Genomic DNA, 505,797 nt, shown 5'->3' with positions numbered 1-505,797 from the left:
TGTGATGCTGAAGTAAGAAGGTGAATGCTGTTTTAGCCTGCATTAATAGAAATATAGTTTCCAAGTCAAAAACTAGTCGATGAAAATAATAGTCCTACTATATTCTGTGCCAGTCAGCAGGAGTGTCACTGGGGGGGAGGGTGCAGATCACAGCAGGTGACAATGTAAGGGGGCTGACAACAGTGCTTCTCAAACATCTGCTGTGATGGTGAGACTCACCCACCCAACTGCTTTTCCTGGGTGGCAGCCCAATGGGTCTTTTTGACCCCACCGCTGCCACCAATTATGTGAAGCTGATGTTCATGATCCCAGCAATTCTTCACCATGAGACTCAAACCTGGGACTCTCTTAAGTGTCTCCTACACTATAACTCTCTTTAGGTGCCAGCCCTCTGGATTTCAATCCCCCCCCTCCCAGCTTGGCACCAACAATTCTTTGATAGCCACACACCCACTTTTGATGTGTTTCTGAAATCACTTCAGACAGTTGCTTGTTGAAACAAAGTAAGAAATTTATTTTCAAGTCAGGTTGAATACAGTATCTGCTTTAGTGGATGGTGTTCACAATGCATACAGTGTATAAATACCTTATTAATTACACAGTTCAACAGTTTCTTTAGCTTATTTTTGTAATTGTTTCTCTATCGCTTTATAGATGTTTCCTTATTAAGCTTTATTAAACTTTTGTATCTTATAACCCTTCTGGTTACCTGTGACTCCACTAGTCACCAAACACTATGTCTCCCGCAGGACACTACAACAATTAATTAATTAAGGACACTCTTACTCCCTTACTTGGGTACCTAAAACCTTCTCTAACTTCCCTCAACAGCTCTTCAGTCCTCAGGGCACACTTAAACATCAACCCCTTTCAAACCTGCTCCTCCCTCTTATATACTCACTCCTGGGAGCAGCCGCCACCTTTTCCTGGCTTCGGTCCCATTGGCTAGAGCTAAGGTTCTAATAGTGTTGTCTCCACATCTGCCTCTTGTGGCATTTGCTTGCATCCCTTTAAAATGTTGGAGCTTAGTGGGAGAGATAGTGTGAGTGGGGCAAGGCTCAGTGGGAGGAGAAAAGAGGGTCCTCCGGTTTTCAATTTTATTTTTTTAAAAAAATCAAAATTAAAAATATATATTTTTAATTTTTCTTTAAAAGCATCACATCTTACCAAATTTTCACTATTATTATTATTATTATTATTATTATTATTATCCCACCATTCCCAAAGGAATCATGGCGGTTTACAGAACAAAACAACAATAAAATACAACATCCAATATTTTAAATTTACATTTAAAAATTATCCCCTGCCCTAGCCACCCTCCCAACCATAAAAAACAGTAAACAATATAAAATAAATTACAGTATAAAATAAAATTTAAACAAGAAGAATTAGCTAAAATTAATGGTAGAGGAAAATTAAGGCGAGAACATCTATCTTCATGGGGTAGACGAGGGCTATCAGTATCAATATCAATAAAGGGGAGGCTAATCTGGACAGGCCTGCCTTTAACCACATGAAACTATGTATAAGTAAATACATTTAGGCTGTGCGTATGATATTGTAATTTAAAGGTTTACTTTTAAGTTTGCTAGTTGTTTATATCACAACTATTGCCATCACATTCAGTGATATATGGGAATTAAGATTTATGAGGAACATTAGTACAGTGGACCCTTGTTATACGCTGGGGTTTGGTTCCAAGATCCCCCGTGGATAACAAAATCTGTGTATGCTCATTAAATATAATGAGATAGCAAAATGGTGTCCCTTATAAAAATGGAAAATCAAGGATTGATTTATACATTTTTGGAACATTTTCAAACTGTGGATGCTTGAATCCATGTTTAAAATATAATAATAATAATAATAATAATAATAATAATAATTTGTTTTATTTATATACCACTATTCCAAAGATCATAGCGGTGAACAGCAAGTAAGCTAATTTAGCAAGTAAGCTAATTAGCCCCCAACAGTCTAGGTACTCATTTTAGCGACCTCGGAAGGATGCAAGCCTGAGTCGAGCTTGGGCCCTTTTGCTGGTCTTGAACTCGCAACCTTGTGGTCTTGAGTGAATGGCTGCAGTACAGGCATTTAACCACTGCGCCACCAGGGCTCCTTTCAGTGTATAAGAAGGGCTGACTGTATAAAAAACACTACTAAGGATTCTGTATGGAGTGGTATGGTAGGAGGTCAATCGGGGGGGGGGGGGAATGGCGTCATGAGTTACTGCACTAGGTGATGCCAACCCTAGTGACGTCACTGCTGGTCAGGCCTCAACTGTGCTCAGTTCTGGGCGCCTCATGTTAAGAAATACATAAATAAATTGGAGCAGGTTCAGAGGAAACTGGGCATGTTCAACTTGATGAATCGAAGACTGAGGGGTGGCATGACTGCAGTCTTTAAATACCTCAATGGCTGTTACAGAGGGAAAGGTGGAGACCTATTCTTTGCTATCCCAGAGGGTAGGACTAGGTCTAATGGTTTTAAGTTAGAAGACAGTAGTATTTGACTGAACATTAGAAGAAATTGATAGTAAGAGTGGTTCAGCAATGGAATCAATTGCCCAGAGGGGAGGTGGGGTCTCCTTTTCTGGATGTCTTCAAAAAGAGGTTGGGCAGCTACTTGCTGGGATGCCTTTGCTGAAGAGTCTGCATCAAGCAGAGGTTGGACTCGATGACCCATGAGACCCTTTCCAACTCTGTGATTCTATGACTCTAATACATTATACTAATCTCCATATACAAATATCTCCTATATAACACATAAAGCATACTTCAGTGGGGAAAATGATGTCTTCAGGAGACATATTGTTTGCGGGATGGAATAAAAGGGTTTCCACTGTAACTTTCTGTTACAAACCAAACAGAGGATTTTAAATTAAAAGCTCCTGGAGGAAATGACTGAGGAGGGAACTAGGTGACCTCAGTTCTATTAAAGTCTTTTTATTGGTCCCACCAAGTCAAAATGTTCAAAGAGCCTGCTAATTCTGTATCTGAAGACTGATTCATGAAACCACTCTGACATGGCACTGCTTCCATAAGTTGGCTTTTCTGAATGTACTGGCCAGAATTCTCAATACCCTGATTCATTCCAGGATCTTGGCCCACTATTTTCCTCTTTGGTCATACAGATCTGTGGGAAACTCTGCTTGCTGGGTGCATGTGGCTTGCTTGAACTGAACACGATACATGAACACAGTCAGTCTCTAGAAAAAAAAGATTCCTGCAGATGTTCTGAACACCAGTCATGGCTGTGACTGTGAACATATCCTGTATTGCTTTCTTTCTCCTGGCACTGTGTCTTCAAGGCAATGCTGGTCTCTGCCTTGGAAAGTCGCCTTATGGCCGAGCTCATGACACAATGTAAACACCTACAGCTTTCCAGTATAAAAACATAGTACAAGATCTTAATTTATTCTCTTGATGCCTTTCTCTATTCCCTCTTGAAGAACAGAGGCAGGGCTGGCCTAGGTGGCAGGCAATCAGATTGGCAGAGCCAAGAGCCAACATTAAAGAAGTGCCAAATCATCTCGCTCCTCAGATTTTGGGTGGTGGTGCTAGAAGTCTGGTGGGGAAGAGCCAAAACTATTTTCCACCTTGGGTGCCAGAATGTCTATGGCCAGTCCTGTGTTTAAAGCCAGCCAGAAGAACCATGCAGAATGTATGAAGTACAGTTTGCCCTTTCACAACAGAAGTGGGCCATTTCTGGCTCTTTCACACAGAGAGTAATGTTTTCTGTAACACTGGACTTCGGCTTTGGATATTGGGCTTTATATAAAAGAGTCTTAGGCTAAGCTTAATAGAAATAAGAATATTACAAAAGAAAAACATTTGAAGACATTCTATGTCTTATGAATACTGGGAATTTTAGTTAAAAGATCCCAAAGGTTTATGATGCTTTTAAAATATAAGCCTTTCACTAAGGCTTATATTTTAAAGGGACCTCGCTACCCATAGGTTTGCCATCTGCAGATTTAAGCATCCACAGATGGCAAGCCCCGTTGCCCCCAATGATGGTGTATGCACACAGCTGCACTATCAGCTGCATGCGCATTGTGCCACCATTAGGGACAACAGAACTTGAGGTCCCACTTTTTTGTATCTGTGGTGTGTGTGTGTGTGTCAGGAATGAATTCCCCACGGATACAAAGATCCAACTGTAATTGCTTTGATCCTCTTTTTCCCCCCTTTGTGAAGATGGAGACATCACTTGCCCTGCTCCAGTCTGCTGGGACTTCTTCTACATGCCCCTTTTAAATTTTATCTCAGTTGAAAGTTCTTTAGATGTCTATTGTAGTTTCTTTAGACACCTCGCATTTTCCCTTCTGATTGTAAATGTTTGAAACTGTGCCATCACTCAAACCACTACTCCACGCTGGCATGCATAAGTAAATAACAGAAATAAAGAATCCTGTCCATTATCTGTGTTATTGGTGGGGTTAGGCAAATTTTTAATCTCTCACTCTGTGATCCCAATGAAAACCCACTTCCCCACGCTGCTGCCTGTTTCAAGATGAAAGCCTCCATTCGTTCCAGTGGAGCCTTCCTTTCCCATCTGAGAAGAACAATTGTGGGGAAATTTTAAACTCCACTTTATACCTGTGTTGTTTATGCTCCCCTTTGGCTATTTACAGAGCAAACAAACGAACAAACATGGAGTTAGCATCATTGCTGGAATCCTATTGGTTAGTCCCAAGTAGAGTAGCCACATTGAATCAGTTGTTGAATTGTCAGCACATATGTAAAATCTGTTGATCCCGTGGCTCTACTCTAACTGGGAACAGTGAAAGGATTTAGGCCCCTATGTTATTCAGAGTTCCTTGTATTTTGCTTTCATTATTTTTTCTCTCTTAGGTCTAATTTGCACTTCACAAATAATGTAGTTTGACACTACTTTTGTTGGGGCACCAGAGCTCTCTGGCAGAGAAAGCTAAGAGCTTTATTGCATTACAAAAATAAGCTGTAACACAGAGATAGAGAAGCAGTTTTCTGTTTATCTCTCCGCATGCCCTCCAAGACCTCTATTCCCAAGGGAGACAGTTGTAAAACCATGCTTTTTGTTGTGCTGGAAAAATCCATTTGGCAAAAGGCACCCTTTTACAACTGTCTCCCTCTGGAGGGAGAATGAAAGTGTTACAGCATCATGCAGTGTGGGGTAAGCAGGAAATTGCTTCTATCTCGCTGCATCTTGTCTTACTTCTGTAATGCAATAAGGATCTTATTGAGAACTTATTGAGAGAACTTTGATATTATTTTTTAAAACTCTGAATCTGGGAAATTCCATAGGACTGAGGTATGGCAGTTTGGTAGTATTGAAATGCTATAACTGTGTAGTCTGGATGCAGCCTCAAATGCAGATTTATATTTGTATTCATCCCAATGTATAGCTCATAAAGTAGAGTAGTAATTGAATTTTTCCTGAGATGCCATTTTGTATCCAGTTTGGATGTCACAAAGTTGGGAGGGGAGAAGACAAGAATATAAACCTTACAGGCCTAAATGTGAAATCTGGTGTGCAATCTGTCCAGACACACCCCTGAAGAGTGGCACTGTTTGCTGTTTCATTGTGTGCCCTGCACCACTTTTAAGAAGACAGACATATGAGCATGATTGCCTGACAGTCAACCTCAGCCATGTGGCAAGAAGCAGATTGAGCACAAGCCTTTCTGGAGTTTGCAGAAAGTTCCCCCTCCCCACAGTAGGAACCATCTGGAAGTGCCCTAAGCGAATGCTGTCCTTGATGGCTTTTTATGGTCAGCATCAAGAAGGAAGAGAGAATGTTTCCTTTGAAAAATTACCACAAAGATGCAAAGATGCAAGTCACAGCCGGCCACCTAAGGGAGGGTGGTGGAGATCATTTTACAATTGTGCTAACTTTGTCTCTGGAAACTAATGGCAGAGATGTAATCTCTGTAATGCACTCTTTATTTGATTTCTTGTCCAAGTTCACATTCAAGATAAAAATAAATGTATCTAGTATACAAAGAAAATGAGTCTGGAAAATAAATCAAGAGAGCAATTCTGCTCATCTAGGAAGAACCCATTAACACGTTTAAAATAATACCCCAAGCCAGATATATGGCTGTAGCTGGGACCAGCCGAAAGTGTCACTTCTTATGCTCTTTGCCTTGAGGCTGATAGTTCCCAACACTGCCATCTGTAGGCAGTTTTAACACACAACCGGTTTTTATCTAAACATAAGAATCGTTTTGTATGCCTCTTATTTGATCTCACTTGTTTATACAATTAATTTTTGTCAGTTATTAAACCAAGGAGGCTTCACACACTGTATTATTCCACTGGAAACTGTTGTTGCTGGAGGGGAAGGAGGTGATCTAAACGATTCATGATGCAATTAAAACGTTAGTGCAATTATTTCTACAAGAGATAGAAGAGGAAGAGGGGGAAGATATGGGTAAGAGCCTTATTAGATCAAAATTTAACCTTTACAGCATAAATAATTTTTCTTACAGATAATGTGCAATCCTGCTCCCAGAGATCTGAGTTATGTGCCAGAGATTTTTTAAAAATCAGAAAAAATCTCTGTAATGTTGTCATTATATGGGATTGTTAATATCAAAGTGCTGAATTCATCCTCTGTGAGTTTCTAATTCTGAAGGAAAATGTCTCTTCAGATTTATTATCTTTGTTTCTTTCTCTCTATTGACATTTTAAAATAATGTATTGGCAAACCCGAAGTGCAAGTTGGCTAGCGTGACTTTGGAAACAACAGCACCTCATCAGAGTGCCTTATTTATCATGCTCCTCACCTTTAAGACTGCTGCTTTACAGTGTTTCAACTGGTCTTTAAAAAATTTCCATAGTATTTATACAGCTGAACCAACCTGAAAAATGCATAACTGAGTTTTTTTCCTGATACCTTATTCAGTTCGATCCTATATTTCATTCAATTGGTGCAGTATTTGTTCACAATTTCACAAGTAATTGAAGGGGTGGAACAGACAGACAAAATAAAGTGGGCTGTTTAGATGATGCAGACGTCCAAAGTGGGTGGAAACTGGACCAAAGCACAGCTCTTGGGCTAAAAACTGGGGTAAACAGAACCCAGGATACTCTGGCTTAGTGTGGAAGGTGCACATCTTCGCGTCTGCATATAAATGCCCTGTCGCAAAGGAATGAAAGTGCACCAACCCTGACAGATTTAATTACGCATACACAAACCAGACAGTCCAATAGGGAGGCATGGAGTGAAGGGGGGTGAACGCGGCATGTGAGGGGCACACCATGATTGTGCTTTGCCAGTTTATCACTCTCCTATTGATGGTCTGATGCCGTGTATGGGTGGAGCATCGCATGTGCAATTATGTGGCCATTCAAAGGGGTGGCCATCCAATGGGATGGCATCTGAGCAAATGTGGGAGGTATTTGGAGGTTGCCACTTGTGTGTTCGTGTGACGATGTGCATGTATGGTAGGGAGGCAACAAAATAATTACCCAGCTGTGCGGCTTAATGCTGTGCCACAAGACTGGGCTGTCCACATTTTGCCCACCTTGGGAGTGAGCCATATGGGCAGCGGGGTTTCTACCTGCTTTGGGAAAAAGCAGGATTAAGACGCTTTTTCCTGCCCATCTATTCCAGGCTGAAGAGATTTAAAAGGGGGATTTTTTTTATCAACATCTTATACAATTTTGATTATATCTATAACTTTAAAAAGTCCAAGCTCTGCATGCTAACTCTTCAAGCCTATGCACGCTTAATTGGGGGCATTAACAATGCATAGGATCATGCTACATATGTTTAAAAAAATTCTTGGATATTTTCTGTCGGCATATTTGAGATACATCTGGACCACAGTGCTAAAATCATTTTAGTTTTTCTCAGAAGATGGAGTGTTACTTTTCGGAAAGTTCTGGTTACTTCACTCATTGATTAGTCAAGAAGTCATTACTTGTTACTGTTACTTTTGGAGTAACTCATTAACACTAGAGGTGCAATTTTTCATGAAGGGCATGTGAATATGGGTCAAAAGGCCTGTAATCCTTTCCACATCATATCATCCTGTACAGACAATGCAGGTCATTATCTCCAGGCCAGGATCAGTCTCTCCGGATTCTGGTCTGGCAGATTTGTACTGATCCTGGCCCAAAGGAGCCTTAGCGTGGGCCAAACAGACCAACTGTTTGCCACAGAGTTTTGTGGAATCCACAGCGACACCCGACACACCACATGTCCCTCCCTGTTGCTGGCTGTCTTCATCCTCCTCTTGCTCCTTACTTAGGGTACAACACTTAACAAAGAGGCAGCAAAAGGCCGATTCCTGTCCTATTGTTCATAAAACAACAGAATCACAACACACCTAGTAATGAGTAAGAGGCAGAAACCCCACTGTGTTCCACTGGAAAGTACTGAAATACAAGCAAAAGGTAACAATCTTCCTGCTTCTTGCTGCAAAAACAAAAACAACCAAACACTAGTAACTTCCTAGCTTTGTTTTATGTAGTACTGGTTTTCCAAAAAATATGTTTTTAAAAAGAATAATGTTAGTCACACTAGCAGCCATACATTAACTATGTATGATTCCCATAGACTTGGTGTAAATAACAGGACATAGCAGGGTTTGAAGGCTCTTCATTATTGATCGGCAATGTGATGTGTGTCAGATGGGCTAAAGGTTCAAATAGTTTTTGTTGGGTTACTACTAGGGGTTATGTTTGGGCCACTTATTCCCATCTTTAAATGTTGAATGGTATGGAATAATAGCCTAGCTGATTAAAAGTGACCAGTTAAATTTTTTGGGGTAGAAAAAGGCTTATCCTAAATTTTCAAAATGGATTTTATGTAAATGTATTGTTGCGTCTAGATATGCCAGTCTGTTATTTTTTTTCCCCTGAATACACATATAAATACTTAAATTGTAGGATCCCTTAAAAATATCACTTGCAACTTCAACACATCCTGCATTAAGAGTTTCCAGCCAAAGACCAAGTAAAAAAATATTTATACCATGAACATCGACTGGTGAGATTTTTTTTAATAAGAAATATGAAAAGGTACTGCAAGTTAGCATTAAAATGATTAGTGCCCTCCTCCATTCCAATATCCTTTTTACCAATGACTTTCACTATCTTATCTAGTATGTGGAGAAATACAGACTTGTAGTCTGCCCAGGAATTTTCCAGACAAAGAACTGCACCTTGGTTGTACTCTTCAGCATGTGACTTTGTTAATTCTTAGGCCTTATCAGCCCCACCAGCTGTTCAAGGGCAACACAAAGCATCTAGCTTCCATAAAAACACTTTTTATGACTGTGAGAAGATGTTTTGTTTACAGCAACTAAAGTCACAATAACAAAATACAAATGCACCCGGATTGTTGTGTTTGTTTTGTCTGTGGCCAATTTAATGGTATCCGCTATCACTTCTACAGTTAATCATGTCAGCATTTCCTATTTGTCTGGGGTATATGTGGGATGTGAAAAGTGCAAGTATCCATTGTCTTCATATGAGTGTTAAATTAAAAGAACTTGTTCAGGTCCCTAGATTACTTTTTCAAATGTGTACCTTTTTTGAGTGTGTGTGTTTTTTTGTTAAAGGATAGTGATTTCAGTGATAAAATATAGGTAACAATTCATTTCTTACATGAACAATTGCCTGTTTGTGTGGTTTTGTTTTTTTTAATAATTATTATGGTAACCCAAGTGTTTAATAATGAGACAAATCTATCCATTGCCTCTATATTAAACACAGTATTCATATTAGTTTATGAAGTGTGCTGTGCTTTAACAACAGTGAGTTTATTTAAAATGGGCCCAAATTAATCATGACTCTGCACAAACTCCACAGCATTTCCCTCAAAATGACAACTGTAACCGAAATTTCATAACATTAACTAGCATTTAAAAAAACATTTTCACTGACAAATAACTTTTTAAGACAGAAATTTTAGGAAGAACTTTAAGTATTGTAATGTTGCTTTATTAAATCTTCGTTTTGCTTAAGTCATGGCCTTGACTAAGGGTTTTAAAAGAACCCTAGTGGAATATTCCAGACATTTATTTGAAATGTGACTGTATTTTTTTTACAGGACACCAAATCCCCATTGCTTCAATCCCATACACATTTACCTGGTTGAACACTTTGAGAACTTTTGAGTAGACACATATAGGAGGAACATGTTTTCATGATCTTTCTGTCCCTTTAGGTTCAACAATGTAATGCAAAACAGAATTACCACAGAGAAATAGCATAGGAAGCCAAGAATGGAAATAAAGTGTACATTTCATTGGTAAAAGTAGTTTTGTTATTACAGTGGGCTCTTCATATCCACTGGTGTTTGGTCCCAGGACCCCGCATGGATAACAATATCCATGGATGCTCAAATCCCATTAAATACAATGGCATAGTAAAGTGTTGTCCCTTATATAAAATGGCAAAATCAAGGCTTGCATTTTGGAATTTATTTCAATCTGTGGATGCATGAATCCATGAACAAAAAATATCTGTGGATATGGACGGCCAACTGTATAGTACTATTGACCCATGTACATCTATTCACTTGACTTAACCAGATACATCTGATTAAATTATCCATAAATAGCATTATAATTATTGCCTATTATTGCCCCTCATTATTGCACATTATTATCATATTGCTGTCACTTCTTGCCAAGCTGTTTTAACTGATGTTATTTCAGTTAAATTTTTTATTGTTATTATTTTGTATTGATGGGAGGAAGGGTGGAAGATTTCGGGGACTGTTTCATTATTTTTTTCTGTGACTTTGCATTTGAACTTTCCTTGCTGTTACCTGCCTCAAACGGGAGAGGCGGGATACAAATAATAATAATAATGATAATTATTATTATTGTTAATTCTTGGTGAGACTGTAGGTGTATCCACACTGCAGAAATAAAGCAGTCTGACACCATTTTAACTGTCATGACTCCATCCTGTGGAATCCTGGTATTTGTAGTTTGCCTAGGCACCATTGCTCTCTGACAGATCAGGGTGAATACCTTGCCATAACTACAAATCCCAGTATTCCACAGGATGGAACCATGACAGTTAAAGTGATGTCAGACTGCTTTATTTCTGTAGTGTGGCAATAGTTTAGGTTGAGTCCAAGGGGCTTCTGATGGTGAAATCAGCATCTTGCTCCTCTTGCAGCTCCTGTGCACTGCAGACAACTGCTTCACTCTAGAATACACACTTCCATTGCCTGCAGGAGGGATAGGGAGGAAAAGGAAGTCTCAACACTAACTCTAGGATGAAACAGACGGGCTATAAAGCGGCTTGATATAATTTACTTCAAAATTAAAATACTTTCCACTAAAATTGATAAAGTAATAATTTCCCTGATTTCTACAAGAGCAGTATAATTCCAGTGGCTTTGAGTAATGTAATTTATTTGGTCCAAAGTCTATGGTCAAATGCAGAGTTAAGGGCCCAAAACCGATGAGCCAAAAGTGCTGCCTTCAGGCTGATCTGGGGGTGTGGTGTTCAAATAACGCATGCCCCTGGATTGGGCCAAAGCTGAGCCATGGCCACCTAGGGTGGTCCAAACCTGGCCACAAAAGGAGTGCAAAAAAGTATTTGAAGGGATGTCATATTGAGGAGGGAACAAACTTGTTTTCTGCTGTTCCAGAGAACAGGACCCGGAAGAATGGATACAAGCTACAGGAAAAGAGATTCCACCTCAACATTAGGAGAAACTTCCTAACAGTAAGGGCTGTTCGACAGAGGAGCACACTTCCTCAGAGAGTGGTGGAGTCTCCTTCCTTAGAGGTCTTTAAACAGAGGCTGGATGGCCATCTGTCAGGGATGCTTTGATTGTGATTTCCTGCATGGCAGGGGGTTGGACTGGATGGCCCTTGTGGTTTCTTCCAACTCTATGATTCTAAGTGCTCTTTGCCAGTGGTCAAGTGTGGACCACAGTGGTGGGTGGTCTTGGTACTCCAGATTCTGGTAGCTGCAATCCTGCCACAGGCTGCTCCAAGCTGCCCATATGCTTGAAGCCAAGAATGCTTAAACTCACTGATTTCAATGGGGTGATGTATCCCTAAATGTTACATTAGATTTGGCCAATATGTATTAGCTACCCAGAGATCAAGATCAAATGTTAGGAAACTCAAAAGTCTTACTGCAATATTGCCGAAACTATATACCTCACAAATATTACACCATGGAATGAGATCGGACTGTATTATCTATTACAAAACATTAGTTTGGAAAAAAAATTAATAACATTCACGTGACTTAAAGCAAGAATGTGTTAATATAGAGTTGGGTAGCTTTTGATGTATTTGTGCTGATAGTGCAGTTAAATTTGCAGTGATTAAAAGTAATGACAATGGAGACAGTAACCAGATTCTTCTCCCCCTCTTGCTTCCTACACCTTCTGTTTTAATATTCTGTGCTAGACAGCAGAAATCAATATCAAGAGGTGAAACAAAAGAATACAGCAGATATTTTAAAGACATTGATTTGAGCAATGTACTAAGTAATTATCCCTCAGTCTTAAATTTTAAAACTCAAAAATAAAACACACAGAAATATAGTTTAAAATAACACCATTAAATCTCCACTCCCCAACAGTTTATGTATGAATAAATCCAAAATACAGTACCATTTAAGGAATACATGTAAAGATCACAGAAAAAATGATTAAAATAACAGCTAAAAGTATACCCAAGTACCAAATATATTTTAAAAATCTAAGTTTTAACTTGATATTCTATAGCAGTGGTTCCCAGCCTTTGGTCCTCCATTTGTTTTGGATCCCAGAAGCCTCAGCTGGCCAATAGTCAGGAATTATGGGAACTGAAGTCCAAAACATCTGGAGGCCCAAAGGTTGAGAACTACTGTTCTATAGCAAGTAAATCTGTATGTTGTTGTTAACTGCCATCAAGTCGACCTCGATTCATGACATGAAATAGATGTCTCCAAGGCACCCTATCCTCAACAGCTCTGGTTAGATCCTGCACACACAAGTCCTTGTCCTCAATTAAGTCTATCCATTTGGTATGCAGCCTTTCTCTCTTTCTATAACCTTCTACCTTTCCAAGCATTATTGTCTTTTCTAGTCAGTCATGCCTTCTCACGATGTGGCTGCAGTATGACAGCCTCAGTTTAGTCATCTTGACTTCTAGGGAAAGTTCAGGCTTGGTTTGTTCTACGGCCCCTTTGTATCTTTTTAGTCATCCATGGTATCCACAGGACTCCCCTCCAACACCACATCTCAAATGAGTTGATTTTCTTTCTCACCATCCAGCTCTAACATCCATACAAAGTGATGGGAAATAAAATGGTATGGGCAGTCTTAACTTTGGTGCTCAGTTGTATACCTTTGCATTTCAGGTTCCTGCCTAGTTCTTTCATAGTTTCCCTTCCCAGATCTAGTGTTCTGATTTATTGACTATTGTTTCCTTTCTAATCAATGAGGGGAGACCTCAGTTTTTAAAAAATCATACAGAATAGTTTGTTTGGTGGTCAGCTGGGAGAGGCTTGCTTTTTCAAGGAGAATTGAAACAGATGCGCAGAGTGAGGAATGTCAGCGTACCCTAAGAGAACATCCCCCAGAACAGTTTTTTAAAAAACCCATTCTTAGCTATAGTTAATGATTCTCCTGAGCAACTCTAGGCACTACAGCTAGTTTACTAACATAAAAGTATGTATGTGTCAAGTCACCTGTTGACTTATGGCAACCCTGTGAAGGGTAGCTTCCCTAAAAGTTTCTATTTCCCTCTCTCCAGCAAAGTCACATCCCTTCTTCTTCCTTCTGGTGATGCATCCCAGACAGGCCTGTAACTGAAAAACTGTGAAGTACTAAGAATGTTATATGTACAAAATATATGGCTATTTAGATACAGTTAGTTACTTCCACAGCAGGCAATAGACTTTTTAACACTGGTGCTATTACAGCGTCAGTCTGGGATATCTGAGAGCTGTCTCTCATAAGGTCCTTCCTATTTGTTGGCATCTGTGGGATAAATTTTCCTGTAGGTGCCATCACTTTCTCAAAATTTGTTTGGCCTTGTTTTATTTAACAACAATTCACTCAGCTAGAAATACTCTCTCTGTGTGTGTAGCTAAAATGTTCCTTTATGTAGGAACATTTTAGCTGTTGGTTTTAGATTGTTGAACATAATACTTTTTAAGACAAATTTGAATAATTGTGCCATTTGCAATGTTATTGCACCACATACTGCCTGTCCCAAGAAGGTTTGGAAGTGACAGATTTTCCATCATTGATTTCCCCTCTTACGAATGCTCTGTAATACAGTTGCATGTCAGTCCTACTGAAATAGTGGAGAAAATTTAGTCACAACTTAGTTCTAACTGAAGTCAATGGGACCTAAGTGCACCTTTGTATTTTTAGGCTGCTCTTGGTTCTTGTGTTTAACCAACAGCAATTAAGAAAATACAAAGGTTTGGATTTAGAGTCACAACTGCGAAAAGTGGGATAGACAAACCAATTAAAAAGTAACATCACTGATATATGATCCTGGATTTTTTCAGCTAAGAAATGTTTGCAGACTTTTTTTTAACCCCCTGAAGAAAGGCTTAAAGTAAGTACAAACAAAAAGCTGTTAAGCTTTATTATTGAACATAATTTTCAACCATCTTGGCAAATCTCGCTTTTAAAAACTCTCTTAAAAATCTAAAAACATACCTTGTTTTTCATATACTTTTTGGTTGCTCTTTGTTCTTTCTTTCAGACATAAATTTAAACAATGAAATAATTAACCGTTTTTTCTTTTTATTCTCTCTGTGTGAAGAGAACAGGTAAACAATAATTTTCACGAACGCCTTTTGTGTGCAATATCCTATTGTTTGTTTCAATTTACAACATTTGCAATTTACAATATTAATTAATTAATTTAATTTGTTGCTAAAGTATGGCCATGAGATGAAATCTAACTATTTTTTAAAATTTCCAGGAACCTGAGTTATCAATATAACAGTGAGTATCAATATCATTTTAAAAAGTATTTAAACCTCAAGGGTATTTTCAATGAGCAGCTGATTAAAAAGCAATCGTAATTTATTTCTAGACATTAAGGATTGCTGCTGAGTAAGAATCTTATACATAGATGTTCACAGAAAAATACTTCTAACTTGGACATTTTTATGAAAATTGTCATAATTTCTTTTTTTTTTAAATAGCAAAATTGCATGATACAGTTGTCTTATCAATATGGAAGGAAAGTGGCCCACCCAGGTTTAAGATAGTGATATGTAAATATTTGTAAGTGTAGGCATTTTAAAATTAAACGTGAAAGGAAAAAAAGTAACACCCCCTCCCCACCAACAAAATTTCCTAAGAAATATCTGTGAGCTTCTAGGGCTGAAGGTGCAGAGATAAGAAAAGTAACTAAAACTATTGTCTGAAGGCTGCCTAATCACAGCTATGCACAAAATCCTAGATTTCACCAGTGTTTACTATGGGCAATTCTGACGGCTCGGGGGACAAAAACAAATCTAAAGGAGCCAGAACTTTGGCAGAGTCTTTGTGAGTCTAGCAATTTATTTTTCACTTGGAGCTTTGGAGACACAGAATTTAGATATATTATTTGCAGGGATTGGAAATGGATGGCACACGGAGAGGGGAGACTGTCTTGTTCAATCTTAGAACAACAGCTTTCAGTATCTCAGATCATGGATTTTGTGGTAAGAGGAAGTGTGCAATGAAGCTAAAGTTTCCCTCCCTGTGCTCTAAGGGGACCTTTTAGGAGGAAGAAATGGGGAGAAAGGAAATTAGTAGACAGAAACTCAGTGTTTGTTTGATAAACAATGCCACTTCCACCAAGAATGTCAAGGGGATTCATTTGTTGCCCACTCTCTTCTTAGCTTGTAAAATATATATATCGGCTATAATCTTGTCTGAGTTCTGATTCGGTTGAAATGCTTTAGAAACTAGGAAAGGATACAACATTCTTGCAGTATTTCATGGGCAGTATCCTCTTCAGTCCCATCGCTGCTGCTGATCTTTTGGCTATATCTCCCAGATGCTGGAGGAGCAGAGAATCATTTCTTAAAATAAACTTTCCATAAAGATGCCACTAAAAAAAAAAAAAATCAATTATCTATATTTACTTAAGTAAAAGCTGCCAATAAACCTAAAAAGAATGTACGGAAACAGCCCAGCATTGGCAGGAGGTGGGATGCAATAAACATGATTGAATGGAAATATCAGTAGTGGTAGCGTTTTTGCAGTATATTGTTGGAAACACAGCACTTCTGCTCTTGCTTTATTACACTTCGTCAATAATTTTCTTAATGTGAAGATGTTCAAAGTATGTGACTAACTTCCCACAAAGGCCAAGTTCTATACTGACTGATTTCTGCTGCCCGCCTTTAATCTGTATGGATTCATATGATCCAAGAAGCAGACAATTTCTATCACATGTTCATATGAAGATCCAAATGTGATAATCATGTACAACAACTTTCTCACTCGGAAATGAAACATCTGAATCTGTTTTATTTTGCATAATTACGAGCATGTTTGAATCAAGGGAGTGCATCTAACAGTCTCAGCTTCGTTGGCAAAACTGTTTTGTATGATTCTTTGTCACAACCCAGCAAAAGTCATAAACAAAAAGGACAAAGCTGAAACTCAAAAGTTAGCAAAATACAATTTTGCAGCAGGATGCTGTAGATATCATGATGTAATGATTACCAAGTGCAAAAGACAGTATAGACAGGGTTCAAGAAGAGAGAAAAATGATAAGGGAAAGACAGAATGAAAGATGTCTGGCCAGGAAAAGATGAATTAAGAAGCATTTGCTGGAAGGGTGTGTGTGTATGCAAATATGAATTAGCCATGAAGGAGAGAAAAACAAGGGAAATCTGAAATTTCCCATCTCGCTTCTTTAGCAAAAACTCAGTTCACGCTACAAAGCAGTAATCTCTCTCTCACTCCAGATGTTTCACAGTTAAATCTATTACTGAAAATATGTTGCAAGGCATAGAGTTCCATGCTTCTATGAAATCCTGAAAACTGATGCTGGTATAACACACGTAATAAAAAAACAACCCAAGATATCAGAGCAAATGCAACGGAGGGACTATGAATAGGGAATGGCAAGTATGGAATTAGCATTAATCAGCCTCAGTTCTCCATTGGTGAAAATGGAAATAATAATGAGAAGACTGTTACGATGATGCAACGAAAGATGATAAAACTGAAAATGCAAAACAAAAATGTAACTCTGTACTTCATTTATGCACATTAAAAGGGCCCAGTCAATTCATTCATCTCATGCTCATAGAATCATAGAACTGGAAGAGACCTCAAGGGCCATCCAGTCCAATCCCCTGCCATGCAGGAACTCACAATCAAAACATCCCCAACTGGTGGCCATTCAGCCTCCAAAGAAGGAGATTCCATCATACTTCAATGGAGTGTGTTCCACTGTCAAATAGCTCTGATTGTCAGAAAGTCCCTCCTGAGATATCGGTGGAATCGTTTTCCCTGTAGTTTGAATCCATTGCTCCTTATCCTAGTCTCTAGAACTGTGGAAAACAAGCTTCTTCCCTCTTTGATATGACATCCCTTCAAATATTTAAACATGACTATCATGTTCCCTCTTAAACTTCTTTTCATCAGGTTAAATATTCCCAACTCCCTAAATCTCTCCTTATAAGGCATGGTTTCCAGTCCCTTCACCATTTTGGTTGCCCTCCTTTGGACAAGCTCCAGCTTATCAACATCTTTCTTGAACTAAGCTGCCAAAACTGGACAGCGTATTCCAGGTGAGGCCTAACCAAAGCAGAGTACAGTGGTACTATCACTTCCCTTGATTTAGACACTATATTCCTATTGATGCAACCAAGAATTACATTGGCTTTCTTTGCTGCCACATCACACTGCTGACTCATGAGCAACAGGGGTTGGAATGGCCGAAAAATGCTTACACTGAATGGTTGTGTGAATTTGCCTAGAGAGAGGAATTTACCTAATGCGTGACCTGGCTCCATTTATCAAATCTAACCCAAATTTGCTAATACTATGCTATGTCATCTATACAGTATTTAGAAACCTCTTGCAGATATCCCTATCACCTTATTAAACTACAAATCCCAAGATTTCGTAGGACATAGCTATGGTGGTTAAAGCGACATGAAGGTGTAGTGGGCAGTTGCTAGGTTTGAGCCCTGGCATCTCACCTTATTTGAAATGTAAGAGATGAATGGGAAGGAGGAGGAAAAGTCTTACAAAAACGATTTTTCCCCTTTCCTGTTTATTTGTTTTAGGGAAACACTGTCTCAAGTTTCAATAAATGTCCACATATCTAGAGAGAGCAAGAGAGAAACAATTAGAATACATGTGGTGAAAAACAAAGTCATTCTGTGTTCGACAACTTTCAAGCTGTTTATCTGATCTTTAAATTTTGAAATTCTGCAGTGAACGAACGTGGGTTTTTTGGTGTCTCTGCGCTGCTTACATTTTATAAAAGGTGCTGGAGTTTTTGATCTAGAAGTCCTCCTCTGCAGTTCCTGGTGAATAATAATAATAATAATAATAATAATAATAATAATAATAATAATAATAACTTTATTACGGCCATTTGGCCAGCACAGTTCCTGGTGTATGAGCCTCCCTTATTAGCTGGTGAGGAAACACTCTCCAGCCTGTTTTTACTAGCACAGCCACTTGATTAAAGAAAACTCAGTTGGTTAATTAATGAGTTTCAGCTGATTAGAAGTGCATATATTTTACATATATTAATATAAAATTAGCTCTGAAGCAATGAATCATGCTTACATGTGCTTTTAAACTGGTGCTATGTGTGTTTGATGGATGTTATATGTCGCATTTTAATCTGCTGCTGTTCCCCGCTTTGATCCGTGGGGAAAGGAGGGTAAGAAATAAAGTATTACTCCTCCTCTTAGTCCTCCTCTTTGTGTTTTAACTTTTTTTCAGAGGGTGTCTGGATCCTAGCACACACTTTAGAAAAGACTTTTCCTTCTATGTGTGAATGCTTGTTTTAAGGAAATAATTGGTGTGCGCTATCCGAAATTTTTGTAAGTACTATATATACTCGACTATAAGTCGACCTCATGTATAAGTCGAGGGCAGGTTTTGGAGCCAAAATTATGGACTTTGCCATGACCCATGGATAAGTCGAGGGTAAAACTCGGAGGCTCCTTCGATGTGTGTATGTGTGCGTGCGGCAAGAGGGACTCTCATTGAGGCTTTTTGCTTCGCCGTTTCAGCTTTCGTTCCGTCCTTCGCTCCTCAGACGGCGGGTGGAGGAGCGACTCAGTTTGTTTAAAAACAATTAATCACTTAGGACTTTCTGCTTGGGGCAAGAAAAAAAGAAACCATATTCCCATCGCATGGAGAAATCTGAAAGAGCTGCTATCACATTACCATACTGACCCGTAAATAAGTCAACCTGGGATTTTGGGGTCAATTTTTGGGCATCAATTTTTAGACTTATAGATGACTATGTACAGTATGTCCTTTATTTAAACTGAATCAAAGTCACCTTTCAGTTGGAGATTTTAGTATATAATGGATGTCTTGCTGGGGCAATGTTGGCCTCCTCCTTTCCTCACTTATTCCAGTATTAAGCTCAGGTTTTTAACTGAAGGTAAGACGGCAGGAATGGACAAACTGAACCCTCATTTCAGAAAGCTTCTCCTGGAGCTTTCTCTCGTTCTCTGCTACCACTGACAGGAAAAGTGCCTCTGTTGTTGTGTCCAGTTGTTGTGTGCCTTCAAGCTGTTCCTCACTTATGCAGGGTGACCAGACCTCCTCCTTTTCCAGGACATGTCTTCCATTCCAACCTTCTGTCCAGGAGGATTTTCAAAGTGTTCTCCATTTTGAGCCTGACAAAGCACATGGATTCATATTTCTCTGTGTGTTTTTGACTTTTATTATTTGAATGTCCTAATTTTTTTCCTTGAATATCCTACAGTTTGTGGTGCCTGGCCCTCCTTTGAGGTGAGGACATCCAGTCACCCTGCCCTTATGGCGACTCCAAGCCAAACAGGGCTCTTTCTCTCACACTCAGACTTTATAACATGGGGGAAATCGGGGGATTTAAACATCAATTATCCCAAGAAAACCGTGCCATTGTGATTAACATTTTCACATGACATCACGATTAAATTGCTGTTATCCCAGGAATAAACAACAGGCAATAAACAGCAATAATTCATTCACGGGATTTGCCCATGAATGATTTATTGCTGTTTATTTCTGGGATAATGCCAATTTAATCGCGATGTTGTATGAAAATGTTAATCGTGATGGCGCGATTTTCACAATTAATTTAAAATTAAATTAAAATCGCAATTAAATTGCCATTATCCTGGGAAGAACCAGGAAATTGACAGGAACAAATCTTTTGTGGGGAAATCCCACGAATGGCTTGTTGCTGTTTATTGCCTGTTGTTTATTCCTGGGATAACAGCGCTTTAATTGTGACCTTGTGTGAAAATGTTAATCGTGATGGTGCAATGTTCAGGTAAAAACATGGTGTTTTTGTTATTTGAGGTTTTTCCATATTCAGGGGGGTCTTGTGCTCCTAAACCTAGTGAATGTGGTGGAACAAGTGTACTCTAAATAATAAATAAATATATTCTCCCAGTGACCACAGGGCCAAAGAGGCAGGAGCCAGCCTGCAGATAGCCCTCCCTACCATCTGAACTAAGACCAGAAACAGCAAAATGCAGGCCCATATGACTAATATCTTTGATTTCTTTCTCCTGTTTGCCTGATGAAGAAGAAGCCAGTGTGACTTCAAAAGCTTGCAACATAGAATCATAGAGTTGGAAAAGACCACAAGGGCCATCCCCTGCCATGCAGGAAATCTCAATCAAAGCATCCCCGACAAATGGCCATCCAGCCTCTGCTTAAAGACCTCCAAAAAAGAAGACTCCTCTAATCTCTGAGGAAAGAGTGTGTCCCACTATTGAACAGCCCTTACTATCAGGAAGTTCCTCTTAATGTTTAGGTGGAATCTCTTTTCCTGCAACTTGCATTCATTGCTCCGGGTCCTAGTCTCTGGAGCAGCAGAAAACAAGCTTGCTCCCTCCTCAATGTGACATCCCTTCAAGTATTTAAACAGGGCTATCATAATACCCCTTAACCGTCTCTTCTCCAGGCTAAACATCCCCAGCTCTCTGAGTCTTTCCTCATAGGGCATGGTTTCCAGACCCTTCACCATTTTAGTTTCCCTCCTTTGGACACGCTCCAGTTTCTCAACATCCTTTTTAAATTGTGGTGCCCAGAACTGGACACAATATTCCAGGTGGGGCCTGACCAGAGCAGAATAGGGCGGCGCTATTACTTCCCTTGATCTAGACACTATACTTCTATTGATGGCGCCTAAAATCGTATTGGCCTTTTTCGCTGACGCACCGCACTGTTGCTTTCTAACAGAGAAGCTGGATGTGAATGAAACGTTTATTATTCACGGTGCCATGGGGTTGGGCGTTATGGCAAGGTTGTGGGTTCAAGTCCTTGGGTCGCCTCTGCCTGGGATATTTCTGGGGTGACTAAAATGAGTATATATATATGTGTGTGTGTGTGTGTGTGTCTATATTTGGGGTGAGCAATGAATTTACACATGATAAACATTGAGACTAGAGAAGAGGTGTCTAGAAATGTGCTCCAATGCTTCCCCTCAGAGTGAGGGGCCCTGAGGAGGAGGCCAAGGCTGCTGTCAGCAGCAGCAGCAGCAGCAGCAGCAGCAGCAGCAGCAGCAGCAGCAGCAGCATCATTAGCTGCCCACGAGGCAGAAGTGAGGCCCCTCCCTCCCTCGCAGCCAGGCCCCCCATTGGCTCCTCCTCCTGCTCCTCTCCTCTCCTCTCCTCTCCCCACCGCCCACCCTCAAAGCTCCCACTGCAGGCAGCCCTGGAGCCCTCTGCCTCGTCCTCTGCAGCACCAGCAGCACTCCTCCTCTCCTCCTCCTCTCCTCCTCCTGCTCCAGGGGACGATGCTCTGGCTCCTCCGCCGCCTCTGTTGCTGCTGCTGCTGCTGCTGCTTCCCAGCCAGGGCTCAGCCTTCCCCCGGGCTCAGCCTCCTGGCCACCGCCTGCCTTCTCCTCCTCCTCCTCCACCCGCCCCTGGCTTCCTCCATCCTGACAGGTAAAGAGGGAGGGGAGGCTGCGTCCGCACTGGGGAGTTAACCCGGTTTGGGGCGTCGTTTGTTGTGAGCCTGGAAGGTGCTACAAGATCTCTCTGCATACTATTATTATTATTATTATTATATCTCTGCTTATTATTAGTGTTATTATCATTGCATCTAAATGCATCTGAGGAAGTAGGTTGATGTCTAGGAGAGCTGCTGCCACTTTCTTTCAGTGAGTCTGAAAGGTGCTGAAAGGTCTAGCTGCATATTATTATTGTTTTATTATTATTATTGCATCTGAGGAAGTAGGCTGAAGTCTAGGAAAGGTCCTGTTCCCAACTTGTTTCTTTCAGTGAGTCTCAAAGGTGCTACAGGATCTCTCTTATTATTATTATTATTATTATTAGTGCATCTAAATGCATCTGAGGAAGTAGGCTGAAGTCTAGGAAAGGTCCTGCTGCCAGCTTCTTTATCTCAGTGAGTCTCAAAGGTCATAGAATCATAGAATCATAGAATTGTAGAGTTGGAAGAGACCGCAAGGGCCATCCAGTCCAACCCCTTGCCATGCAGGAAATCCAATCAAAGCATCCCCAATAGATGGCCATCTAGCCTCTGCTTAAAGACCTCCAAGGAAGGAGACTCCACTACACTCCGAGGAAGGAGTGTGTTCCACTGTCGAAGAGCCCTTACTGTCAGGAAGTTCCTCCAGAAAGGTGTGACAAGATCTCTGCACATACTGATGGCTACATCTTTGGATAATAATAATAATAATAATAATAATAATATGCATCTGGGGAAGTAGGCTGAAGTCTAGGAAAGCTCATGCCGCCAAACTCCTTCTTTCAGTGAGTCTCAAATAACAATAACAATAACAATAATATGCATCTGGGGGAGTAGGCTGAAGTCTAGGAAAGCTCCTGCTGCCAACTTCTTTCTTTCGGTGACTCTCAAAGAAGCTGCAAGATCTCTCTACATACTGCTCCCACAGACTAACACGGCTATATCTTTGAATCCATGCAGCATAAAGTTGTTTCTGGCTTATGGGGACCCTAAGGTGAACCTATCACAGCAGTTACCTTGGCAAGGTTTGTATGTAGATGCATCTGAGGAAGTAGGCTGAAGTCTAGGAAAGCTCCTGTTCCCAACTTGTTTCTTTCAGTGAGTCTCAAAGGTGCTACAGGATCTCTATTATTATTATTATTGCATCTAAATGCATCTGAGGAAGTAGACAGAAGTCTAGGAAAAGTCCTGCTGCCAACTTCTTTATCTCAATTGGCCTCAAAGGTGTTACAAGATCTCTGCACATACTGATTCCATGGACTAACACGGCTGTTATCTTTGGGTTCTGGAGAGCAGGGTTCGGCTGTGTAAACCCACCTTGGGCCAGTCACGCTCTCTCAGCCTCGGGTTTGGCCATGGCAACTCCCCCTCTGAAGAAACCTGCCCAGAGAAACCTCATGATAAGTTGCCCGAAGTTGGAACTGACTCGAAGGCACCCAATAAGAAGTATGACAGCCAGCTTGCTGTGGCGGGATTGAGTCTTTTGGACTAGGACACTGGGAGACTAGGTTTCCAATTCCCGCTTGGACATGGAAACCCAATGGGTGACCTTGGGCAAGTCACACTCTCTCAGCCTCAGGGGATGGCTATGGCAATGGCAATCCCCTCTGAACAAATCTGGTTGAGAAAAGCCTATGGAAATGAATTGGAGGCACTCAACAACAAGTATGAGAGCCAGCATGGTTTGAGTCTTGGACTAGGATACTGGAGGACCAGGTTTCCAATTCCCGCTCAGCCATGGAAACCCACTTTGGGAAAGTCACATTCTCTCAGACTCAGAGGAACACAAATCTTGCCAAGAAAACCCAGTGACAGGGTTGTCGCCTGACGTTGGCATGACTCAGAAATGATTTGAAGGCACACAGCAGCGAGAAGTATGGGGACTGGCATTGAAGCCTGATGTGGGAGAAAGTTGCTTGTAGACCTGATACAGTGAGCAGATACGGATCAGACGATAGATGTGCCAATAACTCTTGGATGAAGGAGGCAACTGAATGAGGACAGCTGTGATTTTTCCCTCTAGATCCCCAAATGGTTCTAAAATTGTATTAGAAATCATTCAGGGTTCTCCTAGTGTTCCTAAAAAAGTACCAGGTCGAAAGGATTGTGGTTAGCTTAGGATCAGCACTGAATGGTAAAGCATAACAAACCAAAACTGACTTTTGTAATTGGTAAGTTGCATGCAAGTCAGACAGACGAAGGACCGTCCTAAGCTGTCTCTTTCCACGTGTCTTGTTTCTGACAGGCATCCTTTAGTGGCACTAGATGCATAGAGAGAGATGTCGAGCCCATCCCTAGACATTGTGAAAAAGCATTAATTTATATAGCATAGCGTGAGTGTGGAGCCTCCAGGGAGGTTTTCCGAATTCAACTCCTCTTTGCGGAGTAATGCTGTTCATAGTCTTGGTCTTTGAGTTTCAAACATGCCGGTGGATGGAAAGGCTGGTATTTCATTCCGTTGACCTGATCTACCTTGGTTAATAATAGACATTCTCCCGTTTGTTTCTCTGTAGAGATTAAGTCCTTATCCAGATTGCTTAAATTTCATTTAACAAGGTAACACTTCCAAAGCATTTGAGAGGGGGAAAAAATCAGAGCCATTCCTCTGTGCTGTGACCAAAGTATGGCATGTATAATAAATGTTAACAATGAGAGTTAAATGGCAAAAGCAATTATTTGTGCAACTTAAAGTTTTGATTAATTTTTGCGAAGCGAGGGGGGTCAGATAACGAAAAAGTGTGCTTTTAAACATTTAATTGATATTTAACAAACTGCATCAAGCGCACTCAAAACAAACAAAAGGGACATATTTACTGAAGTGCATGTCCTGTTCTTTTTAGTGGGTCTTACTTTCATGTAAGTATGCTGAAGGCTGGAGCGTATCAGGTTTGGACACTGAACGTGAGCTCAGAGTGGGCAAAACGAAGAAAAAAGTATTAATCTTTAAAATTCCCATACAGGGTCTGTGGCAAAATGTGAAAACGAAGGAGAAGTCCTGCAGATCCCCTTTATCACAGACAATCCTTGCATAATGTGCATTTGCCTGGTAAGTGTGAATTCCACTGATAAGATCAAGCAAGAATGTCTCATGTAATCAAATAGCGCTTATCTTTTTCTTTTGTACAGCCAGAGGTTATCTCACTTCTGTACTGGCTGCACAAATTTCCACTCCATAATCTTGGAATTATATCCTTGACTTTTTAGCTTAGACTCAAATCTTTCAACTGACTTTGCCCATGACTTTGTGAGGCTACCTGAATGTTCTGTTTACAGGATGCATGTTTGTGATTAAAGGTGTTCTCCCCTCCATTGCCTGTGGTGCTGAAACATTTGCTGCTAAGCATTTTTTTTCTGCGCACATAAAGCTTGTGGCCATGGCAAAAGAAAAAGAAAGGACTGACGCTTAGTTTGTATCTTTGCTTATATCAGTCCAAGCTCTAAAAACTGGCATGAAAGCTATAACAGGTCAGTAAGGCAACACTATCCAGGTGCTTTGGAATCCCAAGTCTGCTTTCAAAATGTAGTATGGTCTTCTTTCAAGCTCTGCATTCTTGGCTAGACATATTGTAATAAAAAGACAATGCCAGCACACATGATACTTCTATCAGAAAACTTGCTCTGAGGATGACACTGGAGGCTGTTTGTTGGGGAAGTTCAGATTCCCTTTTAGTTAACAATGACTCTGGCTTGCATTTCACAGCAAAGGAAGTACCCCCTTATTCTTGCAGTGGATCTCAATTTCACAGTAGAAACACGCTGCATGCCAGACTGTGAGAACCCCAGAAATATTATCGCTCATAGTTAGAACATCACTTTTAAAGTTTTTTTAAATAGTATCTTTAATACAAAAGTCATATGGGAACGCAGGTAGAAGTATTCTGCATTTGTAGACTTTGGAAAGTAAAACGGGGTACTGAATCCCGCAGAAAGTTTTTTGGGCCATATCATGATGATTTTCCATCTGTCGGGTCAGAAATGGCAACAAGTGTTCTACGTCATTGCTGCTCCAAAAAATTCTCTCTCTCTCTCTCTCTATATATATGTGTGTATATGTATATGGAGAGTGAGAGAAAGAGAGTAAGTTATTAAATTGCTCAGCTTTGCACTTCATCTCTCAGTGAAGGCAGGTGTGAGTGACTACAATTTCAAGCGTAATAAAAACCTTTGGATCGAAGTTGTTGATAGTAAGTGTAGAGGAGGAAGTGAAACTCAAGGAAAAATAGGTTGGATGAGAAAGTGAAATATAAGAAATGGTTAATGGTTTTACTTATCCTAAAGATGTCTGCAATGAACTCCTCCCTCTTTCTCGCTGTATGTGTGTGTGTGAGAGAGCAAGCAATTGGCATCTGAATATACCTGAATATGTCTCATACCATTTAGCTGGTGATATGATGAAAAATGAAACACGATACTAAAGAGGTGCCAGTGCATTGTCTGGTTTATGTCCATCAGGTGTTAGAAATGGAAATACACACACACACACGCACGCACGCACACACAAATAGTTGCAGAAAACTTTAGTTTCCCCAAGCATTTATCTTGGACTGCAGAACAGCAATCCTTGGACAAAACAAAACACAACAAAACAAAACAAACTACAAAGAAATACTGGAGCAGCAGAATTGGAATACCTCCACAAACCCTAGTCCATTGACAGTGGGATGAAGAGAGATAGTGATTTCCTGGCACACTACACGTATTTTAGAACTAATTAATTCCCCAACCTCACGAGGGCTATTTTGGTTAGTTTATCACATCCACTTTCTGATTCCCAGCCAGCATCACACTACAGTTATAATAATAATAATAATTTTTTTATTTATATACCACTTTTCTAAAAGATCAAAGCAGTTTACATAGAATTAAAACCAATTACAAACATATCATAAAATAGATAAAACCCAATAACACAATGTACAATATACAGATATAAAAACAATCATTGAGTAGGGTGAGGCAGAGAGTCGATGGGATCAAGTACATAACTTCATTTTCCAGAGGGGAAGGCTTTACATAAGAGGAAGGTTTTAAGCCTCTTTTAAAATGTTTCCAGGGGGGTGATCAGACGGAGCTCCTCGGGGAGACTATTCCAGGTTTGTGGGGCCGCTACTGAGAAGGCCATCTGAGATGTAATAACATATTTAGAAGGTGAAATTTCCAGCAAGTTCTTCTCGGTTGTTCTGAGTGTGCGGGGCGGATTATATGGGGAGATGCAGTCCCTCAAGTAACTCGGGCCCAAGCCATGTAGGGCTTTATAGGTAATAACCAACACCTTGTATTGTGCTCGGAAGTGAACAGGCAGCCAGTGCAGATCTTTCAGAATAGGTGTTATATGGTCAAACCTGGAAGCACCAGTGACAAATCTGGCTGCCATATTTTGTACTAACTGAAGCTTCCAAGTTTGGTACAAGTTCAGCAACTCCCTCCACTGTTCATATGGTTATCCAATCATCTTGACTTTAGGCAACATCTTTCCTCCTGTGACTTTTGTTAAAACTGAACTTGTAACCTTATCACCATACACACATGTTTTGCATTTCTATTGGTGTTTACACATACAACTTGCTTATTCTATAAACACTTGTTCTTAGACACTTCAGTCCATTCATCTGAGGACGTAGATTTAAGTCTGCGAAATCTTATGGTACCAACATTTTCCTCTCAGTTAATCTCAAAGGTGCTACAAGATCCCTTTCTGTGTTGATCCAGACTAACACATCTATGGCCTGTTACAGACTGCCAAAATAAAGCTGCTTGGGGTCTCTTTGGAGGTATGCTGTTTAAATGATGCATGCATCCTAAGAATCCAGAAGCTGCACCAAAGCTGCACTCCAGTGCTTAGGAATGGAGTGTGGCTTTGGCGCGACCTCCGGACTCGTAGGACCCATGCATCATTTAAACAGCATACCTCCAAAGAGACCCGAAGCAGCTTTATTTTGGCAGTCTGTAACAGGCCCTTGTCTCTGAATTCTACCACACTTGAGGAAGTTTAAGGGCAATTTTTTTTTAAAAAAAACTTGCCTTAAAAAAAACCTCCTTGGAGACTCTAGGGTCACAAAAATAGCCTTGGGGCCACATGCAGCCCATGGACCACACTGGCTGCATCTCATGTAGACTGGAACATACCTGCGCATGGGAGTTTACACACCTGAAAGTGTGGGATATATTTACTGCCAAAGGTTATTGGCTTAAATTCTTTGTTAAGCTGCAGGTAGTCCATCATTCCAAAATGTCAAATGTTTTTGGCTGTGAATGTGCTTTTAATGAAAAATAAATTTAAGCTGGAAAAACTTTGTTTTACTTTTTTCTTTTCCTAAATCCAAAAATCACTTAAAACAACTTGGCTGGTGTTGACTTTTCTCTGTAGAAAATGATTGTGTGAATTGTATTGTATGTCTCTCCTGCTGAAGGGCAGGAAGTGTATATTTGTACAATTCCTTCAATATGAACTTTTGTAAGGGCAGTGATTTGTACTTTAGCAGTACTTTCCAGCCAAGCACTTCAAGCTAGTCGGCAAACATTAGTGAATGGAGTCTCACGTGAACTCTGTGTTGAACAAGGAACGGTAGGTGCAGAGAGGTGTCATTTGCCTAATCTCTTACAAAAATGCAGAGACAGAAAGTACTCAGTGCATGTATAGATACTTGCAACTGCACACATGGTTCTCCCTTCTCCTACTGGGTTGTAGGAAAAGTGAGTATGTTCTTCTGGTTGCGCAACTATACTTTAAAACTAGGAGTTAATGAAACCAGAAGCTTTCTTTAGCTAGGTCGCCCTATTCTTCATATAAATGCATGACATAAAGATTACTTTCCCTCTGGTTTCTGCTATGTGATCTGCAGTTATTCCTCTTTAAAATATGTTTTAGCCAAACACGAATCTTTGTCTAGCAACAGTATAGCAATGCAAAACCTAAATGTCTTGCTTTCAGAACACAGCAGTAATGCTAAATTTCTTACAGGAATTGTTTAGGTCCCATAGCTCGACTTTTAAAGACAAAAGGGAATGGTAGAACCTTCTGAAATCTGGCTGTTCCATCAGTTATTTCTCTAGTTTCTGTTACCTTCTGTTAAAATCTGGCCTTTCTTTAATGCTTATACAAACTTGCACTTTCTTGCTGCTAAAATCCACCCCTTCACTCAACTTTGTCCAGATTGACTTCCTCCACTTCCTCAGTTCTTGGTCCCCATTTTGCTCTTGCCACCATTGACCAACAAACAGCAGGAGCTTTTCTCTGCACATTACTGCAGACATGTATGATGGACAACCAGAAAGTAGCTTTTAACAAGTTTGTGGTCTACCTAAATGCCAAATGATCTCAGTTAACTTAACAATGTGTTTCTCTGTAACATTCACATATTACCCACGTAATAAATTAAATAATGCGCTTTATGAGGGGTCCGCACCCAAAAATACAGGATTTGTTTTTCTTTTTTAAATTGATTTCTTGTTCATAATACAGTAGCCCTTCCATTTTTGCTGGGGGATCCATTTCGGACCCCTCTCCCGCCGCTAAAATGGAAAATCGCTGGTATTCAAGCTCCCTTGGCTTGAATGGCTGTGTGTGCCCCATTTCCCCCTGTCTGTTTGCTGCCTGCAAACAGGCGAGGGACGCGGGTTCGAAGTCCACGAAAATGGAGGGGTGACTGTATATAAAAGGAAAAGCTCCTGCAGTGGTCAGAAGTCCTTTTGCACACTCAGAGCTTTGTGCACCAACTGTGCTTCTTCCTGGCTATACCTGACCTTTCCATGGTGACACATACCCTGTTTGTATCCCATTCAGATTACTGTAATTTGCTTGACATGCAGCTGCCTAAAAGATTATTTGGAAATTTGATTTGGTACATATAGCTTCAGCTGGAATGTTAGCTGGGCTTTCTATAGGGATCATACAACACCTCTGCTTCAACAACACCACTGTTTCCAGACACCATTCAAAGTGGTGGTCATAAACTATGAAGCCCTATACGAATTAGGTCCAGGCTATTTAACAGACTGTATCTCCCTGTATGAGCCTGCCAGAACACTGAGATACACAGTAAAGGCCCTTCTCTCAAACCCACCACCTTCACAGGTATGGTGGTGGAAACACAAGAGAGAGTCTTCTGCCTTCTGCCAGTGGCTGTCTATAGACTCAAATGTGGGAGATTTGCTTCTTGCTTCAGTTGGTAGGCAAAGACTTTTTTGAAAATTCAGATAGGCTTTTAGATTTGAAGGCTTTTAAGAAAAGGGAAGCAGATCTCCAAAGACTGTGGGTGTATCTGAAAGGGATTTGAAAGTTTTGGGGTCAAAATTATGGCTTTTGACATGGCCTGTGGATTGGTTGAGTGTAAAACTTGGAGGCTCCTTTGATGTGTGTATGCGAGCAGCAAGAGCAAGAATGTGTGTATGCAAGCAGCAATCAATATGAGGCTTCAGTGTTTCAGCCTTCACTCCTCAAACAGTGAACCATGCAGGTGGGAGAGGGACTGTTAAACAAACAGGAATCAATCAATAACCAAAGCTCAGGACAGAAAGAAACTGCATGAGGAAATCTGAAAGAGCTGCTATCACATTACCATACTGACCCATAAATAAGTCAACCTAGGATTTTGAGGTCAATTTTTGGGCATAAAATTTTAGACTTATAGACAAGACGAATATATATGATAGTTAAACCACATATTTGGACACTTGAATGGAGACCCAGAGCCTAAGAAGATGGGCAGGATAGCACAGGCCAAATTTGTCCTATTCTGCTCCTGGTTCTGACCCATGTTAGTCCCTGGGCTGCTGTGGCGACAGGCAGGTGTTTATACATGCCCATCTGTTGCCATGCCATGGAGCCTCTGCCACTTTGTACCCTTACCTGCCTCCACCATTGCCTCTTCTCAGAAGATCCCTGTTGCAGCGTGTACAGGTGGAAATGAGGTGGCAGGCTACACCCACGTAGCCAGGTGCCCCTTCTGATATGACAGGCTGTGACAGGGGCCTTCAGAGGAGATGCAACAGCAGAAGCAGGTAATGGGCAAGCAGGACTGTGCAGTGTGCTGGTTGTTGCCACAGGCTAAGGCCCCTTTACGCTAAGATAGGTCCAGAACTGCTGGATCAGTGTCCAGATTGGCTGACCTCAGCCTGGGCTAATGCAGGATGATGCGAGGCCAGCGGGAGCATGAGCGTTTTGGTGCAGAGGGGCCGTTAGTGCTGACTCTTGCATTCATATTTCTCACTGTTTGATGTGTGGCAATTTGTGTATGGGCCATCACAAAGGCAACATTACAAACATGTCCATTTTTCTTTTATTTTACCTTTAGCAGAATCAGTTCCCACATTCAACTATTAGTCATCAAGTGTAGATCAATGCACATCTATATTGTGTAAATGTGTGTGTATACATATATGCACCACAGACTTGGAACAATCACTAAAGAACATCAAAGGAGAAAGTGCAAGGACAGGCCTAATGTTAAACATAAAGAAAGCAAAAATAATGATCATGGAATTTGTACATAAATTTAACCCAGATAATGAGGAAATAGTTAAAGATTTTTACTACCTTGGATTAAACATTGATCAGAATAGAGACCACAGTTAAGAAATCAGAAGATTAGAAATGGGAAAGTCAGCTATGGACAGCCAAAAAGACAAACAGTTGGGTCCTAGAACTAATCAAGCCTGAATTGTCTCTGGAAGCCAAGATTACTAAATTGAGGCTGTCGTGCTTTGGCCACATCATGAGAAGATATGACTCATTAGAAAAGACAGTGTTGCTGGAGAAGGTGGAAGGCAATAGAAAGAGAAGAAGATCACATGCCAGATGGATAGACTCAATTAGGGAGACTACTGGCCTGAGCCTACAGGATCTGAGCAGAGAGGTAGAGGATATGGGGGCTTGGTGATGTCTCATTCACAAGGGTACCATGAGTCAAGGTTGACTCAAAGGCAGCTAATCAAAACAACAATACACACATTAATCCATCCAGCCATATATGTATATGTACATATTTTCTGTGTGTGTGTGTGTGTGTGTACACACACACCATCCCTCACACTTGATGTTTTGAAGAAATGTTTGAAATGCTTGAAAAATAGTTCATTGTATCGTTGAATATGAGGAGAAAGTAGGAGCATACTTTGTGTGAAAGTTCTGTCATAGGAAAGGGAGATAGCAGAGATAATATTTTAATATAAACTCTGGAATAAACACAATAAACTACCACAGCTAGTTGGGTTCATCTAAGACTGAAAATAGCTCTTCTTGTATACTGTAGCATTCCATGTAAAATATGTCATACTTTAGTATTATTTTTTTAAAGACACAAAATTGTCTAGATGTAGCAGAAAGAGGTATAATGAGATCCTATGCATAATTGCAACATTAAAAACACTTGAGAACTTTCCACAAAATCAGCCTAGTCTGAATTATTACTATTTTTTCTTTAGTTTTTAAGTGTTGGGATATGATTATGGCCATGAGGGCTGCAGCTTGGGTGGTAGTGGGAAGAACCATATAATTTCATTGCATGTGTCATTGTCAACATAAAAACTTACCAGATGGCAGCTGGGATCTAAGAATAACCTTCCAATAAGCTGCCTTGGGGTTTTTGGTTTTAGAATAAAGCCAGAGGGGTAAACCTGCAGCATGCTACTTCCACTGGAAAGGTGGCAACTAATGTACAAATTCATTTAAAATAGGTGAACAGCAGTCTCTTTCAACACAAAGATTTTTGACGGCATAAAAGGTGTATGCTTGCACATTTGTATTTGGGGTTGTTTTTATCTGTTTTTATCTTTTAAATGTTTTTATTCTTTTTAGTGTTTTTAAATTGTGTATTACTTTGTTTTAACTTTGTGTTTTTGAACTGAACAAGCAGTGACTTTTTTTTAAGTTTTATATGAATCGTTTTTTAAAACTCTACCCTGTTTTTAAAATATCTGTGAGTTACCTTGGATCCTGTTTAGGGATTTATTATTATTATTATTAACCTTTATTTAATTAATTAGTTAATTGTTGCACAATGAGCAAACATATTTCTACTGATATGACCTTATCCATCAGTATATTCTAATGGCACATTTCAAATAAACTTTAGTCTGGGCTCCTGCCATTCTAGGTGGTATAGGATGTTCATAAGAATAAATCTGGTGATAGAGAGATAGAGGGTCAGGGAAGGAGCAAGCAATGTAACAGACTCATCAGCGAGTTTGGATGGTTAGAGTAGAGTAAGAAATAACGGAGAATGAGTCACATTGTTGAGTTATAAGGAATCCAATCATTTCCTCTGCTAGACCTTCCAGGCAAAGGCTTAGCTGTCACTGAGGTGATAAACTGGTGTGGAAGTTGTATTGATTCAATCACAGGGAATAATTGATACTAAATAAATAAACAAGTCTACATTGAAAACTAAATGCCCCTCACTCCTGGAACCTTCTTCCTCCATGAACATTGGTCATCACTTCTTTGACCACCTTTAAATCTGAATTGAAGACTGTCTTTTTCAGGGAAGCATTCCCAGGCACTGTGTGATTATCTATCTGATTTTTGAATGGATAGTTGACATTGTTTTTAATTGTTGCCTGCTTATTTTAGCCAATTCTATTTTATATTATTACCTATTGTTTTATACGTATTTTGTAGCTTGTACGCCATTGGCAGGTTTCATTTTTATTGGTTTGATCATTTTTATGTAGAGTGCTGTGTACATTTACAGCGCTATAAAAATAATCATAATCAATGCCAAGGAGAAGAATATATAGAAGTGTTTTTGGTCATTTATATCTCCAACTGCAGTCTAGCTGAAACACAGATTTCTCACTGCAAAGAGAACTAGAACTTATTTAACTTTCAAATGTGGGAGATTTGGCATTGCTGTCATGTCCCCTCACCACATCCTATAGAAACAGCCATAAATATTCAAAAGTCAATCATTGTGATTTCTCATTTGTCTCCTAATAAAACAGCTTTTTACTGAATCAGGACTTTGAAATAGGGAGATGAGTTTTTATCTTTGCTTATTTGTTTGTTGCCCTTTGCACATTTTTGTTGTAGTTTCTTGGAGAAGCACACATGAAGAAACTGTTGAGGAAAGCCAGAGGACCTTAACAAATGACATCCATACCAATTTCCACTCCCTCCACTCCCACAGCTTTAAGCCTGCCAAGTATACCTGAGCAGCGGTAATTGTAGTTCCCAACCTTTTATCACCTAAATGTAGAACAGAAGGAAACCACTGCGAGCCAAAAAGTGAAACCTGGCATTGGAAACATGAGAGAAATTGGGAGACAGGCACTCAGGAAACAAGAAATCGGAGCTTTGCTTGGCATGAGTTTTATTCAGCATGAAACATCATTCTGTAGTTTAAATTTCCATTTCTACATCCAAATGTGCCATATAGAATTTGACCTTGAAGTTATAAAACTTATGTGCAACTCAACATTAGAGGACCTTGTGTTCCCCCAGCTCTAGAGAACCAAGAGTTATAATGAAGGAAATCTAGCATTCCTTACATTAGATGTCAAATAAAAATAAAAATAAACACAGCCGACCCCCCAAAATAATAATAATAATAATAATCCCCAAATTATCCTTGTACTCTTAAATGCTCTTAAGTATTGGTAAAACCTGCAAAAAAAAAAGCTTTCTTTTGCACGAAACTTCACTTGTGAGTGATGCCCAGTATGGACTATGGCATATGTCTTTGGTGAATATGGCAATGTTTTAGTACATCAGGATCCAATTTTTGTTGTGTCAAGATATAATGTGGCCCAGATGAAATGTTGTGGCATAGTGCATATTAAAATAAAATCATCAAACAGTACTTTCATACCCCCCTTTTATTCAATATAATTTCAGTGATACATCATTCAAATGCAACTAACTAAATTGAATCTTTTCTCAGTTTAAATGTCTTTATAACGGTAAAGCATAATCAATTTTCTTCTTTTTGCTCCTGCATAGTAATTATCAGTAATCTTCACTTGCCTCATACTAGAATCTGGGAAGTACAACTTAGAGAAGAAACATTACCATATGTGGGTTGTTATAAGTGCCTTAAAATGTACAAAATGTACTTGAAACATAAACCACATCTAGGACAGAAGGGCAGTGGAGATATGTTTTTCAGTTACCTGATTTACCAATGCATAAATGACACACACTATAACCCACTGGTTCCTGAGACTCTCCAATCTCAGCTGACCAGACCCAGTTTCCAATGCTTGCTCTCTGTCCCCACAGAAATACCTTCAGGATCACATCTCTTGATATTGGGAGAGGTGAAAAGTGGGCACATAAGGGGTATGATATGGGTAGATGAAGGAGGCTCTGGACACGCGATGCCCAAAGTGTGCCTTGCCTGCTGCCATTCCTCCTTCATGAGGGATCATTTAGACTAGCCCTCCCATTATTTAAAAGAACAAGAACAGCAGCAGAAATGGGAGGAAGAGAATAATGTATATGTTGTGCCTCCCTTCCTTCCACCCTGCTGGCAGGAATTTGACAGGATTTCGATAAGGTCAAAGAACTTTGGTTTGGCAATTAAATATCTCTATAAGTGAACAGTAATGATGACAGGGATGCATAGATAAATAAACCAAGAATGTAAATGCTCCCTATCATTTTATTCATGAGGATGGTTTCCCTACAGCATTATAAGTGAGTTGCAACTTCTGCCCAGGATCTTCAGCTACATAACTGTAGTGCAAGTATGAACCCAGACTCAAAGAGTTCTCTTATAATCAACTTTATAATGCAGCAATTCTTAGGGGATGATTCACAACTCATCCATATAGGCACAGCAGAGATTGGCTGGAGTGGTTATCATGGCAGACTCTGGTAATAAAAATGGAAAGCCTGGAATAGCGTTGAGCAGGAGGTGTTGCAATTGCTATGATCAATCACAGTAGTGCTAGTTCTTGTGTGAAAAGTGGACAATACTTTGGTATCTGCCTGGTGCTAGGGTAACATAGCCTGCAAGACATTTTCACATACACACACACACACAAAATGCCAAATTCCAAATAGAAAAAAGGGAAAATGCACAAATGCTTTAATAATCACACCCAGCAGCACAAAATATTTTTCTGTGTATGTATTGTTCTCATGTGTAAGAATAAAATAAGTGAAGAGTTACATCCCTACATGAGCTCCACTGGTTTGCTCTCTGAAGGGAAAAAAGTACAAGAAGAAACCCTTTCCCTTTGCTCCCTGTGGACAGGAAAGTAGCTGGGAAATGATTCTCAGTGAGCATGCAGTATGGTAGGAAGGAAAAGGACTGAGCCACCCTCCTGCCTGCCTGTTTTCTGCTCAGATGTAAAAAGGTGCTGACACTTGCTTTTCTTAAACAAAACAAACAGGTTTAAAACATAATCATGGCCATATATATAATGTGCAGCCTCCAGCTCAGAGAGGTTGCTTTTGTTATACAACATGTTTAGCTTTAACTTATTTGTGCTGTATTATTTATTTATTTATTTACAGTATATAGTAATGATGTCACCCAGTTTTTACACATTGCTCTCTCTATATGTCTGTAAAATATTCCCTGCTCTGGAAATATTGTGTAAGTATTTTAATAGCATCAGCTTTTGGGTGCCATGTGGATCATGCCTGTGGCTGTGTTATTCCTTGTAGCCAAGGGTCAATGGAAGATTTTAAAACAGATACAGTGGACCCTTGTTATACGCTGGGGTTTGGTTCCAAGATCCCCCGTGTATAACAAAATCCGTGTATGCTCAAGTCCCATTAAGTATAATGACATAGCAAAATGGTGTCCCTAATAAAAAATGGAACATCAAGGTAAATTTATACTTTTTTGGAACATTTTCAAACCGTGTATGCTTAAATCCGTGTATAAAAAATCAGTGTATAAGAAGGGCCGACTGTACCTATAATCTCCAAACACTGATATTTCATTCTTGATCAACCACCTTGAATTTCTCCTTCCATTAGCCCTACAGGGACCACTCACTGCTCTTTTATCAATCTTGTGATATGATCTGCTAAACTTCATCCAGTCATGGCCCTAGGGGTTAAGACTAGGGTTTCACTCTTTGTTTAAATATAAAACAAAAGTACAGTTGGCCCTCCGTATCCCTGGATATTTTTATCCGTGGATTCAACTATTCATGGCTTGAAAATATTAAATAAAATAAATTAAAATAAGTTCCAATAAGCAAACCTTGATTTTGCCATTTTATATAAGGGACACCGTTTTATTAAGCTATTATATTTAATGGGACTTGAGCATCCATAGATTTTGGTATCCATGGCGGGGGGGGGGTGTCCAGGAACTAAACCCCAGTGGATACCAAGGGGCCACTGGAGAGTTAAAAATTCTGGATATGTATTTCCTAGCAGTTTTGTGGACAGGTTAAGTAGATGGTAATGGTGGTACCCTATAGGGCAATTAATATTTAAAATCATCCCATCAGGTTGAGAATGTACCAGATGAAAAACACAAGTCAGACAGAGGTCTTCTGCTCCCACAGATTCTTTGCCTCACTTCTTTCCAAGTGGCATGTGAAGTGGGGTCTTCATAGAACCACTTCTTTTTCCAAGCAATGGTAGATGTGATACATGAAGATATTACTTTTTTGGGTAGATTATGAGTAATCTAATGTTTCAATACATCTTAAATTGAATCTGCCACAGTGAGAGATAATGCAATATGTGAATTGCTTACAGATTTTGACTTCCTCTGCCATAAGGGAAATAATTGTAGGTTTCTTAAGAGCTTCAACTAGAACCAGTTGTAAAGAGTCAAAGGCTTTACTTTGGCATAATTAAGGCTCCAGAAATGTGAATACAAAAATGCATAGTTAAAATGAATAAATAATTAAAATTGCAAAGTGTGCCCCACCAAATGCTATAAACTAAATGGGAAAATGTAATATAGATTGCAAATGTCTCTGGAATGTTTCTGCTTTATATGTAAAATGGGTCTTGATCTGTGCTACCCACATACATATAGAGCCAATAAGTGCAGTGTTGTTAAAAATAAGGTTCAATATCAAAATTCAGTTTTAAAAGCATACTGTTACCTGTGCATAGTCCTTTATAAGCTTTCAAGTCTCTTCTACTGAGTTGCTAATAGACTTTTTAAACATTACGATCTTGCAGTTCAGTTTCAGGATATCTGGTGTTCTCCTGATGTTGCTATATAAAAACAGTCATTTTTCCCCATAAAATGAGAGGACTTTTATTTTTTTGTTCTCTATAATGTTTAATATTGAATTTTTGAGGTGCCTACTTTAAAGAATTCATGGTTAAACTTGAAAGGGAGTTATAAAAATAAAAGTAACTTTCTATTAAGTGTTTTGCTTGTCAAGACTATCCAAACTGCCACTGTCTTAGTGTGTATATTATAAAATCATTAAAATACTGACTCTGTCCACTGAATGGTTTCACTTCTCTTAGTTGCTTTTTATCTTAGAAGAGCCTTGATGGATCAGATCAGAGATCTAGCTAGCTGAAAATTCAGTTGTCAACAAAATTTCACCACTCATATGTTCCTCCCTTTCATTGATTGACTTAATCCCCCTCCCGGGTACAGGGGGAACCTTCAAAAACTACAGGGCAAAACAGACGGCCCCGACAGAGCAGTGTCCCATCTCCCCTTTCAACGCCAGGTTAGGACTGCGGCAACTGCACTCTGCGGCTCCAATCTGGCAGTTTGCCAGCTCAAAAAGAGGCAGCAAAATGCTGTTCCTTTTAGAGCTGTCCAAAAGGTGTCTTTGCCGTCGCCGCAGCACTTTTTGGCGCTCCTTTTGGCATGTGGCGTATAAATACTGCACCAAAGGAGTGCCATGACACTGCCCACTGGCATGGGGGCGGCATGGGGGCATGCGTCGTCCAAATGCCACACCCCCATGGTGGTGCTTGAAGCCAGTCTGTTTAGTCCCAAAGACTTTCATACTTCATATAAAGCCAAGAAAAGGGTTCTTCAACATTCTGGAGTTGAAAGTATTGAGAAGGGTTGCCTCCTGGTGGCAGGAGAGGAGTGGAAAACCTCCTTGTAAATGAGCAGAATCAACCTTGTGCTACTTTGGATCCAAGCCATTGATTCCTTAAACCTGTATATCAACAGTTGTTTCTACGATTTAGCTGCATAGGCAGATCTTTTCCGAGACTTTATTGGTATTAAGGAGATTATCGCATTCAGGTTAGAACCGCCCTTGAGGGACCGTTCTGGGGATGGGAGGCGGCAGGGAATGCTGTATATCGCACAGCAAGAACGCTGCTGCCGCCGAGCGTTCCCCTTTCGTTCTGGGAGCATTCCCCAGGGTCGATTTTCGGGAACACTTTCTCAAGCGTTCTCAAAAATCAGCCCTCTAGAATACAGCATTCCCCACTGCCTCCCGTCCCCAGAACGGTCCCTTTAAGAACACTCAAGGGCCGTTCTAACCTGAATGCGACAAAGCTCTAACTCTCAGTTACCATGGAATTAGATTTTCTGTACTGATGCAATAAAAATGAGTTTTAAAATTTTTGAGATTCATTATTTGAGTATCACCACCCCATTTAAAGACCCAAACTAGAATTTCTCCATTATGGAGCGGATATCCATACTGTGCAAAGGGGCTTGTGGTGGTGAATGGAAATAGGAAATAATCTTATACTGAATTATTCTGTTATCCATTTAGCTCAGTACTGGCCAGTCTGTGACTGGCTGTTGCTCTTCTCATTTTTTCCAGCACATCCAGGATGGCCAAGGAATGAACCTTTGCATGCAAATCATGTACAGCTTCCCTCACCTATGCCTCAGTGAAGCCATCTGATTACAATGCTTAGTTTTAAGTTACTTTCCTCTCTGCCTACAGCAGCACCTGCCTAAGATTCCAGAACTCTTTAAGAAACACACACACACACACACACACACACACACTGTTCTGTGATTTTTGGACAGCTTGGAAAATATTTCCACCTTCAGATTTCAGAAGGCATGAGACTGTAACAGTTAAATTCACAGCTGACCCCCTTATCCCCCAAATACCACAGGGGTCTAAGCTGCACCGTGAATAGGATTATTGGCACATTTTTTTTTTAAAAAAGAGAAAGCACTTTAAAGACATTCAGCAATAGCAAACTGTACATGCCTAGTTGCATATTTATCCTATTTTGTTCACTCTTGGAAGTTATCAGAGAATTCCTGCTTTTACACATTCCATTTTGAATGCAAACTGTTCAAATGGATATGGCATTTCAAACAGAAAAAAAACATCTGTACCTGGCTTTCGTCCTTTGTGGATTTTTTCAACCATGCATAATCCCGTTTCCTGGCATTTGAGGAAGATTAGTTGGATTAACAAGATACTATCTGCTGTCACTACCTATGGAAAAGTAACCCCTTAGCAAAGATTCTAATGGCACTTGATATATCACACAGCTTTTATAGCCATCACGAGGTGTAATTGCAAGGGCCAGTTTTGAAGCAGGTTGCATTTCAATTCTCCCAGGGCTCCTTCCAGGCTCGTAAGAATTGCTGGTGGTCGACACCAGCCCTGCAGATGTCTTTTAGAGTGTCCCACTGGTGACCAGAAGTCACTTTATCAAAATGACAGATGGGTTGTACATGTAGCCTTTTCACTTTGCCACTTTGTGTGTGATGTCAGCCCTGTTCACTTGTTAGGAGCAAGCATTTTTGTGGCATCCATCAGAGCCAGTGGAGGGAGAAAAGTGACAAAAAAAGCACACTACGTGGTTGAATTACTTCTAGTGAATATTTGTTGAGGATGCTAAATGTTGCTGTTTCCTTAATCTACTTTGTGTGCTTGAATGCACAAAGAGAAAGGGGACTTGCTTTCTCAAAGTGATTCTGGTTAAGATTTTTCAAAAATGCATTATTTATTTCAGATGTAACAGAAGAGATTTATTACCATAAGTAAATCCATTACAGGTTGCAAAACTGTTCATGTGTGTTACTGCTCACTAACAGGATGAGCTGATACGCTGTGGAATGAACCTCATATGTTCTGCTTCTAGTCAGCCCCTGAAAAATTAAAAATTAAACATTTTAATATAATTGAAATTGTATCCATTGTGGGGTAGGTGGAACTTTCTGCTAGTCTAGATCTAGAATTATGTTGGAATTTCCACTATATACACAAAATCTAGTTGAACCATCTTCCGTTTTTTTTGGGAGGGGGGGCTTTAGCTAGAACCTCTAGTTCGAACCAAATGTCAACAAATATGGAAAACAAAACAATAACCCATGGATTGAAAATACTCTATAGGCATCCCAATCCCCAAGAAAAGGGACACCAGGGATTGTAGTAACCACGGGAACATGGCCTTAATCTCCCAAGCAAGTGACGTGTTGCTCAAACATCTACAACAAAGACTTATATCTGGAGTGAGAAACCAGATGTCCAAGCAGAGTTCAGGAAAGGAAAAGGCACCAGAGATCATACTGAAAACATATATTGGATAATGGAGTGCATCAAAGAATGTTAGAAGAAAATCCACCTGTGCTTTATAGATTGTAATTGGCTACTAAGTTGATGCGTGCTGTGAAGAGGAACAACAGTGAGTTCCCAGCGGAAAATGTGCGCCAGGTTGTGCCAATGTGGCTTGGAAGTGCTTTGTGAGTGTGGTCTTAACTGGGTCAATGTGGGCATCCTTGAGCACCAGAAAAATGCAAAGTGAAGTCATTTTTTTTTGCTCAGTGTAGAAGTGCCCTTGGACTTGGAAGGGCAGCCATGAAAGAACTAGACAAGTTCCTGAAGTGTAATGATATATCATTGAATACTAAAATTACAGTTGTGTCTCCACATTTGCGGGGGTTAGGGGCAGAAGACCCCCACAAATGAGGAAAAATCACAAATAACCCACCCCCACTCCCACCTGGCAGCCATGTAAAGGGACAGGAGGGTGGGGCAGAAGATCCCTGTGAATGGAAAAATCATGAATAGCTCACCCCCACCTGGCAGCCATTTAAAGGGACAGGAAGGTGGGAGGAAGAGGGACAGGTGCACACCTGTCCCTCTTCCCTGCACCCTACTAGCTGCCAGCTCCCCCTCCATAAGAAAGCCAGTACAAGGGGAGGGGGGCAGGGAATAGGAGCAGGAGTGAATGCTCCTCGTCTTCCCCTGCCCGCGTCCCTTTGATTGGTTCCCTGCCCCTTTCCCAGGTGGATGGATGCCTGTCTTTCCCCAGGCACCTATCTGCTAGGGCAAGGGTTTTGAGGGGGGCATGGATCCACCCCATCCAATCCTCTTTCCTGGGTGGATGGGTGCCAGGGAAGACGTGCAGCCATGTCCCTGGGAAAGAGGCTTGTGGGGTGGATCCATCCCCTCCCCTTTCCCAGACAGATTTGTGCCTGCAGAAGTCACTGATAGGAGCGGGATTGGTACGTGCATCCTTCCCGGCTGTTCTCTCCTGTGCTTTTTCCTCCCAGGCGAAAAGCCCAGGAGGGATGAGGAGGAGGAGGGGGAGGAGGAGGAGGAGGAGGAGGAGTGAGTGCGCACATGGCGGCTTGACCTCGTGAATATCAAAATCGCAAGCGCCAAAGCCGCAAATGCAGAGGGACGACTGTAGTATTGTCCATGCCACTGTATTCCCCATTTCTATGTACGATTGTGAAAGCTGAAAGCTGACAGGAGAAGATCAACTCATTTGAGAGGTGGTGCTAATGGATTGTTCTCCAGATACCATGGACTGCAAAAAAAGACAAATAAATAATTCCTAGAGCAAATCAAGCCTTCACTCTCCTTGGAAGCCAAGGTGACTAAAATGAGGCTTTGGCCATATCATGAGAATTACTTTGGCCATATAATGAGAAGACACAACTCCCTAGAAAAGACACTAATGCTTGGTAAGTTAGACAGCTATAGGAAAAGAGGAAGACCATATTCAAGATGGACAGACCCAATTGAGGAAACCTGAGTCTGCAAGACCTGAGCAGAGTGTTGATGTTAGTCTTTCATTAATGGGGTTGCCATAAGTTGAAGTTGACAGCAGTTAATGATCAGTGAACTTACATTTATACTGTATCTCTACATTTGTATATTATTTTTACATATGCTTTTATCTTTTTAATTATATTTTAAATGTGTTTTAAACTATTTAAACTTTATTTTCTAAAAATAGAATTGTTCGTTTATTTTTAAAAACGTTTGTACTATTTTTTAGCTGTACTTTGTTTTAATTTGCTACAAGTCATACTGGGTCCTGTGCTTGCAGAAAGACAGGACACACACACTCATACACAAGTTTGAATGGTCCAGTTCTGTGAACATAAATATTTTGTGCTACGAATTGTAAGTGGCATTGCCCTGACACCTTGGGTCAGTCATGCCTCTTGGTTCCAGAGGGAGAAGCATGGAAGTTCAAAGGGACATTGTCAGTGTGCCTCCAGATGGCGACCAACAGACAAGGACCTCAATATGCATGGACTATTATAAAAGAAGGTGTCCCCCTGCAAGATTAGTGATTTTCAAATGTTACTGATTCTGCATCATTTTGGAATTTGAGACTTTGCCTTCCTTGCATGTTAAGTTTAAAGCTTCATTAGGGGATGTGGTACTGGAATTTTTCATTGGTCTGTCAGTTTCTCTCTTACAGTTGGTTAATGGGATATTATTAATTGTGGTTCTACATTACTTGGGTAGCTGGATTAATTAAAATTGTGTCAGACACAGATAAACAACACAAATTAAACTAACCCAGTACAGAGGGCCCTTCGGATCACCTTGGATCAGCAAATTTGACCGACTATGGATTGCCATGCTCCATACTGTATAATTAAATGATGGTGATGTGAATATGGACATGTTCGTAGGGTCCTGCATCAGAACCCCTGCAGATCTCAAGGGCCCCTGTATATATACAGAGCTGCTGCCAATGTTAAAGGGCACAGGGAATTGTCCATTATTTGGTACATGTAGGACTCTATTATCAGCAGGATGCTTTTTGAAAAGCAGCTGGTGAGGCATGTATGGGAGATGGGTACACACTTTATATCATCTGCAAGTATGGGTAGTAGTGGTGAGATTTGGGTTCTATTTCCTGACCAATTCCAAAAGTCAAATTAATTCCAGCTCGGATTTCTGCATTCTTCAATTCATTATTGTCAAGCCATAGAAGCAAAAATATCATCACTCTTCAGATTGCCTTCTGTCCAGGCTGTGATTTAAGTTCAGCAGTACAATTCTGTACAGCATACTGAAGTTGGGATGCTCTAAAACTGACCTCTGTTAGTGACATTGAAGGGGGATTTTCAGACTTTCTTAAGGCCCCTTGAATGCTGTCCAGGGATTGTGGGTTAGGAGTCTAATGGTATTTTAATAGGCTTGCAAAGCATATCTTGCAAAGGTTTCTGCTTTACCTGATAGTCCTGCCTTGAAAATCTTATTTTGCTCACTGAAACTGCCAACATCATTCACTGGGATATGCTAGAAAAGAATAAACAGTTTGTGATGTTTTAGATGAAAATTATTCAGAACCAAACAACAGTGTAGAAGTGATAGATCTGACCTAAAGCATTTAGGAAATTAGGTCAGCCTTAAAAGCTGTAGTATATTGCCTTTAAAGGTAGCTTTGGCAGGCCTGTGCGGATCTTGGGTTTTTCAGGAAAACTGACATACCACATTTACAGCTTTGTTTACACAGGTCTGTCACGGTTATTTTCTCTCTTTTGTAATATTTGCTACTACATAGCACAGGCAAGATCACAGCAGAAAATTAAACCAGGGTCAACCCCTACTCTGGCTGCAAGTACATTAAAGCAGCAATGGCTTAAGTCTCTTGTTTAGATAATTTTGTAATAGAAAACAGATTGCTGCTACTTTCTTTAGGCTACTATTTTTTTATTTTGCTGTTCCTCTTCAAGTTCTTTTCACGTTTTCTGCAAAGTCAACAAAGAACCTTCTTGACATGTTTTCCCTATGAATAAACCTATGAAATTATTTATATCTCACTAAAACATTTTAGTGTTTCAAGGTCAGAAGGGGGCCAGAACAACAGAAGACTTTTGGGGAAAAATAAAGCCCAGAACAAAATGAACAACCATTTTTTAAAAAGCCTTGTCCCTCCTAGTTTAAATCTGTAAATAACACACATAAAAAGAGAGATGGAATAGGGAAAGAAAAAAGTGTACTCCATTGCTTCTTCTGGCATCTCTCATATTCTTAAGAATACAGTATCTTGAGAACACTGTAGTCTTGGTGATGTATTAGGGTCATATAACTCTGAAGATCGTTTCTTTAAAGGATATGAGCACTGGAAGACATGATTCTGGCCAGACAGATCAGCAGGGGATTTTGCTTTCTTTCTTTTTTTCTTTCTTTCTCTAATCTAACTTTGTTTTTGTGTTATACAGAAGTGAATTTCTTCATGGGATATGACTTGTTGCAAAATAAGCTGGGAGGCCCACTGGGCTTTGTAAACCCTTTTGAAACTGAAAAGTTTCAAGGGCCGCTTTGTTCTGAGTTTTAGTACAGGCTCTGGCCACAAGGAAGCCCAACAAGGTAATATTTGTCATGGGCCAAATCTCCAGTGTAATGACCATCTAGGCAGACCTTTGATATGTAGAAGTAGCAGGGGGGTGAGACTGGGAGAAAATCACTATCAAGACAGCTATGATGAATGCATGATGGGAGGAGAAAGACAATCATTAGGGAAACACACAGTGCTAATAGTACACCAGTCCAATAAAATATGAAAATAGAAATATTTTCTTCTGTTGATAAACTATTAGTACACTAGAGAGATTCTAGTATATATATAAGAGAAAAACCAGATGGTTCTTTCCTGTAACAGATGTGATACACCCCCTCTCGAATATCCAGAGATCTATTATTATTATTATTATTATTAACCTTTATTTATATAGTGCTGTAAATTTACACTAGAAATATAGGATCAACCTAGTCCTATCAAGTAGCCATGTTTGACAGGGGCCAATGGTTGGTGTCCCCATGGTGATACTACAAAATAACCCGGTGTGGAAACCGGTGTGGAAACGGGGTTATTTTGTGATCGAATCTCTCTGGGGCTCTTTACTCCCTTTTTAGTCCCCTTTGTCATTCACACTTGATGGAGCGAGAGCAAGAACGGCTGCCACAGAGAGAGGCAGAGGAGGAGAAGGAAAGAAAAGGCAAACTCCTTCTGAACAAACCTTGCCAAGAAAACCCCACAACAGACTTGAAGGCCGACAAGAACAAAAATAGAGGAGGGGTAGTGACATGGCGGGAAGGCTTGGGCCCCAACAACTCCTCTTCCACCTCCTACAGATGGGCTGTCCTCCGGTGCACCCCTTACCTAGCCATCCATGGCAGCTGTGGCAGCAGCACTCTGTCTCCTCCTCCTCCTGCTCCTTTTTGTCCTGCCTCATCCTCAGCTGCCTCAACTGGGGAGCCCGCCCAGAGCACTACTCAAAGGAGAGAGTGCTCCCAGGCCCCGATCCGGGCCTCTCCAGGTCCTCAGTCCTGACCTGCCCTCAGCAGCCTCAACCAGAAAGCCTCGCCAGAGTGCTCCTGGGCCCTCCTTCGCCTCCTTCTCGTCCCCTCTGTCTGAGAGTGTGACTTGCCCAGGGGACCCAGTGGGTTTCCATGGCCGAGCTGGAAAAGAATGTGAAGCTGCACTCCAAGGACTCCGGTGAGTTTGAGGGGAGGTAGGGAGGGAGGAAGGAAAGAAAGACTGCCCCACCTGCCAGCCTTGGTTGAGCCCAAAGGGAGTGCTATGGGAGAGGAGCCACCCAAGATGGTGCCCCATGGCTGTGCCTCCAAGAACAGCACCAGAGCACCGGGGCTGGCTGAGAGAAACTAGCAAGAGCCGGCCCAGCCCCCCAATGCGAATCCAACCCATCATTTCCACTTGTTGAACACAGTTCGGCATCGGGTCTTTTCAAAAGAACTGCTGAAAAACTAGTGTCAGGAAAGAACGGTTCATTTGCGTTTGCCTCGTTTCATTTCAATTGAAACTGAGCACAATAGGATCAGAACCAGTTTCAAGTTGGAATGACGGACATATAACCCAATCAGCAATTCACTTTAAACATTGGTGGGAATGAGCCCTAGCAAAGCTTCCATCTGGATAACATGATAGTGCAACTGATAGGACTAGTCTCTTGCAATGCATAAGTGAAAATGAATGTATTGAATTTAAGATTTGCTTGGGAATGGTATCATTTTTATTTTATCAAGTTGTACAGCTTTGAAGACAATTGTACAGATGTTTGATTATTTGAATTTTGGATGTCTTTATTAGGATTTATAAGTTTCTCTTATTTTGAAGGGGAAGGATTTGGGCATTCCTACACTGAAGTTTTAAAATGCTTCAGCAGTCATCCCCTGATTCTGGATACCTTCACAAACTAGAGAATATTGAGATGAGAGACTTCTCAATATTCTCAACAAATGTCAATTTTCAAAGGAAGCCACGGTAGTGAAAAAGTGTGCATTAGTGTGTGTGTGTACGAGAGAGAGAAAGAGGCCTGTGGGCAAACTGGTTTTATAGGTCTCTATATATTTTTTCAACTCTACTTTGGAAGGACAACAGCCCCCCCCCCCCCCCAATGTAACTACCACTGCTAGTTAGAAAAAGTGCTGAAAGAATAGGCCCAGAAAGCACATAACTAGTGCTGTAGCAACAAATGCATATGTGTTTATGTGATTGTCATGTTTCTTCTGGAGTAGACTACTTTCTCTTCACTTCTCACACAAGATTTATAACATAGATCCTTTTTTTTTGTATGCAAGGAAACATGCTTATTCATATAACTATATATACCTATAAAGATTTTTTTTTAACTGGGGGGAGGAGGGACCTTTATGTTCATCTTCAAAGTGAAAGTAAACTGATCTACATTGATATGTACAAGACCTCAAGAAAGCTGTTGCATTCATAAAACATAAAGCAAAGTCATTTTTTTCTTCCTGACGGAGAAACTCTGACTCCTGATCTTCCATCTCCAGTTTCTCAATGTGAGAAACCTAAGATTTTAAATTTTCTATAAAATTAACTGGAATATCAGAACATCCCAGTACCATTTAAATCCACAAAATTGTAGCTAAAATGATCTAAGATGCCTCACTTTCTAATCTGCTAATTCTCAAATTCTCAAGGTAAATTCCAGCACTGACTGCCTCTTTGCTCTTGTTTTACTTTATATGGGCAATTTACACTTGTCTTAGGCAACGGACCCTAGTAGCAGATTGCTTTAAGATATCAGTCAGAACCATACTGATTGGAAACCAAAATAATTGTCCCCCACTGGTTGTCCCTTACTGTTTGGCCTTCTAAGAGTTTACAGTACTAGCAGAATGACCCTGGCATAAGTGCAAGCGAGCACTTATGCTTTGTTTTTATTGTTCTTACAGTATCTTCTCCCTTTCTCCCTTTTATAGTTTTCTCCAATACACTTTACTTAATTTGATTCATAGGTGGGACTGGATTCCTTTACAGTTTAGTAGTTGAGTTTTCTTCCATGCTGTCTCAATTGCTGGTTTCTTTTCAGACTCAAAGATAAAGGAGGAATAGAGGGGAAGGATGCACTAACTGCTTAACGAATGGGTACCAGGAGTTTATACTGCAATTAACTGACTCCTAGTTAAATAGGCAGGAGTGATTCCTCCTTGCTGCATCATTTACTGACTGCAGTGGGTTGTGGCAAGAGCAATATGCACACTTAACTAGTGAGCAACCTACACTGTTGGTGCTGGAACAACACTCACCTGTCCATGACAGAGATCACATCTGTGTTTATGCCATGATAGAAATTAGTTTAAAGACCAGGATATACAGTACACATGTGTCTTTGTTTGCACACACACTGAAGCACAGAAATTCAGTTCAATTTACATACTAGAAACGATAAAGATGGACTACTTAATGGTTCAGTCAAAATAATTTAATGGACTCCTTTCCCATCAGACAGCAACCATCACTCTCTTTCACTCTCATACATAGACTGAGAAAGAAAGAGAATGGGTTCTATTAGGATTGAGGCAATACCCTGCTGACAAGAAAACTCAAATGTGCAACTGTGCAGAGGAGAAAATTTGTTTAAGTATCAGGCACACTGCAGGAAGTGATTGTTTGGCCTTTAGGGACTGGTGTGAACTGCTTATACAAGTTGGTGGAGGGATGAAAATTTGCAGTTCCATGTAAAGTCTTTTGTGTTATACGCAAAACCTTTGCTTTTATTAATGTCTCTGTTGGGTCAAAGTCAAATACCAAAGGGAGTAATTGATGTTGGTGGAGTTCCTGTGCAGACGGATCTGTAACACCAAGCATCCTTTCTTAGTATCAACACTGCACTGCAGCTTTGGGCACTGTGGTTCTTTCAGTCTGTAAGATTCAGGGCCTGTTTTGACAATGGCCCAGGAGTCCTTTTCAGATGATTTCAGCGGGGATTGGGGGGTGCAATCATGGAAGGTATTATATGTTAGGACTGAAAATTCACTGTGAAAATCTGTATGCGTGTGCATGACTGTGAGAAGGAGAAAGAGCAAAATGGAGGGAGGGGCGAAGATCTATGGTACCTTGTCTAGCCCACATTTTATAAGCTTGTTTGCAAGAATGTCATGGGGAACCTTGTCAAAGACCTTACTGAAATCAAGATATACTATATCCACAGTATTCCCTTCATCTACCATGCTGGTAATTTTATCAAAGAAAGAGATCAGATTTGTCTGGCATGACTTGTTTCTCTGAAACCCATGTTGACTTTTTGTGATTATGGAATTGCTTTCTAGATGTTCACAGACTCTCTGTTTAATGATCTGCTCTAGAATCTTTCCTGGTATTGATGTCAGACTAACTGGACGATAATTGCTGGGATCCTCTTTTTTCCCCTTTTTGAATTGAGTAAGTGCTGTTTCTCTGTGCCACACGACAAACCTTCAGGTAGTGAGAGTACTAGAGGCAGAGCTTCATCAGGTAGATCTACATCTGGGCAGGGTCAGTGCAGAAAATTTGAACAATATGAAGAGATACTTATAAATACAGTTTCATATTTGTAATTCTGACTTATTTGACCTGTGCTTATGTGATGTTGATGCATGCCCTCATTCACATATACAAATGCATTTCTCTGTTGTATGCATGTAAATATATGGATCTATGTGGTCATTTAATCAGATGTTTGAGAGTGGATTTGTGTACTAGTTTGGTGGTTCTTAACCTTTTCTTTTCCAGGGACCCACTTTGTTGCTCTGACACCCAAGAACACTGTTTCAGTAACAATTAAACCATCTGTCAAAACTTCCCTCAGAGGCACTGGAGGGGAAGGGCTTTATCTTGCTTTTTCGTACCAGTTTTGGAATGGACTGAATGGCAATGCACAGGCCCAGCCAGCCAGCCTTGGCTCCTGTCACGTGGCTTCTCCAATCTAAAGAGGAGGTAAGCTGAGCAGCTGAATGACAGTGGAAAGACCTTGTGACAGAAGTCAAGGCAAAGGCTGGCCGGCTGGGTCTGTGTGTTGCTGTTCAGTCAGCTCTGAAGCTGGAGTGGATTGAATTCTGCTCCCCAGAAGCAGGGGATCATGAATCACTATCCAAAGAGGAACTTGTTCACATGAAAGTCAATAACTCTGCTTCTCTTGCAGCCTCTTCCAGCTCTAAGATTCTGTGATTTTGTGATTCTGTGATACCCCTCAGAATGTTTTGATGGGATCTGAAATGAACCTGGAAGTAGAAAAGAGGCAGAGAGGGTTTGAGGTCTTTGGGTAACATGGCAGAGGTGGACTTGGAGCGAGGCAGAGACATCATGGTGCCAAAGTGGGAAAGAGAGGTATGGGGCCATTGACAGGAAAGGAGACAGAGAGGAGGAGGAGGGAGAGGTGGGCAGCTGATGGCAGAGAGCTGATTGTGTGTAAATGCTTCAGTTAGCTTTGAATAGGTTAGTGTTAGTTGGCATTAGTGCTGAGGTGGGGTGCCAAATGCTTGCTTGCTAGACTGCCTGCTCCCTCCCTCGTCTTGGTCTTTCTGATGAATAAGGCAAAAAAGAAAGGGGATGTTGAAGCATTGCTGACAGGAGACTGAACAGCTCCTGGAGGGAAAGGAGAGGAGCAAGATTGAGAGAAGGGCAATGGCTGGCTGGTTGTCATCGCCACTGTCACTCAGTTGCTTAGTGTGACTCCTCCCAACAGTGGAGCGGCCATGCAACAGGCAATGTGCAAGCTCAGCCAGCCAGCCTTGGCTGCTGTCATGTGGCCACTTCGCTCTGGGGAGGAGGTGGGCTGCTCAGCCTTCAAGCTTTCATGCCTTCGCAGACCCCCTGAGAAGACATTGAGGACCCTGGGGTCCCCAGACCACAAGTTAAGAACCACTGCACTAGATTATTAATAAAAAGGCATGGCTACTTCCTTAATGGGGAAAGTAGCTAAAACACTTTTTGCAAATCCAAAAACATAAGACTCAATGGCTTTGTTAGTCCCATCCGGAGACCTTATGAATCAATAGGACTTGGTGAATCAACACTTATATAACTTCCGTACATGTTATACAGATTCCATCTAGTGAAGACTAACAATTGGATTTAAGACAGAGACTTGATTTTTAGAAATATTTATTCTCACAAGAACAGATACACACTTAGAACAGAAGAGAAAAGCAGCATCAATAGTAAAGAAATCCCCTAGCATGTGGACCAAGATATTAGTATTAACAGGCCTCATAAAAATATAAAGGTGAAGATTGGGGAAATTACCATTTGGCTGGTATTGGGTTGGTATTAATGACCACGAAGGTGAAGATGTATAGTTTTTTTTTTTTGGGGGGGGGAGACACAGGAGAGTCTGAAACTACCTAAGAGGCAGTTGAGTTGAAGGACTTCACAGGCCTGTGGGCCAGGCATGAGAAAAATTGTGAGGGCACAGAGTACCGCTGGTAGATTTAATTACAAATTCAAGACTGGGGGAAAGTCTGTACCACAATTAGCTATAAATATATATAAAAAAAGTCCATTCATATGGATGATGATGGGGAGCCTGAATGGACACTTGGCTATATTACGGATCCCAGAGCCCCCATAGTTTCATTAAAAATCGAACTTGGAGGGCCTTTTGTAACACTTTGCCTAAGATTAAGGAAAGATACATTCTGTCATGGACTGCCCTGGGCCTGACTTAGAAGCACAATCAGAGGACTCTGAAGAAATGGAGGAGGCTGAGACAGAGGCAGATCTAAGGCTGCTTGAGTCAGCAGTCCTAGAGCAGGCTCAGGATGCTGAAAGGGAAAAACAGACTCTGTGTACTCTAGGCTGCAGGTACTAGGATGTGTGGAGATAAGGCAGGTCAAGGTGTCCTTGGAGGAAGTCTTCCAGGCTAGAAGCCAAGAGGAGAGCTAATAAGTTTCAGTTGAGAGAAGCAGAGGCCTTTTAAAAGACCTCCAGCTGCAAGAGATTCTTTGCAGTCAACAACCAATCTTGCAGCTTTGTTTTTTCTGTATTCCTTACTCTTGAATTCAAGTTATCTGACCTGTGGACTTGCCTTGTGACTATGCTCTTGCCTCTGCCCTTTGCTGTGACCAACTGACTGGTATTGTGTGACCCTTGGACTGGACTCTTTCATGGTAAAAGATATTCAAAGAGGAGGTTTACCAGTCAGCATGCTGTCAAAATGTGCTTGGTAACTTACATCCCTAGATCATGGTTACTAACTCACCCCACCATTATGAATGAAGACCAATGCTGGCTGAGACTATGTTGGTAGTTTCTCTAATGTATAATATACATTATGGGACCCTGTGTGATTTTCATTGCTATCCAGAGCTGTGAGGGTAAAAAACAAAGAATATGTTACAACCTCCCAGATTTTTTAAATTTGCTACAGGAAAAATATTTTTTAAAGCATGTAGTATTGTGAATGAATGCAATACGCAGTTGTTGAAAACATATTTTAAAATAAAGAGGAGGAGGAAAGAACCCATCCCCCAGAAAACCTATTAGAACAGAACATTGGAAGTGATATTGGCATCTTGAGGATTCCCATCTGCACCAGCTGTACAACCTATTTTCCCTCTGCACTTGATAGTCAAATTTTAGGCTCAAAGCACAGCAAGTCAGGTTATTCAAGAGTGATTCCTATATTCCCAAAAGAAAGCATGGCTCCTGTTCCAAGCCACATGTGTGTTGAAGAAAGCAGTTCTTAGAGTGGTTTATCCTTTCTTTCTTTCTTTCTTTCTTTCTTTCTTTCTTTCTTTCTTTCTTTCTTTCAGACGCAATAGGGAATCCTGTAGAAATTTTGGCAGCTGACCTAAACTGTGGTTTGGAACTGGTCCCATTCCAGGTCTCTGCCAAACATTTTAGATAGGTTTTTTGCTTTAAAAAAAGCCTTTCTTTTCATGTTGGCATTTTATTTTACTGTACCATATGAGTTAAGGATTTTTTTAGTATTGATATGGTTTGTCATTATAATGGGGTTTCTATATACTGAGTTGTTTGATGGCTGGCAAAACATAGGCAAAGCTTTGGAGTAAGATGGGATTCGAAACAGAAAATATTGTGAAGTCAAACCTCTCTTTAGTTTGTTTTTCTTGTGGATTAGTTGATGTAAACTTTATTTCCCTAACAAGGTGAATTTCAAATAACTAGTTTGTGATAGGTAAAAGAGATTATTTCCAATAAAAACAGAAATATTACATATCTCTTGGCCATTGTCTTTAACAAAGATAGTTTGTTTCCTTTCTTTAATCGTAGTGTCACAGGCCCAAAGCACAAGGGCAAAAAAGAGCAGCTTTTGGCCACTTTGGCGGTGTGGCACACAGACGACGCATGCCCCTGGGTTGGCCAGATGTTGCTCCAGGGCCAGCGAAGGCAGCCTAAAGCTGCCGGAAAAAGGAGCGCAGAAAAAGCTCTTCTTTCTGGCAGCCCATTTGGGACTGCAGTGGAGGCCTTGTTTTCTGAGCTGGCTGTGTGGTCTCCACAGTCCCTGACCGATTGGGGGCCGATTGGGGCTGGGGCTGCCAGTCTGCTTCACCCCACAATCCACCACACAAAGAAATGACACAGAGTGGGGGTTTCTAGATCTCTCTATCTATAAAGTTAAATCATAGGGATTTTCCTTGATTTTATAGCCTTGTAAAGGGGTTTCAAAGAAACTGAGTTTTTAAAGCTACCCCTTAACCTTTTCCTCTCGCCTTCTTTTTTTTTTAAGTGGGAGCATCATGGTGTAGTGGTTTGAGCATTGGACTAGGACTCTGGAGACCTGGGTTTGAATTCTGGCTCAGCCAAGTAATCCTATTCAGTAACCTTGGGCATGTTACACTCTCTGAGCCTCAGAGAAAGGCAAAGGCACACCCCCTCTGAAGAAACTTGCCAAGATAACCCCATGATAGGTTTGCCTTAGGGTCACCATAAGTCAGAAATGACTTGAAGGCACACAACAACAAAAATAAACCTGAGTGTACTATTGGATCAATGCTTTCCCATAAGAAAAGGCAGTACACAGAATTAAGGGCAAGGTTTAGCACCTATCCAATTGTACCTTTGAGCATACACCTTCCTTTCATTTAAAGATGTTGTACACCATCTATAAAATTTGGTTTGGGCTGCAGTCCAGCAGTTTGGAAAACAGCCTGATTTGATTCAGACCAATTAAAAAGTTATGCAGTTGGGCTTGGATTAGAATTATCATTCAGAAATTCAGATTTTTCTGGCATCCTATAACACACTTCTAAGAGTGTTGTATGTCTTCGAATCATTTCTGATTTACAGTAACCCTAAAATGGGATTTTCTTGGCAGAATTTGTTCAGAGGGAGTTTGCCCTTGCCTTCTTCTGAGGTTAAGAGAATGTGACTTCTCTGGTGGGTTTCCAGGCTGAGCGAGGATTCATACCCTGGTCTCCCAGTGTCCTAGTCAAACACTCAAACCACTACACCATACTGGCTCTGAGTTTGGGATTTACTCTGCACAAAATTGTCTTGTAAGAGATTTTTACACAACAAGCAGCATTTTCTGCAATTTTTTGCAGAAATAAGATTTTTTAAAAAATGCCGTGCAGAAGATATTACGATTGAAGATTAATTCTGTGCAAAATTCACACTTCATTTGTACATAAAACAGCATTTGTGCAGACAATGTTTTATGTGCAAAATCCCACAAAAATCATGTGTGAATTTTGCATAGAATAATCTCAAAACTGTGAAGTATTGGGCAGTACAGAATTCTTCTCGTCAAGTTTTCCCAACCCCCGAGAATCACGTTTTCCAACCATTTTTAAATACTTTTGAACAAAGTTTCCATTCCCAGCAAACATTTTCCTAGGTTCTGCAGTCTGTACCAAAACACTTTTGGTACCCTTGCTCTTGGGAGAAAAAAGTGAGTGACAACCATTGCACATTGGATGAATCCTGCACATATATCACTCCAGTATTTATCTGCCAATAACATTGATGATTGGAAAGCTCTAATAAAACTATTCACTATAGGGAATATAGATTCGTTTTATACTACCTTCTCTCCTTTCCACATTTTCCAAACCTGTTTTATTCTTGATAGTACAGCTAAGACATAAATGTATTAATTTCTGCAGACACACTGTTTGTGTCACTCTTCCTCTGAATCCAAAGTATGAATGAATCTTCTGGTATTAATGAATCTTCTGGAGTGTTTAAATTTGTACTTAACTTGCTTTGATTCAAATATATTACCTGAATCTATCCAAATCAGATTTGGGATTTAGAGAAGTGTTTGAACCTGAAGCACGCCCTATTTTTTGTCATATAAGTGGATGACTGTTGTTTCCTTCGATAGGGAAGGAAAACTGCTGTACAGTGGGATGAATGAGTTGCAAACCTTGCTTCTGCCTTACTAAATGAGTAGTCCAGATATGCATAGTTCTTGCAGTGCACCGATCTCTCCCACCTACCTTGCATCTTATATTATTATTATTATTATTATTATTATTATTATTATTATACATTTTTTCTAGTTTTACATAATAGGCAAGCCTTTTATGCCTTATATGTGGCAATGTTATTATGCATCAGCTTCATTTCTTCTACAAATCCTATTCCATTTTTCTACTACAGACAACATCCCACAGAATCTCCCAGGAAATTCTCTCACATGTTGTTGCTGTTGTATGACTTCAAGTCCTTTCTGACTTATGGTTGGATTGTTGATTTCTCTTCTTTGTAAAGTGCTATGTAAAGCCTATGGCACTATACAAATAAATGTAATTTTAAAAATGGGGGAAGCGTCTCATTACAATGTTCAGACTGTGTTGTGTGCCTTCAAGTCATTCCTGACTTACGGTGACCTATCATGAGGTTTTCTTGGCATGATTTCTTCAGAGGAGGTTTGCCATTGCTTTCCCCTGGGGCTGAGAGAGTATGACTTGCCCAAGGTCACCCAGTGGGTTTCATAGCTGAATAGGTATTCAAACCCTGGTCTCCAGAGTTGTAGTCCAACACTCAAACCACAACACCATCCTGGCTCTCTATAAAATGAATGGCAGCTTATCTGGTAACTCTGCATGTATAGTTTCCATTAACGTCAGAGAGATTTGCACAGGAGAACATCCTTGTGCCCTATGATTTTTTAAGAAATTCCTACCCATTCTCTAATATATGTGCTCTTTCCTTTTGTTTATGCACAAGAACTGAATTTAAAACAACACAGATGTGAACGTATAAACCATCTGTTTAAAATAACTGTGGTACATGACTATAATTACATATTATTTATTATGAATCTTGGGGTCCTATCATGGATCTTGCCTGACCTGTAAGCTTATGATTTATAAAATGGTTTATGTATTTATGAGCAATATGTCTCTTTTGTACTTACTTTCTAATGCCAAAAGTCTTTTTGAAAACAAAAGACAGAGAAAATCCTCTTTTACTTGCCTTAGAAGATGTTGGCTTCTGAATATTGAAATCTGAAAGGTCTTTCTTTCTTTCTTTCTAGTAGTGTTAGAAGTGTATCAGTGAACTTTCAACAGCTTCTGAAACGCATTACTAATAACATAAGGAAGCACAGACTTTTCTTTACATTTGTATCTTTTGCTTCATGTTAATTGTCAAGTCACTTGTTGACTTATGGTGATCACATGCATTTCATAGGGTTTTCTCAGACAAGAAATACTCAGAGGTGGTTGTGCCAGTTCCTTCGTCTGAAATATAGCCCTACAGCTCCTGGTATTCATTGGCCTGTCCAAGTACTAACCAGCTTAGCTCTCAAGATAAAATGGCATTGGATGCTTTTAGAGTATCTAGGTCCTGTTGTTGTTGCTGTTGGTTGTTGTTGTTGCTGTTGTTGTTATATGTCTTCAACCCATTTCTGTCTTATAGCAGTTCTAAGGGGACCCTATCATGGGACTGAGAGGGTGTGACCCACCCAAGATCATCCAGCAGGTTTCCATGACTGAGCAAGGAATCAAATCCCAGTCTCTAGAATCCTAGTCCTACGCTTTTACCACTGCACCATGCACCATTTCTTTTTTGGGGGGATTTTTAGTCCTTTAGCTTGGTCTAATTGCTCCCCCCTTTCTCTGTCCTCCTAAAACAGGGGGAACTGAGAAGACAGATTTATCTAGTCTAATGATACATGTTGAGAGTGAATTTTGGGAGATGGAGAAATATAAATGAAAAGAATTGTTCCTTGTTTGATGAGGTTTTGTCTTTTTATACTTACAGTCTTCAAAGACTGCCTTTTACAGCACAAGGCTACAATAGACAAAACAATGATTTACCAACCCTGCATAATCTGAGAGGGCAACAGAAAAAAGTAGGGTGGGAGACTGATAGGCAGAGAAACCTCCTTTTCCTCCACATCAAGTTTTACTGTTCATGACATTTCTGAAGATACAGCCTACATGGTATGAATCACGTTAGACCATAACACTTTTCAAAGGATATTCTGGAATGGTTTAAGGGTCATATCTAGCTGGAGCAGAAAGCAGGCACAAATCCAAAGGTTTCTGCAGAATTACACATGCTTGTTTTAAGAGATGAATATTCAGCAGATCTTTTGAAGTTCAGAATGGGTAATGTAATATCTTCCTTGAGCCAACTGTGTGTTGGCAGAGAATCATGCAAGTTTTCAACCTGTATAGACTTCTTCATCAGGCAGACTAGAAAGGGAGAGGGGTTTTAGCTTTTAGGCAGTGTTATAAACCAATGCTTGATTGCATTTGGAGCCTTGCCAAGTCTTTTTGGCTGGATAAAGATAGTAAAATTGTACTTTTTATTAATTCTGTAATGTTATAGGCAGGTTTTTGAGACACATAGGAATGGCTGGTGGCTTCCCAGTGATGTCTAGTGGCGTTTGTGTCAATGGAACTCTGCGGTTTCATCCAAACTTTAAAGGAGTTGTCTAAGGTGCCAAACTCTATCTTCCAAATATGCTCAACGCCTTGGTAGTTCCTTTAAGGTTTAGATTAATGCCAGAATGAATTCAGTGTTCCACTGACATAGAAGTCACATCACTTAGGAAGCCACAAGACATTTTTGTGTGTCTCAGAAGCTTGCTGAGGAAGGGTAGACTTTGGATTGGCTCACTGCGGTGAGATCTGGGTGGTAGTAGCTGGCCAACCCAGGGGCAGATTCGCTAAGGAAATGTGCCTCCAGGAAAAAATGGGAAGAAGGAGAACAAGGTAAGGAGGTGTGAAGTAGGAAAATAAGACAAAGAAGAGACAGCAGAATTTACAGATATTTAAGGTTTGGGGTTGTTTTTTTACAAATTAAGTTCAGGTCTGGGTCAAGATATCTTGCTGCCTGAGTCAAAGAACAAGATGTTACCCCCTGCGCATACTGAAACCACCTGAATTGGTAGCTCAAGTGGTAATTCAGCAAAGGTGCTATTGCTGCATTACATTGCTCAGAGTAATCTCACCCCTGCCCACATGCATTACCTGCATGAATCCAAGGAAAATTTCAAAGAGAAACACACCCAGAGGGAAAAAGAGGAAAGGGTGGGGGACTGGGCACAGTGAGACCTCTGTAGCAACTAATAGAGTTTGTCTTAATGTTCAAAAGAGGTTTTGTATTTTGTTTTGTTTTTTAGAAAAAAGCTGTAAAGAAGGGAAGAGACATTCCTCAAAGATGTTTTGGCCAATGGAAGAAATGAAGTAGAGTCAGGGGGGAAATGATAAAATGGAAATATAAGATTAAATCAATAGTTAAAAAGGTACCTCACCCAATGGGAACAAAAGCCAACATGGGGTAATTCTCAGAGAAGAAAAATGATAGCATAACTTCCCAGCTAATAATAATAATTATTGTTAATAAAACAATAAAATTTTGTTGGAAATTGGCTGGGATATTTGCTAGATGGAACTTACTTGCAGGTAGATATTATAGATGCATTTTATCATGTAGAGGGGTATGTGAATTAATTATACATTTAATGTTGTATGTAATCAGTTCTGCTTCCAACCAATTGTGCCCAAAAAGAAGCAGCCAAATAATTTTCCTTAATAAATGTTGTTAGGAAGTAGTCAAATTGATCTATATGATAGATATGCATTAATGCCAAAGGCACAGATCCCTCTGTATAAGAGATTATACTTTTGTGTGTGTTTACAGCTTTGTTTTAGGTACTAATGAGGTATTAGCCACAATTGAACAAATGCTCTTAACATGTATTTATTTTCTACAATTTAATCTTGAGTGTTTCAAAGAGTGGGCCTCTGAAGTTTGCTATGGATTTTCCTGCCTGTGGCAATATCTCTCCTCCACACTTTCTGAGGAGTATATTTGCTGGAGTATAGTATCAAGTGAGAAAAGCAGCATTAGCCCTTATGACTTGGGGTCTGTACAGACTGCTTAAAGTGCCAGTGTGGGGGCGGTATGGGAACGTGGCATTTGGACGATGCACAACTGCCCGCCCAACCACATGGTGGGTGGCGTCATGGCGCTCCTTTGGTGTGGCGTTTATACGCACATGCTGAAAGGAGTGCCAAAATGTGTTGTCTCCACATCAAGGGTGTTTTTTTCCAGTTCTAAAAGGAGCTGCATTTTGCTATTTCTTTTAAAGCCGTCAAAGCGCCGAATAGGGGCCATGGCGTGTGGTTGCCACGGCCCTATGTGGTGCTGAAAGGAGCCCCAGTAGAGACAGTTTTCTCATTGTATGCAGTGCCTGCGCTAAGCCAATTCAGAAATATGAAGAGGCTGTATAGAAGAACAACTGTGCAGCCCAGATTTATGGCTAAGTGTTTGCAACTGTATAGTAGAGTAAAGCAGCCAGAAGAACACATGAGTGAATCATTTTGACAACAGACACTATTCTGACAGCAGCTGATCTTCTGTTTGAGAACTCAAATTCTTCCTGCTCATACATTATACTCATTGCAGTTGAAATAATTGCAGATTTGGCTTGGTGAGGAGATAATGAATCATGTTTTATAACATAACAGACATGGACTGCTGAAGGAATAAGACACAACGTGGTATTTTTCCCTTAACCCCCCCCCCCAGAGACACATGTACAGTAAAAATGTTGAGTTATCCTTTAGAAGTACCTTGTCCCAGGCCATAGAAAACAAAAACAAAAAAAGATCAGAGCCTCTTCATTACATAGTTTTATGATTCACATTCTTCTTTCCCCTTTGATTCTCCCCACTATTGGACATCTCTAATTAGGCTATATGATCTGCTGTGGTGGACAGTGGCATCTGGGCTTTTCTGTGACATGATAAACCAAACCAGTAATTATAGATGAGGATTACTGGAGAGTGAAGCCCTGTATGCTGTGTTTAAGGAAGGAATTCCAGTAGTAAAATTTTATTTCTCAAAGTAAATGGTGCAGAAGTTAGGCTAGAGTAGCAGAGGGAGTTGCCACAGCTCTTTCCCCTTCTCCTTGCAGAATTGCTACCATCATTTGTCTTTGTCACTGGCTTTTAGTTAATGGTAATAAACCTATTCATATGAAGGACATTTACAGAGTGCTTAAATGTAAAAGGCACAATTCAAAAGGAAGCCCATTTAAATGAGATAATGGGCTTGCTGAGATCTACTGATAAACCAGAGCTGTGAAATAAACTGCAGCTAGCCTCATCAGGCACAGGGAGCCACCATGCCATAGTGGTCTGAGCATTGGACAGTGGCTCTGGAGGCCAAGGTTGGAAACTACACATGCAGAGCTACCAGAGAAGCTGCCATTTATTTTATGGAGAGCCAGAATGGTATAGTGGTTTGAGTGTTGGACTATGACTCTGGAGGCCAGGATCAAATCTCTGTCAGGGGAAGGTAATGACAAACTTCTTGTGAACAAATCTTGCCAAGAAAATCCCATGGTAGGTTCACCTCAGGGTTGCTATAAGTTGGGAATGACCTAAAGGCACACAGCACACAGCCCGAAGCACAGTCTGAACACTGTAGTGAGATGCTAGGAATGGCCCTGGACAAACTGGCAAAAAGCACCAGCCTGTGAGCGGAGTCAGGGCTGAGCATCCCCACGCTCAACGCCCTAACACTGCCGCCAGGGCACCATTTTGACGCGTGCCAGTCCACACGGTGCATGCCATGATGATGTATCTCTGGTGCCGCGTCCAAATGGTGCAGTGCCAAAGGGACGTCATCACGCCTTCGAGGGCAAAAAAGGAGTCAGTTTTCCCGGCTCCTTTGTGTGCTCTTTGGAGGCTGGATCAGTGCCACAGCATGTGGTTGTCGCAGCACCGACCCAGCTAGTAAAGAGGTGGCTGCAGACCATTCCTAAAGGGTGGTATGTGAAGCCCCAATGTTGGTTTCTCTCTTAAATTAACCACTGTTTGCTGTGTTTTCTTAGCCCTGTCAAATGGTGATTAATCAAACAAAATAGCTTCAAATCTTGGTTTATGAAGCTTTCTTGTTTGAGCTGACCCCAGTTCAGATTACAGAGAGGAGACAAACTCCATGTGCTCTAAGATGGCCAACTATTTATTCAGTGTTTAAAATCAACTCTGTTGATTGCAAGATCGGCAGGTTGGCAGTTCGAGGCCCTAATGCTGCATGATGGGGTGAGCTCCCATCACTAGTCCCAGCTTCTGCCAACCTAGCAGTTTGAAAGCATGTAAATGCAAGTAAATAAATAGGTACCACTTCGGTGGGAAGGTAAACAGCAGTCTTTGCAAGCATGCTGGCGACATGATCACAGAGTAGTCTCTGACAATGCTGGCTCTTCAGTTTAGTAATGGAGATGAGCACCTTCCCCTATGATCGGACTTGTCAACAGGGAATACTTTACCTTACCTTTAAAGACACAGGGACCTTTATGTCTATGGTCCTGTAATTTGGAGAATGTTTACAACTCCACTGATTTCTCTCAAAGGCCCCTGAAGAAGGCTTAGTTTGGCTGAAACATGTTGGGCTTTTTACACACCGAATAAACACTGAATAAACAGTTGACCATCTTGGAAGCACGTGGAGCTTGTCTCCTCTCTGTTTGCTGCTTGGCAACATGCTTTCAGTTCCTTACCTACCCAATTCAGATTAGCCACCATTAGGGCTTGAAGGACATCCTTAACTGTAATTATGTAAAACAGAAAGCAAAAGCTGTGCAAGATGTGAGGAAAGCATATAAGCCTTGTTCTCCTGATGTTATACCACAAGTTAGCATTATGTCCCCCACCATTCTCCATTGATAGGAATTGCAGTCCAACAGTAGGGTTACACACTCCTCAGCCATGATTTAGACAACATTTATCCCACCCTTCAAAATATTGTGCCCAATATTGATTGGATTAGTCTTAATTTGCAGTTTTATTTTGTGAGTATCTTTGTGTATTTTAAATGGAGTTCACTGAGGCCATCTTTGTCTTTATTTTGGTTGGAAATTTAGACTTGCATTTTTTACAAAACCAACTGCAATACTCAGACCTGTAGAGCAGCCATGGCTAAATATTTTTGTTCACACAAGGAAGTCCTTGGCCAGGTATTCTAAAAGCTCCAGCTACAGTTTACACAAATATTATCCTTTCTAAAATATACCAGAAAGTAACATTAGCATGAAACGAGTCACATGTTTCCTTTGGCAGAACTTTATCTGGGTTCAGTCTCCTTTTAAGATTTGCCGCTGATCTCCCTTTCTCCCCAATTTTTCAGTTCCCCTCAGCTGCAGATATGCCACAAGGGAGAAACTGTGTCTGATTGTATGAAAGGGTAATAATGCCCTCTCTGTATTACAAATATCTCTTGTCAAGCAGAGGGAAAATTTCCAAATCTGACTTCATAGTACACTTTCTTACTAGCACAAAACGGAGACTGATATTACATTTTTCTTTCTACCTTTCCCCCTCACAGAACAAGGAAGTGACATGCAAACGAGAGAAATGTCCAGTACTTTCAAAGGATTGTGCTCTGGTCATTAAGCAGCGGGGAACATGTTGTGAGCGGTGCAAAGGTGCAGTGGTTTCCATATTTCATCTTGCATTTTTCTTAAAATTAATGTTACTGTGTCTAAACTATACACCATGTTTACCTATGTAACCTCTCTCAGCCCTTAGACATGGATATGGATGTTGGTGTCAATAGCAAAATCCACCAAGTTCTCTGTTAACTAGAGTTTCTTAACCAGCTTCAGATCTTGGTTTCAAAAACTGATTAAGCAGCCAGACTGGTTACTTTTAACCTTAATTATCATCTAATATTCTTTACAGCTTCTTCATTATATTCAGGTACACTCATGTATTCTTCCACTGTGATTAAGATCAAGTTGAAAAGTTTCAAGGAAGGGGGATGTGATCCTGCCGCCTAATCCTGACCTCTTTGCTAAAGTTAAGACATCCCAATGTAATATCTCCACCAGCATTTTGAGTTTACATACAATGACCATGCTAAGCATCCTCTCAAAAGTGACTTGTCCATGGAAAATCTTTTTTTTATCCTGGCCATGATGAGAACTCTGGCAGGAGTTTCTGACCTTGGATCCCCAGTTGTGGGTGGATTACAAGAGGATGAAGGAAAGTTTCAGTTGGTTGGTCAGAATTTTTATATGGGGAGGGCAATGCCCTCATTTTGCTGCCAACCCTGGTAGTTGCACCCCTGATGGGAGTGATTTGTCGAGTAGTTTGCTTCATCAGGGAGAGTCTGCAGTGATAAAGGATGTAAAAAGGAAAGGCGGGAGGAGGAAAACAATGTAATAAAAACACTATTGGGGAGGGGAATATTTGAGAGTGGAAAGGGATGATACACTTATTTATTTATTTGCTGACATTTTTGGCCAGGCATATTTAACAGTAGTCAAGTAATAGGTGGTCAGCTGGCAAGATTTGACTGATGAATGGACTGGCATCCTGATCTTCTGTCTTCTCCCACACAGCCAAGTAAATGAATCACATTGTGCCATTATGCCCTGCTAAACTGCACTCTGTGAAATGGCCTGCTAAATTAATGTTAATCCTCAACTAAATTCACTGAACATTTGAAGTACAGGACTACACTTGGCATATAGAAGCAAGAATGTGTATTTAAAAAAGAAAAAAAAACAGAGAAAGTAAGATGGTACACATTAAATCTAATAATTATGTTATAGTTATACACAAATATGCAAAACACATATTCACAGTAATAATAACAATGTGATTATCTGTAGACATTGTAATCTTTTCCATAAACAACATAAATATATTTGAGAATAACATGGATTACAGTACAATCTCATGTTCTATGGCCTTGTTGTTAACATATTATTCTAAGCATTGCTGTTTTTGCAATCTTTTTTTATTGTAATCTGACAAATCATTTCATTTAATTAATTGAATCATTTGTCAGATGTGCTAAATCTCTGTAGAATTATTAAGAGGTGGCTGAAAAGTACTCCATACAAGAATATAGTAACTTAAGAAGAGGGAACACTAAGATGTGGTGTTACTGGGGTACTCCAAACACCACATCTATTGGAAATATAATACCAATATAATATAATAATACCAGTGTATTCTGAACTTCAGAAAAGCAAAATGTACAGTATTGAGGACAAAATAGAAGTACTGAATACATATTTTGACTGGGTGCAGGAAAGCACTTGATGGATGATTTATTTATGCATTTTTTTAACATGTATCTTTGGTTTTATGAATGCATCCTGCTAAACCAACCAAATTATGCAAAATGTTCACTTTAAACAATGCCTTTTTAGATTATTTTAATATTAAACATCTCACTAATTCATTAAATAATATATAGAGAGATCTTGTAGCACCTTTGAGGCTAACTGAAATCAAGAAGTTGGCAGCATGAGCTTTCATAGACTTCAGTCTACTTCCTTAGATGCATTTAATGGAGTGGAAACCAGGGCCATTGGCATCTGAGGAAGTAGACTGAAGTCTACAAAAGCTCATGCTGCCAACTTCTTTATTTCAATTACCAGTAGTCTCAAAGGTGCTACAAGATCTCTCTATATACTGATTCTGCAGACTAACATGGCTATATCTTTGAATTCTACCATTATATGGTATGTTAGTGATCAGGTGCTTTATAGTTTCAACTTAGTTAATAGTTCATTTATTTATTTAAAATACTGATACTTATTATACATATTATAGTTTTTATACTATCTGAAGCAAGGTTGTGTTTTACCTTGATAACTGATTATTTTATTCATTGCAGACATGTAAGTCTAGAGCTCTCCAGATGTTACTGGACTACAGTTCTCATCTTCCTCCATCATTATTTATACTGGCTGGGACTGATGGGAGTTGCAGTATAATAACATCTGGAGGGTCCAAGGGTTTGGTTTCAGTTGCACTGCCTTTGGAATGATTGCTAGTAATTACTAAGGACATAGCATAATTATTATAGGCAAGGTGTGAAAATGGAGAAGGAATTTTGGCTTTGATACAGAGGAATTTGGCTGGTGGATTTAGAGCACCTCATGTACCTAGAACAATTATAATGTAGGAGGCCTTGTATAAGCAGTTATACATCCAGACAGTCACTAAAGAGCACAACTATTTACCAAAATAATCTGAAACAATTGCATCTTCTCTAAGCTCTTGTTTGAACATCTCAAGTGTCACTTTTAATTTAAGGGTACATCCATTGACACCTACTATATAATCTATTCCATTAAGATATTATAATGTAGCAAGGTTTGGGTAACACTAGCCCTGACATTTATTCTCGATACAAAGGCTCAGATCTTGTGCAAGGCAATAAGAGTTAAAGATTCCAAAATAGTTGCTTAATAGTGAACAATGAAGGTGTTGGTTTTTTCCTGATGAAGCAAGCACAAACAGTCCACAACACTGGAGATAGTGTTTGTAGTTATGTAGTTTCTAACATAAGATTTCCAGGTACAGATGGCCCTAGGATGTACAACTCCCTGGGCAGAGAGTGTCTTTGGGGCTTCCCATACATTTTATAGTGTTGCCATGTTGTTCTTACAGGTTTATGGTCTTGGCAGAGCTTATATTGTTTTGTTGCCTCTCAAAGTAAAGCCCTGTTCTGCTCCATTTTATCTAGAACAAATTACATCAGAGGCAGTCGAGAAAGAGGTAGATTGAAAAGCTAATAAATGGAATGTTTATTTATTTATGTCCAGGAAGTGCATTTCTATAGTCAATACCAGCTTGCAAAGAGCATTGAACAGATTGTTACTTTTTTAAAAAACCCGGGTTGTTGCAGATGACAGTGAAGAAACACTGAGCCACTGATATTTTCTTGGTGTCCAAAATGTTTGCCCAATGAATTCAACCCTGAGACGGCAAGCACCAGTTGCATGCACCAATTCACTTTCCCCTCGAAACTGAGAATTCATAGAATCATAGAATCATTGAATAATAGAGTTGGAAGAGACCACAAGGGCCATCCAGTCCAACCCCCTGCCATGCAGGAAATCACAATCAAAGCATCCCCGACAGATGACCATCCAGCCTCTGCTTAAAGACCTCCAAAGAAGGAGAGTCCACTACACTCCGAGGGAGTTTGTTCCACTGTTGGACAGCCCTTACTGTTAGGAAGTTCTTCCCAATGTTGAGGTGGAATCTCTTTTGCTGTAGCTTGCATTCATTGCTCCGGGTCCTAGTCTCTGGAGCAACAGAAAACAAACTTGCTCCCTCCTCAATATGACATCCCTTCAGATATTTAAACAGGACTATCATATCACCTCTTAACCTTCTCTTCTCCAGGCTAAATATCCCCAGCTCCCTAAGTCGTTCCTCATAGGGCATGGTTTCCAGACCCTTCACCATTTTAATCGCTCTCCTTTGGACATGCTCCAGTTTCTCAATGTCCTTTTTAAATTGTGGTGCCCAGAACTGGACACAATATTCCAGGTGGGGCCTGACCAGAGCAGAATATAGTGGCACTATAACTTCCCTTGATCTAGACACTATACTTCTATTGATGCAGCCTAAAATTGCATTGGCCTTTTTAGCTGCCGCGTCGCACTGTTGACTCATGTTCAACTTGTGGTCTACTTGGACTCCCAGATCCCTTTCACATGTAGTTTCATTCAGCCAGGTGTCACCCATCCTATATCTGTGCATTTCATTTTTCCGCCTTAAGTGCAGTACCTTACATTTCTCAGTGTTGAATTTCATTTTGTTAGCTTTGGCCCAGTTTTCTAGTCTATTCAGGTCATTTTGAAGTTTGGTCCTGTCCTCTGGGATATTAGCTTTTCCCCCTAGTTTGGTGTCATCTGCAAATTTCATAAGATTAAATACTGACTGTGTTGTACCAAGGTCCCTTTGAAATCAGTGGGATGAATAAACCATCTTGCTTTGTGATCAGTTTTACTAGGAACTAGATGCCTAAGGCACAAGCCTGTCTGATCTTGGTCAGCTCTGAATAGTTCTTGGATGGGAAACTGCCAATGAATCCTAGGTGTTACAGGCTATATTTCAGAGGAAGGTACTGGCAAAACTACCTCTGAGTGTTCCTTGTCTAAGAAAACCTTGTGAAATCCAGGGAATCACCATAAATTGACAGGTAACTTGAAGGCACATACATGCACACAGGTGCAGCTAGTTCAAACTGGATCCAGCCTTTCCTACAACGAAGACAGTTCTTACGCAATTAATTCATGTACTTCTAAATAAAGAGTTAAAGTGCAGATGTTTGCCTTGTTTTTTCTAGCGCTGTAGCAGTAGGGCAAAAATGCCTTTTCACTTCCCTCATTTATTCAATATATTTAATCAAAACACATGAGATCACAGATTGTTATAGAAATATATTTGGCAGTCTCTCCTTATTCAGTTGGATGGAGATATGTCATTTTAATTTGGATCTGTCTCCATCTATAACAATATATATTTGCTTTCTGAATAAGTGTTTGTTATTAGTGGTTTGGAGATGGACAAGGTACGTTTATGATAACTCTGAGACATACTCTGTTCTTGTTCCCAAAGTACATCTCTCATTTGATGTCAGTATGAATGCAGGGCAAACATTGCTCTCTAGACCCATAAAAACATAGGTTTGAAAATGATCTCTGGTTATCTAGTCTTATTTGGGCAGGAACTTCTTAGATCAGGGACCTTCACATTTCTCCAAGAAGAAGTACCACAGTGGCTCAATTGTTTGTCAGCCTTGTCTTTTTCTTACACATACCTTATTTTATCTGCAGTTTGTTTCTAATTGCTCAGAAAGTGCAGGTCACAGGTATATCACAAACTTAAACTGACATACTAGTTATTCCCACTTCCTATGGAAAGTGCTTCAAAGTAGGAACATAATTTTTTTCCACTTGAGTTTCTCTAATCCTCATGCCACGTTTTCCTCCCTGTCCTTGTTTTGTATCAGATTGTAAGACTGTGTTTTCTGCACACACAGAGTTTTGTGCACTTTTAAAAATACATATTTTGTAATCTCTGCATTTATTTATGCAATTGTAAATTTATATAATTTACATAGTTTATGTACTAATTTAAGTAACTAAAATGTGGCCATAGCATCTCAGAATTTCAAGGGAAAAATCTTTTTGCTCTTCCCTCATAGATCCATTTTTCTTACCATTTACTAAACAGGAACATACTGAATACAGTAGCTTTCCTGCTTCTCTTTCACAACCTTTTACAAACCCTGTATTATCTTTGTTATCATGCTGCATATGTTCTCTAATTTGTTTATGTTTTTTTTTAATGAAAGTGAGTGGAAGCCCTGCTGTCCGCAAGAATGCTCCAAAGACAGGCTGAACACCCATGGGCATTCTGCACTACTCAACCTCAAGCCACACCTCTTGGTTTTTCCCCATCCTGTCCCATACATGTGCACACCACCTGAGAATGGCAGTTACCTCCCTTTTCCTGCCCAGCTGCCATCCCATTGGATGCCCCATGCACACAGTCGCATGAGTGATACACCAGCCATAGAATGCATCACTATGCCCAGTGACACATTGGAAAGCACACTCATGAAGACCCTTCCCCCCATACATGCCCCCTTCCCCCCTTCTCCCCATGTTCCTCTGTTGAACTGTTTGGTTTGTTCATGTTTAATACATCCATTGCATTATTGGCAACTTATCATACTTTCAGTGTGTGTGTGACAGGTCAGTGGTGCAGCTGAGAGTGTTCCTGTTTTCTAAATTGAAGAAAAAAAGCATATGGCAAACAATGGTGCTGGAGGCTGCATTCTAGCAGCTGTACATGTTCTTTGGAACTGAATGTAAAATGGAGTAGCTGTAGCATTGGCAGGTAGCATTAGTAAACACTGTTTCATAGGGGTTCCATTCCTATTTGCAAGGTCAGTTCCAGAGAGTGGCATTGTGGGACTGCTGTTCAGTTCCATGGTCATTGTACTATGGGGTGTCACACATCTTAACATCTGTATGAGGATGCTGGGAGGGGTCATTCAGACTTTGGGGTTTGGGTGCTGTCAGTATGCTGCTGATACTCAGCTGTTTCTCCTTGCCATCAGAGTTATTTGGGGATGTGGAGGTGCTGGAGCAGTGCCAGGATGCTGTAATGGGCTGGATGAGGGTGAATAAACTGAAGCTGAATCATAATAAAATGATGGCTTTGTGGATTGGTGGTTCTCAAGTTTGGGAATTGGGTATGTTTCCTACCCTAGATGGGGTTGCACTCCCCCTGAAGGAGCAGTTTCATAGTCTGGAAGGAGCAGTTTCATAGTTAGATCCATTCTTGTCAGTGGAGGTTTACCGTAGATAGACTCAGTGGCTCTGAGTGCTTGAGGTCAGCTTTGACTGATCCACCAGCTATGGCCTTTTTGAACAGGGATAACTTAGCCATGTTAGTCCATGCACTGCTAACTTCCCAATTAGATTATTGCAATGCACTCACTCTGCATGAGGCTGCCCTTGAAGAGAACTTGGAAATTACAGCTAATGCAAAATGCAGCTGCTAGACTGCTCACTGGAATTCCATTCAGATATCATTTATCATCCTGCGATGCCACCACTGGGTATTTTATCACTGTTTATTATAGGGCCCGAACAGACAGGCCAGAATAAAGCTGCTTCAGGTCACTTTGGAGGTATGCTGTTTAAATGACACATGCATCTTAAGAGGCCAGAAACAGTGCCAAAGCTGCACTCTAGTCCTTAGGACTGAAGCGTGGCTTTGGCATGGCTTCCGGACTCTTAGGATGCATGCAGCATTTAAACAGCATACCTCCAAAGTGACCCAAAGCAGCTTTATTTTGGCCTGTCTGTGCAACAGAATGGCATTGGCAATCCCACCATGAATAAAAGTTCTGAGACAGCATCAAGATTTAATCATACATCACTTTTCCACGATATACTCAAAGTAGAACAGAAACTATCAACATATAAGTACAGTTGAAACAATCATAAATATAGTATTCATATTCACATTAGCAAGCTTGGTCTGGTGGTTGGGTAAAAAGACAGGGCATGGCAGCAGGGATCACCCTTACTGGAATACTTCCAGTTTCACCATTCTAACCCTAACTACTGCAGAAGACCATCCTGAAAAAGAGTTTCCCAAATATAAAAGTAGCACATTAAGATTATATCTTAATTCTGATGCTACTGAATTTCATGGATCTCAGCCAGTTTCAACCTTGTGCAACTATGCAATCGGTTGCAAAAGCTAGCGACCTGTGGATGAGACTGCCCCAGAAGAAGCAACCAGGCAGATCAGTGGACCTTCAGGTGAACATTGCAAGGCAAATACATCCCTGCTACAGTTTCACACGCAGAAGCATTTGATTCCTTTGTAGGATGAATATAATTTTAAGGTGATGAGGGGATTGTTGGTTTTTTTTTTTTTTTTTTTTTGCATTGCAGTAGACATTTCTATATAAAGTTAGGAAAAATAGTAGAACATGCTCCCTGCACTGTAGTTCACTATTTGTCATGTTTGTGAAAAGCTATGCCTATGAGTATTTTTCTATGAGATTTGTTATGTACCATGTATAATGCCCTAGCAAAACAACAAGAAAAGTGCCTTCACAAAATAATTAATTTAATTATTTGTAATTAAAAATCACCCACATACAAACAAATGTCTATATAAAAGCCAGGATCTTCTTGTTGCATAATTTTAGTATGTCCCATAGGGCTAAAGACTGCATTTCAAAATGTCTGCTTAAATGAACTCCTGGCAAATGGATGGGCAGAGTATCTGGGATTTTTGCTTATTTTAAGCTAGCAGAGTTTTTTATGTTGGACATTTTGCATATTAGCAAGAGGAAATGTTCATAGTAACTCAGTGTAGTTGGGCTCCATAACCTATTTTCCTGCAATGGTGTTTTGATTTCTTTTTCTTTTATTTCTCCTTCTTTTTGCTTTTAAAGTTTTTGTTAGCATGAAAAATGAACACCAGAAGAGAAAAAATTCAAGGGGATGTTGTATTTAATTATTCAAAAATTGTTCCTCAGAAGAAAGACCAGACAAATTAGCACAGCAATATAAAAGCAGACCAACAATGCCTTTAAATAAAACCATCTCTATTTAATAAGCATTGATTTGTCAGCCAAGTTAACAGAGTTTCAAATCCTATATATAGAGGATATTAAATACGTTTTTACATGTGTTTGGAACATAATAAGATCACAAGCTTTATCTGGCCAAGCCCCAAATTCTAGACATTGGATCATTTTACTGATGCTAATACTCCATTAACTGGGATTCATACAGATATAGCCCTTTACCATTTTTAATGGGCTAGATGATCTGCTCCCAACCCCCTACCCCTTCCCAGCCCAGCATTAATTGTAGTACATCATTTGGTATGTCCTGATATTAACCACATGCCCTTGCAAACTGGGATTTGAAAACAGAAACGGTCAATAGTTCAATCAGTATCATATTTATTTTATGTTATCTTTTACATTTATGCCCTATTTCTCCCAGGTGTCCATCAGAAATATAACTACACAAAAATATCAATATAAAACAGTCAAGCAAAACATCATTAAAATAAAGACAACTGCTAAAATGAATCTCAAAACACTTACAAATCATCTTATGTGCCAAAGGTTTAAATAAAAACATATTCTGTGCACTGTACCCATTAGAGATGTAAACAGATTATCCTTAGGTAATAACAGATATAATAATATAATAATCATTATATTAATATTATATTATAAAATATTATAAAATTTTATATTAATAATAAATATAATAATAATAGATAACAGATCTCCTTTGACAAAGAGTTACCAGAGCCTGAGAGCAGTCAAAAAGCAAGGTCCTTTCTCAAGTTCCACAAAAATATGCTTCAGATGTTGATAGGCCCTAAATCCTGAGCAGATTCATATGAAGGACAGGTTGCCCACCTGTAACTATAGTTCTTCAAATGGTCATCTGTGAACTCACACAACCCATACATCCTCCCCTCATTGTGTCCTCTTGAGATCATTGAGTGCTACTGTTTGTCATTCATGGAACTGAGAAGCATACAGATAAAGTGCCTGCATGTTGGTTGGAGTTACCACCGAAAAGCTTATGTAATAGCTCTTGAAGCTCTAGAACGGTGCACTGCATAGGCACAGATTACCCATTTGTGTGAGTCACAGACACCGTAAAGAGGAATGTGGTCTTTCAGCCTTAAATTACATAGGAAGGTCATAGGGCATAACAGTACTCTGAATTAAGCTTGGAAATGGGATGGTAGTCAGTGAAGCTGTTGGAATATGGGGTAAAATGGTCATTCATGTCATGGTGTGATTGCCATAAAGTTAAAGGTTTTCTTTCTGCTTGAGAAAAAAAAAAGACCAGATCCAAGCTTTAGTGACAGGGTTATGTGTGGTTTTTTTTAATGACAGAAGCAATACACTGACCAGCTAAATAGATGAGTTGAAAGAATGACAGATTCAAGGAAGAACCATTTGAAAATGAACCTAGAATTTCAGAATTTGAAGTAGAAGAGGTCCTCAGAGCACTTGGAAGAAATAAATAATCAGGAATTAATGCTTTACCAACAGAGTTATTTCAATCTATAGACATGGAATCCAATCACATTCTAACAAAAATCTGCCAACAAGCATGGAAAACAAACACTGATCCGTAGACTAGAACTGTTCGATATACATTCCCGTCCTCAGGAAAGAGGATGCCAATTGAAGTAACCACTGGATTTTTGCACTGATCTCCTATGCGAGTAAAGTAATGCGCAAGATTTTACAAGAAATACTTTTACCATTAATGGAGCAATAAATACCAGATGTCCAAGCTGGGTTCAGAAAAGGAAGAGGCACCAAAAAAAAAATTCAGTAGAAGACCAACCTTTACAAGCTTTATAGATTATAGCAAAACCTTTGATTGTGTAAATCAAGAAACACAATGGTTTTCTGAAAAGGAAATGGGTGCATCACAAACTCTGATGGTTCTGATGTGTAAGCTATACTCTGGGGGGGGGGGGTGTCCACTAACAAGACAGAATATGAAGAAAAGGGTCCCCATAAACCATTGCTGTTTCCATTGGCAAGAGGATAGCTGGGTTTTATCACTCTGTTTAACTTATATTTATAATTTATTATACATTATAAGACACAGAGGACAGAGGCATGAAAAATAGAGGGATGATACCATATGAGTTGTAAAAAAAAATAGCTTGGCATGACTACTGATTAGAGTTAAGGAAGAAAGGAAAAATAATTATCACAGGTGATTTACATAGTTTTAAAGTGGGTCCTGAAGGTATAGAAATTAAGAACTCTTATACCTTGACTCAGTCATTAATCTAAATGAAGACTAGAGGGTGACTAAGGGTTAATTAAAAGGGAACTATGAGGAAATAGGTTGGATCCTCAAGTGCAAAAATATATTATTAAATACCAAAGTCAGAATCTGTGCTGTATTACTTATGATTTCTATATATGGTTGAAAAGCTTGACAGTGAAGAGAGCTGACAGGAAGAGAATCAACTCATTTGAAATATGTACAAGTGGGGAGTTCCACAAATACCATGAACTACTAAAAGCAATCAAATTAATGGGTCCCAAATGAATGACGCATGGAATAAAGAGCCATATGAAGAGGAACCCAAAATTTTAAAAAAACAAGGTAGAGGCTTCAATAAGAGAAACTGGGAAAAATAGATCACCAGGAACAGATTATATTCAGATCAAAGTGCTATGATCCACACTGACAGAATCAATTCTAATGCTAACCAACATATGTCAGCAAATATGGAAAATAAAATCATGGCCAACAGATTGGAAACAATCAATATACATCCCCATCCATAAAAAATGAGACACAAAAGACTGCAGCAGCTATAGGACCATAGCATTAATCTCCCATGCAAGCAAACATAGACTCCAATCATACATGGAGAAAGAAATCTCAAAGGTCCAAGCAGGGTTCAGGAAAGGAAAGTACTAAATACCACGTTGCAAACATATGTTGGCTAATGGGGCACATCAAGGAATTCCAAAAGAAAATAAGCATGTGCTTTATAGACTATAGCAGAGCCCTTTACTGTATAGATCATGAAATGGTATGGAATGCCCTTAAAGACATGGGAGCACCACCACATTTGATGAGGAATCTGTACTTAGGATAAGAGGCTACTGTTAGACTGGAATATGGAGAGTGGTTCTCAATTAGCAAAGGGGTCAGTCAAGGCTGCCTCTTGCCCCTTGTATGCAGAAAATATAATATGAAGAGCAGGTTTGGACAAAGAAGGAGCAGTGAAAGTAGGAGGAAGGAAAATCAACAATCTAAGATATTTAGATTACTACTAGCAGAAATCATCACAGACCTGGAACTACTACTAAGGAAGATCAAGGAAGAAGGTAGAAAAATAGATTTACTGCTCAAGATAAAGAAAGCAAACATCATGGCCACAGAAGATCTACACAAATTCAACATAGACAATGAGGAAATAGAAATAGTAAAAAAAAGTCTTCGTACCTTGCAGCAAACAGTTCAGAATGGGGTCTGCAGTTTGGAAAGTAGAAGAAGACTGGGAATGTGGAGGGCAATTATGAAAGAACTAGAAAAGATCCTAAAGAGTATAGATATACAACTGAGTACGCAACTTAGAATTGTAAAAACCATTGTATTCCTTACTACCATGCATAGATGCAAGAGGTGGATAGTGAAGAAAGTGGATAGGAAGAAAATCAATGTACTGTATTTCAGATCTGGTGCTGGAGTAGAGTGTTAGGAAGCCGTGGACAGTCAAAAAGACAAACAAATGGGCCCTAGAACAGATCAAGCCTGAAATTTCCCTGGAATCTAAGATGATTAAGCTGAAGCTGTTGTATTTTGGCCATATAATAAGAAGGCATAGGAAAAGACAATAATGCTAATAAAGGTAGAGGGAAGTGGAAAGAGAGGCAGGCACATGCTTGATGGATGGATTGTATTAGGGAGGTAACAGTTATGCATTTACAAGACCTAAGCAGGAGTCTTGGAGGTGTCTCATCCACAGGATCACCATGAGTTGGGATGGACTCAAAGGTGGTTAACAACAACAGAGTAAATCAATCCTAATCTTGAAGCCTGAAGACTGATGACTGAGCTGAGACTATCATGCTTTGGATATGTCGTAAGGTGACATGACTCATTGGAAAAAATGTTAATGCTCAGAAAAGCAGAAGGCAGTAGGAAAAGAGGAAATCCAAATTACAAGTGGATAGACTCAATCTAGAAAGCCATAACCCTGAGTTTGGAAGACCTGAGCAGAGCTGTTAATAATAAAGTGTCTTGGAAGTCTCTCATTCATAAGTCAAAGCCAAGTTTATGGCAAACTACAACAACAATACAAAAGAAAAACAGAACAAATGTCACTTCAAAAGAAGCGTTACTTCAAGGCAGTACTGAACTATGTAAATCATGGTTTTCCAAATTTCACTCAGATGTGGCACACCATTTTCTGAACCAAAACTGTCTGCTGGCTTCACTCTTATATTCTCAAATGTTTCCTTTTGGAAGTGTAACAACTGGCTGTCTTCACAAGCGTCCATGTATCTCCTGCCCAGCCACATCACTTGGTATTCTGTGGGACAAAGCCAGAACAAAAATCCATGCAGTTACGTAGTTCATGATGCTGTATTATTACATGACTGAATGCTGGTGTAAACTCTACTCTGCATATTAACCAAAACTAAATAAGCAAATAAAATCACATCATTTAAACAGTAAGCTGTTATGATCAAAGGCTCAGTACAATTAAAACAGGCAATTAGAGAAAAGAAAACAGAAATAGGGTCAGAGCAGAAATGATTGGTTTAGGAAAAAAGAGAGCAATTTGGCTATTTTGAATCACTGCCCACATGGCCTGAGAAACTAACTTTTTTTTAGGTCTGAAGGAATCAGAATCCAGCTATTAGACAGACAACAGCAAGTAGCAAGTCATTTTGGCAGTGGTTAAAAATAATTGGATAAATTGTGAAAAGCAACTGCAAGAAATGAAAATGATTACTGGCAGAAACTATCAACAAATGTTGCTGTCAAAAAGGGAAATTATTCTATTAATTAGATGGGAAAGAACCCTTTTATTTATCACATTTTTATCCCACCATTTCTCCAAAGAGCTATGGGCAGTCCACAGTCAGCCTTGCTGACTGTCCTTTGTGTTCAGGGAGGTGGGTCCTCTGGTTAGGAAGCTGAAAGAGATGGAGGCACAGGTGGTCATCTCATCTCTTCTCCCAGTTGAAGGGCATGGTCCAGGAAAAGAGAGGCAAATAGCAGAGGTGAATAGCTGGTTCTGCAGATGGTGCATCAAGAATGATTTGTATTTTTGGATCATGGGCTGCGGTTCCATGAGGGGGGACCTCTGGCAAGGGATGGGTTGCACCTCAACCCAGCTGGCAGAAACGTTTTTGCCAACAGTCTCAAACCTTTGATCAGGAGGGTTTTAAATTGAGTTATGAGGGGGAGGAAGACAGTACTTAAGAAGGCAGGAATTCATCAAGGGCTGGAGATAATAGTCAAACTATTATTGAGGGAACAAGGCAAATACAGTGCACCCTTCTTTTACACAGAGATCCTTAGGTGGGAGTGACCATGTTTTTCTGGAATTTGTTATACAGTGGAAAGGAGAAGCCAGGCATAGTCATATATACATTTTAGACTTTAGGAAAGCTGATTTCAATAACCACAGGGAAATACTGGGGGTGATCCTGTGGTCAGGAATAGTAAAAGAGAAAGAGGTTCAGGATGGATGGGAGTTTCTCAAAAGGGAGACACTGAAGGCACAATTTCAAACAGTTCCAATGAAGAGGAAAAATGGGAGGTGTTTCCAGAAACCAGGAGGGATGACTAAGGAACTTTCAACTGAGCTAAGTTTTAAATGGAACATATATAAGAAATGGAAAAGGGTGGAAATCACCATGCTGAAATTCAAACAATTAGCTAGCACATGTAGGGGTAAAGTCAGAAAAATAAAAGCACAGAATGAGCTCAAACTTGCTAGAGACGTTAAGAACAACAAAAAGGGCTTTTTGGGGTATGTCAGTAGCAAAAGGAAGAATATGGAAATAGTAGGGCCCCTGCATGGAGAAGATGGCAAAATGCTAATAGAAGACAGAGAAAAGGCAGAATTACTCAACACCTTCTTTATCTCAGTGTTCTCAGAAAAGAAAAAGGGTGTTCAGCCTGAGGAAAGCGGAGCAGAGGACAGAATAGGGGAATTTCAGCACAGAATAAGTAAAGAGGAAGTACAGGAATGTCTGGTTAATCTAAATGAATTTAAGTCTCCAGGACCAGATAACCTACATCCAAGGGTATTAAAAGAACTGGCAAATGTCATCTCAGAGCCATTGCCAATAATATTTGAGAATTCATGGCGAACAGGAGAAGTCCCAGCAGACTGGAGGAGGGCCATCTTCAAAAAGGGGGAAAAAGAGGATCCCAACAATTATCAACCAGTTAGTCTGACATCAATACTAGAAAAGATTCTAGAGCAGATCATTAAACAGAGAGTCTGTGAACATTTAGAAAGCAATTCCATAATCACAAAAAGTCAACAAGTCACACCAGACTAATCTGATCTCCTTTTTGATAAAATTACCAACTTGATAGACAAAGGGAATGCTGTATATACAGTATATCTGGATTTCAGTAAGGCCTTTGACAAGGTCCCCCATGATATTCTTGCAAACAAGGCAATAAAATGTGGGCTAGGCAATGCAACTGTTAGGTGGATTTGTAATTGGCTTATCGGCCGAACCCAAAGGGTGCTCAACAATGGCTCCTCTTCATGATGGAGAGAAGTGACCAGTGGGGTGCCACAGGGTTCTGTCCTGGACCCAGTGCTATTCCACATCTTTATCAATGACTTGGATAACAGAATTGGTGGCATACATCAAATTTTCAGATGACACCAAATTAGGAGGAGTAGATACCCTAGAGGACAGGATCAAAATTCAAAATGACCTTAACAGATTAGAAGGCTGGGCCAAAACTAACAAACTGAATTTCAGCAGAGAGAAATGGAAGATACTGCACTTAGGTAGAAAAAATGAAATGCACAGATATAGGATGGGGGACACTTGGCTTAAGGAGACTCCATGGAAAGGAATCTAGGAGTCCTAGTAGACCACAAGTTGAACATGAGAACTGTGTGATGTGGCAGCTAAAAAGACCATGCTATTTTAGGCTGCATCAATAGAAGTATAGTGTCTAGATCAAGAGAAATAATAGTGCCAGTCTATTCTACCTTGGTCAGGCCTAACCTGGAATACTGTGTCCAGTTCTGGGCACTACAATTCAAAAAGGACATTGACAAACTAGAACATGTCTAAAGGAGGACCACCAAAATGGTAAAGGGCCTGGAAATCATGCCTTATGAGGAAAGTGTTAAGGAACTGGGTATGTATAGCCTGGAAAAGAGACAGTTAAGAGATGATATGATAGCCCTGTTTAAGTATTTGAAGGAGTGTCACATTGAGGATGGAGCAAGCTTATTTTCTGCTGCTCCAGAGAACAGGATCCGGAACAATGGATGCAGGCTACAGGAAAAGAGATTCCACCTCAACATTAGGAGGAACTTCCTGGCAGTAAGAGCTGTTTGACAGTAGACCACACTTCCTTGGAGTGTGGTGGAGTCTCCTTCTTTGGAGGTCTTTAAACAGAGACAGGATGGCCCTTGTGGTCTCTTCGAACTCTATGATTCTATGAAAACCTGACAGTTTTGTTTGACTTGTGTTGCTCAAAAACTCACCACCATTCTCATCTAGTCCAAATTCCATGTTGCCTTGAAAGGCCTTTGTTTTATTTCCCAGATTGAAATTTGTTTATATTATGATACCACAGTTCTTCATCTGTGCATTTTGTTTATTAGAAATTATTCTAATGTTGGTGCCAATCGGGCCTCTAGAGGAAGGGAGGTTCAACAACCAGGGTGCCAGTACAGAAAAGGCACTCTTCCATGCCCTCTTGCAATGTATTTCCCCTATTAATGGGACAAAGAGAAGCCCCTGTAGTAGATTTCATTTCTCAGATAGGTGGGGGGGGGGAGAGGGGGGCACATCCTCATGTATTAAGGTCCCAAGCCATTGAGAGTTCTAAATTACTGTCAGAAACATGAATTCAGAATGGAAATGTACTGGCAGCCCATGCAGTTCCTTCAGAACAGGTATTATTGGCTTTCTGACAGAATCCAGAAGATAAGCCTGGCACTGCCTTGGATTGATGCTCATATTTTTATTACATGGATGTTAGTCAAGGGCAGGAAGGTGATGTGCCCTGTGGTACCTGCTTCTTTACAACGGCAGTTTCTAATTTTATGACATTTCTTGATATGCAGAACATACCAAAGAGGCTCTTCTTTCTTCTGTTTTGTTGTTGTTGTTGTTTTTATAGCACTGTAAATGTACACAACGCTGTACATACAAATGATTTTAAAAACAAACAAACAAAAAACTCCAGCAGATAACATGACTTTTCTGCCTTGCCCAGGGAATAATAAGCACCAGACCCTCAGATAGTCTTTTATTTATTTTGCCTTGATAAAGTGATCTGTAATTGTCTGAAAGTTTGAATTATATCCATGGGTGGTAGAAACAGGCAAATTACAATTGAAATGAAAGTGGCTTTGACCTCTGCACTGCACATTAGAAAGTCACTGGAATGAAATTTATGGTTCCCTCTCCTGCCTGATTTAATCCAGAAGTTTTCTTCTCTTCATCTGGAAGATAAATAGAATGAATGGTCTTAATGCTTGATTATGGTGTAATGAGCAGGATGGAGAGCAATGCCTTCAAGGATATCTCTGAATGTGAGGAATTCAGTAATTGCTACTTTCTGAGCCAAATATGCTCTGTGCTCAGTCATGTAGCAGGTGCAATTCTACCTGGCTGAGTAAACTTGCCAAAGTGGAAGATATTTACCACTCAGCCGATTTTCTGAAGAATTTTGCAGACATTCATAGCCTGATTAGGTGGCTTAAGATGCAGCTTCTTGAAAAAGAAGCAGGACAGAATATGTGGTTTGGACAAATTCTTAAGAATGTTCTTGCCTTTTTCCTAGGAAGTGCTTTTTATTTTAGTAATAGTAGATTGCTAAAATAAGATGAATTGGTTTACATTTCCTTTTCTCCTTTCAATCTCATTATCACATAGCCAGAAAAGTGTCAAAATTACTAAAACTCTTCACCATACCATTGGCTCCTATCCCTTTCAGTGTTTCTCTTTCTCTTCCATAGCGTTAGGATTAGCTAACTGACAGTCAGCGTGTTTTCAAGTTATATTTTCTGACCCGTGAGGTTTAGAAACTTGCCTTATTTTTTAGTAGTGAACTTTTCCAAATCGTATGCATGATAACAGCTATAAAACTAGAGAAACTGAACAACTTGCTTAAGGAAATTGGTGGTTTTTAGTAGTCTTGTGTGGCTTGCTAATATAAAAAGAATTGTTCTGCTTATTATTTCTGTTTTTTCCCCTAGGTTGCACTTTTGAAGGAAACTCATATAACAGCTCAGAGTCATGGCAGGCCCCAAACAAACCTTGTGTGATGCACCAATGTCAGGTAATTAGTGTTCCAACAGACATTTTCAGTTTTTAATTTTTAAAATATATTTTTAAATATATATTTTATTGGACTTTAAAAGTATAATTGCAAAGAAAAGAAATATAGAAAGTAATAGAGGAAAAGAGAAAGAAAAAGAAGGGTATAGGAAATGCATAAGATATGAATAAAGGCGAGGCATATGTGTTTATATAAGCTTACCATTCTTTGAAAAATACATTTTCTCGAAATTGACGACTATCCCTTTGTGTGTAGCTAAAGCAGTAAGATTTTTTGACCAATGGGTGGTGAATATCCATCTTTCCAGCCTTAGAGCCTTAAGTATTTTTGAACAGTAAAAGCACAGAGCATCCAACAATGCTGCCCTCTGCTAAGTTCTGCATTACAAGGTGTAATTTTAAAGAACATATGGATCTACAAATACCAAAGATTTTTCTAATATGCATCCAACCAAAAAGAACTAATCCCTGAACATGCCCACATCATAGGTCACAAGGAAGCTTTATCTCCACTGTATTGCAAACATTTGGTTTAAGCAAACAGTTTCTTTTCCCCCAAAAAAGGGTGTAGAGATTTCCAATTAATACAAAACTTCATTTTTTGGACATTTCTAGTATTTATAAAGCTCAAGAAAAAAGGACAATGCTCCCTTGTATTGATTCATTTTATAAAATAGACTAGGGGAGGGGAATTAAATGAATAAATGGATAAATAATAAATGAATAATAAGGTAAGTGAAGAATGGAAAGCATCATTGGCATAAGGGTAGTACTGTATGTATTCTTTTGCTCAGACGTAGCCTATGAAAATAGCAAGAAAATAAAGATCTCCCTGAGGAAAAACCCAGGACTTTCTGTGAAAGTACTTTTAGGCAGAGAAATGGATTCAAGATGTTAAAAGGCTGGGATTTTAAAAACCTGTAGTGTTTATATTAAATATAGAACTTACCATTAGACTTCTCAACCCTTAAAATATTGTATATCTAAATGTTGCTTGCTCTTAATATTTGTGGGGAGCTAAACAGTAAAACATTGGTTTTTGCACCATTTAGTTGAAAATGAACTTGAGTACCCAAGTTTGGTTAGATTCAGGTAGGATCAGAAATACATGTCTAAGACCACTAAAGTGAAGTTCACCACAGAGAAGATAGAGAGGTTGGAAGCTTGTTTTATTCAGGGAGCTGTGGCTTAGTTTGTTCCAGATGGTGTGAACATCCACTAAATATTGAGTTTTATAGTCTACAGACCCTGTTAAACTTGACCTTGTATAGGCAGGTATATATAGTTTCTTTGTGAAGACATACCTTTCACCTGCAGAAATTTGTATGACAGAGTGGCCTCCGGGACAGAAATAGGTTTGCCATGGTGAACCACATTAGTTTTGAGAAAGCTATAATGTTTCTCAGAATATTTCTAAACACAATGCAAAGCATTGATAATGACCTGTAAAAACCAAGGCTGAGATCCTGCATGGTGCTGTTGGAATGGAAAGCTCTGCTTAGTGATCACAGTCTCACAAATTACTTTCCTACTGCTGATGTAAGCTTTCAGTGACCAGTGCAGGGGGGATATGCTAACAGCTTGGTAGTTTTTCTGGCTGTGCTTCTGTAGCTGGAGGCACAAAGATGTCTTCTCAAAGGTCAAGAGGATCCTCAAGGGTCCAAAAGGCTGTTGTCATATCCAGATGCTGAAACAGATACTGCCCAAATGTCCTTGACTTCTCCCAACTGTTAAGTGGCCAAGAGGAGCAACAGAGGAGTTGGTTGCACAGCCTGAGAATTGCGTGAAAGAGGTGCTGAATGCAACAAATACCGAAAGAGCTGTAATTCCTGTGTGTATCACCAGCAGAATTCTGGCTTGTGAGTGGTGATCCAGGTACTTCAAGGACCACCTTTTCCCCATGAACCTGCCTATGTTCAGTTTGGCTCAGAGGCCCCTCTTTGGGTTTTGCTGTGATTGCATGAGAGGCAGATTATGATTGTAGACAGGACATCTCTATGATGGTGCCGTGGATTTGGCAGTCTCTCCCAAGAGAGACTTACTCAGTCCCACATCTATTTATATCTGTGACAACTTGCTCATATGGTAATATGTTAATGTTGTTCCATTACCTTGCCTCCTCCATAGTTGTAGGCTGACATTTGTAAGTAAGAAAAGCCTGCAGCACTGGGAGATCAAGGTAAATAATCCAAAGCAGTATGGAGATAGAATGATGCCAAGTATATATACACTGGTAGTTTATAATAATTGTATGGCTGTTGATGAAGTGTTTACTCCTGGGCTTCATATGCTTCTTCCAGTCAGTGTTCCAGTGGAGGACTGGGCCCTGCCACCTTCATTTTAAATCTTAGATTTGGAACTTTGTAAAAAGAAAGTCTTTCTCTTTTCCTCTCTGCTTGAGCATTTGAACAGTTCTCTCAGAAATCGGCAAACTTTACACAGAGATCTGTCCTACCCCTGTTTCTGTACTTATCAGGAAGTTAGCTTCTGGAGCAAGGAGTGCAGATCATTTGCTTGACTCATATCAGCAGAACCATCAAAGATAAGAAGCTTCCATCCCACAGGATGAGAATCTTTTATCTCTTCTCATAAGCCTCTTTCCTCCAAGGATGTAGAGTGGGAAGAATGTTTTTATCAGCCCTGTTACTCGGAAAACAGAATGGTGGATTATTTTCACATTTCCTGTGGGCTTCAGACTTTTGATAAGATTGGCATCTTTCTTTTCTTACTCTTGTTTTGTTATCTTAAGTTTACTGCCCTGGAGATAGATATTGCAGGGGCAGCTTGCAAGACTCAGATGTGCCTTTACTTTCAGGTTAATCTCCTTATGGGCCACAATAAATAGATAAAGGGGTTAATGCAGTTGTCAGTCCAAACTAGAATTGGCCCACTTAAATCAGTGGAACTTACTTAGGTGTTGATTTACCAAGTTTGTATTGATTCAATGAGTCTGCACTAGTTTGGAGTAACCAATGAATGTGTAAAACACAACTATACCAACCGGTTTTCCTATGAGAATATCCACAAGGATACTCTGAATTGTTAAGGGGGTCCAAAACTCAACCCAAAGCCTGAGATATACTCCCTGATCAGTTCTTTCATGTTCTTCACATGAAGCTTACCATTTAAAGCAATCTTTTAGACAACCTCTTGGGCTAAATGGCTCTCTTAGTCACAACTCTGCTCCTTCTCCATCAAGCCACAATGCCAGTTTTTTTAAACTGAAAAACCATGGAGTATTTTTTGTAAAAGGGAGCGGTGATGGTGGTGGTGGTTTATGTACAAATTTAGAACGATGAAATGGTGGATGAGGGAAAGATGCACAATTTATTCCATATCTGACATTTCTTCACTTCAAACTGGCTTCCCCAGATTCTTCTCTAGTTGTGGAAATAGGAAAATGTACTTCTTTATAGGGTTTTGGTACTTTGTGGAGCAAAAAAATCAGTTGGGTTACAGTTTAGCATGGAGAAATGTATGAATAAAGGGTAAAGCAACCCTCCTTTTCCCACCAGTTCTTTGCCCTATGTAAAGCAGCATTTCATTTGAAGAAAAAGTGTGTCCACTGTTAATAACTAGCTGGTTATCATCTGCTTGTTATTATTTGTTCCTTTCTTAAAACATATACCTTACTATTAAATTAATTTTATTTTGTTCTCATTTATTTTTAGTCCTCCCAGTAACAAACCATTTCTGGTGAGATGATGTAATACTAAGAGGATATATAGTATTCTAGTAAATGAGTTTGGAGGGGATAAAGTATAAAATATATACAAACAGCTAAAATGCCTGGAAGGAGAGGAATATTTTTGTCTGATGTGGGTGCCAGGGAAATCTCCTTGTGGAAGGCATTCTGGAAGTGGACTGCCCTCTCCTCCTTCTCTTCGCTGCCATCTTGATAAGAAGAAGGAGGGCTCTGAAGATGAACGGAGGATCCAGGCAGTTACATGTGGGTCCAAAACACACTGCAGAAATACTGCAGCTCAGTGCTAGGGAGTCCTGGGACTTATAGTTTAATGTGGCACCAGAGCTCTCCGATGGAGAAGGCTAAATGTCTCACAAAACTACAGTTCACAGAATTCCCTAGCATTGAGCCAGAACAGTTAAAGTGGTCTCAAACTGGATTATATCTGCTTTGTGTTTTGGACTGTGATGATCCTTTAGATGCTCTCACTCCAACCTATTTAGGGCTTTAAAGGTCAACATTAACATTTTGAATTGGGCACAAAATTAGACAGGAAGCTAATGGAGCTAACAAAACATTGCCATCTCCTGATTAGATCAACGAGACCCAGTTATTAACCTAGCATTTTGATTATGGACTAACTAAAGATTTTGCTCCATTTTCAAATATGCTTGTGATAACACATGTGTGTTTTGGAAAGTTGCATTTGGCATTTATATATACATTCATGGAGAAAAGTGTCATCTCAGATTGGTTTGGCTAGTAAGAGCTTTTTCATATTCTCTAAAGAATACTAAAAAGAATCCAAGTGTCTTTCTTGTGCAGTTTGTTGTGCACATGTTATAAAGTAAACAACATTCAGCTTTATTATAAAATATGAATTATGCTTTAATTGTGACAATGTCTTAACACTGATTACATATTTTACTATTACATTAATTGGTGTTATTTGTGCATATCTGCATGTACAGTGTATGTGAAAATTTGTGCATATACACAAATACAAATGACCTCTTTTGTGTCTATACTGTGCTTTTTTCCTCTTTTCTCTTTATAGATTTTAATTTATGTTGGTTTCTTATTCTCTCTGGTAGGAAGGAGTGATAACAGAATCTGAAATTCAATGCATTGTTCATTGTAAAAACCCTTCAAAACAGCCAGGAATGTGCTGTCCCACATGTCCAGGTAAGATTTCAAAGATGCACTTATAATAAAATATATTTGATAATACAGCAAATCTGGCATTCCTGTGTTAATTTTTAAGGTTAAATAGCATGATTATCAGCTTTGGGGAATGGAATGGGAACAGAAATGAATGACTATAAATGTTTGGTTGGCCAAACTTGCTTAAGGTTGATTGGGATTTTAGTTCAACAAAACTGTATATTAACAGGATAGCAAAAGTTGCCCTATAAAGTGTTTTATGTTTCTGCTTCCCAGCCCCTTTCCTTCCCAGATCCTATGGGATGAGGGGCCCAGATGTCCATACATATGTGTGTGCATATATATGCAAATATATATGCATTCTCTATGGTGTTTCAACTCTATCTTGATCTTGAACAATGTACGAAACAAGAAAGACCGCCTACCAAACATATTTGGATACAGATACAGTGCCACTCCATATATTATTACTACCCTTTCTTGCATTTCATATGATTAAAAGTTTACTCAAGCTAACATTATCTTATCCTAGAATAGTATGAATTTCTATATGGATATTCCAGAGTTGGGTGTTAGTTCACAGTTCTCACAGAAAACCAGCCACACTTTGTTCTTGTCCTCTTATCCACTAATCACTTGGTTGGTCATGATGCTCCCTTCCTCATTGTGTGTGTGTGTGTGTGTCTGTGTGTATAATATCGATTTTGGGATGATTTTTAGTAAACATCTGACATGTACCAAGCCATAGCTAAAAACCAATGAAACAGCTTATTTCAAATACGTGTTAATTTCCCATGCAGTCAACCATAAGCCAGTTCCACCTAGTTTCTGCATCGGTCTAAGTTGGTTTTAAAAAAAAAAGGCACAAAAATTCAGATTATTATTTTTTGTGTGAAAAACTACATTGCAATATTTGTAAAGGAATGCAGTCTGAAATGGTAACTGTGCTTTAGCCTGCATATTTGTCCCAGAAATGCATAGTAGGTTGGCTTACTTAAATTGTGGATGAATCCAAAATCTTCTTCAAGCCACATCTGGCCAGCTTCATGTTGTCTACTTCCGACTCACTGGCTCACAGATGCTTTCTAGAGCTCCGACTGGAGTTTCTTGTAGGAGGTTGATTCTGGCACTTCCATGTGTGCAAAGCACATGCTTTATGACCAATTAATAATTCCTCCTGCACTCATAGGTTCTTTAAAAAAAATATTCTAGTTTCTCCTCCTGAATAAAAATGAAGAGAAGTTAGCACTACTGGCTTGGTGGCTTTCTTTCTTTCTTTCTTTCTTTCTTTCTTTCTTTCTTTGTCCCCCTTTCTTTTGTTTACTCCGCTTCTGACATTACACCCCACCTGGTCACTTTTGTTTCCATCAGGGTTTCTTCACAGCTGTCTTGTCCTATGTAAAAAATGAAAGAAAATCAGCACAGATTGTTCCTCCTTTTCTTCATCATAAGCAATGTTGGTCTTATATCTTCATTAATTAGGATACAAATTGACACCCCCCCCCCCCGTCCCAATGCTTATGATGCCTGTATTTACATGTTGCAATCATTGTGGTATTCAAGGACAATCTATGAAGATTACATAGTTGTGATTTTTTCATGTCTGTTAAAACCTAAATTCCTGAGATGCTTAATACATTGTTGAGCACTCTCTACTTAATGCATTTTAATTAAGTTTATAGACTCTTGCGGTTATAAAGATAAGATTTAAAATGGTAATGTGGTGCATTTTAACAGCTTGGAAATGAAAAGGCAATTAATGGGAATTCCCGTATGTGCTCATATTATTTTACATAATGATTTTATATAAACCTGGGATTTACAGACAATTATGACTGGTAATACTTTTCACCTATGGTATTTGTATTGCAGTTGTATTGCAAAAGAGATTGTATGCAGATGAGGTGGTAAGAAAAATATTTTTAAATGACTGCTTTTCTTTTCCCAGGTTGTACATTTGAAGGTAGACAGTACTATGAAGGTGAGGAATTTCAGCCTGAAGGGAACAAATGCATCACATGTGCTTGTATTGTAAGTCTTTAGCATTGTATCAATGCACATGACTTTTAAAAGGCATTATTATTATTATTATTATTATTATTATTATTATTATTAGCAGTAGTGGTTTTATATTACACAGAAACAACGTTGTGAATTCAATCCCAGGCCTCCACAGTTGATTCAGCCTTCCATCCTTTCGTAGGTTGGTAAAATGAGTACCCAGCTTGTTGGCGGCAATTGGCTTACAGCTTGTAAACTGCTTAGAGCCATGGTGGCGAACTTATGGCATGCAAACCCTCTCTGGCAGGCGAAGCCATCTCTGAGCGTATATGCCTGTTCCTCCTCTTCCCCCATCCTCTCGTGCCTTTAACTGTCTCTGTGGAAGTCCTGTCCCCAGAAATCTCTGGCTTAGAGAGTGCTGAGTTTACTATTACGCGGTATAGAAATGTAAAGGCTCTTGCTATTGCTAAATGCTTCGATTTCTTAGGAATTACCTAAACAGAAAAGTTCAGGAGTTGCCTCTAGGAACCAGAATAAAAGAGGCTAGGATAGCAGATTTGGAGTTTGGAGAAAATAAAGAGTAGGAGTCTTAAGTATCATCTTCCTGCAGTATGGGTTATCTGCTGCCTCTGTAATTACTTACATACTATTCTGGTGAAGCATTAAACATCCATCAAAGTGGTAAGGGCAGTTTAAGTGGAAACATATTATGGCAAAAAATATCTGCTAAAAGTGATCCTATCCTAATGTTATTCCTATTTAACTATTTAGCATAAACCCATCAAAATGTGTGGGACTTGTTAGTCACATTTAAAGCTCATTTACTTCATTTAATGGCTTATGCATTTTGGTCACTGGATTATATTTTGAATTTATATTAGAAAAGCAAACAATATAGAGTGTTAATTATAAATAAGCTCTTATCAATAAATGAACATTTCAAACTGATTTGCTAAAGTCCATTTTAGAAGGGATGTTATTTTATTTTAAATAAAACAAAGTTCAGCAAACCTTTGTTTTAATCCTATATTTAGAATGACGGTGGGCTGATTTAATTAAATTTGGTTACAGATTTGAATTATTTCTTAGAAATGGCAACTCTTGCTATATGTACAATTCTATTCATATGTGTAATATTTAGGATTAGGGTCACATCTGGACTGACAAGAAAATCCAGTTTACCTTTGGGTTACCTTGAGCCACAGTACCCACAGACTTGTTTATACACACCAAGGTGAATTCAAGAAAACTGTCCACACAGTGCTCCCTTTCAGACACACCATGGTCCAGAAGCTGCGTGCCGAAGAGGACATGGCGCTCACGCATACGACTCATGTGCCATGCTGCGCTGCATGCACGATCCCCATTAGTTTCAATGGGGCTCAGGCACAGACAGAACTTGCTTTAGGTGGCAGGGTCTGGAACGAATCCCCACGCAGGGCAAGGACGCACAGTATATATGGCCACATGACTGTGGCTGCTCAAATTTTCCCCCCTCTTTCTTCCTCCATGCATGCAAATATACAGCTCTCTGAACTTCTCCTCATCAATGTCACTATGAAGTGCAGTCTCCCTCCCACCAACTTTACAGATTTCCTGCTCAAAACTGGGAGAAATCCCCTCTTTTATTCCCTCTGGATTAAAGTCCTGAAGCAAGGGAAGGGCTTGGATTTGGCCCTAATCATTCTCTACTTTGTTTGGCCAGCTCGCTGTGAAAAATAGGTGAGACCACTTTATTTGGCCTGTGTAGACGCACACTAAGAAAGTCCCATGTTGATCTGACACACCCAGAAAAAAAGTCAGTGTGGTAGTGTTGGAAATAAGATATGACCTAAAGCCATAGTGATTTGATGTTTGTGGATTCAGTAATTTGGATTGGTAAAAGACAGCTAGCTCATCCTGTAACTTGCGGTGGAGTACACAACTTTTGATTTTCTCTCCCTCTTAAGTTTAATTTACTTCAAGTATCTTCAGAAGGGCTATCTTGGTGTGCCAAATAGCAGACGATAAAAGCAAAGCACTATCTAATGCCTTTCTATTGGCAGCTTTGCCCATGGCACAGACATGTTGTGTAACGTATTGGTTCTGGCCTCTGATGACTTCAATTAATCATTCAGCACAAAGAGATATAACTTCAGTCAAGATCAGTGGATGTGTGTTTGCTTTTGCCTGGGGTGAAGTTGGCTCTGACTCCTCTCCAGCACCACCTTAACTTCATCAAACAGGAGTTGCATGTTGATTAATATGATTAAGAAGTTGCCAGTTCATCAGTGTTTCCTTCCCCACCCCTTCTATTCCTACCCAAATAAAGCTGGCAAACAAGGATGAGGTGTTTTTTGTCAGTGGAAACAAAACTTTCATCCAACTGAAAAGCAGTGAGGGCCTCCTCCTTCAAGGCATGCTTGTCATGTCAGTGTTTTCCTCATTCCTCCTCTGTCTCTCCTGCTTAGTTTCCTTAGACTCACACATTTACCTGGACAATTCAGATTGTACAGTAAGAGTGGAGCCATCACAAAGCTTCTTGAAGTAGGTTGTTGCCTGTGTTCAAGTGGAACCCCCCCCCCACACACACACAAACAAACACATTTTTAAAAAAAGGTTGCAGCAGCAAATTTACAGCGCTTTATAAATAAAAGTTAATAATAATAATAATAATAAATCTCTTATCAAAAAAGTAGGGCGGATGTCTTGTTTCAGATACATATCTAGTCATGCGATAGTATGGGAACTGGCTTGTGAGTGATATGCTGCAACATGTGAGGACTTTATTAGATGGAAGGTATTTTCCCCACCCCTAATTACATTTCCACTGTGATTGAGATTGGAGTTGTTCAGCATGATTCTTAAAAGATGGGAAGGAGCTAACTGCTGGTGGAGGAGGACCAAAGAAAGATATTTCTTTCTGCAAGATATTTTTTTCCTCTTTCAGTTCTGGCAATAGAAGAATAGATGGAAAAACACAAGATAGTTTTGTTCAATTGTAAACTCCCATTCTGCCAAAGCCTAGAATAGCACAGCACTTACTTAGAATAAACCAGAAAGATGTTCATTTTAACACAGCAGTGTTGCTTGCCTACTTATGGCCAGAAAGCAGGATCTCTTAGAAATCAAGGGGTAGATGGGTCCTGCCACCCTTCTACTTGTGCTACCACAGCATTATTCCATTTCCCAATATCTTTCATGCTAGAGTTGACAGCCAGCACTCTTGTATGTTTCAACTGGGAAAATTCAACATAGTTCTATGGCTATGTGTTTTAAGAATGGAAGAAATTGTCTTATACTGAGTCAGATAATTAGTCAGTATATCTCGGTGTTGTCCACACTATCTAGCAGAGGCTGTCTGTGGGCTTTTGGTACCCCTGCCTAGAGACACTGTTGTTGTTAACTGCCCTGAGTCAATCTCGATCCATGGCAACCCTGTGGACCCCGGTTAGAGATGTCAGGGATTAAATCTGGAATCTGTTGTACATAAATCAGACGAAGTTGTGACCCTTTGCTTTTCTTTCTCCGACTAGGTCTTGACAACCAATTTGTGCTTTCAAACAGAAGTACCCACACAGTTGATATTGCTGTTCTTCTAATGCCAGCATTTAAAATTTACAGCATGATCCAGGGTATAGTTAGTCCTGATAAGCACCTCAGTAAGGCAACTGAGGATCCTCCACACTCAGGTATAGCATGCCAGTAAGACCTTGTTTTGGTTGGATTAGGTTTGAGGAATCCTCTGATATTGAGATGATTGTTTAGCCTTTGCCAAAGTTCCTTCTTTCCTTTTGTTTGATTTGTTTAAGACGGAGTGAGCCAAATGGAGCCTGCTTTTCTCCATTGTTTGCTTGTTTGTAATATTCTGTAAAAACCCCAAGCTTTAGTACACCAGTGGTATTAGTGTGCCTCCTGAATCCAAAATCATCAACTGCTTTAAGTTGCTAGGTGAAATTACTTTGCTGAAACCACTTTCCCCACAGAATTGAAGGCTTCTTAAAGCACCAGTCCTGGCTTTCTGAATCCTTGCCATTGTCAAAGCAGAGACCAACAACACAGCCTTTTTCAAGTCTTCTGTCCCCACAGCAACCATGCTGGTTTCCACATACTCAGGTTATTAGGTCTACAGTGCTGTTGTTGTTGTTGTTGTTGCGTGCCTTCAAGTCATCTCTGACTTATGGCGACCCTAAGGCAACTCTATAATGGGGTTTCCTGGAGATGAGAGCCTGCGACTTGCCCCAGGTAAGCCAGTGGATTTCTATGGCCAAGCGAAGAATCAAATCCTGATGTGCAGTGCCATAGTCCAGTGCTCAGACCACTACACTACGCTGGCTCCCATAGCTTCATTAGGGCCTATAAAATCTGTCTTGTCCTCTGGAGATTCTTTCCCTACATGTTATAACCTCCTAAGGAACGCTGAAAAGCTGCTGCAGCTAGGGCACCCTTTCCATGGCATGAAAAGGAGCTGCTTTTTGCAGCTTTGCACCACAGAAAGGCCAGATTTGGATTGTGGTGTGCAGTTGCCGCAGCCCCTATCTGGCGAGGAAATGGGCAGCAAGGAGCCACTCCTTAGTGGCAGTCTGTTGAGCCCCTAAGCCGCAGTAGCTCTCTCCTTGCTCTGTTTTCTGGTCTTGTTTGCATAGGGCTGTATTTTGGAAAAAACTTATTTTCCAACACTGTATCTTTAAGTGCCTTGGAGAGGATTTGAAGCCTTGTTTGTTTTCTTTTTGTTTGTAGGAAATATTTTACCAGCTTCACAAGTATACAGTGAATACCCTCCATATGTCCCAGTTCAGCAGGGACTATTCTGATTAATAATTTCTGACCCCTTCCCTCCCACCTTTTAAATTTTAATGTCCTATTTCTCTCCCATCCTCCTACTTTCCCCCTTTGTCCCCCATTTTCTTCCATTGCTGCAAACTGAGATCAAAGTATAAAAGTAGCTTGTACTCAATTACCCAGTAGGAGGAGAAGATAAGAAAGGATGGAATTGTACCCATCCCAGTAGGCTCTGGCAAAAATGAAATGCAGCAGCCTCTCCCAGCTTGCCCCCCCCCCCCCCCAATATTAATGAAGTCTGCCATCTTGACCCATTCTGATATTCCTGCCTGGCAACACATATCCCAGTTTCATTTTTGAAATGTTGGAGGGTATGTTAGTGGCATTGACCGAAGCCTGATACAAAATTTGGTTGTCAGCACATGACAAATCATCTGAGAATGTTATCTCTCCTCCAGAGTTGATTTTCCTTTCTGCCACTACACTGATCATCATGAATGAACGAATGAAAGTCCCACAGAATATGGCCTTGGCTTTATAGGCGTTCATTCTTCTACTTTTAATTGTTCTGTTTTCAAAGCTATTCATTTGTGACCCTTTATTCAGAATCCACTTCTCCGGTGAGTTAACTTTTGTTCCATGGAATCATTTTACTGCACCCAGGCTTCGTATCTAAATTCTAGACACAAGTTGTTGACTGTTACTGTAGTCCAGATGACATCCATTCTTCCTTGAGAGAGGCTTTCTTCATTTATGCATGCCTGAGCAAGCCATTCCATGGGCCAGTGTGGTGTGCTGGTTTGAGTGTTGAACTAGGATTCTGGATAGAAGGGTTTGAATCACCACACAGCCATGAAAACCCAGTGAGTTTCTTTGGGTAAGCCACACTCTCTGTTTCAGAAGAAGGCAAAGGCAAATCCCCTCTGAATAACCCTTGCCAAGAAAGCCCAGATATAGGTTTGTTTTAGGGTAGCCATGAGTTGGAAATGATTTAAATCCACACTACAACAACAGAGCAATTTAATCCTTTGGGTGATTTCAAATTTCCCTGAACTACACTGAAACGTGTAGTACCTTTCTTCCTTCACATCTTGCCTTTCAGCCAATGGGTAGTCTTTAAACGGTTGTGCTTCTCTGGGCAAGTACTCTTAGGTGCAAAAGAAGGGCAGGATTATGAGGATCACTTACTGAAGGCCAGCTATCCTGCTGCAATTCATTCATCTAGCCTTAATGCTGTAACACTTGCTCTGAAGAGTCCAATTCAGCTTTCTGGAGAAACCTTGGCTCTTCCCCTGTCCCTGCTTCACCTTGAACTATCTACTTAAGTGATGGACTGGTGATATTAATCAGGTGTTATGGTTCAGAAACCACATTTACAAGAGCTTGAGAAGGAGCCTGCTTGGCTGTTTAAAGAGGAGGGGTGCTGGAACTCTTGGCTTTCACATGTACTTTCTTGCTGCCTATATTAAACAGTCAGATTCCAATTATCTTATTACTTTCCCCCCTCCTTTTGATGTAGCTGTTTAAAAATAAAAAATAGAGCAGGCTTGGCAAGGAAAGCAGCTCTCATGTGAGGGTGGTAACCATGGCAAAGTTTATTGTTAAATAAGAGTATTCCAAACTCATAACCAGGCCCTTTTAACTGTAGAGTCTCCTGCGTCCCCATGTTACCGAGACTATAATCTTTATAAATATTGGCATGTGAAGTATTTGGAGATACGAGGTCCTACCATGCTGTGAGGGGAGGGCGGGCTACTGAGTAGTTTCAGAAAGGGCCATTCTACTTTTTGTCTCCAGCTGCGAGTGAGGAGCAAGGCAAGCAGCATATTGATCTATAAAGTGGCCAGAGGTGGGGAGGAGGAGAGATGTTAGACTACTAGTTGGCTAAGATGGCTGAATGTTGTACTATAAAACTGATTGACTTGGAAAGGAGTATTGTTATCTTTTTTACTTCTTTCATGAAGGCTGGTGGGGAAGAGTCAGGAATTCTGTGGTTTAGAATTGTGTACCTTATTTGCATATCACATTTAAATCCAATACTTTTGGAACCTTGCCTTTTGAGACTATAGCTTTTATAACTCACAACTAACATGGCTATGCAGTCTAGATGGTGCTGGGAGTTGTGATCCTTAAAGTACATTGGACTTTTGGTATCGGCTGGGATTTAGTTCCAGGACCCCCTTGGATACCAAAATCCGTGGATGTTCAGGTCCCATTAAATACAATAGATAGTAATGTAAAATGTGGCAAAATCAATGTTTCTTTATATTTTAAAAAATATATTTTCAAGCCATGGATGCTTAAATCCATGGATAAAGAATCCATGGATATGGAGGACCAACTGTAATGGTGTAAAGACACACAGAAGACATGGTGTGGAAGGAGGAGAGGGGGAAGTGGTGGCAGCAGTGGCAAGAAGAGAGGGGCTATCCTCCGCAACACCTCTCTAAGCCTCCTTTGCAGTCACAAAGCCTGAAGCATTGAGTTGAACATGAATAGAATCCACCCTATCATCAGGGACTCTGTTTTATCGGTTAAATACAAAATAAAACCCCGCTGCGCCACATGGTGGGGCCACAAAATGGGGGATGTCTGGGAGGGTGCACATAGGAACATTTTTTTGGGGGGGATAAGTGTGTATCCCTATCTCCAGACTGAACCCTCACATATTCTAAGGAATGCATGAAGAGGGCTTCAGAAGGCTTTTTTCCACCTTCAGCTGACTTGCCACATGTTGTCTTCTCTGGAGAAGACTGACCTGGCCATGATCATTTATACTTTTCTTAAAAGGGAGTACCGAAATAGATATAAAAATAAATATGTAAAACAACATTGTTCAGTGTTGTTGTCATTTATTTGTATATTTTGAGGAATTTATTTTTATACTCCCCTTTAACAAGTTACAGTTACTGAAAATCAGAGTAAAGTCATAACTCCATAAAACAAAACAACAACAAAAGCTTTATGTATTTGAAATATACCAATTCTCCAAATGCTCCTGCCAGTTGTTTTTTTAAACAGGGACTAGCCAGGTGGAACATATTACTCTTGGGTGGTAGAGTCTTCATTGGTTTCCTATTTGCTTTCAGGTTCAGTTCTTGACTGGCTCTTGTACTTTCAGCCCTTTCTAATTTAGGAACTGGCTATTTTAAGGGCTGACTTTCCCTGTATATTTCCTCACTGCTTGCTCTGATCAATAACTGATCCAGGATACTTCAGGATCTTTTGATGACTGAGGTGGAAGGGTAAGGTCATTTCAGCTGCATCACTGTCATTATGGAACACTGATTTATTTGTTGCAAAACAGAGTTTGGAAAAGTTTGGGCTGGCACTTCTCAAGTCCCCCAACCAGTATGTCCACTGGGAATTCTCATCCAAAAAGAATTTGTTCCAAGCAGTACTGTAATGGGGGAGGGATTGGTGGGGGAGGTTTAATAATCTTCCCCAGAGAGAAAAGCTGCTGTTAAATTAATGCTGTATTAGGAATCTTTCGTCGTTTCTACATGTGCCAGATTACTCCAGGAACAGCCTGGATGCCCCAAAGCTTCCCTCAGTGCTCCCCATTATGTGGGCACTCCAAAGCAAAGCTGAGTAGGTGTTCACATGTGTGTTCTGCTGTGCTGCTTGTTGCTGGCACAAGTTGCTCATTCTGAGGCAGAAAACAAGGTGCCCAGCTTCACTCACATGGCTGGGCACGTCATTCTGACCTCAAAGGGAGTGACTTGTGTCAGCAGTGGTGGCACAGTGGGATGCTTGTGCAAACAGCCACCCAGAGGGCTCCAGATTTTCTGGGACAATCTGGACCAAAAGGTGAGTTCTTAAAAATCTGTTTTAAGGGTGCTGTAACATGACTTCAGTGCTGACTTAGCCATACATCATCAGGAGTTTGCACCAGAATTGGGGATTTGGCCCTGTGTTGTCTGGACTGATTGCCAAGAGGATGGGAGGTGGGGAGGAGCGGAGAGGACATGCCATTTGGCCCATAGAGAACCAGCTACCTTCTTCAACAATTCATAATGGGTAGCTCTCAAAGCTATAACTGGTTCCTTTCAATGAAGGGAACAAGGTCTGGGACTGCTTTACAGATTTATTCTGGCATAAGCTTTAGAGCAAGGCTGGCCAGAGTGTGGCTCTAATGCTGCGTGTAGCTCCCCCCCAATTGTTTTTGCAACCTGCAACCCCTCTTGACACTTTGGTCAGGCAATATGAAAAAAGGACTCTGTCCAGCAAACAGCAAAGAAACACAAAAATACCCCCTACTCAGTCAAATCAGTCTCCCATATGTTTACCTATGTCCACCATGGTGAATCACCTCCTTTCAAATCCTCCTGATTGGGGATTCATCTTTTAAGTTTGTGGAAGCATGAGTACACAAGGATCCTTTTTTAAATTTTAAATGCCAGTTGTTTCCATACATTTTCCAACACAGGTTCTCAACCATGGTGGAGATAGGTCAACATATGGGAGACTGATTTGACTGAGTAGGGGGTATTTTTGTGTTTCTTTGCTGTTTGCTGGACAGAGTCCTTTTGCATTTTCACCTTTAGAATGTATAGAAGCTGGGAGATATTTATTGAATGAACATAATGATGTTAAAGGTTGACAAGTCCCAGTTCATAAAGCCTTCCTAATTAACAAGCCAGGATTGATTGCTGCTTCTGACAATGAAAGACTTAAGTTTACACAGTTCAAGTCATAAATGTGAGCCATTAACAGGCCGCCCCTGATGAGAACCTACATTTTTATTGGCTTGGGGCTTCACTGGAGTTCATAAATTTGTTTGTCTGAATGGACACCTCAGAAAATGTGGAAAAATAAGTGATTTCCCAGGGAAGAGGTACAAAAGACTGAAGAAAAAAGCCTAGCCTCTGGAAGCCACTTGAAAAATAAATGAGTAATAACCCTGCATGACCATAAGGGAATGAAACCACTGCACATTACTATAGACATGTCCAGAGAGTACAGTAGATTTATGTTCAGCTGCTGATGCACTTTTTATAAATTGCTTTAAAGTGGAATGTGTGTGGTATCTCATGGGACCGCTTGTTTGAAAAATTGATTTAGGTCTAGAAGATTCCCACAAGTTGTAGTAGGAAGCAGTAAAAGCAACAACTTGTCAGTGATTAGAGCCTTTGTTTGCGAAACATTTTATGATGAGTCTAGGATCCTTCTGGCTTGCAGACAGCAGTTTTGGATACATTTTCCAGGGACAGGTCACGTGGGAAGGCAAAATGCATGATGAAATACAGGCTGTACCCTCAGTATTGTAGTGCCACTTGCCACCACATGGTAGTTGTCAGATTTACTACTCATGTAGTGAGATAAAACAGATTTAGCACTCATATAAATGCCAATGCCTGGAAAGAGATAGGGGAAGATACATCTCAGCCTGATGAACTTCCGACATGAAGAGCAAGTGCCTCTTGTATAACTGGAAAATGTGCTATATAACCACATAGCAAACACTGTAACTGCACAGTAGGTGTCCCATATGATAGTCAAGCAGGCAGAAACTCTCATATTCCAACCCTCATCAACATTTGCAAGCACTTTGATTTTCTCACAAGTCACCTTTCTTGAAAGCATGGAGTGACAGAAATACATACATGGAAAGAAAGCCTAGGGACATTTATTTAAACATGGAATGATCCATTGCTATGTTCACACACATTCACTTCTAATTTGGCAGCAGGTTAAAGGAGACTGATGCAAGTCAGTCAGAATTGCAAGGAACTATGGTGTGAAGATTGTTGAAGGTAAGGCCAGTCTCCAAAATTCCCCACCCAATAGAACATAGAATCACAGAGTTGGAAGAGACCACAAGGGCCATCCAGTCCAACACCTTGCCATGCAGGAACTCACAGTCAAAGCATCCCCAACAGATGGCCATCCAGCCTCTGCTTGAAGATCTCCAAGGAAGGAGACTCCACTACACTCCAAGGGTGTGTGTTCCACTGTTGAACAATAGGTTTGAAAATAAATGTGACTGTGTGAAACATCAGAAATTGGAGGATTAATTTGTTTCCACTAATGCTAATAACAAATATTGTTTAATTGGTAGCGGAATTATTGGCTATTTCATTATTTGAAGCACTAGTTTTCGAAATCAGCTATGTGATTCAAAGAGAATGGCATGGAGGTTTGTAATTTCAAATTTAGCTTCCCCTATCCCGGAATATTGGCCTTGGGAGACCGTAACACCATGTTGCCTGGGAATGGTGAGAGTCCCCACAGCTAGAAATTGTGTTTTTAGTATCTTTGAGGATATAGAATATTTTTCTGCACAACAAAACTACTGCATGTTCTCCTTCCCCATTCCCACTCAAGAACAATGATCTGTAAAAATCAGTGGGATTGCACATGTTTTGTTCCCAGCAATAAATACACTCAAGAACTGTAAAGGGGTTCACTATATCTCACTCCAGTAACAACAACAACAACAACAACAACAACAACAACAACAACAGAACATACTCTTTATTATTCAACAGAGGCCATAAAAATCAGTAATGGAGAGCTGAAGAGAGCCACAGTGCACACCCCATCCTTAGAAAACCTGCCATATCTTTCAGATCTAAAGAGTCCGACATTCTGAAAAAACCATTGCTGCTTGATGGCTAAGAAAACTGATTCTGTCACCCCAGCCCCATTCCATTTTTTCCCCATTCCAGACCAAACATCACTTTTTTCCTTCTTACAATTCTACTACAATTGCTCTGCATCCCTGACGTTCAGTGGCTTTCCAACTCTTCTACTTCTGGCCTCCAGAGGTTTCTTTGTCTCTTTCCCTCCTCCGAAAGATGTGGTAGAGCAGGCAGATTAATGTGTCTAGCAAAAGAGTCATGTGATGTGTTTTCTCCAACTCTAATGCTCCTTCTCTTGAGACCTTCCTGGCTTATGCTTTTTCTGAACATAACAGAAAGAGAGAGGGGGGGGGGGGGAGAAAAAGAGAGAGAGAGACCACTCTAATGAATTCCAATGACCTAAATTAATTAACCCATTAAAGTATAGGATGATTTTCAGTATACATCAGGAAATCTAGTGACTTAAACAAAGTTGGGGAAGACTCTTAACTAGATGCTTCTAATCTTTGTCCAGGGAGCACTCATATCATTCCCCTCTTCCACTGAAAAATGTCAGCTTTTGAATTCATTCACCACCATAGTATTCCTGTGATGCATTTCATTCCACTTGCTTAGGTTTCATCAGGCCAATTCGAGTACCGAAATGATCATTCCATGTTGTAAATGGAATAAAAATAAGAAGACAACCTATTGTTAACTGCACAACTAAAACCAATCATACATAGCAAAATTGGATCACCACAGTTTCACCTGTAAGTTAGCAAGGCAACTTGATTTGACAAAATTAAGGGTATTTTTTGAAAGGTGTTGGATCTAGAATCATGCCCCCCAATTTCCCCTCACTCATGATGATGAGTAGGCTGAATACCTGCATGAGTGCAGTTGCTCAGTAGAAACAGAAAGGGTATATATCAGAATACAATAGTGTGAACGTACTATAATCCTGAAGATGTAGGTCATATAGAAAACCTGTAACTGTTAGGGCTGGCACAACTTATTGCCAGATCATGGCATGAACTGATGCTGCTTTGGTTTTTGTTCTGGTTAATCTAAATGAATATAAATCTCCAGGACAAGATGAACTACATCCAAGGGTATTAAAAGAACTGGCAAATGTAATATCGGAGCCAACGGCAATAATCTTTAAGAACTCCTGGAGAACAGGAGAACAGGAGGAGACTGGAGGAGGGCAAACGTTGTCCCCATCTTCAAAAAGGGGAAAAAGAGGATCCCAGCAATTGTCGTCCAGTTTGACATCAATACCAGGAAAGATTCTAGAGCAGATCATTAAACAGAGAGTCTGTGAACATCTAGGAGGCAATGCCATAATCACAAAAAGTCAGCATGGGTTTCAGAGAAACAGTCATGCCAGACAAATCTAATCACTTTTTTTGGATAAAATTAACAGCTTGGTAGATGAAAGGAATACTGTGGATATAGTATATCTTGATTTCAGTAAGGCTTTTGACAGGGTTCCCAACAACATTCTTGCAAACAAGCTAGTGAAATGTGGGCTAGACAATGTAACTGTTACATGGATTTGTAATTGGTTGACCGGCTGAACCCAAAGGGTGCTCAACAATGGCTCTTTTTCATCCTGGAGAGAAGTGACCAGTGAGGTCCCACAGTGCTCTGTCCTGGGCCCAGTGCTATTCAATATCTTTATCAATGACTTGGAGGACTGAATTGGGAGCATACTTATCAAATTTGCAGATGACACCAAAGGAGTAGCTAATACCCCAGAGGAAAGGACCAAAATTCAAAATGACCTTAATAGATGAGAAAGCTGGGCCAAAGCTAATAAAATGAATTTCAACATGGAGAAATGTAAGGTACTGCACTTAGGGCAGAAAAATAAAATGCACAGATATAGGATGGGGTACACCTGGCTGAACGAGACTATGTGTGAAAGGGATCTGGGAGTCGAAGTAGACCACAAGTTGAACATGAGTTAACAGTGTGATGCGGCAGCTAACAAGGCCAATGTGATTTTAGACTGCACCAATAAAAGTATAGTATCTAGATCAAGGGAAGTAATAGTGCCACTCTATTCTGCTTTGGTCAGGCCCCACCTGGAATATTGCGTCCAGTTCTGGGCACCACAATTTAAAAAGGATGTTGACAAACTGGAACGTGTCCAAAGGAGGGCGACTAAAATGGTGAAAGGTCTGGAAACCATGTCCTATGAGGAACGACTTAAAGAGCTGGGGATGTTTAGCCTGGAGAAAAGAAGGTTAAGAGGGGATATGATAGCCCTGTTTAAGTATTTGAAGGGATGTCATACTGAGGAGGGACCTGACTTGTTTTCAGCTGCTCCAGAGACTAGGACCGAGAGCAATGGATGCAAGCTATAGGAAAAGAGATTCCACCTCAACATTAGGAAGAACTTCCTGACAGTAAGGGCTGTTTGACAGTGGAACAAACTCCCTCGGAGTGTAGTGGAGTCTCCTTCCATGGAGATGTTTAAACAGAGGCTGGATGGCCATCTGTCGGGGATGCTTTGATTGTGAGTTCCTGCATGGCAGGGGGTTATACTGGATGGCCCTTGCGGTCTCTTCCAACTCTATAATTCTATGATTCTATGATTGTTGTACTTCTGCAGGATTTGCTTTTACTCATAGTATCGTGTTGTTACATGACTGTTGGAAAACACAGCAGCAGTTTAATGATGTTTACCCTGGACTGCTTGAAAAACAACAACACAGTACCAGTAATTCTCAAATACAATGTACTAGCTTTGTGTTCTCATGGGCAGAAATAGTTGGCTAGAGTGCATTTTTCAATAGTAGTATCTTCCATTCTTATCTTATGCAAAGAAATATAATGGCCTTTCAAGACAGTCACTCTCTTGCACAGTATGTGCTCTTGGTGCTCGGAAAAATTACTTTTTTAGACTATTATTAGAGAGGATACTCTAAGAATTCCCCAGCTTGCAGAGCAGCTATTCCAAGCTGTATATTTTCAGTGGTTTTTTTATTTGTTGCAAAGGGATCCAGATGTTTGTCCTCAAGTTAGCATTTTTTCTTTCTTTTCCACATTGCATTTTCCTTCTGGTTTCAAGAATATATTTGCCAGCTGACAGAATGAAAGATAGTAGGTCTCATGAAATGCCACATGTAAACTAGCTGCATTGTTATTTGGACATGAAAAGTGGCAGAGTCCAGTTCCAAACCTGTGTATTTCTATTATGGAGTATGTGATTTTCCCAACAATATAAATGTTTTCAATTTTTGTAAGCAAACCCAATATCGTAAGATCTCTGGGTAGCTTACAATAAAGTTGCTATAAGCAGTTTATATTTATAAAAACAATCTGAAAACATATTAAGCTATTAAATAATTTACCGGTAGAAGATCACTCTCTCAGCATTAGGGGATGGCAATAGCAAACCCCCTGTGAAGAAACTTGCCAAGAAAACCCCAGGATGGGTTTGCCTGAGGATTGCCATAAGTCTGAAATGACTTGAAGGCATACAACAGCAACAACAACATGAATAATTTAAAATGTTAAAACATTGTAAAACTCTTTATACGTACAAATTAGGATGAAATTGTTAGGACCCAAAAGCTTCAACAGCAGCAGCAGCAACAAAAAGGCCAAGTTTTGAATGAAACCATTGTCAGCACCAGTCAGGTCTCCAGGTGGAGGGCATTCCATAACTAGGTGCAATAATGGAGAAGTCCCTTTCCCACATCCTCATACAGTGTATTACTGCCACTGGTAGGGAAGACAAAATATGTTCCATCAAGTATCAAGGTCCCAGGCCATTTAGGGTTTTAAATGTCATCATCAGTACCTTGAATTCCAGCCAGAAGTCTATTTAGCAGCTAGTGCATTTCCATTAACACCAGTGTTACATGGTTTCTAGACACTTTTCCGGTGAACAATCTAGTTGTTGCAGTTTGCACTATCTTTAGCTTCCATGTCATCTTCAAGGGAGCCCTGGGTAGAACACAACACAGTAGAGGTTAACAGGCCATGAACTACTGTGGCCAGATCATTTGATTTATAACAACACATCAAAAACAACAAAACTGTTTGTCACCTGAAATTAGATGCAGTTGTTTTTACATGAAGAACCCAATCTGGTGCTTTGCTGTGCATAACATAACATAAAACTGGAATTGCCATTGATGCATTCATATAACTTGGTAAGCCAAGGATCCACAGGAACCCTGGTTTGTCCTGAATTAGTACTATACTAAATATGTTACACTTCATTCAGCAGGAGTGACTAAACAAACCATGGTGCTTCACAATAAACAGAGAAAGAATTCAATATTTGTTCTTCTTTTGCTTGCTGGAAAAGTGTCTGCTATCAAACAACACAATGAAACAACTGCAAAGTGAAACTGCATAGTTTGTTTAGATGCTATTACTTGGAAGTGTAGTCATGGAGCTCTGTGCATCAGTGTGCATTGGCATGTTGCTTGTTTACGACAAGCCACAATTCACACAGTTCCCTGGCTTGTGATAGGGTGTTGTCATTCTGACAAATAGCCCTCGATATGGTATAGGAAAATCCTATGTGGGATGCACAGTCCAAGATGAGGTGGACTGGGAAATAGGTTAGCATCTTAGCCATCTTGTTTCTGACACAAAACTGACCGACAAAAAGGTTTGAGATTGAATGGATGTGAGAGGAAAATGTGATGGAAACATTTTTGCTGGGAACTAAACAAGAAGAATATTTCTAACTGTTAATAGATTGTAAAATTCTTGGGAAACACACACATCCATCTCAAATATTTTTAATGTTATTTAGTGTATTCCAAAAATGGTCTACTAGATAATTTCCCAATTATCATCTAGTAGCAACAGTCTGACCCACTATCCTGTGTAGCTGAATTAACTGACTCTGTAATTAGTTTTTGTGTACACTTTTTCATTCCTAAATCTCAAGTGGAAGAACAAGAAGGCTAAAAAATTGTTATTATTAGCAGAGAGGTATATTTAGAAGATATGTTGAAGGATTGTGTGGAAGTTTTGTATGAAGCCATGGTTTCAGCTGTCTTTTTTCTTTCTTTCTTTTTCCTTTCTTGTCTTTCCTTCCTTTCTTTTTTTAAGTGCACAGACCAGTGTATTATATTTTGTGAGTATGCAGTCAAAGCTGTACAGTGTTAGTTTTAGAATCAAGAAACTGGAAATGGAGTTTTGATGATGGTTTACAACCTTGCTGTTTTTGGCACCACCTAGTGGCTTTCATACTGAAACTACCTGGTTCTCAAGGGAATAATGGGCATTATTCTACCTGTGCCAACATTGAAAGTTATCAAGGAATAGCTAACAACTGAGAGCATAAAAGGCAAAGCAGGCTGAAAGATCATAAAGCTGAAATATGATAATGAAAAGTTAAATCTATTGTTTTGGAGTGCTCTAAGAATCAGTGACAAACTCTGTTAAAAGCTGTTGCATGGGGCTTGGTTGATGGTGGAAAATATGTTGGGATATTTGGGCCATCTGAACTGAAGCCTCAGAAGTATATAAAGGGGATGTTTTTCATCAAATGAATAAGATGAGGCTTATATGTGTACTTGTCATCTTTCTGGTTTTAACAACAGAAGGAAGCAAATGCTGTATTTAATTGCCAGTATAAGTACAAGATTAGTCCTTGAGTCATCCGTTGTTGCTTGCTAAAATTTAAAGTGAATTCAAGAGAACACAGATGAGGGTGGGAGCCTTTTGTGTTTTATTGTTTTAAAGGATCCCTGTGCACCTATATTAAATAGCCAGACACTTTCTCCTGTTACAACATTGTTTTGTAATCATTGTGCATGACTCCCAAATTTGGTGCTTCATTTTTTGTTGTTGTTGTTGCTGTGCATACTTAACAGTTTTATTACTCGTTTAATGAAAAAAAATGTATATCCGAAAGGATTTTATGGGCTTTGTCCTTATTTCTTTCCAGGGCCTTATTAAAGGCAAAAACAAACGGAACTTAGAAGCACTTGGAATGTCAGCAAACTGCTTTCCCTGTATCACTTGCATGGCTGTGTGTTTTACTGCTGCTAGGTTTCAGTGACTGTTTGAAAAAATACATACTTTAAAGCAGAGAGTGAATCTCATTTTGCTATTTAACAGTGTTCAAAGGCTGGGAAGAAAGGGCTAGACTGCTGCCTAATGTCTCTTGCACTTAGGGCAACTTGCAATGATGTATTTCCAATGCCTTTGAGACAAGCACAGATGCTTAGCTGGGATGCGTCTTCTAGCATGGTGTCCATTTACTTCCATGTTACTTACCTTTGACTTGCAATTGTTTGTAATGTTGGTCATTCTCTATTTTGTTTATTGTCAGGTGCAATTCACTTCTTCTTGACAGGGCTTCTGGTTATTTTGGTGATTTTAGCTAAAATGATCTATTCTAGTCTGTAACTCAACTTTTGTAAGCGTGTCTGAAGAGACGGTGGGCCTTCATGAAGAGAGGTACTCTTTGCTAATGGAGTACTTACAATAAAGCCTTTTCCTTTATTTTATTTTATTTTATTTCTATGCCCCTTTTCTACCAAATGAGATACAAGGCAGCTCACAATATAATATCTACTTCTCTTACACACATTTCTTTCATGTACCTTATGCTCAGTTTTATTGCATCACGAGGTTTAGGTGGGGAGCAGGGCAAGAAGGTTGGTACAACAGTGGTTCTTAAACCTTTTCCAGCTGATGACCCTAGTGTTCCCCCCTCCCCATGCATATTTCCTGATATTAGGCCTACTGTTCTGTTACAAATTCAAAACAACCTATTTTGGTCACTTTTCCCTTTGCATCTGGTTACCATGGGAGTATCAACTGAGCAAGCTGGATGAATGGCAACCAAGAAGCCTCTCACCCATGCCACCCCTCCAGGAAAGGCCATTGCAGGCCAGAGGCCTCTCGACTGCTGCTCAGCCAGCTGCTTGGTTGCTGCTCCCAAGGCGACTTCTACAAAGGGAGACATTTCTCCCTAGTGAGGAAGGATTCTCAGTCCTTCTTTATTGAGGTGGACATGGGCATAGACAGTGTGTGTATGTGGTTTACAGAGGCCACATGCCCTGGACTGGAGACTGGCATGGATGGGGAAAGGGTGAGATTTTAACTACAGAAGCCATTCCCAAGGTGAAGAACTCTTTGCAAGTATCAACCCCAAATGTTCCTCCCTCTCCTTCGCCAGAGACATGTCTTCCCCACACAGCTTCAAGTGTCCCCCCGTCACATACACAGACATTGTTCTTCTGCCACCTCTTCTCTGTCTATCCTATGAAAGAAAACAGGAATAACAGAGCAGCTCCAACCTGCCAGCCAAGTCCCAGCAAAGCTCGCAAAGCTTAAGCAGGGCCCCAAATTTAAAAGTTCCCTTTTGCCACCACTTCTGCCACATGCTCTAACTCCATTCTCTAGTCAGTCAGTCTGTCCCCAAATGGTGCCACTCTGAGCCATAGAATCAACATCCTCCATCCAAGCCTCGCAAGAGTTTCCCAGCTGCCATTGCCACCGCCAGCGAAAGATGTAGCTAAGGGAGTGAGCTTGTGTGGGCAGGCAACGAGCAGGAGTCACCACCACATGAAATCACCAGTGATTTTAAAGGATCCTGAGAAGAGGTTTCATGCAACCTTCATGGTCCTAAAGGCTGCTGGTTCCCCTTGCCTTTCTTGCTCACCGGTACTTTGACTGAAGGCTCCTCTGCCACCCCCCTTTTCCTTACCGCTCCCCTGGATATTTCCAGTGCCCCCTGGGGGGCATACTTTGGGACTCACTGTTTGCAGTTTCAGAGATGGCAAGTGCAAGTGGAACCCCAAAGTAACTTCCTTCTGAGTTAATAGGGAAAGGGGGACTCAAATCAGTAGCTCAGTTCATTTAAATGGCCTCAAGTGGTCCCATCCAGCTCAGCCAGAAGCAGGAGGTGAACGCAAGAGCCTGACATATGTGAACAGAGATTTCATCTTCAACTACCCCATCCAGGTTCATAATGCTTCAACTATACCAAATGTTTTAAAGGTGCCAGGCACATTTCATTCCAAACCATTGTAGGAATGCAGTGTATGCCCGTCATAAATTCCAAATCTAGCAGAAAATATACAAGAAAAGATACAATGGTAGAAGTAATTTCATCTGTTAAAAACATAACACTTCTTTCCATAAAAAAGATAAGTAGTATAAGATATGCTGTACTACACTAGCAAATCCGTATTTGTAGTTTTTAGCCCATTCACTAATGTAACATTATAGAATGTGGTATGACCCTGGGGTTGTAGGAGGCCTCTATCAACAACTGTGTCAGAGCAAACATTCCTCTTTAATTTAAACTGAGAACTGTAGTTGTTAAAGATACAGTTTGAGTTTTCTTTATCCGGAATTCCAAAGTCCAAAATACTCCAAATTCCAAAATTGTCCATGTTGGAGGTTGAGATAGTGACAGCTTTGCTTTCTGGTGGTTCAGTGTACAAACTTTGTTTCATGCACAAAATTATTAAAACTATTGTATATAAAATTACCTTCAATTTATGTGTATGAGGTGCATTATTGTTGTTAACTGCCTTTGAGTTGATCCTGACTCATGGTGACCCTATGGACGAGGCACCTCCAAGATACACTATCATCCACTGCTCTGCTGAGGTCCCAGGTTGTTTTAGGATGCATTTGTTTGTCTTTTTGGCTGTCCATGGTATCTTCAGCACTCTTCCCCAGCACCACATCACAAATGAATTGATTTTCTTCCTATGCACTTTCTTCACTGTCCAACTCTCGCAACCGTACATGGCAATAGGGAATACAATGGCTTGTACAATTCTAACTGTAGTGCTTTAGGATCTTTTCTAATTCTTTCATAGCTGTCCTCCCCATTCTTAGTCTTCTTCAGATTTCTTGACTACAGTACTCCTTCTGATCAATGTTTGGTGCAAGGTATAGGAATTCTTTTACTATTTTAATTTCCTCATCATCCAGGTGCACATGAAATATAAATGAATTTCATGTTTAGACTTGGATCCCATCTCCAGGATTATGTATATTCAAAACAAAACAAACAAAAAAAACACACAACAACAACAACCTGAAATCCAAAACATTTCTAGTCCCAATCATTTTGGATAAAGGAGACTCAGCCTGTAACATGATTCCTGCTTACACAATCCATACATGAAAGAAAACTTAAAGTGTGGACTAAAGGTTTGTCTAGATTTATTCAGTTTTTACATGCTGTACCTTAGTAGCCTACAGATTATTTGACTTTGATACCTAGCATCCCTAAAGACTGGCTTTCTGGGATTTAAAATCCAAAACTTCTTACAGATCAAAGGATGAGAAAGGCAATATCATTTCTACCATGATCTTAGCTATGGCTTGATAGGCAGTTCACAGAATTTCGCTACCATCAGGGTTCACTGAATGTCCAAGGGCCTTAGCTTCCACTCTTGTAAACATTTAAGAATGCAGTTTTATGCATCTCAGTCTGTTATTTGGATTTTACTTCTGGCTGAGTGTAGATAGAATTGCAGCTTATATTTTTTTACATTTCTTGGATATGGAAAAAACATAAAAAAATAAGTCTTGAGTGATGAGTTTCACTGTGAACCTAGAAATAAATACAAACCAGGCAGATGTTTCATGACATTAAAGTCAATAGGTTCAATAGAATAATACTTCTTTTATTATTTAAGATATTTAAAGAAAAATAAGGTATTTCTCAATAGAGACATAGGATTAGGCACTACTTTTTTGGCTACATGTAGATCAGCCTTAAGTTAATGGAGAAAATCTTTGCAGACTTATTTGGGATAAACATGAGTCTTTCTCTCCTTGTTTGTGTCACAGCAGTTGTGCACAAATATTCTTCCACTCAATAGTCAAACCATTGTGCAGCGCAGCAATTTAAAAGCACATATTGGAGTCATAGTCTTATGGAGCACCTTTTTAACTTTGTGCCTTCAAGAAATACTTTGACATCATCCTTTTTGCCCTGTACATTCCGGGAGGCTGTGCACATGATCACCTTACCTGGCCTACTCAGTTTCCCTGAGTTGCATGAGTTCTGTGAGAGCTTACCCAACATTCTTATGTAATTGTGTATTGCAAGAAAATCACAGCATCATAAAATTATTGAGATGGAAGAGACCACAAGGGTCATCCACTCCACCCCTGCCATGCAGGAATAAACAAAGCACAAGTGCAACAGGTGGCCATCCAGCCTCAGCTTAAAAACCTCCAAAGAAGGAGACTCCACTACACTCCAAGGGAATGTGTTCCACTGTTGAACAGCGCTTTTGGTCAGGAAGTTCTTTCTAATGCTGAGATGGAGACTCTTTTCTTGCATTTTGAATCCATTGCTCTGGGTCTTATTTTCTGGAGCTGCAGAAAGCAAGCTTGCTCCATCTACATACATAATCTATTATTATTATCATCATCATCATCATCATCATCATCATCATCATCATCATCATCATCATCATCATCATCCTCAATGTGACACCCCTTCAAATACTTAAACAGGGCTATCATATCACCTCTTAATTGTATCTTTTCCAGGCTAAACATACCCAGCACCTTAAGTCTTTCCTCATAAGGCATGATTTCCAGGCTCTTTACCATTTTGGTGACCCTCCTTTAGACATGCTCCAGTTTGTCAACATCCTTTTTGAATTGTGGTGCCCGGAAATGGACACAGTATACCAGATGAGGCCTGACCAAAGCAGAATAGAGTGGCACTATTACTTCCCTCAAGACATTATGCTCTTGACACTACACTCCTATTAATGCAGCCTAGGGTCAAATTGACTTTTTTGATTAACCAAAGTGAAAGATCAGCCTTTCAGAAAATTGTACACCATGATTGATCTTGCTGTGCAACCTCTGTGAAATTGAATTACACCAAGATGCCAATTAAGTACATATATATAAAAAGAAATTTGTTGTGCTAGTAGTAAACCAAAACCCCTGCAGACACTTTTCTATTGCATCTACAGGTGACATGCTAATTATTTACTGGTTGTTGTGATGCTGCCAGAGCAATGCCTTTGAAGAGTGCTTCAGCATGTTTGCTTCTCAAGTCCTAGCAGGAAAAATTGGCAAGTCACTTACCTGGTAGGGAGAAAGTTTAACTGATGTCAGCTGGCATTTATTATCTATGGACTAAATCGTAGCCAAAGTGTGTATACAGTGAAGTATGGCTTTGACATGTGCCCATAATTAAAACTTTTTTCCAAAAACTATTTTAATCTACCTCCAAACAAAGAGCAGTGATAAGGAATCTTGAAAATGTGGAGATCCCTGTATTATTTTGCTGTCGATGGAGAGGGAAAAAGAAGAGGAATATATTTGCCTGTTTCCTAAATCACATTGTTCTAATGAGGAAAAGCTGTGTGACTTTAAACTCTTTTAGTATCCTTGGACTGATAATACTTTTTTGTGAGAGTGATAAAATAGGCATCCAGCCAGCTGTGCTTGAACATGAACTCACCTTCCATGGGGACTCTTCCTTCGTAGCTTTTCCAAAAGCATAGACATTCAGCATCTGTCCCATGGTTCCTTTAACTTAGTTGCTTCTTGCCCTGTTGTAGGAAAGAGAGAGAGCCCCCCTCCCAGTCATGTTTTGCACCTTATCCTTGTTTGAAGATCTTGTGAAATCAGGCAGAGAGCCAGCCTAAGAATGGAAAAGTACATTTCATGCTGGAATGGCTAATCTCTTTTATTTTCCCATGGAATATCATTTCCTGCCCTGTCTTGTGCTTCGGTATAGCCCTCATTAGTATAATAGCCTGAAATTATTCCATTTCATAGCTATATGTAAAATTGTGAATGTGCATTTCACATAAATTTTTGATAAAATCTTTTAGTATGCCATAACTTTGTCAGATATATTCTTTTGTGGCTGATTATCCCACTCAGGGACCAGGGACCAAATGGCTGCTTCTTTTACTATCAACGCAGCCAAAAAAGTATGTTACCTTGTAATATAACAAGTAATTTTATACAAAGAGTAGGTTCTGTTTTGTTTGCAAAATCTTTTGCATATTCTCATTAAGTAGAAACTGTTGTCAGGAGTGACAGACCACACAACTTACCACAGAAAAGGTCCCCCTTCAGTTTTTTGTATCTTAAATATAAAAGAATCAGGTAGCAAGTGATATGGAAGACATCTGGTTGTGGGATTAGAAAGCCATTGTACGTATAAGTAAACAGTACTGCCAAGTAGGCTAACATGGCAAGTCAGCCATTGTCATGTTACTTTTCCATTTAGTCTAATTCAGGGAGCATCCATTGCTCTCTGAAAGATACTGGATTCAGTGAGAAAAGATTTTGAAAGGCTGGTCCCAGACCTAAAATGATAAGGCCTTAGTCCTGGTTCATCTGTGTCTGTTCCTCATATGATGGCTGCAGCACTCAGTGGAGCAGACAGCACTAAGTTACAGGTTTCCCCCCTCTAGACTTGCTGAAGGTCTTCTTTTGTACTTGCCACAATCTCTCATCCCCATCCCCCTGTTAAATACTAAATCTTTTAATACCCAATGGATCTGTGGCAGATGTTTAAGCAATTCCTTACTATATGTGAATGACAATTTCTTAAATGTTTCTCTGGGCCTAAAAATAGCTAGACATCTGCTACTTCATTATGTTTAATATATGAGATTTACTTTCAGGAAAAGGATTCTTTCTAAGAATCGGAAATCTAATGCATGCAGGATACAATTTGTGGGGAGTGTTTACCTGACGGGTGAGCATTTTATTGGCATCTTGATGAATGTGAGCATTTTCTCTCCATTAAACCCTTTTCTCTTTCTCTTACATGGCTAATTTAGTGGTGAGAAAAAGAGGAGAGAAGAAGAAGAGGGAAAGCAGGTATAGTTTCAAAACTGATTTCGTTGGAGTAGCACCTGTTTACACCAGACTGAATCGAGTCTTGCCTGTGAAATATTTTGGAAATAAGTCAAAACTCTTCATGAGAATTCCCTACATTACAAAATTTCCTGTTAGAGAATTTACTCTAACAAGGTTTCATTGTACCTATCTAGTGGGTTTGGGGTTTGGGGAGGGGTTGGATTTTAGCTTAAGAAACATAATCTGATTTCATGAGCTTTGCAGTGCAGCATGGAATAAAGAAGAAAATGCAGCTAGGAATAATACCTAAGAACATTTTTGACTTACTGGGAATATTATAGGGTGTAATTATTTTTGTAACAGTTGCCAGAATCAAATACAAAACCTCATATAATTTATCATATTAAAAAAGGCAGGGGGAGTATGCAAAATCGCTCTGGAAAGGAAAACTCTTTAGCTTTCCCTCAAGATTTCTTGTGTATTTTGCCTAAGGAAAACAGATCCAGTTTTGCTTTAGGGAAAATCTAGCAGGGATATAGAGATGTCTCCAAAAGAAATCATAATTTTAAAAAAATTAAAACTTGCTTGACTTCTTTTAAAATTCCTCAGATATTTCAACTGAAAAACCCTCAAATTCATTCCAAATTTCACTTTAGCAGCATATTCTTACCCCTAACTTGGATCCACTGGATGAGAGATGGCAATATTTCCTGCTAATCTTATGTCTGAAGTGGCAAAAGAAGTAGCAGCTCTCGATTGAGGCCATTCTCCATGACTGAACAATGTCATAGGCATAGAGGGAAGAAGAAGCAAAGGCCACACAGGAGGGGATTTAGAAGTATGAACAAGGTGAATAGGAACATTTGTCTAAATGGTTTTCCTAACTGAGTAGACTGTAAATTCCTGGTGCATAACTACTTCCTTATTTATGTATGTGAGTTCCCTTGAAGCAGCTTTAAAGTGTTACTTTTTGGGAGGGATTACAAATACCGAGAACAGCCCAGCTAGTATGCTGCACCCGGGATTCTCAGTTATTTCCCCTCCAAAATTACCTCTCTTTGGACAGTGTGGCTTGATGGGAAGGCTGCTTTGAAGATCATGATCTAAAATGAATACAATTATTTATGAGGTCTAGGCCAAGTTATAAAGTTCCCCATGCTACTATCAAAATGTAGGTGGAAACCCCACAAAGGAAATGGCTATGACTGCATATCACACCATGTGGACTATTACTGACCAGCTCAGTCCTGCTTCATATTTGTACCCAAGTCTAAAATATTAAGCACAATGGTTCAGAGGCATTATAATAAAGCTGTCAGGCACCGGTACCAGTAATTTACACCAGTATTTTTAGATGGTTTGTAAGGGGGGGGGGTGACTCTCTTTGCTGTTGAAAAATGAGGTGTGATTCTGTAAGGCTTGGCTGAAAAAGAACAGATGTGGACATCTCTAGAGTTAATATTTTTTCCTTAAAAACACATCTGTCATCAGCTTCCACTTAGAAGAGCAGTGAAGCACATATCTAAATAAACATGGCACTTGGCTCTAACACTAAACCTGCTTTTTGCATAGGAACAGCTATTATTTTGTCATTGTGGCTGGAATGTATTTCGGCTGCTAACCAGTGGCCATGAAGCCAATCTTCACTTTCAGATGACATTTTCTTATTCTTTGTGAAAAAGACTGGCTGGTACCACCACATTAAAATTAGTATAAACCCTGCTGATAAATTCCAACAGTTTATACAGCTGAGAACATCATGGCCTAGAATGTACACTGAGGAGCAAAGGAGGGAAATTGGTTTATCTTGAATGAGTGTTCACCAGTTAAAGGAAATGAGCATCTCCTCCTTTCTAACCTTCTGACCCTTCCCTGGGAAACATATTTGCTACACCTTTTTCCAGCTGAAGAAGAGGAATTGAATGTGGGTTTTAGAGCTTACCTTTCATCCATTTGTACACATTTTGTCTGGTGGAAAAGATAAAACATGTTGCCCCATAGACTATTTTCTCAGACTTTACAATAAAAAATGGAGCCCTAATCCTAGGATCTTACATCTTATTATTGGCTGAGAGTGAAGAGTATAGAGGTAGTGAAGTGAAGGAAAAGGCAGGAATGATAAGCAACAGGAAAAAGTGATGAATGTGGGACAACAAAGGACAAATAAGAGAAAATTCAGTGAATCATATTTATCTTAGATTGGACTCTCACTAAATTAGTTGCACTTAGGTCCCATTGAAATCAGTCTGTGCAGTTAGTCATGGCTAACTTAAGTCCCAGTTATTTCAGTGGGAACTACCTCATCTAACCCACTTGGATCCGATCCATTTTGTTTTGGATGTGGAGCTAATAACTCATTTTGGCAGTTTAAAAGTTGAGACAGCGAAGTGACAAGAATTGATGGGAAAATATCCAGCTTTACTCCTGAGGCTTGTTTGGTATACCATGTGAAGAATTGGCAGGATTCTTTCTGGATAGGTTTCCCCATTTCTTTTAAACAAGCAAAAATAAAATTCTAAGGCAGAGAAAATACAAATCAGGTAGTTTTATCACTATAGTCATAATGGTGGGGGAAAAGCTGCATCTGGTGAACATCTGTTTGTTGTAAAGCTTATGGTTCCCTTCCTAAGATAGGAAAATCAGGTGGCTTATAGCTCTGGCAGTGAGGTGGGCAGTCTCATCTCTGGTTTTAGAAGACATAGTGGGAATGTGGTGGTGCTGATTTCTATTTGTCTTTCTACCAAAATTGTCAACGTATCTTCAAACAGTAAAATAAAATGACAGTGACAGTTACCAAAAAGTAACAATCATATTTTGAAAAACAAAACCATACAGTACTAGACTTGTTATAGATTCCTCTTCTACATTTTGTATAACAGAATGGTGTGTTGTTACCATACTATATATTTTGATCTGTATGAATACTGTAGCAAGGGACATTTTATTTTATCCTAACATGGGACACAAGCTGGCTTACAAGAAGACTATAAAACAAGAAAGCACTAAAAACCTGATAATAAAATTGTTAAAACACAATTATACAAGCTATCATATTAAAATGCCATTTATCTTAAAATGTTAAAATCATGTAAAAACATAACAATAAAGATGAAGCACACACAGAGAAGATACTGTTCTGTGTCCTCAACATGACGAGACTATCAAACTGATGGGATCAGGGAGAAGCCTTCCAGTGAGGCTCTCAAGCGTTGGGTAGAAATGTAGAGCCTGGGAAGATAACAGAAAAATTTGGGAGAAAAACATTTTATTCTGTTTATTTTTTTAAAAATGGAAAATTGTAGCTTGTGGAATATTTTCTTTTAGAATAATGAATATAATATTTAAGACATTTACTGTCCCCAAATTTTTTTAAAAAACATTATAATAGGAAGACTTTTATGTAAGACTGTGTACAGTATTATTACTATGCTTGATTTTGGGCTTTCCCCCCCTCAGTTCTTTTTTACTGGAATGAGTGTTTTTAGTCTGGTTTATGCTGTAATGAACTCCTAAAAACAAAAATAATTCTTCTTACTTTATTAATGTTAATGATTTGTTTGAGTTGTACTGGACATTTTTCTTCTCACCTCCTCAAACTGGCAAAACCAAGGTAGCTCCTTATAGTTCATATTTCCCTTACTATGGTGACCTTGTAGCTTCCTTCACCACCAAAGCATGAAATTTTTAAAAAGTTCCATTTGTAATTATATTCTGAATAAATAGTGTGTTTAATACATCAGAGATGATAATCTTATGCCAGAGAGTCAGTGTGGTTTAGTATTGGACTAGAACTCAGGGAAACCAGGGTTCAAATCACTGCTTATCTATGGAACCTAAAGGATGCCTTTGGGCAAGTCACATGCTTTTAGCCTTAGAGGACGGCATTGGCAAATCCTCTCTGAATAAATCTTGCCAAGAAAACCCCACAATAGATTTGCTTTGGGGTCACCATAAGTCAGAAATAACTTGAAGGCACACTATAACAATACAGTAACAATTTTATGCCAAACTAAGGGGCAAAACAGATGGCCCTGATCTGGTGCTTTGCCATGCCAAAAAGAACTGGCACAATGCTGCTACTATTTAGAGTGGTAAAAGGGCACCCTTGGTGTGGCGGTGGTAGCTTTTCCACATTTCATCCAGTCGGTTGGGCGGTGTGATGTTGACATCAGGACGGTCAGGGCATGCGGCATGCCATGCACCCACTCCACACTGATGCTGGCGTTTTATGCTAGTCTGTTTAGTCCCCAAGTTATATATGATGCATTTTATATTTAACATGAAGTCAACAAAGGCTAACTCTAGACTCAGGTATGTTCATATAGGTAGGTACAATATTTCAGATAGTCTTACCAAAGTCAAAGCCAATTCTTACTGCTACAAAGTAGCACTGTACAAGGTCTGAACACCACATTCATACCCTGAGGTAAAAGGAAGGTAACAACAACAACAACAACAAGTTTATTGATTAGTCAACTGACCATATCAACAATAAAATACATGATATCAAAATACATACAGGGATAAAACTGAGTCACTCCTTGAACTCATATAAAATTAACTAAAAAGTTAAAATTCACATAAATAAAAGCACATAAAAGTTAAATAAAAGCAAATCTAATAAAATACAAGATAAGATATATAAAACAAACACACACAGGCAGGTTACACACCGCCACTTCTGACGCACTCCATGCGTGCTAGGGTTAGGAAGAGTCGCCCCTTCCTAACCCGCCCCGCACACTAGATGTAAATTCTCTCCAAAAAGAAAATGGTACAATTTAGCAATAGGATCCCAATTGGTCATTCTTACCAAAAATGGGGTCTCACCTTGTCATAAATACAACAATCAAACAGGATATGTACAGTATCCTCAATGGCTGAGGCACCAGTCAAGGGAAGGTAGTTACAAGTAACATGTTGGTGATGCTTTGTGTTCTGTTTTCTGATTTCTAGGATGACAGCGTAGCTGCGAACAAGATTTGAACATTCTGAAATATTGCTTTAGCAACAAAACATTAATGATCCATAAAAGCCTTGATACCCTTACCATCTCTCCATCAATGGACTATGCTTGGCAATTATTTCAGAGTGTTAATTTTTAAAAAAAAATTTGGTAGAAGAAAGAGGATGGTTAGCAAAGGAAGAAACAAAAATAATCAAGCACTGATGAGGAACTGGTACTGAGCAGACAGGCCACATTAGCATGGGCTGAACCCATGCTATTCTGGCCCTGGTGCTCACCCAGGTCACTCTCCAGGTTGGAGTAGGGACGGGTGGGTATTTACCCACCCGTCCCTACACCAACCTGGGACCCGCTACTGGTTCGTGTACCTTACTTTGCCACACAGTAGCTGGTACTGAGACAACCCCCCCCCCCAATTGCCCTGTCTGATGTGGAATTGAGGTGCCTGGGTGCTTCCATGTGGACAGGTGCCCTGTTTCTGCATCAGAACTGGTGATGGTGGGATTCTTAATACCAGCGATGGTGTGGCAAGGTAAGGAGTTTGAGGGGCCATGTAAACAGATGAGTCAAATTGATCCAGAGCTAAGGCTGTTTACCCAAGGATCGGGCCAGGTCCACCGTGTCTGGTCTGTCAGGTTTGAGCCCATTCTTGGCCCTGAGGTTTTGGCCTGCATCATCTGAACTGGATGATGTCAAGCCAAGGGGGACACAGGTCTTTTGGCAAATGCGGACAACCCCTGTGTCCGTATTTTAAATTGTTCGAAACCAATTGCTTTCTAACTCAATTCTGACTATGTAGACCTCTTTGCAGAATAGCACTGAAAATCATAGGAACTACCCTTTGTATTGAATCTGTCTTACAGATCTCTGGTGTGTAGTAGCTTTTGTTAATGGAACATTGTGTTATGCACAGTTATGACCTTAATTAGAACATAAAATCTCATGGAATTTGAGCTTTTAAGTTCTGACTGATTTAAGAGTGTGTTTACATTACAATAAATTTGCTAGCCTTTATTGCAATTTAAGTAGATTCCATCCAACACATTACCATATTACTGTGATCCTAAGAGACGTTAAGGTGAAGAGCTTAAACTAAAGCACACACAATGAGAACTGGTTTATTGCCTCCTGGGGAAAATGCTTTGAGATTACCTATATGGTCATATCTGAGTTAACATATTTTACATATATTATACATAGAGCAAACATATATTCCCTGAAGCTGAATTCATAACAGATACAGTGCCATTGATAATGAGTAATGTGGGTGCACAGCTGGTTTTTTAAAAAGCATGTAAAGATTATGTTTCTGCAAATATGTTTTAGCTTTGTGAAGTTTGCTGCAAATGTTCTGAGACTTTTACTGGGTACGTATGTCTATTACTGCATTAGATATAATATTTCCAATCTCTTATGTCTGCATATTTTGAAGAACAAGCAGGATTTCCTGTTAAGGAAGCCCTTTGATAGCTGTGCTGAAGGAAGTGGCATGTGTGAAATCCTGTCTTTCCGGAGATTATATCAGTGATAAGTGTGGAATGCAAATGTTCTTTAAGCGGAAGTGTGTGTGTGCTACATATGCCTGTGTGCATTGACAACTTACTGTAGTCCACAATTCATTAAGTCAAATTTCCATAGTTCTCCATTAAACTGTAGGAGGCAGGGCAGAGGCAAAAGAAGAAACGTTTACTGAGGAGGGATTTGTAATGGAGGGAAATGCCTTGGGCTCCATAATAACAGCCTGTGGCCACAGAGCTACATGCGTTGGGAGTACCACGTATGCATCTGGAAGTGCGGCCGAAGCTTCTACTACAGCCAGCCTACTAGCTCTTTAGGCATTCTGCACTTCTGTTTAAAATAAGCCATGTGAACAGCTGTAGTAAAACATTTTGCTCTTTCCCTCCTCTCTCAGTGAGTTATATATGAAACTTCAGTGTACAAGACTGAGGGTGAGTCCCAATAATCTATGTGCAAGAGGTCTCAGCAATGCATATGACTGCTATCTCACGAAGTAAGCCATAAATCAGTCTAGTGTATGCACATACATGGAAGTTGCTTTTAACTGGACATTAGGAAGTCTGGCAACCATTACACTGGATTGGATTAACAAGTGGGACCTGCAATAAATGGTGCAGAAGGAGTCTATGTTGCCTGGGCCAGGGCCTTATTTTTTGTTTTTGGACACCATATGGGCTGGTAAAAATGTGCAAACCCCCCAAAATAAAATAAAAACAAAACAAAACTGGAAGTGGCTGGAAATACGTTTTTAATTTTGGAGTGGTTTGTTATTGTTTTTTAAATGTTAAAACAGTCCAGGGGAGCTCTGTGATCTATTTGAATGGATAGCTGCCTCTCCTGCAGGCTTCCATAATGCATACAGTCCCAAGGCCACATTTTATATTTTAGTTTAGAATTCAGCACTTGTTCAGAATTTTTCTTCTGAGGTTTGGTGCCTTCTTTAGGTGTCCATCTCCATTGCCAACTTTCTTGATTTCCTGACCCCTACCCCCTGTCAGTCTGCATTCCACACCTACTGTTTACGATGTCTTTTAATACACTCTCTCTAGAGCTCTCTCCTAAAGATGTTTTGTACTTCTGCAAATCTTGTGTTTCCCCCAAGTTTCCAAATACCACCTTTCTCTGAAAATATGGTGACATCTTTGCTATGCAGCTTTAGTTTACAATCAGCTAGCAAAGCCAAAGCCGAAATCAAGATCTAAAGTGGGTTTGTAGAAGCAGCACTGGCAAGATGGTCAACCACAGCCCATGGTTTATTTTATGTATATTTGGTTTGGTTCTGAACACTGATTAGCAGTTTGGTACATTTTAATAGAGCCTTAGGTAGCAGTATTGAATTTAATGAGTTATAATTAACTGTACTGGTGTGTGAGTTTTAATATACAGTTGGCCCTCCTTATCCACAGATTTTTTATCCATGGATTCAAGCATCTACGACTTGGAAATATTCCAAAAGAGTATAAATTCCAAATAGCAAATCATGATTTTTCCATTTTATACAAGGGACATCATTTTATTATGGCACTGTATTTTAATGGGACTCAAACATCCACAGATTTTATTATTCATGGGAGGGTCTTTTAACAAAACCCCAGCAGAAAACAAGGGTGAACTGTATGTTTTAACTTGGTTTTCATTTCTTTCTGATTAATTTTAACTTTTGCATATTGTGGTTTTTAATTTTTTTAAAAAAAATTGTATAGTTTTACCAGTAACAAGTAGGTTATTTAGGTTATTATGTTGCAGGTTTAATTCAGTCTCTTTACTAAGGGGAAGTTCTTTGACATCATGACGATTCACTTTGGCTATAAGCCTGATATAGTGAAGTGTATTTTTGTATTCTCAGGAAGCAGTCCTTGGAGTAGATGACAAAAAGCAGCACTTGGCACCACACACTTTGGCATGTTTGTCAGTTGTTGGGAAGGATGTCTGTAATTCAGTGGCTTCACTTTGAACTAAATTGCTAGCTCATGGACGGTACAAAAAATTTCTTGCAGCTGGGTGCAGCCACAAAAAGCTTAATTCCAAAGGGGGAGTGATGCCATAATTACTTGGGGTTCTAATGTCTCAAGGCTTGTGTTACATGAACAAGGAACTCCTAGAATTATAGCAAGATCAAGCCAGCTTCTTCCATGAAGATTGGTGTTATATCCTTCCACAGTGGCAATCAATGCCAATACATCTCTCTCTTTCTCTGTATATGCGTATGAATGCAGGGAAACATATTTTCACATTTATATGATCTAATTTACTGTGCTTTATATATAACAGATAATCAAAATTCAGCACACCCATAATAATATCATACCCCCCCCCCACATTGTCCCTCTACCATCCCACTTTTCAGCTGTTTTGGAAACATCCCAGTTTCTCTGTCCACCTTCCACTCTTCCCTTTTATCTTACTACAGCTTACTTCAACTGCTGCAAAATGAGGTTAAAGTTAAAGAGTAATTTTTACTCACTTAATTCATCAGGCGGGAAGGAAAGAAAAGGGGCAGAATCTTGCCCTTCTCAGTAGGCTCAGGGAAAAGAAATCTGCTGCAGCCTCTCCTAGTTCACAGGTTCTTCTGCATTAATAGCTTTTGCCATTTTGACCACACTCTTGACCACAATTGTCCTGGTTTTCATCTGTGAAACCTTGGAGGGTATGCAATACTGTGAACCAGAACCAAATTGTGAGTTCTGGTTCCCAAATAGAAGCAGATGAGCTTTTTTTCTATTACGTTTCTTAAGTTTTACAATTAAAGATTTCTGGGTACAATAGCATAAACAAGATTACAGTGGGCTTTTGGTATCCACTGTGGTTTGGTTCCTCGATCCTCTATGGATACGAAAATCTGTGGATGCTCAAGTCCCATTAAATACAGAGGTGTAGTAAAATTGTGTGCCTTATATAAAATGGCAAAAATCAAGGTTTGCTTTTCAGAATGTGGAGTATCTTTAAGCAGTGGATGATTGAATCCTTGGATAAAAAATTTGTGGACACAGAGGGCCAACTGTAATTAACAGCATAGGGAAAGAAGAAGGAATTAAAATATTATCAGACTGCAAACTGGTATACGTGTATTATGTGTTGTACTTTATTTAAAATTCCTCTCTCCTCTTTCATCCTATATGAACTCATAGAGGCATAAGCACAGAGCATGTTTTAAGATTCATAACAAAAATATATAATTTCTCTTTTCTGCATAAATTTGTTTATGATAAGTATGTAAAACCTAAATTGGAAGAATGCCCATTTGCTTTATCTTTGGCATTCTACTCCACATTAATTACAGTTACACACGGTTTGATTTCTATAAGGGATACTCAAAGGGCCCGTACAGATAAGCCAAAATAAAGCTGCTTCGGGTCACTTTGGATGTATGCTGTTTAAATAACACACACATCTTAAGAGACCAGATGCTGCACCAAAGCTGTGCTTCAGGCCTTAGGACTAGAGCGTGGCTTTGACGTGGCTTCTTGCCTCTTAGGGCGCATGCATCATTTAAACAGCATATCTCCAAAGTGACCTGAAGCAGCTTTATTTTGGCCTGTCTGTATGGGCTCACAGACACTTCTGGAATGTGTGTGCGTGTGCGCGCGAACACACACATGCATCCATATGTATGTGTATAAAAACTGAGCTCCATTATTGAATGTATATTCAGTGTTCAGGTACATAATGATGATGCTGTAGTTAACATTTAAAGTTATAACTGAATAAAGGGTATTTTTTTATTAATGGAAGGAGGAAAGTATCATCAGTACCTTTTGCTTTTGTGTGTTTTGATATGGATTGAAACTCTCTTCTCGCTGCTTTATTTCCCCAAATATCTAATGTTCCTCTTTCAGCACACATCCTGGAGTGCTCCCTATTAATATTTCTATATCCACCAGTGGTATTGATGCCTTGACCTACAGTCCTTTCCTCTTCCTTTTCCTCCTGTGGTTGTTATCTGCACTATCAGAAATTAAAGTGCAATAGAGGCAGGGACTTGGGTTCTTTAAATTACTGCATAAAACAGTATTTACAGTAAGCATCTTTCCTTCCTTCCTTCCTTCCCTTCTTTCTTTCTAATAGCTACAGTATAATTTGTAGCTCATTTGATTTTGTTTTCTCATGGAAAGGTTTGGTTTGCATCGACCTTATTTCTTTGTGATGTTTTATTGCTGTATACTATTGACTGTTTATAATTGTGACGGTTTATAAAAATAACAATAACTTTTCTGATGGAAATGGATGACTTGTGACCAGAACATTGCTAAAGTTAATAGTTCTAATCCAGATAGGATTTTTGATTTCTAAAAAGAGGCATGGCTTTTTTTTTCTTTGTTTGTATCCTCATAAGAACAATTTTGACATAGTAACTGTAAAAATATGACAATGACAATAGCAGAGAACAAAAAAGTTATTTTGTACTGAAAAGTGCAAGTGAAGTTCTCAAACTAATGTTCTGAAAAATATGATGGAAAATTGAGTTCTCTAGTGACTTATTAGGTGACTTTCTTTGGCACACTGCCTAGTTGCTAAAACAGGTTTTTGTGATGGAAATAGCTTACAAGCCTGTGCTGTCTGCCAACCTGCAACATTTCCTTATCTGATTAATTAAAACTAAGATTTGGGCTTTGGGTCTAAACCTTCAACATAATAATAGCTAATGCTAACCATAGTTTGCGATCAGGATTAGAAGCTTGCAAAAGTTCCTATTCTGGACAGCTAACAAGGGTGCAGACATTATGTTATCTTTTGCATGTAGTTTTTCTCATACATTCCAATGCCATGATGTATCGGTGTATTTTACTGTTGGCCCTCCGTTTTCATGGAGGATCTGTTCTGGACCTGCAAAATTGGAGACTCGCCAATATTCAAGCCCCATAAGCTTGAATGTGGCACGTGCCCACGAACAAGCGCCCCACTGAAAATTACAGAAGTCGCCCCTCTGTGAATATTGAAGACCTCAGACTTCAAGTCCACAAGAAAGGAGGGGCAACTGTACCAGTACAAGCAAATAAGAAACAAGATTTTAGAATTAGTTTTTCTTCCATTTTTTCATGTTCACCAAGTTAAGATTGGAATGGTTTAGGCCCTGAACAAATGAGCCAGGAAAACATAGGCCGAGTCCATGCTATTCTGTCAGGGGTGCTCACCTGGGTCAGTCTCCAGGCCTGTACGGGGACAGGCAGGTGGTTACATGACCATCCCCATGCTGGCACAGGGACCCACTATCAGTGCGTGTTCCATATTTTTCAGTACTGTTGCTCCTACTGGGAAGCCATTTGTCACCACATCTGATGCAGAAACAGGATGCTTGGCTGCAGCCACATGGTCAGTCATCCCACTTCCACATCAACAAGGAGTTTCCCAGTAGGAGCAATGGTACTGAAAAGTTAGGAGCATGTGGTGGCGTTCGAACAGCCAGGGTTTGTCCCAGAGTTTCCAGGACGCTCCACAACAAACCAGGTTATGATCGAGGGTAAGGACTGTTTACCCCGGGGTTGGGCCAAATATGTCCATATATCCCATTGTGCTAATTTCTTTTCTTTTCTTTTTTTACTAATAGGGTGTTCTAACCCCATAATTCCACCATGTTATTTTCTCCCCCTATTGCTGGACGTGGCACAATCTACTCTGCCTTCTTCTTGCTGCATATATAGACCAGATATAAATCCAAGTGATCCTGCCCAAATCTGCATCCCTGCCCTGTAAATAATTCTTTAAGCCACAAGAAGTGTTTCTCACTTCACCCAAGAGTTGTTTCTACTAACTTCATTCTTCAGGCAATACTACATTACCTTTTTCCTGTGCAACCTGTTTTTAAGCCTTTCTCATGGCATAAAGAGCAAGCACACCATGTTTGAAAAGCCACAGGTTTAAATTCTCTGATGTTGCACCTGCAGTTCTTGAAAAAGATCTGTTCTCTGAGCTGACCGAATGGAAAAAACCCATTTCGGCATTTCCCGACTGATTCATAATTCAGAGCAGTGGTTTCAGACCACAATATGCTTTGTATCCCTAGATGCTTTGTTGAAAGGATTATGAGCACAGACCTGATTCAGGATGTTTCATCAGCCCCTTTGGGGCAAGTGCAGACAGCGGCGGCAGTGGGGTGGGTGGGAAATGAAAGGGCTTTAAAAAACAACAACTTTGGTCTCTAAAAATCTTGTTATAGTATATGTGCAGTAAAGGCAATGCATTAATTTCTTAGTGCTGCCCTTAAAATGTATTGGTAAACTCCCTATGCAAGAAAACCTTCTCCTCTGTGCTCTGGAAAGGTAGTCTTTATGTTACTTGTCTCTCAAGAGAGTATAAAGAGGCATCCTGTCTACATATGGCTGTGCACAACTCATAATTCTTTCCTTTTAGGGTTGAGGAGTGCTGAGTTTATTGCTGGCTATTTATGCTGCTTTAAATTATGAGCAACACAAGAAATTTAGCTGAGATTATCTGGAACATTTTTCTTTAAAATATGAATTCATTTGAGTCCTCTGGATAGTCACAGAAGACCTTTAGTGGAAATAGAAGCATCTTTCCTTGCTCATTCATCGTTAGACTTGAACCCCCAGTCACCTTCATCAGTTGTTGTTCTTCTGAAGCAAGTTAGAGGAAGGACCACAACTCATCACCCCAAAACAAAATATTGCTTAGGATGACATCGTCTCTTTTGCTTTGTGCACAACACAGAACAGATGAACCGTGTTTCCTGACTGGAGCCTCTGTACTAATACACATGTTGATAATATTTCATTTAAAGGGCTAGGCTGCCCAAAAAATATTACTGTAGTTCAACCTTCACTCTGTCTTTTATCCCCAAGACGTTTATGCTGTGTTGTTCCAAGGCTTTATACACTTAGAAATCATCTTCTCCCAAATCTGGTCTCATACTGAACTATTATTCTCATCTTCATTCCACAGTGCGTTGTCATTATGCTTTAGAGCAGTGGTCTCCAAACTTTTTCAGGCTACCACCCCTTTTCCTTTTGGGCAGCAACCTTAGCGCCCACCCACCCCTAGTGCACATTTTTTGATGTTAAGTCAAGACTTAACTGGCTCCCTCGGCTTAGTAATGGAGATGAGCACCGCCCACTACAGTTGGACACAACTAGATAATCTTGTTAAGGGAAAGCCCTTAACTTTACCTTTTCTACTGAAAATTCAGAACAACCAGCCTTGGTTGCTGCTCCCTTTGCATCTAGTCACTTTGGGAGCAGCAACCAAGCAGCTGGTTAAGCAGTGACCAAGAAGCTTCTTGCTTGTGTTAGCCTTGCAGCTAAGGCTGGTGCAGCAGAGAGGCTTCTTGGTTGCTGTTGACTGGCTTCTCAGTCGCTGCTTCCTTTGCGCCCTGTCATCCTGGAGGCAGCAACCGAGAAGTCTCTCACCTATGCCAGGCCCTGCGGCAAAGGCCAGTATGGGCAAGAGGCCTCTTGGTTGCTGCTCAGCCAGCTGCTCAATTGCTGCTCCCAGGGTGACCAGGTGCAAGGGAAAACTTCTCTCCAGAGAGAAGGGACTCTCAATCCTTCATCAGGGCAGAGAAAGGTGCAGCCAGTGTGTGTGAAGGGGGTTTACAGAGGCCACATGCTCTGGACTGGAGACTGCTGTGGGTCGGAAAGGGAGACATTTTAACTACAGGACCTCTTCAAAGACAAAAGACTCTTTCTAAGAACTGAGCACAGATACTCCTTCCCCACAGACACCTTCAGGTGTCCACTCTCCTACAAAAATAGTTTCTTCTACTACCTCTGTCGAATGAAAGAAAGCAGGAGCAGCAGTGCAAGCCCAACCTGCTAACCAAGTCCCAGCAAAGCTCACAAAGCTTAAGCAGGGTCCCAAATTTGAAAACTTCTTTTTGCCACCACTTCTCCCCCACCACCATGTGCTCTAACTCTTTGCTCCAGTCTGTCCCAAAATGGTGCCACAAAAGTCATGCCCTGTGCCTAAGCCTTGCACAGGTTTTCCAATTACCACTGCTAGTGAAAGATGCCTGTAAGGGACTGAACTCACATGGGCAGGCAAAGAGCAAGAGACATCACCACACAAAATGATCAGCAAGGCTGTGTGATGGTTTTCTGGGGACCCTGAAAAGACATTTAATGTAATCCTAATCTCCATCATGGTCCTAAAGACCACTGGTTCCCCCTTGTCTTTCCTGCACACCATCCTTCCACCACCCCCAGGGGAGCATATCACCCACTTTGGGAATCACTTTTTTAGACCAAAGCCTGGAAGCAGTTACAAAGTATTAGTTAACTATAACTAATTCCTTTCCCCTGATTACAAAAGTGTAACTATATCACATTACCGTTCTAACACAACAATGGATAACCATACTCCTTTTTACATGCGACTGGCCTTTTCATTACTTGTATAGGTGGGGTATGACCTCACTAAATGCTTGAACAAGGATATGACATGGTTCAAGTTGACTTATGTCGCGCCTTGTGCTGGATCTCAATGCTCCATTCTTGCAAAAAGAATTTTTTTAACCAAACTTTGCTTTTAATGGGCTGGTCCTGTTAAGGAGTGCTTCACATTGGTTGCAATTTCTTTTTTTAAAAAGTCAGGGTGTGAAATCCTCTCTCATCCTCAAAATAATGAGCCCAAGGCTTCTTCATATAAGACTAGATCATAGTTTGAAGTTACATCCACACTGTTTGGGGCAGGAGAGGGAAGCTGTAAAAAGGACTGTGGATATCTAAATATATAAATCAGATAAATAATTGAGATTTCCATATAGCAGTATTAAAATTAATCTATAACATGCTTTGTCAGAGCTGGTAAGTACCGGGTTGGGGGGGGGGGGTGTCTCTCTGCTCTTTCTTTCTGGAAGCACAATAAAGTTTACTATCACATGCTGGGGGGTGGTGGTCTTTTTTTTCTTTTTTCTTTTAACTACTCCATACCTGATGTTTTGCTGAAATAACAAATAGGTTGCCTTCTTTTCTTTCCATCTTCTAGCAGGTCCTGTCAGGGTTGCTAGATAATGATTCCCTTCAGATCTGCATAAGCCTACCACTCTCCTCATAGAAATATCTGCACCTCTCCTCCTCCTCCTCTCTCTCTCTCTCTCTCTCTCAGAATGCTCATCAGAAAATGAATGCTAAGCAGATTATATCAGTGCCTAAGCTTCTTAAACACCTCAGACTACTTGGAAGTATGCAGAAAGGAAGTGATAATGAAACAAAGATCAAAGTCAGGATAGTTAACTCCTGCAGTCTACTACAGGATTATGGAAATGCTAAATAAAACTTCATAAGAAAATATTTTATTGCTGTTAATTTAGTACTAATCAACAAGCTGGGAATTTGTGTTGAATTTATATTGAATTTATATTGAATTGCAACATGTACCTGGAATTGGGTTAATACAGAATCCAGTTAAGGCCTCAAATACTTGATTGGCTTTCTGTATTGAAATCAGATATCAAGCATCTTGATGACAATGCAGTGATCAGTAGGAGCCAGCATGGGTTTATCAAGAATAAATTCTGATAAACTAATCCTTTCATCTTTTTTGATCAGGTCACTAGTTTAGTAGATAGTGGGAATGCTGTGGATGTAATTTATCTGGATTTTAATGAAGCATTTGATAAAGAAACCACATGATATCTTGATTAGCAAATTGATTAAATGTGGAATAGATGGGAACACTGTCAGACGAATCCATAATGGGTTGGAAAACCCTGCTCAAAGAGTTATCATCCGTGGCTGTACTTAAAACTGGAAGGAGGTCTCATGGGAGTGCTTCAGGCTTCTGTCCTGGGGGCATTAATCTTCAACATTTTATCAATAATTTAGATTATGAAGTAGAGGGAGTCCTTATCAACTTTACAGATGACAGAAAACTGGGATGGGTGGCTAATACATTGGAACATGGGAACAAAAGACACTAGATAAATAGAAAATTGGGCAGAAATGAATAAAATGAAATTCAATACAGATAAATGCAAAATTCTGCATCTAAGCTTCAAAACTCAAACACACACTTATAAGATGAGGGACACATGGTTTGGCACTACTACATGGGAAAAGGACCTTAGGATTATTGTTGATCATAAGCTGAACATGAGCTGCAGCAAAGAAGTGAATGAGATTTTAGCCTGCATTAATAGAAGCATAGTTTCCAAGTTGAGGGAAGTAATGCACATTTTGTGCATGTTAGGCATCATCTGAAGTACAACATTCATTTCTGAGGACCTCATTTTGAGAAAGAGATACACAATTTGGAGCATGTTCAGAGAAGGGCAATAAGGATGATAAGAGACACAGAGAACAAAACATATGAGGAAAGATTGAAGGATCTGGGCATGTTCAACTTGGTGAAGTGAAAACTAAGGAGTGACATGATTGCACTCTTTAAATACCTTAAGGGCCCCAACTGAACATTAGAAGGAACCTATTGACAGTAAGGGCAGCTTGGAAATGGAACTAATAGCCTAGAGTGATAGTTGGGTCTCCTTCTCCAGACATCTTTAAAGAGGTCGGAGAGATACCTACTGAGAGTGCTTTAGTTTGAGATCCTGCATTGAATGGGGGTTGGACTCAATGGCCCATTGAGCCCCTTCCAAATCTGTGATTCTATGATTCTGTGAAAATGTCAACGAGAAAGCCTCTGTTCTGATATGCTGATTTTATATGTACAGTAAAAAGAAACATACAAACATATGAGCCTCCATCTTCAGTCTGAAATTGTTCTTGCTCATTCATTCAGATGCTCATTAACATGTGATAGAAAAGGCTGATCCAAGGCTTTCATTCCAACCCCCATATGTGTTATCTGCATGATGCCTGTGTATGGAGGGCCCTACTATATGTGCATTCCAGGAATATGGAGGGATCCAGATTGGTCTCTATAGGACACTTTGACTGGAATTGTATTGGCTAGTCCCAACTAAAGTGGAAGTATTCAATCAGTTTTTAATTTAAGCCACCATACAGGTAAATTGAGTCTTGTTAGGACTAATAGGATTTAGGCCATTGTGTGTTCATGTTGAAGTGTTTAGGTTCTACAGATAAAGGGCATTTAAATACATGGAAGTTAGGTGTGAACCCAAATCAAGAGCCCTGGCAGTGCAGTGGTTAAATGCTTGTACACACCACAAGTTGTGAGTTCCAGCCAGGGACTCAGGGTTAACTCCACCTTGCATCCTTCCGAGGTCTCTAAAATGAGTACCCAGCTTGTTGAGGGAAATTAGCTTACATATTGTAAACCGCTTACGGGGTGTTTACTGTAAGTGTACTGATAAGCGGTATAAAAATGCACTTGCTATTGCTGTTGCTATTTCTGTCTGTAAAATTATTTTGTATTTGAATAAATGAACAAATAGCACCACATCCATACATAGATACAATAGATGCACAGCTCTCTGCCTCCTCCCCCCCCCCCCCAGTGTGTGCATGAACCACAATTGTCCATGGGCAAAGAATGTGATAATGGGTTCTCAAAAATCACAGCTTTCCAGATTTCCTTCTTTCTACATTTATTTTGAAAGAAGTTTTTTTTACTCCCCTGATTTCCAGCTAAAATCTCAAGAGGCAGATAGTAGAGAAAATACACTGTATTTTGTTCTCTGCTTCTATTTACTTCCAGGCCTTTCACAAGTTCCATTGGTTGTATTCAGAAGTTCTTTGCTTTGCCCCTCTACATGAGTAGCAAAACCAGAATAAATATTGCAAAATAGTCAAAAGTATATAATAAATCTTATAGAATAAATATAAGATGTTATGCACAATGTCTACTTTTTGGAGACAGAAAGTTTGTATTTCTTTAGTGCTTAGCATGAGTTACCTTGGTGCAGTATACACATTGCCCTAGAAGTATCACAACGCATGTGACATGGATTGCCTAACTTTATTATTAGCATGTTAAAGAAGCATATTGTTTAGACTAGGTTGCATTCTTCTGTTGTCACCAGAACATGTGTGCATTTTCTAACTGCCCCATTTTCTTTTAGGGAGGCAGAACACAGTGCATACAAGAAGTATGTCCCATTCTTTCATGTCCTCAACATCTCAGTCACACTCCTTCTGGACAGTGTTGCCCAAAATGTTTGGGTGAGTGGTTGTTTTCACAAACATGTTGCATGGCCAATGTAACTTTTTCATGTATGTTTCATAGTATTTTGAGGAAGCCTAAGTGTTAGGTTATTAAAGATAAGCTATAGAGAGAAATATGAAAAAGGAATACTTTGTATTAAACAAATAATGTAGTTAAATGAAACTTGTACATCATTATAATTGTTCCTGTCACTGCTATTATTTTTATTCTAATAATTTATATTCAATTTTTCTTCATCAAGAATAAGTCTAAGTCTTGGTACTTTATAATAATAATAATAATAATAATAATAAATTTTATTTCTACCCCGCCCTTCCATAGGTATGATCAGGGCGGCTTACAAAATTATTAAAACATTCCAATACAAGATAAAAAATACAATATAACAGTTAAAAACATTAGTACAAAAACGGAACAGGAAGACAATAAAATATACATGTCAGGGGCAAGGAGAAAAGAGAAGAAGTTTACAATGGTCCGGGGTCGAAAGGGAAAAGGAGAGCAGGAAAAAACAGACAGTCTAAGGTGGGAAGGCCAGCCGGAATAGATATGTTTTCAGCTGTGTCTTAAAGACAGCTAATGAGGCGGCGGAGCGAAGTTCTGCAGGGAGCTTATTCCAGAGAGAAGGGGCAGCAGTAGTGAAAGCCCTCTGTGAGGTCCGCATTAAGTTGGACCTAGGGACCTCCAACAATTTGGTCCCGGAAGTTCTGAGCGTGCGAGGCGGATTATGTGGGGAGAGGCGGTCCTCCAAGTACCCTGGGCCCAAGCCATTTAGGGCTTTATAGGTCAAAACCAACACCTTGTATTGAGCTCGGAAGCAAATAGGCAGCCAATAAAGATCTTTTAAAATAGGTGTTATATGGTCCGACCTGGAGCTACCAGAGACCAATCTGGCTGCCATGTTCTGCACCAATTGCAGCTTCCGGGTTTGGTACAAGGGTTGCCCCATGTAGAGCGCATTGCAGAAATCTAATCGAGAGGTTACCAAAGCATGTACAACAGATTCAAGGTCCTTTCGGTCCAGGTAGGGACGCAGCTGGCGTATCAGCCGTAGCTGATAACAAGCACTCCTGACCGTCGCATCCACCTGAGAAGTTAGCTGGAGCGACGAATCAAGGAGTACTCCCAAGCTGCGCACCGAGTCCTTCAGGGGGAGCGTGACCCCGTTCAGGACCGGGTGACAGATCTCACCACCCGAAACCGGGGAACCTATCACCAGTACTTCCGTTTTCCCTGGATTCACACTGAGTTTGTTCTCCCTCATCCAGCCCATTACCGACGCCAAGCAGGCATCTAGAGGAGAGATGCCATCCTTAGTTACTGCATCAGTCGGAGACATAGAGAAAATTATCTGGGTGTCATCAGCGTACTGCTAACACCTCGCCCCATGTCTCCGGATGATCTCTCCCAGCGGCTTCATGTAAATGTTGAATAGCATAGGGGACAAAATCGCTCCCTGAGGGACACCAGATGTCAGGGCCCTCCTATCGGAGCGACAGTCCCCCAGCTCCACCATCTGGGATCTGCCCGAGAGGTAGGAACGGAACCACTGCAAAGCAGTGCCCCCAATTCCCAACTCCCTCAGGCGTCCCAGAAGGATACCATGGTCGATGGTATCGAAGGCCGCTGAGATGTCCAAGAGCACTAACAGGGACACGCTCCCCCTGTCCATGCCCAGACGGAGGTCATCAACTAAGGCGACCATGGCAGTCTCAACTCCATAGCCAGCCTGGAAGCCGGTTTGAAATGCCTTGTTTTGTTCAGTTGTGAGCTGTATGATGTATTTTGGAGAGTAAATATGGGACTGGTTCCAGAAAACCACTATATGTGACTTTCCCCCAAAAAAGAGAGCATGTTTTTTGACACTTAAGCATTTATGATGCATCTTTTTTTTTTAAAGATAATGATTTTTCCTGAAGAGAGATACTTTAGGATAGATATAGCTCTCAGCTAGGAACACTTTGAATGCACTCTGTGTGTCTAGCAGGAGGAACAGTTGGGATTTTGTTTTTGTCAGACCTCTTAGATTTCTCACCAGATCTAATTTACAAGGATGCTACTTTGTGTTATGAATCCAGGTAGTACTTTCAGAGAGCCAATGTGGTATAGTAGTTTGAACATTGGACTATGACTATAGAGATTGGACTTCGAGAACCTGCTCAGCCTTGGAAAGCCACTAGGTGACCTTAAGCAATTTACACTCTCTCAGTCTCAAGGGGGAGACAATAGCAAACGTTTCTGAACAAATCTTTCCAAGAAAACCCATAGATAGAGTCACCATAAGTTGGAAATGACTTGAGGCATACAGCAACTAAGTACCTTCAGAATTAACCAGACAGCTACAGTGGGTGAAGAAATCAATGTAATCATAGCCCAAAACATGTGTTCTATAGTAATTTCAACATAAACACACATGCCTACACACACATACACCTTGAGATACGAAAGTTAGTGACAAAAACACTAAAGTTTAAAGTCACTGCTGTTCTTATTGGATGCTGGCAGTAATTGGACGTCACCTGTAGGTTTTTCACTTTCCTGGCTGGAAGAGTTACAGTTGTTTGTACCCATATGTGAATACTCCATTATTTAAAGCAAGAGTGAATGGTGGTAGCTTCTCTACCTTTAACATGTGGAAGAACAGCAGCAGACACACCTGGTAGAGGGAAGATAAACTAGTTAACCTTTTAGTTCAAATCTATTTATTTTTTAAAATTGTACACCTTACAATTAATCATGTATTAAAATAAATAATGATTCCCAGATCCATTTGCATTTATTAAACTGAAATTAATAATTAGACACTGGGAATAAAAAGAATATTAATAATTAGACACTAGGCATGGAAATAATATTAAATATTTTAATTATGGTTGAAAAACCCTGATGAGAAGACTCTTTGGCTGCTGAGAATCTTTGCCTTTGATGACTTACTCTATACACAGTTTGGTTGTTTTGTGCAGGGAAACAGCATTTCAAGCACAGGAAACAGCTTTTCCTATGTAGGAAAGCTTTTTTCTGGACACACACAAAAACTGTACAAAATTTTGTGCAGATATTGTGCCAAAAAAACAAGTGAACTGTCCAGTTTTCACATACTTTCTCACGGTGGTAAGAAAATTGCTAAAACTACTTGTTGCTTCCTTCAAGAAGAAGGGTAGAGTAGTGTTACATACATAATAGACACATACTCGCATGTGTCAACATATTTTAAGCATATCTATAGTATTTTTAATCCCCGTTTGGACAGAATGGACTTTGTGTGAAACAATATTAGGCTGAAATTCTCTTTAACCTCACAAAAGTGCAATTTAATAATAGCCATTGACTAGCAAAATATATTAGTCTCTATTTCTGGCCAAAACTACACTTGTTAAAATGTGGGAAATTAATGATAGTACATAGAAAAGGATCTTTGATCTTATGAATCCTGTTACTTTTTGGCCAGGTCACCACTGAACCTCTCTCTCCCTGGCTGCACTCTCACATTCTCTCTCTTAGGGGCAAACAGACCGGTTCTAAATGCCAGGTTTCTGGCAGCTTAGGGGCGAGGTGTTTAGACGCCGCATTCCCCCAAGATGCCTGGAAGCTGCTCGGCTTCCCAGACATGAGCTGGCTTCTGGGCGCTCCAGTGGTGAACCGTTTAGATGCTGCACACTGCAGGAGTGCTCCTGCATCCATAAAAATGTGGATTGGGGCTGCTTTTTTGCCAGCTTTCTTTGGGGTAGTCTCTTCCGCCCCTTAGCCTCATCCTCCTCTTACCTCATTCAAAGTCTTCCTTTCCTCCAATATTGTCTGCAATTTCCCAGTCATCACTATCTTTCTTCATTGTCCGGTTTCCTCCATATTGTTTACATGTGTCTCTCTTTTGTTTAATCGTTCTTCCTGTCATTGGCACTTTCCCCTTCATCTTTTCTGTGCAAATTCTCCTGTTTTTCTTTCATTTCAGTGTGTTTCTCTTCCCTCTATTTGTCTGTTCTCTCATCTTGGCCCATGTTCACTCCCTCTTTCCTTTTGTCTTTGCATATCCCCATCCTCCCCATACCAATGTGCTGCAGGCTTTCCTTTCTGAATGTTTATGGTCCACCATTGGGCAGTGCATCACCACCACAGGCTTTTCTAGCTCCTTCCTTCTTGGCAAAGAGGTGAAAGAGGTGGCAAAGAGTGAAAGAATATAACAAAAGTCTAATATTGTTCCTTGAAAATGACACAGAATTACACAGGATTTTACTTTTAAAAACTAGTTAACATTCTTAGTTTGGGTTTTTTTTTTTAAATCAAGTGACTCACATAAGGCATATCAATTCTAGTTCTGATATGTAGATGTGATTGATCAGTTACAGGCTAAGCTTGTGAGAGAAGATACTACCAAGTAAAGTCCACATATAACAAGTACATAAAAACCAAAGCTTGGAAGTGTATTTTTAAAAAGCAATCAGATTCATTTCTATGTTGGATGGTCTGACCTGGTAAATAATGAATGTTATATTTATACTTTTAAAATTTAACTCTTTCTTTTTCCATTTCTCAAAAACATACCTTTTGAGAAATTATATAGTTTCTTTTTAAGAATATATATATATATATATATATATATATATATATATATATTTAAAAAAACAAATGAATATTAAAGCCTTTTAACCTATGGTCCAAAATACACTCTCCTTGTCATCTCCATAACTATATCAGAGAATGAGCTCCATAATTATATCAGAGCAGCAGCTATCTCTTGATTCTGTAATGTACCTCTTCCACTATATATTGAAGCCACATACCCCATTAACTATAAACACAAAAAATTCCAGTAACTCCTTGTGGTTCAATAAGCCTTATGTAACTTAGCTATATCTGTGTTGCTGGTGGAGGATCATTAATTACAAGTAACTAGTTATTATGTAACCAGTTAATTCTGAGCTAGAAAATTGCATACCTTTGGTGTGATTTGAATGGTGCAGGCCATCCAAGGAATATGTTTTGGAACATAAGAGTTGGATTCAAATGTGTGCACTATTCATGTGCTATTTAAAATATGTACCCATGATCCTTGTTGGTGTTGCCCACTTCAACAGCAGTGTCATAGCATTTTTTACCATAGTGCAAGATTGGTTTCAGTGGTGCATCTGTTGATGGGGGGGGGGGGGGGGCAAAATGCCTTGCTTCCTCATGTGCCCACAGTCTAAATGGGAGATGTTGTGATGCAATTGCCTTTAGGGAGGATACAGTTGAGCAAGAGGCTTTGTTAGTGAATATACTAGATATGTCATTCATGGCTTTCCAGCACTGCCAGACCAGTATAATGTGTCTCCATGCAATGCACAGTGCAAAGGATGTGTTGTCCCAAATGGGAATGCTGAACATCTTGAACTGATTTTCATAGGATAGTCTTGGCGTTGACTGGGATTTTTCATATCCTGCAAGACTTGGCTGGCATGCCATAAAAGTTGTACCGAATTATCTTCTGGGCTGGTGCACATCATCACTTAGTGATTACTGCTTTCTAACTCAAAACATTACATCAAGGAGATTGTTCTGCAGGATGTACTGTGCCTTTTTAAAGTTGTGTGCTTGTTTAAGAATAAAGTATATTAGTGCAGGTGGGGATCATTTGACTGTCTGCTTACAGCAGATGAGATTGGTTAAAGACACACGGCATCTGAAGCTAAATGCCCCAATACATTATAACCAAACTGTGATAGGGTACTATTTTTTTATATCAGAAAAACAAATGCTACTCATTTGCTGACATATACTAGCATGCATTTTATTACCATACAATCAATCAATAAAGTTTATTCTACATTAGCAGACCAGGCTTTTGCAGCCATACAACAATCCAGTACCATATTAAAACATAATTAAAATAGGACTGTTATATTGGTAATAAAGCATACAAAATAAGACTAAGATTTTATCTTGTCACTAGACAGTTTAAAAATGTATCTCTTTATCAAGGCTAACTTGACGTAAAAAGAAAATGTGCAAGCTTTGCTAAAATGGACTTAAAGGAAAGGTTGTGACATATAAATGCATATTTGCTCATATATACTAGTTGTAGCGTACGTGTAATTGCTGTGATAGATAAAAAGAGCACTGCACAGGCAAGGTGTCCCATATTCTCTGCAATGTTGGGGAATACTCCAAATGAGCAAAGTGTCCCATGGCACTGAGGAGAATGGGGAGCCAGGGCTCCCTCAATTTGTTCTTCCCTAAAGGATGTAATGTAAAATAATTGATTGCCTAATTTTTAAGTCCTTTTATGCATTTTGCTCACACCTGATCTCAGTTTCTTGATCTTTCCTGATTAAAACTTTTTACATGCCCACTAACTAATTTCACAAAAAACCTTCAGCATCACTTTTTTCTAACACTGCCACAGCTTCTCCCTCCTGCTCTCTGTCCCATTCCACTTACAGTACCACCTTGTGTAGCTGACCAAGGACAACTGCTGAAATGACTATCTGACTTGTAGAATCTGGCCTTTTTAAAGAGGTGGCCCTGCAATCAAGGAAGAGGAAATACTTTTTCGTGAAACACAAAATAACTTTTGGAATTCACAGCTACAAGATATGATAGGAAACAGATTTCTTTAAAAGGAAGGACAACTGCAAGGAAAATAAGGTATCAGTGGATACAAGATACAGAGGCTAGATGGCACCCCAGATTGAAAGATTATATGCCTATGATTACCCGTTTCAAGGGCACCAAAGCAGGAGAAGGCTATTTATCCTTGTGTCCTGCTTGTGGTGGATCAGTTAGAATAACATGTAGCAGAATCTCATATTCCTTTATTATGTTATGTTATTACTGGAGTCATATGCTTGAAAAATCAGTAGAACAAACAGCTGCCACAATTATTGGACCAAAACAACAATTCACACTGGAATTATATGATTACATCCATATACTATGGTCTCCAAAGTGATATATGATGCTTCTCTGATTTGAAATTGCATTATTGAAAGATAGAATATATCACATTGCAGCATGTAGTGTTGCATACTAATCAGAAATGAGAAATTTAGTAGGTAAGAAATAACATGTTAACCGTTATTAAGCTAAACAATCTAATTTGATTGCATTTATATTGAAAAGGAGATGTTTTTAATTTTCAGTTGGTGTTTTAATTCATGTAGCATTATTTCTATAAAAGCCAGATGAAAAGAAAGGTGAAAAATTTCATCCATAATTTAATTTCTCTCTCCTCATCCCTGTTTTGAGTTTTGGAGAGAAAGAAACACATGCATTTTTTAAAACCTCTTTTCTCACATATGCCACCATATATATAATTTGCTTTTTCTTACTCCCTGCTTTATAATAGCTTTACCCTTCTGATATCTTTAGCTTGCTGCCTCTCTCATGGATCCCAACAAATTTCCTAGAATTATAAGCTTAAGAATTCCATGTCCCTGGCACAGATGAAGAGACTACATGTGGTATTCAGTGTAGAAAATGAGTACCATCTGAAAACAAACCATACCACTCCCTCTTCAGAACTGTCCTTACTACTTGTGACCCAAACCTTGTTATTCCCCAACCTTGAGAGACTAAACAATAGTAAGACACGGTATTTCAAAAATTGAACTAGGTTTTGGGTAACCGGCTGATGTAAACTTGGTTGGCTCTTTAGAACTGTGGCTCATTTAATTAGCAATAAGTTATTAACTTAATTCTGGAGAGATATTAATGCCAACATCCAACTTAAATCAACCACTTTTATTTAAAAAATAGATTTAATTATGTTGTCCACTTTGATTGACAAATATTCAATTTGATTCATTTTTAATTAATTTTTTGCTATCACAGATACTAACAATCTCCAGAGGCATCAAAGGATTACTGATTATTTAGCATGTGATTTGTTAGCCTGAGTATAACTGAGCCAATGTGGTCCTCCTAAACAAGTCACTTATTCACAGATTCATTTCCTCAAAGTGTGAAGTGGGAATAAACTACATTGCAGTTTTTGTTATAAGGATATATCAGTATTCCTGTACAGAAGTGGCATAAGTTGTCAAAAATGATGATGAGTGTGAGGGCAATCAAGCATATAGGACTAGAGGTGTGGTAGTTACAGCTTCTGATCTATGGATAGGCATCTCTCATAAATGAAGGACAACTACTAAACTTAGAAAGAATGGGGAAGGAAAAACATAAGTTTGAGAATAATATCAAGGTAGGAAGTGAAGTAGGGAATGGCCATCCAAGGTCCCATGGGGAGCCAGTGTGCTCTGCAAAGTTACCTATCCTTGCTTATTGTGTATTTACACTACAGAGTTACAGCAGTTTGCTACCACTTTCATTGTTATGGATCCATTCTATGGAATCCTGGGATTTGTAGTTTGATGAGGAACTTGGTATTGCTGTTTTGTTTAGGAGCATGCACAAAAGTTTTTGTAACACAGAATTTTAAATACCTCACCAAACTACAAATTGCTGGAATCTGAAGAGTGGAGCTATGGCATAAAGTGGTGTTAGACTGTTTTCTGTAATGCAGATAGATTCTTAAAAGCATATTTTAAATCAAATATTATTCAGTGGCAGAGTGTATTTTATGTATAGCTAAGGCTCAAGGTCCATTTTCTGGATTCTGCCACTTGAAGGAATGTCAGACAGGAGGACTGTGGCGAGTGGAATCTTTGCATCGGACCCAGGATGATAAGTTCTTGTAAGACTATCTGGCACTGGGCTGTTTGATGATCATACTTCCATAAATCACTTCAGAATTCATTTTTTTCACAAGTTGTGTAACAGAGTCTCCAGTGTTATTTCTAGTTCCCTGTCTTTAGCTCAGATGATTGTGGTCTACTAAAGAGAAACTTACAATCCAATAAAAAAAATATCAAATAGATCAATGCACCCAACAATAGGTGGCAGATGAGCCTTGGCTGTGTAATAGTAATCACAGCAATCTTTGTTGACCAGCTTCATTCCTTTCCAACCACATTCTGTTTCTTTTCCTGTTATTTATATCTAGGACAGAGGAAAGTGTTTGATCTCCCATTTGGAAGCTGTCTCTTTCACAGCGATGTTTATGACAATGGAGCCTCCTTTGCGTATGACAATTGTACAAAATGTACATGCAGGGTGAGTTACTAATAACCCATCTCTTAATGAAAGTTATTTTTAGGATGCAGCACCAACATTTATGTGCAGGTTGAGTCTCCCTTATCCAAAATGCTTAGGACCAGAAGTGTTTTAGATTTTGGAATATTTGCATATACATAATAAGATATCTTGGAGATGTGGCCCAGGTCTAAACATGAAAACGATTTATATTTACACATAGCAAGAAGTTGATTTTATACACAATATTGTTAATAAATGTGTGTGCAAAACAAAGTTTTTGTACATCAAAACATCAGAAAGCAAATGTGTCACTATCTCAGCTACCCATGTGGACAATTTTAGATTTTGGACTATTTCAGATTTTGGAATTCCAGATAAGGGAGACTCATCCTGCAGTTTAGAGGCTAAGACATTTTCTTCCACTGACTTGCATTAATACATCTAAGAATAAAGAAATTGGGCTTCATTGGAATGGGCATGCCCTGAGCTTTCTTCCTAGACCACATGAATGCCACATTTGTGTGTCTCCATTGTGTGGAGACAATACACTTCCACATCATCATCTCTTAAATATTTTGAAAGTGGAGAAATATGCAACTATGTTTTCAGAGGCATCTGTATGCCTTCAGGAGCAACAGATGGAGACAGAAGTAGCTAGACTTCCCTGTTGTCTTTCTCTCAGTGGGTCCTTTTGGCATCCCGGAAGGGGCACCACAGGCACGCTTGCACGCCATGATGACACCTCTTCTGTCCAGTGCCCTTTAGGCACTGCACTGCATGTATGTCATCATGGTGCACGCCATGGTGCAGCCGGATGACACAACAAGGGCTTTGAGTGTGTGAACACTCAGCCCTAGTGCAGCCCTAGTTCGCTTGTAGGCCGGCACAAAGTTCCAGTCTGTACAGGCTCTTAGTTAACAAAACGTACAGTGAGAAACTGAGAAAGGCTGCTTGTTTGAGTGAACAACTCTGTTTATTTTCTGAAGGAAGATGTGGAGTAAACAATGCAGCCCACCTTGAGCATCTCTCTGCCTGAAATCAGTTTGTACTCAATTGTAACAGCATAGACAGGAAGTTCACTCATGTTTTTGGAGGTCTGTGGGAGAGATCTCTGTGTCACCTGGCCACCCCTGATGTGGGGTCTTTGCCAATTTGGAACAGGCAACTGTCCCATTTCAGTACCAGCTCAGGAGGAGCAAATGTCTCCTTGACAACCATGATAGAAATAAAGTACAGTGGTAATGGCTGGACAGAGTGCTCCATTTCATTTCTCCCCCAAACCCTAGTTCTGTTGCCTTCCTAGCTATGTAGGAAGCATGGAACCCTGAGGTCAAGGGTCTTATGAACCATCAAGCCAGAAGCCACCAAGTATAATCCTGTCAGATTACTGAAGGCAATGTTGACCTTTTGCATCACTGGCTAGTCAGCAAAACCAAAAGTGTTATCAAGTTCCTAGTGACTACCTATATATGTCTGGTAGGTTGATTTCATCTTGGTGTGTCACTGATTATATGCATGAGTTATGGGCCCATTGCACTCACCTTACAGAATATATTTGTGCTTGTATAAATCCTGTTGAAAGGATTTTTTATTTAAAAAAATATAGTTCAGCAAAAAAAATTGTACTCACACAGCTATCTTGAGTTTCTCTGCATGAAGATTGAGTTTCAAGTATGATGTGGATGTTGCTAATGCAAAGATAGTTGGTTATTGGGTTCCTGTAAAGGAAAAGGGCCTGTTATTGTGATAGTGCTCTTTTACACCTGGAAGCCCTGGTGGTGCAGTGGTTAAATGCTGGTACTGCAGCCACAAGGTTGTTAGTTCAATCCCAGGCTGGGGGAGTCTACTCAGCCTTGCATCCTTCCGTAGGTTGCTAAAATGAGTACTCAGCTTGTTGGGGCAATTAGCTTACACACTGTTTCCAATTTAGCAACTGCTAAGGAAGTGCTTAAATGCACTGATAAGTGGTAAATGTACTTGCAATTGCTATTGCTACTCACTGTGTAAGGAGCTCCCTCCAAGATCAGAAGTATTCTCTTGTATGCTTCCCCAGCATATCTTATTCCAAACACCACCCATACCAGAAAGCACTGAAACAGTTGAGGACCCCAAGCAACCCTAAAGAGAAGAAAAGACATGACTTGGCCTCCTCTGTCATCAAAAGGACATTTTAGTGATAGCAAACCCATTTGTTAAAATGTTAAAGGTGCTCATGCTATGTGAAATTAGTAACATGAACACATTCCTCATGTTAATATCTCTGTGAAAGATCCAGTATATACTGACTAAACCAAGTAGTTGTGGTACAAATTGGTTGCCACTGGATGTATCTAATAGTCCTTAATTGAGGAGGGAATATCATCATTCATCTGCAGTATCTTTTTTCCTTCCTTCTTTGTAGGATTCTACTGTGCTGTGTAAGAAGACATGCTTATCACCTGGAGATTGCATCAGAACCAAAGAACAGTGCTGCAAGGAATGCATCTCTTACATGTCTCCCGAGGAAACAAAAGTGTGCAAGTTTGGCAACAAGATCTTCCGGGTAAATGTCCACACAAAGCTCTATTGGGACACCTGAATTATTATTAGGATGTAACACATTCTAAGCTGTAATTTTTAGCCAAATTGATTTTATGCAATGGCCCTTAAATTAAGGCAGAGGGATTCAACACGGTTACTTTAGCCAGTACAATAGCCTTGTAGGCCTACTCCTTTCTCCTTTGGCAGAGAATGAAGATGCTGCTTTTTGCCATAAAATGTACAGAATATATGATTCACTTTCTTGAGCAGATTCCTGATAGCTATCTGAAAGGTATTTCTCTGAGGGCTGTAAGACAACAGCCCAGCCAAAAGGGAACCCCTCCTCCCACTCCCACCCCCAAGTGAGCCAATCGGAGTTTAATTTGCTTTTCTGGATACAATTCAGTACACAGTTATAAGTACAGACAGTGCTTCATGAACTGGGAAGCTGTGCGGTCATAATCCACTCCGACTCTCCTCCCACGCAAGGTCATTGGGGATTCCCTCCAAAACACTTCCCATATTACTGTATGGCTGTTTGTTTTCTCAAGTGGTGCAGGGTTTCTCTCCCTCCTGCATCTCTCTGTTGGAAGTGATTTCTGTCACTGTGTGCACCATCTGTGTGTTGAGAGATCCTGGGATCAGATGAAAAGTTAAATCCCTTATGCACACAGTATTTATCCAGCCAATACTGCTCCCCCCACACACACTTTGGACAAAGCTGCAGTGTTATGTAGGCTATGAAAATGCTGTTTACAGTATAGTGAAAGAAACTACTCTTCGTTCACTTAGAGCTTATGTGAAAAAGAAGAATTATATACCCAATCAGTTGTCTCCTTCTTAACTTACATTCTTTCTGCATACATGTGTCTAATAAGGAGCAGTAGGGCAATGACAGATGCCTTGTGATTATTGTCATGTGTCCAAAGGGCTACTGTAGGTGCACCCCAGATCTTGAATCTCATCCCCCTATAGACCCATATAGTTGGCCCTTCTTATACACTGATTTTTTATACATGGATTCAAGCATCCACAGTTTGAAAATGTTCCAAAAAGTATAAATTTCAAATATCAAACTTTGAGGGCCACAAACCCCAGAGGGCCACAATCATTCTAACTGAATGGGCAGAAGGGAAGAGTGCTGTAACCTCATGGGATACCTATGTAGGCAACTGTTAAGAAGTAGATTCACGTCTTAGAGATGAGCTGTAGAAAGTGTAGAATTCAGAGACATAGCTGTGTTAGTCTGGAATATTCGTATGCAGAGGGATCTTGTAGCACTTTTGAGACTCAAGTCCAAAACATACTGCAGAAATAATCCAGTTTGAGACCCCTTTAACTGGCCTGGCTCAATTGTAGGGAATCCTGGGAACTGTAGTTTTGTGAGACATTTATCCTTCTCGTTCAAAGAGCTCTGGTGCCACAGAAAACTACAATTCTCAGGATTCCCTAGCATTGAGCCAGGGCAATTAAAGTGGTCTGGAATGGGATTATTTCCGCAGTGTGGTTTGGACCTAAAACTATGAAAGTTTATGCAACAGCATCTTTCCCTTAGTCTGAAAGATGTTACAAAACCCCTTTCCATCTCAAAAGTGTAGTATGTGACTTTAATGAAGACAGAGTTCCAAGTTAGAAATCACAGATGTGTTATCTGTTGAAACAAAGTTCCATGTTTGAAGTACCTTAATAGTTGTTCACAAGCAACAGTGCAAGTTCTCCCGTCAAGAGACTGTTTTGCATGAAGACTGGTCAGTGCTCCAGCAGTCCAGTGTTAGTCCCAATTACCTCCTGAAATGAGTGAAACTTATTAGAACTAATTTACATCCCATTGATTTCAATTGATCTACTTTAATTAGGAGTTAATATTGGATTTAGCACATATTTTAGAAAAGGTAAAGAGTAAGGAAAGTAATAGTAGTAGTAGAATTTTGTTGTGCAGTTCTAAGTCATAAAAATTCATATCACACTCAAAAGTTAATAAAGTTTATAAATATTGTTAGCAGGATAATGATATTGATTATAATAGTTTGATTTTTTTTTAAAAAAACTGTATCCTCTTATTGTGCTTTGGATCATAAAGATCCATAAACATCCTTTTTTGTTGTTCATGTTCTTTTATTATCTGCCCTATTGTTATTTCATTCCAATAAATGAATAGCTTGCAGGTGCTATCTATGAAAGAACTGGTGCTAGGCTATTGGTAAACACTTTGGTAATGTTATTTGTCACATGGGATCCACAAAGATATTTGTATAGTTGGACCTTGCTATCTGTGAGGGATTCGTTACAGACACCCCCCCACCTCCTGCAGAAACCAAAAAACATGAGACCTCAAGTCCCATTGTTCCTAGTGGTAGTGCAACATGTAAGTGCCCACTAGTGTGGCCACATGTATGTGCCACCATTTGGTATAATGAGGCTTGCCATCTGCGGATGCTCAAATCCGCAGATGGCAAGCCTGTGGATAATAAGGCCCCACTGTAATGGGATTATTCAAGCAATTCATGGGGTCATTGAGAGGGGAGGAATGGGTGGGTTTAGTACCTGTTTGAATTTAGGATTGTGAGGTTTTTGGTTCTCTGTCTGTTCTAAACATTTTCAGATGTTTAGCAGATCAGATGTCTGCCTTAGCATTGTAAGTAATCCAAATTTGTATGCAGTATTAAGTATATTCTTGGATTAAACTAGAATGGTGCCACATCTGGGAATAAATTTGCTGTGTCCTGACATTCTAATCAAATATTTTCATGTGCAGTAACTTAAACATGCCAATCACAGTGGCCATATTGAGTCAGATTTTTCTAATTATGTCATTCCATATGAGACAATCGTGATTTTGGACAATTGCAAAAAGAATGTTTTTCAGGAGAAAAGGCAACTAATTAGACTGTTGATTTTTTTTAAAAAAATGTTTTAATGTGTCTTCATTAAATGTGGAATAATATCCCCCTATCTCAAAGGACCAAAAGGAAAAATGATCCCTGATGGATTTCCACCCTACGTCCAGGGTGGAGATGGACACTTCATAACTAATTTAGACTAAACAATGACATAACTCTAATAGGGAGAGTATTGCTTTTTTGCTTGTATGAGAGGATGATGCATTACTGGAATAGTGTTCTTCTCCCACCCCAGCTGATGGCTGTATCATGTTCCCCCTTCTGCAGGATGGAGAGATGTGGTCTTCCGTTAACTGCACCATCTGTGCTTGTATGAAAGGCAAGACCGAATGTCGCAAGAAGCACTGCATTCCAGTCATCAGCTGCCCTCATGTGAGTGTAACACTGAGTGTCCATCGCCCCCCCCCCCCCCCAATTAGCAAAAACTGTGGCAGGCTTGGTAGAAGCAGATTTTGGTAAAAGGAGAACAATCTCAGGTTCTGTGACTGAGTATAGTATTCAGAACAGTTTAACACATGTTTCCCCTGGTTCTGCTTTCCTCTAGGCATTTATCTCCAGTCCACATTTTTTCCATTCCTATTTTTTTCTTCATTCTTTTTAGTCTGCTCCATTCCTTCTTTTTTGGTTTCTCTCTCTTTGTCATTCTCTTTGCCATTATTAATAAAGGCCCATTCTGCTATTAGACAGGATGAAGTAGTTGCCTCAGGCAATAGATCTCGGATGTCCCGATAGAGCAGCATTTTTTTTTAAAAAAGAAATCATTTACTATTATTTACATATTTTTTTAAATGGGGATACATGGTTGTGGGATTCTCTGCTTTATATGCCAAAATAGCTTGGATGGATCTAATAACTGTACACTTAGGATGGGTTGGAGAGCTCTCTATTACTTTGCCTTAGACAGCACAATGTTACTTAATAAGTGTGGTTTTAAAAATGTTTGGACCTGATTAATTACACTTTCGGTGTTTTCAAATTAGGCCCTGCTTCATTCTTGAAATTTTATGGTGGGGTACAGATGTCATTTTCCATTTTGCAAATATTTACTTCCTACTTCTCCCTTTTTTCTAATTTTAAAAGAATGCTATGGTGGGGGAAAATATGGAATATGTGCATAATACTTATTTGTTGATGGTGTGCAGAGCTGTCATTCTGGAAGCTCACTTATTTGGAAGTATGCCTAATTGATTTCAGCAGAATTTACTTGCTTCTAAGCATGTTTGTGACTAAAGTTTAAATTTCAAGCTGCTGTTTCCATCAGAAGTAAAATAAGGAATGGATAAAAAAAAAGATGTGTTCAGCATTGTCTTGATAATTGGGTTAATACACATACAGCTGTATTGAGCTTCCTGTATAGCTGAATGTATTCGAATTTATATTAATCCCCATTCGCTTGGAGAAAGTAGTATGTTTCTGTCTTTGGTTGGAGAAAGTAGTGTTTTCCTACAAAGTAAATTATTGTGATTACTCTTTCCATCTGTGAATAATAATATTTTAATAATAATAATAATAATAATAATAATAATAATAATTTGTATTCCGCTTTCCCCAAAGGAATCAGAGCGGATTCCAACACTATAATTAAAACATCAAACAATTAAAAATTACAATTAAAAAAACCCCAAACCTCAACCCTCCCCCTCAATCATAAAAACAGTGATCAACCCATAAAAAGAGATTAAACATCCACATTTAAAACTGTCCAATAGGAATACACTAAACATTTGAGCCGATTAGCGCAAGAGATGAGGGGGGGGGGGATAGGGAGGGATGGAATCAATCAATTTTGATATTGGAACAATAGAGGTATCATTAGAGGGGGGAGGCAAGTCTAATGGATCTAACATAGTCTGGAAAGTCTGCCAGAAGAGATCCATCTTAATAGCCTTTTTAAAGGCTTCCAAGGTGGTAACATGGTGGATCTTGTCTGGCAGGTTGTTCCAGAGCCTGGGAGCAGCTGATGAGAAGGTCCTCTTGGTCACCACTGAAAGTCTGGTCTTCTTAGGTTGTAGCAGAGTCTTCCCAGAGGACCGAATGACATGTCTATTCCTGTTTCCTAAGGGAATTCAGAGCATATATAAATTCTATGCAGCACTGTAAAAAAAAGCATAAACAGAAATATCAAAAATATTGGCAGTGCTGTTAAGCCTCACTTGCTAATTCCTTCCTTTATAGAGATACATTACAGAGATATAACAATTAAAAAATGATGGTTCAAGCACAGGCCTAAGCCTAAGCCCATTTTTCTGTATATATATATATTTTGTGTAACTACTTGTTGGAAGAAACTTATGCATTCTCTTTCCCTTCATTATATAGATAGGGTTTTCTATTTACCGTATACATTCAGCTATAAGTCGAGAAATTTATGCCCCAAAATTGATATTGAATTTTGGGGTAGACTTATATAAGGGTCAATACACCAGTAGTGCTTAGAAGGGTCCTAAAGCAAACAAGCCTGATGCCCCAATCTCCATTGAACATCAGTTTCTTCCCCCTTCAATCCATTTTGCAAGCCTTTGCTTCCTATCAGAAAAAACTCCCCATTTAAAAACACTTGCTTCTTTCTCTGGTCCATTTTGCAAGCCTTTGCTTCCTATGGAAAAGCCTCTCCATTTAAATCCACTTGCTTCTCTCTCTGCTCCATTTTGCAAGCTATAAGGACTTGGCAGGCCGCCCTGAAAGGGCAGACTGGAGCTGCCCGTTTTTGTTCCTGAGGGAGTCCACAGGAACCAAATTGCACGGGCTCCTTCCACACCAAAAAGAACCTGCTAAAAGCACGTTCTTCTTGGTGTGCGCGGCCGCCACCATGAGTGCACCATTGGCGCACTGTGGCATGTCAGTGACACAAGTGCAGCACCATGACATGCAGATGTTGTGCCACGCTTGCGTCATCATGGCGGCCCCTGTGTGGACTGGAGGCCACCATGATGGTGCTGCCACTGCGCACTAGAGCTTGGGAGTGACCCTCATTGAAATGTTTCTTTACCATGAAATTCCTATGATGAGACAATGCTGGTTCTTCAGCTTAGTATTGGAGATGAGCACCGCTCCCTACAGTTGGACATGACTTGACAAGCTTGTCAGAGAGAAAATCTTTACATATTGCAATTTTATATAAGGTATACCGTTTTAATATATCACTGTATATAATGGGACTTGAGCATCCATGGATTTTGATATCTACAGGGGCTCCCAGAACCAACCCCCAGCAGATACCAAGGGGCCACTGTATGTGCTGCAGAGTTAGAGGTGTTGAGGAAACTATGCCCATCTGGTTGGAATTTGGGAGGAGCCCTCATATGAGTTTTAAATAGTTATAAATGAAAAGGTATCGCATGGGCTATAACTCATTCTGGCATAGTACAACCCTCATATCTTGTAAGGGATACATTTCCAGACTTATCATGAATAGTGAAATATGCAGATAACAGTGAACCATATATTTCTGGAGAAAATTAACCATAAAGTTGTGCTGGAGGATCTCCAGATGCCTAGAGAGACCTGTTTTTTGTTTGTTTGTTTTTGGACAGAAACAAGTGACACCACTTGTACTGGTCCCATGGATATAGGTTTTGTACTGTAGTAGGTATAGCACTTGAAACATTATTATGTGATATAATGAAATTAGAACTCAAGGAAGATTTATGATGATATTGAAATATAAAGAGATGGTTCTAAAATAATATTCAGTTAGGGGCTGAGCAGACGGGACAGGACAGCCACAGACTCAGCCCATGCTTTCCTAGCTCCATTTCTTACCTAGGTCAGCCTCTGGGTCAGAGCAGGGACTGGTAAATGTTCATCCACCCATCCCACAGCAACTCGGGATCCACATGTGTTCCTTACCCTGCCACATCATCATTTTCATTCAGAAGCCCCCCCCCCCCCCCCGGTCGCCATGTCTGATGTGGAAATAGCGCACCTCGACATGTGGGTGCAGCCAGGCATCCTGTTTACATGTCAGATGTAGTGATCAGGGGTGGTGGTTTTTGAGTGAAAGTGATGGTTGACAAAATAAGGAATGCAAGGCAGTGATGTAAACAGCAAGGTTTTACCATGGAGTTTCTAGGAAACTCAGCACAAAACCAGGGATATTTTACCCTGGGGTAAAGGCTGTTTACTTCGGAATTGGGCCAGATCCTCATCTGGTCCGGCAGGATCAGGCCCAATCTCCATTCTTTTTCTTTTATACCTATGTATACTGTTTTATTGTAGTTAGAATCTTTAATAAAATATTATTTTAAAAAAATTATGACCAAAGATGATTTACATAACTTTAAAATAGATGATGAAGACACTGAAATAGTTAAAGCTTTTCTATACCTTGGCTCAGTCATTAATCACAATGGAGACTGTAATCAAGAAATCAGAAGACCAGGATTTGGAAGGGCAGCCAAGAAGGAACTAGACAAGATCCTGAAGTGTAAAGGTATATCATTGAATACGAAAGTTAGGTTTGTCCATGCCATCATATTTCCAAATTCTATGTATGGTTGTGAAATCTGGACAGTGAAGAAAACTGACGGAAAGAAAATAAATTCATCTGAAATGAGTTGCTGAAGAAGAGTTCTATGGATACCACAGTTTGCTTTAAAAAAACAGCCAATAAAAGGATCCTAGAGCAAATCAAGCCTGGATTATCCCTAAAAGCCAAGATCACTAAACTGAAACTGTAGTACTTTGGAGTCAAACAGTCATAATTCAGCAGAAAAGATAATGCTGCTTGGTAGAAAAGAAAAATCACGTTTGATCAGGTAGAAGATGGTAGGAAAAGAGAAAGATCACATTTCAGATGGATAGACTCAATTGAAGAAGCCACAGCCCTGAGTCTACAAGATCTGAGTAGGGCGGATTATGATGATGATTTTATATATTTATATCCCACCTCTCTCCCAGTATAGGGACTCAAGGTAGCTAACAAAATTTAAAACAGTTCAAGTTAAAACAATACAAAACATTAAAAATACAAAGTTTAAAAAAGCAATTAAACAATTTTAAAAAATTAAAAACATACTTTAAAATTTAAAAGTGCTTTATAAAACTGTTATACAACTTCATATAGCACCCATTGTCAGTGTGAGAAAGCTTTGTGACATAAAAATGTTTTATCTGCCACTGAAAGGAAAGCAAGGATGGAGCCAACCTGGCCTCTAGGGCAGGAGTTCCAGAGACTGGCAGCAGCCACTGAGAAGGCACTCTCTCTTATTCCCACCAAACATGCCTGAAAGGGTGGTGGGACAGAGAGAAGGGCCTATCCGGATGATCTCAGTGTTCTGGTGGGTTCATAAAGGGAGATAACAGTAATTCAAATAGCCTGGACCCAAGCCGTATAGGATGATAGTGTGACCTGGAGGTCTCTCAGTCATGGGGTTGCCATAAATCAAAGTTGATTTAACAGCAGTTAACAACAACTAAGCATGGTCTTGTGATCCAAATGTTATCAATAGGATAGGAGAATCTTAATAGATTAGAATTTTGCATTATTATAGGAACTTCCCCAAAAATAGTCTTTCTGCTATTCCACCTTGTGGGAATTATGAAATTATAGTAGTGAAATGATAGGGAACATGGTGACTCAGTGGTTAAGATGCCAACTCTGATGACTGCAAGGTTGGCAAATTGAGAGTTTGAGGCCCAAGTGCTACCATCACTAGTCCCAGCTTCTGCCAACCCAGCAGTTCAAAAGCATGTAAAAGTGCAAGCAGATAAATAGATACCACTTTGTTGGGAAGGTTACAGCATTCCATGTGCCTTGCCGTTTAGTCATGTTGGCCACATGACTATAAAGTTGTCTTTGGCAACACTGTCTCCTTGGCTTAGTAACGGATATGAACTACTGTACAGTCAAACATGACTAAACAATCATGTCAATGGGGAAGCATTTACCTTTACCTAGTAGTATCCCATTTATTTTATTTTAAATATTTTGTCATATTATATGAATTAACACAAACAATGTTATATTTCTGTGCACACATTCATCAGCTTGTGGCTCATATATCTTATTATGTGGGCCTTTTCTCACAGGAAAGAAGGGCCTTTTCTCACAAAAAATAATCATACAATCCTTGCTTCACAGTATTTTCAGTGGGTGTTATATAGAGCCTTGCACCATAAAGACATCATGTTTTCAGCCATCCTGTTGATTTTGAAATAGAGTGCTTCAGTAATCTAATATTGGTCACCAAAGGGTGAGATGAAGCTGCATCATTGTATTTGAACATACTAGATACTGAAAAGTTGAAAGTAAAAGGTTATTTTCATAGAAAAGTATTAGCGCCACTTCTAGTTTTTCAGTCTCTCTTCCCAGCTTGTTGAGACAACTAGCATTGCAGGCTCACTGAACAGTCTTAGTCCTTGCTGGTGAGCAAAGACACATAAGAGAACTGATGAATGGCCAATTGTCTACACTGAGTGTTATAAATACTGCATGATAATTGGCCTTGTCACATAGCTTCTTTCATCCTTCATTCATGGTGCCTTTTACAGACTGGATGTGAAAGCACAGATGACACCAACGATCAATATCTGCTGTGAGAGCTCTCACTTCTTTGCAACTAGTTTGGAAGCGCACTAAATCTTGTCATGTGCCTTCAAGTCATTTCCAAGTCATGATGAACCTATAATGGAGATTTCTTGACAACATTCCTTTAGGGGAAGTTTGCCATTGCCTCTTCTCAGGCTGAGAGAACATGACTTGCCCAAGATCACTCAGAGGGTTTCCATGGCTGATCAGGGATTCAGATCTTAATTTCCTGGAATCATGGTTCTCTGGGACCATTTTGGATATACCTGCCTACTTCACCAAATGATTGATGCAGATCTGAAAAACAGAAAAACAAAAGCTAATAATTAGATGTGTGGGTCTCTGCATTTAGCAAGAATTTTAGATTTAGATTCTTTGGTATGTAGTTTTCTGGGAGATTTATTGTGTGTACATTTTGAACCTATAAATTTATGGTGAGTTTCAGATTTATTTAGGGCACACTGTCCCGTGCCTAACACAGACAATGTTACATTTTTATACACATCTGTTATTCTTACAAAGAACAAAAAATAAAAGTGGCTGGTCATACTTCTAGAGCCAGATTAAGCACAAAACAACAGCAGCTGCTGCTATTGCACAATGAAACACCAAAAAAAAAAAAAAATCCTAATTAGTTTTGTCTTTTAAAAAGACGAGTAAAAATAAAAACAGAAAAGGATGACCTTTGGATATAAAATTGAAACACTCATGAAAAATAAGAAGGGAAGGAAAAGATTCTGCAGGATTCATAGATTCTCAAATGTGTTCTGCTTATAAATATTCATAGACAAAAATGGAATTGCATCTCCTAAGCCCACTCCTAAGGGAGCCGTCAGTGCGAACAAACTCTAACAGCACATGTTAGTAATAATGGGCTTCCTTATTCTACAAGACAAAAACAGAAAGCCATGCCAGGATGGTGGCTCAAGTAACCAGCCTTAGCAGGTTGGCTTGCAGACCCTAATTTTGCTTGAATTCCTGCCACTTTCAGCTTGGATGATGGCTGAAGTCCTTTCATGCAAACACAGAGGTAAGACTATCCAGTGCAATTAAGCAACATTCAGCTGTATTCCTTCCATCTGTGCTTGTATAGTTTCCCCAATTAAGATCTTTCCCTCTGGATGTAGTGGTTGTGGGGGCAGGGAAGAGTTTTGAGAGCGGATGGCTTGTACGTTTCCCATTAAAAGGATGTGAAAAAAAGGTATTATAACAGGTGATTTATACTAAAAGGAGCAACATTTTGTCTTGCCAAAAACACAGAGCAAAATCCAAGTGCACAGCATGGATACTTGGGCACCAAATAGCTGTCAAAATTACATAGCCATGGCCAAAGACCTGTTACAGCCCATAGATATGATCTTTATATTAGATCTCCTCTCTCTCTCTCTCTCTCTCTCTCTTAGTTAGTCCAAGGTTGCTAAGCTAAATCAAAGTAATCCAAGCTTCAAGGATGAATGGATACCTCTCCAGCCTGAGGATGTATTTACACTACACACTTATACGACTTTGATACCACTTTATCTTCCCCCATGCTGTAAAATCCAGGGATTTGTAGTATAGTGAGGTATTTAGATTTCTCTGCCAAAGAGCTCTAATATTATAGTTCAAGGGAATGCACTACAGAATTGTAAGTATTTCACCAAACTACAAACCCCTGGATTCTGTATGATGAAGCCTTGGTAGTTAAAGTGTATCAAACTGCTAAAATTGTGCAGTATGAATATACCATGAATCGAGCATGCTAGCTGTTATATTACACTAACTCTGAAGCCAGGGCTTAGTGTGATGAAAAAGTCTTCACCAAGACCCAGCCTCAGAAAATGTCCTCAGAGTGTTAATGATCAGACTTAAATATGGTATCATGCTTGTAAATACCATCAACTTCATGTATAAGCCGAAGGAAGGTTTAGGGTCAAAATCCTGGATTTTGATGTGACCTGTGAATAAGTTGAGGGTAAAACTTAGGGGGCTATAAGGAAGGAAGGAAAGGAGGAAATACCACTTCTATCCCTCCTCCTTCTCTGGACCTCTCCCAGCCAATTCCCAGGTGCTGGAGGAGAGGTTTTAACATCGATTGAGAAAGAAGGCAAGTGGATTTAAATGGGGAATTGCTTCCATAGGAAGCAAAGTCTTGCAAAATGGACTAGAGACAGAAGCAAGTGGTTTTAAATGGAGAGTTTTTTCTGTAGGAAGCAAGGTCTTGCAAAAGGGACTGGAGAGATGGTTTAAATGGAGAGGGTTTTTTTTAACCAGAAGCCAGATCTTGCAAAAGAGACCAGTGAGAGAAGCACGTGGATTTAAATGGAGAGGTTTTTCCTTAGGAAGCCAGGGCTTGCAAAACAGACCAGAGAGAAAAGCAAATGTTTTTAAATGGGGATTTTTTTCTGATACAAAGCAAAGGCTTGCAAAACTGGAGAGAGAAGTAATTGGTATTCAATTGAGATTGGGGCATCAGGCTTGCTTGCTTTATGACCTTTCTAAGCACTACTGATGTTTTGGCCCTTATATAAGTCTACCCAAAATTTTAGGGTCAATTTTGGGGCATAAATTTCTCGACTTACAGTTCGGTATATACAGTATGTGTAGATGATGCTGCGGGCCCTTGATATCCACTGGGGTTTGGTTCCAGAACCCTCATGAACACCAACATGCATGGATGCTCAAGTGCTATTATATACAATGATGAAGTAAAATTGTGGCTATTATATAAATGACAAAATCAGGGTTTGCTTTTTGGATTTTTTAAAAATACAGTGTGCCAACCACAGGCTTGCCATCTGTGGTTTAAGCTTCCCTGGACAGCAAGCCCTGGCTTCTTCAATGGGCACGCACGCACGCACGCACGCACGCAAGCACATGGTGACATGAGCGGGAGCATGTGCCCATTAAAAAGAATGGGACTTAAGGTCACATGGTTTTTTTGCTATCTGCAGGGGGTGTCTGGAATGGATCCCCCACAGATAGGAAAGGACAGTTGTATGTTGAAACTGTGGATGGTTGAATCTATGGATGCAGAATCTGTGGATCTGGAATGCTTACTGTATTTTCATGACAACTGCTGGGAAATAACTAAGCACACTACAGGTAGCATACCATGTTCTAAGTAAGGATAATTTTATCATTTTCTTGTGTGTAATGGGAAAACCAAAAGATTAGGTGGATGATAAAAATACTCCAGGCCAGTATAGATGACCAGATTACCAAGTAGTTTAAGGGTGAGGCATCTAGTGGGATAGCTCAGTACCATTAGTGCCACATCTTGCCATTTACTCATGTTTTGCAGTGTCTCCATCAAATGAGGTATCGTCTCCATCAAATGAGCCCCCGCTGTGTAAATTGCCCACCCCAGAGAGTTCTTCCTAGTATCTAACCTTCTGTCTGTTTAGCCCTATGAAAAGACTTTTAAAATTTTTTCCAGGGTATTAAACATGGTAGTTTAGCATTGTTGCATATATTTCTATCATATGTTTTTGATAAATTTGATGCTGCTGAATTTATGCTTCTTCATTCACTTTTTTGAAAGTTGTCTCTTGTACATTGGTTGAGTTGTGTTTGCTGTATTTTATTGTAACTGTGAACATTTTAGGTTATTGTAAGCTGTCCAGAGGTGGTTGTAGAATGGCCTGAGGAAAAGGGAGGGGGGGAGCTTTCAAATAAATTTGGGGAGGGATCATAGCTTGAAGGTAGAGCACATGCTTTACCTATAAAAGCCCTCCAGTTCAGTTCATAGGCAGTAGGTGAGCAACAAAGCAAAATTTTCCCCTAAATAATGCAGACAATCTTTTGAAAGGGGGGGCTTTGGAATGGCACTGGACATAAATCCTCTGGGTCAGATTTTATCATTTCCAGGGTAGAGGATAATGGGCTGGGGGAACAGATAGACTGAAGTGGTGAAGCACCTTCCTATTTTCTTAATATGGAGAGAACTGCCCTACTGAGGTTGCATGAATTTTTCCTCAGGAAGCTTCAATCAAGGAGTGAGATTTTATTTTCTAAAATTAACTTAAATTCAGATCAGTGGGGTTGGTGCAAGACATTTTACTGTCTGAGATAAAGTAGGAAATAGTCCATCCCCACGTGGGGGACTACGCTGTGGCTAAGTGCTTAAGACATCAAATCTAATGATCATCAGGTTGGAAGGTTGGCAGTTCAAGGCCCAAGTGCCGCATGATGGAGTGAGCTCCCATCACTAGTTCCAGCTTCTGCCAACCTAGCATTCCGAAAGCATGGAAATACAAGTGCAGTTGGCCCTCCCCATTTGCGGTTTTGACTTGTACGGATTTTATTATTTGAGGTTTTGTTTAATATGTCATCTCTAGGAATCTCTAGGTCCTCCAGCACAATTCTGCTGGAAAGTGACCTTAGAGTTATGCTGGAGAACCTAGAAGTTCTTAGAGAAAACATTTCTTTAGGCATTTGTAAGTCCTCCAGCATGATTCTATGATCAACTTCTGATACATGTTGACCACAGAGTTGAACTGAAAGATCTGGATATTCCTAGAAAGGTGTTATCTCAGGTAAAAAAGAATAGTGTTTTTTTTATTTGCAGTTTTTCCACATTCACTGGGCTCCTTCACCCTTGACCCCAGCAAATGTGGAAGGACCACTGTAGATAAATAGGTACCACCTTGGTGGGAAGGTAAGATCATTCTGTGCAGTCATGCTAGCCGCATGAACATAGAGTCATCTTTGACAATGCTGGGTCTTTAGCTTAGTAACAGAGTTTAGCACTGCCCCTTACAGTTGGTTATGACTAAACATTCATGTCAAGAAGAAACTTTTACCTTGATTCCCCCCCACCCCGAAAGTGCTTGGCCCCAGGATGAGATAAGTTGTTTTGGCATCTGATGCAGAAAATCCCACAAGTGTCTTTCACTCATTTCCTGGCAGGAAGAATACAATCATCATCATCATCATCATCATCATCATCATCATCATCATCATCATCATCATCATCATCCCAAATGACTAATTATTTGCTATCCTGCGTCTGCTAAGTTAGACAGGTGCCTCTTTCTGCCTAACAGCAGGACTGGTCCTGGCTTTTAAGCTGGGATCCAGAGTCAGAAGTTAGCATAGTACTGGGAATTATGCCGTTTGCTTCTGAGACAACATGGCAAATCACACATGAAACGGAAGAATTTTCAAAAACAGTATATGCTGTAACTACATTGAAAATCCCGTTGGATATGCCCAGGCTCTTGAGTGTGCTTAAAGTAGTTCTTTGAATCTTGGCCATAGCTTAATTCAAATGAAATCAATTGAATTATTTTAAAGGGCTTAATAGAGAGTTTTATATATATACACACACACACCCTAAAATATACATGCACATTTTTTACTTTTAGTCACTGTTAGTTCTGCCAGAATTCATAACAAAGGTTTGGCCTCTTGCAGCATACTAAATAAAGAGCTGAACCTTGTCTTTATTTAAAATGCAGGAGTAATTTACAGATTCAAATGAGATTAAAATGCCATTTAGCTATGCGCTGAGCCAGGAACACTGGAAAAATTTCTTCTATCCTCAAAACATACATTGAGGCTGCAAGCAATAGAAATCTATTTACTGTCAGATAATTTCCTGATGGAACTAGTTTCTTTTGCCTTTTGGATTAGGGTCTAAAACTTCATTTTTAAACATGTCAGGATAGGCAAATTGGACAGGCCTTGGCTCTGTCCCAAACACCTACACATAAACGAGGCACTTCAGTCTACTGATGATTTGTGCAAAATCTTGAACTTTTAGCATAGTCTTCTATAGTTGCATCCTTGCATACATACCAATATTGAGAACTTAGTTATATATGTAGCACTGCTTTTTCAAACAAGTGGATTTATACACATTGCAGTTGGGATCTTAACCATATCTGGGTTGATTGTGTCTTCCTGCAAGGCAGGGGTTGGATTGGATGGCCTTTGGGGTCTCTTCCAATTCTATGATTCTGTATAGTTAAGGAAAGTATACAGTGCTTTTCCTCTCCAAAGTTGTTCAAAGTGGTGTACAAAGTATAAAAACCATAAACCAATAATTACATTTGCATCAGATTAAATGTAGCCACAAAACCAGAAAGAACCAAAAACAATAATCATAAAGAAAATTAAATAACAATTGGCTGAATGTTAGTTTGAAAAGAAGATGGGAGGGAAAGAAATGGAAACTTGAGAGGTCTTTTTTTCCCTTTTATCTTTTTTGGTAGAACAAAAATAATGAGAGGAATGACCAAACCATCTAAGTAGGGAATTAAACATTTGCCTAGTCATAGGGACATTTGTATGTCTACATATTGTGGACTAGAGTTTCTCTTATTCCTCACCACTGGCCATATTAATTGGTCCAAAACATCTAGAGGGCCAAATGCTCCCCAGCATGACAGTCATGGTGCTGACACTCAAAAAATCCTGTTTCCCATTGTCATGAGGAGTACCTCAGAAGAAGTCTGTAGAATCAATATGAGACTAACCGAATGGTGAAGGGTCTGGAAACCATGCCCTATGAGGAACGCATTAGGGAGCTGGGGATGTTTAGCTTGGAGAAGAGAAGGTTAAGAGATGATATGATAGTCCTGTTTAAATATTTGAAGGGATGTCATATTGAGGAGGGAACCGGCTTGTTTTCTGCTGCTCCAGAGAACAGGACCCGGAACAATGGATGCAAGCTACAGGAAAAGAGATTCCACCTCAACATTAGGGGGACTTCCTGACAGTAAGGGCTGTTCAACAGTGGAAAACACTCCCTGGGAGTGTAGTGGAGTCTCCTTCCATGGAGGTGTTTATACAGAGGCTGGATGGCCATCTGTCAGGTATGCTTTGATTGTTAGTTCCTGCATGGCAGGGGATTAGACTGGATGGCCCTTGTGGTCTCTTCCAACTCTGTGATTCTATGATTCTATGAATCAGTTATGTAGAGAAATCTTGTAGCACCTTTGAAACTAACTAAAAGAAAGAAGTTGGCAGTATGAGCTCACTGGTTATGTGTGGGCCGAAACAGATGGCCCTGAAAGTCCGGCTCAATGCCAGCTTGGGGGCATGGTGTTTTGACACACCATGCCCCCAGGTCACCTGGAAACCGTGCCGGCTATTACACTGCACCGGTGATTTTTTTTTTCCATCAAGGAAGATAAAGTGGCTCTCTCTTTGCTGTTCTTTTGTCATCAACTTTTTAACTCCAAGAGACTTTTAAGAACTGACTGCAAGGGCCTTTTAAAGGTGTGGATTTCACTAACTTTTATGTTTTAGTTTAAATAGTGTTGCTTATAAATATCTAGGGAAATATCCTAATCCTAATTGAAAAGGATGATGTGTTTTTATTTATACAAGTGTGTTAAATGTATTTGTTGGTTTTTTTTTGGTAAGCCACCTTAAGTCCCAGTTTCAGGGGAAAGGCGAGATCTAAATACATCAAGAGCAACCACAAGAGCAGACAGCATAATGCTTCTGCCTGTGTTACTGTGAAGGTGGTGGTTTCACTTTCATTTTGGAGGCAACTACAGAAGAGATAAAAACAATGGACATAGGTTTTTTTAATGGCCCAAGTGAGGTTTTGGCATGCATAAAAATCTTTCTATTCAATCCACATTGTTAACTATCCTTTTCTTCCACTGAGAAAAGATTTACAAGAGATGAACATTTTGAGATATCAGTATCTATACCTGTATTCTTCTGGAAGAATACTTTGCACCTCTTATACAAAAATAAAATGTTTTCAGAGAATTTCTTTACTTACAAAAGATAACCAGTGTTCTAAATATTTCCCCATTAATATTGCTTATATTTATTTTACCTAGGGAAAGATCCTTAACCGAAAAGGATGCTGTCCCATTTGCACTGAAAGTGAGTAAGTTCATTCTTCACTATTTTTTCAACAATTTCTCAGATAAATTATGTGTAAACTGCCTTACAGATCTTCCATTTCACTGTGAGTAACAGAAGAAATATTTGTGGCAGGGGTGAATTATTCATAATGCCTAAGACATAGAGTCATCTTTAGACCATTTCCCAAGTATTAAAAAAAGACATGGCCCTGCAAAATGGAATTTATAATAGAAGGGTCAATATCCTCAGAGATCTCCATCAGCATATTCTGTATTTATATCAAGATGACCTATGGTGCTGCAAGGCTTTTAATCAAGTTATTAATAGTTATGAAGTGAAATTGATTAGAACATAATATTTTCAGACAACATTGTTGCAGCATTCCTTTTCTCACTCTTGTTCCCATCAAGGTAAAAGAGAAAATCTGATGCATAAAAATATTCGAAATGATGGCTGCAAATATTATCTATTAAAATGTACTATCCTTTTAATTTTAAACCAATGAACTATAGTCTTCCCTCCACATTTGTGACTTTGATTATTCATGGATTTGATTAATATGTTCTCTGTAGGAATCTATAGGTCCTCCAGCATGACCCTGTAGTCAGAGTCTGCCAGATGTCATACTGGAGGACCTAAAGATTCCAGGAGAGAACACTACTCTAGGCATTTGTAGGTCCTCTGGCACAAGGGAAATGAAAGCTGGGTTGCTACGAACCGTTTAGGTCAAGAAATCTAAATGATAAGTGTAATTCCTCCTAAAAGGGTGACTTTGTACAGATATGTACATCAGTCAATTTCACCACATGGTTATTTGCAGCTGTATGTGTTGGGCAACTCCATTGGGAAAGTACTGTAGTAGAGACAATGTGAAATGATGTTAAAATCCTGTCTGTACTGTCTGATCTGTGATGACCCATTCAAATATGCAGATATGATGAAGTGATGAAATTCCATGTCTGAATTTCCCCCATATACAACTTTTCCTTATATAGCTGTTTCTGGGCCAGCAATTTGGCTCTTACCAGGAGATTAATGACTAACCTACGAAGTCAGCAGTTGACACCAATCCCCCAGTTGCAGATGGTTAGCAAGCAGTCTTCTTTCTCATAAAAGACAACCTCTGAGAACCAGCCCAGACACTGAAGAAATAGTCTGGAGCTAGGAGTCAATAACTCTTCTTGGATCAGGATATGAAATTTCAAAATATTCCTGGGGAAATGAGTGAAGTTCATTTGCAAAGGTGTGAGTGTATATTATTGGAAAAGGCAACAATCTACTTTCTCCAAAGAAAGCAAGCCCCATTTTTTCCTCAGCACTGATTTATAAGGCAGCATGGAAGTATAATTTAAAACCTGTTAAAAACAAAGTATGGTGGATGAGAAATCTGCTGGAGTGTGCAAGATGTACAGAAGAGAAAATCAGAAATGAACAGTGTATAAACATTCAAATAGGAAGCATTCCTTCAACACTGCCCTGGAAATAGGTTGTGACTGACAGTGGTTTGATCTGCAACAGATGAATAGTTTTTTTAAAATATAGTCATCCTGACTTTCCTTTCCATCACAGCTAATCCATTAAGTAGCCTTAGATTAAGGTGCAATTAAGAGTTGCAAAATACCAGCCTGACAATGAAATAAACTTCTCTGGATGGTTTTCCACATAATTTAACACAATTTGTAGCTTTCCCGAGTGACAGTGAAAATATTTATACATACAAAGTCATTGGGATTAAGCTGGGAGGGTGGTGTATTTCAGAAAGACAATGTTTTAACTGAATTATAAAATACTGTTTTAAATTTGGTGGTGTGTGATTCTGGCTAAATTAAAAACAGTTAATCCAGTTGTTGCACAATGATCCATTGTGTCTTTTTTAAACAATAGTGCTTAAAAAGTGGGAAACTAATGGCAGTGTGCCTTTACCACCATGTAGGTACCTCATTGCAAAATAAAAAGTGGTACGGTGGCCTCATCAGGAATAAATTGTACTTGTAGCTGTGGGGAAATAATGCATCTGAGAGAGGGACACCAAAAATTGTCCATCTTGTGTATTTGTGTTCATGCCCACTGAAATCAATATGAACTTTTCTAATGATAGCAGAAGGGTTCAGAATACAATAGCAGCCTTTCCCACTGTTGTCATATCTAAAAGAATGATTGTGCATCACACATCAGCAAGCCTGCCAAGTTTTTGGAAGAGAAAGTATGCCTCAATAAAATTGCATTTCCAAAATGGTAAGAGGCACTCTTCCCACTATTGAAGCCTTATGCCTGAATTGTTACATTACTAGCTATTGATACTTGCAGAGGGACGTACAGCAGAGTATGAAGGAGGTGTGAGTTATTATAAAGATTATGTCTCCTACTCTGTTCACTTAATAGGAAGGTAGATCCTAAGCAAAACGTCTGGGTCCTGGCCCACAATTCAAAATTAAATGAAACTGTGGAAGGTACAAAAGCTACTGCCTAGTTCAGATGTTGATTATGTATGATACATTTCTCATTTTAGTCCCCCATTTTGTGGTGCTCGGGCCAGAAAGTCATAGCAGATTTATTTCTCTATCAACGGATAATAATTTAATAAAATAATATTTTTTATTTATATACCGCCCTGTGGCGAACCAATCCAAACTGATAACTTGTATTGCAAGTGCATGTGTTTTTCCCCTCAGCACTGGAAACAGAGGACATGATCCAGTCAAAATTAGTTTGTACATGTTAAAAATTCTGCTAGTTTAAATGGAGTAAACCCTTCTTTCAGGTAGAAATCAACTAGAATTCACAAGCTTGGTTTTTGTTTATGTAATTTATAAACCCAAAGTGTTTTTAGGAGTGATGGCATATTATGTAAGCTGTCAAAATTGAAGGGATCTTTTGCTTATGACATTAAGCATAGTTCTATGGCATGCATCATCCCCATTAATTTTTTCATTAGCATAACTGCCTACTATACAACTTTGCTGCAGATATGGTAATGACAGATGATTCAGCATATATCTGTCCTTTTTGCATATATATTCATTCTCAAGACTCTGTAAAGTAGCATGTGCACACATGAAAGCTGTATTGAGTTTTATACACAACTGATGCAAGCATGTGCACTCTGTGTACATTTTTGTATGTAATGTTCAATAAATACACCCATTTTATATTACATTTTTGAGCCAAAGACTTCACTGCAGTTCAGAGGTTTGCCCACTCAACAGCATAATGGTGTTCCAAGCATATGTATAAGTCTAGTCAAAAAATTGACCCAAAAAACCCTGAGTTGACTTATCCACTGGTCAATGTAAGTACTATACATTTAAAATGTATTATTTATTAAAATTTAAATACTCTTATTTTAAAAAGAAGCCATCCCCTGGTGAAAGGAAAGCTTGTAATCAACCCTGGAAGCACTGTCCCCTCTACTACTCTCATTTATCCAGCCTTTAGGGTGAGCACAGTTACACCTGCTGGAATTTTATAAGTTCTTTGGCATTGTTTTCTTTTGTTTCATCCTTTAGTTCCTTTGTTACATGCCCCTACGTTTTACCCTTTCCTTATCCACAGGTCATATCAAAATCCATAATTTTGCACACACACCCCCAGCCTGCCCTTTATACATAAGGTCAACTTAAAATAAAATAAATAAAATAAAACTTGTATTTATATCCCCTCTTCTAGCATAAGGCAATCAGTGACTTACAGTATAGAAACATCTGATACACAACACAATATATCATAATCCCCCCTTAAAAAAGGAATTAAATATATTACTATTAAAATCACTTTATTAAATAAACTATTAAAATTAATAACAACAGGTGAAGAGTGGCATAATATAAAATATGCCGCATATGCAGGGGGTTCTTTCATGCTGGGTGAAAACTATTCCGAAAAAACTTATAGTCGAGTATATAAGGTAGTCCATGAAGTATCAATTAAATTGGTTTGCATAAGAAAGTAGGTCAGAGATTCTTCCTCATCCATTGTGTACTCTCATTGTGCAGCAATACTAGGATTGCATTTGGGTACCTTTGAAGGAATCACAGAAAATATAGTTGCGATACCTAAATTAAGTTCAGCCATATTTAATTATGCCTATATAAATCATTAACTCATGGGCAGTTTAATGCACCAGACATGCTCTATGTGGAAACCTAAGATACTTCTGGTTGCATGTAAGTCAGTGATATGGATATATGCGTGACAAGTGTGGAGATGTCCTTAGCATGTACATTCTGGTACTGCAAATTAATGAAAAACAGACTATATTAGTTTTGTTAAAATCTGTGTAAGGACATACAGATTTTCCCTTTCTTTACATAATGGCAAATGCAATCCATTTCTGCCCCACATATGCTATAGGTAACTTTCTAATTAATGTTTGTCTCTGTTTGATTTAAGGGTCAGTGGCTTTGCTTTGATGCTGCAGTCTAATTCTCATTTTGGCTAAGTGTGCTCTGTGTTTCATTTTTTGGCTTTTAAAACCAAACCCTGTTGAGTTATATATGTGAGAACAAATTACTCTCCTTTCTATTTTTTAATGTCATATTTTTTTCTTAGAGAACATTCAAATGCTTCTTAGTTATGGTGTATATAATATTTTCCTTGGCTGCTGTAGATTAACTGCAAGCCTTTCCTCAAGAGTATGTTACATCTGGATGCTTTGGAATTAACTTGACTGGTCGGGTGTTCTGGCCCTCCTTTCCCCTGATGCCTTCTCTACAGATTATGCAGGCTTTACATTACAGTGCTTGCAAAATGGTCATCATCCCAGCATGGTCCTTTCCCAACCCCCTTACGTTGTAGTATATAGGACCTAGGTTATTAGACACAATGAAAACAGTCCAAAAATCTTTATAACTCCTTACAATGGCAAAGTAATTTATAGTGGCAGCTCACAATGCCATTGCTCTTAAACCCAGACTGCTAAATTTAGGGACAACAAATCTGTGTGATTTACTTAGATTCTTGATTCAGGTTAATGGGTGTTGAGCATGTGGAATTAAACTTAACAAATGGGTAAAGAAAAGGAAGCAGCTTTCAGGCATTCAAGAATATTTGTGTGCGTCTGTGTGTATTCACATGAAAGTATACAGCGGTGTATAGCTTGTCTACATGCCTTTGTATCATCTGTAATATTTGAAAGAGATGTTTGGCCTAGTGAGATCACAGGGAGAAATGGAAAGAAGAATGTTTTGACAGCAAAGCAGAACACAGTTATTTCAGAGTCCCATTCATATCAATGGAAGAAATTTCATTGTGAGTTGACTGCACTTAACTTGTTTTGGAATGACCTTATGACCATCACACGTGAATGCATTTCTGCTTGCCCTTTGCAGTTCATTTCTGTCATCTCAGATCTTTCTACCCAATCTGGATTAGTTTAAGGTATGATAAAGTAAGAAATGTACCTAAATCATTTGTATCCAAACAGAAATGAATCACCATCATTTCCTCCTTGGAAATTAAGTACTGTTTCATTCTTATTCCTACATTTTGTGTGTGCACATTTGGTCATTTTCAGAGGTTCTGAACTTCCTGGACATCCTCCCTCTGATTCTGAAGAAGTGGATTAATATCCACAAAAGCACATTTGAAAATAGATGGGTTAGTTTCAAAGGTGCTGCTAAATTCATGTTTCCCCCCACCTCTACAGTATGTTGAAGCAAATGAACACAGATGTCTGTTTCAAAAGAAGAGTAGTTTATGGTATCAATGTGAAGTCGAAGGCTTTCATGGCCGGCATCCATGGTTTTTTGTGGGTTTTTCAGGCAATATGGCCATGTCAGGAAGAAAATTTTCTAGAACATGGCCACATAACCCAAAAAACCCACAAAAAATCATGGTATCAATGTTTATAATATCACCTTGGTATACAGTGTGTCCTTTTATGTTTTGTGTCCCATGGGGTATCATGTACAAGCTGTACATTTTTAATAACACCTTAGAAATACAACCAAACATTATTTTACAGCTTACTGCATAGTTCAGGTAGCAACGTCCTTAAATTATTCTCCATGTACCGTATTTATGTATGAGTATATTTGCGCATTTATGAGTTTTCTTAGGCAATAATATGGTATTTAAAAAATGGAGGTGAGGAAGAGGTTATTTTTGTCAATGTTATCATTGTAGTACCATTCCTAATTTCCTTATTTTCATGTCAAACATCAGGTTATGTTAAAATATCTAGCCAGAAATAGCATAGGGTTTTTAATAGCTTTTTAAAAACATTAAAATACATTTGTTGTTCTGGGTAGAGATGTCTTCACATCTCTAGTACTGGGTTAGGTGCACATGGGACTTTAGCACACCAGCCTGCTGTCCCATCATAATCATGCAAGTTGAAGAATGGAAGCATACTAGTTTGGAATAATTTCTTATCATACTTTCCCCCATGATAGTGCTTTGGTGATCCATGGTTGGATGATCTGTTTCTCATACTGCCAATGCCCTCCTTCTAGAAGGAAATGGGGGGAACAAGTGATCATGGCTGCCAACCACCTTCCAAAGCCAACTGCTGTGTGAGTGTGCACACAGCATCCAGCTTCAGGAAGGTGTTGGTTGCTGCAGTTGCTCTGAGGTGCAGGGGGAAAGGCAGACAGGAGCAGAATCACACCAACTCACACCATGTGATTGCCTTAGAAATGGAACTGCAGTGGAAGGGACCTATCGCATGAAGGCAGTGATGAAACAGGAGCAAAATTGAGAGCATATTGATGTGTTGCTTATGAATGGAATGGTGCATTACAGTAATGAGTGGAACGCATGGCAGCAGCAGGATGGACATGATACTGTGTGATAAATACCAGCCAAAAGACACTGTTATCCTGTTAGAACTCCACTTTTGTAGCCTTGTGTGATAAATGTGCAGCAGTTTTCTCTTAGTTTCTCCTATTTTAAGAATAAATTGGGAGAAAACCAATGTATGGTACCTTGGTTTTGTGGGAAGAAGACAGAGGTACATGAATGTAAATCCAGTGACCTTGGCAACCTCTCAGGTTGCAGGGGTTACATAGATAGCCTGTTGAACCTTGGGGGGATTTATGCCCCTCTCATATCTCTGCCTAGGCTTGTTGTGCTCCTTGTTTAGTTGGATCTTATCAGTTTCTAAGCAATCTACCAAGTGCCCATCTGGACAATCATTTGTCTGGATTCTAAGGTTTCAGTTAAAGAAAAGGCAAGCCCCCATTCCTTGTACAAGCAGAATTATGATGCAAAATATACAGCTGTTCTGTTTTGCAAGAAACAAGCCTGCCTGACCATAGAGTGTGGTTAGCCAATTGCATTCCACCATTCCAACACCTCATGAAGTTAGGTTCGTTGGTTCATTTAACATGGTTTTCTCTGTAGTAGTGTCTTGACTGTGGAACTCCCTACCCAAGGAAGTTAGGCTGGCTTCACTTTTTAAAGCTTCCGGTGGGTAGCCAAAACAGTGCTGTTCCACATAGCATCCAGTATCTGGAATTGTTATTTTAGCTATTTTAAAACTGGATTCTAGAATTATTTTTAGACTGCTTTTGGGTATTTTTAAGGAGTATTTTAATGTGTGTCAGAAGTAATTTAATTGTATTATTTTAATTGTTTTTATTTGTTCAGCACCTTGGAAGTCCTTGTGGGCTGGGACGTAATACATAAATACTTTAAATAAATAAAAAGGGAAGAATAATTCTCCCACAGAATGGATAGAGATATATCATGGTGATACCCATTAGCTAAGCCCTCTTGTCTCTAAGTATGAGTGTCCATTTTCCTTCTTCAGTGTTACAAGTCATTTGCAAGTCAAGTGTACCTATTGCATTTTCACCATGTTCACCCTTCTCCACTCCTTTGCATCTTATACTCCAGTGTTTACATCTCCCCCCTTTTTCTTCTATCCCTGCATCACCTTGGGACACCTCTCCTCCCTCTCTTGCTTCTTATCTTCACTACCTTTCTCCCAGATCTGCATGCTTTCCTCTTTTGCAACCACTGCCACAGCCCTCTCTTCATCTTGCTTTACTTTATACTCCTTTCTGCCTACACTCTAAAGAAACAGGGGTGCTCAGAATTGTCAGTGCTTCTTTAAACAGTAGGTTGACCATACGTACCATTTTAAACAGGACAGTACTCCTTTTTTGTATTTCCAGATCTTCCTTTCATTTTAACATAAATGTCAATTTTGTCCCGTTTTTAAGAAAAATGCCCTGTTGTGTTACAAAAATGGTTTAAAGATCCCTGTTTGAAATAGTGGTTGTCAACCCACCCAGCCTCGCAAAAAGTGTCATGGAGTGTGAGAAGTTTTGTGATAAGGTATTGGAAGACTGAAATTTGCTGTGTAAGATTACTTCAATGGAGAAATATTCATGGTACGATCATGGTGAAATACAGTCTCCCTCTACATCTACCTAATGTTTTGTATGAGTTGTATTACTGAAGAATAATTGGCCCCATACAGACAGGCCAAAATAAAGCTGCATTGGGTCACTTTGGTGGTAAGCTCTTTAAATTATGCATGCCTCCTAAGAGTCTGGAAGATATGCCAAAGCCACGATCCAGTCCTAAGTACTGGAGCGCAGCTTTGGCACAGCTTCCAAACTCTTATGAGGCATGCATCATTTAAACAGCATACCTCCAAAGTGACCCGAAGCAGCTTTATTTTGTCAGTCTGTATGGCGCCATTGTTAGCTCGCAACCACAAGGTTGCGAGTTCAAGACCAACAAAAGGGCCCAAGCTCAACTCAGGCTTGCATTCTTCCAAGGTCTCTAAAATGAGTACCCAGACTGTTGGGGGCAAATTAGCTTACTTGCTGTTCACCGCTATGATCTTTGGAATAGCGGTATATAAATAAAACAAATTATTATTATTATTATTAGCTTAATATGTTCATGTAACAAAATTTATTATCATCCTATTTTTTCATGAATACAGGATATCATATAATCATGTCCCATTTTTGACATACCAAATGTGCTGTTTTTGTCTCAAGTATGGTCAGCCTATTAAACAGCGGACAGGAGAAGAGATGATTAAAGGTAGTGGGGAGCAGAGGAAGAGCAGTGGTGAGGAGGGAGGGAAGATGAGTTGGAAAGAACTTGGTAATAAGAGTGCTTGGTTTGGTAGAGTCAGGATCATGGTCCAGATATGGCCATGCCATACTTGATTGTTGCCATGCTTGATTGTTGTGTTTGAACAGATGTGTGTAAAACGGATTATGATACCTTGTGGGTGAAGCTGGGAGAAGTAAAGATTGTGTATCAGGCATAATGAGCAGATGTGTGGGGAAGAAGTGTGAGTTGCCAATTACCACAGTTGTTCTTGTGGGAATCCATAGATTGGAACAGGGGTAAAATAAGAAGGGGCCAAACATGAGGGAAGAACATATTTTCAATTGCTGATAAATTGAGTGAAGGCTTTTGTAACAGGTGAATTGTTTGAACTCTAAGTATATTCCTCAGTCCTGAGAACAACTATGTACTATGATCATCTCTGTTTACTGAATAAAGCTTTTCTGAACAGCTGAATGCTTGTGTTCCCGAAGTGAAGTTAGCCTGTGGGTAAAAGCCTGAACTGAAGAGATCAGAACAGGCCATTTCCCCCCAAGAGACTGGTATTCCAGGACATTTCCCAGAAAATAGGGGCTTGGGGCCAAAACAGGTTCCACGAAGTGGTCTCTGTGGAATTTTTCTGGCTTGTTGCATAAGTCTCATCTAGTCCACTTGCAACTGACAAATTTAGAGAGCATGGCTCTCTGGAAAGTTGGTGTGAGGCATTTTCCAAAACACAAATATTATGCCTGGAAAGGGTAGTAGAAAGTGATTGGTGTGGATGATGATGATGATGATGATGATGATGATGATGATGATGATGATGATGATGGGCTCCATTGCAATCCCATTCCACTCTTATACCAGCTATATATTGTAATAAATTATTATTTCCACTAGTGAAAGTACTGTGTAATTCCTACTATTTATTTTTTTTACATTGACCGCCTTCTACAAGTTTGCAGTATAACCCAGTCTTCTACATGTTTGCTGTGTCCTTGGAATTTACTGTCAAGGTAACCTAAAAGCAGTTATAGTGCTTTAATAAAAGTGGGGAGGGCCTCTTCCCCCCATCGGTGTTATCTGCCCCTTCATAATGTATTGCTTCAAAGAAGAGTTTCAAAAGCAATTTTTAATGCAGTTTAGGGAATTTCAGTTATACAGAGAGTGATGGGTGAAAAGAGGATAAAGTCCTCTCAAGATCATGACTTAGGTCTCCATCAGCCCAGTCTCATCCCTGTGCTTTTGAATGAGTCATCATGAATTCAGTAGGTCATATTGAATAGGTATGTATGTGAATTGCATACTAAAGCTGTAATGAACAACTCACAGATTTTACCTCCAGTCACAATTTACCTAGCCTACAGATCATGAGTACTTGTAATCTACAGGAACCAACCCACGATTTCAGTTCATTGATGTAGTAAGTACAATTCATTAATTTCATAGCAGTAAATCCAGGTTTCATTTGAAAAAGAACTACAGCTCACCCTGCATCTCTGAGTTTACCTATATAGTGATCTTGTTTTCAAACTTACATAAAACATGCAATATTAGAGCTGGGCCTGAATACTAGAAAATGCTTTACATTCTTATAATTCCTAACATTCCAAACATAAACATATTGCTGGTCCTTTTGTTTCTCACTCACTTGCAGAGCCTGGCGTTTGCACTGTATTTGGAGACCCCCACTACAACACTTTTGATGGACGGACATTTAACTTTCAGGGAACATGTCAGTACGTTTTGACGAAAGACTGCTCCTCCTCTACCTCACCCTTCCAGGTGCTGGTGAAAAACGATGCCCGGCGGACTCGCTCTTTTTCCTGGACAAAATCTGTAGACCTTGTGCTGGGCAGGAGCACTATCAGCCTCCATCAGCACCTCACTGTGAAGTGGAATGGGACAAGGATATCCCTCCCTTATGAAACACCACATTTTCACATTGACTTGGACGGATATCTGCTGAAAGTGACAACGAAAGCAGGTGGGTTAATGCTGAGTACCTTTCTTACACTCCTGAGTCCACACTAAAGCCACAAGTATAATGCAGAGAATATGGAAGTTTTGTTGTGGGTTTCTGAATGCTGAGAAACTGTTCTTATTTGTTTGATTGATTGCTTTAATTCCATTGCTTCTTTTTCACTATTTAATAGAACACAAGGCACATACCAATTGGAAAAATAAAATATAACAAGAAATTAATAAACAATTAATTTCTTTTTTAATTTTTAATTTTTTAAATTTCTTTTAATTTTTTTTAAAAAAGAAATCCAGTGTAGCAGAAAAATAAAACATCAGAATCAGATCAAAGTTAATAACAAGAATAATAAAACAGAAAGGCTAATAAAAACCTCACCTAAATGGAATTATCTTCACCAAGCAGTGAGAACAACAAAGTGGAGGGCGAGAGGAATCTCCCACATAATTGAATTCCACAACCTAGATTCACATCCTGAACAATCTATTATTGCCTTGTTTTGGGATGCCATAAAGGACCTCTCCATGAAATCTAAAGGTGTGAGCAGAACAATGAAAGGAGGAGGGAGTCTTTTAGGAGACCTGGATCCAACCCAGTTAGGCTTTATAAGTACTAATCAGTACTTGACTGGAAATGTATCTGTAACTAGTGCAGCTGTTCTGGAATGGGGTCATACAATCTTGTTCTGTGAACAAGATGCCTCTGCATTTTGGTCTAGATGAAAAGTCTATTATAATTCTTAAAAAGTAATCCCCTGCAGATCAGAGTGCAGAAGTTCAATCTTGATGTAACCAAGATGGGTCTCATGCTGTTTAGCTCTTAAACTTTTGTCAAAACGAGCAATGTCCTGGTCAATATTTTACCAGTACTTAAGTATTTCCATACTTCCAAAACTTGCTAATACATTCGTACTTATACAATATTTATTTCCATTCCTAGAATTTCCACTTAAAAAGCTTCAAATAGGCAACATGTTAAAATCAAAAGTCAATAAAACACATATTAAAACACTATAATATAATACTGGAACAGATTTTTAAGTACCTTGTGCCTGAATAGCTCTAGTAAAAACCACATCCAGTTACAATGTTCAGCCACACTTCCAAAAAATTCCATGCTCATGCATGGGTAATTCTCTAGAGGAAAGGAGTTCCACAAGACTGTGTGGTTTCTTGTTTATAAAAAGTGTGAACAAAACCAACTAATGGAGAAAGCAACCATCAGTCCTGCACAGCTTAGAAACTGCCAAGTTGAACTCCACTAAATCTTTATTGTGTGGCCCAAGGGTACAATGAATTTTCTCCTTTGATGCTTGTCTTGCATTGTCAGGAACATGGCAGGCAAGGTGGACCACTAAATATAGAGGCCAATTTCAATATATGTGAAGTTTGGATCATTCAGGGCTTCATCATGAAGACCAGTAAAATCTATACCTAATCTTGAAGAGGAAATTTCCTTGCCAACTTTAATCTGAAATAAATCAGAAGACCAAACAAACAAACAAAGTGGACTATCTGGACAAATGCCTTTTCTCATTGTTAGGCTAAAGGGGAGGATCCAAATAGGGCTAAAAATGCACCTAAACAAACCACCATGAGAGTCCTAAAACTGGTTTGTTTTCTTCGTGCCCAAATGAGGAAGAAATTGCAAAACATTTCCTGAGTTCACCCCCCCCCCCCTTTTTTTTTTTAACATGAAGGGTGTTCACCCATAATGAACCGGACAAGTTTGTATTTTATGACTCTCAATATAAGGGCTTGTTTGAAGCCAATAAGGAAGATTTTCATTTCCCGTCAACCAAAACCTGAGTTGAATTACTAAAAAGGATGTAATGAATTTTTGCTTGACCCCCTTCCTCCTGGTAACAAATCGTATTAGCATTCATATGCTAAAAACACAAGGTGAAGGGATGGGTGGGTGGGGTATTGTTCCCCAGATAACAGACACAAATTATGCAGGATTGGTTGTTTTGGAAGGTTTTCAGTATCTGCCAAATGGAGTTTGAGTCTTATAAAATGGCAGAAATATTTGTAAGATCATTGCCACAGTCTTGAATATTGTCTGAAGGATCCCATGGTTTCTCAGAATAGAGTTTGAAAACCACTGATCTACACCATGGTTGTAACACAAGCAGAGATTGGGAATAAGTGAGCACTGTGCCAGAAATGCTTGTAAAACAAGAAATAAGTTTAGTAAAACATATCCAAACCAAACAAATGTAATAAAAGAAAACAAATCCAACAGGCTTTAGCAGGCTCACCAGCCAACGTGTCCTGCATAAAAATCCCCTGCTGAACCAAAATCTGGTGTGATGTTAGACCCCAAGTGTGAAAGAAAAGCTGTTTGCTGTGCTTCCCTGAAGTGTAGTAGTGTTGTATAACATCTGTCTGAGTTCATTTTCTGCCTAGATGGATTGCTTCTGTGTTTGGATTCAGTCTTTTGTGTCCACGTGTATCTTGCATCATTCAAACCTGAAATATGGTTTAATAGTGGAATTGAAAACAGCTGGTAGCTCCTTTAAATAAAACAGGTAAATGAGGGAACACAGGAATCCAAGAGTGCTGAATGTAAAAATATATATATTCGTGATCAAGATATTTGATAATAGGACTTTTTTTAGTTGTTTCTAACAGTCCATTCCATTGGTATCAAATTGAAATGAGTTGGAACTTAAAGCGAATTTCCCACTAGCCAAATGCTTTGAACATCTGCTCATCAACAACGGTTCTAGCCAACATTCCTAGCAGCAGCCTGAAGGGCCTGTTTGTAGGCAGATTTACTAATGAAAAAGAAGGTTGGACATGGCTTACAAGACTCTCCAACTCTGTGATTATGAATACGCCAACCAACAAACTGCCTGCCAGATTGTATAGTTATAAGTGCCCAGACATCAGGTCCTTCCACACCACGCAAGTATGATTTCACACAATACAACTATGGTTCCACTTTATTCCTATGGAATATTGGGGTTTATACCTACATAGTTTGGTAAGGTACTAGAGCTCTCTGGTTGAGAATTTTGAATTCTCATCCTTAAACTGAAAATCCTATGATTCAATGGATGTTTTCAATGCATTTAAAGGGGAATCATGGAGCTAGAATTGTGTAGTGTGAAAGGGCCTTTTTGGGATGACAAAGGAGACTGAATATACTTACTCTAACACAGTTTATGTACTTCTGAAAAAACAGAACAAGAACATATAAGAAGGGTTATTTTTTAAAAGAGAGGGGAGGATGAAGTAAGGCATTCCGTTTGAACCTCTGGTATATTTTATAGTACACCACCGTAACTGAAATATTCCTCATTGCCCATTTGTAAACTAATTATTGATTTTTGTTCCACACACTACAGAAATCTTAGGAATGGCAAAAGGACTCATATAGTTATGTTGACTCATATATTGTGGCCATTGCCAGTGGTTCTCACTCCCCACCCCCGTGTAAGGATATTATTTTCCCTGTATGATGGGGTATGCTAATGACCTGACCACTTTAAGGGCTAATATGTTCACCTGTATGTTCATTTCCATCAGTGTTGGAAATCTTCTATCATGTCCTCCACTGGTTGCATGTGAAAGGAAAAGCTTTTCCAGTTGTCACACTGACACATTAGTCCTATTCAGGCTTTCATTTGAACACCTGACTATTAGTTATAGCCAGAGGGATAGGGTTGTATATGCTGGCTCCATCTCTGATGTCCACCTGTCTGACTTGCATGCTGTGAGCAGGTGTGTGTCTGGGAAGCAGTGCTGTGAAGGCTGGCCTCATCCCCTACAATTGTGCCTACCCCTTCAGACCCTGACCACCTTGATGTGACTGGGGAGGGCTGAAGGGATGTTATATTCATCTGAGTATGAGGATGATGCTCTCTGTGGATGACAGCTTGGCTTTATCAGGGTTCCTGATCACAAGGTCTGTTCTACTCAAGTTGAAGTGAATGTAAGCAGCCCAGGGAGGTTGGGGACTAATGGAGTGGAGTAGTGGTGGCCAGACACAGCGATGTAGGGTTCGAGGCCAGTTTGCCTGGAGCCATTCCATCTACAAACATATATCTTCACATGTCCAGGCAAAAGCTTGAACTGATTTTTTTGTGGGATACCTTCCCAGAAAAGCTATTTGACCTCTCCCCATTTAAATGTGTTTCATCAACTGGTTAAACCATAGTTGTTCCATGAGGAACCCTTCGAGGCAGGCTGATAGTTGTTGACCTTCACAGATGTGACAGTAGGGAAAAGCCTAAATTTTTGAGTTTTCGTTTACTTTGTTTGATGTTTTAATGGCTTGTTTTATTTTTTTTAAAAAGGTTAGCTGCTTTGGATTCCTTAGAGAAAAGTTAGACAATCTTCACAAAATGATAAATGAAATGATAAATGAATAAATAATCCATCACCCCCACTTTCCCCCTGTACTCAGGTCACTTTTATCACAGATGTAGCAAACACTCACCTAGCAATCCTGATAGAGAAAAGCTCTTAGGGAGCACACATGCAGGAGGAGAACAGCAAGTTGGAAAAGGTTTATGGAAAAGGCCAGCCTTGCCTCATCGTTTCTAAAAAGCACACTCCAAGAACTTTTTAGATAAATGTCAGAGATCCAGGTTCCTAAGCTTGTGTCCCTGCTGCCCCTAATCTACCAGACAAGAGAATGATGTGAAGTATAGTCATCCTCACTAGAGACCTATTTCAGAGTGTCTCCTTCTGAGCTAAGAGCTCATACACCTGCTCCATTGTCCCCTGAAAAATAGAGCCTCAGCTCTGGGTTCATTCATCAGTTACAAGACTAAAATTTTTGTGGCTGTCTGTAGAATGCACACAAGAGAAGCATTATTCATAAACTCTAATTAAAAGCATCTTGAATGTCTCTCTTCACCGCCAGCTGAATTATGAAATTCCACCGAATTCCTGAGAACCAACGTGGGATGATTTAAATTAAGTAAAATATTATTTTTCTTGTTATTCCATTTGGCTCTTCTCTTAGTTCAGTAAAATACAACAAACATTGTTGCCTTTGTTTTGGCAAAGATAGGATAAATATGGCATATAATGGTTGATTCAATAACATGTAATTACAGCATTCTACAACCTAGATCATTTCCCCATTAACAATGGGATAGGCTCATATTCTTCATGCTGAATGCCTGTGTGACATTCTGATCCTGAGGGTGGTGACACAAACCTACAATGGCAACAGCAGTGGCATTACAACTCACAGTGACTCTAAAGCATCATTGTCAAAAAGTTGCATTTGTTTCACAGGATCAAATATGAGACACTTATCTACTGGTTAAACTGTGAAAACAATCATATGAAGCTATTTTGTGCTGAGTGAAACTGCTGGTCTATCTAGGGCAGTACTGGGTGTTCTTACTAACAATGGTTTTGCAATTTATACCATGTTCTTTCCCAGTCCTACTGGGATTCTGGAGATATCAAAGATTGAATCTGTCCCTAGGGCTAGGTGATATAAATATAAGAATGAATGAAAACTGGCATTTTTATATATATGCAAAATGGAATATATTGAGAGTTTGTTTGTTTGTTTGTTTTAAAAGTCAAATATTGGAGAAAACATTGTTGTATTCAACCACAACTAGGCCTAGAATTTTGAGTGCTTAATTTTTTAATGTCTGGATGATCAACCATGTTGATGAGGAACTAGCACTGGCAAGTCTTTCCTGAAGGGCTGGTACCACATGGCTGTTCCATGATGGGAATAACTGTACCTATTTGTTTGGTGCAAATCTACAAGAATATCACTTTAGTTGGATTTTGAAATTTTTTACACAAATTCACTTTTTTATCTGTTGCAAAGAACATGAGGTTTTAAAAAACAAATGTGGTGGAATGAGGCATTGGCAGATTATCCCAGGACTATCTAGGACATTGTGCAAGGCAAAGCATGATTCTTATCACTAAACTGTTCCAGTAAAAGTAGTTTACATTTGCTGCAGTGTTGCCACAACTTGGCCTTAGAAAGAAAAGCAATATCAGCATGTAACGTTATTCTAAATGGCAATAGTAAGCAATCATTTGAGTCCTTAACTGAAAGTGATGCAGTGTGCTTTTAGCTGCCCCTGTTGCAAATCTTGCATGCATTAGATATCTTTATGGTACTATTATTTATTAAAATATTTATATTAAGTATCGTTCCTACTATGTGTGCATGTAACATCTGGATAATCTAAATGTCAACAACTGTAAACTACAATACAGCTTTACATATATGTCGTATTTTTTAAAATTCAATAAACTTTATAAATAATAAAACAAACTCATATGTAAGTATTACCTCAAAGTGTTTTCAATATAGCAGCATATTTTGTATTGAACCAGAACATCTGTCCCAGTATTGTCTATTCAGATTAATTGCTTTTCTAGTGTCTTAGGCAGACGTCTTTACCAGATCTTTTTAAAAAGAGACATGGACAGATAAGTATGGCATTTGGACTTTCTGCCTTTATCATGCATACTGTGCGCCCTTTCTTAACTGAAGTATTAACAAAATATATAAAGAAAAGGAATAGCAAATTGTAATGCCATCGTAATTAAAACAAGTTACAACCAAATTCACAGTCAGACTGACAAATACTTCTAACACTGATAACATGGAAGTATATGTAAAAAGGTGCAAAAAATAAACAATTAGAGATATGCCTTCTAAATATTAATACTGAGCAGTGCAGATAACACTGCAGTGATGGCAATACTGACTTTTCTGTGTAGAAGGATTCCACAAAACCTGACCAGTTATGAAAAAAGCTTTCCCTTTAACAACTACAGATAGCATCTGTCCCAGGTAATAAGCACAGCTAGGAAAAGTTACTTTTTTGGAGTATTGTTCCCAGGATTCTCAAAACAGCATGGCCAGTGGCTCTGCAAAGCCATATAGGGAGATAACACCTTCAGATAGCTGGAGTTAAAGTTAATATTATGTAAATATTAATATCATTGTATATACTAATGTATAAGCCTAGAAATTTAGGTCAAAAAACTGACCCAAAAAACCTGAGTCGACTTGCCCTCGATTTATACATGAGGTTGGCTTATAGTCGAGTATATACAGTATTTATATCCTGCTGCCTAAGGCCACAGCCTCAGGTATCTCCTCACTTGACACATCCCTTAGAAGAGAGCACAAATATGTATGTATGATGTGTAAAAAAAAATGCCCACATCTTTCCTACTATGTGTGCATTAATTTCTATATTAGTGTCACATCAAGTGTTCTCACTTTCTGTCTGTGTGGCAAAAAAAAAAAAGTTGCAACTATCTGAACTAAAGAAACAACTTGCTTCCCTTTAGCTATTTCATTGTTCTCTCCAATGTCAGTCTTTACAAAATCAGTCAACAGCCAAAGGAACAGTAGACCTCTTTAAAGTTATTTTAACTCCTTTTGTTTGTGCAATCAAGATGGCAAAAGGCTATCACCGTCTTTCAGTTCATCTTTATTTGTCAAGTAGTGTGTGTTTAATCTATGTTAAGAGTTGTGGGAACAGAATCCAGGGTATAGCAGTCACTTCTGCTTAATGGACTAGAAGAGCGTGAGGGTTGTGAATGCCCCTTATTTCTCAGTTGTCCCTCATTCTGGGCCAAGACTGTGGGAAGATTTTTATCCACATGGCAACTGATCCAGTATCCATCTGTTTAGTCTTTTTGCAAGATGCTGGAATGTCACCCTCAGCATTTTTTTCAGTATTTCTGTGGACAGAAAAGTGCAGAACAATTGACAATAGCTCACAGCATGCAAATATGGTGTATACCAAATTCAGTATATCAGAGTGTACAACTCGATTAACTCTCTTTTTATTTTTTAAAAAGTGTATTGAGAAAATCTTATAAAGCAATAAAAGAATGTTTTTTTCCCTGTATGTCTCCATATGAGACAGTTGTTGTTTTGGCTTCAAATTTGACCTATTATATTCCGATTCCCATCCAAAGGAATGGAGAACACATCCATTCTGAGGGTGGGTTGGGGGAGGCACAAAAAAATTACGTCCAAAAACATTCAACTGCCAAGAACTATGCTTAAAGTCTTATTCCATAGAATAAACCTCTTTATTGTACTTCTGAGTGGTTGTTAGTTAAATGGATAAAAATTTCCATACATGAAGAAAATAAAGTACATTGTATATTGTGCAGTTGGGGGGGGGGGGATGAAAATATCACATTTTATAACCTTGCCTAATAACGTACTATTTGAAACACTTCATTGTCCAAAAAGAGACTTAGAAAGAGAAGCATGTGTGTGTGCGTGTGTATGCTTCTTAGAGTACACACGCACACATATGACAGCTTCTTAGAATTTAAGCTATTTTCCATTGATGCTTAGCTGTTGCATGACATTGCACATTGAGTTTGGAAAAATGGGTCTTGATTGAGTGGAATTGGTCTTTTAGAACTGGGAATTGTTTCTTAGCACTTAAACCTGACTGAAAAATCAGGATCGTACTGGCCACGTTGTCTGGAAGATTCTGGAGAGTTGTAGTAACAAACAGCAATTTTTCTAAGCTCTGATAAAAAAAAAAAGCTCCTTCTTCAAGAGTCAATTGAAGTTGACTTCTGTGTGGACAAGATTTCAGTTGCTATATGTGTGGATTATTAGTTGTCATCTTCCCAAAATGTTTTATAAAAGAATTCATGAGGTATACATTGATGCAATAGGATCTAAGTGGCTTTTGTACAATGTAGATTTTTAGATGTATGTTTCCTAGACTGGGAAAAGCAGGAAGATGAAGATGATGGTGATGATAATGGTGATGATGATTTCCAACCAGCACTTTTAATTTGACCTTGATTTTAAATGGTGGAGATTCTAACTTTGTCCCTAACTGTATCAGAATCTTTGATGAATGTGTCTCTCTGGACTTTTACTTCCCCTGGAAACAGTTTGAACAAGAGTGGGTTAGAATATTCTAATGTGGGATTTGGTGTTTCTGACACAGAGCTGAAAATAGCTTCTTACTGGCCACTGATGGCTAATGTATGTCATGTGTCTGCTTGTCTGTCAGTCCCTTAGTACATCCTTCTGATGGTTCAGTTCCTTTTAGCACTTTTTAGGTAAATCCTTTCAGCACATGCAATCTCTTGCATCCTACAGCCTGATCATCATGTTTCACAGAATAAGATGGTAGAACAATGAAGCAGTAGTACTGACTACAGTATGTCACAGTGAAGATAGGGTGCAACACCTCTGAATGTCCTCCTACAATCAAAGCTTCCTGAACCTAGGAAACCAGCATAGTCAACTAGAAGCCTTTCCTTCAATGTGCTTTTAGAAAGTACAATTATTTTTCCAAGCTTGTGTAAGTAGGTATCATGCAAGGTCCTCTTCAATTTGCCTGACAATGTAACAGCTTAGTTTGCATGTCATTTTGTCACTCAGGCACAGTTCTGTCCATTCCTAAAATGGCCAATCACTGGCCCACAGGAGGTGGAATCTCCTAGCTGAATGCTGAATGTGCTAATGCCATTTCTGGATTTGCTGCCTCCTCCGGACTCCCTTTCCAACAACTTGCAAAACCATGTAAATACGCTGGCAGCTCTCCACAGTGCCAGTTTATAATAGCATCTTGGCCACTTCTATTTGCACACTGTTTTCTAGCTGACGCCATTTACTTCCAGTCTGAGGTGGCAGTCTATCCTACCACAGCATTCTGTTGTAAATCCAGTCTGAGGTATTGCTATAAATAATTCACACATTGCAGAAGTTGAGATTCTGACTAGGTGACCATTAAAATGAGCAGAGGAATGCAGCCTACTCTAAGCAGCACTTGAAAGCTAGAAGTCATAAATACTGAGATTCAGCTACCCACTTTTTTGCTTTCTACCTCATCTATTATATTGAGGAGAGGCTTGGACGCAATTAGCTATAAACAACCTGTTGATTGTAACTACTTTCTTTCCCCAATACCAAAGGTAACTGCATTAAAATTCTACCTTACGAAACAGTAATTTCACTCCTTTTGAAATGTAGCTAACTTCTAGTAATTTTTGCAGTTATAGTACTGTGATCTGAAATGGTGGATAGAGAATATCATATAATTCAAGTGGTAATTCATGTGTTTCATACTCTTGTTGGGAGAATTGAGGTGACAGATGTGGGAATAGCATATTTTGTATTACAGCCCATTGGCTTGCAGCATTCTGCTGCTTTCTAAAAGAAAAGTAATTAAAAGGTAACTATTGAGTTACTTTTGATAACTGACTAAGCTAAAAAGCTCTTTATCGTTTACTTTAAAATTATAGTGATAATAGTAACCAACTTCTTGGGAACTGTAGCCAATTGCTCATTAATAATAATAATAATAATAATAATAATAAGTTTTATTTTTATCTCACCTCTCCCATCAGATCGAGGCGGGTTACAACAGTAATACATAAATACATACATAAATAAATACATAATCCTCTTATCCCCATTCTTAAAACTAAACCACATAATTATATAACAACAACATTGTAAAATACAGATAAAATCATTTAAAAATAATCATAACTGGAGAGAGATACCTTGAGGCAGACACTGAGCAATCCATATTAGTGGGACTGGGACAGACAGTCAAGGAAGGCCTGTCAGAAGAGATCCGTCTTGACAGCCTTTTTGAAGCCGTCAAGATTGGATGTGTTGGATCTCTTCCGACAGGCCATTCTATAATTTAGGAGTGGCAGATGAATAACTTTTCAACTTCTACAGCGCCATATAAATAAAGCATAATCATCATCATCATCATCATCATCATCATCATCTGTTGGATTCATAGTTTGGTGATAGAGGAAATGATTTGCTGGCTTAATGCCAGTTCAGTTCCTGGCATTTCCATTTAAAAGGAGATTGTGTGTTAGGACAGTGAAGGCCATGTCCCTATGGACTGAGAACGGTGGTGGTAATCATGTATTCCTCTAGATGTTTTTGAACTGCAGATCCTAGCAACCTTGGAGATAATAATAATAATAATAATAATAATAATAATAATAATATAAAATTTATTTATATCCTGCCCCTTTGAGGTCAATCGGGGCGGCTAACAGTAATAAAATACAATACATCATACATCATATTCCTCTCCCCCTCTTAAAAAGTTATTAAATCAATTATAATTAAAACCAACAAATTAAAACAACATCAACACATACACATTATAACAAAACAAAACAAGACAAAGCAGTAAACTGCAGTAGCATTCTACTTAGATTTCCAGGGAGGACCTTGGGGACTCTCATGAGAAGAGGGTTCCTGAGGCCGGGATTATCTATCCAGGAAAGGCCTGCCAGAAGAGAGCCATCTTGACAGCCTTTTAAAAGCTGTCTAAAGATGTCAGTTGATGGATCTTGTCTGGCAGGTCGTTCCATAATCTGGGAGCGACAACAGAAAAAGCCCTCTGGGAGGTAACCGAAAGCCTAGATCTTTGAGGCTGCAGCAAATTCCTCCCAGAGGACCGGAGTGTGTGGGGAGGAGTATAGCCAAATATAGCTGAGGAATGTCTGACGTTGCAGCCCATTAATATTTGGAGGGCAGAAGGATTTTTTCTGTTATCAACTGGAGTTTCCAGCACTGGGCTAGATGAGTCAATAATCTGAGTCAACACATACAGTAACAAACCTAACATGTTAATCATATGTATGCTGCTGAAGATGAACTCTCTCTATTCTCAATTTCTTTCTTTCTTTAGGACTGGAAATCTCTTGGGATGGAGACAGTTTTGTTGAAGTCATGGCTGCACCACATCTTAAGGGCAGGCTTTGTGGTCTTTGTGGCAACTACAACGGGCACAAGAGAGATGACCTGATCGGAGGGGATGGGAACTTTAAGTTTGATGTGGATGATTTTGCCGAGTCCTGGCGTGTGGAGTCAAATGAATTCTGTACTCGTCCTCCAAGGAAACAATTTCCTGAACTGTGCCAAGGAACAGTGAGGGTAAAACTCCGTGCCCATCGGGAATGCCAGAAACTCAAAGCATGGGACTTTCAGACTTGCCACTCCACTGTGGATTATACAGTGTTTTATCGGTAAGTGCAAACTTTTGATGAAATAGGAACAAAATTAACAAAAATTGTGGCCTGGAATGATGCTGGGAATCCTCTAGTAACTAAGAGGAGGAAAAACAGGGTTATATGTGGTTTGTTTACACCCTGCTCTTCAACGGAAAATGCTGCAATACAATCTTTCATACAATCAATAAAACAAGACAGTTCCTCGCTGTCTGTAGGCTTACAGTCTAAAACATGATGCAAGAGTTGAAAGGGATGGGGAAGGAAGAGGAAAAGAGCATCTCAGTCATAACTCCCTAAAGTTCAATAGTATTCTTTATAATGATCTGGAAATAGTTCAGGAAGTAGAGGAACCCAATGCCGTGAAGATTCAGCAGAACTTCTGGAATGGTTGCTATGCAAAAGAGTGGGAATGCAAGTCAACAGTGGGTTCAGATATATGTTGCTAGCAATTGTTTAGAAATGTTGCTGAGCTATGTTGGGCTATACTTGGTACGGGTGGCCTTTCAATAAATCCATATGGATTTACTAGCCAGGAACTAGTTTTGATACTTTGCCTTCTCATAATGCAACAAGCAATCTGGGAAACAGTTGTCTTCTTACCTACCGCTAAGCAGCAATGAATTTATATTATACTAAGTCAGCTCATTACAATATAACATAATTAATAAGAGGTTAATAGTGAAATGGCTAGTATTGTCAAGGGAGATAATCAATACACTCTACTGAAGTTAAAGAAACAAAACTAGATGCCAAAGGAAATATGCATGAGAAAGAAGATTTAGCAGCATTCTAAAACTCATAATGGTCATTTCGCTCTCCAATACTCTTGGTTTAGTTTGTGAAAACATTTAAACTGAATATAATTCAGTGCCTGGGAACCCATTAAATGTTTTACAATAGATTTTCTTTTCAAAAAAATAATTTGTGAAATGACATGTTGCTCTCCATGTTGATAACAGAAAAAGAGGAAGATAATGGTCATCTGTGGTGAAGGTTTTTGAATGGGAAATGCTTTCAAGTGATACTAAAAGATGTATAGTATTTTCAATACATGTAACCTAGTTGAAGCCATGTAACTCACCAGAGGTGACCAGAAAAGTTGCTGTTTAGAAACAGAGTTGGAAGCCTTCATATTCAAGATGAAGCTATATTACTTTTAATTTGAAAACTAATTCATTATTAATTTTAGCAGTTGGTTAAAATTATTTTGTTACCTTAATCAGTAGTTGACACATTAGTGATTCATCACCTTTCTGTTAAAAAAAAAAAATCAATTAAAATTACTAAATATAGCCCAAACAGGGAGGAAACCGTAAATTATCATCAATAGCCCCAAATTTGAGTAATGCAGAAAGTCCATTGTTGTTCAAACTATTAACATAACTGGAATTAAAGCAAAAAAATGAAGACAATTTAAACGCTTATTAAAAATGATAAGAAATCATGGGTAACAAGATAGTTTTAACTAATTCAATTGCAATGCTGTTTAGAAATGCTGTTTGTAGGATGATAATCTTTTGCGTTTTAGGATCACTTAAAACTGTTTGTTTTAATGTGAGTAACTTCATTCGCTAATTTTCCTATAAGTATCTAGTAGGGCAGCAAAGGGAAAATTAAGCTTGGGTTCATGAAAGCCAACTGTGGAGAAGCCAGGGGGCATTTTTTATACTTGTGCTCCCCTGGCCATCACTTCTGGCTTCTTTCTGGACAGATTTTCTGCTGCTTGGAGGGCAGCATTGTTTGGGAGATGTAGTGGGGTTGGGGTTGGAGCAAATCTGCTGTGTTTTGTGTTTTCATGCAGTTCAGATCTATTTTGAGATGCAAAGTCATCTGGATTATTTTTAAAATTTTGGTGGTGGTGGGCCTTCAGGGCTGCAGACTGGTACCTTGCAGACCATACTTTTCTTGCCCCTGATGTAATCAATAATAAATGTTAACATACTTCTTCTGTTTTTCCTGTCTTTTCCTGTTAACCATTTCACAGTAAACATGTTTTGTTTTAAGCTGAATTTGGCTGACCTAAAAGATCAGCATGTATTTGTTTCAGATTGCAATGGTGGGTTGGAAGTAATAACTGCCTCACAATATATACAGCTGCTATGTCTGCCATGGTTGCAGTCATGGTGCAGTAGCATTTTCTGAAGTAAATGGAATAGCAAGAGGCAGATGAGCATCCCTAAGGATGCATTGAGCTCACCAGGAGTAGCAGAAAATTAGAGCTTCCCAAGTCCAGTTGGACTAAGTATTCAGCATCATTTATGTATTCTTCATGCTTTATATCCTTATTGCATGCTATGTTGAGATAGCTAATGGAAATACAAATTCCATGAAAAGTGTGATGTATAAGTAACATTCATTATTGCTCTGTTAGAGACTTTAAAACATTGTTAGAATCTGTAGGCATTTTATGTCTGAAAGGCTTTTTCCCAGATGAAGCCCTCTCTAAGGCTTGCTACATACATACTAACAACAATATGGGAACTGGTTTTGCAAACAGTTTCAAACATTTGAATAATGTTTTTAATGTTTTATAATAGGTGATACCCCAATAATCTAGGTCCTTCCCATGCACCTGAGAATTTTAGGGGATGAAAGGATCAGACTCGCTCATTGGCTGAATTAATATTCACCAGGCATGTCATTGCCTTATGGGATTGCACCGCAGAGATATAATAGCTTCCAATGAAGGAGACCTAGGATATTGTGCTTGAGTACAATATGATTAAGTGTTGTATGATAGTAATAGTAATACTACAATTTATTATTACACTGGACCTAAAGCTTTTGAAAACATACATTTGGAAAAAGTAGAACGGGTTTCATGTGACATTCATAGTATGTTAAGTTCCTCTGTGATGTTAGATCAAGAGAGAACATTAGAAACAGGTATCAAAGGAAGATCTGTTCCTCATATATCAGCAATAGCTCAATTTTACTTCCGCCATTTTTCACAGGTAAGTGATGAAAACTGAAAATGCAGACCAGACACTGAGAAATCAGGTTTTATTTCATCAAACACTGCATCTGCTCTTTTTATTTTGTATCTGGGATTTCCTCTTATTTCCTCTTTTAAAGTTTCTTGTGATTAAAGTAGTGCTGTAAACTCCTTGACACTGAGGGGAAATGATTTATATCTTGGCAGCCACAGGGTACAAAACATCACAGTAAAATGATGTGCAAAGGTTACTGTAGCTAGTTTTATCATTTCACATTTCACATTGCATCTTGCCTGGGATAAAAAAAACCTTTTTAAAACACAAAAACAAAAAGAGAGTTTATGTCTTCTGAAAATGAGAATGTATATGTCAGAGGACACTCATTCTGGCTGCATTTCTGTGACTTTAAGAAGAGCCTTGATGGATCAGACCAAAGATCCATTTCAGCCAGTATCCTGTTTCCAGTAGTTGCCAATAAGATGCTTCTGGAAACATCCAGAATCAGCACATGGTGGCACTAGCCCCTCCTGCCATTTGTCCGTGGCTCCTGATACCTAAACAGTTTGAACCTAGAGATTCCATTAGCTGTCATCTCTAATAGTTTTTGTAGATCCTTCTCCGTGTACTGGTTCCAAATTCAGTCACGCTTAGAGAATATCTGTTTAATTCAGATGGAAAATTAGTCATAATTAGCTCAAGTACTGTTGATCACAAGTCTGAATCCATTTCTATGAACTTCTCTTAATCACTTTTGAAATTGTTGAAGCTGTAGGTCAACATATCTTGTGACAGAAAATTTCATAAATTTCACTATCAATGATGCATTATGTCAAGATGCACTTTGTTTTGTCTATCCTATATCTTTGTTGTTTGTTATTATTTGCTGTCAAGTTGACTTTGACTTATGGCGGCAACCCAATGAATGAGAGACCTCCTTATCTCTGCCCTGCTCAGGCCTTTTCAAACAGGGCCATGGTTTCATTGATGGAATCAATCCACCTGTAATGTGGTCTTCCTCCTTACCTACTGCCACTTTACCAGTCATCATATTTTCAGTGAATCATATCTCATGATAGATCCAAGTACAACAGTCTGTGTTTAGTCATCTTTGCATTTAGTGAGAATTCAGGCTATGTTTGTTTTAAAATCCATTTCAATGGGTTCATCATACAGTTTCATCAGTCCTCAGGGGAATTGCAATTGTATTTTCTTTTTTAAAAATTATTATTATTTTTAACAAAGCAATATATATAAACATTTATGCAATGCAACTGATCATGTTGTGATACAAATTTAATCTTGCACACAATTGAAACATATTATTTCCTTCAATTCCTTCCCTATCAGCATTGCCTCTATTTTGGGTTTTTTAAACTTTTTCTTTCTTTTCCTTACATCCCTCAATCCAAATTGCAGCTATATTTTCAATGTAAAGACAGGCAGTCCTTGGGCCACTGAAACATTAAAATGTTGAGTTTAATTACAAATTTGCAAAGTTTTTTTAGAATCTTTAAACTCGATATGTAAATTGAATGGGACATAATTAATGACAAATGGACACAAACTTCATTAAAACAATTATCTTCCTCTCTACTGATCCTGCACCATAGGCATGGTGGTACATGTTCTTAAACACAGCTAAGGTGAGCATGTTAGTTTTGCATTTGGGTTGACTTGGCAAGTGAAGTGGGGAGAGTAGTTCTGACATTGCCCCTTACATGTGGATTACTTACTATTGCAAGAAAAGACAAGTGAGCGGATTTGAACTTGATTCACAGGATACACTTTGAAGAAAAGGAAAAAAAAAACCTGATGTTTCAATAGAAAATGTTTATGTTTGGTTTTTCTCTCTTTCTACTACTTTCTACTACTTTTTTCTTTTCCTAGAATTATTGTCTTTTCCAGTGGGTCATGCTTTCTCATGATGTGGACAAAGTATGACAGCCTCAGTTTGATCATCTCGCTTTCAAGGGTGATTTCATGCTTGATCTGTTCAAGGACCCATTTGTTTGTCTTTTTGGCTCTGTGTAGAATCCTCCATTACCACATCTCAAATTGATTTTCTTCTTGCCCGCTTTGCCCACTGTCCAGCTTTCACATCCATACATCATGATGGGGAATACAGTGGCTTGTAGGAGTCTAACTTTAATGTTCGGTTGTATATCTTTACTCTTTAGATCCTTCTTTGGTTCTTTCATAACTGCCCTTCTCATTCTTGGTGTTCTTCTGATCTCTTGACTGCAATCTCTGTTCTGATTGAGATTTGATCGAAGATATCAATTTTCCAATTTTCTCATTGTTTGGGTTGGATTTATGTAGATCCTCTGTGATCATTATTTTGTTTCCTTTATGTTCAGCAGTAAGCCTCCCTTTGCATTTTCTTCTTTAATAATGGCTCTAAGTCAGTGATGTTTTCTGCTACGGTGTTATCTGTATATCTTAGATTGTTGATGTTCCTTCCTCCTATCTGCTCTTCTTTGTATGATAGACCTGCTCTTCGTCTGATATTTTATGCATACAAATTGAACAAATCAGATGATAAAATGCAGCCTTGCCTGACCCCTTTGCCAAACTTTTTTCAATATTCTGTTCTAACAATAGCCTCTTGTCCTATGTACAGATTGTCCTAAGTACAGGATAAAGATTATAAAGTGTTTTTATTATTTAAAAATACTCTTCGTATTGTTATTCCATTCTGTCTTTGATCTAAATGCCTTAGAAGAATAGATCTGCAATATTATTGGCATAGAAATTACCAGTCTCATAGATGTTGTGAAACTGAAGGCTATAGTGTAGAAAAAAGGGGAGAGTATCATTTTTCTCTTCATGTTGCTCCTTAGATAAACAATTCTTCCATGGAGTTCACACAGGATGAACAAAGACTCACAACATAGATAGAATTGTTGGCAGAATTATCTTCTTTCCACTCAGTTGCTTTAGGTTTGAAACCTGTGCAGAAACATTTTAGAGTTAAGCCATTTTTCTGTCCAGATCATCAACACTCACTTAATTTTCACTGGTGTGCTTTTTAAGGGGTCTACATTTGATAAATATATGAGAAATATAACTATGAAAGAACAGTATAAATTAGGGAATGTTCATCTCAGACACCAAAAAAGGCAATCAAGCATGCATTTCAAACATCTTTATGACAGATTGTTAACAATTACATTTCTGTGATGACATCTTAATTTTAGTTTTAAGATCATTTTCTTGTGTTATACTTTATTTCATATTTAGGAATCCAAAACATACAGCAAAGCCACTATTTATAGTTAATTTTTATGTGTGCTTTTGTGTGTCTTGTTTTGAATGTCAAAATAATGGGCACATTTTTTGAAAAATGTTGAAGAGATAATGGAACTATGAATATAAAAGGTAGACCTTTCAGTTTGTTTGCAAAATATAATTATTGATTCATAACATCACCTATGATTTTAAACTCTCCTTTAACTTCTAATCACAGGTTTACTGAGTAACAATGCCTGTAGCATGAAATTAAATGTAAGACCATGATTCCTGTCTTACATGGTGCATATAAAGCCAGCATGGAGGCTGAAATTTTTACATTTTTTAAATGAGAAAGCTAACATCCAACATACTCTCATCCTTTGTTATGGTAAAAGACACTTGCATTGGATGATCTTATGATGTAGTTCCAGAAGACACTGAAACAACTTTTGATACTGGTGTCTCTGATTTTATACATTCAGAGAGTACAATAATGCCATTGGCCAAGGCTTCAAAATTAGGCTACAGGGCCTATATATCTGGGTATTTCAGACCCTTATTCCCTACCATAGCTCCTTTTTTACTACAGAAAACTGTAAATTGGGTGACCCACTAAAATGACGAAAGGGGCTGTAGCTGGTAGAAAAAATTGATTGCCTTCTAGGTGCAATTGCCTTCTCTGTTGAATGTGACAATTGTGTGTGTGTACATGTGTGCGTGCAATGGGCTAGGGTTTGATCCTGGGACCCCTCATGGATACCAATGTCCGTCTATGCTCAAGTCCCATTATATACAGTGGCTTGGGAAAATGCCATCCCTTATATAAAATGGCAAAATCAAGGTTTGCTTTGGGGAATTTATGTATTTTAAAAATATTTTTGAGCTGTGAATGGTTGAATCCATGGATAAGGAAACCGCGGATACAGAGGATCTGTTGTACACACATACACATACTGAAATAAAACATCTTAAATCTCAAAGAGCTAATTATAGTAAATTCTGAGGATTGGTACATGTGACAAGAAACATTTTTGTATGTTATTAACTGTAGCCAGAATTTAGTGCACTGAATCTGAAGCTGTTGAATGATGAGGCAAATGGAGAGAGAGAGAGGGAGGATGAAGGTTAAGTAAGTGTAGAAGGTTAGAGTAGGTAAGAATGATGAAGATGTAGTGTGAGAAATGTGGAATGAGATAGTAAAGGTAAAAGTAGTGGGTAGCTGATTTAAAGATGAGATAAGGTGTGAGGTGAGAGAAATTATTGAAAGCTGTATCGCTGACTGGAAGAAGAACGATTCCTTACAAATCTCAATGTATTAGATATCTTCCCAATTTGATTGTAAGATGTTGAATGGATGTTAGTGTGTTTTGTATGTATCTGTATTGTCTTTGGTTTTTTTAATATCTAATAAACTTTATTTAAAAATTTAAAAAATATCTATCTTAAGTAATTAACTCTAAAAACAGGAATGTTGTTAGAAACATTTGTGAAAGCAATAGCAAGTACATTTCTATACCAATTATCAGTGCACTTAAGCGCTCCCTAAGCAGTTTACAACGTGTAAGCTAATTGCCCCCAGCAATCTGGGTACTCATTTTAAGCGACCTCAGAATGATGCAAGCCTGTGTCGAACCTGAGCCCCTGGCTGGTATTGAACTCACAACCTTATGGTTTGTAAGTGAGTAGCTGCAATACAAGCATTTAACCACTGCGCCACCTGGGCTCTGAACATACAGTATTTAAAGATATCTTTAAAAGATTCATACTAAAACTAAGCATGTCCTACAGACTCTTTGTGGGGAACAAAATAACACTTGTCCTCTATATTTGTCCTTTCCTTATGCCAGTGGTTCCCAACCTTTTTAATGCCGCGACCCTTTAATACAGTTCCTCATGTTGTGGCGACCCCCAACCATACAATTATTTTCATTGCTATGTGCAAATATGTGTTTTCCGGTGGTCTTAGGCGACCCCTGTGAAAGGGTCGTTCGACCCCCAAAGGGGTCCCGACCCACAGGTTGGGAACCACTGCCCTATGCACCTCAGCAATGAGAGTGACTGGGTAATGGGATATCCATCTAAAGTTTACAACTACCTCCTCAACTGCAAGCCAATCCTATGCATGTTTAATATTTTGAAAAAACTTTCATTGCACTCAGTGGGTCTTAATCCAGGGAAATCAGCATCAGATCACAGCCTTAGATTAGTAATTCAGACTGAGTTCTAGAAAAATATAATTTTACATATATAAAACTCTATTTAATTAAAAATAATTTCATGATCTATGGCAAGTGTCAAATATTGAGGAACCAGGTATTCTTTTTTTAAAGAAGATTTCATGTTTTATTCCAGGAATCCCATATCTAAAGACCTAAAAACTTCCATCTTAAATGCCTATTAATGACCTATGGAGTAATACCACCACCAAAGGATAAAAACAGTTTATACAATGTTGAGCAGCACACCTCCGATATAAAAAGTTTGATTCTATAATGCCATATGTTATCACCAAGCTGTGCAACCTCCTGTTGCTCAAAGAAATTATTATAATGTTGTTTCTTTCAAACTTCCTTCTGAATAGCATTTTCATTTTTTTAGACATTGTGTTCATCCATAAATGCCATTTAGACTTAACACACTTGTCTGTTAGATAAATTGGTCAGGAAACATGGCAGATTCCTGTTTATCTGAAAATACTTACCGATGCCTCCATGGGTAATGCCTTATATACACTACATAAAGTGTGCAGTTATCTCTATTTCTAAAGCCACCTCAGGAACCCTGAACCTCCCCCCCCTCCATTTTTGTGTTTGTGACTGTTACAGCTGTAAAACATTGAAACTATGCCAGAAGATTCACAGATGTCTTCTTTCCCTCTGAGATTCTAGGAGTGGGATGGAGGGATGAGTTGAACATCAGATTCTGTTGTACTGGACAGACATCACTCACCTGGGATTCCCAGTGGCTTCCTTCCAGTCTGCAAATGGTGTGTATCTCTGGTGACCTACTTCATGCTTTCTCTCTGTGGAAAGCTAATGATTTTGTTACAGTTTAAGAACAGGAGAGGAATTTATAGGGAAACCAGATGAAGAACCATGCTATTTTGTAATTAGAAACTCCTCCTGCAAAAATGGCATGAATGCTTTTTTTTAGTTTTCCCCTAATTACACAAGGATACCATGCTTCTATAGTTTGATAGCTCATTATTGGGTCAATGAAAAGACAGCCAGATATTCCATAATAATCTTCCCTACCCTGTCTAAGGGATACTCAGGAAAGAACTGCTGAGTGTGCATGAAGGCAGGAGGCTAAATATTCCCCTAAATTGGTATGAAACTCATATCCAGGTCACTCTGGTTGAGCTTGCCTGCCAGTGGATTAAACCCAAGGTCTAAAGCAGTGGTTCCCAACCTGTGGGTCGGGACCCCTTTGGGGGTTGAATGACCCTTTTACAGGGGTCGCCAAAGGCCATCAGAAAACACATATTTCCGATGTCAGCAATGAAAATAATTGTATGGTTGGGGGTCACCACAACATGAGGAACTGTATTAAAGGGTCGCGGCATTGAGAAGGTTGGGGATCACTGGTCTAAAGGGAAAACTGACAGAGTGTATATATTAAGGGATGCACTTCTTAGCAAATGTTGTTCTTGAAGGAAACAATGAGTTAATTTAACAATTTTCCTCCCATTGTGAAAAACCTGCAATTTTTGAAGACAATTTTTGAAGGCTGAAGTCTACAAAAACTCATGTTACCAACTTCTTTCTTTCAGTTAATCTCAAAAGTGCTACAGATCCTTTTGCATACTGATTTTCCAGACCAACACAGCTATATCTTTGAATTCTCTTACCTACACTACTTAACATCTACATGAAACCTCTGAAGAAGGTCACCCACAGCTTTGGGGTTAGGTATCACACTTCATTGATGATAGCCATCTCTACTGTTTTTTCTCAGTTGATGCCAAGGAGGCTATGGAGAGCCTGGATTGTTCTCTATATTCAGTGAGAGATTGGATGTGGATGAATAAACTTAGACACAATCCAGTCATGATAGATCTTCATCCAAGCCCCAAAGATGAGATTGCAGTCTGTTCTGGATGGATTCCATTACCCTGAAAGATCATTTTCACAGCTTTGGGGTACTCTTGGAACTGGCATTGACTCTGAAAGGGCAGGTGGCTTTTGTGGCCAGCAGTGTCTTTGCTCTCTTTACTGGAGAGGATTAATTTGGACACAGTGGTTTATGCCTTCATCAGTATTGTAATGTAAGACTGCCTTGAGTATTGAGAAATTATAGCTAGTGTAAGATATGGTGGGCAGACTGTCCAGTGTGAACTTTAGAACCACATATCGCTAGCCTCCAGTTTGTTTCCAAGTTCTGTGTGAGCTTCTAGCTATGTCCTTCAAAACCCTAAATGTTTTGGGCCAGAAAGACTTTCATTCCATATGAAGGTGCCTTGAAATTGAGATCCCTAACAGAGGCCTTATTGTGTGTACCACCTTGAAAAGCTTGGTGGGTGAGTACATGAGACAGGACTGTCTGTGACGTTCCCTCCCACATGCCTTTAGCCTGGTTCCACTCCAGCTGGCAGTCAAAGCTATATGGTTTTGCAAGGCCTTTGGTCTGCAAACCCAATTTTGCAATTGATTTTGGTGATTGTTTTAATTGTATTGCTTTTTTAAAACTTGTTTTGATCTGTATATAAAAATTCTTCTTATCTGTTGTGCATTAGCATATGAGACCTGACAGATGATAAACAAATGTATTTAATCAATTAATTAGAACATAAATATGACTCAGCTACCCTCCAAAATCTGGTTAGAATTACCCTCGCCAACTTGCTATCTGGTAACCAAAGCAATCAATGCCATTTCCTATTACACATTTCCATTTGTACATTTATAGAAAATGGAAATGGCCACGCACAATATGTAGAGCAGTCCTCATCAGCCTTTCTGGACTTTTATTTCATATCTTACTTGCAAGCATTCTTCCACCATGACATCTAAGGCTATAGCTTTTACATACACTTTTTGTAACATTTGATTTTTTTAAGGGTATACTTTGAGCGCCTTAGTTGTACAGGCACAAATTCAGTGTGTGAAAAAGCTCTTAGCCTGTACCTCAGTAAGAGGTGGCCACCATGAAAACAAAGAAAAAGATGGTATCATGGTTGTCGTTGTCGTCATCATCATTTTGTTCATATCACTGTTTCTGTATAGCCTTCTTCCTAATAACAAGGTCAACAAAGATAAAGGCTTATATCTATTTATTTTACATTTCTGTGGGCTGCTACAGGCTTTCAAAGTCATAAGGCGGGAGATATTTCTTTGCCCTGAATTATGGAATCTGAAGAGTGAAGAATTAAACATAGTGGAAAGAAGAATGTGTTGCTGAGAGTTAGATTTCACAGCAGCCTATTTCTGAATGCAAGGAATCAGCAGTATTAAAATCTTCACCCAGGAATATTATGTGGATTTGCCAGAGTGGTTCATCATCCCTTAAGTAAATGTTAGGTATGTCTGTTTGTATAGTCGAGAAGCTAAGGGACTGAAAGATGGCTTTCTTTGTTTTCTCATTTAAGCTTTACAACCAAGAACAGCTGAAGTACCATTTGGGAAACGAATTTATTTGAATTCCTTTTACTGGAAATGTTTATACTGTCTTCCTGAAAAATAGCCCCGGTGTCTTGATAATATAGAAAAAACCTCAAATCTTTGCAAGCTGGAAGAAGGTGGGAGGAAGGAGAGAACATTTGCAGGAGAAGCTTAGGATATCTTTCCCTGTGAAGAAGATTAGAAGAATGCCTGCCATTTAGTGCAGTTGGATGTATTTCAAGGGCAAATATATCCTCAAGAAATATTGCTGTGAACTACAGGGCTAAAGGCTGTTTTTGACAGGGATTATTAAGCAGCATTCAGAGAGGATAGGGACAAAAGAAAAATCACCTAGGATCAACTTAAATATTACGATTTTATTTATTTATTTATTTATTTTGCTGAGTGACTCTTGGAAGCTGCTGGTAATCCCTGATGGATCTGTTCTGGTCTTGATAGCATGGTGTTGAGCTCATGTCACTAATACAAATTAAATAATGATAACAAAATATACTCCGTGTAAAATAGTTTAGATTTTATATTTGGGATTCTAAATGATATAACTAAAATACCAAAGCCCTCCCAAAAATACAATTAAAATTAGTGATGAATAAACTGTATTATTTAGCTTGGCCTTTGTTTCCTAAGATTATGGCTGTTTTAGCTGTTGTCAACTGGTTTTAATTGTAAATGATTTTGAAACTCATTTTAAGCAGGGGTTTTGGATTGTTTTTAGTCATGTATTTAATGTTTTAAATGGTTTTGTCTATTGTAGAAGAAGGTATCCCTGGTAGGTTGAGAGGTATACAAGTAAACAAATGAACAAATCTCCTGTCTCAAATAGGAATAGGTTTGAGAAGAAAAATTCAAAAGAAACACTCACAGTGTGCTCATTCAAATTTTATATTCTGTTGTGCTCTCTACTATGTCAGTAGAAATACAGTGAAGTTCAAAGATTTTCTTACTACCCACATTTACAGTGTGCACTACTTCCCCTTCACTGAAAAACTTGATTGTCTATATGGCTTAATAGGAGATCTCCATTTAAATGCTATTTGGGGATCCCCTATACTTGTTTCCCACCATGGCATTATCTTTCCATGGTGATGTGATTGGATGCTCTGTGAATCAAGAGGTTATGCTGACAACAAGTGCTGCTGATAAGGTCTCTCATTTCAGACAGGCTTTTGCTCAGGAGTCAGACTAAATGTGCCAAACGGCTACTGGGCAACAACAGCGGTGGGAGTGATATGGATAGAAGATTTCTCAGAAACAATGGTAGTGGCACTCAACAAGCTACTGGGGTTGAGCAGATGACAGCTATGAGTAGCACTGTGGCTATTGTCACAACTAAACTCAAGCTGAAAGGACATTCGGCTGTTGACATGCTCAGAGATGAAAGGAAAGTCGGAAGCTGCACAACATGTATTATAGGAACATGGAACCTGAGAAGCATGAATCAGGAGAAGCTAGGAATAGTAAAACAAGAAATGGAATGTATAAACATTGCAGTGCTTGGGGTGAGTGACCTAAAGTGAACAGGAATGGGACACAGTGTTTTACTAAGGAAATGAAAATCTAAAGGTGAAATGAAATGGCATTAATAGTAAGGAGCATCAAAGGATATATACAGTGTGCCCTTGCCTTATGCAGGGCATCTGTTCCATACCCCACTGGTAAGGCAAATACTGTGTATGCTCGAACCCCATTGAAGTCCAGGAGGGACTCAGAGGCAGGCTCCTTTCCACTCACCCCTTGCCTTCTGAGTTCAGCACAGACTTGGAAGGCAGCTGGGGGGACAATGATGGCATGCTGCCCCCTCCTCCATCTTGGGCTTTCTCCCCAGAGAGGAAGCCCTGGCAAAGCAGGCAGCAAGGGCACTCGTGCACCCCTCCTGCTCCAAAGGGGGAGGAGGACCAAAACTGGTGTCACCTCCCTTCTGGGTGTCACCCAGTGTGATCCCCGCACCTCTCTAGAGATGCTACAGTATGGGAGATGTCCCTGAGGACCACCTGCTGTTGTCCCTGTCACCACTGCTTCTGCTAATTCAAAGGCAGAGCACATTTGTCAACAGCCTCAAACTTCAACAAGGGGTGGCATTGCTGTCCCCACCCCTTTAGAACAAATGAACAGAAACTCTGCCACCACCTCCACCCCAACCAACAAAGCTTGAGAATGTTGTGCAGGATCACATTCACACAACAGCATCAAACTTCAAGGGGGTACTGGTGGTGCTCTTGCTCATTCATTCAAAAGGCAGAGTACAATCAGGCTGCTGCAGTCACTACTGCCCCCCTCTTGAAGCTGAAGGCTGTTCTGTGAATGTGCTTTGCCTTTGGCAAGAATGAACAGAAATGGCTTTCTGTGGCTGTAACCCCCTTCCTTTGGAATGAACCAACAGCACTCCCTCCTAAAACATGAGTGTTTTGTGTGAATGTTCTCTTGCAGAAAACATCCTCATGCTTCAGGAGTGGGAAGGGGAGTGGTGGCAAGGCCTGGCCACCAGGCATGCCTTCTTTGCTCCTCTGTCTCTGCAGAGCCTCCAGCCACCAGTTTCTCAAGCCCAAAGAATATGTGCCTAGTGATCCATTGCTGCTCTGGAATCAATTCTCGCACATCTTGGACTAGAGCTTAGGTGTGGGTTTTTGTTATTGTTGTTGTTTTTCTATTTTGAGCCCATGGTGGGTGGTTTAAGGTTTGGAAAGCCTGGAGATATTCATAGTTTCCCCATTTTCATGGGATTAAAATGGTGGAATAAAAATGGTTGAAGAAAATTAGCATGCAAAAAAGGCAGCTGCAGTTGGACCTATTTTTCATTCCTATGTATTTATACAACTGGTGTCCTTTTTATATTATGTAGCTGTAGAATTCCAGGTTGAGAAAATTACTATCAAGTCATTTCTCATAAGACCTTTTTAGAGGGAACTGCTTTAGATGTTAAGTTACTTCAACAGTTGATTTTTGTATGTCAGTTCTCAAGTGTAGCATGCAGTTTATAAAAGACAGTGTGTGTTTAGGACAGGAACTGAATATTTATATTTTAAAAAAATATTGTGGAAGAGGGCAGGCACCAAGGCAGAGACTGCAAAGCTTATAAAGGTCATTTGGAAAGTCTGTGTGTGATGTGTGCTTTGCCTTTCAGTGTGGTCTACAAGCTTTTAATTAATTTATATAGGACTTACAGAAGGGAAACAGGACTCCCATTCCTGCCCTCGGAAAACTCAAGTTCTCTCTTAGAAAGTACATGTTTGTCTGAAAAATTAAACAGGTCGCACAGAAATCCCAAGAGCATACATGAGCTGGCCTCAAAGGATTCTTCTCGATGGGTGGTTTCTAGCAATACTAAGTAATGGCTCTTATGCTGTAACCTACAAATAGAATTACATATGGTTTTTCACACTGTTCTGAGCACTGCATTTTCCCCTCTGTGTTCATCCAACTATTTTCTCTTCCCTCATGTTGGCATGATATAACTGCTGTGTGCATGAAAGGAAATGGCCCAGTTAATTTGAGCTTTCATGAGGGGATCCCTTTGGAAAGGGGATGTGATCTTTAGAAAGAAAGAAAGAAAAGAAATCAGTGATTTATTTATGATGAAGTTCTTACTCATTTAAGTATGGTTTCCCATTGCTACAGCTGAAATGTCAAAAAGAAAATAAAGTTTATCATTTTAATTTGGAGTATACATTTGAAATGTTTAATTAGGGGGAAACTGATTCACTAAAATGGCAGTGACTGAAAAGGTTTACTCTCCTGCCTATATTTTTAATATTATATGATAGTACATACTTTTGCTTAAATGGTATGTCATCAGTATTTTCCAAAACTATAGGCAGAAGTACATTTCAGCACTCCAGTCCATCCAACTGGTCAGTGCAGGAGAGACAAGGCTGGATTAAAGTAGTTGAAATCCTAGAGGAGTTCCAAAAGCAGGGCCTTCTTCAAGGACAATCTTTGGGTTACAGAGTACAGTACTGATCTTGCAGGACAGAGCTATATGGAGATGATTGGTAGGGGCCCTACCCAAAATTGGTATGGGCCCTATTGAGACCAATTTCTCCTACCCTGTCAAACCTCAGATCAATTGTTTAGTTTTTCCTTAAATATAAGTCATAAACCAAACACCCTCTCCCCAGATTTCTGGTTAAAATAGTGAGATCCAGTTCATTTGATTCAGCCTTACTATATGGCCACTCCTGGAGCCCCTATGATCTATGAAAATGAAGAACGAGTGCTATCTAAGATAGAACACCTCAATTAAAAGTTTAGATAAGCTGAGACAAGAAGTCTGGAAAGTGCAGCCTGTGGCTCCATGTGTATACTTTTTCAGGAATATTACGTATATAGAACTCAGAACTAGTTTCTTTTCATTAACATTTTATTTCAGGAATAACCAGTATGATTATTTTTCTGAAAGAACTTTTCTTACTATATTTTTAAGTTTCTCTCTTGATCCTTTAAACAAGGGCATTGTGCATTAATAACAAGATACTAATCCTACATGTTCAATAGACTGTAAAATTTCCTAAAAGAAAGTACGTTTTCATGAACATTTGAAACCACAGACCATCCTGTATGTACTGTTAATTTAACTTGGTCATGGCAAAGCAATATGCTGGTGGCTGACCACTTAAGAAATGACTATCATTCCTGTCCACACAGGTTGTCTGGATATAACTGCTGGAAGACAGCTCTACCTCTTGAAAATATATTGCCCAGAAAAAGTCTAGGTATGCATTTGTCTCAGTATGCAGACATACGGATATGGAGGTTCCGTGGGTTGAGATCTCTAGTGTCTCTCCCTTGTCATGGACGGATCATTTCCTGGTTGAGGCTAGAATCAAGGCTTCTACCATTAACCCCCCCGGGGGTGGCGGACCTATTAGGATGGTCCACCCTCGAAGGCTGATGGAACCCATAAGGTTCCAAGAAGCCCTAGAGGGATATACGACTGGCTCTGACGGCGATTCTGTTGATGCCCTAACCGACATCTGGGATACTAATCTCTCTAGGGCTATACACAGTATCGCTCCCAAGCGTCCTTTCCGGCCTGCTTCCAAAAAACAACCCTGGTATACGGAAGATCTCAGGGAAAGGAAGCGGGTCGCGCAACGACTAGAGCACAAATGGCGAAGACATCAGCACTTGTCTGACAGGACACTCCTTCGCTCTCATTTAAGAGCCTATGGAGTGGCAATACGTGCAGCAAAGAATTCTTTCTATGCTGCACGTATTGCGTCCGCAGAGTCGCGTCCGGCAGAGCTGTTCAGGGTTGTGAGGGAGCTAACTCGGCTTCCTCCCACCCTGAGCCCTATTTTGGAGTCATCTAAAGCCTGCTGCGATGATTTTAACAACTTCTTTGCGGATAAAATCTCTCGGATAAGGGCTGATCTCGACGCCAGTACTTATGCAGATCATATAGGAGAGGTGTCCGAAGCGTCCGTGGTCCCTGTTATACTGGATCACTTTGAGTTTGTTAGTACCGATGAAGTGGACAAGATCCTCTCTTGATCCCTGTCCCTCATGGCTGGCAGCTCAGGGGGGAGATGCGGTGCGACTTATGTTACACCGCATAATCAATACATCTCTAAGTGAGGGTCAGTTTCCAGCTAAATTAAAATCAGCAGTGGTTAAACCCCTGCTGAAGAAGCCCTCCTTAGACCCTCTGCTTCATAATAACTATAGACCCATCTCGCTGCTGCCTTTTTTGGGGAAGGTGATCGAGAGAGCAATCGCCTTCCAGCTTCAGTCGATCTTGGATGACACCGATTTTCTGGACCCATTTCAAACCGGCTTCCGGGCTGGCTATGGAGTTGAGACTGCCATGGTCGCCTTAGTTGATGACCTCCGTCTGGGCATGGACAGGGGGAGCGTGTCCCTGTTAGTGCTTCTGGACATCTCAGCGGCCTTCGATACCATCGACCATGGTATCCTTCTGGGACGCCTGAGGGAGTTGGGAATTGGGGGCACTGCTTTGCAGTGGTTCCGTTCCTACCTCTCGGGCAGATCCCAGATGGTGGAGCTGGGGGACTGTCGCTCCGATAGGAGGGCCCTGACATCTGGTGTCCCTCAGGGAGCGATTCTGTCCCCTATGCTATTCAACATTTACATGAAGCCCCTGGGAGAGATCATCCGGAGACATGGGGCGCGGTGTTATCAGTACGCTGATGACACCCAGATAATTTTCTCTATGTCTCCGACTGATGCAGTAACTAAGGATGGCATCTCTCCTCTAGATACCTGCTTGGCGTCGGTAATGGGCTGGATGAGGGAGAACAAACTCAGTGTGAATCCAGGGAAAACGGAAGTACTGGTGATAGGTTCCCCGGTTTCGGGTGGTGAGATCTGTCACCCGGTCCTGAATGGGGTCACGCTCCCCCTGAAGGACTCGGTGCGCAGCTTGGGAGTACTCCTTGATTCGTCGCTCCAGCTAACTTCTCAGGTGGATGCGACGGTCAGGAGTGCTTGTTATCAGCTATGGCTGATACGCCAGCTGCGTCCCTACCTGGACCGAAAGGACCTTGAGTCTGTTGTACATGCTTTGGTAACCTCTCGATTAGATTTCTGCAATGCGCTCTACATGGGGCAACCCTTGTACCAAACCCGGAAGCTGCAATTGGTGCAGAACATGGCAGCCAGATTGGTCGCTGGTAGCTCCAGGTCGGACCATATAACACCTATTTTAAAAGACCTTCATTGGCTGCCTATTTGCTTCCGAGCTCAATACAAGGTGTTGGTTTTGACCTATAAAGCCCTAAATGGCTTGGGCCCAGGGTACTTGGAGGACCGCCTCTCCCCACATAATCCGCCTCGCACGCTCAGAGCTTCCGGGACCAAATTGTTGGAGGTCCCTAGGTCCAACTTGATGCGGACCTCACAGAGGGCTTTTACTATTGCTGCCCCTTCTCTCTGGAATAAGCTCCCTGCAGAGCTCCGCTCCGCCGCCTCATTAGCTGTCTTTAAGACACAGCTGAAAACATATCTATTCCGGCTGGCCTTCCCACCTTAGACTGTCTGTTTTTTCCTGCTCTCCTTTTCCCTTTTGACCCCGGACCATTGTAAACTCCTTTTCTCTTCTCCTTGCCCCTGACATGTATATTTTATTGTCTTCCTGTTCCGTTTTTGTACTAATGTTTTTAACTGTTATATTGTATTTTTTATCTTGTATTGGAATGTTTTAATATTTTTGTAAGCCGCCCTGATCATATCTATGGAAGGGCGGGGTAGAAATAAAATTTATTATTATTATTATTACTTTCTGGTATTAACCTTTTTCAGCTGAACAATTCTTCTTTCCCCTGAAGCAATCACAGTTTCCTTTGTACCTGGTGCACAGAGGGCTTGATGTTCATGGGAAACACACACAGCATACGTTTGACATCTAAGATGTCAGGTGGAATTATAAGTGATCCATGATGCTTTGATTGTGATTTCCTGCATGGCAGGGGGTTTGACTGGATGGCCCTTGTGGTCTCTTCCAACTCAACGATTCTATGATTCTATGAAAATTATGTGCACATTGCATATGACACAGGGTTATACTGCATGATGTAAACAACAATTCACCAGCTTCTTTTGCTGAAGAACTGTAAATGCTGCAACTGAGAAATAATTCATTTTTGTAGGTTTGCAGCTTCTAACCTCATTTGTATTATTCATGAGCATGCATACTAAATGTTGGGTGTTTTTTTTCTTTTGTCCATTCATTTGTTCTATAAACATTTCTATATCTCTTGACCAGTTGGCGTGTATTGTGGACATAAAATATCTGTCCTACTAAACTACAAGCTCAGGGTGAAATCAAACAATTGAATCAGCCCACAGCACTTGGTTTAGATTTGCCTACTAAGTCTTTTCTTATTTGTCCACATGGATATCAGCCTTAAGTCCTGCACCATTTAAGACAAATGTTTTACTGTAATGCATCTTACAGATTGTGTTCATGAACAGGACTGGAAGATGATTTGCCTTAACTACTGCAACTATGGGTCTTTGTGTTTATATCTTTTCCATGCAAGTTGCAGACAATTCTTCAATAGGCTCCTTATCCATCAATCTCCTTAATCCATCATTCAAATCTATTTCCTTAAAAAACTCAATGTCTTCCTTTCTCTCATTCACTTGCACAGTACTTCATGGATTCCTCTATTTGATTTCTGAATAATTGTTCCCTATATCCCCCCCTCCCTTTCTTCAGGGCTTCTTGACAATATTTCCTCAACTTGGAGTAAGACTTTAATATATTATAGGAGTTCATAGATATTCTGACATTCAAGGAGATGCACTCTGAATTTCTTTCCTGTTCTTGGGGTGCACTGATACTGTTTTCCTATTCCAAGGCAGAGGCATTTTGTATTGCAGTTCTAGATGGAACAGGAATAATCCATAACCAAGATGGAGCCTAAAGGCAAACATATTATACTTAATGGTTAAAAGTTTTTCCAGATGCAAAGGAAACTGGGAGATTGAAATCTTCCTTTGCCCTTTATAATGGAAGCCAAGTTGGTATTAAACAATTACTGGTTTCTGTTTTGTGGTCCATATGAAGATTTATTGACTTGAGAACAAATATTGACTGAGAGGAGAAAAAACAAGTTCACTATTTACCCCAAGGCACTATAAATTTGAATGTTAACTGAAAACAGAAGTTTGTGTGTTAGAGATATTTGAGTACAATCTGTTTACAGTATGGCTAATGGTTCCTCCGATAATCCAAACCACCCCAATTCTTCCAATGCTTAACTGCATAGCAAAACCATCAGATAGGAAAAGGGAATAGTCTCTCCCCCCGCCCCCACTGATAGTTTATGAATTCTATGGCCTGTTACAGACAGCCAAAATAAAGCTGCTTGGGGTCTCTTTGGAGGTATGCTATTTAAATGATGCATGGGTCCTAAGAGTCCGGAGGTTGCGCCAAAGCAACACTCCATTCCTAAGCACTGGAGTGCAGCTTTGGTGCAGCTTCCGGACTCTTAGGACCCATGCATAATTTAAATACCATACCTCCAAAGAGACCCCAAGCAGCTTTATTTTGGCAGTCTGTAACAGGCCTTAAATTATGGGTGATTTGGATGTGCATAGTAGCCAGTGTGGCATAGTGGTTTGAGTGTTGGACTATGACTGGAGCCCAGAGGTTGATTCTCTGCTAGGCCATGAACCCACTAGGTTACCTTGAGTAAGTCACATGCTCTCGGCCTCAAGGGAAGGCAATGGCAAACATCCTCTGAACAAATTTTGCGAAGAAAAACCCATGATAAGTTTGCCTTAGGGTTGCCATAAATTGGAAGTGACTGGGAGGCACACAACACACAAACAGTAGATAGGTACAATACAAAACAAACAAGCTTCATTTATATACCGCTTCATACCACCTAAGCAGTGTCTAAGTGGTTTACAACTGTAAGCTAAAAAAGTATGCATGCACACCTAAGTTTTAAAACAAAGGAGTCATTCTATAAATAATTATTATTATTATTATTATTATTATTATTATTATTATTGGGAACATTAGTTATTCAATTCATTTCAAAACATAGTTCTACCACTGAATGGTATAGGCCAGAGTTCTGTTGGTGGCTGCCCTTTTATGACCATTATGCAAGGCGTTATGCAGTAGCTCCCTGCACAATGACCCTCACTTCACAGACCTGCTGCAAAGACAGGAGTGGACTTCTTTGGCTATTTAGTGGCCAAAGGGGGGAATGGGCCACCCAGAAACCATTTGGTTAAAGTTGAAAAACAGATCAGCCAACATTTCGCTGGATTTGCAGGGTACTCATGACATGGGAACAGCTACTGTTTCCTCTCAGCTGCAGAAAACAGCCAAGATGGTTCCTGAGCATGTGCAACTTCCTCCAATCCCTAAATGACAAAGATAGTATATGTCTGCCTTTTCAAGCAGGCTTGCATGCCAAGCTAAGCATATTGTTTGAGCATTAGGCTGTGATTAATATATTGCAGGATCTCAGGCATAGGAACTAGAGTATATCCTGGGGTCACTATACTGTTGAAGCACAGCACTGAAATAAATAGTCTTGGACTTTTAAAATGGAAGAGCAGTATTGAGGAATTTATTACAACAGCATTGGTAGCTGTGAGTATGCCTTCTTTGTGATTACACTCCTTTAAAATATTTTTATCCAGTCAGCAGCTACAATGACTGTCCAGACAGCAAAAGAGATAGACAGAAGACATCTGCATTTTTCAATAAAGTGGGTTTTAAAATATGCCCAGCTGTGTTGTGAAGTAGGATAATGTATGAAGAAGGAGTGGAGGTTGGGTTCTTGAGAGTGTATTTGTCACAGGTATATACATTATGAGCTTTCCTATAGTGAATACCTCAGCAAAATCTGTTTGCTTCCATATATAATATGAGACACTTGCTTCAGTTGTAAGATTTTGCTTAGCGATCCCCTTGATGGCTTGTAAATATAGTACTGCTCTTTTTGTTATGAATCATACAGAAACTATAAATGGAGTGGACAGAGAAAATGGCACAATGAATCCCATCCCTATTGCTCCTTTTCCCCTTTCACACGTGATAATGGTAAGGTACATCTGTAGGCCAGTGGGCTTCACAGAAAAAGAAATTTCTCCCAGGCCCTTTCTCAGAGTGAATGGTGTGTCTTCCTAGAACAATGTGCATCCATACAAAGAGCTCATAATTATCTTTGTTTCCTGCCTTTCCCCCCACAACTGGGGAAAATCCAATATAGTTTAAATAAATGGTGCAATGTTAACATGAAATTAAACTATTAATAACATTACAAATAAATATCCAATAAAACAATTAAGAGATGTCCAAATACACTATAGTTAAAAGCAGTACATCACTCCATTAAAAACCCTTTCTTTAAAAACATTCCACTCTCAAAACCTTGTTGGAATAACAAAATAAAATAAAAAACAACAACTGAAGGCAAGAAGAAGGGGCTGTTCTATCCTCCCAAGAAAGGTTGCTCCAGAACCTAGGAGAAAACAACAGTGTGTCAAAGATTTAACATGGATGATGCAAAAGATTTAACCACTCAGAAAGCACTGCTGAAAGTTGGACTGCTGTGCACTTCAGCTTGAAGCAGGATTCCATCATTTTGAACCCTAATAATGACCAGCACATAGAACACTCAAAACTATTGTGATTGACCTCATCTTGCTTGCATATGCATCTGAGTTGTACAAATCGTAGAGATAAGAAGCTATTGCCAAACCAGTTGGCTTTTGTAAATGGAAGGGAAGAGGGAGCCATTCATGTCAAACAGCACATTTTTTGAACCAGTCCTTTTAATTAGTTTTCAGATCCTTCCTTTCTAGCTTACTTCTCTTACTATGCATTATTTGTAGTGATATAGAAATGGGCACAAAGTAGCACTTTAATGCTACTTGGAGATTCAGTAGTGTTTGAAATTTTCCATTTCTGTTTTGTACTTCAATACAGATGTGTTTGTTTTCCAGAAACAGGTCAATCACAATAAGTGACAGAAGCATAAGGAAGAGATTTTCATATCAGATTTTACATAAAATGTGGAATGCTGCCATCAAATAAAGTCAGCATAAACAGAGGAAAAAACACCTGGAGTTGAAATGGGATCGTATTTCTAATTTATTTCCAATTCAGTGTCCAAAATTTCAGAGTTGCTTTAATGGTGGTTCTCCTAAAGGACTTCAGCTGATGCGGTGCACACACGTCTGTCAGAAAACAGGGTTTTAAAATATGATCTCATAGTTGAATCCTGAGCAGCTCTTGGTCACTTTTCTAAAAGATTGCCACCGAGAGTCAGTCTTTCAAAATGGTCAGCATATCCATTTGCTGGGCTTCATCTTGGAATGACATTAAAATTTCATATTTTACTTATACTGGAAGGTCAGCAGATGCCAACATAACTGTAGCTGTGTGTGAAGAAGTGCTACTGGCTACAGGAAGAGCCTTTAATTGTAGATTGTGGATATTAACTCTGTGTCTTGTATCTTAAAATTTTAGTAAAACAGTATTTGGTAAAATAGCAAGGAAAATTAATTATATATTGGGTAGCCTATTTATAGATTGCAGAAATAGAGCTTTAACCATAGTAGCACTAACAATGTGATTAGCAAGTAAATGGATTTTTAAAATAAATGAGGTAAGATTGGGATCATAATCACCAGCAATATGGTGTGTAGTAAGACCCAGAGTACCATAGTGGTTTGAGCATTGGACTAGGACTTTGGAGATTGGGGTTTGATTCCCTGCTCACTCTTGGAAGCCCAAGTGGTGACCATGGGCAAATCACATACTCCTAGCCCCAGAAAACCCTGTGATAGGTTCACCTTTAGGATCACCATAAATCAAAAATGTCTTGAAGGCACACAACAACAACATTGAGAAGCTCTGCACCAGTTACAGTCACAGTTATTGTTTACCTCCCTAGTATTGCAGTTAGCGTTGAGGAAGAGGCCCTCCATTGGTTCCAGTTGTGACTGAAATTAGAACTAAGGAGGAAAGTCTTAAATCTCCTTTTCTTCATGCTTGGAACCATAACTATTGCTGTTCCCCTAACATCTGACTTAATTTTTAAAGCATCTGATGTAATAGACTGTGTACAAGAGTTTATGCTACAAACCTCTTTCTCCAGATAGTCTCAAAGGTGCTATAAGATTCCTTTCTAAAGCTTTATTTTGACTGTGGTGGGAAATGGGGTACAGTCTAGCACAGGAATGGGCAAAGTGCTGCCATTGAGCTACATGCACTCCACAAGGCTGTTTTTCTGGCCTTTGATCCCTCCAAACCCCTTGGACTTCCCTTTCCTTGATCAAGCAGAATGAATGAATTGCCTCTCCTGGAAATCTCCAGAAGCAACAGTTTAGCCTTTTCAATAGATTGCAGCCTTCCCCTTGTTTATTATTATTATTATTATTATTATTATTATTATTATTATTATTATTTAAAAAACAGAATTGCATGTCCAATTGTTCCAGGTTTATGGGTTTTTAAAAGAAACATCTTGGCAATTTTGATGGCCCTCAGAGGTTTTTCCAGATTTTCCCAGACTTGCACTAGTTGCCTACCATCCAGAGATGCAAAACTGCTATTACTCGATGGGTTCTTCCAAACAGGCAAATGTGTTGGAAGTTGGCAGTATTTGTTGCTGTATTTACTACATTTATTTATTTAGATCCAGAGAAAGTTTTACTGGTTAGGAGAAATTTTCACTCTCCCCCCCCCCAACTTTTTTTCAACTTTGTTTTTTTTCTTGTTGCTCTCATCTTCCAACTTAGTGCATCTTTGTGCAGTCATAGATCATGACAAAGCTTATAACAAGGCTTTGACAGATGAAGTAGTGCCCTGGATCTGAACTTCCCATCATGTTTTCCATTGGCTGTCCTGCTTGTATCCTTGTGGAATTATCCATTGACTCAACACACGGTTTCTTGCTTAGTCTCCATTGCCCATCTAATTGGCAATGGGCAAAAAGCAACTTGTGTTTGGAGCTATAAGTTCACTTTTTGGAATGCTGCTTTCTGGCAAATGCTTCACACTGATCTTCTGTTGGATTTTCAGCCACTGGGAATTTTTGAGGGAGAGAGAAATGTTTACACAGGTTAAATTTTTTGATTCCTGTTCAGTTTGATTACTGTTGTGGAGAGGTTTAGCTCCGGACTGCTGAGCCTCTGAGGGTTGTGAAAGGGATATAAAGACAAGAAGAACAGCTGGCTGCCTGATCTGGAAATCTCAAATAGTAACTTGTTTGTCACTCTTCAGATCCCCTGTGCATATACTTTCTGACTTACTTGCTATGTGTATTTGTGATATTAGGACACATTAATAAAATGTGTTTGAGGTTTGCTCAGCTACTATTCATACTTTTCAAGAGATGTTCTAAAGACGTTTTTGGGCAAGAAGTCCAGTACACCGGCCATTTGTGTTGGCATTGTATGTTTAGCATTTAGGGCACTTTCTGACTGCTCTGCAGTAGACACTTAGAGATGAGACTCACAATCTGAGTTCAGAAAAATGGACTAACACAGGAGTACTCTCCTGTGATCTCTACAGAGCTATTCAGACAATATTCCAAAAGACAGTGAAAAATTTCTTGAGTGTAGGCAAAACCTGAAAACAAGAATCCTGGAATAGCAAGAATCCTTTCAATTCAGAGCTTACTCTATGCAAAATTCATGCATGGGTGTTTTTGCCACAAAAAACAGCATTTTCTCTGTATGAAAACAGCATTTTCTGTGCAAAAGTAATATTTTTCTGCAGAAATAGAGAACATTGTTTTCTGCACAAAAAAGTCTACATGCAAATTTTATGCATAATAACCCCTGAATGTAAAGTTAAAGGTATTCCCCATTAACAAGGTTGTCTTCAACGACCACATTTTCTGTGCAGTAAATAGTATTTTGTGCACGGAAAATAAAATTTAGAGCAGAAATATTATTCTTCTGTGCAGGAAGTGCTGTTTTCTATGCAAATCCCCTATGTATGAATTTTACACAGAATAAATAAAATTATGCACTTTTAAAAAATTTTCTCATAGTAGAACAAAAATTGTTAAAATTGCTAATTGTTTCTGTCAGTAATAGCACTAGTGAAGAACTGTATCATAATCACTGCAATACTAAAAAGATATAAAACACCTTTATTTATATCACTGTTAGCCATTCCATAGCTTGTATATTAAAGTGAATATCCAAATGTTGATTAATAATGCCATTTATATTTTAATGGTAAGAATACCAGGTGAAATCTGAGACTTTTCTCACATTTCAAAATATCCATGAATGCTAACATTTTTTAAAAAGTTCAGTGTGTCAACAATGGATCTTTTCTCTGAAATGTGTAATGTAGAGAAACAGACCTGTTTGTATAAATGTTTATGTTAACTGATGTATAATAAGCCCAGAACTTGTAGTGCTAGGTATGAAAGTCAATTGGCTAAGAGTAAGCTTTAGAAATTAGAGTGTTGATTTGTTGTTGCTATTACTGATATTTGAAATAGTGTAATTCACTGAAGTAACATTATAATTTATTTTTTGAACACTGGTTTATATAATAGCCATGGGATTTGAAAGAATTGCATAGAAGTTGTCACCATCGATCTTAGGAGCAGATTTTCACTTTGAAAAGTGCTCTTTTTGTTGTTTTAATGTTGTCATCGGCCTACCTGGATTCTTTCCCAGATGTACTACAAAGCCCATAACATAATTGTTATCTGAGGAGTCAGGGAATTCAACATGCCTGAAAACAGTTAGGCTGAAAAAGGCTGTCCTAAATTTTAGGATGGACTCCCATCTTATAGCCTGCTTAATTTTCTAATTCGTCTGCAAATCTCTTCTCTTCTTTCCATTTCTATTCATATCTGTCAGCAGCTCCTCAGATAACAATTATATTATGGTTTAAGTATGCTTCACTCAGCCTTCAAACACCTTGTTTGTTAAGGTTAAGAAGGAGTAATAATGGGTAAAATAAGGAGCATTAAAGGTTCATAACTTGTAAAAGCTTAGTAAGGAATGATGTGTCAATTTCAACTAGAGGCTGGCCACAAATATCGAAGTAAGTCAAGAGAGCAGACTTCATCAGAAATGTTTTAAGTGCCTCTTAACATACACAAAACATCATTACATCTTTTCTTCCTCGTCATTGTCAATCAAGGAGCATTGGCTGCAAAGGTCAGTGACAGAATCTGTTTTGCTTGCAGGGAAGGGCCTGTTACAGACTGCCCAAATAAAGCTGCTTCGGGTCTCTTTGGAGGTATGCTATTTAAATGATTAATGGGTCCTAAGAGTCCGGAGGTCGCGCCAAAGCCACACTCCAGACTTAAGCACTGGAGTGCAGCTTTGGTGCAGCTTCCGGATTCTTAGAATGCATGCATCATTTAAACACCATACCTCCAAAGAGACCCAAAGCAGCTTTATTTTGGCAGTCTGTAACAGGCCAGAGCAGTGATGGCGAACCTATGGCACGTGTGCCAGAGGTGGCACTCAGAGCCCTCTCTATGGGCACATGTGCCATCGCCCCAGCACAGAGTTTGCCAGAGTTTGTTACTAGAAAGCCAGAGGGACATGGCACTTCGCAATAAATAAGTGGATTTTGGGTTACAGCTTGGGTACTCGGCTTCTAATAGGTTCTCCATCACTGGGCCAGAGAATGCATATTCTTTGAGATTTACAAGTTTAGTGTATGGCCATTCCTGCTCTAACCACTCTATTCAGCTCCTGGTTCTTAAAACAACATTGGCTGTAGCAATTCAAGTTTTTTAAACCACAAAAAAAGACAGTACTTCGCACACAACTGGCATAGAATAAAGATGTCCTTTCCTTTATTTGGAGTGTGGATTAATTTGGACCTCTTTAAATGTTAATCCACCAGCAGTTCCCATCTAGTGTCTCAAGTTTGTAGCCTACATTTCCCTTCCTTCTCCTTCTGCAGCTTCAGTTTCTAATGTAAACAGAATCAAGTCTTCCAATATTATTAATTTATTTTTATTATTATTTTTTAATTTGCCAAGAATATCTAGAGTAAAACAGTCGCAAATCAACTATATTCTTCAAGCCTGCTGCAACACCTTAACAGTGCATTTCCAGATCCAGCATATCTTAGGATCAAACTAGATGTTAAAGGGGATATGTGTTAATGGGCATATGTATTCCCTTAGGAACTATGCTCTCCCAAATCAGTTACAAAACCCCACATTCCCTCAAAACAGGTTTTCCATCCACAACAGATTTCCTCAGAGATGCACACTTTACCAATTTGACTTGAAAATTAAAGTTGTGCTTACCTTCCAATGATCAATCAGAAAACAAAGCACCAAAAAAAGAAAAATATGAAGGTGAGGACAAACAGACACCATTCACCACTTGAGTAAGCTTCTTTTCTACATCCTAAGCTTATGATCTCTTGGGAAGTATGCTTCATGCTCCCTTAGATTATTTGGTGAGTCCCATCTGCCCACTGTGTCTACCTAGGTAATTACATCTATTGGAGCTCAGGATAGGCCTTTTTGTGATGATACTCACACTATGGAAGCAGCCTGCCATGCTGCTTCATTTCTGTCCTTTTGTAGTTGGGTTAAACACTTCTGAATTACTCAGATGTGTGCTATTATAGTATGGAAGTTATGGTAATGATTGATTTAAATGTTGAATCAATCATTAACATGAAAAATGATGATTTTATCCCCTTTTTAAAATGTTATATTGACTAAATTTGGATAATTAGGATAATTGAGCAGAGCTGTATCAGAAATAAATAAATAAACAAACAAATAAACAAACAAGCATTTTAATTTTGGTTGAATGGCTCCTAGATGACACACAATCAGTTTTAACCAACATACTTTCAATCACCTTGCCTGTGAATCAGACCACCCTTAAGGGTATACTCCTGAGCCCAAGAAATTCTAACGTATCATGAACTAGTATGGTATTGGTGTTGTAGGAAATAGGATTATTTCCTACAATAGATGTTGAATCAACATTTTAAAGGGCAAAAAAGTTACAGTGCAACATCTACATTGGTAATATAGGCCTGAGATTGTAAGTTTTATGTATAGAAGCCACATGGGCTTGTAATTGCAAAGCAAAATTAGCTTTGGCTAAATATCAATTGCTTCTCAGCCGTCCTAAATGACTTCTGCTCTTTGAGTATAGTGCTTTGTTTTCCTGCTCTAAAAACTGTATTATGTGCTGAAAACAGGTGCTGTGGTTTAACCCAGAGGCAGCTGACTTTTTGGTGCTCTTTGAAGTATTCCTCCCACTGTGCCCTCCCTCACACGGATGTTATATGGCTTAATTACTTTGGGACAAGATCTGTGACCCTCGAATGAAAGGCGTTGTGGGTACTCCAGCGCTGAAACTGCAGCATAGATGGTGGTCTATACAGATGTTGTTCCCTTGTCATTGTAGAACTACTTAATCGCTTCCTACAGATGTTTCCATGAGCACGCACATATACTTCCCTTTGGTATTCATTTATAACACCCAAGACCTGGGTGTTTTTTTAAATGCTGAAACCTTAATCTACTTCAGCAAAAGCTGGCACTGGGGGTTTGATTTACTCACCTTTTTTATATAGATTGTGGATGCCACATAGACACAGACTTTCCTCCTCAATGGCAAACCTCTGACCACAAACAACTGCATCTGCAGATGTTTTCGATGTCTCCTTCTGCTTTTGGGTTCCACTTCCTCTTGTGGTTTTCATTCCCACAGTGCCTGACTCAAGGAACTCTTCCTTTCCTGAAAGGACCATGTGGCATGTATCATATTTACATTTTCTTTAGCAAATGTAAGGATGGTCAGCCCAGATGCTATGGGGAACTTTGACTTCCTGGCTCTTGCTTTTCCTGTTGTGAGGGTAATGTTTTGGGGGTTGCAACTGCTATCTCTTGAGTCAGTTGTTCTTGGCTTAGAGTGCTGTCTTAGACACCCCTTTTAACCCAGAACATGCATTTCTTCTAATTCCTAAGCATTCCTTCATGCCAACTCCACCCTTGGTCAGCTTGCCGTGTGGTAAAACATAAGTTGTTAAAAAAAGAAGAAGAATATTTATATTCCACTAGAAGTTTTCTGAACTTCTCAAAGTGGTCCTGGAAAATAATTTTTTTAAAAAACTTTTTTTAAAAAGGAAGAAAACAAAGCCAGGAAAATGTTCTTTAAAATACAACAGGGGATTCAGAAGAAAAATAAAATTTACAGTAGGAGATGGTTATATTGTGGAATAGACTTGTAACACACTGGCAGAAAAGAAACTGTATCCATCTTAGCCAAATATTTCAGTACACATTTCTTAGCGCAGTTCCTTGTATAATTTGACCCTAACTCATTTTCTCACCTAGTCCTGCAGTCTGTCCTGTTGTCATTTGCAACACATCCCCCTCCCTCCCCACGCAGCAATCACAGGCTCTTTGGGAGTTGTTTTGAAACACAACAGACTCCAATCTGACTATATATCCATCTGTACTATCTGTATATACCATTTTGCTTGTCACTCTGGCTATAGGAGATCAGCACCTGGACTGAAGACAGCTGGATAAAGTTTAAGCAAAGCAAGTTAGGACTGATGCTGATGAGAAGGGGCAGACAGAGAACTCAGCCAAGGCTCTGGCAGGGCTATCCGTGAAGGGTATTTGGCCTCCAAATATAGGTATGTCATGGAAGCGTACCTGATAATCAAGCTTCATTTCTAAGGCAAAGCAGCTGCAGCCCCAACTGTGTTAGAGAGTTTCAACTTTACATGATAGGTATTTCTGACATGTGTTACTCAAAGCAATCCTTTATAGAGAGTTTTCTTTAACTTGGCAGTGTAGCTTCAGATTTCTTCCTTTCTTTTTAAATTTCAGAGGCTGGTGGTTAATTGACCTGATTTGGCATATCCTAGAAATACACCTTTTAATTAAGGTTTCCCCATTGACATTCCTGTCTTTATATGTTCTGTTTCATGTCTTGCAATGTACTTCAGACTCACTCCGAGCTTTCATTCTGTCTCCTTCATTTCCCAAGCCACTGAAATGTTTAAGTGCCTTTATTTCCTATTTTGAACAAGAGTTTAAAAATTTTAAGAGGTGTAATTGAGTTTAAATTGGATTTTGAATATCAGGTTTTGTGGTAATAATATCTTCAGCATATCTAACATGCAAGCTGCTACATCTAATTCTCTGATTAGACCTCACAACAGATTGAGCATTGGTCCCTATTGTTCCCATCTTACTATTGCGGAAATTTTGAAGCTGAAAAAGTGTGGCTTAATTAAGGCCATTGATTGAATATATGTCTGTGGAACTCAAGTAAACAATGCCTTAAGGCTAGACACATCTATTCAAAAATTCCATTGATTCAAGGAGGGCTTAAATCTGTCCTAATAAATATGCATAGGACTGTGTTTTTCCTAGTCTTAATGAAGAACAATATTTCTTTTCATGAAGAATCTTCTGTTTTGCCATAGATCAGCAAAGTAGCTTTAGTATCCTAGAAAAATCATGGGCAAGGTAGTCACTACAAAAGTTAGGTTCATGTTTTGAACTCAAATGTTTTCATTCATCAGCTATTATTTTGCAATAATAAAGGCAGACGAGGTATAGCAAACAATTCGATGTTTTTCAACAATAGTGGTTGTTTCTCTCTGTCCTGTTCATTTCAGCTGCAGAAATAGGTGTATACAGTTTGAAGTGTGGTCCTAAGTGAGACAAAGAGAAGAGTTCAGAGCCCATCTTATATACCTGTTTACAGCTTGTTTTCCTCGTGAAGGCTTTAAGAAGAATTTTAACAACTATTTTAAGCACATCCTCTGTCTGTCATCTATCAACACTTCCAGCTTTGTTTGGCTCCATTTATCATAGCAAATAGCATGTGAAAGTCAATCAACAGAAACTTTGGATTGTTTACATCAGAGAGTCTGTCACTTTAAACAGGGAATGTAGTCAAGAAATGTAATTTACAGTTGTAAATCAAGAAGGAAGCTTTCTTTCTCATCTATGTGTTAAAACTAGTGGCATCACTAGGGTTGGTGTCACCCGGTGCAGTAACTCATGGTGTCACCACAACATTGACCTTCTTCCCTACCAGACCATACAGTGGGCTCTTCTTATTTGCAGGCTTACGATCCACGGATTTGAGCTTCCACAGAAGGCAAGCCCCATTGTTTGTAATGGAGGTACATGCATGCAGCTGCACCAGTGGCTTCACACATGCCACTACAGAAAACAACAGGACTTGAGGTTCCATTTTTTTTGGGGGGGGGGTTGTTATCTGTGGTGTGTGTGTGTCTGGAATGGATCCCCCAGGAATATAAAGGGACAACTGTAATGTTTTTTGTACTAATGTTATTCATAAATCCTAATTCCCATGTATCACTGAATGTAATGAGAATAGTTTCACAGAATAGACATAAAATAACCAGCAGAATTAAAATTATGCCTTTAAATTACAATATCGTACACACAGCCTAAATGTATTTACATTTCGATAGTCTGATGTGGTTAAAGTCACAATTTGGTAAAATTTAAAAATGATTAAAATTGATTTTTTTTTTAAAAAAAATATCTTTTTAGAAATTACATTTTAAATTTTATTTAAAAAAAAAAAACTCGAGGCCTCTCCTTTCTCCTCCCACTGAGCTTCACCCCATTCACAGAATCTCAGGGACACAGGTGAAAGCCACAACCTGTTTCTGGCAAAAGGCAGGGGAGCAGTGGTGTCACCCCCCCCCACACCCTTAGCATGCCATCTAGTCTGGCACACATACACCACACCCCTTTAGTGATGCCCCTGATCAAAACACAGAATGGAGTCAGGGTTATCTATAGCCTATGTGACTGTCTTGCTTTGGAGAAATGTCAGTTTCAGAACTCTGAGACCAACACTGCAAGTAGACACTAGAAACCCAGTGGACTTTCATGGCCAAGCAGGGGTTCGAATCCTGGTCTCCAGAGTCATAGTCCGATGCTGAAACCACTACTCTAATCAACCCCTAACTTTCTACATATGCAGTGTTCCTTCACAATTTGACACAGGCTTGGGCTTCTAATACAATATTTTATAGATCTATAGATAGATTTGGTAGAGGGGAAAGCACCATGATACAGAAATCAGGCCATATGATTTAATAGGGTTCATTTCCTCCTCCCTACAAAATGGGCAGCAGAGACAGCCTAGAAACATTGCCATTCTTGGGGGGGGGGGGGCTGAGAACAGAGGTGTGAACTCTGTGTAACTAACTGCACTGTTCAGAGACTTTTATCTTTCCACCATATTGTTGACTCAAAGCAATAGGGTAGTTCCGAACCAATTCTTTCCAAACCACAAGAGCCAAATGTCTTTTTCAGTTGTCTGTAGATCCCTAAAGGAAGAATCCTTTTAATCCCGCGTGCCAAGGAGGGTGTTTTCAAGAGTTTAAGAATGTAAAGCCGCCTCAGCTAGTGAGAGTGTTTATTATTATACTGCAGGACCTCCTAGGAAATATATACAGTGAATCATCATCAGAAGCTGAAGATAACTTTACTGGAGTTTACTCTTCGTGCTCCAGGGTCTCATTTTGCATTTCAGTGGATGGAATGCATTCTTCTTGAACCATTCCAGCATCTTTGTTTTAAACTAAAGTGATAGGATGAAGAAACATATGTGTATATGGGAAATATATTTCTCATTTTAAAAAAAAGTTATGAAGCCAAATGTAACTATCATCTCCTGCAGTTGTGTGTGGTTCATAGCAGAGGCAGTTTCTCTCCTGGTGCTCCATTTCATAATAATGAGGCTGTGTGTAAGGCAAGAAGCACAAATAATCTGAGCTTCCCCAAGTCTACCTGTAGCATAACAATGGCAGATTATGCTCCTCTAAAGGCAGTTCCTCTTTTACCTGACCATGAGGTAGAAAAATGATAAATGAAATAACATTTTCCTTACATTTTTAAATATCATTGTACAAATTAAAGTTAGCTATGTCCACATCCTCCTTGACTTCTTGTACAATTGGATGACACTACTATGATAAGTCTATGGATCCAATGTAGTCCTTTTCAATTGCTTCTTGTTCAGGAGCTAATTTTGTTGTGTTACATGCTCACATTCATGAGAGCCAGCATGGTGTAGTGGTTTGAGTGGAGGAATAGGACTCTAGAGATTGGGCTTCAGTTCCCGACTCACACCTCTCAGCCCCAGAGGGTCGCCTTAGGGTCACTAGAAGTTGGAAATGACTTGAAGGTACACTGCAACACACAATAACTCATTCACATTGTCAAGCAAAAGGCAACATCTTGCTCAGACTCCTACAATGGTGCATCCATCAGAGAGCTACATGGGCAGGCTTACCTGCAGTTATTTGAGGATCTAATAATTATGGACCTACTATGAGAATAAGGAACATTTCCCCCCCAAGGACTGCATTTCTTTAGCAAGCAATAGCAATAGCAAGTACATTTCTATACTGTTTATCAGGGCACTTAAGCATTCCCTAAGCAGTTTACGATGTGTAAGCTACTTGCCCCCAACAAGCTGCGTACTCTTTTTAGTGACCTTGGAAGGATGCCAGGCTGAGTCAATCCTGGAACCTCTGGTTGGTATTGAACACACAATCTTGCGACAGTGAGCAAGTGGCTGTAGTACTGGCATTTAACCACTGAGCCACCAGGGCTATTTGGGGGCACTCTTTTGGTGCAATCATACACTAGCTTTGTGGTGGACCATCCCTACTCTCTTCCTTCACACACACACACACACACCACCTTTGACAGCCCATTTCTATTTTACATCCTCCTAATAGTTTTTCAAAGTTGAGTTTATACTTTGTACATATACGTTTAGGTGATGTTCTCCAATATTATAACTACTACTTTTAGAAAATTGGCATGTGCATCATAGACTACAGCCTTTGACTGCATAGAAGATGAAAAGCTATGGAACTGTCTTAAAGACATGGGAGTGCCACTACATTTTATAGCCCTGATAAGAAATCTGTACTTAGGTCAAGAAGTTATGGTCAGAAGAGAATATAGAGAAACCAATTGGTTCCCAATTGGCAAAGGGGTTGGGCAAGGATGCAGTTTATTACCCTTAATAGTTGATGATAGGGTGACTTGGAGGTCTCTCATTCCTTTGGGCACTAAGGTGTAGTCAGCTTGACAGCAGTTAACAGCAGCCTTTTCCCAAGCTTCCATAATGATTCACATTGAAGTAGTGGCACATTCAGCTCCTTTGTACAGCATGTCATTTCTCCATCTGCCCAGTAGGTGAGTCCGTCAGATAATGGACAAATAAGAACCTCTCTATGGCCTGTGTTTTTAAAAAATAAAAACAGTACAGTTGTCTCTCCATTTGCACAGACTTTGAATAAGTGTCCCTCGCTTACTTGCGAAGGGCAAACAGAGGGACTTAAAATGGAGTGCGGGCCGGTGTTGTGCACCTGTGGGTACTCATGGGGGCACGCCACTATTCAAGACAATAGGGCTTGAATATTGGCAGATTTCTGTTTTTGCAGTGGGGTTTGGAATGGATTCCCCGTGAAAAAGGAGGGATGACTGTGGCCCTGTACAGATCAGCAAAAAGCGCTGGCCTGTGGGCAGAGTCAGGACTGACCGTCCCCACGCTCAATGCCCTTACGCTGTTGCCAGAGCGCCATTTTGGCACGCACTGGTCCACATGGTCATGATGTACCTCCAACACTACGTCCAAACGGTGCACTGCTGAAGGGGTGTCATCATGCTGCCTCATTATGGCTATGACACCCTTTAGAGGGCGCAAAAAGGAGCTGGGCTTTCCAGCTTCTTTTTGTGCTCTCGAGAGGCCGGATTAGTGCCTCAGCATGCAGTTACTGTGGCACCGATCCCAGGCGAAATCTGTACAGCCCCTGTATTTGTTGTTTTGTACCTTCTAGTTGTTTTTGAATTATGGTAACCTTATTTTCTGGGGCTTGAGACTATATTTGATTCACCCAAGGTTACCCTGTGGAATTCCATGGCCAAACCAGGAATTGCACCCTAATCTCCAGAGTCATAGTCAAACCACTACACTACACAAAGCTAATGAAGTTAGTCAATAGACAACTTGAAGGCACATACACACACAATGAAGCTAGAATAAATTGTCAAATGCACAGTTTACTTTTGTTTAGAGGTTTTTTTAATTGCTTATGCATGCTTTACTCTGGTCTAACCTTGTTTGGCTTGAGATGAAACAAATATGAGATTACAGTTAAGATAAAACTAAAACAAACTCTTCTTATTTAACAGAAACAAGACAGTCCACACAGGGGCATGCTCTAATTTAATAAAATAATTAAAATGCTTCATGTTTGCATACACAAACCTTACAGATTTCTAAAAATTAGTCTCAGGTGGAAAGAATAATTTAATTATGTAACATACTGTACATGTGGCAGAGGTAACCTCAAGTTATTGTAGAGGTGAGTACTGGAAACTTTTGAAAGAACACTCTTGATTTCCAAATGACCATTTTTGCAGCCTTAACTGGCTGGCAAGAAGTGCATATTGTCAATTTAATTCAGGGCAAGTGAAACAACATATCTTCCAACATTTCACAGATGAAAACTAGGATACATGTGGCCAAGTATCATCAGAATGTGATCAAGGTGGCAAAAGTTATTAATGAGGAAGAACAGACCATCGGAGATACTGCAACAGTTTGCTTTGCCTGCAAGATTCTGCCTCCTCCTTTCCACTTCTCCCACTTAATTAACTGAATGCAAACTACATTTCCACTTTGAACTCAGCAATGAAAGTAGAACAAAAGGGGAGTGGGGAAGGAAGGAAAGTGGACATTTTAAAAATAGCTGAAAAAGCAGAATGGCAGAGGATTAATCCAGACTGTTCCTACCACATCAGAATAGTTTGAAGGTATGAAAAGCAGTAGTACTGATAAAAGACCTTACTTTCTGAAGAAAGTTTAGATTTTGAGTCCTCCTTCCCCCAGTCATTTGTGATTACCATTGTTATAATACCCTCAGGGGAAAACAATTTCAGAAGGATTTTCTGATAAACAGTGTCATGATTGATCGAGTTTTATCTGTATGTAGGTTTTGACATTGCTCTTGTTTGTTCTCCCAGCCTTTGTGCAGTTTATTACATGGAGTACTGTATACATTTGCAATATTGTATGGTGGAGTGGAGGACCTTTGGCCCTCCAGATGTTATAGATTTTTATTCCAAGAAACCCTGGCCAGAAAGACCAATAGCAACAGATTATGGGAATTGTGGACCAAACCATCTGGAGGGCCAAAGGTTCCCCACCCATTGCATAGGATAATCTGTTTATCTAGATAGTTGTTGCTGACAATCAAATGTGCATATGTAGGGCGGTTTGGCATCTGTGACAGATCTAGTGAAATATATTCATGGACATAATCCAGAAACATTTAGATGCATCTGTCTTTAAAGTAAGAATGTAAAATGTTTTAACTGCACAATTGGTTTCTGTAGTTTCAACAGAACATACGCATGCCTAATTTCCTTTTAGTCGTACTTTATAAATATATATTTTATTTCTTTATTCTGAAAAATATCAAATGAAAGTGATAAGGAAAGAAGGAAGAGGAAAGCTAAACTAAGGCACCAATTCTTAAATGCATGTATGTGTGTACATGTGCTTTCAAGTCACCTGTCAATTTACAGTCACTCCATGAATTTTGTACAGATTTCTTAGTCAAAGAATACTCAGAAGCGGTTTTGCCAAATCCTTCCTCTGAAATACAGCCTACAGCAACTGGTATTTGCTGGTAATCTTTAATGGTTCTTAAATTGTCCACCTGGAATAGATAAAGAGTTCAGAGAAAGACCTGATGGACTTTCATAGTGTTATCTTCAAAATAAGATATTGTTCCAATTTATAGATCATTAGATTGTTTGCTAAATAATTTCAAAAACAGGCACTTCATCAATTAGATGAATTAACTTTACTATATGTATATGTACAGATGTACCTCATTATACTGTTGTTTTTTCTCCTATGAGAGTTTCCGGCTTCCTTGACTCTAGAGTGCATTCAAAAGACATACATATCAACAATTAAAGCATTGAACTCACTCCTGATCTACCTCGCCCCACTCCCTTGCTTACTTTTTCATTCTTTTAAAGTGTGCCATGAATATTTCTTAATTTAAATGTTAATTCCTCACTTCATTTAAAACGGGAAGGAAAATGCATTTAAAAGAGGCTACAGAATGACTATTGGAATGGTAGAGAAGATAGATTTGTGACATTTCAGGTGCTTGCCGATCAGTGCTGTGCACAGACAGTTTTACTACAAATTGACAGAATATTTTTTCTGTGGAGCTAATTCTGGATGGATAATTCTATGTCTGTATGCAATTAGTCTGTGTTTTTCAAGTGTAGGATATGTGCACCCTATCTCTTTAACTTTTTTCTCCTTTCTCCATGTATCAGTTGTTGGGGGGGGGGGGACTCTTGTCATCGACAGAATTTTCAGGAAGTATGTGTTTGCAAATACATTGGTAGATGGGGCTGCAATAGTTTTCACATTTTAGGATATTACTTCTTGTTGTTGTATGTCTTTGAGTCATTTATGACTTACGATGACCCTAAAGTGAACGTACCACAGGGTTTTCTGGGGCTGAGAGGGTATGATTTACCCAAGGTCACCAAGCAGGTTTCTGTGGCCAAGAGGGGGGGATTGGACCCCGGTCACCAGATCCTTAGTCCTACTCTCAAACCACTTCACCATGGTGGCTGAGAAAAAAACCCTTTGACAATGTTTATTGCATGTCAGTGCCTCTGACTCATAACTGTTGTGTCTCTGAAGCATGGTTAAGGTGTTCCTTTTCATTGACAGGAGAAACCCATCCGTAACCTCCCAATCATGCTAGTCCTCCAGTGCAAAACATTGTTGTGGCAGTTGCAATATACTGGCAGTCACATAGTATCAGTGTCTTCTCCCTCCCCCTCGCTGTTCCCAAGCAGGCTGATATCATTTCTTTTATTTGTTTGATTTTTACTTAAATCACATTAGCATAACTCTGGAGTTGTGTTAAAAAGCAAAAATAAAATAAAAATAAAAATAAATCCAAAATGCACACTTGGTAGGGCATAGGGTAGGGAGTCTGGGTTAATGGGGAGTGTGGAAGACAGTGCAATGGTAGAAATAGCCCTAGTTGCACTTTGGCAGAGAGGTGCGATAATAGCTGCAATGAAAGTGGTATGTTTCCATTTATATTATCTAACGCGATTGCAGCAAGAATGGGGCTCATGTGGTAATGTCCTTAATTTTTAGCCGAGCAAAGTCAATCCTTGTTTGGCATATGTTTGTGATAGAACACCATGGTTAAACAAGAGATACTGGAATATGCTTTGATCAATATATTTAGGGCATAGGACTGTATTTTAGTTTTGAAGGCTATCAAAACCTCCAGAACAGAGGGAGGAAAACGAACACGTACTTTGAATGTGGAGTCACCAAATTAGAATTTGATTATCATGTCCCTGCATCATTATTTGTTCCAAGGATGAACCACAGTAGCTATTTGCAAGGCAGACAGGAAATATATAAATTGCACAACAGAATGTGTTTAATGACTATAGTTTTTTGTGGGTTTTTTGGGCTATGTGGCTGTGTTATGTATGGAACAGTTTATTCCTGACGTTTCTCCAGCATCTGTTTAATGACTGTTTGGTCACAATGAAACACATGAGGGAAATAAAAGATAAAAGGAAACTCCACTATAGTATATCCGGTTTGCATACTGAGATACTGGAACTAAAATTGGTGCAACCCTTAGGACAATTCTGTATTTCATATTCAAAGCCACACACAACACCCACATACTGAAAACACTTTTAAAAAATCTGTATAGAAGCAACTGGATCCTAAAACATAATAGTAAGAGGGGCTGGTGTCCCATGGAAAAAATATAACATGTTTGTAACTTTGAACATTGGTATGTCTAATTTGGGAACACAGACAAGGTGTTCCTTTGTGTTTACTATGCATCTTTCCTGTCTATTAAGTAGGTCTTTGAGGATGGAGATATTGTTCCAAACCTGATTCCTTTGAAGTTAATAGTGGAAGAAGAGGCAAAGAAAAAGGTAGAAGTGAAGGTGTTCTATAGTTAATAGACAACAGCCAGAACAGAGGTTCATATCTATGAGTAAGGTTGACATGGAAACCAGGACATGGAACAGGGAGTACCACTTGACCCATCATGGCCTATTTGTATGAATCTATTCCACTGCTGGTATGGTTGGCCTCTCTGTAGTTCTATCATTTGGTCAGAGATGAATCACATATGCAAAAGTTTAGGCAAGATGACAGGTGTATCTTTTAGGACTTTTATTAACATAATGTCAGTGACCAGTTCCTATCAGATGAACTATTGGTACTACTCTGTCAAGCACTGGTTTCAGTATTGGCAGATGGGCACAACCTCCTATGCTGTCTTTGCAGTGAGCATAAATGTGTGGAACTAGAACTCCATAGACCTCATGCCTTCAGGCTATGGATAACTTGGTAGGGCTGAAGCCTGTTAGTTGTAGTTGCATTGATATATATAGTTGCACAGTCTTCCCTGAACAGGGCTAACATATGGACAAAGTACACAACTATTGGTCTGTTTTCTGAGAGAGTTTAAGGCATGTGCTTTGCGTTCTTAATGATGTTCCAAATATTCTTAATGAGTCTCCTCTGGCATATGCTGGGAGAGTTTATTTCTAGCTTTATTTTCCAAGTATGCCTGGTATGAGCTTGAAACCTAAATATAAGCTGCACGAAAGCCCCACTGTCTGCAGATACTGCTCCAGTATTTACAGAAGAACCATCACTTCAAGGCCTTGAAGCAAAACAGTCATCACAGTTCTTGGAAGAGTACACAGTTTAGGGGAGTTCATTTAAGACCAGCCCACAGAGTAGGTAATGCTTGATTCATCAAAGTCTGAACAGCTTGCACACCTCACATCTTCCAATATCTTAGTTGCACTCCATACTGTTCCAGTGGCAGATGCTGACAGAGTATCCTTTGTCAGGTAGATGGCTTGTCAATAATCCTGAATGGTGTATTGATGCTTGGAGGCCTAGGCTCAAATGCCCCCCAATTTTTTTTCTGCCCCAGTTCTGAATAATAATAGCCTTATGTCTGGATAGAGAGTTGTTTGATTTGATTATTTTATACAATAACTTTTGGGGAAGGAGCAAAAGATGAACACGTTTTCCTCCTTGCTCCTTACATGCGAGTAGACTACCATGTTTAATTCAACACAATAACCTGGAAACATTCTGGGAAAGATATTATGCCTAACATTTTCTACTTGCAGTGCCCCACAGAAAGATGTTAGACCACAGCATAATGTCACTGCAGGAGTAGAATGAAAACTTGCACAAATTGTCTCATAGCAAATGGCAACTGGGAAGAAAGGCTGTAAAAAAAGAGCACTGTATCTTTGTATCTTTTTTCATGCAAACTATTGCCTTGTTTCATAGCTATCCATAATTAGATTTTGATCCCTCTCCCTTTGGCCACCTATCCTTCAAATTTTGATGAACATTCATCATGACATCCTTTTGGACTAGTGTTTCTTTTGAGTGGGGACTAATGATAATGAGATGTTCTAACAGCAAGTAATCTGAAGTGAAGAGTTTGTTCCTGAAGTTTCACCAGGTACAGCTGCTGGCGAAACATCAGGAATAAACTCTTCTAAAACATAGCCTCATAGTCCAAAAACCCCACAAAAAACTATAGCAAGTAATCTGTTTTTGAATGTTACATTCTGATATCAGAGTTTAAAAACGTGACACCACTCTCCAGTTCAGAGAATGGAAGTAATACAATGCAAATAACAATGTTATATGCAACACATTTATTTATTGAATTTATATCCAGCCTTTCTTCCAAGATGAGCTTCAAACCAGCTTACAATAATGTAAAAAGTTCAAGCTAAAACATTAATTTATAAAAAAATTAAAGAATTAAACAGTGCATTACTTTTTCTGGTGCCGAGGGCATAACAACAGGTTTTATACAACTTTTATATAAAATGTTATACAAATAATGTCAACACATTATTAGAAGTGGTAGCATAATGAGTAATATTTCTTTGTTACTCCCAAAATGTTGCTGGGGGGGTCATTTTGTGAGATTATTCTATTTTTAGTCTTTTAATATAAAATAATTTAAAAGTAATTAAAATAATGCACGACTAACATGTCACTAATAAAACACCAATTAATGGTAGTGCTGAGCTGATTTTTTTTAAAAAAGCAACAACTAATGTTAATATGTTTGTTTTAAAATAAAATGTTTACATTTTTTTTGGGAAAAAAGTTTTTAACAAATCTCCCAAGCTAAAATAGAGCCTGCAGAGAGACAGCCTGGATGGAACCAAATTCTAGTTTGCAGTTTAAGTTAACAGGTAGGCAGATTGAGAAGGAAATTGACTGGATGGGACACACTCTTTGGGTGCAATGCTTCTTTTGGGGGATCTGATGCAAGTTTATGTGCTATCTGCTCATAGAAATCAGTTTACTTCCACTGCGCTCTGCTTGTCATTACAAATAAAATAGGTATCTTTGCAAAGACACCAAAAGTCTCTGATGTTCATTCTCATCTAAAAAAAAAAAAAGGGGGGGGGGACTAAAGTCTGTAATGTTACAGCCAGATACAGGAAGAACATATGAGCCAATGTGATCATGACAATGCTGGCTTCTCCAGAAACCCTGTTTCTCCTTTACTAAGGGGGAGAGAGGGAACTGAATGGAGCACTGTAAGATATGAATGCTGTGAATATACTGTGGGGCTGTGATGATGGGACTGATTCGTATGTGGTGTTTTCAGGTAGTCAGACCAGAAACTTGTTGAATGCACTGCACTTGCATTATTTTCTGCTTGTGAGGCAGTGATGAGGAAAAGCAGATAAAATGTGCCAGCTCCAATCAGCCTATTTCTTCAGTGCCTTATTTCCTTCATAGCCATTCTGCTCTTGGCCCTTTTCTTCTTTGCACCACAAGTGCAACAACAGAATCCCATACAGAAACTACATCTTTGGGTTATCAGCTTCTGAATTTAAAAATGTGTCACAACAAAGGACTGAAGCCAGAGCAGGATGGAGGAGCTCTGCAAAGAACAGCCATCAGAACTGTTCCCATTGCCACACCACCATCTCTCTTTTCTTCTAGCCTTTGGCCCCATGCACATCTCAGAGCAGCAGAGTCTTGCGTAGGCAGCTGCAGAGGAGCCATATCTTGGCTGATGGTAAACTAGATGACTCGGTGCCTTACTATATCTGTACTGATTACATGGCTCAGACATGCTAAGTGAAAATGCAGCTGTTGCCATTTTACACCAAATGTTCTTTCCAGCTTTATAAAATATGTAATTCTAGCAACTAGCTCAAATTTCTGTTTTTTACATGACAAAAATTTCTGGCAGTCTGGATGTTGTTCCAAAGGTGGATGGTGAAGATGACAACGATGATGATATCATTGTTGTCGTCGTCATGCACAAACCACTGCTTTTGTTTTGTTTTGTTTTTTGGGAAACCCTACAATGAGAGAAGGTTATTGTCTTATGTTAGAATGGTGACCTGGCCTATGTGGAATGCTGCAGAAATACTCTGCACAGTGTAACATATAGGTAAAGATAGGTAAATAACCAGCATCATAGTTTAAAATGGTGCAGGCTCCCTTTTTGAGCAAGTCATAATTTGTGAAATGGGAGGACCCGAGCATCAAATCTACCTGAAAACTGCACCAAGTATGATAGTCCTGCCTTGTATTTTCTAGATGTGGAAGGCTTAAGCAATGGCATTTAGGAGATTATTGCATTAGCTTCGCTGCCATGATAGACCCAGGATATAACTTTCTTAGGACAGATCTTATCACATTCACCCATCGCCGGGCAGTATGCAGTCTGTATGCAACCTGGGCTTATCTCGCAGCTTTTGAAGAATGGGATTTTTCCTTTCTTGAAAAGTTGCAGGACAAGCCTGAAGAAGCCCAGGTTGCATACAGGCTGCATACTGCCTGGCAATGGGTGAGTTGTGAGTGTGATAAGATCTGCCTTATGAAAGTTACATCAGTGAAAACGGGAGGGGGACAGGCATCTTAAAGCTAGCCCCCTCCATATGTGTCAGTTTTATCTGGAGGGGAGGATTTATTGAGAAAAAATAACTGGGGCAAAGATTTGAATCCACCACCAATAGTGGAATGATCTGGTTTGGATCCTCACTCATGTTGTTGTGTGCCTTAAATCATTTCCAATTTACAACAATCCGATTACACTGTTTTCTTGGCAAGATTTGTTCAGAGGGCCTTTCTTCAAAGGCCTTTGTCTTTCTCTGAGGATGAGAGAGTATAACTTGCCCAGGGTCACCCAGTGAGTTTCCGTAGCTGAGTGGGGATGTGAAGCCTGGTCTTCAGCTACACTACATTGGCTCTCTTCCACACACTTACCTCAGAGCAAAAAAGTAAGTATAAAGTTCAGCTGCATACAGTGCATTTAATGTACCATGTCGTTTAAGCTTTAGTCCATTCATTAATATGAGTGAGGCCATGGCTTGTATAATCCAGATGATGTATCTTCTAGTTATTTCCTTCCTTGAAGTCACCAGTCAGGTAATCACAAGCCATTTCAGGTAACAGATGTGAGGAGTAGAGAGGAACTGGAGAACAGAGCTATGCACTCCATAACTTTCTGCCCTCAGGTATGATGGAAATGGTTGTTTCATTGATACTGATCAAGTAATATTCACAGTCCAATCAGCTTCTGCACATGGGAGGGGAAAATACTGTCATTTACTTTAGGGAGTAAAATGTTTTGGGCTTGCTTTATGCTGAAAACAAGAATGCAAATGAGAAACACATACACAGGGCTTGGAAAAAATATTTTTAAAAAGTAGTTCATTCCTGTTGTTCATTACAGGGCTGAAAAAGTTATATCTGTTGTTCATTATATTTTTAAGTTATTTCAAAGCATCATTTCTTCTTTGTGGTCTCTGCGAATCATACAAATGGGTTATTCTGCACCACAATGCTTCTAATAGCTCTAAGAGGGTTCTGAAGCTTACTGCACAGGCACAGAATAACCCATTTCTGTGAATTCGCAGATGACTACTCAGAGAAATACAGTTACAGGTAAGCAACCTGCCCTTATTGCTATTAATTTTTTATTGATTTTAACTACCTTGGGATTAATAAGAGACTTTAGGACTTTAGGAATGATAAAAGAATGGCAAAGTATAGGGGAAAAAAACAGCCTTGAAAACTTATTTTCCAAAATTGCCCTTAAAAAGGCCATCTTAAAAGCAACAAGAAACATTTACTCGTGTCAGTAAACTTCATTCCTGTTCATTATATTGCTTCTGAAAAGTAACGGCTCTGCTTTCAATGCCAAGAAAAGTCTCTAGTTACAATTAAGTACATTGCTTGTAACTTGTTCCAAAATGTCTCATACCCATGTTTTATTTTCTGCTCTGCTGCAAACAGTGTCAGTGATGTCGTGCAAAATCATGCAGCCGTACTCATAAACACTAATTGTTCCCTCTTGATTTCTGTAAGGAAAATAAGAGTAAGAAGCTCAGCTCATCCCTAACAGGAGGCCTCTCAATCCAGTTCTGCTTGCATGTTCCTGTTGCTGGCAGAAATCCTTGCTCTGTCAGACAAGCAGATAGCAAGGCAGATGCATAAACACTGTTATGTCTGTTTACCTCAGAGGTTGGAGGGACTAGGGGAACTAGACAACTGATGCTACTGAATCAAGACACTGACTCCATCAGCCTTTGTTTTTTAAAAGGAGCCACACTAGTGGAAGGCGCGTGGAGGGGGCAGACTAGTTCTTACTTTTTGGTCCATGGATGGTCAAGAAGAGGAGGAAGAAGCAGGTGAAGAGAAAAGAGTTGATCAGGAGGAGGGGAGAGTCAGTGTGGCGTAGTGGTTGAGTGTTGGACTACAACTCTGGAGTTCAGGATTCGATTCCTTGCTTGGCCATGAAACCCACTGGGTGACCTTGGGCAAGTACCATGTTCTCAGTCCCAGGGGAAGGCAATGGCAAACCTCCTCTGAATAAATCTTGCCAAGAAAACCCCATGATAGGGTCTCATTGGGGTCACCATAAGTTGGAAATGACTTGAAGGCACACAACAACAAAAAAAGAACAGGGAGACTGAGCCAATTCAGTGTGCTGATTAAATGTCAAACTCCCTCCCTCTAATGGAGCTTGTTGTTCAAGGGATATGCTTGACAGGGTCCAATCTCTTTTGGAGGTGACCATGCTCAAGTGCTTTCATACCTACCCCTATAGTGAAAGCCCTACCATGAGACAGAGTGAAGTATCTGCTTCAGGCAGCAAATCTTGGGTGTCATATGAGGGCTGTAATTTGTACATATGTACATTTGTTAATGTTTGTGATATCCTCACTGTCATGGATACTCTTGTGGGATTTACTTCTTCTCAGGCCCAATGACCTGGTTCACTGTAGGCATGGTGTCCCTTTACTTGGGTGGATAAGGGGTGCCATTTGTTACTCAGTATCAGTCATCAGTATCGGTTGTGGGATGCAGTGGCTTAGTGATGAAGACACCAATTCTGACAAGTGGAAGATCGGAAGATTGGCAGTTTGAGGCCCAAGTGCTGCATGATTGGGTGAGTTCCTGTCACTAGTCCCAGCTTCTGCCATCCTAGCAGTTCAAAAACATGCAAATGGAAGTGTATAAATAGGTACCACTTTGGTGGGAAGGTAACAGCATTCAGTGCAATCATGCTGGCCACATGACCACCAGAGCAGTCCTCAGACAACACTGGTTCTTCGGCTAAGTAATGGAGATGAACACCGCTCCCTACAGTAGGTTACAACTAGACATTCATGTCCAGGGATTACCTTTACCTTTTTATCACTCATCCAAATGTTTTGGGCCAGCCATTCATCCTTGGTTGAAGCGAATACATGTTAAACACCAGACGGTTTGCTTGTGCAGGTCTCATTAATTTTTGTAAAGAGCTTCCCAGTGAATTCCGGACTCTTCCAAAACACTTGAGTCATTCTTGGGAATAGGGATGGAGGAGCTGGCCTCTTAAACGGTTTGACAATGCCTTGCCTTTTGTCCAGAGTGAAAATCTGTGAGAGTGTGGGGCGGGGAGAGAGAATGATTCACTTAACATGTGGCTTCTTAACATAAGGGAAAGGGGGAGCCCACCGGGTGCTTCATCAGGAGAATATTATGAGGAATATTACAAGGAAATGAGTGGGATTTTTATTGCCTTCAAAACTATGGCTCCAGATTTAAGGAGGATTATGAATAAAACTCTTTGAGGTGGGCATTATGATCAAATAGTCCTGAAATATTTATTTTGTGTGGGTTTTTTTTTTAAATCTAGATTTCTTTATTTATTTTCATATTGTGGTATGATGCTGATGAAAGCTATAAAATGTCGATTTGGCTTGAAGTTCTTTTTCACATAAAGGTTTAAAAATACATTGTAACATACATTGCTGCTTTGGGTTTTTTTGTTTTTTGGGGGGTAAGCCTTTGTATTTTTAACAGGATTGGCTGAAAGATCTTAATGACGCAACACAGCTCTGCATTAAATCTTAACATTTATGCTGACCTACATTTATTGGAAGTAGCTTGCAAAATATCATATTTGCTTAAATCTTGGGTGGAAGGCTTGGAAAGGCAGATTCAGAATTTCTGTTATTGTACTAGTTGATGTTGTCATCTTCATTGTCATCATCACCATTATCATCTTTATTGCTACAACTATGGATACAGTCTGGAAAAAATATTAAATGTTTTAAAGATGGTGTTCATTACTGGATTTTAAAAGGGTTGTGTTTGTAGTTTTTCCATTCACTGTTTCAACCAGGAAGCCAGGCCTTCTTTCAGGATATCCAATTCTATTTGCATCCCAGTTTTCTTCCCCACCCACAAGCAGTCAGTCACTTGGTCTGCCCATTAAGAACCCTCAGTCCCCATTGAGAAGTTTTGCGTCACCGTCCCTTGAAGCTTCTCCACCAAGACATTTTGTATTTCTGGAAATCTTGTTGCTTTCTCAGTTTTAGTGTCACCAAAGTCAACATACATCCTTAAAGGTTGCGAAGCATTTCAAACTTGCTTCTCCTTACCCATAAGAAAAAAAATCCATGATGCAAAACAAAACTTCAAAGTCTTCATCACAATATTGAATTGGAGACTATTGTATTGTGATTATGATCGTGCCCAATTTGGTTGCCAAGATTTTGGATATCTTCAGTGTTAAATTAGTGGAGCTGAACTTTAATAAGTGTATTCCATTCCCCCCCCCCCCAAAAAAAAAAGTTTGTTCAGCTTTTTTATATTGTAGGACCACCCCACATGTCAAGTTAAAAGAAACCATGGATTGATAAAGTAGAACAAATACAACATGATTTTAAAAATGCTTAAAGCTACTGTTGAAAACCAACAACTCTTGATCAAAGTCTAAAACACCATCTTCCAAAGTAAGTTTCCAGTCTGCATGTAAACAAAGGTACTCAGATTGGTTCTTGCACTAGATAATGAGACTTGCAGCTGGTATCTTTCAAATAAATCCCCCAAATCTGCAACCTCTAACCAGTGATTCCCAAACTCTGGTCCTCCAAGTGTTTTGGACATCCACCTCCCAGAAGCCACAGCAATTTTGGCCAGTAGTCTAGGATTCTGGGAACTGAAATCCAAAACATCTGGAAGACCAACATTTGGTAATCACTGCTCATAGTCTTTGTGGGTAATACTATCATTAATTTATAGATTATTGGAGGAGGAGGCTGCTGTAGATGGATCATTTCTAGAAATCGTGAAACTTGTTGAAATCCTTTCCCCTTTCTCCCCTAGGGAAAGGGGGAAATGGAAATGGGGGAGAGGGACTGAACTATATACAATTTTATTTGTGAAGTTAGGGAATAAGGATCAAAAGATTTTGCAGTAAAAGACCGTTCAATAGCCCCTCTTATTCCCTTTTGCCCCAAGGGGTATAAACACAAGCAGGACAACCCTCCTAAATCCTTCCTTGCTGACCCCAGCTGTCTAAAATATTTCAGTTAACACCTCTGTACTTTCTTTCAGTGAACCATCTGCTTGCTTTAATGGTGAATTAAATATAGATGTGCAAAAGTCTAGATTACACTGAGAAATCTCACATGGAGAAGTCCCGATTAGATCTGAATTATTGCCTATTTGATTAAAATCCAACCTGAAATCCTCACATTCAGCTTCCCATCCATTCTGTTCCCTAACTGTATTTGCCCCATCAATTTCCCTTGCTTGATCCTGTTGCCATCCATCTATTATAATCAGGTCAGGATCAGAAAAGGTAAGGTGAGAAAATTGTAGACTATCATCCTGCAATTCTCCCAGTTCTCCCATAACTGATCTGTTTGGCAAGGTCATGCCCAGTCTTTCCCAATCCAGCAAGAATTCACCTATATGACCTTTCCCCATCCCTCTCAGTGCTGAAGGACATGTCAGCCTGAGGATCAGTGGAAGCCAAGTTCTGGTCAGGTTCTTGATTAGGTTTATTAAGTTCCACTGGAGGAAGAGGAGGTGTATTGTCAAAATCCTTATCTCAATTAAACCTGTTAAGACCTGGATATTGGCCTTGAGGCTGGAGAGTTCCTTCTTCAGGCAATCCAGACTCTGAAAATTCTCTCCTTAATTTGACCTGCAAGAAAGCATTGGACCCAAAGACCTCCCTACATTTCCACAAGGACTTCTTGCTCTGCCTTTTCTGCATCCTTATCTGAAGATGGAGCCTGTTTGCTGGACTTGGGCTTGAGATAAACAGAGGACTATTATAGAGAGAGGGCATTAAATCAGACTTTTGACGTAGACGTTCTGGATCTGGAGACCAATTGTTCAACAGATCAGAATAGGTCTACTAAAACTTCCAGCTGGTCATTACTAACATTATTGTTCACTAAAGAAACAAAATTCAGTGTTTCTGGTAGACATAGAGTTGGCCTTACTTGAAATCTCTGTAAATATGCCTCTGTTTTCCATTGGCAAACAATATTCCAAAATAGCCTTTTGTGGAGATAGAGGTACTTTAAATCTCTGCTGCTTTCTCTGGGTCACGCATTCTTCAGACAGACTCCAAACACATTCTTTTATCAGGAGAAAAGCAGGGGGAGTTTTTTAAGTTCTGGAGCCTTGTTTTCCCCCTCGCTTTCTCCACCAACTTTGAATTGAGGGTGGTGAAGGTGATGGAACAGCTCATTCTTAAGGCCTCCTTCTATGCCGCAATACCAGATCTGAACTGTTAACAAAATGTGGAAACTTTGATGACACAGCCAGCATAAACATCCCACACCACCAAACAACCTCCCAAAAAGCTCTCTTTCTCCCCCCCCCCACCTCCTAGTTCCAAACAGCTTTTTATAGTCTTTCAAGGCTTCTGATAATACTCAAAAGTATAGCGGCAGAGAAGCATGAGGACAGATCAGCATGCACACCGTTTTCAGCATGAGGACAGATAGCAAACAGCATGCACACCGTTTTTTAAAAATCCTCCATAAAATAAGAGATAAAACAAAACAAAACAATACGAATACAAATAAAGCAGGGCTTTAAAAGGCTAGGCAAAATAAAACAGCTAGCAAATTAAGTGCTTTAAAAAATCCAGATAAAACCTCATTAGAAGATTAAAAAAACAGCTCTTTAGACTATTCCCTATTGTGCCGCCACCGGTTTCCCTCCAGAGTCTCACCCTCAATTTTATTTTCATATCAAACTCAAATGTTTAATTGATAATGCAAAATGTAAAATTAGACTATATGATATATTTGTGAGGGAAAAAAGGTAAAACACTTAGTTTTGTCCAAGCAAAGTTGTTTGTCTATCCTATACCAATGAGAGAGCTGGAAACTGCTGTCACCGAAGTTACAGTACCTGAGAAGTAGAAAAAAATTGAGAACAGAAGCCACAGATTTTATAATAAACAAACTAAAGTGTGTAATTTGGACAGAAAATGTCTCATACAGTCACAGGAACTTATCAGATGGACTTTAAAACCAGCTCAAGCCTCCCGGGCTGGAGCCGGGATGTGGGATGGAGGTGGGATTATCGCATGCTAAATCGCCACCCGGCATCAACCGGGTCTCAGCTGCACTCCACCAGCACTTTTTCAAAGCTGGAAAACTTCCGACTTGGAAAAAAGTGCTGGCAGAGCACTGCTGGGACCCAACTTGGACCCAGGCTGATGGCAGGTGGCAATTAGGTGGCAATTTAGCATGCAGTAATCCCCGCCTCCATCCTGCATCCCAGCTCCAGGTTTTAAAGTCCACCTGATAAGCTCCACAGTCTTAGGGATACAAAGTACAGTGCGCCCACACCATACGCGGGTGCGCCATACGCGGCCTTGAGCATATGCGCTCAAGCCACGGGGTGCGCACAGGGTGGAAGGGGCGTCGCGTCCCATTCAATTGAATGGGCACATGCGCCCGTTGCGCCCCGCACGCGCCTGCACCGCCGCGCCACTGCGCACGAGCCCCATTGTTTCCAATGGGGCTCAAGCATAGGCGGAATTCGCCTTACGCAGAGGGATCCGGAACGGATCCCCCGCGTAAGGCGAGGACGGACTGTATAACTAAACATTAATGATAGTGAATGCTTATGGCTTTAGACATTTGAGCTTTTCTATGTCTAGGATATGCACATGAGTGACCCTTCTCTAATTCTGTAGACTAAGGCTGTGTTTGCACTGTAGAAATAATCCAGTATGACACCACTTGAACTGCTATGGCCCAATGCTATGGAATTCCGGGAATTGTAGTTTTGTGAAATATTTAGCATTCTCTGTCAGAGAGCTCTGGTGCCCCAACAAACTACAATTCCCAAAATTTCATAGCACTGAGTCATGGCAGTTAAAGTGGTGTCGGACTGGATTATTTCTGCTGGGCGCATGTAGCCTAGGTCTGTAGACTGCATACACTTCAGCTATTTCGATTTGACATGGACAGTCCCAATTAATCCTCTCTCCCATTTTTTGAGCTGCTTTTAAAATGTCCCAGTTTCTTTCTCTTCCCATTTTCATCCTTCAGTTTACTTCTGTTATCACAAACTAACTTCAAAGCGCAACAGGATTTGGACTCAAGTTAACTCAATACAGGAAGAGTACAAGGGAGGCAGAATCTTGTTCTTTCCCGTAATCTCAGGCAAAGCACTCTTCCATCCTCTCCTAATTTGTCCGTTGTTCCATATTAATAATGTTGCCATCTTGACCATACCTTGATGTTGCTTGGTCACATGTGTCCCAGTTTTCATCTGAGAAATTCTGGCGATAGAAGACTCTTTCATATAAATCTCCATACTGTGCGGTTCTTGGCATTTCACTCATTTTAAAAAATATTGAGGTTGAAAATCTGAAAACTGGTTGTTTTTTTCTGTTAAAAAAAGAAAAGAAAAAGAAAGAAAGAAAATTCCCCTCAACACCATATTTTTCCACATTTCCCTACAGGGCAAGCTCTATACTAGACTACTTAAAATGTATGCCTTTGGGATGTTTACTTAAATCTGTACTGTCCATATCTTTTAACCCAAGCCTTTCTTGTGTATCTTCTGTATGTCATGGGTTGGAAACATTTGTGCATTTTAGTGTGTACTACATCATGCTGGGTTTGTGGAATAAAAAAAAAAAACCCACTGACTATTAAATGCAGAAAGCATTCCCACTTACAGTGATTGATTTGGAGTCCTTGTTTACTGTCAAGTAAAAAGATCTACAGATGGCTGATGAAAGACACCAAACATCTGCATTTTCACTACTGCCATGGAATGTGTAAGGGCAGCAGCAACAGCAAAAGCAGCCTTCATATATTTTTTTAAGAAGAAAAATATATTATTTGTAGCAAAGGGCCTTCTTTAAAAAAAACTTTCTTTCGGGGTTTTTAAAGCATTTTTGTTGCTTAAGAAGGACTCACATATGTTTTGCTTTGCACACATGGGAGCAATATGGATTTGCCTCATTCATGGGCACGTCCCTCAGACGATAGGTATCCCTGCTCCTTCCAAGGGGTTTCACCTTAAAACAGACTGAAACTGTTAACAGTGTAACTTCCAATGAGAACCAGCCTGGCAGTGGCTAAGAGACTCTTCACACAGGGAACAACAACTGGAAGGAGCAGAGCTTAGAACAGTGAAAATCTGGTGCTCCAGGTGTTTTGGACTTCAGCACCCAGAAGCCTCAACCATCTTGGCCAATAGTCTGGGATTCTGAGAGCTGAAGTCCAAAACATCTGGGGCACCAGAGTTTGGGAATCACTGGCTTAGATCATGATTTGCAAAAAGAAATGAGTTGCTGTTCCAGTGAATTCCAAGCCTCCTCCATCTCCCCATAGTTATTTACTCCCCATAGTTATAAAGTAGAATTAATACTTTACCTGCTTTTCTTGAACTTAACTTCACCTTTTAAATTACTTTGGAGGTGCTTTGTTTGTGTGTTCCTGTATGGCAGGGAGTTGGTGGACTTAATGGCCTTTGAGGTCACTTTCAAAACAAAACAAGCTTCATTTATATACTGCTTCATACCGCCTAAGCAGTGTCTAAGTAGTTTACAATTGTAAGCTAATTTGCCCCCAACAATCTGGGTACTCATTTTAGCGACTTCGTAAGGATGCAAGCCTGAGTCAAGCTTGAGCCCTTTTGCTGGTCTTGAACTCGCAACCTTATGGTTTTGAGTGAGTGGCTGCAGTACAGGCATTTAAACACTGCACCAACAGGGCTCTCAACTCTATGGACCTTATCAGATGTGGGCGAAATGTCATGCAAACATGGCAGAAATGTTGCGAAACCACCAGGGATGTGTTCGCAGGAAAGCCAGGAGAAGGATATCCCGTTTTTCTGAAAATGGCTTCCCTGTGAACAATTCCATGATGGGAACATAGCGGGAAGCTTCAATTACACTTTAGAAGCGCCATGGAAGATCACATCCCTGGCGCTTCTGCAACGTTTCTGCCACGTTTGGATGACGTTTCGCCCTGTGTCTGATAAGGTTCTATGATTCTTGTAAAATCCAAATGCTATGAGCTGCTAGCCAGTGGTAAAAAACACATTCTTCTCCCCTTCTGCCTGATAACTTTAGTACCTGCAGCTCCATATGCAGTAGCAGTGCCTGGAACAACTCAAACCAGAACTTGATGCACCACCTTCTTAGGTATGGTTGGTGGGTACTTCATTCTGATGGAACTGATAGTTTTGAAGAGCTTTTAAGAAAAGGCTGTATTGTTTGAAATTGTACGGCTTTTAACTGTTTTTCAATTATTTTAAATGTCTGGTTCAAATTGTTTTAATAATGTTACTAGTTGAATTTTATTTTAATGTAGACGTTTTGTAACTTTTAAAACTATGTTGCAATCATTTTAATTTGTAAGCCATGCCAAGTCCCTATCTTGGGGAAAAGATGGGGAAGGGGAGAAGAGGAGGAGGAAAAATATCTCTTTTTCTGTACTTTGTATATACTTACAATCTGTAGATGAGGGGTGGCCACCAGTGTTCAGAAGCCATTTTGGGTCTTCCAACACCATAGAGGGCTGCACAGCACTGCTGCACCAACCCTTTTGAGCAAATAGATGTTCCTGATGACTTTCATTATGGAGATGGGGTTCTTTGGGCATTTCAGGGCAGACCCCACTAAACAAAATTTCTTAGTGTTTTAACGTCTTTGGCTGCAGATGGATTATTTAGGCATTGTTTTGCTTTCTTTTTTGAGGAGGTGGTGGTGGTGATGGTGGTTTGTGGTTTTGTTTGTTTGTTTTGTTTTGTCTTTGGCTTATCAAGGGGTTTAGAAGGTCTAGGTGGGTTCCAAGGGTGATACAGGAAATCAAGCAATTGAATCATCCCATAGCACTTCATTTAGATTTGCCTGATAATTCTTTACTTATTGTCCATGTAGATGTCAGCCTTATGTCCTGTACCTTTTTAAGGCAAATGTTATACTGTAATGCATCTTACAAAATGTGTTCCTGAACAGGGCTAGAAGACGATTTGGCACAATTAGTGCAACTATGGGCTTTTGGGTTTGTATGTTTTCTATGTAATTTGCAGACAGTTCTTCAGTAGGCTGCTCATCCAACGATTTCCTTAATCCATCATTCAAACTTATTTCCTTAAAATGGAACATCACCCTTTTTCTCATTCACTGGCACAGTCCTTCTTCACAGGTTGTCACAGGTTTCCCTGGATTCCCACTGATTTAGAGTAAATTGCTTTATATGTACATGGTAACAGGTAGTAATGAGTGTTGTGAACTGCTACTTGATTCTGTTTGTACATGCAGCCTTCACAAAAGCATTGTGGACAAATTCATATAGGATTCAGTGAAGTTTGTCATGGGCCTCAATCTCATGGCAACAATGTTTTAGTTATGAGAAAGAAATTCATTTCTGATTAATGTTATATATGCTTGTTATATATATATATACACATGCTTTTTACTGCCTTGGATGCAACTAATTTACCACATAGACATAATTTCAATTTTAAAAAATGTTGCAAACTTGATGTAGATTGTATTATGTGGTGAACTGAGACACAGATCTATTTTTTTCTATGTACATTCTTGGGAAAGTAATGAGTTTTCATGCTCAGTTCATGCAGAAAATAGGCAAAAGTGTAATAGCTGTATCACACTGCATTTATTAGCAACATTCAATATTATCTTCTAGAACAGTCATTCTTTATTTATTTATATATATATTTATTATAGGTTTTAAGGTATATGAAAATTCTGTAGTATTTTGGGGGAGTATACATGAACAAACTAATAATAATTCCATTAGTAGTTCAAAGATGTAATAATACTGTTGAGAGGAAGGTTACTGTTGACAACTGTAAAACTATGTCTCCTTATGTGATGTGCTTCATCATCACTCTGATGGAATATATAACACTGATTAGGAGCATTTAAAGCAACCCTAAGATGTGCTGGGAAAACAACATTGTCTGACATTTTGAAAATTTAACACTAGAGGGAGCCAGGGTCTGTGTGTTTTCTTTGTAGGCAAGTCAACTCCTACACTATATTGCTTTTGAAATGCTTCTTAAAGCAATAAAAAGTTGTATCTTAGTTTAATCTGTTTCTGTTGAACTGGTTTCTTTTATAAAATGATTATGATGATAACATAGGACTCAACTAGACATCGGATTGAAGGATATTATGGAACTGCAATATCCATCCTTCATCTGCACTGGTAGAATTTAACAAAACTAAGGGGAATGTCAGTTTAACAACTATTTAGTGTGGAAGTGGGCAAAATTTGGTCCATGTGCAGCTTCCTCAAGCTTGTTTTTGCAACCCTTATCTCCTTCCAATTTCCCAGACCATCTCTTTTCTTTTTAGAATCCTACAGGAGCAGCAAACCTCCTTCTAAATAAATCTCATGGCCACCTAATACTGTTTAACTATCACACATTTTTCAAAACCAAAAATGAATGTGCGGCCATTCACAGGGGTTTTGGGGGCAGAGGGTGGGCAGTCTGTGTGGCCTCCATTGGGTCCCTGTAGAAGAAAATTGGTCACAGTTCTCCACAGTTGAACACCCCCTTTTCTTGGAGCCATAAGTAGGATTGTACACACATTACATGTATGTTAAAGTCATTGCTTCTTTCCCACTCAATAATGTCTAATACAAGGCCACACAAACTTTGGGGCCCTGAGTTCTGCATTTGGTACTGGGCTGGCAGGGGCTGCACAGCAGAATGGTGGTGTGGTGGGTCATAGTCTGCACGTGACCCAAGGGCCACAGGTTGTGTATCCTTGATCTCATTGAACTGGTGCCATGTTGTGACACCTTGATATTCCATACTTCCAGGCCTCTGCTCCACTTCATTGACTGCTAATGCCCAGGGTGGGCAGTGACCGTCACTATGAGATGTAGGGCTGTAAGATGTTGCATGGTGAGGTGGCAGCCTTACATTTACTGCACTGTATAATATAGTCTTTTTAGTAGCAGAAATGTATAAATGCTTCCCAAATGATACCTCAGTTAACCTAAGGAAGGTGGGGTGGGTGGGTGGTTTCCAATAGTTTTCTATTCCAACTGCTCTTTCCCCAGCTTAAGCCACATCACTCCCAAGGCATTCACAGCAGCTGATTGTCAGGGGGCATGAGGCTCTACAGAGGGAAGGGAACTACTGAAATAACTCTGTTCTATTCTGGGATCTATTAATAGAAGGAAAGTGAGCATCCAAACCACGGTGACAATTTTTTCCCCATTTCTAAAGAACAAGACTCTGATGTATCAAAAATTCTTCTCTCCCCATTCACTGGGATGTTGTCTGCAGGTCCTGTGTGACAGACATGTGTGAGTGCCCGGTTCATAAGAACTGCTACTGTGAGTCCTTCTTAGCCTATGCCCGAGCCTGCCAGAGGGAAGGTCTGAAAGTCCACTGGAAGCCTGAGCAAAGCTGTGCTGGTAAGTGGACAGGCTGATTGCTTCATTGCAACTATGGCTGGTGGGGTAACCTGTTTCACACATAACAAAATCCCAACAGCTGCTCCTTCTTTTCTCTTTTTGACCCTTTTCTTCCTTTCAAATCACCCTTTCCCCTATCGCTGCTTTTCTTTCCATATCTCACTTCTCCCCATGGAGATACAGTGTTGTAGCGTAAAAGACTTGTTTGGAAAGGGAAGTGGTGGCCAAGGAATGGGTGAAGCACCCCCTCCCACAGCTGCTTTTCCTTACCAAAAATAGCCCTTTGGCACATGAACGCAATGGAGCTCTACCCTCAATGCATAATCCAGAAGTCAACTTTATAGCAATGCTGTAGTGCCAAGAAGAAAAAAAGAAGAGACAGCATGGATCAATAAATGGTTACCAGGTGCCAAAATCCAGTGACCAGCCGGTTTGCATTCTGAGCTTTAAAGAGAACACAGGAAGCATGTATGAAAATCAAAATTCCAACAACTTTATGCTAACAAGCCCTTTGTAAAACTGTGCATCAGATACCTATTTTACTTGTCTAAGCCTGTTGAGTGGCTGGGTGGTTAGTGGAAGAATCACAAAGCTCTCGTTCTGAAATAGGCCATCTGATTACTAACATTTCCTGCACTACTTTTAGCTCATGTGGACACACAGCTGTAATAGATCTGCCTTCATAGGAAGGGGGGAAAAGGGAAAAGGAGTGGTGGCAGGAATACCACAGCTGATTTTCATCTATTTTACTCATTAAGCCAGGGAGTCCTGCCAGTTCCCACTCATTTAAGACCAAGTGGTTGCAGTTATGTGGGGATAAGGGGACCAGCTTGGTTCTAGTCTAAAAACTTTTGGAAGACCATGAAACAGATGTATTCCATTCTGTCTGAACTCCAAAGTAGATTGTGCCTTACCTGATAGCCTAGTATTGCAGAGCCTCTGGTAGAGTGGGAGAATAGTTGGGATGATGTACTTGCACTTCTCTAGAAATGCCTCAGAGGCTGCAATGTAGTCTTGACTACACCATGTGCAAGGGATTTCTTCAAGTCTCCGGGACCAGATGAACTCCATCCAAGGGTATTAAAAGAACTGGCAAATGTAATATGGGAGCCATTGGCAACAATCTTTGAGAACTCCAGGAGAACAGGAGAAGTCCCAGCAGACTGGAGGAGGGCTAACGTTGTTCTCATCTTCAAAAAAGGGAAGAAAGAGGATCCCAACAATTATCGTCCAGTTAGTCTGACATCAATACCAGGAAAGATTCTAGAGCAGATCATTAAACAGAGAGTCTGTGAATATCTAGAAGGCAATTCCATAATCGCAAAACGTCAACATGGGTTTCAGAGAAACAGTCATGCCAGACAAATCTAATCACTTTTTTTTTGGATAAAATTAACAGCTTGGTAGATGAAGGGAATGCTGTGGATATAGTATATCTTGATTTCAGTAAGGCCTTTGACAGGGTTCCCCATGACATTCTTGCAAACAAGCTTGTAAAATGTGGGCTAGACAAAGTAACGGTTACATGGATTTGTAATTGGTTGACTGGCTGAACCCAAAGGGTGCTCAGCAATGGCTCCTTTTCATCCTGGAGAGAAGTGACCAGTGGGGCCCCACGGGGCTCTGTCCCGAGCCCAGTGCATTTCAACATCTTTATCAATGACTGGGATGACAGAATTGGGGTCATAATTATCAAATTTGCAGATGACACCAAAGGAGTAGCTAATACCCCAGAGGACAGGATCAAAATTCAAAATGACCTGAATAGACTAGAAAGCTGGGCCAAAGCTAACAAAATGAATTTCCACACAGAGAAATGTAAGGTACTACACTTAGAGCAGAAAAATAAAATGCACAGATATGGGATGGGGAACACCTGGCTGAACGAGACTACATGTGAAAGGGATCTAGGAGTCCAAGTAGACCACAAGTTGAATATGAGTCAACAGTGTGATGCGGCAGCTAAAAAGGCCAACGCGATTTTAAACTGCATCAATAGAAGTATAGTGTCTAGATCAAGGGAAGTAATAGTGCCACTATATTCTGCTCTGGTCAGGCCCCACCTGGAATACTGTGTCAAGTTCTGGGCCCCATAATTCAAAAAGGATGTTGAGAAACTGGAGTGTGTCCAAAAGAGGGTGACTAAAATGGTGAAGGGTCTGGAAACCATGCCCTGTGAGGAACGACTTAGGGAGCTGGGGATGTTTAGCCTGGAAAAGAGAAGTTTAAGAGCTGATATGATAGCCCTGTTTAAATACTTAAAGCAGTGGTTCCCAACCTTTCTAATGCCGCGACCATTTAATACAGTTCCTTTTGTTGTGGTGACCCCCAACCATGAAATTATTTTCATTGCTACTTCATAACTGTAATTAAATAGATGTTTTCCAATGGTCTTAGGCGACCCCCATGAAAGGGTCATTCGACCCCCAAAGGGGTCCCTACCCACAGGTTGGGAACCGCTGACTTAAAGGGATGCCATATAGAGGAGGGAGCAAGCTTGTTATCTGCTGCTCCAGAGACTAGGAGCCAGAACAGTGGATGCAAGCTACAGGAAAAGAGATTCCACCTCAACATTAGGAGGAACTTCCTGACAGTAAGGGCTGTTCAACAATGGAACACACTCCCTCAGAGAGTGGTGGAGTCTCCTTCATTTGAAGTCTTCAAACAGAGGCAGGATGGCCATCTGTCGGGTATGCTTTGAGATTTCCTGCATTGCAGGGGGTTGGACTGGATGGCCCTTGTGGTCTCTTCCAACTCTATGATTCTATGATATGATTCTAAGTGCACTAGGTTCTCTAAAATGCATTAGGAGACATAAACATATCACATAGTGGTAGAATTCAAAGATATAGCCATGTTAGTCTGTAGAATTGTATGTAGAGAGATCTTGTAGCACCTTTGTAACTAATTAAAGAAAATAGTTGGCAGCAGGTGCTTTTGTAAACTTGAGTCTACTTCCTCAGATGCATCTGAGGAAGTAGACTTAAGTCTATGAAAGCTCATGCTGCAAACTTCTTTCAAATGTATCACATAGCTTCATTTCCCTAGTTATGTCTTCTGTTGCTATTTTCCCAAACATCTCTTGTAAGCAGCACCCCCCCCCCCCACACACACACACACACATGGTCATTTTCATGTTATGGGAGAACAGGATGGTCAGCAGGTATGCATCCAGCTATTTTCTTATAGATTGATGCACTGTGACAGACATCTGGAGATCCTTGAGAGTGATGGTGATGACATCCTTGCAGTGTATGTCCAGCTACAGGAAAGTGATCCTTCTGTTTCCTGGCAATAAGAAAATAGTCATAGTAGGGGGCTTCACTGCTAATAAGGTGGCTTTAAGGAGGGAATCATTACATGGTCAGAACAGAAATTCAGTTTCCATAAACCTCACCCATCTACTCCCAATGAGTTGTGATGGCATAAGTCTGACTTGCACCATCGTGATTCACTAACAGGATGCCAGATGTTGGTTTTGAACCAGATCCAAATGCCACTCATCAGAGTAAATCCTAGGTCCACTCCAGAAATATTTCTTTAATTTATTCTTTAGTGTTTCCCACCAAGCCTCTAATGAGCTCAACACAAAGTGTGCGCCTCTCTCCCAAACACACACAGAGTCCAGTAAGGTAGGCCAGGCTAAAAGAGAGTGATTGGTCCAAGGCCATTCAGTGAATTTTATGACTCAATGGGGATTTGAACCTGGATTTTCCAAATCCCAGTCCAGTACAGCAGCCATGCCACACTTTAAAATATCTGATACCACTTTCTCAGCAAAATTTTAAGAACACAACCCCACGTCGTATATAAAACATAGTGTTTGCAGTGCTGCTCCCTTGCCACAGTTAAAACGTATTGGTGGTACTCCATGTCTGACTGACTGATCATAGGAGGAGGAATGTGTCTTCAGCTTTCCAAGAGTCCACTTTAAGTCAGCCAGATGCTAAAGTTGGCCAGTTATGTCTGCCACAGTTCCCTTCTCTACACACTGATCCACATCCCTTAACATTCATTTTCTGATTTTATCCTGGGTCTTTGCTGTTTTTTTAGGGCATCTAGATATGGTGACTTTTATACCAAACAATTGTCTTCTAATCTTAGAGTAGGGTACACTTCTGATAATTACTGTTTTCCTTTGTTGATGACTTTATTACTGCATGTCATTTTCTAATGGGTTTGTGACCTAGGTGTTGCAGGAAAGACCTAATGCTTATTAGGAAAGATTAGAAAAAATATTATTTGCTGCCTCAGAAATTATTACTTTGAGGTCCATATCACTAATTATACAAGGTCCACTGATTTCCTGCAGCTGCCTCTTAGGTGGAAAATGTATTAGCAAATAAGGGTGAATGATAGAGCTAAAAATAGTTGTTCAGTTGCCCTGAAAGTTGTGATCATAATGGAGAAGAACAATACAACTAAAGTGGTTCCAAGCATGATTCTACTGTCAGATATCATTAATGGAATTCATATATCAATTTAATAAATTAGAGGAGGCATAAAATGGCATTGACTTATGTAGGATTGCAAACAGTAAACAAGTAGCCAGATGGAAAATTGGACAGAGTACATACATAGCAAATTTTTGTAAAGGAGGGTGGATTTCAAGTGCAGAAGTTGTTATAATTCTGGAAGTCCATACAGCAGAATTGATATGGAGGACCATGCACACATATGTACAAAATACACACACACACAAAAGATTGGTGGCCTTTTTCAAAAATGCACATTTCAAACTAGCACCATGTTTCAAAATCAGCAAAATGTCTTATGGCCTTAACTAGAGTGGTCACATTGAAATGATGTCATTTGGTGTTGATTCACCAAGTACTCACAATTGATGCAATGGGTCTGTCCTAGTTGGGATGAACAATAGGATTCAGGCCCTTAATACTATAAGCCACTGGCCTATGGTAGAAAAGATCCCTAAGTAGCCTAAGACTAGTGGTGTGAGTGTTGGAATGACTACACTGTTGTAGTGCTGCTATTCTACTTTAATGGCTGTGGCTGCCTCCTGTGGAATCCTGGGATTTGCAGTTGGGGGGGGGGGGGTTAGAATTGTCAGCCAGAGAGAGCTCTGAGGCCTCACTAAATTACAAACCCTAGAATGCCACAGAATGCACCCATACCAGTTAAAGTGGAATAATAGTGCTATAACAGTATAGTGTGATATTATCCTCAAAGAGACCTGGGTTCAAATTCCCACTCAAATCTACCGAGTCATTGTGGGCAAGTCAGGCTCTCCTTTCCTTAGAGAAAGGCAATGACAATCTTCTTCTGAATAAGTCCTTTCAAGAAAACCCTAGAATAGGATTGCCATAAGTCTGAGTTGACCTAAAGGCACATAACAACAGCAGCAGCAGCAACAACATACATACATACATACATACATCTCTGTAGTGTCAATAATGACTATACAGAGGCTAGAAGCTTCAGGGGACTAATTTTTACTCCCCAGGTGTTGCTGTGAGCCACAGCCCATCATCAAAGCATCATTTTTGAAATCAAAACTGACAAAAAGTTTACTGCTGGTTTTGAAAAACAAAAGCCCTTCCTCCACCCATCCACCCACAGTATAAAACAAGGTCCATTATTCTAGTGGGAAACTGTTGCTCCTGGTGGCTTCCATGAGCAGCATAGTAAGAATTAGAATTGGTAGTGGGATCCTGGTTGGGGTCCTGAAAGCATCCAGGGATCAAAATAGTTGTGTGACACTCACCTAGTTCATCGCTCACCTATAAGATACCTGGGCTTTACATATACCTGGGCTCTATTTTCTTTTTGTGAATCAGGTCTTACTTTGCTTTTTTATTTTGTTTTCAGATTTGATATTTAAAAAACAACACCTGGTTAATTAGCAGACACACCTGCAGCTCAAGAAGGCTTGTTCCTATGACGGGACACTATTATAAACTAAATGCAATTCTAATTCAGTGGTGTGGAAAACTGAAGCCCACCAGCTTCTCCATCTATTCCATTGCTTCTCCTACCACACATCCTCTTTTAACCACATGCTTCGCCTGATCTTTCTGTCTTGTCAGATCACTTAGATTTATTTCTGTGCACCAACAAACATGTTGCCTGTCTTAGTACACAGAAAGAAAATGAGAGAGAGAGAGAAAGACTGGGAGGGGGAGGAGAAAGAAAGGGGAGAGAAGGAGAGAACAAGAGATTGAGAAAGGTCCTTTGCCTGACTATTTTTACCTCTCTTATCTTTACTTTTCTGTACCCACCTCTGGCATGACCTCCCTATCTCACCCTGAATAATATAGAAAACATTTCAGTCTTCAGGCTGAAAAGTGTTCATTACCACAATGCAAAAATCATTGAACACTAAGACACTAAGTTTTGCTACATCTAAAATGGGCCATAGAAAGAGTTGTTTAAAGTAACATCATCTGTACAGATTATTTCCAGTTTTTACATTTTAAGAGACTGAAAAATATTTAATGGAAAGCAAGAAAGAGGCATTCAAAGCTGTGACATATAAGGAAAACATAGATACCATACCACACTTTCTCACAGCAAAAAGGACCTTAAAATCCCTACAGGCTAACCGTATCTACAACAGGTTGGATTATACACTGTTATGGGAGAGAATAAACACCACCCACAAAAAACTGGCTAACACAGGTAAGTAACTGCTATCACTCCCCCTCAGCATCAGTCAAAAGATGAACACCCAAGACTGGAACAAAATTGACAGCCTCACCTACAGAAAAATGGAAAAAGACATGGTAGACCACACCCAAGCTGGGTGAGGCATGCGAATTTTGCTCAGCCAGGAAGATTCCAGCTAAGCAAAATTCATGTGCCTCAGTCCAGCTCAGGGACAGGTTAGTGTCAGCGATGGCATGAGGACAGTTCAGCATGTGATAGACTCCATTTTCACTCGGCCACGTGCATTCCCTGCCTGTGCCCAGAACAGATACAAAAGTGTGTGCGATAAGCCCCACAGACAGAATAGGGAAATTGATGAGGAAACACAACCTCCAAATGGTTTACAAACTGACCAAGAAAATCCAGCAAATGCTGCACTCAGCAAAGGACAGGAGAAACCCTCTCCCGGCCACAGGAGTTTACTGCATACCATACAGCTGCGGAAAAGTCTTCACATGGATCCCCAAATGCAGTGTTCAAACATGAATCAAGGAACATGAAAGACTGTAGACTGGGTCAGCCAGAAAAATCAGCAGTAGCAGAACGCATTATAAAACATCCTGGGCATAAAATGCTATTTGTAAACACTGAAATTCTGGACCATGCCAACAACTATCAGGTCGGAATGCACAGAGAAGCCATTGAAATCCGCAAACACTAAGTCAACTTCAATAGGAAAGAAGAAAGCCTTAAAGTCAGCAAAGTTTGACTACCAGTCCTGAAAAACATAAACTCAAGACCTAGCAAAATGCAAATGAAAACCACCCAAGGTCAGGGGTTTTCCCAGCAAACAATGATCACTAATTAAACAGACACTAATCCTCTTTGTATCTCCTCCCACCCTGAGGCCTTGACATTCAACACAGAACAATACACAGATTATCATGGAAATCACTCCTCCCTACCCAGGGTCATACAGTGTATGTGTATACACACACACACACACACACACCATTCTCTTCCATGCCAGTGTTCTCTGAAGATGCCAGCCACAGATGCTGGCAAAATGTCAGGAATAAACTCTTCTAAAGCATGGCCACATAGTCCAAAAAACCCACAAAAAACTATGTAACAAAATTTGTTTATTGTTGAGAATGAATTAAGTATGAAACCAAGTGGCAAATATTAGTGCTTAAACAATTGCCCAGTAGATTCTATCAATGGCTAGAGACATCAGGAAGAGAAAAGTTGAGTTTAGATGAGAAATTTAAAACATTTCTTAACCTTGACCTCAGCAAAAGGAAAAGATGTAAATCTCAACAGGGCTTATATCCATGAAAGCTCATGCAAAAATAAATACCAGTTAGTCTTAAAGATGCAGCTGCATTCCTTTCCCCATCTCCTTTTTGTGCTGCAAGAGACTAAAACAGCTACTTTTTTGTCCCCTCTTCCATGCGCCGCATTGCCCAATAAAGTTTAATTAACTTTTCCTAGTGGCTCTTCCTGTGGCTATAAATGAGAAGCCCCTGTGTATATGTTCAAGAAGCAGCCTTTATATATATATGCCTAAATGGAGCTCTTTGAATCACTGCTTGGAATCAGTACATTTAGCTAACTCCAAAGAAATAGTACCATCTATAGGGCTTAAAAAGAACAGAGGAATATGATTCTGGTGAGACATAATTTGGAAAAGCAGTTTCTCTCCTAGTGGCAGAATTATATTGGATGAACTTCCACTTATGTCAGCCTTATGTATCCCACAACAGTACATGTGAATCAATTCTAGTTCTGTGAAATTCCTAAATTTGAAAATGCTGAAACTCTTCTCTATATTATTGTTTCTGAAGTATAGCAGTATTGTGAAATATTAATGCAGGCCAAAAAATAGAATACTGTAAATATTTTGAGTGATGTGATCTTCTGCATGGGTCAAATTTATGATGAATTTAGTTCCTCTGTAGCCATCTGTAGCTGCTCAAAAAATTGTCCCTTCTCAAAAGCCACATTAAGGAAGGGGGATAATGATTGGTAGATCTCCTGATAGTGATGCCAGCCTAGTTTGGTCTGCTGTAAAAGCAGAAGCCAAACTGTGGCTGTAAGTTGAGTGTGCAGTGCATAAATTAATTCTTCTGTCTGTTTTGCTGGTAGTCAATTCCATTAGAAGACTCAATAATTTTGCTCCAATGCTTTGCTTCCAATGAATGGGACTGCTGTTTCTCACCACAGAAGCTTCTAATCAACTGGAACATTTTCACTGGTGGAATGTATGAGTAATTCATTTTCAGAAATTCTCCCTCAGTGTGTATCCCCACCTCTGCCCCTGAAAATCTGCATGGGAGAATTGGAGGACCCTGTGGATCAGTGGGATTAGTGGTTCTAGGAGCTACAGGGTGAAGGGGTAATCAGCACACCCCCTTCCATACATATACATATTCCCTGTGCAGGAGCATCCTCAGTTGAAGACATTGGCCTGATACAGACAGGCCAAAATAAAGCTGCTTCGAGTCACTTTGGAGGTATGCTGTTTAAATGATACATGTGTCCTCAGAGTCCAGAAGCCGCACCAAAGCCATGCTTCAGTCCTAAGGACTGGAGTGCAGCTTTGGTGCAGCTTCCAGACTCTTAGGACGCACGCATCATTGAAACACCATACCTCCAAAGTGACCTGAAGCAGCTTTATTTTGGCCTGTCTGTATAGGGCCATTGAGACCAAAGTTGGGCAAAATTTGGCCTACAGTCTGCATGCAGCTCCCAGGAGAACCTTGGTCATCCTTTCTAGAGTCAAAAGATTGTGAGGGGGGAGTTTAAAATGCCCCTCCATGCAGATGCAGAGGGGTGCAACCCTCTAAGGTCTCTTAAGGGTTTAACATGGCCCCTGGCCTCTCTAGCAGTTCCTCATCTCTGATTTAGAGGGTGATTCCTATAGAAGAAATGAAGTCTGGATTCAACCCAGTGATTCAAGAGATAATATTTTATCTCCACTCTCTCTCTCTCTCTTGCTCTGCATACTATTCATAACTTAATCAGTCTATAGTTTAAGAAAGTAATTCTGGGAAAACCTACCTTTAATGCACCAGAGGAAGTTGGGAGTTAGTAGAAAAAGCACAAATATCGCCTCTAATATATTCAGTATTACCTTTTCCTGTTTATTCCACAAATTTCTGGAGACTGAGAATGAACAGCAGATCCCAAATTCTAATCTAATTACATATTTTTATGTTATAACTCTGTGTTACATTCAGTGTCCTCATTTATATCTGTATGGCAAAGTAAATTGGCTGGAGTGGAGTTTTGGCTTTTCCTTAATTTTTTTTCCAAATCCCATGCAGAAACTTGATTTAAAGTGAAAAAAACCCGCAAAAGTTTCACACAACATTCAGAATTAACCCAAACAGAAATTAGTAATAACTCGCAAAAGCGGGTAGTTTTTCAGACAACATTTGCATCAATGAGAAATAACACGACATTAATCCAAACGCAAAGTCGACAAACCCTATTCCTTTTTACTTTCAGGAATTTCCCGAAAGTAAAAAAAGGATGTGTTTTGTCAACTTTGCATTCAGATTAATGTTGCATTATTTCTCATTGACACCAGTGCATCTGAAAAACCCATTTCTGCAGAGGATTTGACCAATTTGCCTCCATGTGAAATAGTATTTTGATAGTTTAATGTCTCACGGATAGTTTGTGGGAAGACGTGTAGAACTGAGGTGCTAAGCATCTACAATGTGTGGGATTGGATGGATTAGTCATACTTAGAGAAGAGCTACTGATATAAATGGGAAGTTGGTCATAGTCAGGATGCAGTCAATGAATTGTAAACAACCACACATAACTTTTTCACACAATAATGCTCTGCTTTCTTTGATCTGTCTTCCAGCAGCCCAGTGTAAACATGGTGCAGTTTATGATACCTGTGGTCCTGGATGTGTAAAGACTTGCGACAACTGGAATGAAATCGGTCCCTGCAATAAACCATGTGTTGCAGGATGCCACTGCCCTGCAAACCTAGTCCACCACAAAGGAAGATGCATTAAGCCTATTCTGTGTCCACAGCGGTGACATTAGGTTTTAGCACCAAAGACTTTGAAACTGCTATCTTTGGTAACTTTTGAAGCTTACAGCCAATGAAGGACTGCATTGTTGGCAGATTATGTAAAGTACTGTCACAAAGAGTGACAAAAAAGTGTGCTCATATATTTATATGTGTATATGGGGGAAAATGTATCATTCCAAATAATGTATGTGTGTGCTCATACAAAATGGGCTTGTGTCTTTATGTCAGAGCTTGGAAAAAGTTATATTTTTGGACCACAGCTCCAGGAACCCCTCAGCCAGGTGGTCATGCTGAGTGAGGAATTCTGGGAGTTATACTCTAAAGAGTACATTTCCCCCCAAATTGTGGCTTGAGTAGTTTGACAATGTGTGCATGTCCATAGCGAGATCAGACAGGAAGAATGCAATTGCCATACCCCTGCCATTACAAAAGAAGGAAATGGCAACAACATTGCATGGATGCTTCACGGGATGAAACCATAAATCCTCAGCCAATGAGCCATAGTACCACACATCATTGATTGCATAAGAGGCCATCCCTCACTGTTCTGAAGTGAATTAAGAATGCCCTTTTCCCACTACACACCATATCCTCAGTGAGGCCACTGATCAACGTGGCATTGAGGTTTAACACATTAGTCCTCCAAAAGAGTGGTTTGAGCATTGGAATATGACCCCAGAGACCAGGATTCAAATCCCTGCTTGAATATGGAAACCCACTGGGTGACTTTGGGCAAATCTCATTCTCACAGCCTCAGAGGAAGGCAAAGGCAAACCCCTTCTGAGCAAATCTTGCCAAGAAAACCCTACGATAGGTTCTCCTTTAAGTCACTATAAATCAAAAATGACTTGAAGGCACACAACGACAACAATATTCATATATACATAAGCATACATGTAGATACACGTATGAACATAGGCATCATTTATATAAACTATAGAAGGATGAATTATCATATGTATATTTTTTGCTATAAAGTTTATGTATAAGTATTTCTATGATCCTAACCTGTAAGCCATGCAATTCATTTACAGAACTAAATCAGGTTTTTGATGGCATAAAATTACCCTCAGGGTGAGTCTGCCAAGCCAGTATGTTTCGAGCTTCCATGGCTATATTCCAAGGGCCATATAATTTCCAGTTAAGGTTACTTTTAGGTTCCTGTGTATGAACACACAGAAAATGTTTTGTCTGCCTTTATTTATTTATATACCGCTATTCCAAAGATCATAGCGGTGAACAGCAAGTAAGCTAATTAGCAAGTAAGCTAATTAGAGCAGTCTTTAGCGGGTGTGAAGAGCAACTTCACGGAAAGAAATTCTGTATTTCACTGCATTCCATATTTCACTCTTTTTTGTCAAAAGTCCACTAAATATTGCCCTAGCTGCCTGCCTGGGCACTGCTGTTACACATGGGTGGAATAATGTTTAAGTCAGTGGAGCCAGAGGCTTGGAGATGACATTGGTCCTCCCACTGGATCTTGGACAGCTACAATCCCTTGCCATGTCCCCAAACCCCCCCCTTATTACCTCTGAGATAATTAGTTGAGTTAAAACCCCACTTTATCTCCTAAGGGGTTGGGGGGGGGGGGTCTCTAGGCCTTTTTAGGCCAAAGAGAGGCTTTTTAACCACAATGAAATAAACAGGGTGATTCAAAAGGTACCAGCTAAGCCTAAAACAGCTGGGGTATGTGTTGCAAAATTACCCACTCACTACCTGTGGTACAGAGGATATTTTTTTGTAGAAAAACAAGTCAAGTGGGGCTGTGGATGGCCTCAGAAATAGCCATGGAGAGCTGCATACAGCCCACAGGGCAATATGTTCATACCAGTTTTCATATTACCAAATGGACAAAAGGAGAAAAAAATAATGAAGATACTGCCATTTACAGTATATGACATCTACAATGGACATTACTTCATGAATGTGGATCCATTTTGTTATCCTAGCATGTTGATAGTGTAGGAGAAAGAAAAGTCCTATTTGAGCCACCTTCATTGCAAAATTTCTGACTTTTGCACTGGTCATGTAAGAACAGCTAAGAAATATGACCAGAAAGGAACATGTACTAAATGGAGCAAAGAGTCAAAGACTGTTCCTGTGAACTTATCAACTGTTTTCCACAGTCATGTATTTGTGTCAGTTCTTGTTAGCTGAAATAGGATCCATACGTGAGTTCAATATTCACTTCCCATTATATATTTTTAAAACACTGAGAAGGGGCTATGTGCTGTAAGAGGCTGAATTACAAAAGGCAAAAAACTGTTTATTTAAATATTTAAAAGCATCTACCCATATATGTTATGTCTGATACCCAATGAAAATAAATATTTAAAATTAAGGAAAGTCGCATCTTTATTAAATACATCGTACGAATATTATTATTTTTAATTAAATGCAAAGATTAAAAATTCACTTGTTAATACTAAAAAATTCTATAATCTTTACCGTCACAATTTTTGAAAAACGTTTTAGTTTTCCTAATGACTGCAAGTTTGACTTTTAATTTTGGTGAAAATTGAGCAAGGCCAGTGGAAGCAAGATAAAAATTATTTTCCACGTTAAAGTAGGTGAATTTGGGCACCAGTAAGCAACCCAGTTGAGGAAAATCAGATAAATATAGTACTGAATGATAAGGACTGATAAGGGTGCCTGCTAACTCAGATTTCTTGGAGCCTCATATCTTTGAAGTTACTCTGGAGCTACATATGCATGCATACCATCCACTTACATGCATAATGATTTGGAATTAAACTGAATGGGGACTGGTAACATAAAGCAAGATCAGAATAATAGAAATAAAACATAGGAGATGTTCACTTTCCTACATCTTTTAGGGCCCAAACAGATGGGCCAAATGAAGCGGCTTCTGGCTGCTTTGAAGGCATGCTTATTAAACGACACATGCCTCCAAAGCGGCCAAAAGCAGAGCAGAGCAAAAAGGAGCCAGCATAGTCCGACTCGTGGCAGAGCCTGTTGACCCCTGTGACCATGGCCTGCCTTGGGAGTGGGCCATGCAGACAGGGGGGTTCCAATCCGTTTCCAGCTGGAACAGACCCAAGCTTCTCTTTTGGGCCTGTCAGTTCCAGCCCTTAGTCACTAATCCCAGAAATCATTAACCTGCACTAGGGGTCAGCAAAGAATGACTCATGGGCTGCATGTGGCCCTGATCATTTTTGTAGGCCAGATGAAATTCCCTGAATTCTGCTGCTAGTGTGGCTAGTTTTCCAGGTTCTGCATGGTCCACTGATGAGGCAATTCTTTGTTTTCATCTGGGTCTTCAGATGAGCCTAGGAACACTCTTGGAATGGCTCATGGCTTGGCCTGCCTGTATCTTCTCCACTATTTGAAATGTGGTTTTCCTTAATGAGTTGTAACACAAAAAAATGACTATTCTTTTTTTTCTATTCTAGTATCACTTTAGATTTTAAAATCTCCAATAATTTTTATCATGAAGAAGTGATGTGATTTTTTACCTCTTAGTACCATTGTTATGTAGAAGAGTTTGTGATGGGCCAGAGAAATGTGAGATTGCCTAGAAGAGACTACTTTCCTGCACTTCCCAGTTCTTTACTCTATGGATTTATGTCCTTCTTTGAGAAATTATACTTTCTGAGTGTTGTGTCTAGCACCATCCCTGAATCTGGAGAGCTGAGATCAAGCACTGAAACCCTCAGGAGGAGGCTTGAGCTTGATGGGAAATTTCAATGCCCTCACCTTCTTCTCCTATAGGATCTTTTGTGTGGGATCCTTAGTATGATCTGAGATATGAAGCTGGGATGTCCGATAGCCAAAACACAGAGGAAGAGCTTACAACTCCAAATGACATGGTGGCACACAGGCACACACACCTGCTTAGACCTAAATCAACTCCTTTTTAAGATGGCTTGGCATGGCCTCAGTGTGGCTTCCAGCTGCTTTGAGAGTGCGCATCATCTAAATACCATGATGCCAAAGCAGTCAGAAGCCGCCTCATACGATCCATGTGTTTCATGGCTAATACTCACTTGATAATAATTGAGTCAGTTTAGGATTAATGATCTCACTTGCCAGCTTTGCTTTAAGCAAGTTAAACTGGTCCAGCTCATTCCTCCTCCTCTAGCTGGCCATCCCGGGGGGGGAGGGGGGGGAGTTCCTTTTTTGACCCACATTTTCTAGACTCCCCAGCCATCATGACTATTGGCTGTAGGATCAGGGAGTTTCAGGCCAAAAAAGGAACTTTTCCAAACTCTCCAAAAACATAGCTCAGATCAGACAGCACCCCAGTTGTCTCCAGTGTCCCCTGTCCAACAGCCCAACTTTTCAGATCCCTATGTAAAGGCAAGATTTGTAGTCCTTTAGACAACGCTGATACACAATTTACATTTATCATTTATCTGTGCCATGTAACAGAATAAAACTATAGGTATGGATCTGGTCATTATCACTTACCTTATTTGTTCAGTGGTTATAAATGTTATAAATTTCTAAAGGAAAGCATGGCACTAGTAACACAGATCATTGTTGCTTCACATATTTTGCATAGCCAACCACACAAGGAAAAGGTCATGATTTACTAAGAATACAGGGGAAAGAACATGCCTTTCTATAAATTTCAGCCAACACATGATTTTAAGGGTGGTTTTTAATTTTTTTCCTTAAGTATGACATTCCACTTAAATAAACTGCATCATATTACTAGGATCCAAACCCATGTGATGTACTTTGATGTGGCAAGATAAAGGTATGCTTTTAAAGCACTGGTTCCCTTAATGGAAACCCATCAAAAAGCTTCCCTTTAGATACTGTTCAGAGTTACTTCTAAGTTGCATTCTTCAGTTGTACACAACTCATGTCAAATTTGTATTTTTAATGGCATGGTGAAAATCTACTTCCCCATTTCATCCATTTAGCTGAAAACATGGATTTTCTTTTTTGAAAAAACCATGTTATTTGTTCAAGCAGGTAGACACAATCCAAAGATGCATAGAGCAGAATTGTAAGCTTCTTTTATGCCAGGTATATTTTAGTACTGAACTGGCTTTCTTTGCTTAGGTCCTGCTCTGCAGATCTCTTCTGTCAACTATAACCACTTTATATGTAAAGAGTCTTCTTTTGCAGAACTGAATTTTATGCACAGCAGACATTTCAACCATTAAAAAAGAAAGAATTCAATGCATGTACTGCCAATTTCTTCAAAAATGTGACTGCCCTTGGTCCTCAGTTCTAATTCAAATCTTGGTTTCTTAAGAAATCTAAGATTTGGAAACACACACCTTTCAATAATACAAAGTAAGGATTAGTTGCCTGTATTCCTATTTTGAATCTGTCAAATACGTATGAACTTCATCTGGCGTTTCTGGTGACCATTACCAATTCAAATAAATTGGGAGTCCTTTTATTGCTGTGTTCTTCATCTTTAATAATGGCAGATTCCCTTTTGAACCTTACAAGTTCATGTTCAGTAAAAGTCAGTTATAAAAAGCAAATGTAGCACATATTTGTTGCTGTGTAGTATGCATTATATGTACCATGCAGTAGTACTCATGTTTTGGTTTTAGAAATCCTGTAGATTTCTCTCTCTTTTCTGAATGAAGGTAACAAAAGAAAAGAGGAATGGTTTGTTTTTACTCCAATAAATGATATCACATTGGTTTCCATTTCCAAACTGTATACAGTGCAGTAAGTCCAAGGCCTTGTTTTCATGTCCTTATTTCATTTTTCAGTTTTATCTTTCAGTATTCAGATGAATAAATGGAACAAATATATATATTTTTAATTTGTATTGCAAATGCCTTTAATTTTCAAAGCTACCCAGACCCTTTGTAGCAAGCTGTGCTTGAAACAAGTTGCTGTTTTTTCAGAGTTGGGAAGCATGTAGCCCTCCAAATGTTGATGGACTACAAATCCTGTCTGTCACCATAGGCTTTGTCAAGCTAAGGCAGATGGGAACTGCAGTGCAATAACATTCTACAAAACTAATTTATATGCCATGATACCGTGTTGTTTAGCGATTAAAGAGTCATTCACATTAATCTGACTGGTGGTCTTCAACTTTAGATAGATGGTTTTCAGTTTTATTAAAAGGTAGTCCTTTTAGGTATCATCGGTGACCTGGGAAGTTCCACATCACTGAACAGAAATATAACTGAGAGAGAATTTTGATATACTGTAGAATAGAAATCTTCTTCTCCACAGCTGTCTTTTATAAACTCACATATACATCATCCAGAATCTTGTTCTTTTCAGCTGAAGCGGAAGAAATACTGTTCATTTCCTTCAGAGATTTGTTGGGTTCATGCTGTGTATTGGCAAAAAGAGAGATCTCTGTGTAGCATATTGGGAGTGAAAATCTTTTTTAAAGTAAAGCCAGGGAAGAAACAAAGAAATGTATTTAGATTTCTGCTTCTTACTACAGGCATTTCATCCATCTGTCTTTAAAAAAACATAACTGGGATCCCACTCTTCATTCATTAACAGAGAAATGGATAGCATTTGGTAGAATATATCCATAATTGGTTAGTACAGAGATAGACATAGACTCAATAAGTCTTTAGTACCATTGAATCAATAGAGTATGTTATGCACTCATGTTTACAATGGTGTTAAAGCAGAGTAGGAATTGAATGGCCTTCCACATTATTAGACTGCTGGGGGTTGCTATTCAACAACTTTTGGAAGGCTGTACAATTCCCATCACTGTGTTGAAGGACGACTGAGGATGATCCAAGCCGTGCCCACATCTGTCCGTTGTAAAGTCGGCATGTGGATTTTTAGAACAAAAGTAGGCAAAGGTAGATGTTAATTAATCAGCAGTATTGTATTTCTGTAGATCCATTTTTAAACACTTGTAGTGTTAAAGCTCTCCCCCCTCAAAAAATAACTCATTTGGAATTTTTAAGGCAAATACTACAGATCTGTGATGTTAGAGTTATGTCATCTGGTTTAGACTTCAGTGCTCTGATCTCTCTTTGTGATCAGCAGAACTGTTGAGTAATGGATCTGCAGGCCGCATGGCTTTAAATATTGCATTTCCAAGCTTTTTGATAATGACCAGAAACTATACAAAATTTGAGACTGTGGCTTCAGATCTTTTGTCTTCAAACTGTTGATGCTTATCAGAAAACTACAGAGATGTCTTGGAAATGTGTGACTTTCAACCTTGCATTTCTCATCTTCTTGATAGTTATCTGACAACAGAAAAATTGGAGAATTGCATGACTTGAAGTCGTGTCTTTTCAGTTTTTTTCTGTAAGAAAGCTGGTATTAATTTCTTTGAATCTGGACTTCATATAATCTCATCACTGAAGAGTTAATCCATTTCAGTAAACAAATAATGATTCTTTTTTTAATGCAGACATGGTAAATCGATTCAGAAGAAAGAAAATTTCTTGTATTCAGTGTTTTAACCTTGGAGTCATATACAGAGATTTGACCAGGAAAGCCTTACATTTCATGCATTAGAAATAAATAATAGTTCATTCAAGATATCTGAAACCTCTGCCATTTTGCAGTCTACAAACCTGCATGTTGGATGAATTTTGTGGTAGTCTTTTATTCATTGTTGGTTTAAGGAATTATTGGCTTAATTTATATTTTTCTTCAGCCTCATTCCTTAGGGTCAGAATCCAGCTTGAGTGTCCAAAATGTACTCTCCCTTTGCTTTTGTAAATACATGTCCTTCAACAATTTTAGAATATGGCCACTCTTAATATAGGTCCCATCTGTTCATGTTCAAAAGAATAGGTGGGCAGCTTTTGGGGGGGAAATTATGTTTTTATTGATGTGCAAGGCTTTGAAGACTGTCTTTCAATAAAGATGTGTGTAAATTCATTTCAGTTGGTCCATGTAGTCATAAAGGCTTTCTTTTAATTGTCTGTATTATTCTATTTCTTCCATTTGTGAATCAGATAATGCAAGGGTGTGAGTACTCAGCATCTGTAAATACTCACGTGCAAGCTCTTGTTTAAGGTCAAAAACCTGATAGATTTCTTCTTTCTGCAAATAATCTAAGTGACATGGCATTCTTTGGATGCTAATAAGGAAATGGTTTATCTTCATAGATGACATTTAGCTTGGCAATGGTGAAGAAGAGTCGATTATTCCAGGAAGTAGACTGACATGTAAGACATATATTGATGGATCCAGTGAAATGATGTCACAGACATGGTGTTACTTCTTTGTCTGGAAAGGGTCCTAGTTTGATTTTTAGCGGGAATGTTGCAGAGCAAAGGCACACTTCTTATATGTGGCATAAAGCAGGAGAATGGCACGCAGCATTTGGCGGCACATGGCCATCGCCATCCGCACTTGTGGTTCCCTGAATCCATGGGGCCTGCGCTGCTGGGGGCTTATGACTTGACAAAAAGCTGAGCGCTCTGAAACCCTCAGTGAGCCTGTCCAGTGGGGAGGCTGTGCCGTCACAAGGTGCCCAAAGACGGAGTCGAGTCCTGTAAGTCTCACAGCCTGGGGCTTGTGTATAGGCCCGCTGCACCCCTTGGTCTCTCCAGCTACCCCAGGGGCTGGCAGTTGCCTGGCTCCGGTCTTCAAACTGGGCTCCAGCACCAGATTGAGCCCCTGAAAACACAGCTGCTCCTCCAGGTCAGTAGTAGTTGCTGGACTGTGCCCACCTCGGAAAGGGTGTTTAGTGCTGGTGGGTCTGGGCACGGCACCCCGCAGCCACTGCAGGGACTCATCCAGTGGGGACCAGGGTGCCCAAAGCTGGTACCCGCTGGCCATGGTCAGCACTGCCCCACCACTTCCACCCTGCTCTCTCCAGGCTCCTGTTACATCTTTGCTTTGCCTGGCGCCCTCGGCAACCCATTATGAACATGCGTTCACTTTGGAACACACAGAGTAAGCCAGCGTTCCAAAAGCTCCTCCTCCCCTCACAGAACAGATTGTAAGGAAAGAACACAGTGGCCTTCTTCCTCATCCCAGCATGGCTTTGGATCTAGATACGGCTTCCTATCAATGAAAGGGCTCTTGTGGGAGACCTTTTATGTAACAGAGGAATTCGGTTGGTGGAAAAGGACAGGAGGCCATGTCTGATGACTTTCCTCCTGCATCCTGAATACACCCCATCTCTTTAGACTCTAGAAGCAGCACCTGAGCTGAGGACCTTTCCCACTACATATTTATACCACTATGGTTTTACTTTGATTTGATTCTACAATTCTACTTTTATTTTATTGTCATTAGTATCCCACCTTTCTATTTGCAATAAGCAAAGTGGCTTACAATCTAAAAGGAACTAGGCATGTAAAAAAGCAATAATGAAGATCAAAAAGAAGCCATGCCAAAGCACTAGCAAGAGGACTCATTAAAATCTTGCTTGCATAAATTGTGGCACCACTACTTAGCAGGCTAGTTTGTGCTTGATCCTGATCTCAATTAATTATTATTATTATTATTATTATTCCGCTTAATCACTCGGAATCCAAGCAGATTACAACAATAAAACAAGATACAGTTAAAAATTCTAAAAAAATCCCTATCTCTCCCCCCAGTATAAAAATCTAGTAATACTAAAAGGAGGTTAAACCAGAAGGACATTAAAACAATAGTATAAAATAACAATTAAACTAGGTAGGAGATTTGTAGAAAGTTTATAGCGGGGTCCAGATAGGATGGAAATGAGGATGGAGAAAAGAGGAGAAAAAGTGTGTGTGGGGAGGGGGAGGCAGGTAAATGGAGGTGGTCTAGTCTGGAAAGGCCTGCCGGAAGAGAGGTCAGGGCTTTTGAGGCTAAGCCAAAAGACTTGGCAGGGCAGGTTCATCTCAGAGAAAGCCATTTGATCTTTGGGCTTTAATGGCTAATACCAGCTAGCACCCCCAGTCTTTTCACACTATACAGTTATAACACTATGATTCCACTTTAACTTCCATTGCATCAGCTTATGGAACTGTGTGTTTTGCAGTTTGCAGGGGATGGGGGGGGGGGGCATTCAGAATTCTCAGCCAAAAAGATTCAGTGCCTTACCAGCCACAATTCTACAAGATTTCACCATGTCATTTAAAGAGGAAACATGATGCTATAACTATGTAGTCTGAAAGACAGTGCCATCACTAAAAGGGTACACGGAGTGCTGACCACACCAGGTGACACCATTGCTCCTCAGACGTCTTCTTTGGGGCAGAAATGGACTGTGGCATCTGCCTGTGTCCCACTGAAATGCTGAAAAAATGGCATGAGTGTGGTGAAGCTCAGTGGCTGAAGAAAGGGAGAGGTCCCAAGTTTTTTAAAAATTAAATTTTAATTTTTAAAAAAAGATTAATTTAAAAAATTCTTTAAACATTTTCTTCAAAAACATCACTTTTTACCAAATTTTCACTTCAACCACATGAAAAACTATGTATATGTAAATGCACTGAGATATTGATATGTTTATGATGCTGTAATTTAAAGGTATAATTTCCAATTCTGCTAGTTGTTTATGTCACAACTATTAGTATTACCACCTATGTTGGATGTGCCCCAAAGTTAAAAAAAATGGATGGAAATTCATAACCTAATAACAAAAGAACTTAAAATAGATGTAGCCTTTGCACCGGAGGTTTTTCTATTGGGAATAATTGAGAAAGAAATAGAAAAGCAGTACGGGAAATTGGTTTTTTACATGCTAACTTGTGCAAGGATAATATATGCTAAGATGCGGAAAAAAGAGGGAACACCAACAATAGCACAATGGCTAATTAAACTATATGTAATGGCAGAGCTAGATAAAATCACATGTTGGATGAAAGAGAGAACAGAGGGTGCATACAAAAAGAATGGCAATTATTTTATAATTACTTGGAAAATCACTGGAAAGACATCACCATTATTGGTTAAAGAAGTACTTAATGAACAGATTGCACAATTATAAATTTTATATTTGATTCAGAAGACCGTCCTAATCAAATCAATGCAATATATATATAGTGTGTGTGTGTGTGTGTGTGTGTATTGTTGAAGGAAAATGCAAAACCAGATACACATTTAGAGATGATAATGACAATAATTTAGGAATATAAAAAACAAAAAAGAGGGTGGGTGGGGGATTCTTCAGGCAGTTTGAATAATACATTGCCATTTGCTTCTGACATGAACAGTGGGTAAAGGCAATGGACTGGTTTATTTCCTACTGATACATCAAAATGTAACCCTCAGCATTGTCCAGTGAAGACAAATGACCATGTAGAGTAATTAATGCACCTTAATTTTTTAAAAAAATTTACAGCAATACTTAATGCTATTAATATATACTTAAGAAAATAAGGCCATAAGAGTGATTTGAAAATATTTCCACAAGTCACTTTTATTTAGGTTCTGCCTTCTATAAAAAACAACAACACTATTTGGCCTAATATTTGTTGGCATGTTGTGTACATTTGCTGTATTAGAGGACAAAACGGTTAATAAACAAGACAAGAACCTTATTCCAATGAGAAGAGATAGCAGGAACACCTGATTCCACCAAAATTGAATCAAAAGCATTGCCACCCAGTGAAATAATAATAGTAATAATAATGATTATATTATCCACATAACTTTCCCTAAAATACTTAATTCCCTCCAGATACAATTGTTTAATGCCACCTAGTGCTTAAACTGTATATTGTGTATATAAACTGCCCACACACTTGAAGTGCATGCACCACAACTTTAAAGTATTTTATTTCTTTCTAGAACATACATAGTCCTTTGCATCACCCTAAACATTGTGGGCAGCAATGAGAAAGATGTTTACACGTGAAAGGATCACATGAAAGTTTTAGTCTCCAATTTCTGCTGATCCTCTCACCCCAGCACAGCTTATTCCACTCCATCCCACATCATTTTGTACTATTCCCTGTTGCCCCAGGGCAGATTTTTAGTGAGAAAGTCATAGCAAGAAAGGCTCATTACATGATTGGATTTTTCAGGGCTGGCACAAGTGATTTTGCTCCATGACGTCGAGAGGAAGATAATGCCCCCATTCCGAGGTCCATATGCACAAGATGAATGGACTGGAAATTTAGGAGCTCGACAGATGGGTGCTTTGTATCAACCTGGGCCCAAACTAGGGGTGTGCGGGTGTGGTGTGTTTACATGCTCAGTAACCCTACCTTGCACCCTGGCCACCATCATTGCGCATACCCGTCCATACGGGGCATGTGATGATGGCATCCACACAGTACAGCCTCGTGGCCAAATAGCACTGCACCATGCAGACGTCATCATTGCACACGAGTGCACCAATGGCACTCTGCATGTGGCCTAAAAAGAACCTGCCGGAAGTGGGTTCTTTTTAGGCCTCCCTGAGGCCATGGCATTTGGTTGCCACAGTCTCCATCTAGGGCAGAAAGGGGTGGTGTCTCGCCTCCCCTTTCTCCCAATCTGTATATAGCCCTTAGTCTTTCTTCCACACTGATGATAAGATAGCATTCTCCACAACAAGCGAGGCACAGGTATATAGTACTATATACACATCTCTGTCCTCCAGTTGGAGGAAAGAACAAGATCATTCACAAGGGAAAAGCCAGGCATCCCTACAGCTGTGCCCCCCCCCCCCCAAAGCATCTGTCATCAGAGGTAGCTGCTTCACCACCTAATGGTAGACGCATTTCAGGGAACTCTGGATATGATTTCTCGGATCCCAACTAGCAATATTCAATTGTCATCAGTTTACACATCAATTTCATTGGTTAAGTAATAAAACTAGCATTGAAACATATGTGAAATGACTCATCATTATGTGTTCTGTTTGGGGGGTGGGGAGGAAGTAAAAGCTGACATCAAGTGTTTCATTTCCATTTAGACATTATGTTTTTAAAGAAAAAAAATAAGGCAATGCTGTACTTTATTTTGGAATTTTGACCTATATAGGCCCAAACCATTATCTTTGGGATATAAATCCCAATTGATGTGCTTCTGCTCTAAGCATGCTTTTCATTTTAAAAGTGAAAAGTTTAATTTTGTAGCACCTAAATGACTGATTTTATCTGAAGGGCATCAAGTTTCATCAACTCTCCTTGGACAAATGCTGAAAAGAAGGCAACTGTATATGATATAGACACCACATGTTTTATTTTTACAATAAACTTTTTTTGCAGAGCTCTGAACATGAGTGTTCTCATTTAAGACAGTTTATCAATAATGAGCATTCCCATTACTCTTTCTCAAGTGTTGTACTTGATATACTTGAATGCTCTAATGGTGAGTTGTTATATGAGAGCTAAAGACAGAATAAATTCTAGTAAGGGCATGAAAGGATTTTCTAATTTTCATTCTGTTTCTTGGAATGACACCAGCATTATTTACATGTTGTAAATCTTTCCCCCCTTCCCACATAGAAGTTTATGCACATGTTGACACATGTTCCAAAAGGATGTGTTCTTAGAAATCTCTCTTAATATACACATTTTTACACATTTTCCCAATTGTTAATACCATATTTCTGTGCACTTTTCAAATATTTTTAGTTTTATTCTTTGTTAACTTGATTTGAAAAAAAGGAAAAGATTCTGACATTTGTGACTTTTACCCACTGACAAATAACTGAATGATACACACAGCTTTCCTTGAATAGTCTCTGTAGGCCGGTATACACGGGCACTTTGTGATGCCCTGACACCCAAATTAGGGCTCATTACAGCACAGCATCTATATGCTCCAAGCCCTAATATCGACACCGTTACGTCACAAGGCTGCAGCACCATCCACACGGGGCACAGCCTTGTGATGTAAGGGCGCCGGAGCTGGGCAGAAGTGGTGTCATAAGGGTGGCCCCTTTTTTGCTGTGTCGCGTTGCCATCCTGTATGTTTGCTGCGGCAACGCGGCACAGGAAAGAGGGGTGGCGTTTTGCGGCCTGTGTGTACCGCCCCACAGTCTATTATTGTGAGAGCTGAGTCAAAGGGTAGCTGGAGAAAAGCCACAAGGTTGGGAATATTAAAATGCATCCCATTGACCTTATGTGGAGTATTTCTGTGGTCCCCGGGGCTTGAATCTCACCATGTTTTTGGCTTCTTCCTGGCCATTTATTTTTTATAATAGAGTGAACTAGATCTTGACATCTAGGTCACTTCTAGACAGGGTATTTGGAGGCACAAAACCCTACATGCTTATGAATTTTCTTGCCGGTGGGCACAGCAGAGCATACACCCCTCTAATGTCTATTCCAGGTGGGCAATGTGGTCCCCAACCTCTGACAGATGTCCACTGCTGCAGTAAATCATAGAATCATATAGTTGAAAGAGACCATAAAACCATTCATTCCAATCCCCTGCCATGCAGGAAGACACAATCAAAGCACTCCCAACAGATGGTCATTCAGCCTCTGTTTAAAAACTTGCAAGGAAGTCTCCATTAACAGCTCTTCAAGACATTCTTCCTAATGTTTAGGTGGAATCTCTTTTCCTGTAGTATGAATCCATTACTCCTTATCCTAGTCTCTGGAGCTGCAGAAAACAAACTTGTTCCATCCACATTGACATCCCTTTAAATATTTAAACATGGTGACATGGTTATCATGTCACTTCTGAACCTTCTCTTCCTCAGCTAAACATACTAAGCCACTCCTCATTGGACATGATTTCCAGACCTTTTACCATTTTGGTGGTCTCCTCTGAACACACTCCAGCTTGTCAACATCCTTCTTGAATTGTGGTGCCCAGAACTGGTCTGACCACTCTGACCAGATGAGGTCTGAGAAAAGCAGAGTAGAGTGATACTGTTATTTCCCTCAATCTAGGCACTATAAAAGGTCAAAAATATTATTATGATACCTCATTTCATCATGATAATTAATGGTCTCTAAGTAAAATGTGTTCAGAATGTAAATTTGGGAGAATCACTTTGTTCTTAATTCCTGTTTCTGATATAACATTCAAAACAGTGCTGGAGATAATTTTGTTAGGATTCTGAAGCATACATCTTTCTTGTGATGCCGCATCTGGAGTGGGTACTCAGAAGTGTTCGCAAATCTCTGTTGTGCTTTTTAAAAATGCTTCTGAAAATATCACAATTTTTACCATCCAAATCACCCTAGACCTAGAAAATCTTACTTTGCTTCTCAAAGATACACACACTTTGCTATATATCGAATTGGCAGACATTCACAAATTTTGCAGTTATTCACTTGGTAGTCCATAGATTTTCAGTCACGATTCTCAGGCATGGTTTGACACTTCAATAAGTTACAAAAGAAAACCAATCATCTATGTCTGTCCAAAATACACAGCCAAAATATGGAGAATAAATGAATGTGAGTTATTGAAGCAAGGCAGGCAATTCACTACATTTCTGGCAGTGTGGGTCTTGCTGGTACAGTTGTTGTAGCTTTAACCAAATCTTGCATGAGGTATAGATTAGGAGAAATAAGGGGAAATGAATTCATGCCCTTACAAAAAGAACATTTAGAAAAGTGCTCAAAGTTTAGACTTCTGGCTCTTTAAAGATTTGCAGTCCAGTCTCATGATGTATAGATGAAACATAGTAACAAGTCTCCCTCATTTTATTTAAAAGATTAGAAACCACTGTTTTGATACAAATGCATGTCTAATCATACTAGTCAGAGATGAAATGTATTTATTGGGAGATTATTAGCTCTGCAGTTTTGGAAAATGTGTAACCAATGCCTTTTACTATTTATTAAACCCTTCCAGGAAGAAAAACTAATCCCTATTCTTATCACCACTTAAACATATCCAAGCACGGAAAGGGCAAAAGCATTTAATTTGATTGCTAGGGGGACATGTTTGCTTTCCTTCTGTTCAAATATGATGGGAAGAACCTATGTACCGTACAGATTTTTCCTGCATATAATCTTATTTTATTGAAATACTGCCCATAAAAAAACCTGGATTGTATATATTTTTAATTTAAATTTAAATAACTCTGTTTTTACTGAAGAAATCAACAGTGTAGCTATTTCCAAAATATTCATAGAAATGTTTGTTGGAAAGTCATCCAGCAGAGATAAGAACTTTGTGCTCAGGCCGGACAACACAGACTAGATGACAGCTCATAAAAGGTGGATGAGGGCCTTGAGGCAGCCTGAGAGAAGCTGTGATTTCTCAGTTAGATGAAACTCCATTGCTTCCTTCATGTTACCTGATATAGCCCTAGTGTAGTTTTGGGCCATTCTGCAGTGGTGCTGCTGCAGTGCAGCAGATACCAGGCCAACAGTTTCTCTTTGCTTAAGAACACCCCAAGCGATCCAGAGAGTCAAGTACAGAACATTTCGACTGCATTTTCGATTACAACACATAGAACCTCCTCCAGTGGTTAGCTTGAGGTTTCTGGGAGAAACAGCCCAAATATAACTTATTTCATCTCTGGTTAGATGAGTGAGGACTATAGCTCCCATAAGTCATAGGTCCCCCTGGTTTGATTCTGAATCTCTAATTGCACTTCACTTAGTGGTCAAGACAGTATATGTCTGAAATATGTAGAAAAAACAATATCTGCTGACATATTTTGGTCTCTTCAAATTCTATTAAATTCTGTTAACGTATCAAAGCATCAACTCGGGAACAAAACAAGGCCTGTTGTGTTTGATTCTAAATTGTACTGCCCTAGAAAAAAAAGTATGCCATTTTGAACTTCTTGGGTGCTTATGTGATGATTAACTTTAAAGGAAGCATAATCGGTGTCATGAAGGGCAAGTGTATTCTATTTTAACCATAAGCACCTTTCAGGGGTGCCTTAATATCATTTTGTATTATTCAGCCAAAGGTTTATAGCAGCCAAAGGTGCTCATTAAAAAAGACCTTTGTGTGAAAATTCAGCTTTATTGACCTTCAAACTGAAAAGTTATGAAGTTACTAACACAGGGCAAGAACAAAAGGAGCTATTTTCCCCCTAGGGGACATGTGCTGAAAAAGCTAGTAGATTGTGCTCATAATGCTCACACTATTATTTGAAAACATTAGCCATGAGAAAATGAGGTGATTAATAACAATGTTTATGTGTCTTTAATCACACTTTGTGCGTTACCATCTTTCTTGTTTACTTCAAATTGTCTCTTGGAATCCACCATTTTTGTGAAGTCTTTGGCATCCATCCAGTTTCCCAGGGCTTTCTCTAATTTAGCCTGCAATCTTAAGCATTTGTAACTGGAATGATGGCATATTATTTTCCTGCTTACCTTTATCATATTATCTTTCCTTGTTTACCTTAACCTCCCCTTCCCTTTTCATCCTTTATGAGTTTCCCTCTTACAAGATATACAGTATGCCCAGTTGCATAGTGCATGTTGATGGTAGTGTATTATCCTATATATTAATAGGACAATTTTGGACTTATTCTGTGCTGTGCTTATTCTGTGGCTCTGTTTTTACACCATGGTGGCTGTTTACATGGGTGTCCTGCTGGGCTGCCCAGTATGTCTGCCACCAACACAGCTCACTTGCTTATGAGGTCCAAATGAGGCTCCCAGTGATGGTCACATGCTGGGTTCCTTGTTCTGATTTCAGGATGAGCTATCTGCAGTGGCAGCAGAAGGGGCATCATTGGCGCGTTTGTATGCCATGATGATGCCTCTTCCAGCCAGCTCTGTTTGGGCACTGTGTGCCACAGACACCATCATGACACTTTCTGTATGGACTGGCATGGGCCATGCTGGCAGCCAAGCAGCAGAACAAGGGCTGAGGGCATGTGGATGCTCAGCCCTAGTTCAGTCCTATTCCACAGTCAGGCCAGCATAAAGTGTCGGTCCGTACTGCCTCTTAGTGAACCAAGGTGTGTTTCCAACCTGGATTTCTACATTAGGATGGCAGCCATCTAATGTGATTATTTTAGCCTCCTTCCTCCCAACAAAACTACATCTGAATTCATGATAGGAAATAGATTTGTGGGGTCTTTCAGTCAGCAGTAAAAAGGCTTCTCAACTGGTCAAATAAAAGCAAGATGAAGCAAGTTATGAAATTTTTGTTCAATATCAGGATAGATGGATAGACACTGTTTAAAACCTGCCTATTTTTAGATTATAGCCCTGAACAGACGGGGAAGAAGAAGCGGTGAGACACCACTCCTTTCTCCCCTGGATCATTGCCACAGCAACCGCATGGGCGCAGCAATGATCCGCTCCAAAAAGCAGCTGCAAAACGCAGCTGGCAAGGTGCCATTAGCGCCCTGGAGTGGCACGGTGATGTCCCTTGTGTGCCACCCCGTATGGATGTGGCACACAAGGCACACACCATGTGAATGCGTGTATGCCAAAATGGCACCCAGAGAGCGCAGAGCATGTGGATGCTCTGCTCTCCCGAGCCCTAATTTCAGCCCCAGGATGGCGCTTTTTGCCTGTCTGTATCGGGCCCATGTTAGGGAATGAGTGGGTGAGTAGATTTAATGGTTTTTCCTGCTTTCCATCTGTTTCTTTATCATCTAGCAGAGGTGTGATGTAGAGGAGCCTAATCTAAACACACACACATGCACACACAGTATACCTTCAAAATATTCTCTACTGCTCTCATTGCACTGCCTGTGAATAACATGATCAGTTGATTGAAAGGACAGATCTCACATTTTCTGGCCCCATTCCCCTTGGCTGTCTTTTTGCAGTTGGCAGAGATTGGGATCACAAAAGAAGAGCCCAAACTAAGGTAGTGAAATAAATGAAATGAAATGATCAGCTGTATAACCAAACACTGTTATTCCATACAGGTATTCCTTTAGCACCACATATAGCTCTCCTGTTAAACTTGCATTTTATTATTCAAAGCAGAATTACACACTCACTAATCAAAGCCCCCTTCCTCTTCTTCTTCTTCTTGTGTCACATTTTCCTCATCTTTGAAACTGACAGCAATCAGGGAGACAAGTTTTAAGGGGGAGGTTATAACTCATAAAAGTGATAAGCAAGCACCATTCAGCCAAAATTATTGACTAAAAAGAGCAGACATTCCTCGCTGAACATCTGTTTGCAGCTTCGGGGTTGTTTTTTCTTTGTGAGAGTGGGAGTATGCAGTCAAAAAAAGCCATATCTTAGAGGCTGTTGTCAAAAAAGTAATATTTCATTTAACATGTCATTTACTTTAATTTAATGTATGAACTTGGCTGCAGAATTTTGAGTCCTTTTTTTTTAAAAAAAGTTTTTATTAAACTTTAACACAAACAAATTTTTGTACATTTTATACATTTAACTAAAACATACCAACATAAAACATTCCAATAAATATCAATAATAATAACAAAAGCTTACTTACCTATACTACTAAACAAAAATTATACTAGTGACTCCCCTCGCCTTCCCACTGATGGATATGTACCACTATTACTATATTTCCTTATGAGCAATAATACATTTATGCCTCTACAACATACACATTCTGTTATTTTAAAAAGGCTAAAAATAATGTTGATATTAGATGTATCAAAATTAATTCTCAAATTAAAAAACAAAATTAAAAATCTGTAAAAAGCCTGCCATGCCCTTTAGGGTCATATTTTGGGGAATGGTTTTTCTTGATCCACACTACTGTCATACACAATAAGGACAGGGAGCCTGTTTGGTGGCTGCTCCAAGGTTGTGACATTCCCTTCCTTCAGATGCTAGGCTGTAAGCAAAGACCTTTATATTCAAATAGGCATTTAATGTTAATTAGTAGTGCGGTAGGAGTGGTCAAAGGGGGAAGCCTTTAAATCATTAATTGGTTTTTGGGAGTCTTAATGGGGAGGACGGTGTTTTTTTCTCCATTGTTATATTTGTAAATGATTTTACATTTTTTAAAACATTTAGCAGCATTTTAATCTAATAATTTGCTTATTGTGTTTCAATATTTTTATTGTCAGGGTTATAGAGTTTATCTTCTTTTAGCCTACTGCCTTGAGTGGCATGCCAGGAGAAAGGCAAGAGATTAGTAAAATAAAATAAAATAAACAATGAAATAAAATTTCCCCCAGTAAATTGGGTCCAGTAGTCATCTTATCTTAACATACATTTTTTTTTTTTTTGCTTCTGGGGTAGTCTCTCCCCCCCCCCCCCCCTGACAGTTGATATGAGCAATTCAACATTGATAAGTTGAGTTTGTTTTAAATCACACATTAATCTGGGAAGTGCCTTCAGCTTCACTTGCTTCAAAACTTGCCACTACGGCCTTCAGATCTTCAACCATCCTCATGCTTGGTCTCAGTCTGGTTCTTTCATGGGCAATATGCTGCATGATTTCTAGGCAGGGCAAAATTTGCCACTATCAGTGAGCTTGCATTCATTTTTTCCTTTCCAATCTGTCCATTCTTCCTTCCTTTCCTCCTACAGAAAAAGTGACAGTTTAGCATGCCCTAAAGGAACACATGTTCTTCAGTGGCGTCAAAGATGGGGGAAAGTGTCATTTTCTCCCCACTGGGAAAAACAAACTCCCCTTAGTCAGATGTTAATTTTTAGAGAGTGGGAAGAATATATGAAACAGGTATCATCACCCATAGCATATACCATATATACTCAACTATAAGTCAAACTCATCTATAAGTTGAGAACAGATTTGGGGGCCAAAATTATGGTTTTTGATATGACGCACGGATAAGTTGAGAGTAAAACCTAGGGGCATCTAGAAAAGGATGTAAAGAATGAAGCAAAAGGAAATACTGCATATACTCATGTATAAGTCTAGAAATTTAGGTCAAAAAATTGACCCCAAAAAACTGACTTGACTTATCCACGGGTCAATGTAAGTACTGTATCTTAACTCTTATTTAAAAGAAGGAACCATCTCCTGATGAAAAACAAGAGTATATTATGTGAAGCATTGGCCCCCTCTACTTTCTCATCCATGCAGCCTTAAGAATAAGCAGAAAGAGTTATGTCTGCTGGAATGTTATAAGTTCTTTGACATTGTTTTGCTTTGCATCATCCTCTAGTTCCTTTGTTATATGCCCCTAAATTTTAACCCTCAACTTATCCACGGGTCATAGCAAAATCCACAATTTTGGCCCCAAAACTTGTCCTCGACTTATACATGAGGTCAACTTATAGTCAAGTATATACGGTAATGCCAAACATCTTACAAAATTTAAGCAGACATCACTGTGTTCACACTAAAGGCTGGATGGATGAGAGAATAGAGGGGAATCAATGCTTCCAAGACAGATTAAGCGCTTGCCTTTTATCACAGGCTGGTTCACTTTTTTGGGTAAGAGTTAGAGTTTGGTACTTACATTGACCCATGGATAAGTTGACTCAGGTTTTTTTGGGTCAATTTTTTGACTAAAATTTCTAGACTTATACATGACTATATACAGTGGGTCCTTCCCACTGCCATTTCTGCTAATCAGAGTTTGTTAGATTTTTAATGCTTCAACAACTTGCATGGTTTGTGTGAAGATTTGACAATGGGAACAAAGAAATGTGAGTGTATGGTTTGGTCCTACCAACTTCATCTCATCTAGAAACTATCTTCAGTTCTGAATGTGTTATTTTTAATCAATTAATGACTTTGAGATATTTATTGATATTTATTTTAATGCTGCCCTTGACATTAAATAATGCTCCCAGTAGTTTACAAATAAATCCCCTGTCTGATAAATTAGTCTATTCCAGTGGTGTCATTAGGGGGTGCAGGAGGTGAGGACCACACCAGGTGACACCCAAAGGGATGACACCACTCTTCTTCAAACATTTCTGCATTTTGGCAGAAACGGGCTGTGGCATTTGCCTGTATCTTTTTTAAAAGCTGAAGAGATGATATGAGTGTGAGTAGGAGGTCAGTAGGAGGAGAAAGGAGATGCCCCAGTTTTTTTTTTAAAAAAAATTAAATTAAATTTTCAAAATTTATTTTTCAATTTTTTTAAAAAATAAAAAATAATTTTTTTCTTTAAAAACATCAAATTTTACCAAATGTTTGCTTTAATTACATGAAATTATATAAGTAAACACATTTATTCTGTGCATATCATATTTTAATTTAAAGATAATTTTAATTTTGCCAATTGTTTACATCACAACTATTACCCTTAGATTCAGTGATGTATGAGAACTATGATTTATGAGTAAATTTGTACAAAAAACATTACTAAGGATTCTATATGGGTGTAGCACAGGAGGAGGTCAATGGGGGGATGACACCATAAGTTGCCACACCAGGTGACACCAACCCTAGTGACGCCACTGGCCTATACTGGGAAAATCTCTGAGTGGTCATTTCTCCATAAATTCCACTGGTGATTCTTGTTTGTAAGATTAGGGTTACTCAGGCAACATTAATGTTAGATTTAGCCTATTACAAGTTGTTGTTGTTGTTGGGTGCCTTAAAGTTTTTTCTAACTTATGGAGATCCTAAAGCAGGGTCTCAATCTGTGGGTCGTGACCCCTTTGGGGGTTGAACAACCCTTTCATAGAGATTGACTAAGACCATCAGAAAACACATATTTCTGATGGTCTTGGGAACCAAGACACCGCTCCTCTATGGTTGGAGGTCACCACAACATGAGGAACTGTATTAAAGAGTCATGGCATTAGGAAGGTTGAGAACCACTGCCCTAAGGCGAACCTATAACAGGGTATTCTTTGCAAGATTTGTTCAGAGGAAGTTTGCCTTTGCCTTCATGTGAAGCTGAGAGAATGTGACTTGGCCAAAGTCACCCAGTGCATTTTTTCCATGGCAGCAGAGTGGGGATTTCAACCATGATCTCCCAGTGTCCAAGTCCAACTCTCAAACCACGACACCACATTGGCTCTGTGAGACCTGTAATACAATCCTGCAATTTGGAGTGCTCTTATTGAACCTTTCAACCAACTAGCCATACAGACAGGCAAGCCTTGTTTAAGGATAGTCCATTCCATTCCTTCCCCCACCAGTAGTTTTCCATCTCCCCCCAGCAGACACACAATATTCTTTGAGGCATATAATTGATTGCGAATCCCAATTACAATTTTAAATGCTTAAAGCTCACCAGATCATAAGCAACTTGCAAATCTACTAAACAATGCAAGCAAAGGGCCTTTGCCACTTCTCTGGGGGAAGGATATCCCAGTGCTTGAGGGCTGGCTTTTTGTTTATTTGTTTGGTGAGGTTTACAGCTTTATTATATTCATCTCCTTATTCTTAGATTACAAGATTTGATCATTAGGCAGATGGCAGTTCTTCAACCCTCAAATCGAATCTCAGCAGTACAGACATGAACAACCAGCATCATATATTATTTTGACATGTCTCTAAATGATATGATAGGTGAGGGCAGAGGGCTATATGGGGAGGCATCTCTGTCAGCATATACAGCAAAATTGTACCACAAGTATGCACTTTTGTTGTCTGTCTCCAGTCTTTTAGCTCATTTTAAATTATGGGTTATTTTTTCAGTCACGGCACTAGTCCAGAACCTGTCTAACTAGCTGCATGCTGATAAGTTGTTCAATGTCTTCCAATGTTGAGAAATTTCCATATGTAAATTTGGGAGCAAAACAGAAATCAATTCCTTTTGCTATAATTTTATATCGTCATGCTGAAAGACAGAAGAAGTAATGTATCATGTAATTTAATATTTTAGTTACTGTTGCAATTAGTTGTATGACATCATTCCAAAATTTGTTAATTTTAGGACAATTGAGCCAAAGATGTTTTAGTGTGCCCCTTTCTCTGCATCCCCTCCAGCACAAGGAAGATATATCTGTTACTATTTTCTCAAGCTTGTTCTCAAGCTTCTCAAGGGTAGCAAAAGTCAGCAGGAAAGAAGTGTTGGGGTAAGGTATGGTTGCACCCTGGAAGGCATGCTAACAGGCTTGGTGCTAACTTATGAAGACTCTGAAGTTTAAGACCGTTGATTTATGAAAGATATGCTGTAACTTCTCTTTAAACTAATGCTGCAAAGACTACTTGGAAGAATGCTAAAGGACTAAGTGTCAAGGACTATTTGCTTTGTAACCAAGAGTAAGGACTTTCTATGCAGCTTGTATGAATGCAATACTAGTTGCTCATAACTAAATAAAATCCTACTGAGTTATCATCTGCAAGTCTTGGGTGGGAAGTTGTGTTTTATCTACTCTGAGGTTTAGAGGTGAATTCTGCTGTCACATCTGCTATAAAACCTCAACCCCTTCATCCTAACAGCCATGGTAGAACTGTGTATTATTATTTCTTATAGCCCACCTCTCCCTGGAGGATCGGAGTGGGTTACAATCAGAATAAAACATAGTAAAATAATAACACAATCCCTAATGCACAATTTAAAATACAACAGCATAAAAATCACTTATTAAAATCACAATAAAAATTACAGTAAAATTTAATCCCCACTGCAATGAGGCGGTTTAAGCGAGAGTCAAAGAAGGAATACTTGTGGTACAGTAGAGAGGGCCCATGTATTAGTCTGGGAATGCCCTCCGGAAGAGATCTGTCTTGATGGCTTTTTTAAAGGCCTCAAGAGATGTTATGTGATAGATCTCCTCTGGTAGGTCATTCCAGAGTTTAGGAGCAGACGATGAGAAGGTCCTCTTGGTTAACCACGTCAAGTTTGGTCTTCTTAGTCTGTAGTAAATTTGTTCCAGAGGACCTGAGTGTGCAGGGTGGAATGTATGGAAGGAGACATTCCTTTAAGTAAGCTGGACCTAAGCCATGTAGGGCTTTAAAGGTAATTACCAACACCTTGTACTATGCCCGGAAACTAATATGGTGTAATGGTTTGAATGTTGGATTGAGATTTTGGGAGATCAAAGTTCGAATCCACGCACAGTCATGGAATGCTACTGGGAGGCATTGGGCAAGTTACATGTTCTCAACCTAAGCAGTGCAAACCACCTCTGAATACTTGCTAAAGATTAGGTCAACATAAGTTAGAGACAACCTGAAGGCACATGGCAATTATTATTGAGAGATCTTTTGTCTCTGTATTATTGTAATAAAACAATGTTATTATTCTCTTGTCTCTGTTTTGTGTATTTTATTTTTCATATATTTGTATGTTTAATGATAAATTGCTCTATGTCCCATTCTGAAGGAAAGGGAGAGTATAAGAACTATGAATGAATGAGACATGATTCATGCTACTTTTTACATTGATTTGATGGCTACGTATTAGTCACTGACTCCTTCTGTGATACAGTTGACTCCTTTTATTTAAGGAAATGTGAAGTGGCACTTGAGTCTTGCTATCAGAACTTAGCTATATTGAGGCAGCATTATAAATAATCACACTGCCATATCTGTGGAGAGATTAGGATCAAATGCAATTCTGCTGCTGGCATTTTAGAAGAAAACATCACAAGCTACTTAGGCATTGCCAGCTGACTTCCTTGGAGATAAACAACCAGAAGCATACACTGGTGTAGGTGAAGAGACTGTCAAACACATTATATGGAAAGTACTTGCAATTTATAATTGAAGCAACAGTGCTCTGAAGCCATTATAAACAGTTTGTCAGTTCTGTGGTGAAAGTGGAATCTATCTTCCCGAACTTTCAGATGTCAAACTTTCAGATTGGAGGGGGGAAAACCAGCAAGTCTGTTGCTCTTACAGTTCTATAGAAAAGCTTGATAACATTCAGACTTTTTTTCTACAACAGAACTCAGGGGGGATCCATGTTATCAAACCCTTCTCCCTTCCCTTTCTTGGCCATTCACTTGACTACAGCCTATATAAAAGCTGGAGGGATGGGCAGCATTAGGCAAAAGCTGTAATTTATTGTTCTTTCAGGGCCCAGTAATGCCTATCTGAAAGACCATGGGTTTACTAGTGGGACCAGTAAAATAATATTTGGCGTGGTCCATAGCCCCAAAGAGATTGCATTTGCACAACACAGTTACATACATTTGACACCACTTTAACTTTCACAGCTCATCTTATGGGATCCCGAGACTGATTTGGCAAAGCATTTACTGCTGGAGAGATCTTGCGTACGCCCCTAAAGTATAGCGCTAGAACACTTTACCAAGGAATCCTTTCACCAAATACCACAATTCCATCAGATGAAGCTGTAACAGTTAGTGGTATCAAAGTACTGTTGTTGTTGTTGTTGTTGTTGTTGTTGTTGTTGTTACTTGCCCTCAAATCAATCTTAACTCATGGCAACACTGTGGGTGATACATCTCTAAGACCCCATCCTTTACCTCGCTGCTCAGGACCTGCAGGCTCAGGCCTGTTGTCTCCCTGATTGAGTCTAGCCATCTGGCTTGCAGGCTTCCCCTTGCCCCACTGCCTTCCACTTTTCCTAGCATCACTGCCTTTTCTAAAGAGTCTTTCCTTCTCATGGTGTCTCCAAAATACAAAAACCTCAATATAGAAGCTTATTGCAGCTATTCCGCCTCCCGCCCCCATTACAAGAACAGGAAGGGGGCACTCAGGGCTGGGCGTCACTGAGAAAAAATGGATTTTACAGCATACCAAAGTGTCCTCAAAATGGCCCCATTCCGTTCCTCAGGCCCAAGCTGACCCCATTCAGTGCTCAGGGGTGCCATTTTGCTCGTCCGGAAGACTTCCAACCCAAACATTTAATGCCCCTCAGTACTGAATGGGGTCAGCTTGGGGCTGGGGAACAGAATGGGGCCATTTTGAGGACACTTTAGTGTGCAGTAAAATCTGTTTTTTCTCGGTGACGCACAGCCCCAAATGTCCCCTTCCCGTTCCCGTAACGGAGGGAAAAATGGGTGCAATAAGCTTCTTAGTCACACTGGCTTCTAGGAAGAGTTTGGGCTTTAATTGTTCTAGGACCCAATTGTTTGTCTTTTTGGCCATCCACAGTATCCTCAGCACTCTTCTTCATCACCACATCTCAAATGAGTTGATTTTCTTTCTAGCTGCTTTCTTTACTGTTCAGCTCTTACATCCGTACATGGTGATGGGGAATACAATGGCTTGATGATCATAACTTTAGTATTCAGTGTTACATCTTTGCACTTTAGGATCTTGTCTGCTGCTTTCATAGCTGCCCTTCCCATTCCTAGTCTTCTTATTTTTGGATTGCAGTCTCCATGCTGATCAATGTTTGATCCAAGATATGACAATTCTTTGACTCTTTCTATTTTGTGGTTGTCTAGCCTCTTGTCCTGATTACAGGTTATGCATCAAGACAGTCAGGTGAAATGGCACACCTATTCCTCTAAGAGCAAGCCATAGCTTTTAATGATCTATGCAGTCAAATGCTTTGCTGTATTTGATAAAGCACATGCTGATATTCTTCTTAAATTCCCTTGTGTGCTCCATTATCCATGGTATGTTTGTAGTGTGTTCCTTTCTGCCTCTTCCTGTCCTGAAACCTGTTTGTTCCTCTGGGATCTCTTGTTGCATATATGGTAAGAGTCTATGCTGCAGATCTTTGAGCATTATTTTGCTTGCATTAAAAATTAGTGCAATGGTTCTGTAATTACTGCAGTCTTTTGAGTCTCCTTTTTTGTGGATAGGAATGTATATTAACTTTTTCCAATTTGTGGGCCACTGTTTCATTGTCCGTATTTCCATATTTTAGATAGAACTGAACCTGATTCTGTCGCTGTGAATTATAGCAATTCTATTGGTATGTCATCTGTTCCTGGGGATTGATTCTTCCCCATTGCTTTGGGTGCTGCTATCACTTTGCTTTCCTATGTTATTGTACTGTTTAGTTGTGTAGTGTAGTTTAAAGAAAAATAATTTCACTTTAATTGTTAATAAACTATCCAAAAGAAAAATAATATTGTATTTTATTCAAATAAAGTTTTGATCATATTGGACTGAAACTCTAATGTTGACTTTAAAAATGAACTCATATATTTATGGCTCCTCATAGACAGATAGGCCAAAATAAAGCTGCTTCAGGTTACTTTGGGAGTATGCTGCTTAAATGCTGCATGAAGCCGCTGGGTGACATCATCCGGAGACATGGGGCGGGGTGTTATCAGTACGCTGATGACACCCAAATATATTTCTCTATGTCTCGGACTGAAGCAGTGACTAAGGATGGCATCTCTCCTCTGAATGCCTGTCTTGGGGCAGTAATGGACTGGATGAGGGAAAACCAACTCAAGCTGAATCCAGGTAAGACGGAGGTACTTGCTATAGGAACCCCAAATCCAAGAATGGAGTGGTGTCAGCCAGTTCTGGATGGGCTCACACTTCCCCTGAAGGATTCGGTCTGCAGTTTGGGGGTGCTCCTTGACTCGTCGCTCCAACTGACAGCTCAGGTGGATGCGACAGTCAGGAGCGCCTGTTATCAGCTTCATCTGATACGCCAACTGTGCCCCTTCCTGGAGCCGAGGGACCTGGAAACAGTAGTACATGCACTAATAACCTCTTGACTGGACTTCTGCAATGCGCTCTACATGGGGCTACCCTTGTGCCAAGTTCAGAAACTTCAGTTGGTACAAAATATGGCAGACAGATTGATTACAGGAACTTCTAGGAATGACCATATAACACTTGAAGTCCCCGCACTGGCTGCCTATTAGTTTCCAGACAAAGTACAAGGTGTTGGTGATTACTTTTAAAGCCCTACATGGCTTGGGCCCAGAGTACTTGAGGGAACGCCTTCTTCCCTATTGTCCTTCCCGCACACTAAGGTCCTCTGGAAGAAATCTACTACAGCCAAAAAAACTAGACTAACATCAGTGTCCCAGAGGGCCTTTTCTACTACAGCTCCAAAACTATGGAATGACCTGCCAGAGGAGATCTGTCACATTTCCACTCTGACAGCTTTTAAGAAAGCACTCAAGACGGATCTCTTCTGGCAGGCCTTTCCAACTTAGGTACCCTCCCCAGATATAGAGATATTTGTCCCTGCCTATCTTTCTGCCTATTTTTTGTTTAATGTCTTTAATGTTTTTAATGGTTTTATACTATTACTGTTTAATTCTGTTTTAGTACTGGGAATTGGGGGGGGGGGTAGGTCTAAGGTTTGACTTTTTTTTTTAAACTCTATTGTAACTTGATTTATTTTACTGTTGTAACCTGTCCGGATTCTTCATGATTGGGCGGGCTAGAAATAAATATTTATTATTATATGATATTATTATCCTAAGAGGCCGGAAGCCATGCCAAAGCCATGCTCCAGTCCTAAGGACTAGAGCTTTGGTGCAGCTTCTGGCTTCTTAAGATGCATGTTTCATTAAACAGCATACCTCCAAAGTGACCTGAAGCAGCTTTATTTTGTCCTGTCTGTTCCTGGGAGACCAGGATTTGAAGCCCTGGTCAGCCATGAAAACACACTGCGTGCTCATGGGGAAATCATATTGTCTCTGCCTCAGAGAAACTGAGAGATTCTCTGTTTGACAATGACAAAACTTAACCAACAACCAACCCCCCCCCCCCCACAACCCACATTTTAATAGGTTTATCTTAGGATCACCATAAGTCAGAAAGGGCACATTAGAACAAAAAGGGAAATGATCTGAACAGCAGGGAGAAATTGTGACATGTACTGTACCTTTTAAAAGAAGATTTATTAATTTGGAAAAGTTTTCTGCTAATCGTTATTTATATTGTTATTTTATCTGCAGATAAAATAACTATCAATGAATATGCAATTGCCCAACGAATAGGTTTGACAGTCAGCTTACCATCTAAAAATAGATATACAGACTCAGCAGAGAATGAGGATGAATATATTTGAACTATTTCAAATCTTTCACTTGCTCAGCAATTTGAAAAGTATGAACTTTCCTTTAAGCAGAATATACCAACTCCTGGTATTGCGCTGACATTTAATTTAGCAAGGCACAAGATAGAAGTTTCTTGATAACTCTGTTCTTTCCTTCAGACAATAGAAACCAACAAAAAAACCACCAAACACTATTATGCTGTACAAGATTTTCCTCACTAGACATAAATCATATGTGTGTTCTGCATTTTTAACAATAGATAATTCTAAATTATATTGTGTTCCTAGTACTGAAAACTCACAGCTTAATATAATTCCTGCATTGTTTGTTTTGCTTTGATCTATAAGCTTTCTAAACTAGATTCATAATTGACTTCCTTTATCTGTATTCATTTCAAAATTATTTCTTTTTTTCTCTTAGGTCAGGAATAGGAATCTTGCAGGCTGCAAGGCATATGCAAACTCTAGAGGGGGACATGTTTAATGCAACCCTTGGGATGCTTAGCCTCAAATGACCTTTATACCCTCCCCAAATTTGGGCTGGAAAAAATGTAGTTTTTCAGCCAAAACTCTACCACTTTTACAGGGTGAAACAAAAAACTTTGCATGGTCATAATAAGCAATTTTAGGAGTTTCCCCAACCTGACACAGCTCTAGAGACCCCCTCAAGTTGGAGAACGCACCCAAAGAAGATTTTGGCTGAACAAAGTGAGGTTTTTTTGAACTTCACAAAAGACCTTTACAGGTGAAAACCCTCTTTGTAGGGCCATGACAAGCACCCCACCTTGAAACTACCAAAAAAATTAAATGGGCCAATCGAACTGGAAGTGACTAGAAGTGACATGTTGTAACTTTCAGTTGGCCAAAATGGTGGTCCAGAAGATGCTCCATGGCTCTCCAGAGCTATGGAGGTGCTGATAATTGAGTGATGTCTCCTTAGGCGCCAGAGAGTCCTCCTACCTTATAGCCTAAATATCCTCATGTGGGCCTATGGTATGGTGAGCCATATACCACTCCCATAACTTAGTGGAAAGTCATGAAGCTGCCTCATATGGCCATTCCATGCTTCAAGGTGAGCAGGAAGGATGGGAGACAATCTGGCACCTTCCCTGCCTCCCCTCCCCAGTCAGATACACAATGATTGCAGCATCCCTGAGACCCCTGGAGGACCCCCCCCCTCAGATCTCAGTACTAATGTCACCATGGTCTATTGTGCATCTGGATATGAGGAGGGGTACCCAGATGTTCTCCGATCATGCCTGCTCACCTTGAATCATGGAATGGCCACGCAAGGTGGCTTTGGGGCATTGTAGTAACTTGGGAATGGAGCTTTAAGCACTGCACTGAGAGGAGGGGAATACAATTCCTGCAGCACTGAAAAATGCCAGTCTGCCTGTGTAAGGGACACTTAAAGTGTGTGAATGTCCTGCCCTGAAATCTGGCCAAAGTCTAGGAAGAGCATTACAAAGTTATCAAGGAATCCCACCGTACCAAATCACCATTCTATGTAAACCCACTACAATACAAAATTAATATGTGACTCTCTAATGCTAACAGGAAAGTATAGGATCAGGATTTTAAAGGTGTTTCTTCACCAAGCGTAGGATGGTTTGGATGCAGTGGAAGTTCTGTGGTTGTAATTATGTCGCCAGATACAATCACACACTCCACGGGAAATAAGACCATAAAATTGCTCTGTTAGGCAAAAGTTAATACAGCAAAAAAATTGCTAAGTTGAAGGGAAATCAGTTTTTTAAGAGCAGTTTCTCTAACTACCCTGGACAGGGATGAATGCAGAAAGAACCAACAGATTCAGCATTTCTTGCTATTTTCTGCTGGCCTCAGCTGATGATGCCTTCATGAAGAGGCCCTAATTCTAGTTGTCACCAGCAGGTTTTGATGGCAGATCAGTTCCTTCACAGTATATTTCTAGAATATATTGAGATAAAAGACAATTTATGTCAAAATAAGGATGTGACAAACTAGACTTAGTTTTTGACAATTCTGAGAGAAATCTCTCTCTCTCTCTCTCTCTCTCTCACACACACACACACAGAGAGAGAGAGAGAGAGAGAGAGAGAGACAGTCACACAGTAATCTGATGTCTATATATCCGTCAAAATGTCTGTATTCTGCTGATGTTGAAATCATAATGGACCATCTCTCACATATTTGGCAATTGTGCAAGTCAAAAGGAGTGCAAAGTTTTATTTACAGAAACTTTCTAATAGCATTGGAAATCACAACCCAGTCTGTTCTCTAGTTATTTACAATGAAGTTCCTTCTGCAGTACATTTTAATGTTTGTGGCTTAGTTCTTAGATGATATAAATCAACCCTGAGCTTTTCTTTTCTATTGTTTCCTTTCCTTTTCTTAAATCTCAAGAGATCTCCCCCCACCCCATTTACTCTGCCAGGGAATAGAAGATTTGTGTTTTTCTTACGATCCTGGGACATATAGGATATATGCATTTTTACTGAGATGATAAACTTGTACCTGGTCTTTGAGTTCTCCATACTCCCCCAAATTTGAAGAAAAACTCTTCCCAAACTACAAATCCCAGGACTGTTTAGGCTAAAACCATGGTGAAATTTTTATGTAGGCTAAATTGTGAAATCTCACACCTCACAAATGGAAATCAAGAATGGAGAATACCCTGGAGTGACTAATTTCAGAAGCTTGTGAAAAATTGGAGATGCAAAAGCCTAGACTTGTGGATTTCTTTATTGAATGGTGATCGTGATCACCACCATCTGCTGTAGAATACTAGTCATCACTGCTCATTTTTATTTATCATCCATGATATAAAATGATGTTGCTTCAGAAAAGTCATTACTTTAAGGACTTTATCACACAAGGTTCTTACTGGAAAATTACCTGGTGAGGCCCACAAAACTTTAAATGAAATGAGATATTATTTGAAGATGATATAATAGGGTAAAAGGGAACATGTTAGAAGAGAAAGAAGACACATAAAGAACAATGTACAAATGTGAACGATGTAAGGAAGTCATGGAAACTATCTAGAAATTCAATAAGGTTAGATGAGAAATACAAAGTTCAAATAAGAAATCAGATGGAACAGATACAGCAAGAGCAACTTTAAATGAAACATCAGATAGTATGTCATTTGTCTTTCCCATTCTGTGACATTTTTTGCTAACGGAAATATTGGCCTGTTACAGACTGCCAAAATAAAGCTGCTTTGGGTCTCTTTGGAGGCATGCTATTTAAATGATGCCTGGGTCCTAAGAGTCCAGAGGTCGCGCCAAAGCCACACTCCATTCCTAAGCACCGGAGTGCAGCTTTGGTGCAGCTTCCAGATTCTTAGGATGCATGCGTCATTTAAACAACATACCTCCAAAGAGACCCAAAGCAGCTTTATTTTGGCAGTCTGTAACAGGCCAGTGTGTGTGTGTGTGTGTGTGTGTGTGTGTGTGTGTGTGTGGTTTTTTTTAATTGTAAATATATGTGTTGGTAAATAAAAATTGTTTTTTTTTTTTTTAAAATGTTTCTCAATTACTTTGCCAATCCAAAGGAACTCTGCCCTTTTTCCTTCTCACCTGATCACTAGGGCACCTAACCCACACCCAAGGAATGCCCACTGACACCCCCTGATCACCCAAAATCAGTATTAAAGCAGAATTGAACTATTACCATGGAAATTCTAGCAGAACAGTAGCGGGAAAGGAAGGCTTTAATGGGGGCATGGTGACCAGATGTCCTCCTTTTCCTGGACATGTCCTACATTTCAGTCTTCTGTCCAAGAGGAATTCCAAAATGTCCTCCATTTGGAGAAGGGTAAGAAACATGAATTTCTATTTGTTAATGTGTTTTTAGCTTTGATTTTGGAATGTCCTCCACTTTTCATGAATGTCCTATATTTTGCAGTGTCTTGTCCTCCCTTGTGATTAGGACATTTGGTCACCGTAATTTTTTGGGGGGGGGGATTTTTTGTTGTTGTTGTTAATAAACAACAACATTTTCCAAATGGTTTCCCACCAAGAGAAGAACAGAAGAGGAGTGGCATCAGGCGATAAGCTCCAACTGAAGATGCTCTTATACTGAAGTAATTACGATTTATCTGTCTCATGTGATAAAGTCCTAAATCCACCTATATTTTGCTTAATTAGGTTCAGCAAATGGAATACAATTTTCTTTTTCTCCCTTCTTGGGTCTGGTGTTTCAGAGCCATCAAACTCCTTCTTACCTTTGCCTTAGGTTTTCACCAGTAGGACTACTGGCAAAATCTGCTAATAAAATCTCCGCTGTTCCAATCCACACTGCAGACATAATCCAGTTTGACACCACTTTAACTACCCTGGCTCTATGCTAGGGAATCCTGAGAACCATAGTTTTGTGAGACATCTAGCCTTTTCTGTCAGAGTGCTTTGGTGCCACAATAAACTTCCATTCCCAGGATTCCCATGCACTGAGCCAGGACAGTTAAAGGAGTGTCACACACCAGATTATTTCTGCAGTGTGCTTTGGACTATCATCATAACACTGGATTGCCTTGTGTCAACAGGATTTGTGCCTCCATGAGAAAGATAAATTGTTCTTGAAACTTACAAAGATATTTATGTATATGCCTGTGGAAAGTATTGCTTTTGCTGTGTTGGAACATGCTAAAAGAGATGCCAATACAGAGGATACAAAAAGAAGCATCTTTTTGTATATACAGGTTGTTACAGGTGGCGCCAGGTACCCTGGTGGTGCAATGGTTAGATGCCTATACTGCAAGCAACAAGGTTGTGAGTTCAGTCCCAAGGGCTCCAAGGTCCACTCAGCCTTGCATCTTTTTGTTGGTCTCTAACATGAGTACATAACTTGTTGGGGGCAACTGGTTTACACATTGTAAACCGCTCATGGAGTGCTTATTTCACTGATAAGCAATATAGAAATGTACTTGCTTTACTTATTGCTATTATACATGGATTTGTATTAGTCTGCCTCATAAAAAATGGATATTACTTTACATATCATTTTCTACTTAAAACCTGTTAGCTTGAAAATAAATCTAGAAAGTGTGCTCTGCACTCTACATACCACTTTAACTGCCATGGCTACATCCTATGGAATTTGGGGTTTGTTTTTTTTAGTTTGAAGAGACCCTTGAGCTCTCTGCTGAGAATAATAAATATTCACCCTGAACTGCAAATCACAGGATTCCATTGGAATTTAACTGCCAGGGCAGTTAATGTTGAATCATAAAGCTATACCTGTGCAATGTGAAATGTTGCTGGGTGATAAGATTATTTCAGTGACCTTGCCCAGTGCAAGGGACTAAACATGGACAGAGTGATCTTTTGGCTTGATTACAGCAGGAAGGCGGAAGGCTCCTTTAGTGAATCAACCACAACCACTACATCTGGGAGGCTTTTTCTTTTCCACTCCCATTTACTACAATGGGAAGGAATTATCTCCGCCAGCTCCTGGAAAGGGGTAGGGTTGGACAGGTTGCAAGTAGCACATTTATAAGGAATGTCATTATCGGCAATAATGGTGGTAGGAAAATGGCATTCCTCTTCCAAAGTAATGTAGGAACTATAACAATCTGTATTACTTTGGTGTAATGCATAAAGGTTTTTTACTGGTTAAATAACTCACTGCTTTGGCGAGACGAAGGAGGAAGGGGATGTTGCCACTTCCATGGGGGACAGAAGGGTTTTACTTTACTTTTTAAAAAAGGATCCCACGGCACTCAGAGCAAAGCAGGATCCTGTCTGCATGCTGCTGCTCATGCCGTTTCTTCCCAGAATCTGGTTATTAAGAATGCTGTAATCTCTCTAGGCTGAAGCTTTCTGCCATTCTGCAGTCATACCATTGAAATTACAAATGTCATGCCATTGGCAGACTTCCCAAGTTTGGCCATGCCTACCCAAAACATTTTACTGCCTCAGACAGAGCGACATATATCATGCTGACATATATCAGATACACAGGACCCAAATCCAAGCAATGTATTCTGGTTTCTGAGTCAGAAAATCTCTTTCTTGATCATAAACCTCAGTATTTAAAATGTGAACAACCTGCAGTTCAGTTCCCTTTCATACACACTAAAAGTGCCAACTTGGAAAGCCATCTCGGTCTCCCTAATGATAGAGCCTGCCCCGAGTGGCAATTCTGCCAGCTGCTAATGCCTTTCAGCCATGCTCCCTGAAGGTATAGGATAAAAATCTCCACTATTTCATATGTGCCAGAGATGTCATTTTAGGAGTAACAAGCTAATGTCATACCTGGAAAATGCCCCTAATGCATGTCAACAGGATTACAATGGATTTTAATCTTCAGAAGGACAGTAACATGGGGAAAAAATACAATGGAAAATCTTGATCATACCCTACAATAAAAAAACATTGTTTTTGCATGTCATCGTAAAAAAATTAAATAAATCCCTGGCAAATTATTTTCCCTCACAGAAAATAACAGCTTGATTTAAAACACACACTACTGGAGCCCAAGAAAACACATTAATGAGCATACAAGCAGCCAAATAAATGTCAAAACGAATAAATGCTTAAGTACATACATGGAGTCTTTTCAAACTGGACAGTTAAAAAAAACACAATTGTAATAAAAAGTGACCTGTGCTTTAGAAATAATAACCATTGTTCATTTTTACATATATTGCTGATCACAATTTTGAAACACATTCACAAGTTTTGTACAGAAGCTGGACAATCACCACTGTTCTTTCCAATCTGGAAGAAATCAGGTTAAAGCAGAACATTTTTCTGGGATTGAATAAAGCCAAATGAACCCCTTTACCGGAGATGGGTTTCTAGATGCTGCTATATATGTGGCCCCTAAATAATCTGTATTCCACTCCTTTCAGCTGCAGGTCTCTATGAATCTCTCTAAATCCACGGAGGGCCAAACACCTATCAGGAATCTGTAATATCCTGTCATGGAAATAATTGTTGTGTTAGCTGATTTATTTCTGTTTCCCGTTTTATTACTGTGTGTACTGGTATTGTATATGTTTTATAGAAACATATATTGGATATGAGGGGCCTATTCCTGTGCAAAGTAAAATAATTGCTTAGCTAGATAATGAACAGATATGTAAGAGAGGATTGTAGTACCAGTATTGACCAAGGCCAGTTGTATGAACAGCTTGAAAGAGCTTGGGAGCTATGGGGCAGGGACGTAGCCAAGGGGGGGGGGGTTCTTGAGGTCCGGACCCCCCCTTCGATTAGAAAAATGAATGGTGTGTGTTGCTGCGCCACCGCACCCAAGCCCCATTATAATGGTGGCACTGAGTCTGGACCCCCCCCCCCTTTCTAAAATCCTAGCTACGTCCCTGTATGGGGCAGAAGGTGAGTAACACTGGCTGTAGAAATGCTTTGTTTTACGAACAAATAGGAGGAAAGCACACACATTTATGGGGTGGGTCAATTGCTAACTCTATGTGTTCATTTGTGGATTACTATAGTTCTGTCTGCAGTAGCCATACTGCTAATTTCTTTGGTTACTGAAATAAAGCTTGCTGTTAAAATACAGAAGACTGGTTTACTGAACTGAAGGGAGAGGGCAGTTATTGACAACACTCCAGCATCCACACAATTGATTGAATGTACATAAGGGCTAGAGCAAATCAAACCTGAACTCTATGTAGAAGTCATAGGACTGGAGCGTGGCTTTGGCGCAGCTTCCGGACTCTTAGGACGCATGCATCATTTAAACAGCATACCTTCAAAGTGACCCGAAGCAGCTTTATTTTGGCCAGTCTGTATGGGGCCATAATTAGCATTTACTGTTCTGTACGATCATGATGATCTAACATTCTATTGTTCATTGTTAATTATTTAATTATACCTGTAATTGTTTAAGTATTTAACTAAATTTCGTATGGTATCCCACTATTTGTCTGTTTCTGTACTTAGGGCTCAAACAGACAGGCCAAAATAAAGCTGCTTTGGGTCACTTTGGAGGTATGCTGTTTAAATGCTGCCTGCATCCTAAGAGGCTGGAAGCCATGCCAAAGCCACACTTCAGTCCTAAAGACTAGAGTGCAGCTTTGGCGCAGCTTCTGGCCTCTTAAGATGCATGTGTCATTTAAACAGCATACCTCCAAAGTGACCCAAAGCAGCTTTATTTTGGTCTGTCTGATCGAACCCTTAGTGACTAGAAAAGCTGACAATGCTTGGTAAGTTAGAAGACAATAAGGAAAAGAGGATGACTGAATTACAGATGGATAGATTTCATCAAGGAAGATGGCCCAGAGTCTGTAAGACCTAAACAGGGCCATTAGTGATAGGGTGACTGGAGGTCGCATTCATGGGATCACCATAAGTTGAAGCCAACTTAATGACAGTTAATAACAAAGGGCTTTTATAAGACCAGGTTTAAGCATAGTTGAATTTTCTGTTTTCCCACCCCATGACAGGTACACCCACATCTGTATGCTCACACAGCCCCATCTTCCACATCCAGGTGAACATGTCACTGGTGTAGTCAAAAGGATAAGCCAGTGTCTGAAGTGGCTAATCTCCTCTCTGCATGGGTTCAAAGGGAACACAGAGGGAAGGTTCAGAGGGACCTTCCTTTAGAAGTGACACAATGCCTCAAACAGATGGCCCCAAAGGGCCGCTGTTGGGTCATGCTGGAGATGTGGCATTTAGATGATGCCCTGGGACAGGTATGCCCCATCCTAGAAGAACTGGCCCAAAAAAGACTGGTAAAATACCACTCTAGGGTAACATCAACTGTTATCATTAGTGCATGCTTATTTATATATACTCTTTTGTGCATCTACAGTGTGGTTCAGTCCTTTTCCACAGACAGGATTATCCTTTTGAATGCCTCTTTAATGTGTGAGCGAGGGCTTGTTCCACATTATGGAGTTTTTAGCCCATGAGTGACAGAAATTAGTTCTAACTGTTTTTCTTGTGATTAGGGCCAAAGAATTTGAAGAGATTGTATACAGAATAAAGAGTCTGGATTACTCAAAATCCTTGTTACTGAAACTGAGTCTGGTGGGCAGCACATAAAGCCAGATGTGGCTGTATTCCATCAAACGCATCTGTTCTATCCAATATAACTGCAGCTTTTGCAACACTTAATTCTTAACAACTGTGCTTAAAAAGGATATCACATGGAGAGAGAAGATGCCTTGCTTTCTATTTGAGGCTTAGAAATAAATGCTCACAGTTTTATGAGAGACAAATTAGCTACAGTATTAGGTCCAAAGTAGCACATTTTATAGATTTATTTGAAAAATTCATATGAACTTTTCATTTCAGGCATGTTTTATACCAAGTAAACGGTACTGAAAGCTCCAGGAGCAGATGGGTTGCATTCCAGCACTGAAAATAAGACAGCCAAGAGCTTCACAGCAGCGGTAGCAAAATTACCTTTTCACTCAAGAACATCTCCCCAAAGCTAAATATTGTAGATAAAATAAAAGGAGAGATAATTGGACATGGCAAGATCCTGGTTTTCTGAAAGAACAGTAGTACAAGACTGGAACATTGGTGTTTCTTTCCAGTATTGAGTAAATGCACTAGTCCTGCCTCTACCTTTGCTGTCTCTGTCACCTTGCACATGTGAAGGGTGACTTTCTGAAGTGGACAACCACAGCGGTCTATGAAGAGTCTACAAGCAACTTGGAATATGATGTTCCTCGGATAGTGGAAGCTCTCCTCTTCAATGGCTGCTTCCATGTATGAAGAGTGACTGAAATGGTGACAGAGCAGGGGAACTAGTATCCTTGTTTGCCGAACCCTAGAATGAAGCAGCCATGAATGAAGCAGCTTTGGGGAAACTGGAGTAAAATCAATGATACAGAATAAGCTGCTGTCTATACCATGTTGGGTCTAGCCACGTCAACAAAATTATAGGTCTTCAAGAGCTCTACTTTGGCATTCTGAATAAAGGTTAAGTAAATATGTGAGCAGACTAGTCCCAACACTGGCTACTGTTTTCCTCACTGAAAACAAACAAATCTAAAGAAGAGACCTTCCTGCATGGACAGGGGTTCTTCACATGAGTCTGAACATGGTGTTTCAAGACTTCCAGTTTGCAACGAGAGCCTCCACACACACAAGAAGCTTTACAGTCCAGACACATTGATTTGCATAATCAATAGCAGGGAGGACGGGGTTAGCATGTTCCCTTCCTTCTATTTTTACTTAACTCTTACTTGGAATATCAGGGAAGATTTTTAACATATCCAGTCCAACATATTTATTGCTATTAGCCTTAGCCATTGCAAACACAAAGTGTGAAACAGCATACAATAAAATATTGATTGACATAAGCACAGACATAAAAGGTAAAATTATAAACTCTTTAAAAATGTTCTTATCTTAAAAGTGCATCTACAAACATCATGAAAGTTCTCATTTTTAGACTTTTCAAGCAAACAAAGCTTCCTTTTAATCTAATCCCAGCTGGTCTGATGTTCTCATTCTAGTTTTCTTTGCTAATACTGCAGAGCAACCATAGTCTCACTTGTGCTTTTTTTCAAAGCAATCATAATCCCATTTGTGCCTTTCTCAGAACCATTATCTTGATTCTTGAATAATTTTGTACAAAACAAGCTAAACAAGCAACATCTAACTCAAATCTGTCTGATTGAGCAATGGGAGAACAATATCATCTGCATACATCAGGTGGGGGCACTGTGCTTCAGTGGTCTGGTCCTATCTCTCAGGCTCCACTTGGTGGTACTTGGAGAGCTGGTCCTCAAAAAAGGAGTTGTTATATGTAATACTACAAGATGCCATTCAGTCCTCCATGATGTTTAACATCTATAAGAAGCCACTGGGACGGATCATCTGGAGGCATGGGACAGGGAGCTATCAGTATATCTTTGTTGTTGCTATGTATACCTACTACACTTAAATATACCTCTGTACTTCAACGAAGTACCACCTGTCTCCTTTGAATGAAAACCTGGAGAAGGTAATGAATTGGACGAGGAAAAACAAACTGAAGCTGAACCTATACAAGACAGAGGTGCTTACTGTCAATGTTCCTAACCTGTGTTTGAAGAGGTATCAACTAGTACTGGATGGGTTATACTATTCCTGAAAGACCATATTTGCAACTTGATATTACTTCTGGATCCATCATTCCAAAGGATGGCCAAGATAAATGTGACAACCAGAAGTGCTTACTATCAGCTTTGATTGTTAAGATAGTTGCATCCTTTCCTAGAGCTTGATGCCTGTCCAAGGGCAATGTCACACAACACCAACAACCACATGAAATATAATTGGAGAAAACATGACAGCTTCACTGATTACAGCTAAAAATAAAGTTGGCCAAAGATATGGGTTTGGATCCAGGTATTGATCAACGCACATGTTGATACTGTGTTCAGTTCTGGGCACCACAATTCAAAAAGGACATTGAGAAATTAGAGTGTGTCCAAAGGAGGGCGACTAAAATAGTGAAGGGTCTGGAAACCATGCCCTATGAGGAACGACTTAAGGAGCTGGGGATGTTTAGCCTGGAGAAGAGAAGGTTAAGAGGTGATATGATAGCCCTGTGTAAATATTTGAAGGGATGTCATATTGAGGAGGGAGCAAGCTTTTTTTTGCTGCTCTATAGAACAGGTCTCAGAACAATGGATGCAAGCTACAGGAAAAGAGATTCCACCTCAACATGAGGAAGAACTTTCTGACAGAAAGGGATATTCAAAAGTGGAACACACTTCCGCAGTTGGAGTCTCCTTCCTTGGAGGTCTTTAAGCAGAGGCTGGATGGCCATCTGTCAGGGGTGCTTTGATTGTGATTTCCTGCATGGCAGAGGATTGGACTGGATGGCCCTTGTGGTCTCTTCCAACTCTATGATTCTATGATTGATAGAATCAGCCAGGTGCCAGACCAAGGGGATGACAGGACAAGGATCCACCAGGGCCAGCGCCATGCATAATCTCCTGTATTGGGGAGTGATGGAAAGGTCCTCATCCCTGCCTGGGCAACACCACTTCTGCCCCACATCCCTGAGTCCCATAAGGGGACTCCCATTCATGCCAAACATTGGTGAATGATGCCCTGAATCTAGGATCCATACTAATCTCCCCTCTGCAGTTGTGATAAAAGACTGGAAATAACCACATAGCCAGAAAATCCCTGTGAGAACCAAAAAATACAACACCCAAACTCTGCAGTGTTTAAAATACACAAGAAAAGAGGGATGGTGGGTGGCTGGGTGGGCCAATGGTCCAAGCAGGACTGCTCAGTAGGGGGCTAAATATATCTCCGCCACCTGACCAGAGTGGAAAGTTCTCCAATTCACTCCAGTTAGATGTGTCAGCCAATGAGCTTGAAATAGATTTAAGTTCATTGGCTGATACCTCTAGCTTTTTCCTCAGACAATGCAGTGGGAAGAAGAAGCTGGCTGGCAATCCTCCATGGAGGAAGGCCACCACATGATGCTCCATGCCCCAGACAGCAACTGGCACACACAGTCAGTCATGCAGCCTGCTAATTGCATGCACTGTTAACTTAAAGGGTGGACGTCTTCAATATGCTGTACATCGGACTACCTCTGTACCAAGTTTGGAAACTTTAGTTAGTTCAAACCTTGGCAGTCAGATTGCTTATTGGCACATCTAGGAGTGATCATATTACCTCAATATTAAAATCACTCCACTGGCTGCCAAATAGTTTCCAGGAAAAGTACAAAGTGCTAGTTGTTACTTTTAAAGCCGTACATGATTTGGGTCCAGGTTAACCGTGGGTTCATCTTTTCCCATATAATCTACCCCATACACTCAGGTCCTCTGGGGGACATTTATTTCAGTCAGCCAGGACTAGGCTGGCAACTGTCACCCAGAGAACTTTTTCTTCAGCTGCCCCCAGGCTGTGGAATGACCTGTCAGAAAAGATTAGACTTATGGTTGCTCTGTCCAAGTTCAAAAGAGCACTAAAGATCAGTCTCTTCCAGCTGGCCTATCCAGATGATTTTTAAACTATGGGTATTAAAATATCTATTGATTATTTTAAAATATATATTGGTTTTCTATGGTCTTTTAACAGGTGTTATGTGTTTTTAAACTGGTGCTATGTGCCTAATCTGTTGTGCTTTAATTTTTTGTTGCTCCCTGCCTTGATCCACAAGAAGAGGCAGGTTGGAAATGAGCAAAAGGAAGAAGGAGGAGGAGAAAATTGGAAACAAGTTTGTTTAGGGTGGCAGGGGAAAAGAAGGTGATGGCATCTCTTGTACTACATTATTGACAAACTAAGGTCAGTTAAAAAGGGGGGCAGGATGCAGCCTTGTCTAACTCCTTAAAAGACTTTAATGTCCTCTGTGAGGTGTTCTTTTAATCTCACTCTTGTTTTATTTTAGAGCGTTATGACACTAGGGGAGATTCCGCAGGAAAAAGGGAGTTAAACGTGATTTAAAGTACATTCAAATTTAAACCAAACTTGCAAATCCGGTTAGTTTATCACACTAGGGGACTGCGCAAGTGAAATAATGCAAAGATAATCCGAACACAAAGCAGAGAAAACCAGTAGCTTTTTTACTTTCAGGTTCTTCCGAAAGTAAAAAGCTGCCGGTTTTTCCCCGCTTTGCATTTGGATTAACTTTGCATTATTTCACGCTAACTTGATGTCATGTGATAAACTTTGGGCATTTCCAGGTTTTCTTTGGTTTAAATCTAGTTTAACTCCCGTTTTCCTGCGGAATCTCGATAGTGTCATAAACTCCTTAGTAACATTGGCCACAATCCTGCATGTGGAGATACAATGTACGGTTCTGCCCAGGTGGACCTATGCCTCATTTCCGTTCTTTCCCCCGCTAAAACCCGCCTGTCCCTTCTTGTCCACCATGACACAGCCATGTAATAGCTGGTGGAGAGCAAAAGGTGGCTGAGAAGCATCTGGTTATGTCTCTATATCCAGAGGAACAATGATGAAGGGCATTCTCCCGGAAGTTCAACACAGGTCCTGGAGGATGTTGTTGTGTCCAAATACATCCTGACATTATGTTAAAGTGTAGATTTTGGATTAACCAAAGTAATCCAATCCTACCCCTGCTTCCCTAAACCAAGACTGTCTTTTGAATACAGTGTCTGTTTGATCAATTTAGTAGTGTGGTTATTTCTGTTCAGTACTGGCATCCCTCAAGTGTTAGTCAAAGTCTGTATCATGTTTATATAGATTTATGAAACACCACTGTGATTCATTCCTACATTCCTGAATTCATAAGCAGAATGGCATAATTCATTGTTCATTTATGACATGCCTTGGGAAAAGCTGCAATCTGATTAGGCTCCAGTGAATTATTAAGCATTGTGCCTTCCTGAGTCAGGATAGTATGAATTTGAAATGTTGTCCCTGATGTATAATTTTTAACAGAGAAAACAGAAAGATGTGAGGGACTATTCTTTGCTCTATCTGGAGACAGACGTACCATCTGGTGTTTTTTTATACTGACCATAATGGTAGCCATAGATATGTGTAAGAAAATCCAAAGTTCTTTTATTTAAATTTAATCATTAGACACAACAGTTTAATCTCTTTCATACCCTGGAACAGACAAGCAAAGTTTTCAAGTTCTGCTTCTGTCATAACCAGCTTTCAAAGTCCTAGATTCAAATCAACAAGAATGCCAAATATACAAGACTGTATCACTTCATCCCATTCCTCCTAACATGTTCTTCTCACACACCATGTATTGTAGATGCATGAATACAACAAATTATCCATTCACAATTCTGAATCTATTTTATTTTACTGTGATATAAAGCCTCCTACAAGCATTTTGCACAAAATATCTTTCTAATCCTTCTAAGACTTAGTCCCTTTTCGCATTTATCCATACAAAGTATTCTTTTATTTCATGCTTTTCATTAGAAAGCATGCATAAATTGCAAAATCTAAAACTTTACAACCCAAACCTTTCAATTATACTGCTTTGAACAATCGAAAGGACTGGATTGTAAGGTTTCACATTTTACAATTTATGCATGCTTTCTAATGAAAAACATGAAATAAAAGAATAATGTGTATGGATAAATGCGAAAGGGGACTAAAGTAAAAATCTTAGAAGGATTAGAGGCATATTTTATGCAAAATGCTTGTAGAAGGCTTTATATCTCATTAAAAGAAAATAGGTTCAGAATTGTGAACCACTGAAGCAGTGGGGCAGCCATTTGTTTTCTTCACCAAGGCACCTGGCAGCACATGGCATCATAATCAAAACCAAAACAATAAAACACAACATTATAAAATACTAAAATATTAAAATAATATACTAATTTACTACAACAAAATCCTCATCAGTTGCTACTCATCTCGGCTACCTTAGGCGCATTCAGCAGCTTAATTCGGAGAATTGAAGAGGAAGGTTTTCAGCCCTTTATGAAAGCAGGTATGATCCTCTTTCAGCTGGAGATGCAAAGCAAGACAGTTCCGCAGATGGAGAGGCAGATTCTGAAAGGCTCGCAGCCTTGATAGATGTTGGTGGAACTGCCAATAATCCTTTGCTTGTAGATCTTAAATGTCTAGAAGGTACATACCATGCTAGCTGAGCTGCCAGATACCGGGGAACATTAAAGCACAAGGCCTTAAATACCAGGACCAAATGCATGTAATGAGTCCTGACTCGAACTGGTTGCCAATGGCCTAATTTTTTTTTTTTTTTTATCAAACTCTACAGACTTCTGGAACAGCTTCGTTTCTGGACCAACTTTAATGACAGGAAACCTTCAAGAAATAGTTTATTAAATATGAAGTCTATCTGTAACCACTCGCTCAGAGAAGAGAAAGGGGGATCCCTACACTCTGCAGGGGATAGCTATGGGTGTTCTTTTTAAAATCCTAGTTCAAATCCCAGTGCAATCTGTAATTTCAGTGTATATTACAATAAGATTGAGTTTTTCCAGGGGAAGTGTAATTGTAATTCTCTCTCTGGCTTTTCTTCGCAAACAAATAATAATAATAATAATAATAATAATAATAATAAATTTTATTTGTATGCCGCCCTTCCTTCGATCAGGGCGGCTCACAACAGTAAAACAGACAATTTTAAAATACAGATCAATAAAAAAAACCATAAAAATACAATAAAAACATCCAATACACCATAAACAGCTTAAATCCAACAATAGAAAAAAAGTCAAAAGAAAACCCCATGACCCAACCTCATGGCCACGAAAAGAGGAGGGAGGCCCGCAGGATAACTATTCGGGGAATGCCTGTTGAAACAGGAAGGTTTTTAAGTCCTTCCTGAATTCAGGAAGAAAGATTCAGGAAGGATTCATCCCACGCTTTCTACAAGCACATTGATGACTAAAAAGGCCAATCTGAGATAAACAAGTCCGGTTGGAGAAAGCACAGCAGAAGGTCTCCTTGGGTGATAGATTAAGTATATGATTAAGATATAGAAATATTTGGGAAGAAGTGATCAAACTGAGGTATGTATTTGCATTCATAGTGAGGTCAATGTTAAAGGAATAAATGATAAATGATATATGATGGTTGAATATGATTTAGAAAATGAAATTAGCAGGTATACTGAAAAGATTAAAAGTTGTTTAACAAACGGGATACTTTGAAAATGGAAAGATATCAGAGAGGATGAAAGTGATGATAATATGAAAGAAAACTGAAGATTGAATACTGTTAGTTATAGGTTAAAGAAGATAGGTAAAGGTAAAGAAGATAGGTAGATGGAATGTAGGTATATGATAGAAGGTAGGAGCAAGTGTAGAAGGTAGGAATAAGGTTCAAGAAGGTATAAGGAAAGAAATATGATGTGAAAAGAATAGAGAAAGAAGGAAGGGAGGTACAAGAGAGGATAGAATCATAGAATCGTAGAGTTGGAAGAGACCACAAGGGCCATCCAGTCCAACCCCCTGCCATGCAGGAATTCTCAGTCAAAGCATCCCCGACAGATGGCCATCCAGCCTCTGCTTAAAGACCTCCAGAGAAGGAGACTCCACCACTCTCCGAGGGAGTGTGTTCCACTGTTGAACAGCCCTTACTGTCAGGAAGTTCCTCCTAATGTTGAGCTGGAATCTCTTTTCCTGTAGCTTGCATCCATTGTTCCAGGTCCTGTTCTCTGGAGCAGCAGAAAACAAGCTTGCTCCCTCCTCAATATGACATCCCTTCAAATATTCAAATAGGGCTATCATATCACCTCTTAACCTTCTCTTCTCCAGGCTAAGCATTCCCAACTCCCTAAGTTGTTCCTCATAGGGCATGGTTTCCAGACCCTTCATCATTTTAGTCGCCCTCCTTGGGACACGCTCCAGTTTCTCAATGTCTTTTTTTAATTGTGGCGCCCAGAAATGGACACAATATTTCAGGTGGGGCCTGACCAAAGCAGAGTACAGTGGCACTATTACTTCTCTTGATCTAGATAGAGGTAAGAAGGTTAAAGAATGGGGGTGAAGGAAGGTTTGAGTGCGGTAATATGTATGTGTTTTGGACAGATTTGATTGTATTAGTTGATTGATTTTTTTATTCTTTTATGTTTGAAAATGAAGAATTGATTGACTGAATTAATAAACCATTAAAAAACACACAATAAGATTGAATTTATCTACTTCTCCAGGGTTCCAGAGGAGGAGGTCTGGCTTTAAGTCCCTCCCTTCCTGCCTCCAAAGAATCCTTCATAGCTCTTGCCTCTCTGTTGCATACCTTTCTAGGCTGGAACTCTGCAGAGAACTGGAGAAGTAGGTGGATCCAGGAGTGTTGCCTGAGTAAACTGGAAACCAAAGGATACACAGGATCCAAAGCCCCCAGTCCTCAGACATCGCTCCAGAAAGTATGGGCAGACAAAGAAAGACATATTCCAGATGTTGTACTTTGAAGGAAGCTGAGTTAAAAAGCAGAACACCTTTTCCTCCCACTGTTCCCACAAACCACCACCATGGTATTTTGTGTCAAAGCTTTACAAAATAGCCCTTGAGGTAGGTGTATAGCCAACAACCAGTATTGTTCCTCTCATTGTGCAATGAAACTGGAAAATATCAGATCAAAGTTTACTATTTATGTGAGAAACCAAAGGTAAAGAAGTGAAGTGGGATATATGAGAAAATGATTTTTGTTTGTAGCACACTGGAATAATAATTTCCAGAATGCCATTCAATCCTTTGTTGTTGTTTTTCTTCATTGTGAGTTATTGGGATTTTCTTAATGAATAATTCATAGTGTGAAGATTGTTAGGAACGGTGGAGCATAATCATGTATGCCTTGTATAGATTCTGGATATTTGGAAAACAAACAAAAATGTAGACCTAATTTTCCTGCCGGGGTTGCCTTTTTGTCAAAACCTGAAGCAGATGTTCAACACTTTCCATTTGCAGACTGTCTACCTTGCTTTTGGAAGAAAGGGATGTATTTAACTTGCTGTGGTTCCAGTCTTTCTTATGCCCCTGCAATTCAAACTGATCCATAGGCTCATGGTGCTGTTCCTCAGGATGGCAATTAGCATTTGACACAGACTAATAAAAAACACAATAAATTTTAGAAATCACTTTTAAAAGATGCTCAAACTGTGGCCCTATACACCAGTGATGTTTTCAAGTCTTTAACTCCCAATTCAAAAAAAGTATTTGCAAATTAATTTCAAGTCAGTTCTCAAGTCAATTTTCAAGACTGGGAACCTATTTCAACAGGACAAAGAAGAAGCAGGACATGTTTCTCGGAGGGAAACAGCAAACATGTTAGGGAATGGGCTTGAGATAGGGTTTGAGGTCTTCTCAGCAGCCTGTCCCTCCTCCACATCAGAGGACCCTTCTAAAACTTTTCAAAAGCTTTAGAAGGATCCTTCTGCCTCAAGCGCATTGCCTAACCATTTGCTGTTCGAAAAAAGTGCCCCAGATTCTGGAGGCAGGTTTTGCTTGCTGCTTGAAATAGCAAGTTGGTTGCTAAAAATATACAAGTCATAAGTTGAATAAAATCAGTGCATCATTTATTGCTGATTTGAATCTAAGTTGAGTCATTGGAACAATCTGAGTTTGACTTGAGTCAATCATTTTGAGTCTATATCATTGCTATGCACATTTACTTTGGTGAGGCTAACATCAGAGTAAACATGTAAGCAGCTGTGCTATATGTCAAGCAGCCACAGCTACTAAGTTATACAAGCCTTGAACTTATTTGCTTGGATCTAGATTTAGAGTGCAATCTACACTATATATGTATAGCATCTTGATACTTTGTTGTTGTTGTTGTTGTGTACCTTCAGGTCTCTCCTGACTTATGGTGACCTTCAGGCAAACTTATCATGGGGTTATATTGGCAAGATTTTTTCAGAGATGGTTTGCCATAGCCTTCCCCTGAAGCTGAGAGCATGTAGCTTGCCGAAGGTCACCCAGTGGGTTTTTGGCTGAGCTAATAGAGTACGTTTGATCCTACAAAATTCTGGGATTTGAAATTTAATAAGGTGCTTTGAATTTTCTACCAGAGAGCTCTAGTGAACCCAAATCAAACAGACTTCCCATAAGATGAAGCAATGGCAGTTAAAGTGGTATCAAGCTGCTATATGTAGTAGTGTAGGTTTACTAATTTAGATATATAGAGAGAGTGACATCACTGAAATCAATGAGACAAATGAGTCACAGCGAACTTAAGTCCATTGGTGCACATACTCTTAAGTATGATTTAGTCAGACTCTAAATTCAGTGGCTGTTATTTACAAGTAATTCATTAAAAGACTGTCAGCTTCTCAATTTCCTTTTCATGTTCGACACAGGAAGCAAAGTGGAAGCTTTGCAACAGCTGGCAACAGCCTTATCCAATATTATTTAATATTCTCTGGACAAAATCCAGTTTCTAGTCCCAAATAGTCTAGCCCCATTGAATGAATGGAATTTACATAAGAGAGGATTTTGCATTCAGCAATTTGATTTGGTAAGTCTCTCCTAGTTACGTCTAATAATTGAATACACTGGACAATGGATTTCATAATATAATGTAGGAGAGAAACTAATATAATGTACATAATACATTTCTTTCTTTCTACATAACATAATGTAGAATGAAACGTGATTTCTTTCCAAGCTAGTGGAGAAACTGTTGATTTTCAATTCCTTGAAATATTACTTTGAAAAACCAGGATTACTAAATTTGTTTTTCTCTGAATAAGCACTAAATGTCCGTATAGTATTATCACGTGTGTCAAAGTTGAAAGGTTTGGTTTGACTGGCACAGTGTCTAAAATTATCCCCAGATTTTACACTACAGGGACTTTAGAGAAAGGACAGAGGCCTTAGAAGGACAGAAAGAGAACAATATCTTGAAGGAAGTGATTCGTTTAACTATTAATGGAGAAAAAATAATGCAATTCTATTTCTCTATGTTGCAGCTTCCCTTTAAATAAAGTCCCCTTGAAAGAAAGGATGGGTCTACTACTATTTGTATTTGTTGTTGTTAACAGCCCTCTAGTCGATCTCGATCCATGGCGACCCTGTGAATGAGACAGCTCCAATACTCCCTTTCCTCCAGTGCTCTGCTTAGGTCCTGTAAAGTCATACCCATGACCTTCTTAACAGAGTCCATCCATCTAGCATGTTGCCTTCCTCTCTTTCTACTTCACCGTTCCTGGCATTATTTTTTTTCTAGTGAGTCCTCCCTTTTCATGATGTGCCCAAAGTACGGCAGCCTCGGTTTTGTCTTCTTGGCTTCCAGGGAGATCTCTGGCTTGATTTGCTCTAGGACCCATTTATTTGTCTTTATTTATTTATCCTCAGCACTCTTCTCCAGCACCACATCTCACATGAATTGATTTTCTTCCTATTTTCCTAACTGCCCAGCTCTCACATCCACACATGGTAATAAGGAATACAATGGCTTGTATGAGTCTAACTTTTGTGCTGAGTTGTATATCTTTCCATTTTAGAATCTTTTCTAGTTCTTTCATAGCCACTCTCCCCATTCTTAATTTTCTTCTGATTTCCTGGCTGCAGTTCCCATTTCTACCAATGATTGATCCCAAGTATGAGAACTCTTTTACTACTTAGATTTCTTCATTGTCTAGGCTGACTTTGTCAAAATTCTCTCTTGTCATTCTTTTTGTTTTCTTTATGTTCAGCAGTAGGCCTGCCTTTGCACTTTCTTCCTTGATCTCTCTTAGTTCCCAATCTGAAAGGTTTTCTGCTAGTATTATGATGTCATCTGGGTATCTTAGATTGTTGATATTCCTTCCACCCATTTTCACTCCTCCTCCTTCTTTGTCCAAGCCTGCTTTTCTTACAATGTTTTGCATATAAGTTGAACAAGTAGGTTGATAAGATGCAGCCTTGTCTGATCCCTTTGCCAATTTGGGAACCATTCTGTTTCTCCTTCTTCTGTTCTGACAGGAGCCTCTTGATGAAATATATAGAGTGAAAGAAAAGACAATGTCAGTCTCACTGCAGAGCCATAACTGTGCATGTGTATGAGGATCCATCCAAAGGCAAGTTGTGTGTTTTATGAAAATGGTTCACCATATTTTGATTATATCTTTAAGCCAAATCCATTTGATGTTTTATGTGATGTACTAGAGCAGTGGTTCCCAACCTGTGGGTCGGGACCCCTTTGGGGGTCAAACAACCCTTTCACAGGGGTCGCCTAAGACAATTGGAAAATACATATTTGCATGTGGCAATGAAAATAATTGTATGGTTGGAGGTCACCACAACATGAGGAACTGTATTAAAGGGTCACGGTATTAGGAAGGTTGAGAACCACTGTACTAGAGTGAGGGTACTGAACAAGGAGGCAACCTGTAGCAGTGTGTGTATATGAATATTCTCAGGCATATCCACATATATGCAACTCAGATTAGTATCCTGATATATCTAATATTTTTGCTCTCTTTCCACATAACTTTTTCTTCCTAACATATTTTGTTTTTTAATCACTTCATCTATGGTCTTGCCTCATCTATGTGGTTCCATTTCTCATCTCCAGCTATTTTCTACAGACCTCCTATACGTGCCCCTCCAGGTCATTCCTCCATTTTGACCTCAGTCAAAATGCTCTCTTCCCATTCTGTTCCATTGTTATTTGCCCAAGTGGTCTGCGTCCCACTTTGTTTTTTCTGCAGAAAGTTGTTTTTCTCTGCCTTTTTGATTCCTATCTTATATAAGCAGTGAAGCACTTTACCAGCATTGTGTGAACCTTTCAGCTTTTGTCAAGTAAAGAAAAGAACTGAATTCATGGCCTAATTACACCAAAGATGTATAATTTTTTTTAAAAAACAAACAAAGCCCTTTCACCTATAATAGAATGAATTATTGTGTTGTTATGACAGTATGATATTGTGTGTGTGTGGCGGGGGAGTGACCCAAGGGTTTGCACAAACATTTTAAAAAGCGTGCATTCAGAGAGCAGAGAAGAGAATTAGCAGCACCTTTTTTTTTAATAACAACCTTTCTTGTTGATCGATGCATTTCTTCAGGTTGATGGAACGCTATCTAACCAACAAGCATTTAAGCACAGTTACATAGCTGTGGGAGTGGGACAGAATCTAATAGGGTACAGAAAGATGCACATTGTGATTTTGCCTATAAATCTACAAAGAGTCCCTGAAGGTGATACAGATCTGCTAGTAATGAAGTGGGAAAGCAACAAATCTGCCTACTAAAAGACAGTTTTCTTGGAATCAAAACCAAGGCTCCTTTATTAATATATTTAGTGTGCCAAGAAACCATTACCGCTCTTCATACCTTTGCTATTGGTTTGGAATATGTGAATATATCATAATTCATCTATTTTTCTTTCTAGTCTTCTGTATCCTATTACATTCTATCTTACACCCACAACTATGTAATTGTGCTTAAGCACACCAGGGCTTAATATCACCCCATCAGTGTATCTGAAGTAATGGATTGATATCCTCAAAGGTTCATGCTAAAACAAATCAGTCTCAAAGGTGTTTCAAGATATTTTCCTCTCTACCCACCCCACAGACTAACATGACTATATCTTTGAAAACACATCCAGATGTTTGTACCCAATGATTCAATCAGAAGCAATTAGCCAGTGCTTGATAACCAGTGCTTTTGTAGTACAGAATTTTTAATTACTGTCTTGGAAACTCAAAAGGTACAGAATACACACACACAACTGCTGGTAAAATTGTTGACAGTAATTTCAGATGACCAAATTTGTCTCTGTTTAAAGTGCCATGGTGCCATACATTTATGAATAGTTTATAACAAAAATGACATTGGCCAAAATCTTCTTGGTGATTTATAGCAACGTAACTAGGGGTTATGCTAGCCTAACTACTTTTTCTCATGTTGTGCATGGAGGTAAACAATACATCCTTGTGCATTTGCTTTCCCAGAGTGCGCTACAGCTATCAGGCAGCAACAGTTGTAGCTTCACCACTCTCAGACAGGCACGACTTCTCCAACATGGAGGTGAGGAGGAAGAACTTGGTTGTACCACCATCTGCCTTGCAGCTGTCACCCTCCCAGAACTCCTCTGTATGTATCCTGGCAGAACTTTTTTTGCTCTCCCATCAATAAACAAAATCTCAACCACAGCAAGGCATCTATCAGAGCAAAAAAGCAGTTGCCCATAAAACTGGGCACTTGATCATTAGATTCAACACTTTATACCTAGCAATAAATAAGGATATTTAGAAATACAGTGGGACCGTGGTATCTGTAGGGGATCCATTCCAGACATCCTCCCACAGATAACAAAATCCACAGAACCTCAGTCCCGTTGTCCCCAATGGCAGTGCAAGCCTGTGGCCACACCACCATTAGGAACAGCCACCATTGTCCCCAATGACATTGTGCGCATGTGGCCGTGCTGCTATTAAGGACAATAGGTAAGCAATCTCAACCTTCTCGATGGATAATTAACGTCAGTCACTGTCAAGTGACTTTTCCTTCACTTTCTCTGTGTGTGTCTTCACCTTGTGTGTGTCTATGTGAATATTCCACATTTGTTGGTCTTGGTATCTTTTAATTTGAATAGTATACTGTGTAGTTGATGCTCAATGTATCCTGTCTATCAGAGATGTAGCTGCTAGTCAATTTGCCTTGGACTTAAGTAGACTCAAGTCACTCCAGTGACTTGACTTGGCAAAAATGACACACTGAATCAACCTGACTTGACACTTGTATATTTTTAGTGACTGACTTCCCAGTGCCATCAAGCAACAGGCAAGCTCTGCCCCTAAAGTGTGGGGAGCATTTCATGGAAGGAAACAGCAAATGCGTTAGACAATGGACTTGAGGTGGAAGGATCCTTCTGAAGCTTTTGAAAAGCTGCAGAAGGCACCTGTGTTGTGAACCAGGGACAGGCTGCCAAGGAGACCCCAACCCTCACCTGAAGCCCATTGACTAACACTCTTGCTGTTCCCTTTGATAAATGCGCCCCACCTCCTTTTTTCTTGTTAAAAGTTGGCTCCCAGACTTGAGACTTGATTTGAAAGTATCTTTCAAGGACTTAAAACTTGACTTGAGACTTGAAGGTAGAGACTTGCCTTGAGACTTGGACTAAAAGATTTGAATACATCATTGCTGCCTATTGACATCACTACAGTCTTTTCCTTGTAACACCATATGGGGTCATCCCTATGTCTTGGGGTTTGGCCCCAGAATTCAAGGCCTCAGATAGTCCTGACCTAGCAAACCTGCCCCCAATATATTTGATAGCATCTAAGGCCAAAAGTCAATTCTGATGATTGGAAGATCAGAAGGTTGGCAATCTGAGGCCCAAGTGCTGCATGATGGGGTGAGCCCCTATCACTAGTCCCACCTTCTGCCAACCTAGCAGTTTGAAAGCATGCAAATGCAAGTAGATGAATAGCTACCAATTCTCAGTGGGAAGGTAATAGTGTTCAGTGTAGTCATGCTGGCCACATGACCACCAGAGCAGTCCTCGGACAATTCTGGCTCTTGGACTTAGAAATGGAGATGAACACTGCCTCTACATTCAGTTACAATTAGACATTCATGTCAAGGGACTACCTTTACCTACCTTAAGATGGAACAAACTGTTGTTTTTGCTGTAACAGGTAGATATGGTTTGCTCTCTGAAATTTTTCTCTTTAATCTTCAAAAAGTCCAGTGTAATTGAAAGCCAAGTCACTATTGCAGAAAATAGCAGGGGCGTTCTGAATCAGAGCCAAAGTTTATCGCTAAAACTAGTGCTTGATGGATGGACTGTGTTATTAGACCCCTCTATGATTATAGCAGAGAGGAAAAAAGGGCATCCATGGCAATGGCACAGCTGACGTTGATTCATCAATATAATGAACACTGTGCCTTCTCCAGCACTTGCTCTTTGTATGTTGGCCTCTGTTCCCAGTTCGGTAAATAGTGTTGGGGACTATGTATTCACTTCATTGGGAGCTTTATCTCAGATTACAGAAACCCCAGGAAGCCACTGGCAACTGTGTTTATAGTATTGTTACAGTCCGGAGGAAATAGTTCTAAAAGTAACCTGGACAAATAATCTTAAAATCCATGGGTTTAAGCCATTAAATCTGAGAGTTGGCATTTAAACCTTGCTGTGAATCCTTCTGCGAAAACTTAAATGCAAAATGATCATCCTGCAGGAATACAAGCAGTGTCAGTCCAGATTTTTTTCCCAAGCCCAAATGGCTACTTTTGGGCCAGAAATGGTAAAATCCCTGTATTATTCCAAGACACTTTTCTCAGACAGACAGACAGAGATAGAAATTGGAACCCTAATATTTTGGGATCTATGTATTTTCTACAATGAACTGTATTATTATTATTTTTAAAAAATGTGTTCTGTTTTATTTTTGTAACTAAACTAACATTGATCATGATTTTTCCCCTTAGTTACCTCATTTATCCATACCCAACCAACCAACCAACAAAATATCCACTGAAGGCAGGTAAAGAGCTGTAATTGCTTGCATCTCCTAATAACAGGTTTTATCTGCAGCCTTTTCACTTGAATAGAAAATACATTTTACTCGATATTCTGCTTGCACTTTTAGAAATGCTGTTTCAATTTTAGTGGCGTTTGTGGCAGCAGGAATAGGCAAATCAGACAGATGCTGATAGATTAAACTCCAAAGTACTACCAGTACTATGCGTGAGACTGACTATCTATCTATCTATCTATCTATCTATCTATCTATCTATTTATTTATTGCATTTATTTATTGCCCCTCAGCTTACCGGGGCTCATGTGGTCATGCACAACTGAGAAAAACACTTTTAAAACATTAAATAAATGAATAAATAAATAAATAACAATCGAAAACAGTCCAAATTCTTCTTTAAAATTAATTCTAAAATAAGGCAAACATTAAAACAACAAGAGCAATAGACTCCTCCAATTTTAAGAGTCCAAGGGATTATTCAGACGCTGAAAATAATCCAGGTAAAACCTTTGTTGTTCACATGCATTTTGAATGCATCCATCCGATTAAATGCCAAAAAACCCACTTAACCAGGGATAATTACTCTTGGTGGAGGGTATTCTGAGTCTTTCTAAAAGATTTGCATTCTTGGCTGTATGAATAACCAATGTAAATAGACCTGAGATAAACCGGGATAAAATTCTGCATGCCTTGAATGTGTTTCAAATACATCTGCATCATTGACTGCATCTTTATCCAAGTGCTGGCATGTGTGAGCAACTGAACTTGCATAGATGCACTTCTGTAGTGTGAACAACAAACCTGGAATGCATGAGTGAGATTTTTTGCATAGTGCTGTCCCCAAGGCTGAGTCGGACAGTTCAGTTTTGCCTCAAATTCAGAAGGGATGGAGCCAGCCTGACCTCCATTGGAGTACACAGTAAAGGTGCTGGCACAGAAAAAGCCCTTTCATGTGTACCCACTGGCCTAGCCTCAGGGGGTGGTGGGTTACACAAGAGGGACTGCATTAATGATTTGTGATTCCAGGTGGGCTCTATGAGAGTAGGCAGTATTTCAATTATCAGGGTCCCAAGATGGTTAGGTCTTTGTAGCACCTTGAACTGGATTTGGAAGCAAATAATAGTATGGTGAAGTAACTTGAGAAAAACAAGGAAATCAGCTCTCAGGTTGGTGTATTCTTTTGTCATGGCAGGGGCCTGACAAGGAAACAAAATGGCTGTGGTTCTGATGTGTACAAAACCTCTTTTGATATACTCCTGGGATATATTCATAGCCTTTTGGTGTCACTGTCATTGGCACTGCACATAAAACAATAAAACTGATGAGGATGGACTTCGTTCTCCACCTATACACTTTCCTCTCCTGAAAAAAGATATCTGCAATAGCCATGGTTCTTAGTGCATCTTCCCATCCCCAAACATCATGATGCTCCCAAGAATATGGAAGAAAAGGGGTAATCTCTTAATAAACAACAACAACAAAATGATAGTAAATGTTATTTTCTTTACGATTCAATAAAGTCTTCAAAATATCTAGGTTGCACACCTTAAAAATTCTCTGTGTGTCTATAAAAAAAGAGGCATGTCTTCCAGACTTGCCACACAACCAGGTTGGGCTCCTACATCCCCTCGGCAAGTATAAATATCCACCAGCAGAATTAAGCAACTAACACCCAAATTGCATAGAAACATTGCACAATGCACAGAAATGAACAATGTGCATGGCTGGCAAATGTAATGGCGATGAGCAATAAACACCAGCAATGATGGAACACGTACTAATGAAGGTTTCCCACAAGGTGATTGTAGCTGCCTTGACAAAGTGATTCAGCTCCGTAGTGTTTTTGTGTTTCTCACTGTAATTGCTCAGACAGCTCAGACAACTGAACCAATTATTGAGGGCAAGTGGGAAGCTTGCCTGTTTGGCTGTAGAAGTGACTGTAAGAGATATTTGATGTCCTGTATGTACTTCTTACCTAAGTGTACATACAGTCTTTCTTAATGATGGTCCAGGTTCGATTTCAATTTTAGGAGTTGGTCAAAGGTGTTCTATCAAATCATGGAAGGGAGCTAAACCAATTGATTTAGCAGATGATATTCCTGTCCCCCTGTCCTATCATGTGCTCTGAGGGGCCTGGGAATCAGGCATTGAGAAAATAGTCACTGGGAAGCATGTGCTATTGCCTTTTCTGGTGGCAGTGGGATTGGATAGTGTCTTGGTCTGAATCTGATTTGTCTTTATGGTCATCATAGCCAGTAATTTTAGTCAATGTAGGGACATCTGAAGCTAATTCAGTTAAAAGGCAACACTTCTTTACCTTGTACAGCCTTCCTCCTACTAGTGCTCTCTGGATGATTTGGCCTTCAGCTCCCATCAGTCCCAGCTAGAGTGGCCAATGGTCAGGGATGTTGGGAGCAGAAAGAAAAAACATTGGAGAGCAGCAAGTTGGAGGAGGCTGCACTATGATCTTGTTGGGAAAATAAGAACAAACAGTGATGCCTAGCTAGAGCAGGCAGTTTGTATAGTGGTTTGAGTGTTGGATAATGGCTCTGGAGCTGAGGGTTCAATTTCCAGCTTGGCCATGAAACTCACTGGGTGATCTTGGGCAAGTCACATGCTCTCAGCTTCAGGGGAAAGCAATGGCAAACCTTCTCTGAACAAATCTTGCCAAGAAAATCCCATGATAGGTTTGCCTTAGCATCACCATAAGTCGGAAATGGCTGGAAGGCACACAAAACACACAATACACAGAGCAGGCAGTATGTATGGCTGGCGCTATTGCCACAACCATGAAGAAACTTTGAAAGGGGACAGACATTGTAAGTCCTTCTTTTGAGTGCCCCCATCTGAAAAATGTTTGGCTCATTTCTAACTCCCTTAAGCATCTGTATCCAAGAATGCTATCTATTCTTTCTGTAATTTGTACTGCAGTTAATTAAAAACAAACAAACAAACATGGCTTTGTGATTTTTCTTGTCAGTTTACCTTTTTCAACTCAACACCTTTCAAAAGAAAAAGGAATAGACTTGATTTATTTCACACCTCTCAGTGTTGCAACAAGAAAACAGAATCGCCATTTCCCCACTAAAATTTGTACCCCATCATCTCAGATAAAAATGCATTACACATTATTTGAATAGAATTAACTCTATCCAAACCCTCTTCAAATCAGAGCTTGGGAAAGTTACCTGTTTGGGATCTTAGCTCTTGGAAATCTGCAGCCACCATGGCCAGTGAACATGTTAGCTGCAGCTTTCTGGGAGATGAAAATGCAGTGTTTTCAAACCCTTTTTCAAATTGATCAAAAATGTTCCATGAAATATATGTATTGGTGAGGGGGTTACAAATAAACTAGCTGCCTGTTCATTTGCTTCGGTACTTCAGTTTGTATTAGTAAACAAGTGTTTGTGAGCATGCTGTCATAATTCAGGTAGACCCATAACTGCATTAACTACTCAGGGCCCCTTATTTACAGACCTGTATTAGAGTTTTGATAAGTCAATGGCTCCATCTGCTGACAGTTAAAGAAACTGCTGCAAAAGGCTGGCAGTAAGGATGAATGAAAACTTGGTTTTGTTTGGGAGGTTATTATTATTATTATTATTATTATTTATATAGCACTGTAGATTTGCACAGCGCTGTACATAAAACAATAAATATATAAGCGTAAGCCTGCCTATGGCGTACAGTCTAAGGAATAAAAGGATAATACATATAAAATACATACCAATATAGGAAATGGTTCAATAAAACAGGCAACAAAAGAACATCAAATAGCAAGTGACAATCATGCAATGCCTGGGAACGCTTCTCTGAATAGGATGGTCTTCAACTCCGTTTTGAAGCTGGTTAAAGAAGTGATGGCTCTTGTTCGTGGAGGAAGAAGGTTCCAGGAGTGAGAGGCAGCAAGTGAAAAGGGGCGAATCCGAGATGGGGCAGAGAAAATCCTGGGCTGGAACAGCCAACCTTGACTACCAGAATGGAGGGCCCTGGTGGGAATGTGAGGAGAAAGAAGGTCTGATAAATAAGGAGGGGGCAGCCCATGGAGGGCTTTAAATGTTGACAGCCGGAGCTTATACTGAATACGGAAAGGGAGGGGGCGCCAGTGAAAGGATGCCAACAAAGGAGAGATATGATCAGAGCGGTGGGCGGATGCGATAATGCGTGCAGCTGAATGCTGGACAGAAATTAAAGGACGGAGGTGAGAAAGAGTAAGCCCAGCCAGGAGGATGTTACAGTAATCAAGTCGTGAGACCACTAGGGCATGGACCAGGATCTTGGCAGTGGAGGCAGAGAGCTATGGTCGGATTTTGGCAATATTGTATAAGAAAAATCTACAAGCCTTGTCTGTGGTCTGGATCTGAGGGATACACGACAGAGAAGAATCAAACATAAAACCAAGACTGCGGGCTTGCTGGACTGGTTGAATAGAAATGTTGTCCACACAGACAGAAAAAGAGTGTTGAAAGGTAGACTTAGGAGGAAAAACAAGAAGCTCTGTCTTGGACATGTTGAGCTTCAAATGCCGATGGCGCATCCACTGTGAGACAGCTGTGAGACAAGACGAAACTTGCTGTTCAAGCCTTGGAGAAAGGTCAGGGGTGGAAAGATACAACTGGGTGTTATCGGCGTACAGATGGTAGAAAAAACCAAAAGAGCTAATGAGTTTACCTAAGGACAGTGTGTAGAGAGAAAACAAAAGGGAACCCAGGACAGAGCCCTGGAGCACTCCAACAGATAAAGGAACAGAGGATGAAGTCTGACCACCTGTGACCACTGCAAAAGATCTGTCTGACAAATAAGATCTAAACCAGTCGAGAACAGAGTCTGAGAACCCAAGGTCAGAGAGTATATCAACTAGAAGGCTGTGATCAATGGTGTCAAAGGCTGCAGACAAATCAAGAAGGATGATTTGTATAAATTTTCTGAAATGTGCACATTTTGTAAGTTCAACAGAAAGAAAACTGAACACGAGAGAGAGAGAGAGGGGGAGAGAGAGAGAGAGAGAGAGAGAGAGAGAGAGAGAGAGAGAGAAACAAGGCTGTAACTGTTTAGCACTCTAGCTTTAAATTTGTATCTTCAGCCATGTTGATGGAATATGCATCTCTTTATTTTTCTTACAGACCACCTCATGTTTAGCAATTATTTGACAGTCCAGAACAATAAAATCACCTGTCTTGTTGTTGTTGTGTGCCTTCAACTCATGTCCAACTTACGGTGATCCTACGGTGAATCTATCCTGGGGTTTTCTTGGCTATGCTTCTTCAAAGGAGTTTTACTTTACCTTCTTCTGAGGCTGGGAGAGTGTGACTTGCCCACGATTATCCAGTGGGTTTCTCTGGCCATATGGGGATTTGAACCCCTGTCTCCAGATTTGTTCTCCAGTGCTCAAACTACTATACCATACTGACTCTCACTTGACTTGTTGTTGTTATTGTGTTACTTCAACTTGTTTTTCGTTTATGGCAATGCTAAGGCAAACCTATCACAGGATTTTCTTGGCAAGTGTTTTCACAAAGCAGATTTGCCACTGCTTCCCTCAGAGTGAGAGAATGTGGCTTAGAATCATAGAGTTGGAAGAGACCACAAGGGCCATGCAGGAACACAGTGGGTTTACCTGGCCAACCAGGATTTGAACCCTGATTTGAAGGCACACAACAACGTCATCAACAACAAGAACAACAAGAGGCTTGTGAATTTTGTTCAGTTCCTGTTTAACAAAAACTAGGAAAAAATCACAAATGTCTTCCTAAATTTGATTTTGAGATTCTTTTTTTTAAAAAGCACGCAGAAAACAGCAACACTGACAGATATGTCCATCCTTTCATGGCTATACATATTTCAGTTCATCCAGACACCCACCAGTAGGCTTGATTAGACCAGAACTATTATTGTGAACACTTCAGTTAGCATGAAAATTCAAGCAGAAATGGGGGACAGGCAAATTTAGATTCAGCAAAGAGAAAGCACACAGTCTCCATGAACCCAAAAACTGAATCAGAGAGGAAAAACATCCAGTTTCCTATACAGATGTGGCCATACCACCACCAAAAGAAAGAAAGAAAGAAAGAAAGAAAGAAAGAAAGAAAGAAAGAAAGAAAGAAAAAGCTATACATATGTGAGGCACAATGAAAGAACAGCCATGGCTTTTGATCTTGTATATTCTCATATTCCATCACCATATCAAATACATATGAAGTGAGACTGGTGTTTGAAGCAGGAATTGTTCAGTAAAGAATGATTCAATGTTTGAAAAAATACTTTAGTCTAGAGAGGGGTAAACCCTCCTCACACAATTTAGAATTAATTGCTTTCCATTTCTGTATATGCAGCATTTGGGATTATTATTATCACAAAGACATTACATTTATCATGTTCAAGTGTTGATTGTGCTGTTTTACTGTCACATTGCACAGTTCCTGTCGATTCAACAAAAATTATTTCTGTCTTGGGTATAGGAAGCAGAATGTCAGATTTCGAGACAGCAATCAATAAGATCCAACCAAATCACACACACCTCTGTGACAGATGCTTAATATATCTTTATACTGCATGTCTCTCACCTTCTGTAGAGGAGACTCCCCACCTGATGTGCTTCTTATAAACAGATGTTCTGAAAACCTGGAGCATTACTGGGGGAATTGTTAGTTAGATGTAACAATGTGGCAGCAGCCAGTAAACAAAATGGGTTTTTTATTGCTCATGCCAAGCAATCTTACATACAATATTATTGCCAATTCTTTATTTGAACATGAGAAATTGCTTTATGAAAGGCAACCTTCCCCAAGCCGGTGCTCCCCAAAGCAATTATGGGAACTATGCTTCCCATAATCTCCAACTATTTACTGTGGAAATTCTAATCTTACATATTGCAGGAGGGACACCAGGCTAGAGAAGGCTGCTCAACACCAAAGTGAGGTATTTTGTGGCCTTCTAGACATTGAAAGATTACATTTCCATTAACCAGCATGGTAATATCAGTGATAGCTTCATTCCATGATCCAGGCCACATTTGTTAAAATGACCTGAAGTACAAATAGATTGTCCATATCAGGTTTTCTATTAATTCCCTGGGAAGGCTAGAACAGTTAGGGCCCAAACAGACAGGCCAAAATAAAGCTGCTTTGGGTCACTTTGGAGGTATGCTGTTTAAATGATGTATGCGTCCGAAGAGTCCAAAAGTCACACCAAAGCCATGCTCCAGTCCTAAGGACTGGAGCGCAGCTTTGGTGCAGCTTCTGGCTTCTTAAGATGCATGTATCATTTAAACAGGATACCTCCAAAGTGACCCAAAGCCATTTTATTTGGGCCTGTCTGTTCGAGCCCCATGTCTGTGGCTTTGTACTTGGAAGGACCCACAGAGCAATATAATATACATCCTTTAAGCATCTGATGTATCTACATTATTGCTTCAGAGACTTCCAGGCTTCTCAACACAACACCAATGGTAAGGAGACATGGGGGCTGCAGTTCAATAATAGCTGGAGCGCACCACATAGTGAATTCAATTGTCAATGTCTTGGTTGTAATAGCCTAAATTCTGCTGATGCTCTTGATGGCAGGGAAGAATAACTCACAGGCATAGTGACCATGAAGGAAAGAAGCCATTCAAGAAAAAGGCTGACCCTCTCTGGCAGATTTAGCTTGCCTTCCCCCACCACTCCTGCACACACCTGGGAAAGGTGCAACCACTAGTGCACCAACAATCTAAATGGCATCATGCATACATCGGATGGAGGCATTTGGCTTGGATTTTGCAGAGTTACTTTTCTTGCTCCCCCCCCCCCCAAACAAGGGGGAGAGAACCTAAAGTAACTCAATAAAGACTGAGTGTACTCAAATAAGCATTGGGATAGTGATTGAAAATGTGGACTGGGTGAGACTAGGTGGAAGGGGAATCTAATGGAGTATCCTGGAAGAGGAGAGCTAGCTAGCTGCATTGAATCCTAAACAGCACCACACCATAATAAACATTAAGCTGCAGATCTCACTTGGATCAGACCTGTTGGACATGGAACTTGCTAGGCCAAGCAAAATCAGTCATGAATTATGGTTTACTCAGGGACTTGATAAATCAGGAATCTGTTTCCTAGTGTTGTGGGCTAAGGATCTTTCCATAAATCAGTGAAGTTCTGGGGTTCATTGAAACAGGCCTGGTTCCTCTCCCCTATCTCTTTAGACTGAGAGATTGAGGGTCCTTTGCCATTTGTCAGCTAATCTGTATCCCAAAGTCCCTCTTGTCACTTTCTGGTTTGTTTGTTTATTTATTATTTATTGAATATATATGCTGCCTTTCTCCTGCTGTGGGACCCAAGGCAGGTTACAATAATTTAAAATACAAATTAGATAAAATATTATACAGTTGTCCCTCTCTATCCACAGATTCAAGTATCCATGGCTTAAAAATATTCAGAAAATATATAAATTCCAGAAAGCACACTTATTTTATATAAGTGGCACCATTTTACTATGTCCTTGTATTTAATGGGACTTGAGCATTCACAAATTTTGGTATCCATAAGGAGTCCTGGAACCAAACCCCAGCATATATCAAGGGCTCACTGTATTACAAAATAACAATACTATTAAATCCAGATAGTTAAAAACAGTTTGAAATATATTAAAAACATAATTAAAAAAATAAAGCCTGGGCTGCCAACTCAAATGAGCCAAACAGGAAGATTTAGCATCAAACTCCCCCCTTAAACACTCTTAAATCTTGGTAACTTGGGAGTTTTTCATGTGGGAATGAGAAGGCAGATTAATAATCTTGCAGACTATTTTATTAAAATGAGCATAATTAAAAATATACCTATACACAGTCCTTTTATGAAAGAACATAATTTTTTATTGTCTGGGCACAAAAACCTACCTTTACATTTCATGTATGGCATTACGTATCTTACATCTCATTTCTTCATAAAGATTCAGATTTTTGTGCAAACCCCCTGAATTTTAGCAACCCCTCCCCCCACCCCTATTTCCAGGAACACACATTTCTGTTTTTGTTTTGTTTTGTTTTTTAAATGGTACAAAATGTGCCAATTTTAGTGTGAAAATTTTTTTTGGCACAATCTTCCATCTTTATTTCTGCACAGAATATGCTAAAATACCCTGGGATGTTCAAATACCTGGCAAATACTGCACAAAATTCTCTGTGTTATTCTTCCCAGCCAGGTTTTCAAATGGTGGGAATCCCAATTTTTGAAAATGAAAGCAAATAGTGATTAACATTATGTCCATATCTATTTGGGAACCACTGTCACATGTGACTCAGCATACTGACATCCCTCCCCAGCCTACTGAGACCTCATCCTTCTTTCCACGTTACCTTATCTTTGTTGAAGTATGGCTAGCACTCACTCAATGAGTTTATTATTGTGGGAGTGATGCAAAAGGGCTATGTCTGCATGCTGAAGATGTCATATGCCATATACCCAGATACCTTACAGCTCTGAGCTGTATGTATTATTGGTGACACAGAAGAGTCTTATTGACTGAGTTCCCTGATGTTGTCTGTGTTCCATTTGTGACTTCAGGTGGTTTCTCACTGGAAAGAAATCATACCGTGCTCTCTTTCTCAGTCCTAGTTTGAAAATATTAAATAAATACTCTCTGAATATGAAAGGCTACAGAATCCGCAAAACCAATATTTCAGCAGAAAATTCAATGGTGGGCATTTCTATTGACACAAAATTTGAAAACTTTATGATATAACGATCAGTTCCGCGTCATAGAATTTCAAAGTGTTTATACATTTCAGGATTTTGGAGAGGGAGAAATATCAAAACTTTCTCTTTCTCCAGCGCAACTTGATTTGAGACTTGCCTCTCTTCTGGGGAGGGACCAGGGAAGTGTCACAATTCCCTGGGACTTCAGCCAGATCCCTGAAACCTGAGGGCTATAACAGCTAGAGGGAAAAGGTCATATACACTGGCCTTGTCTTCTGCATCTCTGATCTCCCCATGGCTCCTTAAATTGGTCAGGGAGGTCTGAAAGGCCCCTTAACACAGGTCCACTCCATGTGTTTTCCCATCCTTCATCAACTGTTCAGGCCCATACTTTGGTCATATCATGAGAAGGCAAGACTCATTAGAAATGCTAGGAGATGCAGAGGCAGTAGAAAGAGAGAAACACTGCATGCCAGATGGTAGACTCAATTAGGGAGGTCACTGGCCTGAATCTATAAGATCTATGCAGAGTAGTGGAGGACAGGGGCCTTGTCAGTGTCTCATCCACAGGGTCGCCATCAGTGGAGGTCAATTTGAAGGCAGTTAACAACAACATGGTTATGCAGAAATGATTGTATGGAAGAGAAACACAGTATCGTTCCAAGAAAGAACACCCTCATATTCGCACAGATCAACTATATTTGATCAGAAAGCTTGCTTCATTTGTGCTTTTATATTACCAGACTGTGGATTTTGGAATGTGCTGTACAATTGTGTGGCTCTGCTAAATACTACTGCACCATAATATGAAATAGGTGACCGGTGGCAGCGGTGCTGCTGCTGCTGCTGCTGTTTTGTTGTTTCTGGTACTGCTGTGGCTGCTATTTAAAATAATATTGTCTCTGCCAGCCCAGACATGTGGTGGTCTAGAGCTAGCACAGATACAGTGCTAAATCCAGATGTATTATTGGCTTCACGGGTTAAAAAGAAACATCTGGACGGCTAGTTCTGTCAGCAGGCAGAGGTGTGGATTTGGGGGTTGGGGCTTGAGGGGGAGAGAATTTCCAGCTTGGACGCATTTTTGATCGTTTGCTTTGAAGCCTGTGATGCTTCCCCATTGCCACTGGCAATAGACTAAAGCTGCTGTGCCCCTCTGAGTAAGGTCTGACTGCTTTCACTCTCTGTCACAAGAAGCACCAGAGCACTTCGGAAAGGAACAGGAAAACCATGCAAGTCAGCATCACACCCACCAGCAACAGCTTGAATGGAAGTGCCAGTTGCCTGGATGCGACCCTCATTGCTTGCACAGAAACAGTGACTTTCAGCGAAGTGCTGGTAGAAGAGGAATGGGAATCTTTTTATTATTCCTTTAAGGTGCGTAACATTGAGCTTTCTTGTTCTCCCTTTCCCACACCTTTTGTATCAGGCACCTGGCATGCAAGCAAAGCTCTCTTGTTAGGTACTGAAAGGGGCTCGCTTCAAGTCATTGTCTGATTTACCATCCAACCCACCCCAATTTGTTTCACAGGGACTTTTTTCAGCAGCTGCTTGTCAATGCTTTTCAGTGTCTATACTGGGGAACAAAATACAGATTTCTGAAGAAGGATAATTATCTTTGTTGTGATGATGGTACATATGAGCAATTTCCCTCGTTTGGATGCAGTCATTCAGATTATTTCTTCTACAGCATTTAAAAAAAATACATTCCCTGGTTTGAAATACAGCTTGTTTAATCTTTTAGGTAATTGTGACTGTCTGGCTATTCTGTTATATTTCATTCCCCTCTTCTTTCCACCGCCACCACCACCTGCAGGTTTAGGATTGTATTTCATGTATCTGAGGAGCTGGGTTTTGGTCCATGAAAAAACAATGCTAGTGATTTTTTAAAAAATATATTCCTTATATTTTTTTATTTTTATCTTTTTTTAGTATTGGATGTTTAATGTTTCAAAGTATCACAAACCTCTTTGATATTAGTTTTTTTGTTCTTAATCTAAATTGCTCTCTAAAAGAGACTTCTGTAACCTGGAGCCATCCATATGGGTTGAACTGCAACTGTTGCCATTCCCAATGAGGATGCTTATTAACCATCCCGATGGTGGATGGTGCAGATGTTATGCAAGACAATTAGATGATTCCAGGTTATGCAAGTATAAAGTGTAATGTGGACTGATGGAGTTATAGAAGCCACTACCCCATGGAACATTGATTCCCCTCAACCTGATTGGGCTGCTAGCCAATATACTAACTTACCTGGGAGTAAACCCCACTAAGTAGCATAGGACTCATGTCCAAGCTAATATAAATAAAATTCAACTCCCAACAAGACACTGCTGAGTACTCTTTCTACCTGTTGGCTTCTTGCAAGTCTGGTTGGTTGGTAAAAAGTTTCAGAAAATTGAATGCTTTAGATGTCAGTGGGAGGGAAGGTCTGTGAATGGAGACAATTTAATTCTGCCTTCTTAACAAGGAGTGTTTTGTGATTTCCAGTGCTCATTATGTGGAGGTTAAAAGGATTTGAATGCAACAGTATGGAACATCTTACTATACAATGGAATAGGCTGCTGCCTATGGTGAATGAGATTTGATTTTATCATGTATACTTTAGGGCTTTAATGCATCCCAGTGCTCATAGCAGGGAGGCAGGCAGGCAGATGTATTCAAGCAGAAAAAAATGCCTTGCATCTACTGCATGCATGTGACTTGGACACATTACATAAGCAGATTTGATTGTATCGATTGCTAATGCAGCGTATCAGTTACATTGTAGAACTAGGACTGAGAAGACCCAGGTTCAAGATCTTAGGTTGGTCACTGTCTCTCAGCCTAACCTACCTCACAGGTTGGTTATGAGGAGAAAGGTACATTAGAAGGAAAAGGGGGATTATACATGTAACAAATGAAGAAATACCTGTACAGCAATTCACTGTACTCACTGTTGAGTCTTTTGGCACACCAGCAGGAGGTATTCCTAGAAAAAGAAGATACCTTTGTCCCGGGACACACTAATGTGGACAGTAGCAAAAAGAGTCCTGCTAGATAAGAATAAAGGTTTATTCAGTCCTAACATCCTGTTTCTCACAGCAACCCACAGGTGTCTCAAGGAAGCCTGCCATCAGTTTTGATTGAAATTTGGTCATATAGTGTTGAGAGCAGATTTAGAGATTGGCAACTGATTGGCAATTGATTGCAATGTGTCTGTTCTGATTAAATCTGGATCTAACCTATTGCTCTCAGCAGGGCAGAGTTCAATATGTATGCCAATTCCCTTGGAGATAAATGGAATATGGAGGGTTTTAATTAGGGCTGGATTGGGTACGTTGCATGAGATCAGATTTCTTTCAGATCAAAGGACTTTCCTTGTATAAGAGCAGACCTGACTCCTTATCTCTTGTGGATGTTTCCTACAACAGTGTCAGAGGGACTGATGAGCCATTAATTGTGCACAGGACTATAGCATATCAGCCTGGTTTCAGGGATGGATTGCCCACTGCAGGCTTCCATTCTAATGAACAAATATTCAGCGAGTGTAGGGAATGGCCATACATGCAGTTACTTTCCCCCACTCAGTTGTAAGGTAGGATGAATGGGGTGAGCAAGAGTAAACATGGACACCTTACCCCTATACAGCTGCATACATGTTGTTGTTGTTTGTTATTGGATCAGGCAGAGAGTGTTTTCCCAAAGGGGGAATCATTTGACCACTGGATTCAGACTCCAATACTGTCTGAAGTATCACAGTAGAAAAGAACACAAGTGGATTTTCCAGTGCAAGGATATTTTAAAATTGGTTGTTTTTAAAGCTGTACTGCATCCCCCATTCCTGCAACAGCTTTTGAGAGGAGCAGGCATGTGCATTTTAAAATCTGTCATGGACTTCCATGGGAATGTTATAAATTGACTATCAAGAGGAACCATTTACTGCCTTTCCAGGACTGATATCTACTGCTGGAAGCTGAAATGAAAGCCACCTGAAAGAAAGAACTAGCTATGATTAGCTAGCTATCACATGTGGCGATAGACAGCCAACCTTGTCAATTAAAAACAAATGCCCCATGTGTTTGTCTTCTCTAACAATGGAAAAGATAGCACCGAGGCCACATAAAGAAAACTAAAAATGAATTCCTGATGTAACAAAGGGCTTGATTGTGCCATATAAAGGACTTGATTGTGCCATACAAAGACTCAAGTGATCACCTCCCATCCTTTGGCATATTTCTAATCTGGACAAGCATTCACTATAGAGACATTGGCCTGTTACAGACAGCCAAAATAAAGCTGCTTCGAGTCACAGTGGAGGCATGGTGTTTCAATGATGCATGCGTCCTAAGAGTCCAGAAGCCACACCAAAGCCACGCTCCAGTCTGGAGCGTGGCTTTGGTGTGACTTCTGGACTCTTAGGATGCATACATCATTGAAACACCATACCTCCACTGTGACTCGAAGCAGCTTTATTTTGGCTGTCTGTAACAGGCCATTGATAAACATACTAGTCTCTTATGAATAACTGAGTTTTTATCTGTCATTACAGAAAGGAAGCATCATTTACATCTAATTTGTACATCAAGCATATGGGCAGGCCCAGCAGAGGTTCCCAGTCAACTCAATGAAGGGAGCCTTCCATTCCACAAACTTCATGACCATCCCTCAAAGCTTTATTCCTCCTAGGCCTGTGATGGTGAACATTTTAGAGACTGACTGCCCAAACTCAGTGACATTCCCGCACCGGTTGTCAATGGCTGCTGGGGGCAAGACTTTTTTGGGGGGTGAGACTTCTGGGGCGGGACTTCTGTCTTCCTGGAATGAGACGTCTGTGGGGAAACGCAAGGCACACTCTCTCAGCCTCAGGCTAGCAATAGCAAATCCCTTCTGATAAAGCTTGCCAAGAAAACTCAATGATAGTTTCATCTTAGGGGTGTCATAAGTCTGAAATGACTTGAAGGCACCACACACACAAGTCATGGTCTTTCAGCCTCAGAGCATGGCAATGGAAATCCCCCTCTGACAAAGCTTGGCCCATAATAGTTTCACCTTAGGATCACCAGGAACCAGCGCTTGGAAGGGAGGAAGGGTGCTGTGGGCCCATAAGTTGGAAACGACTTGGGGATACACAAGAACAACAAGCATAAAAAAGCACAGAAGGCACAGCACAATAACAAGAAAAAAGAGCCAACAGTTTGAGTGTGCGATTCTGGAGACCAGGCATCAAATCCCAGCTCGACCATGAAAACGCCTGGGAGATCTTGGGCAAGTCACACTCTCTCAGCCTCAAAAACAATGGCAAACTTCCTCTGAGCAAATCTTGTTAAGAAAATCCTGTAACAGGTTTGTTGTGACTAGTCCTCTCAGAGATCAGGATTCAATTCTCTATGAAGCCACAGAAACCCACCAGGAAAACTTGGGCAAGTCACACTCTCTCAGCCTTAGAAGGGACTCTGAAGGGTGGGGGAAGAGAAGGAGCTTTCAGAGCCCCATGGGGCAAAGGCCCCACAGGACTCTGAAAGGGGGTGTGTGAAGGAAGGAAGGCATTCCCCCAGTGCACACTCTCTCAGCCTCAGGGTAGCAATAGTAAACCCCTCCTCTGATGAAACCTGCCAAGAAAATCCCATGATAATTTCACCTTAGGGTTGCCAGGAAGACCTTGAAGGCATGCACGTGCACACACACAATGCCTGCATGCTTCTACTACCTCCTCCTCCTCCTCTTCCTCCTCCTCCTGCCTCCCAGCTCTCACCAGCGGGTGGATGAGAGACTTGCAGGCACACAACAACAACAACAACAAATGTAATCCAGGGAGCCAGTGTGGTCCAGTGTTTTGAGTGTGTGACACTGGAAACCAGGGCTCGAATCCCAGCTCATCCATGGAAACCCACTGGGTAACCTTGGGCAAGTCACACTCTCTCAGCCATAGGGAAGGCCATCAGTTTGAAACGACTTAGAGACACACAACAACAACAAACCACAGAAGCTTTGAATTCCCACCCAGGTTTCAAGCCTCCCCTCTGGAGGCAGTGGTCATGGCAGGACCAGCAGCAGTATCTGAGGCTGGTGGGGCTTCTCCAGGGTCCTGGAAACATGGCCACTTGTAGGAAGGAACCAGCCTTTCCAGGCACTGGGATTTTCAAACTCCCCGCCTACGCTTCCTCCAGCCGATAGGAAGCCAAGCCACAAGAAAGAGAGTAATCTTGGTCAATCGCATGTGCCCATAGAGGAGACGGCTTCCCGTGCCCTCTCTGGCATGCGTGTCATGCATTCGCCAACATAGGCTTAGCCCAAGTCTCACCAGCATTGTCTGTTTTTTTATTGGTTGAGCATAGCATAGCTGTTATCAAACAGCTATCTTAATACATAGGAGACTGCCACGTTGGCCCTCATCATTGGCTGCTGGTGGTTGAAAGGATCCCCCATGTCACCCCAATATAAGTACAGAGTTAATCCAATTTTTTACTAAAGGGTAGATGAGAATTTAGGAAGCTGCCCTATGCAATGTCAGACCATTGGTCTATGTTGAAACTTGAAAATGTCCTATGAAAAAGGCCTCTAAAAAGTAATATTCAAAAGTAACTAGAAACTATTACTCCTTATATAGTAACATGACTTCATTCTTACTTGTCACATTATGACTCAAACTGAGTTATGTGGGGAAAAAAGTGGGGTAAAGTTGCAAACATACTGTCCAATCGAGACATACCGATTTGAAAGCTTAAATGTTTCTTATTGTTTAGAATACATAGATTCAATATTGTGATATTATAAGTTTATGTATATACAGCGCGCCCGCGCCATACGCTCAAGCTGCGGGGCGCATGCGGGGCGGAAGGGGCGGCACGTCCCATTCAATTGAATGGGCGCGCACGCCCGTTGCGCCCCGCGCGCCGCCGCACCGCCACACCACCGTGCACGAGCCCCATTGTTTCCAATGGGGCTTGAGCATAGGCGGAAATCGCCTTACGTGGAGGGATCCGGAACGGATCCCTGCGCAAGGCGAGGACCCACTGTAATTATATTACCGGTATAATAGGATGGTAAGTAAATGTAACAAGTTTGATAGATGAAAGGATAAACTCAAGGAGGATTTGGATTCTAAGTAGAAAGAATAATGAATATTACTTTATGGAGAAATCCTATTGTCTTATAATCATTGATGAAATTGGTAGATACTTAAGAGGGAGAAATCTAAGAGTACTATGTATAGAAGAAGAACTCCCTCAAATATAGATCAGTAGCATGTAATATAAGCAAACTTATAGCATGGGAGGAAACTACTTAGAGTTTTATTTTTTATGGATTACTAGAGTCACAGGATAATAATAATAAGATGGAAAAGGTAATAGAGGTAGAGGGAATTCCAGTTACCAATGGGAAAGAAAGTGTGTTTAAGAATTCACCATGAATTTAAATTTAAGAGACAAAGAAAAGAAGGGATTATGGGAAACTATAACAATGTCTGAGGAGAAAACTGTGTATGATGTATTATGTACGTGAATATAATCTACAATAAAAAAGGAAGAGCAAAAAGAATTTGGATCTGCCTCAAAATTTCCACTGCTGTTGCTCTGGGGACAAATGGGTCTGAAACCGTGAAATAGAAAACAAAGTAACTGTTTTCTTTCTGTATTGCAGTTATGAAGAAAAATCCCTTCTCTGAAGCTGCCATTTACAGTGGTGTGTGTGTAAGAGAGTGAGTGAGATTATTCCACACAGAAACCAAACCAATGTATCTCTACTAAAGAACAACTAAGGAAAAATCTAGAATGAAAACATTTGGTTTTTTTTACATCCATTGTGAAACTGGTGAATTTCAAATAAAATTATAATGACAAATAAAATCTGGTAATATAACTAACTGAAAATGCTCAGACAGACAGCCCTTGCTTCAAGAAAGAGCAAGACTGGATCCCAAGTGAGGGAAAGAAAACCATGGATCGTTATCATCTATCATTACTAGATGAAAGTCAATCCCCCAAGTAATCCAGGGCTGCATCCGCATTGCAGAAAAAATCAGGTTTAGCACTGCTTTAACTGTCATGTCTCCATGCTGTGGGAAACTGGGAACTGTAATTTGTAGTGGCACCAGAGCTCTCTGACATAAAAGGCTAAATGTCTCACAAAACTAAAGTTACCAGAATTCCATAGCACTGAGCCATGACGGTTAAAATAGTGTCAACCTGGATTATTTCTGCAATGCATATGTAGCCCAGAAATATCTCCAAAGGCAACTGAAGCCATTCTAACCCCCAAATAGAAGCCACATTGGGATGGATCCATCTTTATCAGTATTTATCATCTTCTAGTTATGGAGATGGATATGCAAAAGGAGAGAGGAAGGGTGGGAGTATTATATTGTATAAAGAACACCGATTTGGGTGCCAAAAATTTCCCACTGTGTTGTCCTATGAGTTATTTTCTGGATTCTCATTAAAGATTTATGGCATATGGCTGAAATATATTGACCTCCTTAATAAAATCACTGGTTAAAAGTAGATCAGGTTCTAGGCTTTGATGGTGAAAAGGAACCATGTAGGGATGGGCAACTGTGTGTCCCCACCACTGTATTGTATCCTTTCCCCAAGCATGCCTTCCTTTTCTCCGTTTCTTCTTTAAAATGGCAACTAGAAGTGACATTGGATCACTTTCTTTTGCCGTTCTGAAGGAGAAATGGAGGATAAAGTAAGTATTCAGGTGGATTGGTGGTTCTGGGTTGTTGTTTTTAAGAGGTTGGGGAGGGGTTTTCTGTTTGCATGCATGGAGGTCTTCAGGTGTAATTTTCATCCTGAAAATGTGTTGATTTTTTATTTTAAAGGAGAATTTACGGGACTGATGAGAAGGCTTCAGGGACCACAAATGTGGGTTACATGGAACCCACAGACTGCACTTTCCCCATCCCTTTATATATAAAAGGCATGATTTATGTGCACTCACCATGAGCTGTAATTCTGGAGAGAAGTGGGCATAGTGGGTATGCTATACAAGATGTGTGCTCTGGCATCCATCCTGAGCAATGACAGGGACTCTAAAATCTACGCATACCTCAAAGAAGGAAGGGATGGACAGAAGAAGGTTCCATTCATTCTTTTGCTAGTAGTCTCTGGCCATGCCCAAAGTCTGTCTTGGGCCACTTTCTTGGAGTAACAGTATTTATACACAACAAAATCCAAAATCTAATAAAGGACCAACTAAAAGGCACACGATACATCATGCAAGCTTACGAAGCTTTACAGGCTTTTCCATCAGGCAAATACAAAAATGTTCTCCCGTTTGATTGATAACATCTTTGCCTGATGAAGAAGCCAGTGAAGCTTCAAAAGTTTGCAATATGTATTTGTGCTTTCAGTTGGCCCCATTAAAGTTATCACTATTTTGTGGATTTTGGATTTTGTTGTATTTTGCTCCATGACCAACATGGCTATCCCAAATATGTTTCCTGAGTATGTATATACTTTTTAGTTCGCCAAACTTCTAATAAAACAGAATTCTAAATCATAATTCTAAATAGGACCAAATCTTGCATGTGTCTATAGCAGGACTGGGCAACTTTTCTAGCCCTGAAGTGCAACTGTGGCACTTGCTTGTGGTTTGGGGATGTATACGCAAACACTCTTTCCTCACATTGCAGCATGCAGGCATAGAGAAGCTTAAATCGTCTGTCCCTTTATGTTAAGAGCAAGTGATTCCCTCCTACATGCACACATCACCTTCATACCTACCAGTAAAGCACAATTTAAATGAGGAAGTGAGTGCAGTGAGATGACTTTCCACATGCGTTTCCTTTCCCTGTCTAAATGGCACTCCTGGCAAGTTGCCCAACAAGCTCTTTGGTGGCTATTAGGACTATGACAGTGCTATGACAGGAAAGAAAGTGTGCAGAACCGACTTTGTTTGTGCACCATTTTCTCTGGGAAAGTTGCAGCAGCTGTAGCACAGTGTCTGTGGGGGGTGGGGGAGTGGGCAGAGAGTGGCATTCAGAAACAGGAGCAGTACACAGATGCCCACAAGCTGTGGGTTGTCGTGCTGTATACTATAGGCGTGATGATGTTAGGTTACTCAGACGTATATCACCTCATTGGGTTTTAGTGAATAAACTAATTTTATGCTCTGGGACTTGCTGTTTTCAGTTACTGCCTTGATCCCAAGCTATTGTGTTCCTGGGGAAGGGGAAGGCGCCCAATGAAACACAAACACAGCAGTTGGAGGTAAAGACCACAACCTTACTAGCACAGCACAAAGATAGGGTTGGCCCAAAGCATAAGGTCTGGATCTGGAGCATCAAACAACATCCCGGTTGATTCATGCTAGGTTGCTTGGCCCTCCAAGCATTGGGATAACATAGGGGCAAAGGAAACACTTTTATGCAATTCCGCATTTGCACAATCCAATGGTGGTATCTGTTAATGCCCTTAGTCACTAGGAGCTAAGCAATGTGGCCCCCACAATGGTCACATCGCATGTGCTCAGTGCTCCCGAGTCCAAAGGACTCCCGATCCAGTGCTACAGAGCCCTGGAAACCACACCCGCCAGATCCAGGACCTATGCTGCCACCCACAAAGGTTTCAACAAAACACCCAAGCCCAGGAAGGCCCCCGCCCATGGAGGAGTCATTACGGCCATCCAGCCCCAGAAACAGTGCCGGCCCGATGATTCGGGCAGTGCCATTTATACAAGATGGTTATTATTAATCAGAAACATAAATAAACCAGGCCTAGACTGAACTTGTAAAAATGGCTACTTGTAAAGGCAAAAATGAGTTCTACTCATTTCCAAAATTTTTGCTATTCAAAGTAGATCAAAAGGTTAAAATCTAATGAATTAGCTGGCTATTAAATAATTCACACTTATCCTATTATTACAATATTTATTTTCAGAATGAGACCCCTCTGTATTGCAAGGACCACATTTCCCCAGTATCATCCCTATCTTTTAATATGAAAATATTTTAAATCCATACACTGGTAGTAGACTCAACATTTTGTTTCACTATTATGACAATCTTATTCTACTGATAAAATAAATTAATGACAGATCTTCTTGGGATACAATCCTATAAATACCTGGGAATAAGCTCTGCTAAACTTCTTTCTGAATATGCAGGTCTAGAAGGGCACTTTTAATGTATGCTTTCCTGTATGAGGGAATGGCCAATTAGTTCAATTAATTTGTCCATGTGAAAATAAAATCCTACAAACTTTTTCTCTCCCCGCCTTTTGATGGTCTATATTATGTTTTGTAGGCATTGGAGGGATTTATTGTACTGTTTTTGTACTGGCTGTTAGAATGGCTAACATGAGATCATATTTCTTATTCAAATTGTGGTTTCATTATTTTGTTATGATTGCCTTTGACTGGTCTGGCAAAGTGGTCATCCCCATTCCTCTTTAGACACATTGAAATATATACATTTGAAACATGAATACTTTCTAACTTTATAGGTATATGCACTGAATGAAGTCAAAATTAGTACTTCAGACTGTCCCTTGAAATGGGTTACGTTTCAATGATTAACAGGCAACATTTGATGCTGAAGCAAGACCCACACTGATGTTATGGAAATTCTTCCATTGGTAAGATTGTTTATGTGCTGATCTACATGATATAGAATCACATGCGTAACTAATTAGTCAGTTTTCATGACCTTTTCCCATGGCAGCACAAAAACCTTATGGAAATTGTAATTAGCTTCTTTCAGAGAAGAGTTCAATATGAAAAAGCAATTACTTGCTGTGGAGATATCCAGCTGTCATGAAGGCAAGGCCTGCCTGTGAAACCCTGTTACATCTAGAACTAGGTCTCATTTTCCCCCATCTCTCGCTGATAGGGAAAGAACTCCAAAAGGTGCACATTAATTTTCTGGAATGGGTGAGCAGACTGAGTATCAATGAGGCTGGCTTGTTTGCTCCCTACCTTCCCTTTGCCTTAGCTTGGCACACACTTTGAAAGTGACTAGCGAAGAGTGGCAAGTTACTTGCAATTAATTCCTTTCTTCTGTAAAGGTTATGACCAGAACAGGTATGGCTGTGAATCCTTGAACACATTTCTAGGGCTAGATCACTTAGCACCTGGATTTAAATTCTCCATTTCTGTACACACACACCCTCTGGATTGTCCTGAATATTTCACCACACTGTTTTAAGACATTTAACAATTATCCACATATATTATTTATAAATAGGAGCTACCTGGAAAAAAACTGTCCAAAAATAGCTAGACACACATTGAAGTATGAATGTATTTGAATGACATTTATACTCTTACATTATTAATAGGTTGAAAAGTTTCTGGCATTTTCATAATCAAAATCCTTTCATAGCATCTTGAAATGTGGTCCTTTATATATCTCCTTTAGCTGACAGTTAGATATTCTTGCCTGATGTATAGTTCAAAAATATAAAAATCATGTGATTTGTTCAATGCAGTTATTATAAAACCCATCAACAATTCTTAATGGCCATTATAAAGGATGTTTTATAAACCACTTTCATAAACTTTCTGAATGTTGTCATAGGTGAATTTTCTCATTGGTACAGATAAACAAGGAAAGGAAGTGCTTTTTAAAATGGCCTATATTTAGAATAATTATACAAAGAAAGGTTCGTTATTGCTTTCAACATGTTCCAGTTATTATGCTCATTTGTGTTAACAGAATTTCTGTCTGCCAAAGGAAAATAACTTAAAAAGGCAAAAGTAATTAATGAAGGACAATGTGACTCATCTTCAAGTAACATTAATACTTTTCTAATATAATTAGAACCGATTATTTTATGCTAATTATTACAAACCTAATTTATTGCCTAAATCTATTCCAGACTTATTTTGTTGAAGTGAAATGTTCTCCAATAAAGTTACAAACAACTAAGTAGACTAATGAGTCACAGCCCAGATAGTATAGTCTAGAACCAATGTGACTTGCTCCATAAACCAGGTGGGTCATTAGACATCTGAAGGAAGGCCTTCAGACACACTTGTTGGCATCTTGTTAATGGTTTACAAAGGTGCGGGTCCAGCTTCTACCATTGTGGCCCATCTTTTTGTTCTTTCTGGAGGTTGGAATTCTGTTCTGACTGCACAGTGACCAAAATCCACCCCCAAACCACTTTTTTTATGCTGCATTCTCTTAATATGGCCCTTTCCATGCGGGTGGATAGCAGGGAGAGCATCAGAGATGCATCCAGCTGTTTTCCTTTAGATCAGTGTTTTCCAAACTTTGGTCCTCCAGGTGTTTTGGACTTCAGCTCCCAGAAATGCTAACCGGTTCGGCCAACAATCAGGAATTCTAGGAGCTGATGTCCAAAACATGTGGAGGACTGAAGTTTGGAAATCATTGCTTTAGACAGACATCACCAGGACCTTCTGAGGACACTTGGAGATCCCTGATGCTGCCTGCCACAATGAGTCTAGGTAAAGGAAACTATCTGGACACATCTCTGCTCCTCCTCCTACTTTCCATCATCTTGAGGGAGACGCAGCAGAGAAAAGGTAGGTTGCAGAGATTGGATTGGGAGATATATTGTAGCTATGTGCCAGAGGTACATTTCCTGTACCTCTTAGCCAATGTTTGTCTGATTTATTTATATCCCACTTTTCTCCCAATATGGGATCCAAAGTGGTTGACAAGATTAGCTATTTTAAAACAAAATAGCCAAAGTTATACATAATACAAAAGAACTAAAACCATTAAACAATCAGTCCCAGGAAAATGTTAATTTAAGACCAGTCAAAACACAGCAAAAGATACATTAAAAAAATCTGCCACAGCTGTTTCATAATTGAAGGTCTATATAGTGCTGGAGTGTGGAGTGCCCCAGTTCACTGTTCCATTCAGCCAGCCATGTCCATGCCCAACATACTCAGTCCTCAGTCTTTATTGGGCAATTGTTATTTTCTAAAGCTTCTTCCTTATGCCCTGCACTCCACACTATCTGCAATACTTGGAGTTCCTCCCTGATCTCCTTCTCACACCCTCACCTGTGTGTAAAAATTACCATTTTTAGCTCCATAAGCAACAGCACTCACAAGAGATGAAGGGAAGAAGAGGGGCTGTGAAAAGTGTACCTGAAGACATGTATGCATGGATCTTCTCAGAGCATTCCCTTCTTAGGCAAGAGGCTGAGCAAATGGATGGTCAGATGATGTCCCATGAGAATGTTATTCAGAGCATGAACTGGCTGGTATGAGCCTGTGAGTGAACAGACAGACTCTGGCAGGTGAGGACACAAGGGAAAAAGTGGGCCTCAGCTAGTAAATGAGCAAGAGAATAGGTGGGCACTGGGTAGCAAGAGTGGGTGGGTGATGGCTGCCCTATTCTGCAAATATTTCTTCTCCCCTATTGGCAGTCAAGACCTGCTCTCCTCCTCCTGCCAGGAAAAATAGGGAGCTATCAGGCTAGACGTCCATTATTTTGCAAAGCACCTCTACAGGAGCTCTGTTGGCCTCTCCTGCATTTATGAAAGCTGGGTGCAGCTAAATCATCTTCCTGAGTCTTAGAATGAGAAGGTGGGGCTATTACCTTTCGAGAAAAGGGATGGAAGAGTCTGCTATAAGGGGCAACTTAATGCCCACTACTGGTAGGGAATGTATTCATTCCTTTGTCCTGGACGGCCATCCTTTTTGGGAGTTCCTGCCTCTGGCCTCCAGCTAACTTGGCTGATGTAGGGTACTGTGCACCTTGTTGAAGGCTTGGGTGCACTCCTCTGTTCTGTCTCAGACACTAGAATGTGTCAGGCTGGACCTTGGAAGGAGATATACATGTTTTCATAAATGGGAGAACTGATTGTGTATGACATCCTCTTCATTCACATGAAAGGGACATGTACACAGAGCTGTAAAGTCTCCTAACTGGGTACAAAACACTCTATATGCAAGAGGTCCATGTAATCTCCATGGGTCTTTGGTACCACTGACTTCACTGGACTCATTCTTAGCATTAAGCTCTATTCTTATCATGAAACATAACAAAAATGTGTATGTACTCCAAAGCAAACAAATGAGATACAGAACATTTGAAGATTCCAAGAGCAATTGACCAGTTTAAAAGTATAAGAATGATCTTGAGAGCTAGTGGGGTGTAGTGGTTTGAGCATTGGACAACAACCCTGGAGACCAGTGTTCAAATCTCCACTCGGCCATGGAAACCCACTCGGTGACCTTGGGCAAGTCACATTCTCGAAGCTGACGAGGAAGGCAAAGCCAAACCCCCTCTGAACAAGTCTTGCCAAGAAAACCCTATAATAGGTTCTCCTTAGGGCTGCCATAAGTTGGAAATGACTTGAAGGAACACAGCAACAGCAAGAATGGTCTTATACACAAGAGGAAGTTGCAGCAGTCAGATAACTTAAATATTTTGGCAGGTAACTGGATCAATATCTTTTCTTTTTGCACAGGTTTTTCCTAGATAAACCTAAATGTCATGCTTTTTTTTTTGGGGGGGGGGGTGGTTGTACTGGAAAGATTCCTTTCATGTTAATCCTGATGCATATCCTGAATGGAGCATATCTATATCAAGAAGATTAGAATGCCTTATCATGACATACATTTGAAGAATTTAATGTGCTAGCTGGATGAAAAAGAAGTTGGGAGGGAAGTTGCATCAGTGATGCTGATCACACTACGTCACTTCCCTCCTGTAGCTGTCCTGATCCTGACCTGTTTCTTTTCATTCATGGAAGAAAGTCATGAATGAGCTACCAGTCGTGCAATGCCACAGGTGCAAAAAGCCATTCCTAGAACATTCATGTGATTGGCAGTCATGTGGTGTCAGTGTCCCTGCCTCACTCCTTTCTTTCCTCTTCCTCGTTTTTAAAATTTCCCCCCATTTTGCACAATTTCGGAGCTCTGAAGCCTCAAAATTTTGAATTTTTTTTTAAAATAGCTTAAATTAGGGTTGCAGAGCTCCATAATTTTGCAAAAACAGTTGATTTTTTTTTAAAAAAAACTAAAGGCATATTGGGTAAAGCATAATGGAGGGAGGGAGAGGTTAAGGTAGAGGATGGGAAGGGAACATGATGCTGACAGCAGCCCTAGTCATGCAAATAGTAGAAGTGTGGTGTTGCTTGCTCCAAAGCCAGTATTTTGCCATTTGATTTTGGCTTGCAGGATTGCAGCATGAAAGGGGCTGGTGTGATAATCTCCCTATATGAGCAAGTGAACACAAAAAGATAACAGTGATTTATAGAAGAATAAGTAGAGTTGAGTCTCATACCCTCCAACTATCTTGATTTGTCAGGGACAGTTTTAATTAATCAGTTTTCCCATTTTTTTCCCCCAGCTGTTTTGAAACTGTCTCATTTTCTCTCTCCTTCTTCTCCTCCTTCCTTTATTCTAAAGCTTTCTTCAGTTGCTGAAAACTGTACAAAATACAAGGGTGGTTACCATTCAGTTAACTCAGCAGAGGAGAGGAGAGGAAAGGAAAGGCTGGAATCTTTCCCAACAGGCTCAGCCAAAACCAAAGTGCTGTCATCTTGACTATGCTCTCATGTTGCCTGGCCAGACATGTCTCATTTTCTGTTGGCAAAATGTTGGAGAGTACGCAATCTTGGTTGACCCAGGACAGATTGTGGTACGAGGTTCAACAACAAATGGCAACCCACCCACTCCACCCTTCTTCCCAGTAGTCAAGGCACATGGCACTCAAGACAGGCTGTGTTGTTTAGTACTAGAGATGAAAAATATCTCTCACACTCCTCTCCCTCTACTTTCATGATATGAAACCCACTATAATGATACATTAAATATCTAATTGCTGCCTTTTCATGTCACTCCAGATCAGCTGCTTCACTCTGCCTGTGGCACTAATGGTATCAATGTGAATCACTGTTATGCGTAAATAATGAATTGAGTTTTAATGGGGTGGAACAATGCATGCACATGCCTGCCTGTTTTCTCACAAACATTCTGATGCACTGTGAGCCATTGACGTGATCCTCACACATATTTGGAATTTCATATATAATACTTCTGCCAGTGGGGAGCATTACATATCTTCCTTTTAGTTTCTTTGACTATGAACCATCATTATAAACAGTTGTTTGTACTAATCTTAGCCATGCTGGATTAGCGGCTGCCATTGTAAACAATCTACTAAAAAACAACCAAACTGGAACTCCAGTAGTGGAAAAGCGTTGGATGACAGTGGCAGCCCAGTCCCAGCAGCAGCCACTGGTAGAAAGGAGCTAGCTTCCATGGCAGCTCTGCTGGCTGGTCAGGAAATATATTATTTATTTGTTTATTGGACTTATATCCTGCCTTTGTCCCAAAATGGGATTCAGGGGGGGAAATAAGTCATTTTCCATTCTCCCAGCAGCTTCGCCAGATTTTGAAAAAGCTGTTAAAAAGAAGAGGAATTAAAAAAATAATCTGCACCAGGTCAAGTATACTGTGTGTCACTGAAAAAAAGTAACTTTTCAGGCCTTGCTCATTTGCAATTTCATGTTTCATGTTAAGCCCTTCCTACAATCTCACTAGAAATATGGGTAGTGAGTTAAGGGGTGTGCGTGTCCTCACAATTGTCTGTGGGATAGCTTCCTCGGTTTCAGTGTCAAAATCGGATCCTCTGTCTGTCCTAAGCCTATCTAAAAAAAAATCTGATTGTATATTTATTTTTATTGAATTTTTAAAATATAAGAGCAAAGAAACAGGATAAAGTAAAAAAGAGGGGGCAATAGATAAGAAATGAATTTGGAGTAGGCATTAACATTTATATAAGCTAATCATATGGTCCAAAAGATATTTACTTGGAATTGACTTCTGTAGCATACAACATTCATTATGGATAAAGCAGTAGGGTCTTTTGATCATTGATTCATGTATGATGAATGTTTGTCTCTCCAGCCTTGGAGTCTGGGCCTTTTAGCTACAGTGGGAGTACACAGGATCCATGGACCATGAGTTAAGCTCCATGTCACAAGAATACAGTGTAAAAGTAGACAACAAATATTAAAGTCTACACATCTACAGATATAAATAAAGATTATTATTATTATTATTATTATTATTATTATTATTATTATTATTATTTTCTAGTACAAAATTAATACATTGGAATATATCCAGCGGGAAGAAGGGATGACTTGGCATACATCAAATGCAGCAAGGAAGCATTATCTGCACCACATTACCATAACTCCACTGAAGTAGCCTGTTTCTTTCTCAGAAGAGATGGTGGTTTTCAAATGGATGTGATATATCCATTTATTTATATTTTTTGCAGAACCATATATAGTTTTTAATTCTAAAGAGATTTTTACATTTTGAAGCTAGGACAATTTTTCATTAGTTGGTTTGCATGGGACAATCATACTCTTTATTCCACTTCCTTAAAGAATCATTCCATCAGATATGCAGTTTTCCAAGAAATATTTGTAAACCACACTTACTAATTTAAATTTCTTTGAGGATAAAACCTTGCACACAAAACAGCAGGAGTGACTGAGTTCAGAGTTCATAGCCCATATGGCCCTTCTGCTGTTCCATAGAAATATCTAGGATTACAACACTTTTCTGTATCCATATATATAAAAGTGTTGTAGTCCTAGATATTTCCATAGACAACAGAAGGTAAATTATATGTAGACAGCAATATTGAAAAGGGCAACCATTCCTAGACTGAATCTACACAGGCGAAATAATGCAGTGCTACCTTGATCTTAGTCCTGTTGGAACACACAATTTTCTTCTTGTTTCAACCCCAAAACTCTTCTTTTTGATTCCTGAGGGCTTTAAAGCAATTTAAAAAATATCCAGTTTACTCTGCTGTTGGTGGGAAAGAACTGCTTTTTAAACATTGTAGTTTGACCCTGGAATTGGTATGGGGTGGAATTGGGGATGGGAATGTAGGGGGGAAGGTGGGCTCATGTTGGCGAGTGGTGACTGGCTGGTGGGTGGTTGGCACAGAGACAATGCTCTTGTTTTCCTGCAAAGCGTGGAAGGCTCAGTACCATTTTTCAGTCCCCCCCCCCTTCTTTGCACATTGGAAATTTGTGAATCTTTGAATATCTGCTTGTCTTTAGATGTCCTTTTGTATAGGACGATATGGCAAACAGTACTAAACATTTTCCAGGGGGTAAGCACTATTGAATTCAGTAGGATATTTGTCAGTTAAATTAGATATGGAATTTTTCTGAAGATAGCCTTTTCCCCAGATTGTTGAAAATGCTGCCCATTTTGCTATTGTGTATGTTGTCAGGTTATAATGATTTTCTGGCAGCAGGTGGCCACTGTAGTCATTCCTTTTGTTATGTTGTGCTGTAGCAAGTTGCCTCTGTTCCAGTCATTTGTCATGATACTTTTTCAGGGGTTCAGAGCTATCATGGGAAGTAGAGGTCCAGGAATCTTTGATGCAGGAGGTGTGTGCATAACTGGCAATAATCCTTTGTTTGGTACAACTATCTGTAATTGAATGTTTGGTTTTGCTTCAGAAAATGAGAGCCATGTTGCTTTCCTTCTTTCCAATATGCCATAAATCCTTCACCCACTTTCTTGAGAATAAAATTTTAAAAAACGAGGTAGAAGTTTAGTGGGGCAGAGGCAACACATCTGAGGGCTGAGGTAACCACTGAGGCATGCACCCAAACCAATCCAAGTGCAGGTAGATGGTTAGAATGCAGAGAAAGCAGAGAAATACTATTTGATTTTGCAAATATGCACATGAACAGCGGCAGCAGCAACAACAACAAACCCTGCAGCTGCTGCAATTGTGTGACAGACATAAACTGATATGGGGAATATGTGCACACAGTGGAAACACCCCCTTGTGACTTCATTATGGGGATCCTATGTGGCTTTCCAAACTGATTTCAGTTTGGATTAAAACAGGTGCATGGGGCAGTATAGGGGTCAAACCAAGGCAAGATGCTATGCAGTGCTGGGATGCAGCCCTCATGTCTTTTCATGTCTTCTCTTTTCAATTGACCGAATGTATAAACCTACAATCATCCCATTTCTTTCATAAAAATGGATTACCTCACAAATTTATCACCAGACTTACAGAAATGGTTCAACATAAGAATGGCCCCATACAGACATGCCAAAATAAAGCTATTTTGAGTCACACTGGAGGTTTGCTGTTTAACTGATGCATGCATCCTAAGAGTCCGAAAGACACGCTCCAGTCCTAAGGACTGGAGCATGGCTTTGGTGCAGCTTCCGGACTCTTAGGACGCATACATCATTTAAACAGCATACCTCCAATGTGACCCGAAGCAGCTTCATTTTGGCCTGTCTGTATGGGGCCAATATAAACCAAATAGTAATTGAAGAGGTACCATGTATCATGTCAACTTGCTTGCAGAAACTGAAAGGAGCAATATCCCTTTCTTCCCTAGAAAGAAAGAATCTAAAGCAGTCCTGCACTGCCCAAAGGATAGCAAATAGATCAGTTCCAAAATCACCCAAAGAGGACTGTTTGAATCAAACCAAACTTGCCAGTTGTTATACAAGTCAAAAGATATTCCTTGTGAAAATAAGTTCAGAAATTTACATTTATCTTCAGAAAATAGTGACTGCATCCTTTTAACTGAAGAATGGGTGGGGAAACTCCCTTATAAATACCCTAAATATAATATTGATTTTCTGGAAATAAGTCCGAGGCATATACATTGAAGAAGAAAATGCATCAATGGTAGAAGCTTAAGTATATTTTCTTTACCCAAATATTGAACAGTGTTGGTTGGTGGTTTCAATGCCAGGCAGGTGGAGAATCTGCTCTAAGTTTTTGCCTGAACCTTAGTTGCTGGATTTATTGTAGGAACTAATTTGGACAGCTCTTTTTTTTTAAGTCATATTGTTTATTAAAGTTATTTTAAATCACATTTAAAAAATTACATACATTTCTTTTCCACACCTACACAAACAAAGAAATGGCAAAAAACATAGTAATAACATAAACATACAAACAAACAAGAAAATAAAAAACAAAAAACACATTACACTATACAAGTACACTATAACTACAACTATCTAATGATTAAAACAAATCATTCATACATCACTCATTACTTCCTTATTACCATCCTTGGTCAATTTCCTTTTTCCTATATTTTCTTATCTTAAAATAAAACTAGGATAAATTTTATTTCCTTTTTTTCTTTTTACTCTCTTTTCTACTTCTTCTATCTGGTTGAAATCTATATTCAAATGTCTTTATACTTTTCTTTTTACTATTGTTAGATTAAATTTATTCCACCTGTAGTCTAAATTTTTCTTCCAATCTTCTAAGTACTTGTTTGAGTCTTCATTTTTTAGACTTCTTGTTAGTTTGTCCATTTCAAGTAGATCCATTAATTTGACTGTCATTCTTCTAACTGTTGGGATATCTTCTTTTTTCCATTTTCTAGCATAGATGATCCTCGCTGCCGACAACATGGGCAGCTCCTTTAAAGTCTGGACTAACATGCAAAATTGATTTTTTTTAAACCCTACTGACACTGAAGCCACTAGCTACTATACATATTTGGTTGAGTAGCAACCCTATTAACTTGTCAACCAGGCGTCCAAATTCAGCATAGTCATTTTAATGAACCAAAGAACCAATACATGTAAATAATTAATAGCTTCTGGGCACTAGTGATATTGGTAGTTGGCAAACAGTCAGCCTAAAGAATTAAACCTGACAGGCATAGCCTATAGCAATGAATAGAAAATCAGAAATGATTAATTTATTTTATGAGGTCTGGTAACAAATTTTAGGTCTACAAATTAATGAGAAAAGGACATCAGCAGACAAAACTGCCTGAAAGTCTTTTCATGTCTAAAACTGGAGATTTCTGTATTATGAATGCTCTCACATGTCAAAGTTGCCACATAGAAACTAAGCTTTAGAGGAGAAAGAAGGCATCCCTGTACTGTCCAGATGGTGGGGAAAAAATAGTTATAGAAAGTACCCTATTTCTAATCACATCTGGCCTAGAAGAAAAAAAAAGAAGCCCCAAACCCATTTCAAAACCCACAGTGACAAACCAAGAGCCAGCTTTCATCCCAGTAGGTTTTCTTGAGCATATCTTTCTCTTAGCCCTTGGATAGGAAAAAGATACCAGTAATATCCTTGCTCCTGTTGCTGATATAAGAATTGTAACACAGAGAAAAAGAAAAAGTCATGCTATATCATAATTTGCCAGAAGTTATCAGATTACAGTAAAAACTGAAGCATTTGAGTAATTTCCTTAACAGTAGCATGAGATAGTACATGTGAAAAGGATCTAGGGGGTCTTAGTGCACCACAAGCTAAATGTGAATCAATAGCCTGATTTGCTGCTGTTGTGTGCTTTCAAGTCACTTTTGAATTGCAAATGAAATGACCACAGTATTTTATTGGCAAGTTTCTTCAGAGGGGGGTATCCATTGCCATCATCTGAGGTTGAAAGAGTGTAACTTGCTTAGGGTCATCCAGTGGGTTTTTGTGCTTGAGCAGAGAGTTGAACTCTGGTTTACAGCTTTGTAGTCTTAATGCTCAAAGCACCAATAAGAGTGTAGTATCCAGACTGAAGGAAGTAATAGTCCTATTCTATTTTGTTTTGGCCATACCTCATATGGAATATTGGTGGCAATTTCCAGCACCACAGTTCAAAAAGGATATTGACAAGCTTGAATATGTCTAGAGGAGTGTGACAAAAATGGTAAAAGTTCTGGAAACCTAGCCCTATGAGGAATAGCTTAGGGGATCTAGGTATGTTTAGCTTTGAGAAGAGAAGATTGAGAGGTGATATGATTACCATGTTCAAATACCTGAAGGGATGGCATGTAGAAGATGGAAGCTGTGTGTGTGTATTGCTTCAGTCCCTAGAACATGAACCAATAGATTCAAATTATATAAAAAAGAGATTCCACCAAAACATTCAGAAGAAATTATATATTCTAAGACCTGTTTGATAATGAAATATACTGACACGGAGCGTTGGATGGGCATCTTTCAGGGGTACTTTAGTTGTGTATTCTTGAAGACCAGGGAGATGGGCTTAGATGGCACTAGCTGCCCCCCTCTATTATTCTATGCTTCTATGACGGCTTGGGTTTTCCATAACTAGAGATTTCCATTTATCTTTCTGCTTCCTTACCCTACAGACAGAACAACTTGTGACTCTTTGGATCCTTTTTGTCGTAACAGTTGTGGGGAACTCCATTGTTCTGTTCTCCATCTGGAGGAGGAAGAGAAAATCCAGAATGACTTTTTTTGTTACTCAGCTAGCCATAACAGGTAAGGCTCTGTCCGAAGGGGGAAAGGACAGCTCATTTCTTTTCCCTTAACAACAAATACTTAAAATACAGCAAAGAACTCAACTAAAAATTCAAACTGAGCTATAACTCTTACCATCCGATTGCTGGTAACAAATGGCTGGCAGACCCTGGCTGCCACTGGTTTCATCCTTCAGTGGCAGAATGAGGCACCCGGCCATCCTGCTCAGGCTGCCAGTTTGGGCCATTGATGAACTACAAGTCTGCATTATGCTGTTTTTGTTGCCTTTGCCACCTTTGGCACCACGTGTGAGTAATGTCAGTCAGTAAGGCCTGAGGTTCTCCTCCCCTGCAGAGATTTCTGTACTCCTCCTGAGGTTCTCCTCCTTTCAGCTCCTTTCTGTCCTCCTCCTTCCCATCTCACTTGGCACCAATAAACTAAACTGAATCTTGGTGTTTTCTTGTGACTTCCTGACATTTCCATTGTGTCTTTATCCTCTGCAAATTCAGCCTGTGGTGCTGTGCAAACAAAGTATTTGACTGCCTTTCTGACAAGAAAATTATCTTTAGTCCTGTATACACAAGGAGGTGTATTGCTTACTTATTGAACATCAGCCTGAAGCAGAATTTCAGGCTGCTTACATGAGGGCTAAGCTCTGTGGTGGGAGCAAGGATCTACTCATAGGTACCCCTGTATGCCTGGCTCCTCTAGAGATTCTCTTATTTAATTCCAAGACATATCTGTGTTACGGGTTGTTCCCACTTAAGATTTGAAACGATTTAAAATACAACGTTTTTAATAAAATCGATTCAAAATAACACTGTTCTTATCCCGCTATCCGATTCGCTTTGTTCATCGTTCCCATCTGTTTGTTTAAATCGAAGTTTTTACCTGCAAGCGTTCCTACTTGGCATGAAATCGGTGTTTAAATAAAGCGATTCTTCTCCTCCATACCTTATTTGGAGCTGTCAATCAATAGTACATCAGAATGACGTAACGTTAATCCGGAATATTTGGAAGCGATTTATCTTTTGGCATCGTTTCCATTTCATTGACAGCCAGGGAGAATCCCTTCAGAGAGCCCAGAGATCAATGAAGGAGGAGGCTTCTGGCAAAAAGCGAAGCTCTTTCCAGAGGAACTATGGGATAGGTTTTGGAGGGCAGCATCCTTTCTCCCAAGACAGCCAGGGAAAATCCCTTCACAGAGATAATGAAGGAGGAGGCTTCTGGCAAAAAGCGAAGCTCTTTCCAGAGGAACTATGGGAGAATCCCTTCAGAGAGCCCAGAGATCAATGAAGAAGGAGGCTGCTGGAAAAGCAGGGAGGGAGCACTCTTCCCAAAGATTCTCTTTCCAGGGTTGGAGGAGAAGGCAGATTCCATTTGAGAAATGGAGGGAGAAAGGCTCTATCCCCCCCCCCCCATTGATCAGAGCCCTTCCTTGCCTGGGCAAGATCAGTGCCCAAGCGGGCAGGGAATGTCTCCTCGCGAGGAGCCATCCCTTCCCTGCCTCTCCTCCGTTAGAAATGGGCTCTCCCCACACAGAGGGGAAGTTGCAATCCACCGGGGGAAGCCTTGAGCAGCCGGGACTTCAGGTGTTTAAAGCGCTGAAGAGACTAAGCGCCTGTAAACCATAAAAATAAAAAATAAAAATAATCCTTTCTCTTATTGAAAGACCACAGCGGACAAAGGGGTGAGGGAAGCAAAAATGGCGACAGCCAGACAGATGGGGACAGAAAGGGCAACTCCCCCAAGGACAGCCCCATCGCACTCCGCTCCTCCCATTCATCTAACGCTTTCAAAGGCTGTCGTTCCTATTTAAATGCTCCGGTTCCTAAATCGAATCAATGGAAAAACGTAGGTCGGACCCTAGTGTTTTTTTAACACGTGTTAAATGAGGAAAACTCGAATCAAAATTTTATTCCGCTCTACAATTCGATTTGTAGTGGAGACGATTGTGGGTTGCTCTAGAACCGTTCTAGGTTTAAATCGGATCCTAATAGGAACGCCACTCCTTGGATTCGATTCAGAACGCGGGGTTTCACCTAGTGAGAACACCCCCTTAATCTGGCAAATCAGCATACAAAGGGATTTTGGGACTAACTGGTAGCATAAGCGTTCATATCACACTAGAGGAATCCCACTCAGAAATGGGATTTAAAGTAGATTTAAAGTAGAAAAACCCGCAAATGTGGGAGGTTTTTCACATGATGTTTTTGCAGAAATAACACAAAAATAAAGTGAACGTAAAGGGGACAAAAATGACACCTGTTTACTTTCAGGAAGTTCCAAAAGTAAAAAGGTGTCATTTTTGTCCCCTTTACATTCACTTTATTTTTGTGAACGTATTATTGCATTATTTCTACTTTGCAGGTAAACTTACCACATTTTTTCTACTTTGAAATCCTGTTTCTGAGTTAGTGTGATAAGGTCCATAGATTTGAGCCTATACTTCCTCAAATGCATCTAAGGAAGTAGGATCAAGTCTATGAAAGCTCATGCTACCAACTTCTATCTTTCAGTTAATCTCAAAAGTGCTGCAAGGCCCCTTTGCATTCTCACAATTAATATGAAGGTTTGAAGGATGGTTGTAAGTGTGCAGAACTGAACATATTTATAAACTGCTCATAATGAGAAGGGAATCTTTATGAGCCAGTTATCAATCCAGGGGAGGTTTGTAATCATGCTTTCTGCTGGCTGTGCTAGCTGTGAGATTCTGGGAGCTGTAGTCACTCTAAATACCATTTCCAAGCTCTGTTACATGCAAATGCATTCCTGACTGTGAAGCTCTGCATATTTCCAGGCAAGAGCTGGGCTCTGTGGCAGAACTGAGCCTATGTGCAAAGGCAGCTTTGCATATAAAATTCTCCCACCCAGTGTTGCAAACTTCTCAGGATGAGCAAAAAGGATGTGAATTGGTGGCATGTTATTTGGATTTAATAAAAAGTAGCCTTAGTATCTGAGGCTAAAGTACATGCCTGGTCATCCTACATACACATCATCAGAAGTACATGGTTGGGAAGGCTATATTTTTTATCTTCTGTCCCACAGAGACCATGTTTGATATAATCTTTCCTCTCTTCCTCCGAATGTTTGGAAATTTTGCCTTTTCTTACTAGAAATAAACTAAACTGGGATTCTAGGAGCATTAGTCAAAAGAAAGCAATGAGTTGACTTCGTATTTTAGGCTTTAAATGATCTGAAGATAAAAATGGCACAGCCAAGCCAATTTAAGCAATCTGTGTTTGTGTGTGCGCTTTCAAATCACCTGTTGATGTATGGCAACTCCATGAATTTCATAGGGTTTTCTTAGGCAAGGAATACTCTGAGTTTGTTTTGCCAGTTCCTTCCTCTGAAATATAGGAGTTTTTCACACAGCCTGGCTTATCTTTACAGGTTTGAATCCTCTTCTGGGATGCAACCGAATATTATCACTTGCATTTTGCTGCTGTTGCCACCTCCTGCCTAAAACTCGCCTAAAACCTGGCTACAAGCTGTGCTCAGCCGGCCAATTTGCAAAGCTGGGAAGATCCCAACTTTGCAAATCAGCCAACTGAACTCAGCTGGGAGCCAAGATTTAGGTGGGTTTTAGGCAGGAGGTGGCATCGGTAGCAAAACGTGAGTGATAATACCTGGTTACATCCTGGAGGAGGATTCAAACTGGGAAAGGTAAGCTGGATTTTTAGATGTGCGAAAAACTCCATAGTCTACAGCACCAGGTGTTTCTTGGTGGTCATCGTGTTCAAATATTATCCAGGGCTGACCCCACTTAGCTTCCAAGATTAGACAGGATCTGGTGCCTTTGGGGTATTTAGGAATCTCTAGTCAGACAATTTAATAGCCATTTGTGCCTGCTTATTGATTTGGAGACTGTAGGATGATTCATCTTGCTTTCTGACACACAATACGGAGCATCTCAGAATCCCCAAGCAGGGATCTGATTGACAAGTCATGGGAAGACAAAGGTTATCCTTCTCTTTCTTTTCAAATCAATATTACTTTTGGATTAATTTCTGAATCATAATGTTATTCTTGGTTTATACATTGAAACAAACAAATGGTGTGTATGAGAGAGAGAGAGAGAGAGAGACTCTAGGGATTGCTGTGTGCTCATGCAAACACTGACGTTGTTGGGAGAAAGCTTCTGGAATGCAAATAAATGGATGAAAACTAGCTGTGCAGCTGACAACTGATTCATGAGCCACACTCTAGAAAAAAACTACACATGCACAAAAACAGGTTTTACTGGCATGGATCTGTTCTGCTGGATGGGTAACAGGACACACTATAACCTCCTGCCTCATTTTCCCTCTTAAGCTGCAGGGCCTGAAGTACTACTGCATTTGGCACACTAATCTGTTTTCTTTGGCTGAGTACTTGCTAGAGATGACCAAAATAGTTCAATAGCAGATCAGCAGAGGAGCTATCCTCCTCATTTTAATTCAGGGACATTATGTTCAATAAAGCTCTCCCCATCATTCTTAGCACTCATGTATATTCTACTGCAAGTTAAAATGATCCAATCTCCTGTCCGGGGAGTAAGTCCCCTTTAGTCAGAAATCTGAGTCCTACTGAGCTAGACATGCCTGAAGGATTTTGTTGTTAAATGTTTTGCAAAAGCCTTAGGCACCAAGTGGATGAAGTGGAATTAGCATTCAGTTAATGACTTTTTAATAATGCCTGGAGAGAACACTTATTAGCCAAGTGTGTTTCCATCCTTCATGTTTTTTATTCTTACACCAACCTTTGGAAAATAAAAATATCCCCTTTCTGCTGGCAAATATTAATCATGATGTGAATTAATTGACTTTGTCATGTTAAATTGCATTTCCGCCCAAGTTAAATGTATCAAGAAGCTAAGATAGTCTTCTCTAGTCCCTGGTAGACCTTTGTAATTTCAAAGTTTGCCTCTTCAGACTAAAAATAAATTAATCAAGGATTCTGGGAGCTGGAATCTGAAGAAATAATTTTCCAGACTCTCTTCTGATCAACCTATTTATCTGAGAATTTCAGATGAGGCCAGTTTGTCTATGGAGATTATTGCATGAAGCTTCTCTCCCAATATAATTGTGCATTTTTAAACTACCCAAACAGCAACACTTCCTTTCACATAACTGTGTAATTGTGAATTGATAACAGGTCGGTGATGCATTTTATCACACACTGTTCCCTTCATGCACTGAGTTCAGGATTCACTCATCAGATATCCAAGATTAAACTTGCTTGCGTATGTGTGGTTTTGCTTGATGGGAAATCTAGTGAACAATTTTTTTTACTAGAGCTCCATTTTCCCCATGGAAAAAAAGCTTCTCCTTGTGAGGTAAATTAATTTTTATAATAATGATTCTTTTTTTAACTTCCCTATTTGGTTTTAATATTTTTGTGTCATTTTGCTATCTTGTTAACATTGCATGATTACAGCTTTTAAAGAAACAAAAAAAGGAGGCTTAAGAAAGGCTGCCACTTTTGAGAAACAAGCTGGATTCTTCTCTTGTCAGCACTGGAAGTAGAATGGCTATTAGATGTCCAGGGACAGGGAGAGAAGGGAGTAATGCCAACTCATATCACATGAAATTATCAGTCTCCAAATTACCCTGGGATAACCTTTTTGTACACATCCTCACTAACAGGTTAACTGCCTGACTGACAGCTATTCACAGGATTTTCTCATTCATTAACAGTTGCAGAAGAAGCATGGATTGGCTACAGGATAGCTCCTGTCCAACTATGAGGTTGTGCATTGGATCCCGCCGTTAGAGTGAACATTGCTCTGCTATCTGCTATTAAAGAACAGTGAGATAGTCTCCTTAAAATCCAGACCCAACTATTCACAACAATTATTAGTGTGATGGGGGGGGGGGGAGATTATCACACCCCTGTGCACTTACCCCTTCGTCTACCGTCTGTAAACAGTAATGGACCCATCATTGAGTATTAACAGGAGTTCCTGTTAATACCCAATGACAGGTCCCTTGTCATTATTTACTTTAAGGGTTTAAATAAATAAAGTTTGGCTACCAGTCCTGAAGAACACCAAAAGCAGGACTCAGCAAATGCAAATGAGAAACTACTCAGAGTCAGGGGCTTTCCCAGCAGACAATTATCACCAATTAGCAGACACTAATCCTCTTTTGCATATCCTCCTACCCTGAGACCCAGCCATCAACAACAGAACAATACACAGATTAACATGGGAATCACTCCTCCCATCCCAGGCTCACACAGTATATATATATATATATACCCACTCTCGTCCAAGTTAGCATTCTCTGAAGGTGGCAGCCACAGATGCAGGTGAAACATCAGGAATAAACTCTTCTAGAACATGGCCACATAGCCCGAAAAACCCACAAAAAATGATGGATGCCGGCCATGAAAGCCTTCGACTTCACATATGAATGATATACTTTACATTGATAAAATCATAAAAGTAACAAAAATGGAGAACCACTTCAGTTACCCTTATTGGCCCATGATTGTATCAGTCACAGCTCTGTCTACTTACAATAAATCAGGGTTTCTTCATGTAGTTGTCCTGCACCATATGCAATTTTTTTTACAAGAGGTCCAGATGATATAATCTTCTATTGGTCACTCGTGCATGTTTTCCCATCTTTTCTGAGCAAATAAACCTTATGAAAGGAAGGGAAGAATAACCGCTTAAAGCTTTTGATAGGGAGCTCAATTGACATTATTAATAGCTAAGCCCTTTTAAGTCCTGATGATTTTAGTGACAAATCGGTACATGTGCTTACCTCCAAACTGAAATCAGTGGGACATAGACATGTTTTATTTTGCTCTGATTGTGTTCACTATTTTTTTTAGTTCAATCATAATTATATTCTAAAGCTTTAAAGCATTACTGAAAGCAAACTCTACTCATTTCAATGGACTATGGATGCATATGTAGGGGGAAAATGCAGGCTGACACCACTTTAACTGCCTTTCCTCCATTCTACAGTATCATGGGATTTGTAGTTTTGTGATGCACCAGCACTCTTTGGCAGAGAAGGCTGAAGACCTTGTATAACTACATATTCCAGGATTCAATAAAATAGAGCAACAGCATTTAAAGTGGTGACACAAGTGGTACATTATTTCTACAGTGTATATATTAAAGTACTTACTTAGGAGTGTTATTTCCTCTCTGTGGTTTTTCTCTGCTTTGAACAACAAACATTTGTTTCTTGGTTGATTTCAAATAAAATTAGTGTTGTTTTTTTAAAAGCAATCATCTTGAAAAGCTACATGAATGTAAGACGATAGGAAAAACATTTCTTTCTGTCATCTGCATGGTTTCACTGTTTGGAATGTTGACAGTTTATTCTGTTACATTTGTTATCATCTGACACGCTTTTTTGCATTTCTTCATCAAGTACAAATTAAGATGTCTAGAAGGTTCTTCATTGATAATGGGAAGAAAAGTTCCGGCAAAAGTTTTAAAAGCAAACATTTGTACAAGGAACTATTTGAACAATAATTCAGAGTCACCCTGGAACAGAATATAACTTTCAAAGTACACAGCACAATGTACAATGAAAAGTTTTGTATTAAGTTTTAACAAGAAGTTATCGCAGATAGGGTAAACAAATTGGAGATCCAAGCAATAAAAACCTAGTTGTAAAATGTCTAGTCGGTTGACAGGCATGTAATGGCAGGTTGCTTTGTTATTGTCTGACACTATTTTTCATTAAAACATTTTCCCAATTAGCTTTGCATTTTTAAATATCAGATGCTAGTGAAATGCTATGTCAACAGCTTTGTTGACATAGCTATAATACTTGGAGATGGCTTTGCTTTGGAAAGTGTCTGTTGTGGGGACTATCAGTGTTAGTCCTAGTGAGTTAACTTTGGTAGATTGTGCTCACTCTGCTGATGCTTATTATATGTGCATTGCATTTCTATGTATCTTCCCTCAAAAAAAGGGCCCATTATGCTGACTGGAACTTACCCTCTAGAGCTGCATCCGCAGTGCAGAAACAATCCAGGTTGACACCACTTTAACTGCCATAGCTCAATGCTATAGAATTCTGGGAATTGTAGTTTTATGAGACATTTAGCCTTCTCTGTCAGAGAGCACTGGTGCTGCAAGAAACTACAATTCTCAGAATTTGATAGCATTGAGCCATAGCAGTTAAAGTGGTGTCAACCTGGATTATTTCTGCAGTGTGGATGCAGCCTAGGAAGTGTATCTAGGATTTCCGCCTTCAGGATGATGAGAATGATGATATTCATTCATTTATTTATATCCTACTCCGGAACTCAAGATGGCTTACAAGTATAAACAAAATTTAAGACATATGAAAGTAAAAATGTGTTTTAAGCAATTAAAGGCAATTTTAAAATTAAGTAAATATTTTATGTGTCATTCCGTTTCTACCATTATTAATTATGGAACAGATTCTGTCTTCATAATTTAACATTAACATTTATCAATATTCATGCCTTTGATCTCTGCCACTTTGGTATGACACTCAGTTTCATGCCTGTGCTACTGAGTATTTTTCCGCTTCCACTTTATTTCAAAAACCCTTGAGAAATCATTTCAGAATAGATATTTGAATATTAGGGGAAAAAATTATTTAAAATTATCTTTGGCTGTCAGTGTCAACCTTTGAGTATAGCCATGAGACAGAATATGATAAAACCATTCTCCAAATTGAAATGGATTAGTTCTGTTTATCATTTACCCAGGCAATAAAGTAAAGCCACAGTGAATTATTGTAAAAAGATCTCGGGGGAATACCTTGCAATTAAGAGCTTAATGAAATGTGTGATAAAATGCAATCTACACATTACAAAGAATCCCATTCTCTTATTCTCTGTCGCTTCTTTTCCTTTTTAAATGTGAAGCAGACTGCAGCAGAGCTCGGAAATGTCACTTTTTTGAACTATAACTCCCAGAATCTCCCATCCAACATGGTCACTGTCCATGCTGGCTGATGAGTCCTGAGAGTTGTAGTTCAGTGACTGGGTTTTTATTACTGCAAATAATAAACGAAAACCATTGGCATGATGAATGAGTTTCTGTGTTAATAAATCCATCACCGGTCATTAAGTTGATTAATCTTTCCATTAGTATCAGCTTTCAAATTATGTAACCTGCTAGCTTTCTTCCCTTTTATCTTTCTGGCAAGATATGTTTAAGAAGAGAACCTCAAAGATATGTCTACTAGTAACATAGAACTTTATTACATGGGGGGAAATCGGGGGGGGGGGGAGCAGGGGTTTAAATTAACATTATCCCGTGAAAATTGTGCAATCATGGTGAAGATTTTCACACACATCACAATTAAAGAAGACTTATCCCAGCAATAGCCAGGTAATAACCAGCAACAAATCATTCACGGGAGTTCCCTGCTTATTGCTGGGATAAGTCCTCTTTAATTGCGATGTTGTGTGAAAATCTTCACCATGATCACATGGTTGTTCATGGGATAATGTCTGTTTAAACCCACATTTTTCCCCATGTGATGAAGTCCATAGCTTTTTAAAAAATTTCATGTGGTTTTGCAGTGAATGAGACATCATTGTTATTCAGCCCATCATTTTCTAGAGCAGAAATTTATGATGCCTCCAAGGCCATTTGTCATTCCTCATACTCTAATGAGCTCCTAATGCCCTCCCAATATGCTACCCACTTTTTACTTGAATATTGTTTCTGCCCCCGGATGCTTCCAGATGTTTCACCTTCGTACTTGAGGAGGTCAATGTTCCTCCAGCCCCACAAACCTTAATAAAGCCAGAAGCAGTCTGGAAGCCACTTCGCTTGTGCATATCAAACCTTCAGCCATACCCTACAGCTAGCAGGAAGCAGAAGTTATTAATCCACCTTCCTGCCCATCTTTTGTTCAGTTACCAGATTGTTCAGACCCCCTTGGCATAAATGGTTTCACACCAGTAGAGCTGCTGTGAGGTTATACTCAGGAAAAGGCAAAAATAATTTTGGGGACTGCAACTTCTTCAATTCTTAGGGATTGTTGGAGTTGCAAGATTATCTTTTTGAAACTGGTTAGACTCCACTACCAAGATTTTTTTTCTAAATTATTAATATATAATTATCTGGATACATTTCAAACCGGCTTCAGGGCAGGATGTGGAGTTGAGACTACCTTGGTCGCCCTAGTTGATGATCTCTGTCTGGATATCGACAGGGGAAGTGTGACTGTTGGTGCTCTTAGACATCTTAGCAGCTTTCCATATAATAGACCACTGTATCCTTCTGGAATGCCTGAGGGAGTTAGGTATTGGGAGCACTGTGCTGCAGTGGCTCCGGTCCTACCTCTCGGGCAGATTCCAGATGGTAATACTGGGGGACAGCTGCTCTTCTAAGAGAGAGTTGACATCTGGCATCCCTCAAGATGCCATTCTGTCTCCCATGCTGTTTAACATTTACACGAAGCCGCTGGGAGAGATCATCCGGAGACATGGGGTGCCTTTGTACCAAGTCCGGAAGCTACAATTGGTTCAAAACACGGCAGCCAGATTGGTCACTGGAACACCTAGATCAGATCACATAACACCGGTGTTAAAATCCCTTCATTGGTTGCCGATTAGTTTCTGGGCGCAATACATAGTGTTGGTTATTACCTTTAAAGCCCTTCATGGCTTGGGCCCGAGTTACGTGAGGGAATGCCTCTCCCTACACAATCCGCCCCACACTCTCAGAACATCTGGAAAGAACCTATTGGAGTACTCAAAAACCAGGCTAACAACAACTTCTTACAGAACATTCACTGCCGCGGCCCCCAGATTGTGGAACAGCTTGCCGGAGGAGATCCGTCTTATCACCACCTTAGATGCCTTCAAGAAGGCACTAAAGACGGATCTCTTCTGGCGGTCCTACCCACCTGACCTTTTATAAGAGATCTTAAATACTCCGCTTCTGATCTGATTGTATGAGTGCGAATGTTAGTTGATGATCTGTTATTTTAGTGAATGAATAGTAATGTTGTTATTTTAGCAATTGTATTTTATATGAAATTGTTTTTCTGCTGTAATCCCGCCTCGATCCGCAGGGAAAGGTGGGAAATATAAATTATTATTATTATTATTATTATTATTATTATTATTATTATAAAATACAATCACTACAAACAATTATATTCTCAATTTTACCACACATAAGTTAACATACTTTCTTTGTTCTTGCAATAATAAGTGCCTTGACTTTTCAACAGTTATTATTTAAAAGTTTTATTTTCATTGAATTATATTTAAAGTATCTCTCATTTCAATCATATTTATCATACTTTTCCATACAAGATTAAGTAAACCTCTTATATCATATCTATGTTTATCTGCCTGGTCATTGCCATTTTTCTTTACAAAATCTTTGAACTGGGGACCACTCTTCATTTACCATTTCAATGTCACCTTGATTTAATAAAGTGGTTAATCGGTCCATTTCTGTCATGCCATTAAGCTTAAGTAATCACTCATCTAGCATAAGTATTTCTTGTTTTTTCCATTTCTCTGCCAACACTAGTCGAGAAGCGGTAATCATATAAAGAAGGACTCTTTCATACGCCCTTTCAGTTTGAAAATCTAATTTATCCAATATTCTATTTTTAATAGAAAAATCTCTAGCATTAATTCAAATTTTATGCCTAAAATTTCCTGGATTTTTAAAAGTATTTGTTTCCAAAACATTTTTTAAAAAATTTGGGGCACCTCCACCGTACATGGAGCCATGTTCCTACATTCTTTTGACATTTCCAACATTTATTCTGGTCTGTTTTGTAAATCTTGGCAATTTTGACTGGTGTGAGGTGCCATCTTTGCTCCATCTTTCAGTAATTTTCTCTCAAGTTTTGTGACTTTGTAAATTTTAATGTTTTCTTTCTAGCTTTTCCCTAGCAATTAAGCTCGATGTTTCTTCTGATATCAATGGACCATTTTATCATATTATCCATTATTTAGTCCTTTTCCTGCTTTAAAGAACAGAGAAGCTTATATAATGAGGCTGGCCCTTTTCCCTTGCTTTGTAATATAGTCTCAAATTCTTTGTCTTCTTCACTAAAGTTTTCTAGTTTCCAATTCATTTTATACCTCTCTTTAATTTCTGTATATAAAAACCAGTGTACTTTGGGGTTAAGTTGTTCTGATTCTTCAATTGATTTAAGTTCATAATTTCCCTTTGCAGTTCTTTTCCATAAGTCTTTGTATCTCAACCAAGTATTTAGAGCTGATCATCTTCCAAAAAATGCTTCACGTGGTGAGAGCCAAAGTGGAATTTTTCTATAAATACTCTTCTTAAACTTGTTCCAGACAGAAAGAAGAGCCCTTCTAATCACATGATGCTTAAATTCTTGGTGTACAGACACTTTATTATACCATATGTACCTGTGCCACCCAAATCGGTTGTACCAATATATTTTTCTGTCTTCTTCATTCTTTCCTTTTGTTTCTTTTGTTTTCAAAAGAACTTAAGAAGATTCATGCTCAACCAAACCAAAAACCTTTCTAGGCTCATATTCTGTTCACACTGTGGTCAATCAGATTCCCTGTTCCCAAACTGGACACCAGCACAAGAGTGGCTTTCTAGTTCTGTTTCTCCAAAAATTGGTGTTCCAAACCATGCTGCCTCTGATATTGGTCTCTGAAGATACTGCTTCTGAAACTGAACAGTAGCCACGCATGGCCATATCCTTCACGAAGGAGTCTAGTCTCTTTTGAACACCGCTTTGTTTTCTTTGAAGATTTTTTTTTTTTTACAATTTGCTACACTTTTCTTCCACTTTTATGAATGGAATAAAAAGGATTCTGCACTATACAACTATTCTTATTCCTTAAATTAGCCAGAATTCAGGAGTGAAACTATCTGTAATTTTTTTGCAAGCATCATCTGAGTATTCCTTAGGGTATAGGTGTGTATGTGTGTGATTGTCATGTTTACACAGTGAATTTTGGGGGAGAACTTGAGGGATTTGTGATGAATTTCAATGAAATGGCAGCCTTACTTTTAGAGTTGCTAAACCTCCTGTATTATTGGGAATAATGTCAGCAGAGTAATTTGTTTTTCATGCTAAAGAATAATGATCATCTGGCAGCTCAAATCTTTGGCTCATTTAGTGCATCTAAACCGTTTAAGTGCCATGAATAATCAGGATATATGTCTTTCTCTTTTTAACACTGAAAGCTAAATCAGGATGATTTGGGAAGGGAGATGTTTCCAAAATCTAGCGATAATCATAAGAAAGATTAGCAATGATACGGTTAGAGAGCTATTTAGCAGCTGTTGCTGCACTTGTTGAAGATGCTTCAACAAGTTGTTGCTGCAGTAGCCACCTGAACTGTTCTCATACATCTTATATTGAAAAGACTTTGTAAAATCCAGATTTAAAATTGAGTTCAAGCATGTTTACATGGAACGAAGTCCTGAGTTCAATATATCTGACTCCCAAATAAGTTGGCATAGGATCCCACTCTTTGCTTAACTCTCTAAGGTTGCTGCCACACTGCAGAATTAATGCAGTTTGATACTGCTTTAACTGTCATGACTCCATCCTATGGAATCCTGTTTAGAACAGATATAAAAATGATGGGAATTACAAATGAAAAAAATGACGTGGACAAAATTATTCATATAATGAGAAAAAACACTTATCTAAATATTATAAGATTCTAAACGACAGAAATTTGGAAGAGGAAACCATTAAACACTCAATGATTAAATGGGCTCAAGATATAAGCAAACCAATAGACTTGGACAACTGGTAGAGATCTTGGAGAGCTACAAAAAAATTTACATTGTGCCAAAGTCTTAAGGAAAATTACATGAAAATGCTGTTTAGGTGGTATATGACCCCCTACAAAAACCCATAAAATATATAAATCAGACAGCACAAAATGCTGGAAATGTTCAAAGCATGATGGGACTTTTTCCCATCTTTGCTGGAAATGTGAAAAGGCTATAGAACATTGGAGGAGAATCCAAAAACATATGACATAAATACTACATATGGATATTCCATTAGGCCCCTTAATTTTCATGTTGAATATGACATGTAAGTTAAATAACAGAATAGAACAAAATTATTCCTGTTTAATTCTTTATATGGTTACTATTGCAAGGATTTTGTATGCCAAGTATTGGAAGAACACCCAAACTCCAACGGAAGAAGAATGGTTAATTAAATTAAGGGAAGCTAAAAGATTACATATATTGACTGCTACTATGAGAGAGAATATGATTGATGATTGATAAGATAGAAGAGGAATGGCAATGTCTGGACCTCTTTATGGATCAGAAACTGTTATAAGATGATGTCAAAAGATGATGATTGTTAATATTATACACTTAAAGATTATAATAAATCCTGCAAAGTTAGGCGCAACAGGCAAATTGTGCTACTAATCGTTAGCCATCTTGGCTCGAGACAAAAAACAAAGAAATATTTTAAAGATGTGATGTGTTTGTATGAACAGAATAAGAAATATGTTTTATTTAAAGGTATGCTTTGTTTTAATTATCCTGAAAAACTGCAATCGAAAAATGCTGCAACCTGGTTTTTTAAAGCCATGAGACAAATTAGTATGTACTTAAAAAGTAAAAAAATATGTTACAAATCTGATTTTGCCTTTTTTTTTTTTAATTTGATGCAAAATAGCAATGTTATTAGAGTGTTGGACTGAGACTTGGGCGATTTAGGTTCAATTCCCCCACAGAGACATGGATGACCCTGGGCCACTATTGAGCTTATTGCATGGAGAAAATCCCTGACTACACCCCAACGGGATGCAGCCAGGTTGCGGGATGCAAGTGGGAATTATCACACATAATTCACCACCGATTCTGCCAAGCAAGTGCAACCCCGCTGCATCCCAGGTCACAGGTGTGCTTCGGAGGCAGTTTGTAAAAGCTGGGAGTTTTCTGCCTTAAAAAAAGCAGCCTCCAAAGTGCATCTGGGACCCAGGATGCAGCCAGGCTGCACTTGCCCAGCAAAATCGGCAGTGAATTGTGTGTGATAATTCCCACAACCCAGCTGCATCCCGTTGGGGGCCAGTCGGGGCTTTTGTCCATGCAATGAGTTCCATTGTCTCAGTCTGATCTACTTCACACAGTTGTTGTGAGGATAAAGTGCGGATAAGGAGAATTATATACAGCACTTTGAGTTCATTGGAACAAGGGTGACATATAACTGTAAATAAAACATAAGTAAGCAAATGCATTTCCCCTCAAATAAGTATTGTTCTTCCCCAAAACAATTTAAGTAGGATTTTAATGCAATAATAACAGAAAATATCCCATTCATTTCAAAGGGGGATTTAAAGTACCATATATCCAGTTAAGAAATCATAAATGCATGTGTGAGTATTGCTAAATTCACCTTTAAGTGTCTTAATAAATCCAAATGGCTATGAGAAAATGTATTTATTTTATTTCGTGCTTAGTGTATGATAAATTCATGAATTCTAAGATTAAAAATTTTTAAGCCAGCAAATATTAAGGAGAACGTGGAAGTGACAGTGGCATTGTTTGCATTCAAATTGTCCCTCTGTGTTCTGCACCAGACACCTTGTGAAGGTTCCTAGTCTGTCCCAGGAAACTGAATTTTTACACTCCTAACCCCAGAACTTTTGCTGTCATTCGTATGAGAATCAATAATCCAAATGATAAAAATAACGCTTCTCTTGGGCCTTAAATGTCCTGGGGGTACATGGCAAAAATGCCCCTCATGATATAGTCTGGCCAGTATACTTCATGTTTCAACAGCAGTGTTTCAACAACAGAAGTGTTTTGTTATTTCTTTATGGTGGACAAGCAAATTTTCACAATCTCCTTCAAAAGGGTTGCCAATGCTAAGCTCTTAGTTACTTTGATGAGTGAATGTATAGCTGTGATAATAGCTGCCTACACACTAGGTGTCTGATGATGATGGCCTTTGTCACATTCTCATCTTCCTCTGGCAACCATTCTATGTTGAAGCCTCCAGGTCCTCTGTACAGTCACCTGCACCTCCATCATCTTTGATTAAAGCATTCTTCTGCTCTTAGGTTTGATTGGTAAGGACTGATGGGAATGCTTGCTTTGTTTCCTGCGAAGTGAAGCGGCCAGAATTAAAATTCTTCAGCAGCCTGAAGATATGTCCCTTATAGCTCTCAGAACGAGGGTCAAATAGGAAGAAAAAGTGGGACTGAGCCTCTCAGTGCATTTGGATTGGGGTGACAATAATGTGATCCAGGCATTCTATTTCTTTGTGTTTGTTGTGTGTGTTGCTTCTTTGCATTATGATTAAGTGATCTTGTTTTATTGCACGCATATGATAATTTCAATCATGCTTTAGTCATATTTTTCACAAAGATGAATGCAAGGTTGTAACTGTTATGAAGAAGTGGATGAATGAGTAATCCCGCTGGTAACATGGTTTAGGATTTACTCCTGTCTTCCAGCCACTTCAGACCTCCTTCTCTAAAACCCACAAAAATGATTTACTAACAGTGAATTTGTCACTATCACTTTTCTAATCAAAAGCAATGTATCTCTTTACTGCACATGTGCACTAAGGCAAAATTTCCTTTGCTCTGGTATCGGGAAATGATCTGCCATTATTAATCTTTGTGCAAAATATTGTGCTTTTAAGACAGAGTACACAATTGCTGTGAAAACCTGGACTAGGGAGCTGCAGTGGAAGCATGTTTTTATTGGTCTCAGGCAGAGTCAAGCTATGCTGAACACTCCAAATAAGAACCATATGTAAGAAATGTTGGCGGCAACTTCAGGGAGCCATTATCACCTGTTGTTCATTGCATAGTCTCTCAGCCTACCATTAAACAGCTGTCTGCTTGAATTAGAAAGAACAATAGCCAGATTGCCTCTACTCATTCAAGCCACTTAGCCCTAATACTTCAGAGTTTCCCAACAGATTAGAATATATAATGAGCATTGAGACCTTTAGTTGGCACACTACAACTCAGGAAGGTCACTGACCTTGAATGCTACGCATAAACTCTGTCTATGCACTCTTCAAAGAAACTGGCACTTATAGTTGACCTAATATGATTGCTGTGATTTCAGAAGCTTTGCTTAAGTACCTGAACCCAACGCAAAGACAATATGTCAGTCTTCATGATGAACTGCAAATAAAATTAGAATGTGATTTCTCCTTTTGCATCCCTGCTGTCACTAGGCCTGATAATTTAGACACCACTGACTGCTCCTACAGCCAGTGTAAACAGTTGTTTTCACTGCTGTACAAATAGGTGATGTGCTCAATGTGTTTACTGAATCTCATAGGAGGAATATCTGTATATCATAGATTCACAAGAGAGCACCAAGAAAAACTGCAACGGGATTCATTGGCTTATCTTGTATATTCCACCCAGCCCCTGGCTAAATGTCTGCAGACTCTTAACACTTCCCTGAAGAATTTATCCTACTGCAGTTTTGTCTCCATTCCAAAGGCATACATCTCTCTTGTTTTGAATTTTCATAACTCATTTGACTTGATCATTCCAAGTACCTACAGTTATAAGCATTGGCTAACATTGTTGTTTCTACTGGCAGAACATAGTATCCTTTTCCTCACAGAAAATGTGGGCCATCCTTTGAAGTTCTGGACATAGATACCTGTAGTCAGTCAGCTGAAATCAATGGGACCTTTTTCCAAGTAAACATGATCTAGACTGGACTACCAGAGTCACAATGTTGACCTGTACTACATAAATGCAATTCCTGCCAAATGGAAAGGTTCTCTCAGCTTATATTAGACCTCGTGAAAGCACATAAAAGGTTATACAGCTGGCTTTACATTTAAACAATTATTCTATAGAGCTATCACAGCTTTTAGTTTAACACAGAATAGCCATTTTGAGCAATATTACATGTCACATCCCTTCTAGATCTGTACCACCAGAATGCATACTGGGGGATTATATATAAAGATGTGCTCCAAGCCTGCCAAAAACATTGTGACCAAGATCGCTGTATGTGAATTGCATACACAATGGCAACACATGCTCTGTGCCACTTCTGCAAACCTGAACTGAATGCATGCTTTCTAATTGGGCAAGAATCTCCAATTGCTTCCATAGAGGGACTTATGCATGTTTAAGACACCTAGGCCACAATCCAACATCCCCTCATGTAGTATAAATATCTGCCTGCAGAGATACACTATGCCAGTTCTACACAACCCTCATGCAGAACAGCAACATTGTGAAATACATGCCAATGACTTGGTGCCATTGTGCAATGCACAGAGTGAAACTGCAATATGCAACTCTGCTTCTACTGTTGTGAAAAGAATATGCCTGTTGAGCTATGGCAAGTGATTTGCCTTGTATATATAGTGCAACTTATATGTATGTCACTACCAGTCCGCCAGCCCTAGAAGATTTGAGTTGTTACCAATAGAAAACTAGCACATCATAACAAAGGATTTCAGGCTGGCTTTTTTGGGGGGTGGACAGGAATTTGTCCCTTATTTTATTTAACAGGAGGCAGCTTTCAAAGATGACCCATTCCAAAATCAACTGTGGAGTCTTCCTGGGCAGTTTATATCATGTGATTCATGTGAAAGTATAGCTTGGTTTCTATTTTTCATTCACATACCAGTTCAGTTGTTAAAGGCAGGTGTGTTTTAAAAAAGTGGGGGAGGCAAAGATGGTGATCTTGGTATGATGATCACTCCCACACTGTGTTTTCTGAATAAGTGACAGGACAGGTCCAAGTGACAGGACAGGCATTTTGTTGTTTGAGGCAATGGGCAAGATGTCCTCCTCCCCTCTATTCCATGTATGGAAGCCAACTGGGCTGGTGCTAGGAGAATGTTCTCTACACCATCTGAGGCAGCAGCCTGTTTTAGAGGAGGCTGGGCAGCTTGAACCACAATGTCTCACCACCAATTCGTGTCCTCACTCTGTCTAATGGTAGAGTCAAACCAATAATGTTATAAAGCTTGCAAAATGTTCCAGTGTAATTCAACTGAAATGCTATAATACAGCCAAACATTGTTGACCTTCGTATGTCACAATGACCACCAAGGCTAGAGATGGTTTAAAGGGAGGATTAGCCAGAAATAGCTAAGATGAGTCATTAGGGTGGATCTTCTTCCTATCTGCCCCTTTTCTCTCACCTGGGGTGAAATGGCTTCTGAGTGACAACTGAAGAAGAGGCAGAGCTTGGTGGAGCTGGTTTCTCAGGAGGGCTGATGGTAGATAGACCTTGTAAAAACACACGCTAATACACACACATATACACACATATACTTATATACATAGACCTTTTGCTTTGATATGCATTTGCCCTTCCTTTCATATTGCGACAATGAAATTGTTAGATAAGAGCAATCAAATTCAAGCTACAGGGAGTGGATGATGTTCGTCCTTCTGAATTAGCTTGTTGTTAGGGCTTATATATGCAGAATCAAAAGCGAGATACTCTACTTTGGTGTGGTGTAACATTTAGGAGCTTGTCGCTTTGGCCAATACGCTGGCTTACCTCTTCCAGCTTCAATTCTGAATCTGGGATACCCCTGGATGTTATCATAACTAAATCGCCACCGATCTACATGGGATGCCGCTCCCTCGCTCAGCCAGCACTTGTTGAAGTTGGGGAGCTTCCCACTTTAAAAATTGGCTAGCTGAGCGAGGCTTCGGCCCAAGATGCATCAGGGCAGCGATATCCCATGTAGATTGGTGGTGATTTAACTATGATAACCTCCAGGGGCATCCCAGATCCAGAACTGAAGCCGGAAGAGGTAAACTGGTTTATTGGCCAAAGCCATAATCTCTTTATTTAAAACAGCTTCAGCAAACATCTAATCCAGTTAAGACTTTTTTATTGCTGTGATGAGAGAATGTGAATACTATGAAAACTGAAAACAACTGCTCTCTGTTTAATAGCTCTATATTTAACTGGATTTATGAATTCAAACCAATTATCGATATAAAAGAATTATAGAATGTGTTTTTATCAGTTTTCTTTATTCTGGAATAGGTAACACAAACTTTGGAGCAAACCTGGCTTTTTGAAAGTCCCAATTAACTAGTGCCCTAGAGATTATATATAAATATTCTACATGATTCTGGGGCTGTTCATTGTCTGGACAAGTTATGTATTGGGGTTACAGCTCACAGAATCCCCAGCTATCAAAGCTACAGGCTTGACTAGTGGTTTCTGGGATCTGTAATCCAACAAAGTAATATTTCCAGAAATTGGGATTGTACTGAATCTCACAAGAAGGCCAGAGTGCATTAGAATATTACCAGAAATGTCAGGTGCAAAACACTGCCATCTTCTGCAGCAATGCAGATATGTACAGTATTGTAAGAAATCATACGACTCTGAAATCTGGGGGCCAGAAAACTTGCTACAGACTCCTCTTTTTGTATGCACATTTCTAGCTTACTCAGCTTCATCGAAATCATCTATATGAGCAAACCATGCAAGGTTATTTATTGATTTATCAGTCTAATTTTCATTCCACAAGAACTGGTCAGCCTCCCAGAGGAGCATCTCAGATCATAAAAGAGATTTGCTTTATTTCTGTCTGATTAGCCAAGATACAGCCTCATTCAGAATGCTATGCATTTGCCCTGAGGGACTTTTCACCCTGAAAATTGTATTTGTGTGTTATTCCTGGAATACCCATATGTATAGTTAGGAAATTATTTGTTCAGGAAAGTATTGATCTATTTCAAAACTTTTTTCTGCTTGGATCTTATATACAGATACTGAACTAGCAATTGGAATTAATTGAGCTAGCTGTACCTATCCGGGGATTTGGCTATGTTATTCTGCTGGCTGGATTTAATATGAGAATAGGCCTCCCACTAGCAGAGTCAGTATGAAGGTGGGGATGCAAGATGAACTACAAGTGTTACTCAACTAGTGACAAAAAAGTTAACACGTCAGGGCAGCATATCTTGGAATTAACATATAAATAGGGCCATCAGATTCTTGGGCCTAACGATCTTAGGTGTCTATATCCATATCCATTCTGTATATAAGGAGGTGCACATTTGTTCTCAGAAATAACACTAAATGCAGGGGCATCACTAGGGGTGTGTGGTGGATGTGGACCATACTGGGTGACACCTCAGATGGGGCTGACCACTTGGTGAGGGGAGGTGTCACTCACTATGCATCCCAAGATCATCCTGGCTTCCTGCCTCTGCCAGCCAGGGCATCTCTGCCATCCATCCACTGTGGCCACGTGTGGGGGGGAGGGGGTGCTGCTGCCTTACAGCAGTCCCTCCCAGGTCTGGCAGAGCTTCTGGATGTGCTGGGAAATGGAGGTGGTGGTGGTGGTGACAGAAGCTGTGCTGGCCATTGACTCCTCTCCTTCCCCAGAAAGAAAGGAGTCTGTGGCCATCATTGCTACCATCACCTCCTTTTCTTGTCCGGCCAGCAGTCCCGCCAGACTTAGAAAGACCTGCTGAGTGATAGCAGTACTTTTTCCAGGTGCCTGGCACACCATTGCCTCTCTTACACTGCCTTTCCTCCTCTGCCCTGCCCTGCTCTTTCTTCTGGGGGATAGAGTGCAGGGAAGGGCAGTGGGTAGGAATGGAGGGCAAAGTGGTCTGCTGTGGGCACCGGTGAGGGTGTGGTGCTGCTCCTGCCTGGCAGTCCCTTCTGAGTCTGTCAGGGCTGCTGGCAGGCAGGAAATGGAGGTGATTGTGGAATTGGTGGCCACAGACCTCTTTCCTTCTTGAGAAGAAGTCCATAGCCACTGCTCTTGTTGCTGCTGGCGCCACCTCCATTTCCTGGCATAGCCAGGTGCTCTGACCTGGTAGAGGCTACCATGTGGCATCAGCACCTCACCCTCAGCAGTAGCCAGAGTAGACACACTGTCTGAGGAGGTGGCTGGGATGTGTGGTAATCAACTTGGCTGAGATGGGGAGGGTAGCAAGGAAGTCAAGAGGGGGAAGTTAGCCAGTGAGCATCCCTTGTTGCTTCTTCTACAACTCCCTGCTCACCTTCTCAATCCCTACCTGACACTGCTTCCAGGGGTATTGGGTGTCAGGCCAGGTGAAGCTGCTGCAAAGGTGTGGTGGTGTCCTCCTCCTGTTCTGCACCCCTCCCTCTCATCCAAGGCCAGGGGCGATACCTGGGCCCCCCAGTCCAGGCCCCTTCCCATTCTTGTCTTTGCGGTATGGGCAGAGGGAGACAACCAAGATCAGTTCTATCTCTTTGCTGGCCAGAGCTGTGAGCTAGCTGCCTGCCGCACTGCTAAGACACCCACTCTAGTTATACTACTGAGTAAATGTAAGAGAACAAAGTGATCACCAGCCAATATCAGCTCATTGAAGTATAAATTCAGATCAGACATCAGTGACCCAGGATGATCAATGTATTACAAGCTGGATAAACATAGCAAATGAGAAAAGGTTAAGATGATCACCGCCTCATACCAGGTATTATACTACCGCTCTGCCCATGCTCTTTTTATTACTAATTAGATATTTTTAAAAAATTAATTTTTAACTGTAACATGTTAATTCTTTTTTAAGGGGGGATGTTGTTGTATTCTTGTAATATTGTGTGGGGATGTTTTAATTGTTAGCCGCTTTGATTATTTTCACAAATATATAATATTTATAAATAAATAAATAAATAAAAGTTTTATTATTTATTATTTATGATGGCATCAAGTGGAGACTCCAAAAATCAAGGGTTTTCTGAATTCATGTGAGGGTAGAACATTGAAAGATATGATTTGTGATCCAGATGTGAAGGCTGATTTTGTTATCTCTGCAGTTCAGATAATATGTCTACAGATCAAACCCTGGTTATCAACCAAAGGCAGTTGTAATGGCCTTATGAATATAAAAATAAACTTGGTTTGATGCGGATTGTAGATTAATGAGGAAATGTCTGAGAAGGCAAATGAAAGTAGTTCATGATTCCTCAGACTGAAGAGTGCTTGCATCTATGTTTGAAACGAGAGGGAATTGTAAGATTAATTGCTGAAGAGAAAGCATTTTTCCTCTAAGAGGATGGTCAGAATTAGAACAGAAGGCCAGAAACAAAAACTCTGTTGCATTCTGGTGATTACAATTCCTGCTAAAGAATGGGAAGTTTGCTACTCTGGTTTATTTAAAGATAAGATGGAGGAAACAAAATAGTCAATGATGTTGATAACTATAGCGATATTGATTTCCTGCCTAAATGGTCCCCAGTTGCCACCGAGGAAATTAAGGCACTTATTCAATAATTGAGCAGTATTAAAGCCTCAGGAGAGAATTCTCTGTCTCCTGAACTTTTAAAAGAAATTATAGCCTGGTGGGTGGCTACGTTGGTTGCTTTGTTCACATATATAAATAATACTGGCTATATACCAAATGGATGGAAACTTGGGATGATAATTCCTCTTTTTAAAAAAGGAAATAGGGATCCAAAAATATAGGCTTATTTCCTTGAATGACATCTCTACCAAGATTAATGGGCAGAATGTAATTCTGTTTTAGTAGAGGAGCAGTACAGTTTCAGAGAAGGAAAGCTGATTATAGATAAATGTTTTATCCTGTCGCATTTGGTATCAAAATATTCACCAACTCAGTGCAGGCTCTTTACTGCCTTTTCTAAGCTATGCATTTGATTCTATAAATAGAAATTTGCTATGGGCAAAATTGGCTAAAACAAATATTGACCAAAGGTTTCTTTTTCTTATAAAGGTGTTATATATGGATATTTGATTAAGAGTCAGAACTGGGATAAATCATGTATTAACTAATGAAATTTCCATTGGCAAAGGGGTCTGTCAGGACTGTATCCTTGCTCCATTTCTTTCTAACTTTTACATTAATTATTTGGTTTCTATAGTTACTGGGCAAGAGTTTCCCATGACAAAGGCATCTGATACCACAATGAACACCCTGTATCATCAAGGTGATTCTTTGATGCTAACAAAATTGAACAGGTGGATGTAAACAGGCTTCCCAAGAAATGTTTACAAGTACAGTTGGTTATCAAGATGTAATCATCCTGGTTATATATATTTACAAGGATGTTACCTAGCCATGGCTTCAGTCTGGACTTCCTGATGGGGAGCTTCAATAGTACACAAAAAAATTAGTTAGATTAAGAATTAGTGACATCAGAGCCCAATCTGATATTGCTGCTTTGTTTACCTCTAGGGCTTTAGAATTGCTAGATAGAGCCAGGTCACAATTTAAGGATGAGAAATATCTATTTCTTGAGATGAGAAAAACCAAGTGTCACTTTTACTTGTCTCAGGTTTGAAATTATGGACACAATGATCCTCCATGAGAGATTTCAGGGCATTCCACTCACAGATAGGTTGTGTATATGCAGTCCCCAATGCCCAAAACAGTCAGGCCAAAAGTGCCAGTTTAGAGCCGATCTGGGGTTGTGGCATTTAGATGATACACACACCCAGATTGGGCCGAAGCTGCGCCACTCTGAATCTGGATGCCCAGGTTTCAGCAATGGCCAGGAGTGCATTTGCATCATTAAAACTTTTGCGCCAGCTGCGCCCATTCTTGATATGTCAGATCTGGCTACAGTGACACATGCTTTGGTTACATCTCATTTGGACTACAATGGTTGTCCATTGTGGACCATGGCGGCAACAGGCCTCGCAACAGCGCTGTCTGGTTGCTACAGTCCCACGCTACTCAGGGTGCACCTATGACTGAAGAGGCTAGAGGCCACTCCAAGCCACCCATCTGCTTGAGGCCCAAGTAACAGAGGACTTGGCATGTTATCTTCTCAAGTTCCATTTGTATTCAAGCCATAAAAAGCATTAATTGGGAACCTTTTTGACTTGCATGTGAAACTGGTGGTATGTGATGAAGAAACACACATTCTTGTCAGAATCATGTGCCACACTGGTCTGAAAAATGACATTGGTTGTGGCCACTAGGTGTAATTGGAGCAGAAATCACTACAGTTCAAGTGGCAGGTGCATGTGTTAGCATTTGGTGAGCTGTGCATCATGGGTAGTCTGATACAACATGCACAGTAGGTGAAGTCAGCCAGCAGTGCATCATGGGCAATATTATGATGCAACAAGTACTGGGTATGAAACCAGCCAGGTTTCATTGACTGTCACCTGATTTTCAATAAGACCACCTGTTTAAAGGAGAAGGTGATTATCTCCGTTGTTGGGTTGTTATGGTTGGTGATAGGCAAAGCACTTTGTTAGTGCGTATAGCTGTGAATATTCAAGACGGCTGTCTGATACTCTGTGCAGTCTTTATAAATAGTCTGCACAAAGATTAAAAAGCCCTTGGCCTGTTACAGACTGCCAAAATAAAGCTGCTTCGGGCCTCTTTGGAGGTATGCTATTTAAATGATGCATGGGTCCTAAGAGTCTGGAGGTCGCGCCAAAGCCACACTCCATTCCTAAGCACTGGAGTGCAGCTTTGGTGCAGCTTCTGGATTCTTAGGATGCATGCAGCATTTAAACAGCATACCTCCAAAGAGATCCGAAGCAGCTTTATTTTGGCAGTCTGTAACAGGCCCTTGTGTTGAGTGAAGTCTTGTTGTCCGGAGAATTATTTCCTCAGGCTAGCAAATAAAGCAGCAGCCTGTGTGTGATAGGAAATTTGCTGTGCAGCTGCAAGCCTCACAGAATCTTCACTTTTCGCAGACCTTCTTCTAGGTGTCCTGCCTATGTGCATCAACTCTATGTGTGGTTGTAGGGGACACAGCTCATCTCTCTCTGCCCCAACAATTCTTTGTCCCAGAGGGTAGCCCTCTTCGCACCCAAGGATGCCAATTTAAGGAAAAATCTGCTGGATTTCATTTAGACATGGTGGGAGAGGAATGGTTGATGTGCTGAGGATGGCATCAAGGCATCATAAGGCTTGTGCAAGTTGGAGCAAGAATATCTAGAAGATCATAGTGGCTGAACAGGCAAAGTGGAGTGGTGAATTTGTTTCAAATTAGTTGCAGATGAGGTGAGACCAGTACTAAAAGGAGGGGGCTACAGATCATGCTTCAGGATTTTATGCAAAGCAAGAGAGATTGTGTCATCTGTCAAAGTGGCAGGACTGATGGAGTCTCCCTAATCTGGCAAAGCAAGTGTGGCGATTCTGTGCAACTTAGCTTCCAGGGAGAGTTCAGGCTTGATTTGCTCCAAGACTCACTGATTTGTCTTTTTAGCAGTCCATAGAATCTGTAGAACTCTTCTCCAGCACCACATTTCAAATGAGTCATAAGGCAGATCAGGGAATTGGGGCTGTGCCTGAGCTGGATGGGGTTACACTCCCCCTGAAATCTCAGGCTCACAGCTTGGGTATGCTCCTGGACTCCAATCTGAACCTGGATGCCCAGGTTTCAGCAATGGCCAGGAGTGCATTTGCATCATTAAAACTTGTGCGCCAGTGGCACCCATTCCTTGAGATGTCAGATCTGGCTACAGTGACACATGCTTTGGTTACATCCCATTTGGACTACTGTAATGCACTCTACGTGGGGCTGCCTTTGGAAAATGTTCAGAAACTTAAGCGGGTCCAAAATGATGCAGCTAGAAGGCTGACTGGAGCCAGTTACAGGGAACATATAACTCCTGCATTGAAACAGCTTCCCTGGCTATTGGTTCGTTTCAGAGCACAATTCAGAGTGCTGATCATGACCTATAAAGCCCTACACGGCTTAGGTCCAGACTGTTTGAGAGTATCTCCCCATAAGAACCACCTGGAGCCCTAAGATCCTCAGGAGAAGCCTTTCTCTCAGTCCCACCACTGTCCCAGGCTCACCTGGTGAAGACACAAGAGAGAGCCTTCTCAGTGGCTGCTCCCACCCTGTGGAACTCCTTTCCAGTGGAGACTAGGCTGGCCCCCTCACTGTTGGTCTTTTGCTAGCAGGCAAAGACATTTTTATTTAAACAGGCCTTTTAAGATCTGGCAGGCTTGGTTTTAGATTATTATTTTAACTTTGTATGTTTTACATTTTATATTTGTGATTTTGTAATTTTTTATTTTATTTTAATTGTATGATTTTAATTGTTGGTTTAATGTGTTTTATAGATGTTGTTTGCTGCCTTTGGTCCCACTTTGGGAGAAAGCCGAGATAATAATAAATAATAAATAAATAAAGGCTGTCTATGATATAAGAGGGTGGCAGAGTGCTCTTCTGCATCACAGAAGCCTGCTAGCCAAGTCTACCTGACTGAAAGGGAAGGACACAAAAGTCAGTTTTGACTACAAACATAAGCAGAGAAAGAAATATTAGAGCTCACTGTAGTGGATTTGGAGGAAGAAAAGATGCCTCTTAAGAAAGAAATGTCATTCAAAAAAGCATTGGCTATGACAAATAGTTCAGGCACTTGGGGAATGGTTTCTCCCTCCCAATTTTTCTACCTTATTACAGGATCACTGAGGGTTGTGTGGCGGAGCACTCTTTTTGCTTATAAATAAAAATAAATTAGATTTGGAATGAGCTGGCCACTTCAGTGGTTTCAGTTTAAAGCCAAGTTCTTGTTGACTCTTTTTCACTGCATCTGCCAATGCAATATCATACCGCAGTGGAGTTCCTGTAGTGGTAATTTGAAGTTGGTCATTTAACTAGGGCCGTGTGTCCCCATGACAGATTATTAAGGGCCTGCTCCTATTGCTGTGGTGGATTTTTCTTTTCATCTCATAAAATTATTTCACAGTACCAGTGCTTATATCTCCACTCCACGCCCCATGTAGGACTAGCAGCTTTCGGGAGCGTGAGTATTTTTAATAAGGAATCCAGCATGTGGGAAATGTTTTAAAACTCTCCACTTGGAACACTCTACCATTTCAGTTTCTTCTCTCCTGCCATGCTTATCCTAGCCCAGCCTTCTACTGGATCATAGCCTAGCCTTTTGCCTAGCGCACCACCAATCTAGTTTTTAAAGCTGAACCTGGATTTTTTAAAAAAAACTATAATGCCCCAAATCTTCCAGCCACTGCCAAAACCATGGCAAGTCCTTACTATGCTGACTGATCATTCTGGGAGTTGTTATCCAAAACAGTAATATTTCCAAGCTGTGTTTTAAGGACAAATTGTTTCTAATGTTTGAATGCAGTCAGATCATGCTGTTAGGAAGCAAAGTACTTTTTCAGAGGCACCGCATTGAAGTATTTTAATTTAGTAGAAAAAATGCACCATTCTTTAGTTAAGGGACTCTATACAGGAGGCACTTCCTATCCATGGGAATTTGACTCTGCCCCCCCCCCTCAATGTATGGGGGGGGGAAATGTGGGTGCTGAGGCCTCCATATCGCCTTTTTAGGGTCTGACTTGGAGGCTTATTGCATTGGTTATTAAATCGATTTACCTCTATCCAGTTTAAAGCTGAATTGGGGGGGGGGGGGCATCCTGATTTTATCAGATGTTTTTTGCCACCAAATCTGCCACCCAAATACAGCCTGTGTCCATCCACACTTCCAGAGCTGCTCCTCCCAGCTCTTTTCGGATCTGGCTGTTTTCTGCCTTAACAAAATGGCTGGCAGAGCGGCTCTGGAAGCAGGGATGGACCCGGGCTGTATTCAGGCGGCATATTCAGCGACAAAAAACATCTGATAAGATCAGGATGCCACTTGAATTTAGCTTTAAACCAGATAGAGGTAAATCGATTTAATATCCAGTGCGATAAGTCTTGTGGTTGCTCAGATGAACATGCAGACCAGACCCTAAATGGAAGGCACCACCTTCCAGCAGCAGACACTGCTGGGAATATCGCTGAGGCCTTCAGATGGCCTGTTCAGAGTTTTTGGGTGGCTGCTGAGTGAATGAGAAAGCAGGTGAATTACCCAACAGCTGCTCTGGTCCCACTGAGTGTACTGCCCCAATGGGTATACACACCCTTCTGGGGTGTCACCAGTGAACTCTGCACCTCCAGTACCACAAGTGATGCCCCTAGTTAGTTGTGGTCAGTCTGCTTAATCCAGTGGCAGGCAAAACTAATTAACTCACAGGTCTCCCTCTTCATCCTGAGCAGCTTGACCAGACTGGGTCCTTTCTTGGTATGTTTCTGAATAACAAGAACGTCTTTACTTACTGACCCAGAAATGACATGTTTTGCATTTCTCAAAACTTAAATCAAATCAAACTGTTCCTCCCTCCCTCCCTCACAAATCCTGCAAGAACAGATCGTAATTATTAATATTTTACAAGACAAGATGATTCCCCTCATCTTAGGTAGAAACCTAAGGTGTTTTTTTTAAAATTAGGCTAGCCAATTTGACATAATGTGGACAAAAAAAAATATCAAGTGAATAACAGTTTTGCTTCCATTACATTTGGCTGTTCTGGAATGTTTTGAGGAAAATGTCAGACAAAATAAGAGCAACGTAATAACAGAATCATACTTACTGAACTAATACACAGTATTTGTGAATTCTCCAAGGGGAGTGTGTTCCACTGTCAAACATCTCTTACTGTCATCAAGTTCCTCCTAACGTTTAGATAGAATCTCTTTTCCTGTAGCTTGCATCCATTGTTCCTGTGGAAGAGGGATATTGCTCCACCCTCAATATGACATCCTTTCACATCTTTAAACAGGGCTATCATATCACCTCTTAACTTTCTCTTCTCCAGGCTAAACATACCCAGTTCCCTAAGGTGCTCCTCATAAGGCATAGTTTCCAGACCCTTCACCATTTTAGTTGCCCTCCTTTGGATACGCTCCAGTTTCTCAACATCCTTTTTGAATTGTGGTGCCTAGAACTGGACACAATATTCCAGGTGAGGCCTGACCAAAGCAGAATAGAGTAGCACTATTATTTCCCTTAATCTAGACACTATACTTCTATTGATGCAGCCTAGAATCACATTGGCCTTTTTAGCTGCCTCATCACACTGTTGACTCATGTTCGACTTGTGGTCTACTAGGATTCCTAGATCCCTTTCATATGTAGTCTTGTTAATCCAGGTGTCACCCATCCTATATCTGTGCATTTCATTTTTCCACTCTGAGTGCAGTACCTTACATTTCTCCATGTTGAAATTCATTTTGTTAGCATTGGCGCAGCTTTCTAATCTATTAAAATATATTAGTTTGACAATATTCAACTTAGATATTATGAATATGCTCCAAAGCCCCTGTACACATCGTAGTCTTCTGTTCCATTGAAGAGATCTTGTGTTTACTGCACATTGGATTGTTTTGCTGGGAAAATGAAGTTAAACCCATGATTTAGGGTGCACTTCTCTGGTTGTGGGAAGGGCATCCTAGGAAATAGTTATTGTAGTTCTTCCTCTCCATGGCCAGAGACAAAGGCAGCAGAAAGCTTTTCCACCAGATTCTTCCACATAAGAGCTGATTCATGCAAAGCCTTGCCATTTTCCTCATGTGCTCTTGAAAAGGAGCACTATACCATTCTTGGAGCTGTGGTCACAAGTTACTTTTTTCTCTTATGGGAAACAATTGGAGTTTTTAAAAGTTGGCTTGTCACTGTACAGATAGACAACTGAATTTGCTATATCCTATGCCATTCTTAGTCTGTTTGTATTCTTATTCTTGTGCTGTTTAATTATCTGTTTCCAGTAGAGACTTTGTTCAATGACAAAAAATTTCAGAGTGCAACTTTCTTTCCTTGTGAGGAAACAGTACTGTGGGCCCTTCCCTTACGTGGGGGATCCATTCCGGACTACCCCCCCCCCCGCATAAGGGAAATCCTATGTATGCTGGAGCCCCATTAAAAATAATGGGGCATGAGCCCATGGCGTAGTGTGGTGTGCTTCATTATTTCTTCTGGGGTGCGCCATGACTTTTTCCAGCACAGCTTTCAGCATATGCTGAAAGCCATGTATATCGTGTGACCAGAGGATACCTCCTGATGATGTCACAAGATGGCCTTTTGTGAAGTTACCATTGCTTAAAATATGGACAAATGGGGCAAATGAGTAGGGAGTTCAACAAAGGAGAATAAGTACAGATGTATACCTACAAATATTTTTCAAGGCAGTGCTGTCTCCCTGAGATTGCCCCCCAACCATCTTGGAGAGCAGAGAAAAAAGTCCAGGCTTGGAGATTCAGAGTCATGCCCTGAAAACTGGGGACCATTGCACCAAAACATGGCCTGCGCAAGAGGGACAGGAAATCCCAATGTTTTCAGGGACATGATCAGAAGCATAGCCCACCATCCCTTTCTACATATGTTACTCTTTTTTGCAAGTAATATGTAGAGGCAGGTTGTGAATCCAACTGATTTTGCTCAAGTTCCTGTAAAATAGTACTTTGTGTAATGTGAGTACTGTGCTATCGAGAACTTTAAGCAACCTGCACTTCACATGTGCAGGAAGAGAGGGAATAACATTAGAATATATTTTCACCCTAGAACATTTGTGTTCCTCTATAACACTGTCTTTTTATATTTTTAACAGATTGTTTTACTGGCCTTATAAATATAATGACGGATATAATCTGGCGCTTCACCGGAGATTTCATGGCTCCTGATCTTGTCTGCCGAATTGTTCGCTATTTGCAGGTAGAGTAGACACATGTCTCTCAACATATCATGATGTACTTATTCCTTAACGAATGGTTTCTCTATTAGGAAGAATTGAAATCACTCTATCTTGGGGATGGAGTTGGGGGAGTGCAGGAAACAAAGAAGCTTGGATGACATAAAACCCTTCAGAAAGAAAGAAAAAATAAAACACCAAAGGCTTCAGTTCTCCTGACTGAGATTGATATATTCATTGACTGATCAGCTTTACAATAGTGATAACTGTTTAGATGCACACAGTGAGAAAATAAAAGTATGTAGCTTCCAAAAATATACAAAAGACCAGCCTTAATAGCTGCTCATCAAGCTTCACTACCTATATCAGACCATTTGGATCTAATTTAAAATTTTCTTTTTAGCAACCCTTTCCTCCAAGTAATTCAGAGCAAGACCCAGCAAGTTTTATTTATTTCATTTTCTATAACAAGCCTGTTAGGTTGAGCAGACAAATAAGAGACTGGCTCATTCTCGTCCACTAAATTTGATAGCTGAGCAAAGATTTCAGCCTAGATCTCCCCAGTATACCTCAGGAACTATATACACAATCATTTCCAACACTCACTCCTTCCAATTGTAAATGTCCAGACAGATTGATTGGGCTGCAGTGCTGCCAGTCACTGCACCATTAGAGTAAGATATGTTGTTATGTGACAACAGCTGGTGGTATGCCATGTCTTTAGCACTTAATGTGACAACAAGTGTTAGGGTTGGTTTGTTAGTCCCACAGAAATCAGCACAATCTTTATCTCTGATTCATAAATGGTTTGCAGCCCTGCTGACACTACATATTTTTATTATCTAGTGACTTTGTAATACATTTTGGAGAACAAACTTTGCAACAAAAGAAATACTTGCTGAACATGTCCAGTCAGAAGTAAGCCCTACTGAGCTCACATGGGTCAGTGGGATCATGGTACATACTAAAGATGAGGCATCCGTCATGATAGTCCTCATAGCAAAACCTTCATGTAGTGTCCAGAAACTGTGAGTTTCATTTGACATGGAACTTGGGGAGCAAGAAACATCAGGGAGGTGGCACATGACAATATCATCACTGTTATTCCAGGTGCTTTGAACCATCAAGGTCTGGTTCCAATATCCTACTTTATTGGTGGCTCATAGATCAAGTGGAAAGTGCCTACTTGCAAATGGTGAGGAAGGCTCCCCACTCACACATGTACAAAGCCCATGAGCTGCCCAGATGCAACTGAATGAGATTTACTCCCAGGTTATAAGGTATATGATTGCTGCTTTACATTTATTCACATTTTTATACAAACAACTGAAGAAATTTCAGACTATTTTTTCTCTCTTTCTGCTTTAGGTTGTACTTCTCTATGCCTCCACCTACGTCCTGGTTTCACTAAGCATAGACAGATACCATGCCATAGTTTACCCAATGAAGTTCTTTCAAGGAGGTAAGAAATTTCCATATAGACACATATAGACACGCACACACTCATGGGCCAGCTATTTCCTTTCCCATGAACACTTTTATTTTAATATATAACTTTTCTTTGTGCACAAATCATCTTTTTGCTATGAATAATGTATTCTCCTTCAGGCTCGCTAGCTATCTTGGAAATGACAATGGTGTCCGCCTCTGGCATTTCACTATAATAGTTACATAAATGCCAGATGATACTTTAACAGAATACTGAAGGTCTTTGTGAGTTTTTGTCATGGTGAGAAAAAGCAATTAGGAAACCAAAAGCTAATAAAATGAAAGAAAGCCACGGCAGTGGAATTTCCGCATCAGTGGCAAATTTCCAATTGTAATTAGTTAGAGTCTAAAATATATATTCATTATATTTTGATTACAGCCAGAATTTCACTCATGTTCATGAAATGGTTCACAATTCTAGTGGGACCTGAAACAAAATGTTGCAGTATAGAATGAATGCTCTTGCTTGTTGTTCTAGTCATTTCAGCCATGCCTTCCTCCATGCTATTATATTGCATTCACTTTCCCCTGAGGGCCAGTTCACATTACAAAATTACAGTGCTATGGTAGCATTCTGACTGCCATGGTAATATCCTATGGAATCCCAGAATTTAATAGTTTAAGGAGGGGAATTTAGAATTTTCAGCCAGGGATTCCAGTGCTTCAGCAAACCACAAAACACAGGATTCCACAGAATGCAGGCTTGGTAGTTAAAGTGGAATATAGCACTATAATTCTGTCATGTGAAGCAGCTCCTAGTTACCTCTTTCCTCCCATCAGTCTGTTAATATTCCCTTGCCATTGAGCATGCTCAGCCCTTATTAGAATCTTTTCCCCCCATCTCTTATGTTCTACAACTTCAAGATTCCCCTAGGATCATCTGCAAAGATGGATCCTCTTTAAAAGTTTTTTCATTCTTGCCACTGAAAGGAAAGGTCAAATGTTGACATAAAGTCAAAATAAGATAGAGTTACGCAGAAAGAAAAATATCCAGAACCAAGGAAAAAAATTGGAAGCTGAAGAGTTATTAAGCACTTAGGAATCTCAAAGAAAAGCAATACCAAATGCTTACTAAAACATTTTGCAACACTGAAAGATACACTGAAATCTACATCTAAACTGGGAGACCATGCTTGCTGCCATTTTAATTCCAAATCACTCAAAAGACAATTTAAGGTTCATCACAGAACGATGCCTCCCTTTCCTATCAAAAGAGGGGGTGACGCTGCAGGTGTTTGCTTGCTTTTGTTGTGTTAATCTAATCCCCTAAATATTGAGTATACTGTTCTTCCTATCACAGTTGGAATGGAATAGAATAGAATAGAATACATCTCAGCTGTTGTGACTAGCATTTCTTTGTCTGAAATCTGAAAAACACCCCACTGACATTCTCAATGAGCACCTCTTAGGACTACAGTACTCAACACAGCCCCCCTATAACCCTTTATCTTTTGTACTAAGACATTTGGTAATCCACCCCTAATTATTTCCAATCTGAAAATTGAATACAACAAGCCATTCTTACTCCAAAGAGTGCAAACAAATAAATTTCTCTCTTCAATTCTTTCACTCACTGGCCTCTCCTTATATTTTGTTTATCCTTATATCCAGGATCATTCTTTCTATAAACTTTACATGTATTTTAATAGTCTTTATTGCTGTTATTAAAAACAAATAAAATATCAATTGTACAATATAGTCTTATACATTGTAGAACTTCTGTTTTACATTTGCTCTATTTTACATCTTCTTCATTGCTTTCCCCAACACCGATATAAAAATAAAAATATGATCCAATCAATTCTGTCATTTTCAGTATTTTCATAATCTGTTATATTTTTCCCACTTCTATCATTTACTCTTCATATTTCTATATATCTTCCGACTAAGTATTTATTTTACTATTATTTTACATTAATCTATTTCAATCTGTTATCATATCAGTATCATTTATCTTCTACCGTATATTAATGTTCAAAATCTTATTCACATATTCCTCTAGAGGATCCCATTCCCTTCCTACCCTTTTTCCAGATTTATTGTATTTTAATGCTGTTAGCTTGTCCATTCCTCTTAATTCCCAATTTTTTTTTTGTAGCCAATCCTCTATATTGGGTATTTTTTCCATTTCCCAGTTCTTAGCTAATAGTAGTCTGGCTGCTGTTACAAAATATAGAACTACTCCAGTATTTCTTCTCTGCCTCTATACCCAGAAAGGAGGTCATATTTAATAGATATAACTCAGGGGGGCATTTGATATTCTATTTTGAATATTTCTAGTATTGTCCTGTGTATTTTATGCCAAAAGTCTTTTATTTTGGTGCAGGACCACCATACATGATGGTATGACTCTTTTTCCTTTTGACATTTCCAGCGTTTATCTTTGCTAACTTGTATATCCTCGCTAATCTTACTAGAGTTTAATACCATCTGTTCATTGTCTTTAAATAGTTTTCTTTAAGGTCCTGGGCGACCAAAGAACTGGAAAACAGAAAAAATACCCAATATAGATGATTGGCGATGGTGAATTTGCTTGTTTTTTTCTAAGGATTTTCCCAGTTTTCCATGGATATGGGATGCCCCGTCTCCTGTGCCCATTTTATCATATTTGTTGTAACTATCTTGTGTTCCAGTTCTCTTGACAAAAGTAGCTTGTACAACTTTGATACTTTCCCTTTATCTTTAACCCTTGTTATTTTATTTATCTCATTTTGTCTTTCCTCAAATCCATCTGTAGCTAAATCTTCTTTAAACTTTGATTTAATTTGCAAATATCCAAACCATTGTATTCCCCCCCCCCCTTCATATTCTGATTCATCTTTAGACTGGATTTCTTTCCCTTCATTTTCATTTACCGTTATCAAATCTTTATATCTTATCCAGTTTTGTTTTTCTTTCCATCTACTAAAAAAATGCCTCTTGTGTGGAAATCCATGTTGGAATATTTAAATAAAATTTTCCCTTAACTGACTTCCATATTTTTAACAGAGCTTTGCGGATGTAATGATTTTCAAAATCCTTATTAACTAATTTCCTATGGCATCAGATATAGGCTATAGGATATTTGATGCTTCTATATTCAATACATTTTTATTTTCCAGTTTGATCCAATCCTGAATCCATAGTAACCCACAGGCCCAATAATATAATGTTGGATCTGGTAGTGCTCATCCTCCTTTGTTTCCTTCCTTTTCTAACATTTCCCATTTAATACTTGCCTTTTCCCCCACTTACAGACACATTTACTAAGTTCTTTATTCCAGTCTGTACATATTCCATCATTTATAACAATGGGTAAATTTTGATATAGAAACATACATCTTGGCAATATGTCCATCTTATGATTGCCATACTACCCAATAAGGACAAATCGAACTTATTCCACCTCTGCAGATGTTTTCTTATTTCCTGCCATAAGGTCTTATAGTTATTTTCAAATAAATTGATATTCTTATTTGAAAGCCAAATTCCTAAATACCTAACTCTTCTTCTGATCTTAATACCTAACCTAGATGTTAGCTCCCTTACTTCTGATTGTTTTATATTTGATGTTTTTAATTTTTTTTCTTCTCTATATGGTAATTTTATCTATTCCTCTTTTTAATTGTTATTATCTTAGAATGTACGCCTTGGGCAGGCTTTTATTTACTCTTTAATTTTATCGACTTTGTACAGCGCTGTGTATAATTACAGCGCTTTAGAAATAAAGTTTAATAATAATAATAATAATAATTCATCAAGTTTCATATTTTTTACTATCATTTGTGTCTTGTCTTTATTTATCTCATTCTCTATTTATCTCATTCTCCAAACTCATTCAGTTCACCTAATGCATATTCTATGTTCTTTCATGGATTTTCTAGGAGGAGAACCGTGTCATCCGCATGTGCCCATAACTTATACTCACTTCCTTTAATTTTTGTTTCTCTTATTTTTATGTTTGCCCTAATAGAATTATTGAATACTTCCAAAATCATAAAGAATATTAGGGGTGATAATGAGCAACCCTGTTTTGTTCCCTTCTCCACTTCAACTCTATCTTTTTTTTCTCCATTTATTATCACCTGAATTTTCTGTTGTGTTTATAATTGACCTATGTTTTAAAAGAACTTCTTTCCCATCTGTTTCAGCACCTCAAACATGAATTTCTATCGCATGTTATCGATGTATATACATGTATTAAGAAGACCTATTTTCTTTTTCTTTTTCTTTTCTTTTTTTTTTGGCACAGAAAGGCAGGCAAAAATTCTCATTGTGGTTGCTTGGGGCCTCTCTTTCTTGTTTTCAATTCCAACTCTCATCATATTCGGGAAGCGGAAACTTTCCAATGGGGAAATGCAATGTTGGGCTGTCTGGCCAGATGACTCTTATTGGATCCCTTATATGACGACGGTTGCTTTCCTGGTATATTTTATTCCTCTGATTATTATCAGGTAAGAATCTTGACAGTCCTGGAGTTGATCACTTGTTCAGACATAAATTCATGTTTGTATGATTTTCTGAAATGGGGCATTTGGTGAAATCAGTTCTTCAATAGAGGAAAAGTACAAGTGAGACCTGCAGTGTATAGATAGCACCACAATCCAAGGCAACTTGGTATCTTCTGAGTGTGCCAGGAACCAACCCCCATCATCCTTGGCCTAGTTTAGAAGGGGCTGTTCAGACACAGCAAAGTGACTACTAAAATGGAGCCCTTCAGATAGAAGATGGGGGAAGTGACTGCTTTCCATCTAGTCTTCATGAACCTGCCGATTGTTTCCCTCCATTGCAGGAGAGACTTGAATATGCCACACAACCTTCCTGAATATCTAAGGAGTTTATCTCATTGTAAAAAAAAGCAACTTTCCTCCTTTGAACTGAAGTCTCTTCCGGGATGCAGCCGGGTTCTATCACACACATTTTACAGCCGATGCTGTCTCCCAGCTGCATCCCACCTAAAACCTGGCTTGAATCTATGCTCAGATGGCCCTCAGATGGCTGATTTGCAAAGCCGGGAGCTTCACGACTTTGCAAATGACCCAGGTGAAGGTGAATTCTAGCCGGATTTTAGGTGAGTTGCAGCTGGGAAGCAGCATTGGTGGCAAAGTGCGTGTAATAGAACCCAGCTGCATCCTGGAAGAGACTTCAATTCAGAGGAGGTAATTTATGTTTTTTTTAGAATGTGATGAATTCCTAAATTAGCTTGTTTCCTCAGGTATAGTGTAGGATGCTCAACCACTGTCAGGTTGAAGGAACTTTCAACTGCCTGTCCAAATAGTTTCTGTAAATGGGATGGGATGGCGAAGCCATCTTCCCATTTACATCAGGGAGCAGAATGTTTTTGGATGGCCTTGTATTCACACCTCTGGAAGTAAGTAGTTTCAGAAATGGAGAAGAGGATTAAGTAAAGTTTTTTTTCTTATCACCCCTCTAGGCCTTCCCTTGCTGTACTGTACACTATAGTGCAAGCAGATTGCCAGCCAGTGGCATCACTAGGGTTGGTGTCACCTGGTGTAATTACTACCTGATGTAGTAACTCATGGTGTCCCCCCCCCCATTGACCTCTCATTTCACACCATACAGAATCCTTAGTAAAGCTTTTTTGCACTGTTACTCGTAAATTGTAATTCCCATATACCACTGAATGTAATGCTGAGCTGATAGTTGTGACATAAACAACTAGCAAAATTAAAATTATATCTTCAAATTACAATATCAAAACCACAACCTAAATGTATTTACATATATTTAAGGTATTTGCATATACATAGTGAAGATATGGTTAAAATGTGATGTTTTTCAAGAAAATTTAAAAAGAATTTTAAAAATTAAAATTCATTTTTTAAAAAAAATAATTAAAAATTACAATTTTGACATTTGAAATTTTAATTTTAAAATTTTTGAGGCCTCTCCTTTTTTTTTTTTTTTTGCACTGAGCTTCACCCCACTCCCACCACCTCTTAAAGCATTTTAAAGGGAAAGAGATGAATGTCACAGCCCATTTCTGCCAAAAGTTAGGTGTTTGAGGGTGTCACTTGATGTAGTCCACACCCTGGCAACCCCTTAGTAATGCTACACAACCCTAAATCTAGTTCATAGCAACATAGTGGTGGCAAGGAAGAGGAGATGCAATGTCCCCTATGGCATTTAGGACTTTATCACACCAGCCTGCTGTCCTGCCACAATCCAAGTCTTCCATTTAAGAATGGAAGCACACTTGTTTGGCATCATTTCTGATCACACTTTCTCCCACAATAGTGCTTTGGCAATCCATGGTTGTGTGATCTGTTTTCCATGGTGTTAAAATCATCTTCCAGGAGGAAGGGCTGACAAGTGATTATGGATGCCAACCACTTCCCAAAACTGGCTGCTGTATGGATGTGCACACAGCAGTCAGCTTTGGGAATGTGTTGGCCACCATGACTGCTGCAAGGGGAAAGGAGAGAGGGAGAGGAACAGATTCATGCCCACTCACACCATGTGAGTGCCTGAGAAGCGAAACTGCAATGGCAGTACATATCACACAAAGGCAGTAATGGAAGATTAGCGAGACTGAGAGCCTATTGATGGGTTTTGTCCATCAGTGAAAAGATGCATAACAGTAACAAATGGAATGCAAGGCAGCAACAGGATAGACACAACACTGTGTGATAAGTACTGGCCAAAGACACTTTTATCCTGTTAAAAGTCTGCTTTTTTAACTCTTAAATGAAATGCCTTTAAGAGCATTTGAAGGGATTTTAAGGGAACAACAGTTTAGTTTTATTTTTCAGGAAGCCTGCAGTGGGCAGAGGTCTTCCAAATTCTCCTAGCACCTGACAGTTGCCCACCCCAGTCTAAAACAACTTCACTGATATAGGGACTAAAAGAGAAGCACCAGAAGAATGCTATCAAAGTACAAGTGACTGACTCAGATGAGGTTACGAAGTTGCAACCTAAAAAATGAACATCCCTTTGCCCTTTTTTTGCTTTTCTACAGGTAGAGGAAGAATGAGAAAAAAAAGGACTGGTACAGGAATGTGTGGAAGTAGTCAGCAACTCCGCCATCAATTCCTGGTATAGTGGGACCTCCACATTCGCTGGGGTAAAGGAGCAGGACCCCTGTGAAAGTGGAGAAACTGCAAATAAAAAAAAACATGCTTTTTTTTATCCGAGGGGACACCTCTAGGAATCTCTAGGTCCTCCAGCACAACTGTGTGGTCAACATCCTGTGGAAGTTGACCATAGAATTGAGCTGGAGAACCTACAAATGCCTAAATAAACATTTTTCCTTTGAATCTCTAGGTTTTCCAGTATGACTCTGTCATCATCCCCTGGCAGAATCACACTAGAGCACGTAGAGAGAACATATTGATCAAATCCGCAAATAATCAAATCCACAAAGGTCAAAGCTATAAATGTGGAGGGCTGACTGTATATCTGAATGTGTGTAACACATTGGAAATTATTGCATGCAAAAATAAAGTGACTTACACCTGCTGGGGTAACAGTCACTTACAGGATGCAATCGGTAAGCTCCCATGTTTGCAAATTGGCCAGCTGGGTGTGGCTGGGAGCCAGGATGCAGCCGGGATGCAGTCGCCCAGCAGCATCAATGGCATTTTTTGTGCGATAATTCCCAATTGCATCCTGTAAGTGACTGTATCCCAGCACGGGTAAGACCCTTTATTTTTGCATGTGTTAATCTCCACTGTTGGGTTTCAGTTTCTCAGTCCTGCACCAGGCAAACTGACCGCTTTTGCATCTGTGACTTGTATGTGCAAAGCAAAAGGCTTCAAGTCGTATTTTAGGAAGAAAGCAAAATCTTTTTAACTTGCAAAAGCTAACTGAATACAGAAAAAGAGATTTAAATTCAGACAGCAATTAAAAGTATGTTTAAAGTTTGTATAAAAGTAAGTACAGTGGGCCCTTCCCTTATGCAGGGGATCTGTTCCAGACCCCTCCACCCACATAAAGGGAATTCCATGTATGCTCGAACCCCATTAAAAATAATGGGGTCTGTGCCCAAGCCCATGGTGTGGCAAGGTGTGTGCACCGCAGGTGCCTGTGCCATTACCCCTTCCGGGGGATGCCAAGGCTTCTTACGGCGCGGCTTTCAGCATATGCTGAAAGACGCATATATTGCACGTGCGTATGACACAGGTGCACTGTACATCGCAAACCTCAATGAATCCTCACCCCACTATCCAGCTCTTTAATTAGATCACTACTTAACATCCCCAAGTTGCAGTCTATCAGGTATGGGAGAGGGGAAAGAGAAAATGGTCAATAATCAGGTTAAGCATTTGGAGAACTATAAGTTTTAAATCAAAACCCATGCAGCATACACTTCAGAATCATCTTCAGTGGAAAACAAATTCAATATGTAATTTAATAAACAAACAGAAGGAAGAGAGAAGAATGTGGGAATGGAAGAGTTTGCTGGAAGAGTGCCCCTATTCCACCCCACCACTTCTGCATTTCTGACAGAAACAGAAAGCCAGAAGAGGAGTTCTGCTAAATAAAACAAGACCAGAATCCCAATTTCATCTCTTTTGTATTCCTAAAGACTCCTTCCTGTCCTCTCCTTTCTGGGGACTCTAGATCTTGTCCAGGTATTGTAAAGTCCATGAAGCATCATCGATCAAAATCAACCCCTCTCATCTCCCAAATATCAAAACAAACTCTCTACTTTGGAAACCTTCTCAGGTTCCATTGAGGGGCAGTCAAGCTTTGAGTTCCCATAGAAGCTCTGTGAATTGGGGTTGGCTTAAAAGCATAAATAGCACCCCCAAACTTAGGCCTGTTACAGACTGCCAAAATAAAGCTGCTTCGGGTCTTTTTGGAGGTATGTTATTTAAATGATGCATGCATCCTAAGAATCCGGAAGCTGCACCAAAATCTGCACTCCAGTGCTAAGGAATGGAGTGTGGCTTTGGCGCGACCTCCGGACTCTTAGGACCCATACATCATTTAAATAGCATACCTCCAAAGAGACCCGAAGCAGCTTTATTTTGGCAGTCTGTAACAGGCCTTAGTCTTTTATTGCAGCCTGTCCCCCTTTGTTTGATGACTGTTGCTGTCAAGTTTCAGTCTGCCTCTCTGGCATGCTCAAGTCTCATGGTCTAAGCCACTCCTGCTGTTCGGTTTTCTATGGACCATCTCTTCAGGATCAGTAGAAATATCCCCTTATCCAATCCTAAAACTCTGCAGTCTCTTTGCACTTTTCTAAAGTCATTTATCTCTGTATGCTGTGTGTGAGAGAGAGATGTATGCTCTTTTATATTTCTTCTAATGAAAGTTCACATAGGCGGGTTACAAACCGCCAAAAAATACGTATGGAAAACGTATTAGGGTTAGGAAGGGGCGGTGCTTCTGCACCCCCCTAACCCTAGTACGTATTCCATACGTACAACATGGCGGCGCCCCTTCCACATGGGGGCCGCCATGTTTACGTATCGGACGCTGTGCGTCCGCACGTGTCGCGGCATCTATGATGTCGCGAGTCTGCCCCTGGCGCCTCGCGACGTCATAGAGGCGCCGCTTAAAGAAGCTCCATTTTGGAGCTTCTTTTTCGGTCCGTGCAGGAGCCGCGCAGTGTGGCTGCTGCGGCTCCCACACAGAGCAAACGGCGGCGGCGGCAGACCGCCTCAAAGCGGCGGTTTATAACCCGCCCATAGTTCCCCATGTTATTACCAGTATGGCTGGTGCTTAATTCCTGCATATGTTACTCACTTTCACAAAGCCAAAGTATATATTCCCCAAATTACTTAAATATAGATTGCAGCTGTGAGTGGAGGTTCTACAAGCCCCACACATTTGGGTTAATACTGGGGATGTAGAGAAGGGAAATTAGCCAATAACGAACAACCAGACACAATGCAATTAATTACTTTGTAAACAATGTAATGAGCAACACCAATACACTGCATTATATAGAGACAGGAGAGCAATGTGTTAGTGTTATTCATTACATTGATTAAAGGTAATTCATTGCATGGTGTTTGGTTGTTTATTACTAGGGATGTAAAAGATATTCACCAAAAGGGATCACTCATTACCTTAAAGGTACCTCATTACAAGTAATTGCTTTACTTGTACGTTCCTGGTTCCAGTCCACTGGAATCAATGGGACTTGCCACTAACTTAACTCTGCTCCAAATATGATTCAATGTGGATCCAATCCACAATGTACTGTACAAAGTCTTGGGAAACTGGTCCTGAGATAGGATAACATCTTTTGAGTTTACCTTGAGCATTGGACTACAACTCTTGAGACCAGCATTTGAATCCTCACTCAGCCATAGAAATCCACTGAGTGACCTTGGGCAAGTCATACCCTCAGCAATGGCAAACCTCCTCTGAACAAATCTTGCCCAAAACAAACAAACAAACAAACAAACAACCTCCATAATAGATTTGCCTTAGGGTTGTCATGAGTCGGAAACAACTTGAAGGCACACAACAACAACTATAATTAACTTAATAATTAATAATAATTATTAATTAGCTTACTTGCTAATTAGCTTACTTGCTGTTCACCGCTATGATCTTTGGAATAGCGGTATATATAAAATAAAACAAATTATAATTAACTTATTTGTCTTGCTTTCCTCTTTCCATTTCTAGTGTTATTTACTTCATTGTGATTCGGACAATATGGGCTAAGAGTAAAGCCCATGCTATAATCGTGTCCAACTGTTCTGGTAAGTATTTTGGAAGTGCTCTTGCAAGTGTTAACGTTCAGCACATAGTAACAGTGAGGAGTGTGAATTTATCACAGAGGCTGTGGAAATGGTTATTGTTAATTGTTGGTACAATAAGCCTGGAACTCAATTTTCAAATGCCATCAAACATGTGTGTAAAAGGATCTTACAGCACTGTTGAGACTAACTGAAAAATTGAAGTTGGTACTTGAGTGTTTGTAGACTTGAGCCTACTTCCTCAGATGGATACTTCCTCAGAGAAAGTAGGCTCAAGTCTGTGAAAGCTCAGGCTACCAACATTTATCTTTCAGTTAGTGTCAAAGATCTACAAGATCACTTTGCATACCAATTGCATACATATTCAAAGACAGCTATGTCTTTGAATGAAAAATGGATCTTATCTGGACTATTAAGGGAAAATGAATGAATAATGTGAAGTCAAACACGTTGTTATCCCTGTTGCTATGGCCTAATTAGAAAAAGATACACACGGATAGTCTGCTGAAGTACCTCAAACCATTACCATTAATTAAATAGATTGAGACCACACACAAAAAAATAATGGCTTTTGTTTCTAAAAAAAACTTTTAAGTACATTTAAACTGATATGCTGATTAGCCAAATAGATTTTTTATCGTTATGAAAATGAAAATGTGCAATGATACTGGAAAAATAAAAATATTGTTAATGCATATAATGAATTCATAACTTTCTAAAAGTTTTCTGAATCAAGACAAAGTTGATCCAGTTTTACAAACAATACCAATTTGATCCAATTGTACTAGAACTGAAATGTGTATTTACAAATATTTGAATTCCCCTGATTGCCATTCAGGCTCTTGAACATGCAAATTATGGAGCAGAATTAAAATTTGCATTTGAATACTTACTGACATCTCCCTTTCAATTTTATGAAATCTCATAAGCTGTCAAACCTCAAATAATAGACACATACAGATACCAGACATGAAACTTATTTGTTGATTTTTTTTTCATTCATTCATTTCATTTCATTGCTTTTCAAGGGTACCCCATTTGGAAATTGGATTTATTTATTTATTCATTGAAATAGTTATTAAAATATTTATATCTTCTAAAGATCTCAGGGTGGCATACAATAAAATCAACTTGACTAATCTTAAAAAAATAAAAAAAATGATTTTAAAAGGCTAAAACCACATTAAACAATTAATCAAATTAAAAGAAGATAGATTAAAACTAATTAAAATAGTTTCAAATGATTTCTGACCTTGCACATGTGTGGATTTGTATAAAGCTGATTAGGCTCCAAAGGATTTAGTAAGTAACTCTCCTAGTCATGGGAAACATTGAGACAGGCAGCTGGAGAGATCCATTGTCTCAACACACTTCATGACCAAGGAGAGCCCAGCAGTTGTCATATCCCAGTGCCTCGATCTTGGGCATCTTGGAAACTCATTCACTGCTGCACTGTTGCCTGGCTTAAGAAGTAGGGTTTTGTGGTCATATTCTGTCATTAGGAGTTATAAACATGAAACCCAAACGTTATGAGATTCTAAGTCTGTCTTACAGGCTCACAAAAAAAATGGAAAAGGATGCCACCCCATGTTTTTATTTTGCATCAAAATGACAGCAACATTGGTGCCAAATGGTCCTCTAAGAGGAGGGTGTTCCATAATTGAGTTGCAACAGGAGGGAAGGCCTTCTTCCACATCTTTCCACAGCATATTTCCATAACTAATCAAACCCAATCAGGGCTTTATCCTGAGTGAGGGGTCACTGCAGCATACCCAGTCATTTTATTTTTTATATAAAACTTTTCAGTACAGTGAATGTTATTTAAAGATAGTCTGAAAAATTAATGAATAGATTTAGATCGAATGCCTGGAATAAAGAATCAAAACCTTTAAACTTAAGTTGTTTTCTCAGCAAAAACTTACAATTCTCTGGGCAGGCAGCTTGGGTATGATGGCCATACAACAGAAATGCATACATAGCCTGTTGAATAAAATGTTTCAGATTTTTGAATGACTTTTAACAGCCTTCATGTGTTGGGGGAACTTGAACATTAAAAAAATGACCCCTAACAGGCCAAAATAAAGCTGCTTTGGGTCACTTTGTAGGTATGCTATTTAAATGATGCATGAGTCCTAAGAGGCTGGAAGCCATGCCAAAGCCACGCTCCAGTCCTAAGGATGAAGTGAGGCTTTGGTGCAGCTTCTGGCATCTTAAGGTGTGTGTGTCATTTAAACAGCATACCTCCAAAGTGACCCGAAACAGCTTTATTTTGACCTGTCTGTTCGGGCCCCAAGCCTCTAAAACCAAGCCTTGATAAATAAGGCTGTCTGCTGAACTTTTCCAAAGGCTCAAATTGCTCTTGTTGTTGTTGAAGAGTGCAAAAGAAGTGTTTCAGCAGAACAGACTGCAAAATATCCAGAACTGAAAGCAGTGGCATGGATGAGCAGGTGCAAGGGGTGCGGAAAACACCAGGTGACACCCCATAGCCTAGTGGGGTCCTCGACCTGCTGTGGCAGAGGGGCAAGTACGCCCCTCATGGCTTCACTGCCTCCTGGCTCCTTTCCCGGAGAGGGAGCCGAGGTGTCAGCAAGGGCTTTGGAGGGGCTTTGCCACCAGCCCAGCTTCCTTCCTGGGGTGAGAGCTAGACCTGTAACAAAGCCATGAGGAGTGAGCAGCAGGAGGAGGCAGACTGTTACCATTGCCCCCCACTTGGCAGTTGCCCCCACATTGGGTAGGAAGGAGCTGAGTGGAGGGAGCCAAGGTAGTGACAAGGGTGACAGAGGAGCATGCCCCTTGTGGCTTTCTCGCTGGCCCAGCTCTCTCCCTGAAGAGAAAGTCGAGCTAGTAATGAATTCATGAGGGGTGAGCAGGGGGACCAGAGCAGGCCTCTGCTGCCCCCCAGCAGTCCTTCCCACACACTGGGGGTCACCAAGCCTGGTGACACCATTGACTGAAAGTAATGGAGCCTGGTGATGCTTCATCTTTCGCATTCCACAGTTAATGCACTTTGTTTCTTCTTTAGATGCCACAGCTCTATCCTATGGAAGCTCTTTGCTATGGAAGGGTTCTGTAGTTTCATGATGTATTTAGAATTCTTGGCCAGACAGCTCTAGAGCCATGGCAAACTGTAAACCCCAGAATTTCATAGGATGGAGCCATGACATTGTTTACTGGTGTCAAAGTTCTGTAATGGTCTCTTTGACTTTCAAGATTCCTCAACAGGAAATGATGTTCATGCCATCATTTATGACAGGCTTGGGGCAATGGTGGCCTTCTTACATGATCCCTTGATTTGAAGTCCAGAACATCTGGAGGATGTTAAAAGAACAATACCACCATCCTGCCTCATCATCCCACAAAATGCCACCCTGCCTCATTCTCAAAGTGACCCATTTTGTATTGGGACCCTTGGATGGTGTAGCAGCCAAAGAAAGTGATACATTGAATATCTGGGGAGCTTGTTAAAGGACATATGAATGTTTATTTCTGTAAAGGGATGCCAGTTCTTGGGGCAAACAAAATGTTGCTCAGCCATGTACATGTTGTAGCACACTGCAGTGCCTCATGTCAGGGATGGGCAACAGTCAAGTATTCGGGGACTGCATTAGCCCTCCCATGGGACCTTGGAGGGACCTTGCACCACCACCCTGCTGTGCCCAGCTACCCAGTTTTTTGTTGTTGTTTTCTTCTTTTGGGGAATATTGCTAAATATAATCCCTCACACCCACTAGGTGGGGAACAATTTCATCATGTTTTTGTATCCTTCGGTGCACTGAGGCTTGGGAGAGACATTTTACTAAGCAGGAACTAAACCAAAAATGGCTCATGGAGTCCAAGGTAATGGGAGAAGTGAGGGTACATACAGGGAAGGATATTTAGCAAAGATGCCTTTATTTTCCACTTGATTGCTGGGTCATGCGTCTTCAGGGCATTATCTAGCTCCCATTGTTAATCATGTTTAACTATTAATAGCCATCATTAAACTTGAGGAAAAGTTTTAGCTGTGCAGTTGCCTGAAGAATGGGAAAGCCTTGCTTCCATCACCCCAGGAATGGAGGAGCAGCAAATGGTAAAAGGAAACAGTGAATACACAGAAAGAGACAGAGACAGAGACAGATACACACACACACACACACACACACACACCCCGTTTATTTACTTATTGTTTCTCTTCTTTTTACAGATGGCAAATTCTGCACAAGCTACTCCCATCGAGGACTCATATCAAAGGCAAAAATCAAAGCTATCAAGTACAGTGTGGTAATAATCCTTGGTGAGTGACAACAGATACCATGTAACCTAAATATTGCAGGCTTCCCTTTTTCTTGGGTCGATGGAGGCTTCCTGAGAGCTGAAATGTATATCGATCATGTTCACAAGTCTAATTCATATGGCACAAGACTAGCATGTGCAGATCAGCATTTCACTTCTATTGCTGCAGAAAGAATGCCTTCTTGCACAGCTGCCACATTTTTATTCCATTTGGAAACAGATCTATAGCCAGTGACCCTGGAACTGTATTTAAAATTGGGAGTTCATAACTGGCAGGCAAGTTGTTATTGATTTTGCCTACTTGCAGGAGGAGAGAAAATTATTTTCCCAACTATTATCGTTGAAATATCTTCTTACAAGCACAATGTCTTCATAGAAGTGCCCTCCATATGTTCAGTAAGTGTGCATAGGATAGATTGCAGGCAGACATATTCCTGGAAGAGCTCAACAATAATCACTGGCTAAATAGTTCTTAGCACTTGATCAATTAGTACATGATCATACATGAGGAGGCTCAACTACATATGATTCCTGGTGATCCAGTTTTGTCAGATTGTTGCAGAGAAGCCTAAGTCTAGTTTAGGAGGCTTGAAACCACCCACCACCACCATTCCCCTGTTCTGGGCTCCATGCCTATTGCAGCATCAGCCTACAGTCCAAGCAGTGTCATGGGGCACGTTAGTCCAAACTAGTAGGATAAGCCCCCTTCCTATGTCCCTGCTCAGCCCATGAGCTGTCATGTCATCAGCATGTGGTGAGAAATCATTTGCTTGCATCAAAGGCAGGCTGAATCTGCTTCTGGTGGGTGACTGCAAATTTTGCTTTTTCAACATTCATAATGGGCTGTTCAAAGCTGCCCAAGACAACCATGGTTTAGAATTGATACATGTTGTTAAAAATCCACTGTCTCTGGGGAAAAGACACAATCCCTTTCCTCTTGTTTGACATCAGGAGAGTATGGTTTGCTGTACAGAGACATGGGAGCAATCAGCTTTGCGTGGATTCAAAAAACAACAACCCCTTCAATATTTTTTTAAAAAACTCTGTTCATCTCAGCAGTTGGATCCTAGCTGCTGTTCAAAACATAACGTTTCCAGGTTCTTCAGAGAAGACTTGACTAGCAGTCTGCCAGCAGATACTCAGTTTTCTATCTGCAGGGAGATTTGTGCTTTCCTTTTCTGTAAAACATGTTGTCTCCACCTGCAATCTGAAGTACAATAGAAGAACAATTTTACCTTTATCTCCACTGTTTATGTAAGCAGTGAACATTCTCTGCGGGTGACCTTTTGCACTTAAAATGCAAAGCAAAGCAAACAAAAATCCAAAGGAAGAAAAGAGTCTGCTACTGAGTCTCTGCTGGGACAAATTAAGGCAGAGTGATAGATTCCATTTTCTTTAGCCTGGTGTGCTGTAAATAAGCAATTGACTCAGCTGATTTCTCCTTCTGCAGCAATGAAAGCAGTCTTCCATAGCGGCATACTTATAATCAACACAGTTACGTCTAGTCCTATCTGCTAGACTCAAGTAATAAATGCCTAAAGTAATAAATGCTCTTATTTTCCTGCCTAATGGGATTTTTGAAAAAATTATCTAGCAAAGAATGAATTAAAAAAAAATTAACATGCAATTCCTTCAGCTAGAAGAAGATGAGAAATGGCCATTCTGGATGTTGTTGCCCAAAGTAATATGTTCTAATTCCTGCTATTACAGTGAGGCAGACACTGTAAAAATATATGGGTACTGAACTTACATTGAATAACATAAAATGTACTTCACATGGCAAAACTTGACATAAGCAAATTGGTCATAGAATGGGTACAGTTCTCTTGTACCAATCACAAGCATTATCAGCCCTTATAATCTTTGCTTCCTTCTTCTCCCCACTTTTAATTTCCCCTATATAAAGGCACAGAGAAGTAATGAATTCTGTCAACCAAACACTTTTATTCCCTTTCCTTATTTAAACTTGGATCTTCATTTGCTATGGAAGCTATGAATGACAAAGCTGAAGAATCCCTGGTTTAAAGTGTTAAGATTTGAATTAAACTGGCTAATAAAACTTAATACAGGGGGCACATTAGATGGTGCTCCTTTGTATCTGATAATGATTTAATTGGATATGCACTCACACTTTAACGTGATTATTTTCCAGTAGTTAAATGGCCTGCTTGCCTGGATTAATCCAGGGGGATTGGTAAATTGAAATAAAAGGGTTGAGCTCCACCACATTTTCTTCTTAAGTGTCTGTTTGCCAATAGGATGTGCAAATGAGGCAGTTGTAGTTGAGCTTTCCCACTCCTGTGCTTGGAATCTGCAACAAATGGATTAGGTAAGAGAAAAGCTTAGTTCCACTCACTGAAGAGCATAAGAAGATATAGGAATACTTTTGAGCACCTCCTCTTAAAAAGCAAAGCTCCTTCAGTATTTAATAACTGTAATCCATTAAACAGGATGTTTCAGGTTAGGGAAACAGAATCCTTTTTTTAAAAAAGCTTTCTATATTTGTGGTGCTGAATTATTTGTTCTACATTTATAGTTGGATTCTGTGCAGAGCTGATCACTGAAACAAAGATGTTTAGGTATTTGCATTTTCTAGAGGGTCAGTCTGCACAACTTTACATGAAGTTCTGTAGATTTAACAGCAGTTCCATTTCAATGTGCAAATACTCTTACAAAAGCAGATGAGACAGTGTCAGCCAGATCTCCTAGGGTTACTCATCCCATTAAATCTGACCTCATTCCAAACGTCTCATTCCATTTCTTGCAGCATTTGTACTCTGCTGGAGTCCTTACTTTCTCTTTGATATCCTGGATAACTTCAGCATCCTTCCAGAAACCAAAGAACGCTTCTATGCAGCAGTAATCATTCAGAATCTGCCAGCTCTAAACAGTGCCATCAACCCCATCATCTATTGTATCTTCAGTGAGAAGCTTTGCCAGGCTTTCAGGTATTAGACTTTCACTTTAATTTATTTTGTTTATTTATTTGTTACCTCAAGGTTGCAAGTGCCATATGTGGTTCTCCTTCTTTATCATCTCAGCAAACCTTTGGGATGGGTTAGATTGTGACCTTTAAGGTTAAGCAGGGATTTAAACCTGGGTCTAGCTGTTCCTAATCCAACGTTCTAATTTCTACAGTACCCAGGCATTTAAGTAGCTTAATCTCCGCAAACAAGAGTTTGGCCGAACATTACAATCAGCAGGTGAGCTATGCCTATAGCGAGATCTGTCTTTGAACTTGAATGATTAAGGACCCCCGGACACTCAGGCAGGCAGGGAACTCTTGAGGAGTGAAAGTAGAGTATGAAAGGACACTTTTGTGGAACCATACTATGGATAACCTTTCTATATAAGGCCCAACATCATCTCATTCAAAGCTGTGGAATAACAGACCATGCATTCTGATTGACTTTGCTGGTACATGGTGACTGATCACTGAACTGTTTTGTAATCAGAGATTAAGTGGGCATTGAGGATGACTACAAATGTACACAACATTACATGAAACATTTGAATGAAGAGAGTGGAGGGGAGAAAGAGACAGAGGAAGAAGGAAAAGAGTTGCTGCCCAAGATTTGTGGGAAAGCAGGATGGTTGGGTGAGGCTATGGAAAAGTATTTGAGCATGTGAGCCTCCTGGCCTCCTGGGGTGTAGCTATGGGGAGGAGACACAAAATTAGAGCATTGCCACCAATAAAAATTTCCTATGGATGCAGAAGGAAAATGTCATGGGGAGGCCCAGAATTCTCATTTGGGGATCAAGAGCCTCGTTTTGACCTCCCTACCCCTACATGAAGTCTGAACTTGTGCCACCCTGACAGAGGCTTACCACTTCACATGTTGTATATGAGATGTAGGTCAGTGTTTCAATTTTTGTGTAAACAATAGCTATCCGTCCTTCCTACCTTTCTCCGACCATGGACCCAAAGCGGTTCACAACAAGGTCAAAATGAGCCAGAGCTAAAAACTCAATGATAATAAAAGTTAAAACACAATTAAACAAACAATTATATTAGGTCAACTAATTCAAAAAAGTCTGAAATCATTTTTTAAAATGTAACATTAAAGATACAAAATACAACATACCCCTCCTATAAAAAGATACTGCTGCATAAATCATCAATGCCTGTTTAAATTGAATGCCTTTTCCTGCCAGTGAAAGGAGAGCCTAACCTCCCATGGAAGGGAATTCCACAGCTTGGAATCAGCCACTGAGAAGGTCCTTTTCTGTATCCTCAGTGTACAATCCTGTGAAGATGATGTGATTGAAAGGGGATCTCACAACTTGGGCAGGTTCATATCGGGAGATACAGGGCCCAAACAGACAGGCCAAAATAAAGCTGTTTCAGGTCACTTTGGAGGTATGCTGTTTAAATGACGCATGCGACCTAAGAGGCTGGAAGCTGTTCCAAAGCCACGCTCCAGTCCTTCTGGCCTCTTAAGATTTGTGTATCATTTAAACAGCATACCTCCAAAGTGACCCGAAGCAGCTTTATTTTGGCCAGTCTGTTTGGGCCCACAGTCTTTCAGACAGTGTGAATCCAGGCTACATAGACCTTAACCAGCATTTTTAAGTGTACCTTGAAATTAATAAGGATGAAATGAATAAGGCTGGAAATCATATGTAAAAATATTTTAAATGGCCCAAAAACATGTTTTTTTTGCATCTAACAGAATTGCCTTAACCTGCACAAAATATGCATATGGTCTTTTTGCACAGAAAATACCTAGGCAGAAGAAGAGATATGGATACAGGTGATCTGTAGACCTCACTATGCATGAGTTAAATCCAATGATATCCTTACCTATAATAACAGACCCAGTGAAGCAGCTAGGACTTGTTAATGACAACTTGGTTATATCTTGCTAATTTCACTGTGTCTATTCTAAGTAGGATTAACTTTGATTTATAAGTTTTTATCTATAAAATTCTCTCTCTCTCTCTCCCTCTCTCTATCTTTCTATAAAGAACAAGTGCTTACTGCCTGTATTCTGTGGATTCATTTTGATATGTTTTGTTCTCTAGACCAAGAAGAAGATCAGGAAATTTGGGGACTTTCAGAGAGAGAACAGAAGGGCAGGAGATGCAGGCTCTGTCCAAGCCAGAATATATTTAAAGACTGTCTATAACTACAAAGACTACATTGAATCTGATGAATGAATCTGAAAACATCATGGGAAACCTTTGTATCCTGGAAGGCAGGAATTCACTATATATGTACTCTTGTGGCCAATGTATGCTCCACTCAAACAGAAGTTGAAATTCCACGCTGTTACTGAGCTAGAGCATGCCCTTGCTTTTCAGCCACATTGCAATGTTTATACATCCAGTTTAATTATTTATTTAAAATATCATGTCAATTTTGAACATGATATCATACAGTTCATATTACAAATACTGTCATCTGGATCATAAATAAGGTCTAGGTGACATGGTTGACATATACGGTTGGCATATGAAAGTACTAATTTGTAAAAAAAATGGATTGTATCAGGGATAACCTTTCCTTTACAGCAGTCATATATCAAGTTCAATATATTTCAGAAAAGCCTATGCTGTGTTCCCATTGTGTGGCTTATAGCTATAACTGATAATATTAAGCTCACCTAAACCTATTGAATCAGTGGAGTTGAGTTTGCTTAAGCCTGTGTTGGACCGTGATAATTTTATTTCATATATATAAAATATTTTTTGCTTGCAAACATTTATCGGTTTGTTGAAAATTAAGGGACTCACTCACATGATAGGCTGGGTCCTAAGAAGACTGAGTATTAAATTCTAACTAACAGAAAAATTGTCCCAAAAGCTCTTTTCCAAATTCTGGACATGCCTCAAAGTAACATGCCAGAAATTTCTGTTCTTAACCAGGTGTTCTTTTTCTCTCTTTTACTTCTAAATTATTAACTAAAGGGAGAGGGTGAGTAACAATAGGACAGATTTTACCCATATGTCTTCAACTATGGATTCTTAACTTTACCACTTTATAAGCAACTAAACAGAACATCATTAACCCAATAGTTTTTTTTTAAACTGCTTTTGAAAATTCTGTTTTAAAAAAAAGTATGGATAATTACATCCTATTATCCAACAACCATTTTTTCTTTTAGATATTCTGGGTTACATTTTGTCTCTAATATTGTATTGTCTAATGTCCCTTCAAGCTTGGATGTGCTTCTGCTATGACTTCTATACATGGAACAAGTGCATGCAGGGCTCTTTCTGTAATTCCAGTTCAGGTTGTCATGCTCCTGTGCAAAGTTCCACTAGGAATAGTTGCATAAGTCTTCATATTGAATCTTATAATCAGGGGACTTATATTATTTCAGTGTTACATAACATAATCAGGATGAGGTGTCCTTTTAAACAAATATTAAAACAGTTTTATTGCCATTTTTCACTTACTTTACTTAGGTAGCTACTAAGCCACTGGAAAATACTGGCTGAGATTTTACATTGCCCAACATAGCATAGAGCTCTGCAGGCCAAACTGCTATTTTTTTGACCAGGTCACCACCTCCAGATGTAGATTTTTGCTGAAACTTCCCCCTCCCCATGTATGGCTATTCCATGGCTGGTGGAGGGTGGGAAGAGGATCAGAGAAACATCTAGCTACACCCAGTTGTCAGACACAGTATGGTTACATCATCCACTAAGATCCTTTGGGGCTTCCAGAGGCCTCTGAATGTTGTTATCACTCTGCATCTGGCTATGAGGTATCATCAGATGTGTTTCCTATCCCCTGTACTCTCCATCAGCCATGGAATGACCATGCAGGGGGGATATCACAGCAAAACCTTGAGTTGAGGTGGAGGGCTTTAATCATTGCAGAGGGTGAATGATAATACTAATCTCTTCAACAACAGCAAACAAGGCATATGCAGGCTTCATGGTAATTTATAGTTGTGTAGTGCAGTGTAATGGTTTGAGCATTGGTCTATGACTCTGGAAACTAGGGTTCCATGTCTGTGCTCGGGCACAGAAACCCATTGTGTGTCCTTGGGTGAGTCACACACTCTGAACCTTATGGTAAACCTATCATGGTGTCTTCTGAACCCCAGAAGACACCATGATAGGTTTGTCATATGGTTGCAGTAAGTCAGAAATGACTTGAAGGCACATAGCAACAATAATGGCAGCATCATTTGTCTCTAATATTATATTATCCAAAGCACATGTATGGCCATTCAAGCTTGGATCACATTTATTAATTTATTCATTATTAAGAGAAGTAGATCATATAGAACACTTGGTTGTAACTAGTCATAAATATGTCATGACTAGTTTCTAAATCATGAAGGAGGAATATGATCGCCTTCAAGTGTTGATTCATGATGCTGATTCAGCAGTTGTCTTGGGCTCTGTTCTGGGTGTTCAGGTGGCAATAAGGTAGACAGAAAGAGTTTTGCTCCACTGGCCAGCAACTTGTAGCATTCTAGGTTTTTAAAATAACAAGGTTTTTAAAAATAACTTATAGTTATTTCTGAGAAACCGAAAAGTATTGTTTCTCTAAAATATTGAAACTGCAATGGCTTGATCTGTTCTAGGGCCCATGTCTTTGTCTTCTTTTGCTGTTCACAGTATCCTCAGCACTTTTCTCCTGCACCACATCTCAAAAGAATTTATTCTCTTCTCATCAGCTTTCTTCACTCTCCAACTCTCACATTCATACATGGTAATAGGGAATACAATGGCTTGTACAATTATGATCCTACAACTGAACATGACTTTTCTAGTTCTTTCATAGCCCACCCCATTCCTAGTCTCCTTCTCATTTCTTGACTTAAGTCTCTGTTCTGATCAATGTTTGATCCAAGATATGAAAACGCTTACTGTTTCAAGTTCCTCATTGTCTAGGTTGAATATGTGTAGATTCCCTGTGGTCATTATTTTTGTTTGCTTTATGCTCAGCAGTAAGCCTGCATTTGCACTTTGTTCCTTGATCTTCCTTGGGAGTAGTTATAGACCTGCGATGCTTTTTGCTAGTAATATGGTGTCATCTGCATATCTTAGATTGTTGATATTCCTTCCTCCTATTTTCACTCCTTCTTCTTCTGGGTCCAAGCCTCATTTTAGTATAATACTTTCTGCATACAAGTTGAACAGATAGGCTTATAGAATGCAACTTTACCTGACCCCTTTGCCATTCGGGAATCATTCTGTTTCTCCATATTCTGTTCTAACAGTAGCCTCTTGTCCTATTACAGATTCTTCATCAGGACGATCAAGTGTGTTGGCATTCTCATGTCTTTAAGGGCATTCCATAGTCTATGCAGTCAAAGGCTTTGCTATTGTCTATAAAGCACACACAAATCCCCCCCCCCCCCCGGAATTTCTTGGTGCGCTCCATTAGCCATCGTATGCTTGTAATGTGGTTCCTAGTGCCTCTTCCTCAACTAAACCCCACTTGAACCTCTGGGATTTCTCTCTCCATTTATGGTTGGAATCTCTATGGTGCAGAATTTTGAGTATAATTTTGCTTGCATAGGAGATTAGTGCTATGCTTCTATAGTTGCTTCAATATTTTGTGACTCCTTTTGTGAATGGGGATATATATTGATCGTTTGCAATCTGTTGGCCATTTTGCTTGCCATATTTGTTGACATATATTTTTTAGCACTAGAGTTGATTCTGTTAGTGTGGACCGTAGCCTCCTCTTGTAAAAAGGCTCAGCTTCTGGTTGCTTGGAAATCCCATTGTTCAACCTGATGATATATCTCTGTGTTTTGGACTCAAGGAGTGGTGGAGGTTTCTCATGGAAGAACAGCACACAGGTCACTCTGAAAGGTCTGCTATTTGCAAAAATTAAACCATTTTCTTGCAGAAACAGTATGAAAGTATGATGGTGAACACACAAAGTTTGATTTAAAAAAAAAACCCTAAAGAAAGTAACCAATCTAAATTGGTTTCTTTTTAAAGAAATTATGTGTCTAATCCTTTTGAGAGCCAGATTCTTTCCACCCAATTTCATTGTGAAAGGCTTGTAGAGGAGGTAGGTAAGCTGTGGCCTTCCAGTTGTTGCTGGATTCCAGCTCCCATCAGCCCCAGCCAAGATGGTGAAATGGTCAGGAATTCTATTTCTGAATTGTATTTGTAGTGCTGCAGGCACCCAGCCCTGGGTTCATAGAATATATACAACACATCCATCAACTGTGAATTAGCATTCTTGAAAGTGATATGCAGTCTGGATTTGGCCACCTAATCTGCTGCCTGGGTGTACCCCTGGTTCATCTCCACTTCCAGGAGGGCTCCCCCTGACTCTTTTTGGATCCGGAAGTTTTCTGATTTAAGAAAATGGCCGCTGGAGTGGGGATGAACCCGGATGGCAGATTAGGTGGCCAAATCCATTTGATAACATCAGGATGCTGCCTGATTAAGATTTAAGAAAGCTAGAGGTAAGCCAATTTAACACGCAATGCGATAAGCTCCACAACTAGAATATGCAAACCACACCTTTCTGACTGACCATCAGGAACATAGAGAGGAGGCCAGAGAAACTAGCAATGTGATGCCCTGGATCCATGTACTTAGTGGGGTTTCATGTTATAGTCAGGGAGGGAATGGTTTGTCATGGAGGAGGCCACTTCTGGCAGCCTTTCCATGGCAACAGTAAGGTATATGTCATCTCCTAAACTTCCCTTGTCATAATTTCTCAGGGAAACCTTTTTCCTTGGCATTCTTTTCTGTTTTTAAAGCAACTGCCTTTATGTGTTCAGTTGCCCTTGCTGGACAAGTTATTTTAGTGTTAATTTTGCCGTGGGTTCATTTGTGACTTCTGTTGATGTGTGATATGCTGTATATTGTTTCATCAAGAATTGTTGTGTTTTTTTATATCTGTTGCTGAAACACTTGTTTTCTTGTATGAGCAGATTATTTGTTGAATTGCTCTGCTGAAATGGTTGAATTGCTTTTCATTTAAAACAAAACATTAATAGATATATTAATATTTTTATATTAATATATAAAAATTCATTCTCTATCAGCCATGTTGTCCTGTTCGAGATACATCTATACTATCCATAATTTGTCCAATAATGGCCTGGCACAAAACAAGAAAAACAAGACAAGGTACATCAAAGACAAAAGAAATCATTTCAGAAAGTACAAGTGGTGTTCCTTTATTAAATTTTTTTTTAAAATATACGCTGAAAGTAAAAATAAACATATGGATGTTTGTAACACAATATTTTCTGTTTATACAAGCAGATATTTATGGCCATTATTGATGATTTGTTTATACAACAACTTTCCCATTAACATTGTTTTGCTTTGTTTAGGATGGTAAATTTATTTTAATAAATTTCATCTTGAGAACAGCAAGACAGGTGGCTGGTCCTTCTCATTATTATCCCAGTTTTGTCTGAATGTTTAAAGCTTTTGAATGTGACTTTTAAGGCTGTAAGATCAGATATATATGGGCGCTCATACACATTACTCCATTGTTTAGAGCAATTCATTTGAAGTTGTGCTTTGCCAATGGAACAAGCAACATGTGTAAACCAATGAGATGGCTAGCATTTCAAATTAATCTGTTTTCACTGGGAAGGTCAGTTGTTTTCATCTGCTACAAAATGTGGGACACATAACACAAAGTACTTGTTCTCAGAGCACAGTGATATCTGGGGCTTACTTAATGGAATTCATGGAGCTAGACCTATCAAAGGCTATTAGTCACAGTGGCTAAACACCGATATTCTAAGGAAGAATGCCATGCCGCTGGATACAGTTGCTTGGAAGCAGCTATTGAAAAGCTTTATTGCTCTCATATCCTGTTTGTGGGCTTTCCAGATGTGTCTCCTCCCTTCAATTCTTTTTTCCTTACCTTCCCCCAAGCCATTTCAGCACATTTATGGTTGGTGAGGAGTGGTTAGTATCAGTGAGGAAACATACCTCATTGTGGTATCTCACTACTGATAGGCCTAAATGTATTGAGTAGTGGTATTCATTTGGGCAATAGGTTATGCCTAAATTTACTTCTTCCCTTACAGTCTAGTTGAGGTCCTTGGACAGTAAAGTCTCCACATCAGATGGATGATTTTGGCTATTACAAAAGGGCAGCAAATAGTTGGCAAATTTAATTATTGATATCATAATCATCATTTTATTCCTAAGGCTACAAGGATGAATACTGATCTATAATATAAAACAAATGGATCCACATTTAGAACGTTGAATTACTATTACTCATTTGAAACAATTCTTTCATGTCACAAAGCTTTGAAATATGCTTTTAGTGCCTAAAAACAATTCCATCATTTTTTCCCCCTGGTGCTTTTAACAGCATTTTCCCTCTTTGATTGAACTTCAATCATACCACAGGATTGTAAACACCAATCTCAAATAGTTATTGTCTGAAGAACCCATCTACTTCTGAATTACGTAAACCTCAGTGAGGAATTTTAATCAGCCACACGTATTCATTATTCTTGAGCTTATACAAGTATGGCAGTCCTTACTACAGCCCCTGTTTAAATCAGTGAATGGTAATGTATGTCAAATGGAGTGTACATGAGTTGATACAAAGATATCATCTCTACCAAGATATTTCCTTTATAGTGGGGAAGTCAGAGGACAGTAATTTGGACCCTACTATCAGCTCAAGACATCTTCTAAGCACTTTTCTCCCCATACATGCTAAAGACGGGGATACTATCCCCGTGAGGAAAAGAAACACGTATGCTGCCCTGGTTCTCTGCTTGTGTATTCAGATTACACTTTTTGTCATGCAGCCCTCATTGTGGGAAGCAAAAGAAGGTACCACCATATTTTTACAAATAACAATGTGCCACTAGGAAGACAACAGAAGTAGATTTAACATGTTCCTGATTTGCCTTGCCATTTTAGTCTGCTCTGTATCTAATCTGGATTAAGAATAGATCCACTGAAATTAGTAGCACTTAACTTCATCTATGCATAACTAATTCTGCAATCAACTGCAGAACTATACTGGTTTTCATATTAATATTTTAGGCCAACGATATTCACAAAACTAAAAGAAAAACTAGAGAGCGCCCAAGAAAATCCATGAGTAACAAAATCCCCAAATGCGGAAAAATGATGTGTATTAGTGAAAAGACCTGATGTGTCTAGGCCTATTGATATTTATGGCCTTCTTCAGAAGAGGTATGGAAAGAATAGAAACAACAACATATAAGTACATACATGCAAACTTCGTAAATCATAAAATCATTTTAATACTTGTACATTGTCTATAGCCTGTACATATTTACTTCATTCAAGGTCTTTCAGAAAACTCAGGCCTGTTACAGACTGCCAAAATAAAGCTGCTTTGGGTCTCTTTGGAGATATGTTATTTAAATGATGCATGGGTCCTAAGAGTCTGGAGGTCGCACCAAAGCGTAGGTTTTCAGTTTAGAAGTAAAGTGTAACTGAGGCCTGTTACAGACTGCCAAAATAAAGCTGCTTTGGTGCAGCTTCCGGATTCTTAGGACCCATGCATCATTTAAACAGCATACCTCCAAAGAGACCCAAAGCAGCTTTATTTTGGCAGTCTGTAACAGGCCTCAGTTACACTTTACTTCTAAACTGAAAACCTACGGGTAGAATTTAAAGATTTTTTTTATACCTTGTAAGCAGATTTTAGGAGAAAGTGGTCATATTTAGGGGCACTGTTGGTGTGTCTGGGTTTTAGAAAATGTTTTTTAAAAACCCTCAACGTTTTTAAACTGTTATTTTAATGACTTTGTGTGTAGGATTGAATTTAATAAAAAATACTGTAAAAAAGAAAACTCCCAAAGTATTTTTATACAGAGAAGCAGAGAAATTCATTTTCTTCACTAAGGTGTAGAAGGGACAAGGTTTTTAATTTAAACTCCATTCCGTTTCCTTTTTTCAGAAATATAATATATAGAACACCTTTTTAGCAGATAAAAATGGTCTTTTAACCTCTTGAATAGGATCTTCCTTTTTTCTGGTAGGTTCCATCGTGAGACACGTCTCATCTTTCTCTCTAGAACATTTCACACAGCTACTTACCGAAACACAATGGTGTGCAATGATTGCTGTGGTAATCCAATTTAAAATAGGATACATCTTTTGACTACGATCTGCAGAGGTCATTGAATGAAACATGGCCCAAAGCAGAAAATTGTATGCATCTAGGAGGCTTTGTGACAATAGCAAGCACTTCATAACTATTTCATTTTGGTTTCCTCAAATGACTGAATGTTTACCTTTAGTATTTGTGCCTAGATCATCTACAGCTATAGAGCTCAACTGTTCTGAGCAATAAACAGCTAAAAAATAATAATTGATGTAGGGCAGCTGCGTCTCTTTAGAAAGATTGTGAAGAGAGAGAAAAGATTGTTGGCTCTTATGCCTCATATATCATTTTGCAGATAAGCATCAAGGTTTTGCCTATTAATTGTTTACACAGCATAAAGTTAGGTGCAAGGCGTTACAGTGGTTTCCTCTCAAGCTCCAGTGTTATTCAACATCTTTATCAATGACTTGGATGAAAGAATTGGAGTCATATTGATCAGATTTGCAGATGACACCAAACTAGGAGCTGCAGCTAATACTCCAGAGGACTCTTTCAACTCTATAATACCCCAGCAGATGACAGAAGAATTCTTAAAGGTTAAATGTATTTATTTATTAAATGTCGCAGCTGCAGGCTGTTATTTTGTTTGATTCCCACCATTTCAAATTACTTTGCTGACATCTGCCCACTTCCACTCACACCCGCCTTGTTTCCAATTCATCTTTCCAATATTTAGGTGTTGTGTTTGCCAGAAGCCCAAAGGAATGTGTTAGGGACAGGAATCTTTACAGATACAAAATGTAAAAATGGGGGTGGGGGTGACACGAGATCAGAAATGCTTTTAAAAAATGAATGAGTTAGAGTGGATGGCTGATGTTCAGAAACCAAAATATGCTCATGCAAAGATGGCAAAGTCACCAAAACTGGAAACATACCGATATTGTTCACCTCAAAGAAGCCATTTAACAAATGAAAGAGAAAAATATTGCTTTTAAAGAACAACTTAACATGCTGATTTTTGCCCAGCAGCTTATAAGCTCTTCATACGATAGAGCTTTAGAAGAAATACAGCCAAAATGAAGCTCTTATGCTAAGACAATCAATTCTATTCTATTTCAGTGGAAATTTCTTAAATATTTTGACTTGCATAAAGCAACGGTCGCCCGCCTCACTGGGCAGACCGTTTTGCCGCTAGACGCGGTTGGACTACAAGCCCCAGAGTGCTCTGGGGCTTGCCCGGCTCCCTATTGGTGCGCGGGGACGGAAGGGGCGGCCCTTCCGCTCCGCGACGCTCTGGGAGCCGGTTGCGTTGGTGCGGGGCTTCCGGTCCTCCAAGGCTGCCCATTGGTGGGCGGGGCCTTGGAGGCGGGGCCCCGCACAGCACGCAGGGAGGGAGGGGCCTAGGCCTATATAAGGCCATGTTGCTGGCCCCTTCCCTCAGTCAGTTGCTTGGCTTCGAGCAGAGCGGAGCCAAGCTGTGGAAGGGAGCAAGTCTTGGTGCTTCTCCCGCCCGCCCACCGCTGTTGTTAGGTGGTTTTTAGTCACAACTTGGCGGCAGCATAGGCCAGGATCTGCACGTTGTGGTACCAGGGCTATGGAGCTCTGGTTTGGGAGTCAATAGGTACCCGGGGGCGAATAGGGCAGGCGTTTGGCCATTGCGGGGGCCAGAATGCAGGAGCGCCTCCCGGTGACTAGGGGCTTTGTGAGTTGGTGAACACAAGACAAGGTTTGCGGTCAAGTTGTGTTCCTTAGCCCCTAGGTCATCCCAAGCACTGGGTGGGTGCCCAGTTTGGATAATCAGACTACATCGGGTGGTTTGATTGCACAGATCCTGACCTTATGCTTTGTGCCAACCCTACCAATTGTTTGCAAATAAAGTTGTGGCCTTACTTCCAACACGTTGTACTGTGGTTATTTGACAGCAACATCTGAGGCAAAAAGGCATTTAAAAAATGGTACTTCTGCTATACAGGTATATTTCGTTATTGAAGTAGATGTGTTATTGGGCATCTACTCCAAGTCAAAAGATATTTAACAGAAAATTTGGCGCCCAGTTTAGAGGTAACATGAAAAAAATAGGGATAAGTTCCTACATCGCACACAAAAAAGAGAGAGAGCAGTTTAGCAAACTTTTTTTATTGCAGTTTAACAACATGTGCATGTGAAAGGCCATGCAACCCTTGCATAAGTAAACCAAAATGCTTTGAACTTTTCACCTGTAGACTGCTTCTAAAATGCCTTTAGGATTAATTTTTCTTTTACCAGCTTCCACTTTTCTTATCACTTCTTTTTTGGTGGCAAAAATTATAGATTTTTTTTTTTAACATACTTGTGGCAACTGGTGAGGCAAACATATCTGGTCTTCTCTTTAACTGCTGTTTTACTTAGTAAGGGATTCTGGCGACAGCTGCTGTTTACATTGCCTGTTGTAGGCAGGCACACACAGCTACAGTAGGATCAGCTAGAGTAGAATCCCATACTTTTCCAGATCCAGCTTTATTGCATTGTTTACTGTAGGCATGCTGCTGCAACCCATCACCAAAAGTCTGTGTTTCTCTAGTCCTCCCTCACCATCTTCTCAGTGCCCGTGCTAGACAGAGATCAAGGAAGAAAAGGAGTCCAGGCAGCCATAAAAAGACTGTTTAAAAAGAGCTTCATTATCAGAAGCCTTTTAAACTAAGGCATGGATGTATTTTTTTTAATGATTTTATTCCATTTTTAGTTTACTTTACATAGTCCTATCATGGGGCTCCTATGTTGATAGAAAAGTGAAGCTAAGCCTCACTCCCTTCAACCCTCCCTACCCCTGGTGAGGCCTGATGCATTTTTGATACAGACCATGATGGGAATAGTGAGAGATAATTCAGTACTGGATCCTTCTAGCTGAGTAGTCAAATTGGCAATGCAGAAGCTGAACAACAACCCATCTTACACCCACCTACACACACACAGTCTAGCAGAGAAAATAAACTTCTTTGGCAAAACATACCGTATATACTCCATTTTGGATTTTGATAAGATCCATGGATAAGTCAAGGGTAAAACTTAGGGGCCTATAACAAAAGATGTAAAGGATGAAGCAAAGGGCAACAATGCCAAAGAACTTACAAAATTCCAGTAGTCACAAATGTTTGCACTCACCCTAAGGCTAGATGGATGAGAGAATAGAGGGTGGTCAGAGTTTCCAGAATAGAGTACACTCTTACCTTTCACTAGAGGATGGTTCCTTTTTTAAATATGAGTTAAAGTACAGTATTCACATAGACTTGTAGATAAGTCGACTCAGGGTTTGGGGGTCAATTTTTTGACTAAAATTTCTAGACTTATACATGAGTATATACAGCATATAGCTTTGCTTACAAAATGTGGACATACTCAAACACATGGTCTAATTGAGGAATGAAAGGGAAAAGAAGAGAAGTGATGCAAGTCAGAGCTATGCAGAAAGAGAGCAGGTGTAGCAAAGCAAACAGGAAGTCTGCAGATATGCAAACTAGGTATCAGTGAGTACAGACATGCAAAAGTTAAAAAGTGTAACACATTAAAAACAGGTTCAAAATGTTAAAAATCCTTTACCTAACCATGTTTGACCTTCAGACTGCCTTTGGCTCTATAGGTGTGGTGGACCAAATGGGATGATCCCCCCAAGAAGCTGAAGAGTACAGATGGCATTTTGAGGTCTCCTGGAAAATTTCCTTAAGGTTCAATTGGTGGGCTTTCCAAGATACTTCAAATGTACTGATGATCTGGATTCAGAACAGAATCACTTCCAAACATCATCAAACCAGTCACAGAGCCATGTTGTCATGTCAGTTTCCTTATATACTGGGGAGTTAAAGGCAATAAATTACAGGATTGATGCTTGTATGTATGCCTTCAAGTTGCCAATTAATTTATGGCAACCCCATGAACTTGACAGGGTTTTCTTAGACAAGGAATACTTAGAGGTCTGCCCTGGATGGAAGGTGATGCTACCTGGCTGAGTTCTCTTCCACCCATTCATTATCTGTATTTGTGGGCTATATTTTTTAAAGATGAAACAAAGGTAAAGATAGACTATGTACCCCTCTTAGTTGTGGAAAAGAGTGGAAGTGTTGGTAAGTGAAACATTTCTTACAGTCATATGACAAGATGATGCTCCTTCTGCACATTCATTAGGGTTTGGAATCCCTCTAGATCACATCTTCCAGATTACTTACTGCAGCAAAAGTATGTTGGGAGTAAGACCAGAAGATGCAAGGAAAACAGTGAGTGACCTCTTCAGTTACTGGTTCCCTATAGGATAGAGTGTATTGATTTTTTAGAATGCTTATAATGTAAGTATCCAGTACCAAGTCATGCAGACACATAGAGGGATCATTCTGTACTCTCTGTATCTTTCAGAGCTTGGAAAACCTCCTTTTTGGATCCATTGCCATGCTGGCTGAGGGGGATTATGCGAGCTACTGTCCAAAAAAGTAATATTTCTAAGCTTTAGTATTTTGCACTACTGGGGAAAAACCGCACACGTTAAATACATTTATCGCAACTGAACCTACATCAATTAAATAAATCTGAACTCCAGCAACATCTCTGCAACCACCCACTCTCAGGTTAAAATTTCAAAAGAACAAAAGAAAAGCTTTTTGCTCTCAAAAGAGCAGCACTCACTGGTGTATGAAAATGGTACCAAGGACAAGCCAGGGCTGGTTCAGCTTTCTTTATTAAAAGAAGCTGCTCTTTTCTTACTATTTCCAACGTCACTACAACAACACAAATGTTTTCTTGATCTTTTTTAAAAGTGAAGTCAGGAGATACTGTCAGTCAGTTAACTGAACGTGATGTCCCTGCAGAAAACAAACAGGCAGGAACTATTTGGTCACCATAGTCACAGTTGCATAGATATATATATATATATACATATATACATACATACATATATATATATATATATATATATATATATATTCCCTCAAAGTAGGTCACAACAAAGCATAGCATGGGGAGGGTACATCAGTCCTTAGAAAAGTTAACTTTTTCAATTAGAACTCCCCAAATCTCCCGACTGGTATGACCAATGCATTACTCCATGATTTTTAATGTCTATACAAAAAACAATTCTTGTTGTATCATACAACAAGGATACAACAAGGATAAAAACAACAGGGAAACTTAAGAATGAAGGGATGCAATGTCGCTCATTTTTACACAGACAACTGCAAGAAAAGTACTTGATGGATGTTAGGCAAGAAGGTATAGAAACAAATGTTTCAGACCGACAAAAATTATTAACTTCAAGTAAAAGAAATATGTTGTCCAAACTATACAAGATTCTTTTAAAATTGTCTATGGAAACGGAAATTGTGAAAGACAATATGATAAAGTGGGCACAAAATTTAGGCTGTCCTATTGAGTTAGAACAGTGGGAAATAACTTGGGGGAAAGGGTAAAACGTACTATGTGCCAAGCTCTAAAAGAAAATTTCTATAAGATTTATTTGAGATGGTACATGATCCCGGAAAACATATCTAAAATCTATGGCAGCTGTAGCAACAAATGTTGGAAATGAAGCAAGGAAAAGGGGACTCTCTTTCATATGTGGTGGTCATGTGCTAAAGTTAAAAAACTTGGGTAAAAATACACCACACCATAAATGATTTGCCACAGGAGAAGGTTAAATTTAAACCAGAAATACGTATTTCTGTTACACATTACAGAGGAGGCACTAGAAAAGAAATATGGGAGAACTCTATTCTATATGTTTTCAGCAGCTGGAACAGTACTTGCCACGTTATGGAAAGCAAAGGAAATACCCTCAATAGAAGACTGGTTAACAAAAAGACTGGATGTAATGAAAATGAATAAATTATCGAGATTATCTACAAAATCAAGATACAAAGAAATTAGACGAAGATTGGAATAAGGTTATGCAATATACAGAAAGGGAAAAAAGAGTAAGGAGAGATCATACAAAGAAATTAGACGAATATTGGAATAAGGTTATGCAATATACAGAAAGGGAAAAAAGAGTAAGGAGAGATCATAAACTTGAACAACAGAAAATAATCATGAGAAAAGAAAAATGAACAGAGAAATTGGTATAACATTTGATTACATAAATACTATTTAAAATGAACTTTATAAAAATCAAATATCAATAATACAAGGAACGGCACAGCAATGATAGTAAAAACAGAGAGCATAGTGAACAGTAATTATGGAAAAAAGTGATAGGGGGAAACATGAAGGAATTTGGTAAAATATTCATAAGACACACTGAAGGAAGTAACAAATGAGTGCAAATGAGAAGAAGAGAGAAGCTATGTCTGGAAACTGGTATGAAAGATATGTTAAGAACAAAAGGCCAATTTGAATGTTGAATATGAGTTGGAAAATGTCACTTGTTTTGACTGTAGAAAGAGACTGTGAAAAGTTTTATTTACGTTTTCTTAAAAATAATTTTTATTGAAGTTTTTAAAATTACAGTAAAGAAAAATGGGAGGAGAAGGGGGGATTTGTATATGTATGTATAAAATTAAATATATCTCTTTGTATACCAATATTGTTTGAATGTATAACATAATAAACCACAAAATTTAAATAAGTCATTTTGTTTTGTCATGATATCTACATCTATAGATAGATAAAAACATTCAAGGCAATTCTATAACAGCAAATTCAGTGTGAAATAACATCAAGATTTAAATATCTGAACAGGGTCTTGATTTCAGTTCTTTGCATTTCAACCAGCCCTGTGCTTTCACAATTACAGTTCAACCTGCAGCAGTCAGAAAGATAATAATCTTCATTGTCAATGTGACTGTCAGTCACAGCAGATACAGTTGTTCTTACAGCCATAAATACAAAAGCCAACTGCCAGCTCTGTCCTTGATAGATTTTCTTCCTTTCTTTCCCTTTCCTCTTCACATTTTCACTGCTAGACTAAAATACCTCTTGTTGACAAGATCCCCACTCCTACTAAGCTTCTATGTTGGCTTTTCACCACTTTTTATCTTTATATCAAGCCATTAGTCAAGGCACTTCTCACTGCATCCGTTCTCACATCATTTTTCCTTTTTTATGTTCAGGTGTGAGTAACAATGCATATGGAGCCAAAACAACACCCACATAGAGAAGAAAATTGGGAAAATTCCAAGGTTTGCAAGAGGTGAATGTGGGAAACCAAGAAGAGTGAGCATGCAATGGTATACTGACTGTTGATGAGAGAACAGAAAGCCACATCGGGGAAGCTGAATGGACTGAAGTATCCTGGAAGATGGAGGATGACAGAAACACTAAACAGAATTCACCACCACCAGATATCCTTAGATTTTTCTCAAATAATATCCTGTTACCCAACTAATAATACTCAATAATAATAATAATAATAATAATACTCAAATCCAGCATCTCAGACCCGAAAACTCCCTAATTTCAAATTTCCTGTTATAAGACAAATTAATACTAATCTATAAATTGCACTGGCAGAGTAATGGTTTTATCCATCCCTTGTTTAAACACAATTTTCTGCAAATACTGAATGCATGCTCAGATCTACTGTTTCAGGAAGTGGTTAAGTATTCTCCTGGCATCTCTGCCAGTGTTGGCAATGTGAACATTCTCGCATGCACATAGACTGTTTTGCTCAGGTACTTTCTGCAGTTTTTAGATCATCCCTCAATTGCTTTGACCCCATTCAAACACATGTAAGCTTTTTTCCATGTCCTAATTTGGGCAACGTTTTTAGTATGTCAACAATAAGGTTGCCCACAAAATAATGTGTAAGTTTTCAAGTCCTCCTAAAGTCTTCAGCAGTAGAACAAAGCACTCTCTCTCATAGACAAATTGTGTGCTGCAGGGGCGTGACAATGTTCATACTATGGTGTTCATTGTAGGCAGTCAAACTGCAATCGGGGAGAAGACATTCAAATTTGGGTGTAACAATTTTTCTGATGATATCACACTGAATCTGGAGCTCTTCCAAGGACTGTTTGCTATATGTTACCAAAGTTAAAAGGAAATGGTTATCTATTTGCCTAGCATTAACAGGCTTGGCCCACCAATGGCACTATCTTTCCACAGAGGTGGGACTGCATGCTCTCGTGAGGCAAGAGGCTATGCTGAATGTAGCAGTGCTACTCGTAGGGTCTCACCTGTCAGACATCCTTTTGCTGAGGAGCCAGATTAAATATGCTAAACACCTACCGGGCAGCATCTACTACTTGCTTTAGCAATAGACTGATTTTGCAATCACTTTTATTGCAAACCCCCCCCCCCCACAAAAACTCGCCCTCCTCCTCCTGTGTCCCCCAATTGCCAGGGAAAGCCGCCGCTGCTTGCCCGGTGCTGGCGGGGCTTCCTTCCTTCCTTCCCCCTCTCCCCCTCCCTTTCTTTCCTTCCTTGCCTTTTTCCTACCTTCCTGCCAGGCCTCCGCCACTGTTCCTGGGGCTGATGGGGCTTCTGGCATTGTTGCTGTGATGCCGCCACTTGCCCTGTGCTGACCAGCAGCACGCCAGCCTCAGAGAAGCAGCAGAGGCCCAACAGTATTGCCGGAAGCCATGCCAGCCACAGGCTGCACCTCCGCTGCTGTTCCTGGGGCTGGAGGGCCTTCTGGCAGTGCTGCCGCACTGTCGGCCAGCATGGGGCAAGCGGTGGCAGTGTGGCAGCAATGCTAGAAGCCCTGCCAACCCTGGGAGAAGCCGCACCGGGAAGCATGGAAGAAAAGAGGGAAAAGAAAGAGGGAGGGAGGGAGGGAGGAAGGAAGGAAGGAAGGAAGGAAGGAAGGAAGGAAGGAAGGGAGCCAGGAGGAGGAGAAGGAGGATGGGGGATTCTTTCTAGGGAGTACACTTCTCTAGGCATCTGTATGTCCTCTAGTACAGTTTTATGCTCAACTTCTGGCAGATTTGACTATAGAATTGTGCTGGAGGGCCTAGAGCTTCCTAGAGAGGTGATCTCTCAGGTTAAAAAAATGTAGTTGTTTATTTTTAAATTTGTGCTTTTTCCACTGTCATGGGGGTCCCATGCCCCTAACCCCAGTGAATGTGGAGGGCCTCCTGTAGTGCTACAGGGCATCAGTGAAATGACACATTTGTGCTGTAACATTATAACTCTAAGAAGAAACACCCAAAAAATTCACAGAGGAGAAAATTTGCCTTTCAAATCATAGGACCTCTTCAGCAAACCATAACCCAGTCTTTAAAAACCAATGGAAGAAACCTACTGAATCACTAAAAGGAATCACTACAAACAGCAACTGCCCCAAAGAATGAGACAAGTAGATGAGGAGGTAACAACAGGGAAAACCCAGCAAAACCTAAGGCGATATATTGCAAAAATTCACACTTTTTTAAAGATCAATCTTAAACAACCTAAAATCCCCTCAGCTCAGGGCTGCTTTTCGTATTTATTTAAAAGGCATACCTGCTGGCATTTCACAAATGAAAACCAGGATATGTGTGGCCAAACAATGTCAGAGTGTGATCAAAATGGCAAAAGATATTGAGTTAGAAGAGGCTGCAGGAGTTTTCTTTTGACTGAGCTTACTGAGAAGGGCAAGATAGCACCATTTCTTCACCTCTCTCCCTGCTGAGCCAATAGAGATCATACTACCTATGCACTTCGAACTCAATTTGCAGAAAGTGAAGTAAGTTAAGGGCAAAGTTGGAAAATGAGAGGGGAGAGAAACTGGGGCATTTTAAAACAAGGTGAAACAAGAGGATTAATCAAGACAATCAGAGAGTATGAAGTCGGCCCAACCTATCTAAGTTATCTCAATTTATATGCCTAGGATCTCAGTAGTTAATGTTTTATTTCTGTCAGGTTTGCAGAATAAAAGAGTGGCCTAAATTAAGCTGTTTGACTCAGCTAAAGTTGACCCATTAAACTAATGGGCTTTATAAATAAGTTATTTTAGCATTCAACAATTATTCACTCGGGTTGCATCTGCACTGCAGAAATAATGCAGTTTGACACCGCTGTTAACTGCCATGGTGCCATCCTATGGAATCCTGGGATTTATAGTTTGTTGTGGCACCAGAGCCTTCTGACAGGAAAGGCTAAATATCTCACAGAACAACAAATCCCAAAATTCCACAGCATTGAACCATGGCAGTTAAAGAAGTGTGAAGCTGCATTATTTCTGCAATGTAGATGTAGCTTGAGTCTTCTCTAGTGAGGACTAGCAACTGGATGTAAGGCAGAAACCTTTTAAAATTAAATTTCAATAGTGTACTCAATGTGGAATACACTTTTATAATTTGTCTTCTTCAATTTGTCTATTTTATAGATGATTAATTTTCCAATAATATATCACAAATATTTGAGTTATACATTATTGTGACCTATATATAATTTCTGGATGAGACCATGAGCATGACTCTGTTTCTCATTCTTGTTATGTGCATCTGGTGTTAATCTGGATTATGGCATCTTGCTATCATTGCTATCAATCATCCTCAGGCCCAACCTTTTCCTTGCATTAAAATTCCACCCCCCTATCTGCATCCTCCTGTTAGAAATTTCAAACCATGCAGAGAAGATTTATGCAATATTCTTTAACTAACAATCCTCTTTTGCTTTTTCCCCATAACCAATGTTGGGCCTGTCTAGGGAGAACTGAAACATTTATCTCTTTCAAGAAATCTGTGACAGTGTCAATTTGTCTCTCTTGGAAGACATAATGACAGCAGTAATTTGTCTCTCTCTAGGAAGACAAATGAAGAGAAAGGATGACGAAAATGTTGCGAGTGTCTCTGGTCCCTGCAAGCCTTTATTACTGGAATTTGGGTAATTTACAAACTCACTTTTCAAAGTTACAGGCGCTTCCATGGCCTCAGCCTCCTGAATTGTCGTAGAAAATGACGGGGATGTTGGTTTCACAGTCTCTGATCTCTCTCCATGTTCTTTGGAAGGATGCTGCAATCACAGCGGGGAGAAACAAGTACTGTATATACTCATGTATAGGTCTAGAAATTTTAGTCAAAAAATTGACCCAAAAACCTGGGTCAACTTATCCATGGGTCAATGTAAGTACTGTGTTTTAACTCTTATCAAAAAAGGAACCATGCCCTGGTGAAAGGTGAGAGCTTAATCTCTTCTTGGAGCACCTAAAAGAAACATCAACCCCTCTGCTATTTCATCCATTCAGCCTTTAAGGTAAGCACAAACAGTTATTCCTGACAACATTTTTAAAGATCTTTAGTATCATTTTCCTTTGCTTCATTCTTTACATCCTTTGTTACATGCTAAGTTTTACCCTTGAGTTATCCATAGGTTGTACCAAAATCCATAATTTTGCCCCCAAACCTGTCCTCAACTTATACATGAGGCCGACTAATAGTCAAGTATATACGGTAAGCACAAGCAGTGGCATCCCTAGAGTTGGTGTCATCCAGTGCATTTACTCATGGTGTCACACATCCCCATTGACCTCCTCCCATTACACACCATACAGAATCTTTAGCAATGCTTTTTTGCACTAATGTTACTCATAAATCATAATTCCCATACACCACTGAGTGTAATGCTAATAGCTGTGACATAAACAACTAGCAAAATTAAAATTATACTCTCAAATTACAGATGCATAGTGAAGATTTGGTGACAATGTGATGTTTTTTAAAGAGAATCTAAAAAGAAGAATAAAAAATTTTAATTACAATTTTGAAATTTGAAAATTTAATTTAAAAAAAAAAATCTTGGGCCTCTCCTTTCTTCTCCTACTGAGCTTCACCCCACTCCCACCATCTTTGAAAGCATTTTAAAGGGAAGCAGATGAATGCCACTGTCCATTTCTGCCAAAAAGGAGATGTTTGAGGAGCAGTGGTGTCACCCCACTTAGGTTGTCACCTGGTGTGGCCCACAGTAATGCCACTGAGCACAAGCTTGCCCATAGAGCTTGTACAAAAATCAGCAGCTGTACAATTGCACTTCATACATCAGTTCTACTTCTGGACGATACCGGTTTGCAGTAACTTGCCAGGCTTGTATAAGTCTATCCCTTTGCTAGGCTCATGATGAATGAGGGCCTCTTTCTGGCTATGTCACTAATACATTACCCAGAAAATGTGTAGGAACAATCATATTGGCCATATAACAACAACATCCAAAATCCAACCTGGTACAATATATTAACTGGTCCAACCAACAGGCATAAAATACATCACAAAGCTTCACAGGCAGAGATGGTTAAAACAAACCCATACAAGGGAAATAAAGTGATGGTGCTTTGGTCTCATGGTCTGCTTTGGATATTATAGGGAGTGTGTGTACAAAAAGTGACCTCCTCTATGGTAGTTAGATGACTGGAAACAAACAGTTAAATGACTTGAAACAAAAGCGGCATACAGGTAATAAAGTCTGGCTTCTTCATTTATAAACATATCTCACCCCTGTAATTTCAGCATGCGTGTTGGACTATGACTCTGGACACCAGGTTTCTATTCCCCGCTCAGCCGTGAAATCCACTGGGTTACCTTAGGCAAGTCACATTCTCTCCGTCTAAGGGAAAAGCCATGACAAACCTCCTCTGAACAAATCTTCCCAAGAAAACCCTTTGATAGGGTCACCATATGTTGGAAACAACTTGAAGGCACACAGCTCAACAAGCCCCACATAGAAGAATGTGAAGCTCTGAAAGCTGGTATGATGCGTTTTATACTTTTTGACTGTACTACAGAATAGACTACCAGGTATCTGTGTCCGTGTTATAGAAGCCATAGATGGAGTGGACTATAGCTGGAAAAATCTGCTCATTGTTCTTTCAGGAGGAAGTGTTAGGATAGACACTGAGAAGAAATGACTCTCTCTTCTTTTCATCTTCATGACAGAAAAAGTAGAGAAAAGTATTTCTCTTTAAGGGACAGGTAGACAAGCTGAGGGGTGTAAAGGTTTGCACATAGGACTACACTCTGGAGATTGGGGCCCTATTGTGCCAATTTCCTGCTGTGCCATGGAAACGCACTAGGTGATTTTGGGTGAGTCACACTTTCTCAACCCTAGAAAATGCCATGATAGGTTTGCCTTAGGGTCACCATAGGTTAGAAATGACTTGAAAGCACACAACAAGACAAGCTACCCAACTGGGTACTTCCCAATTTTATTAACTAAACCACCTTCATGGCCTATGTTGGAATCACTCACGCATAGGCTGATTGTGGAATCTGATAAAGAATATTTCCGCAGCCCTGTGCTGTTCAACTCATTCCCAGAAGCTGTACTTGAAACAGAAGCCATTCCAACAGGCTGCAACAGGGGGAGGCATTGGGGAGAAAGAAGGATGGCTTAACTGCTTTCCTCCCCCCTTCTTTCCTCCCCCCACTCCACTTTGTATTGTGTCTTTTTAGACTGAACCTGCAGGCAATGGATCATTTATGTAATGCCAAGAGTAATTCTGTTTGACATTTAATTCACTGCAGGAGCCATTTTGACTGATGAGCAATATAAAAATATTTTTGATAAAGTAATAATAATAACCCCTGCATGTTGTAAGATCATAGTACTACAGTATATGCCGGATTACTCTTTAAAGGTGTAATCTCACTCCATGTAAAAGCCTAATGCTGTCTTTGTTATGTAATTTTTTCTCACAGTATGCAGTTTTGGAGTTACAATATTTTTAGAGTGATAAGATCAAACTGGGGAGTCTTCTGAGTCAGACAAGCAAATGTAATATTGGAGCCATTGGCAATAATCTTTGAGAACTCCTAGAGAAGTCCCAGCAGACTGGAGGAAGGCAAATGTTGTCCCCATCTTCAAAAAGGGTAAAAAAGCGGACCCCAACAATTATCGTCCAGTTAGTCTGACATCAATACCAGGAAAGATTCTGGAACAGATAATTAAACAGAGAATCTGCAAACATCTAGAAGGCAATTCCATAATCACAAAAAAATCAACATGGATTTCAGAGAAACAAGTCATGCCAGAGTAATCTCTCTCTCTCTCTCTCTCTCTCTCTTTTTTTTTTTTTTTTGATAAAATTACCAGCTTGATAGATGAAGGGAATGCTGTAGATATAGTATATCTTGATTTCAGTAAGGCCTTTGACAAGGTTTCCCATGATATTCTTGCAAACAAGCTTGTAAAATGTGGGCTAGACAAAGTAACGGTTACATGGATTTGGAATTGGTTTATTGACCAAACCCAAAGGGTGCTCAACAATGACTCCTTTTCATGCTGGAGAGAAGTGACCAGTGGAGTCCCACAGGGTTCTGTCCTGGGCCCAGTGCTATTCAACATCTTTATAAATGACTTGGATGATAGAATTGGAGGCATACTTATCAAATTTGCAGATGACACCAAATTAGGAGGAGTGGCTAATACCTGAGAGGACAGGATCAAAATTCAAAACGACTTGAATAGACTAGAAAGCTTGGCCAAAGCTAACAAAATGAAATTCAAGACTGAGAAATGTAAAGTACTACACTTAAGGTGGAATAATAAAACTCACAGATATAGGATGGGGGACACCTGGCTGAATGAAACTATGTGTAAAAGGGATCTGGGAGTCCAAGTAAAACACAGGTTGAACATGAGTCAACCATGCAATGTGACAGCTAAAAAGGCCAATGCGATTTTAGGCTGCATCAATAGAAGTATAGTGTCTAGATCAAGAGAAGTAATAGTGCCATTCTATTCTGCTCTGGTCAGGCCCCACCTGGAATATTGTGTCTAGTTCTGGGCAGCACAATTCAAAAAGGATGTGCAGAAACTGGAGCGTGTCCAAAGGAGGGTGACTAAAATGGTGAAGAATCTTGTAACCATGCTCTATAAGGAACACCTTAGGGAGCTGGGGATATTTAACTTTGAGAAGAGACGGTTAAGAGATGATATGATAGCCCTGTTTAAATACTTGAAGGGATGTCATATTGAGGGGGGAGCTTGTTTTCTGCTGCTCCAGAGAACAGCACCCAGAACAATGGATGCAAGCTACAGGAAAAAATATTCCACCTCAGCATTAGGAGGAACTTCCTGACCATAAGGGCTGTTCGACAGTGGAACACACACCCTTGGATTGTGATGGAGTCTCCTTCCTTGGAGGTCTTTAAACAGAGGCTGGATGGCCATCTGTCAGGGATGCTTTGACTGAGAGTTCCTACATGGCAGGGGGTTCCTTGTGGTCTCTTCCAACTCTATGATTCTATACGTGGTATAACAAAATGTAGCAATAGACACTTTGACAAAACTCCCATTTTTTGAAAATTATATTGTGGGTACACAATGTGTTTGGTTTAATGCCCTTGCATATTATCAAGTGCACATTTGAGGTTATTTTTTTCTAATACATTTCAGAGAATGTTTTGGGAGATCTCACTTGGGAACCATAGCTACATTAAATCAGTTCAAAATAAACTAAAAATGTATCATAGAATAGCAAACAAGCCTTCTTCTGAAGAAAAATGAAGTGCAAATGGAAAATCAAAGTTACATAATATTCAGCTAAATAAACTGACAAACCTTTAATACTTCTTTCAGTATCTGTCCACAAATTGAATATGCATGGGAATGAGAAAAACAAATTAACAAATTCCACAGCATAATCTAACAAGGCCATTCCAAATGACATCTGATTTTTTCATTTAGGAAGATGTCAGTAATAGGAAAAAATCCTGTTATTTTATTGCAATGTAGTTTTAATGCTTTCCATTTCAAAAAACAAACAAAACAAGTTTAGTTTCATATATGAATCATGGTTTATAACAACCGTCAAGAGCCCAGTATTGAAATGTAACATCTGGAATAAAGGAAAGAGCAGAAGTAAAATAAATGGGGAAATAGGAACAAACTAAGAACCATGAAGACAACAGTACAACATCTAGCGCTAAAAGATAAAGAAAATGATCAATCCAAAGAAATAGAACACAACAACAAAAAGGGAAGAACGAGAGACCTATTCCATAAGATACGGGAAATCAAAGAAACTTTCAAACCAAGGGCCAGAACACGCTATGAAAATAAAAATAACATAATTCAAGACCAAGGAGGAATAAAAAGACATTGGATGCAGTAAACAGAAGAGTTATATAAAAGACATGACAAAATGAAGGACACATGGAACAAAGAACCATATGAAGATGAATCCCAAATTCTAAAAAGCAAGGTGGAAGCTGCAATAAGAGAAATTGTGAAAAACAAATCACATGGAACAGATGACATTCCAAAGAAACTACTGCAATCCACATTGACAAGGTCAACTATAGTGCTAACCAACATATGTTAACAGATATGGAAAACAAAACAAGGCCAACAGATTGGAAATGATCGATATACATCCCCATCCACAAAAAAGAGACACAAAAGACTTCAGCAACTATAGGACCATAAGCACTAATTTCCAACCCAAGCAAAATTATGCTCAAAATTCTGAAACATGGACTCCAACGATACATGGAGAGAGAAATCCCAGAGGTCCAAGTGGGTTTCAGTAAAGAAAGCGGCACTAGGGACCACGGGGGGATACAGACCAGCACTTTGTGCTGGCTTGTGGGCAGAGTCATGGTGTAGTATCCACATACTCCGCAACATGAGGCCGTCCTATGGTACCATCTTGGCATGCATCTGTTTACACAATATGCGCCATGATGATGCCACTGTGATTCAGTGCTCAAACGGTGCAGTGCGGAAGGGACATCATCATGGTGCACCGGCACACCTATGATGCCCCTTCCAGGACGCTGAAAAGGATCTGCTTTTCACAACTTCTTTTTGTGTCCTCCAGAGGCCACAGTGTGCGGTTGATGTGGCCTGAATCCGGGGCGAAATGGGGCGGCTACATGCCGCCTGTCTGTATAGTCCCCACATTGCTAATATACAATGGCTAATGGAGTGCACCAAGGAATAAAATAAATAAATAAATAAATAAATAAATCAGCTTGTACTTTATGGACTATAGTAAAGCTTTTGACTGCATAGACAATGAAAGGCTATAGCATGCCCTTAAGGACATGGAAGTGCCAACATATCTGATAGTCCTGGTGAAGAATCCATTCTCATGACAAGAGGCTACTGTCAGACTAGAACATGGAGAAACAGAATAGTTCCCAGTTGACAAAGGGGTCAGAGAAGGTTGCATCTTTTCACCCTACTTGATCGACTTATATGCAGGACATATTCTAAGAAAACCAGGATGGACATAGAAGGAGGAGGAATGAAAATAGGAGAAAGGAATATCAACAATCTAAGATACGCATATGACACCATAATACTAGCTGAAACCTCCTAAACCACTTTCATTTTAAGTCATCTTTCCCTAGCCCAGTGGCTTCTAGATGTTTTGAATTTCAGTTCCTTTTTGCCCCAGCCACTTTGCCAATGAACAGGAATTCTGGGAGATGCAATCCAAGACCTCTAGGGGAAACTTAATTGAGCAAGGTTGATTTAAACCTTACTGTTCTTTCCCAGACTCTTCCTCTTTTTTCTTCAAAATTCAATACATTCCTGTGCCCATTAAGGATCCACTTTAAAAAAAAATAAGCCTGAAATGTCCCTTAAGAGTTGGTTTTGAAATAATCCTTTAAAAAGTATTTTTCCCTTTTTCTTTTTAAACAAATAATTTCCCTGTACTACATCTCTGTATAGCTTGTTTTCCTTTCCCTCACTGTACAGGGAACTAGTTGTACATTTATACACCTTAATTCTGTTTATTATTCAGTCCAAGATCTCTTATCACATCCATGTGTCCAACCAGAAGGTAACAAAGCTGCTTATTTGGCTGATGAACCCACTCCACCCATCAGCTGCTCCTTCTGCCTGGCAGAATTACAAGTCATAATTGAAGCACACATCAAGTGTTCAGAAACAAATGTCAGTTCAATGATGAAGTCTTTAGAACTGATGGATGCATTATCTAATTTGTGTAATGGGATTCCCTCCCAGATTCAAGAGACATACTGGGCCATGCAGGCCAAGAGACCTAAAAGCCATTTCAAGAGACAGTGTGGTTTACTGATTAAAGCACTGGGCCAGATTAAGGAAAGACTGGGTTCAAACACCCAGGGAGCTTTGCAGTGCACTTTGCTAGGCCAGTCCAAGTCTCTCAGAATCAATTTAGCCATGGTGTTACTTCCATGGTTGCAATCAATGTGTAGGCTTTGTAAAAGAATAGTAATTTTTATTTAATAATTTTCCCTCTCTAGATTAATATTTAAACAGTTGTCATTCTCCCATCTCTTTACTGATGGACTGAAGGTCTTTTGCCATTTATCTGCCAACCAATAACTAGCTGGAATTCCTTCTTGTTTACCATTTTGGTTATCCAAGCACCCAATATTGTAAACAACAGTATATTCTAGCAGACAGGTTGACATCAACAATCCCCATAAGATTCTACCAAGACTTGGAATTTCATGATATTTTTAATGGGTGAATAAATAGGTGGCTTTATAACCTTTCCAACTATTTATTAGTAGTCACATTGTACATTTATCCACTTTTCGGAGGATTATTGCATGACATACACATATCAGTCTATACATATCAGCCTAAGATACTTTTTATTGACTTAGAATAGTCTAGACATTATTCTATAGGCACCATGTTCTTTGCTAGACATTTTATTTATCAACATTGTCTTTATGGTTTCTATACACTTCACTCGGGGAGATTCAACGTATCACATAAGCCTTTTATAGTTGTTTAATGTAAGGATCATATCTTATATTACTATGCATCACCATAACATACTTTGTAGGGAGAAACAATACTTATTGTCAGCCAACATTCCAATGCATGATGTGCCATCTAAGAGAGGTACTCCTATGAAGAGGCACCCCTATGAAGCCACTGTGGGCTGTTTGCTTCTACCACACTTAAGGCCAGATTTATAGCTGTGGGCGATGTCTCTTCAACTAACCTTCAGCTAAGCAGTTTAATGGATTGTTTTTAAAAAATTCATCTCACCCAATCAATTTTTTGTGCTTAAAGAGAAGCCAGATGTAGAGGCCACTATCTCATCATTTGACTATCCACCATCAAACATGATAAAGGTGACTTGCACCTGGATACTTTTGCTTTTTTCCACAAAATACTGGCCTTCTGTGCTTATTACTGTTTATATTATACAATAGTTGTTGGTTTACAGTTAGCAGGCACTAAGCCCAGACAGCAGTGAAACACATTTTTTTAAAGTGAGCTAACATTTAACCCTATCACCCTATAGAATGACTTATTTTAACACCTTTAACTGTTGATAATTCAAGCTTCAGGGCCTGAAACTGGTTAAATGTATTGGCGAACCAATAAATGCCATGGTGGTACGAAAGGGTTAAAACTGAAGTCCCAATCCTGTCCAGCCTCCACCATAGCAATTATTTAAATCTTTCAACTAACATTCTGTCTAGTTTAAATTGCAGCCTAGCATAATTCACAAGTTTGTTGGGGGAATAAAATTGGGAGAACCATATATGCCATCCTGAGCTATTTGGAAGATATATGAGATAACATGAAAGAGGTTTGTAGCATAAGCTTTTGTAGATTCATCAGATGCATGAATTGAAGTGCTTAGGTATAATGAAGTCCATAGGCACATCACTCCATACATCTGATGTAAAAGACACAATCTACAAAAGCTTATGCTACAAACTTCTTTGTTAGTCTCAAAGATGCTACCAGATCCCTTCACATACTGATACGACTCTGTCTTTGAATACTACTACTTTTGAGCAAGATTAGCCTAATCAATTGTAAGCTTAACTGCTGTCACATACTAAACAGAACTAGCACTATTATGAGCAAGTGAAAGCAACACATGATCTGCAATGGGCACCAGTAGATATGCACATAAGGTCATCCAAGTGTGCTCCATCTTGTAAAGTACATGTTAGGAATGACTGAACCAGGTTGGTCACAGAAAAATGCCAGCAAGCAAGTTGAAGGATGACCAGCATTCTAGAGACTGTGATGTCTATAGACTGGGTTGGTATGTGAACTGAACCCCAGGTTGAATGGGATAGGAAGCTGCCATTTGAGAGGGTATTCTAATAAGCACAAAGAGAGATACCACAATGGTGAAAATCATAAACCTCTACAGCACTTGACTCAAGTGTACTGTGCTGTGGTAGGTAGAGAGAACATCAGGAACTGAAAACCAGACTGTGGGCATGGTCTATCAGGGGGAAAGCTTTTCCCTGAAACAAGTCAAGATGGGCACTCATGAACTGTATACATTGGAATGGATGAATGGAGGATTAATTTCATGTCATTTTTCAGAACTCCCAAATGTGACAACAGAGCACAGTGGAATTTTGAATATATGTTGAATTTTGTTTGGATAATGCCACCATAGCTCATGAAAGACTATGGAATACCCTTAAAGACATGAGAATGCCTAATGTCCTAATGACGAATCATTACTCAGAGCAGGAGGCCACTGTCAGGATAGAACATGGAAACAGAATGGTTCTGAATTGGCAAAGGGGCCAGACAAGACTGCATCCTCTCACCCTATCTGTTCAACTTGTATGCAGAACGTATTATATGAAAAGCAGTATTGGACACAAAAGAGGGAGGTTTGAAAATGGGAGGAAGGAATATAAACAACCTAAGATACGCAGACGACACCATGCTACTAGTCAAAAACATGATAGACTTGGAACAACTACTAAGGAAGATAAAGGAGGAAAGTGGAAAAGCAGGCTTATCGCTGAACATAAAGAAAACAAAAATAATGACCACAGAAAATTTAAACAGATTCAACCTAGACAATGAGGAAATAAATAAAAGAATTTTCATACTTGGGATCAAATATTGATCAGAGTGGGGACTGCAGTTAAGAAATCATAAGAAGACTAAGAATGGGGAGGGCAGCTATGAGAGATATACAACTGAGCATGAAAGTTAGAATCATACAAGCCACTGTATTTTCTATTACCACGTATGGATGTGAGAGCTGGACAGTTAAGAAAGTGAATAGGAAGAGAATTAATTCATTTGAGATGTTGTACTGGAAAAGAGTGCTGAGGTTACCTTAAACAGCCAAGAAGTCAAACGAATGGGTTCTAGAGCAGATCAAACCAGAAATCTCTCTGGAAGCCAAGATGGCTAGACTGAGGCTGTTGTGCTTTGGCCACATCATGAGGAGGCACGACTCACTGGAAAAAACAATAATGCTAGGAAAGGTGGAGGGAAGCAGAAAGAGAGGAAGGCAACATGATAGATGTATGGGCTCTATTAAGGATGGCATGAGTATGAATTTGCCGGACCTGAGCAGTGCAGTGGAGCATAGGGAGTCTTGGAGATGTCTCAGACACAGGGTTGCCATGGGTCGAGATCAACTTGAAGGTGGATAACAACAACAATAAATGCTACCAGCAACCAATCATTGATGTATAGATATGTGATATCATTAAGAGTCCTCAGATGAGCTGCCTCCATCACCATACACTTCTCAAAATGCTAAAATTCTGGATGGATTCATAATCAAAATGGGGGTGGGGATAGAAATGTCTTTTGTTAGATACTGAAGTGTTATAACATACTGTGTGTGGAACCAGCATACTGCTAATAATGTTATCTGTTACAATCAATCTTCACTGTTTATATATTCTGAGTACATTAATCCCAGAGGATATTGGAAAGTCAACAGTAGTATTTAGATGACCTGCCCTGCTTCCTTTTATAGGATCCTTTTGGGATTGCCTCTTAGATGATAAAGAAACTTGAGAGGACTGATGTGAGTTGCAGGAACCAAAGTATAGACCCATGATGGCTGCGAGATAAGTATGAGGGGCAACAATATGAAGACATGTGTAGTGAGGTGGATAGAGAGAGAGCTAGAGGGGCTAATGAGGATCAGGTGGAAAGGAAGGTGGAGGTGGAGCAAGAGGAGGAGTCACAGGAGGAACTAGGAGGGGCATCAGCAAGGATAAGAGGAGAGGGGCAGAATTGCGCTGGGAGAGAGAGGAGGTGCGGAAGAGGTGGTCGGGAAGCCGCGGCCGCGAGAGGGATAGCGACAGTGACTCGGAGTCCTCAGAGAGACGGAGGACCTGCCTTCCTCCAAAGGAGGTCTGGTGGCCGGGGGCGTGGGCCTCATGAGGAGGTACAGTTGAGAAACCCTCAGGTGGAGGGGGACCTGTTTTACCCAGACGCTGAATTGTGGAGACAGCCAGGAGAAGGACCCTTAGAGGGACAGTGGTGGGACCCTAAGGGGGACAAGTGGGAGGCCGGCCCTATTCCTAGGAAGAAAGAGAAAGCGGAGGTAGAGCCCCTGGAGAAACACGTGGGAGGCCGGCGCACTCGCCCAGAAGACCAAGAGGCCGGTGTACCGGGAAATCCTTGAGCCCTGAAGAGGCTTGCCGACCGACAGGCAAAGGGTCGAGGAATTGGACTTTGAGTTGGTTGGGTTGAAGAGTTGTGTTGAAAAGAGAGTTCCCATTAAAGTTTCTGTTTATATTGCAACCGGTGGTGTAAGTTTGTTACCCACGTGGAGTTCCTGTGTGTGTTTGGTACACGTGACTACATAATGCAGCCTGCCCCGCCCACAACATGACTCTTTACAGATTGCATCTGTATTGCAATCCTGGGTAGAAGCCCCAATACACTGAGGTTGGGTGCAGATGTTAGCACTAGAGAGACTCCTCCTCTTTTGATATCAGAGTTGCAATAAAATACAGGTTAAATGGCCCTTATGACCCTGATGTGGACACCACTGCTATAGTCCTTCCATCACATGTAGACTTGGGCTGTTTTTTGGACACTCGGGAGGAGGTGATAAATGCCAACAATGAGCTGACATCAAAGAGTAAACAACTCAGGTAGCCCTGCACGCTAATCCCTCTTGCCTTGGAAATACATGCCCATCACTCACATTCACACCACAATGATACCACCTTGGAAAACCAACTTCAAAGTGATCCAAACCCATTTCAAAGATGGTATCACCATTTGGCTTTTTTCAATACCTTGGACTTTGCCCCAGAGTTGAAATTCACTATAAATATTGGTGCCCTTCCTTTGGTTCCTTGGCTTAGTCTAGTAATAGGTACCAGTTTTACTCACCTAGGAGAAAGAGGAGACACTGCTACTTTGAGCTAATTTTAATTCCCCCAAGTCTTGAGGGTTACACAGACAGCTGGATCAAAACTGAGGAAAGAGCACCAGCAAGATAAATTGGGATACTTGAACACATTCCATTGACTCCCTACTGTACAAGTGGTAAAATATTGTTTGTAGACTGGTCATCACAGAGATAGAGATGGTCTCTATAGGTTCGTTTATCTTATCCCTGTCAGTACTGATGTTAAGGATCTTCTGGAGGAAAATAAGATGGTAGATATGAGTCACAGTGCTTATAGAGTTGGGTACCCCAGGCATAACTCAATGCTCTTGAATATGAAGGTGGGATGAAAATTGTAATGATAAGGCTAGTCGTGAAATATTAGACAGGAGAGCTGTAAATGAATGAGTTACTTAAATGTGGTTCTTTGAGTGGCCATCTGTGAACTCATATATATGGGTTGTTCAATGTCTGCAGAGCCTGGTTGGAAAATTCTAGAACAAAACTAAATGATTTGGGGCAGTAATCCTGCTCCTTATCCAACATATGCACTGGAATTCTGTCTCTTCAGTTCCTGTACACCACAGTGCATAGAAATATGAACCGACAAGACCAAACAGGCATCATATGAAGTTGATCAGGTAGTGTGAGTTCACAGATGAGTACTCAAAGAACCACATTTATAGGTAAGGACAGGTTGCTTAGCTGTAGCAGTATTTCTTCAAGTGGTCATCTGTGAATTCACACAAAAGGGTTATATCTGCGCCTGTGCAGTAAAGCTCAGAAACTTCTAGAATCACTGGGCAAAACATAATTTGCAACTTTTTGGTGGTAGCTCTGCCCACCCTTGTAAAGCCTCTGGCCGCATAGCAGTGACAGAGAATTTAGCAATGAGCAGGACACGACTGAGGGGAGGATGGGTGGGATTTGTGTGAATTCATAGATGACCACTAGAAGAAATACAGTTACAGGTAAGCAACCTGACCTTCTTTGTGGTCTCTGCAAATCACACAAATGGGTTAGACTGAAAGGCTTTGGTCAGTGGAGGAGGAGTGTCATGACACAAATTGTAATGTTCAAACAAGTTGCATTTATTAAACAACAACAATGAAATCTTGAACTTAGAGTGCAACTGTCAAAGGCATTTGTCTTAAGTCTCAAAGTATATATGATATGTAATGCATGTGTAAATGTCATTTGTAGGAATGAAGACATATAATAGCAACAATGCAATTGTCAGTGTAAACTTCTTTAGTTTCAACACCATACAGAACATGAAATGCAGTAAAACATATTTCAGTGCAAACTTGACAGCAACACTGACCTCTCAAAAGTTGTGTCCTGTCTGGTCCTGGTGTCCAGCCTGTAATGTTTGATGAAAGTCAATGGCTGAGACCAGACAGCAGCTTTATAGACATCTTCCAAAGGCACCCCAGTCAGGAAAGTGGAGGATGTCGCTATCGCCCTAGTTGAGTGGGGCCAAACCCAAGCAGAGAGTTCTACCTGAGAGTTCATAAGACAAATGGATGGTAACAGCCACCCTTTTGGAAAATCTATGAGCAGAAACAGGTAGTCTCTTCTTGGCCTCCAAGTAACACACAAAAAGTCTCTCGGAGTACCTCAAACCCGAAGTTCTGTCCAGATAGATGGCCAGCGCCCTCCAAACATCCAGGAATTGGAACTGGAGCTCAAGTTTGTTCAGTATCAGTTGCTGGGTTCGGGGTCAAAGTTGGCAACACAATGTCCTGGTTGACGTGGAAGACCAACACGACCTTCAGAAGGAAGGTAATGTCAGTACAGAGGACCACTTTGTCCTTGTGAAACCAAAGATAAGGCTGGTCCATTCATAAAGCACAAAGCTCGCATGGTGAGCAGAGGTGATGGCCTTGAGGAAAGCTGTTTTCCAGGTCAGTAATCTCAAGTCCATAGTGGCCATGGGTTCGAAGGACTTGACTGACAAACAGGAAAGCACCAGATCGAGGCTCCATGCTGGTGTCGGTACTGATGTTGGAGAGTGAAGGTTGTTAAACCCACTAAGGAATCTCTTTACCAAAGGATCCTTGAAGAGGGAAAGTCTGCCTTCAAACCAGTAATATGAGCAAATAGCAGACAGATAGCTTAATGGATGTGAGGCACAGTCTAGAGTCAGCAAAGGTGATTAAGAACGCTAAGACTATCGGAAACGAAGCATGGGACGGAGAGAGGTCCCAGGCAAAAAGCAAGTCCAAGAACTTGTTCCACTTCAACTGGTAGGACCTCTGTGTTGAAGGCTTCTGGGCAGCCAGAATGACCATCCGTACTGAGTCAGGCAGAGTCTCTAGGGATGGATTCTCCATGCCACCAAGGGAAGTGTCTTGATGTCAGTGTGCAGGATACAACCTTCGTGCAGGGATAGGAGGTTGGAATGGAACTCAAGCCAGTGGTATTCCCTTTGGGATAGATGCAGAAGGGGAGTGAACCACGGTTGCCTCAGCCACCACGGTGTGATGAGGATGGTGTTGGACTGGTCCGATGTCATCTTTGCAATGACCTTCGTTGACCAGTGGGAACAGAGGGAAGGCATAAATCAACCCTTCTGACCACTCAAACTGGAAGGCATCTCCTGGGGACCCTGGTGCTTGAGTTCGAGAACAAAACCTTGTACAGTTAGTGTTTGAGGAGAGGCAAAGAGGTCAATCATTGGCTCGCTCCCAAAGGTGAAAGAGGTAGGCGGTTGTCTCAGGATGGAAGCGCCATTCATGGCATGGGTTGGAAGACCTGCTCAGTTGGTCTGCCAGTTCATTCTCCTTCCCAGGGAAGTAGAAGGACTGAAGGAGGATCTTGTTGTGGATGCACCAGTCCCAGAATCGAAGTGTTTATCTGAAGCAATGTCTGGGACTTTGTTCCTCCCTATTTGTTTAGGTAGTACATGACAGTGGTGTTGTCATCAAACAGCACAGTACCTTGTTTGAGATAAGCGATTGGAATGCCTAAAGAGCTTTTTCTACTACCAGCATCTCGAGGGCATTGATGTGAAGACTCTCTGAAACGGACCATTTGTGGAGTGTGAGCACCCCATCCTTTAAGAGATGCATCTGTAGTTAGGATGATCTGTGGTTGCAGAGGCAGAAATGGCATTCTGACACAGACATTGTTCAGTTCAAACCACCAGTGCAATGACCTGGCCATGGGCCTTGGAACTGTGAACCACTTGGATGGAGCACACAGGATCAAAGACAGAGAGGAACCAGGAATGGACAGAATAATAATGCAAACTAGAGGCAAAGAAAAAAAAATGCTGCAAATGACAGAAACAAGACAATTAGTAGAAAGAAGGCCATCCTTGGAAATAAAATCAACTGATCCGAATTGGAAAATATTAGAAGCAATACAAAGAAATGAAGCTAATATAAGACAGGAAATTAAAGCCTCTAGAGAGGAACTGAGACAAGATTTTAAGAGAGAGATGGATGAATTAAAAGAGACAATGAAGGGCATACAAGAGGATGTGAAAGAGACAAAAAAGAAAGTTTCTAAACTAGAGATTAAAACGGAAGAGCTAGAAAAAGTCACACAAGAATTAACCTTGACTCAAACGCTGGAAAAAGAGCAGAGTAAAATAAGAGAATTAAAAGATAGAAGAAAATGTATAAAGATAAGAGGATTAAAAGAAAAATATAACGAAAATTTATATGACAAAGTAATACCAGTCTTGGCTGAATTGATGGATTGTAGCCCAGAGTTGTTGGACTTAGATGTGGACAAAATCTTCAGAATAAACTCTGTGGCAGCTAAAAACAGGAACTTACCAAGGGATGTGGTGGCATATTTTACAAGAGAAAGAGTTAAGGAGAAAATAATTCAAGAAAGCTACAAGAAGAAAATAACTATAGATGGATCGGAAATTCAGATTTTCAAAGATGTCCCGGGAGAGATTTTGAGAAAAAGAAGGGATTATGCAAATTTAACAAAAATGTTACAAATTAAAAACATAAGATACAAATGGGAACCGTTGGAAGGGGTGTCCTTCATGTGGAGACAGAGATACTACAAAATAGATACAATAGAAAAGGCAAAGACAGAGAGGAACCAGGAATGAAACGGTCTGAGATGAAGCCTTGCATACGGAGTACTGCAGGTTGTTGAGGCCATGTGTCTCAGAGCTATTTGGACAGCTTGCATCTCGATTTGTCTGTTTAAGAGGAATGCTCAAACAACCTGGGAGAGAGCTTGAAACTTGTCTGAGGTAGATAAATCATGGTTGCCTCGGAGTCAAGGGCTGTCTTGATGAATCTGTGTTTGGATGAGGTCAGACTGGACTTTTCTATGTTGATCATCAGACCAAGGGACTCCAAGAGAGACAAAGTGAACTGCACATCTTCAACGACCCTGTGTTGCCCCCACATTAGCCTCTGTTAATGCCCTCATGTTCAAACTGTAAATGCCTGATGGTGAGGGACTACGACCAAGTCACTGCCTTGCAAATGTCCTGCAATGTGGCAAGAAAAGCTGTAGATGTAACTGCTGACCTGATGGAATGGCTTTGAAAAGCCGAAGCCAAAAATTTCTTAGCATTCCCATAAATGATGTGGATGGTAGCTGCCATCCATTTGGAGTTGCACTGAACTGAAGGGTATTCTTCATCTTGGAAACTTTGAGACAGTATAAATGGTTTTTCAGTGTCTGCTTACAGGAAACCTAGCAAGGATTTCAAATTTTAAGAACGTGACTCTCTTCCAGAAAAAATATGCATTGCAAGTGTCTATCAGTTTGGGGAATTTTATAGGGAAAATTACACATAGTTTTTGAACACAGCTTTACTAGATGCCATGAACAGAAGAGAGATGCACCATGGTCTTAAGAGCTCCTACAAAAGGAGGTAATAAAAATATCAAAAGAAAGTCAAAATGAAGAGTTTTAAGAGATAACACTTAGCTGATTCTTCATGAGGAAGAGAAGGTCCCAATATACTGTTGCAGCTTTAGAGGATGAAAACGAACTGAGGGAAATAACAGGATGTCTAATGCATCAGCATTGGAGAGGAAGCAGATTGCCACTAAAAATCACTTCCTTAGTTTTAGAAGCTCCTGACCAAGCTTTGCACATACACAGAACAATATAATATTACTACTACTACTACTACTACTAATAATAATAATAATAAAATAATTTCTTACCTGCCTCTCCCCATGGCATGGGACAACCATTTAAAACTCAAAAATATCATTTAAAACACATCAGTTTAAAACAATGGCATTGCCTACCTTTGGTGTCACCCGGTGAGGGGGACGGACCTTCCAAACTGAAAGGGGCAGGGCTTCTGCAAGGAAGGGTGGGGAGACTGGGCTGATGCTTGCCAAGTGTGCACGTGCACACCCACCTCCCAATCCTCCTTGCTGCAGCTTGCTTTTCCTCAGAGGAAAACCAGGCTGCAGCAAGGAGAGTCAGAGGGGTGCACACGCTAGGCCAGGCAGAGCCTGGCCTCCCTGCACCTCCTTGCAGAAAAAGTGTGGAGGACATGTGCACTCTCGGCCTAGCTCCTTGTCATGGCCTAGTTCTTCTCTGAGGAATACTGGGCCATGGGAAGGAAGGGTGGAGCAGGGGGGCGACCAGCTGTCACTCCCCATCTGGGGTGTCACCCGGTGCAGTCCGCACCCTCCACACTTGTCCAGTGATGCTACTGGTTTAAAACACACATCAATTTAAAAAGACAAATAAGATACACACATATTAAAACAATCCACATTTAAAATTCATTGTTTAAAAGTCACAGTTCAAAAATCATCTGGATAAGCATACCAGAAGAGACTGGTCTTTAATGCTCTTTTAAACTCAGACAGCATATTCAGCTGTTGAATCTCTTCTGGCAAGTCATTCCACAGTCTAGCAGTGGCTGAAAAAAAAGTCTTCTGGCTGACAGTTGCCAACCCGGTCTTGGCTGAATGGGGTATATGTCCATCAGAGGATCTGAGCATTTTGGGGTGGGGAGGGGAATTATATGGGAGGAGGCAATTATGAAGGTAACCTGAACCCAAACCATACAGGGCTTTAAAGGTAATAACCAACACTTTGTAACTTGTCCCCAAACTAACTGGTAGCCAGTGGAGTGATTTTAACATTAATATAATGTGATCACTCTTGGATCTCCCAGTAATCAATTTGGTAGCAGTTTTTTGAACTAACTGAAGTTCCCAAACTTGGCACTCAATGTACAGTGCATTCCAGAAATCCAGCCCTCAGGATACCACAGAACGTGCACTACCATCATTAGGTCCTCCAGCTCCAGATAGAGGCACAGCTGGCATATCAGCAAAGCTGAATGCAAGCATTCCTGGCTGTTGCATTGATCTGAGCTGTCATTTGGAGTGATGGATGCAGAATCACCCTCAAATTGCAAACACAGTCTTCCAGGGGGAGTGTAGCCCCATCCAAGATGGGTTGATATACCTCCAAACCCAGGTTATAACCTTTGAGCGTAAGCACCTCTGTCTTGTCTGAATTCAGCTTCAATTTGTTTTTCTCATCCAGCCCATTACTTCCTCCAGGCATTCATTCAGAGGTGACACACTATCCTCAGCTGAAGTTGTATTTGAAGGCACGGAGAAATATATTTGGGTTTCATCAGCATACTGTAGCACCGTGCCCTATGCCTCTGGATAATCTCTACCAGGCATTTCACATAGATGTTGAATAACATTAGGGACAGAATGGCACTTGTGGTATGTCATATAACAGCTCCTTTTCTGAGGAGCAGCTATCCCCAAGCACCACCATCTGGAACCTCCCTTAGAGATATGACCAGAACCACTGAAGCACAGTGCCTTCGAACCTCAAATTCCCCAGGTGTTCCAGAATACCATGGATGATGGTATCGAATACTGTTTAGAGGTCCAAAAGCACCAGCAGGGATATACACATACCGTATCAATGTTGAGGCAAAGATCCACTTAGGCGACCATTGCAGTCTCAACTCCGTACCTTGCTCTGAAGCCGGTCTCAAATGGGTCTGGATAATTTGTATCATCCAAGACTGCCTGGAGTTAGAAGGCAACTGCCCTCTCAATCACCTTGCCTTGAAAAGGGAGATTTGATACCATTCTATAGTTGTTTAAGTCCAGGGGATCCAAGGAGTGTTTGTACCACTGCTTCTTTTAAACAAGATGGAAAACATCCCTACCTGAGAGATGCATTAATAATACAGTCCGCCCTTGCCTTACGAAAGGCAAAAAGTGTGTATGCTCGAGCCTCATTAGATATAATGGGGCTTGTGCATGCTGTGCGGCTGTGTGTGGGCACTGCGGGCGCGGGCGCCATTCTCATGATCCTTTGGCAGCTTCCGCGTAAGCTGGAAGTCGCCTATAATGAGCCTGCGTATGGTGTGGGCTCACTGTATATTTGAAAAGGAGATGAAAACAATCAATGGAAAGATCAAGAAGACATAGTAGAAAGAGGAGAGAAAGAAGGTTATCAAAACATAGACAAGAAGTTAAGGCTAGCTAGAGGAAGATGATATACAATCGGAGGAAAATGGGAAGTTGGGGAAGGAGGAGAAGAAAATACAAAAGTAGAAGAGATATAAAGAAAAGTAGGAAGAAAATTATAAACCCATCTCTTTGTTAAATGTTGATTATAAACTTTTTATTTCAATATTAGCAAACAGATTGAAAAAAGTATTAAGTTCATGGGTATCTAAAGATCAGTGCAGGTTCCTTCCAAAAAGGCAGTTAAAAGACAGTATAATAGAACACCATGAGGTACATAATGATAAGAAGCTAGCGCTGATTTTTATGGACTCAGTAAAAGCATTTGATAATGTACATTGGAATATGATATGGGAGTTATTTAGTAGAATAAATATAGGTGAGAGAATAACATATTGGATTAAAGCAATATATTCAAACCAAAATGCTAGATTATCAATGGTGAAAGAACTAATACAGTCCACCCTTGCCAAATGCGGGTGATCCATTCTGGACCCCACGCTTAAGGTAAAAAATGCAGGATCTCAAGTCCCATTTATATGAATGGGGTGCGCACCTGTATGCCGTGCACGTACACCCCATTCATTCAATGGTGGCTTGCCATCCACGTGACCTTGAGTCCGTGTATGATAACCTTGTGCATGGTGCTTGCATGCTGTGCAATCAAAAATAAAAAAGGAATAAGGCAGGATTGCCTCTTATCCCCTTACTATTTATAATAATCTTAGAAACATTATTAAGAAATGTTAGAAAAAATGAAAATATAAAGGGAAGAAAAATTAAGGGGGCGGAATTTAAAACACGGGCCATTGCCGATGACGTTGTTGTATCTTTAAGTGACCCGCAAAATCATTTAAGGGACTTATTAAAAGAATTATAAAAATTTGAAAGAGCAACAGGATTGAAAGTTAACAAAAGTAAAACTATAATTTTTACAAAAAACATAATAATGAAAACAGTCAAAGACTAAGCAATATATCAAGGTATAGTCTAGATAAAAAGGTAAAGTACTTGGGAAAAGTGATAACAGATAAAAACTCAGAATTATTTCTTAATAATTACAAAAAAAAATATGGGTGTGTCTGGAAAGTTCTTTTTCCCTAGCTGGTTCTAAGACGGGTTGCAAAGCTTCTCTTTTCACAACTGTTGTTTTCTAAATATTTTTTAGAACAGAGTAGTAAGAATGTATCTGTTTGTTTTTTTTAGAAATGACAGAAGCAGAAATATGAACAAAGCTTTTATTAACCACAAACATCAACAATTTGCATAAAATCCATAAAAATACAGTATATTTGTGCTGTACTGTAACAACTCAAGACGTAAATTTTAATCTAAATATGGAGTCCAGAGCTACAGAATCTGTTGCACTGAAGAATCATTCCATGGTAACTTCTAATACTTTGTATACATAGTTGTCAAATACTGTTCTAAAGTATGGTCTGGAATCCCGGCTCATGAGGGTGCATAAGGGAACTTTTCCAGCATTGGAGACATCTTCTATATCCCAAATTTCTGGCATGCTGCAGCCAGGCCTGAAATATATATACACACATACACACACACATATATATATGCAAATGCTATCAACAAACAAAGACATAAAGCAAAAGTAAAACTGATCATGCATAATTTTATAAAGGAAACAAAAAACTTTCTTCAACCATTCATAGCTCATATAATCATGAAAAAAGGAAGAGGAGTGCTATGTTCACTGGTCCTTCACCTTCTATTAAATCCTTTGTTGGGCATGCATTGTCAAAAATTTCTAATGCAGAGATTCTGCTTTATGCCTTTATCTTCCCCACATTACAATATTATGCAATCATACAATGTATAATCATAGAACAGCTTATCAGATCATATCCCTCCCACTGACAGAGTTGGCAAAGATGCAACAGAGGGCATGAGGGTTATTAATGTGCACCAAATTCTCCTCCTCAGCGCATGAGATATGAAAGACTGGAGAAAGCTATAGAGCTGATTATTTCCCTCATTAAATCCATTTTTCTTCCAAACTGTTCAGCTCATCCTCCAAAAGTTCTCCTAAGACTGGGATCATCCAAAACAAACTCTTCTCCGAAGGGACAGGTGGGCTGAGGAACAGCTTGGGAGGGAAATGTTTGCTTTCCTTCCTTCTTCAGCACGGTTATCCTCCAAAGGGACAGTGATGCCGAAGAGGGGAGGAAGCGATACCCTCGACCTATTGTCAGGTCATATGAAAATGTCTAATTTTAGCCCCAAAAGCTGCCCCCAATTTATACTCAACGTTAACTTATATTCAAGTATAAAGTAAACCCCAAACTGAACATCAAATCTTCAAGGAAGCATGGTAAAAGCCTCAAGAATCTTGGAAGACCAAACAGAATCTTATTAATAGTCAGAATATAAAAAAGGAAAAGGAAAAGCACAAGATCAGCTGGGGGGCAGGAAAGGCCCGTGGGAAGGGAGGAGGAGTGGGCATGCACCTGCCCCTCAGCCCCACGGACCTTTCCTGCCCTCCAAGTGCCTCTCTGGAGAGACTTGGAGGCCAGAAAAGGTCTCTGGGGAGGAGCAACTGGCGCGCGATGGTCGCTTCTCCTCCCCCGCCCTTTTCCCAGCCTCCAGCTCTCTCAGATAGGCAGTTGAAGGCCGGGAGCCATGCCTCTAGCTCCTTCTCCCCAGCACCATTTTCTGGCTTCCAGTTGTCTCAGAGAGACAGCTGGAGGCCAAGAAAAGGCAGGGAGGAAAAGGAAAGGTATGCACCCGCCTGTTCCTCCTGCTCCCAGGCCCATGCCTGGCGAAATTACGTCACGTGCCACCTGTGGCCATAGGTTTGCCATCACAGATGTATACTGTTTTCTAGCTTCTCTTTGTACAAAATGCAATTCAACTTTGTCATAATTTGAAGGAAATTATCAAACCTTCTTACTAATTACTTACTTAGGTTTCTTTAGGCACCAAGATTCTTCTAAAATGTAATAGTTGACTCCCATCTTTAGCAGTTTCGTTTTAACTTCTTTGGCTGGTTTCCGACTATACATGGAATAAACTATTTTCGTCTTTGCCCTTTGAAGAGGGAAAAACACACATATACCAACCAACCAAGAAAAATAACTTAAACCAGTGGTTTTCAAATGGTGGGGTGGGACTCCCAGGGAGGTGCAAGAGTTGTTCGCGGGGAGGATGGGGCATGGGACTTGGAGGCTCTGATCCCTCCTTCTCCATCTCTTCCCAAACTTTTTTTGTGTAAAACTTACACATGAGTTCAGTTAAAAATTGAATTAATGTAAATAAAACTCTTCAAATTTGAACAAAGTTATTTCCTTCTAAAAAGTTAAAATATGAATATACATGAATATGTGAATGAAAACATGCACACTAAATAAACAAAAATGTATTCATATACTATGTCGAGAGAGATGTAAAGAGGAGTCCCAAGGGTAAGTTTGAGTACCACTGACTTAAACTATGTAGTTCATTACTGAAACAAAATAACCACAAGGGATGTTGTATCGAGGAAGGCTGCCTGTTTCTCACACACACTTCTTTAGTAAAACAGATGCAAACATTGACTTTGCAAGGTGTAAATGTGTTCAAATACACTAAAGGATTAAAAAAGTTGTACAGTGAGGGCCAAAGGAAATCTAACATGCATACTGATACTGAAAACACAGAACTGAAGCCATGATTAATAAACAGTCAGAAAATGTACAATCAAATAACATACAATTATTTCCTGTAATGAGACTACAGGAAATCCTTGTCAACTCATCTAAACTACTGGTTAAATTTACATGCTCTTCTACCTGCTACAGAAAAAAAGCCCAAGGCAAATCCAATTTTACATGTTCATTCAGCAAGCAAACGAGAAAGCATTCAATCATTCTCAGAGAGTAGGGCCTATATCCCAGGGTAGAACAACCACCACCACGCTTGAGTTCTTCTGGCTACTGGAGGCATTCACAGAACCAAACAGATCAATCTGGTAAAGTTTTATAAGCATATAGGGTGCCTGCCCTATAGATATTCACAATCAATGAACAAAATAGCTTTGTCACTTGATGATTATCAACTAAACCAGAGTACGTTTTACCCTGTTCCTGGAATTGAGGACCTGCTTCCTACTACAGCTCTTTAAAAGGGCTTAGTCTGCTGTTGCAGAAGGTGTTTTTCTTCGTGGTCTTTGTGTGTCACACAAATAGGTTATCCTGCACCCTGTGCAGACCTCTTTTGGAGCATTTTGGAGCATTCTGAAGAGTTTTGGTGGTAGCCCTGCCCATCTCCTGCAGCCCTATATAAGGGGCTTCCTGCAAAAGCCTGCCAATTCCTTTTCATCTTGCTATCCTCAATGGAGGTACCCTCCATCAGAACAGTACACTATTTTGGAGAAGATAGCAAGGGAGTTACCACAACTTCACAAAAAACTATCTCCGAAACAACCTCTTGGAGGGGAAGAGAAGGTTCACAGCTACAGCTGTAGCTTTGATAGCCAAATGCAAAGAAAAGGGTCAAGATGAGGAATGTTCCTTCCATCTTTTCTTCTTGTTGTGCTTTTGCTTTAGGCCAGTCTGCCTTGAGAGACCTGCCAGGGGTTGATGGATGATGAGATGATTTGTCTCCGGCATCCTCTCTGGCCTTCTTAGTGGGCATACAGGTGGTCTCCACCAAAGTATTTGTGGCCTTTCGTTTAGAGGAACCAATATCTGTTGGGTCCAAAGCTGTCTTTTTCATACTTGACATCAACTTCTTTGAAGCTGAGGATTCGTGCTGAGTGCCCGCTTTGTCTCCTGAAGTCGAAGGTTGCTGACAATGGCCAGGCTCTTATAGTTTCAAGACATGCTTGTACAGAAGAGCTTTAAGGCAGTGCTCTCTGTTGTATCTGGCCTGCAGTGTAAATGCTGCACAGTGCACACACAAGGCAACAATATGAGACTCACCCAAACACTGAAGGCATCTCAAATGCCCATCTCAGTTCGGAATCTTAGTGGTGTATTCAACGCACTTCTTGAAAAAATCTAGCAGTACTGAGAAAGCCCAAACCATGTTTCCTTAGAAGTCATCTTCCAATTTGAGTACACAAACACTGTTTCCGATGAGACAGCTGCAGCAGCAGACAAAAAGGAACTGGTGGGTTTAGGTGAGAAGCCCCTTATATAAGGCTGCTGGTGGTGGGTGGGGCTGCTGCCAAACTCTTGGATGGGGCTATTGCGAAAAGCAAGTCCATCTTCCCTTATATTAAGAAGGAAGTGCAAGATTGTTGGTAGTCAGGCAGGGGAAGATGGTTCAGATCTGGAGTTAGTGAAGGCACAAAATCGTTGCCATCTGTAGTCAGAGGCCTTCTTTGTGGAGACTTTTCTAGCTGTAGAGAGGACATGAAGAAGCTCAGGGGCCATTACAGGCCAATCGTCCAGGCAGAGAATCGGAGGTTATGTAGGCTGGGGTGTAGGACTTGGCATCCAGAGTGTGTAAGGAGGTCCGGTTGGATTGGCAGGGCCATGTACAGTACTCTGGACAGTCGGAGAAGTGGTGCAAACCAAAGTTGGCTCAGCCAAAAGGGGGATATCAGTATAGCATTGGCCTTGTCTTGCCAGCTTCACTACCACGCTGGAGAGCAGGAGGAATGGAGGAAACACATGGAGGAGGCGGTGAGACCATGACAGGAGGCACACATCTCCTAAGGACCCCTGAATTTCCTTGCTCGGGAGCAGAATTGTGGGCATTTCGTATTGAGGTCTGTGGCAAACAAATCTATCTTAAGGTCTCCCATGATATTATTGCAGATAACCTGGTAAAATGTGGGCCAGACAATGTGACTGTTAGGTGGATTTGTAATTGGTAGACAGGCCAAACCCAAAGGGTGCTCAACAATGGCCCCTCTTCATCCTGGAGAGAAGTGACTAGTGTGGTGCCACAGGGTTCCATTCTGGGCCGAGTGCTATTCAACATCTTTATCAATGACTTGGATAAAAGAATAGAGGGCATGCTTATCAAATGTGCAGAATATACCAAATTAGGAGGAGTTGCTAATACCCCAGAGGATAGGATCAAAATTCAAGAAAAACATGTAAGAGAGAGAAAGAAATTGTGTGTGTGTGTGTGTGTGTGTGTGTGTGTGTGTGTGTGTGTGTGTTGGAAGAGCAAGAAGAAAGTGCTACTCAATCAGGAGGAATCCGAGATGACTGATTCATTTGGCAGACAGAAAGGAACTGAAGAAGAGGTAGCTTGGCAGGCTTGAGCATGCATGATACGAAGCGGGGCACAGTATTTCCTGCCAACCTCCTCAGAATCCATTGATCTCTGCACAGGTGCAGAACCCATATGTGTGAGGTACAGAGATCACGAAGAAGAACAGTGAAGGAGAAGCTCCTTCGCTTTCCTCTGAAGACTTTGCCTAAAGCTTACACCTTCCACTTGAGAGTTTTAGATATAAGAACCTAATCTGATCCAGACTGGAAAAAAGACAACCTAGTAATCCAGGACAGCAACCAAGCTTGGAAGTTATTTCTAATACTTGCACTACCCTTGAAAAGCCTTTCGTATTGTGTCACAGTTCTTGTTGGTGGAATTATGCTGATCTCTTCTAGCAAACCTTCACGTAGACATTTTTATCCTTCTATTTTCAGGAATAAATATGAAGTGATGCTAAACTTATTTGTTAATTAAAATATTCTAAACACTTTTTTAATCAATTGCTCTGAAAGCAATGTATAGGACAAAACATCACCACAGAAAAGGTCCTCTGTCTTGTGTCCACCAATCTAACTTAATTTTACGGCGAGTACATTGAACAGGGCCTCATATCACTGCCATAAAGTACTGTATAGGAGGTTTATACAGTGCGCCCATGCTGTACGCGTGTGCACCATATGCGGCTTCAAGCATACGCTGAAGGCATGCGGCAATTAAACAAATGGCGCACATGCTCCAGGCATGCACCCCATTGTTTGCAATGGGGCAAAAGCATACACTGAATTTCCCTTACGTGGGGGATTTGGAATGGATCCCTGCATAAGGGAAGGGCCCACTGGTCCTTCAGATCTCCTGGCCCATAGGTGTGGCCCATACCTATAAGGGTCTTACAGGTATAAACCAGAAACAAAATGGACACAACTGTAGTTTTTGTAGTTAGTTTAGATCTGTGACTCCCTCAGTGGGTTAACTGTATTTAAAATCCTACCTAATGTATAAGTACACTGCAAAATTGGTAATACTACATGATGAATTAAAAGCTTTACCGTAAACCTGCATCTTCATAATGAGGATGATTCACAACAGGTCTAAGAGTAGACAGTTTGACACTTGCCATTGTAGGCATTGCTCCCGCAAAAACAGCATCTGGAAAAATTTTTGAAAATCTCAAAAAATAGGAATGATCAGGCAAACAATATTAGAAACATTTGTAGGGCATTCATTTTCTAAAAATCTCAAAAATGTACATGGAAATAATTATTTCTAAACTTGGCCCATTATTTCTCTTTCAAAGGCAAATATAAAAGTATACTAGTTTACATGTAATAGATATGCAGCAGGCGCCTATAAATTTTATTTGCTCTTTCAAAGTCTACCTCCCTACATGAAAACATACATATATGTTTCCCCTACTCTATAAAAGTTTTTGATTTTGAAAAGCAATTTATAGTTACTACTGATTATATTTTTTAGAACTGCACCCTTTAAATGACAGCTGCAGTAAAATAAGACACAACCCATCTATTGAATAGCATGGTGTTCTTATTTGTAAGCTGTACAGAACACAAAACTGCTGTTTGCCTTGTGAGAGATATTATGACAGATATTGCAAAGTTTTGTTTACCTTGTTTAGTGTTTGCTTTTATCCACAACAGCAATTCTTCCTGAGGCATGTTGCGAAATTCTCCCACAATGCTCCATTCTTTCTGAAGGTTTGTTATACCTTCCCCTGCCATCATTGCTAAAATTGCCAGAGCGAATGCTCTATGTGGAATTTTGTGAAAGACCCATCCAAACAGCTGTGCAAACAAAGTAATAGGCATTTCTTTTATATACTAATAATAATTTAGATATTTCAAGAATTTAAACATTGCATTTATTGAGAAAGTTTTAATCTTGTTCACTACACATTTCCTACTAAATTTTATTTCCATTCATTTAAAATGTAGTGTCTTTCAAAGCAAAGCTTCCCCCAGGGAGATATCTAAAATAAAATAAACAAACCAAACAATGAGGCATACAATGTAAATAAATAAATAAATAAATAAATAAATAAATAAATAAATTTTAAATAGCCATAGCAACCAAAAACACAGATATAAGGTAGGCTAATATTCAGTTAAGAACAGACAGTGTCCCTTTCAAAGCCAGGTCATGCCTACATATTAGGCAGAGGTTCCCAGCCTGTGCTCCGAGCCCTTAGGGCTCCAAATGCATTTCCCAGGTGCTCCATGGCCACTCCAGGAAAATGAAAGAATAAGAAAAAGTAACACTACTCCTGAAAACCATTAACTTATAAGACATGGGGTAGGTCTCTTAGGGGCTCCACACCATAGAAACTGATCCTAAAAAGAGCTCTGCGAATCAAGGTTGGGAACCCCTGGGCTACGGCATTCACTGTTGCCAATTTCGTGACTTTCACATGGAAATCGGGATTTTTGAGTGCTTTCCATGTGATTTCCGTGTCTGGCTCTATTCCGTGCAGATTTAGGGACTTTTTGCACATTTCAGCTCCAATTTCCCAATTTCCAGGACAAACTCCCAAAATTGGTAACCGTGGCCCTGATTCTGAGACTGAGGCTACAGAGCAACCAATCCTGTTTGGAGTCACACTAACAGTTTTCACCCAATTAGAGAGAGGAGAGTGGTCGCCCCCTCCCTCAGGAAAAACTCAGCCAGGGCAGAGGCAAGGGAGGCACGTGCTGCTGCTGCTTGGCACACTTGTGTTGTGGCTCTGGGTTGCAGCCTGTTGCTGTGAGGAGCAGTGAGGGAGGCTTGGCTTGGCTTGCTGTGCCTGTGGCTGGCTTCCCAACTGCCTGCCTGCCTTGCCCTCTTTCTTGTCAGATTGTCTTGGCTATTATTCAGACTTCAAGGTACACACACACACACACGTCACAACAAACTACAATTCCCAGGATTCCCTGGTTTGACAAGGGAATTGTCTCCATGCTTCCAGATCACAGTCCCAGAGAAAGAGTCTACAGTATATCAGTGTTGCCAATTTAAGTCCACAAGTCATATCAAAGTGATGATGATTACTTTTAAAACCCTAAGTGGCTTTAGACCAGAGGTTATTTAACAGAGGATAAGTTACATACTAAAAGTGGCGATCTGGCCCATGAGGTGCAGAATGGCCCTCAGCCTTCTACAGTTGCCCATCTGTCAGAGATTTATGCAATTTAATAACAAAAAATAAAAATATATTAATTATACTAAAATCCTTTTATACGTTTATACAATATATGACCACTGCATCAAGCAGTATGACAAAAAATAAACTTACTTGCTTTGAACATATCAAGGATGCCATGATGCACATATGTGGTGTTAGGAACAACTTCAATCTCATAATTAAAATAGCAAGACTAGCAAAAAAGATGAGCTGTATTGCATGGTATGCCATCTGCAAACAAGCAAAGGGTTATAAGAAAACAACTATTTAAATAGTTGCATTAAAAGCAGTACAAATTTATCATTTTACTTCAATATTTCTTCTTTGGAGTCCCATATTTTAAAATATTTAATCTCCCTCCCACTTTTTTCATGGCCATGACAGAACAAGAGCAAGCAGAAAATGAGAAATTTCAGATGCAGAAGTACATCCATAGAACTGACAGAAATGGAAGCAAGTAGATGGTAAGATTGCTTTGTGCATGTCTATCATGTGCCACAAAACAAAAAGACAAAAGCTTAGAGGAAACACAGAAGACACTTTTCTTTCTAAAAGAAATCAAAGACAAAATATAGCCAAACCTTTGAAGAAAGAAACCAGTAAGAAAGCAGAAAAGAAAGAATGAAAGGCTTGAAGAAATCTGAAAGAGCTGGAACTTGATGAAAAAAATGTAAGTTGTGGGTGATGTAAGGAATAAACTTGGAGTACAGCTGCAGAATGGTCTCTTTTACTTTCACAATCACCCATAGACTTATCTGCCCTGGGTGGTGATAAGACAACCCATGTTTTAAAGATGCACCTGAGCACTATTCAAAAGAATCTTAAACCTGATTTTAAATTTAAAAACTTACTTTTTTTGGCAGGCAGAAATAATAATTTGAAGCCTGAACTATGAATTCAAACAACATCTATCTCAATACAGTGGGGCCTCGCTACCTGTAGGCTTGCCATCCACGGATTTAAGCATCTGCAGGCCGCAAGCCCCGTTGTCTCCAATGCCATTAGGGACAACTGGACTCTAAGGTCCTGCATCTTTTCATATGCAACAGATGTGTGTGTGTGTGTGTGTGTGTGTGTGTGTGTGTCCCCCAAAAAGATCCCCGTGGATACCAAGGTCTGACTGTAACATATTTTGTGAAAGTACAAACTTTTCATGAGGAATGCAAAACATCTTAAGGGCACAGTACCACGCACATAGCAAATATCTAATTAAGCAATCTTCAGCCGTGTAAAGCAACTAGGCAAGGAGTCTTCAACTATCATTTTTTTAAAAAGAAAGCTAAGAAAATTGTTTTCAACTTTTACAACCCCATCCTTCTTAAACTTTTCATTATTTATTTTAAAACAACTCTTATTCTATTTCCCAACAGAGATCTCAGAACACTTTTTCTAATTTATTTGGTGGAAACCGGAATAAATAGTGACAGAAAAATGATATTCTTACCTCTCCATGGTTAAGGTCTCTCTGTCTGAGAGGGGGGAAACAAAACATGGAAATTAAGAACTATATTGATCAATATTTACAGTTATTTAACAAATACACTATCTATTTACATGCAAACTGAACTTTAAAGTTTTGTCATGTCTGAATTATGCAGTCTTTAAATGGTTACAAAGTTAATGAGATTTTGTGGACTCAGACAGCTTCAGTACAAGGAAGGATTTCACTATCATTTTATGGGAAAGCGGTAAAAAGTACGGTACTATAATGTACTGAATACTGCTCTTGATAAGACCTAGGCTATATGCAGTCCACCTAGGCTACATATGTCTATATGAGACATAGTATAATTTTGATCTTCAATGTTCATTCCAGAAGTGTTTTAACAATAATGGGGGGGGGGGGGGGGACCTGACTTACAATCTGAATTATCTACTTCTGTCCCATAGTGGGAACAGAAGAAAGTGTGGAGAATGATCTACTGGCACTTTGTGGAATCAAAATTAAGTGAGTAAGATGTTTGGTATTTGGTTGAATAAAAGAACAGTCTATTTTTTTTCCAAATCAAGCTTTCCAGGGTGTGAGAATTTCTCCTCAGTTCTCTAAGTCATCAGTACATAAGAAAAGCCATGGTAGACCACAGCAATGACCAGGGGCAGGACATGTGCACAATAGCACCTTCCATTCCATTTCTGGTAACAACTAGTATTCAGAATCAGATGTATGTAACATGCTGTCACCATGACAAGCTGCCACTGATAGCCTTATCGTTCCTGAATTCATCATTAAATCATCCTTTCAAGGTCTGCTGTCTCAGCCCAGGATTTTTTCTGCCCCTCCCTGGATTTGTCCCTTTTCACTTGCTGCCCCTCATTCCTGAAACCTCTTTTCCCCACGAACACAGGTCATCACTTCTTTAACTAGTTTCAAAACTGAGTTGAAGACCATCCTGTTCAGAGAAGCATTTCCAGGCATTACGTGACTATTATTTGCTATTTGACATTTTTAATTTGTTGCTTGTTTCATTGAACCTTTTCCTGTATTGTTATGTATTATTTATATGTATTATGCTATTATTTCTTAGATTGTACGCCATGGGCAGGTTTACTCTTATCTATTTTATTGTTTGTATGTACATTGTATGTAGATTTTCACAATGCTATATAACTAAAGCATAATAATAATAATAATAATAATAATAATAATAATAATAATCCTTTCAAGAAGTCCAAGTCATTATATTTTGCAGGGACAGATTGGTGAAGTGGTTTTGCCTTTCTCTCTCTCTCTCTGTGTGTGTGTGTGTGCGTTTGCACACCACGGAAATTTTGTGGACACTAGGGAGATTTTCTAGGCAATAATAATCCACTTAATGAGATAAATCTTATCCTGAAACATGAGGGTTTGGCATACACTCTGACTTGATTTATTGTGCCCATATGGCAGAGCCATGATTTTGAATAGTTGTTCTGGAATAAGTGCCTGCTGGTGATGATGCTGACGAACTCTACAACTGTGGCAGCAATCTGGAATACTAGTTCTGGATCAAAGAAGATGCTCTTTCACAGATTTGGTTTGTGCAACACTTCACAGAATTATACAGCTGGAAGAGACCTCAAGGCTATCCAGTCCAAGCCCCTGCCATACACAATGAAAATACTCCTGACAAATGGCAATCCAACCTCTGTTTAAAAACCGCCAAATAAAGAGACTCCACCACCCTCCAAGGAAACATGTTCCACTGTTGAACAGCTCTTGCCATCAGAAAGTTTCTATTGTTGATGTGGAACCTCTCTTCCTGTAGCTTGGATCTATTGCTCTGTGTTCTAGTCTCTGGAGCAGCAGAAAAGCTTGGCCCAACTTCAATATGACTTCCTTTCACACATTTAAACATGACTATCATGTCACTTCTTAACTTTCTAGATTACTTTTTCTGTATTCTTAATTTTGGTAATTTTGATAAGCCAGTCTAAAGAATATGGGAACAGAAAACCCTTCTTTTTTTAAAAAAAACTTTGTGCTTCTGAGAAGACAAACTTCATAAGAAGTTAAACTTTCTCCTTCCACTCACTGGATATATTTTTATCTAAATGTCAATAAATCTTTCTATAAATATGTTTGTTTCCTTACCTTTTTGACAGTATGTGCAGTTAAAAAAACTAGCAAAATTATGCTGTACAGTTCCACATTATATAATCATTGCTTTAAACCTCTAAAATATTTTAAAAGCTGATTGTGAGTACACATGAACAGCATGAACTGATGGATAGCTGCATCATTTTCTGTTCAGTTAATCTGAAAGCCTCAAACAAAATCACAGTACTTGTTCAATTTGGCTAAAGTTGGCTGCAAGCCAAAAGAATTCTAAGAATCCTCATTAGCCCCAAGGAGCTCTAAACTTGTAAGCCATTCTGCAACATAAGATCATCAAAGATCATTTTCAGAAGGGACGTAACACCTTGGACCTACATGACACTCTGTTGTAAAACCTAGAGCCATGCAGCTAATTCACCTTCTGACTGTAACATCAACAATATGGCAATACAATAGGACAATAGCTATTGTACACAGCAAATTGATAGTCCAACACTGGCTGCAGTCCACTGCATTCAACATATATTTACCTTGCAGCGACGTTTTTGCAATGTAAAATATGCTGAAAGACCTGTGAACAGAAGAGTAGAAAGTAAACTTTTTCACCCTTTAATGCATATTCAGGCTGCCATCATAAACCAACATAGCTTGAAGCAAGCTCCACTGAATTCAGTGGGATTTATTTTGTAGTAGGCATGTACAGAAATGCACTATCAATCACTGTGGCCCTTAAATTGGATTTTCTTACTGGAATAGACAAAATTCTGTTTTGTCAATAGCTATTTGAGCCCAGTGGGTGAAATCCATCATTGCATGAGGGGAGAACTGTTCTTTCTCTTCCTCCAGTCTGTAACCCTCCCCAGCAAAACGTCTAAAATAAGAATTTAGAAGCAAACTAGAGAACACTGTTGTTTGGCAGAGAGGAATTCACCTGCATTCAGGCAGAAGCAAGCTGTGGTGCTTCTCTTACTGGTTTCAGCAATTCAACTCTCACGTTACAATCCAGTAAAAGACCTCTCACAATCTAGTACATTCCTCTCTGCTGTCCCTGACAGTTTCAGACTGCATGTGGAAGTAAAAAAAGAACCATTGTGTAAGCTGCCATCTGTTCATGCAATGTTACATTTCACCCAAGTTTTTTCTAGCTTGTGCACTTCATTTTTAATAATGCTTAGATATGCACAGAACCAAATTCTATACCTGTTAAGTGTGTGTCTGTGGAGATTATCAGACAGGACGTCCTTCTCCTATTTTTTCCTGGTTTTTGTCTCATCCTTCCTGCGCAATTGCGGGAAGGACTTTCAGATGATGTCGTAATGATCCTGTCATTATCCCATCCAGAAAGCACAAATGACCACAATCTCACAAAAGACTTTCAAATGACATCATGCTGAGCCTGTCATTGTTCCATTAGTAAAAGGGAATTGTCCTGTCCTTGCCCTTAATTTTGCATTAACAGAAAAACCTGTTCATGTAATTCCACTTTACTGACAAGCTTATGACAGGATCGGCACGACATGTGAGAATGTCTTTTGTGCAATCGCTATCATGGACAACATAAGGATGGGCTTCGCTCTTGTCTCCCGTTAGATAATCTCCTGCATTGTATGCCAAAATATTACTGGTATAAAAGCAAACATACAAATGAAATTACTAACATGTCTTCTATTTCACATTTTGGCATGTTTGTACCCCCACTGCACCCCCAAACCCACATGGAGGTCTCTCCTTCAGATGTATGTGCCGTTGTACACGAACGGCAAAAATAAAAGCGGTATTTAACTTTTCATGAACAGATGGACTGTTAGGTTTGATAAGCCCCTGAGCAAGATGCCTTGACCCACCCACCCATGAGAGCTGCTCTTCCATTTTTGAACTGGAGATAGTGCAACAATGTAACCACAGGTGGGTCAGTGTCCCCCAGTGAATGCTGAAAAGCACTACTTCAAGCCAGTCAGGATTATAGCCATAACACATACCCTATTTACTGTAAACTACAGTGGGTGCTTGGTCTCTGCAGGGGATCTGTTTTGCGCGCGCGCGCGCGCGCACACACACACACACACACACACACACACACACACACACTGGCAGATAACAAAATCAGCAGATGCTTGAGTCCCAATATCCTTAATGGTGGCGTGGCCATTCCATTAGGGAGAATGGGACTGGAGTCCCCCCCCCCCCTTTCCTTCTGTTCTTCCTTTCTTCCTCTCTCTACCTCCGAGGCTTCTGCCCTGGCTTGGCTTTGGAGTCTGGTGCCTAGTCCCTAGTGCCGGGGCCTGGGCTTGAGTCCCGGAACCTCTATCCCCAGGTCCAGCACCCAGCATGGAGCCTCTGGCTCCATGACCCAAGCCTCAGCCCTGGTGCTGGCTCTCTCTGGCCAACAAGGCTCTGGGGCTTTGGGGGTGGTGCTTGGTTTTGGAGCCCCGTTGGCCGGAGGGAGCCAGCGACAGGGCTGGGGCTTGGGTACTGAAGCCCAGAAGCTCCGTCCTGGGTACTGGGCCAGGGGACAGGGGCTCCAAGACTCAAGCCCCAGCCCCGGGTGACTGGGTGCCAGACTCTGTCCCCAAAGCCAAGCCGGGGCAGAAGCCTTGGAGGCGGACAGAGAAAGGATGCAAGGAAGGAGGTAATTGTCCCCAATGGTAGTGTGGCTGCATGTGCACCGCTATTGGGGACAATGTGGGCTTGCGATCCACAGATGCTCAAACCCATGGATGGCAAATCCGCAGATAAGGAGGGCCCACTGTTTGGCAACAGCAACCTGAACCACCCAGTAACTACTTTTGGATACACACGTTCAATGAAAGTTCAAGAGTGGTGAGAGGCCTGACTCACTGCTTGAGTGATCTGACTGGCTGCAGTGCCCTAACAGGTAATAATGTCTGATTGATTCAATGAGGTGCCACGCTAACCGTTTAATTTTTTTTTAAATTAGAATGGTCTGGTTTTGGCTACAGCCTCAACTGGCTAGTGAAGCAGGGTTTTTACTACACGCACTATCATTTGCTGCAAGAATAGGTCTGATGGTCCACTGGTAACACAGAAGCTTATTTTTAAGGAATTTGTAGTCCAGCTCTGAACATGGAAAATTTTCATTTTTAGGTGTCACTTTAACTAGAACCGTATTCAATATGCTATAACTTACTTTTTAAAACATAAAATTCATACTAAATATAAGCTATCTTAAACAACAACAACAATGGTGTACCTTCACAACAATTGCCACAAAAACAGCCAGAACAACAGGAAGCAACAAGGTCTTCAGGTACCTTACTGGAGTCTGAAATGCAAATTTTTAAAAAGATGCCAAATTTTATATATAGAAACTTTCCAATAAAATTGCAGCTTTCTTCTGAGAAAATAAACACTTGCATATCAAAGAAATTTTTTATTAAAGCTTTTGAGGCATAATGTTTTCACCCAAAGCTATACATGCACATGGTTTATAAACAGTTTTAACTTGTTCTGTTACATAGTTCCATGTTTTAGTCTATTTATTATTTTAAATTTTAAACTGTTCTACACTGTTTAAATTGATTTTAATTTTAAGCCACATTGAAAAACCACTATTTTCTCCTATTTTACATTTTCTTCATCAGAAAAGTGCTTCGCTCATCCCTTTTTCTGCTTATGAAACATCTCTCCCCTATATACTGTAATACTGTACTAGAATGCTACTCAAACTGATGATTTCTAGACTGGTCCAAGAACCACTGGCTCAGGCTCTATTCCATGACACATGGGGAGAAAACCCTTTTGGTTCTCCACAACAGATAACTTAAGAAACACTGAAGGAGAAGTTTGTAAAACATGTAAGCATTATTAAGGCACAGCACATCCACAAAGCATGTTGTTTTATTTTGAAATATCAGAGTATTACACGTATTTGTTTTATTCTGACACAAACAGAAGGATTGGATATCATGAAAATGTCACAGGTGGCTGTGTGATAAAGTGAGATGAAAGGTAAACAGGCTTGTGATCTATTCCTGACTGATAAATATTGATTGAAAAACAGCCCTGGTGGCTCAAGGATTAAATGAGAGTACTGCAGCCACTCACTCACAAATCATAAGATTGCGAATTCAATCCAAGCTGACTCAGTCTAGCATCATTGCGAGGTCACTAAAATGAGTACCCAGTTTGTTGGAGGCAATTAGTTTACAACTGTAAACCACTTAGAGACTGCTTAGTGCAATATGAAGCGGTATAGAAATGAAGCTGCTATTGCTATTGAAAAAGATTTAAAAAAACAAAGATAAAATCTTGCTTTGCAGGCATTTGACCTGTTTAAAACAGCCTTCCTCAACCTGGTGTCCCTAATGCCTTTAATAAAAACTTCAGTCTTCCTTGTCCATTAGTTGTGCTAAACAGATTCTAGCCCAGAATGTTAGAAAGACCAGATTGGAAAGACTGGTGTAAAGAATTAGATGTATTCTTATGCCCACGATTATATTATCAGGACCATCAGGACCAATGAAATGTTACACTAAAATATGCATTAGTGCCAAAAACAGTAAGCAGTTTATGCTTGCCCCATCTTTCTCATGATTTGGAAGAGTTTGCCTTCTGTCATGATATCAGAATGTTCTTGTTTGCCCTAGTCCAGATCCATATCTCTAGCTGCCACTGCTGAAAAAATGTGGAATGTAGCTTTCCAAGTTCCACTAGACATCAGAGAGGTCTAACAGTGAAATTATGCTTTTATTTAATGCAATGTCTAGCTTGATCCCAAGGAGCTCAGACCACAGAATGTTGTTAACAATGAAGTAAGAGATGTTTAAAATATAAAGATGGCCAAGGCATAACTAGTTTGTTTCCTTGCTTCCTTTTATTTTGGATGCAATTTAATTTTCAACAGGGTGTTTAAGATTTCAGTTATAATAATATCTCTCTCACAGACATGCACATGAGCACAAAAATGTGGGAACAATTACTGTGTTATTAAAAAAGAAACATTAAGGATTTCATTACAGTAATTTTATCTCTCTAAAATAAGGAGGTAATTGTCCCCAATTTTATCTCTCTAAAATAAGGAGGTAATTGTCCCCAATGGTAGTGTGGCTGCATATTGGGGACAATGTGGGCTTGCGACATTTAAAAAAAAGATTGTGGGGAAATTATGCCACATAATATTTCATGCATTTCTAACTGTATATAAGAAGAAGGGAGCAGAATGCTGTACCTCTTCAAGGCCATTCAGTTTATGCAGGAAGCCCAAGGAGGTTATTTGAATTCTTATTTCATGCCCAGCTAACTGAGCTCTGAAATACTGTAGGTTCATGGTTGAAATTAAGATTCGTGAATACTAACTAAGTAATACTGGAAAATATCCTATTTTACAACACGTTGTCAACCTCAGTTTCCACATTGCTTCAGCCCTTACAGTTTCAAAGCTGCATCACAACCTCCCTTACACTCAATAAATAAATGAGAGGTTGATACCTACTATGAGCAATCCACTACCTGTGGGATTACCTCTTGTACTGTTACCCATGCTGTTTTATATAAATTTTGGAATCCATGATAACCCTTGGATGACCCCTGGCCAGACTCCTAGCCTGTCCGCCATTACTGGCAAAGCGAGAGGACATGTACACCTCCCCTAAGGGATTTCCCATATTAACATCTCAGAGGGTCCAGGGAAGTCGCATGAAGGGATTATCTCAAGGCTGGGAAGAGTGAAGGGATTGCCTTCCCTGAAGCTATCAACCTCCTCCTCGAACCTATTGTCCGAGTGGCATAAGCCCTTTATACTATCTAAAGCAGACATCCAGGTGAAAAGAAAATCTTTAAACACTTTTGTTTCGGCCAAGCCAGCCTCTTTGCCCCAGGCCAGATTTGGCCTATAAAAAGTCCCCACTTTGGCTGCTCAGTGCGCCATTTACAAGGTCTACTTACTCCACCTCAGTCGGACCACTGTTTTGGTAGCCGACATTTCTGCTCAAACCCAGGTTGCGGAGCAGGCTTGTCTCACTGTCCATCACCCCATTCGCTTCCCGGAGGGAATCTACATTCTGGTAAGCATCTCCATTAGTAATGCCTGAAATCTGTTCCCATTTTCCAACCCTAATTTTCCTGAGCCTTGTATGTGTGTGTGTATGCCAGTGAATCGTATGTGTTTTCCCCTATTTCAATACATTAGACATCTAGTTATTAATATCCGTCTCAGCTTTATTTATTGGAATCCCCTGGTCTACTCCGTATACATATCGGGAGGGCGATTTCGGTGGGCTCTGGTAGCCAGCCCCCTCTTGCAATATTTGGACTAATAACAACATAATAAAATTCCCCTACGGACCCTTGGCTACAGTACCAGCCTAACCGAGGCATGAGTCTTTAAAATGATAATCCATAAGGACCATTGACACCCCCTCTGTCCCATCAATTTGATGTCATAGCCTTGCTAAATGGAGAGGAAACAGTGAACAGAAAAGAACAGACTAAAAGCAATTTTCTAAAATACATATATACCCCAGGGTGCGTTGCTCCTTCAGCCATCATAGAATTCAAAGTAGCTATCAACCTCAAATTCTCAGAAAGATTGAAGGAGATCAGAAGCCTTATTTGTCTCTTTTTATCCCAGAACAGTGGGCCATAAAGCATCTAAACAAATGTTTTATAATGTATAAAAAGTTGTATTCATGTTTGCTATGACTATGTAAAAATTCCAAGACTGCAGCATGCCATGAATACAACTGTTTATCCACTGTAAAAACATTTGTTTAGATGCTTTATGGCCCACTGTTCTGGGATAAAAAGAGACAAATAAGGCTTCTGATCTCCTAAACCATTTTGTCCTCTGAATATACACTTTTACAGCTCTTTTAGCATCCAATGAATGCTATTTTTTCTCCCTAATGAGTGAACCAGATTCAGGCAAAAAGCTGGCAATTCTAGAGTTTAAGACCCAGCTCTCAACCATAATGGCTTTGGCACAAATAATGGATCTATAATTTACAGCTTTTCTTTTTCAAACTTGTAAAGATTTGGATTGAAGAACAATGAAGATAGCTTGGAAACCCTTTTACCCAATGTAACTGCTACAAATAACACTACAGTGGACCCTTGTTATACGCTGGGGTATGGTTCCAAGATCCCCCATGTATAACAAAATCCATGTATGCTCAAGTCCCATTAAATATAATGACATAGCAAAATGGTGCCCCTTATAAAAAATGGAAAATCAAGGTATACTTTTTTTGAACATTTTCAAACCGTGTATGCTTGAATCCGTGTATAAAAAATCCGTGTATAAGAAGGGCCGACTGTACTTTGAAAGAAAGAAAATGCTCAGAAAATTATGCCTCCCTTAGTGCCTCAATTGGCAGTGTGGTTAGCATACTGAATACGAGACTCAAATCCCACAAATGGAATCTATGTACCATTAGTGGACCCTTCAAAGATGCCCCTTAAATATTTTTTTCACATGAAGGTTGGATTGGGATAGAGAATTGGACCCTGGCATGACAAATCATACACTTGTGGTAAATATCATGGTCTCTCTATTGACATACTCATCAGCATTGGAAACTATGGTCTGTGAGGCCAGTAAAAATACTATTAGCACCACTTGAGCTTTCCCTAACTTGATCTTGGCTAAATCCTTTGAATTATAGATAATGATGGAAATGCATAGAGCAGACCTTTCAGCCATGGAATTGATAAATCATTGTCATTGTGATTCTTGGCACATAAACCTCCATCTATGGGGGGAAATCTGTTTAGTTTTGAATTTTTTCCAGAGGCGAATTAAATCTATCACAAATGTTCCAAGCTTTGCCTACAGTTCCAGGAATATTTGTCCACTCAGGCTCCACTCACCTGATATTTTGTACCTGTTCAAATAACCTGTGCTCAGTTTCAATGTCCCCTTTAAATAAACTACCACTATGGCAAAATATTCTTGGACTCATTTATTAGTTGAGGTCTTCTCCATTTCTGACCATTGTTCCTGCAATAGCACCACCCACCCCGAATTCATAAAGTCTCATGTCTGTTGTCAACTTTATTTTCTCTAATGGAAGAAAGGAATTGCAATGTATCAGTGATTTGTCTCTTATCTACCACCTCAAACCCCTTAACACTTGATGAGTCAAATTAGATTGAAGTGTTTCTTTTTTTATTATTGAGATTTGATGAAGTCTCGGGAATAGTTTAAGAGCCCTTGGGGCTCGACAGATGGGCAGCTCCATGTTGCCCGTCTTTGTCCTGAGTCGGTGCTGCAGCAGCCGCACACTGCAGCACCGACGTGCTGCCAAAAAGAAGCTGCCCAGAGCAGCTTCTTTTTTGCAGCGCCACAAACAGGAAAGGGCGCTGCCATGACACCACTTGTCAGCGGCATCTGGATGCTGTGTGGCCCCCGTGTGGATGCGAGGCTGCCATGATGGCACCACCAGGGTGCACTAAGATTCGGGAGCATGCGGTTGCTGTGTACTCCTGAACCCTAATTTTGGCCCTATGATGGCACTTTCTGCCCGTCTGTACTGGGCCCTTGTATGAAATTTGGTCCACGGTACTATTTGTATTGCTGAGGTCCAAAAGTACTCTCACTAGAAATATCAAATCTGTCTCCTCCTTTCAAAGAAGCTCCATCACTATCTTTATTTTAGTTTTCATTTCCTCCAAAATGAACACAGAGCCTCTCACTGTATCTATTTGTGCTCCAAAAGGAGTAAGGCTTGTGGTCAAGAAGATGACTCTTCTTGTAATTTAACATGAATCCATGGTGCTCCAGACACTGTAACATCCTCCTTAGATCTAATTCCACCTTCATACTGCTGCCTGCCTTTACCAAAATGGTGTTAAATCTTCTGCTATCTGAAGTTGGCTACTATTAGAATGAACATTTTGGTAAAAGCCCTGGGACCCAATGAAAGGAAGTATCCTGAACTGATAGTGATGGCTGTTGTATTCGAACCTGAGGAACTATCTGCATTGATGCTCTATCATAACATGAAAGTACATTTCTTACAAGTTTATTGACAACAAGTAGCCCCCTTGTTCTAAGCTGTTCAAAATTGTTTATAAACTCTCCATTTTGAACTTCCTGTATTGCACAAACCCACTGAGGAATTTCAGATCAAGGACCTGAAATCTAAATAGTGTTTGGACAGTGTGAAAAATAACCCCCCTTGAATATCTGGCTCTGAGTAACTTCTATTGCCACTATTTCCACTCATGACAACTCTCCTTCTGGACTTCCTCCTATTATCCTTTTATATTGTATATGAAAGAAATATTTTCTTCAGTCTCTTGTTGAACTGAATGCTGTACCCTGATGTCACTACCTCCAGGACTCAACTATCTGAAGCTACCAAATTCCACAAATGAATGAAACAAAAGAAGTCTGCCCACTATCGGTATCTTCTCCAAATCTCTGACTCATTGGAAGGATCTGGTTTTAATATTTTCCATCCATCAAAACCTTTTCTAATTCTTTCTGGACAAATAACAGTTTCCCTCCAAACGGAGTATTCATCAAACGACAATATCTACCACATGAAGTAAACAAACAAACAAACAAACAAACAAGGCAAGACTTGTACCCAGGACTGATCTATTATAGAACAGATTGAAGAGAGAAAATGATAGAATCCCACTTGTGGTCACATACAGCTCTCAACGGGAAGAACTCATCCTCAATGAACTACATTGATGCCACCCTTTCAAGGGCTCTTGGTGGCAGACCTTTATTTGCCTACAGACAACCTCCAAGCCTCAAACAGGCACTCACCCACAGGAAGACACACGACATAGATGAGGACAGAGGTACTAAGCCCTGCCAAAAACTAAGATGCCAACTCTGCCTACACATTCATCCAGGAAACGTCATGACAAGACCTAATGGCATCACCCACAATTATTAGAGGGACCTTCACGTGCTCATCCTCCAATGTGATTTATGCCATCAATGACCATCAGCACTCTACATTGAGCTAACAGGCCAGTCCCTGCGCCAGAGGATAAATGGACATAAACCAGACATTAGGAGAGGGAATACACAAAAACCAATGGCAGAATATTTTAATCTCCCTGGGCTGGGCATTCCATCTCAGACCTCAGAACAGCGGTCCGTGAATAAAAGAATTACAGTGCGGCGGCATCATACGCAGGTGCATCTTACGCGGCTTTTAGCATATGCTGAAAGCTGCGCTGGGAAGAGGGGCAGAGTGCCCCATAAGGGGTAATGGTGTGTGCGCCTGTGGTGCGCGTGCACCGCGGCCACATGCACTAGCCCCATTCATTTAAATGGGGCTCGAGCATATGCAGAATTCCCCTTATGCATGGGAGTCCAGAATGGATCCCCTGCATAAGGGAAGGGGGACTATACAAAGGCAGATTGGAAAGAGAAACAGCAAAATTGGAATTGAACCATAATCTACAGTTCTTCAGCAATGGATTGAACAGGGACAATGGCTTCCTAGCTCACTAAGCACATTTCAACAATATTTGACCCCATCCTCATGGGGGCATCCTACACTCAACTATTGTCACCACGTACAGGCTAGTTTCCAAGGTCAAACTGGTCTTGCTACCTCATTTTCATACCCAATGGCTGTGTCTTTGTTCACAAACGACTATAGTTAAAACTGCACTTGCTACTTCATTTACATGCACAAAGGATTTTGAATCTGAATTGACATTCTCACATACCTATGGCATATATATGTCTGTCCCTGGTTTCCACTCCACCAAAAGCATCTGAGGAAGTAGACTGAAGTCGACAAAAGCTCATGCTGCCAACATCATTTTTTTTCCAGTTAGTCTCAATAATGTTACAAGAGCTCTCTATCACCCCTTTGTGTGTATTTTAATTTTTGTGGTTGAATCTGCACTCTGTTTCCCTCCACAGCATGCTGCCTTTGATTCAGTCATAGCTGATGTATCAGCCACTGAAAGGGGTGACCCTAATTGGATGCTCAGATTGCTGGATTTTGCTCCATCTCTCTGGCTGGAATTTGCATTTTCAAAATGACAACTGGAAATTGTACTTGTGTTTGTGAGTTCCACAGAACACTTACCAGCATGAGGAGAATTTCCTGACATTGAGGTAATCTTTATTTCATTCCTACATCTCCCTTTCTTTATTTTAACTGTGTGTCCTAAACCAGATTCTCCCACGACCTCTTGCTGCTGTTTCTGGGAAATTTCCCAGAATTGGCAACACTGCTGGACAGCCCTCAGATTCACTTTCACTTGAAGTTATGAGTATTTTCTTCAATACCAACTCTGAAACTGCATCTGAGGAATTGTTAATATTGGTCAACTGACCTTTCATGTCATCCTGATTATTTTCCTCTCCCTACAAGACCTGCATACTCACAGACTTGGAGGAGTTATTTAAAGAAATGTTGCCTTCCATCTGTTGCTTTCTTTTCTCAGAAGACAAGTGAGAATCCTTGCCAGTTTGGGAATCAATCTGCTAATGCTTCTTTTTAATCAATTCTCTATCAGCTGAAACCATGCCCTACTAAGTAGTTATCTTAAATTGCTGAATTTAAATGATATAAATTAAGAAATAATCATAGAGGAAGAGGAAAAAAAGAAATTCAGTTAGCTAGGCAGTAGAAAGAAAACTGATGGGAGACTGGAGAGTCAATAGTCTTAACAGATTGGAATCTTACGGACTCCTACCGCAATTAGGCTGGCGCAAGGGGCTAAAACCAAAGGTATTAGATTGCTCTTTCAGCCTACCTGTAAATAAAGATAGACTTTCACACTTCCCTTCTTATGGGCAAACTGAGAAAAATAGGTATTGTGCTCTCATATCCCTAGAAATGGTGAAGAGGGGGCAATAGAAGACAGAGTTCTACTGATCCCAGTGGAATTCTCTGAATTCCCTATATACCTTTGATTTTTGATCATGCCCTTAACCATCTGAAATGCTACTTGGTACATTTTTTTTTCATCAGAGAGGCCCCTAGTAGAACAAAATATGGTAATAGAAAGCAGTGGAAGTGGTTAAATATGCTCCTTTGTTTGGAAAGATCCATGCACAATTCTTATATTGTAATTGGATATGTAGACTATTAGGCTTAAAATAACCTCAAGCAGAAATAGCCATCAAGCAAAAAACTGGGAAAATGAGTTTTAACAAGTTTTTCTTAGTGTAGTAAGTTGGAACATTTTCACAAGGACTTGCCAGAAATTATCATCACGAGTCATCATTGACAGATGAAGGCAAACTCAAAAGCTTAAACCCAAAGTACAAAACATATTAATATTTTTCTTCACGTTGCTATAACTATTTTATTACTAATCTGAATTATATTTTCCACTAATTCAGAGCTTATTCTCACTGCTTAAGAACATAACATACAGTGAATGGTAAGAACTTAAATAAATCTGTTTTCCAATCATTCTGTTAAACTATTCAAGATAGAGAGCATTTTTACTGTGCCAATAAGTAACCAGTGTTACTGGGCAGTGTTAAGAATTTTGTATTTTTGTTTATATAACAAAACAGCCACAAATTATTTTCCACTCATCTAGTGAAACCACAAAATTGGATAACAAAATGAAAGAATGTTCTTTTTATTATTAATGGAAGTTCATTACCTCTTTTTCCATGAAATCAAACTCCACAGCACAGGTGTACATCGACGTATGAAAATCTCTGTAACTAGTGAGTTTTGATTTTAGCAGATTGCTTATATGAGCCTAGTAAGAAATTACATTGAAACAATCTTTTAGTATATATCTATATCTATATATATGTAAAGAGAGAAAGGTACACAATTTTGGATTATGTTATATGGACTAAATTCACTTTTAAGAACAAAAAATACAAAATTGTGGACAAAGAGCAGTAGTTTTAAATAACAAGGTGATTTGCATTCAATACAATAAACATTAAGTTACAGATGAGGGATATGTTACAGTTTCCTGTCAATATGATTCATGACATGCCTAGTGGAAACCACAAAGTACATGAAGATGATGATTGAAGTAACTGATCTCAAATTACATGCTCAGAAATCTGTATTTTACGAAAGACAAAGCCTACGTTTTTGTGGTGTTTCACCATGCTGAACTGTTAAGAGAAAGTGGGGGACAAAGCCCAGTAGAATGAAGCTAAATAAACACAACACTGATATTCTTCAAACTTGTGGTCACTGGACTGAACATTTAGTGTTTGATTTTCATTGGATATGGAGGCACTCCCATTAAGGACCAGTTTTATAGCTTGCTAGTTTCTAGAACAAGTTTTAGTTATGAATGCTCAAATAGCATAAATAGCATTCCTCAGTTTTGGTTGCTAAATCACCAACTATCTCTGGCTGGGTAAAATTCAGGCTTAGGTATAATGCAGAATTAAAGATGGAAACAGACAAGGGGACTGATTAGACAGAGAGGAAAAACTGGACCATTCCTGGATTTTCCCAATTCAGCTGGAACCCCTGGTATCCATATGGTCCACTCCCAAGGTGGGCAAAACACCTACGGGGAGTCCACACCATGCAGCGTCAAGCCACGCTGCTTATTATTTTCATCTCCTCCCGTGCATGTGCACCATCACTTGTGACTGCCAATTACTTCCCTTTTCCCTCTCAGCTGCCATCCCACTGGATGCCCCGTGACCAGCCATACAGTCACATGAACAATAGTCCGCCTGCATAGTGCATTAGTGTGCCCAGCGACACATTGGCAAAGCACAATCATTGAGGCCCCACCATACATGCCCCTTCCCCCCCTTAGCCCTCTGTTGGACTGGCCAGTTTGTGTACGCTTTATTACAACCATTGCATTATTGGCAACCTGCCCTGTTTGTCGTATTTCGCTTCATGGGGTGTGTAACGATTTGCTGGTGCGATAGCTCAATGGTGCATTTGGCCACTCATAAGCCTATAAGCACAACGAAAGAAAAGCACCATTTGACACGCGATGGTGCCAGTGGCTGCATCTCACTACACCCAGGGCACATGCTCCAGACCACTTGCTTAACCTACTTGGGCTGTCTCGCATTCCTGCACTTGCATTGTGCTGTTTATACGTCAGTGCAATAAAGTGCATATTAGAATGAAGCAAAATGGCTTTATTTTGCTCTCGTTTTTTGCCTCCAAACGTTGCTTCAGCCAAGCTTCATGCATCATATAAACTTGAAATGGGATTAAACTGCTTTTTTTTTGTCAGTGTGAACAATCTCAATGCATACGTAATTAATTATATACTGGCAAAACAGAGAAACCTTTCACAAGAAGTGATATTTCTCAAGTTGTTAACAAGTTGTCAAGAAAGTAATACATGATGATGTTTTACAGCAACATTATCAAAATAGAATTAAGACAGGAGATTCTAGCTTGGATTCTAAGAAAAAGGAAGTTTCTTGACAAAACCAAACATTATTCTATTTAGACTGGATAAACTAGAGAGAATCTTTGCTTGATTTTCAAGTGAAGATGGTTTTTGTGAATACAGTACAAAAACCAGAGTTTCTTAAGAAATACATGAAAAAAATAAAATAGTTTCTGAAGAGCTCTTGTGTCGCAGTGGTTAAATGCCTTTATGGCAGCCACTAACTTATAAACCACAAAGTTGTGAGTTCAATCCCAGACAGGGGTTCAGGGTCAACTCAGCCTGACCTCCTTCCAAGGTTGCTAAAATAAGTATCCAACTTGATAGAGACAGTTGGCTTACACATAGTAAACCACTTAGGGAGTACTTAAGTGCACTGATAAGCAGTATAGAAATGTACTTACTATTGCTATAAGAATATGATGGAAGAGAAAAAGAAGAGGATACAGAGATGACTTAAGACAGAAATCAGACGATGGAAGTAACAAGGAAGAAGAGGAAGAAGAGAAAGGAGAGACAAATATTGACTTAGAAATATTAATGACCTAACAACAAATCTGAAATGCATCACCTGAAATGTAAGAAGGATTAACTCCCCAAAGAAAATATTTCATTATTTGTGTAAATTAAATTAAGAGGTGTAACAGACGAGCAGGAAAAAGTGGTTCGAACCTGCTTTTTCCAAAAACCCCAGTGTCTGCACCGGTTTCTCGCAAGACAGCCCAAATGTGCACAGCCTGACCACATGGCACAGTATTAAGCTGCACCACTGGATAATTTTTTGATTATCTCCTCAAAATCCATGTGCACCATCGCACAAACACAACATCAGCAATCACCTGCTGCCCAGATGTCATCCCACTGGATGGCCGCCCCTTTGATCAGCCACACAGTTGCACCTGTGAGTCTCCACCAGTACAAGGCAGCAGAGCAAGGGGCAAGATTTAACTTTGACTAAGAATTATAGGCCTATTTCTTCGTTAAATAATGATTGCAAGTTTTTACATTGATTTTGATGGAAAGATTGAAGATAATGTTAGTGGAATTTATACATAATGATCAATTTACTTGGCAGGAGAAGAAATTGAGAATTAAATATAAAGTCCTCTGTGATGCTAAACAAAGGGGAGGATTAGGATTACCAACTAAATAAAGTATAGTTTAAAAAAGAAATAGTTACATGACAGAGAAATCAAACAAAAGGACCCAACAACAAACATATGTTACAATGAACCTATTACTTACATCATCAGTTATTCCCAATATCAGACACAACAAGTACTTCAGGGTAATTGTCCCAACGAGGCAAGAAGATCCTTCAATGGCCTATCAAATGGACATACGTTAGATGTAACAGAGCATGAGCACTCAGCATTTATTGCAAGAGGCATCCAACATGGGGGGGGGGGGGGGATCACAGTGCTACAGGATTATATTAAACATTTGAGTCTATCCACTGTTAGGATGGAAAGATGGAAGGTTGGTCTGTATTTGGTCATGACAAACCCTCCCCTCCTCCCTGCAGTCCTCATTGCTGCATGCCAGAAAAACCAAATGACAGGAATGAGGAAAACAAGATTTTTTATTCTACCAGTAGTATTCACAGTATTTTGTTTAGATTAACAATTTTTTCTGCAGAAAATGTATTTAATCATGATATGATATGAGTGATATGAGTTGTGATATGCAATTTACTTAGATTGGTTTGGGAAAGTGCACCCCACAACTATTTTGAGGCTGCCAGGTCATCACAGCATCACCACTGGGGGGGAAATGTAACAAATTCTCTCATCTTCTAGGAGTGGGAGGGGGCAATTCCACATCTTTGGCCTTTTCCCTTCAAGCTCAGAAGGGGCCTTTCCTGAAATAGAAATTTTTTAAAAGTGCTAAACAGCCTAAAGGGGCAAAAATGTGGTGAAACTATGCCTCTGCCACCAGGGGGTGGGGCTAAAGTCTTTTAAAAATGTATTTTTAAAAACATTCAAGACACAGCCAAGCAGGACAGGGGCCATGAAAGGGGAAAAAAAAAACATCTCCACATTCCCTGGCAGCTGCCCATCCTGAATTAGACTAACTTTGGCGTGGTGCAGAGGAGGCGCCTCTCCTTGCTCTGCAGCAGCGCTGTAGCAAACAAATTGTGTGGCGCTTCTGTGCAGCAAGAAAGTGACAGCAATGGTGTGATGACTTGCCAGCGGCGCAGCGCTGTTTGGACGCTGCGCTGCTGGCACGTATTTGCTGCGCACACCATCTGGATGGTGCCATGCAGCTGCGGGGTGCCCATGATGTGCTAGGGTTGTGGGGTGTGTGCACACCCCGCCCCCGAGAAACCCTAGCACATCATGGGCACGTAGCAAAGGGCTCGTCTATACCGGGCCTTTATTACTGGTTTAATGTTAATACGTCATTTGAAGGTTCATTATCTTACAGTTTTTCTTTCTGTCATCCACAGATATCTAATGGTATTTATAAAGTAAAATTTCAGTCCTTACCCACAGAGGAAAAATGTTGCTATACGTTTTCAGATATCTGGGACCGATTTCAAGAATACCCTAAAATAATGAATTTGTTCTATTAGTACTACTAATTCATAGCATTTATACAGTATTTTCCTAAACTGTATTCCAGAAGCATGAAACAGTAATACACATTATTTGTAAATGAAGTTAGTAGTTTCTTGAATCCAACATTTTATACATTATAGGTATTCATCAAATAGACTTATTGCAGAACATATGTTTAGATCACCTGCCATTCATTTCTAATATTTCATTACCTAGACAGTAAATAATTTGAATGGCAATTGAGCAAGATCTAAGATGTTGCCTACCCTACTGAACAGAGACCATTTGTGTAGTGTGGAAAAGCAATATCCAGAGGAAAAGATGGAAGCAAAAGGCATTTTAAGCACATTAACCTAAGACAAATAAATGCTCATCCATAACAGTAAGTTATAAATCTTAAACTACAGTGCACCATTCTCCAACTGCTTAATTCCTGAAGTTCTACTACTTGCATTCTTCCTCCAGTTCAGCCAATCATATTTGCTTTTCATATGGAAGAGTAATGAAACATTATATAAACATGTACATTGATTTATCACTAATTAAAGAAAAGAATATCTTCTTCGGAAAACACACAACTCTCAGAAGGTCCTAAAATTAATTCTGAGCATCATTATGTACTGAGCTTGAGAATTGCCCATGGTTTGAAGACAGGCAACATAATGTACAAAAGTGTCAGCTTCCCACTGATTTCCAAGACACCTCCCGTTCAGCCTGAAAAATATCCTACTGATTTATTTATTTATTTATTTATTTATTTATTTATTTAATGAGTGGTCTGGGGCACTTTCAAATGGAAGCATTTGTCTCTAGTTGCCTACCAGTTTTAACCCCAAGTGGCTTCTGGCAATTCATGTAACAAGTGACATTTTTGGAAAAATAGATGACAGATAGCTGGACTCAAGCATTCACATTACCAATAAATAAATAAATAAATAAATGGATGACTTCCTTTGCTGCTTCCTGCTAAGCAGGGAGGCTTGGAGATGGCAGCAGGGCAACTGAGGAAGGGCTTAGATGACCTGGGGGGAGCTGGTGATAACTTGGCATAAGACAAAAAAAAATGGAGAGACCCAAGAAGGTGGAGAAAGGAAGTAGGAAGTTCAGGACTGAACGGGGGAATGCTACAAAGAGCAGTTGGGTCTGTGTGGCTTTTGAGTATGAAAGTGTATGAGGGACAGGCAGTGAAAGTGGTGGGAAGCAGGGATGATCCTGAAAGATGGAGAAAAAATTAACTGGAATGGATCTTAAGACGCTCATGGCATTTTCTTAAAATGTCAAGCATACTAGCCCAAAAAAGAGTTCAATCTAATCTAGAAGAAGGAATACTGTCTGACACAAGCTATAATGTTCCTGAGAGCAAAACATTCTTTCCAATTCATGATTGTCATTATGATGAACAGACTTACTATGTAACCAGTATTTCCTCCAAGAACAGATATGCTCACAAGGAAGTCTATGCATTCACTAGACATTGGCAAAGGCTCTCCTAGAGGGAGAGCTGGATAAAATTCTATCTGAGACCCTGCTTCCTTCCAGCTATCAGCTGGCACTGGCCCCAACAGGAAGAAGGAACACAATCAGGCACCCTTTCTTCATTTTTTCAATGTGTTTTGGCCTATATTGAATTACTGCCTGTTATTGCAGATATGAAGGGTCTTGAGGAATAGAAAATCAGGATAGAATGAACAGTACCATATTGCTATTCAAATTACAAAATGTGTTCATCCTCAAAGCAAATTTTTACAAGCTGAAACACTGGAACTTCCAAGGAGGGAAGTAGGGCAAGGTGAGCAAAATTCCATAATGGACAGGGTCGTTACAATGAATCAGGAACTGGTGGGTAAAGAAAGATCAGTGGGTCACAGAGTAGAAGCATTGTAAGTGAACTGTACTTGTGGAATCATAATGCTCTCACTATAATCATAATAATCACACATTAGGAATCAACCATCCATAAAACAATGGTCTGTATAAACATGAAGCTAGTTTTCAAGTATAAACCACTTGGGGAGATTCTTGCTCTAAAAGATGGCAGTTTAGATACCTTGAAAATTATTGCAGTCGTTTAGTCATGTGAAACAAAACTAACTTACCTGACAAACTATCAAAGAGGCAGCATAATAGGATGTCAGCAACATAGAGTTTCCAAACATAAGGACAAAGCATACTGCAAGTGATGCCTAAAGAAATATAAACATATGGACAGATCTCAGTTAAATGATTGAGGTAACAATGGAAGTCACAAGAGTTATAGAGAGCCTCAAAGGACCACGTTATGGTAAACAATAAAACACAGAAAGTGCTATCTTGAAACTTTATTCAGTCTCCAAATACTCATCAAATAATCTAGCTTCCTAGTATATAGGTTTTTTTTACTAACCCCCCCTCAGAATAAAAAAAAATTAGAGCACTCCATAATTTCAAGTGTACCATAGGAGACTTATCCTTTGTCATATTTTACTTTCCATCACACCACATTCATATTGAACACTGACATACATGACAATGGCCCCATACAGACAAGCCAAAATAAAGCTGCTTCAGGTCACTTTGGAGGTATGCTGTTTGAATGATGCATGTGTACTAAGAGTCTGGAAGCTGCGCCAAAGCTGCACTCCAATCCTTAGGACTGGATCATGGGTTTGGTGTGGCTTCCAGACTCTTAGTACACATGCATCATTTAAACAGCATATCTCCAAAGTGACCTGAAGCAGCTTTGTTTTGGCCTGTCTGTATTGGGTCAATAAAAGTTTTTTTTAAATAGTTTCATGTGACAGGCTTAGGGTACAATCCTATACAGGTTATGCCTTTCTAGAATTTAATGAGCCTGATTTCTGAGAAAGCTTATATGGATTGCACTATCACACTGCAACTATATTCATGCCTAAACTGGGTTCAGTGAGGCTAGTTATTTTATTTAAAATGTTTACCTATTGCCTTTCAACCCACCACAGCAATGCACGATGGATAAAAAACCCCTAAAACATTAAATATACCTCCAAAAACATTTAAAAACAGACTCCTTAATATACTTTAAAAACTGCAGTTAGAACAGCTAACTAGACAGCTACATTCATTCTTATTCAAAGACCATACCCTTATAGAAATTTTACAAATATAAACCTTGAAAAACTCCTTAAGAATTCTTTCTTACTAGGTGTATATCATGATGACAGTTCAAATTAAAAATGTACAGCTAATCAAACTTCTGTTTTGTAGGGGAGAAAACTTGTATTATCATAATAATAGGACCAACTAAATTGCCAAAAAGGATTGAGTAAACTTTGTCAGTTCCCCAAAAAAGACACACTGACTGCTTCCAGTATGTAAGGAACTAAGGATTCCTGTGTTTCGTGGATACAGGGTATCTCTCTTTCTCTCTCTGTTTCTTATCTACACTTAAACAGATCATAATCCAGTTTGAAATCACTTTAACTGCCATGGCTCAGTGCTATGCAATTCTGGGAACTGTAGTCTGTAACAGAAGTCTCTCACAGAGATGGCTAAATGTCTTACAAAATTACAATTCCATGGCAGTTAAAGCAATGTCAAACTGGATTATTTTTGCTGTGTGTATAAAGCCATACTCTGAGGCAGGTCACCTTCAAGATTATTTAGTCAAAAACAAGGATATGACTCTCCTAAAACCAACCAACCAACCAACTCTGTCTGTACTGAGGATGTGGACAAGATTCTTCGAAGTGTTAGGAAGACGACTTGCTCTCTCGATCCCTGTCCTTCATGGCTGACAGCTCAAGGGGGAACGGTTGTGACTAATATGTTGCACCGTATTATCAATACATCCTTCAGGGATGGGCAGTTTCCATCAACTTTGAAGACGGCCATTGTTAAACCTTTGTTGAAAAAGCCCTCCCTTGACCCCCTAATTCGGAACAATTATCGGCCTGTCTCGCTGCTGCCATTTTTAGGGAAGGTGATCGAGAGGGCAGTTGCCTTTCAGCTTCAAGGGATCTTGGATGAGACGGATTATCTGGACCCATTTCAAACCGGCTTCCGGGCAGGCTATGGAGTTGAGACTGCTATGGTCGCCTTAGTTGATGATCTCCGTCTGGGTATGGACAGGGGGAGCGTGTCCCTGTTAGTGCTCTTGGACATTTCAGCGGCCTTCGATACCATCGACCATGGTATCCTTCTGGGTCGCCTGAGGGAGTTGGGTATCGGGGGCTCTGCTTTGCAGTGGTTCCGTTCCTACCTCTCGGGCAGATTCCAGATGGTGGAGCTGGGGGACTGTCGCTCCGATAGGAAGGCCCTGACATTTGGGGTCCCTCAGGGAGCAATTTTGTCCCCTATGCTTTTTAACATTTACATGAAGCCGCTGGGAGAGATCATCCGGAGACACGGGGCGCGGTGTTATCAGTACGCTGATGACACCCAAATAGTTTTCTCTATGTCTCGGTCTGATGCAGTAACTAAGGATGGCATCTCTCCTCTTAATGCTTGCTTGGAGTCGGTAATGGGCTGGATGAGGGAAAACAGACTCAGCCTGAATCCAGAGAAAACAGAAGTACTGGTGATTGGCTCTCCTGGTCTGGGTAAGGAAATTTTTCCACCTGTCCTAAATGGGGTCACGCTTCCTGTGAAGGACTCTGTTCGCAGTTTGGGGGTGCTTCTGGACTCATCGCTTCACCTTACTGCTCAGGTGGATGCGGCGGTCAGGAGCACCTGTTATCAGCTTCGGCTGATACGCCAACTGCGACCCTTCCTTGGCCGGGGGGACCTTGAAACCGTTATACATGCTCTGGTAACCTCTCGATTAGATTTCTGTAATGCGCTTTACATGGGGCAACCCTTGTACCAAACCCGGAAGCTTCAATTAGTGCAGAATATGGCTGCTCGGCTGGTTACTGGATGTTCCAGGGCCAACCGTATAACACCAGTCCTAAAAGATCTCCATTGGCTGCCTATTCGCTTCCGGGCCGAATACAAGGTGTTGGTTATCACCTATAAAGCCCTAAATGGCTTGGGCCCAGGGTACTTGGAGGACCGCCTCTCCCCATACAATCCGCCCCGCACTCTCAGGTCGGGTGAAAGACATCTTTTAAGAGTTCCAGACGCTCGATATGTATCAGCTCAGAGGGCTTTTTCTATTTCAGCCCCTCAGCTCTGGAACTCTCTCCCCAATGAGCTCCGTACTTCCACCTCCCTCGATGCTTTCAAGAAAAACTTGAAGACCTTTTTGTTCCGCCAGCCTTTCCCCCACTGAGCCTTCTGGTCATTCTTTTCCCCGTGGCAATGTTTTTGTGTATTCCATTCTACACAGTCACTTGTATAGGGTGTTGTTAGTTTAGGGGTTTTTTTTTTTTTGGTTTGTTTTTTTTTACTGTTCTTAATTATTAACTTTGTATTATTTCATGCTAATGTTTCAATTGTCTTACTCTTTGATGTACACCGCTGTGATCGCTGGAATAGCGGTATAGAAATAAAATTTTATTATTATTATTATTATTATAAATTCAATAAGTACATGATCAAACATATGTTTTGGAATCAGGTTTGCCCCTAAGCATAAACTACACTTATACTAAGCATTACCATATGCGCAAGAAGTATGTTCTGTAGTTTGGATGACTCGATGAATCCTAAAATATATATACCAAAAACTGATAGAACCTGCAATTGAAAAGAACAAAATAATTGAAAGTATATTCTGCAGAGAATAAGATTAAGAAAATCATCTTGATACAAAACTATTATGCAATACATTCTGTGTCACTAGAGAAGCTTTAATTTGGTTTTGTAATGAAACCTGTAAGCAGCTTGGGAAACTATTTTGGAAGCAGTAGAGTTTAAATGGAGGGAACTAGTAAAACACACAATAGTCAAATATGTGTATACATTTTGTGCTGCTATGCACTGCCTATTTTTACTGGAAAAATTGGGACACAACTTTACAATTGTATAATTATAATTTATTATTTTACCTGCGTTAGAAGAACAAACTGAGCAAACTGCCATGGAAGCATGAAAAAAACATTAGAAACAGATAGTGCAATCAGGCTTCCTCTATTAACATTCTGAGTCCTTGGGGAAAAGAATAAAAGAACAGTAAGTTCAACAGTAATAAGGCTGCTCATTTATACAAAGAGCATTAAAAAACAAGTGTTCCATGCTAAATTTTCACTTAAAATAGTCACAGCTGTTTTTTAAAAAATACTTATGAAGCTTTGGATAAATCCTATTAATTAAGTGAATCATCACTGGCACAGAAAATCAAAACTGGACAATAATTTAGAAATTTATATATAAAAATCATTAATAATTTTTCTTATTTATATCCTGCCTCTCCCTATGGATCGAAGTGGGTTACAAAGCACAAAAATAACAATAAAATGCATAATACAGTAAAACTCAGCTCTAGATAATCCCCCTACCCCAATCCCCTCTCCACCTTAAAAACAGGATAAAAATAAAACAGCAACAATATAAAATACTAATTAAAATTAGATCAGATTAAATTTACTAGAGGTGAGACATTTTAATAATAATAATAATAATAATAATAATAAATTTTATTTGTGTTTCCCTGCCTCTCCCATTGGATCGAAGCAGGGTTACAGACTAATTAAAAACCATTACACAATCTCATAAAAACAGGATAAATAAACTTCAATATAAAATTCTACAAACTCTATAGACAACATACAGCAGGGTAAGGCAGGGAATCAATCGCGTTGAAAATACTATTCATTCTACAGAGGGGAAGGCTTGGCAAAAGAGAAAGAGGAATCTTTTTAAATGATTCCAGGGGGGGTCATAAAACGGAGCTCCTCAGGAAGACTATTCCAGATCCGCGGGGCTGCTACAGAGAAAGCCCTCTGGGATGTGGAGACATATCTGGAAGATGGTATTTGCAACAGGTTCTTCCCGGATGTTCTAAGTGTGCAGGGCGGATTATATTATTATTATATTATTTTCTTAGGGCAGACAGGAACCATCAATATCAGTGGAGGGGAGGCTAATCTGGAAAGGCCTGCTGGCAGAAATCCGTCTTAACGAACTTCTTAAAGGCTTCAAGAGTGGTAATGTGATGGATTTCCTCCAGCAGGTCATTCCATAGCCTAGGAATGGCAGATGAGAAGGCCCTCTGGGTTACCACAGCTAGCCTAGTCTTCCTTGGCTATATCAAGTTCTTCCCAGAGGACCTGAGTGTGTGGGGTGGATTGTATGAAGGAAGGCATTCCCGCAAGTAATCTGGACTCAAGCCATGTAGGGCTTTAAAACTTATAACCAACACCTTGTACTGCGCCTGGAAACTAACTGGCAGCCAATGAAGAGATTTTAAAACTGGTGTTATATGTTCAGCTCTGGATTTACTGACGACTAGTCTGGCTGCCATATTTTGCACTTACTGGAGTTTCCTAACTTGGCACAAGGGTAGCCCCAAGAAGAGTGCACTGCAGAAGTCAAGTCGAGAGGTTACCAGTGCATGTATCATAATTGCTAGGTCCCCCAGCTCCAGGCGAAGCTGATAGCAGGTACTCCTGGCTGTCACATCTATCTGTGCTGACAACTGGGGTGACGAGTCCAGGAGTACCCCCAGGCTGTGGACATAGTCCTTCAGGGGAAGTGTGACCCATCCAGAACTGGTGGTCATATCTCCATTCTGGGATTAGGTGTCCCTACAGTGAGTACCTCTGTCTTGTTAGGATTCAGTTTTAATCTGTTTTTCCTCATCCAGTCCATTACCGCCTTTAAGATATTCATTCAGAGGAGAGATGCCATCCTTAGTCACTGCAGCAGTCCAAGACATGGAGAAACATATTTGGGTGTCAGCATACTGATAACACCCTACTCCATGTCTCTGGATGATCTCATCCAGTGGTTGCATGTAAATATTGAATAGCATTGGAGACAGAATGGCGCCATGAGGGACACCAGATCCTAGCTCCCTTTTAGAAGAGCAACTGTCTTCAAGCATCATGATCTGGAATCTGCCTGAGAGATAGGAACGAAGCCACTGCAATGCAGTGCCCCCAATTCCTAAAGTTCCCAAGCGTTTCAGGAGGATACCATGGTCGATGGTATCGAAGGCTGCTGAGAGGTCCAAATGCACCAAGAGGAACACACTTCCCCTGTTGACACCGAGACGGAGATCATTGACTAAGGTGACCATAGCACTCTCAACTCTATATCCTGCCCTAAAGCTGGTTTGAAATGGATCTAGATAATCCGTTTCATTCAAGACTGCTTGGAGTTGAATGGCCACAACCCTCTTGATCACTTTGCTCAGGAACGGTAAAAGAGAGACCGGCCTGTAATTGTTTTTATCCGGGGGTCTTGGGAGGACATTTTCAACAGAAGTTTTACCACTGCCTCTTTTAAGATGTTGTTTAATGTATCACAGCAGGCTATAGTTGGTTCTGATAAAGGGTTCTGGCTGGCTGTCATCTACATTAGTTCCCTTACCATGCTGAACAGCTCTGCTAGACAAGACTTCGCAGACACAATACGTGCAGAAAAAGATTTCTTCTCTGCATCTATTGCGACCCCATAGGAATCAGGAAAATCCCTATGGCGTGTCTTGTCAGATAAGAGTTGAGTTTTTCGCTAGTGATGCTAGTAGTTATCCAGCCTCGATTAAGAAAAAGAACCCTCCCTCCAGTCCATCTGCCTTGGTCCAGGCCTCAGAGGGAGAGAAGAATGCTGGACCTGATCCCCTTCCCCCCCCCCCATTCCCTTCTCCTTTTGTGTCGTGTCTTTTTAGATTGTAAGCCTGAGGGCAGAGAACCATCTATTATCCCCTCTGCTGTAAGCTGCCCGGATTCCCAGTGATTGGGCTGCATATAAATAAATCCTATTATTATTATTATTATTATTATTATTATTATTATTATTATTATTGTGGTTTGAAGCAGGTTGGAAAGGATGCTTGAGACTAATTGTGTCTAAAGCCCTGGCGAGATCACTATTCCAGGTATTAACTAAGGCTTTGACAGAATCACCGGCATTATCAACCATTAAACTCTCTAGGGTTTTCTGGAATCTAAGAGATTCCATCAGCCTTGGAGGGTGGACCATTCTAAAAGGTCCTCCATCCCCAACGGGGAGAATAGTGGCTTTCAGTCCAACCTTGACCAGGAAATGATGTGTCCATGACAATGCGGGAATATTAACTACCTCCACACACGGATATGCCTTTTCCGTACTAAAGACCACATCAAGGGTAAGACCTGCACAATGTGTAGGCCCAGAGACTAATTGGGTTAGGCCCATGTTTGTCATAGAAGCCACGAACTCACGAACTCCACCCGTTAGATTTGTTAAACTGGCCTCAAGAGGGATGCTGAGGTCACCTAGGACTATAAGCCTGGGCGACTCCAACACCAATACCGAGACCAGTTGTGTCAGCTCAGCTATATATAGAAGTTATGCAATTCAAGACACCAAGAAGTTATGTTGCACAAAAGAAAAATACAGAAGTGTCTTACGTGCATGTAAATTATAAATCATCATTACAAAAACACTAGTCTAGCTCGAATGACAGTATATATCAGAGATATGCAAGAACCCTGGCTTATCAGTTATGAGTAGTATCTCAGGACAAGGTCTCAGCTCCCTCTTTGATTTGTTCCCCCCACCATCATCATCACCACCACCACCACCACCAAAAAAAGCAGAGAAGAAATAAAGGATGTATGTTTCGATTTGCTAGCAGAGAAATAGATCAGAAAGGAACCTAAGCTTATGTTCACACAACAATGATCTCATGAGCCAGGAGTGAGTGGGCAGCATGTATCAGCATGCTGCTTGTGAGTGATAAGCCAGTCTTCCTATGAAAACCTAGCTTATAGTGTCATTCAAAGAGGTCCACTGAGTCAACAGAAGAAAACACTCTAATGCTATTAACAGCATGTCCAAGCAACTGACCATGTATTATTTTTTCACCTCTGTGATTGGGAACAAACTTGAAATTTATCATCTACACTGTTTACTACAAGTAGGAAGGTTTTTGTTTGTTTGTTTGTAGAGATACCTAGGATTGCCCTGAATACACCAGTACTCTGATTTAGATTGAAAGAAGAGACAAATAAGCAGCTTCAGGAAGGTCCTCTATACAGATTAACCTGATTGTTGACACAGTAGTAATATACCATTGGATTGTATAAATTAACAGCCTATTATAGTGATTTTGGTTTACCGAGTAATATTTAACTGATGAAAACAATAGACACTACCTGAGAATATATGTTAGTAATAGCATCTGAACCACAAGGAATGGATACGAGAAGCTTTCACGAAGAGGAGGAGTCCACATCACTCGGGTACTCTGAAAATAAGAACTTGGTTAATTCACAGTATGTTCCAATATTAACTTTTTTCCTTCATCAAAACACTGTGTTTCAAATTAAGTTGGTAGACAATAGTACTGAAAACTTCACTATTTTCTACCAATTCAAACATTAAAAACAAGATTCTTATGGGAAGACGAATCTATGTGGATACTGAAATTCTGCAGGAAAATAGCTGTTTTGGAGAGGCCATAAACTATCTACCTTGGCATATTGACCTGAGACTAAAACTTCAATGATGGAAACATGTCCAGGGGTCACCCAGTGGATTTCCATGGCTGAGCCATGAATCAAATCCTGGTCTCCAGAGTTGTAGTCCAGCTCTTAAACCACTACACTGCACTAGCTCCCTTTAAGTTATGTAGAAGATGCCATATTTTACTTGCAGAAAATAGGAAAGACTTGGAACAACTCATGATGAAAGTTAAGGATGAAATTGCAAAAGAAGGGTAACAGCAAAACAATAAGAAAACAGAAATAATGATCCCAGATTTTTTGTGGGTTTTTTGGGCTATGTGGCCATGTTCTGGAAGAGATTCTTCTTGACGTTTTGCCAGCATCTGTGGCTTTTATCTTCAAATTCTCTTGCCAAGGTATTTCTTTTTTGGGAAAAAGCAATGAAACTAATTAGGTGCTGAGTAGTTCTGTCTTTTATCATGATCTCTTAGAATTTTGCCATCCTTATTATACAGCAGACACACTATCTTTTGCCTCAAATGTATATTGTCATACTTTTGCCTCAAATGTATTTGGGGGGGGGGGGGACACTTTTGTTGCTCCTTGCTTACCTAGCCCATTTCAGCTCATTCTGAGTTTTAGCTTTCCTTATACAGTGCACCCGCGTTATACACAGGCGCATTTTATGTGGATTCCAGCATATGATGGAAGCCGCAACGGAAGTGAGGGAGGCACGAGCCGGAAGGAAACAATGGTGCATGCCGCTGCTGCACCTCCGCGGACATGAGCATCCATGTTTTTTCCTTTACGCGGGGGGATCCAGAACAGATCTCCCATGTAAGGGAAGGGCGGACTGTCCTGTTCCTGCAAGCTTGGGCTACACAACTATACTCTTCCTTGGTGATTCGATTCTATATATATACAGTGCCCCCACATCATACACAGGCGGGCTTTATGCAGCTTTCAGCATATGCTGAAAGCCGCATGGGAAGAAGGGTCGGCATGTCCCATAGGGAACAATGGGGTGCGTGCCCATGGCGTGTGCATGCAGCCGTGCCACTGCATGCACGAGCCCCATTCATTCAAATGGGGCTCGAGCATAGGCGGAATTTGCTTTACACGGGGGAGTCCGGAACGGATACCCACACAAAGTAAGGGTGCACTGTACTTCTTTTTCTTTTCTTTTCTTCCTGGAGTTTGCTGTGCAGCCACATTGGCTTTTTTAGATGTTACCAAATTTTCTTTTTCCTTGGTTTGTGTGTGTGTTTATTATTGCTTTTTGCAACTCCTCCTTCGAAGCACCCACCCTTTCTGGGTGTCCTTTCTCTTTATCTTGTCTTGCCATGGGTGTCCACCCAGTAATTCTCTGAACTTATTAAAATCAGATTTTCTTTAAATCCAAGGACTTTGACTATACTTTTTTACCCTGTCCCACAATTCCAAATTCTAGCATTACATAGTCACTTCTCCCTAAAGCACTGACTACTCTGATTCCAGATCAAATCCAAGATTGCTCATCCCCTTGTTCCTTCCTTATCCTTTTGAAAGAAGACCCAGTAGCATAGCAATGTTCAGCAAGTTACTTTAGGTCTTTTGTTTAGTCTAACCTCAGCTGAATATGACTTAACCTGTTCTTGTAACTTTGTTGCTGCTGTTATTATGAGCCTTCAAGTAGTTTCTGACTTATGGTGACCCTAAGACGAACTAATCATGGGGTTTTCTTGGCAAGGTTTCAGAAGAAGTTTGCCACTGCCTTCCCCTGAGGGCATGTGACTTGCCCAAAGTCACCCAGTGAGTTTCATGGCCAAGCAGTATGAAGCGGTATATAAATGAAGGTGTTATTGCTATGTACAGGATAGCTTTTTGTATCAACCATACTTCAAATGTCATCAACATTATTAGTTTTAATGCAAATTACCTGACCTCATATTACATGTCAGGTTTTTAATTGTGATTTACCTACCTCACCGTGATTGAAAAAGAAGCAAGCCACTGTAAGAAGACCTCCAGATCTGTGCCCACTGCAATGGGAAAGAGAAAAAAAGTTTGGTAATTTATCTTACAACCTTTAGCGATAGCAATCTTTAGAGACAGCAATTATTTTCTCTCACTTTATGAACAGAAGTTTACATGAACCACCCAAATATCATAATGGGGAAAAATAGAATTCTTAGCAAAAAATTCTCATTGTGTGTCAGGGAGGAGCTGCTAGGATGTTAGCTTCCCTTGTACATGCGTCTCTACATATGGCAATTTCTTCTCCTATGGTCAGAATGAAATAGGAACTCTTTATAATTATTTAGATTCAGATATACGTATTATCCTGAATACTGAATCCATGTTAATGAATTATTCAAGGAAATTTGGATTTTGTATTCAGACAACCACAATAATGATTGTAACCACAACACGAAAGAGCTTTTTAAAAAGGAAGGTCTTTCTGTTGTGATTATAATCATTATTTGGCCTTTAACTCATGGGTGAACAAGTGCAGGCCACATGAGATCCCAGAGTCATTTTTGTGACCTCCAGGGACGCTTGAGGATCAAACATTTTACCCCAACATGTCCTGTAGGGATGTAGGTCATTTCCATCATGTTCCCCCACCAGCATTTTTCCTCTCCCTATGCCTTCTAGAGGTTGTGAAGAGCATTTCCAGTAAGCGGGGAAGGGGGAGCTCGGCCAATTTAGGCCCAAGAGAGGCCTTTTTTAAACAGGAAGTGAACATGAAATGATTTCCATTCACTTCCTGTAGTCGAAAACATCACTTTTTGGGTAAAAATACTCCATGCCCCCTTAGTAGCATTTGGTGGCAATAACGGTTTTCTTTTCTTAATTTTTGTGGTGGGCGTTTACAGTGGAAAGCTGTGACCCTCCATGGTCTCCTGGGGCCTAATCTGGCCTCATAGCGGTCCAGTAACTCACCCCAGCTTTAACCGATTTAACTAAAAGAATGTGCAAGGAGTGTGCTATTTTCTAATATATAATATGTGTTTAATATGTTTTTCATTGTTTTGGATTAATGTTTTAAAAGAAGTGATTTAATTTGATTGATTGGTTAATGCTTTTTTTTAACTTCTGTACCACATATTGTTTTACCTTTCTTAACATATTGTAAGCCTCTTTGGGTCCTATCTTGGGAGGGAGATAACATATAAATCAAATGAAATAAATATACAAATAAATAAAGTCCTTACCAAAGGCCAGATAAGCAATAATGTTGAAATGTTGATTATGAAGAATATCCTACATCTTTAAAGATATGATTAGATAAAGTACAGGAGAGAAAAAATGCCTTCCATATGAGGTACATTCAAAATCTACATACCTCACGTTTTCTTTTTTGACCACATGAATGGGCAATGTAATTCCCCTAACTGTGAGAAACAATTTTTCTGCTAAAGAGAAACATTACACTGTGCAAAGGTATCTCTGAACAATGACTCAGCCGCTTCTAGCATCATGATAAGCCAGGCTTTATGGTTGGGTAGGCAAGTTTCTTGGTTCTGAATTGCAATTTTTTGGCCCAAGATCAGCATTGCAAATTTCCAGGGAATTCCCCGGAATCCAGGGGATTTAATTAATTTCTTTCTGAGGATTTTGACTAAATATTGGGGAATTCTGGGGATTTTGGTGAAACATTCCGGGGAATATCTTTGAGGCTTGTTGGCAACACTGCCCAGGATCCTACAAGGGGCCACACAACCCTCCAAATGGATCTGGAAAGATAAAAATAGTTTTGGGGCCATATGTGGCATGTGGATCGCACTTTGCCCAGAACCGGTTTGTGATTATGGAAATGTTCCTATCAGTTGTGTATTCCTTCCCTCTTTCTGTCTTCTTCAGCATGTCTGATCATGAGAAGCTTTTGTCTCTGCCTTGTGCTCTGGGTCAAATTTGACAAACTGTGGTTAATTTTAACTCTGGTTTGTTTCAAACAAGCTAACCTCAAACCATGCCTTATGATACTATCTTGATTTAAACAAACTTCAGTTGATTAACTATAGTTAATCAACAGGGAAACAGGGGGAACAGACCGCAACAAAAGGGTGGACAGGGGCTGCCCCACAGCTGGTTGCTCTGGAACTGGGGCAAATACACACAGCGGCCCCATCTACCCTGACTCCGGCCCAAATAGGAGGGGGAAAGATCTGCTCCTATTTGGGCTGGGAAAGAGCTGCCTTTGGTGGTCCTGCCACAGTGGAGTGTGGTATGAAAACGTTGCACCCCCAGAGTAGCTGGAAGTCAGCCACGTGTGAATAGCCGGGGTGGCTTCGAGATGTCTTGGGGGCATGTGGCATGTGAACACCGTGCTCTCAAGCTGCCTGGAAGCTGGCTTTACTGAGCCAGCTGTTTTGCCCTTAGTGTTAAACTTCAGTTAATCAGAAAGAGACATGAAAGCTTCACATCTCTTCTTATTGCTGCAGTGACAGAAAGAGAAACAGGGAATCTGCAAGCCTGGGACTTTCTGCAAATCGTTCTGTCCTGATAAGCTATGGTTTATTGTGATATCAAAGTGAACACATGGTCTCATAATATAAGAACTGATTTTGAATGTATCGTTAAAATGTTACACTTTTGCTTTCTTGGAACAAGGTAAGTGCAATGTGAAGAAACTATTTTTAAAGCTAATGTACAATTACCTCCTAAAATATCCAACCCACTGCTTTTCAAGCACTGCCATCTAGAGGATTAATGGAAATATGATTTAAAAATAAAAATTATAAAATGCTAAATTCAGTACTATTAATAATAATAATAATGCCTTATAGTGGATATATGTAAATAAATCATTACGTTTATCATTGACAACTGGGCTCTCGTTGTGTACGATGATTCTGCAATTTATTGATACCAGAATTTCTCACATCTTTAAACTTTTATTTTGTACCTCACACTAGTTTTAAAAATATTTATCAGCAAATTGGGGTTTGTTCTCCATGATTCAACAGATACGTAAAGGGGGGCAATATACATAGATGAGAGTTTCTTTAAAGATAGCTTTGTGGTGTCATCTTGAAGGAAACTTACTATCCAGTAAGGATGTAAAACTTCACTTATTTCATGGATGAAGAACTGCAAGTGCTTTCTCTCCGCTGTGCAGATTATATGGGTTTTCCTAAATTTTGGGGACTTTGGAGTTTTTCTTCAATAAAAAAAAATCATTTGCATAAAAACACTATTACCGGGGGGGGGGGGGGTGGACCAATGCTCCACAGAACATACAGAGCTCTTCAGCAAATATTTCCTTTTTCCACAACAAATTATACAAACATTTTTTTTTGCAAAAAAATCCTAGAATTCAAAGAATCTTGTGCTACATGACATTTTCGATGGGGTTTCTTACTGTGTCTAAACACCTTTCCCCAGATGAAAAAACAGTGAATATTCTTTACACTCTTATTGTTGAATAGAAATTTTAGCTGAAAAGGGGTTTGTATCCTAAGGGCACAATTAACAAATCACTAGTCCATCAGCATTTAATTTTACCATTTTAGTGGTAATCCCCAAAGAACATAATGCTCCCCAGACCATGTTTGAAAAATGATCTCATTAGGGAAATTCACAACCAGAAGAAAACTCTGAAGTAGCAGAGAAATTAATGGAAGTAGAAATAGACATATTACTGTACTTCATTAAGGATATCACTTTGAATTTTCAGTGAATGCGAGGGATGTTTTGAAATTGAAGACAGACCTGTGCTGCTTTCAAACTATAAGCACATGATTTGCACAAGTACAGATTTTAAAAGCTAAAGTGACATGTACCTGAATCAAGGTAGCTTAAGGCAGTGGTTTTCAACCTTCCTAATGCCGTGATCCTTTAATACAGATGCTCATGTTGTAGTGATCCCCAATGGATGGTCTCGGTTCCTAAGACCATCGGAAATATGTGTTTTCCTATGGTCTTAGGTGACCCCTGTGAAAGGGCCGTTCAAGAACCATTGCTCTAGAAAAGGGGTCGGCAACCTACAGCCCGCGGGCCGCATGTGGCCCGCCAAGGCCTAGGGACCGGCCCCAGCCCGGCCCTGCTGCAGATTGCCGCTGGGGCCTTTGGCCTCCCACACAAGGGCGCACGGGGCAAGTGGCGGGCAAGTGGGGCAAGGAGGAGCAAGTGGGGGCAAGCGGCGGGCAAGGGGGAGCAATTGTTTATAGAAGCCTCAGAAACATGCATTTATATTAACATTTTTTAAAAAATAAGTAGATTTTTTTGCGTGTCCTCCATGTTTTTATAAAAAGTGTCCTCCATTTTAAATTTCTGTCCTACATTTATCCTGGCTTATTTTATTTATTTAATTTTAAAAAAAAATTTGGCTTCGCCCCCCCCCGAGTTGTCTGAGGGACAGCAACCCGGCCCCCGGGGTCAAAAAGGTTGCCTACCCCTGAGAGCATTCTCTTTGTTCAAGGAAATACTAGCCTAGCACATGGAGCACTGAAACATAAAAACAATAATGTAACTTTATAATTGTAGCATCACCCCATCTGTGTAAGGAAGTTAGTCTGGCTCTATCTCTTTTTAATTCCAGTAGGCAGCCCAAACAGTGCTATTCCACATGGCCTTCAGTGTTTGAAACTGCAATGTTTTAAATGTTTTAAAATTTTATTTTAGGGTTTTTTATTTCATTTATTTCATATCCCACCTTCCTCCCAGTAATGGTACTCAAGGCAGCTAACAAAATTTTAAACAGTCCAAGTTGAAACAATACAAAGCATTAAAAATACAGAGTTTAAAAAACAATTACACAATTTCAAAAAGTTAAAAACATTACATTTTTAAAATAAATCACAAAAATATTTTTTCAGCTGCTTTTAATAGTTTTTAAAGTCCTTAAAAATGTTTTATCTCTGTACTGTTTTAATTACTTTTATTTGTTCATTGCCTCGGGAGCCCTTGTGAGCTGGAATACAGAAATATCTTAAATAAATAAATAAATAAATAAATAAATAAATAAACATTTGGAATAAATGCACCCTAGGAAATATGCAGAGAAATTAGTCTGCAGAGTGCACACGAAAGCCTATTTTTGTAAACCTCTTAAATGAAGACTGGCCCATATATCTAGCTACTTTAGACATGGAATCTCGGTATGCAAAATCAAAAACCCTAGGATGTGATTTTGGGAACAAATTAATATGCCCTTTATATATATATCACCTATAATAAGCGTGGGGATAAGTGCTTGAATAAGGAGCCATCCCTCCCCAAATTTGGGTTTTTTCAATATAGTGCCTGCATGTGTCTCTGTGTGTGTTATAAATAACAGGAAGCATAGAGAATATTCATACCTTTAACTATTTAATTTCTACCAATTAGCCACTTGAGAGAAAACAGGAATATAATTCTAGAGCTATTATGGAAGCATTTGGCAGTACTCCCACCCACTCGCTGCACAGCACACTTCCCACCTAAACCCTCAGTTCCCTGGACACCGAAGCAGCAGCCAAGGATCTAAAAGGGAAAATGTGAAAAGGCTCTAGTTGAACGAGTCAACAATGTGATGCGGTAGCTTAAAAGGCCAATGCAATTTTAGGGTGCATCAATAGAAGTACAGTGGCCTCTTTTTTTATGCAGGGGATCCGTTCTGGACCCTCCCTACGTAAAAGAAATTCCGTGTATGCTTGAGCCCCATTAGAAGTAATGGGGCTCATGATTGTGGCGGCGCAACAGCGTATGCCACGCGTGCGCATGCACATTACTCCTTCTGCCATGTGGCACCCCTTCTTCTGCCGCTGCTTTCAGCGTATGCTGAAAGCAGCGTATGATGCAGGCGCACTATCAAGTGTCTAGATCAAGGGAAGTAATAGTGCCACTGTATTCTGCTTTGGTCAGGCCCCACCTGGAATACTGTGTCCACTTCTGGGCACCATAATTCAAAAAGGATGTTGAGAAACTGGAGCGTGTCCAAAGGAGGCTGACTAAAATGGTGAAGGGTCTGGAAACCATGCCCTATGAGGAACGATTTAGGGAGCTTGGAATGTTTAGCCGGGGAAGAGAAGGTGATATGATAGCCCTGTTTAAATATTTGAAGGGATGTCATATTGAGGAGGGAGCAAGCTTGTTTTCTGCTGCTCCAGATAACAGGACCCAGAACAATGGATGCAAGCTACAGGAAAAGAGATTCCACCTCAACATTAGGAGGAACTTCCTGACAGTAAGGGCTGTTTGACAGTGGAACACACACCCTCAGAGTATGATGGAGTCTCTTCCTTGGAGCTCTTTAAACAGAGGCTGGATGGCCATCTGTCAGGGATGCTTTGATTGAGAGTTCCTGCATGGCAGGGGGTTGGAATGGTTGGCCCTTGTGGTCTCTTCGAACTCTACGATTCTATGATTCTATGAGGAGGCAGGACACGATGAGGGGAAGATGGGAAGGTTTGTGTAAGTTCACAAATTATTGCTCAAAGAACTACATTTACAGGTAAGTAACCTGTCTTTCTTCTTCGTGGTCTGTGACTCACACAAAAGGGAGACTAGCAAGCTATTAACCATAGGAGCTGGGAGTGTCATACTAGGCAGGGAAACAACATTGCTCTCCCAAAGCGGCTTCAGCCCTGGATCTTGTATCTATTCTGTACTGAAAGATGATGGTCAAAGACTGTGACCATGTAGCCACTCTGCAAATGTCCTCCAAAGACACCTCTCTCAGAAAAACTGATGAAGTAATCATAGCTCTTATAGAAAGAGAAGTGCTGTGAAGAAAAAGGTAGTCCTTTCTTCTTCGAAGGGTAGCACACAAAAAGAGTCTGAGATCTAGGGAATCCCGCAGTCCTGTTGACAAAAAAGGCAGGGCCCATCTCACAGCAGGAGGAAGAGTCTTTTCTGGAGGGATTCGCAAAGGAGATCAAGCCACGTGATCCAAGGGTACCACTGTAGGTTATCTTTATTGTTGTACACAAGGTGATTTGACTGTTTCAGCTTCAAAACAGTACCCACTTGAAGAATTTGTATGGACCCCTGTGGTGAAGGCCAGCTTGTTCCTCAAAATCTGGAGAACAATGTCTGGAATCCATGGAGATCAGTACTCATGCTTCTCTCTCTGGTACCAACTCAACTAGAGTAGGCTGTACAACCCGTTCCAAGGTAGTTGGAGACAGAGAGGGTGGTGCAATTCAAGAGCCCTCAACATGCTTTGCCCTTTTCTTCTTCTTATGCCACTTCTTCTCAGTTTTGTGCTTGGAAATCAAAGTGGGGGCCTCCAGACCAAGAGAGTGGCCTGGTATCAAAGGCATATGAAGCTGAACCTCCATATCAATGGGCTGAAACTGTACATAATGCATTTTCAAAAAAGTAGCAGAGTCCAAACCTTCCCATGGTTTCTGCAGTCAGATGTCAGAGTCTTGAAGAGATCTTCTTTTTTTAAAAAAATAACTTTATTGCTCAAAAAAACCACATTTACTAGATTCAACAAATTTTTAAAATATTCTCTTGCACAGATCAGTTAAAATTTCTATAATCATATACTCCTTATTCCACTAGACCCACCATTTCTTTTAACATTTTGTTATTAAACAAATTCTGCCCTCATTTAACAAAATAAATTGTATTCCTTCTCCCTCAATAACTATTGTCTTTTCCACTCCCACTACTGAATAGAGAAGAGAATAGTTATCAAGGGAGAAGGAATACAATTTATTTTGTTAAATGAGGGCGGAATTTGTCAGGGCTTGCTTGTACAAGAGACCCTTGAGCTTGGATAAGCAATTTTTATGCACTTACATGGTAAATGACTTGGAATGAACACAAGTCCCCACACTGTAACCTTTGCCAATGCACAAAAGACAGCACGAGTGGCCGTGGGAATTTTAGCCCCACAAGAGGTACATTTTTTGAAAGAGCCGAATGAAGCCATAGTAGGCCAAAATACAAAAAGGAGCAAAAATCCAAAAGAGAAATACTAGCTTACCAACGGTTCTTTCGATACTGCTGCTGCTGCAACAGCTAAAAAGGAACTGAAGATTAGGCATACTGGACAGCCATGCAAAGGTAGGGCAGCACTATCACTAAAACACTTATGTAATAGCTCTAGAAGGTTCTGAATGATACACTAACAGAGCACACATGACCTATTTGTGTGAACTGCAGAAACCCTGAAGAAGAAATTTAAATACATCTACTGGAGGAGGGAGGGAAATATCTTCAGTTTTCACCCTGGCCTAAATGTGAACTGGCAAAGTAGAAGAGGCAGTCCATCTGCCCTAAGCCTCTCCATCTGCCTTGATGCTCTCCAGGACTTCACATAAAATACATGATGCAAGTTTTGCAATGTGTGATATACTTAAGAACTACAATATCATTATTAAGTATATCAACTTATCTAACTTTATTTTTTTCTTCTCATGTGCGTCTTACCTTAGGTATGTCCCATACAGGAAGAACACTGCCACCATTAATCCATTCAGAAGAAATATTATAGCCACATAAAAAGAAGCAGGATCTCCCAATCCTATCAAATAGCAATTAACATTAAAACAGAATTACTATGTCTTATTTTAATTATGTATATATTAGGGTCACCATACTGTGTGTAATGGTGTACCTTATAGTATTGTTCATGTCTTTTACATTTATTCAACACATATTAAAATTTAACAAATTATAGACTATTTCTCATGCAAATGCTTAAATTAAAATATTACAACAAACATTAATAAACTTATAAAAAGTAAAAGCATGCTACTGGGAGGGGAAAGCTCTTGCTTCTTACCTCAAAGCAAGAAGGGTGCTGTTGCCCTTACTTCCTACATTGTGGTTTCCCATAGGAAAATGAATGGCTGCTGTGTGAACACAATGCTGGAAAAGGCAAGTCTTTTTATATGGGCCTGCCTAGCTCCTCTTATGTTTTAAAGATGTCCCCTAAATAGACTTGTGATGGTATTTCAAAGAGTTGGGGCAACTTCAACTAAGTGGAGAAGAACAGGTTACTGAGCTGTGACTGTGGGTCTTCAAGTAGTCATCTGTACCATCAACACAAATGGGTTTCAAGTCTGCGCAGAAATTGCATCCAGAAGAGTTGAGTAGTTTGGCGAGATATCCAGCCCCCTCCTCTATACCATGCATGCTCCAACCGGCCAAACTACTATCCCCTAAGCCATTCGTGTGCCTTACAATGTAGTCCACTGGAAAATCAGGGACCTGGAAAAGGGAAAGTAGGGTGGGTTTCTGTGAGGGAACAGATGTCCATTCGAAAAATCCCAGTTACAGGTAAGCAACCTGTTTTTCTTCATGGTCGCTGTGCCTCACACAAATGGATGACTGTGAAGCTTATCACAGGATGGTGGGTCAGGTCACTGGAGAATCGAAAAGAGAACATATCCAAATTGAGTATTTGCTCTGGCCCTGATATCCAGTCTATAATGCTGTATGAAAGTGGATGGCTGTGACAAGACAGCATGCACAAAATGAGCATCTGCTATGGCTTTGCGGTCAAGTCTGTAGTGCTGGATGAAAGTCAATGGTTGCAACTATGTTGTCACCATGCACAGATAAGGTATCGAAATGCCCCAAAGCAGAGATACTGATGTTAAGAGGGCTCTTGCAAAGTATGCTCTCAGACCAGTCAGAATAGGCTGCTTTGCAATCCACAGAGCAGTTATATGGCTTGAACAATCCATTTAAAAAGACTCTGTGAAGAAACTGGATAATTCTTCCTTGGACCACCAAAGCATATAAAGAGTCTTGGAGATGGAGAAAACAACACAGTCCATTGTATGGAGAAAGGGGGGGGGGCTCTACAGATGTCTAGATAGTGAAGGATCCTCTCCAGAGTAGTTAATGGATTAGAGTAGAAAGTAGGGTGTATTATACTATCATTGAAATGAAACTGGGAAATAGCTTTAGTAAGAAATATGATGTGAGGCCATAGAACCAACTTGTTCTAATGAAATACTAAAAACAGTTCCTTAGTACACAACGCTGTAAACTCAGTGGCGCATCTTGTTGAGGTGATAGCATAAGAAACACTATCTTCAAAGGTCAACAGGCACTTGTCAATGGTAGCAAGTGGTTCAAACAGCTTGAGAACTGAGAGAAGACCAGAGACAATGACCACAGCAGAACAGGTAGAAACACAGATATATATTCATGTGCTAAAGCTTTTAAGAAAATGAACTCATCTCCATATGTACCAAACCCAGAGTGGTCGTTGAGTCAAACAGCAACACTGAATGAGTGCTTTCCTATTTATTTTCATAACAGACTACCATAGTGTTGCCTGTGCTGACTCAGACTACTTTGCCTACCACCTTCTTCTTGAAAGCATAGTATGATTTTATGACTGTTAAGAGTTCCAGTGCATTGATATGAAGTCTGGACACACAAGAAGACCAGTGCCCTTGAACTGTGATATCTCCACAATGAGCTCCTCATCCAGACATAGAAGCATCTGTGGTCACCATGCCTACCAGGTCTAGAAGGTGAAAAGGCACGCCTGTGAGAAGTTTTGATGGTCTGGTCCATTACCTTTGTGAGGTAGGACAGCAAGTTTTAAGAGTCAACTTCAACCACTGGGGATCCTGAAGAAGGTTGAAGTGGCGAAGAAACCGATGGTGGAGCAGCCTGAACCAAAGGCACGCCAGGTAAGTGAAGGATGTCATTGCTGCCATGAGATCCAGTAGCCACTGGATGGAATTAGTGGTCCAGTGAGGCTGGCAGAGCATGTCTCGAATTCTGTCCATAAGCATCTGTGCCATGGAAACGGGAGATAGGCGCATCCTGACATGGAACTCAAAGTCATTCTAATGAAGTTGATTTTTCTGGTAGGCTCTAGGACAGGCTACTCTGAACAGATAGTGAGACCCAGGACACCAAAAGACAGCTGTCTAGGTTACATAAAATTGTCACATCTAAAGTTTAAAAGAAGGAGATTACCACAGCCATCCATGTCATGAAGACTGTTGGCACTGTAGAAAAACTGAAGGGTAGAACATTGTACTGATAAAGATCCATTCCCACAGGAAACCTCAGGAATTTCCAATATTGTGGTCTCATCTCTGTATGAAAGAAAACATCTTGCAGGTCAATGAATGTGAACTAATTTCCCCTGTGAAAGACTGGCAGAATGGAGAAGCACAACCAACAGAATTTCCTCAATCTGATGTATGTATTTACTATGTGGAAATAAAGAATCATTTCAAGTCCTCTGTCTCATTTTAGGATCATGAAGTAGTGGGAGAAGAACCCTTCTCAACTGTAACGATCTGGAGTTCTCTCCACAGCATCCTTCTTTAGCAATGAAGTCTTCTCCTCTAGGACTCCAAATGGAGGAGTACAACAAAATACACTAACTAGTGGAATACTTGAGAACTCTGTGACATAACCCAGCTGGATAACGGTGAGTCTCAAGAGTCTGTGGTGAAACTCTGCCAGGTGGCGGTGTAATTTGGGGGCTCAAGAGAAAGGAGTGACTCTGGTGACATCCATACAGGAGAGTCCAAGTCAATGCCTAGAAGAGGTAAAGGCCTTTTTAGATTATGCAGATTGGTACTTCTGCTGTTTAAATGGACATCTGTTTATTTTATAATGAAGTTTAATGGTAATTCATTGTTACAGAAAACAAAAGAGAAAATGCACACAATAACTAACAAATGAAATACAACAAAAGCCTTAATTAGATGATGAATATTGAGAGGGTGTACATCCTGACCTTGAAGATGACTTTGAACACTGACAGGAAGAAGAAGATGGAATGGTCTCTGTCAGTGCTGTTGAGGTCCTAATCCCATGCGTTTAGCCATTAGGCAAGCCCTGGCAATATGGTCTGCAGCACCATCTGTGGTAGTGTGGAAGAACCTTCCCCCCTTGGTTTTCCTTACGAGTTGTTCTAGGTTTGTGGTGCCTTCTGCTAATAGTATTGTGTCGTCTGGATACCTTAGACTGTTTTTACTCCTCCTTCTTTTCACTCCTCCTCCTTCTGTGTTCAAGCCTGTTTTTTGTATAATATGTTCTGCATACAAGTTGAACAGACAGGGTGAAAGGATGCAGCCTTGCCTGACTCCTTTGCCAACTGGGAGCCATTCCATTTCTCTGTGTTCTGTTCTGACATTAGCCTCTTGTCCTAAGTAAAGATTTCTCATCAGGATTATCAGATATGTTGCACTCCCATGTCTTTAAGGGTGTTCCACAGTTTTTCGTGATCTATGCAGTTAACGGCTTTGCTATAGTCTATAAAGAACATGCTGATTTCTTTTGAAATTCCATGGTGCATTCCATTAGCCACCATATGTTTGCAGTGTGGTCCCTAGTGACTCTTCCTTTCCTGTACCCCATTTGAATCTCTGGGATTGCTCTCTCCATGTATGGTTGGAGTCCATGTTGTAGAATTTTGAGCATAATTTTGCTTGCATGAGAGATTAGAACTACGGTCCTATAGTTGCTATGTTTTTTTGTGTCTCCTTTTTGTGGATAAGGATGTATATTGATTGTTTCAAATTTGTTGGCCATCATTTTGTTTTCCATATCTGTTCACATATGTTGGTTGATTCTTTCAGTGTGGATTGAAGCAGTTCGACTGGAATATCATCTGTTCCTGGTGATTTATTTTCCCTCATTTTTCTAACTGCAACTTCCACCTAGAGCACGCGAAGCCATTTCTCTCTGGCATGTGAAGCCATTTCTGAGGGCACACAGAGAGACGGTAGGGCAGGGGAAGAGTAGGAACAGGAATGCACTGGTTCCTCTTCTTCCCCCACCCTCTCATGACTTTAGCTGCCTCTCTGGAGACATCTAAAGGCCCAGAAGGGTGGGGGAAAAGGAACAGGTGTGCACCTGTTTCGACTCTTTCTCCTGCTCTCCTGGGCCTTCAGCTGCCTCCCTGGAAACAGCTAAAGGCACGGGAAAGCGCATGGAAGAAGTGCCTTCAGTTCCCTTCCTCTTCCTCCCCCATCCCTCCGAGGCCTTCAGCTGTATCTGGGGAAGTTCCATCTCCAGAAGTCCCACCCCCTGGAAGTCCCATCCCATCCACCCCAGAAATCCCCCCCCCCCACCCGGCACTGGGTAACACCTGGTGTGGGAACACCTTTGAGCTTGGGCACATGGTCTCTAAAAGGTTTGCCATCATTGAGTATCCTAGTCCTTGGTTTGAATGTCCCTTTGAATTCCCAGATTTTGTGGAATAGGTCTCTTGTTGCTGCCTTTATGTTGTTGTCCTCTATCTTTCTGTACTGATTGTTGTAGTATTTGCATTTAGTTTTTCACAGCAGTCTGTAACATTTATAGTTCTGAGTTTGTTTCTGTCTCCGTTTCATTTTGTTTCTCTTCTTTCTTTTACTGCTTGTAGCATTTTATCTGTCATCCATGGTTTCTTCTCTTTCTTTTTGACTGCTCTAAGTGTCTGTATGCATATTTCTTTTATAGTGTCCCTGGCTTCTGACCATAGATCTTCTGGTTCACAGTCTATTGGGCTTAGTAGTGCAAATCTGGGCACTCACTCCAAAATGTATTTGGATGATTCATCATTGGATTAATCACCAATGTTAGTGAAAGTTTCCCCGTCTTTTGATTCTACTGTGCAAAAATGTTTTGGAAGTTTCCAGTTTATCTATGAGGATAAATAAGCCATACTATTAAGCCCACTGCACAAAACTATTTTCTCCTTTGTCACATTACATGATTTTGACTGCCAACCTATTAGTTAGCCTCCACTAGAACAAATTCTTTCAATCAACTGTTGAATAGCGAGTCAACACATAGATATAGTGTTGGAAGAGCTCTGCATTCTCTTTTCTCCTCTTTAGATAGAGATTTTCTGCATGCAAACTAACCATGTGACTTAGATCACACCCCCTTTGGGACTAACAAACATTCTCTCTTTCAACCAAGCTCTTGTGTTTCCACCTTCCTGCTCTCTCAACTTTCTTAGGAGAGATGGTGAAATAAGTATTTCTTTTACCTGAACTATTCACTAGCTAGATTAGGATATAGCTTCTATGTAAATATAGATTAAAGTCATTAGCAAAATGTTGTTTTAAACTGCAAGCTATGTGTTTGTTGTTTTTTGGAGTTCTTAAGAAAGCATAGTTATACACAAGCACATTCCTGCTGTTCTACTGATTTAAAGCTAGACCCTAACAGGCTTGGCTTTGACATCTTTGATATTCAATATTTTTGTTTCCTTAGCGAAGGCTGAAGCCTTAGTAAACTTAAATTACCCCACATATATAGATAAAAGTAATGGATTCAATGGATATATTCTACTCAGGACTAACACAGGGTTTAGGCCATATTTGCCAATATTTCTGAATCTGACAACTATAGTGACTACAGTTAATCAAACAGTAGAAAGAAGATATAAATGTGTAAAAGCAGCATGCAATGCATATCTAATTTGCAAAAGGAAATCTGTAATAGACTTTATATTTTATTGTTTCCACAATTAGGAGAGTATAATTTCTTATCTTGGCATAAAACGGAAGGCATAAGGAAAACAAATCCAAATTACACCAAAGAAATGCATGGCAATTTTAGTGCTTAATGAGAAATGCAGGTTGATGTGCTACCAGTCCAACCATACCCCAGATTCAATGCAAGGAACAGGATATTCACTTACAGAATATATAGCAATCTGGTAAAATATACTTCTTTTTTAATTACCTCTATGTCTGCTTCAATTCTCAATTAGTTGCAGAGGTATTATTGTCTGTGTTCAACACAGAAGGGGAAGAGAAAGTTTTGTGTTTTCCCTGGCAATGCACTTAGCCATAACTCCCCTCCAACAACTACAGAACAAGAGATATGATAATCCACAGGGACTTGTGTCAAGAACACTTTACTGGAGGAGTAAAAGTGAAACTTTTCCCTTTACTTCCTGCCCAAAAGTCTTTATTCCACTATTGCCATTCTTATAATGGATGTGAGGGGAAGGATCTTTGATCATACAAAAACAAATTGTGCATTTATGATTCCAGGGCTCAAATCTGATGAAAAACAAAATATTAAACAACAGTCTTTCCCTCTAACATTGTATGCTACCTACTGTTTAAAATGGGGGTGGGCAAACTTTGTGGATCCTTGAAAGGCCAACTCCTTCACCCTCACTTCATCTATGAGTTTTTGACTACAGTTTGTGCTCCTAAACTGCAAAAGGTTCCAAGACTGAATTTATTATTTAACATAATTGTGTCTCAATGGAGTTGTTTTAAATCTAAGAAGACCTTTGTCAGAAACAAAAATGACTTATCATCAGGGGATGTTGTGGGAGAGGTAAGGGGGATCCTGGAGGGCTAGTCACACTTGCCCAAGCTCACTGAAATGGCAAAAGGTGTTTTCTTACTAATCTGCTGTGTAAGAAAGGAGCCTTTATAAACTTCGTAATTTCATGTTCTGCCTTGTACAACATCCAAATGAACAAGCAGCACTTGCCTTCACAGCTTTCAACGGAGCTGATACCTTCTCCTCTAGATACTGTCCAGCATTTCTGTGTCTCAATACCAAAAGCATCCATTGTCCCTCTGTATATACGGTACCAACAGGCTAGCACAACCTGTGCAGAAAATAGGATTGTAATTTCCAAGGAAACACTATGCTTGAATTAAAGCAGATTTATTTATGATTATCTGTCAGTATGTAGCTGGTTTAAAATTTAACAAAACGTATGAGATGGTAACTCAAACTACAAAGCTAATAATCACAAGCCATCACACACATACATGCACACACACATACCCCACTGAACAAGCATCTAGTAACAAAAGGAACAGACTGATTTTCTATAACTGCTGTTCTTCAAGTGGTCATGTGTGGACTCCACATATGGATGTGCAACAGCACAGCTCTCTCCTCAGAATCATTTAAAACTGTGACATCTGTAGAATTGCCTACAATAAAACTAGTGTAGAACGCCAAAGCTCTTCATATGTGAAGTAACTGCAATGTCCTTTCTGCTGGGAGTTTGGGAGCTGGAATGAAAGTGCGTAATATGATACAGTGGGCCCTCAGTATCCAATGGGCTTTAGTTCCAGGACCCTGCATGGATACCAAAATAAATAGATGCTCAAGTCCCATTATATATAATGACATAGTAAAATGATGTCCCTTGTCTACAATGGCAAGATCAAGGTTTACTTTTTGGAATTAGCTTTTGGGTGATTATTTTCAAATCATGATTGGTTTAATCTGTGGATGCAGAATACATGGATATGGAGGCCAACTGTAACTTCAACTGTACAATAGGCTGATACTTTCTTCAGCAGAAAAGTTGTCAGTGGAAAGATTGATCCTGTACTTGTGCTACATCAAGTCTTCATGCTGTAGTGAATGTTACAAGAATGGTCACTTCCGTAGACAGGCATTCCCCTCAGGGCCTCCTTCAAACGGGGCTCCTTAGGGAGTTTGTTGGGAATGTTCTCAGAGAGGGATTGTGAGAGAGAGGTTAGTGGAGGCTCGAAATGATGATATATGTATTTAAGCGGTCCCCAAACCGTGCTCTTTGAGTGGTTTTGGACTTCAGCTCCCAGAAGCCCAGGCTATTGGCCAGCATGGCTGAGGCTTCTGGGAGCTGGAGTCCAAAATCTCTTAAAGGGAACAGTTTGGGGTATTATATATCAATGGTCCCCAAACTGTGCTGTTCAAGAGATATTGGACTTCATCTCCCAGAATCCCACACTATTAGCCAACATGGCTTCTGGGAGATGAAGTCCAAAATTATTTTAAAGGGCATAGTTTGGGGAGCATCACTGACATACTGGAACTGGGTTAAGGCTCTAAGGCAGTGCTTCCCAAACTTTGATCCTCCAAGGGCTTGGGACTTCAGGGGAAAGTCTCCCTAAATGTAGCAAAAAATAGCTACTATACAAAATCAAACAATTGTTCATAAATCCTACATTATAACAAGCAAAACTGAGACACTAGTTTGGATCCAATCAAATAAGCAGCAGAATGGCAATGACAAACCCCCTCTGAAGAAGCTTGCCAAGAAAACCCCATAATAGGGTCACCTTAGGGTTGTCAAAAGTCAAAAATGACTTGAAGGCACAAAACAACAACAACAAAGCACCACTGAACTTAGTGAAAAGTTAATCATGATTTAAATCCCACTGGTTTCAATGGGGCTTAAGCACAACTAATTTAATCAGGATTCAATGCAGTGATTAATCTTTTATGTTTTGATGGACTTGAAAATGGGAAAATGGCAATTATGAAATTACAGAGATAGTGATTAGAATAAAAAAAACTCAAAAAATGATGCATCCCAGGTTGCTAATAAGCAAAACACACCACAAACTCTAGCAAAATACTGTTTGCAACTTAATGTTTAGCAGGGCATGAAATACATAATTTAAAATAAAAATGGAAAATGCAATTAAACATCTACAGTTTAAATCCCATTTGCCATTATAAATCACCCGAGGAATTCCAACTCTATTTCTTTACAGCAGTAATATAGCTGCATGTCTAGTAATTTTTTCAGTATTTCAAATGCTTCACCCCTTAAGCATGTAGTAATTTAAGTAACCTAAACTAGAGGTGTAGAATTATTGTTTGGCTACCCTCAAGAATTCACCTCAATTCAGAAAGAGGTTCTTTGGACTTATTCTCAATTGTGTGAACTTACATACAATCAAGGAAATCCAAAAATTGTTTATTGAATAACAGAAAATATTATATAAAACCAAGAGAAGGAGGAGGCTGAGGGATCTGACTGGATTCTTTCAGGCATATTCCTACAACAAACTTAGTGCTATTAAAATACATGAAGTAGCTACATTATTTCACTAAAATACTGAGGCCAGCATATTATTTTGGTATCAAATGTGTGTGTTGTTGTTGTTTTTAAATTCACTATTGAAGCACTGTGAAAATTGGCCATGTGTTCTTAGGATTCTAGCAAACAGTAACAGCTAAACCAACAAAGGGGAATATTTTGCCCACCAGATACTATTGGTATGTGACTGCCATCATCCATCACCACTGGCTATGCTCACTACATGCTACGTTGTCTAGGAATGATGGCATGATGCAGTCCAACAATATCTAGAGGGCCACATGTGCCCCACTATTGATCTAACATGTCTATTTGGAAATCTAACTGATTTCAATTTACTCATTAGACAAAGTGTTTAATTGTGCATAGTATTATGTATTTAAATGGGATGTGCACTGTTATGTAACAGAATGAAGTTTATGAGTAAACTTCCAAGCAGTATTGTGTAAGAAGTGGCTTACCTCTGGATACAGATGAAACCGTTTGAGCGTATTTATTGTGCAAGGATATTCAGTGATATTATCAGCCATAATTTGCAACACGCCACTAAGAAATGATGGTGCTTCAACAATGGTCTTGTAATAGGAATAATACAAGCCCTAAAGAGAGTATACATTTATGATAGGTTAAATTATTCAGCGATAATCTGATTATCCCAATGCCTACAGTAGCACAGATCAGTAAGTTATAGCTAATAATTAAATCCCATTGAAGCTGCTTAACTTTTTCCAGACTAAAATAACTGAACAAAAACAGAACACCACAACAAAAGCTTGTCCACTGTGGAGTATAGTAGCTGAAAGGAATTTCTAGCTGGCTTGCAATACTTTTGCATTATACTGAACTGTAATAGTCTATTCAAAATAATCTGCCAGTGATTTATACTATCAAAAATGAAACATACAATACTCACCATGAAGATCCATTCGGTATTGAGGTAGCAAAGGAATCCATGCAAGCCCAATTATACCACTACTACCCAGCCAGAGGTAGGAACTACACAATTTAAAACTCTGCTGATAAACTGACTGCTCTGGCCCCCTTTCCAGTTTGTTTTCATGACCAAGGTAAACAATTTACAATGAAAAGAAGAAAGGCCAAAGGCATACAAAAAGAAAAACATGGAGCTAAACAAACACCAAACTGAGAACACATTTTGAAGATCAACTCTTCCTGTCAAGTACAGAATACAGACAAAATTCAGTCATTTCTTGAGAAGGTATGGATTCCTCCTCTGCACCAACCCAGAATGGAGTTTCTCAGTCAATAGCCAGTCTTCTTTTATCCCTCCTATGAGAGGTGTGTGTACCCCAACTACCCAGATGACCTTAAGTGAGTTGTGGATAACTGAATGACATCGTGAAATGCATTCTGCCAGGGGAGTGTCTGACTATAACTCATTGTGACAGCACCCCTTTCCAAGTTGGCCCTGCAGGTCCAACTCTTCAGCCCTGGATCTGACATCTATTCTTCAGTTAACAGATTACAGTCAAAGGCTGTGACCACATATCCACTTTACAAAGGCAGCCTTCTCAGCACAATGATGTAGCCATAGCACAATGGCTACTACGCACACAGATTGGAGAATCTTTGCTGGCCATTTATTTTACAATAAGGATAAGGCCAATAAAGACTTTTATAACTATTTCATAAGGAATGTCTTGTTGAAAGTATGGAAAAACTATAATAAGATCATATGTTCTAAAATACCGCTTTGGGCTTCATCCCAAGAAGCCTTATTTAAAACAGACCCATATGGGGATGAAAGGTGGATCAGATATACTGTATATACTTGACTATAAGTCAACCTCATGTATAAGTCAAGGCCAAGTTTTGGAGCCAAAATTACAGATTTTGATAAGACCTATGCATAAGTCGAGGGTAAAATTTAAGGGCATATAGCAAAGGATCTAAAGGATGAAGCAAAGGAAAACAATGTCAAAGAACTTAGAATATTACAGCAGCCATAACTCATTGTGCTCACTCATAAAGCTGGATGGATGAGAGAGTGGAGGGGGCCAGTGCTTCCAGGACAGATTATACTCTTGCCTTTCAGAAGGCAATGGTTCCTTCTTTTAAGTACCATATATACTCGACTATAAGTCGAGAAATGTATGCCCCAAAATGGACTCCAAAATCAAGGATCGACTTATGGAAGGGTCAATAGGTTTCTACTGCTGATTAGGTTAATAAAAAAAGTGCCCACCTTCCTCTGTGTCCAAGTAAACAGCTCCTCGTTTGAGTCCCGGTGCCGGCAGCCTCTCCTCTCTCCGCGACAGTGTGTGTGTGTGTGTGTATGAGAGAGAGAGAGAGAGACAGAGCGCTCCTTCAGCCTTCCCTCGCAGCTGGAGCTAAAAGGAGCTACTGAGGGAAGGGAGAGAGGGAGCATGCTCAGGCTTGGACCCCGTTTTGCAAGTCATGGGTCTGGAAATGTTGGGCTTAAAAGCAGGGAGAAAGCAAAGCTGGTTGATGTCCTTTTTTTATTTTGCTAGGCATGGGTCTGGAAAGGCTAGGTTTAAAAGCAAGGCTGGTTGATGTCCTTTTTTATTTTGCTATGCATGGGTCTGGAAATGCTGGGTTTAAAAGCAAGGCTGGTTGATGTCCTCCTTTTTTTATTTTGCTAGCCAAGGCCTGAAAATGTTGGGCTTAAAGGCAGGGAGAAATCAAGACTGGTGTCCTTTTTTTTTTTTTTTTTGCAAGCCATGAGTCTGGAAATGCTGGGCTTAAAGGCAGAGAGAAAACAAGGCTGGTGCCCCTTTTTGTTTTGCAAGCTGTGAGCCTGGAAATGCTGATGCAAAGAGGTGTGTGTGTGTATGCACCCAGACTTGTTTCCCCATGCTGATACTGTGACCCTTATGAGAGGTTCAATGAGGGAGATGTAGAGAGGGAAGTGGTGCTTTGTTTCCCCCTTTAGATCTTTTGTAACATGGCCATGACTTATGCACGGGTCATATCAAAATCCATGATTTTGGCCTCAAAAACTGCCCTCGACTTATACATGAGGTTGACTTATACATGAGTATATACGGTAAGACTTAAGGTGGAACAATTACACTGACCCATGGATAAATCGACTTAGGTTTTGGGGATCAATTTTTTACTTAAATTTCTAGACATTTCTTATACTTGAGTATATACAGTAAAAATATTGTGACTAAACAAGGGAATGAATATAAATTAAGACCAAGGGAAGAGTTGGAAAAAGAAGAGACAGTAAATAATTAGTTTCAGTATCTGCAACTCAAGGAAAGATTAAACAGATAAAAAGGAGGGATCAGAGGACAAGAACACAGAATTGGCAAATATACAGATATCAGATGACAATAAACTATTATCGAAAATCTATAAATATCTTTTCAAACCATTCACTGAAGATGAGATTATAAAAGAAAATATGTTAAAATGGGCACAAAACTTTGGCCACACTTTAGATATAGAGCAATGGGAAAGAATTTGGAAAAAAGATTACATTATATTAAGAGTCAGGACCTGGGGGGAAATTACTATATGGTATTTTACAGATGGTATCTGACCCGACATAATAAGTAAAATTTACGGTAATACTAATAATCTATGCTGGAAGTGTCAAAAGGAAAAATGTACTTTATACCACATATGGTGGCCCTGCAAGAAAAGAGAATATTGGGGGGAAATACAAAAGACATTTAATAAGATATCAGTGATAGACTTAATGAACAAACAAGAAACCTTGTTGTTAAACATGATAAACAAAATGAAAAAAAATGGAACAACATTATTATATCTGATAACAGCGGCCAGAATGTTTTTTGCCAAATGTTGGAAGAAAGAGAAGATCACAGGTATAGAAGAATGGGAATTAAAGATATACGAAATGATTAAAGTGGACAGATTAACCTGAAGTCTTGACTATGAAAGTTCAAATACTTAGAAGATAGGGGAAAAGTTATAAATTACAGTATTTGACTCTGAAATGGAGAGGGGAGTAATTAAAGTAAAATACCAAAGCGAGTAAAAGGAATTTGTTCTCATTTTACTCTCTTTTCTCTATTTCTGTTAAAGCTATCAAATATAGATATTTACAAATAGAAGGGTTGATGTATATATTTACAAGATATGTATATAATACCTGAACATTACTTAGTAAAACATCAAAATATTTGTGTATAAGCTACAATATATTATAGATGTAAAAGAAAGTAAGAGGTTAGATGTGTCATAGGAGGGTAAGGTGAATAGAATTAATATTTAGCAAGAAGACAATGAAGATATATAATGGAAATTTCAGAGAAAACATCTGAATGTTGGAGGGTAAGCAAGTCATTGATGGGTTTTTTGAGTTTATAATTTATGTGGAATGTTAGAGGTTAGGATGGAAGGAGATTGGTTGGAGTTGTTTCTATCTTTGTCTATTTTGGGGTAGAGTTGTAGGTTTCTGTTTGTGACAAGATCACTGCTAAGAAACACCTGATGGAAGAGAGGGAGAGAGAGGAGCGTTACAGACCGCCGCTTTGCGGCGGTCTGCCGGCGCTGCTGTTTGCTCCGCGAGGGAGCCGCAGCAGCCAAACCACGTGACTCCCTCACAGAGCAAAAAAGAAGCTCCAAAATGGAGCTTCTTCCTGTGGTGCGGTTATGACGCCGCGAGGCGCCAATGGCGCACTCGTGACATCATAAGCGCTGCGCAACGTGCGGACGCACAGCATCCGCTACGTCAATATGGCGGCCCCCATGTGGAAGGGGCGCCGCCATTTTGTCTGTATTGACTATGTACTAGGGTTAGGGGGGTGCGGAAGCACCGCCCCTTCCTAACCCTAATACGTATTCAATACGGACAAAATGTCTCACAAAGCAAGAAACCCTAACACATGATGGATTTGTGCCTAAACCAAGTAGAGCCCATGATGCAATAGGAAATACTAGAATTTCTTCCAGCTGTATAAATTAGAGTGCTGTGTGGAAGGCTTATGTGCTACAGCAGTGACCTGCTGGATGGCAACTGAAAGACAAACTACAGAAACACCATCCAGGCAGTCAGCTTGCGCATGTTTAAGTCTGGGTGCCTCACTCATCTTTCCTATATTGTGAGGAAGTCTGGGCGATATGGCAGCTTGAGGTGGTTTCCTTGATAAAGGTGCAGAAGCTAAACAAACAATGGCTGCCTGGTCCACCATGGTGTGCTCAAGATGCACCTTGCCTTGTCTCACTGTATGTTGGCTATCACCCTGGAAAACAGAGAAAAGGAGTTGCATGACAGGGTCTCCCGAATAAAACAGTAAGGCATCATTGTGTGAACTCTTCCCCACAAAGAACCTTGGAACAGAATATCCTGTACAGCCTGAAGTTGGGATCCACTTGTGCCCAATCTTTTGAAGACTTCTTGAATCATGTTGGAATGAATTCTTCCCTCACTGCAAGAGACTGGCATTTTGCTGAGAGCATTCACTAGATGTTCTTCTCTCCTGGAAGATGGATCACACCAAGATGGAGATGCTTCTGTCAATACAACAGTTTTAGAGATGAAGTGTGAGCTGGAGCAGAGTGCTTGATTTCATTGCACCTTGCTTGCTCAGGCAGTATATCACCATGGTGATCAATATTCCCATGCAGGACAATTTTGAAGGTTCAAAACACCCTTTCAATGAGAAACCTTCCAGGTCAGCTCCCAATCCTTCCATGGAGGCATTATTTCTGGGGACTGGGCTGTGGAGAAAGAAAGAGTATACCGCCCTAAACATTCCTAGGATCAATCCAACACACTAGTGATCAGTGAACACTCCTTGCATAGTGAGACGCGGATGAGGAGAGTCAGCAAGGGGATTGAAACAGGACCAGAACCAAGCCCCCAATGGATACATTCTGAGCTTGCTAGCAGCGTTATTGACTTTGGCGCTCTACAGCTGGGCGCAATGCGAGGTGTGGCACTTCCAGACGCCCCTCACCCCTTACACGGTACAGATGGGCACCGCCATTTTGACTCAATGGACGGTTAGCGTCTGCATGTCGCGATGCCATTGTGACATTGTGAGTGCGTCATTGGTGCACTGCAGCATCATGATCGCGATGCAAAAAGAACCCGCTATTTGAGGGTTCCTTTTGATGCGTGAGGAAGCCGCATGGTTTGTCCGCTGCAGCTTCCTCGCGCAGCAAAACAAGGCTTGGGCAGACCACCCTTTTTAGGCGGTCTGTACCCCGCCAATGTTGAAGTTGTGAATCCGAGGAGTACCTACATGTATTTGTGGCCACTGTGTAACTGTACAAACACCTCTAAATAGCTCTGAGTAGAGTTTGGTACTGCTCCTTTGGGGAGATAGGCAGTTAATTTACAAGAGTCCAGAACGGTACCAATAAACTTCAGCATCTGGGACAGTGCCAGATGAAAATTTTTAAGATCGACAATAAGGCCCAACAAGTCTAGGAGATAGAGTGTAAGATCGATGATGTCAAGGAGACAGGATCACAAATGGGGAACAAGGAGCCAATCATGGATGTAGGAGAACACTGCAAACCCTTGTTGCTGAAACAAAGCCTCCACTACTGCCATGTGCTTCTTGAACACCTAGGAAAAGTGGAGAGTTCAAAAGGAAGAACGTGAAAATGAAAAGCCCTTCTTCCCAAAGAAAAACAAATGAAATGCCTATGCGTTAGATGAATTGCAATATGAAAATAAGCATCCTTTACATCCAAGGTAACAAATCAACCAATCTGTTTCTTGCAACAGGAGAAGGATGGATCAGAGAGTGACCATTCTGAGATGTCTGGGCTGTTTTTAAAAGCTAACATCCTGAAGGTCCAAGATCAGGCAAAAGCTTCAGTCTTCTCAGCCATGATGGCATAGTGGAAGAAAAAAAAACCATGGGATTGGTGAAGAAAGATATGTACAACAACCCTTTGAGGAGGAGAATGCTGACTTCTTCAATGAGTTTGCCAGAGAGGGGAGTGATGTACACTACCCCAAAGGTGTGCAGTCCCCAAACTCAATAGCATACCCCCCTCCAGGCAATGTCTAGGACCCAAGAGTGCAATGTTATAGCAGCCGAGGCATGATGATGAACTGAAAGCCTGTTGCCAAAGAAAGCAGTGGTGGAAAGAAGGGTAGCCATAGAATCAAAAACAATGCTTGTCCTACTCCTGAGGCCTCTTTTTGTATGACTGGAAGAAGTATTTAGGAGACAAGAAGTTCTAGCAGAAGGATGCAGATAGAAAGACTTGAGAGAAAGACAGGGGAGGCGGGAAATATCAACATCATCATCATCATCATCATCATCATCATCATCATCATCATCATCATCATCATGTGAGAGTTAACAAATCTATATAAACTCTAACCATTTCAGTTCGAAATGCCATTTCTCTTTCCAGAGTAGATAGATGAGAAAAGTGACGGTCGTTCTCGAACAGAGTAGTAATATGATACCTATACAAACAAACAAAAACAAAGAAAGACCAATAAATCTTAAGACTAATTGAACTCAGTATTGCATTGTAATAAGACTTACAATTAAGTCAACAAAAGTAACTGGTCATTTAAGATTACCTTGCTTTTTACTTTTAAAAAGGGCTGGAAGAGGGAGAACAGTCTATCGCTCCTCTACCAACCCACTGGGTTTCAATGCTGGTTTCCAAGGAGGGAGCCTCCATAAATGGGTTGCTGAAGGGATGGAGTGCTTCAACCCTCCTCCGGAAGATCAGTGGGTTTCTAATGCTAACCACACAATAAAACCCATTCTCCTTCAGCCAGCACAGAATTGCAGAGAGCTAACAAAGGAGGGAGGAAGCACTCTCTACCATCCCTGCCAGTCTACTTGTTCATCCACAGTACTTGCTAAGGCTATATTTGAACTGTCGGTATTCTAAAAACTGAAAGTCTTCCATTTCACATTTGCCTAAACAGCAGAAGTAGTTAACATAAGAGAGGCTTAAAAGAGTCCAACACAGATCTTTCATCATTAACACTATATGACTAGCACATGAAATTAGTTAGAAGAAATGTACAAAAGCACCTTTTTCTCCATATACAGGCCAACCCCATATATGTGAAATATTTGCAGTTTCAATTATCCATGGCTAAAAGAATAAAGATATATACCATAGAGTTGTGCTAGATGTGGAAGGAGCATGAGTGGAGTACATCTTTACTTATGTCCACATGTGGGCCAGGACGGTTTCTATGTCTACACATTTCTGCAACTGCCATTGCACATGTGTCTGCCTATCCACATGAATCCACTCATATGCCCACCTAGCAGTAAGAGACTAAGCATGGAGGGGAAATGCTTGATATGTTCTTATATGTGAATGTATGTGTGTGAGAGAGAAAACATGTGAGATGAGAGCCTTGCACTACATGTGCCCCTCAGGGACAAAGAAGTTTCTCATGCCTCACTAAAGCCTAAACATAACAGATATACTGTTGACCTGAGTACTGTAATAGAAACCATGTAACACTGGTCTTAAAGTAGCTAAACTGACTGTCAATACACTTCAAGATGCTGCTAATAACATTCAAATTTCTAAACAGCTTGGGACCTCAGTTTCTGAAAGAGTGCTTCTCCCTGTGTTTGCCTATCCTTCCCTCTGTGTATGCCTACTGTCACTCTACAGTGCAAGAGGACATGCGAGTGGGCCTTCTCTACTGAGGCAACCTATTTGTGGAATGTTATCTTCGTAGATGTCAAACAGGCATCAAAAATCATTTCATTCCATACCAAGTTAAAATATGGGTTTTTATTAAAGCTTTTAGGGAATAAATAATGTTTTCCTAAAATGTAAATGTACATGATTTAAACCAGGGATTCCAAATCTTTCTGACTCATGGAGCCCTTTTTAGAATCAGTTACTGTGGCAGAACACCTATGTAAGAGGAGTAAGGTTACTTTTTGTTTCTTATTCTTTAATTTCATTCACTTTTTATTTCTTTCCTTTTCGGAGCAGCCGCGGAGAACCTGGGAAGTGCATGCGGAGCCCTAAGGCCTCCTCAGAGCACAGGCTGGGAAACGCTGGCTTAAACCATTCTAACATTTTTAACTTTAACTTATCAAATTGTTCGGTATGTTTTAGTCTGTTTAAATTATATTTATTACTTTAGATAATGAAATGATTTTACAGTATTTGCATACTGCCTAAGATCCCATAATATAGAGCACGATATCAATTTTTAATTAATAAATAAATCACAAAGAAACAACTATTATAGGCAAAGCTGTTTACTATGGCTCTCTCCTAGAGATAAACTTACCAGTGAAGGATTCCTGCAACAGCAGCTGTTTCAAAAATAAAAGATATACAAACTCAATCCATTTTCCAAACAGCCTTAAAAAATACATGTCAAGTTCTCAAGGACTCCATAAACAAGATAGCTCTAGAAACCAATATTGCTACTTTATAGAAGACTGTCCTATATTCTAATGCATTTAGATACCCAACTACACAAGACAGAGTGAGAGTACAATTGAAAGAGATACCCAAGTTAAACTAAAAATGTGAGTGAAGCAGTAGTTGTGAAACCTTCTTAAACGTTACCTTTATTCCAAAGCATTCCTGACACAAATGCATTACTACAAAGGAGTAATTATATAAACATACAGAATTTATGTTGATGTGTAAGAATATCAAAAAGTAAGCATATCATTCCCAGGGCCTGCTTTTTAACAATTTTAAATAATACAAAGTTAAAGATGTGAAATTTTACTTATGGAACTCAAACTGTATTAATATCGTTTTACAGCTGTTTATAAGAACTCACACATACTGTATACTTAACATTATGCACCAAAGTAGTCTCCACATCATCTGTGTGCAATCAAAAGCACATTAATATTTAAGACTTAGGTTGCACTTGTATGTGCACCAATCTGGAAGTAAGGACCAGAACAGACCAGGCGGCTTGGGGGCACGGTGTTTTGACATTGCACGTCCCTGGAGTTGCTTGATGCTTTTTTCCAGCCCAAACAGGCAGATCTTTCCCACTCTATTTAGGCCGGTTTTGGGGCAGATGTGGTTGCCAGTGCGGAGTCAAGGGGCCCCAGGGTGCCCCCAATCAGCCCTTTGGGGGCAGTCTGTTTCACCTCTTAGTCCAAATGAATAATATTTACTTCTGGGTAAGCATGTGTAGGGATACCCTGTTAAAGAACAGCATCTTAAACATATGTATCATCTCACCTAGTACAAGAGTAAGCCATATCCTGCTGTCTGCTCTCGCAATCCCTGTATCCTGCAGAATGCCTGTTTTTTTAAAAAAATTTAAAAAGATAACTATCAGACCTTTTACTACTTAATCCCTCTTTTTACAAAGCTACAGTTTAAAATATGTTTGGAAATCTGAAGATGCTGTTGTTGTTAACTGCCAACTTGTGGAGAATCCATGAACAAAAGGCCTCCAAGTCACTCCGTCATTAACAGCCCTGCTCAGGTCTTGCAGACTCAGGGCCATGGCTTCCATGGTTGAGTCTATCCACCTGGAATGTAGTCTTCCTCTTTCCTACTGCCTCCTACCTTACCAAGCATTATTGCCTTTACTACTGAATCATGTCTTATCATGATATGGCCAAAGTACGAGAGTTTAGTCCTCTTGGTATCTAAGAAGAGTTCATCTTAATTTGCTCTAGAAATCATTGATTTGTCTTTTTAGCAGTCCAAGGTTGAGGTGATTTTCTTCCTCTCCGTTTTCGTCGCTCTAGCTTTCACAACCATACATAGAAATGGGAAATCCAACCCTAACTTTCTCTAGTTCCTTCCTAGCTGCACTTTCAAGTCCTACTCTCCTTTTGATTTCTTGACTGCAGTATCTGATTAATGTCTTCTGGTTAATGACTGAGCCAAGGTACGGAAAATCTTGAACTATTTCATCCTCTCCATCATCTGCTTTAAAGTTATGTATACTATCTGCAGTCATTATTTTTGTTTTCTTAATGTTCAACTGTAAACCTGCCTTCAGGTGTTCTTCCTTTATAATGGACCCTTGTTATACGCTGGGGTTTGGTTCCAAGATCCCTCATGTATAACAAAATCCATGGATGCTCAAGTCCCGTTAAATTTAATGACATAAAATGGTGTCCCTTATAAAAATTGGAAAATCAAGGTTTGATATTTGAAATTTATACTTTTAAAAAACATTTTCAAACTATGTATGCTTGAATTTGTGTATAAAAAAATCTGTGTATAAGAAAGGCCGACTGTCCTTTCTTTGGTAACTGTTTCAGCTCCTTGCTATTTTCTGCTAGTGTATAAAAACGGATGTATGGTGTCATCTGCATATCCTAAATTGTTGATGTTCCTTCCTCCAATTTTCATGTCTCCTTCCTCAGAGTCCAATCTTGCTTTATGTATGCTATGTTCAGCATACAAGTTAAACAGATAAGGTAATAAAATACATGCCAACTAAAAACCATTCTGTTTCTCTGTGTTCTGTCCTAATAGTAGCCTCTTGTCCTAAGTACATGTTATTCATCAGGGCAACTGAAGGTTGTGGCACACCCATTTCTTTAAGAGTGAGCCATCTTTTCTTTGTGATCTACACCAGTGGTCCCCAAACATTGGTCCTCCAGGTGTTTTTGGACTTCAGCTCCCAGAATTCTTGACAGTGGGCCAATCTGGCTGGGGCTTCTGGGAGTCCAAAACATCTGGAAGACCAAAGTTTGGGGATATTGATCTACACAATCAAAGCCTAAGCTGTAATCTAGAAAGCACAGGACAATTTTATTTTGAAATTCATTCATGTATCCTATTATCCAACATACAGTATGTCTGCAGTAAGATCTCTAGTGTTGTTGTTGTTATTAACAACCTCTTTGTCTCCTGATCCCAGCCTGGACATTCAACATTTCTCACTCCATACATGGTAAAATTCATTTTGTGGAATTCTTGAGCAATATCAACCATCTAAGATACACAGATGACACCATAATACTAGCTGAAGACCTCACAGACCTAGAATAGCTACTGAAAAAGATCAAGGAAGAAAGTGCCAATGCAGGCTTACTGTTGAACATAAAGAAAACAAAAATAATGACCATGGAGAATCTACACAAGTTCAACCTAGAGACAATGAGGAAACAGAGATAGAGTTCTCATAACTGGGATCAAACATTGATAGGAATGGGGGCTGCAGCCACGAAATCAGAAGATTAAGAATGGGGAGAGTGGCTATGAAAGAACTAGAAAAGATTCTAAAATGCAAAGATATACAACTAAGCACAAAAGTCAGATTCATACAAGCCACTGTATTCCCTATTACCATGCCTCTGCCCACTCTATGATTCTATGTATGGATGCGAGAGCTGGACAGTTAAGAAAGAAGATAGGAAGAAAACCTATTCATTTGAGATGTGGTGCTAGGGAACAGCACTGAGGATCCATCCCATGGACCGCTCAAAAGACAAACAAATGGGTCCTAGAGCAGATCAAGCTGGAGATCTCCCTGGAATGACCAAACTGAGGCTGTTGTACTTTGGGCACATCATGAAAAGGGAGGACTCACTGGAAAAAACAATAATGATGGGAAAGGTGGAGGGAAGCAGAAAGAGAGGAAGGCCACATGATAGATGGCTGCAGAACAGTGGAGGAAAGAGAGTCTTGGAGATGGCTCATCCAGAGGGTTGCCATGGGTCGAAACAGTTAACGACAGCAACAACTTCTGAGTGCCTGCTCAAAGATATTTAGGGTGTGAACTAGAGTACTACAAATCATTTTCTATGTCAGACCCATGGCTTCTAATGTTAACATAACAGCAACTTCAGGTATTAAAGCAACCCCCCCCCACTCCATGCTAATGTAAACCATTCTGGGAAATGGTTAACACAGGCGTTACACCTTTTCTACCATCCTTCCAGACTCTGGATTCTGCCCAATTGGTTCTGAAGATGACACCTTCCGCTGAGTTCACAGAAGTACCTTGCCTCAACGTTATCCAGATTCATTTTTTAAACCCCAAGAAACCCAGCCCCTTCCCATTTGTAACATCATAGTGGTAGAATTCAAAGACATAGCTGTGCTAGTCTGGAAAATCAGTATGCAAAGGGATCCCTTTGAGGCTAACTGAAAGAAAGAAGCTGGTAGCAAGAGCTTTCACAGACTCAATCCTCCTTCCTCAGATGGCATAAACACTTCATTGAATGAATGCACCTGAGGAAGTAGATCCGAGCCTCCAAAAGCTGTGGCTATACCAGCTGGCAGCATGAGCTTTGGCAGACTTGGAGTCTCCTTCCTCAGGTGCATTCATTCATTCATCCCCTTCTGTGTTTCTATGCACGAGAGGAAGTAGGCTCAAAGAGCACGGAAGCTTAGGCTGCCAGCTCCGCTCTGGGGCTCTGGGGCCACCACAAACGGCCATTCCCAGGAGGCCCTGCCCGTGAAAGCCCTATCTCTCAAAAGGGCTGCTATCCGCAGTTCCCTTGGCTTCCATTGACTTCCGAGCGAGGCGCTCTCCTCCTCTCCGTCCAAAGCCTCTCACCGCTCAGCCACTCCCCGACGCCCAGGCCTTCCTGATTCTGCCCATCGTTCTTGGCCCCTCTCCGGCCGGGCCCTCCTCCTCCTCCCGCCCTCCTCATGCCGCGGGCCCCGCCGAGCAGCTGCAGCCCTTGTTCGCCCTCGGAGCCGGAGTCGTCGCCTGGGCCAGGCTCAGGCTGCTGCGGCTGCGGCTGCTGCTGCTGCACGTCCTGCAGGGGCGGAGACCGGGGACGAGGAGGAGGAGGAGGAGGAGGAGCTTCCCCTCTGCCTCGGGCTCTCCTCAGCATGGTTGGGACAGGCACACAAGCCGCTCAAAAGAGGAACAGCCACACACAAAAGGCAGAGAGGCTCCCTCCTGCTTCACTCTCGGCCGGCAGCTCGAGAGCGAATGACAGTTGGACACAGAGAAGCCGGGGATAACGGTCTCTGGGGGGGGGGGGGCGAGGGGGCGGGGCGACGTTAGAACGGCGGCGCGCGACCGCTCAACCGTCGTCTCTGCCTCGCTCGGGCGCATGCGCCCTGGCCTCCCCCCTTTGGCCGCCTCACAGAGACAGAGAGAGATTGCCAACAAGCCTCGAACATAATTCCCCCAAACGTTTGGCCAAAACACACCAAATCCCCCCCCCCCATATCTCACCAAATACTTATTTCAACTCTCAAAATTACCCTTAAAATCACCAAAATCGCACCAAAGGCACCGAAAAGTCCCCCTTTTCGTGTGAAAGTCACCACATTGGCAACAGAGGATGGAATAACTGTGATTTACAGATATCAGTGAAAACTGTTACTGTGATTTTAAAATACCTGTGATTCAAAACGGTGATTTTCTGTGATTTCTGTGACCTGTACACTATGATGGAGCTCAGTAACAGAATGAATCACAGTCACAGAAAAAGTAGCAGTTCTGTGAAAATCACAGTTTGGAGGCTCAGTAACAGAATGAATCACAGTCACTGAAAATCACAGTTTGGCCTTCAAGCCAGTCACAGTTCCAAACTGTGACTAGTGAATATCTGTGAAAAAGTAACAGTTCTGTGCTTCTATTCCATTCTCTAATTGGCAACACTTTTTCCCCCTCTGAGGAGGAGGAGGAGGTGATAAAGAGAGTGGCGCCTCAGAGCGGCCCCTCACTGAATTATTTACCCCCCCCCCCCAGTCCTACACAGTGAACACACTGCGACCCTTATCTCCCACCTCCCATTATTACTATTTTATGGGATTTTAGTCATGTTTTTCATCTCATAGTTTTGTGTTTTTTAATCGAATTCAATATTTAATTGATTTTTTTTCTCTTAGAGGAAGGGAGGAGGGAATAATGGGCATTATTAGCCCCTTTCCTTGAAAATAAAGACATTAATTAGCCCTAGTAGGATTTCTAAGCGTTTGCGCAACAAACCGTACCCCAAAAATAAGTCACGGGGGCTTATCACACGCAGCTGCAGGAACGCAGCTGGCACGGAATAAAAGGGCGGGATGGGAACGGACACGTTTTACTGCACGGCGGTTGCCATAATTGTCCACTATTACCAGGGACAAAATGTAGGACAAATCCGAGACCGAGGACAAAACTCAGCCCAACATGTAGGACATTTAAGAAAAATGGAGGACCTTAAATGTCCTACATTTTGGGCTGAGTTTTGTCCTGCAGTTGTCCTACAGTTTGGTCTCGAATTTGTCCTACATTTTGTCCCTGGTAATAGTGGACAGAGCAGTTCTTGAAAATCGCCTCATCTGGGATGGATGGGGAACGGAACGGAATGCAGGCTTCCAGCAGCGGCATTTATAAATAAAGTTGTTTTATTATTATTATTATTATTATTATTAGAGAGTGGGGTGTCATTTGCTTCTCTTTCACTGCATAATGGGCTGCCTTTCCCTCCCATTCGTTCATCAAAGGAAATGATTTGCCCACCACATTTTCATGTGTTTTCCCATTTCAGTCATTAAATGAAAACGTTTTGCCCAACAGTATGTGTTGTTAATGGCCCTTGACTCATGGTGACCTAATAGATGAGACATCTCCAAGACCCTCTGTCCTCCACTGCTCTGCTTAATTCCCGCAACCCCATAAAACCCATTGTGACCTCCTTAATAGAGTCCACCTAGCATGCATCCGTCCTCTCTTCCTACTTCCCTCCCCTTTCCCATCATTATTGTCTTTTCCAGTGAGTCCTTCTTTCTCATGATGTGTCCGAAGTACGACAGCCTCAGTTTGGTCATCTTGGCTTCCAGGGAAGTTTCCAGCTTGATCTGCTCTAGGATGCATTTGTTTGTCCTTTTGGCTGCCCATGGGATCCTCAGTGCTGTTCCCCACATCTCA

General features: G+C 39.9%; 4 protein-coding genes across 5 annotated transcripts; 2 read left to right on the top strand and 2 right to left on the bottom strand.

Annotated features, from left to right (window-relative positions):
* The first annotated feature begins 21,919 nt into the window (after positions 1-21,919).
* Positions 21,920-253,200, top strand: BMPER (BMP binding endothelial regulator). The gene is made up of 15 exons (XM_089532445.1): positions 21,920-22,070; positions 25,074-25,159; positions 63,257-63,356; positions 81,223-81,305; positions 86,084-86,174; positions 88,102-88,184; positions 130,702-130,801; positions 139,783-139,892; positions 142,276-142,416; positions 145,562-145,666; positions 159,608-159,653; positions 170,308-170,637; positions 182,300-182,636; positions 240,100-240,230; positions 250,714-253,200. Exons 1-15 carry the CDS (start codon positions 21,920-21,922, stop codon positions 250,893-250,895), a joined length of 2,076 nt encoding a protein of 691 aa, XP_089388571.1. The 3' UTR covers positions 250,896-253,200.
* Positions 253,201-258,285: 5,085 nt separating this feature from the next.
* On the bottom strand, positions 258,286-259,628 carry FANCD2OS (FANCD2 opposite strand). The gene has a single exon (XM_089531279.1). It carries the CDS (start codon positions 259,606-259,608, stop codon positions 259,078-259,080), a length of 531 nt encoding a protein of 176 aa, XP_089387405.1. The 5' UTR covers positions 259,609-259,628; the 3' UTR covers positions 258,286-259,077.
* Positions 259,629-316,960: 57,332 nt separating this feature from the next.
* On the top strand, positions 316,961-391,902 carry NPSR1 (neuropeptide S receptor 1). The gene is made up of 9 exons (XM_089531278.1): positions 316,961-317,151; positions 338,824-338,956; positions 370,205-370,308; positions 371,654-371,747; positions 376,005-376,206; positions 382,361-382,437; positions 386,618-386,707; positions 389,474-389,654; positions 391,732-391,902. The coding sequence occupies exons 1-9, from the start codon at positions 317,005-317,007 to the stop codon at positions 391,820-391,822; spliced, it is 1,119 nt and encodes a 372-aa protein (XP_089387404.1). The 5' UTR covers positions 316,961-317,004; the 3' UTR covers positions 391,823-391,902.
* Positions 391,903-431,356: 39,454 nt separating this feature from the next.
* LOC149309521 (protein C-mannosyl-transferase DPY19L1-like) lies at positions 431,357-503,637 on the bottom strand. 2 transcript variants are annotated; one of them, XM_089532604.1, is made up of 23 exons: positions 503,482-503,637; positions 500,193-500,255; positions 499,270-499,294; positions 497,361-497,448; positions 490,517-490,654; positions 487,715-487,835; positions 480,710-480,803; positions 472,323-472,380; positions 470,069-470,160; positions 465,815-465,914; positions 465,426-465,503; positions 461,966-462,052; positions 459,798-459,857; positions 458,554-458,634; positions 455,572-455,673; positions 446,219-446,290; positions 443,538-443,578; positions 440,917-440,941; positions 439,584-439,703; positions 437,925-438,099; positions 437,347-437,446; positions 433,052-433,177; positions 431,357-431,664 (listed from the first exon to the last, which is right to left on the bottom strand). In XM_089532604.1, the coding sequence occupies exons 1-23, from the start codon at positions 503,576-503,578 to the stop codon at positions 431,508-431,510; spliced, it is 2,100 nt and encodes a 699-aa protein (XP_089388730.1). In that variant the 5' UTR covers positions 503,579-503,637; the 3' UTR covers positions 431,357-431,507. The 2 variants fall into 2 exon arrangements, with proteins under 2 accessions (XP_089388730.1, XP_089388731.1); XM_089532605.1 differs by having other exon boundaries at positions 433,052-433,144.
* Between the last annotated feature and the right edge of the window lie 2,160 nt (positions 503,638-505,797).

This window comes from Sceloporus occidentalis, unplaced genomic scaffold, assembly GCF_023333645.1.
Source record: "Sceloporus occidentalis isolate IW3139 unplaced genomic scaffold, rSceOcc1.0.p SCAF_7, whole genome shotgun sequence".
Classification (NCBI taxonomy): Eukaryota; Metazoa; Chordata; class Lepidosauria; order Squamata; family Phrynosomatidae; genus Sceloporus; species Sceloporus occidentalis.
The sequence above is the reverse complement of the archived record's forward strand: the minus strand, read 5'-3'. Positions and strand labels throughout refer to the sequence as shown.

Coding starts and splice junctions, on each gene's coding strand:
- BMPER (XM_089532445.1), top strand. CDS start 21,920: ATGCTCTGGCTCCTCCGCCGCCTCTGTTGCTGCTGCTGCTGCTGCTGC. Junction 88,185..130,701: donor GCATCACATGTGCTTGTATT/GTAAGTCTTTAG, acceptor ATTTTCTTTTAG/GGAGGCAGAACACAGTGCAT. Junction 170,638..182,299: donor GAAAGTGACAACGAAAGCAG/GTGGGTTAATGC, acceptor TTCTTTCTTTAG/GACTGGAAATCTCTTGGGAT.
- FANCD2OS (XM_089531279.1), bottom strand. CDS start 259,608: ATGGCCAGCGGGTACCAGCTTTGGGCACCCTGGTCCCCACTGGATGAG.
- NPSR1 (XM_089531278.1), top strand. CDS start 317,005: ATGCAAGTCAGCATCACACCCACCAGCAACAGCTTGAATGGAAGTGCC. Junction 376,207..382,360: donor ATTCCTCTGATTATTATCAG/GTAAGAATCTTG, acceptor TTCCATTTCTAG/TGTTATTTACTTCATTGTGA. Junction 389,655..391,731: donor AAGCTTTGCCAGGCTTTCAG/GTATTAGACTTT, acceptor TTTGTTCTCTAG/ACCAAGAAGAAGATCAGGAA.
- LOC149309521 (XM_089532604.1), bottom strand. CDS start 503,578: ATGAGGAGGGCGGGAGGAGGAGGAGGGCCCGGCCGGAGAGGGGCCAAG. Junction 465,915..470,068: donor TTACTAACATATATTCTCAG/GTAGTGTCTATT, acceptor CTTTTCCCCAAG/GACTCAGAATGTTAATAGAG. Junction 458,635..459,797: donor GCAACATTTTTCCTCTGTGG/GTAAGGACTGAA, acceptor TCCATTTGATAG/GCCATTGAAGGATCTTCTTG.